At 44.0% G+C, this 576716-nt stretch overlaps 5 protein-coding genes and 4 long non-coding RNA genes across 24 annotated transcripts; 4 read left to right on the top strand and 5 right to left on the bottom strand.

Annotated features, from left to right (window-relative positions):
• Positions 1-111598: 111598 nt before the first annotated feature.
• Positions 111599-138683, bottom strand: CDCA2 (cell division cycle associated 2). 9 transcript variants are annotated; one of them, XM_083713490.1, is made up of 16 exons: positions 138238-138683; positions 137800-137932; positions 128139-128606; positions 126016-126143; positions 125003-125117; positions 123694-123878; positions 122281-122365; positions 120975-121162; positions 120721-120796; positions 120396-120514; positions 120168-120231; positions 119383-119453; positions 118826-118936; positions 117714-117891; positions 115485-116311; positions 111599-113078 (listed from the first exon to the last, which is right to left on the bottom strand). In XM_083713490.1, the coding sequence occupies exons 3-15, from the start codon at positions 128527-128529 to the stop codon at positions 115512-115514; spliced, it is 2511 nt and encodes an 836-aa protein (XP_083569616.1). In that variant the 5' UTR covers positions 128530-128606; positions 137800-137932; positions 138238-138683; the 3' UTR covers positions 111599-113078; positions 115485-115511. The 9 variants fall into 9 exon arrangements, with proteins under 9 accessions (XP_083569616.1, XP_083569612.1, XP_083569611.1 ...); XM_083713486.1 differs by having other exon boundaries at positions 138617-138634; XM_083713485.1 differs by having other exon boundaries at positions 137800-137973; positions 138320-138537.
• Positions 138684-138912: 229 nt separating this feature from the next.
• KCTD9 (potassium channel tetramerization domain containing 9) lies at positions 138913-156488 on the top strand. 2 transcript variants are annotated; one of them, XM_083713762.1, is made up of 12 exons: positions 138913-139057; positions 142520-142641; positions 144430-144473; positions 144574-144670; positions 145229-145287; positions 146807-146935; positions 149597-149664; positions 150115-150210; positions 151373-151522; positions 153331-153436; positions 154898-155031; positions 156012-156488. In XM_083713762.1, exons 1-12 carry the CDS (start codon positions 139010-139012, stop codon positions 156126-156128), a joined length of 1170 nt encoding a protein of 389 aa, XP_083569888.1. In that variant the 5' UTR covers positions 138913-139009; the 3' UTR covers positions 156129-156488. The 2 variants fall into 2 exon arrangements, with proteins under 2 accessions (XP_083569888.1, XP_083569889.1); XM_083713763.1 differs by lacking the exon at positions 146807-146935.
• LOC310832212 lies at positions 153043-441905 on the bottom strand. Of its 5 annotated transcripts, none has more exons than XR_014558151.1 (3): positions 441274-441891; positions 437874-441010; positions 153043-153119 (listed from the first exon to the last, which is right to left on the bottom strand). It is a non-coding gene; the product is annotated as an uncharacterized lncRNA (long non-coding RNA). The 5 variants fall into 5 exon arrangements; XR_014558147.1 differs by lacking the exon at positions 153043-153119 and having other exon boundaries at positions 437616-438650; positions 438845-441010; positions 441274-441905; XR_014558150.1 differs by lacking the exon at positions 153043-153119 and having other exon boundaries at positions 437619-438224; positions 438468-441010; positions 441274-441898.
• DOCK5 (dedicator of cytokinesis 5) lies at positions 173447-312476 on the bottom strand. 2 transcript variants are annotated; one of them, XM_083713368.1, is made up of 52 exons: positions 312146-312476; positions 276426-276509; positions 273910-273950; positions 265814-265869; positions 263548-263644; positions 257482-257630; positions 253727-253862; positions 252675-252832; positions 251439-251520; positions 247885-248014; positions 245095-245167; positions 242876-243018; positions 242516-242641; positions 241213-241337; positions 240379-240477; positions 238867-238939; positions 237619-237722; positions 236932-237118; positions 235884-235981; positions 234674-234763; positions 233470-233570; positions 231636-231770; positions 229852-229963; positions 228620-228690; positions 226314-226420; positions 219665-219801; positions 218244-218339; positions 213885-213983; positions 206101-206195; positions 204409-204487; positions 202581-202681; positions 200756-200814; positions 199772-199926; positions 197950-198035; positions 197132-197288; positions 197010-197050; positions 196765-196855; positions 195372-195491; positions 192222-192311; positions 191183-191287; positions 190465-190606; positions 190115-190196; positions 189372-189456; positions 188397-188483; positions 186586-186762; positions 182208-182291; positions 181221-181358; positions 179715-179881; positions 178516-178693; positions 176371-176509; positions 175393-175496; positions 173447-173584 (listed from the first exon to the last, which is right to left on the bottom strand). In XM_083713368.1, the coding sequence occupies exons 1-52, from the start codon at positions 312186-312188 to the stop codon at positions 173483-173485; spliced, it is 5616 nt and encodes a 1871-aa protein (XP_083569494.1). In that variant the 5' UTR covers positions 312189-312476; the 3' UTR covers positions 173447-173482. The 2 variants fall into 2 exon arrangements, with proteins under 2 accessions (XP_083569494.1, XP_083569493.1); XM_083713367.1 differs by lacking the exon at positions 312146-312476 and adding an exon at positions 280934-281008.
• On the top strand, positions 309605-325317 carry LOC310832242. The gene is made up of 3 exons (XR_014558191.1): positions 309605-309755; positions 315066-315748; positions 325014-325317. It is a non-coding gene; the product is annotated as an uncharacterized lncRNA (long non-coding RNA).
• Positions 368163-370029, bottom strand: LOC310832031. The gene is made up of 3 exons (XR_014558112.1): positions 369171-370029; positions 368406-368880; positions 368163-368358 (listed from the first exon to the last, which is right to left on the bottom strand). It is a non-coding gene; the product is annotated as an uncharacterized lncRNA (long non-coding RNA).
• On the top strand, positions 390369-400759 carry NEFL (neurofilament light chain). Its single transcript, XM_083715350.1, has 4 exons — positions 390369-391748; positions 397014-397138; positions 398322-398638; positions 400101-400759. The coding sequence occupies exons 1-4, from the start codon at positions 390693-390695 to the stop codon at positions 400295-400297; spliced, it is 1695 nt and encodes a 564-aa protein (XP_083571476.1). The 5' UTR covers positions 390369-390692; the 3' UTR covers positions 400298-400759.
• On the bottom strand, positions 413508-423946 carry NEFM (neurofilament medium chain). The gene is made up of 3 exons (XM_083713480.1): positions 422864-423946; positions 417779-417903; positions 413508-415679 (listed from the first exon to the last, which is right to left on the bottom strand). The coding sequence occupies exons 1-3, from the start codon at positions 423935-423937 to the stop codon at positions 414074-414076; spliced, it is 2805 nt and encodes a 934-aa protein (XP_083569606.1). The 5' UTR covers positions 423938-423946; the 3' UTR covers positions 413508-414073.
• On the top strand, positions 424179-443734 carry LOC310832250. Of its 2 annotated transcripts, XR_014558200.1 has the most exons (3): positions 424196-424284; positions 427420-427525; positions 443530-443734. It is a non-coding gene; the product is annotated as an uncharacterized lncRNA (long non-coding RNA). The 2 variants fall into 2 exon arrangements; XR_014558199.1 differs by lacking the exon at positions 427420-427525 and having other exon boundaries at positions 424179-424284.
• The last annotated feature ends 132982 nt before the right edge of the window (positions 443735-576716 follow it).

Below are 576716 nucleotides of genomic sequence, written 5' to 3'. Positions count from 1 at the left end.
AGAGTTGAGAGTGGATTTCATGATCTTTATTCAGCTCATAGTGGTGAGGAGGAATGAATGTCCCCTCAAAGTATCTGCTTTATATACATTATTTACACAATGGGATGCATGTGATTGGCTAATTCCAGAATTCTCCTGTAGGCCAATCAGGTTGTGCATTCACTTCCATCTGGAGCCGGATTGGGTGGCTCCTGCAGACCAATCATACTGCTGTCTTGTTCTAGGACCAATCAGACTGCTGCAATTTGGATCCTATTCAACTCAGTACATAACAGAAACCTTTTTAAAAATTATTTTTAACCTCTCTTGGAAGCCTGAGCTCATTCTGAGTTTTAGCCGGCCTGACCTTCAACCCTGCAACTGTTGGCTGCTTGTGTGCTCTCCTCCTTTGTGATTTCTCCTTTCTTCCATTTCTTATATATGCCCTTCTTAACTCTCACCTCATCTGTAAGCTCCTTATGCAGCCACAGTGGTTTCCTTAGATGCCTCCCACTTTTCTTCCTTGTTGGTATTGTCTGCATCTGGGCCTTCAATATTTCTCCTTTTAGAAACTCCCCTCCTGCTTGGACTCCCTTCTCTTTGAGTATTTCTGACCATGAGATCATACCCAGTAGAATCATAGAATCATAGAGTTGGAAGAGACCACAAGGGCCATCAAGTCCAACCCCCTGCCAAGCAGGAAACACCATCAGAGCACTCCTGACATATGGTTGTCAAGCCTCTGCTTAAAGACCTCCAAAGAAGGAGACTCCACCACACTCCTTGGCAGCAAATTCCACTGTCGAACAGCTCTTACTGTCAGGAAGTTCTTCCTAATGTTTAGGTGGAATCTTCTTTCTTGTAGTTTGCATCCATTGCTCCGTGTCCGCTTCTCTGGAGCAGCGGAAAACAACCTTTCTCCCTCCTCTATGTGACATCCTTTTATATATTTGAACATGGCTATCATATCACCCCTTAACCTCCTCTTCTCCAGGCTAAACATGCCCAGCTCCCTTAGCCGTCCCTCATAAGGCATCGTTTCCAGACCTTTGACCATTTTGGTTGCCCTCCTCTGGACACGTTCCAGTTTGTCAGTGTCCTTCTTGAACTGTGGTGCCCAGAACTGGACACAGTACTCCAGGTGAGGTCTGACCAGAGCAGCTCTGACCACAGTAGCTCCTTCAGCTTTTTGAAATTGGCCTTCTTAAAGTTGAGTGTGTGTGTCTGACTACACTCAGCTGTGCCTCGTATCCTGAAACTCAGGAGAACATGATCACTTCCTCCCAAGCTTCCGAGTACATCCACTTCACTGATCAGTTGTTCCTTATTGGTGAGGACCAGGTCCAAGATAGATGATCCTCTTCTACCTTCTGGGAAATGTATACACAGCCTTAAAACAGAGCCATCTTGCCTTGCTCTTATTTAAAATTCATGTTGTTCCAACTTCCATTTGTCATTGTTTTGATGATATGCATGAGCAGAATTTAAAGCTTTTGAAATGACCTTCCAGAAATCATAGCAACACTTTACACATTTACATATATGCTGCTCTTCTTTGGTTTTTTTAAATTTCATTAATTTAAATACAGGTAAGGAAAGAGGCATGTGGTTGGGGACCAGAAGAACAACCATCCCTGTTTCCATCATATGTCCTGTTATTTTCCACCAGATGAGGGCTTGTTCCCCGGATAATGAATAGACTGAAATGCAATACCTTGCCACATGTGATCTTGCCCTAAATGCTCTTGCTGCTTTTAAATAAAGGTGTTTGCATAGCCCTTTGAGATTGTGCTATAGAATTTTAAGAGGGAACAAACCATCAGGGATCTATTGAAGTTATTGTGTGTGCCTAACACATTTAATAAGGCATAAAAAGCCTTTCTGCAGGAGATTTTTATATTCATCCAAAATGCAGTGTTGAAAATTCACTGTATTCAGGGCTGGTCAAACTCAAAAGAACTTCCTCTCCAGACTTCTTCTCTGCCCCCCCTAATCCAAAGAGCTGAGGACTAAGGATAAGACCAAGTTCATTAAGAGAGAGCAGCAGAGCTTGCAAAGCTCACAAGATCACCCACAAACTGGTCTCCAACCTCACACACAGGAGTTCTTAAGCAGTCTGATACTGATCTCAAGATACACTTTCCATCTTGAAATTCTCATCACTGGTCTGATCTCTGTGCTTAAGCTTACAATTCGGCTCAACTAGCTTCATTAATTTTGTGGTTCCCAGTCAGAACTGATGTGATTACAATGTGTATTGGAAACAATCTGTGTGCTCTGCTTGTTTTAATCACTTTGTTTAAAAGGAGATACTCTTCACAACTGAAGTGGCTATCAGCTATCAGCAACACACACTTGCAAAAGCAAAAAAGAGAGGAAATAGTTGACAACACTTTGTTTTCAGTAGCAGATTTTTTTTCAAGGAAAACTTTCTTTTTTCAATGCAGTATGGTAAATAGATACATCACACCAAGTATAGTTATTTAAAATACCTTTTTAAAAACTAAAACACTTGTTTTGTTTTGCAAAATAAACACCTAGAGAAAACTTGCAAACCGGTGTTCTCCTTTGCAATACACGACTCAAGGTGATTTGGGGCTGCCGTGACAAAGCTCAGACTAAAGCCAAATCCCCCTAAATTGACCCACTTCGGTTTGACATTTGGCTGAAACTGGCTCAATTCAGCCTACCTCCAATCCAGTTGACTTTGATAATGTCCATCTCAAGCAGCAAAATATACTGGGTTGGCCCTGAGATAACCTTGGTGCCTTCTCAGTCTGCTATCCAGTTGTTAACCTTGCCAGGTAAGGTTCTTTATCTTTAAATCCTACCTTCAAATGTAGGACTGCCCTTTGTAAAGTAGGACCCTAGCAGCACATGAAGAATACTTCAATTTTATTATTGATTGATTATATTTATACCCCACCTTTCTTCTAAGGAGCTCAAGGTGGTGTACCTAGGACTCAGCCTCCCCACTTTATTCTCACAACAACTCTGTAAGGTAGGGTAGGCTGAGAGCGAACTTCACTCACTCAACTGCAGGACTGGTGGAGATTTGAACCCTGGTCTCCCAGAATCTAGTCGAATACTCTAACCACTATACCACACCAGCTCTCAGCAAAACTCTGAGATAATTTAAGACTGAGAGCTGGACCATACTAGCTGAGAAGACAGTTTGGAAACTGTAGCTGGAGGCTAACAGTCTGACAATAAAACACCAGTATTAGCACAACTGCCTATGCATTTCAAGATGCTGGTTTTTTAAAACCTATCTGGCTCAGGGCCTCAATTTCTGATTCACTGCCTCTTCCAAAAAGAATATACCTGGATATTATAATCATCATTTGAGGCCCTTCTCTGTGTGCCCCATCTGAGAGAGACTTGGAGGATGGCAAAAAGGGATATGGCCAATTCCACTGTGGTCCCTCGACATGGGGAATGTTCATCCAATGGAGTCCCATCTGATACTAGAGATGGGAGGGAAATTAGGTTCAGATCACATTTAAAGCAAAATTCATTAAATCTGTTCTTTCCAAATCAATATGAGAACCAAACCATAGCCATCCTTTAAAATCCTCACTTATCCAGATTTTGTGATGCAGGTCTCCAACCAATCAATGTTTCCAAGACAGATGCATATATTAGGGAGAAAGGTGCATAAAGTTGAATAGACTATTGAAAATAATACACAAACATGCATTACATTATGAGAAATCGATTGCAAAAATGTGTACGGAAGTTAAAACTGCATACTAAAAGTGTTTATGGGGAGAAATTTTCACTAAAATGATGAAAGATGCTTTTTGAGTTTTTCGGTTTTTAAATTCAAATTGCTGCAGAAATGTGAAGAACTAGATTTAAGATGGGAAACTGAGAAATAGAAAGCTAAAAGTGACAGAAAGCTCCCATCTCTACCCACACTGAGATGTTTTTAGCACCAGATTAAGATTGTTCTCTTTGGCCAGGCATTTGAAAAGGTTCAGAACTTGACTGCAAGGCACTGAGAGACTTATTAGGTGACAAACAAACAAAGCCATATTTATTCATGTGTCTGCCCTGTTCATACCTAACACAGGGGCTGGAGTTAGCTTCTTCTTTTTTTAATGACACAAGTAAGGGGAATTGAACTCTGATGAGACTGGGGCTACATCCACATCACCAATTTAAAACACATGAATTCCCTCAAAGAAGCATGAGAACCATAGTTGACCATGCACAGAGCTATAATTCCCAGCATCCGGAACAAAATACAGTCCCCATGAGTCCTTGAGGGAAGCCATGTGCTTTAAATGTGTGGTGTGGATGTGACCATCACCAACGATTATGGATGAGTCAGGAACGATACAGTCATTCCTCTAGGAGCTTGGAGGTCATTTAGTCCACCATGCCCCCACTTAAGACAGGCTCTAGAATTCAAGGTGTAATTTCAGCCCCCCCCCCCCATCACCTGCCCAGCCTCTGCTTCAATGCCACTGGTGAAGGAGAGCCCACCAGCTCCCAAAGCATTTGTCGTTTCACAGACAAATGCCAACAACCCTTAGGAATCTCTCCCCAATGTTCTGCTGAAATCTGCTTCCTTGCCATTTTGACACTGGTCTTCCTCACTGGGGCAACAGAGACAAGAAATGCTCAGTCATTTTTAAACGTGTTCCTGCACAGAAGGGCACAGTGCCCATCTTGGATGGGCAAGCTCACTTCATAGACAATTCCACTGCTAGGAAACTTGGGAAGGGGAGTTGCTGGCAGGGAGGGAGAGACCTGGTCTCCCAGCAGCCGCATCACTGCACTCAGCTAGAAGGAGATGAAGTCAGCACCCTGTGCCCACAGTGGTAATGTCAATTCTGTCCTGCCACTGCACCTGCAATATGTCACCCACCCCTGCTTCCCCTTCTTGGCAAGCACAGCAGTGCAGCTGACAGAAGGCCAGATGCATCATGCCACCACTCAACACCAGCTGCCCCCACCAGGATGATGTCTCAAGCTCATGGGCTGCCCCCATTTGAAAGCTGCACACTGAGCCAAAGACCCCAAGTTCTATTTTTTATAAAAAAATAATATTTATTAACAGTTTAAAGACTATAAAAGAAAAGAAAAAAAATTCAACAGAACAATACAACACTATACAAAAACACTACGTAACACTAACACAAAACATTGAATTAACAAAACAAAACAAAAACAATTTAGTACACATCCAATAATTTCAATATCTTAACTTTCATTCACTTATTTCCACGACCTCCTCACACCTCCCTTTTTGTATTTCACTTCAGTTAACTGTTTCAGCAATTCCTTTCCATCTTCCTCTGTTTTCTGTCCTGTAATTTATCTTAACTTATTCTATCCTTATTTTTTCCCTTTAATACATTAAAAATCTATTTGTACTTAATTCCTTATTACACTTCTGCTAAAGCCATATAACATCATTCCAGCATTTTTCTAACATTCATTAATTTTACAGTATTTCTGTAAATAATCTTTAAACTTTTTTCAGTCTTCTTCCACTGACTCTTCTCCCTGGTCTCGGATTCTGCCAGTCATTTCCGCCAGTTCCATATAGTCCATCAACTTCATCTGCCATTCTCCCGGGTGGAAAGACCCCAAGTTCTAGTTGCAGCAGCTCTTGAGAAGCCCTCCAGCTTGAGCTCTGTCCGGGGCACCAAACAGGTCATGGCTTGGCCTGTTTGCCCAAAGTCAGCACCTTGGAGAGAGAGCAAAGGTGGTTTCCATACCCTGAATTGCAACTGAGGACAAACATCTCAGCAAGGTTCTGGAGAACCTGGCTTAGTTTAGGCAGTCACTGGCCCTTCATGAAGTCTCTTGACCAGTTAAAGACCACTGCCTTCTGCAGCCATTGATTTCTTTGAGGTAATGGAGTTTTCAGCTATGGGGTTCTCACCTTGGGGCTATCTTGATTCTCCAAGGACAACCAGACTCCAAGGGTCTGGGGGTAGATGTGTGGCTTCAGGATTCAGAGGAGGGGAGTTGGGGTTTAGTGCTTGTGGTCCCACACAAGATGGACTAGGGCATGGGTAGGCAAACTAAGGCCCAGGAGCCGGAGCCGGCCCAATCACATTCTAAATCCGGCCCACAGATGGTCCGGGAATCAGTGTGTTTTTAGATGAGTAGAATGTGTCCTTTTATTTAAAATGCATCCCTGGGTTATTTGTGGGGCCTGCCTGGTGATTTTACATGAGTAGAATGTGTGCTTTTATTTAAAATGCACCTCTGGGTTGTTTGTGGGGCATAGGAGTTTGTTCATTTCCCCCCCAAAAAAATATAGTCCAGCCCCCCGCAAGGTCTGAGGGACAGTAGACCGGCCCCCTGCTGATAAAGTTTGTTGACCCCTGGACTAGGGTATGGATCCATCTCTTCCTCAGAACTACAGTTGCTTCAGAGAAGTCCTACATTGGAACCATGAGATACACACAAAAAACCTTTAGAACAGTGTTTCCCAACCTTGTGCCTCCAGATGTTTTTGGCCTACAACTCCCATCATCCCTGACCACTGGTCTTGCTAGCTAGGGATGATGGGAGTTGTAGGCCAAAAACATCTGGAGGCACAAGGTTGGGAAACACTGCTTTAGAAAGCAATTGGGTTTTGTAGCTGCTATTTTAATTTCCCTCAGTTCCCCCAATTGAGCATTCTTCTGGGGCATTGTGAGAAAATAAAGTCAACTCTTTATTCAAGGAAATGGCACACAACTCAGCAACACTTCCCAGTAGGTCTTGCCCCTAGAACAGTTTCCAAGACTGAAGATCCCTGCCTTCTACCCCTTCTAAGGCTCCTCCTCTCCCAGATGTTTCCCAAGCAGCCTCAAACTGTGTCTGGCCACTTCTGACCTCTGTTCCTCTCTCCTCATCACTCTGAGCAGTACTCCCCCCCCTAGAAAAATAGGTGCCAGTACTCACCATGAAGTTGTTACAGTAAGTGCCACACTTTTTAACAACAAAAGAGAGGTGCCAGAACTGCATACTCTTGAGTACCCCCTGAAAAAAAGCATTGTAGACCAGGGGGGAGGGGAGCTTGTCTCAGCGGGAAAGGGAGACTCCTGGGATTCCTCAGCAGTGTCTTGACCTTCCTCCTCTGCTTCAGCCTTGGAGTCTGAACTGCTTCCTGTCACAGGCTCTTCCTGCTCACTAAACCCTGTTGTCCCTTCAACATCAAGTACATCCTCCCAAACTCCCCCCTCTGACCTCTCCTCAGTGTCCCACCACCAATCCCCAGGCTCTGAGCCTTCCTCCTCTGGGATTTCCCTTGGGGGTACCCAGCTGGCACCTGCCACCACTCCTCATAGTCCAGCCTGTCCCTGGCAAGGGGGCAAGTTTGAGAAGAGGTCTCTCAGACCTGGAGCTCAGCCCTTCAACTTACCTGCAAAACACATAGAAGGAGACATGAAAAATGGAATTGCCTTTTGTTGTGATTTCTTTTTATAACAAATCATATTATAGAGCACTTATTAATGAACCAGAGATGTGGTGTTCTTGAAGAATGATCACATATCTCCTGAAAAGAGAAAAGGGGTGTGTTGCTGCTTATACAGTTTCCCACCGAAGCAATTTGGAGTGCTAGGATTGGAGTGCTAGGGTGCTAATCGCTATGTAGGTCTGTGAAGCATACATGCACACGCACACACACACACACACACACACACACACACAGAAAGGCATATTCCTGTCTGCTCTGGAGAGCTGTCTCCCATCACAGCTTGCTTCCCTGCCAAGTGATATTCATATATCACAAAACATATTTGCAGCGTGAATATGTTTACACTTGCATGAAAGTCACCCACATAAAAGATGTGATAATGTTATCACTTTCAGTGCGGAATTATAATGAGTGGAGAAAAAAAACCAAGAGGCTTCCACATGCTAATAAGAAGCAGATTCCACCCCACCCCTCCTCATCGTTGGCAGATGGAAAGGAAAACCAAAAAGAAAAAAGAAGAAGAAAGGAAGCAAAAAAAACATATATCATCTTAATAATTGCATTTGTCCACAATTTGCAGAATTTCAGGAAGAGAGAATTGTTGTTCCACTCATCTGATAAGATCCAATTCAGTACAGAAGATAGGTTTTTGTGAGGCATGGAACAGCCATGGAACAACAAGAAAAGTTCTTGACTCAGGGGAATTAATTGGTGCTCATACAATCAAAATATGGGCCAAGTGAAAGTGTGGGTGATCTCTAAGAGCTGGAAAATAACAACAAGGCTGCTCTGTGGCTTAGGGGTGCTGTGGAGTATACACTCCATTTCAGAAGAGTCCCCTGGATCATGATGCCACAGTCTAGTCCATCATCCTGTTCTCACAGTGGCCAACCAGATGCCTAAGGGAAGCCCACAAGGAGGATCTGAGGGCAAAAACCCTCTGCCCACTTCTGACCCCCTCTGGAGGTAGAACATAGCCACCATGACTGGTAGCCATTTTGTTGCTCCTGCTTATGCAACATAGCAGGAGTTGCGCACTTCCTTGAGTCAACAGTAAACACCTGCAAATGTAAAACTATGCACATTTATTCAGAGGCAAGGCCTATTGCACTCAGTGGGGTCTCCGTGCAAGTAAATGCACATGGGATTATCTGTCTGTTTGCTTAACAATTTATAGCCATTGCAGAACTCCAAAGCAGCTCAGGAACATCATTTAAGACAATATACAATATGGGGAGGCAGTGCTTAAGTGAGGCATATGATGCCTCTGCCACTTAGGAAACCGAAGGCCACTCAGAGGCAGCAGCCCCACCTCCCAGGAAGAGCATCATAGCAATGGGGAGATGAACCTGTTCTCAGCCAGAGAAGAAGTGGTCAGGCCAGTACTAACTTTCCTCTTCCACCTCCATTTCCTTTTCCTTTTCCTTTTGTAACACATCTATTGGGTTGTGAGTTCATCGGTTAGGACCATGTAATCTTTTAATAAGACAGCACTTTGAAAATTATAGGAGCTTCATAAGATCATAATAGTACAATTAGAAAAAAGAAGCAAACTAAAGCCAGCAGCGAAAGGTGAAACCAACAGCATGCTGAAATGCCAGGAAAAATGACCCATTCAGGTCACCTGGGTCAGGGAGCTCCACAAGATGGTCACCACAGCTAAAAGGGTGTTCAATATACCAGGTTAAGATGCATAAAATGTAATGCTTATTTAAGTTAAAAAGAAACTTATATAAAGGTTTGGATTTGCAAACAGAGGTTTGCATGCAGCAGGAAAATGTGAGTGTTTCCATTCAGGTTAATTGAGGACTGAGCTGCAATCTCTCTTCAGGAAGGTGAAACTTGAGAAGTCAGGTTCTCATCAGCAGTGGAGCCAGTAGCAGCACCTTCTCAAGTCCAGTTCCCTCCATGGGGTCTCTAGAAGTTACATTTGTGAGTAGAGGGTAGATGGCATATGCTCTTCAGAGCTCCGTTGGCCCCCTTATCGGGTGGGCAGTTTTGCGGGTGGGCTCCAGGCCTCCCTAGTAAACTGGCCTATCTCAGGCCAGATCATCTTCTTGCCACCAAATGGGCCAATGGCGGCAAGAATTAGCTGGCATTCTCCTGGGTGCGGGGCCAACCGACCAATTGCGACCCTTGGTGCCACACCCAGGGAAAGTTTAAATGTCTGGACTTTCGGCCTCTGTCTCACTGCACCAGTGGGTAAGCCTACTCTTGGTTGGAGGGGAGGCTGTAGCCTCTGACAGCCCCTCCATGGGTAAGAGTATCCTGTTAAAAGGATCTGGGAAGAGTGGCTCCTGTCCAATGACAGAGGCTAGGGCCATACCACTCCTCCAATGGGGACTGCTTGGGGGATGCCCCAATTTGACGTAGATCATAGGGCACCCCCCACTGCCAAATTCACCCTTCAAAACACTCCCAGACTATGGGTAGGAATGACATGCACAGTTGGCCAAACCTCACATCTGAAACCAATAAAGTTGTGGCCGTATTTGATCCCAAATCAATATGCTGTATGTTGTCTAGTTATTTGTACCTTGGGGAACAGGGTGGTCCCAGGGCCTTGAAACACAACATGTGCATGCATGAAATTAGTCTGAGGGCCACATAAAGTTTGAATAGGATTGGAGCATGCATACTGCCATTTCTCTGCACAGCAGCTGCTGAAAAATATATTGAACGGCTAACACTGCCACATCATCATCAGTTTATTTGTATACCACCTTCCAACCAAAAGGCTCCCAAAGTGATAAACATTCATTAAAAATACAAGCAATGAGATAAAGCAAAATAAAATGCAACAACATTTATAGGTATATAATTGCCAGGGTTGAAGAGTGCCCTAAAAGATATTCCAATCTAGTCTGTGTCTAATCCATTTTAATGCAATATGTTGTTTAAAAACACTTAATTGCTGCTGTGTTTTTTGTTGCTGTGTGTTTTAGCTTTTGGTAATTGTCTCATGAGATCAGTGTTCTTTGAAAGGCTGGTTAGAAGTTTATTGTTAATATTGTTATATCTCATTTTATTTTAATAACAAAATTGTAGGGCAGTGGTGTTTTCCAAGTATATCTCTAACCAAAAGAACTAAAAGTCAGTGGAGAGCCTGCTACTGCAGGGTAAGGTAAAGGTAAAGGTACCCCTGCCCATACAGGCCAGTCGTGTCCGACTCTAGGGTTGTGCGCCCATCTCACTTAAGAGGCCGGGGGCCAGCGCTGTCCGAGGACACTTCCGGGTCATGTGGCCAGCGTGACGAAGCTGCTCTGGCGAGCCGGCACCAGCGCAGCACACGGAAACGCTGTTTACCTTCCCTTTTTTTACATTTACTGCAGGGTAAATGAATGCAAATAGGCTATGCTAAAGATAATGGTGACAGTTGGCTGTGGCTCAGTGATAGAACACTTGCTTTGCTTCCAGGGGGTCCCATGTTCAGTCCCCAGCATCTCCAGGTGGAGCTTTTGAAGAAGCCTCTGCTTGAAAACCTGGAGTGCTGTAGCATGTCAGTGTAGGATCTACTGGTTGTCCTGTTAAGATTTCCCTTTTTTATTGTAGAACATGGTTTATCAGTGTTTGTTAGCTTCAGCTGTATTATAGGCAGGTTAAACATACCAGAAATAGGCAACGTGAAATCTCTGTTGCCAATATGCTACCAGGACAGGTTTGAAGTTTAATGTGTTAATTCACAAAGCCCCAAACACGTTGGGTCCAAAGTATCTTAAGGACCTCCTGATTCCTTATGCTCTGCCTTGGTTGCTGAACTCTTCTGATGGGCACTGACTTTTAATGCTCCCACATGCTCTGGCCTTTATTGGGAGCTGGGATTTTAGGGTAGCAGGCCCTGCCCTGTGGAACTCATTGCCAGCAGAGGTTCAGCAGGAGTCACCACTGCTCATTTTTAGATGTCTTCTGAATCTGGGATTCTTTGCAAACCAGCTTTTAGTCATATGCCTGACATTTTTATTTTTAATTTATTTACTTTTTGCGATGTTTTTAAGAAGATTTTCATATACTGCATTGTGATATTTTATATGAAATGGCAGTAGAGATGATAGATAGATGATAGATAGATAGATGATAGATAGATAGATGATAGATAGATAGATAGATAGATAGATAGATAGATAGATATAGATAGATGATAGATATAGTTGATAGATAGATGATAGATAGATAGATAGATAGATAGATATAGATAGATAGATAGATAGATAGATAGATAGATAGATAGATAGATGATAGATAGATAGATGATAGATAGATAGATAGATAGATAGATAGATAGATAGATAGATGATAGATAGATAGATAGATAGATAGATAGATAGATAGATAAAAAGTCTCTTAATAAAATAGGAAGTGATTATGGAGCGGTAAGGTTGAGGTGTCTGAGAATCAAGTCATGTTCCCTTTTCCAGTGAGAAATTTATTGTTCTCATAATGAGCCATGCTGATATTGACAGGTTCTGCATTGCAATAAACATCCAGCTATGGAGAGCCTTTTCCATGTGGTAGGAATACACCCAAGTGCCACTCAAATGGAGAGCGTTATTAGCATTTGGAGGAGTAGCTTCCCCAGGGAACATTTCAGCTGTTACACAAAAGGAATAAAAAAAAAAAACCCTGGACAGAAGCACTGGAGAATATTCTAGTGGGAATAATCCCGCAATGGAAGGGGACCGATTTGGCTGCGCTAATAGGTATTTTCCACCCCCAGTTCCAGTGTCTACTGGTGCAAACTAAAGAATAGAAAAATAGTTTAGAAATTAGTAGTGGAGACAGCATTTCAGTGAGGGCAGGGTGACAAAGTAGCACGGGGAAAGATTCTTGCAAGGCCCATGCTTGGATACATTCAAGATTAAATTGCAAAGAAATAGTGGTTTTCAAAAAGCATTTGTTAATATGCACTTTTAATATCTCACTATAGCTACTGCATCATCAGTAATACAAAACAAAAATACAAAGAATCATAGAATAGAATCTTCGAGTTGGAAGGGACCCAAGGGTCATCTAGCCCAACCCGATGCAATGCAGGAATCTCAGCCAAAGCATCCATCACAGGTGGCCATCCAGCCTCTGCTTGAGAACATCCAAGGAGGGAGAGTCCACCACCTCACAAGGGAGTCTGTTCCACTGCAGAACAGCTCTTACTGTCAGAAAGTTCTTCCTGATGTTTAGTCAGAATCTCCTTTCTTGCAACTTGAAGCCATCGGTTCAAGTCCTCCCCTCCAGAGCAAGAGAAAACAAGCTTGCTTCCTCTTCCATGTGACAGCCCTTCAGATATTTGAAGAGGGCTATCATATCTCCTCTCAGTCTCTTCTTTTCCAGGCTAAACATACCCAGCTCCTTCAAGCGTTCCTCGTAAGGTTAGTTTCCAGATCCTTGATCATCTTGGTTGCCCTCCTCTGCACACCTTCCAGCTTGTCAACATCCTTATTAAATTGTGGTGCCCAGAACTGGACACAGGATTGCAGGTGCGGTCTCAATAAGGCAGAATAGAATGGCACTATTACTTCCCTTGATCTGGACACTATACAGATGTACTTTGGAAGCTGAATGGAATCCGTTCAGATTCCAGATCCATTCAACTTCCAAAAAGTTTGGAAACCAAAGTGCGGCTTCCTATTGCTTCCCAACTGCACAGGCACATCGAAAACAATAGCGGAAGCTGCACCAGACGTTTTGCTTCCAAAAAAACTTTGAAAACTGAAACACTCATTTCTGGTTTTCAGTCATTCAGGAGCCAAAACGTTTGACTCCCAAGGCGTTTGGGAGCCAGGGTACGACTACTTCTGTTGATGTAGCCTAGAATAGCATTAGCTTTTTTTGCTGCTGCATCACACTGTTGACTCATGTTAAGCTTGTGGTCCACCAAGATCCCTAGATCCTTTTTGCATGGACTGCTAGTAAGCCAGGTATCCCTCATCCTATATTTGTGCATCTGGATTTTCCTGCCTAAGTGCAGAACCTTAGATTTGCGTGGACAGGCGGAGTCCCCAGATCCTGCGCGGTCCCCCCGTCATGTGGAATAACGACTAAAGACAACGTGCTATGGGATTAAATTGGCCACAACTTTATTAAATTTCAAATGTGGGTAGACCTTGGCTCAGGCATTGGGCGTTCTCCCTCCCCAGTCCCCAGCCAGGGACCTAGGGAGCATCAGGGTTATCCAGTGGGGGGGGGATGGGCCGGCTCTGGAGAACATATGTTCAAGCAGAGATAGCCGCCCCCGTAACGCCGCCGCAGGGGAGAGCAATGACGACCTTCCGGCGTACGGTCAAAGCCTCCCTTCAGAAACCTCTTTAACGGGGAACCCTGATATCACCGCCGCAAAGAGGAAGATGGACAAAAGGATTCCGCCCAAGGCCTGATAGCGCCAAAGTTGTGACTTTTTGCTACGGGAAAGGCGAAACCTGCCAATGCAGGGAAATTCCTTTCCGGCCCTTTAACAGCGACCGTAACGTAGCAGCGCCCGCATACCTGTGAAGAAAAGTTAACCTGCAAAACCTGTGAGGAAAATTAACCTGCAACATAAGACACTGACTGAGGGTGGGTAGGGTGGGAGAAGCTCTGGAGCCAAGTGAGAATTCCCAGGTAAGATCCTCCCTCCTTTGTGTGGGCAGGTAATCCCTCCCCTACCTGGCCTGGTCTCCTTGGCAACTCTTCCCCCAGGTGGGATTGGACAACTGACTGAGATAGGCGGAGACCTCCAGGTATCCCACCTGAGGGAAGGCAAAGCCAAGCCTATGCTGTTGGAGCCGCTCCAGATCTAGGGGCTGCATGCGTCCACGCAAAGGGCGCCCCCCGTTTTAAGCGGGGAGCGGTCATTGTCTCTATTGAAATTCAAGCCCCCCCAAACCATTAGAGCTATGCAAGAGTTAAAATTTATAGTAATTCATTTGCCCCCTTTCTTTCTGAAACAGATATTATTATTGTTATTGTTATTTTTATTAATTAATTAAATTTATATACCAGCCTTCATCCAAGGATCACAGGACTGTTTACATCAGACACTATGTCCTTCCTTTAATCCAATGACTTCCCAATGTATGCAATGATCTTTGTTTCCCTCTGATAAAACATTGCAATATGTTGGCAGCTAAGATGCGCACAAGAGAGAGAGAGAGAGTCCCTTTGTAATAATAATAATAATAATAATAATAATAATAATAATAATAATAATATGTCAGCCACTCCCCCTCCCCATCAGCTTGCGGCTGGCCAGGGTGTTTCCCCTCCTTCCTCTCCCTAGACTTTAATTGACAGCGAGAGTCTGATTGCTGAAACCAAGGTAAAGGGCTGAAGGTAGAGTGATCAGACCGCCGTCCTGGTAATAAATCACCATAGCCCAGGTCATGGTTTGGAGTGCAAACGCAGTGTTCAATAAAGCAACACACTCCACCTTTCAGCTTCCAGCCGACCCCAGCTAATTGACCTCATTGTGGTCCCCCCATTAATCATTTTGGCACAAGAGGGCAAGAGGCAGCTGCGCCGCATAGACTGATGTGGGAGAGAGGGAAGGCATGCAAGGTAAAAGGAAATCATAGACAATTCACCCTTAATTAACTCATTGGGTTTTCCTCTGCTTTGTTGCATGGGGCTGCTTTGGTGAAAAGGACTCGGTGAAAACAATAAGACACCATGTGGCCAGCATACATTTGGGAAGCCCCCGGAAGGCCCACTGCAGCACTCAAGAAAAACACAACCATGAAGAGCTGAGAGTGGGTGAGCAACACAACAGATAGGGAGGGAGGATGCAAAGAAGTCATTGAAGGTCACTGATCTTAATGGCCAGAGGACTGCGAATGTACTGCAAAGGGGCAGCGCACCTGCTTTACATGCAGAAGGACTCAGGTTTGAACTGGGATAGAACCTTACCTGAAACTAAGCTGTAGGAACAGACCTGCCAAGGGAGCTGAAAAATATCTTCATGTACGCGACAACGGTGGAATATCACAAGGATGGAAGAACAAGGAAACCCCGACTAAAGAACTATGGCAAGAGAAACTGATGGACTATGCAGAATTGGCAAAATTGACTCATAAACTACGGGACAAGGATAACTGTGACTTTAAAGATGAATGGGGACCTTTTACAAAATATATAAAGAAACAACAAAGTGAACTGGACTCCTTGGCAGGTTTTGAATAAACACTCACAATTTTTTAACTGACAATAACCAGTCAGATAAGTGCGGAGAATAGCATCTGTAGAGAAACCAGAGATTGGAGCTGAGGGAAGTCAGGGGGGAGGGGAGGGTGGCTTATTTTATGGGGGGAGGAATGGGGGGAGGGGCAGAGCACCCCCTGCATGACACGGGAATCGTCTCCTGCTCACAACTCCTCCCCTCCTGGGAGGAGAGGCTTTAAGACAATATGTTTTTTTTAAAATTCTTAATAAAAATATTTTTTAAAAAAAGAACCTTAGCTGAAACTCTGGAATGCCAATGCTTTTCAGTGTGGACAGTTCACACTTTAAAATCCCACTATCTAAGTCCCACTTCCCAAAACAACATGCAAACCAAAACACAACCATTCTTCAAAATCCACACTTGCGGGCCCAGGCACAGCGGAGCCTCGGGAAGAAGGGTCAAGGCAGGATATAGCTGCAAGAAACAAAGGCCAACCAACTGGGATTTAAGCAGAGCACAGCTTTATTGGCTACAGATGTCAGCAGGTTTCAGCATAGGAATTGGGTGTGTATCCTGAATCAACCAACCCTTCCTTGTTGATTAATTGGCAGGGTTAACTGCCCTTAATAGGTAAGGACTGTCCCTATGATGTATATCATATCAGAGAGATCCTCCAATATTACCATTTTTTGAGGTGCTGTGGCCCATCAACCTCTGTCTGGGAAGCACCCACATGGACCAGACACACCTTATTGCATGTACATGTGCAAAAATGTCTGCAAGAATTGAATTTTCATATGTACAACTGTGCACATGCATGAAGGCTTCCATTCTTCTGTGTGGTCAGGGTTCCAGATTGCCTGGAAGCCTTTGTGTGCGCAATGAATGCGTTCCTATAGATGTGCATGCTGGTTGTGCAACAGCAGGTAGTAGGGTTAGAAGAAGAAGAAGAAGAGTTTGGATTTGATATCCCGCCTTTCACTCCCTTTAAGGAGTCTCAAAGCGGCTAACATTCTCCTTTCCCTTCCTCCCCCACAACAAACACTCTGTGAGGTGAGTGGGGCTGAGAGACTTCAAAGAAGTGTGACTGGCCCAAGGTCACCCAGCAGCTGCAGGTGGAGGAGCGGAGACGCGAACTCGGTTCCCCAGATTACAAGACTACTGCTCTTAACCACTACACCACACTGGCTCTCACCACACTGGTTAGGACAGTCAGTGCACATTACACTGAGGGCATGACTGGTCAGTGCAGTACTGCTCCGGCACTGGATTAACTCATGAGTAAAATGTCTGGGTAGCAATGGTGTAGCGTGGGTTGCCACCACTCAGAGCTACACAGAGGGGTGTGTGGAAGGGAGGGAAACAGATGGAGCACGCATGCACATTCAACCGCCTAATGTCATCCACATCACCCAGGAGATCCCAGCTTCAGGGGTAGGAAAAGAAGAGTCATTCCGTTGTCTGGTGAGGCCACTTCCTGGTTCGCATGGAGAAGCTGTTTTCAGTGGAGCCCAGCGATAGAAGCGCACAGCTGTATTGAGGCAGTACTGGGTGCTGAAATTTTGCACCCCCTAACATTGTTGCAGCTGTGTCCCCACTACACCACAGCTGGGTAGGGCTACTGCCAGCAGCGGTTTTGGACCCAATTACTCCTATATCTCAAACCAATTCTTAAAGGTAAAGGTAAAGGTACCCCTGCCCGTACGGGCCAGTCTTGACAGACTCTGGGGTTGTGCGCCCATCTCACTTAAGAGGCCAGGGGCCAGCGCTGTCCAGAGACACTTCCGGGTCACGTGGCCAGCGTGACATCGCTGCTCTGGCGAGCCAGAGCTGCACACGGAAACGCCGTTTACCTTCCTGCTAGTAAGCGGTCCCTATTTATCTACTTGCACCCGGGGGTGCTTTCGAACTGCTAGGTTGGCAGGCGCTGGGACCGAGCAACGGGGGCGCACCCCGCCGCGGGGATTCGAACCGCCGACCTTTCGATCGGCAAGCCCTAAACCAATTCTTAATCCTGGTCAAAACAACCTATTTCCCTTAAAGAGGGCCAACATTTAATGAATTTAATGAACTGAATAAATATTTAGTCTGATAAGACATCTCTCTCCACCCCCAGCAAAGTGAACCCTGCTTGCCCTCAAGGAGAGGCTGAAACACAATGATGGAACATACACTTTGTGTGTAGGGGGTTCCAGGTTTAGTGCCTGTTGCCTCCTATTAAAGCATCTCAGGTAGCAGGACTGGGAAACTCTTCTGCCTTGGAGCTTGGAGAGCCACTGTGGGGCCATAGTATAAATGCAGTCATAGAAGAGTCACTGCCAGTCACAGTGTTTGACTGGAAATGGACCAGTGGGCAAATGCAACCAGGCAGGTTCACACATGCTCAAGAATTGTAAGCCTTGTAAATTGGCATGCATACCAAAGGCACAAATCTCTATGTAAAGGCAAGGGAAAGTATACATACAAGTGTGTGATTATTATGATTCCCAGCCAGTTGAATACCAGCTTGTGGTAGCTCAGAGGCAGGCTTTTTCACTGTTGGCACCTGCATTGTAGAATGCTCTCCCTGCTGAAATATGCCACCCACCCCCCACCCCCCGGTATTGGCACTCCAATGGGTCTTGATGGCATACAAGCATTTCCCTAAACTCCTGACTTGGCTCTCCTGCTTTGTGGTTTAAAATTTGATGCCGTTTTAATTAGCTTAGCTATGGATGTTTTAATGTAGTTATTTTACTTTGTATTTTAACTACAGGTTATTACAGCTGGTCTTATACTCACTGTTTTGCTGCTGGCTTTTATTTGTTTGTGAATCATCTTGACATTTCTTCTTGAAATGAAATAGTTTATGCATTCTTTTAATAAATACTAGTAATACTATTTTAGATGGTGATTGTTGTTACTCTAGATCAGGAATTGGGACCCTCAGGCCTGGGGGCCAAATGCACCCCTCCAGGTCTCTACACCCCCCTTGAGTTTGCTGTTGTTGTGTTGCCTGACTGAAATGTGGCCTTGAACTATGAGAATGCCTCTGGCTTGCCTGGATGGAGGCTAGAGAGGGATGTGTGAGTCTGTGTAGAAACTAATCTACTCCACAAAGTTTAAATTTATATTTGCTGCTCCGCCCACTTTTGCTTCTGGCCCCGCCCACCAATAACATGTGGCTCTCAGAATGTTGCATAGAAGGACATGTGGTGCTTTGTGCTGAAAAAGGTTCCCTGCCTCTTCTCTAGTTTTACAACAGTATAATAATATTTATGTGAACTTATGTAAATTAAGGTCCCTTATTTTTAAAAAATATAACACACTGCTCTTTTTTTACAGCATAACCTTGAATTATATCCTAGCATGGGCCTCTGGACCTACCAACCCTTATTCTTCTTCCCCAACCCACACTGAAATCTGAAACAGTTCCTTTGGGGTTTGACCCCCCTAGTCACGATCCCCTGGAGCTGCACATACAATTTCTGACAAGTTGAAGTTAGCCACTGAAAGCTGCTCAGTTACCTGAGCTAGAAGACTCAGCTGGCGGCGGGAGAGTTGTCACATTTCCCAGCATGATAATTGTCACACTTTCCCAATTACATTAACGGAGAGATGCAAATGAGGCAGCCGCCTCCGGCTTCCGCTAGGCCTGCTCTGGCCCTGGGTGGTGCGCAAGTCCCTCATCCCTGATCCTGCGCGGCGATATGCAAGCTTGTATCTTATCACATCAAGGCCCCGATGTTCCTTTCCTGCCCTTGTTCTGTCACTCCTCACAGGGCATGAATTTTCGCTTCCTGTTCAGACACTAAAGGCGTCTAGCGTTAAGTAATCTCCCATACTTTGAGGCCACACGTGTAGATGGGACCCTGAAGGGAAACAGTCCTCTGGTGACTGAGGAATTAAACAAGGAGGAACATACGCCAGCTCTTTCCATTTTCTTATTAATAGGTTTTGTGTATTGGGCTCCAAGGGGGATTGTCCTCACTTTGAATTGCTATAGGGAAAGCGTTCAAGCATTACTTGATGTAAATGGAAGAAAACTTGGAGAGGAATGGATAATTCTGTTGGAGACTCCCTCCCCCCCCCCTCTCTCTCTCTCTGTGTGTGTGTGTGCATTAGCCTGAATTTAAAGAGATGCTGTATAAAGACAAACCATGTTGTATCATTTGCCCATGATGTACCAAGGATATTTGTAAGTAGAAGTAAAAAAGAAAAATAGACAAGTGACAAGAACAGGAAGAGTTTCATGGCAAGCTTAGATTGCAAGGTCCCAGCTAGGGACGAGTGAATCTGTCAGTTTGGGTATCTGTCAGTTTCTCATTTTTGAAATCTTAAATTAAGTTTTCAAATTTATTTATTTATTTTAAATGCACATGGAAATTCATCAGCATTTTAGTGTAAATTTAACCTAATATACTATTTTTTTATACAGTTTTACCTAAAATACTCAGCAGAGCAATTGCCCCCGATATAATGCATTCTGTATGTTATTTTCACTAAAACATGCATTTTACTGCATACTTTACCCCAACATATGCCTCTTGTTCAAACTGTTTGGCTCGAGAACTGCACAACAAAATCTGGTGACGTGTGAATTCTAACGTGTATAACAATAGTCAGATCCTCTTCAGTAGTGAGGGGTGCAGCTAGTAATAAAATAAAATAAAATAAAATATACATCTTTCACCTGACCATCTTGGAGCAATTCTGGATGCGAAGCTGCTTACTGTGATACCTAAGGATGTGTTCAATGCAATCAAGCTTAGGCTATTAGTTATTCTACTACATCAGCTCCCAGGAAAGGGCATAATGAGGATGGGACAATATCTGAAGCATGTCCAGTGCTGAAAAAGGATCTGATAAATTCTGTTTTTCATAAGAACTTAGTTCTGTGCTCGCTAATCAACAAATCAGATAATTTGCAAATGCATAAAATATTACAGAGGAACACAGTGAAAGGTTCCAGTCTGTTTTAAAACATTGGTGACAGGGGAGAATAGTGAAGTATTTTCCACAGCTTTAATTTGGTGCTTCCTGTCCCAAAATTGGTGCAACATACTTCAGTGACTGGTTGCCATTAAGCTGTTGCTACTGTCATGGAGCATGTTTTAATATCCAATCAAACAATACTCATTTTAAAGACAAATCTTCCAAAAGTAGATTTGCACAAGAAGTTGGCATGGATGCCAGTGCCAATAATTTTCATGAGATTTATTTCCCTAACCTGGTTGCATAAGAGTGTGTGCAGCCTTAGGCATGCAAAAAGTGTGGAATTTGGTATTCTATGCAGAATTTGGTATCTCAGCTTTCATGTTTTCATAGAAAATATCATCCCCTTAAGGCTGTGCAGGTAGGGCTAATTGCATTGAATTTAAATCTGGGAAAATGAGAAAATAGAAGAACCAAAACTTACAGACCTTTCCATCCTTAGTGAGAAGTATTTTAATGTTGGAAAGGAACCAAAAGGTCATCTGCACCAACCCCTATACAGTCGTACCTTGGAAGTCGAAAGGAATCCGTTCTGAAAGTCCATTAGACTTCCAAAATGTTCGAAAACCAAATCATGGTTTCTGAAGCCGCAGAAGCCCCATCAGATGTTGGGCTTCAAAAAGAACGTTCACAAACCAGAACATTCACTTCCGAGTTTGCGGCTTTCGGGAGCCAAAACGTCCAAGTTCAAGGCGTTTGGGATCCAAGGTACAACTGTGTAAGAATGAATATACAGTTAGAATAAAATATAAAAATACACCTATATAATGGTAATAATGGTAACAGTAATGAACATGATGCAATAAACAGTGAGCTGTAACTAATAATTTTCAGACTTATTATAACCCTAAAATATATCTACAAAGTTCCTAACAAAATATATAGTTCAGCTTTATCTTGTTTTTGGTAACTGTAGTACCAATAAAGGGCCTTCATTTTTTCAATAAACCAATTAGTAGGTTGTCTTCTTTCTCCTATCATAACTAGGTTTCTAAGCATTATCATTTGTCATACCCAAAATATAGAAGTTTTATTGATTTCCAGTGTAGAATCACAATTACAGAGGTCCCCCCCCCATTCCAACATGCTCCTCTTCCTCCCCCAGGAAGTTCAGCCTATTAAATTTTTGCCAAAGCCTAGTTGGTAATTTTGATGGATGCCATTCTTCAGTATTATCATTTCAATATTTTCTAAGAGGATGCCAAATTTCAATCACGTCATCTGTGTCTCTCGCATTGTTTAGGTAGAAGAGACTTCTTGAGCGCATGACTGAATGTGCTTCCTTCAGCAGTACTTGAGAGTCACAATTAGATAACCCCATTACAAAATCAGATATGCCCATGTGAACATACAAGAAATAATCATTCTGTTATTACTGTTTCAGCCAGGGCTTGCTGACAATAAATATGTGACTTTTGTGAACAGCTTTCCCCTGAGAGAACAGATTAACTGGTCATCATATATGACTCGTGGCTAGAAGTAATTATTTCTCAAGTTGCATCTAGCCATAAAAATTAGCATATGCAAATACTATGCTGAACTGTGACTCTTTTTGGCAGTGTGTGAGTCACCTCCCTATTTAGAACAGGGGCCTTACATCCCATAAACGCCATCAATTTCAGTGGGATGTGCTTCCAGGTAAACATGCTTAGGATCTCAGTCTTAGATCCCATAAACTCCATTGATTGACTCCTTTGCAAGAATACTCAAGAGTGCAGGATTAGACTTTTCCATAGGAGGCATCAGAGACATTTTCAGGCCCAGCCTTCGTACCAAACGTTTCAGGATAAATTATATTCTGAAGTCATTTTCTCACAGTAGATATTGACACTTTCTCAAATGCAATCTCATCTCCTACTCCCTGGTGGCCGTTGGTCATTTTAATGTTGAGAACGACTCGTCACACCTTTCAGCTGCCTGCCACCAGGCTGCCGATGTTCTTCTTGTTGTTATTTCCAACTGTATAAAACTGAAGTGACCAGAGAGTAACAGTCATCTTGAATTCACATCCTACTTCGCATCCCAAGCAGCCTGAAAAATGTTGTGCTCCATTTGTCTTGCTGCTACAAAGGGAACACCTGACCCTTCAAGCACTTGGAGACAGACATTCAAACAGCAAGAGAAACTACAGCCAGACAGCCCTAAACTAAATCTGGCTGTTCTAAGGCAACACGTGTCATTTTTGCATTTTGAATCCCACAAAAGACTAACAGAGCAATCTAAAGCCAAGCTGGAGTTTGGATTGCATGGACATATCCCTCCACCCAGCCTTGCTGGCCTCCATTGGTGTCCTGCTGGCTGCTTGCCTGTGGAATAATGCCAACATCCCTCCTGGGGCACAGAGCTGCCCCTTCTGCCCACCACTGGTGAAAGCAGGAAGTGATGCTGGAAGGATACTCACCAGTGGCAGGCAGTGGAAAGCTCCAAGCTGTCTCTTCACCTCCATGTTTGACTCTGGCCACCAGATGCCTAGGGTTGCAGGTTGCAGTGGTGGCCCCACTGCTCCATAGAGTCCTAACAGGCTTGAGATATATCTAGAAAACACACAGAGGTAAAAAAGGATATCAAGAAAAGTGAGAGTACTCCAAAGTCTGCAAAAGATGGTGGTATTGTGCCTGATTACAGTGACCCTGCTAAATAGCCGAACTATTGCAGCGATAATTTGCAATATCTTATAACACAACATGGACCACAGCAGTTTGTATCATATGATTTTCTCAAAGATTCCAAAAACCAGAAGATCTTCTCCTGCACAGTACAAGAGGAGACAAGTAAATGATGGAGTGTGTCATCAATGGTTGATATATTCAGCCTCAAAAGATGCATTTTTTTATTTTTGCTGTAAATTGTTCAGCAAAAAGAATAGTGAATCAACCCAACAAGAAACAGATTCAAAAGATTGGGAGAACACTGGAGCAATTCTGACTTCACATGGGGGGGATGTTGACCACTTAGAAAATTATTAGACCTGGGGAGAACATGAAAATCATTTGATGATGTTAACCAGCAGAAAATTAGGCAAGAAAAACAATATTCATGACCAATCTTGGAATGCTTGATTGTTTGGGTCAGAGTTCTTGGCATGCAAAACTTGGCGATCTGAAAAGTTGTACAATGCTAGCAACTGACATTTTTTGAAGTTTGTAGAATATCTAGTCCTTTTTCATTGTATCATGAGTGAACATTTATGCAGAGTTAAAGATCAAGAAACAATGGTTCACTACCTAGGAAAGATAGCCAAAATGAACTTATGCAGCTTCTAGCAAGTGCTATAAAGCAGAAAATTTTAGCACATGCAAAATCAGCCAATGAAATGTTGATGTGCCTGAAACTGAAATTTTTAAGAGACTTAAATTTGAACATCACAATTCACACGATTATTCAAAATTATTTGTGTGTTCTTTTGTATTTGAGAAAGACAATCAAAGATTTTTCTATTACTTATAATTGCAATTTAAAATAAATTTAGCAGTTAAAATTTTGTGCTTTTCATTTTTTCTACAAGACACCTGTTTTTATAAGTTAGCAAAAAATAAAAATTGAAATTGGGGGTGCGTGTAGTTAGCCTAGCCTAGCACACAAAACAACCTGGCATTGGAGATGAGCTATAGAGATGGGCTCTGTGCTGGACTTCTGGTCATTTTGGAAGTGATGTTTCAGTTCATCTCTCCACGCTGAGTACCATACTACTGTTTCCATTGCAGCACAGAACTACCTCCTCTTTCCCTGTCAAAATATTCCAAATAGGATAATCAATAATGCCATCAAAACCAGTTATGCAAATTAACCAGATGTATGCAAATTTGCAGATGTTATTCCAACCAGATAGTTCGTTTGTGCGTGTGTGTTCCCCTGCTGGAAAAAAAAATCAGAGATTGATGCTTTCTGGTTTTCTTGATGCAAAGAATGACCAACCTTGCAAATGTTACCTCTGGCATGCAGACTGAAGGAAAATATGATTCAATTCCTATTTAAAGGTGAACCTAGGTAATTTGCACTTCCTGAAACGTGGAGGAATTCAGTGTCATGTTATTATGATCATTCTGTCAGTGCAAATATTTCTGCTTGCCAGACAGAACAATCTCCCCTCTTCTTCCCCTGCACACTGTTCTGGGATCTCTGCTAATGCTTCAAGGCCAATTTTGGGGCACAGGGGGAGGAGAGGGAAGGGGGACAGTCCTGTTGCCCTAGCAGGACACTTTGCAATATCTCCTGTTGGTGCAGCTGTTTACATAAATCTGTCCAACAGTGTATAAACAAAAACACAGTAATCTTGCAATGTTGTTCTCCATCCAAGTAATACATACAAAAATGCACATAAAAGGGCAAATTGTGCATAGAAATGTATACATATTGCTGAAAATAACATACAAAAATGCATCATATTATTAAATATTGCATAGGATAAAAGTGTATTCTCAGGAGAACTTTGCACAAAAATGTTGACAAATTTTCATGGGGACTTTCTTTTATTTAAAAAAAAAGGTAAAGAAAAAGCAAATTGTAAACTGATGTGAAAATGTGGGGAACTGAACTTAAAACTGGGAGAAACTGAAAGAAAACCAATATCGAGATATTTGCCCATCTCTGTTCTGATGTACTGTTATATCCAGAACATCACCTTGCTAATAACTCTGTTTGCAAAGAATGGTGGTTATATTGACTCTCGGGCAATATTAGATTTCTCTTTGGAGATCATTTTGTCTGTTTTTATCTGTTGTGTCTTTTTGTTACTCTACACCACTATACATTTTTTTTAAATGCCCTAATTAAATATTTGCCAGGGGTGGGAGCCAGGAGCAGGAAAGTAATAACTCACACTTCGTCAGTAGTGTTAATTCTTATTCAAAGAAATAAATAGCTCAGGACGACAGTCCTAGTGAGCACAACAAGTCTTACTGGTAGCTCTTGCCCCAATGAGGCACTTGCGAGGACAGGTGGTTCCCACCTTCCCACTGCCCTCTAAGTCCTCTCCTCCCCTAGTTCCCAAGCAATTTGAGGCTCCTTCATCTTGCCTGTCTTTGCTTTGCATTCTTCATAACTTTTTGGGTTCTGGGAGACCAGGGGCGAAGGAAGCTGGTTAGTGCAGGAGGTAGAAACAGCCTGGCTTCCTCACCAGCCTGACTCATCACTGCCTCTTGGCCCCCTTCCTCTCCAGCCTCCGCTTCTGACTCTAATTCTGGACTGCTCTCTGTCACAGATTCTTCCTGCTCACTAAACCTTGTTACCTCCTCAGCTTCTGACACCTCCACCCGGTCTTCTTCGTCTTCTTCCTCTGACCAGTCATCATTGCTCCACCACCAATTCCCTGGCTCTGAGTCTTCTTCCCTTGGGGGTTCCCTAGCTGGTGCCTCCCACCACTCCTCTGCGTCCAGCCAGTCCATGACAACATTAGCCCTGCCTCAACCTAATTCAGGACTGCATTTGGGACAGGTGGATGGTCTCCAGGCAGGCCAGATTAGGGGGTCCCAGATCAAGATCCTAGATCAAATCAGGAGAAAGCTTTTTGAATTTTTAATCTATTTTAAATGTTGTATCTTGTATGTTTCTATAATCGTAAGTTGCTTTGAGACATGTTTGTAGTACGCAGTGAATAGATTCAATAAATAATAATAATGTCATGTAGAACCAACACAGTAAACTTCAAAAGCCTAGCTCACCTCAGCATTCTGACTGCAGCAAAATCAAGTACTGCTAAACTCTCCACTTGCTATCCTCAGGACTCCATGATGCCCATATCTAAGTTTGTATTCAGAACAGCTTTGTTATATCTAGATATAACATTATGATACAAACAGCTCATCTATCTACCTCTTGCAATATTGTCTATCAATAAAAGTAGATCAGCCTTTCCTAGCCTGATACTCACCAGCTGCTGTGGATTAAAATTCCCATCAGCCCTACTCATCATGACCAACTACCAGGGTTGATGCCAGGGACTGACAGGGCTTTGGGGAGTGTGTGACCAGGTGGTGGGGGGCGGGCAGGCAGAGGTTAATCCAGGGGAAGGGATCAGCATTTATGGGGTTTTGTGAAACCCACTAGTCAGGAGCCAAGGCTGGAGGAAGGGGAAGAGTCTAAGCAGTTGGAGAAGGGAGGGAAGTCCAGAATGTGTCAGAAGAAGAGGAAGAGACTGTTTCTGAGAGGGGTGGGCCAACAGAATCCCCAACATACCCTTCCCCACTGTTTCCAAGGACCCGGAGGGGCTCAAAGAGGCAGGCACAGCTGCAATCCATTTAGAAGAAGTTGCGGGTCGCTTGCACATGCCCTATCAGGTAAGGGTACTTAATGGGGCGTGCTCACATATGGGGGGGCACCAGGTTGGGGAAGGCCAAAATAGGGAATACCATCCAATCGTGGATGGACCAAAATGTGCACCATCCTAAGATTCCACCCCATTCTTCTTTACTCCTGAATGTGAAACAGGGGAATCATTTTCACATTCCAGAGATATTTGTAACTTCAGTGTTTGGGGCTCATAATCAGGGGATTGTGTGAATTTTTTTTTTTTTTTAAGCATCATAGATTTCATTATTTCTGGTCAAGCAAATCGTGAAGAGTAATGGATGATGACTCTGCCCTTAAGAGGGCCCAAGTTATTAGCCTAATGCACAGAGAGGAGGGCTGCATTAAGGCATTAAGAATCAAAACAATCACATTAAAGCTTGACAGCATAAGCACGAAACAAAAGATGAGGACTCTAATATAAACCATATGGCTTAATAGCTAATACTCAATTTAAGCAACTCTATTAAAACAGGTCTTCCGTGTTCCTTCAACATCAATATTTGTGCCTCCCTCTATTTCTGCTCCTTCTTTTTATAGTCCCCCCCCACTCACTTGTGAAGTTCCCAAAGCTACTCCTCCCCCTCCAAAGTCCAAATCATACGTCAAACCAATTAAGCTGACACCTTTGTAATAAATGAGGGTTGTCAGTTAGTCTCACTTGAGACCCAAACTCTACCTAATATTACTCAATATGCAGATGTTTTCTGTCTGTTTCCTTTAGAGAGGGAGAGAGAGAACTGCATGTTTAAATGGATTAATGATAAATTGGTGAAACTGGGAAGGGGAGATACTTGTAGTGTGAAAAAGGTGTATTCAGCTAAGTCCTGCTCTGAGCAATCCCATAGAAATTAATGAACCTAACTTAGTTATGTCTAGTCACTTCAGTGGGTTTACTCTATGACTGTGTCAGGTGCCATTTGTTAATTTACAAAGCCCTGAGCACCTTCGGTCCAACATACCTGAGGGACCACCTTATATCGCACGGAGATCATCTGCAGGAACATGACTGGTGTCATTCCCCGAGTTGCTGATTCTCATCTGACAACAACAAGAAACTGAGCCTTCCATGTCCTCTGGAACACTCTGCCAAAAAAAGAGGATACAGCAGGCGCCTTCTGTTTCAACTTTTTCTTCCCAATCCTTTTTAATTATTATTTTCAATTCTTGGTACCGATATGACATCCAATATCATAAACTCTCACAGCTGAGACAGAATGTGCAATGTAAGGTAAAATAAAGCAGGTATGGATTGTGTTCTTATCAAACCCATGATCAGAAATGCTTAGGAATTGCAACTGACTGGAAAATCAGAGGAAGCAATTTACCATCTTGTTTGTTAATATAAACAATGAAAGGAGTATCAGGTAATGGAGAAAGATTTCTGCATTTTAGCTCCTCCAGGCTGTCTGTTGTGCCTGTCACCTTCTCTGCCACAGCTAATGGCCAGATTCTGTCCACCCCCCCTCCCCCCATGCAGAGTAAAATGCATGTGGTCTCTCTAATGCTAAGAAAGAACATGATTAGATCTTTATACAACAGGGGATACGGACATCAAAGCCAACCCAGGCTCCATAGGAATAAGCCATTGCACTGCAGTGGAGACATCCTGGAGTTTTCTTTCCCATAACACTTGGTCGACTCAGCTCTTTCTCACCCCATGTGGAAAGAGTTGCCCACTTTGCAGTCCCAACACTTGGCAGATAGAGTTGACTTTTAAACACCTGCTGAAAACTTTTCTGTTCCACCATGCTTAGGCAAGCATCCTTCTAGCAGATTTTAACTTTTCATTGTTATTATTATATATTTCATGCTGAAGGGTGTGGCTGCTGTTTCTTTCAAAGGACAGCAAAGGGACCCTGAGGATCATCTAGTCCAACCCTCTGCAATGCAGGAATACGCAGCTGTCCCATATGGAGATAAAATCTGCAACCTTGGCGTTATCAGCTATCACCAAGCTCTAACCATCCAGTCTGTGATGTTTTTGTACTCTTTATTTTAGATCTTGATGCAATTTGTGTGGAAATTGTTCAGCTTGGTGGTGTGTTTTTTAATGTTTTGTTTATGACTACTTTTGTTATGTTGTAGTTATGTGTTTTTCATGTTGTAAGCTGCCTTGAGCATGACTTGAACTGAGGAAAGGCAGCATACAAATAAAATTATGTAATTATGTATGTTATGTACAATTGCTGGAAACCACTCAGATATTATATCAATACATAGGGAACAAAGGAAGCTCCCTCATAGTGAGTCAAAACATTGGTCCATCTAGCAGGAGACACTGGTGGTTCCTTCTGGGACCTTCTGCATGGAGAGCTGGTGATCTGCCACCCTTTCCTACTCTGAGTAGGATTAGCATTGAATACCTCCTGTTGTGTGAAAAACAAGTTCCCAGGCATGTGAACAATACCGTCTTCTGTGCCTTCTTGACCATTTTGAAGTTGTTTTCTGGACCACACACTCTCCCCCACCCACACACAACACACACCAGATTGGAAAACTGGTGCAATCCAAAGTCTCTCCCGGGGATTCCACTGAAGTACAGAGTAGGAAAATGACACAAAGCAGAAAGCAATGTTGCAGGATGAGAAGAGAACAGAAAACATGAAATGTGACAGACCTTAAACCTCCAAACAAACAGTTTGGCAGGAGCCCCAGTTCAGAAGATGGAGTTGTGCCTCTGCTTCTAGGGTGGTTTTCAGACCACATGTGATTAATAAGGCAGGGATGTGTGAGCACATGGTTCGTAATAGTCAATAGTCACCTATATATGTACTGTATATTGTTTGTTATGCCACTTTGCAAACTATGCACATTTGGAATAATTTTATCTGTGTGCCCTGGGCATCTTGTTGGCCACTGTGAGAACAGGATGCTGGACTAGATAAATCTTTGGCCTCATTCAGCAGGGCATAGCACAGGCAAAAGATCCATCTAGTTTGGCTCCCCTCTGTGCGTTTGGGTGAGCAAGCAGTGCAGCATGGCCCTGCTTGGTTCTGGTGCGGGCGTTCACTCCAGCAGTGCGGATGGCGAGGGTTGGGGTTCCATGGTAGGCTCCTTCACCCTCTGCACCGCACCTCCCGGTGTGTGTGCCCACCCTCCCCTGGCATGCACACTCATGTCTGCCCGTCCTGGGCACCAGGAACTCATGCTCTGCCGCTGCCTGAGAGCATCAGTGCTGTCCCCACTTACGATTCCCAGTGACTGGTATTCATAAGCATGCTTCCTCCAACAGTGAAGAGAGAACCTAGTGGTTAACAGCTTTCCCTCCCTGGATTTATCTAATCCTCTTTTCAAAGCTACCCAAGTTGGTGGCCATAACTACATATTGTGGGTGAGAATTCCATAGAGAAAACATATTCTCTCATAATAGCACTAGAACACAGGGACATCCAATGAAGCTGAAGGTTGGAAGATTTGGGATAGTCAAAAGGAGGTGATTTTTCATACTGTTCATGGTTAAACTCACTCACACAAGAAGTAGTGATAGCCACCAACTTGGATAGCTTTTGAGCAGCCTTGTTGAACTACAACTCTCATCACCCCTAGCTAGCAAGGCCAGAGCTCAGGGATGATGGGAGTTGTAGTCCAACAACATCTGGGGATCCACAGGTTGAAAACTGCTGCTTTTGAGGAATAAACTAATTTATGGAGGGTAAAGCCATTACTGGCTTCTAGCCACTGTAGGATTCAGTAAGCCTCTGAATACCAGTTGATGGGAAGTGCAGTTGCAGAGAGTGCTGAAGCCAGCTTTAAGGCTTCCCGTAGGCATTTGGGCATTTGGTTGGCCTATGCTTAGTAAGAGTCACACACAACCCCCCCCCCCCCCAGAAGATGATGCAGTCATTGGGCAGTGTGGTACCAGTGACCTCACAACACTAGAGGTTGCTGCACACATACTGTGTGGTAAGGAATATGGTGCCATGAAAACAGAATACTGGCTTTTCTTATGTACTTAGAAGATATATGAATCGCATGCTTGCTTTCTGTTTAGAAAGAACAGTCATGGGAGTGTGGGAGGAAGAGAATCAGGACCAGCATACCCTCCAAGTGTGTTTCTGTTTTCCAGAAAATTATGAAAGCCATCCTGGCTCCCAATTTGATCCTGGAGTGTCGCGATTTCCCCCACTAGTGCACCACCGCCAAACTCAGGGAGGACGAGCCAGCACTCGTCCCAAGCAGTGAGGGCAGCATCCCATTGCCTCTCCATGGCCTCCTCCCTTCAGCAGCTCATTGCTCTCTGCCATTGCTCTCACCATTAAAAACGTACCCCTCCCTGAATATTCCATTGTAACTAAACTGCTTGGGAAAGGGGGGGGGGATCCATTACCACCCTTGGCAATAGGAAGCCTGTCACCTGAATGGTGACCATAATGATGTTTCTTCCTCAGGTTTGCAGGATCCATTAGAGGGGTCAGGGGGGGCGGGGAGCTGAGACTCAATTACTGGTAGTCAAAGGTAGCCAGCATGGGACCTTCCAGATAATGTGAGACTACAACTCCCATCATTCCTGATCATTGGTGATGATGGCTGTGGCTAACAGAGGATGTAGTCCAACAACATGTGGAAAGCATCCCATTGACTACCCCGATGTCAAAGCACCTGCATTGCACACAGCTGAAAGAAGACGCTCATTTTACCCACATTTTAAATAAGTTAGATGGGGGTGGGGAGAGAAAGAGGAAGAGCAAAGGGAAAGCGCAGTATAGCAGCTTGTGCGCTATAACTTATTCCAGACATTTATATTTTACAAAAAGTAGCTTAACCTTGGTAACTTCACTTGAATTCCGCCCCCGCCTATTTCTCCTTATTACGGCTTTCCTAATCTTGCAGTTGGTGAAAGTTGCCAAATATTGTCAGTTTCCAATATTAATTGGTGATCTCCACTTTGACGAACTACAAGTAAGTAAGAAATAGATTCTCGCTTACCTACTTTCTGGAGCAATTCAAAGCCCACCTGGGTTTCTATGTACCTTTGTGCCATAGAGAATGGTTAGGAGCTGAAGGTTTTGACACTGACCCAGACACACACATAATAAATAGCATTTCTCCCTGGGATGATTAAAACCAGCTGGCCAAAGCAAGATGGAAGAGAACTTAACGGGAGAGAAATGAATTAAAGATAAAGTTAAAAGATGGGTGTGTGTTTAAACATTTCCTAAGTAACCAAAGCTGTTTTTCATAACTAAAATCCAGAAATTCTTGCTGGAAGGCCTGGCCAATTTTTAACTACCCCTCAAAACATGGAAAATATCTGATCTTTTATTTGTTTCTAAGAGACCGGCTATGCCAAAACATTTGCTGGCTTCAAGACCAAACAAAAAGTGGGGGGGGGGGGTAATAATTTTTTTGCAGTAACTCCTTCACATACCATCAGCTGAGCCAACCTGTATGTTATATTAAATGTTTGGTCATATATATATATATATATACATATAGTATATAGTATATATATATAGAGTGTGTGTGTGTGTATATATATATATATATATATATATATAGTGTGTGTGTGTGTGTGTGTGTGTTGTTAAACAACAGTTGTAGGGGGGGTTAGGATTGGGTTCACAGCATTCTGCAGTCCCAGCTAACCCCACCACCAACTCCAAGTTGCTGTAAGCTGTTAGAACCGCTTCCCAACATACCATAGCTCCAGTTCTGAAGGCCTTCTCTAGTAGCTGATATATTTAAAAAGCACACAAACATGCCAAATGCCTTAAATGCAACCATGCCTTTAACTGAATGCATAATTTCACCCATCATCTTGCTTTGAAAGTATGAGTAATTCATAAAACTAGTGATGGAACACTTCATTAAACCAGGTACAGAACAATTAACATTGTAGCTTATATTCAGTATGGTGACTCCTTTTTAGAAGCCTCTTCTTTTCAGCAGAAGTTTCTGTAAACAGAAGTGGGAGGGATGCATTTTTTTGTAAATTCCTCCTTTACCCCTGCAGCCAACAAACACACCACGTTCCACCCTGTTCCAGAGTCTCTCAGCTTTTGGGTGGAGGGGGGTTTCTAAGGAAAATGGGGAAGTAGCCTTTCCCTGCTTCCATTAATGAAGTCCATAATAGGTCAAAGAGCCTTCCATAATGAAACATAAAACATTAAAAACTTCCCCATGCAGAGTTGCTTTTAAATGTCTTCTAAAAGTTGTGTAGTTCTTTATCTCCTTGACATCTAATGGAAGGAGGTTCCACAGGGTGGGGGCCACTACCAAGAAGGCCCTCTGCCTGGTTCCCTATAACTTCGCTTCTTGCAGTGAGGGAACTGCCAGAAGGCCCTCGGAGGAGGACCTCAGTGTCTGGGGTGAACGATAGGAGTAGAGATACTCTTTCAGGTATATTGGGTTGAGACCATTTAGAGCTTTAAAGGTCAGTACCAACACTTTGAATTGTGCTCAGAAATGTACTGGGAGCCAGTGAAGATCCTGTAGGACCAGTGTTATATGGTCCCAGCGGCTGCTCCCAGTCATCAGTCTAGCTGCTGCATTCTGGATTAGTTGTAGTTTCTGAGTCCCATGTAGCTCCACGTAGTCCCACATAGAGCTCATTGCAGTAGTCCAAGTGGGAGATAATTGGAGCAAGACAGTCTGTGGGCAGGTAGGGTCTCAGCCAGTGTGCCAGATGGAGCTGGTAGACAGCTGCCCTTGACACACAATTGACCTGCACCTCCATGGACATCTGGGAATCCAAAATGATTCCCAGGCTGCCCACCTGGTCCTTCGGGGGCACAGTTATCCCATTCAGGACCAGGGAGTCCCCCACACCCACTCGCCCCATCCCCCCAAAACAGTGTTTCTGTCTTGTCAGGATTCAGCCTCAATCTGTTAGTCACCATCCATTCTCCAACCGCCTCCAGACACTCACACAGGACTTTCACTGCCTTCACTGGTTCCGATTTAAGTGAGGTAGAGCTGGGTATCATCCACCCAACCCCCCTGATGATCTCTCCCAGCAGCTTCATATAGATGTTGAAAAACATGGGAGAGAGGACAGAGCCATGAGGGACCCCACAAGTGAGAGCCCAGGGGTCTGAACACTCATCCCCCAACAGTACTTTCTGGACACGGCCCAGGAGGAAAGAGTGGAACCACTTCATAACTATGCCCCAACACTACACTGTGCTGACCCTCAAAAGATCTCAGATAATTTCCCCAAATTTTCAAGGATTCAGAAACAAACACACGCTTACACACCTGTCTCTGTTGCCTGACTAACAGCATGCCAGGGCACTAAATTCCCAGGAGGCCCATGGTAAAACTACATTTCCCATGCCCCCCTGGTTTATGTTAATCAGTACATTAAGGTGATGCAGAAGGAACCTTCCTCCTGCCATATCCTGATAGGCTATTGTTGTTGGTCCAGCCAGCCCTGCTGCTTGAAAGGGAAGAAAATGCAGTGGTAGGGGTGAATTGAAGGCTGAGAGCTTTTGGGGAGGTGAAGGCTGACAAAGATGGAGGGGGGTAGGAATTCTTCTCTAGGTCAAATTTTAATCTGAGCCAATGAAGAGTTTGGGGAGTTTAAAAGATGACCTCATTTTTAGGTGGACCCCTGAACTTCACTTCTGACCCTGACTTGGGCAAACTCCACCACCATCCCAACTTAGATCTCCCCTTCCCTGCCATTTGGGTTGGATGGAGATTTATGCAAGCTGTACCTGGCTGTTGTGTGGCATATGAGGTTTGGGTGTGCTGAATGAGTGCAAAACTCCCAGCATAGAAGCATCTGGGAAAGTGTTGCTAATTCTCTAGATCAAATCCATCAGGAGTCACTGAAAAATGGTGGCTGAAGAAAAAGAAGAGAGAATAAAAATATCACGTTAACACAAGAGCGTTGATTCCACCAGGGAAAACAGATTGTTCTCACAGTCTCTGGGTGCCATGTTGTCACCGCATCCACCAATGAAACAGCATCACTTTCAAAGCATAATGAAGTACAAAAGCTATTTAAATCAGACAGCAATAACTCCTTGACTGCACCACCCACCAGATAGCATGAAAAACTAAGATTGCAAAATAGCAGAGCTGAAAAGAAACTCACAAAATGTCAGGACTATTTTAAATAGCGATTGGTGCAGTGGTACTATATAATGCTGCTCTTTAGGTGGGTGCTGTGCATGTGCATGTTATATATAATAATAGATCAATATTGCTGCCCACATTTTTGGATTTGCCTTGGGGGTACGGCCATCAAGCTGAGCTCCTGCACTTCAGGTTATGCCGCTATATCAGCCTTTCCCAGATCACGGCAGTTCAACTTTTCATACCAAGTGGGCCGCAAGAGTGGGCCGCAACATGGAACCTGCAGGCCCCACACTGTCTTGTCACACAGGGCAAGATGCACCAAGATGCACCCAATGCACCAAGGCCTCACACTGCCTTCCCAAAGATGGCCGAGTGAGGCACCGGGCTTTGGGAAGGAAACACAAGGCTCTGTGCTCCTTCCTCCTTGCCAAAACTGGGAATGCTCTAGCTAGGCTTTTGGAAGGAGGGAGGAGGACTCTAGGACCCTGTCAGAGCCCCCCCCCACCTCCTTCCCAAAGCTGAGCACCTGGCTTTGGGAAGGCAGCATGAGAGCTGGGGGGGGGCATGTCAAATGTTGCCAAGGGCCACCCCAAAAAAACCTGAGGGTTGCATGTGGCCCTTGGACCATGTGTTGGACCACCCTGCTCCAGATAGTTCAGGCTCCAATTCCCATCAGCCCCAGCCACTCATGGGCAGTGGTCAGGGATGATGGGAGTTGGAGTCCGTCAACCTTTGGGGGGCATCAGGCTAGGGAAGTTTCCACTACACAATGTTCTATAGTGTCATTGTAATTAGAGATACTTTCATAATTCTCCTTATTTGTATTTCCCAAACAGATTTTGGAATTCTGAATTATCTGGCCTTGCTTCCAAAGTGGAGTTGATGCATTCAGAATTTCCACAGTTCCATTCCCCTTACCCTTATATTCTGAGGAGAGTGAAACATGGAATTTGTTTAGTTCCTTCATTCAGTTTTCCCCACCCCATATTACCAATGTGTATTTATAAATCAGTGCAAAAAGCAGCAATCCTGATGCTTGCTCATGGTATTTACTGATGTACATATGTCCTTGATGTGCAATGATAAAACACATTTTTAAAAAGGTAATGTGCTTGTGTATATGGTTGCATCTCGATTCTTTTTGTATGGTGTTTTACCACCATGTAGGCTTGCAAATTCATATTAGTAAAACACTACACAAGAAAGGAAATTGATACAGCTGTAAGTGCAATCCCATCCGCAGTTTCATCAATGCAGTTTTAACAAGCAGTGATGTAGTGGGAAACTTTGATGTGCAAGAGCTCTTCAAAATACACCCCCCACAGCCATGCCCCCTAGTAGAGGCCCCAATATACAGTGTGGTGTGTTGATACATTATTATACACATACACAATGCATAGCATAATACCAAATTTATTATTATCAGCATAACGACCTCTCCATAGTTCCCTGGGAGTAAGTTCCATTGAACTTACCATGATTACTATTTCTCTCCTCTTTGAATGTTTGGTAATCTGCTCTAGTAAGGCATCTTCCAAGTCTTCAGTCTGGCTTGGCGGTCTATAGCAGACACCCACAATAAGGTCACTGTTGTTTCTCTCTCCTACAGTTTTTACCCATATACTCTCAATCTGCTTCCCATGCTCCAGGGCATGGATTTCTTCACAAGTGTACACATTTTATTATTTTTATTATTTTATTTATTGAATTGATACACACACACACATACCTCCTCCTTTCCTGTTTGGTCTATTCCTTTTGAACAGGTTATACCCCTCAATTCCTACATTCCAGTCATGAGTCTTATCCCACCAGTTTCAGTAATGCCTACCAGGTCGAAGATGCCTTGGAACTGTCTGGCAACATGATAACATTGATGGCCCATGAGATAATATGTGCTATTTATTACAAATAATATGTAGTCAAATGATTAGACAGTATAAATGAGTATAAAGGATACAGAGAGTGTTCTAAACTCTGATCAAGGGCTGGAAGGCATGCTCAGAAGCTGAACTTTTGCCCATACTTTTCCAGAGGTTCTTTACAAGACTTCAACCATCCAACATCCTATCTTCTTCTTCCTCCAAATTCTATGTCCACCTGAACCCTTTCCCAAAATGAGGAAATGCCTTGGAAAAAGAAAGGAGTCAGATTTGCATAAGACTTACATGTGATAATTAGGCATAATAGTCATCATTTAAATGAACCTGCAAAGCATCCCTCCATTGTAGAAAAGACTGACCAGCTGACCTGTCCCTGCTCAGTCTGTAATCCAGTTGCTATTGATGGGCTTTGTCCTTATTAAGGTTCTTTATCTTTACCTCAGACTCAGTTTGAAGGGTACCTTTGAATAGTTACTATTTCAAATGGTGGAAAAATTAGATTTGATTGATATATGGAGGACCAAGCACCCACTGGACATAGAATTTACCTTTATTCAAACACTAGTGACTGAGCAAGCTGAAGTGCATGTCAAAAGAACTGTCTGTAAAAGTTTAAAAAATAGAAATTCAGCCGAGAACTATCTAGGATCATAACTCAATATTGCTGGAAATTAGAGGAGGAAAAACGCTCTCTTTCAGATGGAGACAGAATGAATGTTTGCTAGACAGCCAAGAAATATTAAATAAAGGTGCAGAAGTATTAAAGGATTGTTTTGATATAAAATTAAATCAAGAAAAAACTTAAATGGTATATGGGATGCAAGTAAATCAGTAATGAGAGGTTTCTTTATTTAGCAAAATGCTTATCAGAAGAAGAGAAGAGAGCAAAGGAAATTAGAAATAATGACTGAACTGGTTAAAAATGAGTGAGGATTAGTGAAGAGTCCAAAGTAAGAATCAATAAAACAGAAACCAGGAAATAGAATGGAAGATTAAAATCTTGAAGCAAAAACAATTCAAATTTGCAAATAAAGCTAGAAAATTACTAGCTAGGCAACTAAAGAAACAGCAAGAGACAAGTATAATAAACAAATGAATATTGACAGAAAGATGACAGATAATTCAAAAGAAATAAGAGACCAATTTGTAAGCTTTTATACAGAACTGTATTGATCAAAACAAGGAAATATAGAAGAAATGGAAAAAATATTTAAAGGAAGTTACTTTATTTAAGATTCCAAGGGGGCGGGGGAATTCAGCCTAAACAGACATGTAACAATGATGGAATTACAACAAGTGATCAACCAGATGAAATAAGGTAAAACACAAAGTCAGGATGGATTATCAGCAAAGTCTCAGGACTGTTTAATGCAACCGTTAAAAGATACCATGAGTAGGATATTAAAAACTGGAAACATACCAGATACATAGAAGAATGCATATATTACACTGATCCCGAAACAGGACAGCAATTTGACTTTAGTGAAAAATTATAAGCCAATCTCCCTCTTAAGGTAAAGGTAAAGGACCCCTGACCATTAGTTCCAGTCACGGATGACTCTGGGGTTGCGGCGCTCATCTTGATTTACTGGCTGAGGGAGCCGACATTTGTCCACAGACAGTTTTTCCAGGTCGTGTGGCCAGCATGACTAAGCCGCTTCAGGTGAAACCAGAGAAGCGCACGGAAATGCCGTTTACCTTCCCGCCGGAGCAGTACCTATTTATCTACTTGCACTTTGATGTGCTTTCGAACTGCTAGGTTGGCAGGAGCTGGGACCGAGCAATGGGAGCTCACCCCGTCGCGGGGATTTGAACCGCCGACCTTCCGATCGCAAGCCCTAGGCTCAGTGGTTTAGACCACAGTGCCACCCACGTCCCTAATCTCCCTCTTAAATAATGACTATTAACTTTATGCATCAATATCAGCAAATTGGCTTTAAAATATTTTGAAGGATTTAATTCATGAGGACCAAGGTGGTTTTCTTCCTGATAGACAAATGAAAGACAATGTAAGAAATATAATTAATATAATTGCATACCTGAAGGTTAGAAATGAGAAACAATCCGTGCTAATATTTTTGGTGATGCCAAAAGGAAGGTCATAGACACATTCTTGCTGATGGAACCCCACTTTTGAAACCCAGTTTTCAGGGTTTTTTCTGTTTTGAAATGAAAATTTCTAGTTATCGTTACAGCTTTTAGAAAGCCCATTCTAATACCTTCCACCTTTGAAACATTTCTTGTGGAGAAGCTACTAAGACCTCAATAATTAAAGGAAACAGCTAGAACTTAGTAAGAAGCATACAACCTGTGAGTTAGAACTGGTTTTTTGGCTAACTGGGTTGTTTTCATTAAAAACAAAAAGAATAGCTCAGTTCTTTCCAAGTCCAATTCTTGGACTTTGTCATACTTTCAGTCAACACAATGGACAGGAATCCCTCCTACAACCCCCCCTAAGTCCCCATATGTTCTTCATGCACCGCCTCCTAAGAGCCTCCATCTCTTCCCCAAGCCAGCCAAACCTCAGATGGCTGCAGTGGTGGAGGCACTGGGAAGACTTGGAATGAGCAGGCATCAGGGATCCTGGGAAAGTGAGCTTTCCTAGGGGCCCCAATTGGCCATGTGCTCTACCACAGAGTTATAACCCGTTTCTATAAACACAGTCCAGAATGATGAGCTTTTATAACCATGGAAGTGGGGATGAACAAATCTGTCAGTTTCAGTTGTTCTTAGTTTCTAGTTTTCCCATCCTTAAATTCTCAACCTTAAATTCATATTTCTGCAGCAATTTGCATTAGGAAAAAAAATCTCCTGAAAATTCAGTAGTGTCTTAATGTTAATTTTTCCTAATAAGCACATTTTGTTAAGTTTTGACAAATATAAGTCACGTTATGTTATTTTCATGAATAGATACATTTCTATGCATACTTTTCGATAATGTTTGCACTTTTGTACATATTATTTGGTTGGAGAACTGCATCACAAAATTCAGAGCATGGCAAATTTTGAAGGATATCTCTGTTTCGGTTTGGGTATTGGTTCATTAAATAATGTTCATAAAAGTGCAGACAAAATTGATTTTCTCTCCTACATCTAAATGGAAGGAAAAGTTCCTGTATGCACACACTCCAGGTACTGAAAAACAGGTATATGGTATTGCAACTTGATATATGGTAGTGGCAAAAGTGCCAATCCAGGGGACAGGTTCAGATCCTCATTCAGCCATAGAGCTCTGGACCAATCACTTTCTTCAAGCTAACCTACCTCATGGGGTTGTTGTGGAGATGAATCAAATGCAGTCCCTCAGCTCCTTGGAGGAAGGGTGGGATATTTTTTAAAAAGTGAAAATAAATCAAGAACAGATGTTGCAGGGTATTTATAAAGTCTCCAAATTTTTGTCCAACTTGGAGCCCTAGAACTTTTATAAGACAATAATCAGTCAGCTTTCTGCAGGCTTCCTTCCCTCATCCTTCCCTTATTTTTTCCCCTCCTCTTTACAGATAGAAAGAGAGGAAAGATGGTGGGAAGTGATAGGAGGGAAGAACTGGAAGAGAGGCATTGTTCTATTGCATACATAAATGGATGAGCTATGGAAAGTTTTCAATTAAAAAATGAACAGATTTGTCACTGAAATGTGTGTTCTCGCAAGCAATTCTTGCCTCCCTTAACTAGAAGCAGATGTGCGTAGGAGGCATCTTACAGAAAAGACTCACACACTTTCTGTCCTCCCCTTTTGTAGGGATAATGTACGGAACAGGCGAGTTCAGGGGCTCAAGAGGAGCATCTCAGGTGCCCTGTCCCAATAGTGTGGCTTGTTCTGAACACAACAGACTATGCATCACATAGCATTTGCCAGCTGTAGTCACTGCAAAAGATGTGACACTTTGAAAGAAAAGCTTGAATCAGGTTGATCCCAAACAGAACTAAGAACTTCTCAGGTAGCCCAGTCCAATGTTGTGGTTTTCTTGAAACTCAACAGGCTATGCCCAATTTACATGGGAGCAGAGCATCTTCTAGCTGTCATTGTAAGGATAAAATTTATGCTTCGCTGGGTTCATGGGGCTGTCCAAAATGTTACCTGTAAAGCACTAAAGTGTTCTGGATTCTTCTTTGTGAAAACACAACATCAAAGGGCTGTGTGTGTAAAATTAAAAACTTCAAGCTCCGCAATAAGGGATTCTAGGAAAAAGTGAATACTTTTTCCTTGCCCTACAGAAAGCCCCTGGACCTATATGTTTACCATTTGGCAGGCTTAATTATCTGTTCTATCTGTAAATTTCATACACTTTGGCCTAAAGGGGGAAGAGTTAAACCCATTTTCATACTCCCCATATAGTAAATGGGGACACACAATACTTCATTTTATATAGTGCAGCTCAGAACCCAAACCACAAATTGGCATAGAGAAAGCACTGAATGATTTGGAAACAGATCAGAATTTGAAAAAATGCACTGATAGAGATATAAGGTGACTCTCCCGGCCTGTGTACAGCCCAAAAAGATATCACATCCATGGAGCCTCAAAATTGCCATTGAGATAAACACAGGTAGTTTAAACAAAACTGGATTAAAGTTAGCCTGTCACCTAATTAAGATCATCTTAGTCAGTTCACTGTTTATGTTTTCACTGAATAATTCAAGGATGGGAAAACTGTTGTCTCTAGATATTGTTCGACTCCACCTCTCATTAGACCCAGCCAGTATGGCTGATGGTCAGGGATGGTGGAAGCTGTAGACTAAGAATATCTAGAGGGCATAATTTTCCCAGTATTTGACTTATAAGTACTTATATTCATAATATATGTTTTTAATATTATTAAAACTTTGCAATTGATTAATCAGGGCATCTATTAGTCATAACAACAACAACAACAACAAAAAACAACCAACAGCAACAACCAACAACAATACCCCTTCACTCTGGGGCAGCCTCCAGCACATATAAAATGCACGTCATTGATTAATTAACATAGTGTAGCAGCCCTAAAGTATTTGGAAATACGCTTTCTAAAAAGCATATTGTATTGTGTTCATATTAGTAGTAGTAGAGTTAGCAGCAGCAGTAAAAAATAATTTTTAAACATTGCGACCACCACTTTCACCTGTTTTATTTTTAAAACCGAAGGTCACTAACAATAGCTCTCTCCTCCCAAAATATATTTTTACATTAAGGATCTCAAGGCAGTATTCATGAGACTTCACTAGAATGTCAGAGAATTTCATCAGAAATGGAAATGGAAGCAGAAATTCATACAATTCACATGTTCGTAGGAGCTCAGGAGTGCAAGCAGTATTCACTACCTTTTTTTTTTTTTCTACTAATGTTATGGAAATAATTACCCTATTTTCTATATCATTTTTGACATTTCCTTCCCACTGAAATGCATTGTAATAACAAATTACGTAAGTTTCAGCCATAGTGGGTGATGAGACAAGTAGCTTAGCTTTTAGCAGAGGCTGAAAGGTAATGGAATTGAACCAACACTGATTGTGATGAAGCCAGAATGGGATGGAAATTACGACCTCCTTAGAGCTGGATTTGTCACAAGCATACACACACACACACACACACACACACACACACACACTTTATTTTCACTTTATTCTTTAATGTATTTTTAATCTCTGTTGGAAGCCACCCAGAGTGTTGTTGTTGTTGTTGTTGTTGTTATGACGATGGGAGAGGTACAAATTATTATTATTATTATTATTATTATTATTATTATTATTATCCTCCACCTGTGAGGCAGGGGTTCAGGAGGGGGCGGGCCAGGAACTACCAAGTGAGCTTCACAGCTGAGTGGGGATTTAAATTTAGGTCTCCTGAATCTAACCCCAGGCCACAACATAGGCTGGGGATGCTGGAGGATTCCCTCTGTTTTCCTGCACTTTTAAGCTAACTGACCTGATTCACATTTCCTGGAATAATATATAAATTATCTTTCAGTTTCTGCACCTCTCTGAATTTTGTAAAACAAATCTTGGCTCCAAAAATGCATGCTGTAAGGTAAAATGCATTCCAAAGTGAGCATTTCAGGGTGAAAAGTATACAAAATGCATATTTTGTGGTCGGGGGGAGAAACAAGTTAAAATTGTGTGAATTCCCAGCCAGTGTTTCTTTTTTTAAGTCACAGCTTGATGTGAAAGTTGGGCAAAACAGTCTTATGAATGAACACATGCAAAACTGACACAGAACAGAAACAGGCTGATCGGTCTATCCCTCTTACATGCTTGGCAACATAGCTGGATGCTGGAAAGACTTACAGCAGGAAATCTGATCTTCTGCCAGCCAAAGAAATACATCTGAAGATTATTTTCTTGCATTTGAGATTTATATCTTTCTCCAGGGATGCCCATTTGCAGCCCATGGACTACAGCTGGATCCTGCCCTGGTTCTGATTGGCCCGACCCCTCCTTTTTGCCCACCACACCAAATCAGATTGAAAGCAGATGGCCTGGCAGTTCTTTTAGCTGTGGGTCATTCCTTGGGTGACCTTGGTCAGTGGGACAAGGATGCTGCCCTCAAAACCAGCACATGAACTGTCGCTTCTGACCTGGCACCATCTCACTGAGCTCTCTGAGGGACACTCCACCAGTGCTGCGTTTTCCAGAGAAGGGCGCTGCCCAAGCTCCCAATGCAAAAAGGTATTTGCATTGCTGCTAATCCCACCCCATCGTAGCCACACTGAAATCATCCCATCAACATGTAGCCAAGATGGAGAAGGGCCATTTCTCAGCGGTAGAGCGTCAGCTTTTCATGCAGAAGATTCCTGGCTCATTCCTAGGCAGCTCCAGGTAAGATCATTGACTGCGTACAGGGAGAGTCACGGCCAGTCAGCATAGACAATATTGAGATGGATAGACCAACAGCCTGACTCACAACAACCCATAACCAATGGAAAGTAGTCAGTTATTAGCCTCATTTTGCAAATACTTGTGAAAGAACTTACATTAAATCTACCCAGCGCTGTTCTCCAATTGATCTCTGTGCTCTGCAGGAAGGGCAGCCCATCCCATTTCACCACCTGAGTTGAAATGGGAAGCTGCTGCTCCCATGCCAACGCACTGCTTACCAGGGTTGTGATTTGGTTAATCTCCACACTGGCTATCCAAATGCCCATTGGCCTCAGAAAAAGAACTTGTAATTAGGACTGAGAGAGCTGGGGGGGGGGGTCCTCTTTACCAGCAAGCTCTCTCTTTCTTTTCTTAGATGTTACTAATATTATAAAATAGAGTCAGCTTAATTCCAATCAATGGAAAACGTACTAGGGTGAGGTGGGGATCCTGGCATTGAGGTACATAGAATATACGGGAGACCCTAAAGGGGGGAAGGGGAGACACAGAGAGAGACCTGCTAAGGGAGGTGCCAGCAGAGACCCCCTCAGGGAGTCTTTCCTGCTTACTGGGCACCAGCATGGCTCAGAGAGGTCTAGGCAGCAGTCGTTCAATCTGCCATTTGATGATGTGAGCGCACCATAGAGGTAGGAAAAGGTTAAGAGTGATCCTGGCATGAACACTTCCTGGCTCTGCTTGCAAAGCAAGTCTTTGCACAGAAAGCAGGCACACCCATAGAGATAGGGAAAAGTAAATAGTGATACTCACATGCACACTTCCTGGCTCTGTTTGCAAAAACTCGGACATTTTGGCAAATTCAAAAAATCTGCTTGGACTGAAATTTCATCCCCGAAAAAGAGGACTTGTCTGGGAGAAACCAGATGCATGGCACCCCTGGTTCTGTACTATGTAGGACAAAGGCACCTGCCCTTTGGAACTCCCTTCCATTACATATCAGGCAAGTGCCATCTCGCTTGTCTTTTCAGCACCTGTCAAAGACAAGGTGGGATTTTTTAAAAAAAATCCTAGTTGTGTATTCGATTTATTTTTACATATGACTTTCTTTAGTATTGTTTTCATATATAATGTTTTTCTAATTGTTTTTAATGTTGGTGTGTTTACTGTTGAATTACTTTGAGATATCTGATAGGAAGTGGTTCATAAATGGAATTGAATAAATAATTATGGGGAGAGAAATTGCATTCAAAAACAGACAAAGAGTGAAAATGTTGGTGAAATTCTCAAGGGTGTCTTGGGGAGCACTTTTTAGTGCCCTTATTTTATCCAACAAATCATTTCACTGGTGGTCTGTACTCTGCATTTTGCAGCCTTCCTGGCTTCCCTTTCTTCAGTTAAGAGCCATGGGGAATATGAAATAACTCCTCCCAATGGGGCTTTTTCCGACCAAGAAGTGCAGGCAGCTGGCGAGGCTGCAGGGTAGTAATAAACTGTCTACTGGAGGAAAACACTTATACTCTCACAGCCACCCTGCAAGAACAAAGTAAGCTCCACACCCACTAAAATTTCAAGGAAGAAAACAAAAGCTTCTTTTGTAGGAGAAGAAACATTTGAGAAACTGGAGAGCAGCATAGCGTGGGCAGGATCTATAGCTGTTCTCATACTTCCCCTTGTGCAAGAGGCTTCACAGATCCTTGGACTTGGTTTCACTTTTCATGCCCAATGTCCTAGAGTCAGGGTGGTGGGGAACTTGCTTAGTATGAGGAACACATTCCATTTTGCGCCATCTTCCATGGGCAGCATATCATTGGTGGGTGGGACAGAGGCATAAGTGGGTCAGGCAACAAATGTGAATGTTATTTTTGCACAGTAGCCTCACACTCACACATTCTCCTCTATCCTCCATCTAGACAAGCAAGAAGCACTCTCAGAGTTCAAGAACACTTTCCAGTCTAGTATGAAAGGTGAGTGAGAGGTGAGGCCTGGGAAAAATTCCAAGGGTCAATTAGAGAGTCCTGGAGGGCTGCCTTTCGCCTCTACACCTGAGGTTATCGACTTTCATTGTAGATGATACTGAGCTAGAAGGACCCATGGTCTGACCAGGTATAAGGTAGTTTCTTACATTTCATATGTAACCATACCTTTCTTCTTCTATGCTCCAACCACTAGCTGCTGGTCTGGCTCCACCTCCTGGCCTCTCCCAGAGACCTGCATGTTTGAAATTAAGTGTTTGTGACTGCAACTCTGGGCAAGCTCTGACTTTTCACAGGGAAGGGCTGGGAAGAACCATACGAAAGTGAGGGCAGGCTCCAGCTGCTGTCCATGAGCTGCCAGTTGGCTGCTGCCACATGAGAAGATACTGTAAGAGATGCAAAGAGAAGTCTCTAAGTTCCAGGATACAGAGAGCGCAAGTATGTATGAGCCATGCATCCTGGCAGAAAAAGGCCTTTCTGTGTGCTGCCAAGAAACTTTAGCTGATGCAGGTGCAAATAGTTTTCCAATTCTGGCTCATTAAAATATGAATTTTGCAAAAGGGGATTCAAGTCAAACATCTGGGAATCTGGGTTTGGGGGTGGGAACACAAAGGCTTCCATGTGCACACGGACACTTGTGCGCGCATGCACATCATGGGCTTTACGTCCAGGTCAAGCTGTCCAGTTTGGAGGGCCCCGGACTTCATCAGCAGTGGTAATTGTGGGAAAGTCTCCGAAGATGCCAAAGCAACAGGAAATGACCCACAGAGTCTGTCAGCACGATCAACTGCTATTTTCATTGTTCCTTGGCAAATTTATACACCGTCAGGAACACCTGGGCTGGCACGCAGCCCAGCTTTGACTAATTGCCAGGGGAGAGGAGCAGTCATTTGTCTTCGGTGGGGTTTCCTACGCTCGCTCTTCAAAACATGTGGTTTCACTTTTCCCCTCTCTCTGCAGGAAATGGCAGGACAGTGAAACACAGAATAAATGAGTTCGATTCCAAGAGGTTGGCTCCTTGGAGGCCACTCCAAAAATAACTGTCTTGTGAGAGGCTGTTAATAACCAAGACTCTATATACTGTCTTCGGCAAACAACATTTCAAAGGCACACTGTTCCTTTTGCTCCCCAGGCCCCCATGTAAAGCCAAAACAAAGGGGGGAGTAACTGAGAGAGATAGCCTAAATTATGAGGATCCTTTATATTTCTTTGGGTGGGGTGCATCACCATTTTTAAAAAAGGTGCATAGTAAAGCCACTTTTGATACAAGCAGAAACTGGACTATGGTTGCATTTTGCTCATTTCCTGTGCATTGCAGTGTGAATTTAATGACAATTCCCATTTCCAAGTTTCTAGTCCTCATGGTCGCAATGCTGAAACGGCACAAACCACAATAAGTACTGGCCAAAACATCAGCGATTGGAAAACAGGACTTCAAGTTAGTGCCAAATAGGTTTCTAGAACTTCCTATGTTTCTATTTTAGCTGTAAGCCCCTTTGAGTCCTGGTCAGGGAAAAAGGCAGGATATAAATAAGTATATGCAAGTATATGCATATGCCATAGCTGCACAAATCTTTTTCTCTATAAAATAAACAGTTATTGCTAAGCTTTCCCCCTAAGATACTAGTTCATGGCACACATGTGTTTGGTGTGTGTTTCTTAATGTGCAGCCTGAGGTGGGGGATAAGGGGTCTGTTGTGAAATCATCAAAACCCTGTTTCCCCCCTTTTGGAGAAACTGAGGATGGGTCCCCGTGGCTGAGCACCTCCTTTTTACATAGAAGACCCCAGATTCCATCTCTGGCACCTGCAGGCAAGACACGGAATCTCCCTTGCCTGAAACACTGGAGAGCCCTTGCCAGCCAGTGTAAGCAATGCTGAGCTGGGTCATAGATGGCCCAATGGTCTGACTCAGAATAAGGCGGTGTCCTGTGTACTTCTCCTACAGCCTATAAACAGTAGTTAAAGAGGCCATTGGCAAAGGTGGGGCTCGTTCTGCCCTCCTCCCGCTCCCCGTGTAATTTGAACAGTGGAGCAGACCCTGGACAGCTGTGTCACATGTTCTTCCTGCATGCATAGTTGAGCTCCAGCATATTACTTGGGAGTGTGGGCCATGTCCCCAGAGAGGCAGGAACATTGACCCTGGAACACTATCGCACTCACTGATGGAAGCCAGCTGTCCCGACCACACAGACCATGCCACTCCCACACTGGTCTTTTTCAGCCCCTGGGTCAGCATTGGACGACTCTGAGCAGAGCACTCCACATGTCTGGGCTTGGAGGAAAGGAATGCCAAAGCTACACTTTCGATCTTAGAAATCCAAACCATATGGGCAGGTCTCTCACCTTTGTTCCATAACATGAACCCCCCTCTCTCTCTCTCTCTCTCTCTCTCTCTCTCTCTCTCTCTCGCGTTTTCTGTTCTTTTCTTATTTGTCTGTTCTATTTTCTTTCATTTACATATATCATACTTTTATCTCAACCACGGTTCCCAGGCAGTCTCTCATCCAAGCACTGACCAGACCCGGACCTGCTTAGCTTCAACAAGGTGGTGGCCTCACAGTCCTTCACATCATACCCTGAGACCAAACGGCCTTTGCCAAAATGTTCCCAAAGTTCTACTGTGGTCAAAATAACTGAGTTCGCCCACATCTGCGACAAATGTAAGTCATAGAGGAGGCTTAGGGACCCCTGAAATTAGAAAACATCTGACACATGGCATCTATATCTTCCACCGCAACACAGCATGCATCTGTGTAAGGACAGCATGTCCAGAGTGAGTCCGTGTGCCCAGGATCTGCCCAAAACCCTTTGCCACCTAAGGTGAAGGGCAAGAAGACCACCCCCTCCCAGACCCACATGCCGAACCTGACCTGGCTGCCCGCAAATGTCTTATTTCAATATGAGATACATTCCCTAGCACACATGAGATAGCAAGCCAGATTAGGGGGCCCAGGAGAGGGAATGGCTGAGGGCTCAGGAGAAATAGCAAAAAAACTGATCCATTGTCCATGAGCATCTTCTGCCTGAGGGTATATGAGTGTCCAAAATGCTTGGTGTGGTTGTGACCTAAGTTAGTGGCCATCGCCACATCTTGTAACAGGGAACTGCATAGTTTATTTTGCATGGTGCGAAGGTCTAATTCCTTTTGTCTGTTTCAGTGCCCTTGGATCAGCCTTTACCAACCTAGTATCCTTGATATGTCATTGAACTACAACTCCCATCATCCATGCCCTTTGGCTATGGGGTTGATAGCAGTTGGAGTCCAAAGCATCTGAAGGGCACCACATTGTGGAAGGCAGAACGAAAGCATCTTAAGCATGTAAAAGGTTCTGTTACAAATTGCACACTTGTTCCCTTCAGAACAGCTCTTCCATTCAAATGCAGATCAAATCAAAATTCATAAAAAGAATTGATTGATTGAAGGTTTCTTTAATTGTGAAACGGAGCTAAAATGTGTTTTGAAAACAATAAGATTACAATTAGGAAGAAAAAGATGTAAGCCAGTAGAAAATATTTTTAAAAATCCATTTGTCAGTGATTTTTATTTGCAAGGGCATCATAAGACAGTAATCATACAAGAGGCTGTGGGGAGGTGGAGCCTGAAATCACCTTCCAAAGGCAAATTGTAAGACAAGACTTGACGCAAATCAATGGCAGATTAGGGCTAATTCACACCAAATGTTTCCATAGACTTATCTGTTTAGCAACACAGTCACAATGAAAGTAGGAAATGGCATATGTCCTGTGCAGCTCCCATCCACTAAGGCTGAGAAAACTTTGCAAATGCCTGAGAGCCAGAATCAAAAGTTTAGGAGAGTACAACAAATGTTCAATGTTTTTTTTTAAAAAAAAATACATTTTTAATTATTTTTTCCATTTATATATACCAAAATAAACCTTTTACTTAATGCCATGTAACAACTGACTTCCCTCCTTCCCCTTTCATGGTTCATTTTACTTATCTATCATTCCTGCATATTTTACTATAGCCAATCTAATTGTTTCTCCATTTTACATCCTTCAAATATTTACCATACTGTTGAATTTATCTAAATGCTACCAGCATTTTCAATTGTACACAATTATTTTCTAAATATTCAGCAAAAATCTTCCACTCCTCTTTGAATAAAGATTCTTCTTGCTCACTTATTCAGTAAAGTTAAACTTGCTGCTTATGCAAATTCTGTCATCTTAAGTTGACAATCTTCGATCTTGTTCAATTTCCATCTTTGGGCTAGCAAAATTCGAGCCGCCATGGTTGCATATATAAATATATTTTTCTGACAACTGGAAACTTCAGACTGAAGTATTCCTAACAAAAAGGCCTCAGGTTTTGGGGGGAATGTTGTTTTAAACATTTTTTTAAAACTCACTGTAGACCATTTCCCAATAGTTTTTGATCTTTTTACATGTCTATCATGTCTGAAAAAAATGTTCCTTCTGTTTCTCTGCATTTCCTACACAGATCTGATCCAACTTTGTACATCTTGACCAACCTACTCAGGGTTAAATACCACCTATGTTTCAACTATATTTATAGTTGTTTTAACAAAAAAATTCCTTCCAGTAGCACCTTAAAGACCAACTAAGTTAGTTCTTGGTATGAGCTTTCGTGTGCATGCACACTTCTTCAGATACACATATAGTTGTTTTGATTTTGTGTGGAGTGCCCTACCTGGGTGGATGGAGCAGCCAAGTAATTTCGTTGTCCCCGAGAGGGGGCAATGACAATAAATATATTATTATTATTATTATTATTATTATTATTATTATTATTATTATTATTATTTCATATAATTCTCTTTCAAAGTATGACATGTGGTAAATTTCAAATCATTCTCCCAGAGGTTTAGGTCTATGTTATGCTCTATATCCATTGCCCGGTGTATCACTGAATCTTTGACTAACTCATCTTTTGTTTTCCATTCTAATAATAAGTTATACATTTTTGACAATAATTTATCCCTATTCCATAATAATTCTCTTTCAAACTGTGAGCTTTGATCTGGAAACCCATTTTTTAAACCTAATTTAAATGTATCATATATATGATGATCCTGTAACCAATTCAGAGTTTGGCTCCTTACTTCTTCCATTGGTTTCAATCTAGGTTCACACCCTGTAAATTCCAACAGATCTCTGTATGTAGCCATTGACTATTCCATGAGAAAATGGGATCCTATCTAAAGGACTCTACTATATTTAAAGTACCTGAAGAAAAACAGAAGACCTTAAATATACCTATATCTTTGTTGGAGCTTCAGTTGGCAATAAACCAGGGGAAGATGGGTAAGGCACCAGGACCAGATGGAAATACTGCAATATATTACAAAAAGTTTCAAAATGCACTGATTGAACCTCTCAAGGACATTATGAACAGAATTCTGAAGGCCAGAGTGGTTCCAGATTCATGGAAAGACACATTTATTACCCTGATTCCTAAACAAGACTGTGATTTAAGAATTACAGGCCAATTTCATTACTTAATTGTGACTATAAACTATTTGCCAGAATTTTAGCTAACAGATTGAAAAAAGTTTTGTGTGAGTCTCCTCATAGGGACCAAGTGGGTTTTCCACCAGGTCAACAAATGAAAGATTATATAAGGAATGCAATTAATTTGATTGAATATCTAGAAGTAAGAAATGAGAAACAAGCAGTTCTAATTTTTCTGGCTGTTGAAAAAAGCTTTTGATAATATTTCTTGGTCATTTATGATCAAGGTATTAGAAAACATGGAGATAGGTACCGCTTTCTTAGCAGGAATTAAAGTGATATATACCGAGCAGTTTGCGAGAATATTAGTAAATAATAATCTCTCAGACCAATGACAAATAAGAAAGGGAACAAGACAAGGTTGCCCTCTATCCCTATTATTGTTTATTATGACGTTGGAAATACTATTGCAGAATATAAGGGAAAACAAGGATATGAAAGGTATAGAAGTAGGGCGTAGAACTTATAAATTAAAGGCTTTTGTGGATGATGTGGTTCTAACGGTGGAACAACCTAAAGTAAGTGTTCCCAAGGTTTTAAAGGAAATTAAAGAGTTTGGAGAAGCGGCAGGTTTTAAAATAAATGTAGAAAAGACTAAAATGTTGATTTAAACATGGATGCGCAGTCAAAAGAGATTTTGAAAAGGTTGTCTGGCCTAAAAATAGGTAAAAAAGTGAAACATTTGAGAATTTAGCTGACAATGAGAAATCTCAACTTATTTCAAGATAATTATATTAAACTGTGGAAAGAGATTTAAAAAGAGAGGGGGATATGGGGAAGAATGAAGCTTTCCCTATTAGGTAGAATTTCAGCGATTAAAATGAATGTATTATCTAAGATGTTGTTTTTATTCCAATCAATCTGATTTGTCAACAACTTAAGCTGCCTCAGAGAACTGAAAAAGGGTATTTCTAAATTTATCTGGCAGGGGGGAAAGCCAAGGATTAAATATAAAATTTTGATTGATAAAAAAATAAAGAGGAGGTTTTGCTCTGCCAGACTTATGAGGCAGCTTGTTTATGTTGGTTAAAATAATGGACTATATTGGAAAATGCATCTATTTTATATTTGGATGACCATGATTTAAAGTTTGGCTGGTATCCATGTCTTTGGTATGGGAAAGCAAAAACATATAAAAGTTTTACAAACCACACCATCAGGAGAAATTTGTATAGGATTTGGGAGTAGCACAAAAACCTGTTGGAAAGGAAAAACCCCTTATGACAATCCCCCATTCAAGGAATCACAATCAAGAGACAAATGTTCAAGGTTTTAGCTCTGGCTAGAATTGACACCATCGGAAACAGCTGCCAGCATCAGATTTGAAAGTGTTTACGAAACATATTTCCAGGGACTTTAGCTACCCTAACAACCTTATCATTCATTCATTCATTCATAAACTCATTCATTCATTTGTGGCATTTATATCCCACCCTTTAGCCAAAAAGGATCTCAGAGTGACTTGCTAAAATCATAACAAGACATTACACATGAGGAAAGGAGGGGGGAGGGGAAAACAAGCTCAAGGTGGAGTTCTTCCAGTTACAGATCTTAATATTGCAGTTGTGAGCAGCGACACATATTTGGTTGGTGAACTGTTTAATCAAATCTGGGGAACCTGGAAATTCAGAGGAAAGCTGCATTTCGATCTGCAGGTTATTTTGGGACACGTGAACTGAACTGAATTTCTTCTCCATTCCTAGGCAGCATTGAAACAGCAGATTATTCCCTTTCCCTGCCCCAACTGCCACTGCCAATATAATTGCCACATTATATTTTAGCTTTCCAGAAATCTAGTGAAAGACAGCGGAAGTTTAGCTCTCATTTACATTTACATTGCTTCCAGGAAAAAAATATATGTTTCCGCCCCGTTAACCCCAAAAATCGTGTGAGTAAAGTGACAAAATTTGAGGTAGTATACAAGCATATAGGGGACGCAGGTGGCGCTGTGGGTTAAAGCCTCAGCGCCTAGGACTTGCCGATCGAAAGGTCGGCGGTTCGAATCCCTGCGGCGGGGTGCGCTCCCGCTGCTCGGTCCCAGCGCCTGCCAACCTAGCAGTTCGAAAGCACCTCCAGGTGCAAGTAGATAAATAGGGACCGCTTACCAGCGGGAAGGTAAACGGCGTTTCCGTGTGCGGCTCTGGCTCGCCAGAGCAGCGATGTCACGCTGGCCACGTGACCCGGAAGTGTCTCCGGACAGCGCTGGCCCCTGGCCTCTTAAGTGAGATGGGCGCACAACCCCAGAGTCTGTCAAGACTGGCCCGTACGGGCAGGGGTACCTTTACCTTTACCTTTTTACAAGCATATAGTTATTTCCTGCCATTTTCATGGGTGAATCATGAAGGAACAGAAGAATGCATGTATGGAGTAGGGGGGCAGCAACATTGTTCAATTATGTTTGTTGTGACACGCCACGCCCACTGGTGTGAAGGAAATTTAGCACAAAGTGCCAGAATATCGGTCAAAAAGTCACAGTTCCATAGCTGTGACATTTAAACTTTGCTGCAGTGTGGAAATAATGTTAGCAAATGGGACAAAAGCACTAGCATTATAATAAGAAAAACTTACGCAACTTCCCCGCATCTGATTGCAGCCCTCCTAAACATATGAACAAGTGAAAGTGGAACTGTGCCAGACTGGCCCTGCATCTGTTGATTATTTAGCAGGAGATCTGCAAAGGTGCATTGAACCATGTACAGGTGTGTGCAAAAGTACTGTATTGGCCTGAATATAAGCCTGACTTTCCCCCCAAATTCTGACAGTGAAAAGTTAAAGTGTGGCTTATATTCGCAACCTTACGGTATGCAGCCAGGAGCGCAGGGCAAACAGCGCCAGGAGCGCGGGAAAGTGGCGCCAGCCCCATGCATAGTTCCCCAACCTCATCCCCAAGGATGGGAAGGGAGAGAGCGAGAAAGGGAGCAGTTTATATTCAGGTATTTTCTCTCCCCCACCTCCAATTTTAAAGGTGCGGCTTATATTCGGGCCAATACGGCACCTCTTTGCAGATGTCACAATGCATGCGTGTACATCCAAGGGCCAGGCCAGCAGTGCCTGTCACATGACAGGAGTGGAAGCAGCATCATGATCCTCCTCTTCTCCAGGCATTATGCGCACCCATGGAGGTCTCAGAAGAGCTACTGTCAACTCAGCTAGTGACAGAAACAATTTGATGCCTCTGTGTACCAGGCCTGCATGCCCAGGGAGAGATGGGGGAGAACCTTGATTCAGTTCACATTTAAAGCTGAACTTGGTAATTTACACTTTCCAAAACACAATGCAAACTCAAACACAGCCATCCTTTTAAATTCAGTCCTCCAGTCAGGTAAGGTGTAGAACATGGGTAGGCAAACTAAGGCCCGGGGGCTGGATCCGGCCCAATTGCCTTCTAAATCCGGCCCGCGGATTGTCCAGGAATCAGCGTGTTTTTACATGAGTAGAATGTGTGCTTTTATTTAAAACGCATCTCTGGGTTATTTGTGGGGCATAGGAATTCATTCATTTTTATTTTATTTTTCAAAATATAATCCGGCCCCCCTCAAGTTCTGAGGGACAGTGGACCGGCCCCCTGGTGAAAAAGTTTGCTGACCCCTGGTGTAGAAAATTGTATATACTGAGGTAAAATGTGCATATGTTAGCATACAATAACATACAAAAATGTATTATCTCATGGAAAATAGATCTGCAAAACTATGTATATAAGCAAAATTGCATGCAAACGTGTGTACAGTAGTGGGAGATACCTGCACACAAAATGGTGATGAATCTTCATGAGGGCCTTAAAAAAAGAAATTCAGAAACTTGGGAAAACTTGGAAATGTGTAGAAATGAATTTAAGGATCAAGAAAGAAGAACTTGAGAGAACCTGAAATCGATAGATTCACCCATCCTATGTGAAATTCCACAATCCCAACACATGAAAAGGGGGCGGATGCTGCAGCTAGCAGGAGATATGACAATGTAACCACAATCATAGAATCATAAAACTGGTTTTGAAGTTATTTTTACATTTATGGAGCCATTAACCTAGTTGTCTAGTCAATGAACAACAATTTAGCCACAAAGTGAAAACACAAATCAAATAATACAATAAGATATCAGATATCAGATAGAATAAAATAAATGCAGCCTCAAAAAGACAGAAATACATTAAAAGGGCTACAGTAAATCATATGGGAGTTCAAATGTTTGGTCAGAGTAGAATCCAATGTGCAGAGCAGAAACTAAAATTAAAATCAAATATCAGCTTAAAATGAAACTTACAGCACCATCCTAACCAAGTCTACTCAGAAGTAAATTCTATTGATTTCAATGAGACTTACTTCCAGCCAAGGATAGCAAGATCTGTCCATTTCATTTTCTTACCTTTTCAGTCTTAAGTTCAGACTGCCACTGTCAGGGGTTCAGAAGGAGAGACACAGGAGGGGGAGCAAATGGAGAGTGAGGAGGAGGAGTACGAGGGGGGCGCAGGCAGTGACAGTGGCCAGAGTTATTCCACAAGCCTCTCTAGCGAATCGGAGGACTCACAGAAGGGAGCGCCGGTGGCCAGAGCAAGGGAGATTCCAAGGGAGAAACCTCAAGAGGGAGGGGCCAGCGGGGAGTCCCTGAACAGCAGCTGGAGATCAGGGCCAGCGTCTCCACCAGAGCGCAGTGGGGAGGGGGAGTCCCAGGAGTCGGGACCAGTGTCCTCACCACCAGAGGGAGGAGAGGAGTCAGGTTTGGCAACACCCACATCAGGAAGCGGGGAAACGGTCAGAAGGAAAGTCACCGGCTGAGCGCGCGCGCCAAGTTCAAATGTACAGGAGCGCGGCACAGAGGGGAGCCCGGGAAGGGAGCCAGGTCCTAAAGCCCGCCGGAGGGAGGGGCAAGACTCAGGAGGCTCCGCGTCAGAGGAGTCCAGGAAGGAGGGAACCCCAGAGGGCAGAAGGACCCAACGCAGGAAAGAGCAGCGCAAGAGGTGGAGCCGGGCTAGAATCTTAAACTGGTGTGGGTGGAGCAGTGAGTCAGAGGGGACTTAGCCGGTCTAGCGTTAAGACGTGGGCCTGCGCGCCCAGAGCTTGGAAATGGAAACTAAACTTCAATAAAGACTTTTGTATATAATATCCACTGGGCGTTGGTCCTCTGTGAGCTGGGACCTAGCGGCAGTCCTGACAGTAAGTCCCCTCTCCATTTTCACCAATTTTGCAACCTCGTGGAGTGCGGGAAAGCAGCGAGGGGTGAAGATTGGTGCTTCGCGAGCTCACGAAAAACAGGGAAATGACTACCGAAGAGAGGATAGCGAGTTTGCAAAACGCAGTGACGCAGTTGACTGCAGAAATTGCGGCTTCCAGAAAGAAAGAACAGGAAGCAGCTGCTGCCTGCCAGGATCTGCGAACCAGGTTAGAAGTGCTAAGTACACAGAGGCTACCCGCTACCAGACCAGAAGGGATTGGGCTGGGAAACAGAGGAGGGAGCCTGGTATCTCACTTCAATGGGGACCTGCAGGAGTATCCTAACTTCAGAGCAGATGTGATTTATGCATTGCAGCTGCTTGACAAAGACTTTAAAAATGAGGAAGAGAGAGTGGGATTTATTATTTCGCATTTACGGGGGGAGGCAAAATCGTGGCTGCGCAATCTATGGAGAGACAAGGATCCAGCCCTCCAAAATGCGACTGCCTTCATTAAAGTGATGGATGCGTGTTTTTTATCTGAGATTGATGTGGATATCGCTAGGAGGGAGATTCACGGACTAAGACAAGGTAAAGCCACTGTGAGGCAATATCATTCACGTTTTTTCGGATTGGTGAATGTACTAGCCTGGGAGAAAGAATCGCCTGCCGTCAGAGACCTGTTCTGGGAGGGGTTGAGCGGAGCTGTGAAAGACGAGATCGCAAGGGGGGGAAGACCCCAAACCACCAAGGAAGTGGTGGAACGGGCACTCTCCATTGGGGTTCGGTTGGAAGGACGCCCTTGGGGCAGGGAGGAAGGGCATTTGGGACGCACGCCAGCGAGAGGACTGCCTCCCTTCCCCAAGGAGGCGGCGCGCGCTCGATCCATGCCTCCGCTGGGAGGGGGAGAGGAGCCGATGGAGATAGGTGGTGCTAAGGCTCACTCCACAGTCGGAGCCCTAACTCCGGGAGCAGTCAAGATGAAGCCTCCTAGAGGAACCAGGAAGTGCTACATCTGCGACAGTGCTCAGCATATGGCAAAAGAGTGTCCCCAGCGGTTTCACAAGCATACTGCAGCCGCAGCGACAGTAACAGACGCAATTCAGCAGAGGGAGTCGCAGCAGGAAAACTCCACTGTCTGGCTGGAGATGGCGTCTCTGGGGACCAGCCAGACAAGTCAGTGAAGCAATCCCCAGGGATCTTACAGCCCACCGACCCCCTCCCACCCAAACCAGTAGTGCAGCTCACCGCATCCCTTCAGCTCCCCAATGGGCTACTTGTGGAAATTCCCATCACCATCGACTCGGGGAGCAATGCAGATTTTATAGACATGCAGTTCCTCCAGCAACATGGCATAGCCCTTCTGCCAGCGGCGGTACCTCTGAAAGTCGTCACAGTGGACGGCAGGGAGCTACTGGGAGGGCAAGTGCTACAGCAGACGCCGCCAATGGTGATGCGCATTGGAAACCACCGTGAGGTCATCAGCTTCAACGTCACCCGCCTGTCAGACACGCCCATAGTGTTGGGAATGAGTTGGCTGGATAGGCACAGCCCGGCATTAGCTTGGTACCAGCGGCAACTGACCTTCGGCTCCTCTTACTGCACAGAACACTGCATCCTGGCGGACTTGGAAGATGAGGGGCACGAGGATGGACCACAGCTGAACTTGGGCATGTTGCAAGCGGTGCCTAACAAATACAAGGAGTTTTTGGAGGTCTTCTGCGAGAAAGAGGCGGATAAGCTGCCACCCCACAGACCCTACGACTGCAAGATCGACCTCCTGCCCGGGGCGACGCTCCCGACGGGGAAACTGTACTCCATGTCTGAGGATGAATTGCAAGAGCTCAGGGAGTTCATAGATCACAACCTGAAGCGGGGATTCATCCGGGAGTCCAAGGCGGCAGGAGGCAGTCCAGTGTTCTTTGTAAAGAAGCGGGACACGCCCCAAAAGAGGCTGGTCGTTGATTTCCGCTTCTTGAACCTCAAGACCAAGCCCTCAGCCTTCCCTATGCCCAAGATCGATGACCTGCTGGCGACGGTGAGGAAGGGTCGCATCTTTACCAAGTTGGATCTGCGCGGAGCGTACAATCTCATTCGCGTACGGGAAGGCGACGAGTGGAAAACAACCATGTTTACGCCGCTGGGCACTTATGAATACAGAGTTATGCCTTTTGGATTAAAAAATGGTTCCCACTGCTTTCAAGCCTTCATGCATCATGTCTTGGCGGGTCTCCTCTACAAGAAGTGCGTCTGCTTCCTGGATGGCATCCTAATCTTCTCGGAATCGCCGGAGGCTCACGAGAGAGATGTTAGGGAGGTTCTGCAGAGGCTGCGGGAGCACAGGCTGTACGCCAAGCTGGAGAAGTGCCAGTTCGACAAGACGGAGGTGGATTTCTTGGGCTACAAACTGTCCGACAAGGGACTGGCTATGGACGGTGCCAAGGTACGTGCAGTACTGGATTGGAAGAGCCCACGCAATAGGAAGGAAGTACAGAGGTTTGTCGGTTTTGCCAACTTTTATCGCAAGTTCATCAAGGGTTTCGCCATGCAGACAGCGGCCATCACCGACACCCTCAGTTCCAAGAAGAAGAGGTTCATCTGGACGGAGCAGGCAGAGCAGTCCTTTCAGAAGCTCAAGCAGCTCTTCGCTTCCGAAGAGAACCTACTGCACGTAAATCCCAGCAGGCCCATGAGAGTGGAGACGGACGCCTCAGACAGGGCCGTGGGAGCCGTTCTGTTGCAGCAAGACCACCAGGGGGACTGGAAGCCGTGCGCTTTCTACTCCAGAAAACTCAGCAAAGCGGAGCAGAACTACACCATTTGGGACAGGGAGTTGCTGGCCATACATGCAGCCTTCAAGGCGTGGCGGCACTTCCTCGTCGGAGCCAAGCACACGGTGCAGGTCCGCACAGACCATAAGAACTTGGAGTACTGGCGCACGGCGAGGTTCCTGAACCAGCGACACATCCGCTGGGCGGAGTTCTTTGCAGATTTCGACTTCAGAATTGAGTACATCCCAGGAAACAGCAACGTCTTGGCGGACGCGCTGTCCAGAAAACCGCAGTATCTGGAGGCAGAGGCACCGGCGGCGGCCAAGCACATTTTCACACCACAGGCGTGGGCATGCGCGTCAGCCACGGTGGACCTGGACGCGGTGCGCCGCGCGCTGCAAACGGACTCGTTCGCCCGAGCCAAGATGGAGGAGGTGTGCAGTGGCAAGGCGAGGGGCGACGAATTCCAAGTGCGCGATGGCCTGCTCCTACGCAAGGGAGTCCTCTACGTACCAGGAGACAGCCTCCGCGCGAAGGTCCTGCAACAGCTGCACGACGCGCCCAGCGCGGGGCACTTCGGCAAGGAGAAAACGGTGGACTTAGTAGCCAGAGACTTTTGGTGGCCTAAGATGCGGGGGGATGTCGCGGACTATGTCAATAGTGTGCGACACCTGCCAAAGGGCTAAGCCTGTGCACCAGCCGCCGGCGGGCCTGTTGGAACCGCTACAGACACCGTTCGTACCGTGGGAGAGGGTGGCCCTGGACTTTGTCACAGATCTACCCAGCTCAAGGGGCAAGACGGCAGTGCTCGTGGTAGTGGACCTGTTCACCAAGATGGCCCACTTCATTCCGTGCGCGAAGGTGGCCACGGCCGAGCAGACCGCTAAGATGTTCATAGACCACGTGTTCAAGGTGCACGGCCTACCACGGTCTATTTTGTCCGACCGGGGGCGCCAGTTCATCTCCAACTTCTGGCAAAAGCTGATGGGATTCCTGAACGTCAAGGTCAGCCTGGCGTCGGCGAGACACCCGCAAACTAACGGGCAGGCGGAAAGGGTCAACGCCATCATGCAGCAGTACCTGAGATGCTACGCGAACCAGCAGCCATCGACCTGGGTGGACTATCTACCGTTGGCCGAGTTTGCCTACAACAACACGAAGCACGGGTCCACGGGGGTGACCCCATTTTTCGCCAACTACGGGAGGCATCCCAGAACCTTCCCGGGTCTGGACACAGTGCGGGAGGGGGAGCCACAGGGAGCAGAGGAAGTGGCAGCGGAGTTGCAGGAGATCCACGAGCAGCTCAGGAGGCAGTTAGAGTTGGCAAAACAGGCTTACAAAGTGCAGGCAGATCGACACAGGAGGGTTGGGGAGGACATCCAGGTGGGAGACTGGGTCTGGTTGGCAGCACAAGCAGTTCCAGCCAGATCGTTAGCCAAGAAGAAACTAGGGCACAAGCAGCTAGGGCCTTACCAAGTAGAGGCGCAGATCAACCCAGTGGCCTTCCGGTTGACACTCCTGGAGGGTTCCAGAATGCACCCGGTCTTTCATAGATCAGTGCTCACGCCCTACAGAGAGCCCCACAGGTTTCAAGCACCGGGGAAGGCGCCAGACCCGCTCAGAGAAGCGCCCAAAAAAGGGGGGTCGCCGAAAGGGGAGCCACTTAATGAAGCCACTGAGATTTTAGACTCAAGGTGGGGGGAGGACGGGATTGAATATCTTCTCGCCACAGAGGACACCCCGGCCAGCGCCAACAGGTGGGTGCCGGATTACGCAGTGGAAGAGCAGTTGCTCAAGGAAGAATTCCACACACTTTTCCCGCACAAGCCGATGCCGGCGGGCTTTTTCGAGGATTGTTTGTTCACACCCACACTCTCGGCCAGCACTTTCCGGGGTTTCTCGTCAGCTGAGGACTCGGCTCCGGGAGGCAGCTCTCCGGAGGGATCACTTTCAGGTTTTGGCACGGGGGGATCTTATTGGTGGGAGGACCAACCCGAAGTGGGCTGGCGCAGAGACATGCCGAAGGGGCCCTGGGAGGTGGACCCCCATCAAGCAACAGGGGGAGGAGGGCTCTTGGGTGATTTGGGGTCGAGCGCAGATTTCGAGCACACCGCGCAGGAGATGGAAGCGGAGGAGGTCGTCGTCGACGAGCCCATGGGGGACTTCCCGGACTTATCTCGATGGTTGCAAGCCTCAGGGGACGAGCTGTATCCTGGACTCACCCCTACAACAATGGAGCACCCGGAACCCGCACCGGAAGAGGGGGAGGGGGGAAGGGGGGGCTTCGAGGGGGGGATGGATGTCAGGGGTTCAGAAGGAGAGACACAGGAGGGGGAGCAAATGGAGAGTGAGGAGGAGGAGTACGAGGGGGGCGCAGGCAGTGACAGTGGCCACAGTTATTCCACAAGCCTCTCTAGCGAATCGGAGGACTCACAGAAGGGAGCGCCGGTGGCCAGAGCAAGGGAGATTCCAAGGGAGAAACCTCAAGAGGGAGGGGCCAGCGGGGAGTCCCTGAACAGCAGCTGGAGATCAGGGCCAGCGTCTCCACCAGAGCGCAGTGGGGAGGGGGAGTCCCAGGAGTCGGGACCAGTGTCCTCACCACCAGAGGGAGGAGAGGAGTCAGGTTTGGCAACACCCACATCAGGAAGCGGGGAAACGGTCAGAAGGAAAGTCACCGGCTGGGCGCGCGCGCCAAGTTCAAATGTACAGGAGCGCGGCACAGAGGGGAGCCCGGGAAGGGAGCCAGGTCCTAAAGCCCGCCGGAGGGAGGGGCAAGACTCAGGAGGCTCCGCGTCAGAGGAGTCCAGGAAGGAGGGAACCCCAGAGGGCAGAAGGACCCAACGCAGGAAAGAGCAGCGCAAGAGGTGGAGCCGGGCTAGAATCTTAAACTGGTGTGGGTGGAGCAGTGAGTCAGAGGGGACTTAGCCGGTCTAGCGTTAAGACGTGGGCCTGCGCGCCCAGAGCTTGGAAATGGAAACTAAACTTCAATAAAGACTTTTGTATATAATATCCACTGGGCGTTGGTCCTCTGTGAGCTGGGACCTAGCGGCAGTCCTGACAGCCACATTTCCACATTAATGGGGGGGCGGATTGACGTTCCCATGCAAATTCATCAACAAATTCATCCCAATATACACATGTGGTTATGCAATTTTGCCTCATATACACATTTTTTGCAAACCAATTTCCCCTGAAACAATACATTTTTTTCATGAATAGATGCATTTTATTGCACTCTTTACCCCACTAAAAAGGATGGCTGTGTTTCAGTTGCTCATATTGTGTCAGAAAGTGTGCATTAGTCTAAATAATATACAAAAATGCATTATATTAGGAGAAATTGCTAGACAGATATAGATATGGATTATATAGATACACACACATATACAGAGAGGGAGAGAGAGAGAGAGAGAGAGAGAGAGAGAGAGAGAAGTGTGGTTTTAAAAAAATGGATGCAGAAATTGTGGGGGGATAAATCTGAACCCACATGTGGATTAATTAGCAAAAGAACCAGCGGGACACCCATATTCAAAACACAGGGCTTTAAACGCAGCAGGAGAGAGTCCCCAGCAAAGCTTAAAACAGTCACAGAGTTAAGCAGCAGTACAGCATAGGAACAGGGGCGCCGACTTATAAAAAATATTGGGGGGGCCCATACCGGGGTCCTGCCCCGGGAAGTTTTCTAAATTTTAGATGAAAATTAGTGAGTTTTAAAGTTTTTTAAAAGTATTTTAGAGTCATATGATCAACATTAGAACCCCGGAAACTCGACTCTCTATAACTCCACACTCCGGGAAACTCGACAAGCCTGAAAGACTTTTTGGCTTTGAAAAAAGAAACAAAACATAAACACGCACGGTATTTTCGTAAAAAGCTAATTTAATTTACAGTAACAATTATGCTTATAGACTATTACAGAGCAGTGAATATATATAGCTCTGAAAAGACTGAAATGATATTTAAATAAATCCTAAACTATCATTAAAAGAATAAAACATAAAATATTGCTGTCGCACAGTAATAGCACTTTGATTAATAAGTGAAATAGCTAATTTAAGCTTACTTTGAATAAGGCTGAGGGTTCATTAAATAAAAATAATATCTCAAAGTTAATGCTTTAATACAGTTAATAAAGTTAATACAGTATGCCTAATACTGTATGTAAATACTGTAATACTGTATGTAAATAACGGGCTTTAATTAGGTCTTACACCCTAAATATATTTAAGTATTTGAAAATAACTAATACAGTACTATAGTAATATAGAAATACAGTACTAAACTAGTACTAATATTTCGAAACTGAAAATTTAACATTCTGTATGTATTTAATTCTCTATTTTATAAAGATTTTTAATATCTGACAGTGAGTTTGGAGTAGCCCAATGCAAAAATCCTGAGGATCCATGTGGATCCGTGCTTTGTAACCACGTTTTTGCACCACTGTGACCCTAGGCAACAGTGGGTGCGTGATTTTTTTTGGTGCAAGATGTAGCCATGGACATGCTATGTGATCTGATGGTGAATTTGGGGTGACCCAATGCAAAAATCCTGAGGATCCATGTGGATCCGTGCTTTGTAACCACGTTTTTGCACCACTGTGACCCTAGGCAACAGTGGGTGCGTGATTTTTTTTGGTGCAAGATGTAGCCATGGACATGCTATGTGATCTGATGGTGAATTTGGGGTGACCCAATGCAAAAATCCTGAGGATCCATGTGGATCCGTGCTTTGTAACCACGTTTTTGCACCATTGCAGCCCCAGGCAACAGTGGGTGCGTGGTTTTTTTGGTACAGACTGTAGCCATGGACATGTAATGTGATCTGATGGTGAATTTGGAGTGACCCAATGCAAAAATCCTGAGGATCCATGTGGATCCGTGCTTTGTCACCACGTTTTAAATGGGGAGGGAAGGAAAAACACAAGAAGCACAAGAGGGGTGTGCGGAGAAGCAGCTGGCTAAGAATGCAGGGGAGGAGTTTAACGGGGTGGGGGGAGGAAAGGAAGGCAAAAGTCCCCCCCCCAAGCCAGCCCTCTCTCTCCCTCTCTCCCACCTGCGAGTCCCTAGAGCACGGAGAGGAGGAGGTGGTGGGCTGGAGCCTGCACGCAGTGTGACTAGGAAAGAATTAGAAGGAAGGACTCGATCCTTTCCTTAACCCTCTGCTTGCCAGGAGGGCAGGGGATTCCCTGCTCTTTGTTGAGTTTGAGCAAACGCAGCAACAGAAGCGGGTGGGCAGTAAGACCCTGAGGCAGAATGCAGGAAAGCAGCAGCTTCCGCCTTCCCTCCGCCCGACCGCCCAATCTTATTTTTGCCTGATTTTTGCCTATTTTTGCCCACACATTCGCTCAATAACACGCAGACATTTCCCCTTACTTTTTAGGAGGAAAAATCTGCGTGTTATAGAGCGAAATTTACGGTAATAATTTTCTTAAATTATTGGGGGGGCAGAGCCCCCCCAAAACGAATTTTTGAGGGGGCTCGGGCCCCCTCAGGCCCCATGGAGTCGGCGCCTATGCATAGGAATATAAATTGTTAGAAACCTTTTCACATTTTCATATCCATTTAATACTGTTAAGTAAGTTTAGAATGCTTTGCTTACAAAATCCAAAGGTCTGATTCATGTGTTATTCAATGCAGCAGCCAGGAAAACTCAGGTAGAATACTCTTAGATACAAAATGAAGAAAGATGGTTTCAAACATGCAGTCTGGTTTTAGATTGATTATATAACACGTAGAGATGGTGAGGAAAGGAAAGGAAAGGAAAGGAAAGAGGTTTCCCTTCCTACATCACTGGAGGTGAGGGGGCATGACATAACTGAGTCCAGGAACACAGCTATGTAGTCTTAACACCTCCATGCACTAACTAGCACTCATGCATAGTTATGTTTATTACAGTTTCCTCCAGAAATGTGTCAAACTGAACTTCAGATTGTAAAAATGAGAAGCTGGGAGAAACTAAAATTGGCAAATTTGTCCATCACTAACTGTAAACAATAAAGTTGTAGGCATATTAAACACACATCAGTCTCTGGATAATTAATCACTCTTGTGATTAACAAAAAAACTGTGACTAACAAAAAAACCTTGTTTTGCATATTGCAATTCAGGTTTCTGGATTTTCGCTTTGAATACTTGCCACAGTTTGTAAAAAATTAAAACTAAAATAGAATGATGAAGAAAAGATTGATTGTACAAGCACCACTCGAAAACTGCATTTCCCTCTTTTATTTTAATACCAAAAGTGCAAATTTACAAACCTGAATTACTTTGCAGATTCTGTTTTGGCTCTGCAAAAAAAACAAAAAACAAAAAAAAAACAACCACCCCTGTGTCTTGCAGAAATCAAGGGTGGAGAACCCCCCTTAATCCTTTGCTCCTCCTAAAGTCCCAGGCTTGGATTGGAGATTTTGAAAGTCTATGAGAAAGAACAGAAGAAATGGTGCAATCACCTGCATTATAGCTATATCTCCGCTGAGACATACAGCTTCGACATTGCAAGACTTTGCTGTAAAAGATCGCCTCTTTACGAGAACCACCTGTCTAAAACGACAGCTTGTTCCTTTAACTTCAGAACATATTTTTAAGGTTAACATACCTCTAAAAATAAAAAATAAAAAATAAAAAATGGGGGGAGCAGCCATCCCTTCCCCTTCCCCAATCCTTAACAACGACTAAGATGCCGTTTCCATGCACCAAGCCTGTTTCAAATATACTTTTATTCCTCCATTCCACCAATTCTGCTCTTTCACTTAATTGTGCAATATTTTAAGATTTCAGATTGGATTCATTTATGGCAGTGGCATGGCTTATATCAAGATATTTCCAAAGGAGGCTACCTGATCTTGTGGGGGGGAGGGAGCAGCAGGAGGAAGCAAGGACCGGATGTGTGAGGGGAGACCTAAAAAAACCCACCTAGTTGCAGTATTCCTGGCCTTCAACAAAAACCTGGAGACAGAATGCAAAGCATGAGACAATGCTGGCTGGCTGCAGAGCCCAGCAGAGGCCTTGAATTGGACTTGACCCTCAAGGAGCATGCAAAGTTATAGAAAACTTAGCAACCCTCTGCAGAGCAAAGCGAGGCAGTGGCTGAAGTGTCAGAGGGTTGAGCTATGCAAGCAGCATGTTCTGCCCTCCATGCCATATCCACACCATACATTCAAAACACTATCACACCACTTTCACAGACATGGCTTCCCCCAAAGAACTATAGTTTACTTAAGGGTGCTGAGAGTTTTTAGGAGACTCCCATTACAGAGCTACAATTCCAATAATGATTGAACAATCAATCCTCGCCAGGAATTCTGAGAATCATAGCTCTGTGAGGTCTGCTAACAACATTAGGCGCAGTTCCCAAGACTTTGCGGGGCAGGTAGCCAAGACTCTTAATGTGGCATAATACGGTTTGGATGTTTTAAAATACCTGTTTTTAACTATATTTTATTGATTATTTTAATAGGGGGTGTGTGTAAACCACTTAGAAGTTTTATTACAATCCAGCAGTAAATATAAATATATAAATGTATAATAAATAAATGAAATAAATAATAGTGCTTGAAGTACCTGGTACAGATGTGTCCACGCTCTCTTAAGCTGCCATCAGGTGCCCTGGAGGATGCAATCGTGTCTCCAGTGTTGCAGGAAGGGGTCATTGCTGGCCAGGTGGCTTCAACATGTGGAAGGTGGCGGGGGGGGGTCACCACCTTGTCCTTTACTTTAGACAGCAATGAACCCTGGGAACTGTAGTTTGTTCAGCTGCTGACCCCACAGAACTACAATTCTCAGCACAATTAACAAACTAGAGTTCCCAGGATTCTCTGTGACAGTTCTTGTGGTATAAGAGTGCTTTACATGCATCACGTGGCTGTGATCTGACTCAGCTGGTATGCAGAGATCACCAACAATTTCCTGAAGGGAAGTTCTGCAACTCTGAGCACTGCCTCATGGTGGAACTTTCACCCAGACTGTAAGCAGCTATGTGGTTGAAGCTCCCAAGACAATTTCCTTTATATAAAAACTGCTGGAGGGGGCATGTTTGGATCAGGGTTCTGATGTGAGGAGAATGGGTTCTTTTAAATTGGGTATAATTATAAACTGTTGTTGTTGGTTGGTTGGTTGGTTGGTTGGTTGGTTGGTTTATAGCAAGGGGCAGCAAACTTTTTCAGCAGGGGGCCGGTCCACTGTCCCTCAGACTTTGTAGGGGGCCAGACTATATTTTGGAGGGGGGGAATGAATGAATTCCTATGCCCCACAAATAACCCAGAGATGCATTTTAAACAAAAGCACACATTCTACTCATGTAAAAACACGCTGATTCCAGGACTGTCTGTGGGCCTGATTTAGAAGGCGATTGGGCCGGATCCGGCCCCAGGCTTTTGTTTGCCTACCCATGATTTATAGCCTGTATAAGATAACCTGTTCTTTAATGTTTGATATTTTATTATGTTTTTGTATGTGCTGTAAGCCACCCAGAGTGGCTGGGGAAACCCAGCCAGATGGGTGGGATATAAAAAAAGTTGTTATTATTACTACCACTGCTGCTGCTGCTGCTATCACCCCAACTGTGGCCCTGCTCCAGATTGCTCCCTACCAGAGCTGCTATTAGCAACCCAAGACTGGAGCAGTTTATGCACTGAGTATAAGGGGGAGATGAGCTGGACTGGCCACCTAATTCACTGTCTGCAGTGCAGGAATCACGGCTAAAGACTCTGACTGTTGGCATCCAAAAAACCTCCAATGAAGGAGGGTCCATCACGTTTCAAGGTTGTCTATTCCACTGTTGAACAACTTTTCCTGTCAGAAAGTTCTTCCTGATGTTTAATCAGGAGCCAGTGTGGTGTAGTGGTTAAGAGTGGTAGTCTCGTAATCTGGAGAACCGGGTTCGCTTCCCCACTCCTCCACCTGCAGCTGCTGGGTGCCCTTGGGCCAGTCACACTTCTCTGAAGTCTCTCAGCCTCACTCACCTCACAGAGTGTTTGTTGTGGGGGAGGAAGGGAAAGGAGATTGTGAGCTGCTTTGAGACTCCTTAAAGGGAGTGAAAGGCGGGATATCAAATCCAAACTCTTCTTCTTCTTCTTCTAATCAGAATCTGTTTTCATGTAATTTGAATCTCTTGGTTTGGGTCCTTCCCTCTGGAGCTGGAGAAAACAAGCTTGCTCCATCTCCCTATGACAGTCATTCAGACACTGTATTTGAAGAAGTCTATCTCCTCCCAGTCTCCTCTTCTCCAGGCTAAACATCCCCAACTCCCATCTTGGTTTCTAGACCCACGATCATCTCGATCGCCCTCAACTGCACACAATATGATTATGTTTAGCAGTAGCAGCAGCAGCAGCAGCAGCAGCAGCAGCAGCACTGTTGGGCTTGAATGTAGAATCTGTACCATACTGGTTATAGAAAATCCTTTTTGTTGGGATTTGTTGGGACTTTGAGATTTCTGTTGAAATGTGAAGTAGTATATGAATTAAATATATTAATAACTAACTAAGCGAGAGCTGCTTGATTTCCTCCCATCCAATGATTTAAAAATGTTATGGGAAGCATATTCCAACCAAAGGCCATATTCCACACAACTTCCAGGGGCCACGGGGGGGACCAGAGGCAAAAGGGGGCAGAACAATTAATATGATTGATTGATTGATTGATTGGCTGATTGATTTACTTATATGCTGCTTTACTGCTTTGTGCAGTAGGCGGGTTTCTGCACACACATTCACATAGACGCTTCTCGATCCTCCGCAGGCAAGCAAGGAGCATTATCAGAGTTTGAGGACCCATTCCAGCCAGGCAAAAACACTCAAGCCGGGTGAAAAGCAGGGCCAGCCATTGTGTGGCCTGAGAAGGGTCTTGAGGGCCAGATGGATAGGCCTGGAGGGCTGCACTTGGCCCCCAGGCCTGAGGTTTCCCAGGCTTGCTTTAAAACATGTGGAATGATTGGTTTTATGCAACAGAAGAGGGAGGGAAAGGGGGGGGGAGGGAAGCAACATTTGGGTTTGATTTGGGTTCATTTGCAGGCCCAAGCCCAACAGGACTGTAACTCTACCCCGACTCACCTTCCTTCGCCTTTTCTGCAGCAAAAGGTGAAGAATGCAACGGATCGTTTTACACTGCACAGCCCCCGCAGTCCTACCAACCACGCCGATAAGTGTTTGGTCTTGGCTCTTCTCTTTCCTATGTCTGAGCTGTTTTGACATGTTTATTTGTTTAATTTGTTTATTTTGACTAGCTCTGATGATAATTGGCAGCAAGGCGCAAAATTTACATCAGACACTGTCTTCGTCTTGTCGGTTACAATCATGCGAAAGGCATGCAAAGGCAACTCTTTGCGGCAAAGTGACACTACTTAGAGCAGCCTCTGCCTGGCTGGATGGCAGCATCCCGATTAGCCTGGGGGAGAGGGCCAGGGGGCAGGCTAACAGCCAGGCAAGGGGTGAGAATCAGATTTGGCTGGCAATTGATCGGGGGGGGGGGAGTTTGAAATAAAAGGAATGCATTAATTTGTACATTTGCTTGCTTGCTTGTTTTGCACTCGGCATACTGCTAACGTTTTCAAAAAAATGATCAAACAGAAATTCATCTTAAACTTTCGTTTATTGTTTGCATGATCCTCCTACAGCAGCAGTAATGTAGTACCCTGCTGTCAGGGAACTGCCATCAGTACGGGAGAGCGAAAGCCAGAGGGATTCCAGAGAGCGTCCAGGGATCGGAAGGAGCAGCCCATCTTCTGGGGAAGAGAATCAGCGTAGCACCAGGGGAGAAGGGGGGCAGCTGGGGGAAGTGGCGAGGCGGTCTCATGACTCCTTGCCTGGGACCAGCGGGGAGAGTAGGGGTCCTCCATTGCCCACACCATCCCTGCGCAGAAGACTTCCGCGCAGGGAGAGTAGGAGGAGACTAGGCGTCAAAGAACTTCTTTGCTGGAAGAAGTTTAAGAAACGCCCACTGACGGATTCTGCCAGCGATTGAGACAGCCACGGGTGAGTGGCTGTCCGGACAGAAAAGGTTCACTTTGGCAACCCAGCCAGGTGTTTGTACCCAGCCGGGGAGATAGGCACCTGCTTACGCACGAGCAGCCCCTAGAACCATTACACCTGCCTACATGTAATTGCCCTTCGCTGCAAGGTGGGATTGGGGCACAAGGAAGCTGCCCAACACTGAATCATACTGCTGGTTCACCCAGCTCAGTATTGCGCACGCTGCATGGCAGCCACTCTCCAGGGATTCAGGCGATTCCCCAGCCCTAACCGAAGATAGAATCATAGAATCTTAGAGTTGAGAGGGACCCCAGTGGTCATCTAATCCAACCCCCTGCAATGCAGGAATCTCAGCTAAAGTGTCCAAGACCTCTGTTTAAAAACCTCCAAGGAAGGAGAGTCCACCACCTCTCATGGGAGTCTCTTCCACTGCTGAACAGCTCTTACTGTCAGAAAGCTCTTCCTGATGTTTAGTCGGAATCTCCTTTCTTGTAACTTGAAGCCATTGGTTCGAGTCCTACCCTCCAGAGCAGGAGAAAACAAGCTTGCTTCCTCTTCCATGTGACAGCCCTTCGGATATAGTGGTACCTCGGGTTAAGAACTTAATTTGTTCTGGAGGTAACCGTTCTTAACCTGAAACTGTTCTTAACCTGAGGTGCCACTTTAGCTAATGGGGCCTCCCACTGCCGCTGCGCTGCCAGAGCACGATTTCTGTTCTCATCCTGAAGCAAAGTTCTTAACCCAAGGTACTATTTCGGGGTTGGCGGAGTCTGTAACCTGAAGCGTCTGTAAACTGAAGCCTCTGTAACCCAAGGTACCACTGTATTTGAAGATGGCTATCATATCTCCTCTCAGTCTCCTCTTTTCCAGGCTAAACACACCCAGCTCCTTCAAGCGTTCCTCGTAAGGTTAGTTTCCAGATCCTTGATCATCTTGGTTGCCCTCCTCTGCACACCTTCCAGCTTGTCAACATCCTTCTTACATTGTGGTAAAAAGACCTGGGACCCTTAGCATGCAAAGTAGATGCTTTGCCACTGAGCTATGGTTTTTCTTCTTATCTCAGTCAATTAATAGCTCAAACTCACATGACTCTTAGGTCAATTAAAACTGCATGTATTTCTTCTGGTGTAAAAGTTCTGCAGTAGGTGGGTGGTATTGGTTTGTTTTCCTTCTTGTTGCTTTCATTACATACTTTGTGTTCCCATTTTGTACTTTTTATGTTGTGAACCACCCTGTGAACTTCAGGTGAAGGGCAGTATACACATTTAATAAATAAGATCAAAAATGATTGTTCTGAAGTGAGAAGCATGCTCTTCTCATTTCATTCTGTTTTATCTTTTGTTTAAATCAGGGATGGGGAATCTGTGACCCTTCACCTGTTGCTGGTGGACTCCAACTCCCATCAGCCCCATTCAGCGTGACCAATGATCAAGGATAATGGGAATGGTGGTCCTACAACGTTTGGAGGGCAACAGGGTCACCATCTCTGGTTTAGATTATATACAATGTGGCATTTCATGTATCACCGTGTGTGTGTGTGTGTGTGTGTGTGTGTGTGTGTGTGTGTGTGAATGAATGGGAATTGCCTCTTCCAAACAGTATATAAAGATAGACAGGCAGACATAAGGAGGCAGAGAGAGATAGGCACTTATTTGGTCAATCAAATTTACCTGATTGAACAAAATTATTAATTTGTCAATTTGTTAATATAACCGATTACAGTGGAAATGCGTGCAAATTAATTGGCTAATCCTATACATTTGAATTAATCAAATAAAATTTCTTTTTAACTAAGTTCTTGAAAACACAGCTATTATGCCTAGTGCAAAATAAATAAACAAAAATGCCTTACTTCCTTAAGAGCATTTTCATTGCTTCTGTTTCCAGGGCGACTCCGAATCCTGCTCCAGGTCAAGGTGCGTAGTACCCAAGTTCTAACATCTGTCATCTATGCTCTGGTAACCTCCAGGTTAGATTACGGCAACACATTATACAAGGCCCTGCCTCTGAAGACAATCTGGAAACTTCAGCTGGTGCAGAATTTAGCGGTTAGGTTGCTCACCAGGGCAAGACAGTTTGAGCATAGAACACTAATTCTGGCCTGATTGCACTGGCTGCCTATTAGTTTGTGGGCCAGCACAGAGTGTTGGTTTTGACTTTTAAAGCCGTCAGCATCTCAGGACCACCAATACCTCAAGGACTGCCTCTCCCGATATGAACTGGCCCAGAGCCTGTGACCTTCATCTGAGGCCCTTTTTGCGTGTCCCCTCCACAAGAATTCCAGAGGGCAGCAACATTAGAACAGACCCTTTCTGTGGTGGCTCCCTGGTTATGGAATGCTCGCCCCAGGGATGCTCACCTGGCACCAATATTACAACTCTTTAAGCACCAGGCAAAAATGTTCCTCTTCTCCCAGGACTTTGGCTAATTAGACAATCAACATTTATATTGCAAAACTGAAAGAAGTGCAAATTTTGAAGGGGGGTGTATTTTGGTTTGGGATTTGGGTAGGTGCAAATGAGGTAAATACACCTTGGGAAGGACTTGAGTCATTCTACTTCGGAACTCCCTGCCTATTGACATTAGGCAAATGCCATCACCACACTCCTTTAGATACTTACTGAAAATTCTTCTGTTTCGATGAGCCTATCCAGCAACATGATTTGGTTATATCTCTTCACAAATTTGTTCCAAATGTTTTACTGTTCCAAATGTTTTAACAGTTTTTTAATGTTCAAAACACATTTTTATTGTTAATTATTACTGAAGCATTTGGTGCCCTGGGCTCTTTTGGAAGGAAGGATGCAATATTATTTTAATTAATTAATTAAAACTTTATCAAATTTCTCCCACATCACCGAATGAAATGCACTTTTGAAAAAGAGCCACTAAAGTGATCAAGTGGTTGGAACAACTCCTCCATAGCTCAGTTGAGAGGGGATGAGACTTACAATCTCAGGCTTGTGGGTCCAAGCCCCACATTGGGTGAAAGATTCCTGCATTGCAGAGGGTTGGACTAGATGACCCTCCTGGTCCCTCCCAGCTCTACAATTCTGTGATGCTACGAAAGGTTACAACTTGTTGGACTTTTCAGTCCAAAGAAAAGGTGTAGAAGTGGACGTGATAGAGGTGTATAGGATTATGTTTGGTGTGGGGAAGGTGGATAGTTTTTCTCCCTTTCTGTTAATACAGTACTAGAAACTAGTGTTATCTAATGATGGAAGATTCAGTGCAGACAAAAAGAAACACAGCACTTACCGTAGTTAAACTATGGAACTTGCACCGGTGGCCAACAACTTGAATGGCCTTAAAAGGGGATTAGACAAATTCATGGAGGAGAGGCTGTCAGTGTTACCAGCTATGATGGCTATGGTCTACCTCCATTGAATAGTATCTAACTTGCAAGTGCAATGGAGTCAAATTTCTCTTGTTCCATTCTCCCTACTGATTCATTCAGCGGAGGTTCAGACAGAGGTGCCTGAGCTCATATAACTGCGTGCACAATAGCCTTCAACACCAGCAGGAAGAATTCTGGTTGCTCAGGTTCTCACGGGTGGGAAGAACCTGCCCATCATGTCCAGGTGTAAAAGCAGCTGCACCTTTCCCAATGCTTCTCTTAGTGCACAAAGGCTGGAGATGATGCCACGGGGACACCTCACTTCTTTCATGCAGAGAACAGCATCTGAACTGCTCTTTCTAGTTGTTCACTTGATAACTCGGTTGAGTTTAAAAAGGGGGGGTTATAAATTATTTGTGTTGCTCAGTTACTCTGGAGGAGACCATACACTGAGTGCATCAGGTAAATAATAATGATTAATTATACAAGATGCCTTTTTAGGTAAGCCACATAAACGATGCTCCTCAAATTTCAGAGGTAGGTGGGGAAAAATCGTGTCATTGTGGCCCATATGTCAGCTAAATCAATTCTGAAAGTGAAAGAAACTTGCAAATCACTTAAAGGTGTGGGCTCCCCAATTTGTTGTGGGTTGGACAAATGTTTAAAAGTCTGTTGTTAACAGGGATTTCAGATGGAATGGGAGGAAGAGATTTATGGGTAGTTGTAAATTTGTATGGTTGCATGCATATTTGAGGGTTTGTGTCCCCTCACCCTCCACAAGGGACTGGATAGCAGAATGGATGGTGTCATATTGGCTACCCTTGTTCTGATGGAACTCATTACATCAGGGGTAGAAAACCTGTGATGCTCCAGGTGTTGTTTGACTCCCACCAGCCATAGCTGCATGGCCAGAGGTGAGAGGAGATGGGAGCTGTTTCCAGAACATCCAACAATATCTGGACAGCACTATGTTCTAATGGATCTCTTTACATCAGGGTAGATATCCATTGGTTGTCCAAATATTATCAGTCTCCTGCTGCCATCAGCCCCAGATGGCATAATCAATGGTCAATGGTGACGGGAGCTGTAATCCAACAACTTTTGGAGGACCACAGTTCTGCCACCCCAATTTGTGTGCATATGCATGCACTTTCGTTGTGTCCTTGACAAAATGTATTCCTGAGATGTTTAATTATTATTTAACTATCTATATCTTGGTCTGAACAGTCTTTGTGAGTTTCTCCTCTCCCCACCGCCAGTCCCCATTAAACGCAGCTTTTTAAATGTTTGGCTTACAGTCAGTTAACAGTGTTGCTATAAACTGACAAAAAAGCTACAAAATTTCCAAGCCATCCCACTTGCGAGGCGAGCTCTTCTGATGTGATATTGCAGTCCATATGGTCCACAGCATCACACTTTTCATCAGCACCTAGGTAAACGGCAACGCTCACAACCCCTCCTTCTGTGCATGTAGACCATACAGCATGTGCCTGGGAAATCTGGGTGATTTTCTTCCTCTTATCTGCCATATGATCTCTTCTGCTTAGCCACAGCTTCCCCACCAACCACCACCGTGGGCACAACTCTCTGCACTTCTTGGCATCCTCCGCCTCTGCGTCACCTCCACACTTCAGTTTCCTGAACTGCAAAGCCTTCTGGATGCAGGCAATGTTGTGAGGTATGGAACCAAGGAGACAATCTCAAGGGCTACAATTTCACCCTTGTTTGCGAGCTGCCAGTTCCCTCTATAACCAGAGTCTAGTGGCCGCTGAACGATTCAGAAGACAGAGCCTGGCTATGCCTGGTGACTCAGGGTGGAGCCTGACAGACACGAGACCCTAAGCTCTCATGAAACCAAGCAGAATATATCCTGGTCTTCGCTCCAGTCCATTCTTCATTCCAAGGGCCACAGTCCCCTCCAGGCAACTATCTGGGGGCCACGTGCCAGTGGTGGGTGTGGCCAGAGGCAAAAGTAGGCAGAGCAATACATGTAAAAATTGTATTTGTACCATGGGCTAATTTCTACACACACACACTCACACCTCTCTCTATCCTCCATCAAAGGAAGCAAAAGGCATTATCAGAGTTCAAAGAAACATTCTAGCCAGGCAAAAGCACTCGGAGTATGAAGTAGGGGGTCTGGGAGAGCAGGTGTCACCTGGGAGGGTGTGGCTGGGAAGGGGAGGTGGTCTTAGGAGGGTCCTGGGGGTCAGTCAGAGAAGTTATAATTCTGCCATTTTTTTCCAGAAGGTTACACTAAAGGTGAACAAATGCCTCAACCCTTAGACCGAATTGGGGGGGGAAACTAGGACCTGCCCTCTAGCTCCACCCTGGGGCTGCCTGCTCTGACTCAGGGAGCATCGCCACAGCCCCTTCCCCCGACACCAGAATGTTCCATTTCAAGAACTGAAAACTCCAGCTTCATTTCAGATGTTGCTAGGGCTATTGCCTAAAGCTAAGCTGGCCCAATAATCCGTTTCCACATCTTGTGCACCCATAAATGGATTTCAATACACACATTTTTGTATCCTTTTTGAGATGTAAAAGGGACCGTAAGAGGTGCTGTGGTTTTGTTTTGCTATTCATTTTTCATTGTAAAAGCTTTGAAAGTATACTTTGAAGTTTGGCATGAATTTTACCTGCACACTGAACACTCCAAATGACAATATCCGGAGGGGGGTTGTTGTTGTTGTTGCTGCTGCTGCTGCTGCTGCTGCTGAGGTGTTGAGGGAGGGGTAGTTGGCTGCAGTTTGCTGCTGGAATCTGTGTCTGCACCACGGCCCTGTGTGTTGAGCAATTGAACCTCAAGCCCTGGACTGTCTGGCCATTGGATCCTCTTAGACAAGAATGAGTATTAAAAGGGGCTTCCCATTCCAAAGGAGCCTTGCTTGAGTAGCACAGAGAGAGAATCAGACCCAGGGAAAACAGGATGTGCATGCATTGCATTGCTTCCCACTCCATGTGCACTTGCACCCACTGAAAACAATCCGGATCAGCTAACTGCAAGTAGGTATATGGGACTGCTGGTCCTCTCCATCAGCTGGACTGAAAACTTAGCTCCATCAGCAATAATAATAATAATAATAATAATAATAACAACAACAACAACAACAACACCCATCTAGGTTGCCCCAGCCACTCTGGGCACTTCCAACAACATGTTGTAACACAAAAAACCTCAGACATTAATAACCTCCCTGTATTGGGCTGCCTTCAGATGTCTTCTAAAAGTCAGATAGATGTTTATTTCCTTGACATCTGATGAGAGGGCGTTCCACAGGGCGGGCGCCACCACCGAGAAGGCCCTCTGCCTGGTTCCCTGTAACCTCACTTCTTGTAATGAGGGAACTGCTAGAAGACCCTCGGAGCTGGACCTCAGTGTTTGGGCTGGATGATGGGGTGGAGACGCTCCTTCAGGTATATAGGGCTGAAGCCCTTTAGGGCAGAGCTTTCCAAACTTTTCATGCTGGTGGCACACTTTTTAGACATATATCATTTTGTGATGCAGTAATTCAGTTTTACTAGCAAACCAGAGGTTAAACTAACCCCTTTCCAAATAGAAAGAAAACCTACCCAAGTGATGCTGACACCAAAACCCCACGCATACACAAAGTAAAACATGGGTAGGCAAACTAAGGCCTGGGGGCTGGATCCGGCCCAATCGCCTTCTCAATCCAGCCCACAGATGGTCTGGGAATCAGCATGTTTTTACATTTGTAGAATGTGCCCTTTTATTTAAAATGCATCTCTGGGTTATTTGTGGGGCATAGGAATTCGTTCTTTTCCCCCCTTCTAAATATAGTCCGGCCCCCCACAAGGTCTGAGGACAGTGGACTGGCCCCTTGCTGAAAAAAGTTTGCTGACCTCTGAAGTAAAAGAACATGAGCTTTACCACCCTACCCCCTCTCTCCCGGCTCCCTTTTTCTTCCCAACCCTATACTGCATGTAGCACCAATGTCTCACAACAAATATGACTGATCTGTAGCAAACACAGCCTGAAGAAAGAGAGAATGCATGTGCTTTTGTAAATGAGGAAAATCTTTAACAACAACAACAACCCTTTCCAGTCCCGGGAGGAGAGTGGGGAGCATTCACACGACACACCTACACACTGCAGCTGACACACTAATGTGTCGCAACACACAGCTTGGAAAGCTCTGCTTTAGGGCTTTTAGGTCAGCACCAAGACTTTGAACTGTGCTTGGAAACATATTTCAGTTGTCTCCTATCAGCAGCAATTTCATCAAGCTACAGCAGCAGGAGAAATGAAGCGACATCAACTCCTCCATCAGCCCATCTGAGTCCTTGAACTATTTCCTTCCCAGTTGGTCAATACAAGAACTCCAACATTCACCCAGGTTTTCTAAGATCAAGTGCCAGAGGCCCAGTTTCAGTAAAAAGGCTGGAACTTGAATCAACATACCCCTTTTACTCATTACCCACCAAAAGCTACACTGAAGTATCAGTTAGGATTTCCTCTCTCAATTTCATTGGTTTTGGATGTTGATGTGCTATGGTGATAGACACACACATAGCTTTTCTGACCTCCGTCTAGATAAGCAAGAAGCATTATCAGAGTCAAACGCCACTCAGGCAACACACTCAAAGAGTGCACAGAGAAGTGTTGGGGGGGGGGCTGGGGAGAGGCATGGTCTAGGGAGAATCCCAGGGGACAAAGACGCCTGGGGAGTGCATCTGCCACAGCCCTCTGCCCCCAGGCCTAAGGTTCCCCACCCCACCTTATGCACAATGCCTTGTCACACAAGCCACACCTGCTCAAATTCACTCTTCCACACAACTATTAAAGGTTGAGCGACATGTCCTCTTTTTCACCCGACCGCCAGAATCTCTCCTGGTTATCAGCTTTTAAAACATTTGTAATCTTGGCTTGTTTTTTAAAGCTTGAATGAGTATGTCACTTGGACACTGTCTATTTGAACAACAGATCTCTTTGTACCTAGCTAACATCACTACAAACTGTTTATGGTAGGAAAACTCATGGAGGACTGTGCCTTTAAATAAGGTCCTTTCCACCCAAGTTTGTCCTTAGTGGTGAGAATGGAAGGTGCCTTGTGTAGCTCTCTGTTGCCATCTTGTGGCTAAAAGCTGCACTAACCCCAGCATAGGAAACACCGACAGTCCGTTATTAGGCTATAGCAGTTTGTGTTTCAAAAAGGTGCTATGTCCTAAGCAGCTTTTCTGGTGCCATTATTAGGCCTTCTTCATCAGTTAGTGTTGCATTTACTCATTTCCATGTAGGAAATAACAGGTCAGCTGCAATTACATACTTGTGTCTGCATGGCAATATATATTCTTGTGTGTGAGGCACAGTTTTTGAAAAACGTAATGTGTGAAGCAGCCCCATGCAAAACAAGGAATGGATAATGGTTCTTAAAAAGTGGCGTTCCCCCACACCCAGAGAGCAGGGTGTGGAGAAAGTGTACAGAGTGAGTTGGCAATCCCCCCCCCCCCCAATAAGACTACAATTCTGGATCATCCAATGAAGTGAATTGTTGGAAGATTCGGGGCACACAAAAGGAAGTATTTTTTCCACACAGTGCGCAGTTGAACTATGGAATTTGCTCTCAGCAATTGTAGCACTGACCACCAATTTCAATGGCTTTAAAAGAAAAAATCATGGACGTTAAAGCAATATGCCTTTGAATACTAGTTGTCAGGAACTGCAGGTGAGGAGAGTGCTGCTGTGGCAAGTCCTGCCTGTGGGTTCTCCAGGGACACCTGCCTGGCCACTGTGAAAACAGGATGCCAGACTAGATGGGCCACTTGCCTGATTTAGCAGGGCTCATTGCATGTTCTTATCTGGAGCTCCTGTTGTATCCATGATCGTAAACCAGGTACTCAAGCCACAGTCTGAAGAGATGGAATGACACAAGAACATGCCAAAGCCCCATCAACACATCATGCTGTAGCTCATATCCAATCTTAATCTGATCCAAATTTTGAGTATTGCCATTAAATAAAGTTAGGAGGCCAGACTACTGCTTCAAGATTGAAACTGGGCAAATGGTGTGCATAACACATTTGATTTAATTTCAATGTGGTTTGAAATGACTTGGGAAGGACTTGAGTTGGAGAACACAAGGAGACTGAGGCCACGTGGAGAGTACATGCACAAACACTTGGCGTTGTGTGCAACAAGGTCATCCCCTTTGCACAAGGACTTCTGTTGGTGTAACAGACCTTCCCCTTCTTTCCCTTCCCTCCCCCAACATGCTCCCAAATTTTGTTCTGGGGTTTCCCCCTAACTCTCCATAGCAGGGCGAAGGAGGATGTGTTGGATAGAATCCTTGGCATCTTAGAGCCCATGCTTTGCATGAAGAAGGCACCCAGTCTGAATTGTGGCCTTTTCAGTTAAAAGATCTTAGGCACCAGGTGATAAGAAATACTTCACTTTGTTTGAGACCCCAGAGAGCTTCTGTCAAGCAGTACCAGTGTAAGTGTACAAATAGCCTGACTCCAGATTCTCCCAGGATCCCTTATTAAAAATTGGGGTTACATTGGCCACAAATGAGCCCCAGCACCTCCTTTTTCTACCTTCCAAAAAGAAAACACCGGGGACGTTACATGTTTTATTAGCAGACCAGTAATTTCACGTTTAGAATTCATTGGTTGATGACATCCAGACCTAGTGATTTGCTATTTTTTTGTTAAATTCTTCGGATTCCTTTCCTGAAAATGTCAGTTCCACAAATATCTGCCCCTTGTTGAACATGGAGAAGACCAATGAAAAGAATTCATTCAGCTTTTCTGCAATCCCCTTTTCCTCCTTTAGCATACCTTTATGTCTCTAGTGCTAGACTTCCTTGGCAGTTGTCTACTTACATGAGGAAAGACCATCGCTCCATGACAGAGCATCTGGAGAACCACTGCTGTGACCCTCCTGATGCTGTCAAACTACAATTCCCATCAGCCCCAGCTAGAACAGCCAAAGATCCAAGATGATAGAAACAGTGTCTAGGGGGCCACAGGTTTTTTACCTATGTTTTATGAGTGAGGTTGGGAGCCTGTTTCATATTCCTGTCCAGACATCCCTCCAAGGGCCACATGCCAGTAGCGGGTGGAGCCAGAGGCAAAGGTGGGTGGAGCAGCAGATCTAAATTCTAGCTCTGTACAGCAGGCGACGTCCTACACACACACTCTCCCTCCTCTCTATCTTCTGCCCAGGCAAGGAAGAAGCATCATCAAAGTTTGAGGACACATTCCAGCCAAGCAAAAAAACTTGGGGTGTAAAGCAGGGTCAGGGAGGAATGTGGCCATGGAGACTTACAAGGGCCAGATGCAGATGTCTGGAGGGCCACATTTGGGCCCCAAGGCTGACATTTCCCACCCCCATTTCAAAAGTATGGGGGGGGATCCTATGGAAAATGCAACAAAAAGCAGAAGGAAAGCCTTTTCTGTCCCATTGCTTACCTCCCCATGGCTACCTCTTTTCCCCCCTGCATTGCATCATTTTAAAAACTAACAATAAAGGATTGAGCAGAGCTCACCCAGTAACTCCCCCCCCTCCATTTTCTTTTAACGTACTGTAATTTCTCAGGGAAACACTTTGTGAAAAGTAAGCCATATATCGCAGCCCAGGAATATGTAACCCTCTTTCCCGCAGCCATGCAAAACATCTGTGACCTTGTGCAAAGGTCATCTGTGTAGTCATGTTTCTCTTTACTTTTAAAGAAATGTCAGGCCATTTTTTACACAAGACTTATGACAGGGTGCTGTTTATTGTATCACAAAGCCACTATAACTCCGCCATAAGGAAACGGCTATTATTTGGAGAATATATATCTTTCTGACTAGCAGTAAAGATGAAAATTAAGAAGAGTCTTTTTCACCGAGGTCAAGAGTGTCTCCTTTAATAATTCTGACATCTTCTGCGGAGCTACAAGCAGATTTGTTCCTCTGGGCCCTGGTCAAACCAATTAAAACTTCAGGACTCTTAACAATAAGGGATGGGTCCTAATCAAATCCCTTACATTAAACTCTGACCTGCACAAACTTTCCAAGGTTTGAAATAAGAAAGCAGATCTAAGCTGCCTAGCCAGGGTTGGGTGGTTGAAGTTTCCAGGACAAAAAACAGGTATCTGAATCCTCTAAATGTTAAGATGAAGATGACATCCCTCTTGCACTCATGTCTAAATGTCAGGTCTAAATGTTCGCATGACTGTTATCCAAATAAAACTGGGTTTGGATCAGATGCAGGTCATGTTGAACGCAGAATAAAAATCTGGATCCATAGGTGACTGTCACTGATCAGCTTTGATCTAGAAAGACAAATGTTTGACACTTGAAGTCTGCCACCAAATATTCAGCTGGCTCTTTCAAATCACTGTTGGATTATTTGCTCCTGTGCATTACCACCAATAATTCACTGATGAAAGTAGGGAACCTTGTTATAACACAATTTCACACTAAGGGAAATGAACACAGGATGCCCATAGATCCATCGAGTCCAATAATTTCCAGAGCAGAGATGGGGAACCTCAGGCCTCAGGGCCAAACTTGGCCCTCTGGACTTCTCTATCTGGCCCTTGGGACTCCCCCCCAGGCCACACACCCTCCTAAGCTATGGTCCTGCTATGCACCTTCCTGGAGTGGCTGGACTGTGTCCTTGAACTCTGTTAATGCTCCTTGCCTGCCTGGATGGAGCATAGAGAGGGATGCGCATGAGTGTGCGTAGAAACTAGCCTACTGTGCAAAGGTAAAATCTGCATTCATCAATCTGCCCGCTTTTGCCTCTGGCTCCTCCCACCACGGGCATGTGGGGGCCCCAGAAATTTGTCCGGAAGGGAATGTGTCTGTTAGACTAGAAAAGCTTCCCCGGCCCTAATCTGCATTGACTCTCCAGTATTTCAGGCAGGCATCTTTCCCACCCCCAGCAGGAGATGTGGGGCTTAACCTGGGAGCTTCTGCTTGACAAGTTGCTGCTCCAGCACTGAGCTAGACCTTCCTCCTGCTGAGCTGCTCCCCTTTGGTGACAGAGCTACCAGGAAAGAGAGGCTTGCTCCCAGTGCTTGATTGCTCTGCATTTGAATCATCTGAATTTTGGTTCAGCCAGAGTCCCCATCACGCATTATGCACATGAAATGAGCTCCACGGCTGGGCTGGCTGGTGCTGATGGGAGCTGTAGTCCAAAAGGCTGGGGTCCAGGTTGGGGGAAGATGCATTATTCATTTTCTTCAAAGGACCTCACAGGGAGTCCCTTTGGGTCATGACATGTGTTACTTCACACATTTCAACATATGTGGCACCTGGGGCCCCTCCTACTGATTCCCCAGGACCCCTGGTCCAAAGTCCTGCCCTGTTGCTGCCTCCTTACAGGGCCATTCTACATTTTTCACATTTTTCCACAATGTAACTCAATGTAGTGTACAAGGGTTTCTGGAACAGTCACTTTCCAGACCACATCTGGACCTGCTTAGTTTCAGCAAGGTGACTGCATCGTCTGCCTTTAAACCACCTGTGGCTAACCAATGGGCCTCCAGATGTTGAACTCCAGCTCCCATTATCCCTGGCTGTTTGCCACGTTGGCTAAGCCTAATGGGAGCTGGAGTCTAACAAGATCTGGAGGTCCACAGGCTCCCTACCACTCCTTTAAAGTATAGGCATGGCTTGTTCTGAGTTGGTTCTAGCCAGACAGCTGGGTAAGCACTTGCCATAGACGCTTCAGAGAAAGGATCTCCTGCTTTGGCAGTGCATGAACTAGATTATCCATTGGGCGAATTCCAGCCCTGTGATTCTATTATACCTAATAATGTTGGCACATTTCTATAATTTAGCTTTCATAACTGCGTGTGTGAAGATGGAAGACTAGAGTGCAGCTAGCATATGCTATGCTCTCCATTTAGGGCAATTATTAATTTCCCAATGGACATCCTTTTTTTTTTTTTTTTACAACGAATGACAGAGTGTGGGTTTCTTTATTTGGGGGTTGGGGGAGAGAGAGCCAGTTATTGCTCATTCCTTTTATTTAAGGCACAAGCTGATGTCTTTATCAAAACACACCTGCTGTTTCAGGAATTGCCCAATGCCTAGCAGAAGCTTGCCACAGGAGACTCAAAGTGGGCCGGGCAGGATGGTGGGGGATTCAGAATGAGGAAGGATGGTTTGACTTCATGGAAGAGAGTCCACTGTTTGAAGGGCTTCACATCCAAGTTCAGTTTAAAGATAAAGAATCCTAAGAAAGGAGATCAGAGGTCTTGGTGTTGGAGTGGCCATAAAACCCCCTTGGATCAGGCAAGTGGCCCATCTAGTCCATCATCCTGTTCTCACAGTGGCCAACCAGATGCCTGTGAGAAGATGCCTGTCCATCAGCCAGTTATTAGGCAAATAAGGTCATAATCTCAGGTGGTGGATCTTAGGAAGTATCCACCTGGCTGTTCATTCAACAACACCCTCCAGGGTGAAGAACAGAGCTGGATACGCCACATGACTTATCCTGAGTCCCACATGACTTGTGCTGCCTCAGGTGTAGTAGAGGATGCTCATCACCATCCTCCATCAGTCCCATTGCTTGGGATTCAGCTGCCAGTCCTGTCAGCTTCTGCAGATGGAATTGGAAAGGAGCACCATCATGCTCTTTGCCTTGGGCAGCAAAATGTGTTGGACCAGCCTTGCCATCAACAGTTAGCATCGGGACAGCAGCCTATGCAGAGACACAGTCTGATCACCATCTTCTCCACCCTGCATTGCCTTTTATTTAAATTATAATTTCTAAATTTGCATCTATACAGATCGATCAACACATGCAGAATGTTTGCAAATCTCTGCTATGTTTTGTTCTGTTTTTTTGACAATGCATATGTGGCACCCCAAACATGAGTGTCTATCTTTTAGACAGAATGGCTGGTCCTTTGGGAAAGTGATGGCGAAATATGCTGGAAAGTGTGGGGTGAATGAACGATTAACAGGAATATGTGTAAACACCCCGCAAGCAAATCAAGACTAATGTAGGATATAGAATCATAGAATCTTAAAGTTGGAAGGGACTCCAGTGGTCATCTAATCTAACCCCCTGCAATGCAGGAATCTCAGCTAAAGCGTCCATGATAGATGGCCATCCAAACTCTGTTTAAAAACCTCCAAGGAAGGAGAGTCCACCACCTCTTGTGGGAGCCTGTTCCACTACTGAACAGCTCTTACTGTCAGAAAGTTCTTCTGGAAGTTTAGTCGGAATCTCCTTTCTTGTAACTTGAGCCATTGGTTCTAGTCCTCCCCTCTAGAGCAGGAGAAAACAAGCTTGCTTCCTCTTCCATGTGACAGCCCTTCAGATATTTGAAGAGGGCTATCATATCTCCTCTCAGTCTCCTCTTTTCTAGGCTAAATATACCCAGCTCCTTCAAGCATTCCTCGTAAGGTTAGTTTCCAGACCCTTGATCATCTTGGTTGCCCTCCTCTGCACACCTTCCAGCTTGTCAACATCCTTCTTAAATTGTGGTGCCCAGAATTGGACCCAGGATTCCAGGTGTGCTCTGACCAAGGCAGAATAGTGATACTATTACTTCCTTTGATTTGGACACTATATTTCTGTTGATGCAGCCTAGAATAGTGTTCGCTTTTTTTGCTGCTGCATCACACTCCTGACTCATGTTTCAGCTTGTGGTCCACCAAGACCCCAAGATACTTTTCACATCCCTAATTCCTTTTCACTCCTAGATCCTTTTCCTTTTATATGCTCATTGTCATATAAATGCCTTGTGAACAAATCAGAACAAATTTTCAATAAGGGCCACCCATGACATAAACGTTCTGCAAATCAGGATGAATGCTGAATAAGCAGGTCCTCATCAGGAACCCTCATACAAGTCCAGAAGCTTCTTTCTCTTCCTGTATTTTTAAGCGGCATCTCCCTGCATAAAAGGTCAGAGCAGCCACTAGCGGAAGTTAATTTGAGGCACCATGTAGCAGTGGAAACAGAAAAGGAGGGGGAGACAATTTGGGGATCTTCATCCAATTTTCCATCCCAAATTAGATTAAGAACTTTCATAATTAGTTTTTACTCCAGAGACCTCTAAGAAGAAATTAAGGAACTGGAAGAGTCACAAACTGCTTTCCCTTTTTCATTAATATTTTCTCCCAAATGCAGGCCAGATAAATCTAGCACAAGACAGAAGAATCTTTTAAACCAATGGACTGGGTAGTGTTTGGTTTAATTCATACCATCCATTCTGCACTCATTGTTCCTCTTTCACCTTTAGTGGGGGGGTGCATATCTTTTGCAAAAAAAAAATCATTTTCTTTCTAAAGATCAGTGCTATTTTTCTAGAAAAAGAGGTGCCGGAACTCACCACGAACACCTCCCTTGCTCTCTTAGAATGGCAATGGCACCCACCTGAGAGGGGCTGGAACTGAGTTCCTGTGAGTTCACCCTGGGGGGGGAAGCCCCACTAAAGATGAAACATGGCTGGTTAGTTGGGTGCCTTCTGTTGCTGCTTGGGGGTGATCCACACCTCAAAATTCCTGGTCCAGCCTACTCCAACCTTTCCCAAGCTAGCACCTTCCAGACAGTGTTAGATTACAACTCCCATCAGCACCAGTCAGCATGGTGAATGGTCAAGGATGATGGGAGCTGTATTCCAAAATATCTGGAAGGTTCAAAATTGGAGAAGGTTGGCCTATACCACAGTTGGGGACCCTTGGCCCTCCAGATGTTGTTTTCTCTAACTCCCATCAGCCCCAGCCAGCCTGGCTAATAGTCAGGGGTGGCAGGAGTCTGGCAACATCTGGAGGGCAACAGGTTTTCCATCTCTAGCTTGCAGTGTTACAAGTGGCCTATTTATTTCACTTGGAAGGTCTTGCAGACCCTCCAGTATTTCCTGATAAAAACAGGGACACACTTCTAATACTCCTATGGCCAAAACCTCTATTACATATTGCTGAAGCCTCTGCTTCAGAGATGGGGAACTTGTGCCCCTCCAAATGTTGCTGGACTGGGCATGTAGAGCACAGGTGGAAAACCCTTGTTTAACCTTTCTAGTCTAGATGAACCAATGGTCTGACTCTGTTAGGCACCTTCCTGTGTATCTTCCTGTTCCCCTAACCCTCTGCGGCCTGGTTTTCCTGTGTGATGATGATGAAACTCCAAGAAAACAATTGGATTCATAGAGTCAAGATGGAGATACAGCATCTATTCAGCAAGTTCAGAGCAAGGAGGTTGCTTGCCAGGCCCTATTCTATATTCTGTTGAGACTCATTTGCTTCAGCTAAATAAGCCACTCAGATCTCTGTGTGAGGGGGAAGAGACTCAACATCTGCTTTTACAACTGAAAAACAGAGTTATAGTTTAAAAACCTACCGCCTCCTTACACACACACCCCCTGACCCTGGCATCAATGGGACTACTCATGATTAAATGATTTCAGGGCTGCGGTCAGCATATTGGAAGGACACACAGACACACACATTTCACTGGTGAGAATGACTAAGTTCCTGTCAGTTTCCAAAAGCAACAAACAAACAGAAGAATGCAAAAGAAAAGAAGAGGAAAGCTTGCTGCAACAGATTAAAGTCCACCTGCTGGAGGCAGGAAATGAATTAGATTCTTCTCTTGGAAAAGGTTCTTTTTCAGAAGGGTTGATGATGTCATACGTTTCCTCTGTCTGCTTTACAGTAGCAAATTTAGCTCACCCCTGCAGCTTAGAGTCTGGGCCTTTTTTCTGTTCTTTTTTTCCAAAATTTTCAGGCGTCAAATAAGAAAAAAGAAAACAAAGAAAAACTTCCCTCTCCCCCTTTTGTGGATCCGTGTGTTATAGTTATTCCTCCTGCATCTCCTTTATAATTCCATTTTTTAATAATCCTTGGTTATTTCTTATTTCAATTTTTAGTTACAAGTTTCACATCAATCCTGCTAATTAATTTAGTTGGTTACAATAATTTTTCAAATACATTATATACTTTCCCCATTCTTTATTAAAAGTTAACTCTTCCTGGTTTCTAATTCTTCCTGTGAGTTTTGCCATTTTGGCACAGTCCATTAATTTTATCTGCCTCTCTTCCTTAGTCGGGACTGTGTCTTCTTTCCATCTCTGGGCTAGTAGCATCCAGCCAGCAGTGGTCGCATGCATAAAGAGTTATTTCTGATCTGTCAGTATCTCCGCACCTAATATTCCTACATATTTTCTTCAAAAGATATATTTTTAGCATTTTTAAAACTAATTGTAAGTCACTTCCCAAAAGGCTTTTTCACGTGTGATAAAAGGGGCTCTCTTCTCCTTAGCTTTCCAGCATACATTTGATTTTGATTTATACATTTTAGCTAATTTACTAGGAGTTAAATACCATCAATGCATCATTTTCATATCCTTTTCTTTCCAAGTATAGAATGCTGTAAATTTTAAATCTACAGTCCATAACCTCTCCCACACTGCCATTTCTATGTTAAAGTCTTGCCCAGCGTATCATCGCTGATTTGACCTGCTCATCTTTTCTTTGCCATTCCAATAATAGTTTGTACATTTGGGAAATTAATTTATTTTTATTTTCTAGAAACTCTTTTTCAAATTGGGAGGTTTTATTAAAAAAAAACATTCTTTTTATCCAACTTAAATACTTCATTAAGTTTACTGGTCCTCTTATATCTTCAAACCTCCTTAATTTAACCTCTTGATGTACTTCCATTAATAAACTTTGATAAGTCGTTTCTCATATTTCTTGTTTATTGCCTCTGTTGGGGCAATATAAATATAAAAAATAAGTTTTTATATTTATCCCATACTTTTATATTTATCCCATACTTCATATAGCATTTTCCTTACAACATGATTCAAAAAGCCTTTATGGGCTTTAACCTTGTCATATTACAAATATGTGTGCCGATCAAATCTATTATCTTGTCCTTCTAGATCCAAAACATCAGTATTTTCTAACATTTTCCATTCTTTTAACTAGCAGACAGGGTGCCTCATAATATAATCTCAAGTCTGGCAGGGAAAATCCGCCTCTCTCTTTAGATCTATCATCTATCTATCTATCTATCTATCTATCTATCTATCTATCTATCTATATCTATCTATCTATCTATCTATCTATCTATCTATCTATCATCTATCTATCTATCTATCTATCATCTATCATCTATCTATCTATCAACAAGTCATATTTTATTTTTACTTTCTTTCATTAGCAAACCTATGCAAATTCCACAGTGACCCCCATCTTGCTCATAGAGAGGTGCATGAAACACGTCACAGAGGCAACAGGCAGATTTTATACCCATGAGAAATTTGAGGGCTACATCAGAGGCCGAGAAGCAAGGCGGTGGTTGATGCCCCAGAACAGATCAAATCAAAACTTGAAGGAACTTGTTAACTGATGCCATTACTTTCTAATGTTGTATGCTTAGTAGGATACGTTTTATGCAGAGAAACTAAGAATTTTATATCATTACCTGACATTTTCAGATGATAAAATTGAAATTTGTTTTTTCAAGAGCAGTTTATGTGCTCTTCATTCAAACATAGATTGGCAAATCTAAATATTGTCCTATCACAAAAAATTGAATTCTTCACACCCCAAAACACATTGTTAAGACAACTCTGAAGAAATTTGCAAAAATTTAGTTTCACCCCTTAAAATGGTTTCTTTTTTTGTTTGTTCTGCATTTTGCAGCCTTCCTGTGTGCCATTATTTCAGGTAAAGGTTTAGGGATGACATAATGAGGTAATTCTGGCTGTTGAGGCTTTTTCAGATCAGGAATCACAGGCAGCCAAGGAGGCTGCGGGAGAGAAGAACACAGACCCACCACCCTTGGCCACTTTGCAACAGTTAAGTTCAGCTCAAGATGCTGCAGTGAAGGAAATTCTGACGAAATTATCAAGACATGCTTGGGGAAAATCTCAAGTGCCCAGAGAATGAGGCGGGGCTGGGGAAATGGAAACCTTTTTCACACAGTCTGCATCTCTGTTGGAATTGTTGTTAGACGTTTAAATGGCTTTTTCCACTTGTGTGTGTGCTGCCTTGGGCTCCTTTGGGAGGAAGGGCAGGATATAAATTTAATAAATAAAACAATAAATAAATAAAGCTTGTGAGAAACTGTGAGACAGGTTTTGGCATGGAATGACTTCTAGTAATACACAAAGTAGGTCCCATAAGCCTGGCGCCTATAAATAGTGAAAACATTCTCCAAATTTAGCCAGACTAGAAACATCCACACACAAGCGGAGAGTATCGACTGGCTTGCGAAACCTCAAGGTTTGCAGAAATACAACAACAAACATCCCTTGAGAACTTTCACCCAGTCCATGAGGGGACATAAAAGCCCCGTGAGAACTGAGCATGCTCAGTGGCCATAACAGCGATGAGTGTCCGTTGGGGACTGAGGGTGGGGGAACAGAAGTGAATATCCTCAAGATGGGTGTGTGACTAGCTGGCTGGGACCCTAGGCAGGCCCTCACCACTCTGCAACAATTCATTGCAGTGTCTCACTTGTAATGTTGCTACTGGTTATTTTAATTCTATGGAACATCAGCAAGAGCTTACCCTGCATGGACCAAGAATGCTGCAAAGAAAGAGCTGCACACAGCACGATTCCTTGTTTGCTAGAACAGATTACAGCCCCACAAAGAAGCGCCTGCTTCCCTCCATTTAACAAGCCATTTTTCCTTAATAAACCATCCCTAGCATTAAATTTCAGGCCCAGTGTTTTTGTGGATCTACGGGCTATTTCCAAGCCCAGCCATTACCAGTGAATGCGGTGACATTAATATGAGTAAATGCAGGAAAAAGGATGAAATAAAACATATCCTATTGAAGGAAATGAGAGCTCCTTAAGAAAGGAAAACACACATAGGAAAGATGTGGGCATATCAGAATACAAATGGGACACAGGGGAGCTCCAAATTCCAGAAGCATGATGTTATTGAAGTGTTTGATACCAGAATAAGCACCTGCAGATATGAATTACATCCTTGTTCAGGACTGGAGTCCTGACATCTCAGGAACTGCTTATGTTATATTTCAGACCCCGCTGCCAAGTGCACTGGGATCAAATAAATCAATCAAAGTTACAATAGGCGCTATCTGACGGACTCACAAATCCTAGAATGAGCCACCTTTGTCCTAAACAATGGTGGGCAGATCTGTGGATATAGCGATGCTGTCAGAAACTGTAGCACAGAGTGGCCAACATGGTGCCCTCCAGATGCTGTTGAACTACAGCTCCCATCAGTCCCTGCTGGCATGGCCAATGGCCAGGGATTGTGGGAGCTGCAGTCTAGGGGCCGCCATGTGGGCTGTACAGGGATGTGCAAGGCACACACACCCCAATCTAGTGAGAAGCATTATCTGAACATGCTTGGAAGACTCCTGAAAATGGCTTCGTGGTTGGGGCGGGGGGGAATGCTCCTAAGCACATTTGGTCAAATTTATCTCTGGGGAACTTTGGGCTATGAAGAAAGCTGGGGAAAGACTTGCACAAGTGATGCAAGTCTTGTTTCAAGTGAACACATAATCATGCCTACTATGTGGTACTGTTGCTGCAAAGATGAAGTACAGTGGTACCTCAGGTTACATAAGCTTCAGGTTACAGACTCCCCTAACCCAGAAATAGTACCTCGGGTTAAGAACTTTGCTTCAAGATGAGAACAGAAATCATGCAGCGGCAGCAGCAGGCCCCATTAACTAAAGTGGTTCTTCAGGTTAAGAACAGTTTCAGGTTAAGTATGGACCTCTAGAACGAATTAAGTACTTAACCCGAGGTACCACTGTATTGCCAAACAGTCCTTTTGGTCCCTCTACCTACAACTGATGCCTGAAGCTTCCATTCCCGAGGCAACCACTGAGTTTGCAATGTTTGTTTAGATTAAGCATAGCATTAGTGAGACTAATACCCAGGCTAATGCATTGTTTCCATTTTGAGCTTCATTACTCCACACACACAACCTACACACACACATATATATCTGAACTTATTTGTTAAGTAAGATACTTGATGGTCAAGCAAAAATCACATACAGTGGTACCTCGGGTTACAGATGCTTCAGGTTATAAACACTTCAGGTTACAGACTCCGCTAACCTGGAAGTAGTACCTCGGGTTAATAACTTTGCTTCAGGATGAGAACAGAAATTGCCCGGCAGCGGCGTGGCAGCAGCAGGAGGCCTCATTAGCTAAAGTGGTGCTTCAGGTTAAGAACAGTTTCAGGTTAAGAACGGACCTCCAGAATGAATTAAGTACTTAACCCAAGGTACCACTGTATTCTGATTGTGGGAAATTTGTGACAGACAGAGTTGTGAGATTTGCAGTGGTTGCCCAAAAGCTGAGGAGAAATTTTTAATATGACAAATTGCAAAAATTTAATTAGATGATTTAATTTGAATATTTAATGGGATGATTTCAATGTATTAGTTTCTTTAACCATTTGTATTTTATCATTTTCAAACTTTTGTTAATTGTTGTTATTATCATTATTTGTATATTTTAATGCAAAGATATATTTTGGTTGATGCTGTTCTTTAATATTATATTAGCATATATATATATTCTGTGGTTGATGTGATCATGGTGGTTGAATCAACAACAAACTACTTTTGAATAACTGCTTGATTGAATTTCTGGGTTATACTGGTATCTGCACACGCTCAAGGGATGGTTAACCTCCCAGGTGGTCTAGACTATACTTCTGGTTGTCAAAGAGCTGGAATAGCAGAGGAGAAGCAGACTGAAGTCACCCTGGGGGAGTCTAGGATTTCAGATGGCTGTTTCTGTACTCTAGTGGACTAAGGCAGTGTGAATCCCAACCCCTTCCCCTAAGTGGCCCGTAAGAGGGTGGTGGCAGCAAAAAGAAAGGACTAGGAGGAGTTCTCTAGGGAGAGATTTACAAAGTGTGAGAGCCACTACCAATAAGTCCACTTACCCCCTTTTAGGGGTGTGACGGCTTTGTGGGACGACCAGTCTCTCCCCACCCCCACCCCGATGATGCAGGACTGTGTGTGTCGGTGACCTGTTACTGTCAAGGTGTGAGCTTTGGCTTGAAATCTTGCTCTGCAGCAGTCTGCTGAGTTAGCCAATGGCGGGGCTCTCTGGGGGCAGGCTTGAGGGAACACTCAGGCTTCCCTCAGGTCTGGCCCCGGGGGATTTAAATTCAGCCCCACACCAGTCCCTGGCACCCAGCTCTCCCTCGTCGGATCAACCCACCCACCCACTCCTATAATTTTGCATTTGCTCATTGAACTGATATTGCCAAGGCTGCAGCGGTCGCTGTATTTTCAGGGCTGGGTAGGAATTTGCCTATCAGGCAAATTCACTATAACCTGGAGGTTTTGCCTGCCTCGTAGCAATTGTCACAACTTCAGCGGTTTAGGCATTGGGTAACCTTAGTCTTGGTTAGAGGGGGTGTTGTACCCTCACTTTCCCCTCCAGAGATAGGGTATCCCATTAAAGGGTATCCCATTTACCCAGATGGGGGACTTGGGCCTCAGCGCTACCAGAGGCAGCAATCCCTGCAGGGATCCCCCTATTTGATGTAAGTCACAGGAATCCCCGCTGCCGGGCTGACCCTGATATCATTTCCGGCAGATGGGCCAGAAATAAATGCTTACTCAATGCCTATGCCAAGCCACTTCATCTGCAGTCAATGAAGTTGTGGCCTGATTTGATCTCACCCAACTGTGTGGTCTTATTTATCTGGTATCTCATCTGGGCGGGGGGGCGGGGGCGGGGGAGTGGCCTGGGCCTGCAAGGCAGTGAGATTTGGCACTGGAACTGGGGACGCTCCTCTCACTCACTATTATGTGGGTGGCAGGGAGTCATTTCCTAGTCTTTCCATTTCATCTTAATGATTCCATAAGACTTTGAATTTAAAATGGTTGTCATTTTCTGAACTCTTTAAACAAGATGACTCATCTTGTTATTAGTATTTCAAGATGATTTGAATTTTAAAAATGATTATTTAACATAGCTTGGATGCAAAATTAAAATCAGAAGTAGCAAACCAACTAAAGGTAAAGGTAAAGTCCAGTCATGAACGACTCTGGGGTTGCGGCGCTCATCTCGCTTTACTGGCTGAGGGAGCTGGTGTTTGTCCACAATTGCCCAAACTGGCACCATCAAGGTAATGCTATCTGCTCTTCAATCTGCAGTTCTATAAATCTTGGAATAGAGGTGGAAGGATTTCCAATTTCAAGTATCTTAGTTTCTCATTATCCCAATCTTAAATTCAGTTCTCTTAAATTCAAAATTACAGTTCATTAACCAATGCTTACAAGAATGCATTTATTAGGGGGAAAGGTGCATAAAAATGAAGATATTACTGAAAATAGTATCTTTGTCTTCATGCACACTTTCCCGTAATAAATGCATTTTATGTAACACTTTTCTCTTTTTAAAAAAGTACAGTTTTGTAAGAACTGGTTGGTTGGAGAGCTGCATCACAAAATTCCAATAAGTGCTAATTACAAAGGATAGTTATGTTTCTATTCCCATATTGTTGAAGAAAGTGTAGGTTTGAGATACAGAGGTACCTCTGGTTACATATGCTTCAGGTTACATACGCTTCAGGTTACATACTCCGCTAACCCAAAAATATTACCTCAGGTTACGAACTTTGCTTCAGGATGAGAACAGAAATCGTGCTCTGGCGGCGCAGCAGCAGCAGCAGGAGGCCCCATTAGCTAAAGTGGTGCTTCTGGTTAAGAACAGTTTCAGGTTAAGAACAGACCTCCAGAACGGATTGTTCTTAACCTGAGGTACCACTGTATTCAACTTTAAATGAGTACTGAATCAAATTTCTCCCCCATCATTACCTAGGTTTAAGTCTTAATGGGACTCCAAGAAAACATTGACAGGATTGCTATGCTGGCTTTCGCTGGTGGGGAAGTCCCAAACACTGGGAGGGCACCAGGGTGGGAGATGTGTACATTTAGCTACCTATTCCTTTCAATGGATACAACTGTTCTGCAGCCACAAAGAGACGCAAGCAAGGAATCACTCCTTCCAGGGGAGCAAATGAGGAAGCCTTGGTCAGTGAGAGAAAACTCAGTACATACACTGACAATCTGAAACCAGTAGCAAGTCACTGGATTCAGCCTCTGATGCTCAACGTGTATGCAAGGTATCCTCCAATACGTGCATGAGGTTGGCAGGCTTCACGCTTGCAGGTTCTACTTTGTTTTTAGCTAGACCCCAAAGCCCTTTCTCATCCTCACCCTCTGGACCCAGGTCCAAAATGGTGCACCCTGCTGAATAGGGTTGCCACATGTCTGGTTTCCCCCAGAAATGACGACTTCTTCAGGATTAAAATTTATGTCCTGGTGGATTTTTTAAATGCGCAGGTTCTTTTGTTTGGCGGTGCATGAGCACTCACCTGCCCATTGGCAGCAAGGGCTCTTGGCACACAAGCGCTTGTCTGTCCATCAGCATCCTCTAAGCCCCATCCTCCAAGCCCTGTCCTTGGCACATGAGCGCTTGCCTGCCCATCACCAAGGGGGCTTAGCACTGCGCTTCCCAGAACAGGAAAGTGCAAAGAGGCTGGCTTGCTGGGCCTTGGCACACAGCCCTCCTTCTCTGCTGGCTGGCCCTCCTCCTTCTCACCAAGGCAGGTCACACAACAAGCAGACTCTTCCAGGGGCTTTAGGCACAGCAGCAGCCCAGCCTCCCCCTTGGTGTGAGTTCAGTGTCCAGCAAGGCCCGTTTCAAGCCTTCACAGCTTGTTCTTCATTGTACATAAAGGTTGAGAGAGAGGGAGGGAGGGAAAAAGAGAGGGGCTTTTGGTGTGTGAAATGGGTTATGGGCAGCCACCACTGAGTTGATTTAAAATGAGAGTCAGCATAGCAATCTGTAGCTAAAAGTAGAGGTCAGCAAATGTGTCCTCTTTTTTGCTCTTCAGAATATGGTAACCCTACTACTGTCCCCTTGCACTCTTATAACATTGAGAATGACTGTGACACGCACAAAAAAGTAATGTTCAGTGCTAATCATATTCAGAGTTGACCCATTGATTTTATTGGGTCTACTGTGAATATGATGGGCACCGCCCAGTGTTTTAACCACACCCTATGCTCTTGGAAGCGATTCACCAGTTGGTGGGTTGATCTTCTGTATTGCTAATAGCTACTAGCAAGCATGCGGCTGTTAATAGCGATATTTTAATTTCTCTGTCATTTTGAAATCATTCTGGTAGGATAACCAGTGGGTCCATTAATCTCATAGCCTGTTTTACTTCTTTTTTTCACGGAGCCCCAATGTGATTTTCAGACAGGTCCAGAACATATGAAGCATACAAGCTCCATTAGAGTTACACCTGCAACATTTTTCTTCAGCCTGGTTTAACTTGGAGTCTTGTTGCTGTTGCTGGCCAGACATCTCTTTTGTTAAGCAGATGATGAGTTAATGGCTCAGAATGAGCAGCTGGTGTTTTCTCAGTGGGATCTCATGTTTAGGAGAGATCTAGCTGGAAAGTGAAGTCCATCAGCTTTGAGAAGCTGACTCGTCCTTCACACCCCCAGTTAAAAAGTGGGAGCTGATCTAAGGTCTGCATATGTTTGTTTGAACTAGTTTGGGGGCAGGGACAGTGAGCTAAGGCTGAAAGCATCTTGGCTGTCTCTTTAGGGCAAGCATAGCCAGGGTGTGTGTGTGCTCCACATGTGTTTTGACTACAATCCCCATCAACCTTAGTTGCACGGTCAATGGTGGGGGGAACTGTGGTCCACAACATCTGGAGGGCTTTAGGGAACAAAAGTGATGAAATGAACGTGCTAACTGATGGGAGCACTGGTGCTCTTTGCTTATTCTCTACTTCTACAGAGCAGGAAGGGATCTTGGAAGTCATCTAGGCCAACCCCCTGCTTCTTACAAGAGCGGCAATGCAACATCCAGGTGCAGCATCCATGCCAGATGGTCCTCCAGCTTCTGTGTGCAAATAGCCAGTGAAGGAGAGCCCTCCACTATCATCCCCATGCACATCCTGGTAGTCTGCTCCACAGCTGAACAGCCGTTACCACTAGGACTCTCCTTCCCTGCAATTTTCAAATTTGTAAATAGATCAGATATTGCACTGTCATGTTCTCTCCTCCAAAAGGAAATGAAACCCTGGTACTGTTGCTACCCTGGAACATGCAGTGAGGGCTCTAGCTGGGCTTTACCCAGGCAGCTGATTAGCTGTAGTGGGAAAGAGGCTTCTGGTCTATTCTTATGAAACCTTAGGCCCCATCTGCACTATATGTACATTTGGAGCAGTATCACACCGCTTTAAACAGTCTTGGCTCCCCCCAAATAATCCTGTAAAGTGTCATTTGTGAAGAGTGCGGAAAGTTGATGGGTTACTCCCTAATTCCCTCATAGAGTTATAATTCCAAGAGTTCCTTGGGAAGGCAGATTGGTTGTTAAACCACTCTGGGAATTGTAAGGTTTTCAGCCTTTGTGAGTCCATGACCAACCACATTCTTTCTGCAGCTCCCCTGTGGGATACAGGGGAATCCCCACTTACACAGGAGTTGCGTTGTGGGCCACCACGTGCATCAATGGGATGCTCCCCTTCCTTTCTTGGTTTTAAAGGTTGCTAAGGAGCTCTGTCTTGCTAAGCTCTAACCCCTGACTGGCTTCTCTGAATGAATGACACCATCAGTCACAACCATCAATTTCAATGGGCCTACACTGAGTTAGATTAACTCTGGATACAACCCAATATAAATGGGTTTTATCCTACTCAGGGAAGAGCCGCTGGAGGCCAATGACCCCGAGTCAGCCACATCCATCAGTTTCAGCAGGTCTCCTCTTAGATTTTACTATTACAGTTTATTGTCCGTCTATTACCCACCTATTTCAATGGGTTTCCCCATTGCTTACAATCCAAGAATAATGAGGATGAAGATGGGCTTTGCCTAGCAAAGTCCTACACAAGAGTAGAACCCACTGGGGTCAACAGGTTGAGGCTGCCCCACTTCCTTCCAATGGGTCTCCTGCCAAGTAGGGCTTACACTGGCTGTAGTCCTGGCAGGAAGACGTTGTCTTGCTGTGTTCAACCATTACCTCACTCTTACCACACAGGCCCCATGAACCTTCCACTTCCCTCCTCTCCTCTTCCTCCTCGCAGGCTCCCCTCATGTCCCCCCTCAGCAGCTGGGATCATAGAGATGGGCTGCAGAGGCGCAAACTTGGGCAGCATTCTTTTGAAAGTGAGCAGCGTCACATAGCACAGTCATACATCAAAAAGTAAAGAAGTGCATCTCATTCATCTGTTTGAGTAGGAAGCTTCCAGTTTTGTCTTGGAAGCCATGTTTTTTTCATCAGAGGTGGGAAGGGAGGGAGGGAGGGACATGGGCCAGCGCTGCTCACGGTGCCCCTGACCATCATTCAAGTCACTCCAGGGTGCCACGGCACACTGGTTGAAAACCCAGGAGTTAGGGGAATAGGGGTCTTCTAACAACTCTCAGCACTTTAAATCAAAATCTTAATGGAGGAAAAGGCTTAGGCAGAGATAGGGAAATGGTGGCTTCCAAGATATTACTGGAGTACAGCTACCATCATCCCTAACCATTGGTAATGCTGGCCGAGGCTGATGGGAGTTGCCTAATTAAACAATTGGAATCTAGAAACACGTCCTTAATATACCACTGTAAATCATCCAATGGTAGATCCCAATCTATGTTCTACCCAACTCCGCTCCAATACATGTAGTAAAAGTCTTTGTGTCATAGTTCCAGCTTTAAATTTTCATGTTAATACAGTATTTCATCAGGGGAAGATGTAGTGTGCAATTTTTCAAATTAGCAAAAAGAAACCCCATGTTTTCTTTCCTGTGGAACCGTTTCACAAATGAGGAGGTGACGTAAGCAAGTTCCAGAACATTTTTCATACATTAGCAGTTCCATAAATCCACTCCAGTCCATTGCTCCTTTGCAGATCTATTTCCACCTCCCTGCTCCAGTTTAAGGGTTTGCAGGGAGAGGAGAGAGGAACTGACACAAAATAATGAGTAAATTCCATGTTCCCAAGGAATGAACGCAGTGTAATTGTGATTTTATTAACCAACAGTCTGTCCAACATTACACACCTTCTGGTGTCAGCCTTACAATTCTATTTCATTTTCACAAAATGAGAGAAGAGGGGGAAACAGTGATGACAACCAAAGGAGTTCAAGTTTCCTTTTAAGAGAGAGGAGAGAGAGAGAGAGAGAGAGAGAGAGAGATACATCTTCAGCTGCAGTAATGTGAAAGGCTAAATGTGGACAGAATAGTAATATGTAAGCAGTTCCTAAGTTTTCTGAGGGGAATACTTAACAGCAGAAGTATGTTTCCTCAGGAGGACTTCTCCACCATTTGGTCCAATTTCTTACTCTGAGAACTGAACCAGTTCATGATGTAATGCTCAGGGGAAAACATTCCTCTCGAAAGTGTGTCTTCCTAGGGAGAAGGCTGCAGAAAACATCTTAATATTGCTTAAAGGGCTCTGGGTATTTGCTAGCTTGCTGCTTTGCATTTTAGAGCATGCAGTTTTCACTTAGATTTCAGTCAGTGGTCTCTCCTGAGTTTTCACAGAGCTGATTTGTCCCTTTTCATCTTCTTTCTCTGGACTTAGCGCAAGCCAAATCTATGGTTAAAACATAGAATAAAAGATATGGGTAAGGGTGAGAGAATATGCCAATTCTGGTTTCTCTCAGTTTCTCATTTCCCCCCAATCTTCAGCTCTCCACAATTCTCATAAGAAATTGTCAGCATGCTTACCCTGCCCAAGCCCAAAAAAGTATGAGAACCAAACCACAGCCAACCATCAAAATTTGCACTCCTCTGAATTTTCCAGTGCCTAGGAATGTGATCAAAAATACAAATGCTAGGGTAAAGTGTGCATATAAATATATTTATTAGTGAAAATAGCATATATATGCATCTCTTTAGTGAAGACAACATATAAAAATGTGCAATCCTTTCTACAGCATGTCACACCCATCTTAGGATATACAGATGCCTCTTCAAATTCTCTGTTTGCTTCCTTCATCCACATAAGCCCTGTTGTTAGTTTTAGATTGTTCACCCATCACATAGGTGGTCATCCCCTTGCTGTTGTTTTTAAAGTTGTAGGGTTTCCATGTCAACACTGCTTTATTCCCCTATATTAGAAGGAATTACTTGGCAAAAAATTGAAACAAGAAGTTCCATATTGGGGGGGTGCACTAAAATGCTGATTAAATTTCACATGACTACTTTTTTAATTGCAAAGTGATATGGAAATATGGAGAACTGAACTTAAGATTGGAAAAGTGAGAAACTGAGTGAAATTAATATATCTGCCCATCCCTATCTATAAAGCATACAGGCATCAGCTCTGCTGATGGACATTAATGAAATCAACAAGCACTACGCCCCAACTCCCCTCAATTTTGGCCAAATCAGGACCTCTGCCATGACCATTTCCAAAGCGACATACAAAAACAAAAAACCCCAGCAGCTCTGGTTGCTATCACAAAAAAAACAACAGCAACCTGTCCCACTATACTTGAAGCTTTGCCAACAAGACAGTCACTGTTACTTTCATCACACCAGTAAGTGAGATGGATTTGAAGCTTGCAAACCCTGTCAGTTGTCAACTCCTGTGCTAGACAGGCGTTTAAAAGTTTTAAGCAATACTCTGGGAGGCCAACCAGCTCTTAGCCAACATTTTTTGCCAGGATCCCAAGACGGTCAAAGGGAGAAGAGTTATAAATAAAAAGGAAAATAGACAACCTTAGGAGAATTTTAATTTTTCTAGTAGATCACTTCCTGGTGCAACTGGACTTCTCTGTGACCCATCCCCTCTGCAGGGAGATGGGACCGATTCGGATGGTCCGCCCCCGCCACTTAATGGATCCAAATGGTTTCCAGAGAGTGGTAGGGGATGCTTTATCCCATGTTGATGGCCTTTCAGCCGATTCCCTGGTGGCCCGCTGGAATGTGGAGTTAACCAGGGCTATTGACTGTTTGGCTCCGAAGCGCCCTCTCCGATTGCATGGAGCCCGGAGAGCCCCATGGTTTTCCACGGATCTGAGGGCAATGAAACAACCGTTGAGACGGCTAGAGCGCCGGTGGCGGATAACTCATTCCGAATCTGACCGGACACAGGTTAGAGCTCAACGTCGAGCCTACCAAGTGGCGATAGCGACGGCGAAGAAGACTTTCTTCACCGCCTCTATTGCATCTGCAGAAAACAGCAGCAGGAGACTTTTTCAGGTGGTTCACAATTTAGCGGAACCACCTGTAACATCGGGGCCCAGTACGGGCCACATGTTCTCCTGCAATGATTTTGCAAAGTTTTTTGCAGATAAAATCGCTCAGATTCGGGAAGAAGTAGACCCCACCGTGGGAGCAGGGCCGGGGCAGGAGAGTGCTAGAGTCCTGTCTAGTCAAGTTGTGTGGGATCAATTCCAATCTGTTACCTCCGAGGATGTGGACAGGCTGCTTGGACGAGTGAAGCCAACCACCTGTCTCCTGGATCCTTGCCCATCCTGGCTTATAAAAGCTAGCCGGGAAGGACTGGGCGATGGGCTTCGTGGGGTGGTGAATGCTTCCCTCCGTGAGGGAGCCTTCCCAGACCCGCTGAAAGAGGCGGTCATTAAACCGCTTCTTAAAAAAACATCTTTAGATGCGGCCACGATGGCCAATTATCGCCCAGTCTCAAACCTTCCATTCTTGGGCAAGGTGATTGAGCGAGTGGTTGCTGAACAACTCCAGGCACGCCTGGAAGAAGCGGACCATTTGGATCCCTTCCAGTCGGGATTCAGGCCTCATCATGGGACTGAAACTGCCTTGGTCGCACTGGTTGATGATCTCCGGCGGGCTAGGGACAAAGGTGAGAGCTGTTTCCTAGTTCTGCTGGATCTCTCAGCGGCGTTTGATACCATCGACCATAACATCCTTGTGGACCGTCTTGAGGGGCTGGGAGCTGGGGGCACTGTCATACAGTGGTTCCGCTCCTTCCTCCTGGGCCGTGTTCAGAAAGTGGTGGTGGGGGATGAGTGTTCAGACCCCTGGGCTCTCACTTGTGGGGTGCCTCAGGGTTATGTCCTCTCCCCCATGCTTTTCAACATTTACATGCAGCCACTGGGAGAGATCATCAGGAGGTTTGGGCTGGGTGTTCATCAGTATGCAGATGATACCCAGCTCTACCTCTCTTTTAAATCAGAACCAGTGAAGGCGGTGAAGGTCCTGTGTGAGTGTCTGGAAGCGGTTGGAGGATGGATGGCAGCTAACAGATTGAGGTTGAATCCTGACAAGACAGAAGTACTGTTTTTGGGGGACAGGAGGCGGGCAGGTGTGGAGGATTCCCTGGTCCTGAATGGGGTAACTGTGCCCCTGAAGGACCAGGTGCGCAGCCTGGGAGTCATTTTGGACTCACAGCTGTCCATGGAGGCACAGGTCAAATCTGTATCCAGGGCAGCTGTGTACCAGCTCCATCTGGTACGTAGGCTGAGACCCTATCTGCCTGCAGACTGTCTCGCCAGAGTGGTACATGCTCTGGTTATCTCCCGCTTGGACTACTGCAATGCGCTCTACGTGGGGCTACCTTTGAAGGTGACCCGGAAACTACAACTAATCCAGAATGCGGCAGCTAGACTGGTGACTGGGAGCGGCCGCCGAGACCATATAACACTGGTCTTAAAAGACCTACATTGGCTCCCAGTACGTTTCCGAGCACAATTCAAAGTGTTGGTGCTGACCTTTAAAGCCCTAAACGGCCTCAGTCCAGTATATCTGAAAGAGAGTCTCCTCCCCCATCGTTCTGCCCGGACACTGAGGTCCAGCTCCGAGGGCCTTCTGGCGGTTCCCTCACTGCGAGAGGCCAAGTTATAGGGAACCAGGCAGAGGGCCTTCTCGGTGGTGGCGCCCACCCTGTGGAACGCCCTCCCATCAGATGTCAAAGCGATAAACATCTACCTGACATTCAGAAGACATCTGAAGGCAGCCCTGTTCAGGGAAGTTTTTAATATGTGACATTTCAGTGTATCTTTTATCTTTGTTGGAAGCCGCAGAGAGTGGCTGGGGAAGCCCAACCACCAGATGGGCGGGGTACAAATAATAAATTATTATTATTATTATTATTATTATTATTATTATTATTATTATTATTCTTTTCATCTAATATTATCTCATTTTCTTCTACTATGTTGTTTTGGTTTTTAAAACCCTGTGGACTAAGAATGCCCTTTTCTGTCCTCTTAAACAGCCTTTTGTGAAGCAAAGGTCTTCCAAATGACAAGAGTGACCAGGTGAGAAGGATGTGTCTCCTGTACCTCAAATACAGGTATAGCTTATTGCACAGGGATGGATTGGGAATAGTTGTTTGTTAAAACTCCTCCTCCACACAACTGTTCATAATATCATATAGCATAGAACATGCTCACCATAGCCTTCAACCCAAAGATTTCAAAAGTAATGACTTTAAGAGGTAGAGCAGGAGTGTGCCCCACCACTCTCCACACGGTTAGGAGGTTTAGGCTCTCCCTACCACTACAACCACCCATATGGTTGACTGCTTGTATAAGCTAAGCAGCTCCTGATTCCCTGAATTGGCTGGGCCTGGTGGGTGGCACTGTGGGTTAAACCACAGAGCCTAGGGCTTGCTGATCAGAAGATCAGCAGTTCGAATCCCCGCAACAGGGTGAGCTACCATTGCTTGGTCCCAGCTCCTGCCAATCTAGCAGTTCGGAAGCATGTCAAGTGCAAGTAGATAAATAGGTACTGCTCCGGTGGGAAGGTAAACAATGTTTCCATGCACTGCTCTGGTTCGCTAGAAGTGGCTTAGTCATGCTGGCCACATGACCCGGAAGCTCCCTCGGCCAATAAAGCGAAATGAGCGCCGCAACCCCAGAGTCGTCCGCGACTGGACCTAATGGTCAGGGGTCCCTTTACCTTTACCTTTACCTTTACCTTTACCACTACAACCACCCATATAGTTGACTGCTTGTATAAGCTAAGCAGCTCCTGATTCCCTGAATTGGCTGGGGGAAACAAACCACAGCCCACCAGAAAAAAAGAACCACATAGTGCCAAATTCTAAAGTCTCTTTTTCTTAGTTATAGCCATTGGTTTCTGCAGCTATAAACAGAACCACAGCAGCACCTGCTGACATGAAATAAGCATTACAATGTCACTTGAAGTGAAGGGGGGGGGATTGCAAATTATCAAGGTATCCACAGCTATAAAAGGAGGTATTTTGACAGCAAAAAAGAGGAGCAGGTAACGGCACTCCCCCTCTCAGGTGCCCAGTGCCTTCCACCCTGAGATGACTGCCTCAATGCACCTCATGAGAGGGCCAATCCTGTGATGCTTAACATTAGTCAACAGAGAAGTCCACACTATTGATGCTGCCACACAGAATGCCCTGCTCCTAGTGGTCAGATACAAGACTTCCAGGAGGTCAAGATGGTGTACAACATGGATAGGCAAACTGAGGCCCAGGGGGCGGATCCGGCCCAATCACCTAAATTTGGCCCGTGGACGGTCTGGGAATCAGCGTGTTTTTATATGAGTAGAATGTGTGCTTTTATTTAAAACGCATCTCTGGGTTATTTGTAGGGCATAGGAATTCATTCATTCCCCCTGCCAAAAAAATATATATTCCGGCCCCCCACAAGTTCTGAGGGACGGTGGACCGGACCCCTGCTGAAAAAGTTTGCTGATCCTTGGTGTACAAGGTTTTCCTCTCCTCATAATCCCTACTACCCTGTGAGGTGGGTTAGGCTGTGAGGCAGTGACTAACCCAATGCCATTAAGTGGACTTCATGGCTAAATAGCGATTTGAACCCTAGGCTCCCAGGTCCTAGTCCAATACAGACTCCTCAAGTGTCCCTGTTTTCCAGGGACAGTCCTGATTTACAGAATCTGCCCTGGTTTCTGATTTGATCCCAGAATGTCCCACTTTTCCTTAGGATGTCTCCATTTTCATCAGAGAAATGTTGGAGGATATGCCAACATTGTAAATACTACACCACACTGGCTCTCTGTTGTAGAACATGCTGACAATTATTCCACGGATTATAGGATATCAGCTCCCTGCAGTCCCCAAAGTAACCTTGTTCTGTTACAATATTATTAAATGCATTGATTGCATCTAGAATCATGCATTGTCTTGTACTAGAAAGCTTTGGAGATTGTAGATTGGTGGTGATAGGAAGAAAAACTACACTGTTATTTTTTTTTTACAATTGAACAAGAAGCTATTATTCATCTCAAAAGTGGTCACTCTTTATTACTTTCTGAAATAAGAATTTTCATGATAGTCTTAACCATGTGTTTTCTTCAGCATTGTTAAGAATTCATTTTTGTTCTCTTTATCTGGAAGCTATATTTGAATAAGAACACTTATGTTGCCGTAGTGACCTTGTAAACTGAACTCATCTAGTGATAAGGGAAATGGAAAATAGGAGCAATTTGCACAAATACTCATCCGTTTTAACAAGATTTGACCAGACAAGGGGGCTGATGAATTCCATCTAGGCTTCTCATATGTCAGGAAAATTCCTGACATGTCCTCATTTTGAAGTGTAAAAATGGCATCAGGGGGGAATTTTGCCAAATGGAATGTATTTTACCTGGATGTGTGGCAACACCAAAAAAGCTCAACAATTTAACAGGTTTCAGCAATTTTACTGTTTGAAATATGGCAACCCTAATTCCATCTCTTGTGTCTTTTCACCCTGACTGATCCAACAGGCCAAGTTCATTTTTTTCTGTTGAATTTTATTGGTGAAATAATTTAGGATTTTTCATATTTTATTCATTCAAGCGGATCTTTCATAGAAGACAGATTGCTATTTTTTCCACCCTATTTTTTTGGCACAGTATCCATTCTGACAGTTAATGGATTCCCCTCTTTCTTACATTACCTAAAGGCCTTTGAGGCTTTGTGCCAATAAATTTAAACATTATTATCAATAAATACAGTTGTTATGCAATAAAACCTGATGTTGCATTACGTGATGCTTCTTTTTGGGACTGAAAAGTACAAGTGTTCACTAAATTGATTTATAGTGGCAGAAAACAGCAGTTACAACCATCACAAGGAGGGTATTTAAAACCAAACATTTGTGGGATTGGAAAACAGTCCAGGGAAAGCTTCTGTCAAAGGGCTTACTGCAAAGTTTGACTAAATTAAATGTGGTCTGCAGTTTTTAGCAGTATAGCAGAGTCCCTAAAATTTTAATCTTTGATTCTCCGCTTGATTTTATCACCCATCAGGGAGCAGCATTAAAAATGTATTTTGGCAAAGAGATGCCATTGGATGGGAGGCGCCCATTTTAGGAAGGGGGACAAAGATTATTACACAGTTTGAAAGCATTCTGAATGTAGGCAGTAGCATAACTAAAGTTGCTCTACCTTATCTTTTAAAAAAATTTCACCTGCATGTTCTAAATATATTAAGCCTCCCCACTCTTCCATATTTACTTTGGCTTTAACATCCCAACTGCACATGGGGCTAAAAAATTGTCAACCCAAAACCTAGCTTGAGTGCTGAGCTGTAACTACTGCCAGTTTTGAGTGGAGCACACATCCAGGTTTTGGGAATACGCTGTGTTTGTTTTGGCAACGATGCAGGGTAGAACAGTTTCCATTCCATCTGAACAGTCAAACGGTTTTGAAATATGGCACAATAAAAGCCATTCATTATATCTGTCTCCTCTGCCTTCCAAAAACAAAAAAATGACTGACCAGTTCCAAATCTGTGCAGGGGGCAGGAAGTTGAGAGTCAAGAGGTCATTGGAAATAACCCAAAACTAACACCAAGTTTTTGTAGGTTTCAGTTAGGGAATATGTTCCATGCCTTCATTTCCATCACACACTGGGTCCCTCTCCCCAACCCCTCTCTCCAAAGACTGGTTCAAGTAGTTAATTGCTCGGTTATGCACAATTTACAAGGCTTAATTACAAAACTAATACATTAGACTTCTTGTCTAAGTGTCAAATACAAAGTTATGCTCTCCCTTAATGCCCAAAGTGCAATCAAATCCTTCTTTGTGCTTTGTAGTAATTGCAAATTTCACTATCTGGAAGGATGGAGAGTTGCATACAGGGCTTGTCTTGGCACCTGGCATCCTCAGGTAGTTCCCTGAAGCCACAGTATCCCAGCAGGTGTTTGCCTTGGTCATCCTCTCAGGTACTCCAGTGACCAAGTAAATTTCCCAGGTCGTCACAGAGTGGTGCTATGTTGGAGATGCTCTGAGGTGTTGTGGGAAATATGAATAACATCTCCAAACTGCTGTCACAGTTCTCCTAAGAGCACTGCCACTCCATGTGAGCCATTGCTGCCTACTGCTAGATAAGCCTCCCAGGGTTCACAGAGTTCAGGGGAGATAAAGGGCACAATGCCAAGACCTTCCTTCCAAATCTACAGTCAGGTCTGGTTGTGTACCCCACCCCGCCCTGCCTAAATAACCAGGGGATGCTAACCTTCTTGGACCCATGGGCACATTTGCAAACCAGAGGTACTGTTGTGGATAGTATGCCTATAGAACCTGAAACCAAGCACGGCACCAACCTATTATATTGGGTAAAAGTTCTTTCAAGCTGGGACAGCGGATTCTGAAGGTGTTAGGGAAGACCTCTGCGGCCAAAGGAACATGTGTGCCTGATAATACCCCATAGCTAATGATTTACACACATTGCGTAATTTATCTCAGTAGGCATGGAGGGAGCAGAGTTTTGAAGGACAAATACCCTGTCCTCATGTTCATCTGTATTGAACATACACAAACCCAACATCCAGTTTGCAAATGGGAGCAGGTTCCACATCTACCCAGGTCAAATAGTCACACCTCTGCTGAATTTCAGAAGAAAATGGGGGAAATCATGCTCTTCAACCCATGCATATTTTTTAAGCTAGAAAGTAAACCACAGGGCTGTTGGTAGAGCAGCTGGTGCAAAATGCAGCCGCTAGTGAGCTGATAGGAGCAGATGGCTGACAGCATGTGACACCTCCGCTAAAACATCTGCATTGGTTGCCCATACGCTACCAGGGTAGGTTCCAGGTTCCTGCATTGCAAAGCCCTGAACAGGTCCAGGATATCTTAAGGATCACCTGAGTCTTCATATCCCAGATGAAGATCATCTGAAAGAGCCCTGTCAGTTGTCCCGTGTTTCAGAAGTCTGACTAGCTTCAACCAGAAGTCACATATTTAGGATCACAAGGATCATGATGTGGAATACTCTTCCAGCAGAGATTCAGAAAATATCCTTGCTGCTAACTTTCAGGCACCTCATGAAGATTTTTTTTATGCTGACAGGCAAATTCAGTTGTTTAAAAGAGCCACTCAATTTAATGAACATTTTGTATTGCTTTTATTGTATCTCCAACTTCATTGCACTTGTACACCATCTCAATATCTTACATGGGAGGGAGGTTTACAACTATTTTTTTATAAACTTGCCTGGCTTTAAATGAGTACATAAATAGGATAAGGCTATCAATGGCTAGTAGCCACAATGGCTCAGTTCTACCTTCACTGTCGGGGGCAGAATGCCTCTGAATACCAGTTGCAAGGAATCAGAAGTGGGGAAACTGATACTGCATTCAGTTCATTCTTGCAGGCTTCCCAACGGCATCTGGGTGGCCATTGTGAGATGGCACAGAGGAACATCTTCTGTAGGCATCCAACCTAAAGCAGCAACAGCTATTTGGAGTTATTTAGACATAGGCACCAGCTCCAGGGGGCCAATGCTATTTGGGCCCCCTCAATTATTTTTTGAGGGGGCCACACCCCATTGTTGAGGCTGAATGCAGATCCAGGCACAAAGCAACACGAGGACATTGTACATTGCATGTGCGACGCCTGGACGTTGCGTCGGGCCCCCTCAATGTTCTTTCGAAGATGGCGGCCCTGTATTTAGATGATTGCTTATTATGGTTGAACAACCTAGCCAACGCAATAGCTCTGAGATGCAAGCTGAACTTCTGTTTCAGCAGCAGTGGGAAACCTTTTGACTCCATGGGCAATATCCTTATCAAGTTCAGCCTTGTGGGTCAAATTTGACAGGTGAGCTGTCTTCACAATGATCTCATGGGCAGCGAGGCACTGCTAAAATAGAAGCAAAAACATCCTGATTAGGGGTTTACCCCGAATTCTGCCAAACCGAGCAGGAATTAACTCCCTCCTCCTTTACTGGTGTGGGGCGGGGGGGGTGTTAAATACAGCTGCATTGGATGCACACTCCAGTAACCTCCAGGGAACTGGCCTGTGCAATCAGCAGCCAATTAAACCTTACCCCTTTCCATCAGCTGACCTCATCTGCCTAATGGAGTGATGTCAGTCAGTGTGGCTTTATTGATTTGAAAAATGGCCTCACAGACCAATCGGGAACGCCTGGTGGTTCAAGATGCCTGTGGGTAAACTGTTCTCACCCGTGTTTCAGTCTTGGTAGTTAAGCGCCCACAGCCTGCACCTCAACCTTGCCCTTTCCTCTTCCCCTCTACACCAGCTACAGGTGATTTGTTAAAGAAGGAGTGCATTTTACAGTTGCGTCACACAAGGCATCACCCCCCATTCAGTGGTACCGCGGGTTAGACGCTTCAGGTTACAGACTCCGCTAACCCAGAAATAGTACCTCAGGTTAAGAACTTTGCTTCAGGTTGAGAACAGAAATTGCGTGGTGGCAGCGGGAGGCCCCATTAGCTAAAGTGGTACCTCAGGTTAAGAAGAGTTTCAGGTTAACGAATTAAGTTCTTAACCCGAGGTACCATTGTATGTCCAATGTAAGAAATCTGCATGGAATCAGCAGCAATTTATCACACGTGGATATGCAGGTTTTCAAACTTGAAGTCAACAGGCAGAGTGAAATGGGACAAGCACATTTCTTGCCCTGAAAACATACAAGGAATCTGCTGTATTAAAGTGAGCTGAATTGTCACCACTTTTTGCAACTGTTTGATGGTACTGAAAATGTCAAATATCCCATTAAAAAAGCCAAACCCTGATCTAATTTTAACGCATATAGAATTATTTTGGCAGACAAGAGGCAAGCTACAGGACAGCTATAAAAACAGCACAATGCTGGCTAATACTGAGGGGTTCGTCCCTACAAAGACAGTCAAACATTGCAACAAGATCAGTCTTTCCCTTCCTCTGAGCACATTGCCAAAATTCTGCAGCTGCCTGGGAATTTGCAAGAAAATCAGTGAGCTATATATATATATTTTTCATCAGGGAAAAAGAACTCTGTTGAGAGAAACCACAGCTCAGTGATAGAGCATATGATTTGTATGCAGAAGTTCTCAGGTTCAATTCTCAGTATCTCTATTTTAAAAAATAAAGGTAAAGGTAAAGGTACCCCTGCCCGTACGGGCCAGTCTTGACAGACTCTGGGGTTGTGCGCCCATCTCACTTAAGAGGCCAGGGGCCAGCGCTGTCCGGAGACACTTCCGGGTCACGTGGCCAGCGTGACATCGCTGCTCTGGCGAGCCAGAGCCGCACACGGAAACGCCGTTTACCTTCCCGCTGGTAAGCGGTCCCTATTTATCTACTTGCACCCGGAGGTGCTTTCGAACTGCTAGGTTGGCAGGCGCTGGGACCGAGCAGCGGGAGCGCACCCCGCTGCAGGGATTCGAACCGCCGACCTTTCGATCGGCAAGTCCTAGGCGCTGAGGCTTTAACCCACAGCGCCACCTGCGTCCCATTATTTAAAAAATAGCAGGTAGCAAATGATGGAAACAGCAGCAGCTTCCCAGCATCTCAGGTGACGTGGTCAATACTGTGTCAGATAGAAAAACAGACTGATTTGGTTTTAGGAAGCTTCCTATCCAAGCCCTTTAACTGGAAATGGCAGGCACCGAGTCTGGTAACTTCTGTACTGAACTATGACACCCCCTACTCTTTAGAAAAAATGCAAACTGCAATCAGTATGAGCTTGTCCTCCCATTGAGAAATGCTGCAGTTAAATTGTTTCAAGTTCTTCACAACGGTTATCAAAGCAGTTTAACACAACTAAAAGCTCAGCCTGTCCACTCTCTTAAAACAAAAGGCACTGCACACAAGTCTTTCATATTAAAGTCTTTTTTTAAAAAAAAACTACCTATGTAGCAACTGCAAAACACATGAATTTATGATTTAATTCAGGTGTGTGTGTGTCTGTGTGAAGTGGACCCAATATTCCTGCACCCACCCTCCAAGCCACTCTGACAGGTTGGTTGGGTGGGAGATGCTCACTGCCAATCATCTGACATCAGGTGATTCAACTTCAAAGGAGGAATTGAGCATACACTTTTAATGCACTTCTGACTTACATCCCAACTGAAATCCTGAATTTGGCATGTATTTCTGTTGCTGTAGTGTAAGGGTTTAGTTTTCCCACCCAGGTGTCATATGACATCATGTGACAGAGAAGCAAAGCTACATGGCAAGCCAAAGAGGGCTGATTAAGAAGTGTGCATGCACACGAAAGCTTATACCCAGAACAAACTTAGTTGGTCTCTAAGGTGCTACTGGACAATTTATTTATTTATTTCGACTGCATCAGACCAACACGGCTACCTACCTGAATCTACGGCTGATTATTCCCATGAGCCAGAGGTTCCCCAGCAATTTAATTGTAAGCGAGGAAGAACTTAACACCTCTCTGTCCATAAGGACTGTCTCACAGTTTATAATTTAACACACAACCCGGGGGGGGGGGCTGTTTACTGTAATGTGAATACATGGATTGTAAAGTACTTGTGGCATAGTGAAAACAGGCTGTGGTTCACACAATGCACACATTTTCTTCTACGAAGACATCACTTCCATGTAGAAAAATAGCTGTGCAGAAAAGGTGGCGAGCAAAGCAGCCCTTTCAAAGTGTTGGACTAGAGCTCATCCTGGCAACTGTTTCAGATTTTCCAAACAGGAGGCAGGTGAGCCCCAGCTCTGGACTCCAACTGGTTGCATGATAACCACTTTAGCCGAGAACTGTGCCAAAGCTACAAAGTATACATTTCTTCACTCCTCAAAAGAACAGTGTTTTGCATGCAGAGGCGTGTGGTCACTGGATGAAGTGTTTTACTTTACACACCGTTCAGAAGTGAGGAGCCCCTTGCCAATTCCTCTTTCCTCTCAAGTACAATGGTCCCAAATACCTCTTTCCCCTATAAGTGCTGAACGAGTCTCAGTTCACTCACTATTTACACTTCCAAGTCCTCAATTTAGATTCAGCCCTGGCTCAGGTTTCAGCTCCTAGCTTTGGATTACTGGAGTTGCAGCAACTACATGCTTGCTCTTAAAAAAATCCCATGAAAAACTTTAACCCTCTTCTGCATAAGCAACCAATTCCTATCAGCATCTGTAACCCAATCCATCACAGAGTAAAATCTGCCTGTTCCTCTCACCCCTCACGCCCCAAATGTTATTTCTACTTACAAATAGGAAACCGGGGAGAAAAGCAAGTGCTATAAAACTGAAGCACACAAAGACAGAATGACAAGGTACTGCAGAACTCCAGATAATAAAAAGACTGGAAAGCAAAACCATTTTAAAAGATGAAATTTATTTAATTCTTACCCCATAGTATCAATAAAATGCTCTAGATTGGTTTTTTTGTCCTAATGTTTTTGTAAGCTAACCTCCACTTCACACAACCAATTAAAGTAAACTGAAACTGCAACCACTTTAAAAAAAACAATCCTGAACAGGCAAAAATCAAAGGAGGGATATAAGAAAAAAATCAAAGGAGGGATATAAGAAATCTCTGAAGGCTTTAAGAAATAATTATGTCCGTACTGCTATGACATTTTTGAACCTCTAGAACCTTAGGTAAACAGTTTCTTGGGCCACAGCTTGAGACAGATCTGCTATGCCTCATACTCCTGATCTTATCACATGCAAATGGGCATTCAAAGTCACTCTTCTTCCATGGATCTAGAGAAACCACAAGTTCCCATGAGGCTGAAGTTGGTTCAGGAACAGACAACACATTTTACCTCATCCTTCTGCTGAAATGTATTTGGCACCTTGTGACCGAATTGCAATACCCTTACATTAATCAGTGGGAGAAAAATTGTGCACCTGGATGGTACAGAGGATTGGGGGTTGAGAATCGGGAAGGAGTGGAAAGGAATTGCCATGGATAATCAAATTACTCCCAGATTCTTGCATTTATATTCATAGACAAGAAGCATCTATCCTTACCTTTTACAGGATATCCACTACATTTTGCACAACAGCCATGGGGTAAGAACAAGATTGAGGTTCCAATGTATTTTAATGACACATTATGAAAATAAAAACTTTACTTCTACAAAAATTTGTTGCACACTTCAAACATAATAAAATCATTTCAGGTGGACATTTTTCTACTTCATGTTTGCGAACAAGAATCAATGCCTACTAAGCCTTTTAAAGTAAAAAATTTAAGCTTATATAGGTTTATATTCTTAATGCAATAATAATGTACAGTACAAGAAGAGACACTCCTAATGCATAGGTAAAAACACACACAACAGCACAATAAAGAATTCTTAATATTTTCAAGCATTTCATTCTATTTTACAACAAATTCCAATCTATAGCAAAATACAATCCTCCACACAGAAATAACTTTGTCAGGTTCATGTATGGAAAATGAGAAGCATCTGTACAAGACCACATGGGAAGAACAAGAACTGTGACACTGTTCCATGGAAACTACATGAAATAGTGACAGAGTGAATTAAACCATGTACTTATATTTCTCCCATGGAAACCAAAGGGGCTTGAAAAGACTTCAAACTGGTTGGATTAGACAATGTAGCAAATTAGTTACAACTAATTTCCATTAATTTTAAAATAACTAAGTTGAATACTAGTTTAAAATGGATCAGGCCCGTAGCATTTTATTTTTTAAAATGTTTCTGACGTGTCTTAAAGATCGAGCTATATAGTACACAAAACAAAAGGCAACCTTATAAAATATGCTCATTTGTAAGTTATGCCATACTGCCCTCTTCTGATACACACAGGATACGGTCTCTGAAAAGAGAAAATGTGATACATTACTTTGTTTCTAGAAAGAAACATGATGCCCATTTAAAAGTTTAAAAATGCTAGAGAAGAATAAAATATACGGAATGAAATTTTGAAAAAACCAAGGAGTCAAGCCATTAGAAAGGGCAATGGGATTCAACTATATAGCATGCTCTGAGTCTTTTCAGCTTTCTTGTTATCCTTGGCTAGCAGGGGTTACAAGGACCTATTCTCTCTTGAGCTGTCAGATGTTGCCACAAACACCAACAAGGCAAAAGGCACAAAACTGACTAACACACTCCTAGACAGTGATGAAACTGATAAGCAGAGGGTCCTTATGAAGGACTGGACATCAGCACTCCTGGTAAAAGTGAAGGTATTTGCAGAGCTATTCGCTGACAGCACAAATATTGCTTGGAGAGCACTGTAATTACATCTGGATAACCAAGAATATGTCTGGAGAGATCGGATTATGAATGGAGCAAGGTTTGGAAGAAACTTCCTGTGAAGTCAGTATCTGTTTGAATTCAAGAGACCACACTTAAGATTTTCTTTAGATGGCAATGGAAAGCTTTCCCACTTGGTGAGCATGGGACTCTTTTATATCTATTGTGCGAGTGTGCCTTAGGAAGGATCCATCCAAAATGGGATATAGTGTTCTCTGAGTATTTAACAAAACATAGGAATGTGGTTAGAGGACAGGTTAGAATCATAGAATCATAGAGTTGGAAGAGACCACAAGGGCCATCGAGTCCAACCCCCTGCCATGATTGATTTAAACAGGTTAAACATGATTGATTTGTTATCACCCAATTTCCGTTTATCAGACCAGTAATGGGTCCAGCAGTTAAAGTGGTTACACCACGTGCTGTAGAGGGGGAAATCTTTGGGAAAAGACAGGAGTTAAACTCTACACAAACCTGGAGCGGAGCCCCTAAGACAGTTGGATGGGATATTGTACACCTCCTTCCGGTAACTACTGCAGCCATTTGCCAAAAGGCCTAGGAGCCGCTCCTGAAGCATAGATGGCCACAAGATTGAGCAGGTCTCCTGCTTCAAATACCTGGGGGGGGGGGGTGGTCTTCCATTCTGGGGACTATGCTTGCTGCTGAAATTGCTCAGAGAAGCTCATCAGAAATTCTTAATTTTTTAAAAAACAAGGTGTCAGTGTCATTATATACCAGCAGCACTTAAATTATTTGAAGCCAAGCCAATAGCACAACTTCTCTATGGTGCCCAGTTGGGTCCCTTTTCCAATTCTGCACCACTAGAACTTGTGCAATCCAAATTTCTAAGGTCAGTCCTTCAAGTCCCAAAATGGGTCTCTAATGCTACTCTGAGACTAGAGACAGGCTTCACAAAAGTGGAGGCTAGACTGTGGGAGACCATACTCAATTATTGGCTTAAACTATCTTTATTTCCCCGTGGCCTTGCCCCACTAACTATGAAAGATGATTTTCAATCCACATGGAAATAGGCAGTGGCAACTAAAATCTTTTATATATCAGCCTTTTTATGCTCTTCCACACCCGTCCAATGCTCCTATCCCTTTTTAGTTTCTTTTAGCTGCTTCTAATTTCTTATAGACTTTTATATTCAACTTCTGTTTTAATACCTTTTACCTTTCCAAAACGCTTTTCAGTTTTTAAATGACTGTATCCCACCCTTTTATGCTGGTTGATGACCATAATAAAGATTTGGATTGTAAATACAATGAAGTTCACTAGCCCTCCCAATGCCTTCTTAGCCTACAACTCAGTCCACTAATGCTTGGCAGTAAGCTCAATTAAAACACAGCAGGAGTAAACATGCATAGGATTGCACTGTAAATGTCATAAATGAAACTATGTTGGTTTCAACGCTTCCATCATCGTCTACCATCACTAGCCAAGGAGGTCAGCTTTCTGGCTGTGCCCCAGTGGGCAGTCTGACATTTAGGGACTCCAAAAGCCAACAGTGGGTGGGGTTTACAAGCTTTATGCTGTCATAAACCATATCTTTATATTTCCAATTACTTCTGAAAAGAACCTCCATCATTTGAATTTCCCTATTTTTGATTTTACATCAACCCACCTCCCTCAAAGTTCTCTATCGTATTGTTTTTTAATTGTATTTGTATTAGGTTAATTTATAGTAATTTATCACATTATAATTTGAATTCTATGGAAAGCTAATTGTAATGCACTATAAAAAATAAAAGCAAGAAAATACAATTAAATATAATATAGCATCTAGCATAGTGCATTAGAATTGCTACAACTTGCAGAAAAATTGTAAGTGGTCCACAAAGACCATCAGCAGTTTTCAAGTGGTCCATGGGGGAAAAGTTTGGGAACCACTGATGTAAATCAACCAGCACATATAAACACTGTTTTGGCTTATATTCACTGAAGTGAAATCATAAATGTTCACCTTTCTAAAGGCACTTTAGTCTGACTCTCAAATAATTTTCTGATTTATGAGATCCTTTTGGTAGCAGCGATCACTTTTGTAGCCAAGGCTTCTTCTTCTGTTTCTCTGGTTGTGCAAGGTGGCATTTTGGTTTTCTTCAAGACTCGGCACACTGATGCTCTTCCTCCTGGATTCAGAAGGGCCCATTGCAACTGGGGTTTTCTTCTGCCCTTCCTTCATTGGCAAGAGCATTTGGTCCCCAGTCCCTTGCTTTGGATGAAGTGGCTCCACTTCTTCTGGACAACGGGAGGTGGACTTTCGTTTCCAGGCTTTGCCAGCAGAACCCAGGATAGCTTGGCCTAGGACATTATCATCAGGCATCTGAATCCAGGCAAGCCCATCATTTTCCGCATCTTTAAGCAGTCTCATGCTACGTCTCACCCTTTTTTTATTACTTCTGGTTACACTCCTGAAAGATTCCTCTATAGAACACTGTAAATTATCTAGGAGTTCAGAGTCATTTACTGTCCAAGGAGGCAGTTTGTTCACATTATCTCTAGGAACACTGGGGTTGTTTCCAGGTGCTTTAGACTCAAAATCCTCAACACTTGGGAAATAGCAGCTCTTCGGTTTCTCAGGAGAGCTCTTTTCAAGTGGGTTCCAAGGAAGAAGAATATCTTTCATATCATTTGTAGCCATGTCAAGAAGCTGCGAGGATGAGCCAGATACAGGTAAAGCATCTTCCGTCACAAGATTGAGGCTGGAATGCAGACAGCTGTTGTCCTTACTACTACTATCTTGTATGTTAGGTTGGTTTTCTGCATTCAGGACACTAGAGCTGGAATCATCTAAGATAATAAAGTTTCAATTAGAAAAGAAACTCGATTCTGTTTTAATCATCAGGTGTAAGGCAAAGACATAATACCAAACGGCTAAGAATACATAAAGTATGGTTAAGGGATGGTTTGGCATGAGAAATCACAGGCATGGTTTTGAACTGCCTCTGGAGGTGACTGCACAAAACCATGCAGTTTTAAACTATGGACAGCACAAACAGTAGCTCTGCATGATGTCTGAACAGTAAAGCGCTTTTCACAGGTCTTACTATTTTGAAGTCAGTGATATGCATTTTGTTCTAATGTTCATGAAATGAAGAACTAACAAGTATTTTTTCAATGTATTATTTCTATCATGCAACAGCAAGTTATCACTCTGCTTTATAAAACATTTTTAAAAGAAAAGCCTGACTAGCTTTTCAGGTACCTTTTAACTGAATAACTTTTCAAAGAAATGCCTGCAGCAAATGATATTATAGTTTGAAGTGTTGTTTATTCTGTTATTTTTTACTCCAAGAAAATCCTAAATAGGATTACCCTAAATAGAACCCAATAAGGCAGACATGTCTGTACAATATAAATAATGTGACCCCATTGAAATCCCAAGATGAAATTTTGCAGGTAGCTCTTAGAAATATTAAATAATCAACACAATTTTTGAACTTTTAAAACATATTTTTAAATCACTTTTTAAAATTTTCAATTTTGTAGCTTACATTTAAAATTTAAAGTAAGTCCATCATGTTACATATCATCCCAATCCAATCCATATCATATTAAAGCCCACAAAATTCTGAAGAGATTGGTGTTTTTAGTTTTGATGTATCTCAATTCTGGGCTGAGCTTTAAGGTTTTGTGTTAAGGTCAAAGTTGTCAATTTTTTGACATTTCAAACCCTCATTAACTCACAAACAGGATGAGATAAAAAATAAAATTTTAGATTTAAATTAGTTCTGATCATTCAACAAGTGTACAAAATATTAAGAAAATTGGATGACATGAGATAAAAAAGTTGGATCACTTGATATGGAATGACCCGAAAGTAAAACAGTGGCCAATATTTGTAGGATTTATTTTTGGTCTTCCAAAAGACTTTGTACTTCTTTCCTGAAATATTCTCTTGGACCAATTTCTCTGCTTACTCTACCTCTTACTTAGCTGCTTTGATGCCACAAAAAAGGGCCAGGCTATTAAATGCTAAATGAGACTTTAGATTCAAATGTCAAGGTCTGCTAGTAATTTTTGGCCTAGCCATTAAGAAGATTTTAAGTGACACCCTCAGAAGACTGTGCCGTTTCAGAACCTCCTGATAGAAACAAAAAACCCTGCTGTCAGCATGCAAAACTAATTAAAATGAACTCTAAATCAGCTACTAATTACAGAAAACAGAAAAGCAAACAACAGTTTTACATACCGAAGATAGAAACTTCTGACTTTGGTGTGCTTTGATAAGATGACATAAAAGAGAAATCTTCTGTCATCTCTGGAATTGGGCTCAAGAGAGGTTTCTTTGAAACAGTTTGTCGCTCCCCATACAATGCTTTTTCCTTCTTTTTCCTTCTCCTCTTTCCAAAAACCTTGCTTCTGACAGCCTGGTGATATTTAAAAGACACAATGGAACACTCCTTCTCCTGACAGATAATCATTCACCTTTAACTTTACCTTAAGGGACGTGGGTGGTGCTGTGGTCTAAACCCATGAGTCTTGGGCTTGCCAATCAGAAGGTCGGCAGTTTGAATCCCCGCGATGGGGTGAGCTCCCATTGCTCTGTCCCAGCTCCTGCCAACCTAGCAGTTTGAAAGCACGCCCAAAAGCGGCGGGAAGATAAACGGTGTTTCCGTGTGCTGCTCTGATTTCGGTATTCCGTTGCACCAGAAGCGGCTTAGTCATGCTGGCCACATGACCCGGAAAAACTGTCTGAGGACAAATGCCAACTCCCTCGGCCTGTAAAGTGAGATGAGCACTGCAAACCCAATCGTCTGCGACTGGACTTAACGGTCAGGAGTCCCTTCACTTTTACGTGTACTAGTGAGAACTACACTGAACGAGGGTCGACAACACAGCACCCATGAAAATAATTAATAACCATGACACTGAAAATAAAATAAATAACTACCCTTGAAAAGTGAACAATAACATCTGAAAATTCTGCTAGAAACTAAGCTTCTAATTTTTTTGCTGGGCCACATGTAGGCTGAGCAAACTCCCTTTCCAACATTAACCCTGATTGGATACCAGCTTCCCTCCCTTCCATTCAGAAAGGGCACAGGAGAGAAGAGGGGACAGTTTTGACTAAGTGCACAGTGGCTAAAACATTTTCTTGTTTTCTTTGTGTGTGTAGGAGAATACTGAGTAACACTGAGTTCACGCCTTCACAGCTGGGCTAGGATTCCACCAATGCAAAGAATGCTGCTTATAGGACACACTTACAGTAAGTGGCTTAAAAGTCTGTTTTTAAAAACAAACAATCTGTAGCCTATTTTTAAAGCGTATGGGAGCGGTTAGTTTTAAACCTGTGTAACTTACTGTTCTCTTTTCAGCCGATTTCGTTGCTGCTTCTGCCTTTTGGAATTTGGTGGATTTTGGGAGGGGTTTTTTTGTAGGGTTAAGAGCTATTTCTTCTGCTTTGTTGATAGACTGGAAGGAAAAACCAATTTTAAAAAGTCAAGAGGCTGCTATACTACAAAAATTACATAGGGCAATGTGTATTTAAAAAATGCAAAGTAGTATTAGGCAGCTACAAAACTTAAAAGAAAATTCTCATTTCACTGATAATTTTCTCTGCCAGTTTTTTTCAATTATGCAAGAGATATTAATTTATTACACATTCTAAAAGTAACTAGCATGTACAAAATAGCTGATGGAGGACTGAAAAACATTTCTCTGTAAATTCACAGGTGTGAGTTTATCAAATCTAAACAAAGTGTTTTACACTGTTCAACATTAAAATATACCTGAGTGATGTATGATATACAACAAATTATGAAATTATCAAGCACATAATAAAAAAGCAATATATTCACTTACTGCAATGTTAGTTCTTAAGAAAGAGTAACTCTGTGCTGATAAAGGAATAAACCCACCTTCCTTTTAGCAGATGACCTGGTGGTTCTAGTGGAAGTTGCCTGGAATGCCAGAGAACTATTTTTTGTTTCTAAAAATGAGAAAAAGACTCAAATTACATCTGCAGGCTTGACCCTATAGCTCAGCCACACTGATAGCTTGCTGCATATGCAGCAATGGGCTCCTTCAAAAAGTTTTAACAAGTAATTCAAACCTTTTCTGTTAGAATCCTTCCAGTGCTCATGCATTTATTATACACAAGGACTATGTTCTTAGGCATTTATTTTCTACTGAAAATATCCCAAGTCTATATCAACACGGTAATATACACTTAGGAAGTGTTGCATTTAATATTGGTGGGTCAGAACTAACTGGTGATCTCCAGTGTTTATCAGACTCAAGAGCAGATCAAATGAAATCAATTAATTTCAGTGGATCCATTCTGAGTATGACTTAGTTGGATATTCCCAATAATCTGGCAGCCTCACATTGTTTTTTTAGTTTACCATTTATTGTCAAGACTGTCATGGTGTGGAAAATGCTTCACCCTAGTTGTGTCCCACACCCCATCAGTAATATCTGTAAATGGAAACCTCACGAACCTATCAAATTACATAATTCCTTCACACAAAGTATTGCTCCTCTCCATGAGCCAGCAACATGGCATGAGGTTCATATTTAACATTCTGCTGTAACACAAAACCACAGAGTGGCAACTCTTAAATTTCAGTGGTAATGTGTAATACATGAATTAACTCATGATGGTGAATAATTCAACTGTAAGAATACAGGAACAGAACTTCACCTTCCAGATCAGAGTTTACAGCATATTCAGAAGTGGATACATCAGGTGATTGTTGAAGAAGCTCCTGTAATCCAAAAGTAAAATTACAAACATGCTTTACAATAAAATGCAAATGTGTACAGTGCTAAATATGGCAAGAGAAGGGTTAATCCAGACAGATATCTGAACATTCCTGCTTCAAATATATAAAAATGGCACAACACAAAAAAAAGTGTGAAGCCAACTTACATCAACATAATCAAAGTTTGGCTGGGACGAGGGCTGCTTGTCAGGACTTTTGATAGAACTTTTTTCTCTTGAACCTGATGCACTGAACATGGCTTCTCTTCGTCTACGTAACGGACGATCTACAGAAAGGTGTCAAATATGTCAGATTCTAGATCATTGCTGCATATCTTCATTTCTGTAATATTACTTGTACAAGATGAACGTTCAAGCTGTGTTGACAGATTCCTAAATAGTTTCATGCAACCAAGTTCAATTCATGTCTAAGGACTTAGGAATAAGTTTGAGTTCATGGTAGAGGGGTGGGAAGAGAGAAAGCATTTCAAACCTATTTGCAGTGTTTCAAAGTTTTTGCAATCTGGGAGCACTTCACTTCCTTCCTCCGTCCTTTTATCAAGATGTCCCTATAAAAGAGTAGTGTTATCTATCTTCAGCTGCTGAATGGGTTTTCGTAGGTGGTCTGTTCTGTTTATGAAATCTAAACAAATGTTGACTTTCAAATATGTTTAGGTTTTCCCAATTTTAATTATTTTGCTACACACACAAAGCTTATACTACACAAATGATGGTCATATAACCAACCTTCATGTCTTCTGTGAATGTAGTTACTGGCATTTTCTTCAAAGCAGAATGAAGAGAATTAGAAGGCAATTGTTCTTTTTGTATGGGGGTAATGGGTGGCTTGTTTCCATCAAATATTTCCAAGCTCCATTTTTCTGCAAATCTAACTTTCTTACAGCTTTGATTAGATGTAGCATTGCTGCTTAATTCTGCAGTTTTAAAAAAAAGTGGGGAGGAGACGAGTAAACTACAAACTATTTGTATTGCTAAAATATATTCAATAATTCTACTGTGTACATGTGTATGTGGCCATGTGAAAAATTCTCTCTAGGATATACTAGTAGAACATTGGGCGGGGGGAAAGAGAGCATGTTTCTTACAAATCTAGTAATATCACATCTGAGTCAACAGCAACACTGAAGCAGTATTTTCATGAAAGGCTACCCAACCCACACCAAAGGATCTTTCTTCACAGCAGTGAAACTGACAAGTTTGATTTTGGTTCAGGGGGATGATATAGATCCAATTCTATGCTTGCCAGAAAGACTTTCCAAGGGGTGTGTGGCAGCATTAAGCCAATGATTTTTCAAGACCTTACTGCACTATGTACAGTATTGCTAAGATATTGTGAGCATTTCTTATGTGCTAAAATTGCCTACAATTTTCTTGTGTACTTCCCTATTTTAAAAAGGATTAAGCCTGCAATTCTATACATGTAAGTGTCACTGAACTAAATGAGACTTTTTTCCATGCACAAGGGAGCAAGGAAAGATAACTGATTTTTACTTTATCAAGAACCATCATATTTTTATTTTTATGTGAAAACAATACTTAGTGACTTGTGATTTTAGCTGGATTTAATTTTAGTTTTCAACTACCAACACTGTATCAAACCATCACAAAACAGATGGGAATCATATGTAAAGACACCCCTCCAGTGGCTTTTTGTTCCATATTTCAAGAACTTCCCAAAATTTTTATAAAACCATCTATTTGATAAGCATAGTTGTTAAGCATCATTTCCTGGTAAGGTACGCTACTATCTTTCAGAACGTCGCTTAATATACTTACTTGCATATTTGATCAGAAATAACAGTTTTAGATTACAATTTAAGAATTACATCCCACCCTTTGTTTTTTATGATTATGATTATTAATCAGGGCAGCTTAAAGCTATTAAACCTTCCACTGCACTATTGCTATTGTCTTGTACAATATATATCAAAGTTACGATTTTAGTTCTATTTTCAAACATCACATTCAAAAAGAAAACACTTACACGTTTTTGTTTTAATAAAGCCTTAATAACATGGATGTTAGTACTCACCACACACAGCCTTTGACTTATCTGGCGTTGCTTCCAAAGGGATGCATCCAGATTCCCTAGTATCTGCCTGCAAGACTGGAATAACCTAGGAACAGCAGGGGATATTTGAAATGTCAATTTTTAAAGGACACATCACTTAGTTTACACAAGCCTCATAGTGTAAACTTGGTTTACCATGCCTAATACTTGACATTGTTTAGGAATTCTAAGAAACCAAAATCAGGCTTCCCGTTCTGGTCTGTGGCAATGGCAACGCCCCTCCCACTTGTGGGAGAGATTCTGTCAGATATGGAGGGGAGTAACCTGAGGCAGAGTTGCTTTCTGGACCCCCTCAAGGGTATCAAGAGGAAAGAAAAAAGGGGCCACAGTTGGAAAAAGGTTGAGAAACACTGTAGATGACCAAATACAGACAACATTCAAAAGCTTGGGATACAAGCTGCCCAGAGTGGCTGGGGAAACTCAGCCAGATGGGCGGGGTATAAAATAATAATAATAATAATAATAATAATAATAATAATAATAATAATAATACATGCATATCAAAAAATGTTTTAGAAGGAAAATGGGGGTGAAATGGAGGTGGGACACAGACCATGGAGACTGCTGAGGCATCAACCAAACCACTGGTTTTGTCCAAGCATGAGCTAGTTTTCAGCAAAACACATCAAAAGCTGGAAGAGGAGTCATGGAGAAGGCATCATTACCTCCACTCCTGTGAAGAATAATGCGCCTTTTATCTAGCTTCAGTAGGGGAGAAGAGCCAGATCTTGCTGCTTTTGTGGAGTCCACAAAAGGAAAAATGCAGAATTTTCAACCTCTCTGGCAAAATTCCACATGAGAGAAACAGATTACAGCTGCTACAGCGGCAAAACCCATGAGACAGAGAAGGTTCCCCAAAATACAGGGTCTCAGAAGCTTCTTCACAGCAAAGAAAGAAAACTCTCTTTGGCTTTGAGAAGGTAGGAGACAATGCAATTTTTACAAAGCAGCTATCATCTTCTCTGCTCTGAGAAAAATTGTGGTGGAATGGTTTGGAAGAAAACAATATCTTTTTCTGGCTGGTTTATATTGTGGCTTTCACCCCACCAGAAATTCCAAGTTCAGATAATTGGAATTGAAGCTATCAGTATACAAGTTGAAAAAGAACTTCAGAGATAAATGTTTCTATGTACTCCTCAGAGATAAATGTTTCTAAAAACATCTAGACACTACTTCAAAATATTTTCTTCTCTTGTCAGTAGAAGTTCAAAGAAAATACTTACCTCCTAGTATTTTATGGGAAATATTGTGAATAGCCTGAGGCTCTTGATAGTGCTTTCAATTTTATTTATTTAGAATGAGAGACATAGCTAGAGAGGGAATTTAATGTCACCAGTTTCAACACACACACAAACAGAGAAAGTGAAAGAATACCTTAGAAACAGCAGTAGTGCTGATAATGAGATGTTTCTGTAATGAAGATACAGTACTGTCGCCTTGAATATCAGCTGGGGTTCTTCCTCTACCGACAGATTTCCAGTGTCGATTTTCCTCAAAATCCTTACATTCTGATAGGCCCACTTTAGATTGCTCATGCAGACTTGTGTCAGTTTTCATAGCTGCATTTAATTCATTTATATTATTTATTTAAAAGCATTTGTATACTGTTTTCCAGGTATATACCGTATTTTTCCGTGTATAACACACTCCCGTGTATAAGATGCCCCCTATTCTTGGGGACTCAAAATTAAGAAAATACACTCAGCACTATCTGTGTATAAGACGACCCCAATTTTTAAACATTAACATAAAAAAACCTAGTCTTATAAACGAAAAAGTACAGTAACCTCCCAAAGTGGTTTACAAGATTTCTGGCAGTTATTTCAAGCAGATGAGATAAAATATTGATGAAGACACTCGATACATCTTACTGAAAACTAACTATCTAAAAAGTACCATATTAGCCTGAATATAAACCTCATTTTCCCCCCCAAATTCCGACCATGAAAAGCTAAAGTGCGACTTAAATTTGTGACCTTACAAAAATTGGCTTTTATGATATCGCTGCTGAATCACATACGGTAAAAAAGGGGGGAAGCAATCTTTTATTGCCGATTTGTGAGCTTGAGACTGTTCATTTGCCATTTATGGGTGTGAGCGCCTGTGAAATTGTAGCAATTGAAGAGCAATTTGCGATTTTAGTGACTGTACAGTAACATTTGTAGGCTTGCAAGATCAATGGCTTAAATTGGCTTGGAGTTACAATTACAGTGGTACCTCGGGTTAAGTACTTAATTCGTTCCGGAGGTCTGTTCTTAACCTGAAACTGTTCTTAACCTGAAGCACCACTTTAGCTAATGGGGTCTCCTGCTGCCGCAGCACCGGCGGAACATAATTTCTGTTCTCATCCTGAAGAAACGTTCTTAACCTGAAGCACTATTTCTGGGTTAGCGGAGTCTGTAACCTGAAGCGTATGTAACCCGAGGTACCACTGTATACCAACCACAGTGATTTTCAGCCTGTAACCCAATTTTAAGGGAGAAGCTTATAGTCAGGTATTGTCTTTTTTTCTTTTTCCCCTTTTAATTTTTAAGGTGTGGCTTATTTGCAGGTGTGGCTTATATTCAGGCCAATATGGTATTTGGTTTGAATTACGGAATTTAAGTTGCTTTCTTGGACTTGTTTGTTACGTTCAATAGCAAATATACATAATATAGGCTGAGCTTCGATTTTCCTTACTTACAGCTGCCAGTTATATGGACTGCACTTTCCTTGGATTCCTCAAGTGGTTTAAAGGAAAACTGGAAGGCAGCTATCTTGTCCTTTAGCCAAGTGTTTCGACATTGAAGAGGACTAGCCTGTTCAAAGATACCAGAAAAAAAATCCAAACAATTTCACCATAGAAACAAATGTCTGTCTCACAGAACAGCCTTGCTTTTCTTCCATATCAATCATAAAGGAAATGTCAAGTTTAATTGCACCTAAATTATATTTCCTACATTGATTACCAGTTCTGACAATCCAAAGGCTTTTATCATGTTGCACATGAAGTGTACTTTGCACATTGTTTTCATTGTACGTGTTTTATAATTTTTAAAGTGAATGTAAGTATTTTAAGAAATGGTTATTCAATTATGGCTTCCACCTGAAGAAGGGTGTGTGTGTCTTATTTGTAACAACCCATGCAATTTAACCCAATTTCCTCTGTCACCCACCTCAAAAAAAAAACTAATTTAGCATGGCAAATCATAATTTAATTTTGTTGTGCTTCATTATATTTGACCTGGATATGGTCACTTTTTATTCTCAGATTTTTAAAATCTCTTTGTTTAAACCCATAGGCCACAACAATTCAGTAACATACTTAAAAAATAATAAACATGATTTCCGTACAGGAACACTGACCCTCCCTATGCATTAGTGCCTCCAGGACTCAAGGTGACAGTGAGGAGTCCAAGCTCAACTTGGACCTGGGAAGGAGGCACTCCCATCTGTCATCAGACAAAACCCAGCCCCTGAGGCAGAGGCAGGATGGGTGCTGAGCAAAAGTTTGAGCTGATTATCAAAGCTATGCTTTTGGCCCCTGCTATGGGCATCCATCAAAACTCTATGAAACCCAGCACCCTCTTTGTTTGGTCCCAGAGGCAGCATCTACTTCACTGCTGTAAAGCAGACTTTAGAAATGGATGTACATTCTTTGCAAACATCTGCAATTAACTGCTTCCATGTCCACATTATAGATTACAACACACCTACCAGAGTATCTTGCTTCTTTGTTCTCTTTTGGTGAGCAATGTATTGGATAAGAGAATTATTTTCTGGAGATCCCCGCACTCCAATCGTAGACCGCCGTCTAAATTTTTTTAACAGGTTTTCTGAGTCCCCTAAAACAAAATGCAATCTATTATTGAACATTCAATGAATAGGGAAGGAAGCTCAAGTGTCAAGTCAGTGGTTCCCACATCTTTCTGTTCCATAGATCACATAAAAATTGCTGAGGGTCTTGGCAGACAAATTCATGCCCCCCCCCCCCCGCCTGTTGCAGTAATTTTAATTCCCTATCTTACTTGGTGTCTCTCAACAATATCATGTCAGGGCTGTTTAAGAGGAATGGCTTCTATTGCTTCAAGGGGTGGTCATTCAAGGGAGCACCATGCACCTGATTCTATGGAGAGGTAAGCTTCACCAAAATCAGTGGTAGACATGCATAGGGCTGCAGTCTCAGAAGCTAGATCCCACGCACCTTAGATCAAAAGGTAGTCTGTATTTTATATGGTACTTACTTGCAAGCACTGTGGTTCACAGCCTGGAAAACTTTATTGGTTTTATCCCTACTTACCTGGCGTCTCTCAACAAGACCACTCACATTGAGAATTTCCAGGCTGTTGAGGAGGAAAGGAGGCTTCTACTTCTAGGGTGGGGGACATTAAGGATGGAGGGAAGGAAAGGAAGGGAAGCGTGACGGGTATTAAGAGGGGAATGACAGCACTTGTGATAGAAACGAAGGTCTGTCAAGCCCTCACTTGTCTGACTGGCTCCACACCTGGACCGACCCTTGGCATGCATGCACAAACAGCCAGAAAAAGCACAGGAAAGGCCCTCAGAACTGACATCAATCCTGACAAGAACACTGGCTACCTGCCTTCTGTATCTGGGTAAAATACAGAGAAGGACAACAGAAATGCTGATTTCTTTGCTATATGAAAGAGAAACAACATATAGTGCATAGCCCAGGCTTAGATAACAATAGAGCAGCACAGCCACTGTCTCTTCAAAGACACGTCACCAGTATAAAGCTCACAAACCACTCCTTTGGGAACCTCTGCTCCAAGTCTTTCCAAGCAACAATGACAGTGTACTGTACCTTCATTTCCAGAGCCGCTTAAAAGTTGAAGACTGCCTTCTTTACAAGTAAGCAAACATTTTACTCCTTCACATCCTCTTTCAAAAAACAAAACAAAAAACCCCCCAATTTTCTTTATTTATATCTCTACCGAAAAAACAGTAGATAAAATAACACATTACAGAAAAAAATGCAAATTTTTACTGGCCTTGGCAGCCATAACAAAACCTGTCATTCTAGATTCAGGTAGGTAGCCATGTTGGTCTGACGCTGTTGAAATAAATAATAAAAAAATTGTCCAGTAGCACCTTATAGACCAACTAAATTTGTTCAGGTATAAGCTTTCATGTGCATGCACACTTCTTCAGATTACCCTGTGATTATCATGGATATTGCTCTTTTTCTGAAGCGGGGGGCTCTTTGCTATGGTATCACCTTGTGTTTGGAGTGCTTCCATAACTCTGTTGTGGGAGAAAATTTCAGTGCAATTACAGGAGTAGGTATCACCTGCAACTGGTAGTGGGAAAGGGGCTTGACCCTGCTCCAAGATTTAGTGCGGAAGAGCAGCAAGAGAATCTTTGAGCACATTGGCTCAAATTATTTGTTAGAACATAGGAACCCAGCTAAATCATGCTCATCATGGCAGAGAGGGACGCCCACCATGAGATAAGTTTGTTTATAGACTCCTGGCATGTGTGTGCATGCATGCATACATGCACAGTTCCAAAGAATTTTTGTGACAAATGCCTGTCACCTGAACCTTTTCAGACCCAGTACCCATCCTTCAACCTAGACATGCATTTATGGATCAATTTTTTAAAGTTCTTACCTTATAACTGAATGGTAGCAGCGCTGCTGTTGCAACCAACCTTAGAGCAGGCCATGGCAAAAACTGGGTCCTGACCCACCAGAAGACGGCCAATGTCCTAACAATTCATGCCTACCATTTACATATTTCTAGTAGTGTAAATGATTCAGAATGCTACATGTACAAGGAACATTGCATAAAAATATTTCTGACCTCCTCAATCCTTACCTTTATTTTGTTTCGTAAATGACTTTGGTGTGATTCCAAAATCAGCTGCTGTAAGAGCAGAAAAGTCTACAGAAGGTGAAGCATAGCTGCTTGATATTCCATAAGTTGAATCAAAACCATTCTTGTTTGGTGTCAAATAGTCTGTATCCCCCAAGGTGGTGGGGTGATCCTCTACCAGATGGCTTCCTGCATTGCTGTACATGGTAGACATGTCTACTGTTAGAGCATCTGATGAACAACTGTCTGCCTTCTTTGTACTGTCAATGCAGTTTTCAAGCCCCAAATGTAGGTTGGTTTGCACATTAGAACATTCAGAAAGCACCTTCCTATTACTCCGAGTTTCCATTGGAAAAGTCTTTACGGCCTTTGATTTATAGGTGATGCAAATCATTCCTTTGCTGGAAACACAGATTCTGTCTCCAAACCACAACTTCTGCACCAAGATACCATTGCAAAGCCGGAGCTCTCCTGTTTTTGAGACAAAAGCAAGATATTAGCCAATTCCATGCTGGAATGAGGACTCAAAATAGTGTCTGATGTGAGGGCTCAGAGACTGGGGTGGCGGATGAGATTCAGACCTTAATGAGGAATCCGATACAACAACAGATGTCTCTAACAGAAAAGCCTCATTCAGTGCCCCAACCCAGCCAAACAAGTGCCTGTTTGCTTGCCCAATCCCAGGACTCTTAACTGCTTGTCAAGCACCTGCCCCACTCTTCAAAAGGAAGGCCTAGCTGTGAGTGTGCCATGTGTTGGATGCTTAGCCATGTATCTTACCTAGTATTTTACCTGCTAAATCTTGTAATGTAGTTTGTCTTATGTAGCAATCTGATCTGAGCATTAAAGACTTTGGTAGAACAAGAACTGGAGTTCTTTGTCTGGTGGGTAGGGGTTCAGGATACAAATACATGCATGCCTCTTCAAAAGTCAGTCAGTCGAGAATTTAATAATAATAATAATATTTTTTTTATTTATACCCCGCCCTCCCCAGCCAAGGCCGGGCTCAGAGCGGCTTACAAGCAATAATAAAAACAAGATGAATGATTACAACTTAAAACCAAAAATAAAATACAACATTAAAATAATGGAACATTAAAATATTAAAATGTAGCCTCATCGCAGGAGGAGAAGGAAAAGAAAGAAAAAAAAGAGAGAGAGGGAGGGAATCAAATTGGCTCCAAGCCAAAGGCCGGGCGGAACAACTCTGTCTTACAGGCCCTTCGGAAAGAAATCAGATCCTGCAGGGCCCTGGTCTCATGAGGCAGAGCGTTCCACCAGGCCGGAGCCAGAGTTGAAAAGGCCCTGGCTCTGTTTGAAGCCAATCTAACTTCTTTAGGGCCTGGGACCACTAGGGTGTGTTATTTATGGACCTTGAGGCTCTCCGTGGGGCATACCAGGAGAGGCGGTCCCGTAGGTACGCGGGTCCTAGGCCGTGAAGGGCTTTAAAGGTCAAAAGCAGCACCTTAAATCTGACCCTGTACTCCACCAGGAGCCAGTGCAGCTTGAAAAGCACTGGGTGAATATGCTCCCATGGCAGAGACCCCGTGAGGAGCCTCGCTGCAGCATTCTGTACCCGCTGGAGTTTCTGGGACAGCTTCAAGGGCAGCCCCGCATAGAGCGAATTACAGTAGTCAAGCCTGGAGATGACCGTCGCATGGATCACTGTGGCCAGGTCGGGGCGGGAAAGGTAAGGGACCAACTGCTTGATGCGGTTTAAAGCTTACCCCCCAACCAAATGTGAAAAGAATAGTGGCCTTTATAAATTAAAGCTGTGAATATATGCACACTTCTCTGGGAGTAAGCCCCACTGAATGCATAGAGCTCAGAACTAAAACACACATTCAAAGCACACAATCACAATAACACATGCATCTTACACACACAGAAATAAATCCCACTGACAACCATAAGGTTTACTTCAGAGTGAGGATGCAGCCTGCAGGCTTACTTTTCTGGGTGCAAACCCCATTTGAATACTGTGGTACTTACTTCAGAGTAATTACATGCTAACCCTTCATCCCCAAGTGTGGAAAGAAAACCAGCTTCTAATGCATCTGTTAAAAGCTGCAGTCCTGGAAGTAAGCCCCACTGAGTTTTCTGAATGCTTTAGTTCATAATAAACCTAGGCAAGGCTTATAATACATAACTGCAACCCTTGAATTTTGTTTCTTTGTTATTAAATTCTACTTAAGCTAATGGAAAAATATAGTTATAGATGGGGGGGGGCACTAAACCCTAGAAATAAATGGTAGGATTTTGATGATTTGGGATGTGAAGGAAGAAATGGAAACTGAAGAGGAATTCCTGTGCTAGCCTAGACAAAACCTGGCCAAGCTAGGGCCATTAAGAAACAAAACACAGCCACTGAAAATGCAAGAGAACTTGCATTGATCACTTCCGGAGGCGGCGCGAACGGTAGTGGCTGCCCTTTCCTAACCGGGAGAGGGAAGCTACGCTGGAAAAGGGTCGTCCGCTACGGCGAAGCGGAGACCCATTCTGGAAAACCGCAGGCAGCGGAAGCCTGCGGTCTCGGGACCCGGCGGGCGCCAGGAGCTACCCCCGAAACGCTGAGGGAACCCCGTAAGGGGCTCCGGATCGCAGAGGGGGTAGCGGCGCTGTGGGTCTATGCGCATTCAGCGGAGCGAAGCCGCGCTGCCGTTGCCGGTGAGCGCCGACCTTTCTTCCTTCAACACAAGATTCTAAAACGTAACAACCCGTGAGTAATTGAGGACTTTACTAAATTTCGGGACTAAAAATATTGAAAATAAGCTGAAAGCGGAGAGACGAGGAAAAGGAAGTCCGTCTTCCGCAGCCATTGACTTTTAAAGCAAAGAGCAGGAGGAGTGGAGGCATAGAGAGAACTTTTGACAGCTCAGATTGAGCACCCGCAGAAATTACTTTTAATCCCTTTAAAGACTGTAAGCAATTGATTTTTGGACTTTTATTAGGACTTATATACTCTCTTCTTTGTGGATTACAATTCTATTTAAGAAGCCCAGGTGTCAGAACTGCCTGAGCAGTAGAACTGTCAGACTGCAAATTTGGATACATTCTATTTAAACTTTGAGACAGTCTGAGGGAGTTCAGAATGGTTACGTTCTTGCATTATGGAACTCCAGTAAGCACAACTTGAAATATTGTGGCAAACCTAAAACCAACTCTGCTAAAACTACTTTTGTGAAGATCCCTAAGTATTGGTTCAGATTTCGTATGTGGAATGGACTCTTCTTCCTAGGACATTTTATGCTCCCCCTAGAGGATTGAGGATTTATAACAAAAACATTGTTTTACTTTCTATTTCCCGGCCCTCTGTTTGATTGCTACCACCTGGGCCGTAGTTTTCCCATGGGAACAACTCAGCTTGACCTTGACTGCTAGATAACTTTGGAATGAGTGGCGCAAAAAGAAAGGGATTAAGAACCAGACAAACAACTCTGACAACCGTAACTGCAGCCTCACAAGCACGCAGATCATCTGTGCCCACTTTGCCCTCGGAGGAAAAAGCTACCTCCCTGTCACAGGCAGGGGAGGAAGAAACTGAGGATTTACAACTAGAAGAGATGGCTTCAGGAGGATCTGGTTCTGTATTAGAGAGAATTCTTGAGAAATTGGAGTCTTTGGACAGGAAAGTTGACCAACAAACTGCGAAAATTGACCTTAATACAGAAACTTTAAACAAATTATCTGGGCAAGTTGCACAGAATGCACAAGCAATCGGACAACTGAAGGAGGCTGCAGGTGAAAATCAGAAACTGGCCGAAGAGACCAGCCAAAGAGTGGGAGAGTTGGAAAAAGAAGTAAGGCCGCTCAGTAAGCAGGTTGGGGAACACCAGACCTACCTCTCCATGTTGGAACTTCGGAACAGGGAGATTAATTTAAGGATAAGATCGATACCAGAAGTGGAAGAAGGTAATCTAGCTGAGTTTCTGACCAAAGAATTCTCCAAGTTCTGGGGTCTAGAGGAGGAAGACTTTAAAATTGTGTCAGCCTTCAGACTTGGAAGACTCACAAAGAGAGAAAAGCCCAGAGACTGTTTGATTACGTTGAGATCAAAGGAGGAAAGGGACAAGATTTTGGGCCTGCACTACGGAAGCTCCCTGAACATTTCGGACAAAAGAATTGAGATTTTTAAGGACATTCCTAAACAGCTGTTGGATCTTAGATCTGAATATTTGGACTTAGTAAAACTGCTGAGAAGCAACTCAATCATCTTTAGGTGGGACTTTCCCCAAGGATTATCTTTTACCTTTAGAGGGAAGAAGATTAAAATTAGAACTTTGGAAGATAGGGATAAGTTTTTGACTGCCTACGGAGAGGACCTTCATAAAGGACTTGAACTACCCTCAGGGCCTGAACCACCACAGGTGCCTGTACCTCAGAACCCTGAAGACTCACAGAACAAAATACCATCCCAAGGAAACTAAACAGATCCATCCAGGATGTCTCTGCAACTTTTAAGTTGGAATATAAATGGCTGCAACAGCCCGGAAAAAAGGAAGAAAATCTTTCACATATTAAAAAAGGAGCAACTAGACATTACTTGTTTACAAGAAACACATGTGACTAGGCTCCACAGAAAAATATTGGTAAATAAAAGGTTAGGCCAAGAATTTATATCTTCGGACTCAGTTAAGAAGAGAGGAGTGGTGATATATGCAAAGGAGAGCCTCTCACCAAAATTTCTATTTAAAGATGAACATGGAAGAATTTTGGCAATTGAAATACAGCACCAAGGAGAGAAAATTTTGATATTAGGAATTTACGCTCCAAATGAAGGGAAATCAGAATTCTACAAGAAGTTGCATGAGATTATGCTGGATTATCTGGACTATGATAACATCATCATGATGGGAGATATGAATGGGATCGTTTCAACGAACATGGATAGGTCACAAAGCCAAAAGGTTACTAAAGATGGCAGACTACCAAAGACCTTTTTTGAAATGACAGACAACATGGACTGGATTGATATATGGAGGACAAAGAACCCCTTGGGGAAAGAAGGAACATTTTTCTCTGAAGCCCAACTGACTTGGACAAGAATTGACCAAATATGGATTTCTAGAGGTCTGGCTCCTAAGGTGAAGAAAGTGGAAATCTGCCCAAAGACCTGCTCCGATCATAACGCGTTGAAAATGGACATGACATTATTACCAACCGGCTCCTTTAGATGGAAGATGAATGACAATTTGTTTAGAGATCAGGAGATTATCAAGAAGGCCAAAAAAACAATAAAGGACTATTTTGAGATAAATTTGAACACTGCTGTGGAAAAAAGAACAATCTGGGACGCAAGCAAAGCTGTGATGAGAGGGTTCTTGATACAACAGAACGCCATAAAGAAAAGACTACAAAATGAGAAAAAGGATAAGATTTTGGGGAAAATTAAAGAGTTAGAGAAGAAACTAAGAGTAAACCCGAAGTCACAGCCGATCTTGAGAGAAATTAAACTTCATCAGGCACAATATTCCAAACTGATAAATCAGGAAATAGAATGGAAGATTAAATCAATGAAACAAAAAACATTTGAATCGGCTAATAAATGTGGGAAACTGCTGGCTTGGCAGTTGAAGAAAAGACAAAAGCTGAACATAGTAACAAATTTGGAAATAGAAGGAAGGAATATTCAGAACCCGGTGGAAATTAGAAAATGTTTCCAGAAATATTTTAAGAAATTATACACTCAAGGGCCACAAAAGGAGGAAGAGATTGCAAAATTTTTGGAGAAAAATGGACTTAAAAAACTATCACAAGAAAATAGATCACTCCTGAATAGTAAAATAACACGATTAGAGATAGAACAGGCCATTCAGAATATGAAGTTGGGCAAGTCTCCAGGGCCAGATGGCTTGACCTCCAAGTACTATAAGATATTAAGTGACTATTTGATTCAACCACTGATGGAGGTCAGCAATGAAATTATGGAGGGAAAGAAGGCGCCTGAATCGTGGAAGGAAGCTTTTATCACATTGATACCAAAATCAGAAACTGAAAAGACACAACTTAAGAACTACCGTCCCATTTCCCTTTTAAATGTGGATTACAAAATATTTGCCGACGTTTTGGCAGGAAGACTCAAAAGAGTTTTAAATGAGACAATTCATAAAGACCAGGCAGGCTTTCTCCCAGGAAGACATTTGTTTGCTAATACAAGGAATATTATTGACATTTTGGAACTTTTGCAAACAAATATCAACACTAAAGCAGTTCTAATTTTTATAGACGCGGAGAAGGCCTTCGATAACATTTCTTGGAAATTTATGAAGGGGAATTTAAAAGAAATGGGAGTGGGGCGGGGTTTTGAAAATGGGATTGACGCGATTTACTCAGAACAGAAGGCAAAATTGATAGTCAACAATGTGGTTACAGAAGAGTTTAAGATTGAAAAAGGGACACGACAAGGCTGCCCGATTTCCCCCTTGCTGTTTATTTCTGTCCTGGAGGTGCTCTTGAACTTGATTAGAGGGGACCGGTTGGTGCAAGGGATTCAGATCGGAGCGAAACAATATAAACTTAAAGCTTTTGCAGATGACCTTGTTTTGACATTGCAAGAGCCAGAATCTAGCACAAAAAGAGTGTTACAATTGATTCAGGACTTTGGTCGGGTAGCGGGCTTTAAACTAAACAAACAGAAAACTAAGGTGTTGGGAAAAAACTTGACAGATGCAGAGTCAGAACGGTTTCAGAGAGAAACAGAACTAACTGTGGTTAAAAAAGTAAAGTACCTAGGGGTAAACATAACAGCAAAAAATCTGAGTCTATTTAAGGACAATTATGAAAAATGTTGGTCTGAAATTAAGAGAGACTTGGACAGTTGGTCAAAATTGAAGCTTTCTTTGTTAGGCCGAATTGCTGCTATTAAGATGAATGTATTGCCTAAGATGTTGTTTTTGTTTCAAACATTGCAAATTGTGGATAAGACGGAGTGCTTCAGGAAGTGGCAGAGAGATATTTCTAAATTTGTCTGGCAGGGCAAAAAGCCCAGAATTAAGTTTAAGATATTAACTGATGCGAAAGAAAGAGGGGGCTTTGCCCTGCCAGACTTAAGGTTGTACTACGAAGCCGCAGCTTTCTGCTGGCTAAAAGACTGGCTACTTCTAGAGGACACTGATGTGTTAGATTTAGAAGGTTTTAACAATGCATTTGGTTGGCATGCATACCTATGGTATGACAAAGCTAAGATCAATAAGGCCTTTAAGAACCATATTGTCAGGAAAGCAGTGTTTAATGTCTGGACAAAATACAAAGACCTATTGGAAAATAAAACTCCAAGATGGCTATCACCTCTGGAGGCTAAGGCCCGAAAAAGACCCAATATGGAGGCCAAATGGCCGAAATATTGGGAAATAATAGAGAAAGAGGGCAATAATTGGAAATTGCAGAGTTTGGAAAAAATGAAAGACAAAGTGCGAGACTGGTTACATTACGCTCAGATTCAAGAAACTTTTAAAAAGGATAAAAAGTTAGGATTCCAGGTGGAGAAATCGAAGTTGGAAACAGAATTGTTAGAACCTAAGACTAAAGTACTCTCAAGAATGTATAACTTGCTGTTGAAATGGAATACACAAGATGAAATGGTTAAGTCGGCCATGATAAAGTGGGCACAGGATATTGGGCATAATATTATGTTTGAGGATTGGGAAAGGTTGTGGACCACGGGGATGAACTTCACGGCATGTAATGCTCTGAAGGAAAATGTAATGAAAATGATATATAGGTGGTACATGACCCCTGTTAAACTAGCCAAAATATGCCATGTGCCAGACAATAAATGTTGGAAATGCAAGGAAAATGAAGGAACATTCTTTCACCTCTGGTGGACTTGTCCCAGGGTGAAGGTCTTCTGGGAAATGATATATAATGAGCTGAAAAAGGTATTTAAGTATACCTTCCTTAAGAAACCAGAGGCCTTCCTCCTGGGCATTGTCGGCCAGATGGTGCCAAAGAAGGACCGAACATTCTTTTTGTACGCAACAGCAGCAGCAAGGATACTTATCGCCAAGAAGTGGAAAACTCAAGATCTACCCACTCTGGAAGAATGGCAGATGCAGCTGATGGACTATATGCAACTGGCTGAGATGACTGGCAGAATTCGAGACCTGGGAGAAGAGAGGGTTGAAGAAGATTGGAGGAAATTTAAGACTTATTTACAAAAATATTGTGATTTGGTGGAAAGTTAAGTAGGATGTTTGATCATAAATAATTGGCCACCACAAAATCGGATCGGAATGGGATGTAAAGTGAGATTAAGAGAAATTAATTTACAGAGGATTATATTTAAATAAGTGGTTATAAAATTTGCAAATTAGATGATAAATTGCATGGAAAAAATCTATGATGATGAAAATGGCAGCGGGAGATGTGAGGAAGTCCAAAGAAGTTATGAAACTCTGTTGAGATAAAAGAAAGGTTGTTTATCTTTGTACTTTATTTTGTAAAAACCCCTAATAAAAAATTTATTAAAAAAAAAAAAAATGAAAATGCAAGAGAACTGTCCCGTCCCCCACCCCCCCCAAAGTAAGTACAGAGACAGGGGTTTGGAAGGTTGCCAGGGTAACTGTGTGTTTGAGGTTACAGGAAAAGGGAGCTTGGTAGCAAGGGGTTCTGGGAAGGAGAAAGAAGGTCTGGGATCCATATGTATGCAGGCTGGCTGCAGATATGCTGTACTGCTGTGGGGTACCAGCCCCTCTTGAAATGACTGTGCTCTAAGATATGGACTCCCTTCATGCAGACCAAAGATGTAAATAGGTGAATAAACCGTATTTCTTAAAGCTACAACAGTCTCTGCCTCAAACTAGGACCAGAGGCTCTGGGTGAATGCCTAGAACCCCATGGGCTCTTGCCATCATGTGGCGGAGGCACATAACTTTTGTAACAGTATATTGTTGAATGCCACCCTAATCTCCAAGTAGTGCAAGATTCCAGGCACTTACGCAGGATTTGATTTCCTCAGAATGAGGGACAGCGAAGACTGTGGTGTCTTTTGGGTATATGGTTTATTTACGCACACAGGCGGCAACAATTTTGCATTTGAGTTCTGTTCCTAGCACCCACGTGCATTAACAGTGTGCATATAAGTGAAGCCCAGAACAGTGTCCCCTGCCCCGTTCTGCCGCCTTCTAGGTCCAAATGGACCCGCCCATCAGCAATCATGCCTCAGTTGGATGTGCCTAAAATGTTTGATGCCTGCACTGTATATACATCCTGAGCCTCCAATGGAGGGGCTGATAACATTAACACCCTGAGAGGGTCTTGCTTCTCTCATAGCCTCAGCCTTGGATTCCCGCAGAAATCAGGCATGGCGTTGTGTCCCAGCTGCCCAGATCAAAGCCTTGCTTCTAGCTTCTACCTCAATTCTGGCCTTTACTCTTTCTAGCCACCAGCGAGTTGAGGTAGGGAGGCCTGCCCATTTGCTATCTGGCAAAGAGTAACTTCCTTAATAAACCATACTTGAGAGAGCCATTACCTCCCCAGGAAACTAGAATTGAATCCGTCCTGGATCCAGGAATCAGAAGGGGACTCGGACACACTGCCTGTCTCCCCAGAGTCCTAACCAGTGCTTTTCTTCTAGAAAATAGGGCGCCGGTACTGCATACCACTGAGTACCCCAGAAAGAAAGGGAAAACTGATCATAACTAGAACTATATAGACATATACATACCATGTATCCGCCAAGAAGCAATACTTCAGGACTATTTTGTTTCTGACCAGATCCCAGAGATCCACCAACCACAGCTTCGAATTAACGAATCGGGAGCCAGGGAATTTTGTTTGTTGGGAGTCTGACAGTTCTCCTGCACAGAAATAAACTCCTGGTTACCCCCTTTGCTTGGAGCTATATAATAGGGGGCAGAAAGTGGGGAGTGGAGAGGATCGTTTAGCTGCTGCTGCCACTGAAACAATTTGGGAATGACACATCGACTGCAGTCACCCAGTAGATCCCGATCACCCCAGTAGATCTCGATCTTGCTCCCCACCCCGCCAAAATTCAAAACTACTCAAGGAGCTCCATTTGCAGCACCACAGCAGAGACGCGTTACTCCGGATTAATTAATTGAGAGAGCTAATAAGGGGCCCCTGCATTTCCCGGTCCCTTTACCTCCACTTCCCCTCAACTGCTGCCCAGTTCGAGGCAGGCCGAGCGGCCTCAGCGGCGCCTCAGCGGCTCCCCAACAACCGACCTGCTCTTGCCTCGCGCGCCCCATTCAAACCGACGAACAGGGCGAACCACGTATCCCTCCGCCGTCACCACACACTCTCCGCCTCCTTTTCTCTCCCGTCTCGGGTTGCAGCCGCGCTCCAGCCTCAGGCGAGAGGACGTAAGGAGCTGTCTGAGGGTCTCCTCAGCCCCCGCAGGCCAGAAACCGTCCGTATCTCGGGAACTATTTTCTTCCCCCTCCCCTCCCGCCGCGCGGCGGAAGCTTTAAACGCTTAGTAAAGTTAATGGTGGAAAAGTAGGTACGGTCGTGTTTGCACACCACGTGGTATTAGCTTTGCCAATCGGGAGCCACGTTCGCAACTCCTGTATATGAAAAGCTAAAAATCCTGAGGCCTCCTGCTCAGGGCGTGGTGCCCCGCCCCTCTCGTCCTCTCCCGCCTTTGATAGGTTCCTACTCGAGACTCCGCCCCGCTCGTTCTGAGGAGAGCAGCCGGGTGCCTTTGCCCAGGCGAGAAGATCCGCCCATCGCGTCGGCTTTGGTTCCCATTGGGTGAAAGAAGGGAAGACAGGGGGAAAAATTGAGAATGAGTGGCGTGGATTGGTGGGTGGGCGTGCCAGTTGGAGAAGTGCTGCTTCCGGGTTTGTCGCTCGGCTGGCAAGAAGTCCCGGGCGCGGCTTCAGGCGCCTCAGTCCCTCCGGGGTGGGGGAGGCGATGAAGAGAGTCACCCTCTTTGTCAATGGCAGCCCCAGGAATGGAAAGGTGAGTGAGGGGCGCTTTGGTGAGAAGGGGCTTGAATAACGAGGAGACTGACTTTAATTTCCACCATCCCAGTCATGATACAAAGCAGGGCAAGAGGCACATAAAGCGACAGAGCCAAGTCTCTGCTCCCAAGCAGCCTACCATCGAAAACAGGCAGTGAAGTTGCTAGATCTCAAGGTCTGATTAGAAGTCTACGGGTTTGGGGTCCCCTCCCCCCTTTCCCTGCTGTCCTATACCAGTTTACCAAGGAGCAAGCCCCATTGGGACTCACTTCTATGTCAATTTTAGTCATCTGATTTATATGGCATCCTTTAGAAACGTCTCCAGGGCGAATTTACCCCCCGCCCTGTCCCAAGATAATATACACAGATTAAAATTATACAGTAGCATTTATTTATTAAAAAATAATAATAGAGGTCACTGAGCAGGTAGATTCCAGCAGCGGGGTGCCACTTCTGAGAAGACATCTTGGTGATCCTCTTTCTTAGAATGTCACACGGAATAAGTACTGTAAATCCTTTTTATATAACTTTTTTATAAAAAAGTTAAGGAATTTATGCCCTGCCTATTTAACTATAAAAGCCTTAAAGCAAGAAGTCTCACCATATATATTTACTGATTAAAATGAAATTAATCATGTAATTATATTCAATAAAATCGATCACCCAAGATTGATCAGCTTGGAAAACTGGCAACAACTCTGTTTGACCCAAATATTTAAAATGAGTATTCGTTTAAGCAAGGCACATGTGTATTAGAATGTAATTTTATTTTATAGTGTATATTTTTAAAACTCTGAACCTTATTTTGAAAAGAATTATGCTAACTTGTTCTTGACATTTGATTTTATTGATAATATACACATAAATATATAATATACACATACACAAATTTATGCAAATTGTTTTGAGAATTTTATTATTTAAGGGATATCCAAATAAAATAAATGCAATAAGTATATGTGGGGGAGACAAAGGAAAGAGTGAGTGAGTGGGTGGGTAGGAAGTAGATAATAATTACTATAGAAAAACAAGCTGGCAGAACGGATTAGACTTTGCTGGGTTGTGGAAAGAGAGCAATAACGTTCCTAGTTGAAAGTGCCCAGGGAAGCTGTTGGATTTGTGACTAATAAAAGCCCTGCTGGATCAGACCAAAGGCCTGTCTAGTCCAGCATCCTGTTTTGCACAGTGGCCACACAGATGCGTAGCAACCCCCACCAGCACCTGGAATGGAGAGATGACCCAAAGTTGCTGAGGTTCTTTTGGGAGATAGCCCTGCAGCCCCCCTCCCATGTTGCCAGGTGTACCCTCTCATGTCTCTGCCTCCAAAGGCTTGCACAGCTGTTTGTTGCAGCAGCCCTGGCTACAAGCATCTCCCTTTGGGGGCAGGTCAGAGACCAGGGATGGCGGCAGCAGCTGACCCGAGGACTCTCAAGGAGAGGAGGCTGAGGAAACACTCCACAAAGGAGGGTGTTCAGAAATGGGTGAGAGGCTGCCAGCTCTGCAGGCAAGGGGTGCCACAGAAAGAACTTAGTTGGTTGAAAACTTCTGCCCTAAAGCAAAAAGGTTTCACCTGGTACCTAAGAGTGAGTCAGAAATTAACAACAGCTTAATATATAATAATTTATTATTTAGACCCCACCCATCTGGCTGGGTTTTCCCAGCCACTCTGGGCGTCTCCCAACAGAATATTAAAAACACGATAAAACATCAAACATTAAAAACTTCCCTAAACAGGGCTTCCTTCAGTAGTGATTCTGGGTGGAGGGCAGGGATTTTTCTACATTACCCCCAGGTATGGTGATGGGTTGCAAGTTGTGTCCAAAACAAAAGGTTGAGTAGCTTATTGCCCATCATAATTAAAAATAATAACACTAATAACGTGACATCCTTCCAGTAATTACTGCCATCCTTTCTGAACTGGATTTATGCAAACAGATGAATTTTCCATTTTTCTTTTTTCATGTTTGTAAATTTCACTCAGAGGTTTGTTTGTCTCTGAGACCTGTTCTTTTAAAATAATCCTTGATAACTGTACATGTAAATTGGTTCTGAAGGCATAGCCATTAGCTGTAGTCATAGCCGTTAAAAGCTCTGGGTGGCTTTGGAATTTAGTGAAACATAGGTAAACATGGCATTCCAAAAATGGTTTTATTTATTGCCTTTGGAAATACTGAACAAGTTTAGAGATGGAGCAGATGAGTCATAACAGGGTGGGAAATTGTTATTTGAAGTAGTTGTCTGTGCAACTAGTAAAAATGGACCTTGACTGTGTCTCATGGTTTGTAAGGGGAGAGCTAAACCACAAGTCACAGTTAAGAGGGCATGCTCAGCCAAACCTTCACTTAGCTAAGCATGGCTTGGCAGGAGAAAGGACCAGGGGGAGCAAAGCAGCTGTGAGCTTTTCTCTGAGCCCACTGGCTTGCATGGTCTGGCAAAGGCATAGTTCGACTGACCATTTTCATGTGAATCAGATCAGTCAGTTTTGAAGTTCTAACCTTTTTTGCAAGCAACTATACACAAGAAAATCACATGCATAAAACTCTTGTTCTCTTAGTAAGCTAAAATTAGTATGCAGTGCCTTCATTCTTTTTGTTTAATGTTTTTAATACTGTATAAGGAAGTGTACACTATTGAATTGTATCTGGAAAAATTTACAAATGTATTCCTAAAAAAAGCTCAAAAAAGTATTCCTAAAAAAAGCTCAAAAAAAGTAAAAAGGCTTTTACTTTTTGAAATATATCAGTACTATAATACAAAGCGGACTTTGTTTTTGTTGTTTTGTCTTAAGCAGTGCAGAAAGTTTGGCTACTGAGCAGAGGCTCAGGTGACTTTTGACATGTTAAAATCTACAATGGCACACACTGTTTTGTTGACTAAACTGAAGACAGCCATGGAAAACCTGGTCTATATTAGGGTTTTGGGTGGGAAAGTCTAAAAAGCTTTCTAATTCAAAATTTTCCAGAAAAGCCACTTTGCTGGCTTTCATTTACAGTACTGGCTGTCATACATCCATAGAGGGACAGAGTAGAAATAGCAGCATTAAGCATAAATTTAGCAGGTACTCTTCCTGTTGCTGTTTCTGCTCATAATCAACAACAGGCAGCCGAGCTCTGATTAGGAACAAGTACAGGAACCATAAATAACAAACTGTGTGTTTGGGGCAAAGCATCTTTCCCCCCTTTTCATTCACTGGAACCCCATGCACCTGTAGCTTGTGTTTTGTGAAGCTGCTGACTATTCAAAATCTTGTTTGAGTTATGAATCTGTGCTTTAGCTGAATGAAAACACATGACAGCTGCATTTGAATGTGCTATAATTCAAATGGTGGTGAGGTTTCTGGCATTTCCCTATCTATGTCTGCTGTTCAGGTTGGACAGGGAATTTAGGTTCATAAAACAAAAGTGGGGGCCCTAAAACATTAAGCACTGTTGGGCTAAATACTCACCTTCTCTTTTTATAGGTTGTGGCGGTTTATGGGACACTGTCTGATTTGCTGTCTGTAGCCAGTAATAAGCTTGGAATAAAAGCAACCAGCGTGTATAATGGGAGAGGTGGGCTCATTGATGACATTGCTTTGATAAGGTAAGTTGGGCATGGATTTAATGTTCACATGATTGGAACTTTCTTGCAGAAACTAAAAGGAACCAACAGCTGCTTGGAGGGAAGGGGGTGACTGTCAACTGTCTGTTAGGATACAGTGACCTCATTGCACTGGAATGTGCCATTGCTTTCTGACCTTCCAAAAGTGGGGTAGCTGCTCATGAGGACCCGTTCAAAACTGCTGGCCAAACTAAACCTTGGTTTTGGGGAGCATGTTGTGGACTCCCTCCTTTCCCCTCCTCCATTTCCTGGTTTGGAGGAATCAGAGTTTGTCGTAAAGAGCACAATCTGCCTGTATACCAGAAATAAACATCCATTTTGAAACAGTTTTCAGTTCTAGTAGGGTGGTGAGCCAGGGTTTGTAGTAATCATAGTTTGCCTGATTCAGAGATTATTGTGGACTCTCATTCAGCATTTGAAATTACCAGGCACTAAGTGCATTTTGCAACTGGATGGAGATGTGCAGGCACTTAGCACCTCCACTTGCCTGGCTGCTGTCAGCTGGTCTGCCGGGCACTGCGGCAGCAAAAGACACCAGGTGATTCACCCAGCAGCAAACTGTGTCTCTTTATATATAATTATTAATATTTACTGTCATACAAATCACCTGGTCTGCAGAGTAGTGTGGCAGCAAAAAAAAAAAAAAAGGCACACAGACTGCTCTGATATAATTATTACCTTAAATAGTTATTGTTATATATCAGTTTTGTCTGATGCCTTCAGAGGCTGGAATTAATTTGTTGGGAAATAGACCTCAAACAAATTCTCATTCAGATTTTCTTGCAAAAATCTGGATCTAACTTGAACTTTCTCCAGTGCCCCCAATTGTGAGTGTTGTTGCATTTTTTTGGTGACTGGATCAAAATGAGTTGTACAAGTATTGGATTGCAAAATTGAACATTTAACTGTTTACTGAAAGTCAACTTTTAGAAAATACATTCTGCTATCAGTTTTTGAAGACAATTGAAACAACTATTCCATATTTGGCATTAACAAAATATTACTCTGCTCATAGAGTAATTGTGGCTTGTATTGCACCAGTGACTATGACATGGCTGGGTGTGCCCAAATAACTTTTCCTGTGAGCCCAGAAAGCCTTCCTTGTTTGTGGGAAGTAGTTACTTCAGACACACATGCAAAGGAGAGGGAAGAGCATAACATACTTGAGGGTGGGATCAGAAGAGGATGCTAGGTTTCTAAGAGAGGGTCTACACATTCAGAAAAGCATCATGGTGCAACCCCCTTAGGACAGTGCCCAAATGCAGGTAGGAAATAGCATGCCGAAATGCTCCCTTGCATCCCTGGTAGGTTAGCTCATGTGCACAGTGAGTTTTTGATGGAACACATTCAGACATGCAGTCCTCTGCCTGCATTCTGTAGCAACACAGTCTTAGAAGGGCTTAACCAAATTATTCATTCATTCCTTTATTTCATAAAATTTATATACCATTTGATCGTAGAAAACCTCAAAGTAGTATACAAAAAAATATTATTACATAAAATTATCTCTAAAATATTTACAACCATACTTTAAAGCATGCATAATTTAAAACATGATGGTGGTTGTTTTCCACCCTCAATTATTTACTGCCTCCCTGGCACCCAGCCAATTATCCTGGAACAGTTCCTTAGCTTTTAATGCCCCTTAGTTTAAATTTAAAACCTTGGAGATTGAAGTTATGCTTCTGGTCACTATTGCCCTAAACCGAGTTATATACCGTCTCCTTGCACATGGAAACATTTTACTCTCTTTCTCTCTTCCCATTTCAGGGATGATGATGTCCTCTTTGTATGTGAAGGGGAGCCGTTCATTGGTAAGAATCCAGAATTATTTTGCTATGTTGCTTTTTGTCTTGTGAAATGGACACGTTCACGACGGCACTAAAAGTGTTCATGTACATGCCGTGCTTACAGATCCCCAGAATGATGTAAACCCTCCTGAAGCATTAACAGGCTCTCACTCAGACTGGATAACTCTCAACGTTGGAGGGCGGTACTTCACAACTACCCGGTAAGAGCCTGTCACTTTGTTGCCACAAGGTTATTTATATTTGCAAAACGCTGCAACGAACTCAGTGAGTCAGCAGACAAAATCATTACCAACATTGCAGAAAATTACTCCATCCCACTAAAACACAGGCTCCAAATTCTAGGCAGTACTTCTCAGCTCCAACCCTCTACAGTCGAATGCCCTTTCAAAGTAAATAAATTGTACTTGTTTTCTAAATGATGATTTTGCTATTGGAGCAAAGGGAAGGAACGGCATAGGAAAAATAGGAAGGTCATTGGTCCATCTGCCTCACGGTTGTCTGCACGGACTGGCAATGGCTCTCCAGGGCTTCAGCCCTCCCTAGGGATGTGGGGAATTGAATCTGGGGCACATGACGTGCAAAGTAGATGCTCATCCACTGAGCTCCGGCCCTCTTCCACAAGGTTTACAGGTAAAAGCACCAAACACAGAGGGAAATATCTCTGCAAAACAAAACAAAAACCCACGCAAAACCTGAACACCATTCTAAAAATCAAAGCCTTGAACTTATTTGTTAATGCTTCTGCTTTTTTCCCCTAGGACCACATTAGTTAGTAAAGAACCTGATAGCATGCTGGCTCGGATGTTTAAAGATAAAGGTCAGTATGGACTAAAATTATTCTAAGTCAATCCCCATTTTTTACGCTTTGTTATGGGAGCCTCTCTCAAAGCAGACAAATAGTTTATCGAAAGGTGCATTGCATAGCTTCATTGGCAGCTGCCCCATTGTATGACAAGTTGGTTGTTTCTGTAAGCAAATAAGCTTTGTGCCTTGTTGTTGGATTATCGTTCATGTTGTGTGATTCTCCATTTTTGCTTCTTCCCTGTATGAGTGAGAAGAAGAACCTAAGAAGCCAGATTCAAGCCTGGCTTCCTCTAACAAATGAACAGCAACAGAAAAAGATGCCTAATTAATCAGTCTTACAGTAGAAAGGAATAATCAGGATTGCAATCTTAATTACGCTTCAAATCACCGGCTTGAATTCAGGTTGACAAGACAAAGGTTAATTGCTCCCCTTCAGTCATTGTGACATCAGTTGATTGACAAGTGGGCAGTCCCACCCACCCTTCAAAAATGGCCCACAAGGGCTGTGGGAGCTCAGGATCTGGCCCACCAGGTGGATTCTGTTTCACATCCCTGTACTATAGGAAAGCTCAGAGCAGTATTTGAAGTTAGCCCAGGCGCCAGGTAGAGGGCCTTCTTGGTAGTGGCACCCTCCCTGTGGAACACCCTCCCTTCAGTTGTCAAGGAGATAAACAACTATCTGGCTTAGAAGACATCTGAAGGCAGTCTTGTCTTAGGAAAGTTTTTAAGGACTGATGTTTTTACTATGTTGCTAGATATGTTGTAAGCCACCCAGAATGGCTGGGGAAACCCAGCCAGATGGATGGGGTTTTATTTATTTGTTTATTTATTTATTTTGCAACTGGTGCAGGTCCCATTGTGACCTTGTGGAGAGCTCTGGATGCCAGGTTGGCAACTGGGGAAAGCAGAATGTCACTTAGAGAAGTGTCTGAAATATTTTCCTTGAAGCTTGAATTAGTTTTATTCTGGATTGTTTTATTTGATGCTTTAGTGTGTTGTAAACCATGTTGTGATTTTTTCTTTAAAATATAAAGTGGTATAGAAATGGAATAATAATTAATGATAACAACAACAACAACATCATCACATTGGGCAAGGGGAAATGGCGCCTAGACATTCCATTGTGGCAACTATAGTCCAGGTTTAAGGTGCCGTTTGCCAATTAGATTATATAGCTGAGTTTCTAACACGGGGTCAGAGACTTCTCTGGAACCCTTAGTCCAGAATTTGAACTTTAGTCTAGCTGAAAGGCCATGACTGTAATCTGTATCTCACCAATTCTTTTTTAAGTAGGATGGAACTGTTAGAACAGCCCCTATATTTGGTTTTTGGCTTGCTTTTTCCTTTATAACATTTTGAGTTGAAAGTCTTAAGAGGACTTTTGAAAATTGCTCCCTCTCCCAAGCTGCCTGTTTTTAAATAACTTCCTTGAGCTAGTGCACAACTGGGTTATTAGAATAATAAATCTGATTTTTGAAGGCTTTCTCTTTTTGTGCACTGAATTTTTGTGTGATACTTCCTGTTGGAAACAGATGCCTGGGGGAATAAGCGGGATCACCGAGGAGCTTTCCTAGTCGACCGTAGTCCTGAGTACTTTGAACCAATTTTGAACTTTTTGCGTCATGGACAGCTTATTGTAAATGAAGGCATTAATTTGTTAGGTATGTATTATTGGGGTACCAGTCATGTTATCATTTTCTTGTTGTTTGCTGCCAAACTCTTGTTCTTAGATGAGCCTAAAGGGGCTTTTGGATGGTGCTGTCAAAAAACTAATTGTTGCTTAGTTTGGTTTTCCTTAGCAGGGGTGGGGAGGAGTGCATCCTGCAGACTTAAGAGCCAAACCTATATGGGATTCTGAAGATTGATTATTGAAGTATTAAAACATAATGCAACAAAAATAAATTGCAGCTGAGAGAGGTGGACTCTAGCTTAGGTCAGTGGGACATATCCAGCTAAGATCTACTCAGGAGATCCATTGAAATTAGTAGACCAAAGTTAGCTGTGTCTACCTATTGTTAGTGGGTCTACTCTGTGTAGGACTAGCATATTAGAATGCAAACATCCTGCCACTGAGGGAAGGGTTGCTTATCCTCTTTTCCCCTCGCACTGTTTTCACACTCCAAATGTCACTCCTGAAGCTGTTAAATCATTTGGGTGGGAGTGTGGAGGTCTCTTTCCCAGTGGTCTCCTGGCAGCTTTGGAGGAGAAAAGGAAGAAAGCCAATCTTCTTTCTTTCTTTTTTGAAGGAAAATAATGATAGAAAAAAGGGGTCAAGTCTTCTTCCCTGACCTAATTCAGGGCCACTTTGGTTAATTCTTAGCTTTAAAAAAGAAGAAACATGTCAGAATATATTATCGTAGAGCTCACACTTTACATCCTAGCTCTTAATTGATTGGAACTAGAGAAACTATAACTAACACAGAATACATTCTCAGTATAGCATGTCAAAACTCCCCTTGGCTCAAGTGGAACAAATGCTTCACCCTAAATATATTTGTTGCTGTCAGCTTATTAAAGGCTGGAATAATCGCCGTTTTATTAATCAGAAGTGCGTGAGCGTAATTTGGGGACATTGCATCCTGTGCTCTTAAATTTTATTCACCTCTTTGCATCCCCCATGGAAAAAACAGTACTTGTTTTGGAAGCATACGCTTCCGAAATTGGATAACCATGGGGCCCTTTGGGCTGGAAATCTAATTCTCCTTTCCTCCGTCCCCAATTACATCCAATATAAGATGTGTACGACCGACAGTTTTATTGGTGTGTGCTGCTCATAGGAGAGAGTTTAAAACTTTTAAGCAACCTCATTCTCTTGCCAAGAGAAGAGGTAACCTCAACGGGTATGGAGTTGAAATACGCAGTCTGAGTTGCTGCAGTCACAGGACTGGACTTGGCGCTGTGCACATGTAATAGTCCAGTGCTTTGGCTGCAGAGAGACCTGAGTTCAAATCCTCACCCAGCCATGAAGCTATTCTGTGCCATTATGAGCTCAACAGAAGAAAGGGGATAGAATTGTGTATAATAATAATAATAATAATAATAATAATAATAGTTGATCTAATCAGGATTTCACCTAATCACAGTTAATGAACCTTTGCAGGATTTTGTGTGCTCGCTGTCTCTCACTCATTCACACCCCTCTGCTGCCCAGGTTTAACCCCCTTATAATTTCAGTTAGTACTGATTAGAAATACTGTAGGGTTTTGGTTGTTTCTTTACATTTTACTACTTATGACACTTCTTTTAAGAGTAATATTTAAAATAACAATTTACAAACACCTGCCCCACACCAATGGTGGTGGGTATGGGTGTTGTTTAAGTTAACGCTAACCATGGTGTGTTGTTGACCAGTTTTGAAACGGTCCTCAAACCCATATTTCAAGTCCTGCTTAACTGCAACTATGGTTAATTCTCATAATGGTTAAAATGGGTAGAAGCATCTTCCCACTGGTGCGAGGGCTCCGTTACTGGATGCTGTGCAGCGTGCATGTTAGCGGGAGCCCATGTGCTGATCAAGTGGGAAGTTGCTTGTACTGACATTAGCTAGTTAGAGCATTCACTTTGGGGAAGAAGAATTTGTGCACAATCTTGTGACTGGCTCCTGCAACCCCGTTTAAGGGAACAGGATGCTGAGCATATCTGAAACTACATGGTACAGTGGTACCTTGGGTTAAGTACTTAATTTGTCCCGGAGGTCCGTACTTAACCTGAAACTGTTCTTAACTTGAAGTACCACTTTAGCTAATGGGGCCTCCTGCTGCTGCTGCTGCGCCGCCAGAACACAATTTCTGTTCTCATTCTGAAGCAAAGTTCTTAACCTGAAACACTATTTATGGGTTAGCGGAGTCTGTAACCTGAAGCGTATGTAACCGGATGTACCACTGTATGTTATTTCTGTGCAGCTTTTCACCATTTTTTTAAAGCTGTTTTTATTATACAACCTTGGTTGTTGAACGCCTTGGTACTTGTACGTTTTGGCTCCCTAACGGCATGAACTTGGAAGTGAGTGTTCTGGTTTGCAACCGTTCTTTGGAAGCCGAATGTCCAACGAAGCTTTCGCAGCTTCCGATTGGCTGCAGGACCTTCCGATTGGCTTCAGGATGAGAACAGAAATCGTGCAGCAGTGGCGCAGCAGCAGCAGGAGGCCCCATTAGTGAAAGTGGTGCTTCAGGTTATGAACAGTTTCAGGTTAAGAACGGATCTCCAGAATGAATTAAGTTCTTAACCTGAGGTACCACTGTATGCGGAAGGTAATTAATTAAGAATAATGATAATTGTAATTTATAGCAAGGATACATTCATGTTCTTCTCTCTTGTGCTAGGGGTCTTAGAAGAAGCCAGGTTTTTTGGGGTTGACTCACTGATTGAACACCTAGAAGCAGCTATTAAGGTAATTACAGGTTTTGCAACCACCTCATTTTCTTGCCCAATAAAAATGTCAGTGATATTTGGTTGAAATTTCTATTCATATCTACTCAGAAGCAAGCGTTATTAAGGCTGGAAATTAACTGGAGCACATCTCACTGAAAACAACAGAAATTCTGGGTAGACACATAGGATTGCACTGTAAGGGGGGTTTCTACCCTTCTACACTCAGATAATTTGCTTATTAGAACAATGTTGAAATAACTATGTAGTATGTTAGATTGATATGGGCATTTTTTATTTTTTATTTTTGCTCTTGGATGACAAAACAGATGTAAAATAAATGTGCTAAATCACAATCCATATGCATCAGAAATTTCCTCCCAGTTCAGAATTTTTCCAAAATCCCAATATCACTGAAAACTCAACTAGTAGTTGAATGTCATCTCTTGCTGCTCTTCTTCTTTCCCTACAGAATTCACAACCAGCTGAAGATCATTCGCCAATCTCCCGAAAGGAATTTGTTAGGTTCCTACTTGCGACTTCAACCAAATCTGAGCTACGCTGTCAGGTATCAAGAACAAAGATTGTTCTTTGTTAGTTAGGGTTATTCTATAGGCAAAGTGGGGGATCTGTTTCAGCCTGAGGGTCAGGGCCAGAACTGGCCTATCTTTTGTGGGACATTTCAGGCCGATGGGCAGAGCCCACCCAGTGGTCAAGTTTCAAGCTGCTAGGTGGCGCAGGAAGCTTTTGATGTGGAGCAGAATTTAAAAATGTGTCCCCATGTTTCTGTCTGAGATGGCATAAGAGCCTGCTGGATGGTGCATCTAGTCCTTTCTCCTGTTCTGGCAGGGGCCAACCAGATGGCTCTGGAAAGCCCTGAGTGAAATAGCACTCACTCACTTTGGATTCCCAGCAACTGACATGTAGAGGCATATTGCTTTTGACAGTGGATCTAGAAGAAAGCCGTCATGAGCAATAGCCGTTGATGGCCTCCATGAATTTTACATTCTTTCATTTTACTTTTGGACATTTCATACCGGTAGAAAGACTGGCACAGGTAGGAGTGGACTGTGCAAGAATCCCTCTGTAAGAAATGCTAGTTTTTTAACTGAAGGAATTCTTTTGTATTTTTACATAGGAGCATGACAAATGGTGTTCCGTCATCCACAGTTTAATGTGGTATGGTCTACTCTCCAACCACATTCTACTGAATGTGTAAATGAAGGCTGTGACTACTACCTACTGTTCCAGTAACTTAATGAAACAAAAATAAATAAATCATGATCCAGCCATATCCCACAATGAATTGGAATAATTTGATCTTTTACCAATGAAAATCCCTCTATAGAAAACCCCCCATCTTTCTACAAAGCAGATAATTTGTCTGTTCTCTTGATCAGTATAATGCCAATACAGTCAACAATTATAGAGTTGATTAATTCATGTTCAGTGATGCTCTTTTTTGTTCATGGCCATGCAACAGCCAGTATTGTTAACCGGGTAGTTCCAATATTAAATCCCATCTCATCCCCCCACACAGTCTGTAGCTTAAGGCTCTAGACATGTTTCTTAGCGCCAGTGCTGCATCTACAGTGTGGGGGTACCACCATCCTCCCCAATGGGCTTCGTTGTAAGGGATTCTTGAGATCATGTAGGCAAAGTTTGTTGAGTGCTCTGAAGTGCTATACAGGCAGCAAGTCTTTCCCCCCTCCCTTCTCCCAATTTTTCAGGGTTTAAATTTCAGCGGGGCAGATCTCTCTCGTTTAGATCTCCGATATATCAACTTCAAGATGGCCAACTTGAGCCGATGCAACCTGGCCCATGCCAACCTGTGCTGTGCAAACCTTGAACGAGCAGATCTCTCTGGATCAGTTCTAGATGTGAGTGTTGTTTTGAGTGGGGCTAAAAACCAGCATACATTTGTCTTTAGAACAAAGTGGGTACATTTATGCAGCTGGCCTGATTAATTGAATAAGGTTTCTTTAATAGCATGATATCTTTGCCCTGAGTCCAGGAGTGGCTGACCTCAGGCCTGGAGGCCAAATACAGCCCTCCAGTCCTTCCTAGCAAGCCCTTGGGACTCCTGCAGGCTACACTCCCTTCTCAGCCACACCCCTTGCCCAGTACTTCGTCCTATTTGCATGGCAGGAATGTGTCCTTGAGCTCTGATAATGCCTCTTGCCTGCCTGCCTGGAGAACGGAGAAGGATGTGTGAGTATGTATAGAAACTAGCCTAAGGATAACAGCTGCATTAGTTTTCCTGAAACCCTGGAGTTGCCAGTCAGTATAGACCATAATGAGCTAGATGAACCGGTGGTCTGGCTTGATATAAGGGCAGCTTCCTAATTCCCTAGAATTCCCAGCCTATACATTCTTCAATACCTCCACCACCTGGATTCACCTGCAACAAAATACACGAGAGGCAGCGGAGCTGCAACAGAAGTGTCCTTGAACCATTGCTTGAAGAGAATTGCAGGGATTTTTACCCATCCACTGGGACAGGACCAAAACCAGTGCTTTTGGAATACTAGAGCAGTGTTTTTCAACCTTTTTTGGGCAAAGGCACACTTGTTTCATGAAAAAAATCATGAGGCACACCACCATTAGAAAATGTTAAAAAAATTAACTCTGTGCCTATATTGACTATATATAAAGTAATAATTACTTTACAGACCGCAGTAATCTCCTGGGTGTATAAGAGACTACCCTGGTCCTGAGCTGTATGAAGAGACATAATATCAAAATTTTCCAAAAAACTTTCATTTTCTACCTCTTCTGGTCTAGAGGTGGACAAGAAACCCTTAGCCTCTCGCTAAGGGCCGGGCGCTCCTGCCATCGGAGGGCGAACACTCACTGGCGGAGAACCGAAAGGAAACAATCAGGGTCAACAAAGGAAGCTCGCCTCTGAGGGGAATGTCAAGAGCAGGTCTTTTCCCGGCCACAGACTGCCCGGCTCTGGGCGGCCCCGGAGGCGCTGGGCCAGGCGCACTTACTGAGGAGCCGGCCCAGAAGGGGCAGGAGTTCTTCACTTGCGGGGAGCTGCTGAGGGACAGCGCCCCGAAGCTGAGCGCCACCAGGCAGCAGCCCAGCTGCAGCAGCCCCAGAGACGACAGAGGGCGCGTCGGCAGCAGCCCCGGCCGAGGCGGCGGCGGCGGCCTCCCCGCCCAGGGTGGCCTGGGCCGCGCTCGGCCATGCTCTCCCCCAGCGGGACCATGGCGGCCGGGCGGGCGGCAGCGGCGCCGGGCCAGAGGCAGCGGGTCTGGGTGCCTTGGGCGCCGCCGAGAGCCGGGCCAGCGGGCAGCACGAGCCCGGCAGCACCACCGCCACGCTGGAGGCAACAAGTGCGTGGTCCGGCGCCTGCCTAGTGGGCGAAAATTTGACATTTTTTTAAAAAAAAATATTTTGAATTTTTCCCACGGCACACCAGGCAACATCTCACGGCACTTTAGTGTGCCGCAGAACAGTGGTTGAAAAACACTGTACTAGAGGGTAGATGTAGGAAAGACTTTCGGAAAATAAGAACATTGTGACAATTAAATAGGCTACCAATGGGGGCTGTGGAATTTCCATAAGCAAAGGCTGGTCAGGCATGTCTCAAACATAGAATATTCACATCTGGACCAGTTAATATGTTGCCCATCCTCTGACTCTGATTCATTTTAGCTCTCCCTCTCTCTCTCTCCATCAGTGTGCCAACCTCCAAGGAGTAAAGATGCTTTGTTCTAATGCAGAAGGAGCATCCCTGAAAGGGTGCAATTTTGAGGACCCCTCTGGCCTTAAAGCTAACCTAGAAGGTAAAAACAAAAACTAGATGCCGTTCTGTTTTTATATGACACCTGCTGTAGTGACAGGGAAATTCTGAAATATCTTGGAGGATTACAGGCATCTCCCCACTTATGTGGGGGTTACAGTCAGATGCCCTGCATGCATAAGTGAAATTGCATAATATGAGGAGAATTCTTTAAGTGCCTTCTCTGATGCTCTCTCTTCAATTCATACAAAAAATACTGTATCCAAGAGTATCCACAACTAGAATTGAAGCTCTGGGGCCGGCAGGAGGCTGGAGGACGCATGGGAAAGTGGCTGGGGCTGCTGCTGCCCTACCCTGCAAATCAGCTGTTAGGTGGGGAGGCTGAGCAGTGTAAACAAATCACCACTGTGCCTCTGTCCTCTTTGGGGCTTCCTCCACCCTCACTGACATCCTCTTTGGGCTCCAGGGAATGTCTCCTCATGAGCCACAAGGACTCAGCTCTCCTGCCATTTCCAGGTTGAAAATAATAATAATAATAATAATAATAATAAAATAATTTATTTGTACCCCGCCCATCTGGCTGGGTTTCCCCAGCCACTCGGCGGGTTCCAACAGAGATGAAAAATACACTAAAATGTCACATATTAAAAACTTCCCTGAACAGGGCTGCCTTCAGATGTCTTCTGAATGTCAGGTAGATGTTTATCGCTTTGACATCTGATGGGAAGGCGTTCCACAGGGCGGGCGCCACTACCGAGAAGGCCCTCTGCCTGGTTCCCTGTAACTTGGCCTCTCGCAGTGAGGGAACCGCCAGAAGGCCCTCGGAGCTGGACCTCAGTGTCCAGGCAGAACGATGGGGGAGGAGACGCTCCTTCAGATATACTGGACCGAGGCCGTTTAGGGCTTTAAAGGTCAGCACCAACACTTTGAATTGTGCTCGGAAACGTACTGGGAGCCAATGTAGGTCTTTCAAGACCGGTGTTATGTGGTCTCGGCGGCCACTCCCAGTCACCAGTCTAGCTGCCGCATTCTGGATTAGTTGTAGTTTCTGGGTCACCTTCAAAGGTAGCCCCACGTAGAGCACATTGCAGTAGTCCAAGCGAATTGTATTATTTAAATATTTCCCAGCTCCATGAGTATAAGCAGTCACACACAAGTCATTCGTGTGTAAGTGTGGGGGGATGGGACACCTGTTCTAAAGCCAAAATCAGCTCATCTGCTGAGCTTACAGTCTCCATATTACTCTTGGATAATTCAGATGATGGATTGCTTCCTAAGTGTGTGGTTTGGAGTGGGGAGGCATAGACGATGGCACCTCCATATCAGGCAGCTGACAATGGGAAAGAGCCTCGTCTGAGACCTTTAACTGCATTTCATTAAGAAACCAGAGCATCAAGCTGCAGAACTAGTGTGATTGTTCTCACTAAGAAGGTCAAGAGCAGGCGATGAGAATGAACTCGTTCACATTTTTAAACTGGACTTAAAATGTTATTTCCTACTTCAGGTGCTAACTTGAAAGGAGTTGATATGGAAGGCAGTCAGATGACTGGAATAAATCTGAGAGTTGCAACTTTGAAAAATGCAAAGCTAAAGAACTGCAACCTGAGAGGAGCAACTCTTGCAGGAACTGACTTGGAGGTAAGTTACATTTTCAGCTTTTGATCAACAGCTGAGCATTTATAGGGTTTCTGTTAACACTTTTCACAAATCTCAGGTGGCTTTTCATTTAAAAGGGTTCTCAATGCTACTGAATACATTTTTGTATCTTTCCATGGCTAGCTACCTTTTGGTTCACTGTTGGCTCCAACAGCCTTGCATTTGTAATAAATTATCAAAAGTGTTTGCCCATGAAGGTGACTCAGAAACTACAACTAATCCAGAACGCTGCAGCTAGACTGGTGACTGGGAACGGTCGACGGGACCATATAACACCGGTCCTGAAAAGCCTTTAAACGGCCTCAGCCCTGCATGCCTGAAGGAGCATCTCCACCCCAATTGTTCAGCCCAGACACTGTGGTCCAGCTCTGAGGGCCTTCTGGTGGTTCCTTCACTGTGAGAAGTGAGGTTACAGGGAACCAAGCAGAGGACCTTCTTGGCAGTGGCGCCCGCCCTGTGGAATGCTCTCCCTTCAGATGTCAAGGAAATAAACAACTATCTGACTTTTAGAAGACATCTGAAGGCAACCCTGTATAGGGAAGTTTTTAAATGTTTAATTTTTTATTATGTTTTTATATATGTTGGAAGCCACCCAGAGTGGCTGGGGCACAGATAGGTGGGGTGCAATTATTATTATTATTATTATTATTATTATTATTATTATTATTATTATTTTATTTAAAAACACAATTAACAACTAAAAGGAGCATCCTCTTTAATATCAAAATAAACATTGCACATAAAAAGCAGCTACAAAACACAAAGAAAATTCACAAGCATAGTAAACGAATGTACAAAATATCCTCTGAGCACCAGGAAGTAAAATGTTGCAAATGGAAATCAACTAAGGTGAATAAATTCAACCTAACTTAACAAGATGGAAGCTGTTAGCTTTGCGTGTGCGTGTTTTAAACATATAAAAAGAGGAGACTTTAGTTACCAACGTCTCTCTGCCATTTCAGAATTGTGACCTGTCGGGCTGTGACCTGCAAGAAGCCAATCTGAGAGGGTCAAACGTGAAAGGAGCCATCTTCGAAGAGATGCTGACACCACTACACATGTCTCAGAGTGTCAGATAGGCTGTCCAGAAGAATGGGAGCTTCTTGCTGCAGATCACCTTCGTTCCACCCTTTATCCTTAATAACGTAGGAGCAACAATTCTTCCATGGCTTTGAGTTTCTCTGTGGTTGACTAAGGAACTGCCTCAGATCACACATATGTGGGAATTTCCCTTTCATAGGCGTAGAAGTAGCTGTTGAACCAAAGCAGGAAAGTTGGAGGGCTTTGGAAGCAGAGATGTTGCTGTTTGCTCTGAATACGTTGGCACTTGTGCACCACCTCAATCACTCCAGAATGCATTTTAAGAGATTTGTTAATTTATTAAAGCACAATATATGCAATTTATATTTATTAAATGTCTAGTAGCAGTATGGATCATACACAGTAGCCAAAAAATGAGGTTTTGATTTGTTCATGTTGCATATTAAATAGCCCACTTGCCCCCTTTCAGGTACCACTTTTGTTATGACCAAATAGGTCCTTTTAATCTGTTTAGGTGTTTAGCATAAATAAAACCCAGTACACTCCAGGGAAGATGAAAGTAAACCTCAGACAACCAATGTTGGATTTTCTCTGTAACATTGCTTTATTGATTAACAAACGTGACAAGACAGGGAACATGCACTCAGTCATACACACATCCATACTCCCCACTCTACGCTGGATTGATCAGACCCAGTAAGAGTCACGGGTGGCAAACGACAGTTGTCAATGCACACCACTGATGCCTGGCAACTCCTGATGCTTACACAACTCCTTGTTGTTGGCATGTTTTCGGCATCTCACATCCTTGTCCTTGGCAACATCTCATCCTTGTCCTTGGCATCGTCTCACAACTCTTATCTTATCTGACTGTTTTATAAAGCTGTGCATATACCAAGCCGCCTTGTGCTGTTCCGTTCCCGCACACACTGTTTTTGCCAAAACATCAAGATGTTTTCCACATTCCATTAGCACTTATACAACACGGTTCATGAGCAGTTCACTGACAGTTCAAAGACATTGCATCCATTTTGTGGTGGTGTTCCGTCTTTCAGGCCCACACAAACTATACCATTCGCTACACTTTCAGTCATCTTTGTAGAACGAGAATGGCTGCTAACTAGAGTATCTATGTGTAAGATAGGAGTGAATCCTGTGAGCTCAGATTAATTTATTCAGCCCCCCATCCCTTAACTGAGAGTGGTGGGTGTAGCAAGAACTTCCTTCCATGGTGCAGACTCATTCATCAGTCACATTTGGAACCAGCAGCAGGTGAGAGAAGTTGTGTGCTCTGGTCTGAACATCCCCTGCTGCTTATTATAGCACACTTAGAAATTGGATACACTCAGGCTGTCAGCCCCAGATCCTAGAGGTTTATCCATTAGGAACATAGGAACCTGTTGATAATATGGTAGACCCATTAGTCCATCTATCTCTGTAATGTCTGCATATGTCATGTATGATACCAGGTGTGGGGCAGATGGGTGTGGTTTGGAGAAAACTGCTTTGCGGTTCAAATTGGAACCAATGCTGGGCTGAATTTTGACCACAGGCCCAGCTGCTCCCCAGAGTTTCAGAGGGGATTGAACCTGGTACCTTTTCTAGGCAAACCATGTGCTCTGTCACTAGGCTATTACAAGTGTAGCTGCTTCAAATGTTATGGAACAAAGATAATTTACAATTCCCATCTGCCCCCAGCAGCAACTGAAGTGAGGCACGCAGGGTCGTCTTGTTCTCCACTATTGCTCCTAGAGGAGGGGTAGCCAGATGCTCTCCAGATCTTTTGGACTAAAACTCTCATCATCCCTGACCAATGCCCATGCTGGCTGGGCCTAATGGGAGTTGAAATCTGCAACAGTTGGAGGCCAGCAGGTTGGCTTTCCCTGTGCTGCAGTTACATGTTCCAGCTGTAACCTATGCAACTATCTAGCTCATTTATGAAAGTGGGGAGCTAAGGCATCTTCCTTTGCGGGTGACCAAAATAGCTCTGGTTAAACCAGCATGGCAAATGTTGCAGAGCCCTTTCTCCCTCCTCATTGAGCTACCTGGGCTGAGGGATGTTGTGGTCCAAAATACCTGGAGGACAGCAGGTTGGCAAAGTGTCCAGTACCAAGAAGGACATCATGGACTGTAAGCAGCATGAGTACTGAGCAATTCTTCCCACCAATGAGACTTTGTTCCACTGTAACGACAATGCAAACTCTTTTTCTCTGTATGTCTTTGTGTTTTCTGTACCTACAATTAGTACAGGCACATGTAGAAACTTTCAATACCAAATAAAAGCTGGGTGCCAGCAAAAATGGATACCTCAGATGCTGACTTCTATGCAACTCAAAAGACAGAAATCAAAGGGGTGGACGCTGCCCAAAGGAGTGTCGCGTATTCCACGCGGCGCTTTCAGCGAAACACTAAGAGTTCCAGGTTTTTCCAGCGCAGTCTTTTTTAATGTGAGCTATATACAGGCATTTACAAAAGAAACAGTCCATACAGAGTACTTACAAACAAATACTCTCCACCACAGCACCACCACACTACAGCACAACTACCACACCCACTGTTAAACAGGCTTTCCTTTTAAAACAGGTGATAGCCAATCACACTAATCACACTCCTGCTGAGTCACTCTGACCCAGCAGAGTATTGCATCATCCTGTTGAAGCCTGCAGACTTATCCAGGATCCTGCAAATCCCAACAAGGAGGTGGTGATGAACAACATGCATCTCTCCCCTCCTCAGTGAGACTAAACAACTGTGCAGACTAGTCTTTGTACAGTGGTGCCCCGCAAGACGAACGCCTCGCAAGACTGAAAACCCGCTAGACAAAAGGGTTTTCCGTTTTGGAGGCGCTCCGCAAAACGAATTTCCCTATGGGCTTGCTTCGCAAGACGAAAATGTCTTGCGAGTCCCCGCGGGTTTTTTCCCCTCCCCCCCTTTTCCTAAGCCGCTAAGCTGCTTATCAGCTGATCCACTGATAAGCCGCTTAACAGCTGATCGCTAAAAGCCGCTAAACCGCTAATAGCGCTAATCCGCTAAGCTGTCAATGGGCTTGCTTCGCAAGACGAAAAAACGGCTTGACGAAGAGAATCGCGGAACGGATTAATTTCGTCTTGCGAGGCACCACTGTATAATGAAGACGGCATGGTAGGAAGCCAATTTTACCCAGGCTCATTCATTCCATGTGGGAATGCTTCTGTCCAGCATGTGATACAAATACTTATATTCCTATATGCACACTTCTTCACAAGTGAAAATGTCACATGCTGTTTTCTGACATGGTGACTGTCCCAGTAGTAAATAGCATGTCTGAAACACCTGTAATGAATTTTAAGTTAATGTACCCACCCAAGCAAACAGACTCCAAGTGAACTCTGGTTTTAATGGTGAACTGGTTTTATAGATGAGGGTTTGAAGTTTCTCTTTAACGTGATAACTTGAACCACATGCTGTAAGTGTAATGAAACCTTTGGCCTTCATTTTTGAAATTCATTTCCTTCTGCTGTTCACAAATAAAGTGCATCCACTCTTTGCTGTTTCACACCGTTGCAGTTTCAACTTAAGTAGATTATTTGCTTCTCAATTCCACACGTAACCAGGGAAATTGGGACCTTCAGTCACCTGGATGAGGTATGACAGGTAGAGTGCAAGTACATTGATGTGGGGTTGGGGCACCATGAAATTCTACTGCAGGAACAGGAAGCAATATTCTTCTGTACCGATCCTGATTCTAAATCTAAGAACAGGAGTGGGGAACCTGGGCCCCTGCCCAGATGTTGCTATGCTTCAGATCCCATCATCCCTGGCCTTGTTGACTGGGGCTGATGGGAGTTAGTGCCCATCAACATCTGGAGACACAGTAATGATTGAGAATATTGAACACCATGGGTGATTTCAACCAAGTACTGGCACAGTGGTTGGAGCAGAGTTACTTCATAGAAAGTGATGCTTCTTTCAGGGTGCCAAGCCAAGGACTTCCACATGGTCTTTCAGGTCTGAAGAAATCAGTTTAGCTTCTCCCCTCCCACCTTGTGTCTTAACATGTTTGTATCAGACAGTAGCAGTAAGACGATGTGCTGAAGAATTCTATTTTCCTAACTGTATAAATGATACTCATTTCACTGAAGTCATATTTCTTGAGAAATCACAGCATGGTTCACTTGCATAGAAAAGACCTCCAGTGCTGCAGATGAGGCGCATCTGGCCTTGTCAGAGTGTGGATCACACACTGCTGTACAGCTGCACCAAGAAAGAACATTCAAAGCTTGCAAGAGTCCTGCCTCTGAATTGGAAAAACAAACCATGCAATGTCATTAACACTGGGAATCTTGATTTGTTATCTAAGCAAGGGACATCTAGTTTGGCAAGATAGAAAGCCATATGAATGTGCCTCTGGCTCGTGTGCCCACCCCCTGGCGCACATGCATGCACTCCTCCAGCACTGTTTGCTCATGCAATGCCACTGGCCCTATTGCCTCTTCAGCTTCTGACACCTCCTCTTCCCAGTCTTTGTTGTCCCACCACCACTCCCCAGGCTCTGATGTTTTTTCTCTTGGTGGTTTCCCACCTGGTTCCTCCCACCGTTTCTTCATATCCAAACAGTCCATGACAAGTACTATTGTGCCAAAGTGGTTTTGCTTGGGATAGAGAATACAGAACGGAGGGTGGGGGTGGATTTTAAGGATTCTCTGAAATGATATACAAGGACCTGTGCAGAACACAGGAAGTTGCTTTATGGCATGTCAGACCATCCAGTCCATCTAGCTCAGAATTGTCTACAATGACCGGCAGCATCTCTCTTAAGGTTTCAGGCAGGAATCTTTGATCCGGGGACCTGCATGCAAAGCAGGTGCTCTAGTACTGAAGGGCATAGGAAGCAGGCTTCCTCAACCTCGGCCCTCCAGATGTTTTTGGCCTACAACTCCCATGATCCCTAGCTAACAGGACCAGTGGTCAGGGATGATGGGAATTGTTGTCTCAAAACACCTGGAGGGCCAAGTATGAGGAAGCCTGCACAACAGGAAGGGGGAATTGGAGCCATACCATGTCCTGTCATGACTGCAAAAGTCCACTCAGCCAGTTTTTCAGTGTACACCATGGCAATGATGACTTAATTTTTGATCATTTCACCTGCCTTGGAACATCCAGCCACCTTCCCTATTAACAATTGCTAATAAAAGTGCAGACCCGCTTGATTCCTGGCCATCTCTGCAGGAGGTTCACATTGTTCCTTCCCTCCAAGGCTGTTGCAACCGAGGAGACAAAAGCATCTAACCTTTTTAATTATCCTTGATTATTTTTAGCTTTAGCAAATGCTTTAGTTCACTAATATGCAGGGAAAGTGGGGAAGAGAATGTGAGTAAGGTAACAGAAAGCTGTGTACACAGGAATATTCCATGTAAGCTCCAGTACACCATTTTTATACAGCTGTCTAATATTTGAGCAACCTTCTAATAGCTGAGGGTCAATAGAATCACCAGATACTGTTGTTGTTGTTGCTGCTGTTATATCCTGCCCAACTGGCTGGGTTGCTCCAGCTACTCCCCTTTCCTCCTCCCCTGCCCATTATAACTGCCACTCAGCAGCTTCTAGTCCTGAATAGATTCAGTTTGGATCGCATTTAATGTGAACTCACCCAATCCATACTTCCTGAAAAAATGTGCAAACCAAAATACAGCTATCCTTCAAAATTTGATTTCTCTGAATTTCTCAATTCAATTCTCCAACCAAAAATTGTGTTAAAATTGTATATATGGAGAAAGTGTGAATGAATATGTATATAGTGGTGAAAATCACACACTGCTTTGCATTGCTTTCTTTGCAAAACACTGTACATTAGGCAAAACTGCACACCAAAGCATACAATTGTGTACACTAAGATGCTGAAGACTTTTTATGAATACTTTTTAAAAAGTGCTAACATGTGGAAATGTGCAGAACTGAATTTAAGATTGGAACAATGAGAATTTGAGAAAAACTTGTCTATAAAATTATAGTAATACCCTCCTTGAAAACAGGGAGATTATTAGCCCTGAGTGCTCACTGGAAGGACAGATTGTGAAGCTGAGGCTCCAATACTTTGGCCACCTCATGAGAAGAGAAGACTTCCTGGAAAAGACCCTGATGTTGGGAAAGATGGAGGGCGCAAGGAGAAGGGGACGACAGGATGAGATGGTTGGACAGTGTTCTCGAAGCTACCAACATGAGTTTGACCAAACTGCGGGAGGCAGTGGAAGACGACTAATGACTAAACAACAACGCTTAATTCTGTAGTGATCTGCTGCTCAAAATACCCAGATTGAACTTTGTGTTGTTTTTAGCAGCAGAAGAGATTGATATCCAAGACCTGAATAGGCCACCCTATGCTTTTTAGAGTTCACCAGTCTTCACTGTCACAAGCACTTGCAGTTCGGAAATCAGAAGCCGAATTACCGGTAAATCTAAAGGCTTGTTCCAAATAAGAATATTTCAAAGCCATTAAAATTAGACATAAGATTTCAATTCCTCCCTGCCCTCCCTGAAAATAGCAGAGTCACCTGGATCTTAATCTGCTTGTTTTTAATTTCCTCTTTCTAAAAAAGACCTGCTGCTACCTCTGAGGCTTTCAAAGGGAGGAAGATCAGCTGTGTTTATCCATTAGAGGAAGGCGCTCCAATCCCTTCCTTCCTCTCCCTCATTATGACTTAAGACTGCAATTACAGTCAGCATGAGAGAGAGGGTTTGCGTGGTCACCTGGAGGAGATGCTTCAGTGGGGAAAATGGGCATCTATAAAAGGTGAGAAAGTACGACTCAAAGGAGGCGTCAGAGGCAAATGCTCTTCCTTTCCTTTCTTCTGCTGTCAATCAGGTAATGTACTTAATAATTGCAGTGCATTTTGCATGCACAGGACTATTCTAGGTAAATTACTCCATTTTCAATTTAATTTTTATTTTGGAGTTTTGCAGAACAGAGAATATTGGGATGCTGTTTGCCAGTTCCTTCCTGTTGGTCATCTCCTTGACATTCTGCTCTGCCCAGCACTGGTCCTACGGTCTTCAACCTGGAGGAAAAAGGGATGCTGAAAATCTGATAGAATCCTTCCAAGAGGTAAGCATGCTTCAGAAATGTGCATTACCGGTTGAAGATAAGGTCAGGTCCTCTGTAACTGGTTTTTGTGTGTGTGTGCATGTGTGCACATGTACAATGCGTGCAAAATAAACACGTAAATCAGAATTCTGCACCCAGGTCACAGAAATTCTGCAGCAACAAAAAGCCAAATTCTGCAAGCTGAATAAGGCTACAGTCATATACATACTTCTATGGGAGTAAATCCTATAGAACTCAGTGGGATTAAGTGTTTATAAAATGTCTACATATAATTTCTGGGTGGATTAGTATAGGATTGTGTTGTAAAATTATTCACCCCAAGAAAACTGCCATGATTGTTCTTACCTAACTGAAGCCAATAAAGCTTACTACTGAGTGGGCATGCATAGGATTGTGCTGTTGATATATATTAGATCCATACTTTGTCATTGCTAGAGTACACCTCCTGACATCAATGGGACTTGTCAGTCATGACTTATTAGTAGTGGTTAAAGTATTGGACTAGAACCTAGCAGACCAGGATTCAAATTCTCACTTAATCGTGAAGCTAAGTGGGTGACCTTGGGCCCAGGAGTGCCAACGTGGTCCTGTGGGTGCTTGGGGCTGTGGGTGCCATGCAGTGCCACCACTAGCTGCTTTTCCATCCCCTCAAGGTGGTGGCAAATAGAGAATGGTCCCCAGCAAAGAGCCCTAGAACGGTGTGGTGTGATGCTCTGAGACTCCCTGCCTGGGGCTCCTGCTAGCCTGGGATGATGGGAGTTGGAGTCCATCTGGATGGCCACAGGTTCCCCATCCTTGGAGCGGACGATACTGGCTCACATAGAGTCCAGGGCCCCCAACAAGAAAGCTCCCATGAGGTCCTGCTCCAGGAGATTGCCCCTCCCCATGTTCCATTCCATTCTTTTTCCTTTTCTGCGACACAGATCACAAATGAGCTGGGTAAACTTGGAAATCTGCAGCATTTCGATTGTAATGTGCCGCGTCAGCGCCCAATATTCAGAAGCCTAAAAGCTGCCCTTGTAAGTATATTTCCTCCTCCTTTTCTCTCTTTCCCAGGGTGCTGACTGCTAGTACTGACAAACGATTTCTCTTGCTAGCTAATCCTAACACCAACGCTAGTAATGGGTTGTCTCCAGGGCTAGACATACTTAGAATAGACTCAATGAAATTAATGGACACGGCTTAGTTCCATTGGGTTACATCCAATGCTAGTCCTACTCAGAGTAGACACTTTGAAGTAAATGACCATGGTGACTTCGGTTCTTTCATTTCAATGGGTCTGTTCTAAGTAGAACATATTTGATTTCAACCCATAAATTCCAATGGGTCTACTTTGAGTAGAGCATATTTGGCTGCAACCCAATGCCAAAAAGCAATAAAAATAAATAAATGATGCAGCCCGGAGCTTAAAAGCCTATCTCTATGTCGTCTAGCCTGGTTCTTTGGAGTGCAGGAAACCAGTATCAGAAACTTTATTGTCTGTGAACTCTTGTTTTGCTTTGTATCTATGTACATAAACTTTGAGATATATTTTTCTAATACTGAATTTGTATGTGTTGGTTTTTGTTTTTACTGAATTTTCATTGTGGAAAAGTGGGCTATAAATAAACTTAATCCACCAATTCTGTAAATTTATACATTGCAGATCTTCCTAGTCTGCACAATGAACTTAAAAAAAAATTAAAGCATTTTTACTGTAATACAAATAATGCAATGCAATAATTATATAACAGGATAGGTAAATTTCAAAACCATTAAATAAAGGAAAACAGAGAAGTAAAAACAGGAATTAAAAGAAAGAAAAAGCACAGACAAGTTGACAAATAACCTAAAGGTTGGACAGGGGAGAAGGGATGGAGGGATATCTGGAGGAGCAGAATGCAACACTGCATTTTGAGTTTGTTGCTGAATAGAGTCTTTCCAGAGGCTCATGCAAGAAGATGAAAGAAGCTGTTTCTCTATGGTGTCATTGATGAGAGAAAGAAGAAACAAGCTGCAGAAAAGCTTTGGCACAGTCTGTAGAAAGCTGGATGGCGTGAGTCAGTTTCTCAAGCAAAGCTGTGCACCAAAAGTGCTTATCAGCCCTCAAGGGTAAAGTCTGAGGCCAACAGCCCATTACTCCTACTGTAAATTCAAGGTGTTTGTGGTAAGGGAGCCTAAGGGCACACTGGGTGCTTGCAAGTCTTATAAAATCTAGAAAACAAATAAGGTATCAACAGAGTGCTGGGCTCTGATCTGGGAGACCAGGGTTCAAATCCCCAGTCAGCCATGAAGCTCCCGGGTGACTTTGGGCAAGACACTGCCTCTCGGCCAAACCTACCTCACAGGGTTAATTGTGGGGATTAAATGTGCGTGTGTACACCGCATGTATGCCACCTTGAACTCCTTGGAAGAAAAGGTGCTATAGAAATGATATGAATTCAGTATATCCATTATAATGTGAGGCGGGGACTGCCTTATCTTTTAATATCTGTAGAGTGTTTAAAAATGAAGTGTGTTGCCAGGCTACCTAGCCTAGTAATTAGAGCAAGGAGCAGACAATAGGTTCTTTGGGGCATCCAGTAAATGGAGGCCGACAGGCTCTTAAAGTAAGGTTTCCCGACGACAGTCCCCGGATTTACAAATCAGTCGCCCCCTGACAAATTCCTATCATTCCTACTGAAGTTGAAAAGTGTTCCCGGATTCATTGGGGGGGGGGGGAATCTGGTCACCTTATCTTAAAGGAACGGGCAGAAGCTTTTATTACTTTAAGCAGAAACAAGATAAGCACAATAAGCAATAAGCAAAATAAGCAGTCTAATGTCTATGTTCCATGCTCACTAATAAGTGGCACTTAAAATACAAGATCAAAAGGATATTAGGGACATAACAGCGAAGGTGAAGTTCATGGTTCATCTCATTTGCTGCGGAGTCCCTGGGAGAGGCAGATTCTTCGCTCAGTTGACAGGACTGACACTGACATTGACCGGTAGGACTTAGTGTGAAGACTCTGAAAACTGCTGTTGCCCAGCCCTTATATAGGGGCTTGTAAGCATGATCTAATAGCCAGTGTGCTCATTAAGTTCTGTCTTATCTCTGCAGTTGGCAGTGTGTCCATCCTCCCTCTATTCCCAGCGATGAATCAAAGTTAATTGTCAGTTCCATCTTGGCTGGGCCAAGAGGGACATGTCCACTAGTTGACTCCTCTTCTCAGTTTGGCGCTCTACACCTTCTGATGGGTGCCAAGTCTTAATTATTTTGACAGATGCAAGGTGTTAATCATACTGACAGATATAGAGCTTTGATTATATTGACATATTTATGGCTGCAGCTAGCTCATTATAACTGCTCATTGTAAGTTATATATAACAAAGCTGTGTTGAAACCAGGAAGAAACAGCCATATCTGGCCTAGCAATGCATGATGGTGATAGCTTTACTATTCATGATGATCTGAACATTTTTATAAGTTGCTTAAAAGAAAAGCAGTTGTAAACTTATTGTGTCACACAGGCACGTCCGACTGAAGGAGAGAATGGGCCAAAGACTTAGTTCTACAGAAGAGTCTTCACCAAGAAAAGATGAAACCACCAGATCTGTGGGCTTCACTCTGTTGCAGAACATGCAGAAGTATCAAACCGGGGTCCTGGGAGTGGGGGAAAGCACACCTACCAACATTCATGGAGCCACTGCTTTGCTGAAGCACCAATTAAAAATTAAAAAAAAAACTTAATTGCTTGACAATAGCCTCATATGTCACATTGTTTCATGCTGATAGGATGCAAAAAGAAAAGTGTGTTTTTGCTGGATTTGTTGGATTATTTTAACTATTGTAGCTTCCAAAAAAGCTTCTAGATTTTCGGGGGGGGGGGGGGAACAATCCTGAACAGACTTTTGCAAACATACATAAAACTATTCACTTTCCTTTTGTGTCTTATTGCTGTTTTGATCTAAGAGCCACACTCAGCAATGGGTGAGTGTTCAGGGTGAGCGTATCTTCTCAGATTAAACACAACAAGCCAACCATATCTGATAGAACTTGGTTGCCAAAACCTCTCACCATCCTACTCATCCTCCTCTGACTTGCAAGGGATTCTGGTAATAATAATCTGGCATAAAAAGGAAGAAACAGCAACCCATGCAGAAGTAAAAGGGGGTGCTGGTAGGCCATTTATATTGTGTGTTGGTGTGGGAACAGTAGATGGGGCAGGGAGGAGTTTGCTGAGAAGCAGAGGGTGCTTCCAGATAACCTGTTTATTGGGCACTCATACTTATTTTTTGTAGGGAAATTAGACAACTTTGGCTATTTATTGAGCATTCTGATTTGTTGACAGTGAGGTTAGATGAAGCCAAAGCAGGTGTTCTCTTTCTCCCTTTCTCCCGGTCTCTTTATAGGAAAATGTTCAATCTTTTGCAAAGGCAGGTTTGTTGCACATAACCTCCCAATCAGCAATAATTATGGAGCCTGAATTTGCCAGTACGGGATTGAATCCCACCCTTAAAAAGTAACAGTCTGGAAGCTGCCAGAGACCGTTGCAGCTTTCAGACATATAAGGATGCAATTTCTTCTGGAAAAATATATTATTTTCAAAATTGATGTGGAAAACTAATAACCTGCCCTGGGCTTGGGGATACTTGGGGGGCGGGGGCGTGGAATCTACCTGCTAATGAGACATAGAATGGGATAGAATTCAGTGGAGTTCCAGCTTTGTTCCATCTAAGAACAACATTGTTCCACCTTTCTTTTTACCTTCTGGAGGTCAGCAAGACCATTTTGCATGGATGTCAGGGCTGATTGGCCTGGCTGACGTTCCTCTCTTGCCTTTGGCATGCACTGCAAAGGGGGTGAAAGGACCAAGTGAAAGGCAGTGCACTGATTTCACCTGTGATTGCTTCCTCCTTCAAATGAATTCTGGAGCATGCCCCCTGACAGAGGACTGGCCCCACATGTCTATGCTTCCCACCATCCAAGAAAAAGTACAAAGGAAAGAGAGACAACACTTCAACATATAGATAATCATGGTTTTCTCTTTTAATATTTTCATTTACAGTTATAAAAATAAATAAGGCAGGTCAGTCTGGTGCAATAATTCCTGTACTGAAAATAAAGTTTTAACTTAACAATACTTCAACAGGTGTGATGATGTAGGGCATGGTGGGTGGGCAAACAAAAATGGGAATGGCATTTAGCAGTCATTAACAAATCTTTGGGTGTACCCTTTGCACTATAAAACATCTCTCAAAGGAAGTCCTCTCAACTCAAGTTGGCCTTCATACACACTGCTTAAATGGCATAACAGTTTGCTGGTGTACATGTAACCGTGCAGAGAGAGAGAAACCACCTTTAGCAATAACATGATCATTCTGCAGTGTGGAATGCAAGATGTGTCACCTGCTGCTTTCCCAAAGATTCCCTCCGCTGTGTTAACACAGCAAAACCTAACTCACAGAAGATAATAAAACAGAGCTAACTCTGGCGTGCCCAAAACTCCAAGTGCATCCCTGGAGAGCACTGCCTATTTATTGATACCCTGCACTTATTCCACGATGGGCCTGGAGTACATTAGGTTCCCAGGTGGTCTTCAATTCAGACCCAAACTTGATGCATCATCTTCAGAGCATAAGCCCTGCTTTATTCTCTTCATCGTGCTCTATATCGCACATGAGAGGCCAATCAGAAGGCAGGGCTGTGGTGAAACTGATGCAGGTGATGCATCAACACTGTTTTCTTTAGTTTGTGTTTCTTTTTAGAGGGACGGAGATAGAATGAATTGGTTCAATGGAGTAATGGTTTAATGGGTTCTTTGTTTTTAATGCTCTTAAAAACAAAGGAGCTATGTGGTTCCTAAAAGAGGAGAGAAGGAAAACAGGCACAACGGATAAAAGATTCCAAGTAAGTTCATGAGAATGCAGAGAAGAGGCCTGCATCTTTGAGTCTGGGCTACAGTTTGATAAGGACATGTTTTGTGTGTTGAAGACCCCAAATTCAATTCCCAGCATATCTAGTTAAGGTGGTCAGGGGGACACACACACCCTGCTTTGATCCCCGGAGAGCCACTGTTGTTGCAGGCAAATACTGAGCTACAAAGACCAATTGACTGATTCAGTATAATGCAGTTTTGTGTGTGAAATGTTACAGTTTGGGATTAAGTATAGAATCCTGGGACTGAAAAAGATGCAGACTAAAAGTTGCCACAGAGGACAAACCTTAAACCATGAAAGGCAATATTGCACATTTAATGAAATGGAACCTTGCAGACAAAAATTGCTTTTCAAAGCTAGCAGTAAATTTCAGTTGGTGAAGGTGGCTCAGGACTCTGAGCTTTTTCTGCCTTGTCCAGGGAAGACTGGAAGACAGCAGTCAATAGGATCCAGGTTTCCAATTCAAGAACTATATATATCTAGGCACATTAACACAGAGCTGGCGCCATCTGTCATGCACCCTAAAAGGGGAGTGGAACATGGCCAGGATGTCCCCAGGAAGATGCACCAAGCTTTCCCCATGGGGCTGGGGAGGGGGGCTCTTAAGACACTTCCATGTAACCAGCACAGCTGGAGCCTTATGCAGTGTGCCTTTGAAAACATCCAACACTTGCTTTGTGATGAGAATCTGCTATGAACCCTCCCATCCCCCAGCCAGCGTATGCAATCTGTTTCCTGGAGGCACCTGGGCAGTAAAAGGAAGGCAGCCTTTATCTAAAGTCAGACAGAAGTTGGAGAAATTCTCTGGGAAAAGATTAGATGTGGCAAGCTCAGTCAGTGAGAAGAAGAAGATGCAAAAAGATTGCCACCTTATGGCCTTGGAAGGGTAACAGCTTTGCAGAATACACCAGCTGCATTTGCACCTGATGTGAGAAGCAGCCTGCTTTTACTTTAGGCACAGTAAAAAGAAAAGATCCAGTTATGCAAATGGATGCAGGTGCCCAATTTGCATATCAGGTATAAATCTTAATCTGGTGACTGAAAAGAGAATCAGACTTAAATGAGGCATTATACCTGGTCAAACCTCAAGCTCAGTTGGACAATTGGTCCATCTGGCCTTTGGCATCATCTATCCTGATTAACAGCTGAGTCTCAAGCAGCAATTCTTCCAGTCACCTTCCAAATGTATTTTTTAAAAAGCTGAAGAGATACTGTGGAGAAAACCTGGGACCTCATGCTTGCAAGGTGTGTGCTGCGCCACTGAGCTATGCCTCCTTTGCCCGGTTGCTGTGGCTCTTAAAAGAGGGAAGCTCCTTGGAGCAAAGGTGGGAAAGCCAAGGGCAGAATGAAGACTACATCTTTAAAAATGGAAAAATCATTATGTATAACCCTAAAGTCCCCACCTCAGCTGTGCAGCCACTCTTCCCAGGGTGGATACACGTGACTTGAGCCACTGAGGCTGAAGCAAATGCAAAGTGGCTTTTTGTGTTTGTGGGGAGAGATGCTGAACACAGGACACCAAGTTAGTCTTTAGAAGCAGAGCATCTTAACTAACTGCTTCTGGTTTCTTGAACACACAAGACAAAACTTAGGAATGAAAACTGATGCTGTAAGCACAGAAGCACACGCCCCTCCTTCCCAATTTGGATCCAGAACCCAATCATCATGCTTTTAGTGTCTGGAGTGACATCTGACAGTTCCAATTTATTAATTACATGGATGTGCCCCCTGATCAATCAAGGGCACGCATCTGTGGTCTTCTATCACAGACATTTTGAATTCTTACTCTTCCCTTAATTATTTTATACAATCTCTGCTTTGAAGGCCAAAGGGCAATCTTAGGCTTGACTATCTGAGAAAGCCTTATGTCATATTCCTGGAAGTGGGAACTACACAGAGATCAATGCAACCAAACGATTAGGAGATGAGATTAAGGCTGCCCAAATGCACATAAAATAGAAAATGATCATTTTCACCCTTGTTTACCCTGTGACTACAGGGTAAAGCTAAAGTGGACAAACATTAAAACTTTATTTGGACTTTCAATTACTTCACACAATGAGAACTGCACAAGGGAGAAGAGAAGGGGGCTGATGACTGACCCTTCCCCCTCCAACCTGCCCTACGCTCACCCCAGTCAGTGCAAGGAGACCTGCGCCAGCAGCGGGAAGAGGACGAACCCTCACTGCCGTCTTCAGCACTTCCCTTTGGTTCTCTCCCCTGGAGAAGACAAGGAGCAGCAAGCGGCAAGCCATCTAGCCAGGTGAGAGGACCTCTTCCCTCCAAACTGTTTTTGCTGAGGCTCCTTGGAATGAAAGAAGACCTGCATAAGCAGGTAGGACTTTATTGTTAATTTTCTTTTTGCTCTGTACTTACTTGTTTACATCAACATTATTTCTTTTGTAATACTGAATATATTCTGTGTTTGCTAAATTTATGGTTTTTGCCCTATTTTAATTTATTGATGTTTTGTAAACAGACTTCTCTCCTTCACCCCAATGCTTTGTTCTTGAACGTTTATTGCAAGCCACTTTGGGCAAAGCTCACTGTGGAAATGGAGCATGCAAATAAACTCAATCAATGAATCAATCAATCAACCTCCACGTATTAGAAGAGCCTGCAGTGGAGAACCTGCTATATCCTGTGTGATTTAGGATCTTGCTTGTCATGAATGGTCACCCTCCAGCACAGGATGTGAAAGAGAGAAGTGGTGTTAGCCAGCACCTACTCAACTCACCCTCTTGTAATTCTAGTTGCCTGGGGGAACGGAAAGGCTGAATATGACTGAATATGACTAATCCACCAATTTGGATTAGTTCTGGAATATATCTGAGTCTCTCTCTCTCTCTCTCTCTCTGGTTAGGCGATGAGCCTCTGGTACAAAACAAGGAAACACAGAAGCATTATTTTACAAAGTCAAAACAATACAGGCCTAGACACGTGGCTATACATACATTTGCAGCTTAGCAAAGAGTTCAGTTGCTAACAGGTCTTCATTTACAAATCTTGCTTTGGGAGACCAGGAAGCACCACTGTCCACAATCTGTCCTCTGAATTCTCAAGGATAATTACATCTTCAAGCCAGTCTTAAAGGCAACAAGCTATTCGACAGAGGAACCAAAAAATGTACACCAACAATTTCGGTAAAAGTAAGAAAAGAAGTTGTAGTAGTGTACTTAACCCTGTTTGTGTGCAAAAACTGGATAAGTTAAGACAAAATGAGGAACTGACAGTATAAATGACAGCACTGGCAAAGTCCTGAGAGAAAGAAATACAGTGGTGCCTCGCAAGACGAAATTAATTCGTTCTGCGAGTTTCTTCGTCTTGCGGATTTTTCGTCTTGCGAAGCATGGATGCACCCTGGTATTAACGGTTTTAAGAAAAAGGAAACAAACTCGCAAGACATTTGGGAAAATCGTCTTGCGAAGCAACTAAAAAAACGAAAAAATCTTTCGTCTTGCGAGTTTTTCGTCTTCCGAGGCATTCGTCTTGCGAGGTACCACTGTACTGAGAATTTCTGCTCTATACCAGAACTGTACACAGTGGAACAAAATGGGTCTCATGGGGATGGTGCCCTCTCTTCATCGACAAGAATCTTCTGAATAATATCCATGTACTTGACCAAGTAAAGCATCTAGGAAAGGTCACTTGAACTTGTGGAGCTTGTGTGGAAGACTGCAGCTTGCTCTGTGGGTACACCTGTCTGTTCCAGCATTGTCCTTGCCTGGGTGCAGATGAACTCCTCATGAGAATCCATTGCAGCCTTGATGGACATCAAAGGACGCCTTCCATGCTACAGTGCTTCCCTCTTGCTTTAAAGAGGATTAGACAAAGTCACGAAAGAGAAGGCTATAAGCGGCTGTGTTCTATCCTCCACTGCTGGAGGCAGCAGGATTCTTAAAACAGGTTGCAGGAAATCTCAGTGGGTGGGGAGAAGATGCTGTTGCACTCAGGCCCTGGCTGTGGGTTTCCCACAGGCAACTGGTTGGCCACTGTGAGAACAGGATGCTTTGGCCTGATACTGCAGGGATCTTCTTATAATCTGTTTAAAGACCAACAATCACCAATAAAGTGCAGAACTCCACAAAGGAAAACAGCTTTAGCACGGCTGCTGCCTTACAGGCATCAGGAGAAGAGGGTTGGAACAGACAGATCATTGGCCAGCTGAACCTGTCAAAGCTCAGAAGCAGGCTGAAGGCCAGCATGTTAATGCTTGGAGCCTTGATGTGCCATTGGGAAAATCAGAAGCTTGGGAATCAAAGAGCAAATCACTGACACAGATTAAACGGCTTATTTTTGTATGGCTGAAGAGGGTGCAGCTGTTTGTCCGGAAAGAGAAGAAAAACATATACATGAAACAAGACAGCAGACATTTCATTCAATGGGGGAGGGGGGGTCTGGCCTGGAGTTTTCATTGCAGTCCTGGATCTGAAGAAATGACACTGGATTTCCTTGCTTTTGGAGGAGGAGGGGGAGGCCTGACTTCCCGCCTGTTGGGCAAAGGTGGAGCGACCTGTAACCACACAAACACACACACAGATTGGCAAGTAAACAACAAGCAAACCCATTCTCTGTATTGCTTCCCAAGGTTAATAGGACCCTGCTGGATGTCAGGAACATCTGGATTTGCATGCAGCTGCCCCACGTGGTGAAATCATTGAACTGCAGCCAGCAGCCTTCTGGGTAAAGAGCCTTTGGGACTGACTCCATCCACCCAGTCTGGCCACTGGATCCTTCTAGGAAGGAAGAAGGGGGGCCAACTTGAATAAAAAATGGGGGGGGCAGATAAGTCCTGCCCCCACATAATCAATCACATGTCAGAGTGCACCTATACCACTTGAATGGCAATGGCCATTAACTTTTTTGGGGGCCCACCCCCTCAAATATTTTATTGGGGGGGACCTAAGGGACCTCAGAGCCTCTAGGAGCTGGCTGCTATGGCAGGAAAGAATACCAAGGGCTTCCTGTTCCAACTTGAGCTATGCTAAGATATTTGCCCAAACACACAAAGCGTTAAACTGTGGACACATGTCCCACCCCCCAACTGCTCTTCAGTTCTTCACGCAAGCTGAGTTTCAAAAAGAGTTTTGAAGCATGTTAAATCCAACACACTTAGAAAGCTCCCCTCAAACAGGAACCCTGGCTCATCAAGGTTTCCAGTCACAGGGAGAGGTTCCAAGTGTGTTCAATTACATGTGCTTTAAAACTTTTTCCAGACTTTGATGTTTATTGTGCACAAGGGTTTCAGGAGCAGCTAGTGCACCAGGGAGCATTGGGAGCTGGAGCTTATGTTCATTACCCTCCCCCATTTGAGGGTTCAGGTAAATGACTATTGTCTGCACCGACCAGCAGCAGCTTTCCAGGGTCTCAGGTCGAGGTTTTTCCTCATTACCTACTATCTCAGGAACTTGTGCTGCTTCAGATATTGTTAGGTTGCATCTCTCACCACACTGTCTGTTGGCATGTATGGGGTATAAGGCTATCAATGATTACTAGTCATGATAGCGATATATTACCTCCAGGATCAGAGGCAGTTTGACTCTGGATACTAGTTGCTGTGGAATGTAAGAGCCCTGCTGGGTTAGACCACAGGCCCCTCTGTCCAGCATCCTCTTCTCCCAGGGGCCAGCCAGATGCCCATATGTGCTCCCTGCAAACAGCTCTCTCCTGACTTATGATTCCCAGCAACCAGTAACCTGAGACATACTGCCTCTGATGCCAGAGGGAGAACGTATCCTTCACTAATTCGCCCAATCCACTTTTACAGCTGCTCAAGGGGGTGGCTATCACTACTTCTTAAGGGAGCGAATTCTATAGCTGGACTGCACTGTGCAAAGAAGTACTTCCTTTGGCCTGTCCTGAATCTTCCAACATTCAGCTTCACTGGATGTCTAACACTGGATGAAGAAGAGAAGAAGAGGGGTACTGCACAGGTGCCCTTGCTTGTGGATTTCCCAGAGGAATCTGGCTGGCCATAGTGAGAACAGAATCTAGGACGTGATCAGCACTAAACTGGGGTGGGGGAGAGACTCAACACAGGGCTGCAATTTTCAGCAGCAACCCCACATCTTTGCAACATTCAGTGCCCAGTGAGAGCAGATATTCCCTAGGCAAAAAAGAAAAAGAGAGAACTGTATACTACCATCCCCTTTCTGAGTAGAATATTTCCAACCACTCTGGTGGTTCCAGGAAATGAGCCAATGGCCTAGCCAAAGACACCTTTTCATGCAGTACCACCCTAAGAAGCCCCTGGGGAAATTTGCACTGCTGCCACTATATCACATAACTCAATCCAAAGTATGTCACTTTCCATTTCCTTACCTCTGCGGAGTTCCTTGAGCTGCTGTTGCATTTGGGTGGAGGTGGGGGTGGAGTGCTCTGCAAGTTAAGAGTCGCTAATCCATCTGCCTGCAAAGAAGGAAAGCCTGGAGACAGAGAAAAGAAAAAGGCAGGCGGGTTAAAAAAAAAGGCAGTGGGCGAAAGACAGGAAAATGCCTTGTGCTTTTACACACACACACACACTTACACACACACACTTTAGCAGGTGATTCTGGACAGATGTGTCAATTTGGAATCCCACTTGCAATTCCCCAGCCCTAAATGTCTCAGAAGTTTTGTCTGTGCTCGTCAAATGAATTTAAGCGCATGTGAAAAATGCACACCTGGGACAATGGGAAAGGAAATCCAGAATGACACCAGAAATGTCCAGTGGGGGTTCCTTTCTCATTGGACTTCATCCCTCACAGTTTCCTGAACTTTAACGCCTAGTGATGGAATGAGAATGTCATCCAAACTTCAGAAAGAAATTATGAACATTGTCTCAGTATTTGCAGCAGAGGGTAAATTGAATCAAGTCTGGGCTGGCCTTTTGAGTTTATGGTTCATTTTAAGAACCATGGGATTAGGAAGGGCTGGGTGGTCCCTCTTCTATTTAGCTTTGGAAGACCTAGGTTTGCTGGTGGGGGAGGAAGCAGTTTCTAGCCCTCGTGGCTAGAGAAACATGTTTGAATTTGTGATGGTGAAACCATGCCAAGGTGGTTCCCAGTGTTGAGCAACTTGGTCTGCAGACAGGGATGGGCGACATGTGGCCCTCCATGTGTTGCTGGACTACAACTCCTATAATCTTGGACTACTGGCCATGCTGGATGGAGCTGATGGGAGATAGAGTCCAACATCTCGGGGGCCACAGGTTCCCCATCTCTGGTACAAAGAGAAGAAATGTGTAAACCCCTTGAGGGGGGAAACTCATTTTACCAACACTCTGCAAAATAAAACACAGATGTGATCTGCACAACGTACTTTGGGTTCTTGGCGTTTTGGGAGTAGTTGGCTGTGGGCTGAGAGGTGTGGCCTGCTGCAGTGATGAGCCCTGAAGTAGCGACAGTCTGCTCTCCCCCAGCTGGAGACTCTTTGGCCTTGGTGCTTTTCCTGATGCATTCTGCAGTGGCGGAAACAGACCAAACAAGCAAACAAAAAAAATTGTTGAAGGTGCCGGTGGCGACACTATGGGTATCATGATGTTAGCTACTCCCTATCAGGAAGGCTTTGCAATGGTCTAGGAAGGCTCAGTGCACCAAAACGGGCTACTGAGGGGCAATATATCTTCAATAGGCTAAGGATTTGCAGCCTGTTAATCAGGGATGGGGAAACCTTTTTAGCCCAAAGTCCACATTCCCTTCTGGGCAATGTGTCATTGGTGGGTGAGGTTCAGTGTCTAAAAGTTGGTGCGGCAACTTATTTAAATTTTTACATTTGTAGGGTAGACTACAGTCTACACCAGTGTTTCTCAAATGTGGGTCTCCAGTTTTTGTTGGACAACAACTCCCATCATTCCTAGCTAGGAGAACCAGTGGTCATGAATGACAAGTTTGAGAAACACTGGTCTAGACATATTGAAGTGAGAGGTTTCTATACCCACCACTTTCCATCCTCTACCCAAGTAAGCAAGAAGGACTATCATAGTTCAAGGACACATTCCCATCAGGCAAAAGCACTTGAGTGGGACACAGACAGGCCTGGTGAAGGAGTGGGGGTGTCCTAAGGGCCAGACAGAAATGCCCCCACACCTGAAGCTGCCCACCTGCCATCCTACAGTATATTCACAGTAGACAGTAACAGGTTTTCAGAACATTCAAAGCCAGGCAACTGAGGAACTAGGAACAATGGAGCTATGGTCCTACAGATGTTTTGGGACTCCAACTCCCAGAGGCCCCAGCCAGCTTGGCTAATAATCAGGAATGATGAGAGTTGTAGTCCGGCATCATCTGGAAGGGCCACAGGTCCTCCATCCTTGGACTGCACCAAAGGAGAGAAACACAGAGAAACCACAACTGAGAAATTCAGTCTATCTCTATTTGCTGTCCGGATGACTGAAGATCCAGTGCAAATACCAGTGGTGCAAATTAGGCTTCCATGATCATCCAGTTAGTAACAGCATCCACAGAAGTCTTGCCTGGGAGTTCAGTACATGCGATCAACCTCGTGAGAGGCAGGAAATGTTCACTGCTACGCCCCATGCCTCCCCAACACTATAAATGCATTTGGGAAGAGGTCTTCAGCATGGCAGTCTGCCAACCAACAGGTTCTTCCTGTGAGTTGACAGTCTGAGTGCTCAGGATTCCAAGCTTACACTGGACAAATTCTGGCTCAGAGTGACACTTTTCAGCATCCCATGCTGTTAAACATGGGGTAAAGGCAAAATTACAGAGTATGACTTTTAAAAAAGTTTACATGGTTTTTCTTTTAACTCAGTGATATGACAGAGAGCAGCTCTGCATGCTGCAGGAAGTAAGGAGTGGGTGTTTTTCATGGGTTACACATAAATGGGCAAAACTATATACCTCTAAGTGGGTACCACTTGTGCAGCTTCCCATATGGAAGATGTGAAATTTCATCTTAATCTCAGAAGCTGGAAAGGCAGAGGTGTGATTCATTTCCACCTGCCTTTGGGGCACTTCCTGTCACACCCAAAAGCTACAGCCGGAGAGCTGGATTCTGGTTGGGATTTGCACATCAGAGAGAAGGATGCTAACTTGTCCATCTTCCTGATGTACCAGAGTTCTGTGTGCAGAGATTTTTATTACTGTGCTTTTGTATGGAAGAACATTCAAGCATGCAAATTTCCCATCTGCAGGCTAACGTGGTATAGTGCAATGTTAGTGAGAACTGAGCCTGAGTTGAGACTGCTGAAATTGTAATGGCGCTGCCTGATACTTAAGAGTGGTATCTGAGCAGAGATCATGGTAATGTAATTTGCAGCCGTGTGCTCAGAGTGGCCAACACAATGTAACCAAATGGAAAGCCTTCCTTAATGTGATCATCAAATCTTCCACTATCTGAGCCTCTCCCGGTTTTTAACCATGACATAAGTAGCATGCACAGCTAACAGAAAATGACAGAAGCTCCCAGGGGGAATTTCATCATAATTATCACTCATTTATTTACCATGTTGGAAGTCAGCTCAGCCTCTGGCTCCTTCTCTGCAATGACCTGAGATTTGCTGAGGCTCCAGTCCTTCCGCCTGAATTTATTAGTCCGGTTCTCGCCATCATCCTTGGCCGGGAGCTCCTCCATCCTGGAGGATGTCAAATTCCTCCTTTCCACCAGTGGTTCAAGAATAGATCTGTAGCCCATATAGGAAAAACAAGCACAGATTATCCCATCTCCTCTTGTCAGCCTGAGAAAACATCACAACTGTCCCCTGGAGACATGAAGCACTGGCAGTTTTGCCCTCCTACAGCCTAGATGGCAGATTTGCCAAAGTTCCTTTCAAGGGCAGAGGCTGTCCTTGTGACCACTTACAGCAAAAGTTGCTAATGTGGTGCCCATGAGTTTAATGGGACCCTTGAGGTCTTCCCCTGGTGCCCATCAACTATCTGACTCCCTGCCAATTCAATGCACTCTTTGTCACGAGGTGGCGAGAGGAAGGCAGCCCTGTTTAGGGAAGTTTTTTAATATTTGTTGTTTTATTGTATTTTAAACTTTTTGTTGGAAGCTGCCCAAGGTGGCTAGAGAAACTCAGCCAGATGGGTAGGGTATAAATAATAAATAATAATTAATATTTATCTATTTCTCCCTCTTAAAATATAGAACTGACAGGCAAAGTTTGGAAGAGTGTAGCTCTTCCCTGCTTCCTTTTCCTTTGCTTTTCAATGCTCTAATTCTGTTGAATCCTACTTTAATGAAGATCCCTTGGGAAAGTGAATTGTGTGTGCGCACACTATATTCCTGTCTCTCGGGGGGCTGATCCTGGGGAAGGGGTGAAAGAAGTGACCAGAGAGGTGGTACCCATGGTAGTCCTAGAAAATCCAAATTTGCCCATGAGCCTAAACTTGTTGGTGAACCCTGATTTATTGTACTAAACAGCATCTCAAGTGTTCTTCTGTCAAAAGATAGGCGAACACTTATTTTATCCTCTTATGAGGTGGTTTCCTGGTCGTCTTAGAGACCTTTTTGAGTTTCTTCCTTGAGGATAATAATAAATATATTACTAAATAGGTGAGTAAATATCTCACAATTGTTTATTCCAAGCTGGTGATTAATAAAAAATTACAATCCTGAAGCTGTAAATTTTGTATTTTATCTATTGGTGGATTGACCCTAATAAATACTAGATTGGATTGATTTCCTACAAGTTCACTCACCCATCTGATCCTGGTCTGGAGGAAGTACTGTCTGATGAGGTAGAGGATGTTGATCCCACAGAGGAAGTCACAGAGGTAACTGAGAGCCTCCTCAAAGTGGAGGACATGATGTAGGGCAAAACCACTGACCCAGACCTGCTCTGCTTTCTCTCCGTCAGCGAAGAAGGCTGTGGTTGGAATATAAAGAGGAAAAGTGCTAACTGGGCTTTGGAAAGGAGAGAGGAAGGTGTCCCCCTGGCTCAGTGCCCTCTGAGGGGGAACTGGTCGCACTGCCCTAAATCCACCTCTGTTGGAAAAGCAAGTCCTAAGCACAGGAGAGAACTTAATTGCTCCTTTTGGTCCTGACTCCACTTGGGGCTAACTGGGATGAAAAGAGCTTTTAAACATTCTGCCTTGCTTGCCAGGCAAGACCTGCTCAGGCCGACTCTGGAATGCTCTTGTGGGAAAACCATCGACTTCCTGCAAGACTCTGTGCAAGCATCTTGAGCCTTAGCTGCCCTGTGCTCCTGTAGGAGGAAGGGTGGACTATAAACATGGTAAGCAGCTCTGCTTGAAAGCTCAGCTCCATGGGGCCTCCTAGTCCTTGACTGGCATTTGGTCACAGCTATTCCTTAGGCTGCCTCAGGGGGAGAGATGAGAAGCAGGGACTCTTCCACCAGCATGACTGAAAGACCAGCTCAACCAAGCACTTCCTGTCCCTGAACTATTTCCATTCCAGCTGGTTATTATAAGAACAACTATTTGACTTTTCAACATTGATGTCTGAGTTTGGTTTTTTGCTTTTCCCTCTCTGGCCCTTTCCCCTTGTGTTTCATGTCTTTTAGACAGAAAGCCTGCAGGCATCATGGGGTTGTCTTATTTTGACTGGTTGTGTGTTACCAGCCCTGCAAGCCTTTTTTGGCTAGAGCAGTGTTTCCCAACCTTGAATCTCTAGCTGTTTTCGGACTACAGTTTCCATCACCCCTAATCACTGGTCCTGCTAGCTAGGGATTATGGGAGTTGTAGTTCAAAAACAGCTGGAGCCCCAAGGTTGGGAAACACTGGGCTAGAGAATGGGGTGCAAATTTTCTAAAAATAAATAGTTAATAAAAATAATAAAGAAATAAAATAATCCTGTTTTGGAATTACAGTGGTACCTCAGGTTACAGACGCTTCAGGTTACAGACTCCGCTAACCCAGAAATAGTACCTCAGGTTAAGAACTTTGCTTCAGGATGAGAACAGAAATCGACGGCGCAGCGGCAGCAGGAGGCCCCATTGGCTAAAGCGGTGCTTCAGGTTAAGAACAGACCTCCGGAACGAATTAAGTTCTTAACCTGAGATACCACTGTACAGCTTATTTGCACACCCCTCCAGTGGTCACTGAGCTATCTGGCTGAAGGCCTTTCAGCTGCACTTTTCTATAACTAAATTAAAAATAAACTGGTAGCTAGGCACTGGGAATGTGAGTGCTTTACAGGCAGACAGGTTTAAAGGTTGCCTTAATAAAACAGGATGCAACAGTTACCAGAGTTATCACACCATAGAGCTTCTCCACTTTCTCCCTCAGCTCCTTGAAGCAGGAGGTCAGTCTATCATGAAGAGGCTTCAGCTGTTCTGTCAGCTTCTTCCCATGAATCCGAATCCCTTCAGCCAGCAAAGGCATCTGAAAGAGGGAACCAAACACATTGGATGCCCACATTTTGATGTCAGGAAGGCCACTCTCATTTCTCAGTCCATACCAAGTCAGCCCATTAGCATTTCTAGCCCAGTATTGTCTACTCTGACACTGTCTGAAACTTTGGAAGAACCCCTACCAGTCAGTCCTGACCTGGGGTGAAGAACCTTTTTCTTATAAAGGGCCTCTGATCTCCAGGGAGGACTGCAGAGCTTTCCCTCTCTTTGTGCCCCCACATCCCTTCTTTTTATCTTACACACACACTTGTGCAAAGCAGAAGAGGAAGAGATTCCATGAAAGCCCAGACAACAAGTATGTAGGAGAACCAAATTTTGCTTAAAAGGGTAAAGAGACCCCTGACCATTAGGTCCAGTCATGACCGACTCTGGGGTTGCGGCGCTCATATCGCTTTAGTGGCCAAGGGAGCCGGCGTTTGTCCACAGACAGCTTCCGGGCCATGTGGCCAGCATGACTAAGCCACTTCTGGAGAACCAGAGCAGCGCACGGAAACGCCGTTGACCTTCCCGCCGGAGTGGTACCTATTTATCTACTTGCACTTTGACGTGCTTTTGAACCGCTAAGTGGGCAGGAGCAGGGACTGAGCAACGGGAGCTCAGCCTGTCGTGTGGATTCGAACCGCCAACCTTCTGATCAGCAAGTCCTAGGCTATGTGGTTTAACCCACAGCGCTGTTTAGGACTGCATAAAATTAGGCCTAGGGGATTATGCAGCCCTTGGGCTAAGAGACTCCACCCAATACATAGACAATACTGAGCTAGAAGGACCAATGTCCATGACTTGCTATAAAGCAGCTCCCTAACTGCTTCCTAGCAGGTACCTGTAAAGCAATCAGTTGCTTGAGCAGTTCAATCTTATCTTGATCTTCAGGGTGTTCTTGAATATATTTCTCTGTGAAAAAGGCCTGAAGGGAGAAAAACAAAGAACAGTTGAGATGTGAATCTTAATCTTTGTTCCTTGGTTTAAGGCAACAGGCTTTCAACCTTTTTGAGTCCATGGCTCCATTGACCAGCTACATTCTTTCTGCAGCAACCCTGTGGGGAAATATGCTCCAGGCCTCAGAAGCCCGGTTATGTCACCCCTTGCTTGGAGAGTGGGCAGCCCCATACCTCTTAGAACACCCTCCCTGTGCAGCGTTCCCTCAGCCTCCTCTCCTCTCCCCTCTCATTGGGAGTCCTCTGGGCAGCACCCTTCCCCCTGCCCCAGAGAGAGCTGCCTCCTCACCCCACCCCACAGGGGCCTGGAAAGAGGATGCTGCTTAAAGAAATACCGTATTTTTCGCCCTATAGGACACACTTTTCCCCCTCCAAAAATGAAGGGAAAATGTGTGTGCGTCCTATGGGGCGAATTCAGGCCCACCGACCCCTCTTGCTCTCCAGGCTTCAGGAAGCTATCCGCAAGCTGTGGGAGAGCTGTGCAACTTCGCACAGCTCTCCCACGGCTTGTGGAGAGCTGCCTGCACCTCGAAGCCTGGGGGTGCGCTGAGCTCAGCGCCCCCAGGCTTCGGGCTTTGCGCAGCTCTCCCACAGCTGCCTGTTCTGGGGGCTGGGGTCGGGGGAAGCCCCGCCCCAGCCCCGTGCCTGGGGGGAAAATAATTTTTTTTTGTTTATTCCCCCCCCCCAAAGACTAGGTGCACCCTATGGGCCGGTGTGCCCTATGGGCCGAAAAATACGGTAAGTTGCATGCCTTCACAGGGATCTCATCCCCAGTTATCACTAACAGAAAAGCATTAGTTTTTGGAGCTCATCATTTCTTTTGAGCTCATCATAGACCATCTCCCAGTATCTTGGGGCATGTTTGCAGTGCGACCACGTATGTATGAAAGTTCTCTCAACCTCCAAACGTTTGCAATACAGTTTGGACCGACTTTTGTACATTTTAACAAGTATACTGGGCATCAAATACCACCTGTAAAGCATTTTTTGTATATTTTCCTTTATCAAATAGCAAGCCAAAAAGCTGATATTTTTGTTCCATATTTTTGTCTCCCAAACTGAAATTTCAATGTTGTGTCCAATGTCTATAGCCCAGTGTCTCATTACGGCCTTGACCATTTCGTTTTTGGTTTCCCATTCTAGTAAAATTGTATAAAGTTTGGATATTATTATTTTTTGCTTCCCAATTTCGTTTCCACCGATTCTGATCCTCATTCCATTTTTCATTTTTCTTTATCTTTTCTGAAAACCTCATTTAATTGAAAATATTGAAACCAATCTGAGATCCAGTTTTATACCTTTTCTTTAATTACCGTATTTTTCGCTTTATAAGACACACCAGACCACAAGACGCACCTAGTTTTTGGAGGAGGAAAACAAGAAAAAAAATATTCTGAATCTCAGAAGCCAGAACAGCAAGAGGGATCACTGCACTGCGCAGTGAAAGCAGAAATCCCTCTTGCTGTTCTGGCTTCTGGGATAGCTGCACAGCCTGCATTCGCTCCATAAGACGCACACACATTTCCCCTTACTTTTTAGGAGGGAAAAAGTGAGTCTTATACAACAAAAAATACGGTAGTTCTATAGTGCCTTCTCTAAGCTCAAGGAGGTCCTTGTATGTACCCGTTCTTATTCATGTTTAATTTTTTTTAACTGCCACTGCCCCAATGGGGGATATCCACCAGGGGGGTCTTCCTTTCTAGGTGGTCTTCATATCTTGCCCAAATGCTGTATAGGTTCTTTCTTATCACGTGGTTGTGGAATTACTTTAGTTTAGTTATAATATAGGTAAGCAAGCCATCCATACACCATATCAAATCCTTCTAAGTCCAGAGTATTTACGTTCTTCAGGTCCACCCAATCTTTCATCCAACACAAGCAAACTGCCTCATAGTACATTTTCAGGCCTGGGAGATCAACCCCCTCTTGTTTGCATCTATCAAGATTTTGCATTTGATCTGAGGCTTTCCCCCCTCCACTAGGGAAGGGCTTATTGCTTGAGCACAGAGCTTGAACATCGAGAGGCAGTCTGCAGACATGCTTAGAGAAATGTGTCCAGAGGAAGTGTGGTAACAACAGGGATCCACATGAATTTGCATTAGCAAAAGGATTGAAACTAGTTATACTAGTGCCTTCTATTGCTCCATCCATCAGTATTTCCCTGCTTTTTCCAACCCTCTTGATACAGGGTTATTGCAAGCCAATCTAGAACAAAGTCCAGGAAGATCTAAAGTGATTTCTCACAGAGATACCAGGGTCCCACAGCAAGAAGCAGCAGCTTAGCTCTTACTCCAAATGTACCCCTTGGAGTCCTCTCAGATACGGGGAAAATTTGCTATTTTCTCCTAGATAGAACAGTAAAATATAATGTTTTGGGGCAATGTTGTCAAGGGTAAAGCCTGCAAGATTCCACTGACTATAAACCCAAATTGGGGGCACGACAATGAACAATCCATCTTTAGACATGCATGTGATGAAAAAACTGGCTTTTTGCTATCGTTTAATGATGAGCAAGGAGGGTGATCTGCTCCAAAGGTTGATTCCTTGTCCCCAACATTAAACAAAGGGTTTAGATTATGATGATTATGGCAGCCCACAAAAACCGCACTCCCTCCACAGAGCGAGCTGAGAATAGGAAACTGTGAGCAAACACCCTGACGACTTCCAGATGTGGCCACAGCATTTCAAAGCCTTAACGGCTTTTCCACTTCTGCAAATCTCACTTCCATGCCTAAAATAGAGTAGAGCCAGCTCAAAATACTCCTTGGTTGAAAATGGATTTTAATCCCATTTTAAGCATCTGAAGACTGTGTCTTGCAGCATTCATATCCGAGGACATCTATATTGAGCCGTACTGACTCCACCACATTGTAACTAGAAATAGCTATAGCTCTCATTGGGGACTATGGACTTCCACAATCTATGGAGCATCATCACTGCTACTTTTGATCCCTACAGTGGTACCTTGGGTGACAAACACCTTGGGTGACAAACACTTTGGGTTACAGACTCCACTAACCCAGAAGTACTACCTTGGATTAAGAACTTTACCTCAGGATGAGAACAGAAAAAGTGCACACTTTACCCTAGTATTTGCATTTTTGTACTCATTGCCTGGAGATCTGCATTGCAAAAAGTGAAAAAGTGCAAGTCAAAGGCAGCTATAATATAAGAGAGAACAGGAAAGTGCAAATTAGGTAAGTTTGCATTTGAATTCTAACTGAATTAAATTTCTTCAGCATCCTATCCATGACTAATCTCTACACCTTTCTAGCTTCCATTATTTTTAGTTCTTGCCAAAATATTCAGAAAAACCTACAATACTTTATACTTATAGCCCACTAAGTTATTTTTATACTAAAGTACATGAGCTTTTTTGCTCTCCAAAGTGTAAATCTCATCCCTTGATTCTCACTCTAAGTTTTTTGGTAGTTTACACCATGGTCCCTTTCAAGTTAAACAGCTTTTTATCTTTTCTGTATTAATCTAATCATTCCCTCAATTTTCAGATGTTCAGGTTGTAAGTACCATTACTTATATAGCCAAAGGGCAAAAGGTGAAGTAATCCCAAAGTGTGCAGAAACACACACAAAAAGCTTTAGGAAAGGACTCTTAAAGGGGAGCAGAAGACAAACAACCCAAAGAGGACTAAAGATGCTTAGTAGCCATATAATGTTGTTTGTTAGGTGTGGGTTTTTTTTGGGGGGGGGCATTGCAAAATGTGGGGAGAATTGAATGCAGCAGCTAGAATTCTGAACATCAACATTCTATACTGCAACATTGTTGTTGTTACCCACAATAAGTGTGCATAGAACAAAAATACTATTTCTTCTCTCTGTTTTTTCTTCTTTCAATCAGACAGCAACATGGACAGATTCACCCATTCCTGCTGCAAGGAGTGGTCAAGTTTGGTTTCTCTCACCTTCTCATTTTTTAAAATCTTAAATTCAGTTCCCCACATTTTCACACCTCTTTACTAGTGAAATGAAAGTCTTTATGAAAATGCACCAGCATTTTAATGCGAATTTCTTCTTGCATATTTGTATGCAATCTTCCCTGCTGCACATTTCTGCAAAGCAAATCCCTCTGGATTAACGTGCTTTTGCAGACATTAACTGCACTGCAAATTTTGGGAAAGTGCATATTTTGAAGGATAGCTGTGCTTCAGTTTGTGCAATGTTTCAGAAACTGCAAGCTAGGTATGTTGGCTTTTAAATGCAAAATGCACTTCACACTAATCTTTACTCTGCAGCAACAGCTGACCTTCTCATAATTGGTGTATCCACCCATGACGGCCGGATCGACAATGCCATTCAAGAGCATAGAGAGAGGGTGAACAGGCAGGGTGCGGTCCCAGGCATGCTGTTGAACACAATTGCTGATTTTCTCATTTGTCAGCTCCATCGTTTCAATGGCATTCTCCAAGGGACTTATTTCCTCCTGAGAAATGCAAATACAGGAGAGTTAAGGCCACATCTAAAATGAACTCTTCAGTGCAGGTCAATGTGTGCCCAACTTTCCAGATCCATATAATACGCCATGACTTTTTCCCGAGTGGTGTTGTCCACACTATGGACCATAACTGAACCTCTTTGACATGATACAGTGATCCATATGGGAAATCATCCCAAAGTAAAAACTGCAAAAATTATCACAAGAGGGCAGTATTTTCAAGCCCAGTCTTTGGCATGGGGTTTTTGTTTTGCACTTGTCACAAAAGGTTTCAATATCAGGAGAGGAAACACCTAATAATGTGAAACTTAGGCAGCATAGTTTCAGCTTACGGACTGTATCATCTCAGGAGGACATGCATGCACTGGTTCTTAAATGCGGTGGAAGGGTGGGACACACACAGGGTTGACACCTTTCCCAGCCCTGCTCCCTCACTCAGAGTGGTAGTCAGAATGCCAGATTATGGAGATGTGAATTCAAGTCCCTTCTTAGACAGGAAGCCCACAGGGTGATCTAGGGGCAGGCATGCTCTCTTTCTGCAATTCTCTTCTCTTTATCAGAGCCTACCTCACAGACTTGTTGCATTACTAAAAATGAGGGGAAAACCACTTTGAAGAGCAGTGCACAGGAGGTTTTGCTCCTAGTGCAGAGCTTTTTGCTGCATTCTGCAAGATATGGCTTTGATTTTGAGGACCACTAATCCTATGAAATCCTAGCTACAAAAATTGAACAAGGGTCCTGCAGAATGTATTAGAAATCTGATGTAGCAATTCTCTGCAGGCCACCTTATTCCCCTCACTTATTGAGTAGGATGGAACAATTGATCCATCATGACCATGATAAACTTTATGCATACACAGAAGACAGGGCTGACCCAAGACATTTTGGTACCTGAGGTGGACCCTAAAATGGCACTCCTCCTCCCCATCAAAGAAGGGGTAAGGGTAAGAAGATCTACATCAGGAGCAGGGGAAGAAAGATACTGGGATCTGCTGCCCCTGGGGATCCTGCTCCTTAGGCGGTCACCTCACTTTGCCTCATGGGTGGCCTGGCCCCTAATAGGGGAGATTAATTAAACAAACAGCCAGGGAGAGGGGAGTTCCTTGTAATTTTCATGGCAGCTGCCTAAATTGCTGAGGACAATGACATAAACAGCAGGAACAAATGACAGGGGGCCTGATCTAGACCAAGACCACAGTGGGAGTGGGGCAAAAGATTTAAGTCATCTAAATCTCTATGCCAGGGTTCCCATTCAGATCCAACTCACTCACCCCTTTCTGTGCCTACAATTCACTTTCAAAAAATTTGACTGCAATTGCCAACTGTGTGAATAGTTTGGCCCTCGGATGAAGAGAGATGGAATCTTCCCTTGCCGGTTGTGTCAACTGTCTATTCAGATCTTGAGTGCCAGGATGGCACAATGGCTTAGTGCTGGACTTGGTGCCTGGGAAACTAAGAGCCTGGGCCAATCATTAAGCTTTCCATCCTTACGCACTTCACTTAATTGTCACAAAGAGGACGATGGTGGGGAGAAATCATGTGTGCTACCCTGAACCCCATGAAGAGGAAGGATAAAAATGCAGTGAGGGGAAAAATTAACATGCATCCTCTCCAAAGCTCACCACTGCAACCTGTTTGACTTCAAACCACTTGAGGATTCCTGGGAAGGAATAGGCAGTTGTGTAGGTGGTCCTCTCGATCCACATAGTCTGGAAAAAAGTGAAAGTCAAAGTGGAGGCAGTTACAACTTCTAGCTGGGTTTTTTTGGAAAGGAATGTAGCTCAGGGGTAGAACATGCAGTTTGCATTCAAAGCACTCTAGGCTCAATCCCTGGCATCTCCAGGTGGGTCTGGAAACGACTTCTGACTGTACCCTTGGAGAGTCATTTGTCAGCACTGTGGACCTGGGGTGGACAACCTTTATTCTGTTGGGGGCTGTATGCTGGCTGTGAGTACGGCAAGCGGTGGGTCCAGCTATCCCTTTCCTTCCCTCCTCTCTGTGCTATCCTTATTCTTCTCTTTCCGTCTCTCCCCATCCAGCAAACTGCTGGGGAAGGGACAGGTGGCTTTTGCCAGAGGTCTTTAGTTGACCACTTGCATAGGGCTTTGGAGGATGACATTAAGCTGGGAGCCACAGGCAAACCAGGGCTGCAGCTGGCCACCCCTGGCGAAGACAACACTGAGCTAGATGGACTCAGCATGGTCTGCCACAGAATCACAAAATTTAAGAGTTGGAAGGGACTGTGAGGATCATCTAGTTCCACCCCCTGCAATGCAATGCTGAATATGCAGCTGTCTCACATGGGGACTGAACCTGCAACCTTAGCATTATCAGCCCCATGCGCCACACTTTCACTTGTCCCATGCCTAGAAACCATGAGTCCAAACTTCTTTTCCATTTGCCCCACCACTTCCCCTGAGAAAACCCAGAGTTCCTCAGAAAAACTGACAGACGTTTGTTCTGATTCAGCAGTAACCAGTGGGTTTTCCCAGGCAAAGCAGTGGGGCAAGTGGAAGTGTGGATGAGAACTGCAAGGTAACAAAACCCGGAGAGAGAAGTAGAACCTCAAAGATTGCTCCAAAGGATGAAGGACTTACTGCAAATTCATTCTCAGGATCTTTTTCTCCTTTTCTGAATGGCCGGGAGTGTCTGAATTGTTGCACTTCATTGGATCTATAGAAGCTAAAGCAGTAAACAAGCAGATCAGCTCAAATCAAACCACAAGAAGCATTTCCAGTCACCATCCAAAATCAGGAGGTCTGACACTATTATTTATTTTCATAATTGTAACAATTTATTTCTACATTTTTATTCTGTTTATTTATATCCAGCCTTTTTCTGTGACAGGGACTCAAGACAGTTTACAGCATAAAATAAAAACAGTTAATGGCAACAACTTGGTACCAGGTTACCTCCAGGAACCTTATATACTCCTGCCGGGTCACTTCAATCCTCATGAAGGACACTCTTAGCTGTGCCATATGCTCCAAAGTTTCACCTTATGTCCACTAAGATCAGGGTGTTTGCTGTGATAGCACCAGAGCAGGTCAGGGTTAGCCCTAAAGCAGTGGTGCATTTGAACCAGGATTGGGGGAATGGAGGCATATAGCTCCACAGGTAAGAAGAGGAATGGAGAGAGGTTGGTCCAAACTGGAGCTTTACACAGCATCACAATATGGCACGGGTCTTCTAAAACAGACACAACAGTAAGTATTGAGCTGTTGCTGTACTTCAGAAAGAAATCCAAAGTACAGGCAAGCCAACCCATGACTGAAGCCCAGTAATAGTACTTGTTTCTAGATGTGCAGAAAGGGTTGATTAGTCAGGAAAAAGTGGTTACTTTAGAATCTGCTCTGGAACAGGCTTGTCCTTGTAGTTTGGTGGGAGGTTCATTACAGGTTTCACTATGAAGCACTGGACATCTGTGTGGTGTGCGTTAAGGAAAATAAATAAGAGGAAATGTTTGCAGAGAGCATAGAGGTCAGATATCCAATTCATGCCCTAGCTTAATATCCATGTCAGGGGTGGAGAACCTCTTGCAGCCCAAGACTGCAAAGGTGTGTAAAAATGATTGCTGCATTTTCAGCTGCTAATGTGTACCTAGCCTAAGACTCCTACCTAACTCCTACCCCTACCCACTGCTTTATATTGTCCAGCTTAGTCTCTAACCAGACTCCCCACAAAAGATACACTGCTTAAGAGACGTTTTGATCTCTTCTGTGGGTGGAGCAGTGCTGCTCAGCTTCTCAGCATTTGGAAACTGGGTCAGTAATTTCAGGTTGAAGTCTTCCCTTCTTTCATATTCCTTGCCACGGTAGATGAAGATCTTGTTCTGTGACAAGGATCAGACAGGAAATACAGCAGTGCTATTAAAGTTGCTAGTCGGAACAAATTCCCATGGCCCTAAATTGAGAACAGAACATACCTGGCAAGCCAACAAAATGGACACAAACATTAGCAAGTCCACGGCCTGTCAATACTGCGGAAGGTCCAGATTTAAAGGACTTATTGATTCTGATTTCATAGAGCATGGTCTATTTCAGTTGCTCCAATTTAAAAGAAGGGACCTTGGATCCAGCCCCCATCCCTACATCGCCACTGGAATGCTCCTTTTCAGGGTCCCTCCACCAGCTAATGGTATCAAAAAGCCACCAGTAGTAGATCTACATCTGCAGATATATCTGCAGGCATAGCAGAAGCCTTTGTTGTGGACATGCCATTCCACTGGTGAAGTTCTTCTCTGTCAGGGAGATGCACCCCCTCAATTCCAACTCCTTCCAGCCAGTGGGCCTGAGGGTTAAGTCTGCTCTGCTCACTGTAATCTAGTTTGCAGTCAGCAATTCAGATATCTGACATATTTTAAAGGGTTATTATGGGCCCATCATTGAGACCCCCATAGCATTCTTACCCGCAGAAAGGAGGGGAATCCATGGCCAAAATACCCAACAGCAAAATATTCTGGTTGGGGTCTCATTGCCTTCATGATGTTCTCATAGAATGTGGCCCGTTTTTTCTGTGTATTAAAAAGAAGAAGGGTGGGTGGGCGCTGTTATACAAAAAAAGTAACCTGATCAAGGAAAAGTCTTCAACCACATTTCAAGTTTAAAAAGCTACAGCCCACAAAGCTGGAAAGATCACCTGCTCCTCTATGAAGATCACAGGGGCTACTAGCATGAACATTTAGGAGGGTGGCAACAAAGGTAAAGTTAACGGTATCCCAACTTCGAAATACTCTCCACCGGATTGTCTGCCTGGCACCTAGTTTAATGACTTTGAGGTGCTAGGTTAAGGCATTTCATTCATTCACCCAACTTTTAGTGATTAAGAGATATATGCTGCATGTTCTTCTGCTCTTTCTTATAAATTTATGGGATTAAAAAACACAAAAACACAAACCCATCAAAACAGGTTGAGCAAATAGGACTAATTCTCAAAATGCCAGTTGCCAAAATGCACAATATTCACAGCAGGGGTGAGAAACCTCTGGTCCAGGGTACAAATTTGGCTCTCCAATACTCTTTGTCTGGTCCTTTGGACTTTCCCCAGGCCACACCCCTTTAGAGGTCTCATCCTCTTTCCAGATGTGTTTCACACCCTTCTTTAGTATCTTCCTTTTGGCTGGAATGTATCCAAATGCCTCTTGCTACTGTGCGGCCCTCAGAAGCTTGCCCAGAAGGGAACGTAGCCGAGTCTCAAAAAGGTTTGCCATCCCCATGCTAAAGAATGAAATGTGTGTGCGCACAAGCATTTTAGCGCGCGCTCTCTCTCTCTCTCTCTCTCTCTCTTAAAGCCTCAAGTACACTGAAGCTTCCTGTGCCCTTAATCTGCAGCTGTTGTACTCAGTCAGGAGTACAAGAACTCTCCCAGAGCTCCACCCCCCCCCCCAAAAAAAATAGCCCACAGCAATCCTCCCAACCCAGCAGAGGACAAAAACCCAGCCATCTTACCAAGAGATTGCCAAGGCCCTCATAATCGAAAACTTTGTTCTCATACATGTCAGCAAGTTCCTTGCTTAGCTGGATTGCTTTCTCCCACATCTTCAGGAAATATTTTTTTAAAAAAAATGAGAAGAAAGATTTATTAGCACAGATGATACCCAATGGACCAAACTTAATTCTGAGAAGTTAGGCTTCTAACAGATGCCAAGGATGCTAATAAGAACTAAAACCATAACACACACACACACACACACACACACACACACACACCTTCTCGCACTTAAGCAAGTTAACTTGCATTTCCCACTAGTCGTATCCAGCAGCTAAATTCTCTGCATGGAAGGAGAGGTTCATGATTAGCAAGCCAGAAGAAGGCAAATTATATGCTTTGGATTTCCCAGTGATAAGAGTATGCAAAAGGAGCAGGAGCAACCAGCTCCCAGCTAAATTCTGCTCAGAAATTAACAGATGCAAGTTTGCCATGTCAATTAATTGCAATGGATCTACTCTGAGTATGACTACCATTGGATATAAGCCTCAAAGTGGATCTTACACAATTTTTAAATAGACAGAACTGGTGAAACAGTCCACCACACAGATGAGCAACAATTCTCATTAAATTGCTCTTATAAATCCAGTAGCAGCTAAGAAATTAAAGCTACATGCTATGTTGGGAGTTGGAGTTAAAAGGTGAGTCCTGGATTAGAAAATACTTAAGGCTTGGTTCAGACAAGCACCTAAACCACTCCCTCCTGCTCCTTTCCATACAAAACGAGGAGAGATAAAACGTCTGCTTTCACTTTGGAGCAACCAGAGTTTTGGAAACTGTGGTTTGTTCCAATTTTAGTTAACAAACCAGGATCTGAAGACATAGCTTGGCTAGAATAGTGATGGGAAGCCTCAGGTCATATGTGGATCCCCAGGTCCCTGTGTCTGGGTCTCATGACTCTCCCAGGCCTGGGGTGTAGTGTGGGTTGCCAGTGCCCATGGCAAGGCAAGTATTGAGCCCAGTAAACCATGGCCAAGCACTACTGGGGCACATGCTGGGGGAGTGAGGAGAGCAGTTGGCTTGGAGCAGAGGCAGGCAGGTGGGTGGTGACCAAGTGGTGGCGGAGGGAGCTAGCAAGGAGTGGTGCCATAGCTCTGTATCTCTCCCTTGCCCCACAATCTGCTTTTCCTTCTCCCTCTCTTCTCTTTCACTTCCCCCTTCCCTCCATCCTGCTTCCCTTCTCTCGTTCTCCTCCTGGAAACGGCAGCCATAGTGGCTCAGAGGGTTGGCGCTGGGGCTTGGAGCCACAGCCCAATGGGTAAACAGTAGAATGTAGAATGAACTGACGGGAGTGATGCTCGTGGAAGCTGGGTGGCAGCAAGCTGCCGGGGGGGGGGGGCGTGCAGTGACACAGATCTGGCACCAAGGAAATAAGGAAGCGTGTGCGCAGGTGCCCCGGATGGACTGAGGGAACTAACGTCAGGGCAGCCTCCAGCCCTGCTCACCCTCAGGACCCGAGCTTGCTCTTTCTCCCTCTCTGTCTCCCTTCTCTTCCCCTTTTCCCTTCAGGCCCAGCCGCCCCCCCTTTCCTCCCCACCCCTCTCCGAGGTGCAAGCCAAAGTCAGCTGCCTCAGCCTGCCTGCCTGCCCAGTCCCTCAGTTTGAGAAGGGTACAGCACTCAATGGTGGGGGACAGGACAGGACGGAGAGAAGGAAAGCCTCGCTATGGATGTGGGGTTGCTGTCACCATTTGTACTGGAATGCTGCCATTTGAGCAAGAGGGAAAGAGAGCACAGCAGTGGTGGTTCCTGTTTCTCATCTTCCCTCCCCACGGGTCTGGCACATTGCGCAGTGCACAAGGGTGAGCTGGCCCAACCCTGCCTCTTGGCTGGCCAAGGGGTGGGAAGTGCATGGGCATCCCTGAGCTGGCCACAAGGAGAAGGGGGGCTGGGGTGCCTGGCTGTGCCTTCCCAGAGTTTTGTGCCTGGCACAACTGTCCCCCCAGCTCCCTCCCCATGCTATGCCACTGTCCGGGCCACACCCCTCACTGGTCTGCTTCACACTCTATTGAAGAGGACTTTTTGCTTCGCTTGAATGTGTTCTTGAAGTGTAAAAATTACTCTTGCTTGCCTAGGTGAAGAGGCCTTATTCCACCTGCCTTGCCCCACCCTCCAGCCCTAGGAGTCCTCATAAGGGAGCTGTGCCTGGAGGAAGAACTGTGAGGGGAGAGACTCCATCAGGCAAGGCCTTATTCCACCTGCCTTGCCCCACCCTCCAGTCTCTGCTTCTCAATTTGTATTGTATTATTTTATACACTGTGGCTTGACGTTGTTTTATTGATAGTAAAGGTAAAGGTACCCCTGCCCGTACGGGCCAGTCGTGTCCGACTCTAGGGTTGTGCGCCCATCTCACTTAAGAGGCCGGGGGCCAGCGCTGTCCGGAGACACTTTCCGGGTCACGTGGCCAGCGTGACGAAGCTGCTCTGGCGAGCCAGCACCAGCGCAGCACATGGAAACGCCGTTTACCTTCCCGCTATAAAGCGGTACCTATTTATCTACTTGCACTTAGGGGTGCTTTCGAACTGCTAGGTGGGCAGGAGCTGGGACCGAACGATGGGAGCTCACCCCGCCGCGGGGATTCGAACTGCCGACCATTTGATCGGCAAGCCCTAGGCGCTGAGGTTTTACCCACAGTGCCACCCGCGTCCCTTTTTTTATTGATAGTAGTTTAGAAATTATTTATTGAAATTGTTAAGAGTGAATTTCTGTTTAATTTTTATATGCTGATATTATTATTCTATAATATTCTAGTGATGGTTGAATGTTACATTTTTTATGTAGGATGCTTATTTTAAAGATGTTTTATTATCACGTTTTTGTATTGCATTGATTGTTATAAGATGTACATTCCTTGTTTCTGCAGCTTGTAAACCACCTTGAGTATTGTAAGATAGAAAGACGGTATACAAATTAAAAATGATGATGATGATATATGTGTGCACATCTATCTATCTGGCTTTTGTGTGGTTTGCACACAAGAGGCGAGTCACATAAAGGTGAGAGTCACATCCATCATTCTGCACTTCTTGAGCCACACCCACCAATACCAATTGAGGCCAGTTAGAAAACTGTCCTGGAAATTGTCTGCCTCATCCTGCTGTGACAGACTCACCTTGCCTTTGTCAAAGAAAGCAATGATTTCTTGATAGAGTTTCTCTTTCAATTCCTGCTGCGAATAGACATAGTAACTGTCCCTCTGAAGCAGATGTGGAGCACATGGCTTATCAGACCACTAGGATAAAGGATACAACAAATCAAAGAGTTAACATAGTCATTCTGAGAAGGGTACCTGAGGGATGATATGACAGCATTCTTTAAAATACCAAGAGGTATGTCATACAAGACTTGTTCAAAAGTTACACTGAACACAGGTACAAGCTGTTGCTACCAATGTACAACTGTTGTTGTTTTTTGTGTGAAAGGGTGTACAGTTTATAAATTCAGCTGTTATGTATGCAGACAGTACACTTGCTGAATGTAATGCTTGAAGGAGTTGGATATGTTTAGCCTGGAAAAGAGGAGATTGAGAGGAGATATGATAGCCATCTTCAAATATCTCAAGGAAGAGGGAACAAGCTTGTTTTCTCCTGTTCTTGAAGGTAGGATTCATACCAATGACCTCAAGTTACAGGAAAGGAGATTCCAAATAACATACAGGAAAAGCTGACAGTAGGAGTTGTTCAACAGTGGAAGAGTCTCCCTCGGGAGCTTGTGGACTCTCCTTTCCTTGGAGGTTTTAAAGCAGAGGTTGGATGGCCATCTGTCATGGATGCTTGAGCTGAGATTCTTGCATTGCAGGGGGTTGGACTAGATGACCCTTGGATCCCTTCCAACTCTACAATTCTATGATTCTATGAATGTTGCATGTAAATAACTGTGCAAGTGTACAGCTCTACAGTTGTGTATACAGGTTGTACACTTGTTAAATATGAGGGCAGAGTTCTTATTTGCTGCCCCAGAAAGCAGAACTAGATCTAAAGGGTTTAAATTACAGGGCAGTAGACTTGAACATTAGAAGAACATTTTGGTGGTCGGAACACTTTGAGAATGGAAAAAATTAATGGATGTCTTCAGCAGAGCTATTGGGGATGCTGAATCTCTGTATCTTCTGCACTGTGAAAGGGGCAAGGTTAGATGGTCTGTCATTCTTCTTGGGAAGCAATTCCACAACATGATTCTTCTAAGCAAAGAGAAGTTCTCTTCTGAAAGCTATAGATATAGCCGTATCTCCAAAACATTCCAGTCATTGACACACATCCCACATAGAAATCCCAGACAAGATGAGGGTATTTGGGGGAACTCACTGCTTCAACAAGGAGGTGGGGTTCAATCTGCTATGGATTGGGTTACACTTCCCTTAAGGATCAGGTTTCCAATTTTAAGATCTCACTATTACTTGAGGCACCCAGGTGTCTTTGGACAGAGGTAGCTGGATTATCCGTGCTAAAAACAATCCTGACTTGGCTACTGCTACGATGCCACCCTTTAGCACCTAAGACACTTACCTGGAGCAACTCTGCATGAAGGAGAAGTGTGTATGCTGCCTCGGTGTAGTTTTCAGAGCCTGTGTGTAGGTCCCGAAGTTTATACAAGTATCTAGAAAGGGAAGAGAAAACAGATTATCATGGAATTACATGCACAGAAGCTGTTCAAATATCATTTAATTCAGCCTGTTGATCTAAGACAGAATTCTCTACACAATGATGCCTCATACCAAAAAGCAGCGAAGCCTAAAGGTAACATGGCCTACCTGATGTAGATATCCTCTCTCTTCTTTTCTTTATAAAAATTCTACAAAAGTAAAAAAGTATGGTTGTGAATAACTGAACTGATTTTTACAAAGAAGAATAATGCAAACCAAAAGGTATATACCAGCACATTGACAGTGCAGCTCATGCGGTTTTCTTTACTCCCGTCATGCATGATGGCCCGGTAATCCAAGAGGTTTTCTAGCAGGCTGCTAACCAAGAGAGCAAAGACTTCGCCTGAGCTCGAGAGGTATTTGTGCTTCCGACAGTGCTCCAACAGGCTGCAGGGTCATGTGTGTGGTACAAGGGAAGTGGGAGACAAAGAGAGAGAAAATCAGAAGTTTAAAATTAAGTTTTACAACAAATAAATAAAACATTATGGGTTCTAGCCAATGCTGGTTATACCCTGAGTAGACCTCTTGAAATTAATAGAAATTGCTAACTTGGCTCCATTACTTTCAAAGGGCCCAGTCTACTCTGAGTAGAGGTTAGTTGGATTCAACCCTATGTTGTGTTAGGGCCAAAGTTGCACTAGTGGACGTCTGCAGTGGGGAGGCACTTTTGTGCTAGAAGCCTTCCAGTCATGTAACTTTTGGATCCAATCAATTGAAGCACAGAAAGAAAATGTCACTTCTTGGTGGAACATTAGTATTGTTGATAATACCAATGGCAGACACAGCAACTGCAGAACATTTTCAAAAAATAACAATGAAAAAGAAGCTTTTAAAACTCTTTAAAAGTTTTTTTTTAATAATAAAAAAAACTTTTTAAAACATTCACAATCAGTGATCTCAGGGTCTCCAGGAACAGTACCTTTCAGCCATGAAATGCTAGGGTAAATAGAGAAATATCTCCTGAAGGTTAATACTGAGGGAGACAGAGTCACCTCACCAGGGAGAAAAGGGATTCTAGAAAGGCAAGCAAAAACACTCACACACTTACAGTTTCTCCAGCAAAATCTTGTATTGTTCATCCCCACGACCACCTTCAACTTCCTGATCCAGTTTTGTTATCAGCTCATTTTCAAACTACAAGTTGACAGACAAAAAAGCAAAAACACGCACAGAGAGAATGATCTATTGTTGTTCTACTGCAGGAGTGGACAGAGGATAGATTGAGATCTGCCAGCAGATTGCTGTGTGATATGCAAGATATTGGCAAGAATTTCTGACTCTGAAATGTTTAACAATAGTAGCAGCAAAATGCCTTGTTTTCACTTCAATTAGGCAGCTGAAATAAAGAAACTAGGACTGGACTTGTTTGTGAAAAAAGGCCTACGAGTTCAGTTCTGTTCAGGTGACGGTGAAGGGACCCCTGACCATTAGGTCCAGTCGTGACCGACTCTGGGGTTGCAGTGCTCATCTTGCTTTATTGGCCGAGGGAGCCGGCGTACAGCTTCCGGGTCATGTGGCCAGCATGACTAAGCCGCTTCTGGTGAACCAGAGCAGTGCACGGAAACGCTGTTTACCTTCCCGCCAGAGCAGTACCTATTTATCTACTTGCACTTTGAGGTGCTTTCGAACTCCTAGCTTGGCAGGAGCAGGGACTGAGCAACAGGAGCTCACCCCGTCGCAGGGATTCGAACAGCCGACCTTCTGATTGGCAAGTCCTAGGCTCCGTGGCTTAACCCACAGCGCCACCCGCGTCCCTAATCTGTTCAGGTACTGAAACCAAATATCTAGGCTCGGAATGTGGCTCAAAAGGCATCCTGTTCTTTACTTCCAACAGGATGCCAGATGCAACCTGACTCAGGTAGATTCTGGGTTCTAGTAGAAAATGAAGCAAATCTGACAAGCCAGAAATCTGCCAATCCTGTTTCATTGCACACTTTTGCAACTAACAAACAATGGGAAATATGGCAGGCATTTCTGAACTTCCTACATTAAAATAGGTTTGCCCAAAAAGAATATTTCCAAATAATTCAATCAAAACACAAAATGATGCATATTAAGGTATGTGTGATGCGAAACATTAACATTACAAAGAATAACTAATTCTGTTTTGTCTGTCTGTTAGGATTATTCCCAATATAATTTCCAACGCATTTGCTTAAGCTCGTCTCTCTTTGCTCTGATGTAGAACCACACATTTCCTGCTGGTCCCCATGCGATTTTAGAGCAGGAAGATGGAGGTTAATGCTGGATCTGTGCCACAACTGAGGGTGAACTATGACGCCATCATACAGAATGAACCCATGATGTCATCCCAGTATGTTGCCAGGCATGCAAGGAGACCTAGAGCCTCTCAAAAGATAAATGACTGGAACATACCAAGATGAGAATGGAGGAGGTCCTGCAGAGACCACAAGATGATCCCAGCCACCTAGTCACTGCTGGGAGAGTTGGGCACCCCTAAATACAATATCATCTACTCTTGCTAACAAGCTCACTGTGTAGCTTCTTTACACATATCAAACAAGTAAGGGGCTAAAGAAGTCAAAGTAGAGTGCACTGGGCTAGATAGACAAAATATTATGACCTGCCTTAGAGAACTTCCTATTTATTGAAATCCCTGCTAGGAACCTACAAGGGGAAACTCTTTCTTTCCTCTCCTCAATAATCCCACTTAGATCAACCTTCTGCTAGAAGCCAGGCAGCCACCCAGTTGAGACAACCAGCTGAACCGTGGTTTGATGCTGGTTTGTTTATCAACTCTATCCTTTGCTCTAGAAACTCTGCTTCAAAGTGCCCAAACCCAAATTCTCAATTTTCCATTGCCTCCACCTTCCCTTATTTTGCTCCCCCCTTACAAGCTGGTCCCATACCATATGGAAGTTTCTGCTGCCGCTGAAGTTAAATTCACATTGCATCATGTCAAAAAATATAGGGATGGTTGCTTTTCGCAATTCGGGCTCAGGTGTCAAGGTCACCTCCAGGATTGAGCCTACCATAGAGGGGATGAACTTGATCTTGTGAGGCCCTGAAAACAGAAAAAAGGGATTAGGGGCAAAGCAGATGGCTGCTTTGCCTGCTACAGGCCTCCAGGGCAAACACAGGCAGCTGCTTCCCAACCACTAATCGTCTCCTAGTCTTTCATATGCAAAACACACAATGGAAGCATCTGCTGCTTGACCACTCCCTTTCCACCTCCCCTAGTTCCTGCAGGGGACTCTAGGATTAAATGCTTCTCTGACACAGATGCACAAGATGGGTGGGTGGGAGAAGGGGAAGGGGAAACACTAGGGGAAGCTGACCCCTGGAGACTGGATTACTTCTACAATTGCACTGATATCAGAATTAGTTAACTGAGCTTTATTTCAATTATTTGGAGAAGTGCTGCAATTCAGTGGTACAGCATCTGCTTTGTCTTCAGAAGGCCCCATGGTCAATCTTTGGCATCTCCAGGTAGAGCTGGGAAGGGATTCCTGGCATGAAATCCTGGAGAGAGGATGCCAGTCTTATAAGGATATGAGAAGAGCCTGCTAGATCAGGCCAACGGCCCATCTAGTCCAGTATCCTGTTCTTACAGTGGCCAACCAGATAAACCCTCAAAGCAGTATTTGAGCACAAGAGCCCTCTCCCCGCCTGTGATTTGCAACAACTAGTTTTCAGAAGCATTGCTGTCTCCCAATTGTAGAGGCACAGCACAACCATCCTGCTCTGCAGCCTTCAGCAGCCCTCTGCTCCATGAATTTGTCTAAATTGTCCATGTGGATAATACTGAAAAAACCTCTGCAAACTCTCTGCAGTTAATCTCTGAGATTCTCATAGCTGCTTCCCCAGGTCCTTAGGTGGTGCATGGAACTTACCTAGATTGTACCACATGTCCCTTATTTTGAAGCCAATGTCCTTCCTCATGTCCCCATATCTACAAGGAAAGTGTGTGTGAAAGAGTGAAGGAAACATCCAGGGAAAATCAGTCAATTAATATATATTCAGAGAGCACATTCAGAGGTAGCTTCATTCTCCTGCGCTGAGGAAAGCCATGCCATAGTATGCTGTCTGAACTCATGCTTGTGTTACAGCTCTCTCCAGACTACTACTATTATTAGACTTATAATTACTACCACTACTACTAGAATTATTACCCCTCCCCTCCACAATAAGGCAGGTTACACCAGTATAAAAGACAGTTTAAAAAAACAGTTTGAAACAAATTGCAATCACAGCTACAGTGGGGCCCAAAAATACATATCTGAAGTATCAAACGCCAGGGTGAAAAGGTATGTTGTTGGCAAATGATGAAAGCTGTACAAGGAAGGTGCCAGGTGCACCTGTGAGGGGAGGGAATGCCACAATTGCCACAAAGAATGGCTTCTTCTGGGTCACCACTCCCTAAACCTCTGAGGGCAGGGGAATTACCAAGAGGGGCCTCCTTCTGCTGATCTTAAGAGCCAAGAAGGTCTGCAGCGAAGTTTTTCAGACTATAGTCAAGACTCTTCCTGTGGTTTTGGCTGGGCTAAGCCCCAAGCCCAGGTTTGGATGGCACACTAAGCCAACCTGTAAGTAAGGGCAGCAGCAAAAGAACCATTGGAGGAGCAGAGCGGTCTTGAGCTCACCAGGAACCCAGGCATATATATCAAAACATGCTTAAACCAGTGTGGTATAGTGGTTAGAGTGTCAGACTAGGACCTGGAAGACCAGGGTTCTAAATCTGCACCCCTCCACAAATCTCACTGGGTGACCTTTGGCCAGTTCCTGCCTCTCAGCTTAAATGAAGACAGGGAGAACCATGTGACCACCTCAAGCTCCTTGGAGAAAAAGCGAGGTCCAAAGCAATGAATGCAATAACCAGGCCGCATTCACTTTCCAGAAGTTGCTGGACTCTGCTATCAGCCCCTGCCATCACAGCCAATGGTCAGCATTAATGGGAAGGCTAATCCAGCAACATCAGGAAGGCCACATGTTTCCCTCCCTGCCATGAAGCACAGATCTTCAGCTTGTGGGCAACGAGCCCATTACTAGGCTGTGCTCCTACTAAGTGTGATGCACCATGGTCTTGCTTTTACTTGTTAAAAAAAAGGGTATTTTTTCTTCAAAACTATTGCAGTCATATGCAAATATAAACAGATTTAATCAGTGATGGCTGGTTCATTAGAGGAAATGGGGCAGTGCCCCATCAACCTCAGCCTGTTCTCAGCCAGCCCCTTGCCCGAGTTCCTACTGCCAACCAGGACAGCGGGTGGCCCTGCCTGGCAGCTTGCGCCTCATTCTCAGTTTTGCCCATTATAAAACTCAGAAGGGAGGAGAATGGGGACAAAATGACACTGCCTGTCAGTGGCCCAGGCTCCACCTACTGTTGGTCTCCCTGTCCTAAAAGTCCTAGTGAGCACCGGTCACTACTGGATTTAATTTTTAAAACTGATTTGATCAAGCAAGATTTGTGTATCCTGGATCCAGAGAGAGAGGAGCGGTAGAAAGTGGAAGGCAATTGCCATAAAGCCTGAAGGCATGACTTGTGCTTATAAAAACCACAGAGGATGCACGTTGGAAAGTGACAATTAGACAAGCTCCCTGGGACATATTTGCCACACGTTTACAGATACATCTGTCTCCTTCAATACATGCAGCTGAAAGTGCAAAATGTGTCCCCAGTAAGTTCAACAGTGGGGAGAAACTCACATGAAAACTTACTTCTTGACTATCTTGCTCCGTTTAGCCTGGGAGAAGCTCTCCAACTGGAGAGATTCGTGGGTAAGAAAGGCCACTGCCAAGTGAAAGTAATTATTCCACAGCTGTGGAGGAGAGGAAGAACATGGTTGAAACACTGCGCAGGACAGATGTCACAAGTCTCAGACCTTGAGCAGGGATGAGGAAACTGTCAGGGCAGCCATATGCCGCTTAAGCACAGCTTCCCAACCAGCGGTCATGCTGTTTGAATATATTGGTATATAGCTGGTTGCGAGTGTGCTGATAATGTAAGGATATGCTTGAGTGGAACTGAGCAGCATTTTAGTTGTAATTAAATTGTGTTTATTGTTGTGTTGGGGCTTGGAAATATAAAGGGATTGGCTTGTTCAGCTGAGTGATTGATTGGTGGGCCGAAAAGAGCAAATTATTTTTTTTCCTTTTGCCTAGTTGTTAATGGCATTATTTTAAAAAGTTGATATTTCAGTTGTTATTCTCTCGTGTATTTGTTATTTACATTGTGCTAAAATGTGGGGCTTCCACTGTATTTCTTTAGAATCAATTCTCATGTTTTTTCAGAGGTGGATTTAGGGCAGTGCGACTGGTTTCCCCACACAGGGCGCAGGGGCCATGGGGCGCCTTCCCACCTCCTTCCTAAAGCCTAGTTAGCACTTACCCAGCTTTGGGAGGGAGTCAGGGGGGCTCTAGCACCCTGCCAGAGCCTCACACCCCCTTCCCAAAGCATGGTGCTTCCCTTAGTTTTGGAGAGGGGAGGGCTGGAGGGCATCAGATTTTGGCCTTGCACAGGGGGCCATATTACCAAGGTCTGACCTTGTGTATATTGATTTTTTCCTGATGTGTAAGAGGATACTCCATTTAGCTGTTATTTAGTTAAGAGTCTGTGTGGTGTAGTGGTTAGATTGCTGGATCTGTGAGATAAGAGTTCAAATCTCCACTTGGTCATAAAGCTCACTAGGTGTCCTTGGACCAGTCACTGTCTCTCAGCTTAACCTACCACATGGGACTGTTCTGCTAATAATATGAGGAGGGGTGGAACCATGCACAACATCCTGAGCCCCTTGGAGGAAAGAAGGGGTATAAATGTAATAATAATAAATAAAATAATCATGGTTTTCCATTATGCAGACTTTTCCTGGTTTTTTTTATATTAGATCTTTAAATTTATGAAGTTTTAAAATAAGTTATATCCTGCTTTAAACACACAGACACAGATGTATATGTATAGAAACTGTCTAAATAAATACAATATAAAAATACACATTTTGCTGTTTTTCAGCTGAAAACTGTATCACAAAAGTTAGAGGTATGAAATCAGAACTAGAATTGTAGAGTTGAAAGGGACCACAAGGGTCATCCAGTCCAGTGTTTCCCAACCTTGGGTATTCAGCTGCTTTCAGACTACAATTCCCATCATCCCTAACCACTGGCCTTGCTAGCCAGGGATGATGGGAGACCCAAGGTTAGTCTAACTCCCTGCAATGCAGGAATCGTTTGCCAAATGTGGGGTTGAACCCACAACCCTAAGATTAGGGTACCAGCTGTTCAAAGTCATGTATTGGTCTGGGAGGTGTGAATTAGGTCAGTCCCATTTAAAGATCTGGAGAAATCAAAGTTCTCCTCCATCCCTACCTTCAGGCAGGTGTTTCTTTCTGAGCCAAACAGCTAAATATCATCCAACCTTTCAACCTTGGCACCTTTTTTTTGATTGAGAATTCAATTTCAAATGGTCATTGCCAACATCTTTTACAAGAGGTGTTTGCAGCTTCAGACTTTTAGCATTCATGATCAAAGCAGGACTGCATTTGATCCTTACCTGTAGTTCAAAGCTTGCCTGATCGAGAAAGAAGCGGTTGAGCACAGAGGTGTATTGGTTTATGGCTCGAAGGAAAATCCTGGAAAAGTAAAGGCAGCACAGATGAGAAAATGTCAAAAAGAGAGGCTCAAATCTCTCTCCCATCCCTGTAAAAAAATAATACGTGGTGGCCCGCATGGCACTTGCAAGATATTTGATGTGATTTGCCTTACACATTTTCCCAAGTAATGGTGTCAATCAGTCATTTTTTATTTATTTATTAAAGGATTCATATACTCTTATAAAATGTAAGTGTAGCATGCACAACCTGCTCACATTGCTCACCAACCCCACCTACTCCCCACCCTCCAGCTGAATGTCTAACCCCCCTGCAGCAATTCTACCTCCACCACCAATTGCGGCAAACCCCCTCTGCATACTCTATAATCACCATGGGTCAACTTGTAGTTTTTGTGTGAGGTAAAACTTTGATACCTGGGACACTGAGGCAGATGAACATGTAACAAAGATTTATTATGTAGAACAAAGCTGGAAAAACAAATGCTGTTTCAGGAGATAAAATTATTTCAGGGAACAGTTAACTTACTAATAATTATACCAAATCTAGTGGATATTACAGGCTTCTAAATAAGGTAGTAAATGCACAACTTCTTTTAAACTTCAGTTGCTTATTTTAAGTTATTACTCCTCAGATGTTACGGGTTTCTAGACTAGATGGTAAATACTCTGCATATTTCCAGTTATTTCACTTCAGTTTTTAACTTAGTTGTTGTGTAGATGTTACAGCTTCATATTTTTGTTCTTAAAGAAGGTGGAACCTTCAGTCTGTGCCCCAAACTCTTCTCACTCCTGCTCCTATACTTCTACACCTCTAGAAGTATAACAGACCCAGGATCTCTCCCCCCCCCCCCCCCCGTGACTGGATTTGGATTCTTCTCTTCCTAGAAGATCTCTCCCCTCCTGACTGACGTGAGACCCAAGGAGATGGTATCCTCACAGCTTCTCCTTCCCCAGCTCAGCCCCCAGTTCACTCCTCTCTGAATACTCTCCCAAGACACCACACAATGTCTTCCTATCTAAGCTATGAGACTCCTTTCTCTAAGCTAGAGATATTTCCCTCAGAGTGGCTGTCACACAGAGACCAGAACTGACTACCGCTGACTCTCCTTCTCTCCCTCAAACCACCTCCCCATCTGAATCCTTTCTCAGAATCGGTTCCTTTTATTCTCCCTCCCAAAGCGCTGGCTCCACCCCCCCTTTTGGTAGCCAATCAGAGAGAGGCTCCAGCCCTCTGGTGGAATTCTGAGGCACTGCATCACGAGACTCTGGTCTGGCTCAGCTGTCCGTCACCCCCCTTGCCAAGCCCCACCCACTCCCTTTTCACCTCACCCCCCATCCCACTGGCTCACAGCTCCTTCAAGCCTCACATATCCTCACAGCTCTTCTATGCCCCTCCATCCCTGCCTTATTCAAACCTCTGTGAGCGGCAAAATCCCTACATGTGGCAGAGATATATGAGAGTATTCTTAAGTTCAGGTTAAATCTTTAAGCATTTCTAGCATGGCTTCTATGAATGTGAAAAAAGTCACAGCTTTATGCGCTGCGCTAAATGAATAAATTAAAGCCCCATGTTCCCATCTTGGGGGGGACGGGACACAACGTCTAAATCAAGTATGGGAACAGACTTTTTACCTGCTCTGTGTCATGGTCATGACCATCCAGTCATTTGCATAGACATTCTTGCCAATCAGATCCTTAAACATGATGAAGGTTTCCATCAAGAAATCCTATAAAGCAAAGAAAACAATTAAAAAGGGTGAAGGGAGTTATATAAGCCCAGAATCTATACCAGCGGACAAATTCCTGTACATCTCAAAAGAATGGGGGTGAGTCCAAATCCAGGAAATGACATCTTGATAGCAAATCTAGGGAAATGTGTCCTGTAAATCTCTAGGTTTTATTCCACAGACCTGTCTTTTGGTCGTAAATAACAAATTATTTTTTAATAGTAGTGACATGCTTGTTATGATGGGCTGGTCAATGTGCAGGAAAAAGAGCTTGTGTACTTCAAGGTCCCCCAGTATGGGGGCTTTGTGGATACATTTATGCGTACTTAGGTAGTGGGGCCTGCAGCAAAATGTTGCAGCATGGAGTGCTTCTGTTCAGTATTCTGGTCAGCTGCCCATGCTCTTGTACAGGATAGTCCATTTTATTTCTCAACCCCAAGAACCTCAGAACAGCCAGTCCCTCTCAGCCAAAACTACACGAGAGTGTTGTGAGGGTAAAGGGGATGGGACCCTATACACTACCCTCAGCAGTTTGCCACAAAAGAAGATTTTTTAAAAGTCAAAGATCTTGCATTGCAAACTAAACAGGATTTCATGTCATTAGGAAAGGTCTTCAAAATAAGTTCTGCTTAGAGTAGCCTCACTGAAATGAATGAACCTAAGTTAGTCACGTCCATTAATTGCAAGCGGCCTATTCTGAGTATGACTAACACTGGATACTACCCAGAGACTCCAACAGTAGTAGGGACACTCCCTGTAGTAAACTGTCAATTTTGAAATAAATCAAAAGACAGCTGGCTGCTTTCACCTACTCTGTGCCAACACAGGAAGATCACAAAAAGTCTCCATTGCGCTCCTTAAGATCCCCAGAGCAAGGGCACACCATACAGGATGCCTGTAAAAAAGGGAGGGTTGTCTCCCAACACTGCCAAGCACCACACATTTGCAAAGGTCACACAGCTGTGTTCCAGCATGCTCCCCTGGGCGCCATCAATGCCAAACATGGGACCAGGAAGATGCTCGCCTCTTGCCAAGCAATTTCCCAATATTCCTTGCTCCGAGAACCAAGGAGGAAAGAGGAAATTGCCGCCTTATCTGTGTCACTGCACATCTGGGGATCAAAACTCTTCAGTCAGGTCAGAGTCAAACATCTGCACTGCCACTGGGAAATTGTGGCGCATTGGGAAAATGTTTGCTTGGTTTTAAAAACGCAGCAGAGGTGGGGCTGTGCATTGGTCCATAACAGGAGAACCTCAGCCAATTTGCCAGCCCTGACTCCTCTCCCCTTGGGTATGTGGGCATAGGCACTTGGGCAGGTACCATGCCAGACCATTAGAGGAATGTCAGGCCTGTGTGCGCCTCCCTTAGATGTGTGCATCTAGCCAGCACCCTACCCTTGCTCAAGGTCAAGGAACACAATCTGAGAGCTTATATTCCTTGACTGGAGAGAAGGACTGCATGGGAAGGCAAGAGGCCCCCACAAGCCCCTCACCCCCTATTATCTCAAGCAGCCTGGCATGTGTATATGGAGTGAGCATGTGGGGGGCGGGAAGAGAAAGGTTCTACTAGGCCCTATAGCATAGGGGTGTGGGTGTGGGTGTGGGTGTGGTGTGCATGTGGGGGGGGGGGGCAATGCAGTTTCTACCTGACCTTCAGGAATCAAGATATGATTCCTGACATCTTTAGAAATCTGAAGGGCTGTCATGTGAAAGATGGAGCAAGCTTGCTTTCTCCTGCTCTGGAGGATAAGAACTGAAGCAATGGATTTAAGTACAGGAAAGTTGATTCCGACTAAACATCAGGAAGAACTCTCTGGCAGTAAGAGCTGTTTGACAGTGGAACGGACTCCCTTGCTGGATGTTTTTAAGCAGAGGTTGGATGGCCCTCTGTCAGGGATGCATTACCTGAGATTCCTGCATTGCAGCGGGTTGGGCTAGATGACCCTCAGGGTCCCTTCCAACTCTACAGCTCTATGATTCTATGGTCATCCCTCCTCCCCAAGCCACACCATTCACAGGTTCTGAACTGCATCCTCCTCCAGTGCTTTTGCCTGGCTGGCAAAAGTCCTTGAACTGTGACAAGGCTTTCTGCTTGCCTGGATGGAGGATGGGGAGTATTCAGTGCAGAAACCTTGCACTTTTGCAGCACTGCAATGTAGCCTACTCTTCAAAGTTAAGGGTCACACCAGCAGTTTTTTCCAGACCCCCTCCCCCCCCCCCCCCCCGGCTTCACTCACCACTGCATTCAGCCCTTGGAAAGCTGCCTATGAGAGAATGCAGCAACTCTGATGGAGAAAAGTTCATTTGTATACGTGGTACCTGTGTGTGGCTGGACTGAGCACACAGTGCCTGCTGTCAACATGCAGATCAACCAAAGGCCAGTCAACACAGTATGTTAAAAACATGACTACATCCAACGCATTGGTTGGCTCATTTTTAAAGAGCAGCCCAACAATAAGGCTGTTGTCAGTGTGAGAGAGAGAGACAGGGGGAGACAGTGGCTGGGAAGTGTTTCTAAGTCCATGAGTGGTTTATTCTATTTAATTCTGTTTGAATATCTTACATTTGTTTATTTTTTGTTACTGTAGATGACTATTTTACCTTATCAGTGGCGTAGGGTGGGTTGTCAGCACCCGGGCCAAGGCAAGTAATTTGAACCCCCTAACCCATGGATTTGCGCCCCCTAACCCTAACCCCCAGATGTTGCGCCCGGTGCGGCCAGGCCCCCCTGCACCCCCCACTGTACCTTATGATTAGATCGTGACATTGTTGTTCATTGGACCTGTTTACATGATTTTGTATACTGTTTTTCTCTGCTTATTACTTTGTTCCCCACTCTAGTATTGAAAATATTTAGCAAAGAGCAAGCTATAAATACTGTAAATAAACAATAAATAAGCAAGACCATAGAGCCCAAGACAAGACACAGGGACCCTCATAAGGTGGTCATTCATTAAAAAGGTATATGGCTGGGACCAAAGGACTGCTACAGAACTGGAAAATGAAACTCTTTCAGAAGGATTAATGGGGATGGCAGCTTGCTAAGGGAAGTATTGCTAAGCCTTATCAAATCAATGCTTGAGGTACAGAATTCCAGGAGATGCAGGGCACCACAGAGATAAGAATTAACAGACTAATAATGTTAACCCGAAGATGTAGGAGACCCATGTCTGGACTAGAAGGGCTACAAGTGAATGGTTGTTAATTTTATATAGGAATGAAATTTTCCCAGAGATTTTTTTTTTTAAACTGTGTGTATATTGACTTGGTTACTATTATTTTACTGTGTCCAAGCTTGATTTGGAGAGTCAGCAAAGTGCATCTTGTCTTCCTGAATTTCTTTCCCTGTCAGATTGCCAGCAAAACAGCTTTTTTCAGAAAGCTGCGCTCAAAGCAACTAACAAAATCAAACGTTAAAAGCAGGTGTAAAAAGAAGGTTAGAATCTACATAAAATGCTCAATAACATATAGAAAATAATAGATCCAGTTCAGCCCCACTAAAAGATAAGCAGAAAAGGAAACTCAAGAGGCCTGGGTGAATTCAAAGGAAGGTCAAAAGGCCTGGTGATGGTGACACTCATGCTTGGCTGGGGAGAGAATTCACAAAGAGGGAGCCACCACTGACAAGGTCTGTTCTTGTGTTGTTACCCTCTGGGCGTCCCATGGAGTGGCACACAGATTAGGGCTTCAGGTGATTAATGTAGGATCTGGGTTAATGTGAGGAGAGACAATCCTCGGGGTACTTAGTTCCTGAGTTGCATAATGTTTGATAGGTCAAAGCCAGCTTTGCATTTGGCTCAGAAACTAAATGGTTGCTAGTGCTGTCTTCAAATGCAGCCCCACATAAAACACACTGCAGTAATCTAATCTGGAGGCTACCAGAATGCAGACAACAGAAATTAGGCTATTCCTGTCCATATAGGGTCACAGCTGAGCCATTAGTCAAAGTGGATGGAAAGCATTCCATACCACCAAAGCAATCTGAGTCTTAACTAAAAGGAATCCCGAAGTGCCCCCAGCACACACACACCTATTCCTTCATAAGCTATTATTATTGTTTTCTTTATTGCCAAAAATGGATTGTGAACGAAGTAGACTGGACCTGGTGCCTGCCAGATGTTTTGAACTCTGGAGGGCACCAGGTTCCAGAAATCTGCTCTAGAATCATCACAGCTATTTAAGTCATGACTGGACACATGGCTGATTTAATGAACCATTACCAGGTTCAAGACATGCCATGTATTGGCGCTTCCAAAATGGTGACATCAATCCATGATCCTTTGGCCTTTCTTCAAAAGAAAATTGACCCAAGGAACTAAAGATTTATCACCTTGCTTAAGTGCAAAAGGATGAGCTAGACATTGGCCTCTCTGATCATGCTAATCCCTCACTGATGAAAGACAGCTGCTTGAAAAAGGTAGCTCTGCAAAACTTGCTTGGGGAGAATTTCTTAATCTGTAGTCACAATCCTATGCACACTGGTGAGGGAATAAGTCCCACTGGACTCAGTGAAGTTTTCCTGCCCAGGAAACATGGGGTTGTAGCCAACTGATTTCTACTCAGAGTAGACTCATTGAAATTAATGGCCTAACTGAACCAGATCTGTTAATTTCAATGAGTCTACTCTCAGTAGGACTGGAATCAGATACAACCCATGGGTAGGATCTGGATTTTCCGCTGTTGATTTTTGTCTGTTCACCTGATCAGCACATGTGCACAAACACACACAGCTCAAACTTTCAGGAATTCCTGCTTCCTGCAGATGGCAACATTTCTCAGCAGATCTAGGGTGCTGGAATCAAAGGAACAACTGCCAAATGTTAACAGCTCCTCTTGACCAATATGCAATTGTTATAAATACCCATTAAGGAACTACCCGTGCCCCAAAAGAACAAATGTAATCTGAGCTGTTGCTAAAAGAAAGAGGCATATAAACATTTTAAGCAACTAAGAACATTCCAAGAAGAAAAGTGACTAATGGAAACAGAGAGAGGTGTGGCAAGTGTGACAACCTAGGTGCAAATTTTGGTTGTCAATCAACACTGAAGCCTTGGAGGGGGTCTTCAGCTGATGATGCAAGAAATGGCAGAAGGGGATTTAGGCTTTGCACCAGTAACTCTGCTCTGGCTAAATAAGGAACTACAGGGAGAAAAGCAACATCAGCCAAGGAAACCTCCTTCTATCAATGGTCAGCACAGGTCAGATGACATACTTGACCAGTGAATGAAGGCTTCTGGGCAAGATTTGCTTGCTAGTCTGAGCAACAGGGAGACCTGCTTTGGTTGAAGACTTGGTTGCAAATTAGTCTGCACACTCTGGCCAGGTCTGGAAGCAGGGCTATAAAAACAGTAATTCCAAAAGTGACTCTGCACTTGTCCTTGGTTGATTCCCCACCCTTCCCTTATTACTCCATTTTTCTTAAAAAATAAAATCCTAACCTGTGTGGGAATAATGGGTGAGTGACCTGGAATTAGAATCATTGATTTGGAAGGGACCCTGAGGATCATCTAGTCCAACCCCCGCAATGCAGTTGTCCCTTATGGGGATCAAACCTGCAACCTTGGCTTTATCACCACTAGGCTCTATCCAACTGAGCTATGGACATGTCTGACTGATACCTTTTATAATATTGAGATTTGTAATTGGATTTTGTTGGTAAGATGACCCGTATCTTGATTGTGGCAACTGTATGTTACTACCACTGTGAGAAGTAATTTGCATCAAGTTACTTTTCTTTTTTGGGACGCGGGTGGTGCTGTGGGTTAAACCACAGAGCTTAGGACTTGCCAATCAGAAGGTCGGCGGTTCAAATCCCCACGACGGGGTGAGCTCCCGTTGCTCGGTCCCTGCTCCTGCCAATCTAGAAGTTCAAAAGCATGTCAAAGTGCAAGTAGATAAATAGGTACCACTCTGGCAGGAAGATAAACAGCGTTTCCGTGCACTGCTCTGGTTTGCCAGAAGCGGCTTAGTCATGTTGGCCACATGACCCGGAAGCTGTACGCCAGCTCCCTTGGCCAATAAAGCAAGATGAGCGCCACAAACCCAGAGTCGGCCACGACTGGACCTAATGGTCAGGGGTCCCTTTACCTTTTACTTTTCTTTTTACACCTTACAGCTTGACTTGATGGCAAGTCCTGGGGCTACTAAAAAGATTTCAATTGTTAAGGCTGTGTGAGATTTAGTATGAAACTGGCTTATAGTGTGGTATAGTAGTTGTTCAACGAGGACCAGGGTTCCAGTCCCTACTTAGCCATGATCTCACTGGCTCAGTCTCTCAGCCTAACCGACTGCATGGGGTTGTTGGGATGGTAAAACAGGGAGGTGGAGAACAGCATATACCACTTTGAGCTCCTTGGAAGAAAGGTGGGATATAAATACAATGCTAAACAAATAAAAAGGGCTCCAACAAATTTTTAAAACTGGTTTCTTGGCCAAAATACTTATATATGGTATATACAGTCATGCTGGCTGTGTCCGATGGGAGTGGTAGTGCAAAACAGCTGGAGGGCACCATGTTGGGGAAGAGCGATATAAGGCAACTTTTAATAGTGCCTGATGGGAAAGTGAACCCAAACATTGCAGTTGACTTGAAGGGCAAATGTTGGGAGCCAAACTCATCAGATATATTTGTAAATGGTTGCAATAAATCCCTCCTCGGCAGCCTTTGAGTTTTCCCAAGTGAGCTTCCCACACGGTTTTCTAAGACCTTCTACGCTAAAGGAGCTTTTGAGTAACTCGAGCTGAATGCGGAAATTCTGAAATGAAAACCTCAACAGACACAGCTTTTAAGATCTGAATGGCCTGGGGATTTGGTTGCAAACAGATCACATGGCCTTACAGTAATAAACACACAACTTCATTTTCTGGAAGCCAACCCTGATGGCTCAAAACTTGCCAGCTTCCCATCAGACCAAATAAAGTCAAAGCCTTTCGAGCTCTTGGCAGAGCTCCACGGTGGAAGAGACAGAACGCCACTCCCAGTTTCTCCCCCACCACCACCCAGTGAACATAAACATATGCCAGTCTCCAAACTGCTCTCCTTACTGGTTTTTCCATGCCACAGTGCTCAGGCCCTGAGCCAGCCAAAGACTGAATGAAAGATACCCCCAAAGGATCAGGAGGCAGGAAAGGAAAGGAAGACCAGTATTAAACCAGAGAATGAAATCAGTCATATTTGCCTAAGTTTGTTTTGTTTCTGCTAGTTGTGCGAGAGGGGCTAGGAACACAAGAAGCTGCTTTATACAGGCTATTTGTCCATCTACTCAGTACTGTCTGTTCTGACTGGCAGCATCTGTCTAAGGTCTTTCCAATCAGGGCTGAGTCTGGTACTTTCTGCTATTGCCCGCCCCTGTTCTAGGCCTTTGGAAATCTTATTCAGCTATGCCTCCTGGTTCCTGCAATTTCAACAGGTGTGACTCACATACTTTCAAAGCATATTTACATAACTTTAAAGGATTGGAAACCTGACTTTAATCTTTTTCTATTTGTTTAAAGAAACCTGAGATCCTTAAGCAGTTAAACTCAACCAACCACCACACTGTGTATCTCTTAGAAAATATGCACCTCTGATCACAACTCAGGGCGCTGCACAAAGGAAAATGACCCAGTTTTCAAAAGACAAAGATTAGAGACCCACTAGGCATGAGCTTCGTAACATCCTCCTCCCACATCAAAATGCAGTCAGACTTACAATAAGATCTTGTCTGGTTTTGAACGTGCTGATGTAGTGGGTATAATGGGAGTCATCCATTTGTCTCAGGATGGCCGTCATGCAGGCGACAAAGCTACCCTGCAAACAAAAACAAACCCTTTGTCAAATAAGCACATGTGAGCAGACGAAGTGACTGAAAAGGGTATGAGGTTCTGCCTGTGGGCTTCACAAAAGCATCAAGTTGCTGGTTAAGATGGAGCTTTCATTTGATCCAGGAGGGCTCTTTTTAGGATGTGGAACGATACAAGTCAGTTCTCAAAGCTGATTGGGGGGAAAGATGGGGTGGGGGAAGAAAATGCAAACCACTCACCACCCCAAACGCTTGGTCAACATCAGCCTTCACCAACTTGGGGCCCTATAGAAGTTTGGACGAGAATTCTCCATCAACTTTGGCCAGGACTGTGCTAGCAGGGGCTGATGAGAGTTGAAGCTCAAATGTCTGTATGGGGCCTGGCTGGTGAAGCTGCTCTGCAGACATACAGAACATCCCCAGCAGTTTCTGTTCTGCCAAGGCTTACTTTTATAGCCACTTTTAGGTTTGTTGGTTTTTTCAGCATGTGTTGTAACTTTGCCTCTTGAAAACTCAAAACTGTTGTCCAGGCCCCACAACTGTGTTATGAGAAGTTACCTGAGACATGTGGTCTCTTGGAAATCCAGCAACTTACTTAGTTTTGCAGGGGGTGGGGAGATAAGTATACATGGGAGGAATGCAGCTTACCTGGTACTGGGGCTGAATACCTGTGCTCTGATGTCTCAAAGAACCATGGTTTATCGTAATGGAAACAAGTGGGCTCCCCTGCTCCCCCAGCCTCCTTGGAGAAGGAGACAAACTGTTTAGTACTAACTATGGTTTGTTTGAAACAGCCAACTTCAACAATGGCTTGTGAGGGGTTTTTAAAAAACAAAACAAAACACAGTTAAGATTAACTACAGTTTAGGGTTAAGCTGCAATGCAAGGATAGGTTTCTCTCCATGATAAACCACAGCTTATTGTGACATCTGAATGCCGCCGCCAGTTCCAGGCTCAGTATCATGGTTTAGCCACGTTAGTCTAAAAGAACTGTAACTTGTCACAAAACCTGAAATTGGTAAACTAAGCTTACCATGAACCATAGGTTGCCTCCTACCCAGGACTGGGAACCCATGTCAAACTATAGATTCCAATTCCATTCTGGGACAACTGTGCTTTGTGCCGTCCAATTTGCAGTTGCAATCGAAATTATTCAACCCTCATTGCAAATTGGGTTTATTACCAAAATTTACAGACTGTCAGCTGTTTGCAATGAGCAAATCAAACAAAAGCAATTCAAAAAGCTCAACATAACGGATGCTTCAAGGGGTTCCCTCAAATTCAGCTGAAAATGCAACTCTAGTCTCACTATTATTTAACCCCTTCATGGCAAACATCTTTAGTACAGTGGTGCCTCGCAAGACGAAATTAATTCGTTCCGCAAGTCTTTTCGTCTTGCGAGTTTTTCGTCTTGCGAAGCACGGTTTCCCATAGGAATGCATTGAAAATCAATCAATGCGTTCCTATGGAAACCGCCTTCAGACCAGGTTTGGGGACAGTCTGTCCCCCGACCTCTTCTGAAGGCCGACGGGGGGGGCGAAAGTCTTTGCTTCCCCCCCCCTTCCCGGGACAGCGGAGACTTCTCCGCTGTCCTGGGGCGATTTTAAAATGCTGGCGGGCGGCAGCGAAACCTTCGCTGCCGCCCGCCAGCATTTTAAAAACCCCGGGACAGCGGAGGACTTCTCCGCTGTCCGGGGCGATCTTAAAATGCTGGCGGGCGGCAGCGCTGCCGCCCGCCAGCATTTTAAAATCCCCCGGGAAGGCAGGCAGGGGGGACAAAGACTTTTGCCCCCCACCCGCCTTCAGAAGAGGTCCAGAAGGCTCTTCAAGCTGCGGATAGCAGCCTGCTGACCCGCGCGAGGGGCAGACATTCGCAGCTTGGGGAGCCCTGCAAGACTTCCCCTGCAGGGCTCCCCAAGCGGCGAATGTCTGCCCCGCGCAAGGGGCGCTCTGCTTAAGAGCGCCCCTCGCGCGGGGCAGCAGGCTGCTATCCGCAGCCTAGGCGGGAACTCTTCTGAAGGCTGGGGGGAGGAGGGCTTTCCTCCCCACCGCCAACATTCAGAATGCTGTTCTGAATGTTGGCGGTGGGGAGGAAAAACCTTCCTCCCACCGCAAGCCCCGGGAACAGAGGAGAAGCGCTGCGCACCTTCCCCTCTGTTCCCGGACCTGTCCTGAAGGCTTGCGGTGGGAGGAGGGCTTTCCTCCCCACCGCCAACATTCAGAATGCTGTTCTGAATGTTGGCGGTGGGGAGGAAAAACCCTCCTCCCACCGCAAGCCCCGGGAACAGAGGAGAAGCGCTGCGCACCTTCCCCTCTGTTCCCGGACCTGTCCTGAAGGCTTGCAGTGGGAGGAGGGCTTTCCTCCCCACCGCCAACATTCAGAATGCTGTTCTGAATGTTGGCGGTGGGGAGGAAAAACCCTCCTCCCACCGCAAGCCCCGGGAACAGAGGAGAAGCCCTTCGCGCCTTCTCCTCTGTTCCCGGACCTCCCACCGCAAGCCTTAGGATAGGTCCGGGAACAGAGGAGAAGGCGCGCTGCGCTTCCCCGCTGTCCCCGGAGATTTCCCTATGGGCTTTCGTCTTGCGAAGCAAGCCCATAGGGAAATTCGTCTTGCGAAGCCGCTAAAAAATCGGAAAACCCTTTCGTCTTGCGGGTTTTTCGTTTAGCGAGGCATTCGTCTTGCAGGGCACCACTGTACTTAGCAGAGTAGCCTTTAGCTGCTATGACCTGCTGCAAACGAGACAGCAGCTTCTGGCAGCATTCCTGAGGAATGTGAGCCCATTCCTCATGAGCAATGGCCTCCAGTTCAGCAACATTCTTGGGTCTGCATGCTGGAACCACCTTCTTCAAATCCCACCAGAGATTTTCTATGGGGCTCAAATTAGGTGACTGTGATGGCTACCAGGACTTCTTCTGCAACCAAGCCTTGTAGGAATTTGAGGGATGCTTGGGATCATTGTCCTGCTGGAAGGTCCAATGACACCCAAGCTTCAGCTTCCTCACCGATGGCATTACATTTCCTCCTAGGATTTCCTGATACTTCAATGAATCCATCCTGCCTTCCACATGCTGCAAGTTTCCAGTGCCAGAGGATGCAAAGCAGTGCCAGAACATCATTGAGCCATCACCATGCTTCACCGAAGGCTGAGTGTTCTCTTCTGCATAGGCTTCATTCTTCTTCCTCCAGATATAGTGCTGATTCATGGGGCAGAAATGTTCCAATTTTGTTTCATTGCTCCACAGAACAGAAACTCTGTGGTTTCTGTGGCTTATTTATCTGATTTTGAGCATACTGGAGCAGACTTTTCTTGTGCTTTTGGGTCAGTAGTGGTGCACGTCTTGGAGTTCTGGGATGGAAACTATCTGCATTTAGTACGCACCTCCCTGTGCTCACTGAAACCTCAGTGCCTGCTGCCATCAAATCTTGCTGCAGTTCTTTTGCAGTCACACAGGGTTTTTCCCCAGCCTGCCTTCTCAGAAGTTTGGTTGCCGCCACAAATAACTTCCTTTTTCTGCCTCATCCTTTAACTTTGAACTTGCAAACTATGCTTCCAACGGTGTCTCTAGGAACATTCAGTGCCTTTGCTATCTTCTTGTATCCTGCTCCTTGTTTGTGAAGGGCGATGATCTCTTCTCTTACCTTCTTGGACCATTCTCATGACTTAGCCATATTTCTAACCCCTAGCCACCTCAGGTATCTCATGTGTTCCAGCTCAAGCACATCAGGTATGCTTGAGAAAACACCTGTTGTGAGAAATTCTATTTAGGGGGTTGAATAATAGTGAGACTGGAGAAGTAAGCAGAAGTTGAATTTTCAGCTGAATTTGGAGAAACCACTTAAAGCATGCATTGTGTTGAACTATTTCAATTGCTTTTGTTTGATTTGCTCATTGCAAACATCTGAAAGTCTGTAAATTTTGATAATAAACCTGATTTGCAATGGGGTTGAATGATTTCAATTGCAACAATATATGCCACAGGAAACTCTACCAGAAAGGGAAGGAAGGTAGGGAGAGTGTGAGCCCAAGGTATGTTTGGCCATCACGTCTGAACCAGTGATGGCCAACATGCATGATTGCCATGGGTTCATCAGAAAAGAGAGCACAGGTGTGGGCCAACCATCACTACATCACAACAGGACAGTCACACATTGAGTAAAAGGTCTGCCCAGAGGGTAGGCTCCAGACTGCTGAAGTTTCAAAACAAGGGACGTGCACATCAAAACAAAAGAAAACAAAAGCCACAGAGTCAAGAGAACTGCTCTCACAATGTGAGGAGACTGTCTGCTCATTCCAATCACTGTCCGGTTTATTCTCCTCAGCAGGCGCTCCATAATCAGCTGGATGTGAGCTGCCGTGGGTCCCTGAGGATATTAAACAAGCACAAACTGTTTAGACAGAATCTTGGCACAACACCTTCCACAGGGATTCTCCTTTCAGAGAAACAGACTGGCTGGACATTCATCACAAGAGGTTCTAGAGAAGTCTTCAGCCACCAACAGAGATGGATGAATCAGACAATTTCATTCAGTTTCTCTATTTGAGATTTATTCATTCTTTTCAAAAGTCCTCATGAAAATTCATCAACAGTTTAGTGACAGTTTCTCCAAATATACACATTTTTTGCATGTGATTTTGCCCAGTGCACACATATTTGCAAGCAAATCCCCCAAATGCCACACATTTCACATGTTATTCATTTCCACCAGTGTATGTACCAAGCATATGCACCTTCCCCTAACAGAAAAACTTTCACACAGGTTACTTGGTTGAAGAACTGTACTGCAAAATCCAGAGAAGTGCAAATTTCAAAGGACAGGTGTGCTTCGGTTCACATGGTGTTTTAGAAAGTGCAAATCAGGCAGATTCACATGAAAATCCTAACTGAATATCTCCCACATTCCTAAGGAACAAGACAAACAACCTTTGCTCCTGTCCTCTTCTCTCTTATCCTCTCTCCTGTGACTTACCTGAAATGGGACTGAGGGAGAGTCCAGATCACACTGATAAAGTTAACTTTTTTTTAAGCCACATCTACACTGTATATTTAAAACACTATTATATCACTTTAAACAGCCATGGCCCTCTCACCCCAAAGATTTCTGGGAAGACTAGTTTGTTAAGGGTGCCAAGAGTTGTTAGGAGACACCCTCCCCCATCACCCTCACAGAGCTACAGTTCCCAGAGTACTTTAACAATCATTTTTTCCGAGGGAACTCTCGGAATTGTTGCTCTGAGAGGGGAATAGGGGGTTTCCTAACATCTCTCAGCATCCTTAATGAACCATACTTCCAGCATTATTTGCGGGAAGCCATAACTGTTAAAGTGATACAATAGCACTTTAAATATATAGTGCTGACAGGTTAGTCCTTGATTGCTGTAGTTTAATCTCATTTTTCAAATTGTGTGTGTTGGCCTAATCCAGTGATGGGGAACCTCTTGCCCAGGGGCCTAAATTGGCCCACCAGATGACTTAAGCAAGATCCTGTTCCCTCTCCATAGTCTTGAGTTGACTTCTGTTCCCTGTGATCTTCTGCCCTTCCCTGCTGCACTGCTCAGCCATTCAGTGATTATAGCTAAGATGCATAGAAGAACCTGTTCTATTAAGTTGTGGGCTCCTTCAGTACTGTGTTGGGACAATAGTCCTTCTTCTGAAAAATAAAGAAATCACAGTCATTCAGATACTCACCACCTCCTTCCGATCCAAAACCTCCAGAATATTGCTAAGGAGCTGTGAACAAGCTTCATGATCAGGTTTGTTGGAATTATCATCCAGCTGACCACTTAACTGGTCCACGAGCAGAGGCAGGAGAACATCTCGGCATTCTGTGAAACACAATGGGGAGATATAATAGAGGATCCACACATCAGGTGGTGTGTGCTTGAACTTATGACTGTATTAACCTTCCAGAAAAACATACACTTGTTGAGAAACAGAAAAGGGACTTTATGGGTTATATCCCATCAACTTCTACTGAGAATAGATCCATTTAAATTTAGTTAGTCTTGCCCATTAATTGAGCATTAATTCCAGTGGCTCAACTCTTGAGTATAACCCATGCTGGATGCAACCCTACGATAACATTAACCCGCTCCGAGTCCGCTCCAGAAAGTCTAATAAATGCAAGACCATTTGATACAGTCCATTATGCATCACACCTCACCACACACACACCTTGACACTCATTATAAAAAGCCCCCCCAAAGCCCTCATGCTGGACAAATTACATTTCATTTTTTGATGGAGTTACGCGCTTGGTAGATCAGGGAAATGCTGTGGATATAGTGTATCTTGATTTCAGCAAGGCTTTTGACAAAGTCTCCCATGACATTCTTGTGAAGAAACTGGTAAAATGTGGGTTGAATGAGGTAACATTTAGGTGGATTTGTAGCTGGCTGGCTGACCAAACCCCAAAAGTACTCATTAATGGTTCCTCGTCATCCTGGGGCAAAGTTGGCAAGTGGGGTGCTTCAGGGTTCTGTCCTGGGCCCGTTGTTGTTCAATGTCTTCATAAAAGACTTAAATGAAAGAACTGAGGGGATGCTCATCGAATTTGCAGATGACTCCAAACTGGGAGGGGTAGATAATGCTACAGAAGACAGAATCGGGATTCAAAATGACCTTAACATATTGGAAACATGGGGCCAAACTAACAATTTCAATAGGGACAAATGTAAGATTCTGTGGTTAAGTGGGAAGAACCAGAGGCACAAATATAAGATGGGGAACACCTGGCTTACTAGCAGTACATGTGTAAAGGATCCTGGGGTCTTAGTGGACCACAATCTTAACCCAAGTTAACAGTGTGATGCAGCAGCAAAAAAGCTAGTGCTGCAACAACAGAAGTCTAGTGTCCAAATCAAGGGAAGTAATAGTGCCACTCTATTCTGCCTTGGTCAGACCACACTTGGAATACTGTGTCTAATTCTGGGCACCATAATTGATGAAGGATGTTGACAAGCTGGAATGTGTGCAGAGGAGGGCAACCAAGATGATCAAGGGTGTGGAAACTAAGCCTTATGAGGAGTGCTTGAAGGAGATGGGTATGTTTAGACTGGAAAAGAGGAGACTCAGAGAAGATATGATAGCCATCTATCTGTCAAATGGAAGATGGAGAAGCTTGTTTTCTCCTGCTCTGGAGGGTGTAGGACTTGAACCAATGGATTCATGTTACAATAAATAATAATAATAATAATAATAATAAATTTTATTTATATCCCGCCCTCCCCAGCCGAAGCTGGGCTCAGGGCGGCTAACAATAATCAAAAATAGTTCAACATTCTAAAAACATTCATTATAAAATTAATTAAAATCAAATTAAAATCAAATTAATGGCAACCATCAAGCAAAATTCTGTGCAGGTTGCCAGAGGAGGGGGTCAGGCTGCACCCTGGCCAAAGGCCTGGTGGAACAGCTCTGTCTTGCAGGCCCTGCGGAAAGATGTCAGGTCCCGCAGGGCCCTAGTCTCTTGTGACAGAGCGTTCCACCAGATTGGAGCCGCGGCCGAGAAAGCCCTGGCTCTAGTTGAGGCCAGCCTAACCTCTCTGTGGCCTGGGATCTTTAGGATGTTTTTATTTGCAGACCGTAAATTTCTCTGTGGGGCATACTAGGAGAGGCGGTCCCGTAGGTATGAGGGTCCAAGGCCGTATAGGGCTTTAAAGGTTAAAACCAGCACCTTAAACCTGATCCTGTACTCCACTGGGAGCCAGTGCAGCTTGTATAGTACTGGATGAATATGATCTTGCAGCGAAGACCCCATAAGGAGTCTCGCCGCGGCATTCTGCACCCGCTGGAGTTTCTGGGTCAGTCTCAAGGGCAGCCCCACGTAGAGCGAGTTACAATAATCCAGTCTGGAGTTGACCGTCGCGTGGATCACAGTGTCTACGTCAGGGCGAGAGAGATAAGGAGCCAACTGCTTAGCTTGGCGGAGATGAAAAAATGCCGCCTTTGTTATAGCTGTAATCTGCGCCTCCATAGAGAGGGAGGTATCGAAGATTACACCCAAACTCTTAACGGACGATGCTGGCACTAATTGCACCCCCGCAAGAGATGGGAGCTGCCCCCTCAATCCTATATCGCTCCGTCCCAGCCAGAGGACCTCTGTCTTCGAAGGATTTAACTTCAACCGGCTCCCACATAACCATCCAGCCACAGCTTCCAGACATCTGGTCAGTGTATCTGGGGCCGGGTCAGGATGGCTGTCCATCAACAGATAGAGTTGGGTGTCATCGGCATACTGATGGCAACCCAGCCCAAAACTGCGGACAAATTGGGCGAGGCGGCGCATAAAGATGTTAAAAAGCATCGGGGAGAGAATCGCACCCTGAGGGACTCCACACACCAAGGAGTGGCGCGATGACAATTCCCCCCAAGCGCCACCCTCTGTCCCCGACCAGAGAGAAACGAGCGCAGCCATTGAAGGACTGTGCCCTGGATCCCCACGTCGGCAAGGCGGCGGTCCAGGAGTTCGTGATCGACCATGTCGAAGGCTGCTGACAGGTCTAGAAGAATCAGCAGCCCTGACCCGCCTCGATCCAGCTGCCTGCGGAGATCATCTGTTAGGGCGACCAGAGCCGTCTCGGTCCCATGACCAGCGTGGAAGCTGGACTGGAATGGATCGAGAGCCGATGTTTCATTCAGAAACCTACCAAGCTGTTCAGCAACCACTCTCTCAATCACCTTACCCAGGAATGGAAGATTCGAAACTGGGCGGTAATTGGATAGATCTGAAGGATCTAATGATGTTTTCTTTAAGAGCGGACGCACCACTGCCTCCTTCAGTTCCCCTGGGAATATTCCGGTGCCAAGGGACAAATTGATGATATCACCCGGGGGGCCCCGCACCTCGTCTGGACACGCTCTAATCAGCCAAGACGGGCACGGGTCAAGAGGACAGGTGGTGGGCTTTCCAGCTTGGAGGAGTCTGTCCACATCGGCTGGGGATATCCAGTAAAAGTGGTCCAATACTGGACCCGAGGACAGTCGAGGGGCCTCCAGTTCCTTTATTGTATCCAAATTGGCAGGGAGGTCATGGCGGAGCAACAGGACCTTCTCCGCAAAAAAGCTCGCAAATGCCTCACAGCTGTGTGTCGAATTGTTATTTAAATTTGGCTGTCCTTCAAGGGACGTTAAAGACCTAATTATACTAAATAATTGTGCCGGGCAAGAGCTAGCGGAGGCAATGGAGGCCGAGAAGTAGGACTTCTTAGCGGCCTTCACTGCCATCTCGTAGGTTTTCATAAAAACCCTATAATATGTTCTTGAGACTCCGTCACTCGCTCTAGCCGTCTGAGGTCCCGCTTCATTTTCCGAAGCTCCTCGGTAAACCAGGGAGCCCAGTTTCTGCGGGGTCGCAGAGGGCGCCTGGGTGCGATCTCATCGATGGCTGCTAGGAGCTGGATATTCCAGCCCTCAACAAGCTCAGTCAATGAGTCGCCAGGGGGAGCAAGGTCCCGCAAGGCCTGACGGAATCTATCAGGGTCCATCAGCCTCTGCGGGCAAGCCCAACTTGGCTCGCCACCTAAGCAGGGTGGGGGTGGAAAATCAATCCTGGCTTTCAGTGCATAGTGATCAGACCATGGCACCTTCATCGAAGGAGACATGATCACATCTATACCGGCGCCAAAGATCAAATCCAGCGTGTGGCCTGCTTGATGTGTGGGGCCCGAAACAAACTGGGAGAGCCCTAGTGTCGCCATGGAAGACACCAGGTCCAGAGCCTGTGAGGAGGGAATGGCATCAGCATGGATGTTGAAGTCCCCCAATACCAATAGGTTAGGGAACTCCAAGGCCCAGCTGGCCACCGCCTCCAGCAGGCCTGACAGGGTGGCTGCTGGTGCGCTAGGTGGCCGGTACACCAGCCAGACAGCCAAGCTCACCTCGGAGCCCCACACTAGGCCAACACATTCAATGCCGGGGATCGATGGCGATGGTAGAGCCCTGAAAGAACCGTCTTCTCGGATTAATAATGCCACCCCTCCCCCCCCGGCCCACAGTCCGCGACTGGTGGAGGACGGAGAAACCCGGGGGCGCCATCTCTCGTAAGGTAACAGTTTCCCCTTCGCGCACCCAGGTCTCTGTCACACAAGCCAGGTCAACCCCGTGCGAGGTGAAGAAGTCTCGCAGGTTGGTGGTTTTGTTGCCTATAGACCTGGCATTGCACAACACCAGTGACGGAGGTGAGTAATCCTTGCTCACCCTACCTTCGTCCCTCGGGATGGGGCGCAGATTGGAAGGGGTACGAGCATATCCGTATCTCGATCCCCTTCGCCTATGACATCTGCCCCCACCGCCACACCTCCCTCGCCCCACTACGATAGCAAGAAAGGAGAGTCCGACTAAACATCAGGAAGAACTTTCTGACAGTAAGAGCTCTTCAACAGTGGAATGGTCTCCCTTGGCCCTCCTTCTTTGGAGGTTTATAAGCAGAGGTTGGATAGCCATCTGTCATGGATGCCTTAGCCAAGATTCCTGCATAGCAGGGGGTTGGACTAGATGAACCTTGGGTCTCCTCCAACTCAACAATTCTATGATTTGATGTTTTAGACCACAAACCCCAACATCCCCAGCCAGTAGGGCCAACGGCTAACAGGATCTGGAGGGCATCCGATTGGGGAAGGCTGCTTTATAACAATTACATAACCAGTGCAATGCATCAGCATCTGCATAACTCAGCCCAGTTTTCACAAATTTCTGCTCAGTGCCTTGAGCTGTTCTGCATAGGATCTGCTAGCTTTTGTGTAACTGCAATGTGTCAATATTTACCAAAGTGTGGTTTTGACTACTTGCCTACATTTCAGAACTTTATAGGTCTATTCTGTTTTTGATAGGCTAAGAGTTAATTCGTGATCTGAAATGGCTCTGAGTTTTGCAAAGCAATTGCTCAAACCAATAGGCTACTCACAAATCTGAGTTTACTCACAGAAGACTCAAAGGCAATACAGTTTCTATGAGCAAAAATTCCTGCAATTCCTGGCTAATGGAAACTTGCCCTCTGTCTCCATTATCACACGACTCATGCAAACAGACCACTGCCATGAGCCATTCATGTATCGCAGATGTGATTCATAACCTAATCATCAGTTAAAATAGAGCCTTCATTAACAAAATAAGAAACCAGACCAGCAAACTACACAGGATACATTAATTCTGTATGAACAAAAAATCCAAACGGCAGAATATAAATGCTACGAATGTACCATTAAATATGAACAACAGAGCATTTTGAAATAAAACCATGTGTGACAATTTACTATTGTTTGCATGAATACGAGTCAGGCTGCAACAGGAAATCTTTTCCTTTTTCATCAATTTACCAGCACTGAACCATCAAAATGCTTTGTTTTCAGGCAAGCAAATGAGATAAACTTTATTAGCTGGGAGGAAAAACCCAGCATTGTGGTCTGCTCTGCAAGGCAAAGCAAACAGATGCAAGGTCATCCCAGGTGCTGCAAGGGAAAGTTTAATCTTGTTCCAATTAGATGTTACCAAGGAGAGGGCATTGCAACACCAAGGGCAATCAGATCACCAAGAAAAAACTCACCCTGTCCCCCAGTGTGGTTGGTGCCCATTGGGACTGGTGGGGCGTCAGAAGGCACAGAGCCCAACAGAAGGTGGAGAACCAGTAGGTCAGAGCCAATGACAGGAGGAGCCAACCAAGGCCACATCTAAGGCTACATCTAAATGCATCCAACCTAACCCTTATTTGAGCATCTCAACACTGCATAACATGCCAACCAACTGAACATCAGAAATGAAAATGTATCAACAAAATGGCAAGAGGGCCGAAGGCAGGAGGGGAATCAAGTAGGGCAGGGAATACAAGGCTGTACGGTTTTACTGTCACAATGTGCAAACCCCAATAAACTATAGATAAAAAGTGCCACGATATCACATGGAGATCCTGGGGATTGAACCTTCTGCATGCAAAGCAGATGCTCTACTTTCCCTCCAAGGAGTTCTGCAATTCTCCCTACATGAACTGTTCCCCTGGGTCTCAATGCGTTAGGCAAAAACCCCTAAAAACGTCTTATGTGGCATCTATACTGTTGTCTCCAGAGCCAAGTTCTACATACCCAGGCTTTCCAGACAGATAGGGAGACACATAAATGCTTAGTGCTTTTCAGTATCTTTTGCACTGTTGTTATCTGCTACTATGAGCTTTAATCTGTTTTTATTTTTTTTCCTTGGCTTTATATTGTAAGTTTTATGTCCCTTTTTTACACCTCATGGTCTTTGTTTTTATTTGTGATATGCCCAGAAAACTGCATAGAAATGTTGCAGATAAAAATACAGAAGTACCTTAAAACTGGGTGGAAAGTGAGAAAGAGAGACTCACCAGATTGACGGAATAGGTCACTGTCCACAACCTTCGTCATGCAGTTGAGCTTCTGTCTGACGAGCTGGTTATCTGGGATGCTTTGGATGAACTTGCTAAAGAGGACACTGGGAAGCGGGGGAGGGGGGGAGAGAACAGTTTTGGTCCGATTAGCATTATAAGCACTCCCTTCAGCTGCAGATTTGCTTATTTATTACAAGGATTTCTATCACATCCGTCAAACCATCTCCTGGTGGTCTTGCATAAATAAAAATCAGAACACACAGTAAAGACAATTTTAAAACCACATACGTGTAATAAAAGCAGCAAGATAGTCTCAGATTAAGATTTTTGTATACAGTTTATTTTGTTTTTAGAAAAATATTTAGACATTCTGACAAGTAACAGAAAATATTGTGATGCACAGATTTACAAAGCAAAAAGAATGCACATGGTTTTACATTTCCCTCTCTTTTAAGGTACATGGTGTTTTTACAACGTCCTGGACAGTGTACATGATTCCGCATTTTTGCATGACTTTTTTGCCTCAGGGGGCTCCCTCTTTCAATAAAATCGTTATCAGCTTGTCTTCCCTCTCTTATCCTAATAATATTTGCCAATTTTACTATTTGGACACATTCACAGATTCTTATGTTCTAGCCATCTAGTGTACAGTTAACGCTAGTGCATTGTGTCTTCTATGTACCATTGAGCAGACCACCATCAGACCAGCAACAGTTAATCCTAGAATGTTTGAACTGTTGAGCTGTAGCTATGGGAGTTGGGGGCACTTCTCCCCCTTCTTGGAAGGATGTATCTTTCTATACTTGGGGTTTCAAGAAGCTACTATGCTCTTTTGCTAAACCAAAAATTGACGTTTACGTTGGTCAGATTGACTGGCAACCTTGAAGGGTTTCTGCCTTCTCATTTAACATCAGGCTTGGCTAAGCTGCTTGAAACATCTGCTTTTACTGAATTTTCTCTTCTTCTTCTTCTTCTTCTTCTTCTTTAATAAATAAATTACATTACATTACTGCCCTTCATCCAAAGATCACAAAGCAGTTTACAATAGAATATCTGCTTTTGGACATGTTTCACTTCTGTTTGCTGTTAATTTGTGCTGGACACGCATAACATGGGATGTGTATATCCCACAATTTCTGCAATCACAGAATTCAGTAGCCTCATATTCAGCTACCATTTCAAAAAATAAGATCACCCTTCTAGTCCTCAAGGTGGTGAAAACAGGCTTGCAAATATGTGATGCTTGGAGAAGCATCCGAAGGGAGAAGAGGGGAATGGCTCTCCTGCCTTGCATAGCTCCCGCCCCTTTCTGATGACCACAAATGCAAAATTAGGCAGCATAAAGCCACACATGTAAAACTGCATCTATGTCACAAAGTACATTCAACCCATGGCAATTATGGTTGCTGAAGAGCTATAGCTTAGTGGTAAGTGCTTTGAACACAGAAGGTCCCGGGTTCCAACTCCAGCATTTTCAGTGAGATAAGAAAACTGGGGAAAGCTAGATTAGATGGGGAAAGCTGCATTAGTCTGACTCACTACAAGAAAGCAAAGAGTGAAGGAACAAGCAGGTGCTGCAACATTATGTTGCAGTGTTTTGTCCTCCCCCTAAAAGGAGTGCTCTTGTTCAGGATTCCACACAGCCATCCCACCAATTAAGGCACCCCACTCCTACCTGTTCTGTCCCTTCAACATACACTCAATATTGCATGGCCAAGGGGCCATTTTGTTTCAGTGGGATGGTTTGTTTCCAGAGTGGCTGGAGCAACCCAGTCAGATGGGTGGGGTATGATAATGAGGAGGATTCCTTACTAATTTACTAACCCATGGGGGAACCGGACATGTCTTTTAAAACATTTCTTGTGCTTTTGCAAGCCTGCATCCTTCCACCGCAAATATGCGGATATCTCTTCCTTCTCAGGGGCACCATTTTAACTCTCCCATTGCCATTCACCACATGTGTTCACCATCGGCGGGAGTGAGTGTCTGAAGGCAAATCCCCATGAGAATTCTATCCTGCATGATTCCAGCTACAGAGTGCTATGAAGTCAATCCTATAAGGGCTCATTAACAACAGAACAGGGCCCAAAACTGTTTCATCAACACACACACTCTTTGGTTTTTAGAAAGTTTCTTGAAAACTTTGGTGGATTTTCCATCCAATAGATTTTTTTTAAAATATATATATATCCTATAATGCATGGCTATCACTTTGTCCATCTGCAACTACTAATCCATCTTGTCTGGCCTACAGCAGGAAGAGGAAAAGAGGAAAAGAGGAAAAGAAAATGTTTTATAGCTACCTGAGTTCAACAGGATCAAATACCAGTTTCACATCATTGATGATGTTCGGTAAATACTTCAAGGCAGCACCCTGCAAGATACAAGAAGGAAGTGGGGAAAGACAGTTAATCCCTTCACTCTAAAAACTAGACACAGGAACGCAGGAAGCTGCCCTACGCTAGTCCGACCATTGATCTATCTTGCTCAGCCTTGCCTACACTGACTGGCAGTGGCTCTCCAGGGTTTCAGACAGGCCCCTTTCCCCAAGTCCTACCTGCAGACGCCAGGGACAAAACCTGGAGCCTTCTTCACGCAAAGCAGATGCTCTAACCCTGAGCTACACCTCTTTCCCATTCTCCAGGTCTTAATGTGGACCACAAGGCAGTTTTCCCTATGCCACTACCCCTGGTGTCATGCATGATGTCAGTTGTGGGCAAGTAAAGACAGCTCTGCAAATGTGCTCCCAACAAGTGTCTGCCTGCATTCTGAGAAGTGAGCATGCTCAGTTCTCATTCAGCTGTTTGGGGCCTTGCTGATGCCTTCTCTCTTGTGTAGAGATGGTGTCATTTTGGCTAAAGCAACAGCGGCACTCTGGTGTCTCATCCCAGAAGCACCACAACTGTGGCTGCCTCCATTTGATTTCCATGGACAGCTCTCACTATTATCCCAGGAGGCATTTAAAAATCGTTCCTCAGCGTGAACCAAGAAATAGCCTACCTACACAATATAACTCATCCTCCTTTCCAGACATTCCACTCAGTTCCCCTTCTCTTACCTTGTTTCCAGGAACTCAATTCCATTACCCCTTCTACCCAGTTTCTAGTTTTTCCCCTTTTTCATTGATCAGTTAGTATTCCATGGGCACTCAGCATGTTCAGTACTGCCAAGGCTGGCCTTTTTTGGGGGGGGGGGAGTACCCCTTAAGTTTTTATTTCCTTAAACTTCTGAAAATGTCACATTTATTCAGAAGCTGCTGCTATCTTCCCTGTCCTGTGTGAATATTGCTCCATTTTGGCTCCACAAGCAATGCCACTTGATAAGCTGAATCAGAATACAGCAGGCGTGGCTAACCTGTGGCCATCCAGATTTTGTGGGATTACAACTCCCATCATAATTGTCCATGCGCCATGCTGGCTGGGGCTGATGGGAGTTGTAGTTCAGCAACACTGGGATGGCCACAGGTGAGCCACTCCTGGAATGCAGGAACTGAAGCCAGGCCCGTTTCAGATAATGGCAACAGACTCCGGCTCACCTTGATCTTGACAGCCTCCTCCAGAGGCCTGTCCATGAGGATGTTAAAAGAGAGGAACAACTTGCGGATGGCATTGTTAAACTCATCTCCATCTTCGCTTTTCCCGTAAAACCTAAAAGGGAGAGAAAGAAAATTGCCCTGATTATTCAAGTGCTGATTATAGTTGAAAAATAACATTACAACAAAAGTGTCTCTTTCTATACATTATGTGCTTTTAGGCTGCAGACCTATGCAACCTGACATGACAGCAAGCCCCACTGAACACCACAGGATTTACTTCTGAGTAAACACACAAACCACACACTGTGCTGTTAGCTGTTAATTGGGATTACAGCCTAAGAGAAGCACAAGAGGGAAGTAGAAAAGTATGATTCTATATTTAGTGTTGGTTTGAAGCAAAGAGCTTCTTATTTCCACTCACTTGACTTTGAACACAACTGGGCTTTCCTGAAATATGGCAATGATTCTCTGGAAATAAATTATGCATAAATAACACGGGGAATTCCTATAAGCCCAGCTGTGTTGTTCCAGAAAGAAATCACTGTGTTCTGTTCCTTGAACATTAAAACATAGAACCTCTTGGAATGATTACATTTCTTGATTAATAAAGGCAAATAGAGTATATACACCAAGCAACTCGGTTCTTCAGCAACTATGACTTTATATGCTCAGAATAAAATCTTGAGCCTGAAATAGATGTTTGATGGCTGAGAACCTTTTTGGGGTTTTTTTGTTAGCAGGCCTCATGGCTGTGTAACTTATTTATTTTTTATTAAGCTGGGTTGAGGATGCTAAGCTTGCAGAGGTAACAAGCAGTCATTTTGAATGGTATGCAGTCATCCTAACTGAAGGCAATAACAGAATCCAAATAGTAACAGGATCCTAATCCAAATAGTAACAGGATCCTAAAAGATCCTAATAATTACAGAGAGGCTAATAACGTGCCTAGGTGCACAGAGAGTGGACTCAGAATTGGAAGTGGCACCATGATAGTTTGTTTTTTAAAAAATGTTTTACTGATGAAATCAGTGCAGCATCCCCACTTGGGTTCACAGGTTACAAGCAAGTAAGGCACAGCATAGCTAGGCTTAGCTAAGATGCTGTTCCAACACTTGACACACACCCACACCCCGCACTCTCCTTTTGAAGAGAAGGGCAGGCACAGCTGATTTACGTAGTTAACACCTCCGGACTGAGCAAACACACAGGGCTGAGCATGCATGGCCTGCCCATCACAATCGCATAGCCCAACCCACTCACAGGGTTGTTGTGAGGATAAAATGGGGAGAGGAAGATGCATTATTCCACCTCAAGCTCCTTGGAGGAAAGGTGGAGCACACATTTATGAATAAGTAAACAGTAGTAGCTGAACTGGAGAAGCACAAATTACGCCCACGTTTTCCAGTCATTAAGGGACGCGGGTGGTGCTGTGGTCTAAACCACTGAGTCTCTTGGGCTTGCCAGTTGGAAGGTTGGCAGTTTGAATCCCCACGATGGGGTGAGTTCCCGTTGTTCGGTCCCTGCTCCTGCCAACCTAGCAGTTTGAAAGCACGTCAAAGTGCAAGTAGATAAATAGGTACTGCTCTGGCGGGAAGGTAAACGGTGTTTCCATGCGCTGCTCTGGTTTGCTGGAAGTGGTTTAGTCATGCTGGCCACATGACCCAGAAGCTGTCTGCGGACAAATGTCTGCTCCCTCAGCATGTAAAGCGAGATGAGTGCCACAACCCCAGAGTCATCTGCGACTAGACGTAACGGTCAGGGGTACATTTACAGCCATTGCTTACCCTAGGTACAGGACTCGCGATTGAACTATGAACCGGAACAGGTACTTCAAGGCTTTTAGAGCGGCAAAGAGCAATTCTGTCTTGCTGGAGTCATCCGCATTTCCAACGTAATAGTTTAGAACCTTGGTAAGTTTTCTGGGGCAAGAGAAAATAAGTAAGTGGGGGGCTACTGTCAGTTTAGGTTTCTCCCTCCCCCTCAAATCTTAAATTCAGTTCTCTACATTTCTGCACTAATTTGTGCAGACTTTTTTTTTTAAGTCCCCATGAAATGTCCAGTCATTGCAATGCGCTTTTTCCTCATAAATACAATTCTGCAAACATTCACCTGTAATAAAATGCAAATTGCATTGCATTTCCAGTGATAAAGGCATCTTCATGTGCACTTACTGCTAATATATACATTTTTGTACACATTGGTTGGGGAACTGCATTGCAAATCCTCATTCTTCTATCAGAGTCTAGGTGGCAAGTGAGTGTGAGAGTTACAAATGGCCTTCCATTCACACACAGACTAGCTTAGTGCCAGCAGTATTGTTGCATCAGGTGTCTTCAGGCCCTGGGTTGTGTCCAACCCCATTCCTACTCAGAACAGACCCACTGAGGTTAATGAAGCTAAGTCTTGACCATTAACATCAATTGGTCTATTCTGAATAGAACTAGTATTGCTAAGCTGCTGAGTAAGTAACCTTATTTAGTCATTATATTCCCAACATGATTAAAACTGCATGTAGAAAGCATGAGTGGGGCCACATATACTAGTCTCCTACCCCCCACTGTCATGAAGACGCATAGGCTGTTCCTGTGAGCGGGAACCAATAGGCCAGGGGTGGGAATGTGGCTCTCACTCCCCCCTACTTTACACTCCCCCCCCCGTCTGACGTAAATGTGACTTTGAACTCTAATAATGCCTTTTGCTTGTCTGGATGAAGGCTAGACAGGGATGTGTCTGAAGAGGTGTGGGAAACCTTTGGTCCTCCCAGTGTTGTTGAACTGCAACATCCATTCTCCTTGGAATTGGCCATGATTTCTGGAGCTGATGGGAGATGTGGTTCAGGAACATCCTTCCACCTGGTGCAGAGGACTATCCTATGTTTATTCCTCTGCCCAGTTTCACCTCTACCCCTGCTCATCACCGGCATGGGATTCTTCAAAGGTGGTCCAGAAGGGAAGGTGGCAAACAACTGAACAAATAAATATTGAGGTCCCCAAGCCATTTCCTTCATATCAAGGACCCAACTGCAATATACATTTAAAGTAGTATCATGCCATTTTAAACAGCCACAGCTTTCAGAAAAGAATGCTGCTAAGTGTAGTTTGCTAAGAGAGTTTTTAGGAGCTCATGCTGTTTTACAGAGCTACAATTCCTAAGATTCCCTGGGAAGAGAGACTGATTGTTAAACCACTCTGGCAGCTGTAGCTCTATAAGAGGAATAGGGGGTCCCCTAAGAACTCTCAGCACCCTAAAACTATACTTCCCAAGATTCTTTGGTGGGTTATGGCTGTTTCAAGTGGTATGATACTGATATACATGTACAGTGCAGATGGTGTCAAGGATTTCCACCTGCCTCCATTAGGCTAAATGCAACTATAACACCCCCCCCCCCCCCACTGAATGTACTAACACATGAGGTTGAAATTCATAGCCCTCTTCTTCCAAATAAAGGCTCACTATGCTGGATTATAGATTAGGAACTTGTTTTAATCAGAAATCATGCTACCTTAACGCGTCAAGAGCAGAGAAAAACCACACAACTGAACCAAGTGACAAGCATGTAATAAGTCATCTCATGACAAAAATGCACAAGTCAGCAATGTAACAAAAGTGTATACTTACACATAGGCCAAGGTGGCACTGAAGTGTTTGTAAATGTAAGTTTCGAGTACAGGGTTAAAATGCTGGAATTTGATGTCTCCAATCAGTGAAATAATAAATACCTATTTAAAGAGGAAATATGCAAGATGTAAACAGCATGACCTGGTTGGACTTGTGTTTTCAGTTTTCAACCATGTTGCGCTTTTGCAGCTAAAGCAGCAAGAACAGGAGGGACTGCCAACCTTCCTAAAAGGAAGGTTTTTAAACACCTGTCAAGGATTCTTTAGCAGTGATTCCTGCACTGCAGTGTGTTAGACTATATTACCCCTGAGGTCCCTTCCAACTCTATTATTCTGTGAGTTTGACTTTAACTCTGGCAACAGTTTGAACACTGCCCATATTCCCCATCGCATGTGGTGACTTTGTCATTTCTCTCTCAGGACTCACAGATTCTAAGAACAGTCCACACATTCAAGCTTCTCTGCAGAAAATGGGAGCATTTTAGAACAGGTGATCAATTCTTCTTTTTTTCCAGTCACGATCATGAGGACTAGGAATCTCCTTTTAAAAAGTATTTAAATCCTAATAATTCTGTTGGGCATACAGGCTTATGCAATAAACACCAGCTGAAAACAATTTGCGGCCCTGAGCTACTGGTTATCTTCCTCATTAATTCTTATAATAAATTCACCCGCTCAGCAACAACTTCCTGAAGCTTGAAACCATAAAAGCTGTCATAAAAGTCTCTCAAATATTTGTTTTAGAAGGAGAAGAGACTCAGGAACCTGAACCCAAAGCTAACTGGAAATAAAGGCTGTTCTTATATGTAAAACAGGGGTGGGGAATCCCTCCCAGCCTTTGAGCCATGCCAGGTGAGCCGAATTTGACAGATGGGAAGCCCTGCCCACTTGTCAATCACCGAATGTTACTATGATGTCAGGTGAAGCTGAGCTTTGAAATCCTGGTTATTGGGGACTGTCTAAAATGGCCTGGTGGGCTTAAATGGGAAAGGCTGCTGGGCCAAGCCTGGCCCACAGGCCAGAGACTGCCCACATTCTAAAAATCAGCAGCAGCAGCAACTCTCCATTTGGGGGCTGTTGTTTACACATCAGCCTGTCACCGGGAAGAAACTGTAACCAGCCTGATCTGGAATTGTAACCAGCTTTCTTTTTGGTGACAGAGTTAATGAAGTGCTAAGGAGGGATAAATGGTCAGAACAACTTACTAGTGCATCAAAAACAAGGAAGTCATAGGTTTCATTGTCAGACATCTCCATCATTATGCTGAAAAGTGCATCAAGTGTATCTTGTAAGAACTAGAGATGGAGGAGAAATAGAAATGGGTTGTGATTAATAAGGCTGTTGTGTTATAACTCCATTCCCTTTTATCTCCAGGTCTTTTAGCAACAGAGTTACTCAAAGTCATACGGATTAGCATGAGAGGAAATGGTTCATTGCCAGAGTCCCTCCTTCTGCAAACAGGGAGGGGCACTAGTCAGGCATGCTGGAAGAAATGGGCAAATCTAGGGCAAATCTTTTTATTACTGCTTGTAAGCCGCTCTGAGCCCGGCCTTGGCTGGGGAGGGCGGGGTATAAATAAAAAATTATTATCATTATTATTATTATTATTAAATCTACTGCTGCAGGTTTGAGGCTGGTTCTCAGCATGAAGTGTTAAGTCTACCCCACAATTCTGTATTTCAGCCCTGCAAACAGATATTTTAAAAAATTGAAAAATTCATAGATGGGCTGCTGAGTATTTGTTTCTCTCAACCCTGCACAAAACTGGATGATTTGATTATAAAATTGCAAAAAGACACATAGGTCTCATCTGCACTTTGCCTTTAAAGTTCAATTATACCACTTTAAACATCCATGCCTACTCCTGCCTGAGAATCCTGGGAACCTGTTATGGTTTCTGAAATTTGTTAGGAAACCCCTATTTTTCTAATGGAGCTACAATTCCCAGAGTTGACTAGGAGGAGGGATTGACTGTTAAATCCCTCTGAAAGTTGCTACTCTGTGAGTGGAATATGGGTTTTCTAACAATGCCAAACATCCTTAATGAACAACAATTCCCAGGATAGTTTAGTGGACACCAACAGCTGTTAAAGAGGTATTGTAGTGCTTTAAATGTATAGTGCAGATATGGTGATAGATGAAAACAGTATAAAACATAATATGGACACTAACCATGCTAACTGTGCTGCTGTAGCAACACTATGACAGATAATCTGGTGAGTTGCTCACCTCAACTTCTTTGAAATCTTGCCTGATGCTATCTAGGTCAGCTCTTTAAAATTATCAGCTCCCTGATCCAGCACATCAATGAGAACAAAATTTAAGCAGACATTCTGTTCCAATGAAACACTTCGGGTGATAAGATAGATGCATGCACAAATTGTTTGAAAACCTGTATGCTCAATTTTGTTATACCTTGACGATTTCTCCTCCTTCCACCTCCATCAGCTTCTTCAAGTTGTGTCCTATGTTTTGGGAGTTTGAACGCCAATTCAGCAACCCCAGTAGGTCAACTGGCAAGGGCAAAATGAGGGTGGGGGAGTAAGATCACTATAAGCAATGCAGCTCATTTCCTTTAGTGGTCACAGTACAAGACAAATATGGAAGCAATGTTTTATTTCTGGCATCAAACGATATGAAAAACAACTTCTCTGCAGTTCTGGAGAAGGCAGCACCTTGGCTGCATACTCTTTGGCATCCTGTTTCAACCTTAGTTTGCTCTGCCTGCCTCCCTGCTCATTTGCTGAACTGGCAGCAACCACATGATGGCACATTTGATGTGTTTGATCAGCTTTGTTAGAAAGTGGTGGTGGCGAAAATTTGAAATTTACAGCACAATTCTACACTTTTTTACACAGAAGTAAGCCCTACCGAGCCAGTTTTCAGCAACCTGTAAATCACAGCTTCAGTTATTTTGAAAAGCAAGTTTCTAATCCTTAAGGGCTGTGAAGATGGGCATGGAAGCAAATGGGCACTGCCAGGCAAAGTCTCAGAAGCCAGTAGGAAGGTCAAGCACATTTCCCAAAGTTGGGGAAAATCTTCAGTGCACTGCAAGTGTTTGTGTGTTTTTTTACTCCTCCCCACAACTGGAAAAAAAGCAAAGTAACAGGGCAGTCCTACTACAGAAAGCCAGCATAATTTACACCAGTGTAATTTATGCTTATTCCAAATTCTATTCAGGAGGAATTTGACTTGCACCACCCTCTTCATCTGCTTAATTTCCACTGGATTGCTAGATCACGTGACTGAGCTGAAAGGGATTTGGAATAGGCATAAGACTATTCTGGCATCCCATCCCCCAGAACGTGTGCTTGTGTGAATTACACCGACTTAAGGTGTAAGGTATGCCAACTGAGCATACCTTACACTAGCATATCTCAGGTTCAGCTAGGCTGAGGAACTTAGGCCAGTGTAACCTTGGCTAAGGCAGGAAAGCTTGGATTGTACCAGCAGTCAAACATACCGTTCTGTGTCAGCTTTGTGGAGCAGATGAGAGTTGCAATCTGAAAACTATCCTTGGTACTGTCTTTGGTTGGGGTAAAGTTGGCTACATGATGTTTGGCTGGAAGACTATCTCTGTCCTCCATCTCCACTTTGGTGCCAGGCAGAGTTAGGTAAAACTTAGCATCTTCCATTTTCTTGTTTTCACCCTACCAATAACATAGAGAATATAACTTCAGACATCCAGATTCTATACATTGGAGAGCTAGTTAGGGCAGGAGAAAACTGGCTGGATTTGAACATCATGCTAAACCATAGTTGAGTGTTACAAGAATGATCCTAGCCCCTCCCCACCATAGACTTCCTCTCTCCTCTCTCAGCTTAGATAAACCGTAGCTTGTCATGTCCAAACCTATTGTGTCATCTTGATTACTCTTTCCTTGAAACCAGCCATGTTAACAGGGGTCAAAGTTCAGGGTTTAGATGAAATGTTAATCTGTGATTAATCTAAATCAAGCCCTTCCAGTGCCCTCTTCAAATCCACATCTGAGAAGGAAGAAGCACACGAGCCCAGGGTTCATCACAGCTCATTCTTGTCACACTAAACTATGGGTTAGTGTGTTGTCTGGACAGAGCCACCGTGTCAGGAAGAAATTCTGACAGGTTCAACAATATCACCGAGGTTTAAAAAAGAAAAAGAAAGGAGTACCTTGTAGACTATTAAGTTATGTCTGCCATCCTGCAGAGTGGTACCGTCTGCATTCATCAGCTTCACAAAAGCCATTCCAAAAGCCTTTTCCGATTTATCTCGCGCTGCAGCAGAAGGAAGGAAGGAGAACGTATTGCTTGTGGGTCTCAGTTGAAGTACAACCAGAAGCCACTGCAAGTGCTGGACTGACCTGGGAGACCCAGGCTCAAATCCCTTCTCGATCATGAAGCTCACTGAATGACCTGCCTCTTAGCCTAACCTATTTCACAGGGTTAAATGGGAGCAGCATCTTGAACTCCTTGGAGAAAAATGTGGTATATCAATGCAGTAAAATAAATTAATTAAATAAGGACTTTTCTGTGCAACCCCCCCACCCCGAATCATGCCAATTCCAGTGATAATAACCATCTCAATGTTTATATTGAGTTGAAACAGTTAAAATTTCAGCAGTTTTTTCTGGGGCAGCGGAGGATGCAATTTTAATGATTTCAAGAAGAGGTGGTAAAATTCACTACCAATATGGGTGAGGGAAAGGATACCTTTAGCAGCAGCAATGATGGCAAAAGTTCCCACCTTGGTGGCCCAGTTACCATTTTCTTCTCCCAAGTGCCCCATCAATCAGGGCATATTGGGAGAATTACCCCCCCCCCCAGAAGTGGTGTTGTTTTTTTTAATCCATGAAGTCATCACTGCTTAGGGTGGGTCACCCTGCCATAAACCTGAAAAATTTCACACCCACCCACCCCAAATAAAAGTTATGTTAAATCCTTCCTGATTTGGAAAGGGGAGGCATCAGAAAAAGGCTGATCAGCCCTATTCCATGTGCTGGTTCCCCATTACAGCGTGCGCACTGCCAGCCACTTGTCTCTTCTACACCCATCCCAATGGGTTGAAGGGACATTTTTACCCTTCTGTATTTAAGAGACAGCAGGGGCGCCATGGGGCAGGCAAGGGACCACCAACATTTTCAAGGAGGGGCTGGGCCCCCCCCATTATTGTGTGGCAATATGTGCACATCACTTGCGCCTACCATGTGATGTGTCCGGGTCACTCGTGCATGCTGCGTGACACGCTCACGTCACACATGCAAGCTGTGTGGCGTGTTGCATGGCCAGCACACATAATGTGAGCACATCGCTGGGCGTGCACGCGTGACATGAGCATGTTGCATAGCGCTGGCCCCCTCAATCGCGGGGGCAAGCCGGCATGCCTGAGGGACAGGCAGCTGCTCATCTCCCAAGTACTCACATTCCTGTGATGATCGGTGACGAAATGTAAACCTTAAGTGGTAGCGGCTGACCTCTTTTATTTCTATGGAGACCTGCATGAATGACAGCTCGTTATAAAATATGCACATCAGAAGCCAAGTTTACAGAACAAACATGGGATTCCTCTGTCCATTAAAATGATTTACTGATTCCACCTGCAAACCTTCCCATTCATTGTGACCCCCACCTTAGGGTATTTGGGAATACCCAACAAGATTGACAGGAGGATTCCATAAAACTAGCAATTTATTGCTAATTGAAACCCTCTACCCATATGTTTTTAAGTAAGATATAATGTAGCCTAGTTTACTTGGCCAAAATCACATCATTAATCACAGTCTCTGTAACGCCATCTAGGATTAGCTTTTTCTTCCATTACAAAACATCAATGGAAATAAATATGATTTTAGGGGGGGGGATTGGTCTGTTATTTCCATCTTAAACATAAACACGTTATGATTTTAAAACACATTATGCAAATTCTAAGTCTTGAAATGTGTATAAAGATTGAGTTTAAGTTTCCTTGGCAAGATGTTTTATTCAACCACGTTCAGAATCTGCATTCTGCTTTTAGTCAAGAATGGCCAGCCCAGAGTATTATTTAAGTTCAGCTCCTAGCAAGTTCTAATCTGAATAATAATAATACTAATAATACTAATAATAATAATAATAAAAAAAATAATGTATTATTTATACCCTGCCCATCCGGTTGGGTCTCCCCATCCACAATTAATTCAACTGAGTTAAAAAGAATCAGAACTCACAGCTTCAAATTCAGTCCCATGTATGCCTTGGGTTATATAGCTGCCGCTCTGTGCTGGCCTCTTATCATGGGGCAGATCACAACAGGTTTTACTTATATGTTGAACACAACATGTCAGCTTTTTAGCTGGTGTGCAAGTGACACCCGCTCTTTAAGAATCTTAACCATTGGGATTTACACACCATATTATATTCCCCACTCTGAAGACAAAATATACAAATGTCACTTTTAGACTTCTTTCAGACTTGGGATTTCTAGGTGGTATGGGCAATACCTGCCACAAATCATTGCTGCATTGAGTGCTCTAGTTCTAGCTGGCCAGCCATTTTCTTTTCTGGGATACAAAGTCAACCTTCTGGTGCTAGCCTTGCTGCAGCTCAGCTAGGTGGGTCTGAGTCAGGAAAGGGTGGCAGTAAGGCTCTGTGGATTGCAGAGTGCCACACTGGCCATTGTAGCCAATGTGGCACTCCTGCTGGTATATCTGCCTACTCCTGGCCAGGTATGCTTCAGCAATACCAATGTCTTGAGGGTGACTCCTGGCTCCAACCCAGCATTTACTGCTGCAAAGCTTGTGGCTTCCCAAGCCTGCCCATGCCTTTCTCTTATGACTAGGTGGTGCCAATTTGGCTACCCAAAGGACCACACACAGGGAACTGAGTTCATTTTTAGCAGCGAATTACAAGTTTGCAGCTCAGGGGAAAGAACTCTAGCAATGGTGCACAATCTCACCTTGACAGTTTCATACCAGCAAGGCTGCTTGACTTGGTAGTAGACAACTGATTTGTATTCAGAGATACCTTCATAGCCAGCACCTGGATGGATAGCTTTCTTTGGATGACACGAGAAACAAATTAAAAAGCAGAACCAAATCAAAGAACGTGACAACCTTTGAAGGGAATGACCAGTTTTAACCCTGGATATAAGGAAACTCTTCACTACATGCAGATGATTTGCACAGACAGGTGAAATGCTTCAGGGACAGTGAAGGGCCCTAAACATACCATGAAGAAGTGATGGAAGCCTTGGCACCAGCTTTTTCTGTGCACCACATGTTTTGAATTACAACTCCCATAATACCTGACTATTGTCCATGCTGGTTGGGGCTGGTTGAAGTTGGAGTCCCAGCACCACAAATTTCCCATCCCTGATTCAGTTGACAAGACTGAATTTGTTTAATCCTCCATGAATTTGTTTAATCCTTTCTTGTAGTGACCATCACTACATTTCATAGCAGCAAATCCCATAAGTTAACTATGCACTGTTTGAAACTGTATTTTCAACTGGGGAAAGGCTGTAGCTCAGTGGCAGATCACCTGCTCTTTATGCAGAAGGTCTCAAGTTAGGACTAGAGAATCTTCTGCCTGGAACCCTGAAGAGTCACTATCAGTCACGGGAGACACTAGTGACATAGATGGACCAATGGCATAAGGCACCTTCCTAGTGGGCAAACTTTCCACAGGCAAAAGCCTCTCATTTAATCACTCTTCACAGCTGATTTGGGGGGGAGAAATAGTACAGGTTTTAATCATGATTCTGCCTCCCACCTACCAAGCCCCTTCCTACCTCTAAGAGATTGCCCTCTTCATCATGCACAGACATAGTGACCTCGACATTCTTGGGGGTCTTCTTCTTCCCTTTGTCAAATTCCCCATGCATCAGGGTCACATAGATATCATTCCGAACTTCACCTGCAACCACCAAGGCTATAGTAAAGTTTCTTTGTCCAGGTTGGAAGTTAGAACAAAGTCTGATATGTGAAATTCAACAGCATAGAATCATAGAATCATAGAGTTGGAAGAGACCACAAGGGCCATCGAGTCCAACCCCCTGCCAAGCAAATGATTCTTCTTGTCTGGAGGGCATCTGCCCATGGTTACACTTTTAGAAACCAGATGAAATCCCCTGCCCACACATGACCATGTCTATCATGGGCAGGGAACCTCAGGCTTGGAAGCAGAATGCGGCCCTCTAGACCACTCTGTTTGGCCCTCATGACTCTCTGCAAGACACACCCCTCCCAAGCCCTGCTCTGCACTCTCTGCAAGCATCTTTGCCTGATCGTAATGTGACCCTGAACTCTTATACTATGACCTGTTTGTCCGGATAGAGGCCAGGTGGCTAGGAACCTCTGGGTGGAATGTATTCTACTGTACAAAGGCAAGCGTCACATCCACTGCTGTGCCCACTTTCGGCTCTGACTCACCCATAACTGGCATGTGGCCCCCCAGTAGGTTGTCCATGAGGCAATGGGGCCGTTCGGCTGAAAAAGGTTCCCCACCCATGATGGATATAGTACTGTGGAATGTGGGGGGCAAGAAACTGTCAATTTCTTCCTACCCTCTGTAACCAGTTCTTTTATCCTATCTGAAGAATAGGCCCTCCAGATATTCATGCAACCATAGACTTGGAGGTCCAATCCCGCTACAATGCAGGAATCACAGCTGAGGAATCCCTGACAGATAGACATCCAACCTTTGTTTAAAAACCTCCTGTCTCCCCCACCTTCTGAGATAGTCCATTCCAGTGTCAAAAAGTTCTTCCTAACGTTTAGCCAGAAAACAGCTGCAATTTCCATCATTATCAAGCAATAGCCATGCTGATTGGAGCTGAAAGGAGTTGGGAGTCCAACAACATTTTGTAAAATTTTAAATTTTATAAATTTTGTATACAGTATTGTGTATTTTATTATTATGAGCCACTTTGAGGCTTTAATAATAATAATAATAATAATAATAATAATAATAATAATAATAATATCTGGAGGTGCACAGATTCCCTTCCACTCCCATAAGTCAATTGATCCTCTTATTTCATAACTGCTCTGTTTTCTTAGAAGCTACCACCATTAACATGGAACTACACACACCAGGCAATATAATCTCTGGGAATCCCATTTTGCGGGCCACAGCCGTAGATCTGTCAATAAGATGAGAAAAGTCCTTCTGAACCTGAGCTAAATCACCAGGCAGCAGTTTCAGAGAAACCCAGAGGCCTATGGAAGAAAAGAAACATTAACATACAAATACCATTGGGGAAGGTTGCAATCTGAGCAGACTGGATGATGATGATGATGATGATAATAATAATAATAATAATAATAATAATAATAATAAAAATAAAAAAATCATTACTTTCATTGCATGTGGTGGGAAATAGTAAAAATTATACACAGGTCCCATCCCATTCTTTGTGCTTAAAAAAACCCATTTTCACTTCTTTTGTGTACCTTGCCCTTTGTGATTCACTTCCTTGCCAGCAATGACTTTGTTGAAGACAGACGTGAGAGGCTCATTCTCTCCAATCACATGAGAGGTTATTAAAGGTGCCATGATTAACTGTCGCTGTCTGATGTACGTTTCCATGGCAATCCTGAGAATGGGATGGGAAACAGAAGTTAACTTCCAGCTGCTTCCAAACACCCTCCGTGTTATAAACAAGACAGCACTCTTCGGGGCAGGGGGTTGTTAACGTTTTATTCCTTTGCCACAATAACTTTTGGTAGAATGTTTGGTAGAACATGCCAGGTGTGGGTGTCGCCACCAATGCTCTCACGCGCATGCACCCAGCGCCCTCTCATCAGCTGAGGGAGTAGAATGCCACGCCCACCCCACTCATCAAACCATGGTGGCTCCCAGCACTCTGTCCACCTTTTTCTTTTGGCCTCCACCCTCGAAGTCAGTGGAGTCTATGACAGTTGTAGAGTTGGAAGGGACCCTGACGGCCAGCCAGTGCAGGGCAGGAATCTCAACACATGGTCTCTCATCTAATTTGAAACCGTATTGGACCCTGCTTAGCTTTGCAAATGTACTAGCTACTCATGGAGGAGAGGCAGAAAGGTGCTCTTGTGGGGGCTAACCATGCCCTGGGACCTTGGCGCTTTTCCAAATCTATACGCAATGCAAATTCAGTGAAGATCCTTGGCCAAAAGTTAAGAGTCATTAGCAGGGTTTCCTCTTCCTCTCTTCCTTTCAACTGGTCTATATGGCAACAGCTGGGACAGGTCCAAAGTCTTTTCAACAGAACTTCAGACTTACATACACAATAAGGTGGCACACACAAAACAGCAGAGGTTTCAGGTGTTGTTGGATTTCAACTCCCATCAGCCCTAGCAGTCAGCACAATCACGGTCAGAACTGGTGGGAGTTAAGAGTCCAACGGCACTTGGAGGGCCAGACGTTCTTCATCCCTGTTTTAAGAGATTGGGACCAGCTATAGAACCATCTCCCTCTTCCCACAAGAGGGTTTTCCCCCTCAGCTTAAAGGTAAAGGTAAAGGTACCCCTGCCCGTACGGGCCAGTCGTGACCGACTCTGGGGTTGCGCGCCCATCTCGCTTAAGAGGCCGGGGGCCAGCGCTGTCCGAGGACACTTCCGGGTCACTTGGCCAGCGTGACGAAGCTGCTCTGGCGAGCCAGCACCAGTGCAGCACATGGAAACGCCGTTTACCTTCCCACTAGAAAGCGGTACCTATTTATCTACTTGCACTTAAGGGTGCTTTTGAACTGCTAGGTGGGCAGGAGCTGGGACCGAACGACGGGAGCTCACCCCGCCGCGGGGATTCGAACCGCCGACCATGTGATCGGCAAGTCCTAGGCACTGAGGTTTTACCTACAGCGCCACCCGTCCCCCTCAGCTTAGCCCACACTTAAATGGTTTTTTGCCACTGGCTTCTGCCATGTCAACAATGAAACATGTTCTCCACTCAACTTTGATTTATAACTAATACCTTAAACCCAATTTCTTCAAGACTAAGAGAGGCTCAGAGTTTTGTCTGTGCTGGACCCCAAAGCTGATGTATTTATCCAGCGTGTTTGGCCTATTCTAGGAGAAAACTCTGTTATACACATAAACTAATTGCAACATTTGAGTTATTTTATTCATGATGCTTTACTGTGTTCAACTCTGGAGCAGATAGTAATGATGAAAGCAATAAATATAGTAAGACTGAATATGGTTGAGTGCCTACCTCTTGAAACCACAGCCAGGAAAGCCATTTGTTTGATTAATGATTTCTGAAATACCTTTTAGAGTACAAAGAGGGTTGCCAGCCATTTTATTCTATTGAAATGCTAACTTTTAATCAAGGCCATCTATATATAGCTTGTAAGTTAAAATGCAGAAGAAATACACATTTGTAAATGTTAGCAGAAATTCTGCATAAAATGATGCCAACTCTGCCTGTGGATCCTCCATGTTCAAAGAAAGTGTACCTGTGCATGCAAACTGCAGGTAAACAAGCATTAAGAGAGAGCTATTGTCTCTTTGCCCTGTTTGTGGGCTTCTCAGGCTGGTCACTGTAGGGAGAGGGATGCAAGACTAGGTGAGCCATTGGTCTGATCCAGCAAAGTATTTATGGTGCCTTTAAATGTACACAGATCTGCTGAATGCAAACACAAACAATGAATCTCCATAAAATGTTGCTTTCAGAACCTTTTCCCAATACTTACTGCTGAAAGGGAATAAAATGTTGCTTCTCTTCATCATCCACCTTTCCCTGGATGATGTCAGTAACGTCCATCACTAGGATAAGACAGAAGTTAACCAATTACATCACCATAATAAAAGGAGCTTCAATGAAGAACTCACTAACTATATAAGATTAGTTTATGTCAAGCCATTTAACCAGCTTTCCCAACCTACTGCCCTCCAGCTGTTTGGGACAATACTTGCCATCAGCATCAGCCAAAATATTGGAGGTGAATAAAAGCAACTTGAATTGGAAAGGCTACAGCAGGCCTGGACCACAAGTAGCCAAATATAATGGGTGACCAGAGTCTACAGAAGTCCACTTTTGTTGCCTGCCTGGGACAGCGAAAGTGATTGTGTGGTGGGTGTTGTCCCATTCCAGGCGAGCCAGAATATGTGGCTCTGGGAGTGACTTACTGGCTATGGCAAGTTGTTACAAGTTGAGAAGGCATGGAATGGAGCGTGCGGGTGTATCTGTAATGAAAGAAGGCGTGCGGGAACCTACCTGTTTATAACGTTTTGATCCTGGCCCTTAAATTATGGAATTCACTCCCACAAGAGGTAGTGATGGCCATCAACGTGGATGGTTTTAGAAGAGGATTAGCAAAATTCATGAAGTTTAAGGCTATTAGCGACTACTAGTGATGATGGCCATGTTCTAACTCAACTATCAGAGGCGGTACAGGTAGTGTTTGACTAAGTTTTACTTAGTCCATTGATTTCAATGATTTTTCTCTGAGCAAAACTTGCTTACCTACCACCTCTGAATATCAGACACTGGGAATCACAAATGGGGAGAGTGCAGTTACACTCAGGTCCTGCTCGTGGGCTTCCCAGAAGCACCTGGTTGGCGACTGTAAGAACAGGAGACTGGAACAGATGCACTTTTGCACCCAATTGTGCTGGGCTCTTAGGATGTTCAAAGAAGCTCATCCTTGACACTCACTGGGCGACTCTCGGTCTCTTTCAACCGACCCTACCTCTCTCACCAGGTTGTTGTGAAAGTAAACTGGGAAGGCATCACATACATCAGCTTGAGCTCCTTGGAGAAAGGGTACAGTATAAAATGTAACAGATTTAAACACTAGCTCTCAGTCCACAGAGAATCAAGCAGGTGCCAATCATCCCTCACTGCCACTCACCAGACTTTCTAAAATCAACTCATTTTTGTTTCTTTAGCTGGGTGAAATGGAGACACCTGAAAGGGATGTGAAATTGTGCTATGACACAGCTGGGAAACCACTGCTTCCTTGCAAGCTGACTGCTTCTGGATTGGGGCCCCAACAGCCAGGAACAGTAAGATACTTCTCTCATACATTTCTCAACCCATTCATTTAACAAAACGAGAAGCTGGTGTTACTAGAAGTGTTAAAATGCAGAGCAAATATGGCAATAACATTTTTAGTACATCACTTAAACCACAAGCTCACTGAACGTGAAATCTTCTTCAGGTTCTGAGCCAACCATCACAACTCTAAGGAGAGATCATAGCTAGGAACACAGAATGCTGCCTTACACCGAGTCAGACCACTGGTCCATCTAGTTCAGTATTGTCTACACTGACTGTCAGCAGCTCTCCAGAGTTTCCAACAGGGATGTTTCTTCACCCCACCTGAATGTTGAACCTGGAACATTTTGCATGCAGTGCACATCAGAGGACCAGATGGTGGTGACACAGAAAGGAGGAGGGGCTACATTAAATGGGCCTGATTTTTATATGGAAAGCCATTTCTTATGTTTGTAACATTTGTAACTTAAGTGTCATTTTAGCCTACTTTAATATTGCCTCACATCCCCAAGGAACGGAAGGAGATGGGTTCACAAAAAGACTTGAAAAATAGGTGGGCCAAGGGGCCATGGCGGAGAGGACCTGCAGGGAACTGAAAACCCATCCTTGAAATGGCTCAGGTCCTACAAGATTTCATCATAGGTTGCCCCTGGCTTACCATGTTTTTCTGTATATTCATAAGGACTAGAAATTTGCTTTTATAATGAACAAGCCACTACAAAAGTGGCTCTGAAAAATATTATACTTCATAATGAGACTTCATGCTCATCTACTAATCTCACATATCTGTCTGATAGACACAAGTTCTGCTTACAGCCTATAATAAGGGATGGACAAATCTGTCAAATATTGGTTTCACATTTTCCTAAACTTAAATTCAGTTTGCTTCATTTCCACACAAGCTTTTGATTTTTTTTGGTATGCTTTTGCACACATAATTTTTTTTGCAAACAATTTCCCCTAACAATTATGTGTGTGCATTCCTTTTGGTACACATTATTTACATTAGAGAACTGCACTACATTATTCAGAGAAGCGCAAATTTCAAAAGATAGCTACACTTCAGTTTGCATATTGATTCAAGAAGTGTTGATTTAATTTCTTGCACATCCCAACTTCTCATTAGGGACAAAATCAGAATTTGAGCTCAGGCCTTGGACTATTGCCCTACCTGTTTCATCCATTTTTTATAGGACTGCCTTGCAAATCCAGCGGTACTTCGGTTTATGAACTTAATCTGTTCCAGACGTCCGTTCTTAAACCAAAACCGTTCATAAACCGAGGTGCGCTTTCCCTAAGGAGGCCTCCCGCCGCTGGTGCCCTTCCACTGTTTGGATTCCGTTCTTAGACCGAGGTAAAGTTCACAAACTGGGACACAACTTCAGGCTTTGCGGAGTTCGTAAACCGAATTATTTGTAAACAGAACTGTTCTCAAACCAAGGTACCACTGTAAGATCTTTTGCGCTACTATGGACCACCATACCTGCCACTCCAAAGGGTCTCCGGAGTCCACAGGTGTGTTTCTTGCCCTCTTTGAGCTCCATGTGGCCTACTCTCACAATCTGGCACACCAAGCTGATTCGAGGCCGTATCAGGTCAGAACTGCTCAGGTCCTAAAAGGGTAACAGAAGTCATTACAGAAGGAAAAGACAGTCAAAATCACCTCAGACTAGTTTGTGAGTGAGAGGGCGGAAAGGAACATGGCTTTGTCAGTCAACCATCCAAAATCCCAGAAATAGGGATAGGACTATCCTCCGGCCACATACCCTCCTGAGCCACACCCCTCAAAAGCCCTGCTTTGCACCTTCCTGGTGTCTTTTTGCTTGCCTGGAATTTGTCTTTTTAAAAACAACAACCACATAATCATAACAATACATTTCTCACAAAATCAAGAAGTACACTACCACTTTGTCCACTGCCATAATACCACAGAATGATCATTCCAATCCTCAATCCCCCATCACTGTCGATTTGGTTCACCAAATACCCTCAGTTGACACCTAACTAATGATCTGGTTTACTAGACATCTCTGGTAACGCTTTCCGAATACACGGTGCCCAGATATTTGTTAGACCACCTTCTACCATACCAATCTGCTAATGTACTGAAATTGTTATTGTCTTTGTCTGAAGTGGTCTCTGGAGAGAGAGAGCCTTTTCTGTGGTAGCCCCTGCCCCTTGGAATGCACTCCTCAAGGGGCCTGTCTACATACTTCATTACTATCATTTAGGCACTGGGGGGGGGGGAATATTTTAAGATTTTAAGAACAGCTAAAGTAAACATCCCTTTGACTCTGGATTTTCACCATCTGTTTAAGTCAGCTGTTGCTGTTTTAGTTTGTCATTCTAATTTGTTGTGTTAGTTTGTAAGCTTTATGGTTGGTTGGTTGGTTGGTTGGTTGGTTACTTACAAATTGTACTTTTGTTTCTTACTAGCCATACTGGGGGTGTAGCTCTATGTTGATGGTATGGAATATAAAATACGTAAATAAATAAGTACAATTTGCACAAATGTACATATGAGAAAAATGCAATGGGAAAAACACATCTTCTTTGTTTTCATATGATGGGCACAGACATTGCAGCCTCCTTGACTTAGAAGAGGCATCCCTTCTTCTCTCAACCACAGAGGAAGGAACGCTGTCATTGCACATTAACTACTTACATTAAAACTAATTTCCAAAAAGTAAAATTCTGCCATCACTTGAAATTTGGGGGGCTTTCTAAAAAGCTGAAAGTGTTTTAATGGATCCATCTGCAAGAATAAATTGCCACAACACTGCAGCCCTAATGAAAATAAATTGATATAGTGTTATCAGTGTACATGGTACTCTATAGAGTAACAAAACCAAAAAGAAAAGTTAAAAAGCAAGGAAGGAAAGTAATGTTGGTGATACTCAGAATACACCCACCAAAATTAATGGAAATTGGGTGAATTCATTTCAATGGGCTTACTCTGAGTAGAACTTGGGATACAACTTGCAGGTTCCTTTCTCCAAAGTGTTTAAAAACTAAATTCTGACAGTAGGGAGGAAAGGACAGCAAATTCCTACTGGGCTGCACGCTTAGTAAGGTTTTAAGTATTTGATACTACAGCTAGGTCAGTCATGTTCCAAGACTTGCTACACCAGGTAAAAGGATCCTGCAGACACTAACTCCTCCAAGTGAGAGATCAAATCAAAGTGGTTGAGATGAACCCATAACACAACCCTCCACCACTTCCTTGTTCTGCAGAAAACCTCTCTACTACTCGCCAGGAAGCGAGAGCCAATAATTAACCATTCCACCAGTAAATGATGACATCATACTTCCATCTAATGCAAACCTGCCACTGACAGGGAAGTAGAGCAGAGTTATTTCTAGTTTCGAGATTGATGATCCAAGCCTGGAAACCAATGCATATAAAATCAGCCTGCATAAAAACCTCTCACTGTTTAGAGCTTCCGTATTATGTTATAGTCTGGGATTCTGGGCAAATTGATGGAGAAAAGAAGTTCTGTAAATATGTAAGGTAAAGGTAAAAGGACCCCTGACCGTTAGGTCCAGTCACGGAAGACTCTGGGGTTGCAGCACTCATCTCACTTTATTGGCCGAGGGAGCCGGTGTACAGCTTCTGGGTCATGTGGCCAGCATGACTAAGCTGCTTCTGGCAAACCAGAGCAGCGCATGGAAACACCGTTTACCTTCCCGCTGGAGTGGTACCTATTTATCTACTTGCACTCTGAAATGCTTTCAAACTGCTAGGTTGGCAGGAGCAGGGACCGAGCAACGGGGGCTCACCCCATCGCGGGGATTCGAACTGCCAACCTCCTGATCGGCAAGCCCTAGGCTCTGTGGTTTAGACCACAGTGCCACCCGTAAGAGCAGCCTCCAAATGCCGCTACAAATACATGCCTGCCTTGCTAGCATAAATCATGCAAGCTGTCTCTTCCCATTGTCATGCCTCTTGACTCCGGACACAGGAAAATAAGCTACAATCCTTATTTCTGATTCTTCAATAAAAACACCACCCCTTTTCAAACTCTTATTTCTGTAGCAGAGGCTAGAAACTTAAACAAAAAGATACAAATACATGGGACGTGAATTCTATATACTGGCCTGGCTCGTACATAATGCCAAGACAGGGTTTATTAAGCCATGGCTTATTTGGTTGTCCAAACCTGGCTCAGAAGCTTAATCATGGTTTATATTACCATGAACAAACTATGTTTGCAAGCCATGATTTGTTGCTGACTCCACCAAAAGATGGTCACCACAGTTTACCAAAATGCACTCTTTAGGCCTGTCGATGCTTCAGAGATCATAGCATCTTCTACGTTTCCATCACAAAGTTGAAATATGTCCCTTTGTCAATGGAACAGAGAGTGTTGATACGGGACAGGACTGAAATTATGGAATTTGATTCCCAGGAAGATACATCTCTTTTATTATTTTTTCAGGATCCAAGCAGGCATGATTGAATTTCCAATGGTATTTCAGTTGCAATAATTTTGTACTTATTGAAAACATTCCTGTTTTATTTTTGGTTTCATTTTCCTCATTGGGATTTTTCACTTTTAAGCCACATCTTAAATAAACTGAACAAACAGGCAAAGGGCTTACAATTACTATTTTAAAATCAAAGCAGGCAAGACTTGCCTAAGTCACCAGCGATTTTAAGGGTTCAGGCAACCTTACAAGGCACTTGTAATTCAGGTTTCACAGTTGTTCTTTGGTCAGAAGCTACAGAACCAAAGTAATGCCTGAAAATCCTGCAAAATCAGCAGAGCTTAAGTAATGAAGGCGAGCCAGCATGTCAAAATGACCTTTAAAAAATAAAAACTTGTTTGGCGTTGTATTGTGTTTGCCAGATGGCTTAACAACCTGCATTTAAACAGCAACCAGTCTGATGGCCTCCACTGCTTCCTGCAATGATATAAAGGCCTATCACAACAAAAGTAATAAAGCAAGAGTTATAAGAAGAGTGCCACAAATAACTTAGCTGCAGGCGGGGCAGGGAAGAAAAAACTTTCTCAAGCGTAGAGCAACAGGATTTACCGTAAAGACGGCTTGAAGGTTATTAAGTTTTTCAATTTCCTTTGGCATTCCATTACTTCCCCAACGAACCAGGTAGTTTTCACTACAAAAAATAAATAAAACACACATTGTTATAGCTAGGCTAGGTTAATTAGGTCACATCATCATACTTGATTATGCTAATTAAATCATGAATCACTTTGCCCCGTGGCAAAAAAGAAAAAAGAAAAGTACAGAACTTCAGAGAGAAGCAACTGCTGCGTCCAGATCAAACAAACTTCCAGGTGCTTTGGCATTTCACAGAAAGAAAAACCAGGTAATGATTTTGCTCAGAGTGTTAGGTCAGACACAGGGAACTTGTGGCCCTCCTGATGTTCTTGGACTGCAACTCCCATCATCACTGACCACTGGACATGCTGACGGGAGTTGGAGCCCATCAACTTGTGGGAGGGCCCCAGGTTCTCCATCTAAAGGATTTGCCATATCAGGAGGCAGAGGAAGGCAGAAGAGTGGAAACCTAACCCACCAGGAATTTTCCCTGCGCAACCCCACCAAAATTAATGAAGTTGCACAGCGGTTGGACATATGCATGGGATGGCATACCATGATGAGACAATGGACAGTACCATTTCAGACACCAAGTGAGGGCACATTTCCAGTGCTCAGGCTAAAAGGCACCAGCCATGCACCAAAGAGATTTGGGGGAAACCTCAAAGGTTCATTTCTCTTCTTGTCAGAAACAGCAGGAGGGTGGAAGCAAGCAGAGTTGAATTTTGCCAGTATGTTCACCTGCCCATTCAGTTGTGAAGGTAGCCTCAATGTGTGGGTAAATGATGTTTTATGAACCTTAATTTATATGCTAGCCAGAGCATAAGCAACAACAAACAAATGTTTTTCATTATAAGAACAAGCAGATACAAGTCTGGACTCACAAACTCCCCATCCCTCCCTCCCTTGCAAGCAGGGGGTGAAGAAGAAAGTTTCTGTGTGTGGTTTTGCCCAATTATGAGAAACACTGGTTAGGATATCCTGGCTTGTGAACAAACTATGGTTTGCAAAAGCCACAGTTTATTCTATTTGGGTGAATAGCAAAAAGAAGCTTCACATCTCCCCCGCTCACATGTGAAGAGGAAGGGAAGGAAGAAATGGAGACCAGCTTCTAAGAACTATTCTATTATGCCTAAGTCCGTATCACACTCTTTCTTTTAGTGGCATTCTTTTTCTTGTTTAGAAGAAAGCATCAGAGTAACCACATACCTAATGAACTTGGATTGGTCGGGATCATAGAGGCTCATAAGCAGCTCCGCATCCTCACCGATGTTGCAGACGAAGTTCTTGAAATTGACATAAAGACTGTACGTGTGGGTTGTGTTGAAAATAGACTGTCCCCGCAGGTCTACATTCTGCTGCAAAGACTTGATGGAAAGAAGACATGAACAAAAAGCGAAACTTTAGAAGGAAGAGGACGGAGCATATGCCACAGCCAATCTATCTTGAAAACTATCTATTTTCTCAACCCACATCCAAATAAGACTGTTAGAGATAGAGTGGAATCCTAACCCACCAGGAATTTTCCCTGCGCAACCCCACCAAAATTAATGAAGTTGCACAGTGGTTGGACATATGCATGGGATAGCATATGGGATAGACAGCAAAACTGAGAGTGGCATTTATGTAGAACAAGGACTGCAATTAACTGATTAATTGGTTAGATCCTAGGGGCTTTTCACAACCACAGGACAAGCTTTTTCCATGACAGAGAACAGCATTATCTGGTAAAATCTGTCTTGCAGATGTTAGCGATGTAAGAGTCCTGTTCTTCAAACATTCACTTAGGTTAGTCTTCCCCAATCTGGTGCCCTCCAGATGTTTTAGACTACAACTCACATCACCCTTGGCCACTGGCCACTCTGCCTGGGGCTGATGGGAGCTGTAGTTCAACAACACCTGGAAGGAACTAGGTTGGGGAAGGCAGCCTTATGGCAGTTTTTCCTTGTTGCTTTGCCAGGGGTCGGGTAGCTACTATGAATCTGAATCTGTCCCCATTCAGATTGGCTCAGAAAGTGATTTGATTTTTTCCTGATTTGCAGGCTGAACTAGGAACATGTCCAAATTAATCCAATATGAGCAGGAGAGAGATCACCACCCATGTCTAATCTTAATAGGAAGCTGAAATTATTCATTGACCTGATACTGTAATGCTGGAAAGGCAGCACACACCATATTTGCTCACTCAAACCAAAACTGGGCTCGTAGTGCTCTCTGCCAAGACACCCCTGCATCTCATTTGGTGTCACAGTTGTGTATACCTTTTCCTCTTGGATCCTTTCATCTATTCGTTTGGATGCCGTCTCGTGTGCCTTAAAGAGCGCAATTGTGCTGGTAGCATCTGGATCCAGGATGTTGCCATTATCGTCCCGTACCACCAAGTCCAGCCCCAAGATCCTTGCAGGAAAACAAGCAGTCCATGGTAAGTAAGGGAGATGGATTAACAAGGGAACTCATAGGAACCTGAACCTGAGGTGAGGAATGTGGCCTGCAGGCCTCTCTATCTGGCTCACGGGACTCTCCTGAGGCTAGGCCCCTCCAAAGGATGTCCCCCTCGTTCGCCCTGCTCTGTACTCCCTTCAGGTATTTTTGCCTTGCTGGAATGTATCCTGGATGCTGTCTCTCGCTTGCTGAGAAGGAGGATGGAGTGATGTTGGGGAGGGGGGCAGTGTAAGCAAATCAACTTAACACAGCGAAGAGAAACCCTAACACTCTCTGAGGAAACTGAACCAAAACAGTGTATAAATTTAAGGAGAAAGGAGCAGAGCGCTTGTCTTTCTAACTTCAGGCCTTGTACATAGCAGGTTCATTACTGGTGGACAGGTGGACAGGCAGCGCCACACATGAAAAGCAGTGGCAAGGAGGCAGTGATGGGCCATCAGCAGCTGCCTGGTCATGCCACTGGACCTTGCAGCACACATAAGAACCTAGATATATTGCCAGGGGTGGCCGGTGCCCCTTGGGACTGGTGGGGCAGAAGGCAGGGAGGCCAACAGTAGGTGAAGCCAGAGTCAATGACTGGTTACAAGTAAGAGGGCAGGCAAGTGGGGGCAGGCCAAGGTAGGTGAGGCCATGCCCATTCACTCCAATGGACTAGCTTCCAATGCATATTGCTTCCTCCACTTCCCCAAGGTCATCCAAAACTTCTAACACGCCAGCATGGCAGCAGAGGAGTGCAACATGAAAGTGGGGAGGGGGAAACGAAGTGGAGGTATCCCAAACTGATGGAAAGGAGGAAAGACCTTTTGGATCTTGCTACTGCATGAAGTTCTGCATCCAGCTATGCTGCAATGCAGCAGAACACAGTAAGCAATGTGGCGCACACAGGCACATGTGTGCTTGCAGAGGACCTCCCTGGTGCCAAGAAGGTCACCTCCACCCACTGAAAGTAGGCTCAAAAGAAGCATCCCACAGCAGTCAATAGAACAGGATGCAGTGTGTGCTCAGTTGTGTTGTACGTGGTGCCCACAGCAGCTTCTGCTGCTTGCCAGTGTGCCCCAGAAGGTTGGTGGCCAGACTAAGTAAAAGGGAACAAAAATGAACAACTATTGCAGGGCAGGTAGAATTAATGAGGTCCACGGCTGAACCGCAAGACACAATCCATTAAGGTTCTTTGGCACTGTCTGAGCACCTACTCAAATTTATGACATTTCCCCAATAAAGTTAATTTTTTAGCTTCTTGCTTTCAAGTGGCTTCTTAATTAGTGTATCTGAAAGAGAGCTGACATGATCAATGAGCCATGGAAGCAACCTACAGACAGGACAGAACGTCCAAACCTTCCTTCAGCTGCAAAGAGAAGATTACCAATTAAGATGCTGAGTGTGCAACGTCAGGCTCAAACAAGATGCAACAGTGGCAGATATATTTGTCTAAACCACAACTGAACCAATCGTGTACAGAAATCGTGTACAGAAACCAATCGCATACACAACATACTGTGCTAGACTCTTGGTTCATCAGGCTCAGTATTGTTCGCCATGATTAGCAGTGTCTCTCCAGGGTGTCAGCCAGGAATCCCTCCCAGCCCTATGTCTACAGAGCCTGGTGATCAAACCTCCATCTTTTGCATGCAACATAGGAGCTCTACAGTTCTTCCCCATATAAAGATATCAACAGATAAATAGACAGACAGATAGAAGTTTGTGTGTGTGAATCCTGTAGCCCCTCCCCATGCAAAGAGGCCTGCACAGGAGCAGAGGAAAGGTCCTTAAGGCCCAGTCACACTTCGTTTGTCCCCAGCAGGTTTTTTTGGGGAAAGCAATGAGGCAAAAGAAAAACCTCCTGGACCCATGCCTAGAAAGCAGGGGACAAGTGGAAGAAATATAGGACAAATGGAAGTGTGGATGAGCCCTTCTGCCGAGTCAGACCACTGGGACATCCAGTCCTGGACTGCCTGCCTTGACCGCCAGAGGCTCTCCAGCACTTCAGGCCCTTCCTGGAGATTCCAGGGATTCAACCTGGGACCTTCTGCCCACAAGGCAGATGCCTTGCCACCAAGCGGTGGCTCTTTCCAGGCAACGGAACCTGTTTCATCTGCCTCATTCCTCCACCAACCTCCCCATACTGCAGACATTTCCTCCCCCTGCCACTCTCACTTCTAGTACTAGAGTTTTTCAGAAAGAGAGAGAGAGAGAGAGAAATATCTGAAGTGGGGGGAACAGATTTGGGGGGGTGAGTGGTGACCATGGGGGAGATTCTGCCCCCCACCCACACTGCTTTGCTCTGAAAAGAACACACAACACAAAAATCAGTGCCAATACCCTGCCCTAGAAATGAAGGGGCAGTCTTTAAAACTTAGCAAAGTCTTTAAAACTTGACCAGGCTACACAGAGCTGTAGCTAGGTGATCTTGAGCCCCTGGCAGAACCGTCCAGATTGCACCCCCTAGCCATGAAAAATAGAGAAAAACGGGGCCCCCGCATATCATATAAAGACCCTCCATTTAAAACCTTTTCTGATGAGGCAATAATTGATATTTTTATTTATAGACATATTTATGGACACATTTTAAAGCCCATTTTGCATGCCCCCTCGCCTCCACCCCTGGTGGGGGCCTCCTTCACCACCCCCCTAGCTACAGCCCTGAGACTACGTCGTGTCTTAGGGAGAGCTCATGCTACTAAAATTCACTTCTGCATGGTACCCTCCCGGTTTTTGCTAATTGCTGCTAAACCTTTGGAAGTGGGTTGCACTATTTAAGAAATTTCTGATTTTGATTGTGCCTCCCTTGCAAGCTCCTGCTTTCAGGACTTTTAATCGGGGGTGGGGTAGGATTCAACAGCAGAGCTGGAAACGTGTGTGTGTGTGTATGAGAGAGAGGGGGGGGGATCCAGCCCTTTTTGGCTAGGTATAATAACATTTTGCACCACAGCAGTAAATCAATAAATAAACACACAGAAGTTGCATGGCACATGCTACACATATATGCTACACACACATAAAAGACAGGCCAAAACATCGCCATAGAACAGAGCTTAAGAGTTAAAATATCCAGCCCCTGTTCTTAAGGCTAGGGCTTAACATACAGGCAAAGCTGTGCTCATTTCCTGGATGTGCTGCTCATCACAGAATCGAGTGTGAAATCATGTTGCCTGGACATTTCAGCTACAAGAGAATTTTAGAAGAATGCAAATTCTTTAGAAGAATCAAACCTGAGATCCCCCCCCCCCCAGGTATGCTCCTTCCCCTACTACCTCCTCTGCTCTGTATCCCTGAACGACTTGCATTCAAAAAGTATGGAGGGGGGGAGAGAGAGAGCACAAAGAGAGCGAAATGGAGAAAATTAAAAATGGCACCTTTACTGCAGAAAGGACACAGTTTGGCATCTCCAAACAAAACATTATTATCAAGGGTTATCCTATTTCAAAAAGATGCTTCTTGTGCAAACACAACATCCTAAGCATGCTTCATCACAAGGAACACCAATGGACAGAGTGACTCCTGAGAGCCACACATAACCAATCCACTGTCCACATTCAGATCCCTTGCTAGGAGACAGGACTGAAGCATCACCTACCTGTTGCCATAATCTATTTTGGCTGTGACTTTCTTCTTGAGTTCAGCCAGCTCATCTTTGGGAAGGGTGCCGGAGAGGATCTGGGACCGCCATTCAATTAGGCTATAGGTCATCTGCTGCACTTGGCGAAAGAGAGACTTCTTGTTCTCCTAAAGCAGACAGAAGGAGAGAAAAGGGGATTGGAAGAGATGATCCTGGAGACAGGGCCTTTGCAATGGTGGCACCACATCTCAAGTGATGTAATAATAATAATAATTTTTTATTTATACCCCGCCCTCCTCAGCCAAGGCCGGGCTCAGAGCGGCTTACAAGCAATAATAAAAACAAGATGAATGATTACATTCATGTAAATGTACAAATGATGTACATTTGGCCACATCAGTGCTGGCTTTCAAATGGGCCTTGAAAACTCATTTACTTTGAGCTGTTTTCAGTCGAGATACTGAGCTTAATTTCCAAGCATTGACCATTTATATTTCTGCTGTTTGTTCTCTCTCAAGCTGCTTATGATAGCTTTATAGCAGTGTACTGCTGGATTGTGAAGTGTTTTAAACGCCTGAATTAAATGATGGAATTACATGGAATGGGATGTTAATAGTTCTGAATTTTATCTTTTGTATATAAGCTGCCTTGGGAGGGTTTTAAGACACCAAAGACACCAAACAAACAAGAACAATCCTAACTGCCTGTTGCTGCTTGCTGGAGAGGGTCAGAATATGACAAAAGTGTCCCTCCGCTGGTGAAGAGGGGGCTACATCACCATTGGCACTGAAAAGCACTGCTGAAAAGCTGGGTGAGTGGGAAGTGTAGCACTCTGCAACTGGGTGGACCAGGGATGGGACAGAAATGGCTATGGACATGCTGAATCCAGATGTGCTTCATTCTCATGATGGGTCTACTCTGGTCCTCTCAGCTACATCTGGCACAGATTATCCCCCTCCCACCCACCCCCACAATTGCTTTCAGTTAGGGAGATGAAAAATTAACCTGCCAGGTAGAAAAACTCATGGAAATCATCCATCCATGTTATTTCAATAAAGGAATGGAGAAGACAGTGAATTTACTGTTAATGGTTGCAATCAGGGGAAATTTAATACCCTGGCTTGGAGGCTAAAAAATGAGCACGCCATCAACTTAAGATACCAGCTACAGCCACCTGGACCCAGGAATCTTCTCAACCTTAGCTCAGATTAACACAGAATGAATTCATTAACAAAGCTGACTTTGCTGGCAAATTTGTCAGTTGGGGTTTGTTTTCCAACCTTAAATTCAGTTCTCCACATTTGCACATCACACTGTGAACTTTTTTTAAAAAAAAAAACTCCTCACAAAAATTCACCAGCATTTTACTGAAAATTTTCTCCTAATATGCACATTCTTTTTTAAAATAAATAAATAAATGTTGACTTATTTTTAATGTATGTTTTTCTGGAATTTTTAATGAATGTTTTAGATTGCCCTCTGTAAACCGCTTAGAGCATGAGTGTCAAACACAAGGCCCACGGGCCGAATCCAGCCCGCCAGACTTCGTCATGTGGCCCGTGTAGCCGCCGCCGGCCGCCAGCCTTCACCTGTTATTCTCGCTTTTTTTTTTTTGACACAAGAAAGCCGCCTCTTCAGCGCATGCGCGGCAGCCTACAAGCCAGAGAACGTCTGCCCTCTAGCGGCGCCGGCCGTTCTACACAGGAAACCTCTACTTTACATGCATTCAGGAAACCTCCACTTGTTTTTATATTGAGCGCATGCCATCCTGTGATGTGACAGATCCAACGGCTGCCTGAACCCTTCTCTCCTGTACTGTAAGTCCTACAGATACAACCGGCCCTTTGAGGGTGACCAAACTGCTGATGCGGCCCCGATGAATTTGAGTTAGACACCCCTGGCTTAGAGCATGGATAGGCAAACTAAGGCCCAGGTTGGGGGCAGATCCAGCCCAATTGCCTTCTAAATCCGGCCCACGCACTGTCCGGGAATCAGAAGAATGTGTCCTTTTATTTAAAATGCATCTCTGGGTTATTTGTGGGGCATAGGAATTCATTCTCCCGCCCTCCCCAATATAGTCTGGCCCCCCCAAGGTCTGAGGTACAGTGGAGTGGCCCCCTGCTGCAAAAGTTTGCTGACACCTGGATTAGAGGGGTTTTGTGTTTTTTTGTTTATTGAGTAGGCGGCATGCAAATTTTGTAAAAAGTTTAACAACAGTTAGACCCTCCTCCCCTACATGCAACCCCAGTTCAATATGAGTTCCTTGCTGTAGCTTTCAGAAGAAGAAAAATTGCATGGTGAGCTCAAGTTCCCAGATCTCCCATGTAACCTCACATTAGGTCTTTAGGAAAGAAATTCTTATTTATTTATTTATTTTATTTATAAACTAGACTTGATCATATTAGACATCAGGGCCCTGTACAATTTGGAATCAATTCAATAAACCACACAAAGAAAAATAAATGCACCAAAAGGAACCTTTTCCCACCGCACAAGAATGATGTCTCAGCTTGTCTCTCATTGGGGAAATCATGCCTGGTTCTGTAAGGCTTATGCATAATCAAGGTCAAGTGGAAGGACGAAAGAAAGAGACCAATTTAAGGACCATTTGTCTTTCTAATGAGTGTGTCCCAGAGGACACATTGTGCAACCTACAGTAATTAGTAACTGGGGAAAAACAGACCACTCAGTGTTTTAAATACCCACTTCACACCGAAAATTTGCTACATTTGCCTTGGCAATGCTTACGAAGGGGTGAACCTGTCAATTTCAGCTTCTCATTTTTCTAATCTCAAATTCTGATCTCCATGTTTCTGCATCCGTTTGGAAGTCCTCATAAAAATCCATCAGCATTGTTGCGTGAATTTATCCAAATATGCACATTTTAGTAAATGACATTGCCAAATATAATGCATTTCTGTATGTTATTTTCATAAGATATCTACTTTTTACATACTTTACCTAGTACATGCATTTCTTTACACATTAATTGGTTGAAGAATTCAAAGAATCATAGTTGGAAGGGACCCCGAGGGTCATCTAGTCCAACCTCCTGCAATGAAGGAATCTTTTTTGCCCCATCTCAAACCAACAACCTTGAGATTATAGTCTCATGTTCTTCTACAGCAGGTCTTCCCCCTACGAAGCAGTTGCTGAGACTGAAGGTCTTCCCATAGCTGCCTACATCCCCTCCTTTCCCAGGTCTTTCCCAAGCAATCTGAGACTGTCTTGGCGTGTCTACCTTTGCTCCTCCCATTTAATGACTCTCCTGGTTCTGGAAGTCCAGGAAGGAGGGGAGCTTTTTGCAGTAAGAGAGGGAGACACCCTTGACTCCTCAGCAGCCTGACTCGTCTCTGCTTCTTGACCTCCCTCTTCCTCCTCTGCCTGATTCTGGACTTATCTCTGGCACACACTCGTATTTCTCACTAAGCTCTGTTACGTCTTCAGCGTCTGACACCTCCTCCTCCTCCCAGTCTTCTCTCTCTGACCACTCATTGTCATCCCAACACCAATCACCAGGCCCTGAGCCTTCTTCCCTTGCGGGTTGCTCAGCTGGTTGCTCCCACCATTTTCTGCACCCAACCAGAACAAGAGTGTTGGCCTCCAACAACATCTGGGGACCCAAGGTTGCACAAAGCTGCTCTAAGGCACCACAAGACCCAGAGGGCCACTACCACCATACAAATATATATACTCTTTGGGTGCCCAAAGAGTCCACTGATGGAAACCTATTCCATAATACTTTGGTTGGTCTTTAAGATGCCACAAAACACTTTGCTGTTTCTGAAAGCCCAGCTTCGTGGCAGACTTTGTGACCCATCAGCTGCCAATTGCTGCAGTGGATTCTAAGAGCCACTGCCCCAAGCAAGCAATATGGGGCACTTTCACTTATCTGTGGTTTACTTCCTTCTTCTTCCTGTTGTGGGTAAAACACAAACCAGGCGAGGAAAAAACTAATCCACGATACAGATACTTTTTTCTTTCTTTTCAAATTTCTGGCTAGGATGATCATTCACGGTTTCAGCAGGGAAGTTTACATTAGACACATTTCAGGGAGCTCTGAATGGGTTCCTGCCAGACAGGATATAAAAATACAAGGTGGTTTCTAAGGTGCCTAATCCTTGCATTTAAAATAATCCCCCATTGAGAAAGCCATTCTGCTGAACAAAAACACTGCCAGGTTGGGCCTCAGAGGGGTAGGAATGTTTGCAGATCTCTAAAATGTCTAGAGTCTAGACCATGGGTAGGCAAACTAAGGCCCGGGGGCCGGATCCGGCCCAATCGCTTTCTAAATCCAGCCCGCGGATGGTCCAGGAATCAGAGTGTTTTTACAAGTGTAGAATGTGTCCTTTTATTTAAAATGCATCTCTGGGTTATTTATGGGACATAGGAATGTCCCACAATATATATTTTTTCCAAAATACAGTCTGCCCCCCCCCCCCACAAGGTCTGAGGGACAGTGGACCGGCCCCCTGCTGAAAAGGTTTGCTGACCCCTGGTCTAGACTCTAGAACAAAATATTATGGTTTTAGGGCAGTGGTTCCCAAATAGGGGTCTGGGAACCCTTGGAGTCCACAGAACAAACACAGGGGCTCTGCCGCCTCATCTCTTGACTCCCACCCCCCACTAAATTTTTGTCATTTTTGCATGGTGATTTCACAAATTTTATGGTCTGTTTTAGTGCTGTGCAATTTTTCAATATATTGGCCAAAATTGGTTTTGAAATCACACCATCATAACGATTTTGACCAGGCAATATGCAGCAATATATCGCTCCTCGCATGAGGGAAAGCAGGGCAGCCGATTTGAAGGCACCACCAATATTGCAGTATGGTTTCAGCTGATAACGCTGCTGAGCTGAGCTGCCTTCCCTCACATTGAGGGAAAACAGGGCAGCCAATTGCAAGGTGCCACCTTCCCCTCATGGCGATGGAGAACAGGGCAGCTGATCCCCCTCATGTCAGGACGCCATGCCACTGGCCCTGAGGCAGAGCTTTTCTCAGTCTGCATGAAAGCAGCAGCAGCCACAGAGGACGCGCATCTTCGCTGGCTGCCCCCCCTGGCTGCCCCACTGATGGTGGCTTGATGACCCCACATCCCTACCCCCTCCCACTCAAACCATGCGGGGGAGGTGACTTCGCTTCCTCCCCTCCCCTCCCCCCTATCTCTGTAACTGCTTCTTTCCTGATCCCCATGTCTGATCTGACATGCCCCACCCATGCGATTGTCATGACTGCTCCTTCCCTCATGCCTGATTAGGGGCTGTCATGGGCCAGGAGTCGCTTTCATCTGCTGAGCAGCAGCCTGAAGAAGCAGAAGGCGAAGTGACTCGGCTGGTTGGCTGGCTTCTTCCTCCACTGCCAGGGCTGGCAGCACAGGCAACAACAGAGGCTAGCCCACATTTTGTTCAAAAATTCCTTGGCAGAGGTAACTACCATAAAGTTATCAAAACTTTCAAAAGCAGAGGGTCCATGGTTTGGCTTTTGGAAAACGGGGGTTCTTCAGTAATTAGCTAGTTGGGAACCACTGCTTTAGGGAAATAAAGAAAGAGAACGGATTGGAGGCTAAAAGTAGCAAATGCAATTGAAAACAGTAAGTCACAAACAGAATATGCCTCTCTGGATTTTGGGGGGGGTTTTTAAGTCCCTAGAGTGGAGGTGAACAAAAGACAAATCATGATCCATTGGTGAACTACTGGATAATGGGAAGAGACCCCTCTTCAATGGAAGAGCACAAGTTTTGCATGCAAATTCAACCCCCAGCATCTCCAGTTAAAAGTCTGTTGCTTTGTCAAATTACCTGGTGTCATTATGACAACTTTAATTGGGCTGGCTTAACTGATCGGGGCGAAAGCAAGCCCACCTGGCTGCACTTGGGACTTCCCAATGGGAAACTCTCTTGTACAGCCAGTCCCAGCAGGGCTCACTTTCAGCTCTCACTTGTCCCACACCTGATGTCACACGTGGAATGGCCTGGCGGCCAAATTCAGACACCTGCCAGACCTAATTTGGCCCATGAGTCAGGAGTTCCCCACACCTGCCAAAAACCTCCATGCCCAAGAAGGAGAAGAGAATCGCAACTCACCACGTACAGCCTGTGCCAGATCACAGCCCATTCCCTCAAAGTGGAAGTGAGTTCCTGGACCAAAGGCAGCTCACTAGGAATTACTGTCTCATGTTGTCTGCGGAAGGCGGATGGGGAAGAAATATTTAAATGATTACCAAAAAGGTAATGGCCATTAGATCATTTAATATTCTGTCTATAGAGTCTCTACTGGGGTTAGGAAATCAGAGAAAACTTATTAACGTATGTGGCTCACATCCACATCGTACATTTAAAGCGCATTGCTTTCCCAGAGAATCCTGGGAACTGTAGTTTTTTAAGGGTGCTGGGTATTGCTGAACTATGGTTTACAGGATTCTTTGGTGGAAGCCATGTGCCTTGAAATGTGGTGTGGATGTGATAAAAGGTTAGGCAAGCTAGCAAGGCACAACATGGAGACAGCATAAGGAAGGGTTGTAGCAAACCAGAAGAGCAGGTACTTTGCATGCTAAGGGTCATGGGATCAATCCTTGGCATCCCCAAGTAGTGATAGGAAAGACTCCTGCCTGAAACCCTAGAGAGGCCCTGCCAGGAAGTGTAGGCAGTGGCTGCCTTTGCATGTGACAACAGGCCAGTTTCTGGCTTTTTCTGATTTACCACCAACGAGCAACATGGTCATGCATACTTTCCAATTCCTGCTTCACTCTTCTCCTGATATAAGCAGGACAACAAGCCAGAGACCCAAAATGGTCCACAAGCCAAAATCAAAGCCAAAATTTAAGGTTGACGTGGAATCATGTCTTTCTTGGGGAGAAACAAACCATGAGCCCTGCTTCCGATGTAACGAGAAGCCAAGGCTTCCTGGCATGCCAAGTCTGCTTGTGCCAGGAGAAGGAGCAAAGCAGGGGCAACTGGGCAGCATGTATACCAGCATGCTGCTCATTTATGATGAACCATGGTAAGCTCCAGCAGCAGCCTAGAGACAACTGTGGCTGTCGTGCACCAGGCAGCATTCATTGCAGCCTCACGCCATCCAGCCTTGCTGAGAGAAGTTGGTAATGAAATAATAGCCAGCACTTCCCTATTAGAAGTAATACTAAAGAAACTGGTCAGATCCTCTCAAAGGTTCCTCTCCAATAAAAACTGTGAGGGCTGCACAGTATGATATTATCTTATATGATGTTATACACACCCACACTTTGTTTTTCCTGTTTTCTATATTCCCCTCCCTATTATCCTAGGACAGGGGTCTGCAACCCGTGGCTCCGGAGCCGCATGTGGCTCTTTTACACCTTTGCCGCAGCTCCGGGGCGGATACTAGCAAGGGGAGGAGGCGCATTGTGCGCCCCGACACTCCCCACTGTGGCGGGCGCCGTACTGGCTGTGACGTCGCATGGGGGCGGTGTGTGCGTTAGTCACGCACCGTCCCGACGTCACCTTCCCGCCTGCTGTCAGATCGCGGCTCCGGAGATATATTTGTTTTAAATGTCGCAATGGTTTTGCGGCTCCCAGTTTTTTTTTCTTCGGAAACGGGTCCAAGTGGCTCTTTTTGTCTTAAAGGTTGCAGACCCCTGTCCTAGGAGAATACTTTTACTGCTGTTTTTAATTGGATTTTCAACATTGACAATGTTAAATAGTATTTAATAAAATAAACCAAACCAAACCAAACCACGATAATCCAGAAACCCTGGTTTATTGTTGCATGCAGACGTTGCCAACAAATATTGAGTTGGAATGACCACTGGCTCGACTTGGTATAATACAATTTTCTACATACTCAGTAATGTGGGGTTTTGAGGAAATTTTCCTAAGCCGAGTAGGACAATATGGATCGAAAACTTTTCTGATGCTCTAGAGAGTGATCTAATTTAGCATGTATAATTTAGCATGTTTAGTTTACTTGTCCGTAGTCAACTGAGGGCTCGTCCACCCTTCATCAGTCTCCCATGATTTTCAGACACGGGTCTGAGGGAAAGTGGCAGGACAAAAGAAAAACTTCTCAGAACTATGCCTGGAAATCATGGGACAAATGGAAGTATTGGATGAGCCCTGAGCTAAAATCTTTGAAACTGCTGCACTTGCTTAGTAATCAATCAATTGGCAATCAATTCACTGTTACTAATGAACTGATGAAATGGAAAATTTTCTGCCCCACATCACTGTCTTTTCATTATGCCTCAAGCCACACAATTTGGCCTCTTTACACAAAAGCCTGCCATCACCACAGGACAGTGTGCTTTCTCCCTGCCGCCATTTTAGGAATTGATCATGTTTTCAGATCTCACAGAAAAAAGTCTTGGTGACCTACCCGCCATCTTGCACAGTTGCCTCTTTCAGATGGATATACGTTGATGGAAAGATGCCCTGAGACAAAGGCAAAATAATAGTTTTATCAAAAGGGCAAAGAGTTATTCTATCACTGAGTGGCAGAAGACAAAGCAGTCACCATCACAAACAGGCATAGCAAAGGTTCGGGAACACAAATGTAACAATTCTCTACCATCAAAATAAGTACTCAATTGCACCAACATCTTGGAATTGGTGCATATTCTACAAGTAGTAATTAATAATGTGATAAAATGATAAATCAATCTATTATTATTATTAACATTTAAAGTGCCTAGATTTATTAACTGCTGCTCACATTTTAATAACCAAGACAAGGCTTGCAATCCAAAAGACGCAACACAAAAGGGGGGGGGGGAATGAAGGGAAGGGAAAACAGGCACCCACATATCCTAACCCTATCTACTCCAACCATAACTATTCCAAATTAAATCCCACTGAATTCAGTAGGGTTTACTCCAAAGTAGGTTTGGGATTGCAGCCTCTGGGTTGTATCCAATGTTAATTCTAATTAGAGAAGACCCAGAAGTTAATGGACATGACTAACCTAGGTTCTTTAACTTCAAGGGGTTGTATGCAACTAAACCCTACTGAAATGAAAGAAACTAAGTTAGACATAACTTCAATATGTCTACTGAGAAGGAGTAGCATTGAACACCATCCAATGGGTCTACTCTGAGTAAAACTTACTTGGCTAATACCTGAAGACACTAGTTCTTATTTCCAAGTGAGCGCAAGACTACAAACCTTCATCAATTAATTTTGAAAGCTGAGTTTACTCTTACACTCTAAAAGCACATCCTCTCATATGCATTACTGAACCATGCCTGCAGTGTTAACCTTGAAAGGTTTCCAATCGTCAGGCAGCAGCTTTAACAAGTGGGACCTACAACAGAAAGTAGTGCTCCTTTTCAGTGTTTTAGTTAGTCAGTCATGCCCACCTTCATGAGATTCCATTCCATCCCATTTCCCCCTCTCCCTATTTTTCATCTCCTTCCCAAATATTCAGCACTCTGTGGTCACTGAACATGCTCAGTCCCTGATTGGGCTACTTTTGAGGGTTCCCAAAAGTTTTTTTTAATTATTATTCTAAATATTTTTCCTACTTTTGGAAGCCTTGGAGCTCCACTGCTGATACCTCCACCTACTAATTTGTGCCCCTTGAACAAGGGTGGTGCAACTTAGGCTAAGGAATGGCACTCAGAGCCTGTCAGAGACTGGCTGGATGCTGAGCAGTGGGCACTGGGAGAAGGGGGTTGGAGACTGGCTTGGAAGCAGGGATCAGGGAACTTGGGAACCTGTGACAGCTGGGAGATGAGAATCAGAGGCAGGAGAAGCTGCAGAATGGGAGAGTGAAGAGCAGGAGGCAGAAGAGATAGAAGAGCAGAAAGTCAGATGTGCCTGCTTGCGCATGGCTTAGAATGGGGAGATACATAAGGCAAGGTTGGGGGCAGGGCCTCTGTTGCTGCAATTGCATTACTGAGTTTACACGTATGGAAAACATTAGTGTACTTTTGACAACGAAGAGTTGATTCCTCTTTCTGGACATTCCTTGCCTATCAGTACACCCTGAACATTGGAACTAGATGAATGATACACATAAATGTGCTGGTTTGGAGGGGGGTGGGGGAAAGAAGCACCTTTCCCTCAAAAGTGCTATGGAATTTATGCTCAAACTTCTTCCAGACCTCACTCCTGCGTAGATAATAATATGGGTGTCCCAGAGGGAATAAGTATTTTCCAAAGTGGTTAGAACAGTAATAAACATCTAAGCTGCCCCTCATTCCCCCCTTCTCTTAATTAACTTGGCCTTCAATTTATTTTCAATTTTTTTGCCAGTCTTCTGGTCAATGCAATCACAGATAAAGGAATCTCTCCAGTGACTACATAACATCTCCAGATCGATAGTCAATTGCTGAGTTGCGTTTTTTAAAACTTTGGAATGAAGCACTGCTAGATATTTTTTCCAAAAAAAAAATCACCTTCAAACTCAATGGCACCAGAAAATGAGTAACATGTCCATTCCACCACAGCAGCATTTTTTAAACAGCTTGTTGGGGTGAGGGTGAAGCACCAGACCTGGGCCATGCAAGAGAATGATTGGACCGAAACATTTCACTTTTTTAAAAGCAAAATGCTTCTCTGTGTTCAAAAACAGCAAAAAATATATACAAGAAGACCTAGAACAGCAAAGGGAGGGGTGAGATCTCAACCTCCTTCTCATCATCACTAGTTTACAAATTGCTAAAACTGTACAAAAAAGAACATGCATGTATCACAACAAATGCAACTGATCTGTAGAAAACACAACCTGCAAAAAGAGACAATACACATACTTTTGTAAACATTTTTTTTAAAAAAATAGAATTATTAAAATAAATAAAGGAGCATGCATCCCTTGGAACCTGAAGGGGCACTGCTCAATTTATTGCTGCAGGATTCCTCCCACCTAGTTCTGTTAACAGCTAGATCCCTTTGTTTATGTCCAAAATTCACAAAAATGTATCCGAGGCTACAGGAGAATTCCTAATTTGCAGGATTTATGAGAAGGGGTTCCAATTTGACTAACTACTGGGGGAAAACACATCTAGGAATCCCACAAGAATAGCCAACATGGTGTCCTTAAAATGTGCCTATCATCCCTGGCCACTGGCCATGCTGGCTGGCGCTGATGGAACTTGCTCTACTCTAGGGGCGCATAACTTATGACCCTCTGGTCCCAACTCCCATGAGCCCCAGACAACATGGCCAAAGGTCAGGGATGACAGGAGTTGTAATCCAAAAACATCTAGAAGGCATTTTGGCCAATGTTGTGCAGCAACAGCTGTAGGACAGCCCTGCTGCAACAGGAAATTTCCCCAAAGTGGTAACTCAGTGTGCCACAAAATGGGCTGGCACAATCCTGAGAATTATTAGGGAAAGGAATATGAGCACAGGAAGGAATATTATGCCTCCGTAGAAAGTCTGTTCCCTGGGAAAGGTGCTGCATCAGGTTAAGACCACCCACTCCTAAAAGGTCTCGGAATTTCATACACAGATGCTGAGGTCTGAGTCACCTCTTTTGGGGGAGGTTCAGTGGTAGCCCACCTCTCTGAAATGCTCCAAAAAGCTGGGCTGAGAATATGACTCCACTGACTGAGCTGCCACAGATTAAGCTTGCTCTTGATACGCATATTTAATACAATTCAGTGGAGTTTGTTCTGAGAATGAAGCTTCAGACTTGGTGAAAAAGGCAGGGAAGGCAGCCAACTTTGCTTCATGATGCCCTGGTTTGGATTCTTACAGCCAAATCCTACACATGTTTAAGTAAAGGTAAAGGGACCCCTGACCATTAGATCCAGTCATGGCCAACTCTGGGGTTGTGGCGCTCATCTTGCTTTACTGGCCGAGGGAGCCGGCGTACAGCTTCCGGGTCATGTGGCCAGCATGACTAAGCCGCTTCTGGCAAACCAGAGCAGCGCATGGAAACGCCGTTTACCTTCCCGCCAGAGAAATCCCACCAAGTTCAATAAGCCTTACTCCTGAGTAAGCACACGTAGGATTGTAGCCCTTGTCTCTAGATGCTTCTCTCTCTATGTATGTATGTTTGTGTGTTTTAATTATTCTTATTTAAATGTACAGTGCATAGTTTAACAATGAAGCTCACTCCCATAGCAGGCAGCAATGGTCACCAACTTAGATGGCATACTTAGACGGTTAGACAAGCTCATGAGGACAATGCTATCAATGGCTCTGCAGCAGGAGGCAGGAAGGCTTCCAAATGCCAAGCTGCTGGAGACTACAGGAGTGGAGAGGGCTTTTGTGCTCAGACCCTGCTTGAGTGTTTCCCATAAGTATCTGGCTGACCACTATGCAAACAGGCTGCCGGACCAGATGAGCCATTGGCCTGATCTTATGTCCTTATTTATTGTCATTGCAAGCTGCTCTGAGAGCCACTTACAGATGTAAGAACCACCTGCTGGACCAGGCCAAAAATACACCTAGTCCTGCAGCCTGTTCCCACAGTGGCCAATTTATTGGAATAATAATAATAAGAACAACAACAACAACAACAACAACAACAACAACAATAATAATAATAATAATAATAATATTTTATTTATACCCCACCCTTCCTGGTTCAAAAACTGGGCTCAGGGCAGCTAATGACAAATTTAAAACACTTCATTATAAAAGCAGCATAAAATAACAGTATAAAAACATGAATAACAATAAAATTCAAAAATCAATTAGATAATCCCCAGGGCTAGCTGGGGCCAGCGAGGAGGCCAGGGGAGAATTAGCTCTGAGGTCTCAGAGCGGGTAATCTTCATAAAAGGGGAGGGGGAGGGAAGAGAAGGGAAATAAAAGATCAGGCTGAATTCAAATTAAAGGCCAGGCGGAATAGCTCTGTCTTACAGGCCTGACGGAAGGAGGTTAAATCTTGAAGGGCCCTAGTCTCTTAGGACAGAGCATTCCACCAGTCGGAGCCACCACTGAAAAGGCCCTGGCCCTGGTGGAGGATAGTCTGACCTCTAAACTATGATTATTCATGGACCTTAAGGTCATCTGCGGGGCATACCAGGAGAGGCGGTCCTGTAAATATGAGGGCCTTAAGACACAAAGGGCTTTAAAGGTCAAGACCAACACCTTGAACCTGACCCTATACTCCACCAGGAGCCAGTATTGCTCTTTGTTTTTCCATAAATGTTATTGTAGACAGTATATTGGGGGGGGGGGTCACTTGGAGACCTTTGGGTGCAGTGCTCTCTCCAGCTGCAATTACCAGCAATTGGTTTTCAGAGATATGCCACCTTCAGCAGTGGATTGAGAACACAGACACTGTGGCTAGCACAAGCAATCCTCATTTTGCACAAGAGTTATATTCTGGACCCACACATGCATCAGTGGAGCACACGTAAGCCTGCTCCGTCCTGTTCTCCCCCTTTTCATGACATCTTTATGATATTTTGGGGCTACTTCCGGGTTCAGCGCTGTGTGCATGATCGCAAGTCATTCAGATGCACCTATATCAGTCGTTGCCTGTATATACTGATCAGCTTTATAAGTCAATGAATTTGTCTAATCCTCTTCTTAGACACTTGTTTGGTAGAAAAGCAGCATGCATGCAAAAAAATAGCTACTGTAAATACATTCACAAACTCTCAGTGCAATTCTCAACAATAGGTTACATTTTAAAGCAGGGAGGGGCAGCCTTTTTCTCTTTTGAGGGCTACATTACCTCTGTGATAAACTGTCAGGGGCCACATACCAATGGTGGTGATGGTGGGGAGTAAAGACTAAGGTGGGTGGTACTACTCTCTCTTCCCTTTATTTCACTCCTTTTCTCACTCTTTCCCCATTCCTAGCCACTGCATTAAATTAGCCCAAGGGCCGCATGAAACTGGCCGAGGGCCAGAGGCAGCCCTAAGGCCACAAGTTACAACTCCCCGCTTTAAAAGAAGATTTTTCATTTCTTCCACCATTCCTATTTTCTGATACTCTTTGCAATTTACAGCCAGGTGTCAGTTATAAGACCTTTTAAGCATTTGATTTTTGTGGAACTAATTGCTTACCATCCATTAACAGCTCAGACGCCAACAGCATTAGGCACAAATCCCACAGGAAGGAAGCCTTCCCAGACAATAAATGATTTGTGAATTGAAGATCTGAGGAGCACAGAAAGCTTAATCCTACAGCCACTCACTACTTTTAAGTTTGATGTTTGCCAATAATTTCCATAGAAGAGGCCTAGGGACACTGCATTTCGCAGGGAATGTCAATAAGCAAACAGTTCCAAAGTAGTTGAAGGCATTGAGTATCCCACTTTGACAAAAGTGGACACACTCCAAGATAGAGAAGCTATCTTGTCAAATGTTGGTCTGGTTTTCATGGAAATTCAAGGGAACCTTTCCAGCCCATACACAGTTTGGATGCAAATCTTAGAAAATGGAATTTTATAGCAGAAAGCTGTCCCACAATAAAAGACTGCTCCTTTTGCAATCTGACAACTGAAAAACAAAGACCCAGTACAGTAAACTGGGTTGTATCCAGTGCTAGTCCTACTCAAAGCAGACCTACTGGAATTAATAGACAGGTCTAACTTAGGTACATTAAATTTCTATTCTGACTCATTTGTTGAGTAGAACCATTGTCAAAAAGCCAGAAAGTTAAGCTGAGCAAGTTTACGAAAGCAATAAATATGTGTTCATTCGCCAGTTGCAGAAGAGAGGGGTCAATACTCTAGAAAAGACATGGGCAAGTTCCATCATCTCTGAACCATTGAACTTGCTGGCTGGGACTGATGGGAGGTAGAGTCAAACAGCATCCGGAGGGCCAAAGGTACCTGTCATAAATCATCACCAAGTACCAACCACTGACTGCTAGGGACAAACAGATCAATTTCTTTCCAATCTGTTCTGCCCTGTTTCTTCATTAATCTTCAGGTATCCTTTTTTTTAAAAAAAATCCATATAAACATTTCTATTTGTAAGTACATATGAAAATTTTGTCTTAAGGTAAGTACTTCTAAGGATATTGGGTTGTAGCCAATGTTAAATATACTCAGAACACACTAAATGAAATTAATACATATGGCTAATGTAGGTCCATTAATTTCAGTGAATCTACTCTGAGCATAAGCTAGTTGAATACAACCTATTTTATCTTAAAATCTGCAAGTCCTTCCCTCCATCATTTTGGTATGATGTCGAGATGAGAATTCTATTGCAAAATTCGGAGAAGTGTGAAATCTGACAGAAAACTATGTTCCATAGTTACGTTGGGAATTAAGTTGATTCCCTTCCAGTGTGAACAGAGCAACATTCTTCTTCATCCCTACTGGCTGCACAGGCTTGGTTTTAACATTTTTCAGCTGCAAAAATAAACAATGCTATCTTACAGGTTATACATTTATCCAACTAGGCCAGCAAGTCTGCGAAAGCCTGATGGTATTTTTTCTTTATCTCCTCATACAGACTGTACATAGACAATAATGAATTACGGTATATCTTCCGTTACATTTTGCTGGCATACACACAACCACCCATCTACTGAAATTATATCTACCACCAAAATACCCACTGGCACGAACTGAAAGTGCAATTATGCAAAAGCTTTCCTCAAGGAGCAGAATTCAAGATCTTGAAATGCTGTTGATGGTTGCGCTTCCTTTAAAAAATGTTGACATGGCTGCATAACATGGATGTTCTGCATGGCAACCACATCTAACTCTTTTTAGTCAAGAAAACTGGGTACCGTGAATAAGTGGAAAGCAGGAACGTGGAAGCAGGGCCCACTCCAGACCACATAACTTCAATCGGTATGCCCAGACAAACTGCCCAGAGGATTTTCTGTATGCTTGTCAAACTGTTTTTCTGCAGGATCACAGAAACATGCATGCAGAGCTTAAATGCATACGATCTGTTCAGGAGACCAACTGGACAACCGTAAGATGTGGGTGTGGCCCACTGTGTGATCCCACTACATTGCATCCACCCGAAAAGAGCCTTTGTTTCTAATCAAAGGTTTGGAAGTCGGGGTGGACTCCAAGCAACATATCTGCAGTTTGTTCAACATGAAGTAACAAGGTTTTGCTTTGCTTAATCCAACAATGTGAGATTGTTCCATCACAGACTTAATTTATTCTGCATAATCTGTTTTGCTTCTCTGAGTCTTGAAGGCAGCTGAAGAGCTACGTGCGGCTCTGGCATTCCACCCACTAACCACTGCAAATTGTGCTTCGCTGCTTCCTGCCTCCTTCCAGATTCCATCCAGTGCCTCCCTCAGAATCTGAAGACTACTTCTGAAACAAGTGGGGGCTTTTAAATTAACACTGAAATTGGGCACCCTAATTCTCACAATGCTCATTTCACCACCCAGTATCAAAATTCATGTTTTTGCTATACGGCTACAAAACAGAAGAGCCCCCACCACTCAGGAAATATTTATTGACCATTGTCATCAAAGTTTGGAAGATATTAGAGAGAAAGGTGACAAAACTTTTACTAATAGCATTTTCACAACAGATCTGATGCATTTTAATATAAACACATAACTGAATGGGGAAAGATGAAGTACCTTTTTGGATTTATTCCGAAGAGTGTATCCTCTGTACCAATCTGCCAAGAAGAAGGAGACAAAGAAGAAGAAAGATAGAAAATGTGCTTTTATCATCAGAAATCAAATGTTCAAATATAAATGATCCTTATATATAGTGGTCGTCAAACTCCCCTCCCCCCAGACCACTTGAAAATGGCTGAGGGTCTTGGCAGACTACGTCATGATTTTTCTGCCTGTTTAGGAATTGCAGTGTGCTGTGCATGGGCTCTCGTTAGCTTCTTTCACTCTTTCTTGATGCTTCCTTCATTCCCATGTATTGACTCTCAGTTCCTTTCAAATGCCTTGACTAGCTCTCTTCCCCACTTGTGACCATCTCTCGCCATGCCTTCCTCTGAGGAAGGGCCAGCCTTCTCCTCCACCACCACTGTCAGTTCCAGGGACCAGACGCATAAAGCTCATGGACTACTGGTGGTCTGCAGACCACTCTTTGGGATCCTCTAATGGTACAATTCAATGTATTGTTACTTGCAAGTAAGCCCTGCCATGTTCAATGGAGCTCATCCCAGGGAATCATGCGCAGGGCTACAGCCTTAAGCAGCACAAAGTAGGTTGCAGTCCTGCCTACTCAAAAGTAAGCATCATTGGGGTCAATGGGGCTTACTTCCAAGTAGTTGTGTACAGTGGACTTCTCCAACCTGGTGCCCTCCCAGTGATGCTGGACTACAAAGAACCAAGGATGATGGGAGTTGTAGTCCAACAACCTGGGCTCCAAGATGGGAAAAGCTTGTGTACAGGACTGAAACCCTAAATGGCACAAGACAGCTGCAATGCTAGACATATCTGCCTCAGAAGCAGGCCCAGCTGAGTTCAGTGAGACCTACTTGCAGGGAAGGATGTTCACAAGATTACAGGCTAAGGGTTCAATTCACCTGAATCATCAGAAGCTATCAGCGTAGATTTATTAGACATTATTGAAACTCGAATAGATTAGTCAGGGCCTCTTGAAATAAATGAAATCCTCACTGAATTGAACAATGTCATAGGATCACTAGCTTGTCCAAACCAGAACCAGCTCACATAAATTATTTTGTTGCTGCTGTTATTTCTAATTATTTTTGTGATTGCTATTATTTTAAATAATAGTTTTTAAGCATTTGTGGAAAACTCTTTTGCTACAGAAAACCTAATAAGGGGTACAATCAATACTGCACATCAATAGGGTCAGGCGAAGTTAGAAATTAATGGAAATAAAATTCAATGACAAAGTCTCTGGGGTACATGTGTGATGTGCATAAATTGAACTAAAATAATATCCACATAGCTAATATGGCATTACATGTGGTGACCCATAACCAAATGTCAAACTGTATCAGTAGCCTAGAATAGAAAGGAAAAATAAATCTGCTTAAGAATAATTTTTAAAATCTTTTTTGGAGGGAAAAGAAAAGACACATTCAATTTCCCTGAAAAACAGCGATTTATGTTCTCTCCCTCTCTCTTCCCCGCTTGCAAGGTCATCTAATGCTTTGGGCCCTTCTGCATTTCAAATCTTCTACAAAACACTCCTCTTAAATACACCCATCAGCAACATAATCTCTTTTGACACAAAGGCTCTGTCTCCCTATCTCCAGTGTCAAGGTCAATGCAAAGTGAAAAGAAACCAATTGTCTTGCTGAAGTGCTAAGCAAGCAGCTGGTTTTCCTTGCTAGCATTACCAAAGGAGCTTTGTGTCAGGATGTTTCAGTTTACTGCTGCTAATGGTGATGACGGATGTAGAACTAAACCCTTTCCACTGAGCAAGGCGTCACAGGTACAATCCCCAGCAGGGTTTGGAGAGACCTTCGTCTGAAACCCTGGAGAGCGGCTGCCAATCAGTTTGTAGACAATACTGATGCAGGCAATACAATACAATGTTGACCACACGAGCCATGGTGGCCATGCTCCAACTCCACTGCTAGAGGCGGTATCAGTTTCTGAATATCAGCTGCTGGAAACTGCATGTGGAGAGAGTACTGTTGCAATCAGGTCCTGCTGTCAGACGTCCAATGGGCATCTGGCTGACCAGTGTGAGAACATGATCTCAGACTAAATGGGCCATTGGCCTGATCAGCAGGCTCTTCTTATCTTCTTATGATGGATCAATGGCCTGTCTCAGCATAAGCCAGCTTCCTAAATTCCATCCCTGACATCTCAACTAGGGCTGCAAAAGACCGTTTTCTGAAATCCTACAGGACCACTACCAGTCATTCTAGACAACACTGAACTGAGGCACCAACAGACTCTGTATAAGGCCGTTTCCTATGTTCCCATATCTGAACAAACATGGCTGATCCAATATTTTTCAATCTACTTTGGAGCTTGCCAAACACATTTTTTTGGAACTAACATAGCAAATCATTTGTATATGCATCAGCCTTTGGGCTTCTTTTTTGCTAGTTTTTAGGGCATTTCCCCAAAGATTTAACTCTTAAATCTGGAGTAAACAGAGAAGGAATATAATCGGGAACCCTCCCAGCAATCCAGTGCCTGCTTACCTTCATACATCTCCAGGATGTGAACTGTATCACCAACCTGCAAGGACAGCTCGACATCTTGGACGGCATCATAATTGTAGATGGCTGAGAAAGAGGGGGGGAGGACAAAACCAAAGAGTAAATGATTGAGATCAGGGCTGGCGTCTGTATCCAACATCCTAAGGCTATTGCCAGGGGAAGTGCTACAAGCCACTATTTTAAAAAATTCTCACCCTGTGGCGCTTCAGGGTATTGTGGAAATTTTTAGAGGGCCATCCCTCAACGTACACTGAAAGATAGCTATGGCTGTTCCTGGACCATATTTATTTAAAAGGATTTCTTAACTGCTTACTGTAAAAACAGCAACAACACAATATGCAATATAGAAAAATGATATAAAAACAAATGGGTCCCTTCAGATTTGTGTCTTATTGCAGGAGTCTAACGCAACAATAATAGTGCAGTTATTCTGCTTTAGTCTGTCCTGTGATTTTTCCCTCAATGCTACCACAAGATTGCTGTTCAGAGAAGCGACAGCACAACAAGAGTGAAATAAACATAAACCAGAATATTTGTGGTATTAAATAAATACAGGACTTTGGAAGGATATTCACTGACTGGGAATGAAGCAGTGGCACGACTCCCAAAAACTTTTATTGGAAGAGGGATTGCATATGACTATCCTGATAGCCATCATGAGCACAAATCATCATGAATGTGCAATAAGAAGCGTAATGGGTTGTCTCCAAAGTTAGTTCTACTCAGATGTGGCTAAGTTACGTCCATTAACTTTATGGGTTTATTCTGAGTAACACTTAGTTTGATACAATCTTCTGAAAACTGAAAAGCAGCATTATAAAACCAGGGACAGGGAGAAACAGGAATTCAGAAATATCAGGATTCAGTCTTGTGGGTCAGGGAAGGCATAAACAGAGAGATGAATCACAAGGCATTGGAAGCAACTAATAGATGATGCTTCATATAATGTAGCTATTTTTGTTTGTTCTGATATGCTAGAAGCTTGTAAGTGTATACAGTGGTACCTCCGGTTATGAACTTAATTCATTCCAGAGGTCCGTTCTTAACCTCAGGCGCGCTTTCGCTAATGGGGCCTCCTGCTGCCGCCACGCCGCTGGCGCACGACTTCCGCTTGCATCCCGGGGCAAAGTTCGCAACCAGGAGCATCTACTTCTGGATTAGCAGAGCTCATTACCCAAAGCATTCGTAAGGAGGACGGTATGTAATCTGAGGTTCTACTGTATATGCTTGATCAGTGTTTTATTGTATTTTCTTCACACACTTGTTGGTACATTGCCCTGGACTCATCTCAAGGGAGGGAAAGAAATAAAGAAATAAAGAATAATCCCTAGGGAGAAAGCCCCCTGAAGTCTGGTGCCAGCCCTGATTTGAGCTAAGAACAAAGCAAGGAGATAGAGGGTTGCAGTCAACCAAGTTTTACTCAAGTTTTACTCAAGAGTAGACTCTTTGAAATTAATGGACATGACTAAGTTAGGCTCATTCATTTCAGTAGGTCTAACTCTGAGAGAAACTTAGTTGAACACCACCCAGAGCATTTAATCCAGGGCACACAGCTGTTTGCAATCCATCAGGAGTCTAATGAACTCCCCAGATGTTTCTGAGACCTGCTACCGAGAGAAAAAGGAAAACGTTCTGCTGTGAAATGAAACTGGCCTTTTTAAAAAAAGGCTCAAGTGAGCATTTTTGCTCTTAGAGTTGTTATTGTAGGAGGGATTTAAAAGAAAAAAGAAAAAAGAAAAATCAGCCTAAAGAGGTAACAAAGAGTAATTTTTAAAGCCTTGAAAGATCATGAAGCTAAGACTTTGGGCCAGAACCATCTCTCAATCTAGCCAGCCTAAAGATGTTGTTGGGGTGTGTACACACACGCACGCACGCACGCACACACTCCCTCAGCCAGCCATGAAAATCATAAGGCCAGTTACACTCTCTCTCTCTCTCTCTCTCTTAGTCTCACAGGCTTGTTGACAGGATCACAGTTATGAGTGAGCGATGCATGTGAGGTCCTTGGAGAAGACAGGCCAACGTTCTGACTCTACCAGAGGCAGCTTCCTATCTAGTTCCTTGTTGTCTGCACACTGACTGGCAGTCGCTCTCCCAGGAACAGTCCCAGCACTACAAGGAGATGCCAGAGACTGAGCCTGGGACCTTCTGCATGCAAAAGAGATGCTCTACCACTGAGCCTCTTGGAGACAAGGCAACACAGCCCATGTTCAAGCCCCTCCTTGGGCACCAACGCTGTGAGCAAACTCGGTCAGTTTTTTCCAGCATTCTTGGGGGAAGCCCAGCACTTTACACGCCCGGTGTGGGTGTCACCTCCACTCCGCATGCATAAAGCAGGAATCAGATTGTACAGAAATAACTCTGACTGGCCTCTCCTCATCAGACAGGCTTTGACAATGATATATCCCCATGGGAGAAGAATAAAAACACATGCTTCTGAGGACATTTATGCACCAATCTAAAGAACCAGGTGCATTTATATTGAGGTATATTACTTCCTGGCGTTGAGCCAATATAAACAAATGGACTGTGGTTTACCACACAGGAAACAATACACTCAAGTTTCCCTTCATATATGGCAACAAACAAGCTGCTTGGATTCTGCCCGCTGGACGGGGCCTGAGTCAAATGCAGTCATTTTAAGTTTCTACATATGCTAGCCTTTAAACACACTCCCATTTACTCTATGACCCAACATTGGTCTTAGAAGCGGTTTATACAGGGCATTAGCGACAACCTGTATCTATCTTGTTTCGTATTAAATACTGCATTTTGCATTTTGATGCACTTTCCCCCAAACCAGCTTCAATCCAAATTAAGAAAAATAATGGCCTATCTGTGTTTTTAGCTAGTAATACACACCCTGTTTCCTTCCAATCATTTGTATGCCTCATAGAGTCATGCATGTGTCTAAAATAACTCCAGTGTTAACAGAATTGTGCAGAATTGATATCATTTATTACTTTCCCTTCCTTGGTTCTGGATATGCTCAGGGCAGATTCACAAGGGAACACAAACAGTGGGGATCGATAAGAGTCATTTTAAAAAATCCGAAAATATATAATAAAAGATAGCTGCACAAGTACAGATGGTTCCCAACACATTTCAAGGAGACCCTTTTATCAAGAAAAATGTCTGTAAAAACAATAGAGAATTGCAGTCTAAACAGATGCTGGCCTGGTTCACATGTCACATGGTAAGAAGCCAACCTACAGCTGGCTGCAAAAGTGGGGAAGCTCAGCTCCGGGGCTGACTCCAGCCCTCGCCACTTGACCCATGGGACTTTGCGCAGGTTTGGGCCCCACCCCAGGCCAAATCCTGCCCTGGATGTGCCTCAAACCCTCCTTGAATGGCCTCTTGCTTACCTGAATGGAGGAGTGTGTGTTTGTGTGTGTGTGTGTGTGTGTGTGTTTGTGTGTGTGTGAAGACAGAGAAACCTTTTGTTTTTTGCATCACTGGAATATAGGCTACGGTATAAAAAGGCACGAGGTATATTCATTGTTCTGCCTATTTTTGTCCCTGGCCACAACCATGCCTTGCCTCTGCATTGGCATATGCCCCCCCCCCCCGCAACAAGCCCCCATCAGTACACTAGCTGGGGCTGAAGGGAGTTCTAGTTCAAAATTTCTGGTGAAGCCTGCCCAAAAGCAGTGGGTACTTGTCTGCACCAGGAACAGCTCATTAAAAAGTCCCCTGAACTGAAAAATGTCCTAATAGCCCGTTTTACAAGTATAAAATTATTGGGTTTTTTAATCTGCATATAACACCACATTCATTATTTCATTGCCCACCCTGCTCTCGTTTCAGCAGTGCATTCTTGTTAATGAAAAGCTGTGAATCTCAGAGGTTGTCATATCCACTTTGAATTGCCCCACCAGCTACATGTTGAAACACAAAAGAAGTTGGATATCTCTTCAAATGTAGCACTTCCTAGTAGGAAACCCTGACAGGGAAGACATGTGGTTTTAATCAAGGCCGAGTTTCTGCAAATCCAGCAAAAAGGAAAGGAAAGGAAAAGATGTTAACCTGAAAAGAGACTTAGTGGGGACTGGTGCTCCCTTGAAGGGGCTGGGCAGCAGGTAGGGAGGGTGACAACAGGGAGAACCAGAGTCCATTATGGGCTGAGTCAACAAATTCTGGCTTTGCCACAATCCTCCTCCTGCCTGCTAAGTTCTGCAAGGGTTAAGAAAAGGCTTGTAAAATGGGGCTGGTTGGAAGCAAGAAGGCAGGCAGCTGGGGAGTGGCTCAGGGCAGACTGAGATTGATTGATTGATTGATTGATTGATTGATATTGACTGAGTTTACTGAAATGCCACTTTTCCACAATGAGCTGTGCCCAAAGTAGCTCTCAGAAAACATTCAAAAGATCAAAATTCGGGGCTTTGGAGATTCAAATATAAAGTACAGAACATGTCAGTAAATTGAAAAGTGACAAAAAGATCACAACAACAATCTAGCCTTAAAGCAAAACAGGAGTTTAAAAAAATAACCTTTCTGGTGCTGGTCTTCCTGCTCTCCAAGGATCTGTAAATGGTCGGGCCCCATTTGCCCTAACAGACCAGCCTCCACTGAAAAAACAGACCCCCGTCATCTTTACGATCCATTTAAAAGCACTCTGATACCATTTTACACAGCCATGGGTTCCCACAAAGAATCCCGGGAAGTGTCGTTTGATAAAGGTGCTGAGAACCATTAGAAAACCCCTATTCCCCCGAGAAAGCTACAATTCCCAGAGCTATTTAACAATCAATCCCTCGTCCCAGAGTACTCTGGGAAGTGTAGTTCTGAGAAAGGGACAAAGGGGTCTCCCAACATCTCTCAGCATCCTTAGCAAACTACAATTCCCAGGATTCTTTGGCTGAAGCCATGGCTGTTTAAAGTGGCAGGATGCTGCTTTAAATGTATGGTGTGGATGTGGCTTTGTAGCACTGAACTGGCTATATGGAAGAAACCAGGCAGGTGGAGGCTGAATGAGGGCAGACTGAAATTGGTGGGGCACTGCCGCCCCATTTGCCCTAATGGATGAGCCTCCCCTGAGACGGGATTCAAAAGAGATACCCTCTGCAGGGAATCAGATATGATCCAAGATATTGGCTATTTCAGAGGAGAGAAAGCTTAAGGGAAAGGCTCAGGTACTACAGCAACTTCTTTTGCTCAGCATGTGTTCAGACACACCCTTTTCCAACTCTGGGATATGGAACCTTTGACATGCCAGGTATCGGGGGTCAATGGTCGTGGACGCTGGAAGATGCATTCCAGCAATATCTGGAGGGCCACATGTCGTCGTTGCCCCCCCCCGCCCCCGTTCTAACTGTAGAGATGTTCACACATTGCACTCAACAAGAGCACACAAACAGTTGCACTGTGCAATTATGGAATTGTAATGTTCAGCGAGTGCACAGTCTGTGTACCCAACAGCTGAGCTGTACAAATCAAAAAGTCCACAGTCACACAAATGCTTGGGCATCTGTAGAGGCAACTGTACCTGTTTCCAGTGTAATGTGTGAACAATCCATGTACATCCCTCACCCCAATCCATTATTTTGCACGCAGCAAACCTCAGGTTCCCAGTAAAACACAAATTAGGAGATCTAGCAGGCCAGTAGCTTGCCTACCCCTAAAAATCAGTTCACTTGTAAAACAGAGGAAGATTCCACATTCCAAAAGTCACTATCTGTGAGCAAACAAAACATAGTTTTGATGCAAGTCATTATTGGGACAGAACACAAAGCAGTGAAGTTTCATCCATTTGATTGTTCCATGAGAACAGAGAGTCACTGTATATAAAATCCTTAAGGCAGCTAGTAGCATGCAAGTTTATGAAAAACAAATTGCTGGGATTTTTCCCCCTGGGAGCTTTTACTACTGGTGTCTGGTACACACCAGTCTCTTGGCAAGTTCAGAGCTCTCTTCAGGTATTAACACTGCATGATGTTTTATGTGCATTACATCAGCTCTCTTGATTTTGTGTGTGAGAGAGAACAGAATTAAAAACGAAGTTTGGGTATTTAAGATCACATTTTTCTTGCACCAAAGAAGAAGAAGAAGAAGAAGAAGAAGAAGAAGAAGAAGAAGAAGAAGAAGAAGAAGAAGAAGAAGAAGAAGAAGTTGTTCTACCTATGGAATTCAGACAGTTTTCAATAAAAAAGTCAAAACACAACAACTAAATTCAATAGTCACCAACAAAAACTGAAAATTAAAAAAACACCTGCAGCAGCATATACAACAAAACTATTCATTAAAAACCAGGGAATGTTTTTAAAACATCCTTAAAATCCTGACCTGATGGCACCAGATGCATCTTTCTCTCTGAAGGAAATTCCATAAGATAGGAGCCACCACTGAGAAGGCCCTATCTCTAGCACCTGTCAGCCAAAACTGATCTTAGAAATGGTCACACAAGTAAGATCTCTGAAGCTGACTTTAAAACATGGGCCAGTGAATATGGGTGTTGACTGCCCTTCACATGGGAGTAGGCAACTTGCTCAGATTAGAAACATATTATTCAACTAAAAAGGTGTTACTGAACCTAAGGACACTCAGCAAGTGACAGAAGTGAGATATGAACCAGGAAGACCCCCCGTTTAAAAACCTCACACCTGCCACTCATTCAGTGAGCCACAGGGTTAGGCAAGAAGCTAGCCCAGGAGTAAGCAATGTGACAACTCATAGCCAGTATGACCTATGGTCAGGGAAGACAGAAGGTGTGGTGCAAGAATATCAAGCGGGCACCACCTTGGCTATCCCTGTGCAACCCTCTCAGCCTTAAGCCACATCCACACCATATATTTAAAGCACATTTATATCACTTTAAAAGCCATGGTTTCCATCTAAGAATCCTCACAGGGCTACAATTCTCAGCACCCTTAAAATACTGTTCTCAGGATTCTCTGGGGAAAGGCCTGTGCTTTAAATGTATGGTAAATGTATGGTAAGGATGTGACGTGGGTGGCGCTGTGGTCTAAACCACTGAGCCTTGGGCTTGCCGATCGGAAGGTAGGCGGTTCGAATCCCCGCGACGGGGTGAGCTCCCGTTGCTCGGTCCCTGCTCCTGCCAACCTAGCAGTTCGAAAGCACATCAAAGTGCAAGTAGATAAATAGGTACCGCTCCGGTGGGAAGGTAAACGGCATTTCCATGTGCTGCTCTGGTTCGCCAGAAGCAGCTTAGTCATGCTGGCCACATGACCTGGAAAAACTGTCTGCAGACAAACGTTGGCTCCCTCGGCCAGTAAAGCGAGATGAGAGCTGCAACCCCAGAGTTGTTTGCGACTGGACTTAACTGTCAGGGGTCCTTTACTTTTTTAAGGATGTGACCTAGGCTTTCAACTACAATATGGGGATAATTTTGAATGCTGAAAGGATAACAGACTGCCTAAACCTAGCACCACTGTGTGTTAGAAATGTCCACCTGGGAATTTCTGGTTCATATCTGAGCCACTGTGTTACGCCAGCTCTCCGTTCCACATTTTCCTTAAAGAAAATGCTGTGCACAACTTATTTGGGAGCCTAGATGATTTAATGGGGGGGGGGCTGAAAAACTGGACACTCCCCAAACCTACCAACCCACAATCTCCTTTTTATTCACTTGTTTAGCTTGCAATTTGGGAGCTGGGAGCTGCTTTAAGTACATATACAGATTGTAGAATATATAGGCTTTGTGGAATTCCCTGATAGGGAAGGTCAAAGGGACAAGCACTGCAGCTGGCCAGCAGTAAAAATTTATGACCTACAGCAACCACTGGGATTGCACAAGGTAAAGGCAGCCAAGGGGCACAGGTAGATTCCTCAGTGGGGTTGAATCAAGGAGGGTCAATTACCTCTGGCTACATGCAGAGTTTTTAATTTGCAAACAAGAGAGGCACAGGTATAGGGAATCTTTAGCCTTCCAGATGTTCTGGGAGTACAACTCCCATCACCCTAGCAAGCATGGCCAATGGCCAGGACAGGGTGGCAATTGGTCCCAGTATCTGGAGGACCAAAGGTTGCCCACACCTGTTGTAAGGTAACTCAAAATAAGACTGCTCAGTGCTCTGGTTTAAGGCTTTGGCTCAGAGGTAGGGCATCTGCCTCACATGCGTAAGATCCTAAATTCAATCCCTGGCTACTCCAGGTATGACTGGGGGAGACCTGTTGGAAATTCTGGAGATACACTGCCAGTCAAAGCCAAAAATACTGAGCTCAATAATGTGACTAAGGTCTCATTCACACCATACATTTAAAGCACTGTGATGGATACCATGGTCGGTGGTATTGAAAGATGCTGAGAGGTTGCACTCCTAGAAAGTCTTGCAAGATTGTGCTTGGTACGCATGAACACACACACACAAACATCTTTTGGAGCCAGTGAGGCTGTAGGGTATTGGTCTCTCTATTTATGGTGACAACCTTCCCAATGCCTTCCTTAGAGTGCTCCCTAGAGTTGTCCACCTTGCTCCATCTTTATGTTTTAGGTAAACAGAATAAAATAATTCATGAGAAACAAAAGAAATTCATAAAAAATTTCTTCTTTATGAAGTGGGACCTGCACAAGTGTGGAGTCTTGTTGCAGGATTATTGTCAGCCAGCCAGCCACACCCTCTTTCAGGAAACTGAATTCCACCCCACCAGCTGTCAGTCAGCATTCCATGGCCACTGAGCATGCTCAGTCCTCATAAGGCAGCTTAGTCTTCCCTCCTCCATGCAGAAACTGGAGAGTAAAACATCAGAACACCATTCATGGTGCAGAGGCCTCTGGAAATAAAAGCATTCTGGCCAGGCATCAGAAGTACAGCAGGCACAATGTGATGCCTCTGATGGAAGGGAGACCCAGAGCTGGGTTCACCGCACTGAAGGCGCCATTCTTTGTTGACATGAGTTGTGCTTCTGGTCTATAGAGGACCACCAAGAGTGCTGCCCCAGATAATTATGGTGGTCAGCCTGGGACATCCCAGGCAAGGTGATCCTTAAAGTATATTTGCGAATGGAGGCATGGTATCTTATTTAGAAAAGGGTTACTCCATTTAGAAGGGGTGGGGAATAAAAGCATGTCAGATTTGAAAATGCCTCTATTATACTTTTGGCACTTTTTGAAGGTTCCATGTGATTGTGTCTTTAAAAATGGACACTTCCACATTCTCCAGGTTGAAGTGATGCTCCACAGAAAAACAGCTTATCAGAAGCTTATCAGATTTTATTTTTTTGTGGGCATGGGGCCCACATTGGTGGAGTGTTATCCTGATGGGGCAGTGTGAAGTGTGTCTGTACAAGGAACTCCTTTCCATCCCCATTCCCACCTGGTTTTCTATTCAACCAGCCCTCAACAGTCAGACAGCATTCCGTGCCCCTGAGCATGCTCAGTTCTCATTCAGCTGTTCTAGATTCCTTTGTCCCCCATAAGTTCCTCCATCATACCTCAGCGTTCTGCCAAACTTTGGTTTCCCTCCAAGGTGATATTTCCATCTTGTGCATGGATGGGCTACTTAGAGAACTGGGATCACTGTTGGTTGATTATGATACATAGATAAAAAGAGGAAAACCTATAGACCAGGGGTCAGCAACCTTTTTCAGCTGTGGGCCGGTCCACCGTCCCTCAGACCATGTGGTGGGCCAGAATATATTTTGAAAAAAATATATGAATGAATTCCTATGCCCCACAAATAACCCAAAGATGCATTTTAAATAAAAGGACATTCTACTCATGTAAAAACATGCTGATTCCCAGACTGTCTGCAGGCCGGATTGAGAAGGTGATTGGGCTGCATCCGGCCCCCGGACCTTAGGGTTCCTACCCCTGCTATAGACTGTGGGGCTAAAAGGACACAAAATGCAAGAGGTGCTGAATGGCTATGATATTTCTGTGCAAAGTTTGGATGCACATGAGATGAGAACAGTGACTATTCACCAACAGCCATAACTAGGGATAGCACAATCTTCCTAGCTTTATTTCTGATTTATTGGGAAGCCAAGCAATCCGTCCAAATGTACACAAAGCAGTTAAATGTCAGCCTCATCCACTGCTTAATTTCAGCTCCCTTCATGTGCTGGGAACATCATTCAAAATTGCATGGCTTTGTATGTGTGTGTTGTCTTATTTTGTGTCTGACAAATAACCCCTTAGAAGGCTCCCTAGGTCTGGGGCACAGTATCCAAAAACTTTCCTCTGAAGATCAAAAGGCCTTTGTTACCAGCAAAGGACCATCTCCTTGGGCAATTCCTTTGGGGTTGTTTTTCTCTGCACTTCCCCCCTCCCGCAAAGAAAGTCACTCTTGTTTTGGCTGGAGCTTGGCAATGGCCTGCATAGCAACCCTTTCCCCCAAAGTGGTGTTCAAATGCCAGCTTTAACTACATGGCTGAAAAGTGCATAATTCCCCCTGCCATACAGCAGTTCGTGACTCCTTTGCTTGAAAGATGTAATGAGGTTTGAGCTGCTGAGTGAGAAGCCCATCAATGCAGCCCATTGTTCTGAGAAGAAAGCCCCGGACAGTTCTCTCTCTCTTTCTCTCTCAGGGGTTCAAGCCAAAATGCCAGTGGAGAGGCAGGGAGGCTTGCTCAGAAAGGAACTCTTATCACCCTTTGCTTGAAAACTTGGATAGGGTGGCGGCTGTGTGTGAACCAAGTGCAAATAGGCTGCACGGTTTGGATGCATTTTACATTGGCACACCAGCCCATTTTTGTTCTTTTTTCTTTGTTTTAGCCCATGTAGAACAAAACCAACCGCTTTATGTCTCGTTATGTTGTTCTACTTCCAGATGTTTGACCATGTGGCTCACTGTTTTCTTTTTCTTTTCTTTTTTGCTCGTGGCCCAAAGCACCTAAAATGGGGGGGGGGGGGACTGGGTGTTTTTATTTTGATTACGTATTTTGTGTTTTATATTATGATTTTATCCTGTGAACTGCCCTGAGACCTGTCATGTTCTTCCATTGGCCTGGATAGGTCTGTTGGTTAGAGCATCGTGCTGCTAACTCCAAGGTTGCAGGTTCAATCCCCGTATGCGACAGTTGCATATTCCTGCATTGCTGGGGGTTGAACTAGATCAGGCATCCCCAAACTCGGCCCTCCTGATGTTTTGGGACTACAACTCCCATCATCCCTAGCTAACAGGACCAGTGGTCAGGGATGATGGGAATTGTAGTCCCAAAACAGCTGGAGGGCTGAGTTTGGGGATGCCTGAACTAGATGGTCCTCAGGGTCCCTTCCAATGCTACAATTCTATGAATCTATTATTCCTCCATCGTAAGAACATAAGAAACGTCTCCTGGATCAGGACAATGGTCCATCTAGTCCATCATCTTGTTCTCACAGTGGCTAAACAAATGCCCGTGGGAAACCAGCAAACAGGACCTGAGTGCAAAAACACTCTCCCCTTCTGTTGTTTTTTTTTTTTTTTTTAGCAGCTGGTATTCAGATCGTGAAGCTGAGGCTCCAATGCTTTGGCCACCTCATGAGAAGAGAAGACTCCCTGGAAAAGACCCTGATGTTGGGAAAGATGGAGGGCACAAGGAGAAGGGGACGACAGAGGACGAGATGGTTGGATAGTGTTCTTGAAGCTACCAACATGAGTTTGACCAAACTGCGGGAGGCAGTGGAAGACAGGAGTGCCTGGCATGCTCTGGTCCATGGGGTCATGGAGAGTCAGACACGACTAAACGACTAAACAACAACAACAACAACAACAATTCAGAAGCATTCCAGCCTCCAACTGTAGAGGCAGAGCAGAGCCATCTTGGCTCCTCTTCCGTGTATTTCTCTAGTCCTCTTTTCAAGCTCCCTAGGTTGGTGGCCCTCACTGCCTCCTGTGGGAGCAAAATCCATCATTTAACTATGTGCTGTGTGAAGAAGTAATGCCTGCTTTGGAGTATGCCACAGCTGGCACTCCCCATGAAGAGGAAACTTTCAAGCATGATCAAGGCTTTCAATATCTATTTGAAGTGCCAAGTTAGTGGACGGTTGTGGCATCTATCCAGCCATCCACAAACGTGCTCAGTGGCAACCAGAATCTCTTTTTTAAGTGGTGAACACACTTGTAGGCCCATGCATTCCTGCACGCCACATGCAAACTCCATGATGCAGATACGATGCTTGCAGCCTGCTCCAAGGACCAATCAAAGGGAACTTCTGAAATCCTGCTTGTTCTGCCTCTTTTTTTCAATGCACATTTTAAGCAGCACTGTTCATCAAACAAAAAAGACCCTTATTTGCTATACCCTTCCCTCCTCCTCATAGCTATGCCAGTGGCAGGGGGGTGGGAGGGGAGAAGTCAAAAAGAGAACTCATTGTCCAGGAGAAAAACAGGCTCCGAGGAGAAGCAGACAATAGCTATTGTAACTTGTGGGTCAACGTGATAGAGTGGTCAAGTGTTGGACTTGAACGGGGGAAATCTCTCTTTTTTTGAGATGAAGTTCACATTTAGCCATGACTTCTAATGTGTGGCCTTGTCAAGTCATCGACCTCACAGAAGTATACGGCTGGGTAGGAAATTTGATTCAGTTTGGATTGAAAACCAGCTTAATTTGCAGTTTCCCAAACAATGGGAGAACTGAAATGCAGCCAACCTTTCTATTCCACGCTTCTTCAAATTTTGCAGTGCGGTTCCCTAACCAGATGACACAGGAGTCACCTCCAGGGGCCAAGGTCCCTTCGGCCCCCCAATAAAATATTTGCGCCAGCCCCCCCAAGTTAAGGGGAATTCCCATTCAAATAGGGTGCATGTGCCATGTCGTGTGATCAATTATATCATATTTTATTCAAGTTGGCACCTCTGCCAGATGATACGCGCAAAAATGCATACTATACTTGGGGAAGGTGTGCATATAAATACAAACAAAAATGCATTATAGTAGGCAAAAATGCGTACAAATTAGGAGAAATTCACACCAAAATGCTGATGAACGTTGATGAAGGTTATATTAAAAATGCAATCTGATGTGGAGAAGTGAATTAAAAGACTATAAAATAAGAAACTGAGAGAATTGGAAATTGAGAGATTCACCCACCCCAGCTGAAGTGGGATATAACATATATATTTAAACTAACAAATTTATGCTTAACGTCTACTGAATTTGTAGTTCACATATATTAATTACAACTTTCCACTTTTGTATAATTTAATATATGCTGAATTCAAATTTAATATCTACTGATTTTGACGCATTTCTATTTTCTTAAGGGTTTTTCAACGAATAAATAAGATATTTAAAATAAATTTTAAAAATAAAACATCATTGATTATTTTAAGTAGGTTGTACCAAACAAGAGTCATGCTCAGAATAGACTCACTAAAATTAATAAACCTGGCTAAGCTAGGATCATTAGTTTCAATAGGTCTACTATGGGAAGAACTTAGTTGGCTGGAATCAATAATTTTTACGCAAAACATCAAAATCAGCACATATCAAATTCAAATTAAGTAGAAATTAAATATGAGATCATTATTAAATATTGGTTAAATAGACATTAAATCATGGAATTATAGGGTTGGCAGGAACCCTGAGGGCCATCTAGTCGATCGCCCTACAATTCAGGAATCTCAGCTAAAGCATCCATGGCAGATGGCCATCCATCCTCTGCTTAGAAACCTCCAAAGAAGGAGAGTCCAGAACCTCACGATGAAAACCGCTTCATTGTCAAAAAGCTGCTACTGTCAGAAATTTCTTCCTGATGTTAAGTTAGAATCTCCTTTCTCAGAACTCGAATTCTTTGGTTTCGGGTCCCACCCTCCGGAGCAGGAGAGGACAAGCTTCCTCCATCTTCCATTCCTACCACCTTGAGGACTGTGCTAGTTCACATGCAGTAGCTGCATATTGAAGATATATCTCCCTCCCTTCCCCACCGTCCCACAAGAAGATTGGTGTTTCAACTCAGAATGCTGATCTCCCATCAGCTACAAATTGAGGAAATACCCAGTTGTAGCCTCAGTCAACATGGTGCCCTCCAGAAGTTTAGAACAGGCACAGGCAAACTCAGCCCTCCAGATGTTTTGGGACTACAGTTCCCATCATCCCTGACTACTGGTCCTGTTAGCTAGGGATCATGGGAGTTGTAGTCCCAAAACACCTGGAGGGCTGAGTTTGCCTATGCCTGGTTTAGAATGACAACTCCTGTAGTCTCAAACATCTGGAGGGAACTAAGTTGATGGAGTGTGCCCTATTGGATACGCTCCAATTAAATGCAAGTATATAGGAAAGCTATTGCACCTAGACATACACCCTTCACAAGGTTCGTGGCTGGTTTCACTCAGTTTGAGGCGGCATTTTTAACTATTATATCAACATTACTAACCTATATTGGGTTTTATGTCCATTAACCCATCATCCTCCCAAACCCTGGGAGATTATTCACTCAGCATATTTCCAAAATTTATCAGACACTTATAATGTTCCCACAGCAGAAAAATAGGCCTGAAACTTCTGTGAATCTATCCTCCCACAACAGTGTCTTCCAGGTTTTTCTTTTCAGCCTACAACTCCCATCACCGCTCACCACTGACCATGCTGGCTGGGGCCAATGGGAGTTGCAGTCCCAGGCACACAAAACCCCAGAGCATGCTGGGAAGCTTCAGTCTCCCTAGTGCAGCCTGCCTTCTTCTGAAATACACCAAGTGAGGGAAGGCTGCTTTATCCTAAATTCATATTATCCAAAATTCATTTTATGACACCTTCTTATGGCCTTAGTGCATTTTTAAGTATATTTCTAATACTTTTTTAAAATAAAAAAGGAGGAGGAAACCAGTTAACATCTATGACACCTGCATTTTACACCTTAAGAAGGGGCACAACTAACGCTGCCTAACAAAGTTGTTACTGGAAAACTATGCAGTGCACTCTCAAAATGCAAAGTCAACTGTGAAGGGGAAAATATCCTGCAGCAAAAAAGGAGAAATACCTCGTTTCACAAGCCTTGATTAAGGGACAGTTCTGCTTTTGTACCAGTTAGCACAAAAAGGAGGGGGAATCAAAAAGGCTGTCTCAGCTCAGTACTTTTTTTATATATTAAAAAAGTGCTACAGGTTAAGATCCGACTGCCAGCAATGCTACATTTTGAAGGTTTGCCCAGAAATGGGGTTTGAGGTCCTCATGCTGTTCCTTAATCATATATTGCTCTTATGTAGGACTGCCAACCAGTCAGAACTTTACAGAGCCAGGAGGGAGTTGAGCCCTTGCTCCACATGCCATAAAAGGAGAATGTAAAGCTTGAGAAAAATGTGCACAGTTTTAAAAACAAAAAGTGGCAATCATCATCTGTGCATGCCTGGGGTGCACAAATTTTGGCTTACCTTGCACCTTCAAAATGCAGCGCAAGGCCAGGAACTGCTCTCACCTCTAGCCAAGATCAGGCTGGGAATTGTTCCTACAAACATAGGAAACTGCTCTATACAGAGTCAGAACCCACTGGTTCACCTAGCTCAGCATTTTCTGCACTGTCTGCCAATGGCTCTGAGGCATTTCAGGCAGGATTCTTCCCCAGCCCTATCCAGAGATGTCGGGGATTGAACCTGGAACCTTTTGCATGCAGAGAAGTGTTGGGTTCTGCAGTGCTCAGAGGGCTCAGAAGGACAACACAACCGTCTAAGATCAAAAGGAAGTTTGCAGCTTGTCACACTTGCTAGGAGGAAAAATGGTACACTTGCCACAACTAATGGAATTGTAAACCTTTATGCATGGTCTTGATAAGGAATGTGAAATCCATGGTCAATGGTCAGGCATGGTGCGAACTCCAAATGCTCTTGGACACAAAACCCTCAGTACCTGGGGTGGGCATCTACAATTCCTACCTGTGCGCTTCCTAATTTAAATTAATGCACACAAAACCCCAGAGCATGCTGGGAAGTTTCAGCCCGCTTCAGATAGGACACACAGAGCAAGGCCCCTGAGCCTGGACTATCTCCACGTCTGAGGGAGCCAACAGCAAACTGCCATCTGAAGACCAGCTTCTATGACACTGCCCCCCAGAGCTGCTTGTTTATCCATAAAGAAGTGTCAAGGATCAGTCCTCCAGTGGATCTGCCATTTTTAATTCTCCACATTGCCCCAACTTCAATAAGGGGCATTGTGGGATATTAAAATGGTGGCTCCGAGTTCTTTCCTGGTGGCAGGCCACTGTTTAAATTTCCCACAATGTCCCTAGGTGATACTTCCTGAGCCAGCTGCTCACCACTTATTGTAACGGAGGTGTGGTTATAGGGCAGGTATTTGCCGTGGGCCCTGTTGAGATGCTGGGGCCCGAGCAACTGCTTCAGGATGCTGTGTGCTGGTGCTCTGCTGGGAGCAGCCCAGATTTCAGGTGTCTGGAGGAAGGCAGAGAAGCCTTCACCAGAACTTCCTTGAACACTTCTAATTAGTTAGCGCTGGGCCAAAACAGGGAAGGGGCCCATTTTGTGAATCCTCTTAAAGGGCCATGACAATATTGAAGCGTTGCTTCAAATAAAATAACCTGCAGCCCAGCATCCTTCTCCGTGACTTAGCAAGCACTTGACCAAGGAAGGAGAGGAGATTGTACTGTGCAATGTTCGGAGTTAAAAATTATTTTTTGAACATAATATTAATTGGCACCAAACTTCAACATGGCACTATTTTACACCACCAGCAGCCCATCCCTTCCGGCCTGTGTGCCTCGAGTCAAGTCCAGAGCATTAGGAAGAACCACTTGATCCCTTGTTTTAGTACAGATGGGGCGCACAACTCAACATGCAGCAGCAGCTGGCGCATGGCTCCTTTCATAGAGGAAGAGAAATTGGTCGCCACTTGATTAACACTGAGGAAGGATCCAGAGGCAAGAAACTGAACCAGTTTTTCACACACATAGCAGGCAATTTTGAATGTAGGAAGATGCTTCATATTGGGTCAGACCACTGGTCCATCTACTCAGTACTGTCTCAGTACTGATTGGTGGCAGCTGTCCAGGATTTCACACAGAAGTCTCTCCCAGCCTGACCTGGAGATACCAGGGACTGAGCCTTGGACTTTCTGCAGGCAAAGCAGATGCTGTACCACCAAACTACGGCTCCCCACCCCACATTGATCCAACAACTGAAGATCTTCCTTCTTTTTTGCAAGCACTGCAGGAAAAAAATTAGAATGAATTTAGCCTTTTCTGTTTGCAATTACACAAGCAAAAACAAAACAAAACAAAATCACACCTTTTTTGGGGAAAAACCCACTTCCATTTGGGAGATGTAACGGATTTTCCCAAATACCGTTGTACCTTGGAAGTCGAACAGAAGCCGTTCCGGAAGTCTTCCAAAGTGCGGTTTCTGATTGGCAGCAGAAAGCTCCTGCAGCCAATCAGAAACTGCAGAAGCCCTGTCGGACATTCGGCTTCCAAAAGAACATTTGAAAACCAGAACACTCACTTCTGGTTTTTGATCGTTTGGGAGCCAGAACATTTGACTCCGAAGGCATTCAGGAGCCGAGGTACGACTGTACGTATACAGCACATACCTAAGTGGTGAGTTACAACACAGACCTTTTCAGATAAAAGGCCCATTGAGTTGAACTTACTTTCATGCCTTAATTATATGGAAGGTTTCTCACACATATTTGCTTATTTTGACCTTTATTCTTCTCCTGGTCATCCACACAATTATGAGGAGCAAGAAGAGTGTGGAAAGAGGGAACTTTTCTTTCCCCCTCCCTAAGAATGCGTAACTGGCCTCTGCTGACTGGATTAACACAGGGAGAGCCAATGTCGTGCCCTCCAAATATTGCTGGACTACAGAAACTATCATCCCTGAACACTGGCCACACTGGCTGGGGCTGATGGGAGCTTGGAATCCAGCAATTTCTGGAGGGCACCATGCTGGCTATCCCTGAATTAATGAAAGAGCTTAGCACTTTGCATGCACAAGTTTTCAAACCCACCCCCCCATCCTCGGGAAAAAGCTGGGAAATTGCTGCCTGAAACCCTGGATGTCAGCTGCCAGAGTGTACAATACTGGGCTAAATGGACCAGCAGTCTGACTCAGCATGAGACAGCTCCCTCTGTTCCTAAATACAGCAGAGATGCCCAACATGGTGCCCTCCAGTTGCTTTTGGGACTAGAGCTCCCATTAGCCCCAGCATGGCCAATGTTCAAGACTGAAGAGAATTTGAGTCCAACAACTTATGGAGGGTGCCACATTGACTACGCCGATTTCACAGAAACGCGGGACAAGGAGGCACCACAAAAGGGACTTCAGAAAGGGTATTAGTGGAAGAGCCAATATCCAGCAGCCCAGGAGCTTATAGAGCAGTCTTTCCATGATGAGACACAAGGAAGAAACAAAATAAGATCATACAGGAATTGAAACAGGGAGGGGAGTACTGAAGCACATTGACAGGAGTTCCCAGGGTACTTTCAGTTCTCTGTGGGCTGCTCTGAGTGATCTATCAGAACCTCAGCTTGGGACATCTTCTAGGCAGTAAAGTGCTCTCAAGGTCTAGACTGACCTACCCACTCCAGTTGGCTATTGGGTTCTCCTGGGCAGGAAAGGCTCTAAAAGACTTCCTGTTTGGGCAACAAGGTCTTCCTGGCTCTGGTGTGTTTCTGTCTCTCCATCAGCTCTGACACCATTTCTGGCTCCTAGTTCTCTGCTGTTTACAGGCTCACCCCTAACATGCAGAAATGAGGTAGAGAACAGCAAGTCAATGAAGACACTAAAGTACAGATTCTGAATATCCCAAACTCCTAATTTCTATAGCCAACATGTAGAGGAGCCAATTCATTAAGGATGAGATCCAAGCACACCCTCAACATAGTCTCTCTCCAGATGGAGCTGGATTCTGCCCCCAGATGGCTCCTGTGTCATTTGCTTCTAAAAGGACAGGCAGAGGCTATTTGCTTAGGGACAGCACCCCACCTAAGGCACTGACTTACTTCACTTAAGATTTAAAAAACAAAAGAGGCTTTCATCTACGTTATCACTCTTTTGAAGCAAGTAAACATAAGTCAGCCTTGTATTCTCCTGTGAGATGGCACAGGAGGCCATCTCATTCCAAGTTCATGGAAACCCATGCAGGTGATTTAGGTGGACTAGTGGAAGAGGAGCGGAGTCTCTGGTCTGTGCACAGCATAGAAATGCAGTGAGCTACTGCAGGATGGGAATGTATGGGGTGTTAGGGGAGGGGTAGTACCTCTGGTGGGGGACACGTTGTGCTCCTTCGGGGGGTAGTTTATCCACCTTTGGCCCCCACCCTCCATTCAGCTCTCACCTGTGGCTCCTAGAAGCTGTCAGCATGCAATAGTGGCTACACCCTGGGGATGGCTTAGACTGGCTGGCTAAACCAGGAGAGTAGCTGATGGCTCTCAAACCCTCAATGAGTTAGGGACTTCCTCTGCATGCGAAGACAGGCTGCAGCAGATTGAGTGGACGAGACCAATAGTATGTCCAACAGTCAAGAAAGCAGTTTCTGCATGTAGTATAGAAGGAAGTGTGGGGAAGATGGAGCTCATCCACCTGGGAAGGTAGTCCATCTGGGAGAAGGAAAACTCTGACTCTATGCTGCCTTGTGGTATATCTTTGGGAAAAGAAAAGGCTAAACCCTACACAAATCCAGAGTGGAGTCCCTAAGGCAGTTGGGTAGCACGTTTTACACCTCCTTCCAGCAACTCCTTCAGCTAAGCGGGTGCCAAACGCATTGCTTTCCTTTCCTTTGGACCACATTAGCAAGGCGAAGAGAGGGGTCTTGTCATCTGGGCAGTCCAGGACTGTCATACACGCTGCCCAGGCTTGTGCACCAGAGAAGTCATTTTGGTGCTGCTAATGCAGTGGTTTGACTTCACCCCTGGAGGCTCAATCCATTGTCTCTCAAGGCAGATGGATGCCAACAGCTGCAGGAGGGAAGATTCTCTCTATCCCTCTTCTGACAGCTCCAGGGAAGAAATCAAATGCAGGCTGGGAACTTTGTGGACTTTCTTTTTAAGAATAGGAACACTGCCGGTAAAAATACAACGTCACAGCTAGCACCCCACCCCAAAAAAAACCACCACACGACTGGGTGCCATGAACCATTCATCTAACCTGCCTCACATTTCCCACCCAAAATTCTCCCGTGTGGAATTTCCAGTGATTGCCACCACTGCTTCATGCGGAGGTGATAATGGGTAGGAACCTTTAGCTGTTGTGAATCTGAGCATGGCAGGGTGCTTAAAGGTGGTGACATGACTGATTATTTAAGGAAGGTGCTGGCTATCATTAGGTCAAAGTTTCTGAACTTAACAATAAACTTCCTTATTCAAATTACACAGCTCTGATCCCAAGAATTCATAGGCAATAAAATCTACGTAGACACTGGGGCTCAGCAAGAGAATTATCTATAGAACAGCAGCGGTTAGTGCCCTTTGCGACTGGAAGGCAGAAAGCAGGAATGCCGACAGAAGGTGAAGCCAGGCAGAGCCACCCCGTGACCATAAGAAAGCAGGCAGGGAAGAAAACAGGCAAGTGGGGGAAGGCTAAGGCACAGAGCCCCATTCACCCTAATAAGAGCAGCCTCCAGTGCTACAGAAGTGGTGGCGGTGGATGATGATGTTAAAACTTTTATACCGCCCTTCATCCGAAGAGCTCAGAGCAGTTCACAGCATAAGAATTCAAGATTTAAACACAAAATACATAATAAAAACACAAACATGTTAAGCTGCCAAATGCCTGGCTGAAGAGGAACATTTTCGCCTGAAGGCACCAGGTGAACCTCCTTGGGAAGAGCGTTCCACAAATGAGGAGCCACCGCAGAAAAGGTCCATAATTGTGTTGCCACCTTCCAGACTTCTCATGGAGGAGGCACCTAAAGAAGCACCTCAGATGATGACTGCAGGGTCCAGGTAGGCTTATATGGGGAAAGGCTGGTGGATGCTGTCACCCAGAACATCTGGAGGGCATCAGGTTGGCAAAGGCTGCCTTAGACAATATTCTACTTCTCCTGCTAATGCACATTCCCTCCACTCTCCTGTCTTGCATCAATGAGGCAACTACGGCACTCTCTATACTGAACACAACACAGGAACTAAGTACAAAAAAGGGGACCTGTCACAAAACGTTGTAGTGTGGCACACTGCTCTTCAGTATACCTGCCCACTTGGTTCCCTGGCCCCCACCTCAGTTTCCATCCCCTCCTGCCTACAGTTAGGGCATTTCTGCACTTACCATAGATCCACAGAAATGTGGATTTGGAGGGGATCCCAAGGGTCATCTAGTCCGCCCCCTTCAATGCAGGAATCCCATCTAAAGCATCCCTGACAGGTGGCCTCCCAACCACTGTTTAGAAACCTCCAGCGAAGTAGACTCCAACGCCTTCTGAGAGCCCATTTATCCACCATTTATAGTGGCATCAAATGCCACTTGTATTGGACAGAGTGAGTGTGGGGTTTTCCTTTCGACACTAATGGCAGGTTGTTCTCCAATTTGACAAATGTTCCATAGATGTAGGCAGACCCTACGCACATTCATGTCTTGTAGTCAGTAATGTGCAGAGGGGTAGCCCTTTTGCAGCATTAAAGAAAAATGCAATGCCTATCAGCCGGAATTCTAATCTTGTGGGAGTATGGGAGATTAGAAGAAGTTCTGCATGTTTGCCTGAGCTATGGCAAACCTGGTTACTGTGGTGAAATTCTATCTGCATCTAATGACTGTTGTTATGGGCAGGACTTGGGTCAGTGCCATTGTGTCTCTCCATCTGCCATCTCTCTCCTCTGAACTGAGCTCACAAACTGACAGCTGGCACCAGTCAGGGGAAGTGGCACAAGACAGATGTCTCTCACACCACACCCACCAACCCCCAACCCCTCCACACAGAAACCGGAAGCATGTTTCTAAACATGTCACCCAAATGAAAAGACTGAGGATTCATTCCGAAGATTTCACAAAGTGTGGAGGTGTTTTTTTTTTGCAATAGAATTAAAAAGTGGAGGTTTCTTTTTTAAAGTATTCCAGAACACTAGCTGAATAACTATGGTGTCATGCAGCAGAAAGCCCCCCCCCCCCCCCAAATAATAATCCAGAAAAGAACAGTCACTTTACTACTATTAATGGTGGCATACTATAGCCAAGCCCGCTTGCTGGCTCATCACCTTGTCATGGTGAGTGGCCCTACATGTTCCTATGACCCTTGTGAGCGGGAATCTCGTACTCCCAGCAGGGTCACCCAAGGCGGTAAGGTCAAAGGGAAGTGGCTAGACAAAGAATGATCCAAGAAGTCCTCAACAGCAGAACAGGAGGATGATAACAAGCGGTATGTTACAACGGCTGTGAAGGCGGATGAAGGCTGCAGCAGATTGGAATCTACCGGTTTGTTGTGACTACTTCATGCCATCGGAACAGAGCCCTACTGTGAAGACTGTGCGTTGGTCAGCGAGCACTGATCTACACACATAAAACAAATTCACGCGCAGGCGTCTTCCAAAAACCCAACCCAAATTATGGACTCGTTGTTAAAACCGTGTTTATGGAAGACGATCTTACTCGGCTACGAGTGATTGCCAAAGGAGAAGAAGACTATAGCCATGGTCTGCCTTCACTGGGGTGTTGGGGGCATTTATTGACTGCTCTTGAGAGTTCTTTTTCCTAAAGATTGCTTGCAGTTCTACAAATCATCGGGTCACCCACCCCCAGAGTGGTTCTGTTTCTCTCTTGTGTGGGTGTGATGCTGCTTGGACTCCATAAGCAACTGTATTCACTGCTTGAACTCCAGAATTAGAAGGAATGAATGACACTTCCACTGGAGAGGTATCTGACCAAGCTGGACCTGCTAGAGCGCGATGCCCTGTGCAGCATTAGTACCACCTGTTCCAAATATATTGGCAGTTATATTACCCTAAGGGAGGGAGTAAAGGATACACTGGGGGTAAGAATGTCAGAAAGTTCTACTGAAATGGGAAAGCGTACTGTAAATTCAATTAGCTCATATGCCCATCTGCAAACAGGAACAGTAATCAGGCAGGTGAATAACTGTTATTGGCTGTCATTCTCCACCCCTATGGGCTCCCCCAGTCTGCATTACACTGTTGGTCTTTTTTTCAGGATACTTCTGATGAAGCATCTCTCACACACCTGCCCTTGAAGGGAATGATATGGAATCACATCACAGTGTGATTAATTACATTATCAGATTTGATGTGTGGAAATAGTATTCACGGGGGCTATCTAGAGATTCCAAAGAAATTGCCTTTCCATTGTTCCAGGAGGGATGCCTTCTCCCACCTGTGCTCTTAGGTGACCATTCCCTTCTTGTTACAGGTGAAGTGGGCAACAATCAAAGAGGAGGCTCTTCAGCCAGGGAGCCCCGTTCATGAAACACTCTCTCAAGGAGGCTTGCCTGGCACTAACATTCCCAACTGGCAAATACATTTTTATTCCGGCACACTTACGGAGGATTATATACAAACTGAGGATCTCATTCTTAGTTGCTTTTTTGAGACAACTGGGAAATTATAAGTCTGCATCCCAGAAGAAGCAGAGAAGGCAGTTAAGGCCGGCAGCCTGTAAGAAAACCAAGGCTGAAACGGCATGCTTGGGTTAGTAAAATTATAGGAAGAGTGTGCATGTTATTTTAAAGCAATGCAGACGAGTTTATTTTAGGGCATCCATCATTATGTAATCAGGAGACTGAATAAACCATCAACCCAAAAATAAAATGGCATAGGTGCCTCACAATATATCAGAAGGAAATGTGTCTTTGGCCCAATGGCAATATCTGCCCCCCCCCCCAATCATTCAAGAATGGATTAGGGATACAGTATTTTAATTCTGATCATGATAGACAAGGAAGAGTTATACTTCCTCTCTCTGCAAGCTTTGCTTCAGAAAAATATCCCCCTTGCCAACCCTGTGCCCCTGTGCAGTATCTACATGCTAACATGGAGTTTAGTCCAAATGGACAGCTTGAAAAACAGATCTTTGTTTGCAGCATGTATGCAGTCATGTCACACTGTCACATTAGAGAACTATATTATTTTCCCCTAAACAGCAAATTACCCAGATGTACTTGGTAGCAGCAGGCTGTTCTATCTTGAATACTGGGTAGATGTGCAATTATTGCTTGAACAAAACTGAGGCTACAATCCTATATGCTCATTAAGCTGGGAGTAAGCTCCACTCAGTGGGTGGCGCTGTGGGTTAAACCACAGAGCCTAGGGCTTGCCGATCAGAAGGTCGGCGGTTCAAATCCCCGCAACGGGGTAAGCTCCCATTGCTCGGTCCCTGCTCCTGCCAACCTAGCAGTTTGAAAGCATGTCAAGTGCAAGTAGATAAATAGGTACCGCTCCGGTGGGGAGGTAAACGGCGTTTCCGTGCTCTGCTCTGGTTCGTCAAAAGCGGCTTAGTCATACTGGCCACATGACCTGGAAGCTGTACGCCGGCTCCCTCAGCCAGTAAAGCGAGATGAGCGCCGCAACCCCAGAGTCGGTCACGACAGGACCTAATAGTCAAGGGTCCCTTTACCTTTACCTTTTAGTAAAAGGTAAAGGTACCCCTGCCCGTATGGGCCAGTCTTGACAGACTCTAGGGTTGTGCGCTCATCTCACTCTAGAGGCCGGGAGCCAGCGCTGTCCGCAGACACTTCTGGGTCACGTGGCCAGCGTGACAAGCTGCTCCGGCAAACCGGCACCAGAGCAGCACACGGAAACGCCGTTTACCTTCCCGCTATACAGCGGTACCTATTTATCTACTTGCACTTAAGGGTGCTTTCGAACTGCTAGGTGGGCAGGAGCTGGGACCGAATGACGGGAGCTCACCCCGCCACGGGGATTCGAACCGCCAACCATGCGATCGGCAAGTCCTAGGCGCTGAGGTTACAGACACATACCACATTGCACTGTAAGGCATTTATACTTCTAAATTTAATAACTATAACCAGTATCGTGATATAGGCTAAATCACTGGGTTTGAACAGTGGGTTAGGATCTGCTATCAGGCTGTGGCCGCACTACCAGCACAAGGGGGGTGGGGAAGATAAGAAATAGGTTCCCAGATTCATGTTTGGGTTAAAGTGGGTGCTAAGTTAAAACATTTTATGTTCAAAGTGAAAAGGAAAGTAAAAACATTACACATTTTCAAATTTGTTTCATCTACATGAAACCGCTGAGACCTCCGGGTATAGGGCGGTATATAAATTCTGTTGTTGTTGTTGTTGACAATCTAAATAAAGTCTAGAGAATAAATTAATGTACTAAAAACAGGGAACAGTCCCTCTGGTGTTCTGTGCCAAACAAATCATTTAGAATTAATTGTGTGATGAGTATATTTGATCACAAAAACTCTGTGAAGTTTTATGAGAGCTGATTGCATGAGACAGTACAATCCAATTTAACTGCATATTGCCCAATACAGTACTTGGGCTACACACCCTGGAGGCGACCAGCCCACAAATGCACAGAGACCTTTGCAAACTCAAACCAACAGGAATGAAACAAGAGTTTAGGGCAGGAGGCTCACTGGTCATAATTCTAATGGGGACAATATCAATTGCAGCATTGCATTTAAACAAAATTAACACCTTCACATACACTTAACCTGTTCTACAGTAACTTTATAAAAATGTCCAGGCAAGAGGTTTTCCCACTTGCATTGCTAAAATAAATGGCTCTGCTTGCATCCTTCTTCAGATACATTACTCTGCAGCTAGCCATATTCATTGTCCTTGGGAAACAAAGAAAATACTTAAGGGGGGGGGGCTTTATTGCCTGCTCCCACTGCTTAAAGTGCAATCTATTTTAAAAGTCATATATTAAGTTTACTCTCCAGTATTTTATCAGTGGTTTGATGTGTCAATTCTATTTCAAAGCCTGGAAAATCAGAAAGTGGCATGTAGTTCACCAGTCAAGTAAATCCTTAACCCCCCCCCCGCAACATACACCACTGCCCCCACCCCCAGTTACTAGCCCTCATGAGGGGAAGATCCAGGCTCATACCTAAAAAGCTTATACTTAGTTGAGCTTTAAGGTGCTACTGGAACATCTTTCAATACAGTCATACCTCAGGATGAATACGCTTCAGCTTAAATATTTTTTGGTTGCACTCTGTGGCAACCCAGAAGTAATGGAGCATGTTACTTCCAGGTTTCGCCGCTCACGCATGCGCAGACGCTCAAAATGACATCATGCGCATGCGCGGAAGTGGTGAGACGCGACCCGCGCATGCACAGACGTGCAGTCGCATCTTACGTTCGCTTCAGGATGCGAACGGGGCTCCGGAACGGATTCCATTCGCATCCAGAGGTACCACTGTATGTTTCTTTAATCTTTCATCATTCTTATTTATTATGACAGACCAAAACGGCTACATTACCTTTTCAGATGGTTATCTGCATTCCTGCACTGACTTCAAAATGTGCTTATTTGTTTATAAAAATATTTATATCCCTCCATATTGTAATAAATATATCACAGCAGTTTACAACAATATCAAAACATAAAACCAAACAATAAAATCATAAAAACAAGTTAAAAGCAAAATAAATTAAGAACAAACATCAACAGACTATTGTGGGGGATTGCCTGCACAGGCCTGGTGGAAGAGAAAAGTTTACAGCAAGTGTTTCAAAGTTGGTACAGAAAGTGCCTGCTGAATCTCTAGTGGCAGGGTGTTCCACAGGACTGGGCTGATGACACTGAAGGCTCTATTTCTCATTGTTGTCAAACAGGACTCACCACCTCTGGGAATAACTAAAGATGCTCCTGCGGATGAACTTAGTGATCAAGCTAGAATATAAGGGTTCTGGCAATCCCTGAGGCTTCCTGGACCCAAGTTGTTCAGGACTTTGTAAAGCAATACAAGAACCTTGAATCTGCCTGAGTAGCAGATGCTAAGCTACCCCTGCTGATGGGGGGGGGGCTGGTTATTCTGCTGAGGGGGACTCCAGACCTCTGCCCCAAAGTCCTGTCCTGCCAGCACCCACCGCTGGTCCTAAGACTCCTACAACAGTAGTTTTAGCAACTCGTATTTGCAACTCACATGCCCCCCAGTGAAGTTACATCCATACAACAAAGCCATCTCTTCCAAATGAGTCATCTCCAACTACAGAAAAAACAAAGTTCAGCATGTGCAGTCTTAACACACCCATTGGAAGGAGGTGGGGCGGTCGCATTTAGATAAGACAATGTTGCATGTCATATGTATGTTGTAAACAAGTTAGGAACTGATACCAAGTCAATAACACCCACATGCCAACCCTCTGGAATTGACAAGGGTTCAAAGAAAACGAAACTTCTTTGTTCATCAGCCTGGAAGCCTGGGTGCTGTTGGACGAACTGCTGGAAAAGCAAAATTAACTGCAGGGCTTAACCATTTGCTTTCCTATGCATTTGGAACCACAAGTGACCCCAAATGAGTATAAAGACAGATCAACATTTTCTCTCCAGCCACATAGCCTGATGCAATGTTCAACCATGTTTCAAACCTTCCTTCCACAGCATTTTTTTAAATGAATGTTTTACTAAAAGGGCACTGGGGTTAGTTAGACCCCAATTAAAGTAAATAACAGGGCAGGGAGACATGGCGTATCCCAGGAAGTGTGGTATAAATGCCCACAACATACTGAAAATGTTTTAACAGCACAATAGGCTGCTTTATGCTTCTGCTACAACTAACTGCTCAGTACTTTTGGATTTTATTATTTTTGCATCCAGCGAGTTTTGAGCTGAAAGAAAAAGGAAGGTCTCTCAAACCCCACAGGAATTTACACCACAAAGGATTACAGACCCCAGATAACATCACAGTGCCCCAGGAGGTGCTAATGAACTCCCCATGATGAACCCTAATCCTTGTCAATTTCAGTTATTGACATTCAACATACATATTATCAAATACTTCTTTTTGCAAAGGTACCCTGTAATCAAATTGCAAACATAGGAAGCTACCTTATACCAAGTCAGACAGTTGTTCCATCTAGCTCAGTACTGTCTACACAGACTAGCAGCAGCTCTCTAGGGTTTTGAGCGGGGGAAGGGAGCATCTGCAGCCCTAGCTGGAGATGCTGTGGACCTTCTGCATGCAGGACACGTGCTCTTCCTTTAGGCTACAGACATTCCAATTAATAAAATGCTTTTTACCAGCATAGCAGCTTTATGTAGAGGCTATCTGAGCATCTCTCTTGGAAAAGGCTCCATCCATAGAAGTATGAACTTATAAACAAGCTTGGGAAGGGCTATTTGTGTTGCTCCTGGTTTCTGGAGGCTCTTTGTATCTGCAAGGAACTTGGGCAAGTGTATGTATGATTTTCAATTCTCCATGGTCTTCATTTTACATTCTGTCCTGAAGAACAGATATACACACACACCACAAAACACCCCAGACTTCTCTAGCCCTGTCTGCGTCTGAAGGGTGCACATGTGCAGAATTTTATGTGTGCCTCTAAATTACACAGAAGTAGATCCTCAAGGACATTTCCTTCTGGGCAACCTTCCAATGCCAGTGGTGGATGGCAAAAGCGGGCAGGGAAACAAATGTGAATTTCACATTTTTAAAGTAGGCTAATTTTCACTCTCACTCAGACTGTAGTGTCCTCCATCAAGACAAGCATCCATTCCAGGCAGGCAGAAACACACAACAAGAGTTCTAAGTGGAACCAGCGAGATATAAGACCTGGGGAGGGTGCTTTGGACGAGAGCCTTGGCGGCCAGATAGAGGGGGCGAGGGCCACATCTGGCCCCTGGGCCTGAGGTTCTCCAATCCTGCCATGTGAACCTTTGGTTTCTCCCTCTGAGCTTTTTAAAAGGAAATGCACCAAATGCCAGGCACATATACCCTTCGGACTCGACCCAAGGCACTTTCAAATGTGCTTCTTCTGTACTCTTGATATCTGTGCCAAAGTTCAAAATAAAACGTGGGATGCTGCTTTACACCAGGCCAAGTTCTTTGTCTGTCCAGGCCAGCACTGCCATCTGACGGACAATGGATCTCCGGGGTCTGAGGCAGAGGTTGGATGGCCATCGGTCATGAATGATTGAGCTGAGATCCCTGCATTGCAGGGAGCTGGACTAACTGACCAACTCTACGATTCTATACATTATGCTCTTAGCAAGGATGCATGCATTCGAATTAATCACAAAGCCTGGAGTATCCATGAATGTGTGAAATCCCACAAGTATGCCACACTTTCCAGTGGAAACAGTTTATATATTCAACATTATATCATCTGGTGATAACTCATCAAGTGATATGGGATGCTCCTAGACTGTTAATATTTTGCAAGTGTGATTCAATTGCATATCAGCAAATTCTATTAAAGTGAATATGGTGCTATTGTGCAGCAAACCCACTTTAAAAAACAAAACAAAACCCGAAACTGGGTTTTTTGTGGGGAAAGAAAACTGATGTGGGAATAGACTGGAAACTATGGGAAACAGTGTTGTCAGGAGACATCATATAACCCACCAACAAAATGAAACAAAAGCCAAATGGAGCATGGGGGACCCCAAAATTGATTATATCTGGGCATGCTCAGTGGCCAAAGAATGGAAACTGATTGTGGGTCAGGAGTGTGGGGAAAGAGAGAATTGCATGAGGTGCCTGGACCACTGAAAAGCAGCACGGCATGCTGCAACATTTTGTTGCAGGTCCCACTTCTTCTTTGTCAATGAAGATGCTGGAGACTGAACTTGGGAGGTTCTGTAGTGGATGCAAAGGATGTCCGTAGCCTAACTCAGACTGATAGAGGAGACCACTGCGGTGGGGGGACACCAAGCTGCATTAAGGAAGAAGAGACCACACATGGGGAAGTGAGTTATGTGTACATGAAAACATCCATGTATGTATGACTAATGTGAGAAGAGGAACTCGTAGATCAAGATGAGGGAGAACCCTAAGATTCCACAAAAGAGGGTCAGAAGCGTGCCTGTGAAGGCAAAAGGAAGGGAAGTGCTTTTAAAAAAATGTCTGATAAAACACTAGTGTGGGGCCATGCAGACTGCCACTAGAATAAAGAATGCTAGTATGCTCAGTCAAGGCACGAAGGATTAGAAGCAGCCTGTTCAGTCCATTATATCCACTTTGAGGAAGTACAGTGGTACCTCGGGTTAAGACCTTAATTCGTTCTGGAGGTCTGTTCTTAACATGAAACTGTTCTTAACCTGAAGCACCACTTTAGCTAATGGGGCCTCCCACTGCCGCCATGCTGCCGGTGTGCAATTTCTGTTCTCATCCTGAAACAAAGTTCTTAACCCGAGGCAATATTTCTGGGTTAGCGGAGTCTGTAACCTGAAGCATATGTAACCTGAAGTGTATGTAACCCGAGGTACCACTATATTCCAAGCAGCTTCTGAATCAAAAAATTAAATACATCTAGAGAAATTAGAAAGAGTAACATCATGGAGGTCTGCACACTATAGCTGTGTTCAGGTGACTGCCTAAATACACAAATTGTGTATCGCAGGTTGGTGGGGCAGACCTGCACGCACAACCCCCAGCCCAATGTGCCCAGACACATTACCTCAGACCTTCAGCCCTCAACCTCTCCCCATGCTAAGTGGGAAGGTCTGCAAGAGATATTTTTCTTGCGTCCCTCCACTTGCTCAGGGACCAGAGTTTGCATAGTCCAGCAAACGTCTGGACACATCTTGTCCACATATGTGCTTGTACAAGTTGGTGTCCTGCAACAGAATTCAACATTCTGAGACTCTGTGGCCCTTTGTCTTCTTCTTAAAGTTTCTAGTTCTTATGGCTGAAGAGATAAGCTTGATAATGTGCAGGCTGGGCCTGGAGAAATATCAGGAACTATAAGGAGAGATGAGCATGAATCACACCGGTCAGGACATGAAATGTTTTGCATTCTGCACCGTTTGTTGCCCTATCCATAATGGCAGCCACAAGCACAGAGACTTATGCCAAACATCAGTTGTTCAGATTACATAGCCCATAGCTTCCTGGGCACTGAGTAGGCCTAGGCGATGTACTCATACATCACCCAGGACTGGTATGATGGCCAGAGTGCAACAGCAGCTTCACCCGGTGGCATACCGCGAGTGAAACTGCCAGCGCTCCCGAATCTCTCTGCGCCCAGTGGCAGGGACAAGTAACTCTGGCCCAGGCCTGAAATTGAGTGGATGGGTGAAAGAGCGTGGAGAATCAGGCGGGGTGTGTGTGAAGGAGTGGTGAGATCAGCTGGATGCACACCAGAGCTCAGAGGAGAAATTGGAGGGGAAGGGGCTGGGGGCTGGGGAGGCGAGTGAGCAATGCAAAGCAGGGAGACAGCACTCATCCTTGCCCGCTCCTAGCTTGCTCTGTGTGTGTGTGTGTGTGTGTGTGTGTGTGTGTGTGTATGTGTGTGTTGCATCCCCATCTCAGGGTGTTTGGCTGGTGATACATCCCGATCTGCTCTGGCATCCAAGGTGCAAAACCGTCCTAAGGACAGGGCTGACATGTGCAAAGCGGGCCCAACCGCTTTGCAAAGAGAGGCAACAGAAGCAAAGAGAGGCAACAGATCTTTGACCTGCAGGGAAGCCAAGTGCAATCCTGTATCGAGGAACTGGTCTTGCAGAGCAAGGATGCACAACAGCACATTTCTAACCGTAAGTCCTACTGAATTCAATGGGGCTTACTCCCAGGTCAGAGAGTACAATTGCAGGATGAGTACGGTTCCAGCTCATGTCACTTTCACTAGCCCTAAGTGATCAGCCCTAAGTATGTTCTGTCCTTTTTCTACATTATCTGCACAAAAGTTTGCATTTAAATACATATATTGAATATATTGTATTTCAAAACATTGGTTGTGTCAAACGCTAATCATTCTAAGAGCAAACCCACTGAATTCAACGGACTTGGCTAATTTACGGTTTACTCTAAGTAGAAGTTAGTTGGATACAACCAACTATGTCAAAATAATAAAACACCTCAATGTTTCGCATAGTATTTTATCTTACAGGCCACATTCTTAAAAACATTATACGGTTGATAGTTTTGAGACAAGAACTGCAACGCACCGCTCAGAACAGTGCAGAATCAGACAGACTGCTATGTTCTAATCTGGGCATTAGTACAATCTGTATCGCAAAGATCAAATTCCTCCAGTGTCCCCAGCAGAGAGAGAAGGCGAAGAAGTCCAGGGGTTTCCAAAGCACAACATCTCACCTCATCATAGGGGTAGGAAGACACTGGAATCTTGCTTGGAGTTCCAGTGGGCAGTTAAGGAATTTCACTCTTCTGTTCCACCAGAAAGAAAGAGAAAGCCAGCAATCAAGGACAACCAACAAGCACCCCTTGACTCCAGTTGATCCTGGCAGGGCAGACAATAGAATGCAGCAAGATTTCTGGCCTTTCTCTTCTCAGTGAGAACCTGAACATATTCAGAGTCCTTGCCTGGATCAAGATGGATGGCCCATCTAGGCCAGCATTCAATTTCCAGCAATGGCCACCCAAACACTTTTGCGAAGCCCATAAGCAGAACATGAAGGCAAAGCACCTTCTACTTGCTATAGTTCACCACATGATATTCAGAGGTACACTGCCTCTGTCCTTGGAGGTTCTGCTTAGCTTCCATGGACTGATAAACTTGCCCACTATGAATTTGTCTAACTCCCAATCAAAGGCATCAAACTGAATGCCCTACATTGTTCATAAAGATTTATTTCTTTATGCCTCAAAGTTCCAGCAACATCCCAAGTCCATCTATTGCCTACATTCAGGTTGTGAGCACTGCTGGTTATATAGCCAAAATGGTACTATTCACACACAAAAGAGGGAGGCTTCAGTAGACTTCAGGGAACCCAGAAGGTTTGCACAAATAATTAAAAAAAACTTATAAGAGGGAGAGGTAACTGTGCAGTTGAGACTAAAAGTTCAGTATTAAATTTACTTAATACGGTACAGTCATACCTTGGATCCCAAACGCCTCAGAACTCAGACATTTTGAATCCCGAATACCGCAAACCCGGAAGTGACTGTTCCGGTTTGCAAACGTTCTTTTTGAACCCGAATGTCCGCCAGGCCTTTCACAGCTTCTCATTGGTTGCAGGAACTTCCTGCAGCCAATCAGAAGCTGTGCTTTGTTTTTCTAACGTTTTGGAAGTTGAACGGACTTCCGGAACGGATTCCATTTGACTTCCAAGGTACGACTGTACTAAAGTACTTTAAAGGAGCAAGGACAGGAAGCCAGGGAGGCAATGGAAGGAAATACTGTAAGCTGGAATACTGAATAGGGAGACCTTCATGTTGCAACATTTTGTTGCAGCTCCTTCTTGTCTTTTTCTTTTCTTTTAAACTCACTTATGAATCTTCCCTCCTGTCAATGTTTCTGCCCACCCTCCTGCAACCTGGTGCCCGCCAGACATTTAGGACCACAACACCCAGCCTTGCTGGCTGGGGCTGGCGGGAGCTGTAGAACAGAACACCTGAAAGGCACCAGGATGGGGAAGACTCCTTCAGCCTTTCCTTCTAGGTAAGGTGCTCCAACTCACAGGTCTGTTTTGCTTGCCCTTTTCTTCAGCTTTCCCAGCTCAAAGACATCCTTTCTGAGATAAGGTGACCAGAACAGAACTGAAAAGAAAACCATTTATAAAACGGTTTGGGGAACCTCTACCCTAGGTGTTGATTGGTAACTAGGCCTCAAACCTAATGATTTTATGACTTTACACATATCAAAATGGGTTGGGCCATCCATACTGCATGGGGGCCAGGGAGCTCCTTCTTGCCAAGTGGCACCCTGGATTTCTGCCCTGATGGCACCCTGGTGGGGGCTTAAAAGGCAAAATAAGGCAAGTCAAATGAAAACACAGTGCTGCAAGCATGGAATAAAACTGAAAGTTGAAACAAAAGGATGCCATTTTGCAGTGACATTAGAGCAGCAATCTTTGGGGGAAGATTGGAAGAGGCATTGGGGAAGAGGTTGCATTTTTATTCCAGCTTTCCATAGAACATCAAGGAACCATACATAACTCTCGCCCTCACCCTTTTACAATTATTACAACAACCCTGTGAGGCAGACCAGGCCAGCTTCACCTAGCAATCTTTGTGGCCAGGCCAGCATTTGAACTCAAGCCTCTCCAGTCTAAATCCAGTGCTCTAACCCCCAAGACCCAGCGAACACGAACAGGACTTGATTTTGGTCAGGGCCCCGCTTAGTCCCACCACCTGTTATCAGTTAAGCACTCTGCACGAGAACGTGTGAAGTGTCTCTGAGCACATACAAAGCGCCTCACTGAGCAACCTCAACCAACTCTTACACCATTGAGAATAGAGGAAAACACTTCTGGGTCACAATGGATTTTTCTTAAGGCAAGAAACTGGGGCTCTCCAGATGCTGTTGGACTGCAACTCCCATCAGTCCCAGCCAGCACAGGGATGATGGGAATTGGAGTCCAACAACATGTGGAGTGCCACAGGCATTAAGTCTTCACCGGGCACAAAAGACCCACCACTAGGCATCACGGCCTGACCGAGGGTTAGTCACAAGAGCACATAAATATATTGTACAAATCAGTATTTCCCCAGTTGTTGCTGGACTACAACTCCCATCATCCAGTGGTCAGGGATGATGGGGGCGCAGGTTAGTCCAACATCAGCTGGAGACTCAAGTTTGAGAAGCACTGGTATAAATAGAGAAATAAAGAAATGGTCACACAGGTGGGGTATCTACTTTTAATGAGGGGGCTGGTGCAGTGCCAATTTTGTTGTGATTTTAAGTTTCTAAGAAATTTTGTGTGTGTGTATTTATACATGTGCTGTATACATTTTTAACTCTATTAATGTTTAATTGTTTTTAATGAGTTCTCCCTTATGTTTTTAGCTGCTCTTATTTTATCTGTAAGCTGCTTTGAGGGAAAAGGTAATAATAATAATAATAATAATAATAATAATAATAATGCAAATCCCAGATCTGAAAAAGGTTGCTGGGTGACTGTTCCAAGCAGTGCCATTTTTCTAGAAAAAGAGGTCCGGAACTCACCATGAACGCCTCCCTTCTTCTCTTATAATGGCATTGGTGCCCACCTGAGAGGAGCCAGAACTGAGTTGGAAAAAAGCCCTGGTTCCAAGACACTTTAACTTGGAAAGAATGACTTCTATGGAAAAGCCCCATAAGCAGACCATGAAAGCAGCGAAGGCCAGAGTGACCTTTGTCAGAACATGCAGCCTTACACCCCCCCCACACACCCCCCACGTCAATTCACACAGAGCAATGCTTCCCTATTCCCCATTTACAACCCTCCGCAGCCTGCAGCGTGAATCAGAGGTCCCTTTGGGTGTGGAGCAGAGGGAATCCACCCGCCCCCCTCTCCCCATCCAGGCGGGATGACAGATCAGAAAAAGGTGTTAATGGGTAACCAATCAGCTTAAAGGATCTTGAATGCTCTCCTCCAGAAACTTTCAAAGAAGAAGAGGGGGGTGTGGAGACTGGAGAGAGAAGGAAGAAGCAAGATTTATTCCTCCCCAGTTGACGTGGAGTTAACGTTGCCCCAAACGCGCTGCAATCCTACACACGCTTCCTCCGGGAGTAAGGCCCATTGAACTCAATGGGTGGTGTTTTTGAGCCGACCCGCGCAGGGAAATGTAACCATTCACACAAACGAGGGTGTTATCTGATCTAAGACGGGGGTGGGAGGCGGCTCTGCCGTAGGATGGACTTTATCCAGGGCGAGGAGAGCGGGAAATACTGGGAAGGAAGCTCAGCAAGCAAGCAGAGGGTTAATTCAGATGATGCTGGGCGCGTCCCCACGACCCGGGCCAAGGAAGAAGAGGCAGGCGGCACGCGTGTTGTTGCACGTGGGAACCGCAAGTACAGTAAGGGGCGGGGGTGGGGGGAGAGCGATCCCTCTGCCTGCGATCACTCACCGACGCCGTACTTCTCGCGCTTGGTGGGGATCCAGCGGGCCATGCCGGGGCTGGGAGGGATCCCCTCCCCGCTCGCTCGCTCGCTCGCTCTCTGCCTCTTCCCCGCTCGGCGCTTCCAGCCCGCAGGCGGCTCCAAGTCAGCCCCCTCCGGCCTGCGCGGCTCCCGGCTCCGCCGCCGCCGCCGCCGCCGCCATGCTCAGCTCAGGGGCGGGATCCGGCCCGCGGCGCTGCCCTCTCCGCCGCTGAAGTGCCCTCCCGCCGTCGACGGAGGAACCTCCCTGCGCTGCTCCGCCCGGGCGGCCCGAGGGTGCAGCGCCGCCGCCGCCGAGTCAGAGCGCAGGGGCGGGAACTCGCCTCCGCCGGGAGGGATCACCTGCTCCGCCCTGCTGCCCGCCACGGGGAAGGGCTGGCGGCCTCCCCCTCCCCGGGGGCTTCCTCGGGATCCCAGTCCTGGGGAAAAGCATCCCGGCACTCAGCTTCGCAAGTGGACTTACTCCCAGGAAAGCGCTGGGGAGGAGAGCAGCCTTACCTGCATCCCGGCAAAGGCTGCGGTTCCAGGACTTCCAAGGAAGGGAGTTTGCCTTGCCGTACAAATGGCAGGGGGGCAAAGGGTGAAAGCCCCCTCCCCATCTGGATCAGCCTGACTTCGATTTACTTTTAAAAGAAAAAGGGGGGAAACCTCATTCATGCAGCCGCCCATGACTTTGATGGGGTCAGGTCTAGTTTGGCCCTTAGGGTGGCAGCTATGTGTTATATTTACTTGGGAATATGCCCCACGGAACTCAGTAGGGCTTACTTCTGAGCAGACCTCTACAATGCCATGACTGCATGAATAGATAAGGGTGGGATTGCACTGTAACCCCCTGCCTGTGTGGGGTAGTTTTGCTTATTCATTCCTTTTATTTGTGCCATGCCCAAAGCTGTTTGCAGCAAAGAGGAATACATTTCAAACACTTCAAAAACAATAATGCATTTCAAACAAACAAACACTACAAAAACAATCTTATAATAACATGGCAATTCAATAGCAACACGACAACATACAAAAGACCATATTCCAATACATATATAACAAGATTACGTAAACAGCATTCAGCAACCAATAGTAAAAATAACAAGGGAGGGTCACAGTTTCACATTCGTCCTAGAAATACTCACAGTCCTTCTTAGACAAAGGATTTTAGCTGGAAAAGCTCTCACAGAGCAGCTTGCAAATCCACAGAAATAATGCAGCCCCTTCCCTCAGGCTTACAGTATAAAAAGACCCAACAAGTAAGGAAAAATGGGTGAGGGAAAAGGAAAACAAGCAAACTGTGAAGGGAAGAAGGGCCTAGCCTTGCTGGTGAGAGCAGGAGAGAGAGAAAATGGTAGTTCTGTGTGGTCTACTGCTTCTTTTCCTTTTCTAAAGAGAAGAAAATCCAGCCTTCATCATCATCATCATCATCATCATAGTACCCCTCCCATCTGACTGAGTTGCCCCAGCTTTCCTCATTTCAGCTGCTTAAGTTAGGCTAAAGAAGTCATTTTGCAGTTGCAATTTTTAAACAATTGGGAGTCGGAAATCCTTACTGATCTACAGTACTGCCAATCACCTCAAGATCTACCGGAGGATCCTGATCTCATTTCTGCACAGCGATTGATATGCACAATCCAACTTGTTAAGCTGAGAGGCACAAATTCAAGAGAATAGATTCTTAGACCCAGATACCTTCTAAATAAATGAATTAGAGGGTGGAGGAGCATTTGATTTTAGCAACATGATACTTGGCCTAGGAGAGCAACATATTTTACACTCTCTTCAGTATATTTTGCAATCAGTGGTGGGTTTCTGGCTCTGGCTCTGTGGCAGTGAAGGTGCTATCAGGCGATTGCCCTGAAAAAGCTTTTTGTACCTCTTGAAATATGGCAAAGCTATCAGTCTCCTGATAGCCCCCCCAGCTGCGACCAAATCAGGATCCACCCTATTTTTTGTGACTGTTTTTTTTTGGTTAGTTTTAAAACTATGTTAGACTGTATTTTAAAGTGTTATAACCTACCCTGGAACCTCAGGGTGAAGGGCAGGTAATAAAATGATGATGATGATGATGATGATGATGATGATGATGATGATGATATAACCCAACAAATATATGGTAAAATAAGGGGGAAGAAGAAATGGGATCCCAAATGCATGTTTGGGTTAAAGGCAGGTTTTGGGTCACAGGCGGGGTGAAGGAGAAATTCATTCAGTTTGCATTTAAAGGCGCACCCATCAAATTTTCAAAACAATATGCAAACTGAGACATGGCTGAAAATCTACACTTCTTCAAATTTTGTAATGCAGTTCTGCAGCCAAGTATAATGCTTAAAGGTAAAGGTAAAGGGACCCCTGACCATTAGGTCCAGTCGTGGCCAACTCTGGGGTTGCGGCGCTCATCTCGCTTTGTTGGCTGAGGGAGCCAGCATACAGCTTCCGAGTCATGTGGCCAACATGACTAAGCCGCTTGTGGCAAACCAGAGCAGCGCACGGAAATGCCGTTTACCTTCCCGCCGTAGTTGTACCCATTTATCTACTTGCACTTTGTGCTTTTGAACTGCTAGGTTGGCAGGAGCTGGGACCGAGCAACGGGAGCTCACCCCGTGGCAGGGATTCGAACCTCCGACCTTCTGATTGGCAAGCCCTAGGCTCTGTGGTTTAACCTGCAGCGCCACCCGCATCCCACGTATAATGCTTACAAAAATGCGTAAGCTAGGGGAAGTTGTGCAGAACAATACCTATAGTTCTGAAAATAGCATACAAAAATTCATTATATGGTGGGAAGTTGCTTGCTGAAATTGTTTATTAGTCCAAACTGCACACAAAATATCTGGTGAAGTGCACACTAAACTGCTGGTGTATTTTCATGATGATTTGCTTTTTTGTTTTTGAAAAAAAAACCAGAATGTTACCAACATGTGAAGAACAGAATTTAAGACTGAAATCTTAAGAAGCTTGGACAACTGAAATTCACATCCCAAGAGATGCATCCATTCCTTGCGATCCCTGCCTTGCTAGCGATGAATAAACTTGGGCCAGCGCTTTAAAGAGGAGGGAAATGCTTTACCCAGGAGGACCCATGATGGCAACATTCAAGTCATGCCCTAAAATGCTGTCGTCAGCCTTTCTTGCTGTGTTCCTGCTCTGTTTCCAGGCAGGGTTTTAAAGAAATGAAGGGAAAGCCATGGCTTCCTCACAACCAGCAGAAGCTTCCATATCCCTCTCACTAAGCCAAACATAGTTGTGAATTTTGGTGAATGCAAGTGGAATCTGTAACAAAATGTTGCAGTGTGGAATGTTCCTGTTCAGGGTTACAGCCGCCTATCCCAGTTTTCCTCCTGCATTCTTTCCTGTTTCCTTTTAATTCTGGCTGTCAGTGAGCATGATGTGCCCACTGAGCATGCTCAGTTGTCCTTGGGCTGGAAGAGTAAAACAAATGATTGTTCCTCTACAGCCTAATGGTACATTCCAGAATTCTGCTGCCTCCTCCTGCTTATCTTGTAGCTCGCTCTTAGACTTAATCAAGACATGTAGAATCAAATTCAAGACACAATCCTGCGATAAAGTTGTACCACTTCAGGCTGCAGGTGAGGGATGCCAGTTTTGAATGCTGCTCAAGAACAATAAAAACCTCCCTCCACATTATAAATAGACACACAAAGCAGGGGACAGGCTCCAGCTTAGCTCATTCCTTGCTTGCTACTTTTCTCCTTACAGAGAAGCTTTCAAAAATGAGCTTCCTAACCTCTGCAGCGTCCACATCACCAGGATTTGGCCCCAACTCTCTTTCACTGCATAAGTAGATCTGGCCTTCCTTCTGAAGAAATGCTCTTAGGATTGTTTCAACAAATATGCACTGCACCTTTAAAGGTAGGAGTGCTAACCAACACCTGGTCAGCAGTGTTGGGAAAATGCAGCTCAAGGGTTCCTTGCATGCACAAGGTGTTAGTCACCCTGTTCTGGCTGGGATCCTGCAATGATACGCCCAGTTTCTATTCAAACAGGCCAACTTTTGCTGCAATTCTGCCTTATCCTTCTTCTCCAAAGCTGCCCTGAGCATACTTTGTGTGCTGGCTGGCTGTACTTGAGTCAAATATACATAAAAGGCTTTCTTTGAAAGGCCAAAAACAAAATGCAGCATGTACAGACCAGTGTAGTTTAATGAAGAGTTCAAAATAGGTTGTAATTCCTATGTTCCGTCCCTTACTCCTTTGCCAGAACAAAGTAGGCCGACCAAGGAGAAGGACTCTGGCATTGTGTGGTGCTCTTCTCCAGCCAAACAAGGGATACAAAAATGCCTATGGGGAAGAGCGCATTGGTAAAGGTCAGCATAAATCACCAGTGCTCAGAGATCTGCACTGGTTGCCAAATTGCTACTGAGCCAAGTTCAAGGTGTTTCTTAAAAACTTGGGATCAGTTTACCTATGAAATCACCTTACCCCATACAGTGGTTGAAATATACTCAGAGTCGCAAGGCGATTTCATGCTCTTTATTCAGCTCATAGTGGTGAGGAATGAATGAAAGTCCCCTCAAAGTATCTGCTTTATATACATTATTTACACAATGGGCTGCACATGATTGGCTAATTCTGGAATTCTACTGTAAGCCAATCAGGTTGTGGATTCACTTCTATCTGGAGCATGATTGGGTGGTTCCTGCCAACCAATCATACTGTTGCATTGTTCTAGGACCAATCAGACTGCTGCATTCTGAATCCTATTGTTCTAGGGCCAATCAGACTGCTGCCCATTGGATCCTATTGTTCTAGGACCAATCAGACTGCTGCAGTTTGGATCCTATTCAATTCAGTACATAACACCCCTCCCCTCTAAGTTCCAGTCCTGCCCGGGAGGTCGCATTCATAGTCCTCAAGGTACGCCGGCGGCCTACGTGTGCGTTGCAGCTTGGGGTGTTCCCTGGTCCGGGGTTCAGGTTCTGGCTCGTGTTCCAAGGATGCTGGCTGTGATGGGGCTGTTTGGTCTGGCGCAACCGGCTTGCTCAGTCGTGGTTCTGGTTCCGGTGTCCTTTCGGCCTCACGGGTCCTCTCTGTATTGCCCCCCTCTGCTTGCCCCTGCTGCTCTATGGGCCTCACTGCCCCACTGTTCCCTTGGGACTCCTCTGACCTGTCCTCCTCCTCCTGGTTTTCTCCCGGGAATCGTCGCAGTATCTGGTCGCAGTGGCGGCGCCAGCATTGCCCCCCATCTGTTAGCACCTCGTACGACACGGGGCCAGTGAACCTGGTGACTGTGGCGGGTACCCATGCAGGGCCTGCCCCAAAATTCTTTGCGTACACTGGGTCCTGGGCCTCGAAGGTCCGGGGGTTCCTGCCTTCCCCCACCACTACCTCATCCTGAGCTCTATCAGGGTGAAGGCGGTCCAATATGATTGCAAGGCACCGACCCATTAGTAGTTCAGCGGGGCTCCGGCCAGTCGTTGAGCTTGGGGTGCTGTGCTGTGCTAGAAGGAATGTGGCAAGGCGGTATTCCCAATCCCCTTGCGTCATGCGGCGAAGGGTGTCCTTGGTGGTCCGCACCATGCGTTCTGCTTGGCCATTGGTGGCAGGGTGGAATGGTGCCGAACGGATGTGGCGGATGGCGTTGTGCGGTGAAGGTTTGGAATTCTCCTGACATAAATGCAGTCCCGTTGTCTGAGACGAGAGTGTCAGGGAGCCTGTGGGTTGCAAACAGCCTGCGTAGTACCCGGATGGCTGCGGACGTAGAAGTGGATGGTACCAGTGCGACTTCCAGCCATTTGGTGTAGGAGTCCACCACTATGAAGAATGTTTTCCCCTGAAAGGGGCCAGCGAAGTCCACATGCAGGCGTGACCCTGGTGCTCGGGTGGACTCCCAGGACTGGACTGGGGTCCTTGGGAGATCTGGGCGGGATTCTTGGCAGGCCTGGCAGTGTTTGACCCAGGCCTCTATCTCTCCATCGATCCCCGGCTACCACACATAACTCCTGGCAAGGGCCTTCATTCTTACTACCCCTGGGTGTGTCTCGTGTAGGACTGTGAGGACCCTTTTGCGGAGGGGCTGGGGAACAACAACCCTGCTTCCCCATAACAGGCACCCCTTGTGGGCCGACAGTTCATGTTTGCGGGTTGTGTAGCCGGCGAATTCTGGCCCAGGACTGCTGCTGGGCCATCCCCTCCACACCCAGTCCAGGACCTGGGAGATGACCCTATCTTTCTTGGAATGGTGTGCAACTTCTTGTGCCTGAATGGGGCGGTCGGGAAGCAGCTCCAGGCTCATAACCTCTTGTGCAGGTGCTGGGTTGGGGCCTGTTTCCGGTAGTGGTAGCCTGCTGAGGGCGTCCGCATGGCCCATCGCCTTTCCAGGGTGGTGAATCAGTGCATACTGGTAGCTGGCAAGGAAAATTGACCACCTGAGGACGTGAGGAGACAGCACTTGGGGGGTCTGCTTTTCGGGGGCAAACAAGCGAAGCAACGGCTTGTGGTCAGTCACCACGGTGAAGGGCCACCCATACAAGAAATCATGGAATTTTTTTACTCCCTTCACGATTGCCAGACCCTCCTTGTCGATTTGCGAGTAGTTCCACTCGGTTTCGTTGAGTGCCTGGGAAAAGTATGCCACTGGTACCTCTCTTCCATCTGGGAGTTGGTGTCCCAGGACAGCGCCGATGCCATAGGGCGAGGCGTCGCATGCTAGCACCACTGGCAGCCTCTCGTCGAAGTGTGCCAAGACCGAGTTTGAGACAAGCAAGTCCTTGACTGCCTGGAATGCGGCCTCCTGGCGCTGGCCCCACACCCAAGGGGCCCGCTTGTCCAGGAGTCTGTGTAGGGGCTCCGCTACTGCCGCCTTGTGGGGAAGGAATGGTAAAAGTTCAATAGTCCCAAGAAGGCCTGAAGTTCTGTCTTGATCTTGGGTGCTGGGGCATCACAAATGGCCCGTACCTTGTCCCCAGTCGGGTGGACCCCTTCTGCGTCCACCATAAATCCCAGAAAGTCCACCTGAGGCACTCCTAGTAGACATTTTTCCCGCTTCACCTGAGACCCGCTGTCTGGAAACGGTGCAGAACGGTGCGGAGGCGGTCCTCTAACTCCTCTGGTGTGGGCCCGGCAATCAACACATCATCGAAGAAGGGAGTGACGCCAGGAATCCCTTTAAGGAGAGAGTCCATTAGATTCTGGAATATGCCTGGTGCCACGCTGACACCGAATTGCAGCCGCTTTACCCTGAACGCTCCTCTGTGCATCACAATCGTCTGTGCCTCTGCTGTGGCCTCATCTACTGGCAGCTGTTGATATGCTTGGGCCAAGTCCAGCTTGCCAAAAAATTTCGACCCAGCCAGGGTGGCAAGGACATGGCTGACCACTGGCACTGGGTATGCATGGGCTGTGAGGGCCTTGTTTATGGTACATTTGTAGTCTGCGCAGATGTGGACCGAACCATTAGGCTTGACGGGTGTGACGATTGGGGTTTCCCAGGGGGCATTAGGCACCGGCTCCAGCACTCCTTGCTCCACGAGCCAGTCTAATTCCTCGTCTATACAGAGTTTCAGGGCGAATGGGACCCAGCGGGCCTTGAGCCTGACCGGTCGTACTGTGGGGTCAAGCTGTAGAGCAATGGGGGGCCTGTATACTGTCCCAATTTCCCATCGAAAACCCCCGGAAATTCCTTGCATATGGCGTCCACGTCCACTTGTAAGCTGGTGTGGTTCACCCCGGTGACGGCTAGCCCCAGTGGTCCAAACCATGCCAATCCCAGTAAGCTAATGTTGCCGCGTCCGCCCTCGGTATTGCACCCTGAAGGTCCCCACCCCCATTGTGGGGACCTTACGTTTCTGGAAGTCCCGGAGGGTGAATGGGGCCGGCCTGAGTTTGGGACCCCCAGTAGGACACAGTTTCCTTAAGGTCCTTGCCGAGATTATGGATAGAGTTGAACCCGTGTCAAGCTCCATGCGGCATGGGGCCCTCTCTATCTGTACCTCTACATAAATTTTCTCTACGTTGGGGTGGGGCAACTGGTATACCTGGAAGTCCGTGAGCTCTGTCGAGTTGCCTTGGTGCGTTGGGCCCCGGGACCTGGGGCTCTTGGATTGGTCATCTGATGCCTGGCGTCGGGTGGGCCGAGCCCGACACACCTGGGCGATGTGTCCCAATTTTCTGCACTGACTGCACTCTGCGTTGCGGAAACGGCAGGTCCTCCTCTCGTGACTTTCTCCACAGCTTGCACAGTTCCCTCCTTCTCGTCGAGGCAGCTGTGGTATGTGGGCTGCTTGAGTGCGCTGCTGTACTCGGTGCACCTCCTCCCTGTTGGATCCTGAGTCGTCGGTGAGGTCTTCGTGGTGGACCCTCGGTTGGGACGGCTGGCTCGGCCGTGCCTCTCACGTCGACCTCTTGGCAGCTTCCATTGCCAGGGCCTCCTCCAGAGCGACCTGGAACGTTAGGTTCTTCTTAGCGTAGAGGCGCCGTTGCAGCTTCTCATCCTTCAGGCCACCGACGAGGCGGTCACGCAGCATGTTCTCCAGCTCTGAGAAGTTGCAGAACTGGGCAGCTTGGCGGAGAGAGGTCACAAACCCAGTTATGGTTTCCCCAGGGGCTTGCCGCTTTGCGTAGAAGGCATTTCGACGAGCCACCACTGAGGGTTGTGGCGAAAAGTGCCCCTTCAGCTGTTCCAATATTGTTTTGTATGGAACATTAGTGATGTCTTCAGGCACAAGGAGAGCCCGGGCGATTTCAAATGTCTCCTCTCCGCAGACGCTGAAGAATATTGCCCTCTTCTTGGCGTCTTCTTCATTGGTGACCCCTTTGGCTTCTAGGAGGAAGGTGAAACGGGAGGCGTACGCTTCCCAGTCTCCAGATGCTGGGTTGAACGGCAAGAAGCTGCTATCGGTTGCCATTCTGAGTTCCTTGGGTCCCGGAGCTGAAGCCTGGATACACGGTGCGAGGCAGCGGTGCGGCAGGTGGCGGTGCTGCAGTGCTGTGTGTGGCAGTCAGCTCAGCGGGATCCCATCCTCGTCGCCAGTGAAATATACTCAGAGTCGCAAAGTGATTTCATGCTCTTTATTCAGCTCATAGTGGTGAGGAGGAATGAATGAAAGTCCCCTCAAAGTATCTGCTTTATATACATTATTTACACAATGGGTTGTACATGATTGGCTAATTCCAGAATTCTACTGTAAGCCAATCAGGTTGTGGATTCACTTCTATCTGGAGCATGATTGGGTGGTTCCTGCCAACCAATCAGACTGCTGCATTCTGAATCCTATTGTTCTAGGACCAGACTGCTGCCCTTTGGATCCTATTGTTCTAGGACCAGATTGCTACAGTTTGGATCCTATTCAATTCAGTACATAACAGTGGTACTTCAGGTTACATACGCTTCAGGTTACATACGCTTCAGGTTTCAGACTCCACTAACCCAGAAATAGTGCTTCAGGTTAAGAACTTTGCTTCAGGATGAGAACAGAAATCGTGCTCCTGTGGCGCAGCGGCAGCAGGAGGCCCCATTAGCTAAAGTGGTGCTTCAGGTTAAGAACAGTTTCAGGTTAAGACCTTTGGAATGAATTAAGTACTTAACCCGAAGTACCACTGTATTTGTCCACTCAACCACTGTGATCAGTGGAATTGGCACTACTACGGGTGTCACGTAATTCCTGCTCCGCATTTGTAAGTGCTCCATCATTTAATGTGGCAGCCCTTACACTTTGGAACTCCCCGCCTATTGATACCTAACAGACACTGTCACTGTATTCTTTTCGGTGCCTGCTGGAAACACTTTTGTTTAAACAAGCCTGCCTAGATATTTAGAAAGTTGATGCGAGTTTTAATTTGTTTCAATCTGTGGTTGTGTTAACACTTTGTGTAGACTTTAAATTACTGCTGTAAATTATTGCTGTAGTGATAATTTTATAGTTTTATCTTTTTTTGTAAATGGTATTGAGTTGCCATCCCCTCCCCCCATCGAGCAGTGTATACATTTTATGAGATAAATAAAAAAAGGGAAGGGAAACGCTTGCAAAATTTGCACAGACCTGAGAAAATTTGCAGGGAAGCCATGAATTTTAAAGTGGCATGGTAGTGCTTTTTTTTGAGGGGGGGGTCTGGATTGGACCCGCCAGCTGGAATAAATTCCCCACTCCAGTTTAAATGTGTTCAAGCAAATGGAAAGGCAACTCAGCAGAAAGTAATTTAAAACAAGCAAACAGCTATAGCACTTGTTCTTTTCTAGTGAGCGTTTTAGGACCATAGACTCAAAAGGTGGTAGGGAGTCTATCTTCCAAAACATCAAAAGCAAAGCCACACACTTTGCTAGGAAATAAATATAAAAGGAGAGTGTTATAATAAAAGTAATCAGTAGATTATGATTTTGTTAGGTCACATCCACAACTGTACCTTTGACACACATTCAGATCTTTCTCCAAACTGCAGTTGCCAAGATTATTTGGGGGAAGCTACAACTGTTCCAAGTGTCCCTATTTTCCAGGGACAGTTCTGAAATTACAAAAGCCACCCCAGCTTCTGATTTGATGCTGGAATGCCCCTGTTTCCCCTGCCAGTGCTGCCACCACCGCACTGGAGGAGGAGGGGGAGGAGCCAGTGCTTGTTCTCAGTGGTGGCTGTGCAGGAGCCCCATGTTGCCTCTCTACGGCCACTGCTGCCGTCCTCCTCCCTTGGGCAGCAGCTGCTGGAGAGCAGCTGAGGAGGAGGAGGGACCACTGCTGCCACCGAGACCCAGCCTCGGCTCTGGGGGGGCAGGCAGGGCACGGCTGCCCTGGGCAGGAAGGAAGGCGGAGCAGAGCACAAACCAAGGCTTTGTGCTTCCACATCTAAGCTTGCCCCTTTCTAAAATTTATTTGTTGGTGTGTGTTTTTGTAAATCTACCAAAGAATAAAATGAAATCAGAATCGATGGGTTTTCTCGGGATGGTGGAGGGTGTGTGTGCTGTGTCCTTCTGGTGCAGCTGTGTGAGAAATGCTCAAGGGGTGTGTGACAAAAATGTGGGGTCGAGGAGAGTCAGTTGCAGGGGTGGGGAGTGAGAAATTTCCCTATTTTCATTGGAGGAATGTTGTAGAGTATGCTATAATTACACTGTGATTTTACAAGGGGGTCACATCCTGCAGAGCAGAGCGTAAGGATGAGCAAGAAGCTGCAGAGCCAGACTCCTGTAAGCACAAAGTATTAGTGGAAGTCAGTGCTAAATAAAGTGACCATTCTGCGTCACAACATAATTTAATTTATTTCTATATTGCCCTTCCTCCCATGGGAACCCAGGGCAATGCTCTGCATAAAAATACAATCTATGCAATCAAAACATTCTTTAAAAATACATTTCTAAAGCTAAAATCACAAAGCAATACCAACTGCTGAAATTTCAGTTGACATCCATGCCCCAAACGCAAACAAGTATGTCTCCAATTTGTGTCTGAACACCGTCATTTTTTTAGACATGAAGATGCACTGCCTCACCTGGGAGGAGAACTCCCACCAGTTCCAGTCAGTATGGTCAATGGCCAAGAAGGATGAGAGTAAAGTCCAACAACGTCTAGAGGGCACCAGGTTGGGGAAGGATACTATATAATCTTGGTGTTCATCCCTAGATATGTGGAATGTCAGGATTCCACATCCTATCACATGTTCAGCTGTTAACCAAGCAAATACAGTATTTTCTCTCTCTTTTTAAATGCACAAAAATAAGCCAATTTATGACCAGTGGAGCTTGCAAGAATTTTTTAGGCAGCTTGAGGAGTGGCAGCAGAAATGAATCTCATGCCCCCCTGTGGCTGCAGCAGAGAGTGCAGAAAACTACTAACAACCCAAATATTCTGAAGGACAGTTAACTGACAAAGTGGTCTCTAGTCCATGGAAGCTTGCTCTGTAACCAATGTATCATCAACCTTCCGTGAACTCTGGTGGGTTTTTCCAACTCTATTCATCTTTATTCATTTCATTCTTATGAAACATGGAATCACAAAAGCCTTATTAGCAGAGGTGAATTAATTATCTCAAAAGCTGAGCGGCTGAGAACATTGGTGGTGGAGGGAACTGTGCCAAGGTTAAATCGCAGCTGGAGTTCTTTGCAAGCAGTCTGGTGTCAGCTTGCGGCACCCTTGAGCAGCTGCTGGGATCTTAGCGCCCTAGGAGAGTCAGAGGCTGCAGCTCAGTGGAAGAGCTCCTGCTTTGCCTGCGCAAGGTCCCAGGGTCAATCCCCAGCATCTCCATGTAGAGAGAATATTGTAGATATTCCATTAGTTCATTGAGCTCGGTATTAAGTACCCATAAAGCTCCGTTTAAGGCTGCTTCCCATGTTACCATTGCTTTAAAAAACATTTCCAGTGCTCCCAGTGAGTTCTGGGCAGGTGGAGCTGAGGGATTCACATTTAAATCCCCATCCCAAACCCCTGACTTATCACTCAAAGGCATTGTGGGAAATAAAAATAGTAGTTTGCTCAGATTCAGCTGGTGATGTTTGCTGGCACCCACCGATCTGAAGGTGAGCTTGCTTACATTCACACTTTGGAATGACACACGTGCAAATGAATGTGGGAAGCAGTAAACTTTATTTCTGTGAACTGGGGTTTGGCTTCCGACCCTGGGTCAAATTGTTTTCCAAAGTGTGAAATCACAGTTAAAACCAAATATTGCGGTTGATGCACAACCCTAACATAAATGGTTCCTTATGCAGGGGGCTTCCATGAAATGTTGATGAGAAAATACTGGTGGGTATGTTGCACCCATAGGCAGGAGATGATTAGGCAACTGAGGATGCAATTCCAAGCACACTTACTTGAGATTAAGTCCCATTGAATTCAATATGACTTACTTCCAAGCAGAAACAGTCAGGCTTGCACTGTAAATCATGACAAACAATGTCTCTGTTTTTCTGCAGAATTGCTCTGCACAGCTACAGAGGGTCTGAATCTGATTATAGTTCCTCTCTCTCCCTAGTGAAGACAAATGCCTGATCACACGACAAGCTATGCAAGTGTTGAATTATCTGTGGGCTCTAGTCATTCTTCATGTCTGAAGCAAGGCAGCAGCAGCATGTCATAAAGAGCCAAATTCTGCAGCAAAATGGCAGTTCCCTGCCCATATTTCCTCCTTTATTCCTTTCTGTATCTACATCCCACCCATGAAGAGTTATGATTTTGGCCAGGCTTGCAGGGAAATAAAGCTTTATTTCATAATAAGGATGAACGTGGCCTGAATATAGATGCATGGAAATACAGAAGCTCCATTAAGTGATGCCATCATGGGATATGATTTAAAATACCAACCAAACAGGTCCAGATGAAGAATGTTTTGTGACACAGACTTCAGGTTCTAAGTTTTTGAGGCCAAGTATTACCTTCTAAGGAGGTAGAGGTGTTAGGAACCTTGAGCGGTTCTAAACACATTAAAGAAACGCTATAAATAAGTCAGAAATTAGATCGTTTTAACAAAATTAAAAACTTGCTATGAGAAATGTCCTTTTAAACTATTCCTGCTCTCTGGCGCCATCTGGTGTTGCATGTTTAAAACGGATTTGATTCGTTGTCTCTTTACTAATGTAGCTGAATCCCAGGACGAAACAGGCACCTAAAAGGCTCACCCTCCTCGACCTAATTGCACTCACCAATACAACTTAGTCTTTGTTTCAGCTTTATTCATTACTACAAACTCATGTTGCTGCCCTGTGCAAAAGTAGGGCAGGCAGATATTCAACAGGTAGAATTCTCATCCCTGCAGTTTACATCTTAGGAAACACTTAAGATATGGGTGACAGGAGGGTCTTTTCCAAGGGTCAGATCCAGTTACAGCTGCAACTTTTCAACCAACGACTGCAACTATACCTCTTTTGCATTGGTGCATTTGGCAGCAGTGACAGTGGTCAACTGCAGGGAAAGGGAAGCTGGAGTTAGACTCCCATCTGGCCCATTCAGCATGGCCAGTGGTTGGGGATCATAGGTGTTGTAGTCCAACATCCGGAGTGTCACAGCTTTCCACCCCTAATTTGCTGTGATAGCAAATATCTCCATGGCATTAATTAATTAGCATTTATTTATTATTTGTTATATGTATTTAATGACCTAACCTTCATTAAACAATCTCAGAGTGGGGTACATACAAAATCAATATAACATCTGAAAACATAAACTATCAGTTGAAAGCACAAATTAAAACTGATAAATTTAAAAAGCAATTAACAACAGCAGCTAACTTGGGGGGGGGGGGAGGTTACTCATTTCATGTTTATCCTCTACCCCCAAAGTCACGGCTGCTTGAAGCTGACCCAAAAGTTGGCAGTGCTCTACAGGGTTCAGGTTTATCACCACTGCAGCTGTTAAAAGTTGTTGCCAAAAGTGTTTCTGCCTCATATTTGATTTAGAGGTCAGGCTTATCCCTCATGAAAGAGTTATTGTTATCCTCAAAATATGTTGGGATTGGCTATAAAAAGACATTGGAAGAAGGCTATGTAGCCGTTTTCTTTCTCTTCTATTCTCCATCATCTCCCTTTGAGTGTCGCTAACCATTTAAAAAAGTTTAAAAGATATATAAACTGACCTGGGAAAGGGAAAGAGCTGTATGACTTGACGTTAGAGATGTCACAGGTACTAGCCAATACCCCAGAGGGAACTCACAACACAACATAAGAAGAGCCTACTGGATCAGGCCAGTGGAACCATTTAGTGCCGCATCCTGTTCTCACAGTGCCAGACCAGATGCCATAGTGCTCCCCCCTCCTGCAGTTTCCAGCAACTGGTAGTCTGAAGAAAACTGCCTCCAACTGTGGAGGCAGAACACACCATCAGGTGAGCAATGGAAACACTGTCTTTGGGGCAGTTGGTGGTGATGGGCTGCATTTCTTCCCATCAGTAATATACTGAAGACTGCATCTATTCATTTTTGGATGTGGGCAAAAATCAATAATCCAAGAAAGATGCATTTCTTTCTCTCTTACCCTCATTGCATGAGCTAAAACCAATTTTCTAAATAGGCCCTCATTTTACAGGGGTGGAAGCAACATGGAGAACAAGACATCAGTATTGACTTAGCCAACCACATTTATCTAATAAATGCCCTCACTATAAAACGTATATTTATTTGCTTATTGTTTATGCTGCTTCCTTATTGCCTTCATCTCTCTTTGGGGGGATGAGCCTTCTATTGATTGCACATTGAACCTCTTGGCCATCTTTGCAGAGCTCTATAAAGTCAACAGCCCTTCTTGCCAAAGTCTAAGCAGAAACAGATGCATTGGAAACTTCCCAAGAGACATAGCTGTAGAACATGGGTAGGCAAATTAAGGCCTGGGGGCCGGATCCGGCCCAATCGCCTTCTAAATCCGGCCCACGGACGGTCCAGGAATCAGTGTGTTTTTACATGAGTAGAATGTGTCCTTTTATTTTAAATGCACCTCTGGGTTATTTGTGGGGCCTGCCTGGCGTTCTTACATGAGTAGAATGTGTGCTTTTATTTAAAATGCATCTCTGAGTTATTTGTGGAGCATAGGAATTCGTCCATATATTTCCCCCCCAAAATATAGTCCAGCCCCCACAAGGTCTGAGGGACACTGGCCCCCTGCTGAAAAAGTTTGCTGACCCCTGCTGTAGAATCAATGTCTTTTACCTACCAAGAACAAGTACCAAGTACAAGATAAGAAGCAGAAATGTCTCGGGCTTAACCAATGCTCCTCCGTCAAGTCTCCATTATAACAGTGCTGGCTTTGACCTTCATAACTTGGGACCAGAGTACACAGAGCTTCACACATCTCCACATCTGCCTGTCCATGTACAGTTGTTACCTCAGAAGTCGAACGGAATCCATTCTGCAAATCTGTTCGACTTCCAAAATGTTTGGAAACCAAAGTGCAGCTTCTGATTGGCAGTGGAAGCCGCGTCGGATGTTTGGGTTCCAAAGAACGTTTGCAAACCGAAACAGTCACTTCCGGGTTTGTGCCATTCGGGAGCCAAACCGTTCAACTCACAAGGCGTGTGGGATCCAAGGCATGACAGTACTCAGATCCTCATCAGATTTGGCTTCCTCCATCATCTGTGGTACAGAGGTCGGCTAGCAGGTTTTGCAAGTTTGTAAAGAAAAGCTTTTTGTAAACAGCACCAATTGGTTAGCGTCTGAAGAGTCACATAGAAACTCCCATCCTTCCACCCCCAAAGGACTCTTGCAAATTTTTCATATAAAGACAAGAATGAACATATTAGTGAATGTATACATTGATTGTTATTATTATTTGTTTAAAAGATAGAAGATCACCATGCACCATGGGTTGAGGGGAAGATTAATTGCTGATCCATACATATAATGTATGTATGTCAGGAAGAGTTGCCAACTTTTGAACTAGACCCTGCATCTGCCCCTTTAGCAGTCACTTGATCTGGAGTAATTAGCAGGTGATAACATTTAGCTCTAAGCCATGAAAAGCTTCTCTTAGACTTAAAGGGATAAGAAGGCCGGGCCAGCAACACCCCCCCCCCCAGCTCTCTGATAGCTTGCCAATCCTACTGTCAAGCAGATTTCAAAGCCAGGCCCTACTGCCAAAATGCAGGGGACAATAAACGCATTGTTAGAAGCCACACCAGGCTTCTTAAAATGAATAATATGACACATCAGTTGGAGCTGTTTTTCTAAAGCTTATAGCAGTGCAGGATGTGTGTGCAATTTTCATTAGAATTATGGCTGAGGAAGGAAGGTTTAACTTTCCCTCCCTGCATGCTGCAGTCCTGATTAAAAAAAGCAACCCTGTTCCTATTATTAAATTGTAAAACAAACCCGGCTCAATTTTCTAATGAATCAGCATCATGTGTAGTTTGATGGGAAATAGCTCAGTGGAAGAGCATCTGCTTTGCATGCAGAAGCCCCTAGCTTCAGTCTCCTGCACCTCCAGTTAGAGATGGAGAGCAGCTGCCAGTGAGTGTGGGAAGTACTGATCTAGATGGATCAGTGGTCCATAAGGCATTTTTCTATTGCTGTTGGTTGGGGGGGGAAGTGTTAGGCTGTATGCTGGAGTCCCTTCTAATTTCTGGATCCAGCAAGGGTTAAAATCTAACAACGGAGGACTCAATTGTTGAAATAGCCAGGTCAGCTTCTTGGTGAGATAATGGGCCCTGAGTATGGGTAGGGATGCGGGTGGCGCTGTGGGTAAAACCTCAGCACCTAGGACTTGCCGATCGCCAGGTCGGCGGTTTGAATTCCTGCGGCGGGGTGCACTCCCGTCGTTCGGTCCCAGCGCCTGCCAACCTAGCAGTTCGAAAGCACCCCCGGGTACAAGTAGATAAATAGGGACCGCTTACTAGCGGGAAGGTAAATGACGTTTCCATGTGCTGTGCTGGCTCGCCAGATGCAGCTCGTCACGCTGGCCACGTGACCTGGAAGTGTCTGCGGACAGCGCTGCCCCCCAGCCTCTTAAGTGAGATGGGCGCACAACCCTAGAGTCGGACACGACTGGCCCGTACGGGCAGGGGTACCTTTACCTTTAAGTATGGGTAACAAAGGAAGTGGCTTTGTGTCAGAGGGCAATGGGTGGGCCCCCTCCCTTATTGAGAAAGACAAAAGCCAGAGTTGAATGTGAGAGAGAGCTGTGTTAGAAGCAGGTAGTGGGCAAAAGCCTGAGAGTGAGAGACAAGCTTGGTTTCTGCTTCAATCCAAGGCTGTGGCCATGGGAGAAGCAAGACTTTCTGGGGTGTTAATGCTGTAAGTCTCTCCATCATAAGCTCAGGTTGTTTCCTGCTTGGCAGGGGGTTGGACTCGATGGCCCTTGTGGTCTCTTCCAACTCTATGATTCTATGATTCTATGATTCTACTGTATATATATGTAAATAAACCATATATCTTAAAGACACTGTAGTCTCCGCTGTCCCTCATTCTGTGGAAACCAAACCCTGGGTAAACGCCTAGGAACCCTGGAATCTCTCAACTGCTTGAAGATAGAGCTGCATGCCACCCCAATGTTCTTATGACCCTCAAGCCATGGGTGAACAATAGTTTTCAAAGTTTATGCCTTAAGGAATCTCTTTCTGTACTGACTCATCTTCCATAGAAACCCCAATGATTTGGGATAATTCTGGGTCATGCTTATTATTGATTGATTGATTGATTGATTGATTGATTGATTGAATTTATATACTACCCAATACCTGGAGGTCTCATGGGGTAGACTGGGCAACTTGCAACCTCCATATGTTTTTGGACTACAACTCTATCATGCCATGGTGGCTAGGGTGAAGTAGGTCAAAGTCCAGCAACATCTGGAGATCCACACCCCTATTTTATGGAGTGCACCCAATTCCTGTATAACATTGCATAGGCCTACTGAGTCACACAGATGCTTCATACGAATTAGGTTGTTTATTCATTTAGGTATGATGCTTTTGAATTCTGGTGCTGGAGGAGACTCTTGAGAGTCCCATGGACTGCAAGAAGATCAAACCTCTCCATTCTGAAGGAAATCAGCCCTGAGTGCTCACTGGAAGAACAGATCCTGAAGCTGAGGCTCCAGTACTTTGGCCACCTCATGAGAAGAGAAGGCTCCCTGGAAAAGACCCTGATGCTGGGAAAGATGGAGGGCACAAGGAGAAGGGGATGACAGAGGACGAGATGGTGGGACAGTCTTCTTGAAGCTACCAGCATGAGTTTGATCAAACTGCAGGAGACAGTGGAAGACAGGAGTGCCTGGCGTGCTCTGGTCCATGGGGTCACAAAGAGTTGGACACGACTAAACGACTAAACAACAACAAATGAATGCGAAATAGAACAAAAGGGGGCCTGTTTGGTTCAATTTCTATTTATCCCCCAAAATGTACAAGGGGGCAATTCTGAGTATCAAGAGAAATTAAATATCAATCAACAAAAGTGTAAAACAAATGAGCCATTCAGCAATTAATACTAAAATCAGAGAATCATGAAGTTGAAAGGGATCCTGAGATTCATCTAGTCCAACCCCCTGCAATGCAGAAACAGGCAGTTGTCCCATACGGGGATCAAACCTGCAACCGTGGCACTATCAGCACCATGTTCTAACCCACTGAGCTGTCCAGACAGAAGGAATCATAAAATGGAAGAAAAATTATTGTGTATAATAATAATATTTTTATTTGTACCCTGCCCTCCCCAGCCAAGGCCGGGCTCAGGGTGGCTAACAAGCAATAATAAAAATAAGCTGAATGAATACAACTTAAAAACAAAATTAAAATACAACATTAAAATATTGAAACCTCATCGCAGGAGGAGAAAGGAAAATAAAAAAGAAAGGGGGAGGGAATCCAATTGGCTCCAAGCCAAAGGCCAGGCGGAACAACTCTGTCTTACAGGCCCTGTGGAAAGAGATCAGATCCTGCAGGGCCCTGGTCTCATGAGGCAGAGCGTTCCACCAGGCCGGAGCCAGTGTTGAAAAGGCCCTGCCTTTGGTTGAGGCTAATCTAACTTCCTAAGGGCCCAGGACCTCTAGGGTGTTGCTATTTATGGACCTTAAGGTCCTCTGTGGGGCATACCGGGAGAGGCGTTGCCTTAGGTACGAGGGTCCTAGGCCGTGAAAGTCAAAACCAGCACCTTAAATCTGACCCTGTACTCCACCGGGAGCCAGTGCAGCTGGAAAAGCACTGGGTGAATATGAGCTGAATATGCAACCTAGAAGCCATTCAATGCTATCCTGTGGCTGCATTTTACAAGGCAAAATTGGCAGTGGCGTGCAAGCTCTTTTTAAATGGGTAACACCTGTCTGCATCCTCATTTTTTAAAACAACCTGGAAAAGTCTTTTCTCTCCTAGGCTGATCCTGAACTACTTTCACTGATAGTTCAGTTGGTTAGAGCAGGGGTCAGCAGACTTTTTCAGCAGGGGGCTGGTCTACTGTCCCTCAGACCTTGTGGGGGGCCAGAATATATTTTGGGGAAAAAATAAAATGATGCAAGAGCACCATGAGCCCCGGTGGCTGCTTACCTGTGTCTTGCGAGCGGCAGGGGCTGGTGGCGGTGGCGGCGGCAGCAGCAGCAGCGGAGGGACACTGAGCGGTGCGTTGAAGGGCTCCGGAGAGGGGCTGCTTAAAATGGCGGCTGCTCGAGTGCTGCTGCTTCTGGCACCAACAAAGCCCGGCCCCCTTCCTCCTCTAGGCAGGGCAGGGAGAAGCCAGGAGGAGGGAGGGAGGAGGCGCCACCGCCGCCATGTGAGGGAGAGGGAGGGAGAGGGAGGGAGAGGGAGGGAGAGGGAGGGAGAGGGAAAGAACGTGTGTGCTGGCAATCCACGCAGCGATTCCCGGACCGTCCGTTGGCCGGATCCAGAAGGCATTTGGGCCTGATCCGGCCCATGGACCTTAGTTTGCCGACCCATGGGTTAGAGCATAAAAAAGGTAAAGGGACCCCTGCCCGTACGGGCCAGTCTTGACAGACTCTGGGGTTGTGCGCCCATCTCACTTAAGAGGCCAGGGGCCAGCGCTGTCCGGAGACACTTCCGGGTCACGTGGCCAGCGTGACATCGCTGCTCTGGCGAGCCAGAGCCGCACACGGAAACGCCGTTTACCTTCCCGCTGGTAAGCAGTTCCTATTTATCTACTTGCACCCGGAGGTGCTTTCGAACTGCTAGGTTGGCAGGCGCTGGGACCGAGCAGCGGGAGCGCACCCCGCCGCAGGGATTCGAACTGCCGACCTTTCGATCGGCAAGTCCTAGGCGCTGAGGCTTTAACCCACAGCACCACCTGCGTCCCTGGGTTAGAGCATAGTGCGCCTGATAATGTCAAGTCAATCCCCTTATGGGCCACCTGCATATTCCTGCATTGCATGGAGCAGGATTAGATACCCCCTTTCAACTCTATGATTCTATGGTTAGAGCATGGTTTTTAGAAACGGACTCCCCCCTCATCATGCTACCACTGACGAGGGAAAGGCCTCAGCAAGCCAGCCAGCATAAAGGTCACATGAATTGAACAACAACAACAAAATGTTGCAGCATAGAGTGGTTCAGCTCAGGATTCCAGTTTTGCTCCATTCAATTCTTCCTTCCCTCACTGCAATTCCATTTCCCCTGGTGTTACCATGTGCCCTATTGTATAATTTGAAAGGCTGTGGTTGGAGGGCAAACCTCTATTTCAAAGGGTTCTTAGTTTATAGGGTTGACTGGTCTAGGACCACTTTAAAGATAAAGAACCATAAGAGAGAAGGAGGGCATTGAAGCTGCACCTCCACAGTTAACAACACTCACAAAGCAGACTGAGGTCTGTGTCCAGGGTTAGTTATTCTCAGAGTAGACTGACCGAATTGAATGAGCCAAAGATAGTCATGTCCATTAACTTCAGCAGGTCTACTCGGATTAAAACCAGCACCGGATGCAACTCATTGTTTCTAAGTCCGCCCCCCCACGCCTTTAGGGTCAATCTACACATTGAGAAATATCACATGGGACAAGCATCCTTTTAGTGGGACTGTACCACTTTAGACTGCAAGTGAAAGGAAAGTTACATTTTTTAAAGCTCATCTGTATATTTGTGCTGTGTACATGCATATACATGGAAGAACTCCTGACATACTAGCTTTTACATGCGGGGGGGGGGGAATGGAATAGTAGGAGAGCAGTGGACATGAAACCTCCACATCCAGCCTTCAGAGGCAGCTGTCAACTGATGACTAGTCAAGCCTCAAAGTCCCAGCCTGGTCACAAGTCCCAGAGAAATAAAACTTACTCATGCAGTATAAACGAAACAGTATAAACTCAAAGCCTTTGCAGATGACCTGGTTTTGACCTTACAGGAGCCAGAATCTAGTACGAAAAGGGTATTACAATTGATCCAGGAGTTTGGTCGGGTGGCGGGATTCAAACTTAACAAGCAGAAAACTAAGGTATTGGAAAAAAATTTGACACCTTTAGAATCAGAAAGGTTTCAGAAAGAGACAGAGTTAAACGTGGTTAAAAAAGTAAGATACCTAGGGGTAAACATAACAGCTAAGAACTTGAGCCTATTCAAGGACAACTATGAAAAGTGTTGGTTAGAAATTAAAAGGGATTTAGAAGCTTGGTCAAGACTTTACCAGGTCTCGGAAAACTTACAGCTGGAAGTTAGATGGAGTCCCATTAGAACAGGTTTTCAAATTTAAATACCTGGGAGTCTTTTTTCACTACAACCTAAGCTGGAAGCCACAGATACAGTATTTACTGAACAAAGGGAAAACAATACTTTACACTCTACTCCAATTTTTTGCGGTCGACGGAGCCTCCCACATCCCTTCTGCATTGAAGGTGTACCACGCAAAAGTGGTTTCCACCCTCTGTTATGCTGCCCCACTCTGGGCCCCAGGGTCCAATTTAACATCGCTGGGGACATTGCAGAATCAGTTTCTCCGTCGCCTCCTGAAACTCCCCATGTGTGTGAGCAATGCAGCCATACATCTGGAGCTAAGGACTGCATCATTGGAGACTGTCATCTGGAAGCGAGTCTTTGGCTACTGGCTGTCCAGCTGGCATAGGCTTCCCGACCATTACCTCTTTCAGTGCCTCTGGCGGGATGACTTTGTTAATCCGTGGGTAGGAAAAATCCATGCCAAACTTCTGAGCATCGGAATTTCCCCAGCAGACTCCTTAAAGATGAACCTACGCTCAGCCAAAAGCCTTATCGAGCAAAGATTAGCAGACATTGAAAATCAACACAACCTCTCCAGGGGTGGGGGTGTCTGCTCCCCCAGGTATCATGGAATAACCCCACCACTTGGCCTTCCATCATATATGTCATCTCTTTCATCTGTACCACACCGACTTGCATTTATTCGTGCAAGGTTCAATGTTTTTCCATCGAACCTGCTGAGCCACAGATTTTCCAAGGGTTTGGTGTCTCCGCTATGCGAGTGTGACGGGAAAACAGTTGAATCTCTTCCACATATAATGTTCAACTGTCCCTTACATAGCATAGCCAGGACTAAATTCCTGGGTCCTGCTTTACTGCGCTTGGTTGGCAGGCCTGTTGAGTCACATGCCGCACTGCTTTTGCAGGATACAGATCCTTCTGTAACTCTGCAGGTGGCGAGATTCCTGAATGCGGTTATCTCACACACAAAAACCACCAAAAAACAACATCAACAACAAAAACTAATCGAACAGTTATGATGAGAGTGCATGACGGATCTCGTCTCCAGTTCTCCTTTTTCGGGGAACCGTCCCTTGGATCTTTCCGGGCCCCAAGCTGTTATTTGTCACTGCTCAATGACCCACCCTTGCATCGTGGTGTTCCCCTTCTGTTGTTAGATGTATTGGTTTTTATGTTTCTGTGCTTTTAGGTTTGTACACATTTTATGGGCTAATAGCCGTAAATAAATAAATAAATTTGGTCAAGACTGAAACTTTTCTTGTTGGGCCGAATTGCTGCTATAAAGATGAATGTATTGCCAAAAATGTTGTTTTTGTTCCAGACTTTACAGATTGTGGATAAAATGGAGTGTTTTGGGAGGTGGCAAAGAGACATCTCTAAATTTGTCTGGCAGGGCAAAAAGCCCAGAATTAAGTTTAAGATATTAACTGATGCTAAAGAAAGAGGGGGCTTTGCCCTGCCAGACTTAAAGTTGTACTATGAATCAGCAGCTTTTTGCTGGTTGAAAGATTGGCTGCTTCTTGAAAACACTGATGTTTTGGATTTGGAAGGTTTTAACAATGCTTATGGATGGCATGCATATTTGTAGTATGACAAGGTTAAAAGTCATGGGACGCAGGTGGCGCTAAAGCCTCAGCGCCTAGGACTTGCCGATCGAAAGGTTGGCGGTTCGAATCCCTGCGGCGGGGTGCGCTCCCGCTGCTCGGTCCCAGCGTCTGCCAACCTAGCAGTTCGAAAGCACCTCCGGGTGCAAGTAGATAAATAGGGACCGCTCTGGTGGGAAGGTAAACAGTGTTTCCGTGTGCGGCTCTGGCTCGCCAGATGCAGCTTTGTCACGCTGGCCACGTGACCCGGAAGTGTCTCCGGACAGCGCTGGCCCCCGGCCTCTTAAGTGAGATGGGCGCACAACCCCAGAGTCTGTCAAGACTGGCCCGTACGGGCAGGGGTACCTTTACCTTTACCTTTAAGGTTAAAAGTCACAAGGCTTTCAAGAACCATATTGTCAGGAAAGCAGTGTTTAATGTCTGGATAAAATATAAAGACTTGCTAGAAAACAAGACCCCAAGGTGGTTATCACCAATGGAAGCTAAGGCCCGGAAAAGACTCAATATGGAGGCCAAATGGCCGAAATATTGGGAAATATTAGAAAAAGAGGGAGATAATTGGAGGCTGCAGAGTTTGGAGAAATTAAAAGACAAAGTGCGAGATTGGCTACATTATGCTCAGATCAAAGAGGTTTTTAAGTTGGATAAAAAGATAGGATTCCAGGTGGAAAAATCAAAGTTGGAAACTGAATTGTTAGAACCTAAGACTAAGGTACTTTCGAGAATGTATAATTTGCTGTTAAAATGGAATACACAAGATGAAACTGTTAAATCGGCTATGATAAAATGGGCACAGGATATCGGGTACAATATCATGTTTGCTGACTGGGAAAGGTTATGGACCACTGGTCTGAAATTCACGGCATGTAATGCCTTGAAAGAAAATATTATGAAAATGATATATAGGTGGTACATGACCCCAGTCAAGCTTGCAAAAATATACCATTTGTCTGATAATAAATGTTGGAAATGTAAAGAAACAGAAGGAACATTCTTTCACCTCTGGTGGACCTGCCCTAGAGTTAAGGCTTTCTGGGAAATGATATATAATGAGTTGAAAAAGGTATTTAAGTATACCTTCCCTAAGAAACCAGAGGCCTTTCTTTTAGGCATCGTCGGCCAGAGGGTGTTAAAGAAGGACCGAACATTTTTAATGTATGCAACAACAGCAGCAAGGATACTAGTCGCCAAGTACTGTAAAACCCAAGATTTACCCACACTGGAAGAATGGCAGATGCAACTGATAGACTATATGGAGTTAGCAGAAATGACCGGCAGAATCCGAGACCTGGGAGAAGAAGCCGTGGAGGAGGACTGGAAGAAATTCAAGGACTATTTACAAAAATATTGTAAACTGTATGAGTGTTGAGAAAGATGCAAGATTATAAATAATATGGCACCATTAAATTAGTTGAAAGGAATATGAAGATAAGTGAAAACATATGAAAAGCTAATCTTTGGTTAAATAATATGTTAAAATTAAGTTTTTTAAGATTGGGGTAAAATTATTTAACATTTGGGACATAATATCTGAAAGTTATAAAATAAGAATTGAAACAAGGTAATAAATTGCTGGACAAAGTTTGATAAACTTGGAACGCAGGAACGAGAGACGTGAGGAAGTCCAATGAAGTGAAGAAAGTATGATTATTGTAAAGTTATATGTCGTTTTGTTTGTTTTTTACATTGTATTAAGAAAAATTTGAATAAATATCTTATATATATATAAAAAAACTTACTCATGCAGAAAGTCCTACAGAATTTCTCCCAGTGTTATCAGTATGGTCCAAAGGATATCTGCTCAAAAATACATACATACCACATTACTTTTGCAGCTGGGTTTTGAAGGCAAATAGTTGCATACAGTTAACCCTAGATGGCGCTGTAAGATAACTCTGGACCAGTCATGATCATACAAAACTGAGAAGGGTCCGGTGGCTCCATAAATGAGGAATCGCAAATCCACTTTACTAGACTGCAGATTGCTAGCAGCTCCCTGGACTACTGACCTTTGCTCACTAACCACAGTCACAGATTTAATGGCATTTGTCAAATGAGCTTGATCTCTTTGCTCAATTTGCCTTATGTCCCAGATGTACCTGCAGAAACCACAAACCACGGCCCCTGAAAAAATTGCTGAGTCATTAAAAGCAGGCCTCATTGGGTGAATCAGTAAAAAAAGAAATACTGGGTTTTTATGGGAGAATTTAATCTCTTAGCAATATATCAGAGACCAGGATTTGTTCCAAATGTTAGGATTCTACACCGATCCTGTGGGGGGGGGGGAGATGAAGGAGAATGCCTCTAAGCATGTACAGAGTGTCTCTTCCTTACTTGCTGATTCTCCTGTCATCAAGGGCAGAGCTTCCCAGCTAATACTGTATTAGACTGTCAACTTTCCATCAGCTCCTGTTCTTTTATCAGCAAAAGTTGCTGGGTAGGGGAATCTGAGCTGGAAAAGAATGGCAAGGAAGAAAATTAAGGAGAAACATGCCTCATTTAGGGAAAAGTGATTTACAAAAATGTGTATATTAGACAAAATAGCATACTTAAAAATAATAATATCTTGATCTGATATAGAAATGTGGAGAACAGAGCCTGGAAAACTGACAAATTGAGAGGAACTGAAATTGACATATCTGGCTGACCTTACTTCCCAGCTGGGAAAAGTTAGGCTCTCCTTTTAAACTCTGGAAGTCAAGTTTTGGCTGAGGAATATGCCTCCCACTCTTGCCCCTCAAAAATCCAGGCATGCTGTGATCCCTAAAGCTAATCCCTTTTATCTTGCCTGGAATTTGAAAGAAAGAACTGATCACTAAATCTGAGACTGGAAAACTCTTCCTTTTCTTCCCAAATCTTACAGAGAGAAATCTGAGTGCAGGTTGTCTGTGTCACATGCTTGAACAGCTAAGCTGTTTCTTTTCTGCAGTGTCAAAGTGAATAATGCAGACACAAGTTAGGTGAGAACAACTGCATTCAGCTACTAGAAAATGAGAGTGACAAGCTTTCTTATGCTCAGACTAAACCTTTTGGGAAGATCCACAATCCTTTTATCTCTGTCATACAATAAGTAAAGGCCCGTAGGAAAACCCCAAAATCCAATTGCAAAGATAACACCTTTATTAGACCACAAAGACATCAAGACAGGTGAAAAGATTTGTGTGTACTACCAAAAGTTAGCATTCTGGTTCAGGTTTTGATCCTCATTCAGATGTTCAGAGGCGAGTGCAGACAATCGAGCACCATCTAGGACTGTGCCCCAACACCGCTGGAATCCCAGATCTAGGACCAAGCAGGGTCCATTGGGGTTGATCAGGGATTCAGCCACATTAGGTTAAGGCAGGGCTGCTATTCCTTCTCTTCTTGGTCACTTTGATGCTCAAGAAAAGGCACTGTTTCTGCTGTGTTTTCTGAGCCAAAAGAAGGCCTTCCTTTCCCCACAAACCTCTTAAGCGGAGATATTTATTCTTATCTGCACTGAATTTGAATAGTTCTTACACATTTAATTGTGTTTGTTGATAATGAGTTTGAGGCATTTTGTCTGAATGACAAAAAATATTTTTTTAAAAAAGTTTCAGATCCTGAATTTGTATTAAGCTTTTTAGATAGGAAGCCTGTGTCATTTTTAATATTTGTTTAGTGCCTAGAAAGTTGTGAACATAATACAGGCAATGATGCTGCTGATTAGAATTCTGCATCCTTTTACATTTCCATTGTCTCACTTCACAAACACCTCGGGTTACAAACGCTTCAGGTTGCAGACTCAGCTAACCTGGAAGTAGTACCTCGGGTTAAGAACTTCATCTCAGGATGAGAACAGAAATCGCGTGGTGGCGGCAGCAGGAGGCCCCATTAGCTAAAGTGGTACCTGGCTTGCGTGACGGAGACTTGGGTACGGGAAGGCGAAGTAGTCTCCCTACATGAGATAACACCCCCAGGTTTCTCTGTCCTCCATCAACTGCGGACTGTGGGTCGGGGGGGGGAGGAGTAGCGTTGTTATTCCGGGAGGATTGCTCTTTCAGAGCTCTGCCATCACCGGCGATCTCCGGCATTGAATGTGTTGGTCTCGTGTGGGGCACCAAGGAGAGCTTGGCTGTCTGGCTGGTGTACCGACCACCCAGCACACCTGCAGCCACCCTGTCAGACCTGCTGGAGGTGGTGGCGGGCTGGGCCTTGGAGTTCCCAAACCTACTGGTTTTGGGAGACTTCAACGTCCATGCCGATGCCGCTCCCTCCTCACAGGCTCTGGACCTAGTGACTTCCATGGCAACACTAGGGCTCTCCCAGGTTGTTTTGGGCCCCACTCATCAAGCAGGCCACACGCTGGATCTGATCTTTGGGGCTGGCATAGATGTGTTCATGCTCCCTGCTGTGGAAGTGCCATGGTCTGATCACTATGCTCTGAAAGCCAAGATAGACTTCCCGCTCCTCCCCAGCTCGGGTGGCGAACCCATTTGGGCTCGTCCGCGAAAACTGATGGATCCTGATAGATTCCGACAAGCCTTGCAGAACCCTGCTCCTCCTGGCGACTCATTAGATGACCTTGTTGAGGACTGGAATAACCGGCTCTTGGCAGCCATTGATGAGATCGCGCCTAAGCGCCCTCTGCGACCCCGTCGAAACCGGGCCCCTTGGTTTACTGAGGAGCTCCGGAAAATGAAGCGGGATCTCAGGCGGCTAGAGCGAGTATGGCGACGGACTCGTGACGGAGCCTCAAGAACATCTTATAGGACGCTTATGAAAGCCTATGAGATGGCTATGAAAGCTGCTAAGAAATCTTACTTTGCAGCTTCCATTGCATCCGCTAGCTCTCACCCGGCACAACTTTTTAAAATAATTAGGTCAATAACGTCCTTAGGAGGACAACCAAATTTAAGCACAAATTCGACCCATAGCTGTGAGGCATTCGCGAGTTTTTTTGCGGAGAAAGTCCTGTTGCTCCGCCGTGACCTCCCTGCCAATTTAGATACAGTGACTGAACTGGAGGCCCCTCGACTGACTTCAGGTCCAGTGTTGGACCATTTCGATCGGATACTCCCTACTGATGTGGATAGATTCCTCCAAGTTGGTAGGCCCACCACCTGCCTCCTTGATCCGTGCCCGTCTTGGCTGATTAGGGAGTGTCCAGATGTTGTGCGGACCCCCTGGTTGAAATTATCAATTTGTCCCTTGACACGGGGACATTCCCAGGGGAATTGAAGGAAGCAGTGGTGTGTCCACTCTTAAAAAAAACTTCATTAGATCCCTTAGACCTATCCAGTTACCGCCCAGTTTCAAATCTTCCATACCTGGGTAAGGTAATTGAGAGAGTGGTTGCTGAACAGCTTGGTAGGTTTCTGGAGGAAACATCGGCATTAGATCCATTTCAGTCCGGTTTCTGTCCTGGTTTTGGGACGGAGACGGCTCTGGCTGCCCTAACAGATGATCTCCGTAGACAACTGGATCGAGGCGGGTCAGGACTGCTGATCCTTTTAGATTTGTCAGCAGCCTTTGACATGGTCGATCATTATCTTCTGGACCACCGCATTGCAGACGTAGGGATACAGGGCATAGCCTGTAACTGGTTGTGCTCTTTTATCTCTGGTCGGTGACAGAGGGTGGCATTAGGGAGGGAAATGTCGTTGCGCCACTCCTTGGTGTGTGGAGTGCCGCAGGGCGCAATTCTCTCCCCGATGTTTTTTAACATCTTTATGCGCCCCCTTGCCCAGATTATCCGGAGCTATGGGCTGGGCTGTCACCAATATGCTGATGACACTCAGCTCTATCTGCTTATGGATGGCCACACTGACTCGGCCCCGAACACACTGACCAGATGCTTGGAAGCTGTGGCTGGATGGTTTCGTGGGAGCCGATTGAAACTAAATCCTTTGAAAACAGAGGTCCTATGGCTAGGTCGGGATGGCATGGGGATGAGGGACCAACTCCCTTCTCTTGCGGGGGCCCAATTAGTGCCATTGCCTTCCGTTAAGAGTTTGGGTGTAATCCTTGATGCCTCCCTTTCCATGGAGGCGCAAGTTACAGCAACAGCCAAGGCGACATTTTTCCACCTTCGCCACATCAAGCAGTTGGTCCCTTACCTTTCCCGCCCCGACCTGGCCACAGTGATCCATGCGACGGTCATCTCCAGGCTTGACTACTGTAATTCGCTCTACGCGGGGCTGCCCTTGAAGCTGTCCCAGAAACTCCAGCGGGTACAGAATGCTGCAGCGAGGCTCCTCACGGGGTCTCTGCCATGGGAGCATATTCACCCAGTGCTTTTCAAGCTGCACTGGCTCCCGGTGGAGTACAGGGTCAGATTTAAGGTGCTGCTTTTGACCTTTCAAGCCCTTCACGGCCTAGGACCCTCGTACCTACGGGACCGCCTCTCCTGGTATGCCCCATGGAGAGCCTCAAGGTCCATAAATAACAACACCCTAGTGGTCCCGGGCCCTAAGGAAGTTAGATTGGCTTCAACCAGAGCCAGGGCCTTTTCAACTCTGGCTCCGGCCTGGTGGAACGTTCTGCCTCATGAGACCAGGGCCCTGCAGGATCTGATTTCTCCATGCAGGGCCTGTAAGACAGAGTTGTTCCGCCTGGCCTTTGGCTTGGAGCCAATTTGATTCCCTCCCTCTCTCTCTCTCTCTCTCTCTCTCTTTTTTTCCCTCCTCTTTCTTTCTTTTCCTTCTCCTGCGATGAGGCTACATTTTAATATTTTAATGTTCCATTATTTTAATGTTGTATTTTATTTTTGTTTTTAAGTTGTAATCATTCATCTTGTTTTTATTATTGCTTGTAAGCCGCTCTGAGCCCGGCCTTGGCTGGGGAGGGCGGGGTATAAATAAAAATTTATTATTATTATTATTATTATTATTATTATTATTATTATTATTACCTCAGGTTAAGAACAGTTTCAGGTTAAGAATGGACCTCTGGAACGAATTAAGTTCGTAACCCGAGGTACCACTGTATATAGGGTACCTGGGAGTAAGCCGTGTTGAACTCAGTGGTTCTTACCTCAAAGCAGAGATCTATGGGTTTGCAGTTTGAAGAGTTTCTGCTTTTAAGGGTTCTGCAAGACACACACCAAAAGTTACCAAAATGTCACCCCAAAGGTATAGTTTTGCATTTGCTTCTTGTCAGTGGAGATATATATATATAGAGAGAGAGAGAGAGAGAGAGAGAAAGAAAAAAAGAGAATCCTAACAGCAAGGACTACTTAAGGTATTGATCAATCAGTTGGTATAATGCCGGCATAACAATTTCTTGTGTTTTTTGCAACTCCCAAGCAACCTCTGCGAATGGAGAGACATTTGCATGGGGAGATCTGCTCCAGACTCCTGATTTAGCAACAGCCCCACCAGGATGAGCTGCGAAGTGTTTCTGATGATTACTGTGCATTATATTTGAATCCCACCGTCTCTTCAAGGTGCAGATAAGGGCAATGATCAAGGGCACTGGAACACCTTCTATGCAGTGGTGGAGCTTCATGCTCTGGGGGGGGGGAGAGCAGGTGGGGGCGGGGCTGGCACGCGTTCTGGGGGCATGGCATGCCACCTGCAGGGGAGTGGTGCCCAGCATGGGCAGGGGGGCAGCCCCAATGGCACCCCATTGTGTGCTCCCCCCCCCCCACTCCTCTTCCTCCACTATTACTTCTATGAAGGATAGATAAAATGTATGGGACTTTTTGGGTTTCATCAAAAGATATCCAAGTGAGGGCATGACAGAGCGCTTTAGAATTATGCATGATGTAGAAAAACAAGAGGAGGTTTTTTCCCTTTTAAAAATAAATCACCTAATTCTAGCACCCTGAGATATAAAAAGGCAGTATATTCAAGGCAGACAGAAGTCAGAAGGACATAATGAGCATCTGCTGAATCAGACCAGCAGCCTTTTCTCACAGTGGACAATCAGATGCCCATGGGAAGCCCATGATGAGGACATGAGTGCAATAGTGCTCCCCAGCAATTTGTCTTCAGAAGCATACTGCCTCTGATAATGGAGGAAATATATAAAAATATCAACTCAGAGTCATTGATAAGCTTCTCCTGCATAAATTTTGCCCAGTCCCCTTTTAGAGATGTCCACCTTGATGGCCATCTTGTGTCAGGAACTTGCCTGTCTTCCTGAGTCTCCCCAAGCTCAGCGTCACAGGATGTCCCTAGGTTCTAATATTATTAAGCCAGAGACAGATTTAATTGTCTTTGATGAAGACCCCCTGATGGTCCCAGCAATCCAGATAACACTGTCGATGCATGTTAGCAGGTTTGGCCGGGGAGTGTCGGGTACAAATCCTCATCTGTTCATAAAGCTCACTTGGGTGACCTTGGGCCAGTCGCTGCCATTCAGCCTCATCTACCTTGTTGTGGGAATTAAATTGAGGAGGGGAAGAATCACCTATGTCACCTTGTGCTCCTTGGAGAAAAAAGGTGGGATGCAAAGGCAATGAATGAATGAATGAATGAATATTTCCTAATGGAGCCTCTAAGTTTAAAAGCAGGCTGCCATTGCCATTGTCAAAAATAGAATGCTGGGCTAGATAGGCCTTTGGTTTAAACCAGCATGGCTCATGAACCTGAGGTGAAGTACAATTTAATTTAATTTAATTTAATTTAATTTAATTTAATTTAATTTAATTTAATTTAATTTAATTTAATTTAATTCACGGGGTGCCATGACACTCTCTTCCGCTGTTGAAAAGTTTGGAGGCCAGGACAAGAGAGACCTGTTTTCAAATCCCTGTTCAACGAAGAAGTTTACTTGGGTGACCTTGGACCCAGTAGAGGCTGATCTATAAGGACAAGCAGAGAACTGTCCCGCCACCCTCAGTCTCCCTTTGGCCAGCCCCCCAATACATGCCTTCTTACTTGCAACCAATCCTCAGTGTCCCCCCTTGTAGAACTCAGAGGGTGGAAGCAAAAGTAGAATTAGTTGACTGCCTCTTCTTTGCTTTGGACTCCAGATGCCATTGGCTCTGGTGTCTCCTCCCTTCGGCCTCCTTGCTTTCTACCCTACTAGGGGCCAGACATCACTGTTTGAGTCAGTAGTTGTGAAGATGATGATGTGGGAGGATGGGGAATGTTTCACCAAGGGGGGGGGGCTGACTGCCCTCAGCAGAAACAGAAAGGTGAGCTATCACTTTACTAAAATGCAGTTGCTTGTCAGTTAAGTATCTCCCAGCAATGCAACACCTTCCTCCCCTTCTTCTGTTGCTCTAAAGATCTGTGCTTCTCTGAGCTCAGGTACCTGCTTGCAGTCTTCTTTAAAACAGTTAGCTGGTCTGAGAAAGTATTGTTCCAGTTGGTGCAGAGAGAGTTAACGGAAGATCAAGGTCTGAGGGGGGATGTAAAACCTCATTGCAGCACAGACTGCAGCAACCAGATTGGCCACACCCTGTTTAAGATGCAGCCCTCGGCTCCTGCCCTTCAGACAGACCTCACCCCCTTTGCTCTAGTGCTGTCTCCCCACTTCATTTCTGGAAACATAAATTCATCTCAGGCTTTCTCTGCGTCTCTCTCTCTCTCTCTCTCTCTCTCTCTCTCTCTCTCTGACTCAGAAAGTGGGGGAGGGAAAAGCTGACATCATTTTGGTGCAATGTCTGGGCTTACAGCATTGGCTTGGGTGGGGCTGGTTGGAATCAAGATAGGGGATTCTAGCTGCAAGGCAAAATCCTTTCTAAAGAGAACAAGTATCAGCTGACCTGTTATCTGCTGCAGTCATACAATAGTGTCAAGCATGGCTGTTTTTATTAATCGCTGCAAGCTCTGTGAACACTAGCTGAGCCACCAAGAGTCACCTGAAACAAGCTGCAGAAGACCACCCTGGTCAGGGCACTGCTCTATACTGGCCACCCACTAGCAAAGCAGCCTGTGGCTAGTTGAATTCACACATGTGTTTATGCAGAGGTGGTTTTAGGGTAGTGCAACTGGTTCAGCCGCACTGGGTGCCGTGCTACAGGGGACACTACAACAGTGCTGTAGAATGGAGAGCATGAGGCGAGGAGCACCAATTTTTAGTGTCACACAGGGTACCACTGATATTTGAGAGACCAAAGCCCACCAGTGGTTTAGGAGTATGGAAACATTGGCATTTGCCTGCTACCAAGTCAGATCATTGGTCCATGTAGCTCAGTATTGCCTTTTCTGACTGGCAGCAGCAGCTCTCCAGACTTTCATGCCAGGGTGTCTCCCAGCCCTACCTGGAGATGCCAGGATTGAACCTGGGACCTTCTGTGTGCCATACAGATGCTCATGGTACTTATTCATGTTGTCTCCCTTTGAGATTTCTTTTAGATCAGCCTTTCCCCAAGGTGATGCCCTCCAGACAGTGCTAGAAACTGAGATATGGAAGCTAGGAGCTAAATGGCACCTTAAAACTAGGTAGGCCATGGACACAGCAACAGAATGTAGGCACTTTTTTTAATATAACAAGAATACAAAGCTGAAAAGGAATGAACTGTAGCTAAAATCTTATATTCATTTTTCACATTAGCTCTCATCTGAAGATTGCAAAAAACAAAGCCAGGTTTCCCTGCCTGCCCCCCTAATATTCTTAAGAGGGTCTCTTCTCCACTCTTCAGAGAGTACCTGGAAGTGGAGGCGCAGAAAAGGTTCTCCTTTCCTTCTACTCTGCATTTTTAATCTGAAATCTTTGGTGTAGAACTGCACACAGAGCTCAGAAACTGCTCACGCTAATGAAATTCATGCACCTAGAACAATGGGAGTTTCAAATGCTGCCTCCAAATAAATTGGACTACAACTCCCATCAGCCATGGGAGTTGTGGTTCAAAACCATCGGAAGGCACCAGCTTAGATCAGCACTCGACAGCACTCCTGTAATTCTGAAAGTTGCAGGGAAGGGTGAAGCTTCTCACAGGAGCATAGTGAGACTGAGTCAGATTGTTGGTCCATCTAGTTCAGTATTGCCTGCATGGACTGGCAGCAGCTCTCCAAGGGGTCAGGTAGGAGTCTTTTCAGGCCTGAGCTGGAGATGCCAAGAACTGAACTTGGGACCTTCGGCATCCAAAGCAGATGCTCCACAGCTGAGCTACAGCCTTTGCCTCTCACAGCAGTGAGAGAAGTGGTGTCTGCAGAAGCTTAATTTTCTGTGTAATTATTAGGAAAGAAAATGCTTTAGGGTGGAGTACTCCAGGTCACTGTGCTACCCAGCCACCCATCCCCCTTTCCAGGGTATTTCACTCAATTCCTCCTCCCCCCCTCTCAGTTTCCTGGGTATTTCCCACTGCTCCAGGGCGCCATTGGGAATCTGAGTGGCTGCTCCCTGCTGCTGGATTGCAGTGTTGTTGTCTGTTGCAACCACCATCAGGTAAAACTTCCCAAGGCCCACCTGTGTAGGAAGGGCTCTACCAAAAAGGCTGGGTGCTCAACTAAAACTGGAGTTGGGCCTTCTCCTAAATCGTGACTGGAGCTTGAGTTTTCTAATGCACAATGTATTTTCTATTTGTTTATTCAGGTTGCCAAAATGTTTTTCTTTGTGTTTCGCTGAGAGTTCTGAATCTGCACTTGATCAGAGTATTTCTGGTAGTCCATGTAATATGTATAGAATAATGTAAAAAAAATACATTTCTCAGTCTTTAAGATATCTCAAAATGTATTTTCTGGTATCTTCTTTCATGCATTCATTTTTGAGGGAAAGGGGACATATTCTGGGAACTGCATCAGGGTCCCCAACCACTTCAGCCTGGCCTTGTCCTCAATGGAGTCTACACAGTGGCAGCTCAGACCATGTTAGTCCATACAATTGGAGTATGGATGTCCCTTTTGCTAGGGCCAAAATAATTTTAAGCCTTGCTGTGCCACTCAGACACCAGTTCTCCCCTTCATCTATCTTCCCATCAAAGTGCTAGCCCTGCTAAGATTATTTTACTGTAATTTCCCATTACAAAAGAAACAAAACCCTTCAAAATACATTTCTGGTTCCCTTGTGGGAGTGCTGCTAACTGATTCAAAGCCAGAGCCCTTTTGTGCCTTAAGGGATACCTTTTTAAATTTTCTCCAACTGATTTATATCCAGGATAAACATATACAGCCACACAGCTGCTACAGATGTTGCCTCTATGAATCTAATCTGTCATCTATTTGAAAAAGCAAAAAAGTGATTAGCTGCATGCTATCTGTACCCTCTAATTTTATTATTCTCCCCCACCCCTTTTGCTAGCAACAGTAATAATCAGCCTACAATTTCTGAAGCTCAAGGGGGGGCGGGGGCGGGGAGTCTAATGGAATAATGTATCCAGCACACCAGTGCTGCAAATCAAATTGGGCCCTTCCGCTAATCATTGTGGATTCCCTTATTATACAAAAACTAGGCTTACCAGAAAGATTGCAGATAACATCTTACTGGAAATTAATGAGATAAAGAGCTCAAAATGCAGCCCTTGCTGAAAGCGGAGTTTGGATGATAAATTACTGTGTCAAGTAAGTAACAGCAATAGAAATCATATATTTTCTCTCCTCTTTATGAATGTTTCTGCAACACATTGTAAATAAAATATTGCATCGGGTGCAGCTGTACTGAAGCAACAAGAAAAAGCTACTTATGCCTGTGAGCCTAGACTCAGGATTTGGAAGCATGGAATTAAGGTCTAACACAGGCTTCCTCAAACTCGGCCCTCCAGATGTTTTTGGCCTACAACTCCCATGATCCCTAGCTAGCAGGACCAGTGGACAGGGGTGATGGGAATTGTAGTCTCAAAACATCTGAGGAAGCATGGTCTAACAGTTAGCTCTCTCTGTGTGTGTGTGTGTGAGAGAGAGAGAGAAAGAGAGAGACAGACAGACAGGCAGACAGACACAGAGACAGAGACAGATTTAAGACTAGTCTTAAGGATTTAAGACTAGTAAAAGGAAAAACTGAGAGACTGCCCACCCCTCTTGTAAAGCCTTCACCAGCCTGCCTTTCCCCCGAAACTCCAGGTAGGACTGAGAAATATTCCTTACCTTAAACCCTGGAGAGCCACTCCCAGTCAGGGTAGTCGGTACTCACCTAGGTGGACAGTGGCCTGACTTAGTATAAAGCATCCTTCCTATGTTCCTAATGGGGACGCGGGTGGCGCTGTGGTCTAAACCACAGAGCCTAGGGCTTGCCGATCAGAAGGGTGGCGGTTCGAATCCCTGCGATGGGGTGAGCTCCCATTGCTCAATCCCTGCTCCTGCCACCCTAGCAGCTCGAAAGCACGTCAAAGTGCAAGTAGATAAATAGGTACCACTCCGGCAGGAAGGTAAATGGCATTTCTGTGTGCTGCTCTGGTTCGCCAGAGGTGGCTTAGTCATGCTGGCCACATGACCTGGAAGCTATACGCTGGCTCCCTCGGCCAATAAAGCGAGATGAGTGCCACAACCCCAGAGTTGTCTGCAACTGGACTTAACAGTCAGGGGTCTATTTACCCTTTATCTTTATGTTCATAATAGAGCAGATGGGTTTTGGTTGGGATGGACTGCCTGCTCAGCCCATGAAGGGCACATGGAGAAGTTCACAGCTCAGTCTTATCTATTTCACTGTATTCGTAACCATGTCTACTCAGAAATTCCATGAGTTACTCTCAAGTAAGTGGGCTTAGGATCAGGGATGTACCTAGGGGTTGGCCACGGTGTGCCCCCCCACACCAAGAGCTCAGGCCCCCAAATCACCTCTCCACTCTGGCTCAGAGCCTGCCTGTCCATCTGCACACTTGGAGGCCAGTTCTCTGTTGCTCTGGGTGGCTGCACAAGGGAGGGAGGAATGCAGGCAGGCAGACAGGCAAACAGGCAAACAGGCAAACAGATCAATGGAGGAGGAGGAAAGACAGAGTAGAGTAGATCTGGCCCTTATGGCCATAGAGGAAGTCACTAGCAGAGTGCAAAATTCATCGAAAAGCAACCTTTTGCGTTTCTGGTCTATGGTCACTCTCTGCTTTGGAGGTGCAGATACAGCTCCTTGCCAAGGGCTCAAGGGAGCCTCTGCTTAGGACTGCAGACTCTGGCAACTATTGCCTCTTTCTGCTGATGCATCTCACCTCACCCCACCCCACAATGTCGTATCAGGGCCTCTGAAGCCGAAAAGCGCAGACTCATGCCGCTGCTCCCATTCTCCAAGGCTGCAGGAATGAGAGGAAGTTGGTGGTATACATAATTCATGGCTGTTGCCAGGCAAAGCAGAGGATCTGCAAGATTAGAGTCATCTCTTTCACCCCTTCTATTTTGAAGCGTGTATTTTGCCTTGAAACAAAGCGGAGGCGTCTGACCCCAGGTTCCTGCAAAGGCCTCCTAATTACAGGCAGTGGGATCATGAGAAAAGAATGGGGAAAGAGGCAGGGAGGTTTCAAAAGCCTTCCTGCTGCTCCTACAGCTCTGAATTAATTCAAAGCAGGAGGACCATCATAGTGAAATGAAAACAAACATGCAGACTCCTGCAGGGACCTTCTTTTATCTTCCTGGATGACAGTCCCACATTCTGCTCAACTTATTCATTGCAGTTGAAAACTCTGTGCAGCAGTTAAAGCAATAGTGGCCAAGTTAGTTATAATTGTGCTTTACGTTGTGACTGTAGACACACTGTACATTTAAAGCACTCTGCAAAGTATTCTGGGATCTGTAGCTTCTTAGAAGTACCGGGAACTGTAGCTCTGTGTGAATAAACTACAGTTCCCAGGACTTTTTTTTGGTAGGGTGTGCTTTAAATGTATTGGGTGTATGCAGTCTTTTTCATTCTCAGGGTGTTCAGGGCTGGCCCTACCATGAGGTTGAACAATGGTGGGGGCATCTCTAGCTCACAGGCTCAATAGCTCTCCTCCTGTGGCTCATGAGGCTATTTTGGCCAAGCCATCTGCCCTACACCAAATATCATATATGAAATTTTTTTGGAGGTACACATAAATAAATAGTTGAACAGAAGGGAATTGCAGGTCATCAAGACTAGACTAGACTATGCCAACAATCTGCTGATCACCTGAGCTTGCGAAGTGTCCACACTTTGCACAACACTTTGCAAGCCCCAGTGATCACCAGGACTTCCTAAACACTGTGCAAATGCAGGCAAGCTTTATTCCTCTGCATAAGTGAGTGGCAGCTATTCTCTGATCTGGGAGAAAGGAAAAGGGTGCAGGGTTATTTTTTTGCAGATATTGTCACTGTGGGTGCTAAATTACGGTTGCCACATGTCCGGGAAAATCCATTAAAAAAAGCTCTGTCCAGATTTTGAAATACGGCAACCCTAGGTAAATCTACCTCCGGTGTTCCCACTGTCTGCGGCAAGGAAGGGAGCAGGCTTTGGCGGAGAACGAAAGGTTTTAAAACCTCACAAGTCTGCATGCCTTTTCATCCAGCGTACAGCAGATAGCTGAATTTCATGTTTGCAATTTATAGCACCCACATTGCGTAGTGTCTGAGTGCTGGGAAATTGCACCAGTGCATTAATAGAGCCCATGAATCTTTTGCCATTAGCTAATAGGCAGGCTTTTCTTTGGCTCTTGGTTCTGCAACAAAGGGAGCATTAAAATTTTGGCTTGTCTTACATGTTGCTATTTATCACTTCTGTTGTAAAATGCAGAAATAAACCTCAAGGACTCGATTTGGGAGCAACTGGTGGTGCTTATCTGACCTCCTGTCAGCAGTTTGCATCACACCAAGCTTAGCAGAGCCTCTCCCTATTTCACCCTGGTAAGCTGAAGCAACTCCAGTGATGGGAGGGGTAGTAAATAATGTAAGGTAAAAGTACCCCTGCCCGTACGGGCCAGTCGTGTCCGACTCTAGGGTTGTGCGCCCATCTCACTTAAGAGGCCGGGGGCCAGCACTGTCCGGAGACACTTCCGGGTCACGTGGCCAGCGTGACGAAGCTGCATCTGGCGAGCCAGCGCAGCACACAGAAACGCCGTTTAAATAATAGTAAATAATGTAGCCCCCCCCCCCCAATGATTCAGTTCTGACACTGACACCTCCTTTCCCTCTGTTTCTAATATTCAGGCTGGGAGTGCCATTGTTTCTGTAGCCAAAATGGCACCATCCTCACACAAGATGATGGTATGAACAGGCTTGGGGTAGTATGTGGTTTGCAGAAGTACAAAAAAACCACATGTGGGGCAGGGGTAAACTGAAAGGAAGAAACTGTGAAAAACAATCAAATATGGACTGAGCATGCTCAGTGGCTACAGAATCCTGTCTGACTGTTGGAAGTAGGAATGAAATGGGGCATCGTGGGAAAAGGCTTCGGCAGGTGGCTGGCTAGAATTCAGAACAGGAGCCATCCACACTGCAACATTTTGTTGAAGGTTCTACTTGTAAACCTGAAAAATAACATCATTCCACCAATAGCCCTACAGTTCTGTGACAGGTTTAGGGGTCCCCAACAGTGAATTTCCAGACCTTGAACTATGAGAAACAATTCAGTTGTTAAATTGCTTTTCAGCAAAGCCATAGCAGTTAAACTGATATAAAGCCACTGTATGCTTTTCGTTGTGCAGACACATCCTCCTTCACAAATACCGAGGGAGGAATCAGCACTGAGACTTGAATGGAGTCAGGCTGCTTGGTCTTTAAACTTTTTTTTTTAAATTAAAACACACACACATAGAAAAAAAAGGAAAGAATGCAGAAAAGTCAGTCAATATCTCTTCTAAACCCACCTCTCTATGTTCTACCCACATCATGTAGCTCTATCCCTGATGCTACCCACCCAGGCAAAAATATCTGCAAAATCAGAGATGGGGAACCTTTGGCCCCCTAGAACAGGGGTAGGCAACCTAAAGCCCGGGGGCCGGATCTAGCCCAATCGCCTTCTCAATCCGGCCTGTGGATGGTCCGGGAATCAGCGTGTTTTTACATGAGTAGAATGTGTCCTTTTATTTAATATGCATCTCTGGGTTATTTGTGGGTCATAGGAATTCGTTGTTTTTTTTGCCCCCAAAATATAGTCCAGCCTCCCACAAGGTCTGAGGGACAGTGGACTGCTGGCCCCTGCCCTCAAGCTTCCTGGACTTGAGTGACCACCATGTCCCCCCGCACATCCTTGGGAGGCCAGCCTCTCACACATTCTCTCTGGTGTGGATTCTCATGTGCGTCTGGAGGTTTGAACTCTGGCTGACGTTCTTCTTGCAGCCTGAGCACTTGCAGGGCTTCAGTATCAGGGCTCAGTCTGGAGGATGTGCAATGAAATGCAATTGAATTTGCCTGGATATATGCTACCAAAGAGCATGTCTTCTTGCCTGCATTCCTCTCCAGCATCCATCAAGGCTTAGCATTTTCATTGGTTGCCTTGTTGCCTTTCTTTACCATTCATTCTGTAATGCATGTGAGATGCCATCTTATTATCCTTCCTTTAAAGAGCTGATTTGTGCAGTCTGTCTTTGACAATGAAGCCCCATCATCAATCAAGCATGCATGAAATGATGAAGATTTCAGAGGCCAACAACAGCAGTCTGCTACTTGTATTTTTTGGGTTTTATAAAATCCTATTGGGAAATATCATTCTGGGACAACGAGATTGTGTAAGATCCATAGGGATTTTATGGATTTGTGTTTCTATCTGGTTATTAAGCAGCAAGTATGGTGCTGTGGGTTAAACCACAGAGCCTAGGACTTGCCGATCGGAAGGTCGGCGGTTCGAATCCCCGCGACGGGGTGAGCTCCCGTTGCTCAGTCCCTGCTCCTGCCCACCTAGCAGTTCGAAAGCACCTCAAAGTGCAAGTAGATAAATAGGTACCGCTCCGGCGGGAAGGTAAACGGCATTTCCGTGCGCTGCTCTGGTTTGCCAGAAGCAGCTTAGTCATGCTGGCCACATGACCCGGAAGCTGTACGCCGGCTCCCTCGGCCAATAAAGCGAGATGAGCGCCACAACCCCAGAGTCGGTCACGACTGGACCTAATGGTCAGGGGTCCCTTTACCTTTATATAATAGGCATATTGCAGATGGCACTAAAGTGGGTGAGGCAGCTGATACTTTAGAACAGGCATGGGGAACCTTTGGCCTTCTTGGTGTTGATAGACTACAGCTCCCATCATTGTTGACCACTGGCCATGCTGGCTAAGGCAGATGGGAATTGCTCACTCACTGGATCATCACTTTGTCATGGTGAGTGGGCTTGCACATTCCTACGATGCTTGTGATGTCTGATGTTCTACTATATTTTAATAATTTGTTGGAAGCCACCCCAAGTGGCTGGGGAAACCCAGTCAGATGGGTGGGGTATAAATAGTATATTATTATTATTATTATTATTATTATTATTATTATTATTATTACAGTGGTACCTTGATTTATGAACTTAATCCGTTCCGCAAGTCCGGTCTTAAACCAAAACCATTCTTAAACCGAGGCGCGCTTTCCCTAATGAGGCCTCCTGCTGCCGGTGCCTTTCCACCATTCAGATTCCGTTCTTAGACCGAGGTAAAGTTTGCAAACCAGGACACTACTTCCGGGTTTGCGGAGTTCGTAAACCGAATTGTTCGTAAACAGGACTGTTCTTAAACCGAGATACCACTGTATTATTGTTGTTGTTGCTGCTGCTGCTGTGTGTGAAGCCATCAGGGGTCTTGTACTCCCAGTAGGGTCACCCAAGGTGGTAAGGTCAAGGAGGAGGAGCTCAGCAAGAGCAGCTTTCTCCCAACTGAAGCGCAAAGTATTTGAGGACTGGGAAATTTGCAGGGAAACCAAATTGCTTGTTCACGAAGCTATTGTACTACCAGCTTTTCTGTACGCTGGTGAAACATGGACCACTTATAAACGCCATTTCCAACTCCCTGAAAGATTCCATCAATGGTGTCTCTGGAAAAAATTACATATCACTTGGGAAGACAAGCAAACTAATGTCAGTGTACTGGAAGCAGCAAAGATCACTAGTGTTGAAGCAATGATTCTTCAACATCAACTTTGTTGGACTCGTCATGTTGTTCAGATGCCTGATTATCGTCTTCTAAAGCAACTACTCTATTCCAAACTTAAGAATGGAAACCGTAATGCCGGCAGACAACAAAAGAGGTTTAAAGACGCTCGTAAGGCAAATCTTTAAAAAAGCATTATGAGCCTGGATAATTGGGAAACACTGGCCTACGAGCGCTCCAACTGGAGTAAAGCCTCTACCAAAGGCATCATGGACTTTGAAGAACCACGAACTCAGGACGGACGGGAGAAATGACTAAGAGGAAGGCACATTTGGAAAATCCTCATTGTGATTAATTCCCACTCGGAAACCTATGTCTCCACTGTGGAAGGACATGTGGATCCAGAATTAGCCTTCACAGTCACTTACGAATACACCAACAAGGCCATATTCATGGACAACAATCTTACTTGGCCACGAATGATCGCCAAAGAAAAAGAATATGGGAACTGGAGTCCAACAAGATCTGGAGGGCACCAATTTCCCCAGTACTGGTTTAGAACAAAAAAAAATAATTTTAAGAAAGAAATTGGGGAACCCCTAGCAAAGCTAGTGAGAACATCTAGATTTTGACTGAACCTTAGGGAGGGGAACCCCTTCCAGATGACTTGAGCTGGTCCACAGGTTGCCTTGAAAGGTGGTGGCCTTTCCTTTGTTAGAGGTTTCTAAGCAGGAGCTGGAATAGCCACCTCCCAAGGATGCTGGAGTAGTGAGCTACTTGCATTGGCTGGGCTAACTTGGTTGTGCTAGATGATCTTTGAGGTCCCTTCCAATTCTATCTTTTTATAGGGCCCACCAGATACTACTCAGGCTGCAACCAGGAATTCAAAAATTCCGCTTACTGGGCAGAGCCCAAGGATACAACATAGGAAGCTGCTGATTAGCAGGCCACACTATTCTTAAATCTAGTCCAAAGTTAAATCTACTCTGACTGGTAAGAGCTCTCTTCTGGGGACTCAGGTAGAGGTATTTTCTGTCACCTGCTACCTCATGTGCTCTACACTGTGATGTCCTTCTAGCAGACTACAAGTGCACACACTGTGTTTCTTGCCTGGCGTCTTCAGTGGTAGCCTTGTAACTGAGACAGACAATTGGTCCATCTGTCTCAGTACTGCCTACTCTGACTGGCAACAGCTCTTTCCCAGTTCTACTTGGAGAAGCTGGGAACTGAGCCTGGGACCTTCTGCATGCAAGGCAGCTGTACCACCACAGAGTGCTTCCCCTTCTTCAGATGGCCTAAGAAACAGAGTCAAGCCAAACTACCCTTTGTACTTGGAAGGTCGCAGGAACAAAGGAAACTGTTGTATTCTGAGTCAGACCACTGGTCCATCTAGCTTAGTGTTGTCTACACTGACCAGCAGCAGATCTCTTGGGTTTCAGCTCTACGTGGGGATGCTGAGGTCTGAACCTGGGTCCTTCTATGCACAGCAGCAGATGCTCTACCACTAAGCTACAGTGGCAGGCTCCTGGCTCCCTCCCTTTTCTCCTCCAGCTAGACGGATGGGCCTTGGCACTTTGATGAACCTCATCGAGATCTCTCTGCAGGCGCCTTCCCGGAGGAAGAAGAGGTTAATGTGAACGTCTCTGCTTGTGCCATGTGGAGGAGCAGGCTTGTTTTATTGCTGCCTATTCCTCCACAAGCAAGAAATCACTGCCTCCCCCCTCTTCCTCCCTACTCACCCTGCCCTCAGTCCAATCCCCTTTTCCAGGAACTTTCTGCTTCATGCTGCTTAGCTGTTGCTGATTCAATGCCCAGGAGGAGGAAATTACTGCGGCACACACAGCCCTATTCATCAAATGGGATTGCTGTCGCCCTAGAGGGAAAAGGAGATCCATGAAATGGAGGGAAAGGATGGGGGGGTCTACTTAGCCACAGCAATTATCCCGCCCCCTCCCCTAAAGGTGTTGGATAATGGTGACCTGCAAGCAGACAGGCAGAAAGAAGTGGGGAGGGAGAAATGACCCTGATGGTGGAGGAAGAGGAGAGGCAGGCTGGGAAGGCAGAAGTCTGAGCTTCAGTATCTGCCTTCAGCTGAGCTGGGATCAGAAGCCGGAGAGGGAGGTGAGAGGGAGGCGCTGATGCTGCAGGAATGACTCAGCATCTGCGGCAAGTTGGAAGGTGCAATGGAGAGACAGAAATCAGGCCAGTGCCCTTCTCTGTGGGTCTCACACCACCCAGCTTCCTTTGAGCCAGAGGAGGCTTAATTCCTGCCAAGGGTCAGCTCTAGAATCTGTGCCCAGTGCCAGGGCAACCTTTCTGGAACATACAGAGAATTGGGTGATGCCTCTGAGCACAAGCAGAGAGCACGTCATACATTTGAACATACATAATTTTATTTCCATGCTGCTTTTTCACAGTTTAAACTACAGTGCACTCAAGGCAGCTTACAACATGAAAAACATACACAGCTGCAACATGACAAAAGTAGTCATGAACAATAAATAAAACACTAAAAAATATGCAACCAAACTGAAAAAAATTCCTCATAAATCAAAACAATATCTAAAAGAAAGGTACAAAAAATACCCTACAGCAACAACCTCCTGCCCAAACCAAAAACCCCAAACAGCACCCCACTTTGTTCCTGCAGGTTTGGGGAATCTCAGATATGAGTGTGGCTGTGGCTCTTCAGATCTCTCTCTTCTCCCCAGGTGACACCCCTCATTGCCTCTGCTTTTGGTTGGCTGAAATGCACTTTTAAATTCTGATAATGACTCTTGGTTGCCTAGATGGTAGACAGTGAGGGGCAGGGCCAGCCCACACTTGAGGCAAAGGCAAAGTGAGGCAACTGCCTCAGGTGGCAGGATTTACAGGGGTGTCAGATTTGGCTTGCAAGGAATGCATTACCTGCCACAGTGGCAGTAGCCGTGGCAGGCACACTTCCTGGAGGCTAGATCTGCTGTCTTGTCTGCAGCATCCCCTCTCTGCAGTGCTGCCTCCACAGAGGCCTCTCGGGTCCCTTAGCCCCCCTGTTCCCAATGTTGATATTTATTCTTCCCTGTGTTCCTGATACAGATACTTACTCCCCTCTTCTTCCTTGGTGATGGAGAGCCCAATTTGCGGTCCGCCTCAGGTGCCAAAATGTCTTGGGCTGGCCCTGGAGAGGGGTGTGTGTGTGTAGAAACTAGACAACTTAACTAAGGTAATATGAACATCTACTGGAGTCTTCTGGGAATGGGCCAGTGAGGGCCTGAGGAGAGGAGGTGTGTATTGAAAAGAGTCTTGGGAGGCAGATAGAAGCACGGAGGACCATATTCAGAACTTCAGCCTGTGGTCTCACATCCCTGATATAGAGAAAACCATGAACATTTTTAATCCTCTATTTCTGAACTACTGGAAGAAGATGCTGGGGACAGGAGCAGTCAACGGGCACAGAATATCAGGGCAAGTCCCGCCCTGGTTGATCTGCTGACAATCTTTGGCAGAGTGAGCAAGCAACATATCTGACTGCAGAGCACATAAAGCAGAAAGAAATTCTTTGGAACTGAAGAAGGGTTTGGAGGTTGGTTGTGCCCCCTTGCAGTGGGGTGTGTGATTGCCAGCTTTAAAAACAGTCCTTGTCCCTTTAAACAGCAGCCAGCTCTGCAGCAATGAACAGCCAGGAAGTCAGATGCTGATTTCCACAGATCACACTTCTGCTAAAAGCACAGGAGCAAGATTTTTTTTCACTTGGCCAATTAGCAGCCCTAGTAGTGAACAGAGGTGTGACCTGTGAGTATATGGATATCTGTCTGGATTTCCCATTCCTTGTACACAACACCTGCGCTGCTGAGCCCTTTGGAGAACTGTCTAGCAGGGAGAAGGATTCTCTTCCCCTGCCCTTCCCAAGGAAAGAAAGGCGGATGGGGAGGGGGAGAATGAGAGAACTGGAGATCAGGACAGACTGGCTGCTTGTCTGTCCCTCCCCATTGCAGTAAGTGGGCTCCTGGCCAGAGCAGTCAGCGACACGGGCAGGCTCCTCCTCTATGCGGGATTCTGCCCCCCCCCCCCAGCCTTCCTGCTGGCTGCTGCTACTGCTGCAGTGTCCAAACTCTGCCAGTGGCTGTGCTTCTGGCAGCTGAAGCAGCAAACTGCTGCTGACTCCTGGGCTGGAACATCGAGCCAGGTGGAGGCCCTTCCTATATGATGATCACCACCACTATTACTGCTACTAATGCAATGCCATTTTATACACGTATGCACAAGCCTACTAGTGTATACTCAGAAGTAAGCCCCCAGGGAGCTCAATGTGACTTACTCCCAGGTAACTAAATATAGGTTCACAGCCCTATTTGAACTTCAGTTTACCCCAGCTTGGAAACACCAAGCCAGGGGGACATCATCATCATCATCATCATCACCACCACCACCACCATCATTACTACTACTACTACTACTACTACTACTACAGCAACTGTGTATTTTTGTTACATTTATAGGCAGCCCTGAAATAATATTTTTTAACTGAATGGTGGCATTGTACATCAGCAACCCAAGCAAAATAGGAGCATGGAACACTGCATTGTACTGAGTCAGGCAAACCACTGGTCCATCTAGCTCTCTGCCAGCATTTGCCAACCAGGTGCCCTCCAGATGTATTGGACTACAAGTCTTATCAGTCACAGCAGCATAGCTGTTACTTGAAACTTCTGGCAAAGGCTGCATTGCTGTGACTGGCAGAGCTCCCCAGCATTTCAGAGAAGGGTCTTCCTTAGCTCCTACTGATTATATTCTTCCCCAGCAAAGATACACAACACAAACCACACGTGTCCACCACAAAAAGGCCCACCAGGGTATTTACGGCAGCAGCCTCCACCTCCCTGCAGAAACACCCCTTCCCCTCCCTCTTTCTTTTCCTCTCCCTCCCACAACCAGAACTGACTACTGTCCATGGCCACCTCCCTTGCATCCACTCTATATAGGATGCTGTTAATTCTCTCACACACCAAGCAGGATCCCCCCTCCTTCCACCAGCTACTCCTGCTTCAACCGGCTGCAGCCTCTGCCTTTTGCCAGCTTGCCGGAACTGCAGAGGATGATGGCCAAGTCACTGGCAGGAGGCGCTGTTGAAGCAGAAAGCCAGAGAAAGGGAGGCTGTGCTTGGCTTTCCTTACAGACAACAGCTCAGGGATGAGGGGCAATTAAGCTTTGCTGAGACCACACAATTACTGCCTTTTACACTTATTTATTTGTTATTTTATTTGTTACATTTCTCTATGGCCCCTCAATTAAGTCTTCTGGGCTGTTTGCAAACACATTTTAGAAATGCAAAATGCAATTCAGCTATAGTGCAGCTACTACATAAATCAACCAGGTACATTACAGCATAACAAACAGCCCAAACCAACTACTGTACATGCAGTACAAATCAGCACACTCACACACTGGCACCCAAAAGCCTGAGTATATTTAGCAGCATAAAAACAATTAGATCCAACATAAAAAACACCTGATGCATTCTTTTTAAAATAAAAAAAAATCACCAAAATTATATGCCTGCTGTAAATTACAAGACCTGGGAGACAAAGTCTTTACCTGGAGTCTCCACTGAAGGCACCAGATAAACCACTTGGATTAATAGATATTTCCAGTACTTTTTTTTCAGGAGGAACTTGCTGGAACTCAGTTCTGGCCCTTCTCAGGTGGGCGCCATTGCCATTATAAGAGAATTCATGATGAATTTCAGCACCTCTTTTTCTAGAAAAATAGCACTGGATATTTCCCTTCTCTTCCCCGGCATTAAAATATAAAATTAACAAAAATGTTAAAGTAGCAGGTAAAAGCAACATAAAAAGTGAGTCAACATAAAACCTGAGCCTTTTATATGTTTAATATGTCCAGTTTTATGGATGGGATTTTATGGTTTATTTTCTAAATTATGCCAATAAAGGCTGAATGAATGAGCATAAAAAGTGATCCACAGAAGTAAAACAATAAAGAAAGATCACCTGGTGCAAAAAGAATAAGTACTGCGAGGTGTGCCATTCCATAAACAGGGCTGCACACCTAGAAGACTCACGTCACATATTTCACTGGACAAGAGCAAGCGGTGTAGTTTTCTTTTTTTATAAGGAACTGGAAAACTTTCCAGGGCAAATTAAGGTAATATGCATGGAATAATTGGCACCAGAAGATTTTCAAGCTGTATGGGATCATTTTCTGGTGGCATGGAGAGTGATCCAATATAGGGTGCTTATTTTACTTGCATTTAATAAAACAAGGTAAAAACTTTGAAATTTTCTAGCTGGCCTAATGGGACATTGGCAACTGGCATCTATTAGTACTATAGGAAGCTGCCTTCTATTGAGTTGAACCACTGCTACATCCAGCTCAGCATTGTCTACGTCATGGGTAGGCAAAGTAAGGCCCGGGGGCCAGATCCGGCCCAATCACCTTGTAAATCCGGCCCACGGACAGTCCAGGAATCAGCGTATTTTTACATGAGTAGAATGTGTCCTTTAAAATGCATCTTTGGGTTATTTGTGAGGCATAGGAATTCATTCATTTTTCCCCCTCTTCAAAATATACTCCGGGCCCCCACAAGGTCTGAGGGACAGTGGACTGGCCCCCTGCTGAAAAAGGTTGCTGACCCCTGGTCTACACTGACTGGCAGTGGCTCTCCAGGAAAAGGTGCCACATCTTCCGTACTTGAAAGCAAGAAAAAAGTGATGAGCACTGGGGCAACAAATTCTAATTTCACATGTATGGAAATGGGGTCTGAACTGGTGGTGACCGAGCAGGAGTGAGATCTTGGGGTTGTAGTGGAGAACTCTATTAAGGATCTCCTGAGCTCTTATATTGCAGCTCAGACACTAAAGTCATCTGGAGGAGCACTGATAGTTGTCCCCCATGTTACAGAGGCCTGCCTGACCTCAACCAGAAGTTGGGCATTTAGCATCACTGGTCCCATGTTGTAGAACGCTCATTCAGCAGACATCCTTGCTTTTGGCTTTCAGGAATCTCTTGAAACATTTTTTGTTTTCATGTCAACAGACTTTAAACTTTTCTTAAGTCACCAATGATTGTTTTAAAGGTGTTTTAAGTTGCTGTGCATTGTGCCGATGCTTGCACAAAGGAGGCATATAAATACTTTTATAAATAAATGCATAAATAATCAAATGCATAAACCTATTCAAAATAGCTTTTGGAGCGGAACTTAAGTTCAAAGGCAGCCCTAGTACTTCCTGATCCCATAAGTCTCATGGGGTTGGTTTATTAAATTTTCAAGCAGCAATCATAGATAGACAGCATAGTTAGTGTGATTACCAATTTAGCTGTAGAAATCCCAGGCTTTATAATGAGCACTTATCTCGCCACCCAGGCCCCATAAGTGCATCATAATGTACCCATTCATATACTGTAGGGCCTGGTGCTTCCATCTCAGTTCCGACAAGCTAGACATCTAGGAAGAAAGTGATGGTCCCCGAGATGCCTTAGGTAGGATAAATTGTTTTCCTGGAGTGGTTTTTCTTTTTCCTTCCTCCCCCACTGCCCCAGTCTATCGCTGTTCAGCAGAAAGCAGACTGTCACTTAGAAGATAATGATTATTGCCATCTGCTCACTGGTGACAAGATCCTGTTGAGATGCTGGAGTAATTAAAGCCAACAAGTGACTGACTTGGCAAGTTCCTAGGTGCAGTCCAAGACCTATCAACAATGAAAACAGGATGTTTATGGAGATCATGTGTGGGTTTCTCCCACCCCCTCAAATAGTTATATCAGGGAAAGACAATGGGAGGCCATCCAGATTTTTTTCTCCCCTGTCTCCATTTTAGTCTCACAACAAATTTATGAGAGAGGCTGGAGCGAGAGAAAATGAACAAGGCAAAGTCACCTAAGCACTTTACAAGAACTTCAACCCTACAAAGGCCCATCCAGTATCTTGCTTTTGCAGAGGCCAACCAGATTCTTGGGGCAAGCCTACAGACAGACCTTGAGTGCAACTCATTCCCCTCCTCCTCTGTTTTGGGTTCTACCGAGGACTTCTGGGTTGGCGCCATCGCCGAATGGCGGACTCCCTCCGAGCTCCGGAGGGAGCCTGCTCGGCAGGGGCTGGGTTCTACCGCGTCGGCGTTGCGGGGACCCTCAAAAACCATGGGCGCTGAAACCCATGGGCATGGTGACTCAGCAGGCACCGTTTGCGCCCCCTGACCCGCGAAGGAGCCTTTTTAAAGGCTACGGAGCGGGTGCCGGGGGTGGTGGTGGTGCTATGAGTCCTCCACTTCCCCTGCCGAGCGAAGCGGCATGCCATTTGGCGGAGAGCGCTGACTTCTTCCATTGAAAATTCGGATTAAAAGAACAACCCGTGAGTAATTGGAAACTGGACTTAAAAAGGGAAAAAAGTTTAAATTTTAAATTCGGAGCGAGCGGGGGAGGTGCAAAAAGGAAGTCAGCCTCCCCCCTGTCGTAGAGGATTTAAAGCAAAGGATTTAACAGCTAAGATCGAGTGCTACCTAAGTTTGACAAAGTTACTAATTTCATGATGGAAAATTATAAGACTGGGCTGGAGGAGAAAAGTAGAATGTGAGCTAAAATGCACCCCCCCTGGGAACCGGGAGTGATCCGCGAGAGCGCCGGGAGAGGAGAAACAGAGGCTTTGACAGCTGTCAAAGGAGCTGTCAAAGCTGAAGAATAAAAAGAGAACTGTGTTATGAGGACTTTGCCGGTTACATTTGTTACAAATTAGATATAAATTGTTTAAAACAAGGAATAACAAGTTACTTTGACTGTTGGGTGTGATCTGGAAGGAAACTGAGTTACTATAATCCCTCTAGAGGGGCTGTGGGACACTACAAGTATTGCTGGCATGGAATTCGAATTGGACTTTTTATCTCCTGGGAAACTGCAGAAATGGAACACTATTTTGTCTACAGAGGTCTCTACACTAAAGGAGACAATAGACTTATCTATTGAAGAATGGAAGGGACTTGACGTAAAGTTTTGTTCCTGAATAACAAAGCCTCTGTAGGGGATTCAGAAGCTTTTTTTAATTGGAACATTTTTGCAGGAGAGCAGGAAAAGAAACTAGAGGAAAGTGAGGAGAGAGAACAATAAAAACAACACGAACAAAAAGAATTGGACAAAGTTGGGAGTGGGAACATTTGGGACATCCAGATTTGAAAGGTCTAAAGAAACAAAATTGGAGTTTTTATTTTTAAATACAGAGATCTGGATGGAAGAAATGGACCTTTTTGAGATAGAGTTTTTCTAAGATTGGACGCTCGAAACTAAAGATGATCAAAAAGACGGCAAAGTGGACTTGTGAAGGATTTCGGCCTAGATGTGGGATCTCCAGGATAACAACAGGCATTGATGGACATTGGGGAACGTAACCGGGAAAGGGGGGAGGGAAATTTGGAATCCAAAGGGTGTTAAATTATACTTTATTCATTTTTCTATTTTCTTTCATTTTAATCTGTTATGCATATTAAAGAGGGGAATTCGTGGAAGGGAGCGGGGTCGATTTTAGGGGATGGAAAAACATTTTTAACATTGGGTTAATTATAATAAGTTTAAAATTTGGGGTAAGAACTTGCTGAATCTATTTGAAGGAATTGGAATACAAGAGGGGGTGGGGTGGGGAAGTCCTGGAAAGATGCTAATGAAAACAAGCTTATAAAATGGATGTTTTATTTCTTTTCTTTTTTCTGTTATATTTGAAAATGTTCAATAAATATTATTTAAAAAAATGTTTTGGGTTCTACAGAGACAGAGCTGAGACAATGGAGGAAGGCACTTACAGCTGGTGCCACTCTTGGATGGGTTGTAAGTAAGAAGCAGACTGGTAGTAAGTGTGGGATGTAAAACTGCAGTCAAGTACAACATCCCTACAGTGGACATGTTAGGGGATGTTTTGTACCACTCAGGAGAGGACTTCCTGTTTCCTCCTGAGCTGAGACAGACTTGAAGAGGGTGTGGTCTGTTGTACTAGCATGGAGGAGCACATGGCCTCCATATTCTGATCAGTGTGTCTTCTCCATTTTGGATGTTGCTTTGTGTTTGGAGAAGTGACTGCTTAGTCACAGTCACTTCTTTATGGACTAGTTCTAGTTGTTATGTAACCTAAGTCTGCCTTCAGGGATATGTCTGTGAACCTGAATGAATCTGTGAGTAAACTACTTTTATATTAACGTTAATCAGATTCTTGTGTTTATTCTTTTAAAGAGGGATTAGAAGGGATTTTACCAGTAAGACTCAGATGAGTCAACAACAAGCTAATAACTGCCTAATTTAAAAAAGGGGATGTTTGGAACTCTGCTCGAATATGGACCTTGCTAGCGCAACTTAGGAAATATATCATTAAATAATATATCCTCTCCTGCCTCTCTAATCATCCCCACAGTAAGAAGCAGACTGGTGAAGACTGACTGAGGGAAGGCTGAGGTTGGTGAGGCCGGGGCCAGAGCCCTCTGGCTGGCTACTGTGGAGAACAGGATGCTGAACTAGATCGAGGTAGCTAACTTTTTCCTGAGGGCCACATCCACTCTTGGCCAACCTCCAGGGGCCACATACAAGCAGTAGACATAGCTAAAAGTGGGTGGGAGGAGGAGGAGGAAGCTGACAGTCCATGCCACCCTCTGGACTACTTGTAAGTAAGAGGAGAGCAGGCAGGTGCAGCCTTAGGGCAGACTGCAGTTGGTGGGGCAGTGCCCCATGTGCCCTAATAGACCTGCATCTGCAATATAGCAATTTTGATATATCATATGATTGTTTATGGAGGCACACATTTGCTCCTGCATATTGCTGAAGAACCACACCAAAATCGTTTTGATGCAAGATTACTTTTCTGTAGCATTTCACTGATGCACACACAAACATTATCAATGGGGAAAGGGAAGATATGAAGGAACTGAAGGGAATGAATGCTGCAGCAAATTATTATTATTATTATTATTATTTCAATTTATATACCACCCTTTATCAAAATTCAGAGGAGTGCAATGCCCAGAGCTTAATGACATTACCTCAGGCAGCACAGATCAGGTCAGCTTGCTTTGGAATTGACAGAAAACTAATTCTTCAAGCATTCAGGTCCCAGCTATGATTTGTAGCTTGTTCTCCTAGAACTCCCTAGAAAATGAACTTGCACACCATCCTACTTTCGTCTTCCATGAATGTCAGCCCAATGCTGGGTCAGCAGTTCTACTAAGGCCACTTGGCAGACAGCGTGTGGTTCAAGCTGATGCTCAGATGTCTTTGCAAAGCTGGCAATGAAACCAGCATCCTGCCTGTCTGATGCAGCTCTTCAATTTTCTAAAGTGTTTGCTGATTTTGTTACGCAGGGGATCTGGTGGGAATTGATGGGCAGAAGCATCAATGTTGAGTGAATAATTGATGGGTTGCTCAGTTTAGGAGCTGTACTGCCCTTCACGCAGGGCAATGGCAGCCTTTCTCTACTGCAGGCTAATCATTTTGTTGGTTTATTTATTACTTGCTGCTGTACAGTCATACCTCTGGTTGCGAACATGATCCGTGTGGGAGGCATGTTCGCAACCCGCAGCGTTCGTAACCCGAGGTATGACTGTATTTGCTGCCAAGTTGCACTGAAGCAAGTCATGGTCAACAATATTCAATGAGTTCCACTAGGACAGAAATAGGCATTATTTCTCCAGTGTCCAACACAGCCCTGGAGTGTCTGCTTTCTAGTCATGCTCTATCAAGTCCATGCCACTGTGAAATAGTGCTGTGAAGGAGCAGAATTTGTATTAGGATTTCAGCATCAGCTCCTGTGGCTTGTGATCAAGCAAAGGAGGGAAATACTATTCAGAGTGGGAAATCCAGGATTCCCATTATTTTATTGTCCCATTATTATTTTATCTTGTGTGTGTATATACAGCCTTTCTTCCAAGAAACCCAGTGATTTTCCTCCCTCCCCTCCCTCTACATTTTGTCCTAGTAACAAGAGACAAAAGGAAGGCTGTGAGGTAGCCTAAGATACTGTGATAAGCACAAGAAAACCCACAAACATCTTCAGAGCTGAGTGGAGATTTGAAGGTGGATCTCCCTGGTCATAGCTTGACATTCTGGGCTAAAGTCAAAGAGTTCAAGAGAAGCAGAGAAGGGGGTGCTGGATACTGAGCCCTCCATGCCGCTTCTCTTGGAAAAGGGGCATGGTTTAAGAAGCCCGGTTGCCCTCCCCTTCCCATTGTGCCCTGCCCCTTTCCCTGCAAGGGTTCAGGTGAGTGCAAAATGCCTTGGGGCGCAGCAAGCTTTGGGGGGGGGGGCAGGATGCAATGCCAGTGGGATGATGGAGGGGGAGATAGCAGGCAGGGAAGCTGATGGGCAGGTGGGGGAGGGAGAGAGACCCCCCCCCCCAAAATGAAGGGAGGTGGGTGTGCAGCTGAGGTGTCCCCCCCCATTTCGAGTATTCCGAATAGCAATATGGATACTATAAACACATGCGGAAATACAAACGTTTCCTAAATTTCAGCTGAGTTTCCTGCATTCCAGGGGGTTGGACAACCTATTTCTGAATAGGTTTAATTGGGTTTGGTGCTTTCTCTCGGCATGTCATTCCTTGAACAGCTTCCTGTGCAAAGATAAGGCTTGCTTTCATTGCTCTGTTCATTTGTACATGTGACTAGTGTTGTGTGGAGGGAAATGCAGCCCCTGGGCTGAAAAATGTCTCCCTCCTGTGTTTGAAATTCTAGAATAAGTAACTGCCTCTTTCCCCTCAGGTGCTATGTCTGTTTGTGACATCACAGGAGACCATACATAGACAGGGCTGGGGAAACTAGGCCTCAAGGGGGGCATTTATTAATAAAGAAATGATGACTGAGGAGCCCCCCCATGAGATGTGACACCCTCAGAAACCCTCCTTGGCAACCACCAAGGCCCCCTGACCCTCCCATTTTAAAAAAGTTTTTCCAAAATGTTAGTTTTTACAGTGCTGCAAGACTGTTTGTTTGAGCAGTTGAGGGATTGGTATTATTTATTTATTTTGGCCTTTTTGAGAGATAAATAAACTTAAGGTCTCTGGATCCTTTTAAATAAAGTGATCTGGACAAAATGGGTGAATTAGGAAACATTTTATATTATACGCACTTGCAAGTGGGGTAACCCAAGATCAGGCACATCTTCATCAGGAAAAACACATCTTCTAAAGTCGCTTGTCCGGCTGCAAGTCCCTCCTTCTATGCCCACAAGAAGGGGCCTGCCAGTTGACAGAAGTATCGCGTCCGCCTCATTAACATTTTACCATCCCACTTCCCATGTTAATCATAATACAATACAATGCAATACAGTACAGTACAGTACAATACAATACAATACAATACAATACAATACAATACAATACAATACAATACAAAACAAATACCTTTATTGGCATTTCAAGTTAAGACATTTCAAAATGGCATGAGATACAAAGTCTTTTTTCTTCCTGTATCTTGTTCCCAAGAGATTTGAATGGGGAAATCCTTTCGATTCCTCAATAATAAGGGGCAGTGGGGTGAGGGAGGAGCTATAGTTTGAAAAGGGTGCTGAGAGTTGTTAGGAGACCCCCGTTCCCTAACCCTACCCCTGACACTAACCCTAACACTATCCCTACCCCTGACACTAACCCTAACTCTAACCGTTAACCCTTAACTAGAGCTACAATTCCCAGTGTTCCCTGCCAAGAAGGGAACCCTAAGCCTAACTCTACCCCTGACGCTAACCCTCTCTAGCCCTAACGCTAACCCTTAACTAGAGCTACAATTCCCAGAGTTCACTGGCCAGAAGGGAACCCTACTCCTACTCCTCCCCCTACCCCAACGCTAACCCTAACTCTAACCCTAATGCTAACCCTTAACCCTTAACCCGAGCTACAATTCCCAGAGTTCCCTGACAAGAAGGGAACCCTACCCCTACCCCATCCCCAACCCTAACCACAACTCTAACCCTAACTCTAACCCTATCCCTAATCCTTAATCACCCTAACAACTCTCCGTCCCCTTAACCACCTACAGTTCCCGAATCCCTGAGGGGAAGCCATTCCTGTTCAAAGCGTCTTCATAGCACTTCCAATGGACAGTGTGCCTAATGTGGCCTAATGTTCCCTCCCCCATTTTCTTCTCTCTCCCCACTGCCCCATCACTTGCAATGGCGCAGATGTCCGCCTGCAGTCTCCCTTCAAAGCTCCTTCTCTCAGGTCTGGCCACGGCCTTGTCTGTTGCTCACTGCCAGTATTTCGAGTTCATTTCTCCAATGTAAATAGGGACATCCTGCGGTTCTCTTCATGACTTTGAAGGCTGGACTTGGGGAAAACCTCACCGGCTCCGGACATCCCTGTAAGGCAAAGGAAAACAGGTGAGTGGGATGGCCCCCATCTGACAGCGTCCTCCCAAACTCCTCCTCTGTTTGGCTGCCTGTTAATAAACAATGCTTCCAAACCAGTTTGCATCCATCTCAGCTAGTGGATGCCTCATGGCATCCACTAGCCTGAATGCAAACTCTTCCGACAACCATCCACCAGCTGCAGCCTCGCCAGGTCCATTGCCAGACATCAACCAGCTTCAGAGTTGAATATCAATTGCCTTCAAGTAGAGATCCCACCAGCAAGTAAACTTTGTGCTTGCCTTCTCCTTGCTCCACAGCATCCCAGCACCGGGCGATTGCCTCCTTCCGCTAGCCAGCTTGCCACCACAGGGCAGGAGGCCACCAGGGCTGAGTGCCACCGAGCTGCCCATTTCTCTTTGGGGAGGGCAACTGCTGAGGCTTGCACCTTGGCCCACATTTATACCAGCTCAGCTGCCAAATGTTTTTGTGACATCACAGTCAACCCACAGACAATGGCAGCAGCTGGGGAGGCATCATCACCCCCCCAGCCCTCACAAAGGTGAGCGCAGCTTAGCAGCCAACAACCCCCCCCCCCCCAAGTTGTGCCAATATCTGTGAAGGCCACACCAGAAACCCAAGGGGGCAGGAGGGGGACATTTTTCAGCCCAGTGGTTGCATTTCCTTCCACGCAACACTAGTCAAATGCACAAATGAACAGAGCAATGAAAGCAACCCTTATCTTTGCACAGGAAGCTGTTCAAGGAATGGCCTGCAGAGATAAAGTTAGCATCTCAGGAAAAAAGCACTTTTTCATCAATCAATCAATCATTTATTGTATTTGACTGAAAGCCATTACAAATCCTGTTACAAAAGCACCAAACCCAATAACCCAAACTATAGCTCCCAGATTCTTTGGGGGAAGAAGCCAGGTGGATGCCATGTGAACTCAATGATGTGTCAAGTGATGGCGACATACTACCTCCAGGTTCAAAGGCGGCATATTTCTGTCTATCAGTTCCTGAGAATCACGAGGGCTGTTGTGGTCAGATTCTGCTTGCAGTTTTTGCACAGGCATCTGTGAGAATGAGATGCTGAACTTGGGCCACTGGCCTGATCCAGGCAGCTTTCTTATGTTACAAAGGAAGACTTCCAAGAGAATACTTTTAATCTCACACTCCAAGAAAGTCACATAATGCACTCCAAAATCAGAAATTTTGAAACCATTCCAGCACTGTGGCATTTTACTTTTTCAGAAAGTCACATAATGCACTCCAAAATCAGAAATTTTGAAACCATTCCAGCACTGTGGCATTTTACTTTTTCTCTGCATCTCTTATCTGAACTGTGTACTGCCAGTTTCTTTGAGTATCTTTTTTCCAATTTATTTTTATTTGGTAACCATTTCTCCCTTTCTGAGGAAGGAACAAAAACATTCCAAGTTCTCAGTGTCCCTGACTTAAGAGTCTGACTCCTCAGACCTGCCTACCAAGCGCTCACTGGCTGGTGTGTCTTTCCACAGTAGCGAGATCAGAAGAGGACTGTTTCATTGGCAGAAGCCTAAGCAGCCACGAGCTTGCTATTCAGACACAAAGATTTTGTTTTAGTCATTTATTCTTATTTTTAATTACTTGGCACCACAGGCAGCTCTCTCCAAAAATGGCAAAGGCTACAATCCCACCTACATGGGAGGAAGCCCCATTGAATTCAGTAGGACTTACTTCCAAGTAGACATGGGTGCAACAGTGCTGCAAGGTTCTCTCCTTCCTTCTCCTGCAACATAAAAGATGGGCATGTACCCCAATAAATTCTCTTTATGCTGAAGATCAGCAAAACTATGCAAATCCTGCTATTTTCCAAGCCAAGCTACACTTGAAATACGGCTTCCCTGCGCTCTGATAAATGCATTTCAGAAAGAAAAAAAAGAACACGAGCGTGCTTATTCTTAACTGAGGATTTCACATCAGGCAAAGCTGCATGGTCTGTACCCTAAGGCTTAGGGTGTTGTGCTTAGCCATCTGGCATAAGTCCTAATGACTACTGAAAGGCCGAGGCTGCAATCCTATACCTGCTTACTAATAAGGTGCAGTGCAGCTAGTATGAAGAACCAGTCATACAGCATAAAGCATAACTACTCTACCCAACTGCTGGCACAAGGTTCTCACCAAATGTGGGATGTAAAAAAAGTCCATCGTACCACAAGTAGAGTCATACCTCGGGTTAAATGTGCTTCAGGTTGAGCGCTTTCGGGTTGCACTACGTGGCGACCCGGAAGTAACGCAACACGTTACTTCTGGGTTTCGCCGCTTGTGCATGCGCAGACGGTCAAAATGACGTCACGCGCATGCGCAGAAGTGGCAAATCACAACACGCGCATGCGCAGACGCGGGTTGCGTTCGCTTCTGGATGCGACTGGGGCTCTGGAATGGATCCCGTTCGTATCCAGAGGTACCCCAAGTATTTGTAAAAGCCCTTTAAAGCCAGTTAGCGCATCATTACATAAATGCAAGGGCAGCTTCTCACTGCCTTGCACCAGAGACAGGGGCAAGTTTGTGAGGCAGTGCTGGACGGAACTCGATGCTGGCGACCCAATCCTACACTTTCTCCATGACAAGCTCCTGCTAGACTTTGTGCTTTCTGCACACACAGTTCATTGGCTTTACTTTCTTCCAAAATACCCTTTTAGCTATGCTGTACCGCTCATTGCAATGCCTCGGATACAACTCGGCTGAGGAATGGCAATGCTTATATGGTTGTTTTTCTTGCTCTAAAGCTAAGAAGCTGACACTAATGTTTTACTGTGGTTTTATAATTTGTTGAAAGCCACCCAGAGTGGCTGGGGCAATCTAGTCAGATGGGACGCATATTATTATTATTATTATTATTATTATTATTATTATTATTATTCTACCTCTGCAGCACAGCAGACCATATTTTATTCAGGTGGTGCTTTAAGATGACAACATATAAAGAAATGGTAAAAGGTCTACCGCTCTTAACCACTATGCCACACTGGAAGCAGCTCCCAGGCTCTGCAAGGCCCAGAAAGCTAAATAATCCATCTCTGACCTGGAGGAATCCAGTCTTTTCTCCCCCCCTTTGGAGGGGGGAGGGGACATGGCCCTTAAAAAAGCTGTATCCTAACCCCTTAGACCAAAGCCTGTTCGCTCATTTATCTGGGCCTATTATTTATTGACAAGTTTTATATTACTTATTGTATGTTAGGTTTATCTCTCCACCTGCTGCAGGGTGATTTAGGAGTGTTGCTGTTGCTTAAAAAATAAAATGAAATTCGTTGCAACCTGCTTTGCTCTTTCTAGCATAGCTAAAAATAAAACAGAATTTTGTTGCCACCTGCCCCCCCCCCCTTTGCATAACTAAAAAATAAAAGAGGATTTGAATTCTGACAACTGCAGTTTGTGAATTGTAGCTCTGTGGTGGGTAAACTACTCTTCTCAGGATACTTTGAAGGAAAGAATGAGGTGGCCTGTATGGTTCTCCAGCCCAGCTTTTTATCCTCTCAACAACCACCCTGTGAGGTAGGCTAGGCTGAGACACAGTGATTGGTCCAAGGTCTCCCTGTGACTGGATCTGAACCCAGGTCTCCCAGGTCCAACGCAGGAGCCCCAGCCCCACCTTGTCTTGTGATTCATACCTTTTGCTAGGCTTCAGAAGTCCAGAACCTGTAATTAGCTCTGGTTCCACTTGCTGCTAGACTCCCTGCCATCCGTCCCACCCGTCCCAATAGGCACTATCAGCCACTGCACTTTCCTGAAGTGATGGTGGACTCTCCTTCATTTGAGGCTGCTGCATTTTCTACATCAAACAGAAGGCTGGACTAGATGTCCGAAAGGCTCCTTCCAGCTCTATGGTTCTCTGGGGTTATAAATGCATGCAGGGGAGGGCAGGAAACTGGTAGCTTTCAAGGTGTTGGACTACAAGTTCCATCATTGGCTGTACTGGCTGGGCCTGATGAGAATTGGGAGTCCAACAGGCTGCAGGTTCCCCACGCCTGGTGTTGGGGAATGTCCTATATTGCAAAATAATTTTAGAATGAAGAGCCCAACTAAAATGTTTGAGAAATACTGGTATGATGGGCTCCTTTGGAATTCTGATCTGAAGGGTAAATAGGAATCACAAACCTACCCATTATCTGCCCACAGTGTTTCTAATAAAGGGCTGTTTCTGCCTGTCCTTATAATCAGAAGATTAGGGTGGTCTATGAATCAGGAAATTAATATTATGATGCTGAACAATGAGAATTGGTTTGAGCTGTAAAGAAATGGCAGATGTTCTGCTGCATTGCCTGGGCAAAAGCCAATAGAAGACTCAAAGGCAATGGACAAAGCAAATCTTTCATATATTCATGTGCACCATAATGCAGCCCATGCAAAGAGGTGTCATGCAAATTCATCAGAATTGATGCGTTATATCACAGACTTCAATGGGGCATGGACTGAATCCATGAGCTTTACAAGCATTTCCCCACCCAATATGTTCTAATCTGGGAGAACAGCTGTAGCTCAGTGGTAGAGAATCGGGTGGTCCCAAACTCAATCCCTGGCATCTCTAGGAAGGACTGGAAGAGCCCTTGGTCTGAAATCATGAAGACCTTTGCTGGTCAGTGAAGAGGAGGGAGGGGAACTTCAGGCCTGCAGGGTAAATGCAGTATCTTCAGGCATCTATGTTTGATGCCTGAATATGCTGCATACCCTCTCTCAAAAGGCTACTGTAATGGATTGGGTCTCTCCCACACAAGCGAGACGACTCCGCCAGTTAATTATTTCAGATTCATTGGTCAAATCAAAAGGTTCTGGTTGGAGCTCAGTAAATCTCAGTCATCCTCAGAAAGCAGTTGCCCCCTACCCCCCAACAAGAAAACCCCCACCTTCTCTTCCTGTCCTTTTCACGTTTCTGGCCAATCTTGTGATCCTACGAGATTTTGGAGAAGGCACTCCCTGTATTCCTGTGTCTGTATCACTGTCTGAGCTGACAAGCTGCATTCTTTCACTCTGGCTCTCTCTTTCGTTTTCCCTGTGTCCAGAGATCAAGTTCTGGCTGCTCCCTGCTGCTTCTCCCTCCCCTCTGCATTCCACTCTTACCTGCTCTCTCTCTATGCCTGCATTCTCATTCCCTGTCAGTGGAGGAACGAGCTGACAGCTGCATATCATCTCTCAAAAGTCTCACCCCAAACATTTTTGCCTGGCTGGGATGTGCCTTCAAACCCTGAAAATTCCTCTTGCTTGTCTGGATGAAGAGGGTGCTTGAGTGTTTGTAGCAACTAGCTTCCTGTATGAAGGTAAAATTATATGCTTGCTCTGTCCACTTTTGCATCTGGCTTCCATCACCACTGGCATATTTGTCCAGAAAGGAATGTGGTCCCTGGGCTGAAGAATGCCGGTCCCCCCCTTACAGACAGTAGTGTCATTTAAGACCAGCAAACAATCTCCTCCCAGGAATTCCATCAATGAATGTGGAGGAGGAGGAGGAGGTGACGGGGTCTTCATAACAATAGAAATATTGTTATGAAGAAGTTCTTTGTCTTTGCCTAGGCTTGTAGTGAGCATTGATAAACCTGTGACTTGGTACACACACTTCCTGGAATTTAATTTGTGTGCTGTGGGGATGCAAAGTAAGGGAGCTGATTTCTGGTGTCATGAACCCTCCTCAGATCTGCTCTAGGGGCTTGGAGGAACCCCAGTACAGATCTTGGGGGGGGGGGATGGATTGTGGAGGGGAGGGGAGGGGATGACCCGTTGTGGAAACTGAAATTATTGTGCTGATGTGATGCGTTACTGATAACTGCTTTGGATACAACTCTGTGCACCTTGAGGGGATCATCATTTACAGCTCTGCCTCAAGCAGCAGAACAGATGTTCAAGTTGTGCCTCCACATATGCTCAACCTGTGTATTTGTGAACATATGTAAATGTTACAAAGTACCAACACCTCTCCTGTGACCGCCTTCCAAAGGAAGCCAAACTTCAGTAGGTGCAGAGCCCCTGCAACTTCTCACTCTTCAGAGAAGTGGTGTGAGCATAGCTATATAAAGTGAAGCCCTTCCATAGCACTTGAGCCACTGGGTCATGTTCAGACTTCTGTATGGATGGATCCTCTTAACAAAGAAAATTATTTCTGTGGTAGAAGCTTGTTTTGCTGCTCAGCCACATCAATGGAACACCAGCCTCAGAACTACACCTGTGACATTTATAGTCCTAACTGCCCTCTGCCTGGCGCTCTCTCTGTGTGTGATTAAAGCTTTCATTTTTACCTGCTGGAGCTGGTCCAATGCAGCAATCCTGTTTTGTGCCAAAGCTCAATATCTGGAGGAATGCAGAGACCCATGTATTGATGAAATCTTAATGCTGATCTCAGCGCCATTTTACTGCACTGACCAAGGAATGAATTTGCCCAATCAGTCAAAGGAAACCTGACCAGAAATTAGCCTAAACTGAGGACTGTTGCACCACTGACATGTACTAGAAATGTCATTAAAAGATTGCCACCCATAATTATGTTACCCTACAAAGGGGGTCTGGAAATACGACGGTCCTCTTTAGCCAAAATAAAGACAGCAGAGTCGTGGAAAGATCAGCTTTATTGCTTTCTGCAGTAAGAAAGAAAGATGTCCCAGTGTATAATTCCAAAAGCTGGGGCAGGGATACAAGAATTAAAGGCAACTGTATAGCATTCTGAATGCATGTCGCCCTCGTGCCCATATCATTTCTGCAATATTATTAGTTACAGCAATGTGTGAAAAGCTCATGGACTTTCTACCTGACCTTCCAATTGGACACCCCATATTTGGAGATGTTTTCTACCTAAAACTCTCTAAATCCCTACCAAAATCTTATCAAGGTGTCTTCCTCAATAATCTTCCAGCTGGCTCTGGTCATCCTAATGGACTCATACCAACCTCTGCCGGTATGCAATACCTAAACTCTGTTACTGGGGCCCTATGAGAGATACGTGCTCTCTCCACTTGCCACTTACGGTGCTGCTTTGGTGAACTGAAAAAACAACAACAAACAAACCTATGGTCACATAAAGCATCCTCAATAAACACACGAGACGTGACCAGCTGTGTTCTTAGATAAATAAGGTATACTATTCATTGTATCAAATTGTAAATTTCAACAGAAGTAACTCATAAAGTTCAACAAACGAACAAAGCAGAAGACCCAGTGGATCAGATCATTCTATTGTCAGTTCATCCATAAGGTTCATCCATGTAATGGTGTCTATTCCACCTGTCTGTTCATAAAGTCCAAACAATCCACATGAAAGGTTGTTGCAGTTCCACAGAATCCTTTCAGAGTCTGGGCAAGGATTTCTGGAATATTGGCCTTGTTTTGCCGTTCTGGGCTTCATCAGTAGTTAAAGCACTAAGTAATGCAAATAAATACAATATCATGATCTCACACATTTTACAGCAAAAATAATATCAAACAATAAATAACTGTACATATGTGATATTACAAGACAGTGGATCTTATGGCATAGTAGTAGCTGTGGTAGGCATCAACTGTTACAAAGTAGGGTTATATGGACAAGCACAATATTGACTGGGTTACAGGTGTTGGCAATCCAAAGATACAGAATACTGTATCTTTCTTAAAGTGACCCATATGGCATAGAAAAAATAAAACTTAATCCATGTTCAGATGATATACATGTAAACATTAATACAAACTCATACATTAATGTAAACAATTTTTGGATCTAAAGTAATAGCAATCTTCAGATGCACAATTAAGTACTCAAAATAACCCACTTGGCCCACAGAGGTGAAATAAACTTAGTCCATGCTCAGGTGTTCTCCATGTAAACATTAGTACAAATTCACAAAAACCAATTATAATCAATTTCAGTATTCAGACCTGAGGGATGTAAGGAATTGAGTAAGAAAATAAACCTAGTTTCTTTCTGAATAAGGAATTTTTTAGCTCGTTCTACAGGACCTAAATATGTCCAAATTACAAAAAATGTCAAGTCCTCATCGGAATAAGATGCTTCAATAAAATGTTGTAATAAAGGAGCATCTATTACATTGTTCCTGATCCTAAATCGGTGTTCTGATATTCTTACTTTGATAGGTCTGAGAGTATGACCTACATACAACAATCCACAGGGACATCTAACTTAAAACCTTCTTTGTTGTTAAACTCTTTTACCTGCAGAGCATATTTGCAGGAGGTACGATGCCCACATTTAAAGAAACCATGTGGAGGGCCAGACAACTTTGAGTTACTTCTGTTGAAATTTACAATTTGATACAATGACTAGTATACCTTATTTATCTAAGAACACAGCTGGTTACGTCTCGTGTGATTATTGGCTAACTGAAAAGCAAAAGAATACAGAGAAGCATACAGTACAGAAAGGCACATTCTAAATTCGGGAAGAATTATTCAGCATTAATGGGTGGATGACGGGTGACATGGTCTGTACCCTAAGGCTATAGTGTTGTGCTTAGCTATCTAGGATAAGTCCTCATGACTACTGAAAGACGGAGGCCGCAATCCAATACCTGCTTACTAATAAGGTGCAGTGCAGCTAGTATGCAGAACCAGTATAGGATTGAAATTATTTGAGGGTTGGATTAGGACTTTGTAGATCTGGGTTCAAATCCCCACACAGTCCTAAAGCCTGCTGGGTGACCTTGGGCTATTTCTCAGCCTAACCCACCTCACAAGATTATTGCAAGGATAAAAGTCCTGGGGGAGAAAACATGCATGCTGCATTGAACTTCTTAGAGGAAAGGTGGGATATAAATGCAGTCTTTCTGTGATCTAACATCTGCCTTACTTTGGGTCTTAGGTGGGTTCTTCTCCGTCTGCTGAAATGAAGAAATCCATATTGTACACGAGACTAAAAAGACTGCAAATAATTAAGTTTCCTTTTTAAAAAATGACGAGAGGTAGTACTGCAGCTGAGGAAATGGAAAGCAGGGAACTGTAATAATAATTTAAAAATGGGCGTGGCATTTTCAAAGAAAGGAGCCCAGCTCATATTGAAAATCCACAATCCCTTTTACAAACACCAGTCACCTCCTTTAAGAGTGACAACCTGACTGCCTTTGCCCTGAGACATCCCTTGCATTGCTGGCATATGGCCATGCAGGTTTTAAAGGCCTTTCTGCATTTCTGCAGAGTCATAAGAAGCAGAACTAAACGCTGCTGCTGCAGATGTAAATGCAGCAAGTCTTTGTGCTGATTCAGAGTTTACTTTCTGCAGATGCATTTGCCATTCAGTTCCTGCCTACAGAGAATCTAGTCTGTGTGAACTGCCAACACCTGGATAAAAAATGAATGTGCAATTTACACAGCATTCTTAAATGGGTGGGGCAGCTGTAATGTGGAGGAACCACAGTGCTAGAGCTTGCACTTTTGCATGCTTGTTTTGCACACATGTAGCAAGTGGATTGGGCAGAACGGTGGTGGGGAATTTTTTTGAGACTGAGAGCCACATTCTCTAGTAGACAACCTTCCAGGAGCTGCATGCCAGTGGTGGGTGGGGCTAAAGGAAAAAGTGGGTGGAGTTACAGATGTGAGCAGTAGCAGGGCTGGACCCAGGATCTATAATGCCTCAGCAAGGAGGTACTTCATTCCCTACCCAGTCAGCTTTGCAGAGCCACCAGAGGCTTTACAGGGTGTGGTGCAGGTGTGATGCTGTTGTTTCTCCTTTGAAGGACCTGTGTGTGTATACAAAGCTGGGGGGGCCACATGCCATAATTACTGCATGCATGAATTACAAATTCTCACTTGCAGTTTCTCCTTGCCCTGCGATCAGACAGAAACTTTGGTGAAAGATTACCCAGAACAGCTATTTAATTTACATAAACATTTATTCCAATTTTCATTGTATGCTCTCTGCATAGATAAAACTTTATTCACATTAGCCAATGGCCATAACAACAGTAAAATATTACAGTATACACAGAAGGGGAAATTTGATATAAGAGCACAGTTTAAAGTCCTGAATCAGCCATCAGTTAGTGGCCCTTATTCTGATTTCCCCTGCTATGAACCTAGCAACCTTTTCTTATATCTGCTCATTTTGATCTGATGGAAGAAAGGACATTGTGGCAGTGGTTGAGTGCCCTGGGATGGTTAGTACGAGTTGGGTGATGATCTTGTTCCTCAGGTCTTTGTAGAGAGTGCAAGACAGGAGGACGTGTGCCACTGTTTCGGTGCTACCATCGCCACAGGGGCAAAGACGTTTCTCAGGTGGGATCTTTTGGAATCGACCCTCAAGTACCGCAGATGGCAAAACATCCAGTCTTGCAAGTGTAAAAGCACATCTGTATTTTGGGATAAGAAGTTTGTGCAGATACGGGGCCAGAGAATAAAAAATGAACATACCAAGGGCAGAATTTCCTTATAGCGGCCAGGTTGTTCTGATGCTCAATATCTTTTAGACGTTGACCAATTAGACTGTTTGCTTTAGTGGGGCCCATAGTGAGTAAGTGTTATGGGGATAGGCCACAAGAGTGAAGTTTTTGATAGATGGTTTTAAACCAGGCACTTTTATGGGAGTCTTGAAGTACTAGGGATCGTAAACTGGGGGGATTTGAGTTTAGGCGGAGCCAGAAGTTAAGAGTTCTTTGCCAAGTCCATACCTCTACTAAAGGGAGACATGCCTCCAGTCTCAATGATGCGTTTGGGACACATGGCGGTACAGGAAAAATCTGCCTTAGAAACTTTGATTGAACAGCTTCCAAAGTGCTAAGGTGGTTACCAGTCCAAATCTGAGCCCCCGTATAGTAGCTGTGCTAGGGGTTTAGCTTGGAAGACTTCTAGGGCTGATGGTATATGTTTGCCACCCTTTGTATGGAAAAAAATGAGTCAAAGTCTTGGCACTTTGGGATGCTTTTTCTTTTGCACATTTTTGGTGTGCTCCCCATGACCCTGTGGACTGGAAGATAAGGCCCGAATATATGAAAGCTTTGACCTGTTCGATTGGCTGATTGTCCATACGCCAACTGTGGGGCCTATATTTTCTTGAGAAAACCATAACTTTGGAAAGATGTGCTTCATTTTTTCTCATGTAGGAGTAGGGTTGTCATATTTCAAGTGGTAAAAATCTGGACACAAAAAACTGTTGAGCTTTTATAGGGCAATTGCCCGATAACCCCTCCACTGCTTCTGAGCCCAGGTCGCCCACACCAGAGCTGGAGCCAGAGTAAGAGCCTGAAACCAGAGCGTCCCCCCCAATCTTTCTTTAAAAAACTCAAAATCCAGGACATTTGCTTTAAAATGTAAAATCCCCCCCCCCCCGATGGGTATGTATGACCCCCAAAAGAGGACATGTCCAGGAATTCCCGGACGCATGGCAACCCTAAGGGAATATGGTATCTGGTTGCACTTCTTCAGATTCAACTCTCTTCTGGTGGAGCTTCCTTCTTCTTCTTCTTCTGCTGCTGCTGCTGCTGCTGCTGGCCTTTCTCCAATACTCAACTCAGGAAGAGGATCTCCCTTAAGGCCTGGCCTCACACCGCTTCAGTGCTTTCACCTGTGGCAAATGCCTCGAAAGTTACTCTCCGGTAGTGGCGGCCTCTTGCCAGGAAATCTTAGGTTTCAATATAAGGAATAATTCCTACTCGAGAGTTGGAAAGAAAAACGTGTATATTCTGCTAAGAATAACAGTTTTAAACTAATAGTAAATTTAAACACAACGTGTAAGTGCGGCAGTTTAAAGATAATAGTAAATTTAAATACAACGTTTAAGTGCAGAAATAATGTAGTTTCAAATATGCAGTGATATAGTATAAAGGTACATAAAATACCAGTACACAACAATTGTTTTATACAAGTCTCAATGGCAGTCAAAAAGAGTCCGTATTATATAAAATCAGAATAAAGAATAAAGAATCAAATAGGGCCAAAAAGAAGTATCCGGAGTGTGAATCAGATGTACGACTCAGTAGTGGTGACCAGGACAGGGCCCTGTTTCGGAGTAAACGCCTTCTTCAGCTGGTAATATCAAATAATATGTCAAAATAGATCAAGGTTCTTCAATACCATAGATCATAAATATAATAAAGTATATACATTCTAAAGTGTATTAACACATATCATGATATTTGGTTCCATACCTCGGTTTTTTGAGGACTATAAATCTGTTGGAAGTCTATATCATTCAATTCTTTTATGTTTCTTTTTCAACATGCGTCTAGAAATGAGAATTTACAAGAGTTATTATTTCCAGTCAAATTGTTTGTGAAAAACGGACATCAGATGAGTGTTTTCTCACCTTAGATAATTGAATCCAAATTTTCTTGCGTTTCTCTGTGCGTTTTCTATTAGAGAGTGAGATCATTGTCTTATATGTGTGTCTGTGGGGGAGGAGGACAGGCTCTCCCTTCTTAAAGGTGTAAACAGAGAAGGGATTAAAGTCCAAGGTCATCTGTAGTGATTTTTTAAAAAAAAGAATTGTAGTCTTGATGTTCATTCAAGCCCTTGGGGGACATCGTTTCAAACAAATGAATATATCGTGCTTCCTGTTGTAACAATAGTCTATCAATATTTCTCCTGGTATATAAATCTACTTTTGGTTTCCAGATAATGAAGAAGACAAAATCATCCTCCGTATGTTTTTGCTGTATATAATGTTCCACCATTGGGGCTTCTAGCACTCTGTTGCGGATCCGTGACCCATGTTCGTTTATGCATAGTTTAATTGGTCTGGTGCTTTTGCCTATATATATCTTGTGGCATGGGCACATCTATGCATACACGCTATTCTTCGTGTTACAGTTACTAAAATGTTCAATCTGAAACTTGAAGCCGGTCTGTATGTTGGCAAACTCCTTTACTTGTAGTGCGTATTTGCATACATTGCAACTACCACATTTGTATTTTTTTTTAATAAGATATTTATTAAAGATTTTCTTAATACAATAAAAAAAAACAACAATAAAACTTTACAATGACCATATTTTCTTCACTTCTTTGGACTTCCTCACATCTCTCGTTCCTGCGTTCTAAGTTTTTCAAACTTAACCCAGCAATTTATCACCCTGTTTCAATTCTTATATTATAATTTCCAGTATTGTGTCCCTAGTTTTAGATAATTTTACCCAAACTTTAAGGTTTGCAACTACCATATTTGTAGTGGCCTTTAGTTGATGCTTCCGGATATGTAAGTTGGTCTGATTTCACCAAATAATTCCTCAGTGATTTTGTTTTTTTTAGACCAATTATAGGTGGTTTTTGACATCCTGGGATGTTGGATAACAAATGCCAATGTTTATATATGAGTTTCTTAATGCTAGAAGTATGTGGTGTAAATTGCAGTGATGTGCAAATACGATCTTCTCTGGGTTTATCCGAGGTTTTTATAGCAAGAAGGTCTTTCCTGTTTTTCACTTCTGCTCTATCTTGAGCTGCAGCAAGAGTCCGTGATGTGTATCCTCGTTGTAATAAAGACTGTGTGAGTTGATAGGCCGCTATTTTATAGTCATGTTGTATTTTCAACAAGAACTCCAATTTCTTTAAGGAAATCTTAGGTGGCATTCATGCACCACTGGTGGCCACTGTAACCTGTCGGTTAAATGATTTCCGCAGCAAGAATACTAATTGCAAAAAAACTGGAAAAGTGAAACAGTACTAACTAAAAAAAGAGAGGCAAGAGAGATTATTTGATTGCCTTGAGTTGGCAAAAATGATGGATGCAATTAGGGAACAGTCTAAACAAAAATTTCAAAAAGAGTGGGGAAAGTACAGAGATTATTTAAAAACAACAACAGTGCCCTCAGATTAAAATCTGGACTTGCTTCAAATAATTTTTGCAAAACAAAATATGATTTACAAATACAACATATGGAGAAGGGTAGAAAAGATGAAATGAGAAAGAAAGTTTATCAAGTTTAAAATCAGACCCGCATTGAGGAGGGAGGAAGTCTATTAGAATAGAATAAGAACTAAAGACTGGATAACATAGTATGTGTGCAGATACTTGCAGATTTATGGACATATGTTTATCATTTATTTTGTGTTTTCTTTTGTTGTTTGTTTTCTAAGTGTTGTGTGTGTATGTGCTGTAATAATAAGTTAATAAAAAGCATTTACAAAAAATAAAATAAAATAAAATAAATCATTTCTTATTTCTTCATTTTTTTTTCAATTTCAACTGACCTTCTCCTCAAGTAATTCTTTATATGTTGCCCAATTTTTCCTCATATTCTTTTTCTTTAACAAAATTGCCTCTAATGGTGATAGCCATGAGGGTGTTTTTTGCTCCAGCAAATTTTTGTATTTATCCCACATCTCATACTTATTACTTATTATTATTACGAAATACTTATTACAAAATACTTATTATTAAAAAACCTCTATGCACTTTGACTTTTTGATAACATAAATATGCGGGCCAACTGAATCTGTTGTCAAAGCCCTCAAGAGCCAACAAATCTGTATTTTGTAACATCATCCATTCACGTATCCAACAGAGGCAGGACGCTTCATAATCTAACTTTGTCTGGCAGAGAGAAACCACCTCTGTCTTTGATGTCTATAAAAGGTTTATGTTTAATTCTGGTCCTCCCTCCCCCATATAAACTCTCAAAGGATGACTCTCATTCTTTATTATCTTCAGCATACACACAAAATGGCTCCTGCCTGAGCTCCAACATGCCCTCCTCAGCTAAAAGACATAGGCCCTCTGCTGCAGTGGTGTAATCAATCTTAAAGGGACACCATCACCATATACTACCGTCTCCTATATTGAAGCTTCTTCTTTAGTCTTCACCTCTTGCTGCTTTTTCTTTTTAACTTTGAAAATTAAAAACATAAGAGCTGCAGTAAACCATGTACCCAAGCCTAGCAGCTGCCTTGTTTGCCAACTAACTATGTAGCACAAGTGAGGCTGATACCACCATACCATCTACATGGTGGTGTGGTATGGTGTATACATCAGTGCCTTGACTGGGGTATTTGTGAAAATGTCTTCTAAAAAGCAGTCAGAATAGAAAGCACAGCAACAGTTGTAGAAAAAGAGATAGTATAAAAAAGTTCCTTCAGCCTCCTGAAGGAGTCAGTTCTTTAAGTAGTGATAGTGCAAGTGTGGAAATGCTCAGTGAGAACAGTGTAGGTGATTCAGTTTCTATTAATGCAGAAGACTGTGAGAGCTCTGTCTCCAATGAGAGCCCTGCTGAAATAGTAAAACTGAAGGAGTCCCAACCTACTACACCTTGCAATGGTCCTTCTAATTAAGCATTTTGGCCAAAAGTAACACATTGTACGTTTGTAGATTTAGTGCTTTCCAATGGACTGAGTGAAATCAAGGATATGGCTTTTTCTCTAGAGGACAACAGACATTTTTTCTTGAAAGCTTTTGCTGAAAGGGTTTGAGGCAATGGTGAGATGACATGCTGAAAAGGCACTGGCTTATCAGTTCTAAGAGTATCAGCATATCTTTTTTGCTTCTGCTGCAAAACATTTTTAGGTGTGTTTTTTAGGCCAGTGCCAGTTCTTCACTTGTGAGTATTGAGACCAATGGCTGGAAACTCCTGAATGTCATTCTAAAACAGCACATAAAGTCACCCAAGCATTTCATAGCATACTGCAAGCAGATAGAAACAGAATCTAGGTTGAGGCAGAGCAAGTGTTTTGATGCAGAACATTGGTCAGTTATAAACCAAGAAATTCAGCATTGGAGGGTCATGCTCAGATCCATAGTGAATATTAGGCCATTCATGGTGGCACACAACTTGGCATTCTAGGAATGTTTGGACAAGCTGCTCACAGAGAGAAAATTTTCTGGGGTGTATACAGCTGCTTGGCAACTATGATGAGGTAATGGGAGAGCATTTGTGACATGTATATTCAAAGGAGTGTAATGGTTACCACTGGAAAAACCATTTAGAATGAATTGATATCCCTTATGGCCAAGGAAGTATTAAGAGAACATACAAAACAGGTTGGACAAAGCTAAATATTCCTCTGTAATATGGGATTGAATGTGTGATGAAAGTCATTCTAAGACAATGCCATTCACAGTGAGATTTGTTGACAAAGATGGAGGAAAGAGTTGTGTAAAATAATGCTTCATAGGTCTCGGGGCAGTTCATGAATCAACTGGAACTCTTGCTGAAAACACTTAGGAACAACAACATTAACAGTAAGAACTGCTACAGCCAAGCTTATGATAATGGTGCCAACATGAAGGGTGGAAGAAAAGATGTCCAGGCAAGACTTTGTACACTGAAGTAATGAGTTTTAGATGCATCCTCCTCATCAAAGGATTCTATTAATTCTTTTGGCATGCTGCAGTGCATCTTGGTGCTATTATTTGTTCAGTGGTGGCAGATGTTAGAAGACAATGTGCCCAACCTCACAATAAAGCTCTGAGTAGCACTTTCCAGGAAAGTCGCTAGAAAACATGGAGCCTATTTGATATCAAACAAAAGAAGTTCATGATGTTCTGATGGAAGTAGCAGAGATGCCTCAAGCAAATGCAGGTCTCTGCCATGCAGCACAGTGCCTAGCAGATCAGCCAATGGACATCAAGTTCTTGAGATTGTACGGTATTCTGTTGTATGTGAATATTGCAAGTATGGATTTGTGATGCTCTACAATGTGTTGAGATTTGATTAGATGCTAGGAGAGGACATATTTATTAGATATTATCCTTTGTTCCTCATGTTAGTGAGTTCAGTCGAGTGCTATGCTTTTGCAGCTCAAAAGGAAGCTTGGATAGGCTAGTTTTAACCCTTTAGTAATAATAATCCAGGATGCTTTAAGGGAGACTGGATTTTCCTGGTATTTCCCCCTTTTCTGCCCCTCAAAATAATAACCACACACACAATATAGAGAAAAAGTGAAGAAGAAAAAAACATTTACTCACTCAGTCTATGTCTTCAGGAATAGCAGATATAGCAGCATGATGTAGGCAAGCTTAAACTGCTAATTGAGTGACTAACAGATACCAAAGTCTAGCTTAAAAATGGAGCCTGAGCTGGAGCTCAGGCTGATGCTTTCATTTTGCAGACATGATGGGAAATCAAGTGTGTGCCCAGGCAGGGAGGAGCATATAAAGTTACTTCTCTTTCTTTCCTGGGCATATAAAGGGAAGTGATCTCGCAGATCTCTCTACTAAATGCTACAGGGAAACTCAATGAGCTTCAGCCCCTGTTATGTGCCTATCTAGGAAAACATGAATTGTTGATTTGACTGCAATAAGTATCCCACACAATGGACATCATAACTGCTGCCTTCCTCATGAGAAAATGAGTGGCTTTCATTAAATTGTACAGGGAAAGTGATTATGCAGAGGTGGTTTTTAGCAGTGACAGAAATCCCAGAAACCCTTGATGCTGAGCCCTGTAAGCACTGCAAGAGGAGGCAGTATGACTATGAGGATCAGACTCACAGTAAGGAGTGCAGTCATCCAGAAGCAGTGGCGGAGAGCAGGTGGGGGTGGGGCTAGCGTGTGCCTCCTGGGGTGGAGCGCGCTGCCCAGAGGGTTGTGGGATGTGTCCTGGGGGCAATGGCACCTTGCCGGGATCGCGCTGCCGGGGGTGGCGCACTCCCCCCCCCACTCCTCTTCCTCCGCCAGTGTCCAGAAGAAATCTTTAAACAGGAGTCCTTCTATACTCTTATTGACACTGCTCATGTTTCAGTTGAAGAGCAATTTGAGCAGCTTGAATCTCACAGAATACATGGGGATTCTTGTACCACCTTGAAAAGCTACCAGAACAGATGCTTACCACTCACCGTATGGCTCTACACAGAGCCCCACCAATGGAAACCACTTCAACATTGAGGAGTGCAGATCTTTGTGTTGAGCTGGGCCATCTCTGTCGCACTCTACTACCTGGAATAGACTAACCACACGATGCCCTGCAGTGTGTGCATGACACCCAAATGACTGGTGTCTTACCAAATAGCTGGGTAGCACTACAAATTCTCTTGAGGCTTCCAGTTGTATTTGCTAGTGGTGAGCTTCTTAAAATGGAAGCTCATCAAACCACACCTGTATTTACCATGGCAGATGAGAGGTTCACAACACTTGCTGTCTGATCCATCAAGAATGACATTGCTAAAAAATCTTGATCCTTCAGCTAGTTTGCTATGGTTGCACAAGCCAAAGCTAAACAAAAACAAAGAAACACATGTGACACAGAAGAAAACTCTCACAAGTTTTACCTTTAGTAATTTTTTTGCTTTGTAGCAGTTCCTATATTTTGGTACAGTTTCTTTATTTCAGAATACAAATTTTTACTCTTTAAAAATAATAAATAAAAGTTGTAAATAAAACAGGTATCCAGCTGGTTTCTTACAGTATATAGCTTTATTTTATTATTGTTATATAGTGCTTATAATTTTTATAGTATTTGAAGTGCTAGCCACTTACCACCTTGCCTCAAAGAAAAACTGTGTCCACTGATTTGTTGGGTCTCTGGACCGTAATAAAGATTGATTGATTGATTGATTGATTGATTTTTACCCAGCACAAAGAACATCAAAATGGAAATGAAAGACAACAACAACAACAAAGATAATGGAAGGAATATCATTTTTGTAGTTAGTATTCAAAGAAACTTTAGAAACTTGGGAAAATACAGGTTACATTTTAAATGTTTTAAAATAGTTTTTAATCTGTGGCAATTTATTATTATTAGTAGTAGTATTAGTATTGCTGGGTTGGGGGTGGGATAAATGTTTAGTTGGGGTTGGGGATTATTTTAATTTTAGTATAACTGTAATTTTTATTTTATTTTTAGTTTCTACTGTTGCATTGGCTTATTGTATAGTCTGTATTACGTATTCTGTTCTGTTCCCATCACTCAGCCCAGACACTGAGGTCCAGCTCAGAAGGCCTTCTGGTGGTTCCCTCACTGCGAGAAGCGAGGTTACAAGGAAGCAGGCAGAGGGCCTTCTTGGTGGTGGTGCCCGCCCTGTGGAACACCCTCCCATCAGATGTCAAGGAAATAAGCAACTATCTTACTTTTAAAAGACATCTGAAGGCAGCCCTGTTTAGGGAAGTTGTTAATGTTTAATGTTTTACCATTTTTTATGTGCTGCAAGCCACCCAGCCAGATGGGAAGGGTAATAATAATAATAATAATAATAATAATAATAATAATAATAATAATGCCACCCTAGCTCACTGCAGATAGTACACTGAGCTCAGCTTGGTGACCATCCAGCTTGTGTATCCCTGTATGGTCAGGGGCATACCTAAGGGTTGGTCAGGTTGGCACCTGCCAAAGGCACAGGCCTGGGGTGTGTGTATTTGTGCATGCACCAAAAACCATGCCTCTCCACTCTGGCTTGGAGTGACTAGAAGCTCACCTGCCCACATGCTCCCCAGTCCACTCATCCACTGCTCCGGGTGGCTTGGCAAGGCACACAGACTCCTCTGCCAAAGGTGCAAGTGATTGGGGGGGGGTACCAACACAGCTCTTTGCCAAGGGCAAAAGGGTGCCCAGGAACACCTCTGTGTAGAGTAGGCAACATTCCACACAAAAGGAAGACATTTCTACACACACACACACACACACACACACACACACACACACACACACCCTATCCATTCTGGGAAGCAAGTTATCAAAATTCAAGGACACATTTCACCCAGGCAGAAGCACTCCATGAGGCTTAGTGAGGGGTGTGGCTTAGGGAGTGGGGGTGTGATCTGGAAGAGGCCTGAGGGCCAGACAGGGAGTTCTGGAAGGCCAAGCCAGAGTTCAGCCCACCAGGGGTAGCTGCTGACAGAAAAGACACCAGGCTGCTGTGGATCTTGGAGAGGCACTGCCCAATCAGAGGAGACAATGATGAACTAGTCTGATCTTGTATAAGGCAGATTCTTATATTGTGTTTTGTTTTTTAGAGATCTGAATCTCTGATGATGTTGTGTCTTTTAGGCTTGACTGGCATTGCTCAGCGGTGGGACTGAGAAGTTTGAATCCTCACTCAGTCACGAAACTCATAAGATGGTGCCACTATTAATTGGACCTGCCTCAAAGGGTGTTGAGAGAGGAGGGGGCAGAGATACTTAGCAGAAAGTTGGGAGAAAGGAAGCAAATAAATGCCTTAGAGGCATGTATGTTTAAAAATGACATCCTGCCACGCTGTGGCACAGAGAACCAACTCTGGGGCTTAGCTCTAGCTCAGATTAAGGCATGGGGAACATTGTTGTTGTTGCTGCTGCTGTTTTGTTAATTAATAAAATGTGTATACCACCCTTCATCTGAAGATCACAGGGTGGTTCACAAGATAAAAATGCAAAATGAGAACACAAAATGCAGCAGGGCGAGGACTGGTGTTATATGATCAAACCTCACTCCAGTCACATTCAAATGCAGCCCCATATATAATGCATTACAGTAATTTAACGTAGAGTTTACCAGAGTTTAGGCAGCAGAAGCCAGACTATCCCTACCCAGATAAAGTTGCTACTAGCAGAAGCTGGTGCAAGGCACTCTGAGCCACTGAAGACTCTTGTGCCTCCAGTGACAGCGGTAGACCCAGAAGTACCCCCAAACTGTGCACAGGCTGAACTCCACCTATCCAGTCAAAGGAGCCATACACTAACAGTCCTTCAGTCTTATCTGGAATGAGCTTCAATTTATTGGCTCTAATCCAGCTCACCACGGGAAATGAATGCTGGTCTAGCTAATTCACTGCCATACCTGCCACTGTAAAGGAGAATTAGGGTTAAATGCACCTGAGTGGGGGTGGGGAGGCAGGCAGGGAGTAGCAGTATCAGAAACATGCCCAACTGTAGATTTATATAAAGTAGCTGCATTCACACAGCACTTTATTCCATTTTCCTGATGTTAATTTCCACATTATATTTGAGCTTTCATATGAATTAAAGCCACTTCCAGAATACAGAAGAATATAGAACATAACATGGAAATGAGCACTAAACTTTATCTGTATTCCACTATATTTCTGGAAGTGGCTTTTGCATTGTGTGAAAGCTCAGATATATTGTGGAAATTAACAGTTACAGAAATGTCTGGGAAAGGAATAAGCCGCCCTACGAATGCAACTCTTGTCACACTGACCATTCAACTGTGTCCCTTTCCTAACATTTCTTACCAGGGGATTTAGCTTTTTCACTGCTGCATATTGACCTGGCCATTTTCATCAAGCTATCAACATAAAAATATAATAATGAGAACAGAAACCCAGAGTTTTAATCCTTACGTGTCCAAAATGGCACCACTCACGGACAAGGGGAAACCTCTACATTTTGTATAAGTGCAGAACATCATTCCGGGGAAGACGATTCCCACCCCCACCCCCCCCAAAAAAACCTTAGCCTGAAGAGTCGGTTCGTAAGGCTAACTGTTTGGGTCTAATAAGGGGCGCGCGGGGGGGGGGGGGGAGGAAAGTCCAGGGAAAGGGCGTGGCTGCCTAGAACCCTCGACAGTCGTGCTCTGCACTGCAACACTTCATTGCAGGTAATAGTAACAGTGAAATTGCATCTTTAAAGAAAGAGCACGACAAAAGACGCGACGGGTTGCGAACTAGGCGTGGCTAAAAGGGGAGGGGAGGGGCCCAGTCGTTCCACGGGAAATACTCGGGCCCCCTGCACTGGGAAGGCCGGAAAAGGCAAGGGGCGGCTGGCTGGCCGGCCGGGGAAAGGCTCCGCCTGCCCGCCTTCCCTTTGCGCAGAGAGCCTGCTCTGCTCCTTTGGCACCCAGTCCTTCGAGCGGTCGTAGCTGCGTCAGAGCCTCCCGGCGGTATAAATAGGAGCGAGCGTGAGCAGCAGTCCGCAGAGCAGCCTCTCCCCTTCTGTTAGACGGCGGCATCTTCTCCTCTTCCTCTTTCTCCCCTTCTCGCAGCGCCCGAGCGGCAGCCGACACCATGAGCACCTACGGCTACGAGACTTACTTCCCGTCGTACAAGCGGCGCTACGTGGACAGCTCCCGGGTGCACCTGTCCAGCGCTCGGAGCAGCAGCGGCGGCGGCGGCTATGGGGTGGCTCGCTCCACTTACTCGAGCCTCTCGGCGCCCGTCTCGTCGGTGTCGGTGCGCCGGAGCTACACGTCGTCCTCCTCCTCCCTGCTGCCCTCGGTAGACAGCCTGGACCTGACCCAGGTGGCGGCGATCAGCAACGACCTGAAGACCATCCGGAGCCAGGAGAAGGCTCAGCTGCAGGACCTGAACGACCGCTTCGCCTGCTTCATCGAGCGCGTCCACGAACTGGAGCAGCAGAACAAGGTGCTGGAAGCCGAGCTGCTGGTGCTGCGGCAGAAGCACTCCGAGCCGTCGAGGTTCCGCGCGCTTTACGAGCAAGAGATCCGCGAGCTGCGTCTGGCCACCGAGGAGGCCACCCACGAGAAGCAGGCGCTGCAGGGCGAGCGCGAGAGCCTGGAGGAGACCCTGCGGGCCATGCAGGCGCGCTACGAGGAGGAGATCCTCAGCCGCGAGGACGCCGAGGCCCGCCTCCTGGAGGTGCGCAAAGGCGCGGACGAGGCGGCGCTGGCCCGCGCCGAGCTGGAGAAGCGCATCGACAGCCTCCTCGACGAGCTGGCTTTCCTCAAGAAGGTGCACGAGGAAGAGCTGGCCGAGCTCCAGGCCCAGATCCAGTACGCTCACCTCTCCGTCGAGATGGACGTCTCGGCCAAGCCGGACCTCTCCTCCGCCCTGCGCGACATCCGCGCCCAGTACGAGAAGCTGGCGGCCCGCAACATGCAGAACGCCGAAGAGTGGTTCCGCAGCCGCTTCACCGTCCTCACCGAGAGCGCCGCCAAGAACACCGACGCCGTCCGCGCCGCCAAGGACGAGGTCTCCGAGAGCCGGCGCCTCCTCAAGGCCAAGACGCTGGAGATTGAAGCCACCCGTGGCATGAACGAAGCCCTCGAGAAGCAGCTGCAGGAGCTGGAGGAAAAGCAGAACGCCGACATCGCCTCCCTCCAGGTGGGTCTTTATCCTTTTATTACACTGACACCCCCACCATTCTTCCAAGGAAGCCCCCCCCCCATTTTAGGCTTAAGGCAAAGCGCTGCCGATTGGTCCGGGTCACCCACTGGGCTTTAATGGCTGAGTGCTGGGGATTTGTAGGTCCTGGTGGCACTCCCGACCCAGGGATGGGGAGCCTGTGCTCTTCCAGAGCCCACCAGCTTCGCTGTCTGGGGCTGATGAGAAGTCAACAACCTCTGGAGGGCCGCAGGTTTCCAATCCCTGGATCTTAGGATGCTGGTGGAGTTTTTGTTGAGCGCATTTCATTTGCAACCAGACAGAAGGGAGGAGAGAGCATGGATGAGAGGAGCTAACCCAAGACACTTTTTTTTTGCTGTCCAAGGCCCTGCAGCAAATGGTGTCCTTCTCTCCCCTCTCCCAGAAGGAAATGAAGTGCAACTGAAGTCCTATAATCACTGAGTAGATCTGCATTGGAGTGCATGATTAATAACTATCAGTTTGCTGCCCTTTCATGACACCTCAAAATCAGCTGCCTGGGGCAACTACCTCACTGCCTCATGGTAGCAGCCACCCACCCCACCCTGCCCATGGGAGGAGGTATCCTCTCCTCTGCAACTGAGTGGGGAGAAGCTACCACTGGCACCCCCCCCCCCCGCTCTGTTTCCTTTGTATGAAAGAGTGTCTCCATGTTTTATGCAGCCATGAAAGTGCATATGACTCCCCACCCCCAAGATGGGTGGCAGGATTTTTCTTAGAGAAAAAAGCACAGGGGGGAAAGGTTAACTTTCCCTTCTGCAGCATAGACACACTGCTTTCAGACTTTGAAAAGCACAGTTGTGTGTGTCTTTTAACACCTTTGTACTTTGGCTTGGGCAGCTGCTATCCAATGATAGGGTCCAAGGTGGGTGTGAGGATGTGTAGCTCTCATCCTGACATTTTCTGTTTGCCAGAGGACACAATGGGTGTGTCTGCAGCAGACATTTCTGCTGCACAAGGCAGACCCACTCTGACTTGGCAGACTTCTTAAGCACTGACTGGGAAACCACTTCCGATGCCATCAATGGTGCTTACTTCCAGGTGGCATCTTCTCATTTAAGGTAGAGTGTTTGGGACCCCTGAGACACAAGCTTGAAGGAAGTCGACCCCAGAACTTGTTCAGCTAGAAAATGCATAGAAATAGCCCAGTGCTTCTTAATAACAGTCCATGTGGCATGTGTGCTTGCTAATGAATAGGTATTAGCATGGTTTCTCTCCTTGCTCCCCATCCCCAATTTTTATTTCCCAAGCAATTTTGTATTGTGGCATTCCCCCCCTCTCTCATATCAATGTGATTCAGTCAGATTAAGACTGAACTGTATGATTGGGCAGGAAAAAATGATGTCTCTCCATGTGTGGCATGAGGTTGCCAACTATCTACTTTGCACCCCCATTTTTCTCTCCTGTGCAAGTATGTAATTTGACTGTGAATCTTAAGTAAATTCTGCTGAAACCAAAGGAGGGTGGTCTAGAACCCCACCCTAATCCACAGCTCAAGATGCTTGGGATTTAGCCTATTATACTGCAAAGTGGAAAGAAGTTTGCTTGGGTACATGGTTTTAATGGACTATGCTTCCAGGAAAAGGGTTTTAGAAAACATTGGCCAACCTCATGGATTTCCATGAGATTTATCTGTGCAGTCCCATAAGCACTCACTTGGTAGTTGGGCTATGTCATAGTAAACACAAATGTCATATATCTGTTTAAATTCTGCTTAGATTGTGAATTAGGCTGCTTGTTTGGGTCTTTAGGAGGTTCTGAGAAAATGATGGCGGCAAATAACAGTCAGTCTCTTCACAACACCCTTTGAATCAAATATGTGCCCTTTATCAGGTTACCATATGACACATCTAAGGAGAAGGAAACAGATCCTTTCCACCACATATCACTTTAGGCATTATTATGTATTATCTGTCACTTTTGCCCATAGATGCACCACCAGGCAAATCTTGCTGAGTTTGTAAAAGTCACCCATCAAATGGCAATGTCCCCTGTATCCATCACCCCTTGATAACTTGCTTCTTAATCAGTCCATGTTAGATGTTTGAGACATTTTGGGATACACACAAGTTCAATACTGCCATGATTAAAGTGTTTAAGTTGGCTAAAATTCATGCATTCCATTTAATACATTTGGAGAATGTAATTCTTGTCTCTTGTCCTAGACAAAGAGCTAGGTTTTCTGATCCCAACAAAACGTGGCAGCAGCCTCCAAGTAGGTAATGGTGCAATGCACCAACATCTGCTGGAGGATGCACCAACATCCGCCTCCACTTCTGCCCCACCCAGTTTAACCTGGGAGCTGTCCAGCACACCAGGGTCTGAAATCAATGCCTGCTTGCTGCAATACAAGATTCCTAGCCATGTAACAATGTTGTCTATCTTTTTTATTCTTAAATTCTAAGGCACCAGCTGTATCACCACACAAACCTATCTAGATTTAAGCCAACTTATTCCCTGGGGTCTTTAATATTTAAAGGGAACTAAATAATCTTTGTAGCATCGGGGTTGGACTCGATGGCCCTTGTGGTCTCTTCCAACTCTATGATTCTATGATATGACTGGAGGTTGAGTCTAATCTAGTCCCTTGATTCTAATCTAGTCCCTCGTGATATAGCATAATTCAGAATCAAAATCTTAAATCTAGATTCCAATTTATCTAGCTCAATTCATTTTTAAACTAGGCTGTATGGGTGGTTTTGGAGTTGGCAGAGATTTTAAAAATGCAGTTTCTTGTTACACTAAGACCTAAATTCAGGGTCACCCCATAATTTATTGAACAAAGTTTGGTAAGAACAAGAACAAATGAACTTAAACCCTTGTAATGCATCTGACTTAAATTTTCTTCTGTTTTAATTCTTGTTACTTTGTGGTGCCTTGCAAAAAAAAAAAAAAGATAAATGGACAGTGCTAAGAATACATTAAATAAGTAAGTTCCATTGTTGTTGTTTTTAAATGGAAAGTTCTCGAAATGGAAAAAGAAGGGGGAAACCACCTTTCAAAACTGATATGGAAATGATATGGAAAAACTGATATGAAACTCCTCACTTTGGCAACTACACAATATATTCCCAGTTCAATATATTCCTACATTGCAGGGGGTTGGACTAGATGACCATTGAGGTACCTTCCAATTTTATGATTCTATCTATGATTCAATGATATCTGCAGGGATAGAGAGAGAAAAAAATCTGTTATAAAATGCTCCCTGTTATAAAACAAAGAATTAGAAATAGTCCAGTTAATTCAGATAAATAACTGTTACAATTTAATAGGCAGCACAAACTATAAACTGAGTAAGCTTCAGCTTTTGAATCAAAACTATGCATACAATACAATCCTAAGCATACTTACTCAGAAGTAGGTCCCGTTGCATCCTTTGTCTCATTATAAGCAACAAAGTTAAAACTAGCATAAAACCAAATGTTCCAGTTTCACTGGACTTAGCATTATAGTCAACAGCTAAAATAAAATACATGCTATTAACAATGCATAGTTAAAGTACTATTCAGTTGCATGAATATAATTTTAGTTCTGGGTGTTTGCTTGTATGTGTGATTCTTCATAAGGAGTACATTAAAATAAATGATGTTTCTTTGTTTATGCCATGCCTATTTGTTATTATGCTGGAAGACTGAACTAAAAAGCTGATATCCAATGAACAGGAAACTGTGTTAATTCTTCATGACTTTCATTAGCAAGATCATGCTGAAAAATTCAAAAGATACAGAGAGAATTAATGATAAGCACAGGAAAAAAGAACTACCGGGAGCTCATTATTCATTAAACAACCCTCTAAATGTAGCCTTTGAGGACTGCAACTAGAATACATTCTTGTCAATTTGACCTACAATTTAGTAAAATAGCAGCAGCTGAATTTAAGATTGACTGTTTCTGGAGGTTGATCTGATGAAACAAGTTCCAGAATCATAGCCATATTACTCTGTTGCTACAAAACCAGTCTTTTTGCACAATATAAAGACCAACACATTTATTATGGCACAAGCTTTTGAGGACTCAAATCCACTTCAACAGATGCACTGCCTAGCCCTCGGGTTCCCATCATGGCATCCATGGGCACCACATCAATCTCAGATAATCCTTGGTACTCAACAAGGTTCCAGGCCCCTCTGAAGTTTTAAGCTTATTTTTTTTAGTGGATTTTTGTTTTGGTTGCTTGGGGAAAGTGTGCCTGTTTTGGGATGCATTGCCTGTTTCTTTCTATCTCTGATTTCTTTGGGTTTGAGGGAGGGGGGAGGTTTTGAGCACCACCAATTTTTCTTCTTTGAAACAGGCATCTTGCGAGCCTCTTAGATGTGCCCCCAGACCCAAAAAGGTTGGGAACACTTCATCTAGCCCATGAAACCTGATGTGACAATGTTTCTTAGTCTTTAAGGGGCTGCAAGAGTGCAAACTTACCTATACCAGCAGTGAGTCAAAGTGAATTCAATGGGACGTTCTCCTACGTTTGTAGCCTTAGTTGGTTTTTGAATGAGACCAGCATTATAAACAGATTTTCTCCAATCTACAGCAAGTAAAGTAAAGAAAGCAAAGGGAATAGGTGTGTCTTGGGCTTCTGTGGATTGTGCCCATTATGTAGAAGCAAGTTCTGTTAGGACAAGTTGGGTATAAACTCGCTTTCTTTAAATCTTAAGTCAATTTAACAAAATTTGTGGAACAGGTTTCTAGCCCCATTCTTAACCATGGATAATGCCAACCAATTCAGCAGTGAAAAAAAAATGATTTAGGCTGTGAACACACAGAGCACTTAAAGTAGCCCCCCCCCCCCCGAATTCCGAGAACTGTTGTTTACCAGAGCTACAGTTCCCACCATCCTTAGCAAACTACAGTTCCCAGGAATCTTGCAGGAGGTGTATTTTAAATATATGGCATGTACTCAGCATTACACATAGGGGACACAGAATAGACCGACTTAGAAGAAATACAACCCTATTTTTCAAACCCTCCTGAAAGTTGTTTGGTTTTTTTTTAATTCGTGGAAATGCAAACAAGCTTGTGATAGGTTACATGAAAAAAAGTTAGAAGTTTCAGATACCTTTTGAAATTTCAAGCATTACAAAGTGACTGGACCACTGAATGTGAGGAACACTCTCCTTTGTCAAGGAAGAAAGAATGTAGCCTCTGACCCATCCAATGGTGGCATTTCTCTGAATTTTACTAGAATGAATGAGTTCAAGCTCTTATCTCTGTCCTTGCTCCCAACAGGATACAGTCAGCAAATTAGAAAATGAACTGAGAACTACAAAGAGTGAAATGGCTAGGTATCTGAAGGAGTATCAGGATCTCCTCAATGTGAAAATGGCTCTGGACATTGAAATAGCAGCATACAGGTAATCTCAGAAAAATGTTCAGCAATCACAGATTTATTTATCCCTCCTTCTAAAAATAAATAAATGTATTTTTAAATTTATTTTTGTGTTGAAGACTGTGGTCCTAATTCACCTTTTTATTTAAGTGCTTTCAGCTGAAATTGGTGGTGGCCTTTACACATGCAATGTTTGACAACAGGAGCTAAATATTTCATTCAGTTTTTCTGCTTCAGCTAGTTCCAAAATAAATAATTGTAACTGATCTCTAACATAGGATTTCACTGAAAACTTAGAATTAACACTTCTGTTGGAATTTGGCAAGCAGTATAGCTGTGAGCTGCATTGGTCTTTCACAGACCAGTGAAGATTTAAAAATTGATAAAGCTTCTAAATAGATTTCATGACCAGACTTCATGGCCATTGAAAGTATGAAAGTATTGAAAGTATGACCACGAAGGCCATGAAGTTCATGAAGGCACTTTGAAGGCAGCCTCATCACCATCACAACCATCTAGTCAGGGTGATCCCATGTGAAAATGAACATCTGAGTGTCAGTCCTCAGCTGACATGAATCATGAATCCTGCCCCCAAATACAGCCTTCGTCATCTGCAGTTTCTTTGAGCAGATGAAGACTCTGCTCAGCTTTGATGGTGATGATCATGCATAGCTCCTCAACAGATGGCACCAGATGGAGAAGATGGGGGCCTCCTGACTCTCAGACAGGTTCTGGGAGTAGTTGGAAGGCACCCAAAGGGTGCATTTTGGAAACTGAAGCTCAGCAGATTATATGTATTTTTTAAAATAATAGTTTCAGACAAATAGAAGATCAAGCCATGTCCTCAGTGTCACAAACTAAAAAGACAAGGGAAGGTGAGTAGAAGGCAAAAAGTAGAGAACAGGGATCTGTTTGGTGATGTCAGAAGGGTGTGGCAAGCTTGAAATGGGTGCTTCTATGCCCCTGGGCCCAGACTGCTTTCTTTCTGAGAGCAGAAGCCTTCTCCTCAGGGCTGCTTCTTTGGTTTGTGCATGTAAATATGATTGATTTGTGTCTCTGTGTGTGTATGCATGCATTTTACTCACTCATGGTAAATCCATTGACATGATATTATTGTCTAATAGCAATCTTCTTTAATAAATTTCCATCTTGGTTTCGATTATGCCGATGGCCTGATGCTCATGTGCTTCTTCCTCCCCCTCCCCCAGGAAACTTCTGGAAGGTGAAGAGACCCGGCTTAGTTTCACCAGCGTTGGAAGCATTAGCAGTGGTTATACGCAGAGCGGCTCCACCTTTGGAAGGTCAGCCTACAGCGGTTTGCAGAGCAGTTCCTACTTGATGTCCGCCCGCTCCTTCCCTGCCTATTACTCCAGCCATGTGCAAGAAGAACAGATTGAAGTGGAGGAGACGATTGAAGCATCCAAAGTAGAAGAGGCCAAAGAGTCTCCCCCTTCAGAAGGAGAGGAAGAGGAGAAAGAAGAAGGGGAAGGAGAGGGAGAGGGAGAAGGGGAAGGAGAGGAAGAAGGTACAGTTGCTGTTTTCTCTCTTCCCTAACAAAAAGAACAAAATTTGAAATTTTAATGAGTTCACATATTTTGAAATGGCTGAACTTTTAAATTTAGGGATGTTTTAGCCCCAAATTATGACACTTATAGCTGAATTATGTCATTCATTTCCTATTATTAAGGTGCAGCTTTTTATAAAAATCACACACACAGCTTTATTGTGGTACATAGACCCAAAATACACAGGACAGCAATAGTATATATCAACAGTTATTAAGGTGTAAGATTGGCTTTGCTAGCCAGTAGAGGAGCTTTAGCCTGTAGGTATTGATTTCTGATTTTTATAAAAACAACAACAACACTTTTGCTGATATGAAAAACATAGAATGATATGTAAGGATTTATTTATTTTATTTTTAAAAACACTGGTGAGTTAATCTCAGAAGTCTGCACATTTGAAGTTTCTTATCTGGATTTGTTTTGGTTCCATTTACTGCAACAAGATGGTGTCCATTATGGAGCAGAGTGTTGTTGGTTCCAGTGTATTATTTATTCCATTTAAACAGAACTATTTGCAGAATCAAAGAATCCAAGATTAGCAAAAATCAGAAAAATAATTTTTAAAATCTATTTTGAAGACTTCAGAAACAGGGCTGGCCCAATATGTTCTGCTACTTGAGGTAAAGCATGAACCCCCTTCTTCTCCATCATGGTGCATAGCATTCCTCGGCATGCACAGAAACTGGTTTAAAGGAACCTTCTCATTCAAATTAATAAGTAGGGTGTATCCAATGCTAGTCCTTTTCAGAGTGGATGCACTGAAATTAATGAACCTCACTTCCATTGGATGTCTGACTAATCCAAAAAGCTCTTGATAAACTTTGACTTATTTTCAAGAAGCACTGTCTTGAATGCACCCGCCTTCTGGACAAAATAGAGTTTCCCCTTGTAGGAATTTAAACCCACCCTCTTTGTACTAATCCAAAAGTAAGAGCTGTTCCACAGTGGAACGAACTCCTTCTAAAGTTGGTGCACTCTCCTTCCGTAGAGGTTTTTAAGCAGAGGTTGGATGGCCACCTGTCATGGATGCTTTAGCTGAGATTCCTGCATTGTAGGAGTTTGGACTAGTTGACCCTTGGGGTCCTTTCCAACTGTACAATTCTATAATTCTGTGATTCTGCGTCTGTGGACTTTAGTGGGTCTGTCTGGAGCAGAATCAGCATTGGCTGCAACCCATAATCTACTATACTATCCATGGTTAGGAAGGCCCAGGAAGTGAGGGGAGCAGCTGCTGTCCTTGCCTTCTGCCCCCTTCCTTTGCCTTCTCATGTTGAGAAATGCATTACCATGAAATGCTCTCAAGCAGGGCTTACTCCTGGTCTTCTCCAAGTGACTATAGAACAGCATCCATTGCCAACTCTGCCTACTTCATGCTGCAGTGAACCATTCACTCTTTTGTTGTTGTTGTACCTTTTCTTCCAGGAGCCACGGAAGAAGAATCTAAAGAGGGTGAAGGAGAAGAGGAAGAAGGCGAAGAAGGAGAAGGAGAAGGAGAAGAAGAAGAGGGAGGAGAAGAAGAGGCTGCTGAGGAAGCAGATGAGGGAGAGAAAAAGGAAGGCGAAGATGAACAAGAGGATGCTGGTGAAGAAGAAGCCCCTAAAGAGAAGAAGAAGGATTGATATAGACTTGGATATAGGTTTCCCAGATAGTTTAAGTGACTGAGCTAAAATTGCTGTGTCATGTATTTAAATCCCCCTACTGTTCTTAGGTTTAAAGAAGTTAATTGTCTCTATGCCTCTGTTTTCCCCCTCCCCTTTTGATGCAAAGGAACCCTAACGCTTGCCATGTGTCCCACTGGCTGCTACCAAACTAAGCATGGTGTCTTCTAATGAGTCCCAGAGCAACGTGCAATTTGACTGATTCAAACCCAAGTAGATACCTACGTATATTAAAATTCAAATCAAATCAAATTTTTAAAAAGCAGGGAAGCCAGTAGGGAAGGGGGGGGAGAAATATATATATGTCAAAGCTACTTTCAAAGTTGTTCTGGAAACCTTGGATGGTGACTAACAATAACAACAACAATGAAGTCTGTGAAATCAAGCTAGTCAATAAAGTTAAAGCAAAGCTGCATACACAAATTTTTGTTGTGTGTCTTCAATATTTCCCATTCATGATTTACTGCAAAAAGTTTACAGCCAATTCTATAAACGATTGGAAGTAAGATTCATCATGTTTTGTAGGGCTTACTCCCACGTAAGCCCTTGTCTGATTGCTACATTTGAAACTAAACGCATTGATGGTGAAGAAACCAATGATGAATGGTGAAATCCATCCATTTCAGTGATGGCAACCCCACCCGGTATGCTCCTGAGCATCTTCAGGAAGCAAGGCTGCGAGAAGCTTTGCTTGAGCATCTCATTTATTGCCTGAAGAGCTTCCACATGCAACAGTGAGCAACTTTAAGCCTGCTTCTGGTGGGAAATAATTGTTGGAGCCAAGATAATGAAACAAAAAGAGTGTGAAGAGGATGTGTTGGGATAACACTGAAAGTGATTCCTCTCAAAAGCTTTGCAGAGTAGAATAGTGAAAAGGGAAATCACACCTCTGGTGTCCTCATTAAGAATAGGCAGGCAGGAAATCATCACACATTTCCCCTGGAATAATCCCAATCAGATGTGAAGGACATAACACCCTTCAACTCAAGAGTGGGGGACTTGTAGCTCTCCAAACATTGTTGGACTACCATTATTCCTAATCATTGACTTTGCTGATTGCTGGAGCTTATGGGAGTCCAACAACATCTGGAGGGTCATATCCCTCCTTAACATCTAAGGAACCATTCACTAGCACAGCCAGTGTAATTCCCAGTTAAATGGATCATGTAAATTAAATGGGTTAATCTTGGCCCAGCACAAACAGCATCTTGTGGTATCTTTCAAGCTAACAGTAATTGTGGCAGAAGAATGGCCCACATCACCGGATGCATTGTAAATTTCACTGTAAAGAGTGGCGCCACAGGATACAGAGAAGGAGTAAGTTGCACACTGAAATGAAACAAAGGGGCAGCGTCTGGACTGGGTTGCAAAACTGCTAGTGCTGTGCTGAAATTTCACAGCATTTGCATCCCAAGAGGGGCTTGTCTTCCCAGCAGCACAACATTGGATGCAGAGGCACCCTAAGCACCATCCCTGTGTCTGTATAATAGACTGCTCCAGCCAGCCAGCATGGCTGCGGCCCTTCAGTCCCCACATGGAATTCCGCCCACTTCCCCCCTCCTTCCCAGTAGCACTTGCAGAAAACCAGTCCTGTTTCAAAAGGACACCTTCATGTGGTAACAACACACCACTGTGTTACCCCTGGCCACCCCTTCTCAATTCTTCTACTTTTGTCCACTTCCACAAGCCAGGGGAAGGAGAGTATTTGCATGGCTCAGTACTTAGTGTTCCTTGTGTTGCTAATGGTATCACTATCAGTGATCTCCTGAACAGGAGAACTGGTCCAGCCTGTGTTTTGCACTGGCCTGGTATCTTCCTTTCATACTCCAAAAATCAGCTAAATTCTACCCCTTTACTAAATTTATGGTTAAGGGGAGACTACCCCACCCCACGTATGGGACGCGGGTGGCGCTGTGGGTAAAACCTCAGTGCCTAGGTCCCTAGGACTTGCCGATCGCATGGTCGGCAGTTCGAATCCCCGCAGCGGGGTGCGCTCCCGTCGTTCGGTCCCAGCGCCTGCCCACCTAGCAGTTTGAAAGCACCCTTAAGTGCAAGTAGATAAATAGGTACCGCTTTATAGAGGGAAGGTAAACGGTGTTTCCGTGTGCTGCTCTGGTGCCGGTTCACCGGAGCAGCTTCGTCACGCTGGCCACGTGACCCGGAAGTGTCTGCGGACAGCGCTGGCTCCTGGCCTCTTAAGTGAGATGAGCGCACAACCCTAGAGTCTGTCAAGACTGGCCTGTACGGGCAGGGGTACCTTTACCTTTACCCCACCCCACAAAAAAACTAATTACCTCCTTCGTAGCCTTGTAGTAGCCAAGACATGGAAAACATTTGACCCTCCAGATGTTGCTGAACTACAACTCCCATCAGCCCCAAGAAGTGTGGCCAATGGTCATGGATGATAGGAACTGTGATTCATCAGCATCTGGAGGGCCAAAAGTGCCCAACACTTGGGTTAATTTGATGTAGTCTGATAAAGTTATATGAAACCAGGTATCTCCAATCTTTTCAGATCCAGGACCCACTTTCCACCCAAACATCCATTTGGAGACCCATTTCTTAATCTTTTACCATCTGCTTGTATGGTGGTCATTCTCCTGTTGCAGCCCACCTTGGTTCAGGTTGTGATCCAGTAAGTGGATTGGATAGATTTTAATGAGAAGGAGAGGATATTTTATTTATTAATTATCCTTTCTCTTTTCACATGTGTGAGAATGCAAGGACCTACAGTAATTCAGCAGAGTTAAAAATCACCACTGTGTATAGCTTATATTTAGAAACTATTTGGGACAAGGTTGCATAACTTTCTACAACAATTATGATATCCAAGGATGCTTAGGCGGACTTGGATCATCTTCTCCCTCTTAACAAAGAAATTACTCAGACTGTTTAAGTAAACAGGAAAAATACAAGGTTTACTCACATCATAGTCTTGCTCAGTTTCAACAATTACAGTGATGAAAATCAGACAGGCAATAATTCTTAAAAGTTACAAAAGTCCATAGTCTAGTTCCAAATGGAGTGCACTCCCCGGAGAGCTTAGCAGACACCCCCCCTTTTTTTTTAAAGTAATATTTATTAAAGTTTTAAAGGTTACAACAAGAAAAAAGAGAAAACACCAAATTAAGCAAAAACAAGACAACACATCACAATAAGGAAAAAAGAAAAAGAAAAATAGAAACAATTAAAAAACACAACAACAAACCTTCCCATAACTTATCTTTCATTTGCTTGTTTCCTTGACCTCCTCACACCTCCCTTTTTTGTATTCTAGTTCGGTTAGCTATTTCAGCAAATCCTTTCCATCTTTCCCAGTTTTTGTCCTATAATTTATCTTAATATAATGTAACTTTACTTTCCCTCCTTTCACCAATTAACAGTCTATTTTTACTTAATCCTTTATAACATTTCTGCTAAAACCACATAACTTCATTCCAACATCCTTCTAACATTCCTTAATTTTACAATGTTTCTGTAAATAAACTTTAAATTTATTCCAATCTTCCACCGACTCTTCTCCCTGGTCTCGGATTCTGCCAGTCATTTCCGCCAGTTCCATGTAGTCCATCACCTTCATCTGCCATTCTTCCCGGGTGGGTAGATCTTGTGTCTTCCAGTACTTTGCAATAAGTATTCTTGCTGCTGTTGTAGCATACATAAAGAAAGTTCTATCCTTCTTTGGCACCAATTGGCCGACCATGCCCAGGAGAAAGGCCTCTGGTTTCTTCAGAAAGGTATATTTAAATACCTTTTTCATTTTGTTATAGATCATCTCCCAGAAAGTCTTAATCCTTGGGCATGCCCACCAAAGGTGAAAGAAGGTACCTTCAGTCTCTTTACATTTCCAACATTTATTATCGGGCAAATGATAAATTTTTGCGAGCTTGACTGGTGTCATGTACCACCTGTAGATCATTTTCATTATATTCTCTCTTTAGGCATTACATGTGGTCCATAACTGTTCCCAGTCAGCCATCATAATATTATGTCCAACATCTTGTGCCCATTTAATCATAGCTGATTTCACCGTTTCATCCTGAGTGTTCCATTTCAACAGCAAGTTATACATTCTTGACAAGTTCTTAATTTTGGGATCTAACAGTTCTGTTTCCAGTTTTGATTTTTCCACCTGGAAGCCAATTTTTTTGTCCAAATTATATGCCTCCATTATTTGGTAATAATGGAGCCAGTCTCGCGCTCTGTTTTTTAGTTTTTCAAAACTCTGTAGTTTTAATCTGTCTCCCTCTTGTTCCAAAATTTCCTAATATTTCGGCCATTTGGCCTCCATATTGAGCTTTGTCTGAGACTTCGCTTCCATTGGTGACAACCACCTCGGGGTTTTATTTTCAGGCAAGTCCTTATATCTTATCCAGACATTAAACAGTGCTTTTCTGACAATATGGTTTTTAAACGCTTTATATGCTTTGACCTTATCATACCACAAATATGCATGCCACCCAAATACATTGTTGAAACCTTCTAGGTCCAGCACGTCAGTGTTTTGAAGAAGCAGCCATTCTCTCAGTCAGCAAAAAGCGGCTGATTCATAATAAAGTTTAAAGTCTGGCAGGGCAAATCCACCTCTTTCTTTAGCATCAGTTAATATCTTAAATTTTATTCGAGGTTTCTTGCCCTGCCAGACAAATCTGGAAATATCTCTCTGCCACTTCTTGAAACAATCTATTTTATCCAAAATGTGCAATGTTTGAAACAAAAACAGCATCCTTGGCAGTACATTCATTTTTATCACAGCAATTCGGCCTAGCAAATGATAGCTTCAAATTTGACCATATTTCTAAATCCTTTTTCAAGTTTAGCAGACATCCTACCCCATTGCAGGTAAGAAGAGTGCGGTGACAGGATGAAGAAGTAAAGGTTAAGCTTCTATTGTTTCCATTTCCACCACACAAGTTTGGGCATATGGGATCTTAGAGTCCCCTGTACATGACTATCTAGCAATCATGCATTTGTGATTTGACTGCAGATCCTCCTAGAGGTCCCAATCCACTAGCTGAAGAGCAGTGTCTTCACCCACATGTAGGGAACTGTTGTTGCTGTTTATAGCTGGTGAGAGCCACAGTCCTTCAGAGGGCAACCTATGAGGGCTCACTTATTAATTATGGGTGGGGATCTCTCTCTCTTTCACTGGACTGCACTGTTTGTTTTGCCAGATGTTTAAATTGCTTTTGAAACTAGGCTGCATGAAACCCTACTCCAAGGGCCACAGATTAATCACACTTGTGTTAACTTTTGAAATAGGTGATTGGGTTTATGCCAAGGGTATATTAATGTATGTGCAAGCACTCAGAGCAGGAATTTGAAAGAAAGGCACTCTGCACATGCCTAGTCACTCATTTTGTTGGAATAGTAATACCATGAGCATAGCCAGGATTTATTTTAGGGGGGTAGGCATTGGGGGGGGGGGCAAAACCAAGTTATCTGCAACACAGTTGAGCAGTTGGTTATTTCTACTTATTTGATTTTGGGGGGCAGCTCCCCGCACCCACCCACCTGGCTATGCCCTTGATTAAGACACCAATTTAGGGGTTTCCTTGCTCATTTTTCAAAAATAAATAATAAAACCAATTTAGGTCGCTGTGGTGTAAACCACTGAGCCTTGGGCTTGCCAATTGGAAGGTCGGCGGTTCAAATCCCTGCGACGGGGTGAGCTCTTGTTCAGTCCCAGCTCCTGCCAAACTAGCAGTTTGAAAGCATGTCAAAGTGCAAGTAGATAAATAGGTACCACTCCGGCAGGAAGGTAAAAAGCATTTCCATGCGCTGCTCTGGTTTCACCAGAAAACTCTGCGGACAAACGTCGGTCCCCTCGGCCAGTAAAGCGAGATGAGAGCTTAACCCCAGAGTCGTTCACTTTACTGTGTGTGAGTCACGCACACATATGCATTCTGCTGTACATCTGAAAAACACTTTCCACCATGCAGTACATTAGCATAGGACCAAATTGTTATGGTAATTAATTTATCATGTTGGGTGGGAGAAGCATGATCCCCCACCTTCAGCACTGAGCAGAATTCTACCTCCTTAGTGTTACTGCCTCATTCTGAGTAAAGGGTGATTGATATAGACATAACTGGTGCACCTAAATCAACTTCTAATGATCCTGGTGTTACAGCCAGGAAGACCATGGACTGCTTGGAATGGAAGCCTGCAAAACTGTTCTCCTTTAAGTGAGTGGAAAAGTCAAGGTGAAATGTACAAATAAACAGCAGGGAAAGAAATGAGAGTGCTATAATAAAACCTCTGATTATCTAATGGGAACACATCTTGTTCAAAAACTTCAACTTTATGGCACTTTAAATAAATTTGAGGTGGCATAAGCTTTTGTGTATGTCAAGTCTACTTCATCAAAAGCATGAAAGCTTATGCATAAGTTTTAGATTTGTTAATCTTTAAGGTACTGCAGGACTCACTGTTATTTTTGCTGCAACAGACAGACTAACTTTCCCACTGGATCCTGCTCAGATATTTTTTGGATCCTTTTCTTTTCCATTACTAGTATTTAATTGGTTTAGAAGCAGTGGTGTCCAAACTTTTTTCAAAGAGGGCCAGATTGGATGAAGTGAAGGGCCACCCAAAGGGCCACCCAAAGTTGTTGACCTTTTTTTTTTAGGATTGAAGTTGGGGCTGGATTTAACTGACCAGTGGGCCAGATTAGGCCCCCGAAATGGACTTTGGACATGCCTGGCTTGAAGAAACAGTAAAAGTACAAGAGAAACATATATCAGCAAATGACTCTAGGGTTTTAGAAAGTAGGGTTATGACTACAGCCTAAGTCATTAAATATCCCAAGAATAAGGTAACGTTTAGGATGGTGGTTATAAACAAATTAATACAGAACACATAAACTTTTGAATTTAACATTAACTTTAAAAGATTGAAACAAAAAAAAATCCTTCCAGTAGCACCTTAAAGACCAACTAAGTCAGTTCTTGGTATGAGCTTTCGTGTGCATGCACACTTCTTCAGTTTTGACTGTGGCAGACCAACACGTCTACCTATCTGTAACTTTAAAAGATTGAGAAACAGAGGTTAGCCTTGGGCTATAAACAATTGATTCTACAGAAATCAATAAATGACATCCAATTTGCATTAAAATAATTCAAGTTTTGCTTTCTCTCCCCACCTCTTAGCCCTTGCAGAATTCATTAATTTGGCCATAAATGCTGAGCTCAACTCCACATCCCATCTATTCTAGTAGGGATGACATCTCCAATATTTTGCCTGCAGTATCTTGGGTGCTTTTACTGTATATGCTGCTAGATCTCTGTGACTTGTTCAATGAAGCCATCACTATTCCAAATGGAAGTAAAGATCAAGGGATCTAAAGGGATATGGGGGGGGCATTGTTCCACCATCACTTTTTCAAACATCTTGTAAAACACAGGACTGTATCCAATTAACAATTAGTTAGAGTAGATCCATACTCTAATAGACATAAGTTAGCCACTGTCAATAATTTCAATGAGTCTACTCTAAATGGACCTAGCATAGGATGCAACCCACATCTTTTGGTTAAGGCTTTCTCTGACCCATAAAATTGCATCCTGTTAAATACCTGCATTTTAATCCAGTTTTACTGAATTTTTATGGGATATATGGGATATTGCTGCATACCGCTTAATAGCTTTTAAGAAAAAAACAAAAACAAAATACAAACTGGTTTAGAAAGGCTGTTAAGTAAATCAATAAAAGTGTGTTAGAAAGAGCGAAAGTTCTTTTGTCCTTGCCGGTCGGGTTTTTGTTTCTTAAAGGAAAAATGACTGAAGTTCTGATGGGCTGCGGTAGAGTCCCTAAGCTGCTCATGAATACAGACTGCGCTCCAGCAGACAATTGGGGGGGGGGGGGAGGGCTTACTTTCCGAAGCTCAGGGAAATCCAGCAGCCACAGAGCACCGCCGCCGCTCCTTTGGCAAACCTGCGTCTCCGTGGGACGTCCCTGCTGGTTTTGCTAGGAACAGTCACCTCGTCGGTCTCGTGGCTCAATCTCGGAGCTTTGCTTTGACGCATTGCAGTAAAGGAGAGCCGCGTACCAGGCAAATTGGAGGGCGGAGGAGGTGGGGGAGAGGGGGGAAGGAAAGAAAAGAACCGAGACAACTTTTGCTGGCGCTTCCTGCCCAGCAAAGACAGAGATACAGAGACAGACAAAGTAACTCCAGCTGAATTAAAGGGGGCTTGTTTTTGTTGGAGCCTTGCAGCCAGAGCAGAAATAGGTATCATTTTACCCAGCGAGGACCCCTTTAGTAGGTTTTCCAAACTGTGGAGATATTTTCTGGGGGCAGACTAGTTTTTCCAGGGCAACAGAAAGCAATGCACTCTGCTCATGTGTAAAAAGGTAAAGGTACCCCTGCCCGTAGGGGCCAGTCTTGACAGACTCTGGGGTTGTGCGCCCATCTCACTTAAGAGGCCAGGGGCCAGCGCTGTCCGGAGACACTTCCGGGTCACGTGGCCAGCGTGACATCGCTGCTCTGGCGAGCCAGAGCCGCACACGGAAACGCCGTTTACCTTCCCGCTGGTAAGCGGTCCCTATTTATCTACTTGCACCCGGAGGTGCTTTCGAACTGCTAGGTTGGCAGGCGCTGGGACCGAGCAGCGGGAGCGCACCCCGCCGCAGGGATTCGAACCGCCGACCTTTCGATCGGCAAGTCCTAGGGGCTGAGGCTTTAACCCACAGCGCCATGTGTAGCGGTTCCCTTATTTGTAGAATTACTTCACGCCCGTTGAGGCTTAGCCTTTGCATTAAATCATATTTTTATTATATCCAGGCACTGCCTTCATCCCCAGACAGTTCAAATACTAAGGAATACTTTGTGGGGGGAGACAGGGCACAATTAAGGGTGTGTATAATCTTGGACTAAGTGGCCTTGCAGGAAAATTCCCGCAAAATGATAAATTGTGTTGAAACAAAGTGGCTCTTTAGTGTAACAATTGATATCTTTTTCTGGTTGTGAAATGTGAGGGCTCTTTGCGTAGTCACGGCATGATGTCTTCATCTCCATCTCAGTGATGACTGGTGTCCATTGGGACTGATGGGACGGAAAGCAGGGAGCCCAACAGCAGGGAGCGTCAGAGACAATGACAGGCAGAGCCTGACTCATTCTAGTTTTATCCCCATCCTCATCCCTGCTGAGTTCCACAAGGGCAACACTGAGACTAAGGAGGAGGAGGAAGCTGACAGCAAGAGCCACCCCATAACTGGTTGCAAGGAAAAAGGCAGGCAGGTAGGGGTTGGCTGAGGGCAAATTGAGGTTGGTGGGGCAGTGCCCCACTAGCCCTAAAGGACCACGCTCCATCGCTAGATCTGATCTATATCTATGCATCTGCTCTAAATTCTCCCCCACAATTAAGCAGAATCTGCACAGGCTTTGTGAAGGGTTAACAATCTTCTGAGGGTTTCTGAATCAATTATTCCCGTCAGAAGTTTACACTGTGTTTAACACACACACACACACACACACACACACAGAGAGAGAGAGAGAGAGAGAGAGAGAGAGAGAGGCGTTAGTGCAGATTGGACAAAAGAGAAAATGCTCGCGCTTCTCTGTATGATGTTATATGTCAGCAGATGAAACCTCATGGCAAAATGAAATATTTATCAGAATTAAACTCTCCTATTTATAAATATTTTGAAATGGCAACTCCACTGGGCATTTTAGATGCATAAATGTATTTGGGGGAAACACTCAAATTGGCTTGTTCTGCACATTCACACACACACTGCAGCTGTAGATAAAAAAGTACTAATGCTGAATCTACAAAAGGATGCTGGAGTTACAGCTTTGACCCATGGGTGGAAAGGGAGTGTCTTGCAGAAGAATATGCAATACCTTGTTCCCTGGAATTCAATGACAGATCTTGATAACCAAGATCCAGCATAGCATAACGGCTAGATCAGGGATGGGTAATTTGTCCACCAGAAGTCTCCAGCTCCCATCATCCCTGACCACTGGGCATGCTGTCTGTGGCTGATGAGACTTGGCATCCAGCTACATATTTGGAGACCACAGGCCTGGGTAGAGGACTTATACCATAGAGACCCTGGCAGTGGATGCAAATCCTGCCCAGCCACAAAGCCAACTGGGTAACTTGGGGCCCTTAGCAATTTAGTCCTTTGTGCTTGTATGCATGAGTGGGAGAGAAGGATAGACACACATGCACGCACACACATTCATGTTTACTTCCATGCATAGACCAAATACATGGCAGGGGAGGAGGACCATGTCTGAAGGAGCTTTGTTCACCAACCAGCCCCCCTGCCTTCCTTACCAGCTGTGTGTTAGGTGCTATGTGTACAGCTGTACGCACATAAACAGCTGTTACCAAAGTTGCACTGGACATGCAGATGTATGGGGCAAGCAGGCAATATCAGGGGCAGGTCCAGTATGTATGGTCTCCTCCACAGGTATAGCCTTCCTGAGAGCAAGATCAAGAGTGAGTGCAAAAGAGACCCTTCACTGTATTGAAGAAGTTGCGCAATGAAATGACAGGTCTTCTTAATGGAGGTAGAAATGTAACCCAGAGAGTGGCTGTTTTTGCATTCATCTCTATGAAAGCTAGAGTTTGGGACATTAAATTGCCTGCAGACAGATAGCAAATTGGGATGATGTGGTTTTACATTTATTTATTTCCTCTTTAAATTGAGATAACTGACTGCATAATAGTGTGGAGTTTGGTAGTTTCTTTTCCAGAACCATATACTTCATAAGGGGTATGTATCTTGTCTTCAGGTGCTCAGCAGCCTTTCGATTCCAATGCATGGAAGCAGCACATAAATGTATGAGGTTGGGGGGGCACAACTTAGATCAGAATCTACTGAAAAAGATATGCAGTAGATCAGCAAGGATTTCTAGTAGTCAATAGTGTACAATTAATCTTTTTTTTTTAAAAAAAATAATCAAAATATTATGCTTATCTCTCAACTTCAGTATTAAAGGTAAAGGGACCCCTGACCATTAGGTCCAGTTGCGGACGACTCTGGGGTTGCAGCGCTCATCTCGTTTTATTGGCCGAGGGAGCCGGCATACAGCTTCCGGGTCATGTGGCCAGCATGACTAAGCCGCTTCTGGCGAACCAGAGCAGCGCACTGAAATGCCGTTTACCTTCCCGGTGGAGCGGTACCTATTTATCTACTTGCACTTTGACATGCTTTCGAACTGCTAGGTTGGCAGGAGCAGGGACCGAGCAACAGGAGCTCACCCCGTCATGGGGATTCGAACTGCCGATCTTCTGATCAGCAAGCCCTAGGCTCTGTGGTTTAACCCACAGCGCCACCCGCGTCCCTCAGCTGTAAAATATCAATATTAATTGATTGACCAAGTTTGCTCAGCATGGGTGGTCTGTTTTCAAGTTTTGTATTAGATGTGATTTGTGTTTATGTTTGTGGATATCTGCAGGTTAATCAGTGAATGACTTATGGGCTGCTACCAGTAACTGGCTCCTACTCTGAGGCATCGTTTTGCTTCTGATTGTGACCGATGGACATCAAGCAGTCCTGAAATTTGCCTACCTCTGTTTTAGAACCTCTTCAGCCTTGGGCTGCAGCTTTACTCCCAGTCTGTATTAGGGATTTATGTTACAAACTCTGCTAACCCAGAAGAGTTACCTCTTGTTGAGAACTTTGCCCCAGGATGAGAACAGAAATCGTGTGCCGGTGGCACAGTGGCAGCGAGAGGCCCCACTGATGAAAGCACGCCTCTAGTTAAGAACAGCTTCAGGTTAAGAATGGACCTCCAGAACAAATTAAGTTTGTAACTAGAGGTACCACTGTATTCTGAGTAGAACTCAGTGGGCATGTTTGCTGAGAAGCAATTCCCACTGTCTTTGCTGTGGGTAAACATGCATAGGACTGTAACCTAATTGTACTGAGTGATGGAGAAAAACTCAGGCTGAAGCCCTAGAGCATGGGTAGGCAAACTCAAGCCTGGGGGCCGGATCCGGCCCAATCGCCTTCTAAATCTGGCCTGCGGATGGTCTGGGAATCAGTGTGTTTTTACATGAGTAGACTGTATCCTTTTATTTAAAACTCATCTCTGGATTATTTGTGGGGCTTGGGAATTTGTTCATATTTTTTTTTCAAAATATTGTTCGGCCCCCCACAAGGTCTGAGGGACAGTGGACTGCTGAAAAAGTTTGCTTACTCCACCCTAGAGAACTGCTGCAAATAGGATGGAGAATTTTGAGAGGCCAGTTGCACACAGCTTCACCTTAGAATGATTTCCCTTTATGTAGAAAGTTTAAAACCACTGAAGTAGAATGAGCAGTTAACTTTTATACCATTGATGTCAAAATCGAGATCAGGAGCTGTCCAGGGCTGTAATTCTAAGCACATTTCCCTGGAAAGGAAAATCCAGAGCATACTCCCAGAAACAAGTTCTTAAGCTTATCTGGATGCCAGCCAACATTAGCAGAGAAAGGACTGTTATGAAATCCCCCTTAGCCTTCATGGACTCTTCTCACAGAAGGTAAAACAAGGAAACTCATTACTGATTCATAGTCCTTAGGAATTGTGTTCAGACCTTGCATTATGTTGTCTATATTTCATTGTTGACTTTGTTCCATTCCTTCTGAATTACAGATTCTGAGCTGGCTCACTCAAGTGTGCCCAGTGGGAACTCATGTGATAATTGGACTGAGTGTGGCCTTGCAGGCCTAACACCAGAGGTCACCATGACATGGTTGTATGAAACTCAATACTTTCTGGAATCAAAGGGTCAGAAGTGGAAGTTGGAAAACAGCACAGGAACTGTTACCTTATCCTGTGTCACACTGTACTAGGTGACCAATGCAGAATAAAGTCATTTACTTGATCTCCTATCAACTTGCACTGTTTGCAGCTGCAACAAAGGCAATCCAAATGAGGATCTTGAACCAAATGCCTGTGGTTTGTAAAGCTGACTCATTAGTTTGAGCATGCAAGGTTTAATGTAATTTTGATTGCATTTTAAATAGAGTGCATATTTATCCTGGTTTATGACTGTGCTAGAAGGCATTTTACTATATTTGCAATAGCCTATGGCTACAAGCAATAATGTTTATTAGATTTTAATGCAGCCCAGCATATACCTTCTATCAGATGCATGTTCCTAGTTTGCTGCAAAGACTGAAAAATTTATAAAACTGTGGAGCTATATGAGAAATCCAGGCAAAGCCAGGCACATTTCCAATATGACCTTTATTGAGCACAAATTGCTGTGACTGCTTACATCAAACAACAAAAGGTTGCATACTGTGCATGTCAAGGTAGGTTCTCCCATGAACAAAAGTCCATCTTAATTGCACCAGTGAGGTAAACATAATGATTAAATAGCTTAAGGCTAGGAGAGTTCTGGGTATGATTAATATTATTATTACTCATTCATTCGTTTGTTATTGTTTGTTTGTATTTGGCTCAGTTGATTCTTTGCATAATACATCTTAAGACGTTCCTCAGAAGCGTCCCATCAGCAGCTTAGGAAATTCAGCAACTTCCTCTGTAAGAATAACAGCTCATGCATTTTTTTAAAATTCTCTAATTTTTGCAGAGGGAGCACATTGGGCTTGCATGCATTCCCCCTGACATCCCTGGGTATTGCACAAAAATAAAATCAGAAATGAAAGAGTGGATCTGGAGACTCCACGAGAGAACCCGTTCTGCTTCGAAGCCGTCACTTACATGCATTTTGCAGCTGTCATATGGCTTAACCTTTTGCACCGACCCAAGAAGAGGGAAAAAATGATTATTTTAGTCACTCTCCTTAACTTCTTTCAATACAGCATGTGAAGAAGTGACCTTCTCTACCTTCTTAGTGGACACCAACTTCTCTGCAACCGTACCCTCATGTTCTTCTGTCTTCTTGGTGACAGTCACAGACTTTGTGATGTATGTGGTCGTCCCGTCATCCCCTTCACTAGTGAATTTCTCAACTTTTTTGGTTACCATGACTTTCTCTTCACTCTTCCCTTTCTTCTCCTCTTCCTCAGAGGGGCTTATGTCTAGGCCATTGGTCACCACCCCTTTGTCTTCCTCCTCTACTTGTTTTGCCTTGGAGTCTTCTTTTTCTTCACTCTTCTCTTCAACCTCTCCATTCACTGCTATGTCTTCTTTGGTGGACTCTTTTGATGCTTTCTCACTTGTTTCTGTCTTCTCTTCTTTGGAATCCTTCTCTGTACCAACTTTTGCTGCCTTAGTGACTGAGATGGTCTCTTCCACCTCCTTCACAGGGGACCCTGCTTTTTCTGGAGATGAAGCTTTTTCTGGAGTCCCTGCTTTTTCTGGAGTCCCTGCTTTTTCTGGAGAGGCTGCTTTCTCCGGAGTCCCTGCTTTCTCTGGAGATGCTGCTTTCTCCGGAGTCCCTGCTTTTTCTGGAGAGGCTGCTTTCTCTGGAGTCCCTGCTTTCTCTGGAGAGGCTGCTTTCTCTGGAGTCCCTGCTTTTTCTGGAGATGCTGCTTTCTCCGGAGTCCCTGCTTTCTCTGGAGTTGCTGGTTTTTCAGGAGACCCTTTCTCTGGAGTCCCTGCTTTCTCTGGAGTTGCTGGTTTTTCAGGAGACCCTTTCTCGGGTGTCCCAGCTTTCTCTGGAGATGCTTTCTCTGGTGTCCCTGCTTTCTCAGGAGAACCTGCCTTTGCTGGGGAGGTGGACTTCTCCTCTTCTTCACCTTCCTGTTCCTCCTCCTTTTGCTCTTCACTTTCAGCTTCTTTATCATCCTCTGCTTCTTCTGCTGCAGGAGATTTAGGAGGAGATGCTTTGGTCTTTTCTACTTTCTCTGGTGCAATGGTTTCTTCCACCTCTTCACCTTCTTCCTCTGCTTCTTTTTCTTCCTTGCTTTCAGCTCCAGCTTCTTCCTCCCCTGCTTCCTCCTCCTCCTCTGCTTCTTCCTCACCCTCTTCCTTTTCACTCTTTTCTTCTTCTTTTTCAGAGCCTCCTTCTTCTGCCTCATCAGACTTTGCACCTTCATCTTCCTCACCGCCCTCCTCCTCACCCTCCTCTTCTCCTTCTCCTTCCTCAGCTTCTGGAGCTGCTGCTTCAACTCTGGCCTCTTCCTTGGCTATAATTTCTTCCTCTACAGCTTCCTCCTCCTCTTCCTGTTCTCCCGGTGCTGTTCCAGCAGCCAGTTCTTCAGCCATAGCTGCAAGGGCCTCATCCAGTTCAGACTTCTCATCCTCAACTTTTGTCTCTTCAATAATTTCTTCTACAAATTTGTGCTGGACCTTTAGCTTTGGAGGTTCAACTTTGGATTTTTGGATTTTGGAAGATGATATTGTTACTGAAGGTTGCCTATGTGTAAATGTTGGACCAGTGATGCTTCCAGAGAAGGCACTGAATCTTGTTTCTTCACCCTCAAGAAGTTTCCTAGGGAAAGAAGAGGGAGGAATTAACATCCATCTCTAACATTTCAAGAGGAATTTTTGAATGAACAAGCACCTCTGTAAGTAGCTATGATAGATTTAAAAAGCTATTTTGAGTAACTGGAAATTGCTTCTAGCTTGTTAAACTATCAAATAGCATCCCACACCCTGCAAACCTGTCAACCCATCTTCTCCTTCTGAACTAAATTGCTGATATAAATGGAAAAGGTACCAACACAAAACCCAGATAAATGATGGGGAACCTGTGGTCATCAAATGGTATTGAACTACAGCTTCCATCATCCTTGGCCATTGGCTATGCTTACTGGAGCTTATGGGAGTTGTAGTTCAGAAACATCTGGAGAGTCAAAGGTTCCCCAACCCTGACCTAGAGGAATGGGGAGAAAATACATTGTGTTTGGGGAAAGTTGCAGACTTTCATTTAGGAGAAAATGGCCCTTTCATATTGGACCTTCTTTAGGGGCCTATCAATGCATCTGTAACATCATCAACTGCCACACGAATACTCTCTCTCCTCTCAGACCAATCGCCTGCCTAGCAACTAAGGGACAAGACTAGCAAATTTGGAAGGAAAGCATCAATGTGAACAATGATCAGCTAAGCTTCTTCATACACATTCCATCATTAGATACACATTTTTCTAGCTATGCATAACTTGTAGAGCACTGTCCACAAATAGTGCTCTCTTTCTAAAATTCTACGATTGCCTACTGAGGGATAAATATTTGTGCTGCTTTTTAAAGGGCCATTGCATATAAGATTACAAATTCTCTATATTTACTTCAAAGGGTTGTTCACATACATGGGACATGATAATGCCAAATTTAAGCTCCATTAATTTCAATGAGAGAAATTTAACCATGGGCTTAACTTTCATATTTCATTGATTTCAGTGAGTGAGTGCTTAAAGTTTATCTTATATATCTATATTTCAGTATATAACCTAAGGACGAATTAATACTGCCTTTAGATAGCTGCTGTCTGTCCTGTGGACAACTAGTGCACACACACACACACACACACACACACACATGTTCACATGTTCCTGGACAGTGAAACAAAGGAAAAACAACAACAGAAAAAATTCAAGTGAGTGTTTAAATCTCAGGACTAATATTTACTTTGTTTGAACGTATTGTTTCCCCTCCCCTAGCATTATTTAAATCCAGGACTGCACATAGCAATAAAATATTTGTAAGAGATATGGACAAGTATAGAAGAACTATACTCCGTCAATCTAAATTGTGTTGTTTCAATATTTAGCATTTTTGCATATCAATATTAAATCTGAAGTGTCCTCTGGGGAAGGAACATAGCTCAGTGGTAGAACATCCACCTTGTATGCAGAAGGTCCCAGGTTCAATCTCCAGGTAGGGCTGGGAGAGGACCCTGCCTGGAACCCTGGAGACCCTCTGCCAGTCAGTGCAGACAGTACTGAGTTAGATGGTCTGATGGTTTGACAGCTTTCTATGTCCCTATGAACACAGCAGACAATGCTGCTTCCAAAACTATGCAGTGTTCTGGATGAGGAGTACTATTGTGGCCGTGATGCAGCTAGCCAGTCACATTCTTGCTTGTATTACTGACTGTAAATTTTAAGGGGGGAAATGCTGAAGAAGAAAAGGATAAAGGACCCCTCACCTCCATGGCAGCACCCCAGTTATGGAATATTCTCCCCGAAAAGATGTGTCCAGCACCCATGCCATAGTCTTATCGGCACCAAGTGAAGACCAGGGGTTTTTTGTTTGTTTTGGCATTAAGTGGTTTGTTTATTTATCACCACCATTACTAACCATAATAATCACCATCAATTCCCCTATCAATTTGTCCACTGATCTTTGGTATGTTACCCTGCTAACGTCTTTTCTGCTGAAACTCTACAGCACAAAGCAGAATGTTATTGCCCAGGTTTCAAATTGTGCTAAGAATCTGGCAAAATGCCTTGCTTATTTGTCAACAATGCCTTGTGGGATTCAAAGATTAGCCCTGTGGGATTTTGTTGTTGTTGCTGCTGCTACTGGAACTAAAAACATCTGCAGTGCAATTCCTAAATCAGCCACGTCGGCATTCTGTTCACTATACCTGTATGCGGCAATTTCAATATCAAGAGCCATCTTGACATTGAGGAGATCCTGGTATTCCCTCAAATGACGAGCCATCTCCCATTTTGTGCCTCTCAATTCATTTTCCAGTTGTTGAATCGTATCCTGCAACCAAGACACAGGCAGTTATTTAGGATAGTTACAAGCAAAATGTAAATAGGAGTGCAGTGGTGAATAAAGCATTTTATTTATTTATTAAACTATATATCTACTGCTATTCAGAAAGAAATATTAGAGCAGTTCACAATAAGAATACACAAAGCCATACAGTGTGTGTGTGTGTGTGTGTGTGAGAGAGAGAGAGAGAGAGAGAGAGAGAGAGAGAGAGAAACTGTTACAGAAGAGTATTTTCTTAATTACCAGCATATACCTTACAGCATACAAAAGTTTTCAATATTTATGAGGAGGACATGGATGGAAGAGTGATTGAACTGTGAGAGATGGGATAAGTGAAGCTTGAATTGGGCTCCTCAACTCCTGAAGAAGTGGCCTAGGTTGTGACGGTCTCTATCTCCTCAACTTGACCAGCCAATACTAGATGAGATCCAATGACCTAAAGATCTCTTTTCTTACAGCAATAAAAAGCTCATGGGTTGTGAGCCCCCAGAAAACTAAGTCCCACAGACCACTGGTCTGGGAAGGATGGTAGTAAATTGCTATTCTTGCATGAAATACTGAGAGGAACTTTATGGGATTATTGAAAAGTTGATGAAAATTCTCCCCCTCAATCTCCATATCAACCATTCCTATAGACTAAAGTAATCAAAACTAGAAATATCTATGCTGTGAGAAATTCTGTTTTGGATTAACGTCTAAGAGAGAAATCTGGAGTAAAGTCCTGAAGGACACCAGTAGCCTATTCTTGCTTACAATCTGAAAACCAGAAGCACATTCTACACAGCATCAATATTTCAGTTTGCTATTGTTATCATTTATTTAAGATTGCCTCTTAAAATTACTAGGTAAAAATTGGAACCTGGTTAAGACAATATACTTAAATGTAAGTCAGTTTTGGAAATTGGACTTCATCAATTTGTATTTCTCTATTTTGCTTCACTAAGCTGTGAATCACACTCACCTATGAGAAGAAAAAAATAATTTCCCAAATTGCTGTAGTTCCCACAAAAAACATGCAATCCTTGTGCTTCAAAATGCAACTTCTGTATTATGTAAATTAGCTCCAAAGTTAGTGGTAGGAACACTGCAGCCTAGCAGCCTACTCTAGTGTCCTTTACTATCCACACCTCTGTTAAACAGAACAATATCATTATTTAAAAGTTTAGGTAAAATTGTGTATTTGTTAAGGCTGTGTAGAAATGGCAACTTGAAATTCTTCACTTTATTTGTGGGATGAGAAATGGTGAGGGCAGGCAGTTCTCTCAATTTCTCTAGAGGAAGAAGATCACAACAATTTATTAGGGCTGGGGCTCACCATTAGGACAGTTTATTTATTAATTTTCAGGGCAATAAATAAGTAAATTAAAGGATGGTGTTCAAGTGGAGAAAACTATGTAAAGTGATCTTTTCCTAGTGGAGAAATGAGAAAAAGTAAACTCTCAAAAGTTTTCTCAATAAAAAAATCATTTGAGAAATTTGGGCTCAGCTCCAATATTTGAGGCCAGCAGCAAAATATGATAATTTACTTGAGTCTAACTATGCAATTGATTTAAAAGCCCAGAGTCTAAATCCATTGAGTTAACTAGATCTGCAGCAATCTGATGCCAAAACGCTTACATGGGTCGATTGCTCTAGATACTACTCTACTTAAAAAGCAATATCTATAGGAAAATTGGTGGGAAATGTTGCCAGTATTTGTCTCTTAAGACTAAAATTGCACATCACTAGCTCACTTCTAAGCCTATTGACTTTAGCAAGCAGTAAGATTGCTTATGTGAGAGACTGTTCTATTCCCCTTGTGGTGGAAGTTCCTGCAGCCCTCCTACAAAGTCACTTCTAGGGGTCTGAAGCAGTTTTTCAGGGTGTGCCCTCAGGGGCTGCAGCTGGAGAGGGGAGAACCGCATGCAACCCCCTCCCTTGTATGGGTGGAGAAGGGTTCCTTTGACTCAGGCATGGGTGGCAATGGCTGTTTCCATCCAAACAATTACATTAGAATGAAATCCCATGGAGTTCAGTGCAGTTTTGTCGCACCGGAAGCATTATTTTTTATGGATGAGGGATGTGCAGCCTAAGGTCGTATTTTCTACAACATTTTTTCATAGCAATAAGTATTTGGTGGATAAATGGTTAAATATCTGGAAACAAAACCCACTCTGTTGTCTTGGGATAATACCCTTGAGCGGTCTCATCAAATTCAATGTTGGTTTCAAGTTTGCACTGCAAGATACATTTTTGCTATGTTATTTACATATCTGAATCCTATACTGGACAAAAAGCACATTGCAATCAAATGGATAAGTCACCAGAGCTTTTGCTATATGTGGGGCATCAGAAATAGGCTGGGATAGAAGGCAGTACAAGCTCGCTTTCATGTCTGGACTTTGATCACATTATGCAATTCTGCATTGCCTCATTTTGCACCATAAAAATAAGGTCTACTTGGTCTGTTTATTGATTTGCTTTTTCCCTAATATTTATTTTAGAGGAATTCAAGTATTTTTCAGATGCTCTGTCCAACGTCATTCTGCAGTGTACAAGTTCCTTTATCAGTGGAAATCTTTGAGGGCTGCCTCTTGCCCTGGAATGGTGGTTTTATGACTTCCCTGGTGCCATCAAGTTCTGCATTGCAGAAGTTTGGGGTGCACTTGGCAGAGAGATCCATCTCAGATTGCTTTTTGTTGCTTGCTCATCTTATTTTCATCCATAGTCACCTCCATGGCAGTTAATTCAGTGCAAGCACTGGTACTCACTGCAATCATGTTAGCCAAAGCCACTTTAAGCTTTGTGATTTGCCCAGGTGGGGGTAATGGAATTGTGTTCACATATAATCTATAGAGTATAGAATTCAAGCTCAGAATCCATCTTCCTATCCCAAAGCAGGCACTCTGGGATTTGCCTTTTGCACTGATCAGCTCTATCAGAAAATCTGCTCAGCACTTTTAGCTTCTGCATTGCTGAAGTTCAGCAGACACTGATGCAGAATGGTGGCTGCAGTGGTGCTTGCATTTTGCAGCAAATATAACCTTTAATTATCAGCATACAAAACACAGCACCCCACTGCTGTGTGAGCCCTTCTCTAATTTTTATGATGAATCATTCTGCAAAAGTCCATCTGGATTCCCACAGATTCCCCATGCTATGAGAAAAGGTTCCTTGTCAAATAATTATTATTAATAAAAATAAATACCAATAAAATATTATTTCAAATACATTGAGTTTTTGTTGCAGAAATTATGTCAGCCTAGTTTGATTTTACACAATGCTGTTGATCAGAATTCCTATTCTTTATTGAATTTCTTCATACACACTTTATTGTGAGTTGCATTTTATTTAAATTTTCAGAAATGCTAATACTGTAATAATAACAGCCAGCAGTTCTTGATAGCAATTTTCCCCAGGACGTTGTTGCTGCTTTTAGTCAGTTACTATGCTCTGGAACATTAAATTATAGCCAGTACCACTGGATCAGAAAGAACTACTGTAAAGGTCATGCTTTGCAGCTCAGGTTGTCATCAAAGGATCAATTTTTAAACTGCATTGCCACAACACATTCATTTTTTATTGGTACTACTAACAACTTTGGGAAGCAGCATATGCATATTTTTTTCACTTCTTCCTGTGGTAGTTCTGCAGTGCATCAGTTATGGGATGTTCTGCATCAGGGATGCTTATGATTGGTGAATGGAGTTCCAGAGCTATCACAATAACTTCCAAAGTGACCCTTCTTTCAGGCTAAGTTTAGCATCCTTCATTCCAAAGTCAGTCTTGCCGCAGGGCACAATACTTTCCTACACTCCTAGAAAATGCTTTATTTTATTTTTTACCAGAGAGCTGTTTGGAAGCAAGTGGGACCCCTCCTTTCTCATTTGGGGAGCTGCATTTTGTATGGGACTAACCAGGCAGAATCTTTCCCATCTCTGCTCTGCCATTTAGAGGAGTGGAGCTTAGAGCAAGTTGTGGGATGGCTCCCCCCCACCCATCCCTTCCTCTTCTCGGAGTTGCACTTTGCTGGCAAGAAAAAAACACTTATTATCCACTTTAAAAAACCAAAACCAAAATAAATATTTCCATTATGTGTTTTGTAGCATCGTTTCCCCATTCCAACTAACACACATTCGCCAGTGCAATCAAGGTATCCCTTAGGACTGAAGTACACAGGAAGCTGCCTTATGCTGATTCATCTTGCTTAGCACTGTCTCACTGACTAGGGGTGACACGCCAGGGCTTGAAACAAGGGGGCATTCCCACCCTGGAGATTGAACATGAGACAAAGGTGAAGCTTTGTCCCTGAGCTATGGCCCTCCCCCTTTGGTAAAAGACAAGAAGCTGAAGAACATTTCCTGGCCCTTCCATTCATTTTGCATAGAGTCAGTTGGGATCCCCCCATGGGGGTATTTTGCCCCCCTAACATGAAGCTTGCCCCCTAACGTAAATCCTGGCTACGTCCATGGATCACCTACTCTCTGAAATGTGCTTCATTTTGAGGGTGTGCTGTGGCTCAAATGTTAAAAGACTCCCCTTTTCACTTTCAATGGCACGTATTGGGGCACAGAAGGGTCAAATCACATTTCACATTTCTGAAAGAGTAATGAGTATTTTTTTCACATTAAGGTGCCGATCATGAATGCCTTTCCCGAAGTTATCGATTCCAATGGAGTTAAGTTTTGAGCAAGTCTTATTTTGAAGCTCAGTTTTTGATTCAGTTGGAATTTCCTTGGAAAGTGCCCTTCCTTCAAGTAACTGCAGCGATCCTGCAGCTGGGAGGGGCGGGGTAGAACTACTTACGGGCGGGGGGCTTGCTCCGCCCCTTGAGGCGCACCGTCTCCTGACCGCCCCCATTGCATTTTGCATGGAAACAAATGTAGGCAGCCGCAGATGGCAGGTGGAGAGCATCACTGCCCCCTCCCCAAGCCACGCCCCCCACCAGACCCCCCCTCCCCGCGCCTACCTGGTAGGTGGAGAGATCGTGGTTATGGCGCTCCTCGATGTCGGTGAGTTGGCGCTCCAGGGACTCCTTGGTGCCGCGGACGGATTCGAGCTCGATGCTCTTAGCCTGGAGCTGCCGTCTGTACTCGGAGATCTCCTCCTTGGCCGAGCGGATGGCTTCCTTGTTCTGCTCGGCGGCCTCGGTGAGCTTGGCGTAGCGGCACTTGAACCACTCCTCGGCCTGGACCATGTTCTGGTCGGAGTGGCACTCGAGCTGGGAGCGGATCTCCTTCAGGGCGGACGACAGGTCTGTCTTCAGGTAGTCCTTGCGCTCGACGGTGACGTGCGAGGCCTGGATCTGGGCTAGGAGGTCGGCCACCTCCTCCTCGTGGTTGCCGCGGAGGAAAGCCACCTCGTCCTGCAAGGACTGCACCTTCTTGTCCAGCTCGACCTTGACCATGGACGACTCCTCGATGTCCTTGCGCAGCGCGCGGATGATGGCCTCGGTGTCGTCCCGGAGGCGCGCCTCGTCCTCGAAGCGCTCCTTGAGGCGCTGGATGTCCTCCTCCAGGTGCTCCGAGTCGAGCTGCAGCGCCGCCTTCTCGTGGTTGACTTGCTCGAGGGCGCAGCGCAGCTCCCGCAGCTCCTGCTCGAAGGCGTCGCCCAGCTGAGAGCGGCCCGCCTGCTTCTGCCGCAGCGCCGCGATCTCGTTCTCCAGCTCCTTGTTCTGCTGCTCCAGCGAGTGCACTTTCTCGATGTAGCCGGCGAAGCGGTCGTTGAGGCCCTGCAGCTGCTCCTTCTCGTTGGAGCGGCTCAGCTTCAGCTCGCCGCTGCCTCCGCCGCCGCCGCCGTTGAAGAGCGACGACTGGCTCAGCTCCAGGCTCTCGGAAGAGCTCAGCACCGTCGAGCCGTAGGAAGCCCGCGCCGCGCCCAGGTTGCGCTTGTAGGACGAAGAGACGGTGCTGGGGGAGCTCCGCGACCACGACTGGGACCTGAAGCCGCTGGAAGGCGACATGCTGGCCCGGCTGAAGGTGGTCCGGCTGTCGGCCACCCGCCGGTAAGACGGGTTGCTTAGAGGCTCCAGCGTGTAGCTCATCTTGGAAGACTTGGTGAGAGGCGCTCGGCGCTGAGTTCAGGGCAGCGGGGACTCGGCAGAAGGCAGCGCCTTATATACCGGAGACGCACGTTGCCTCGGAAGGGGACATGCCGGCCGGTATGAGGTGGCGAGGAGAGGCGGGGCCAAGGGACGGAAGCCCCGCCCTTTGAGAGAAAACCACACCCTTTCCTTCAGATTCTCCCCTGGAAAGAGGCACCCGAATGCCAGACTGTCCTTTCATAAACTCCTTCCTTCCTTGGCTACTTCCCCCCTCCACACCCCACTGCGCGCCTTCTGAACGGAATTTGAACGTTCACTTACGGTTCTGGTGCCCTTTTTTCTGCGAGGTGAGTCTCACAATGTTCAGTGGGGCTTAAGTGTGCATATAGGAGTGCAATGGTGCACATTCTTCCCCCCCCCCCCATGGTAACCCGCTCCTCACCCACATTTCAACCTCTTTATTCTTGTTTCATCCAATCCTCCCCTCCCCCCGTCTCCTCCCAAGCCCCCCCCTCATTTCCTGCCCCGGCTCCAGACGTCGCTGCAGCGGCCCCCTGTGGAGCAGTCACCCAACGAGCCGCCGCCTGGCCCACATCGGGCAGGGTGGTGACAGTGGCAGGGGGGCGGCGTGAGTGGCTACTGGATCCCTTTCTAGGAGATCCAGGCAAGCATCGTAGGCTGGGTTGGTGGGGGTGGGGCGATCTGCCGCGGTGGGTTTTCAGGTAAGGCGCGGGCGCGTGTGTCTTGTCTGTGTCAGTCATGGCGGCTTCAGCACCAAGGCCAGCGCCGCAGGGAGAAACGGGCCGTGGACGCCTAAGGAGGAAGAGTTTCGCTGCTGAATAAACCTCCCCAGTACCGGCGTGCGTGCGTGTGTGTGTTTGGTGCCTGAATTTTTGCTTCTAAACAAACATAGCAAAGCTCGCCCGTCCTGCCGCTTTTCTGCAAAGATCTAAATGTGGAGTTGATTCCCCATCTGCAATGCAGAGCGGCAGGAAGAGCCCCTTCCTAACCCTTTCGATTTCCCAACAAAGAATTTCTCTTTCCTGAAAAACAAACAAGACTTTTCTATTAAAATATGACAGATACTCATTAAAAGGAATCGCGGTAATCAAAGGATCAGTAGTTAAAGTACAGTACCTATCAAGGGCTTGACATTGAAAGGTCAGACAGCCCAGGGCGGTGGCTGATTGGGGCGGGAAGAGAGATTTAAAAGGAAGAGATGTCTAAAGTAGTTAAGAGCTGGGAAGGCTACCTTACAGTCCAGCCTTTAACCATTGTATGAGTGATATTGCATTTACCAAGTCTATCCTTTTTAAAATCGGCATTGTCACATTCTTAATAGCTGTCCCATCTGTCTATCTATCCTTCTATTCATTACACACCCGCAGTGAGCTATTATTTTATATATTAAAAATACACATATTGTTTGCTGCAATAGACTTACAAGGCAACTCCCCTGTTTCATTTCTGAAACCTATGAGGTTCTTCACATCTGAAGAAAGTGAGTTTCCGTGGAACTAAGTGGGATTTACTTTACTGAAGACATTCATAAAATTGGGCTGCACAGCTTGCAATTTCATTGCAGCAGCAGGTGCTCATTCCACACTCCACTTATTTCACAAGGGCCCCACTGAATCTAGTGAAACAACTCTAGAGTAAGTTGTTCATGAACTGGATCATTCCACACTCAATGGAATTGGTGTGGCATGGTGTTTTTAAAATAATAAAATTATAAAATAATAAAATAATAAAAAAATAAAATAAAACAAAATAAAATAAAACAAGCAGTTTAAAAATGGGTTTTTTTTAAAAAACCCGAATTGAATAAGTGAGTGAGAATTCATTTCTAAACCGAGGGAAGACTTCTCTGTGTGTATCCCATGGCAAATGATGAAACACAGGCATGCCTGAAGGACTTTTTCCTCAGAAGTAAGTCCCACTTCATGAAATGGAACTCCTTCCATGTAGCCTCATTCAGACTTGTTTTACAGCTCTTGCCTTTGCAGGGTTCAGAACATGCATGCAGATTTCTAAGGAGGCACCTGCGAAATGATTCTAAGCTTGGCTAGTTATAAGTCCTGTGTGTGTGTTTGTGAGAGATAGATAGACAGAGAGGCTATTTTTGCATTCTTGTTTGTGTAAGAGAGGTTATTCATGGTGCCACTATTACCCAAAGTTGGAAGATCAACTTTGAAAAAAGCCATCCGGAAGTCCACACTGCTGCTGGCTCATTAATATGGTGTTGTCATAGAACTGCAGCACTGCAGTCAGCGGAGAAAGGAGACTGAAGCAGGCTTCTCTGGGACATTTGCAGAGTTGCATTTGCACAGACAGCTTGTTAGACGGACTCTTTTTAATATTCTTCTGACCATATGTGACCCAAAGGTCCCATTTTTATCACAGCTTGCATCCTGTGTATATTAAGACTGCAAACATGCTTGGGAACAAGCCCCATTGAAATAATGGGACTGACTCCTGAGTAGAGGTGGGTAGGACTGTGCTGCTTGAATCATTGTAATACTGAGATATTTCCCAAGATTCTCAAAATGCTGAAGGGTGAAGCAATCTGCTTAGTTAGCACTGGGAAGAGAAGGGGTAGTAGATGAAGGCAGAAATCGATGTCTGAATGGTGCAGCAAAGCTTTTTAAAGTGCTAGTCCTAGTGGGGGATGGGGAAGGAAGACAGCATGTGGGCAGGAAATAATTCTTTGGGTTGTACAAGAAGAAATTCAATTTACAGCAAAACCAATATTTACTTTTTGCAAGGCGCACACTAGGCATTGTGAACATTTGCAATCCTATTTCCATTGAATGCAGGAGGGTGGGGGTAGGGGACAGCTGGACAGCTGCAACTGGACAGCTGCAACCATCTGCACACTTATTTAGGTGAAAGCATTCCTGAAGTCAGTAGCCTTCCTTCTAAATAAGCATGCATGGGAGCATGGTGGTGGGAGGGGCTATAAGAATGTCAAACCATTTAAGGGAATGAAGGGACATAATGTGGCTTCTGCGTGGAATTTACTTGGAAGTAAGTGACAAGGATTTCAGTGTAACTTCTGATGATGTGTTCTTCATCATGGTAGGCTAAACTGGCATGAATCCAAATAGTTCAGATTAGCTAGACTGTGAATGAGGCTCTTAAGTTTCTGCAAAGGCAAAATAAAAATAGAGCAAAGGGAGGAAATATGTGCCAAGCTGGCTTAAGGTTATGTTCTATCTATCTATCTATCTATCTATCTATCTATCTATCATCTATCTATCTATCATCTATCTATCTGTCTGTCTGTCTGTCTATCTGTCTATATCTATCTATCTGTCTGTCTGTCTGTCTGTCTGTCTGTCTGTCTGTCTGTCTGTCTGTCTATCTATCTATCTATCTATCTATCTATCTATCTATCTATCATCTATATCTATCTATCTATCTATCTATCTATCTATCTATCTATCTATCTATCTATCATCTATCATCTCTATCATCTTCAGTGCTATTTTTCTAGAAAAAGAGGTGTCGGAACTCACCATGAACGCTTCCCTTGTTCTCTAATAATGGCAATGGCACCCACCTGAGAGGTGCTGGAACTGAGTTACAGTGAGTTCCATCTTTTAAAAAGCCCTATATATATCCAATCGCAGGTGGCGCTGTGGGTTAAAGCCTCAGCGCCTAGGACTTGCCGATCGAAAGGTCGGCGGTTCGAATCCCTGTGGCGGGGTGCGCTCCCGCTGCTCGGTCCCAGCGCCTGCCAACCTAGCAGTTCGAAAGCACCTCCGGGTGCAAGTAGATAAATAGGGACCGCTTACCAGCGGGAAGGTAAACGGCGTTTCCGTGTGCGGCTCTGGCTCGCCAGAGCAGCGATGTCACGCTGGCCACGTGACCCGGAAGTGTCTCCGGACAGCGCTGGCCCCTGGCCTCTTAAGTGAGATGGGCGCACAACCCCAGAGTCTGTCAAGACTGGCCCGTACGGGCAGGGGTACCTTTACCTTTACCTTTATATATATCCAATATATCAAACAATTGACTGATAGGTTACAATTTGAAAAGAAAAGAATAATCTTATACTTTGTAAGGAGGTTGGTTGTATCCCAGACTTGTCTTACACTGAAGTTAATGGACATAAGTTACTTAGGTTCATGGTTTTCAATGGTTCTTCTCTGAGTAGGACTTAGTTGGCTACAATCCAATGCTATGATGCAAGATGACACTGCAAAAAAATACCTAAGCTGTAGCTTGATTTCACAACCAACTATTCCTTCCTTCCTTCTGATGTATGGATTACTTGTAAGTCCATCTACCACAATGAATGCTTACTCAGCTTAGCATATTTATTGAATTTTTAAAATTCTGAAAACTCTGCTTGTCTCATGATTTCAGTGCAGTTATTTTCATAGCCCATACAATTCTTCTGATAATGTCATTATTTGAAAGGATCTGTGGCTGCTCTTTCCAACCCACATTCTTCAGAGTGGTGTCATTAAAGGCAATAAGGTTGCTTCAGATTAAGTGAATTATAGCATACTGGAGAAATGAGTGTATATTTATGCAAAAAATTCTATATCTGTTTCAGATATTTTTAAATGCAAGATTTTCATTTCCAATGATTTATTGCTCTTATAACATGAACTCCAGACCATAAATGTGTGGCTGTACAATATTACTTTCCAAATATTTTTATGAAGGTGATATGAAGGTTAAATAAATTGGTGGGCTGTTTGCAAAAACTTGATTTTAAAGAAGGCAGTTCAGCTGCAACCTCAGTGACTGCAATTCTGCATTCAATTTGACTGCATATACCCAACTAACTGCATGTGGGATTGCAGCAAGTATATTTTGCAGTTCTGACACAACTTCTACTTAAGGCAAAATACACATATTTGGAAGATGACTGTTATTTTATTGGAACTGCTTACCATGTCTTATAGCCTTCATAGGTTTTTAACCCTAAAGCTTATTTTTAAGAAGATCCCCTTGCCATCAAAAAACACAATTCCAAGCAGAAGAATCCCTTACATTCCAAAGCTCCCATCATTCCTGACGAAGCTGGATGGGGCTGATGGGAGCTGGAGTCCAGCAGCAGAGTCCAGGAGTTCAGGTCTACAGATCCTCCACCCCATGCCCACCTCTCTAAAATAAAGGCTTACTTTGAAAAAGGTCAGCTATGCAGAGAAAATGGGTTGCATAATTTTCATTCTGCTTCACCAACAAAACTTCTTAATGAGGAGGCAGTAGAAAACCAATGCCACTTTCTTGTTTAAGCTGAGCAAGAGAAGGAAGAGAACATTATGCAGAGAAGCAACCTATGCTTTGCATTCAGAAGTTCCCAAGTAAATCCCAAGCATCTGCAGTCAAAAGAACGCAGCAGCAGGTGATGTAAAAGATCTCTTCTGGAGAACTTGGAGAGTCGCTACCAGTCAGAGCACACAGTACTGACCAAATGGACAAATAGTCTGACCCAAGGGCTGGGCTGGTATCAGTGGTGGACTTGGTTGGGTCTCTTCTGAGGGCCAGGGGTGGGAGACACTGAGAAGAGCCACTTGTGACCTGCTTGCTTCAACCACAAGCGCTTGTTCTGGCCACTTCCAGCAAGCAAGCAGCTGGTAGCAACCATGATGAAGAGGAGGAGCAGGGGGTGGAAATGGTGATGAGAATATCTACCCTCAGCCAATCCCCCCACCTTGTTGCCTTCTTCCTTACAACCACTGCCTGTCCGTCTTGTCCTTGTAGATCTCAGCAGGGAGGAAGGAGAGAAGACTAGAATTAGTTGGATCTGCCTGTCATTGGCTCTGGCTCTGCTTACTGATGGTCCCTCAGCCTGTCCCACCAGTCCCAATATGCACCACCCACCACTGCCTGACAGCTGTGCTCCCATTTGAATTCCCCACAATGCCCTGATGCAACACTAAATGAGGGGCATTGTGGAAATTTAAACCTAGTCACTCAGGGCAGGAGCTCCAGGGCAGGTGTGCTGGAGGCCTGGCAGCTGTCCAAGGATGCCACATGTCTGTTGAATGCGTGTGATGGAGCCACCTTCCTGAAGCTAAGCCATTCTGGATCTGGTTGCTGCCTAGATTGGCTCCAGGATTATTCTTATGGTTCCACAATAGCAGGGGTGGCCAACTCCCAAGAGACTGCAATCTACTCACAGAGTTAAAGACTGGCAGTGATCTACCTGTTGGATGTGCCTGCACAATAAGGTCTGCCTATCACTTGCAACTGCAATTTATTTTTGTGCTATTCTCTGGCTAGAATATGACAGTTTTGCTGCCTCAAGTTTAGTGGAGAGGTGTCATTTGAAATACACCTGAAAATGTGCTTCTGCTGGTTTAGTTGCCTGCATGAGACAGGTGGTAATAGAATATCAAAATTGGACAGTACCTTTGAGGTCATCTAGTCCGACCCCTCACCCAGTGTTAGTACAACTACAGCATCCCTGATAAATCCCTATCCATCCTCTGCTTAGGATACTTGCAGCAAAGGGGAGCCCACTGCTTTCTGAAGCAGTCTTTCCCAGTGTCAAACAGCTCTTACCAACAGGATGCTTTCCTGAAAGTAGAGCTGTAATCTGTTTCCTTGCATTTTTTTACCCATTGTGTCTAATCCTGCCTAGTCCCTGCCATCTTCGCTGTGTCAGGCCTTCAGCTATTTGAAGACATTTTGCAGGTGAATTGCCACTTCTTGACTGTTCTCACCCTTCCCAGTGCTATGCCATTGGACAATCCCAATTTAACACTCTGGAAATTATTGCTGGAGCACCATAAGATCCCATACTGACACAACTCACTTCTTTGATGGGGCAGTGTTCTGCCAAAGGGCAGCTGTTCTTTTTGTTTCAGCTTCCAGATAAGGTCCTGTTTCAAAGATCTTGTCCAGATGACAACACCTCACAAACATTTCAAGGCCCTGATTCTAGTTTTCCCAACAGGGAGGACTCTGGGAATGTTTATCCCTCCAGAGAAGTTACTCAATTCCAAGAGGATAATAACCACTGCAAGGGTCCAAAACCCTCTTAATTGTTTTTTTGCTATGTGGTTCTTTGTAAGACTTGATGAAATGTGCCCTTTGCACATTTTGTCTGTTTTGTTGTAGACTTCTTCGCATTATCAATACACTGTTGTGACAGTCACGTGTCTTTCAGCACTTTGTTGTGGTTGCTCTATAGACCTGTGCCCTTGTATGTGATTTTTTATTTTTATGACTTTTATGATTTGGAGGTATTGAGCACACTTTTGGATGAAGGTTGCAGGTGTTATTCACGTACAACACAGATTTTAGTTGAAGGAGTGTTACTTTTAATGTAAATAAGTTTATTCAGGTGGGAATGTTCTCCATCTGAAACCCCAGAGAGCTGCTGCCAGACATTGCATGGACAGGTGGAGTCCCCCCAACCCCAGGTGACCCCCGAGCGGAATAATGACTCAAGACAACGTGCTATGGGATTAAAATTGGCCACAACTTTATTAAGTTTCAGATGTAGGGAGACCTTGGCTCAGGCTCTGAGCGTTTATCCTTCCCAGTCCCCAGCCGTGGATCTGGGAGACTTCAGGGTTATCCAGAATGTGTGGGGATTGGGCTGGCTCTGGAGAACATATGTTCAAGCAAAGAGCCTGCCCCTGTTTCGCGCCGTTGGAGGGGAGAGCAATGACAACCTCTTGGCATATGGCCAATGCCTCCCCTCAAGACCCCTTTAATGGGGAACTCTGGTATCACCGCCACAAGGGGGCATGGGGCACTGCTTCATGCCCCGCCCCCCATTTAGGAAGATAGACTAAAGGATTCCGCCCAAGGCCAGAAACCTGCCAATGCAGGAAAATTCCTTTCCAGCCCTTCAACAGCGACCCTGACATAGCAGAGCCTGCGTACCTGTGGAGGGAGGGGAGGGTGGGAGAAGCTCTGGAGCCAACTGCCACTTCACAGGTAAGATTTATCTTCTGTTGTGTGGGCAGGATGGTCCCTCCCCTTACCTGGCCAATCCCCTGGCAACGCCTCCCCAGGCGGGATTGGGCGATTGGCAGAGGTAGGTCTCAGAACCACTGGCAGTCATCTTTGAGAATTCCTGGAGAACAGGCGAAGTCCCAGCAGACTGGAGGAGGGCAAATGTTGTCCCTATTTTCAAAAAGGGGAAAAGAGAGGACCCAAATAATTACCGCTCAGTCAGTCTGACATCAATACCAGGGAAGATTCTGGAGCAGATCATTAAGCAAACAGTCTGTGAGCACCTAGAAAGGAGTGCTGTGATCACCAATAGTCAGCATGGATTTCTGAAAAATAAGTCATGTCAGACTAACCTGATCTCGTTTTTTGACAGAATTACAACCCTGGTAGATGAAGGGAACGCAGTGGATGTAGTCTACCTTGATCTCAGCAAGGCATTTGACAGGGTGCCCCATGATATTCTTGTAAAGAAGCTGGTAAAATGCGGTCTTGACTATGCTACCCTAGTGGATTTGTAACTGGCTGACTGACCGAACCCAAAGGGTTCTCATCAATGGTTCCTCTTCATCCTGGAGAAGTGTGACTAGTGGGGTGCCACAGGGTTCTGTCTTGGGCCCGGTCTTATTCAACATCTTTATCGGGGCCATTAAGTGGCGCATCGGAAGATGGCTGACAATAACATCTCTCCGACCCACACGAGGTAATTTGGAGGCTATGATGGGGGTAATTAGCCTCCTTAACCCCCCCCAGGATTGTGGGGGGGGGACGGCCCTTGCCTGCTGTGCCCTATACCACCCCCGAATTTGTGGGGGTGAGGGCACTAGGCACAAAGCCCTCCTGTGGGATTTCGGCACTCCTTGACGCCATCCCTGATTCGCGCCGCTAGTTGCAACGATCTTTAAAAGAAACAATTTGGACGAGATTAATTGCACATGCTTCAAGGAAAAAGGGGAGTAAAGACTGCTGACAGAAGAGATCTCTGATAACAAGACAAGAATAAAATATGAGAAGATACGTCAAGATACGGTACGACAAATGACTGAGGGGGGAGGGGAAAAAAAACCTGCCTTCCCTTTTTTCTATGTGATTTAACAAGAATCCCCTCCCCTAATGAGCCAGAAATTAAGGACTTAAGCTGTGGATTTAAGGCTGTGTGGAGATAAACTTTCGATCCAAAGCAATGTTTCAAGATGAAGCTGGAAAGCTAAGAGTTTTGGAATGATGCAGGTAAAAATGCCGTCGCCATTTTGGGAGGCATTGTTGGAGCTCTTGGGTCTGGGAGGAGAAAGAGAGAAATAGAGTTGTTTACATATCGTGGATCAACTCCTCGGTGGGACTTAAGAGCGATAAATGCCAAAATTTACGATGGAAAGAGTGATGTTATCTACGAAGGAGATATATGGAAACCATCTGGACTTAGTGGAGGAACGGGAAATCCACACAGGATTATTATACTTGCTATCAGCTTAAGGAGACTAACAGAAGAGATCGTAAAGGAAAAAGAGAAATTATATGAACAAGATATGATGTGGAAACACCAAGATAAGACTGGATAGAATTATGAACTTTGTTTGGACTGATTTGGACATTAACACAGTAATAAGAAGATGATCTGAATCCCCCTTTGGATCTTGAAGTATGGGTTCCCCCAACAAAATTTAAAAATTTGGCTTTGTAATCTGGAATTTATGCGATGTGATTTAATTTGATGTGATTGGCCAGTTAATAGAAATTATTTTTTAAAAAATATTCAACATCTTTATCAACGACTTGGATGATGGACTCAAGGGCATCCTGATCAAATTTGCAGATGACACCAAACTGGGAGGGGTGGCTAACACCCCAGAGGACAGGATCACACTTCAAAACGACCTTGACAGATTAGAGAACTGGGCGAAAACAAACAAGATGAAATTTTAACAGGAAGAAATGTATTGCACTTGGGCAAAAAAAATGAGAGGCACATATACAAGATGGGTGACACCTGGCTTGAGAGCAGTACATGTGAAAAGGATCTAGGAGTCTTGGTTGACCACAAACTTGACATGAGCCAACAGTGTGACGCGGCAGTTAAAAAAAGCCAATGCAATTCTGGGCTGCAATTCAATAGGAGTATAGCATCTAGATCAAGGGAAGTAATAGTGTCACTGTATTCTGCTCTGGACAGACCTCACCTGGAGTACTGTGTCCAGTTCTGGGCACCACAGTTCAAGAAGGACACTGACAAACTGGAACGTGTCCAGAGGAGGGCAACCAAAATGGTCAAAGGCCTGGAAACGATGCCTTATGAGGAACGGCTTTGGAGGTCTTTAAGCAGAGGCTTGACAACCATATGTCAGGAGTGCTCTGATGGTGTTTCCTGCTTGGCAGGGGGTTGGACTTGATGGCCCTTGTGGTCTCTTCCAACTCTATGATTCTATCATTCTAGGTGGAGACCTCCAGGTATCCAGCCTGGGGAGGATGAAGCCAGCCCAAACTACCAGGGGCCACACTGGGATCTGGGGGGTTGCATGCGACCATGCAAAAGGCGCCCCCATTGTGGAGAATACTGACCTGGATAAATCAATGATTTTGCTCAGTATAAGGCAGCTTCCTGTGTTGCTAAGGGGGAGTGTCATGGGTCAAGGAAGCAGTCAGGGAGAGCCCTTTGGACTGGCTGATTCTGTGAAAAATTGTATGATTTCTCTATTCCCCCCCTCCTTGGGGAAATTGTGTAATTTCCAAGACAATCCAAGTGAAGCCTTGGAAAGCATGCCCATCTCTAACAAATATATAACATTGGGTGGGTAGGTGTGAAATTTTCTGAGCAAATCTGAATTTGCTTGGGAAAACCCCCTTCTTTCCCCAAATTGGTCTCAACTCTAATTTCAGCACAGCCTCCTTTTTTTGTACTCAGCTTGCCAGATTTGACGGGAGGTGGCGACAGATAATTTAAGCAGCATATGCTACTCAAGTGATCAATGAAACATTCAGTACCAAACTTTGTTGTTTGCTTTGCTCTGCTATATTCATTATTCAGTAGGTAATGTGACCCCCACCCACCACCCACAAATCTGTGTCTTCCTTGGAGCATTTGACTCTTCCTTTTATCGACTTGCCTTTGCCAGAGAGATAAAACTGGAGGACAGAACCCTGTAGAAATATAGTGTTTCTGCAAGGAAGACACAGGGAAGAGGAAACATTTGCTCCTTCGAGTCTCATTTGTATCTGGGTTAATTGCACTTCCCGGGGATGTGTCTAATTGATTTGTGGAGAGAGGACTAACTGTCTGCCACTTGGCAATGATGCTGCAGAACTGAATCTCTCTTTCTGCTGGGGCAGAAAAGACAGAGCCCATCTGCAGCCTGTAGATGAGAGGATTGCCAAGGGCTGTCGGGCTGGGGAAGGGCCATAGCTCACTGGCAGAACACCTGCCAGGCATGCAGAAGATCCCAGGTTCAACCCCCAGCAACTCCAAGCAGTGGCAGAGCAAGTGGGGGCGGTGGGGGCAGTCCCCCCGTGTCATCCTAAGGGGGGGGGGGTGACATTCACTGCAGGCTTGGGAAATGGGGAGCACACTCCTAGCTGGAGGAGGCAGGCAGGCAGGCAGGAGAAAGGACGGGAAGGAGGCAGGTGAGGAAACAACGGAGGGGGTGGGAAGGGGAGAGGAAGGAAGCAGTGGGTGTGCCTGGAAGATGAGCGCCTACAGCTGGACTATCAAGTGGATTTACAGGGTCACTTCAGGGGTGGCGCTGCAAACGTGGAAGGGATTTTGGCCAGTGCTTAAAAAGGGAAAGTGAGTTTCCCTCTGACAAACCCTTTCTGTCTCACCTCTGCAAAGCTCCACATGTTTCTGTCCAACCCTGTCCTCAGCCAACCCCCCACTTAGAAGCCACTCTTGGGTTATTGACTTCCATGTGCTTGTGTATCTGGGTCTCCCTTTTATCTATTAGGAACTATTCTCTCGCCTTTGATATCTATGCTGCTGATTACTTCTGCCATTTTAATATTAGAGAAAGTGTTTAAATTAAAGATGTTCTGTACTATAGAAGAACAGTGGTAACAATAGATTGAAGAAAAGTAAATATTTTGGGGAGGGTGGTCCCAGAGCCCTAGTGCCACCATCCCAAAGAGGATCAAATGGACGGCCTTTGGCACTCTTTTGTCCTCCCCTCCCCCAATGTCTTTCTCTCTATCTGACCGGGCTCCCTGCCTGTTACGTTACATGCGGGGAAACCCGTGTGGGGTTCCTCTCTGTGTAAAGTCTTCAAGCTTTTCCTGCGCACGCCTGACTAATCTGCCCCATTGTCAAAATTTACCTTTCCCCCCACCTCCAGTCTCTGTTATTGGGTGTCCTGGCTGAGGGGGAAAACAGAAGACAGATGGCCATCAGTCAGGGATGGTCTACTTGAGATTCCTGCATTGCCCCAGGGGGTCGGCTAGATGACCCCCAGGGGTCCCTTCCAACTCCAGAATTCTCTGGTGCAGGCCTGTGCAGAGTTTTAGGTACAAGTTGGATGTAAGGGGTGCAAACGATTGCAGCCCATCTCATGCACCGGCGGCTCGGGAATAAGTCCAACTGATCCTGATGAGACTAGATTGCTGCTGTGCAGTCCTGTTTTTTTAAAGAAATGTTTTCCTTTTCAGATAATACAGAGCATGGTGAAATCACAATAAATAAAACCTCCCCTTCAGTAGTTTCAAGCACTACTACAGGTGCCACATAATATCTGTACTGCATTGTTTACTGTGACAGCACTTCCACTTTGGAACTCCCCGCCTACTGCAACACAGCACGTGCCTTTGCTAGACTTTTTTCAGGCACTTGCTAAAAGCATTCTTCTTTAGCCAAGCATACCCGGATGCTTAGGAAGTTGAAGTAAATTTAATCTATTTTTATATTTTAGCTTTTATATGTTTTAAATTAGGGTTGTTAATTTTTCTTGATTTTACTGCTGTGGTGCTTTTTGTTTTTTTGTTTTGGTAAACCACTTTGAAGGTTTTAATAAACAATAAATATAAACAAAACAATACAAAACAAAACACAATCCAGCCTGTAGATTTAAGTATCTGTCCACAGTCATCTACTTGTTCTCAAAGGCCCAGAATCCACATTCCTTTGTAAGAAAATAAGAAATAAAGTCAAACCATTTTTGCAGGCAAAAATAAAATAAAATTCAGTGTGTGTGTGTGTGTGTGTGTGTGTGTGTGACAAGAATTTTCCGCAGTGGGTACCACCTGACCCTGCTACACCACTGGGTTGTTCCTCTAGTGGGGAACACATTGTGCTCCTTCTGGGGTATTTTGTCCACCTTTTGTCCTCTCACCTGTGGCTCCCAGAAGCTGCCAGCATGTGACAGGAAGAAAATATGGCAGTTAACGATTAGAGACCAAGGTTTACATTTTGCTTTTATTGTGCCCTTCCTCCAAGGAGCTCACATTCTACCTCACCCCAACAGCCTTGTGAGGTTAAGTCAGGCTGAGATATGTCTATGATCATCCACTGATGATCCACTGTGATCTTCACATAGGGGAAATAATAACCTTTTACTTAGACTAGAAAGAGTTTCCAGTCTTCCTTAAAATACTCTAAATTTGTATCTTTTAACAGTTCCATCCATTTTGCCATCTCTCCAATATGCCAGGATTTTGATCAGGTGATCATATCAAAGGGGATTGTGAGATGGGCCCACCCGTACCTGGAGATGCCAGAAATTGAACCCGGGTCCTTCTAAATACTAAGCATGTGCTCTGCCACTGAGCTACAGCCTTTAAGGGAGGGGGCAACTACCAGGACACCTTTGACCAACACTCTCTCCTTCCTAAGTAAAGTTAGGGTCAAACTGCACTTCCCACAATCAGGGGAAACACAAAGGGCCAGGCTGTCAGGGAGGCAGGTCAGCATGAAGAAGCAAAGGCAGTTTTCAGTGCTCAGTCAACTTTTTATTTAAGGAAATGAACATACAACTCAGCAACGCTTCCCAGTAGGTCTTGCCCCTGTGCAGCAGTTATCAGGACTGACGGTCCCTGCCTTCTTTCTAGGGCTCCTCCTCTCCCCAGCAGTCTCAAACAGCTTCTGAGCATCTTTGGCCTCTGTTCCACTCTCCTCCTTGTTCTGTGTGCTCTTGGAGACAAGGCTGGAGGGGAGATTGTCGCAGCAGGAGAGGGAGACTCCCTGGATTCCTCAGCAGTCCCTTGTCATTCCTCCTCTGCTTCAGCCTTGGAGTCTGAACTGCTCCCTTTCACAGGTTCTTTCTGCTCACGAAACTTTGTTGCCCCTTCAGCATCCAGATCCTCCTCTCAATCTTCTCCTTCTGACCTCCCCTCAGTATCCAAATTGCAGAAATTGGCCTCTTTGCTTATAGTGATCACTGACACATGGCTTTAAAAACAGAAAAGAGACTAATTTGCAAATGCTGTATATGTATGCACATTTAAAAATGATTGCTACCCTACTGAGTCATACAAAATAGAATGTTCTCTCAGGAAAAAAACAAACAAAGAAATCTGCTGCAAAAGGCTTCCACTTCTGACGACTCAGTCACAGCAACCTGAAAGAGCCATAGCACAGTTTCATACAGAGCACAATACAGATTTCCTCCCTAGCCAAGCAAGGGATACTCACCTAAATGTATGTCAATCATGGAATACCATTTCAACTAAAGCAGCACTGTCCTAATGCTGGTGACTCTCACTGCAGGGTTTTTCTTGAAATATCAAGAGCTCTTACTCACATTGTGTCTTTCTCGTCAACTGAACAGATTTGTTCAGGTACAGTGAGCTCTGGGAAGCCTGAAGAAAGGAGGAGCTGGAACAAGAGGAAAGAAGGGCTGGAACAAAAGAAGACGTGTTCTCCTACCTGCAGGTGAGTCTCACTGCGGTGACACGGAACAGGGCCTCTTCTGACGACTCAGTCACCGCAACCTGAAAGAGTCTTAGCACAAAGAATTGCAGACGGAACACAACAGAGATTTTCTCCCTAGCCAAGCAAGGGATACTCACCTAAATGTCCTTCAATCCTGGAATACCATTTTGACCGCCATTTTTGACTGAAGCTAGATAAATCATTAATCTAGAGGGGCAGAACAGAGAGATGTGATTCACACTTAAATCTCTGCCATTAAGCTGGTGTGGAAAGAGGAAAGATTGCTCAATGCTCACCCTTTCGTTTGTCCATTTGAGGTGTGACTTCATGTGACCTTCAGTTGGCTTACAATCTAGAGTCACTAGTTTGTCCCCAGCCACCTTCCTCTAATCCTGCAGAAAATAAGTTTTGTGGTTTTTTTTTTAAAAAAGCTTTTCTTACCACTGTGACTTCTGGGACTCAGCCGGAAGAGCTGGCTTCATTTGAGTGTTGCAGGATCTTTGGAGAGAACTGCGAAGAGACCAACAGAAAAGAAAATGGGGAAAAGGAGAGACCCATACAAAAAACATTGCTCCGGAAAAAAATACTGAATGGTGCAACGTGAATTTACCTCAATCAGCACTGTCCTAGTGCTGGTGACTCTCACTGCAGGGTTTTTCTTGATCTATCAAGAGCTCTTACGCACACTGCATCTTTCTCATCAACTGAACAGATCTGCTTCAGGTACAGTGAGCTCTGGGAAGCCTGAAGAAAAGAGGAGCTGGAACAAGAGGAAAGAAGGGCTGGAACAAAAGAAGACGTGTTCTCCTACCTGCAGGTGAGCTTCATTGTAGTGACATGGAATAGGGCCTCTTCTGACAACTCAGTCACCGCAACCTGAAAGAGTCTTAGCACAAAGAATTGCAGACGGAACACAATAGCAGGGAGCACAGCTATCTTACACCCTTGACCGAAGAACGGTACACTCCTCCAATCTGGGATGGTCGTCCTTTTCCACCAAGTGCGGCGCTTGAGGAGGGATGCACATGGAGCGGTGATGGATACAGCACAATCCACCCCCTTAACGCATTTATCAGTGAAATCATAGGCCATTTAGAGTTATTACTACCACAGCCACATTACCTATTGGTGATAGTTTTGCCTGCCCTGTTGTATAACTACCTTTTGACGTCCGTTTCCCATTGATTATGTAATCTTGTCACTGTTGCTGGAAAGGCCAGTCATTTCAGTACAGCTCTACTCACTTCAACGCTTCTCAAGCATTCGTTCTCCCTCCACTGGAATCCTCCACTTGCAAGACACACTGGAGACATATCCCAGAGTTCAAGGCTCCATTTTAAGATGGGAATATACAGAGAGACCAGTACAAAAGCATTGCACTGAAAAAGATCACGGAGTAGTCTTCATCCAAAGACTAATTAGTTTGTAAGGTAAATAAAACGTTAAGACTTTAAAGTGTCTTAGTACAAGAACTGCAGGTGGAAAAGAGATTTTCTCTCCAGCCAAGCACGAGATACTCACCTAGAAGCCCTTCAGTCAGAATACATGAAACTGCATTGTTACTTTAATTGTGATGTAGTGTTTCAAGTTTACCTGTTAGGTACCTATTTGCACCTGTCGCCACTTCTGACAAATCAAGAGTATTTTCCTTCAACTGCAGCTCTAATTTCCAGATGGGAAGTTACTGGCAAAGGAAGCTGACTGCTAGATCTGGTTTTTAAATTGGTATTTTAAATATATTACCTTCAGTGCTAGAGGATCCAAGTTTTTTGTATAGAGTCAACGCTTTGTGTTGTCTCACCTATGAGCTAAATAGCTGTTCCTAGAAGATGCTTAGCAAAAATAAAATAAAATGCAAAATCCTTGGTTATTACCACTAGATAATCACGTTACACATCAGGGGTAATTTTGTCTGGCCTGTTCCATAGTTACCATTTGAGCTCCATTTCCTGTATCTTTTTGTAATCTTGCAGGTTCTGCTGGAAAGGCTTAGTGGAGTTGATGTTCTCCTCTGCTTCCTCATTTGATCCTCACAAGAACCCTGTGAGGTAGGTTAGGCTGAGAGACAGAGAGCTTCATGGCAGAGGGAGGATTTGAACTCTGGTCTCCCAGGTCCTAATCCACCACTCTAGCCACTCTCAGGAACTTCCCTCAGAGGAAGCACTTTCCCACAGGATCCTGGACTTACCATGTCCCTGAGCAGTCACTCTCCAGTCGCCATCAGCAGGTTCATCCTCAAAATACTTTATTTGCCTATTCAGCAAGTTTTTAACTTACCTGTCTTTCTCTACTTCCAAGGCAACCTGAGCAAACATGAAATCAGAAGGAACGGTTTTGTCCTCTCCCTGTCTTCTTTGCTCTTTTCCCCCCAAAAACTCAAACTTTCCATTCATGAAACGACTTCTCTAGTTGGCTTTTAAAAGAAAAGCCTTCTATTTTCCCTACTCATTCCCCCACTGGTTTAAGCAGACTTCATATCCATGTACCCTTTCATGTGCTCCTTCTTTTCATCCAAATACTCTTTAGTTTGAAAGGTAAATAAAATTTGATTCCCCGCTTCACGTACCTTCATTTATCTTTATTTTCTATTGGCTTTTCCAGTCCAGTATTTTTAATTTTCCTGGTTCTCTTTAAAATCTCCATCTTGGAATTTTTTTTCAGTTTTCAGTTTAAATTTTGCTCGGCTAAACTCTTTTTGGGGGACTTTCTCAAAGTCCATCATCAGTCTACAATTTACTGTCCCTGTTATTAGGATTATGTCTTTTTTGATCTTCTATTTTTCTTCAGTTTCCTTTTAGTTCAAAATTCAATGCTTCTCCTAACACTTTTTAGGGACAAATACCTGACTAAGATATATGTGCGCAGTATTTGAAATCAACCACAGCAGAGATCACAGATGAAAATCACCTGTGTCCCTTTTTAAAGTTGTAAACGATGAATTTCAGCAGAGTGAAATCCCTTCATTTACTCTAAAAAAAAATTCCCAATGGTTTTGAAAAGTAATCTAACCTAAACTGGTTTCAGTTGCCTTTTCAAACCAGTTTCATCTTCCCCAGCCTCCCTCTCCTAATCCCTCTGCCCATGAGCTCCTCCAGCTCCGACCAGTGAGAGGGCTAAAACCAGCATCACAGCCAAGGACAGGCTCACTCACTGGAATGCGGCTCGCTCCTTCCGCCACCAGTAGGTCATAACCACACGTAAAAAAGTCCCTTGCAGCATTAATACAGTGGGCGCAAATGGCTTTATTCTTTAGATGGGGTCACTTCAGGGCTTTGATGGGAAATGAATATTTTCTTTCCAAATTAATACATTCTGGAAATACAAGGGAACTGAATTTGTAATCCACCCAAATCTCATGGATTACAAACTACAGGAACATGACCTGTACAGGAAAATAAGGGAAAGACTATGGGAAGAGGGGCTGGCTTGGATCTCAGTGGCCCTCATTGAATTATATGCAATCTGGGGCACAGCTGGAAAGGACAGCAGTTGCTTCTCACTCCTGATACTTATGCTGTGTATACACAACATTCTATGACAGAATGAATGAAGACTGGGTGCTTGTTGTTGTTGTTTTTTTAAAAAATGGCTTACAAAGAAAGTGGGGGAGTAATTTTAAATTATTGCTCTTGTTTTTAGCATACTGGCCATCTTTCCCTTGAAAATTGCTTTGTTGAAATATAATACCTGGTTGGTGGATGGGAAGGGTTTGGAGTGACTGAAATAGATGTGCAGCTCCACTAATTACAGAAGAAAATTCATTTCACTATGACGATTAAAAACCTCAGTGTTTGATGCTTAAGAATGCCTTGTGAGGTTTAAAGTTAAGTGCTCTTTTCTCTGTTCTATCTCTGTCTTAACTTTAACTGCCATGACATGATTGCATAATTATTGTAGCTTGCAAAACCGGGTGAATCTTAGCACAATGTGTAAAGGCACTTTCCAGATAATCATCACTGAAGTTAGACTTATTTTACAGGAAAGTAGTTAGAGGTGAGAGACCATGTGAAATTGCTTTGGATATGGTTTTATCCTGCTATTCACCTCAGTTATGTAATGCATGATGTCATTCATCCAGTTGCCAATAGATTCAAAACTCTCCTAATCAGCATTCATTTTTAAAGGAATCTGCCTTGCTTGGTGCAATTCTTTCTTGCACTGGGCAAGGAAAACACGGCCACTGAGAGAGAGTAGAAGGCTGATCTGTTAGAAGATGGTAAACTGGTATTTTCCTTTAACATTTTAGCAGCCACTGGCCCATTTGAAAATGGGAGCTGACTGGTAGTATTCCAAATAAGACCACGCTTGACTTGTCTAGCTTGATATTCTAACTACATATAAGGTTTTTGCTTGAGATGATAGCTTGTTTGCATGACTATTCAGTAACTATTTTCTCCTATGAGCTTCAACATCTGCAGTTGACAACATACATTAAAAGTGAAAGAACTGTGTTTGGAAATAGAAAAAAACCCTCAAATATTGTTATATTCATCCCAGTTCTCTGAATACCAAGAATTCCAGGGATGCAGCATGCTTTTTGTGGTTGTTGCATTTATTGCCTGTACTTCACCAGTAAGTCCCAGGGCTACAATTTAAAATTCAGTATTTAAAATGGTATTAAAAAGAGGTATGCTTCTTTGGAAGGAGATCACTCATATGACATTTTGAAATAGTTTCTGCCGCACCAAGATTGTCTTGAAAACAACAGAGCACAAAACACATGACATGGAATTCTCAAGCATGTTCATCAAATGTGAAAGGGTATTTATCTACCAGCATTCTCCCACTAATCGAGTTAAATTTGTCTGTCTGTCTTTTACAGGAAGATCAATCAAAGAGGAAATCTCATGACAATATCGACCTACAAAAAATGAAAGATTCCTACCAGTGATGTTGCTTAAAAGGTCCATACCTGGAGACTAGCTTGCGATGGAGAATAATCTAATATTGTTTGATTTTTTAAATGTAATAATGTTTTGCCACACTTGCATAAAAGTTTCTGGATTGTCCAGTCCTTTTATCAATCACATTTGATTCCTTATTTTCTCTGCATTTTCTCTGTGCTTTGTAATAGTTGCACTTATTTGCAAATGTGCAGGCAGAGCAGGGTCTGTGTCAACAGCTGGGGTAGGTGGGCAATTGCTGTGATCCCATGCGCCATCCAGGGGTCTACTGACAAGGGCCGCCTGGACCCGCTCTTCCTTTTCACCACTGCAATGTGCTTGTTCATCTGACTCTCACTCTGGCCAGGTGGTTTGAAGGAAGGGCTGTAGAAGCAGGAGCCACGGACTGTCGCTCATTGATTTTTTGCCTGAAAAGCACACAGCAAATGGAGAAGAGAAGCAGCTGGCAATAATAGCATGGAGGGTATAGAATCACGGAGGAAACAGGGGCCCATGGAGGGTTCGTGCCCTTTCTCCCTTCAGTCCTTGGAACTAGCATTGAGGCTGAACATAGGGGAAGGTTCACAGCTATAAACATGCCACTGCTTTCAAATCAGATCTCTAGGGAAACAACCTATTTCCAGAGCCCAAACAAAAATGTCACCCTGTCTCTCTATGCTGGGGTGGGCAGAAGGTAGACCACAATCTACTAGTAGACCTCTGAGTGATTTGCCAAAGATCTGCAAGAGTTCCTGACTCCCAATTATTTAACATTTACATACTTATTTGATCACTTTGATCCTGCATTGCAGGGGGTTGGACTAGACAACCCTTGTGATCCCTTCCAGCTCTACAATTCTATGATTCTATGATCTGCGTAACTTGCACCTTTAAAAGTTCCACCTAGTGACTATATTCAGACAGCACTTTATTCCATTTTCCTCACATTTTCTTCTCTGTTAATTTTCGCATTTTTTTGATGTTTCACATAATGTAAAATACACTTCTGGAAATCTAACACAATGTAGTAGAAGTCTAATGTTCATTTCCATGTTAATTACTTACCTTTTTAAAAGAGGTTTGCAACCCTGTTTACTTGGTTGTGTGCTATAATTTTCCTATGGTTTTCATGGTGTTGTGGGTGAACATATCAGACGACACAGCTATTCTTCAAACAGCTCTTGTTTATTCACAGGCCAGGACAGAACTGAACTGAAGGGTTCAGTCAGCCTGCTTATATAGAGCTCCAGTACAACGTAACTGTAACAATTTTCTAAAACTATCCAATCACTGAACGTCACTTTCGATCCCTTATTTGCATAACTATCTACAGTATCCCCCTGCTGGCCCAGGGTGAGAACTTCAGTACATAACACATGGATTACTGTTCATGTGATGATTTTTTTTTTTGGGGGGGGGGGAGTATTCCTGCATATGGCTTCAGTGGTGTGTGTGTAGGCAGCACTTTTCCATTTCACCTCAGGCAGTGAAATGGTACATGCCGCCCCTAGCTTAGAGGTACCCCATCTTTTCATTCTAATTTAATGTCTTTTCCACCTGGCCAGGGTCGGATATAGGTTTGATGAGGCCCTAAGCTACTGAAGATAATAGGGCCCTTTATATGTCCAGCTGTCCTTTGTCAACAACAAATTGTTGCGGTTTTTTGTGTTGAATATATGCTATATATGCCCACTACTTACATCATAGGAGCCTACACAACACAAAACACTGCTGCTGTATGTAGGTTTTATTTTATTTTTTATCTTATATTTAGGAAATGTACATCTAGTTTTTTCCCTTAAAATTTTTTTGGGGCCCCCAAGAGAGTAGGGCCCTAAGATATAGCTTTTTTAGCTTATACGTAAATCCGGGGCTGCACCTGGCTCTGCTTGGTTGATCCTGACGTTCTAGTAGACAATCAGAGTAAATCTGCCGGGCCTGAAGTCTGCCCACTTCCGTTCTGCAGCTTTCTCCCCAACTGCTGTTTCTTCACACACAGCCAGCTTGAATCACATCTTCCCTGCAAGGGGAAGTGGGGAAGTAAATCCCCTTCTACTACAGCTCCCCGTTATGCCAAAGCCAACTGCAGATGCCAGTGGTTGCTTTTAAGGGCTTCTGGGTTGCAGAAATGTGTTAATTTGATTTATTTATTTATTTAATGTAGTCATTGTTCAGAGATTTTGATGACAATGATTTATTGCATTGGTTAGTGGGCACACAAACAATAGCACAGTAGAACCCAGCCTCACCACCCAAGGCCGGGGTAAATGAAAAGGTCTTGAACACCTAAAAACTGAAAAGAGTGGTGCCAGGACACATTTCCCTGGAGAGAAGATTCTTTTTTTAAAAAATATATATATTGCAATTTTAAAAATTACAGATCTTACAGTGTCTTTTTCCTTTACAGTTACACACATAATCTATTTTTCTTTCTATACATATTTGTATTCATCTACGTGTACATCATCTGGTGTAGTGGTTAAGAGCGGTAGTCTCATAATCTGGGGAACCGGGTTTGCGTCTCCGCTCCTCCACATGCAGCTGCTGGGTGACCTTGGGCCACCCAGACTTCTCTGAAGTCTCTCAGCCCCACTCACCTCACAGAGTGTTTGTTGTGGGGGAGGAAGGGAAAGGAGAATGATGCCGCTTTGAGACTCCTTAAAAGGGAGTGAAAGGTGGGATATCAAATCCAAACTCCTCCTCCTCCTCCTCCTCCTCTGCTTCTTCTTAACTTCCCTCTACCTCTTAGTAGCTTCATCTTCTCTCTTTATTTCCTTTTCTTTGTACTGTGTTCCAATATACCTTCAACCTTGTCTCCTCCAATTAACTTTTATTTTGTGAAATTTATCCCTGGAGAGAATATTCTATAAAATGGGGGGGGGGGGGAGGCACCACTGAAAATACCAGTTCTCATGTGGTCACTGTCTCCACCTCTCAGGTGAGGCACATGAAAAAGGGGCTGGACTGGTTCTTGTGGTGAGAAATGGTCCTTGAGATATTGGGGTCCTGAGTTGCATAAGGCTTTATAGGTCAAAACCAGCACTTTGAATTGCATTTAGCTGATTTCTACTATTTCTGATCCCCCCCCCCCCACTGGTTCTATTTTGTGTTTTTAAAGTAAATTAGTAAACCACTCACTTTGCTTGATGGACAGTGTAAAAATGCAATAAATAAGTAGAATACAGTTCCACAATCAAAATGAAAGATATTTGGGCATTTTGCCAAGTCTTCATGATAATCTCCAGTAATCTACTGGTTCAACCATCAGATCTCACTCTTATATACAGTAGAATCATAGGCTTCAAAGGTACAATCCATATGTACACCAGAGATGGGCAAGGGTCATAGCTGCTTGCATACAGAAGGTCCCAGGTTCATCTCCAAGGAGGGCCAGGGATGTGCCCTGCCTGAAACCCTGCAGACCCCCCGCTGGATGGACCAGTGGACTGACCAGGGCGGTCTTTATTAGGGATGCAAGGGGTGTGGGGACCTGGGTGCCAAATTCTGGGGGGTGCCAAATGTATACTACTGTATACCGATCCCTCTCGATTGGTAGCAGTGAAAAGCAATGGAGTGAAAGTTCCCCCCCCCCACCCGTCGCTCTGTTACTTCTTAGCGTCAAATTTTCCAGACGAGTCAGGAAACAAAAGCAGTTTTTTCTGCTGCATCCTTGTTACAGGTGAGCGATTTCCCCTCCCCCAAAAGCTCAATAAAAGTTAATTTGGGGGCAGCTAAACTAAATTTGGGGCCACTGGGCGGATCATTGCACCCCGGTGGCGCATATGCTAAAGATGGCCCTGGGCCTGACTCAGTGTAAAGCAGCTTCCGAGGTTCCCTTGGTTCTCCAGATTTCCTTTAATGAATTGCTTATATCCTGTTTTAACTTCCCAAGGGAAACTAACAGAAAATGACCCAGTGAGCACATTTTGGAATCTTCAGCATAACAAACCATAGCATGTATCAAAATATAAAACAAGTCAGAACCACATTTATGTCAAAACAATAATACAATATACAGGTGAAACTCGGAAAATTAGAATATGGTGGAAAAGTTCATTTATTTCAATAATTCAACTTAAAAGGTAAAACTAATATGAGATAGACTCATGACATGCAAAGCAAGATATGTCAAGCCTTTATTTGCTCTATTTGCAGTCCTTGTTTTGCTGATTTCATTTAATATTCTAATTTTCTGAGATTGTTAATTTGGGGTTTTCATCAGCTGTACGCCATGATCATCACAATTATAACAAATAAAGGGTTGATATATCTTGCTTTGCATGTCATGATTCTATCTCATATATTAGTTTCACCCTTTAAGTTGAATTACTGAAATAAACGAACTTTTCCACGATATTCTAATTTTCCGAGTTTCACCTGTATTAAGTGCATAAGAACTAATTCAATAGCAAGAGTCCTCCTTTTGGCTTTGATATCCTCACCCCATGTCCCCATATGTCATCATCACTACAGTGGAGGAGTCCAGCTTCTATCATCCCTTCTAATTACATATAATCCTTCCTTACTCACACTAGCACAGAGCAGAGCACAGATCTTGCAGATAAATAGGAAACGTCTTGAGTAGCTGGTTTCAGTCTTTTAATTAAGCAATTCAGGATGCCCTTTGTGCACACTGGATTCTTCCTGATAATTTCTCCTTTACTTCCCTCTTAAAATAAAAATAACAATACAGTATTCTTGAAAAGTAAGAATAAAGTTTACTCACACTCAGTAGCAATCTGAAGGCAGGCTTTAGTTGCCGTTACAGGTACAGGTGTTGATTAAAGTGTAGAGAAGAGAAGTCTGAGCTAAGTCTCAGACTTACAACTGGGGCCTACATCCTTTGTTACAGATGAGCCATGTGCTGGCTAAGAGCCAGGAGCTAAATCTGGCCAAAAGAGAAGGTCCAAAGAGAAATCCCAAAAGAGGAAGATGGCTGTGTGTCCAGCCCTTTTATTTGGGTCAGCTAGGGCCATGCCTTCTACCTGGCCACAGGAAGTCTTCCTTGTTTGGAGCCACCTCCCCTTGAGTGCCTTCCTCTCTGTGTCCATTCTAGCAAACAGGAAATGTTGGACTTGACTGCTCCCACAGAAAGAAGGAGCATTTTTATTTATCCAATTAAAAGGTACTAATATCCATTTCCTGCCAGGCAGATCAACTGGTTCTTCAGGGGGATGGGGAAACCACAGTCCTTTGTTTAGTGTTCAGGGTCTCATAATGGATGTGGCATGTGTTCTTTGTTGATAAATTGAGTTGTTTCAACATTGTTTCTTTTTCATTCAATAGTGGGGACAAACCACTCTTTCTTAAATAGCTCTCTTATCTTTGTTCGACACTGAGCAAAATTGCTTAATGCAGGCGTCTTGCTCATTTAATGCTTGTGATCTAGGAGTCTATACTAAGCTCTCTTCCAAAAGCCTAATCCCCAATGTCCTAAATAGATTTTCATTAATGAAAGGAAGCTCTCCAAAACGTCATATCATAAACATCTTGGAGTATTTCCAGGTTTTGGAAGACCTGGTGACAGAATTCCTGAATCATCTGTGCAGGGTGATGAAGCTTCCATCCTCCCATGGATTCTCTAATCTCCCCTACTTTGTCCTCAGCAGCAATTGCTCGGCATGGTGTAGTGGGACTGGGCAGACCTGGGTTCAAATCAGCCATGAAGCTCATTGGTTAATCTTAGTAACCAATGAATATGGGTGAATATTTCAATTTCAGTTTCTCGCTTTTCCAGTCTTAAGTTCAATTCTTCACAATTCCATATCAGTTTGCATTAAAAAATAAATAGATGTGAAAATTCACCAGCATTTTAGTGCAAATGTGATGCAATCTCCCACAATATAATGCATTTTTTTATGTTAGTTTCACTAATACATTCATTTATATACACACTTCACTGAAGAATATGCATTTTTCCACACATTGCTTGGTGGAAGTAATGCATTTCAAAAATGGAGATGTGCCGATTTCAAAGGATGTTTGGTTCTCATATTATTTCAAAAAGTGCAAATTATATAAGCTGGCCTAAATGTGAACTGAATCAAATTTATCCCACATATCTCCCTCCCTCCCTTTGAGTCAAAGAGCTGTTGTGAGGATAAAATGAGCAGAGTATACATGTGCTTTGGGAAAAAGGCAGGATATGAATGTAATTTGTATGGGTAACCCAGCAAATGTCTTTTTTTTTACAATGTAGTATCTCTTTGTGCTGAGTTAATGAGTTATCACCACAGTAATGCATTTCTTGGCATAGCCTCATGTGCTATTTTAATATCAGTTCAGTTGCACTTGGCATTCCAATTCTTTATCAGTTTCAGACATGAAAAGGGGAAAGTGGATTTTGTAGAGCTATTAAGTTTTCCTTTGCGTGACTTGTAAAAACAGGCTTTAATCAAAAAATCTTCAAGTGGTAGAGTGAAAGGAAGGGGTCAAGAAGACAGGCTGCAGCTTGGCATGTCCTTGTGAAGCTCAGCTGAACTCTTACTCTCCAGAATTAGGTCACATCCACAGAATGGCTTCCCCAAAGAATCATGGGAGCTGTAGTTTGTTAAGAGTGTTGGGAAGTGCAGTTCTACAATGTTTCTAGGATTCTTTGGGGAAAAGCCATGAAGTTTAAATGTATAGTGTGGATGTAATCCTAAGCACTGGAAAACAACCATCTTGAAAGTTTGTAGCACAAGTCACCTGTGGATGGCACCAATCAGCTAGCGTCCATATAAACACCCCCCCCACCAATCCTCAGTGCACAGTTGTGCTTAAAAACTGAAGTGTTTCTGTAATGTAGGGGTAGGTAAACTGTAGACCCCCAGATGTTGTGAATCTTCTGTCCCATCAGCCCCAGCTAACATAACCAATAGTCATAGACAATGTGTAGGGATATCACAGAGTGGACAGTGGGGTCCAGAGGGAGCACACTTCCCCACCAGCAGGCAGCCACGTCTGCCTGCACGTGTGACCTTGGGGTGCAGGGGAAACCCCCCCAGACAAGCCACAGCTATCTGGTACATCGTTCCACCTATGTCTGACCTTTTGTGGTCTCAGAGGTCAGCGGTGTCCTGTCTGTAACATTTTTCCTGAGACCTTTTGTCTCATACATCATACACTGTGCAAGGGGAAAATGACGCTGTGGAACAGGTGGCAAAATAGCTTTGTACCACCCCACGATCTCGGGACGGAAGATGTGTAAAGGTCACAGCCCAAAATGTATCTGCCTAGCTTGTATATTTGTCTCAATAAAAGGAGGCTCCACAGGAATGGTGGCAGCTCGCTCGATTCAGACCACCTGTGCACAGCTCACGTGATGATCAACACCTGTCTTGGGCCTTCACTTCACAATGTGAACTGTAGTCCAACATTTGGAGGTGCACAAGTTTACAAGCCAGTCCAAGACATTCCGCTGCCTGTAGCAAAGGGCAAGATGGTGCCTCCTTCACCTTCCATATACAGAAACTGACCTGATTGGCAACTGAATCTTACTTCCACATTGGGGATAGGACACTGTTCTCCTTATCACCTTTGTGCATTCTCAGTCAAATGTTGGACACACACCATCTTCCTCATGTCTTCTTATTCACTTATTCTAACCACCATCGCCAGTTTTCTGTACATTTTCCACTTATGACATTCCCATTATAGATTAAATCAATTGATTTGCCACCCACTCCTGCTCACAGCTCAATATACTCCTGCATTTAACTGGGTGCTGAAAGGCTTGACTCACCAAGTGAGAGCATCATTATGCTTTGTAGGAACAGAGGTGGGCAAGAAAGGTATCTATGTGATATATATCCTGCAGTGGGAGTTCTTTAGTCACTCACAGTTCAGAAACTTTTAGAAACTGCATTTATTTACCAAACTGTGCAATGCATCTAGATAAGTAATGTAACATTTTTTTCCCTAGTGTGGAAAGAATTTTGAGACCAAAAACTCCTAGGAATCACACTGTCAAGGTTCCCATCATGGCAATAGCACCAATGCTAACATTGAACTAAATAATTGTGAAGAGTTAGGCAGTAATAACTTTCTCTTCTTCCATAGAAAGAAATGTAGGGGGAATACAATGCTACCCCCACTCAGAGTTGACCCAATAAAGTTAACAGACATGGCTAACTTGATTCATTTCAAGAGGTCTACTCTGAGTAGAAGTCAGTTGGCTAAAAACCAGGCATAGGCAAACTCAGCCCTCCAGATGCTTTGGGATTGCAATTCCCATCATCCCTGACCACTGGTCCTGTTAACTAGGTATGATGGGAGTTGTAGTCCCAAAACATCTGGAGGGCCAAGTTTGCCTATGCCTGCTATAACCTATAGAATGGGAAGGACCAGAAAGGTCAATTAAGCCAACCTGTGCAAGAAACCCACTACCACAGCATCTCTGTACAACCAGCATCTTCTTTAAAATCTCCATCACCCTCCAAGATAGTCACTTCTGTGCTATGTTAGCTAAGAGTTGGACTACACACAATGCCAGTTAGTGAAGCAGTTCAATAGTGGGAACTGCTTGCCACCACTGTTGCATGAGCAAAAGGGCCGTGGAATTTCTACCTTAAATGGTAACCACTGGGAGCTAAGGTAGAAGACATTGCAGTCAGCCCTGGGAGAGTGCAGTGGCTGGGCTACTGACATCAGTGAGAGCTACTACCCACTTAGCAACAGAGCACTTGCCCACTGCGGGCTGAACCTCTCCCCCCCCCTCCGCACCTGACTGCTACCAGTAGGAGTGAGAATTCTCCTTTCAGCCCTTGATTACCCTGGAGTGTTGACTGGTGTCTCCCACCAGCCACAGCTATCACACTTACCATTGGGAATAGCATCTGATACAGGTAGTAAGACTGGAAAGGGCCCTGGGCCTCAGATCTTGTAGGATCAATGCCAGTTAGCACAGACAGTTTTGCAGTAGCGGGGAAAATGGGAGCAGTTGTACTGCATTAAGAGGTGTATCCTTGGGAGGGAGCTATATTGGTGCGCCCCTCTCAGAAAAAAAAATCACTTTGCCACAATAATGACATGAGAAATTGTTACATTTTACACGGCCCAAGTACTTGAAACACTCTCAAGCCTCATAGACGGGAGCACAGGCCAGGTCGTTTGCAACTGAACTATTTTGAGGTGAAGTTTATTTATTTTTTAAAAAGCAAAGGCTCCAGTGAGTGCCAGTCCAAAATTCTTACAAAGTAATACCTTCCACACTCCCCATTTTATATATTGGGCATGTTGTCAATACTCATACAAGACAAAGCTTGTAAAGGGTTGCACCAGTTATGCCAAATAAATCAGCCAACAGTGCAATCCTCTGCAGGCCTACTTAAAAAAGAAGTCCCATGGAATTGAATAGAGTTTATTCTCAGGTTGAGTGTATAGGATTGTTGTGTAACTGTGCAACTCTACTCAGGCCTAAGTCCTGCTGACTCAAAGGGAGGGTGGGTCTTACTTCCTAATAAATGGGATTAAGATTTCCACAAGCTGCCTCAACCTCCAAAGGAGCAAAGCTTGTGGGATAGCTCCTTGCTGTCTCTGAGCCCTGATTTAGGAAGTCCTGGTTGCACTCTGTGGCCTTTACTCATGCCAAAGTGTGCACAGGGTTACAGCCTCAGATCTCCTTAGGAAATGTGCAGGATCTCCCAATTAGCTCTTTCACTATAGATAGATATACAGGGATATATTGCCTGGGAAATATAATTTAACAAAAAATGTTGCTGTAATGTAATTAGTGGTTTAAATGATCATCTAACAAACATGGCGGGAAGGAGATCCTCTTATCTGAGCAGGCAGAGGGAAGACCTCTGGGGGCTTCTGTTCTTGCTTGCTTCCTGTCTGCCGGGCTCTGTGCTTCTTGCATTGAGAGTGGCAGCCTCCAATGGCGTGGGCTGTAAGTGAGGGTGCCCCCCCACCTGTCCCTGCCCCCTCTTTCTCTGGGGAGGGAGGGATGGGGAGAGAGCAATGGCACTTCCAGCCTCCCAGCAATCTCTTCTCTCCCCTGTCCTGCCAGGTGCTGCAGGATCCAAAAGGGGTCTATTGTCACTATCTCTACCAGTCAATCTCCAATAGTGATTTTTGTGCCCCTCCTGGCCTATGCCTCTGGCACAGGCTGGTTTCACTGTATTGCTTAAGTATCTTTAGCATCTTTGCTGGGGATGGGGAGATAACCAGAATTAGTTGGCGCCAGCTGTCTTGATCCCTGGCTCCGTCTGCTGTCAGTTACTTTGCCCTCCAACACACCAGCTGCCACACCTCAAGCTTCTGCTTCCCCAACAGGGAGAAGAAGAAGAAGAGTTTGGATTCGATATCCTGCCTTTCACTCCCCTTCAGGAGTCTCAAAGTGGCTAACATTCTCCTTTCCCTTCCTCCCCCACAACAAACACTCTGTGAGGTGAGTGAGGCCGAGAGACTTCAGAGAAGTGTGACTAGCCCAAGGTCACCCAGCAGCTGCATGTGGAGGAGCGGGGAAGCGAACCCGGTTCACCAGATTACGAGTCCACTGCTCTTAACCATTACACCACACCTAATCTATTGATTTAGGTTTCTCTCAGTTTCTCATATTTTTGAATCTAAAGTTCATTTATCCACATTTCCACATCAGCTATGATTGTTTTTAAAAAGTCCTCATGAAAATCCATCAGCATTTTAAAATAATTACTACACACACACACACACACACACACACACACTACAATGTCTTTTTCTTGATGGGACTCAAGGTGGCTTACAGATACAAGTAAAGGTAAAGGTAAAGGGACCCCTGACCATCAGGTCCAGTCGTGGCTGACTCTGGAGTTGCAGCACTCATCTCGCTTTATTGGCCAAGGGAGCCGGCGTACAGCTTCTGGGTCATGTGGCCAGCATGACTAAGCTGCTACTGGCGAACCAGAGCAGCGCACGGAAACACCGTTTACCTTCCCGCTAGAGCGGTACCTATTTATCTACTTGCACTTTCAAACTGCTAGGTTGGCAGGAGCAGGGACTGAACAACGGGAGCTCACCCCATCGCAGGGATTTGAACCACCGACCTTCTGATTGGCAAGTCCTATGCTCTGTGGTTTAACTCACAGTGCCACCTGCGACAGATACAAGTAAGAACTGCTAAAAACATAGATTAGTGTGCATTTCTCCTAACATACACATTTTTGCATGCAGTTTTGCCTAATATACAAATATTTGCAAAACATATTTTCCGTAATATTTATTTTTCTCCCAATACAATGCATTTGGTGTGTGATTCCCCCCCCCCCTAACATTTGCATTTCTATGCACACTTTACATTAGCATATGTGTTTCTGAACATATTGCTTGGCTGGAGAACTGCCCTGCTAAATTTGGAGAAGTGTTAGATTGACCTTTAAATATGAACTGAATCGATTCCACGCACACACTACCCCATCACTGTTCCTCATCATTTCTTTTCCAACCAATACATTTGTATATCACCACTTTTAAAAATGACTTGCCAAAGGAAACTTGGCTGACAAAAGAATTGCATGAACTTTCTGTTGGGAAAAGGGAAAATAAATCTTTGTTTGCCTGTGCCAGGATCAGTTAACTACACTTCCAAAATTATTATTATTTTTTGCCTTTCCCCATTGTTTTGCTTTGCATTTTTATAACATCATTGTGCAATCCTCCCCTGAAGTTTCCATAGACCCAAGATGGAAGAACCATCTTATCATTCTTTTTAAAGAATAGGGTTTTCTTTTTCTTCTTGGTAGCTGCAAGCTAGCTTGGCAAATCTGCTGTTCTGTTATTCTGCTTCCCTGGTACTGCATCACTGCCTGAAAGTCTCCTGGGCTTATAACCCCTTCCTGAAAAATTCAGAGAAAATAATTCTTTTGCTTTTTACACAAGATATTATACTGTATTAGGTTATCTGTGCAACTCATAGTTTAAGAGCTAATTGATTAGTGAAGAAAGTCAATGGGGTCTGCAGCTGAAAGACCACCTTTCATTTTAGTGGGGTTTCACTGGGGCTATCAGAAGTTCCCTTCAGGCACACAAGCAGACAAAAGAGAGAATACAACACTCCCTCCCAAACTGATGAAGGCGAAATGTCATAAAAGTCAGTGAGGTTCAGCAGAGGGCAAATTTGTCATGGGTATGGGTAGTTTAAGTCCCTGAAAGACAGCATGGTCTTGGGAAAATCAGCCTCTTGCCTTCTGCTTTCCCTTTGTAACAATTGTGCACTTTGGCTGTGCCAAATCCTGGATCCCAAACCAAATCAGGATGTGGGGTTTGATTGAAGTAGCAGCATCTGGGAAGGCTGCAGAATGCAGCCCACTGAGGTGAGATGGATTTCAGAATGAAATTCTTGGCTACCTCAAACATAAAGCAAGAATGACAAAACCCCTGATCCTGCCCATGAGAATTTCACTAAAAGTGCTTTCTTCACTTTGATAACTCTCAAATTCAAGCTCTCAATTGCATTTCCCCCCTCATGAATAGATAGAGAATGGCTGCCAGGGTGGGGAGGGGAGAGAATGGAAGAAAATTTCAGCATAGCACTGCTGGTTTGTGTGTCTGCCAGCAAAACTAACCTCTCCTGTTTTGCCTGTGCAGTTGCTACCCTAAGGACTTCATCTAGGTCTGTGCAAGAGAATGAATCAGCAAGATGAGTGCTGTGCCTCTGCTGTCATAAAACACCAGCATCTTTTGATGAATAAAGAAAATAACGGAGCCTGAAGTATTCATTGGGATCCAACTACCATCTCAAAATAATTCATTTTTGTAGCCTTCTGAAACACATGCAAAGACAAAACTTTGATTTGTCTACACTGCTGCATTTGCTTTGATCAAAAGTCTGTATTTTTTCAGTGATGGATACACAGAAGCAGTAGAACCCTGCTGGTTAATGATTGCTGGAGAAAAACAGGAGCCTGAGTCTAAAGTCTGTAACTGTTCACATTATCTTTCTCAAAAACAATATTAAAGTTTCTAGAAAAAACAAAGGAAGGGGTAGGGGGAAAGTGGATAGAGAAGAGCCCCCCCCCGTAACACCCAGAGAGACAATATTAGAAGATTCAGGACAGACAAAAGTAAGAACTTCAGACAGAGCATAGTTAAACTGTGAAATTTGCTCTCACAAGAGGCAGTGATAGCCACCAACTTAGGTTGCTTTAAAAGGGGTTTAGACCAAAACATGACTGCTAGCTATTATGGCTATGTTCTCCCTCTACTGCTGGATGCATTATGCTTCTGAATTCCAGTTGCTATGAACCAGAGGAGGAGATAGTGCTCTTGTGTGCAGTTCCTACCTTCATGTTGCCCATAGGCATTTGGTTGGTCACGGTCAGAACGGGATGCTGGACATGATCCAGCTGACTCTTCTTAAGTTCTTTTCAATACTGGATATAGAACAATGCACATGAGGGGAGCAGACTAATTTAGAGAACACTTCATGACACACACAGAGCATCCAGGTCAGAAAACATGGTGTTATAGGACCCCTCCAGCTCTGGGCTCCCGTCCCACTCATGCTCACAGGCCCCATGCCAAGGAATAGCCTCTACAAGAGCAGACAGCTCTTCAGAAGGAGGTGGGGCTAAGAGGAGGTTCTGGCCAGTCAGCCTTCAGAAAGTTGTAGCTTGCCCTAAGTCAGGGGTGGGGAACCTCAAGCTCCAAGCCTCTCTACCTGCCCCTCAGGCCGTACCACTCTCTGACCCTGTCCCCCCCCCCCCCCGGATATCTTTGCCTGGCTGGAATGTATTCTTGAATTCTGTCACTGCCTCTTGTTTGTCTGGTGGGAGGATAGTGTGTATAAACTAACCCACTATACTAAGGTAAAATCTATACTCATTGCTCCACCCACTTTTGCTTCTGTCCCCACCCACCATTGGCATGTGGCTCTTGGGCTGAAAAACCGGTTGCTCTAAGTAACCAGCTAGTGAGTCTTAGTAGCAACTACTGGCTGCCGTGAACTCTCCAGGGTCATGAAAAGCTGCCTTTTTGCTCTCTTTGGGGTATGGCTGTGCCTACTGGATTTGACCAGATTTGCTTTGCTGTGACCTTTCTCTTTGGGATGTGGCCTCTGTCTTATGAGTGACTGAACTAGTATCAGCCTGGCCTTCCCTGGGATATTTAGCCAGCTTTTCATCCATTCTGGTATCTGACCTTGCAACAGTTTTGTTTAAACATTTCAGCAAAGAAACAAAACCAAAATATTGATGTAGTTCTGAGCTGATGAAGTTGTAATAGGTGGGGAAACTGCTGTGCAGTTAAAATGGTATAAATTTCTTTATTGCAGACCTGGGTTCAATCGTAGTTCTGTTTCCTGCATTGTCCTGAAGCGCAACTGACTTGCCTGATCTGCATTGCCTCTGCATTGGATGGGAAACTGTGGAAATAACTGCACCTCTGCGAGCAGGGCAGGGCTGTTAATTAATTAATTAATTAAAAGAAAGGGAAACCTTTAAATACCCTATATTTGGAATTTCTGCACAGATTTTTCATTATTGTTAGTTTTTGGCAAATGATACACAGAGCATGCAAAATGCAACCATTCCACCATTTGTCCTTTAGTGAACCCATTGATCTTGTCTCTATCCTTGAGAAGCTGTGATGTTAAAACATAATAATAGCTAGCTACTGATATTCTGCTTTTGGAAAGGCCTGCTTATATTTTGGAGCACCACAAAGCATGAGATCACGTTTCATCTTTATATATATAAACTGATGTGGCTTATTTAATGTGATCTGCTGACTCATCAAAAATCTCCAAATAGGAAGGTCAAACTAATTCTGGGAGCTGCTGTTAATATGCATGGTGACTTGTTCACAAAGCAGATAATATATGGGCAGAGGAACCCAGCAGAAGCATGCACTGTGAATAATCATGATCATAAAATTTAAAGCCGGGGACTTTGTGACTGATATTTATTAATGGTTCCGGGACTAGGTCTTCTATCACTGCCTTCTTGTGATTAGATCTCAAAATGACCTCAGAATGGCAGTTAATATTTAGAATGTTCACTGAGCTGTGCATGCCAGATAGCTATAGCTATAGATGATATAGATATAGATGATATAGATATAGATATATAGATATAGATGATATAGATATAGATATAGATATAGATATAGATGATATAGATATAGATGATATAGATATATAGATAAAGATAGATATCTGATGTGGCATTGACATCTGTGTGAAGTAGATATAGGTAGGGCTGCCATACGTTTGGATTTCCCTGGACATTACCAGGATTTCAAAGGTGGAACTGATGTCTGGGAGGAATTTCCAAAAGGCGGCACTTTGTACAGGATTATTTTGAAACATGGCAACCCTGATATAGGATTTGCAACCCAGTCAGTTGGGCAGCATATAAACACAAGAACAAAAACAAGAACAAGAACAACAATTACCACCACCCTCTACTACTATTTCAGAAGAAATTTAAAATAAGACTGCCAGTACAGTCCTACCTCAGGTTACAGACGCTTCAGGTTGCGTTTTTTCAGGTTACGGACCTGCCGAAACCAGGAAGTACCGGAGCGGGTTACTTCCGGGTTTCGGCGGTTGAGCAGGTGCAGAAGTGCTAAATTGCGCAGGTGCAGAAGTGCTAAAAAGAGGAAGAGACCAATTCATGGAAGAGAGGGCTATCCAGGGTTATGAGCCATGAGGGCTGGGCTCTGCTGCCACAGCTGGAGGCAGCAATGATTCTGAATCCCAGTCTCTGCAGGAGGGGAGAAGAGGGCTCTTGTGCTTGAATCCTTCTTGCTAGTTTCCCACAGGCATCTGCTTGGCCACTGTGAGAACAGGAGCTGGACTAGATGCTGAACTAGATAGTCCCTTGGCCTGAACCAGCAGGCTCCTCTTATGTTCTTATATATCTAATTATTTGTTAATGCATATTTTCCATTCTTCACCATGTTGACGTATGGTAGATTACATTCAACAGAAAATACATTTTTAAAACAGATAAAAATATTTAAAATTTAGAAACACCTAAAACCCTTCCAAAATGGAAGAACACAATGTGGTGTTCTATCTGTTTTAAGCTGCCTCAGGAGGACCTTTCCCCAGCAGACAGCCTAAACCTATTTAAAAGTAAATTAATTGTTTTTAGATGCTTTAAATATGTTTTTATTTTATTTTTTAATGGCATTGTTTCATCACTTCCACATTTGTTGTCCTCGGTAACTTTGGAGGAAGGGTGGGATACAAATGCCATTATTACTGATATCATATGAAATTGTTTATCTTGAGGACTAGAGGAGACAGGACATAGTTATGTACACTTAAGCCAGACTCTCAGAATACTGCAGAGGATGTGGTTTATGATGCCCAGTTTGAATCTTTTTTTATTCCTTTGAGTATTAACACTTTTGTTCAGTAAGCTGCTTCTTTATTCCACCCTTGAAACACTTCAAAAGCACTTTGTGACTATATTGCTAAAATGGCTTCTTCTGTTCCAGCTTCCAGCCTAATTAATAAGACAACAAACATTCTTGTCACTCTCAGAACACTAAATCACTTCATGAAAATAAAACGTTTAGGAGAAGAACACAGGGAAACTGAATGCATGACAAACTAGTTGTGACCATTTAGGGAGCAATTACCTAGTTTTGAGATGGGAAACACTGCAGGGATTGTTGGACTCAAACTCCATTTAGCCTCAGCAAGCATGGTCAGGGAAGATGGGAGTTGTAGTCCAACAATATCTGGAGGACCAAAAATCCCACAGCCCTGACCTAAGCATTACACCAGCAAGCAGTAGGAAAGATGATTGCTTTTGTAATTGGGCTGACAGTGAAGTTCCCTGAGTTTAGGTCTGGGAATGAAGTTCAGGTGCTCATGGAAACATGCTTCAAAGGACTGATGAGCTTCAGTTCCTCTCAGGCTTCGATTAAAATGTGATCCAAAGAAGAATTCTGGCTCCACTGATGGCCTCTTACTTGAATAGATGTAGGATAGGGTGGTTGTGTGTGTGGAAACTAGCCTATTGTACAAAAGTAAAATGATATTCATTGCTTCACTTACAGTAATTTGCCCCTGGCCACACAAACCACCAGCAGGTGGTCCTTGGAAGGTGGCCCAGGAAAGAATGTGGTCCTCAGGCAGAGAAAAGTTCACCACCCCTGGATTAGACAAATTTATGGAGATGTAAATATCTATTGATGCCTATTAGCAGTAGGCCTCCCAAGTACCAGTTGGGCCCTGCTTTTGGGGCTTCCTAGAAGCACCTGGTTGGTTACTGTTGAAAATGGGATGGTGGACTAGATTAGCCTTCTGCAGCTTGGTGTAATGCCATTAAGAACACAAAAGAGCCAAGTACCAGTCCATTAAGAATAATTGACCATGCAGATGCTGTCCAAGCCCCGGCTGAGAAGTGGACAGAAACAGAAGAATTGAGAGGGGGAGGTTGCCAGGGGTAACAGAGGGTGTGATATCACTACAGGAAAAATGTCTCCTTTTAAAACATAGGTTTTGGAACAAGGGGTTTGGGGAAGAAGAAGAAGAGAGGGGCTTAGGACAAGCGGTGCTGTGTGAAGGAGGCTGCACACAATAAACCAGGGGGCCTGGTAGGCTGTTGCTTTGGATCCAAGCTTGCTGAGGTTATGAGATAAGCAACAGCAGCAGCAGTAGCAACAACAACAACACCAATAATTAATGTAATACAGTAATAATAATTTATAATGTAATAATTATTTATGAGAGATGCTCTTGGGGTGTAATGTTCTGCACTCTCTCTAACAAACCTTAGGTTATAAATACGTGTAAAATGAACCATATTTCATAAAGACATAACAGTTTCCATTACAGGTAGGTAGCCGTGTTGGTCTGCCATAGTCGAAACAAAATAAAAACTTCCTTCCAGTAGCACTTTAGAGGCCAACTAAGTTTGTTATTGGCATGAGCTTCCGTGTGCATCCACACTTCTTCAGATACACTGAAAAAAACTTAAAACCACAGAGAGACCTGCTCTGAATTGGATATTGGATTCTTATCTCATTATACATGATAGCTTTTTCCTGTAAGTCCAATTGCAGTCATTAACAGTTTCCACTGTGCCTCATTCCCGAGGAATCTTGCTACCACTTGGCAGACACTGGGGTGGCCTGTAACAGTATGTTTATGTGTATGCTTGTGTATTGGGTCTATTGTGTGCATTGTGCACCATAAGAATGTGTTGAGGGCCTTCCTACTACCAGCTCAAGGCCACACCCACCACTGGATTGGGGTCTTTGGGAAATGCTGGAAAAGGTTTCTTTCTTCTGGGCCATTTGTGCAAGCCAGCAGAGCTCTCCTTCTGATGACCATCCAATCTCAATACAGGGTACCAAATCTTTATTGACTCTCCACCCAGTACTTGCCCAGCCAGACAATATTTGCAGAGAATAGCCACCATCGCCTGAATAGAAAGTATTAGTTCAATATTAAAGCAGAGTGAGACAATGTTATTTGACTTTGTAACAGAAAAGGATCAAAGTCTTGTGTTCCTTAGAATTCCAGCCTAATGTGGCCTTTGTAGTTAATCTTTATCCTTTTTCAGATATTAAATACTAATGCTGAGCCTGCTCTCCTCTCCTCACTACAATCTGTAAGACTGTTGGCAAGGCTTCATTTGTGTGTGGCCACTTCCTCCTTCCTGCTCCTTCCCAAAGAGCAGGGTGATTCATATGTTATAGTAACCTACATCTTGACTTGGCACCATCTCTCTTCTAAAAATAGACCCCAGAAAAAGGTCACCCTGCTTGGTCTCCTCCAAAGAAAAATGTGCTTTCCTTTCAGAGATCAGTATTGGGAGAAGGAAGGGCAGAGCTTTTAGGTTTCTGGTTTAGGATCTAGGCTATCTTTGTAAGTTAACCCTTTGTGCTTGAGGGTAGGCAAGAGATTGCTAATTGGATTGATTGATTCCAGACCTTTAGCAGTGATGCAAAAATATTCGCATTAGGTAGCCTCCTTTGTGCTACCCAAGGAAAATAATAGATCAGTGAGAAAGCATTGCATACAGATGGTTTGAAGTTCAGCCCCCAGAATTTCCAAGGAAGGTTTCAAAAGGCTCCTTCCTGAAATCCTGGAGAGAGCAGTTCCAGTGGATAATACTAACCTGGAAGAAAGGCCTGTGGTTTTCCTTGGTATAAAGCAGATTTCTGCCTTCCTAATAGCAATGCTTGGTGTTTTACTTGATTCCAGTGCTGCAGGAATTGGATTTGTGCATTAAAGAAACTTTGAGGAAAAGGAAACTTAGGGGGAATGGCCAGAACTCAGGGGTTGTGCCCCATGCTTTGCATGCAGAAGGTCCCAGGTTCAGTCCCCAATGGCTTCTCCATCTAAGGTTGGGATGGATCCCTGTCTGAAATCCTGGTGAGGTGACGCCAGGCAAACATCTGAATAATGTTTGCTCTGAATGAAGCATAGCTTAGTCTGAAAGTTAGTGAGGAGAACTTTCAACTTGAATTTGGGAGGTGAAAGCAGCCCAATGTTTTCATCAGTTTCTCTGTTTTCAACACTGCCAAACATTTTGTGTTACAGATAGGTAGCCGTGTTGGTCTGCCATAGTCAAAACAAAAAAAATTCCTTCCAGTAGCACCTTAAAGACCAACTAAGTCAGTTCTTGGTATGAGCTTTCGTGTGCATGCACACTTCTTCAGAACATTTTGTGGTTCCTCTTAGAATACCACATAAGACATGAGAAACACTATGTGTCACTACAGCATTTGTTCCCAGGAGCCAATGGCTTGTGTTTGAGAGTGCACAGTGGTAGATGCTATTGGTAGCCATGATCTAGCGGTTTCTGAGAAACTGTTGCCAGCACCGAGGTTCCAAAAATATTTGCCCCATTCTGTGCACCCCCCAAATATCTGAAATGGCCCTCTCATTTTTGATATCTCTGCCTCACCACCTCCAAAGTAGGCACGTGCCCAACTGGCAGTGGGCAAGGTCATGCTCATGGTCTTTTGGGACCAGCATGGAGTAGTGATGATGGATTTCCTGGCAAAGGACACCACTATTACCGGGACATACTATGCTTCACTGCTGCAGAAATTGCAGAAGGCCATCAGAATCAAGAGGCGTGGTATGCTGACCAAAGGTGCCTGCCTCCTGCAGGATAATGCCCCAGTTCACAACTCGCAGGTTGCTCAGACAGAAGCACGGTCCTGTGGCCATGAAATCCTTCCTCAGCCCCCTTATTGTCCTGACCTTGCACCATCGGACTTCCACCTTTTTCCAATGATGAAGTTATTTTTGAAGGGCAAGCTTTTTCCAGATGATGAAATGCTGGTTTCTGAGGTCAAGTTGTGGCTTCTGACGCAAACTGCTGACTTCTACAGACAAGGTTTCCACAGCTACATAAAGCAATGGGAGAAGTGTTTGATTCTTACTGGTAGCTATGTAGAGAAGGACTAATATCTCTGCCCAGTTTCATTTGTCTCAGTGCACGGGAAGTACATCAGGGGAAATCTTTAATGAATGCCCCTCTCGTAGTTTGGTTAAAGAACTGCATATCAAAATTCAGAGAAGTGCAAGTTTGGAAGGTTGCCTGTGTTTTGGTTCACCTATTGGTTTGTGAATTATGTAGTTTCTCATTAAAATGAAAAGAAAATCATATTTGTCCCTCATCACTAGTCCTGACACACATACATATTTGTGACCTTCTTGAAATCCAGAGACTGAAGGTGTTAGCAGCTGAATCATCCCAATGATTCTAATTATATCCCAGATAGCATAACAAAGCAGCTAGCAGTTCTGTTGTCCTTTCTGAATGTACATCAGTGCCAGAAGTGTCTAAAATTTGTTCAGCACTGCAAGCTGCAGTCTGGCTGTGCTGATAATGCAATATTATTGATGGCATGGTGTGTCAGCAAAGGCCATTGTATCTTATCAGCATCCTAATAAAATGAGGGTGGCCTTACATACGGGAAGATCAGTGCAGCTGGTCATCTGCCCTCTGCCTGCAGCATAATCAATAGAGGGCAGCAATAATGATCAGAGTATCCAGAATGAAAAGGGAGCGGGGGAGGGGGACCATAAAGAAATATTTCTGTGCTAATGAAAGAGGCTTTCCAGGACCTTCAAGGATGATTTGACCTCAAGCCTTTTAGCTATAAAGCAACACACACACACACACACACACACACCAGTAAGACTGGAGGTTACTCTTTGAATATAGCTGAGTGCCTTCAGCAACATTTACAAAGCCCATCTCTTGCATTTTGCAGTGGAAGGCTGCAATCTTTGCCAGACTTACTTAGGAGAAAGTTTTATTGAACTCCCTGGGACTTATTTCTAAGGAAACAAGCTGGCTGCCTCCCTGAACTCAGTGGAAACTACTTTGAAATAAACATGTTTAGTGCATGTTACACAAAAATGCATCTTTAGCAGTTTGGCAGAGGCAGGAATGTAGGAAACTGCCTTCTATTGAGTCAGACCAGCTGTCCTTTACCCTCTCTGAAAAAAGAAAAACCATTGACTACAATGTTTCACACTATCCAGTTTACAAAAGATATATATTAAACTACAGAGACCAGAATAATAAGGATTGCAGTTTATATTGCCTACCTAAAGTTTATATTTAGTTAGGGGATAGTCCTAGAATGATCAACAGTATTCTTGTTCTCCTGTCTTTTACAGAGAAACCAAGTGGGAGATGTTTAAATGGTACCTTTCAGGAAGGATAAGGTTATCAGTGATGGCTCTGTCTGCTTCCACCATTGGAGGTATTCTGAACAGGAAACTTCCAGAGGGGAGAGGGCTCTTGCGATTGTGTTCTGCTTGCTGGTTTCCCACAGGCATCTGGCGGGACTAGAGGGCCCACTGACCTGATCAAGCAGAGCTCCTATGTTCTTATATACCCGTAGGAAGTTTGCATCTGGAAAATGTCCACTTTATGCCTCTTATTACTATGTTTTTAATGCCAGCCTTTTTCCTGAAAGTGGGAGGGAGTGTCCAGACCTCTCTGTTTCTTGAGGGTTTCCTACTGGCTTTTACCATACTATTGTTTCCTCAGTTCTGAAAGAACTTTTCTGTTTCTTTCTTTATTTTCACCTCCAAATTTGTGTATGGTTTGTGTATTCTCTGTGCCTCAGTTTCCTTTCTTCTAATTCTTTTTAAAAACTCTGACTTGTGATTTCCACAGTATCTTGAGAATTCTCTGTGTCAAATCCTACTAACTCACAAAAATTCTTCCTTATACTTTGTCTTCAGGTAGGAAATCAAGTTAGGTCTTCATGAATATAAATGTATCCCTGTACTGGAAAGTATCCCCCAACAATTGAGAGATTGGGAAGGGCTGCAGGCAGTGGTGGCTGATGCCCATTTGAAGGTCAGCTAGAAGGCAGAGGTTTGTGTGTCAAGACTCCGTAGCCACCCCTCGTTGGGAAATAACTCACACAAGGACACGGATATGAGGTTAATGTTACTGGGCAAATTTGGCCACAACTTTATTGATTACAGAATGTGAGCGGTATTGGCTTAGGCATTGATTGGACCCGACTATATCTGACTCCTGCCTGATGTGCAGGAAGTCCGGTAAGGGTAAACCACCAGAAGGGGGAGCCCTGTCGATGCATACCAACTTGAGCTCCCCCTGGTGTTCCCGTCAGGGTCGTGTCATGGCCCTAGCCCCCGACCCGGGCTTCAGACAAGATCAACACCCCCAGATTCCTTTAACGGAATACCCTTAAGCTTGGAGGGGCAGGTGATGGCCACACCTCACCTCCCCCATCACAAGGTCAAACAATGCCTAACTGCAACCCTAACAAAATTGTGATGATTGCTACGAGGTAGGCAAAAACCAAATGGCCAGTGCCAATTTGCCAAGTGGAAAAATTCCTACCAGGCCCCTCAATGGTGACCAACCGAGGTCCATAGCAAGGCGAGTGCTAAAAACCTGCAAAATAGGGAGGGAGGGCGGGTGATTGAAGAAGCGAGCCAAAGAGGAAGCCCTCCGACTCGCACCTCTGCTTAAACGGACCCGGCCACACACCCCAGCCAGCAGATTGGCTGGCCAGGCTCTGACGTGGCTGGGATACCCCAGGCAATGGGGGACTCAGTCCCCTGCCCCCGGAGGGGAGTGGGTGACCACGTGGTCCACCGTAAGTCCTCCCCACTGGGAAGTGGAGAGAATTTGCAGCAATATCTATACTACGCCCAACATCCTTTGTCCACTTAACCATAGTTGTTTTAACCATTTCATCCTTTGTTTCCCATACTAACAGCAATCTATACATTTTAGAAATTTATTTCTCATAATTTTCAAATAAGGATAAGTCACTTCCTGGTTCACACTGAGAAACTGTTTATATAATTAATTAAGTTGGTAAATTCTTCAAGTTACAAGAAAGGAGATTCTGACTAAACTTCAGAAAGAACTTTCTGACAATAAGAGCTGTTTGACAGTGGGATGGTCTCCCTCGGGAGGTGGTGGGTTCTCCTTCATTTTAGGTTTTAAAGCAGAAGTTGGATAGCCACCCGCCATGGATGCTTTGGTTAAGATTCCTGCGTAGAAGGGATGTGGACTAGATGAGCCTTGGGTGTCTCTTCCAACTCCAAGTGCTCACATATTGTTTAATTATCTGTTCTAGCACCTTTCCTCACACTGCAGTATTTAGTTGCAGGGCCCCAATTTGTCATGCCGAATAGCAAATGCTGATGAATGCACAATCAAGGACTGTGTGCAAATTTGCAAAATACATTTCACGGAATTCTTTTCCTTGATGCAGAGTTTTGAACTTTTGGGCTTGCCCAAATTGTGACTCTCTTAACCAGCTTTCACTTCAGACCCCTTTTTCCTGATCCTGGTGCTGATTTGATGCATCTCTCTCCCTCTCTCCTGCATTAATATGTCAGTGGCTGGGTGTTTTCTTGCTGGTGCCTCACTCAGCAGGGGGAAAGAGCTGTGTGCAGTTCAACTGCTATTAATCAATGCCATTCAATATCCTTTCCTCCTGTAGACAGGATGGTGGGGTCAGTGGGTGGGGGAACTAATCATCCTTTGCTTTGTTTGCCTTCTCCCACATCTTCCTCCCCAAGGCAATTGTATTATCATCCTCCCAGTCTTTAGAGACCTGCTTGGTCGAGGGCTGCTTGGCATGCTTTGAATAGGATATAAGGCAGAACAGCGGCAGGCTGGGGCTGCCGGCAGGCTGAGTCAGCAACAGCAAACCTAATGGCACTCCACCAAGGACACTGCAGGAAGGACAAAGGCATATGCTTAGAGCCATAAAGCAGGAGCCTTGGAATCAGGAGTGTCTCTTCCTTAATTTAGTGCTGTTCACTCCTGGAGGCAATTTCTTCCCTGTTAAGGGAAGGGGAAATCATTCCCCACCCTCTTCTCAAAGATGGAGCATTTCTCATCTAATCATGCATTAACCTTTGCCCTCCCATTAGGTCTGAATGCATCTCAGTCCTCAGATGCTTTTAGGGCAGAAGTCCAATTAGCCAAAGTGGCTCTTCTTGACAAGCGTTGGCTGTTCCTCCCAACAGAATCAAAGCAGAGGAGGGGGAGATGCTTTAATGTAAGGGGAGTCAGATTATTGATTTTGTATAGATCATCCCTGGGACTGGTGGGTGGAAGCAGAGACTCCTCTCTGTCAGGGCTGAAAGGGAGGCGGGAGTGCAGCTCTCTGGGAAAGAAATGAAAATCAGCTTATGCAAGGAGAAATCTCCTTTGCCCACCATCACCTAGGATTCTTGTTCCCCATGCTGCACCGATGGCAGGGCAAACCTGTCAACTTTGATAGTTTTTTTCTCAGCTTCTCATGCTTCCACTCTTATGTTTCATCAACCCTATTTCCATATCCATTTGCATTTTTGTTTTAAAAATTGAAGTTTGTCTGCATTTTTACAAGCATGCATGAATATTAGGAAAATGCATATGAATTTTAATTAACTACAGTGTTCATTTATTTTTTCCACATATTTGCCCGAAGGTTTGCCTAGTATACACATTTTTGCAAGCAAATTTTCCCTACTATTCATTTTTGTATGCTATTTTCTTGAATATAAACATTTTTGTAAGAATTATTATTGGTTGAAGGACTGCATCACAACACTTGGAGAAATACAAATTTTGAAGGATTGGCTGGATTTCAGTCTGCACATTAGTTTGGGAAATGAAAATTTGGCAGGTTCGTATTAAAAAGCAAACCAAACCAAATTTCTCTCGCATCCCTATTTCTCCCCATTGCACAAGAAAATTATTTTAAAATGTACACCCACAAATACTCAAACTGATCCTAGAACTTTCATTTATTCAGTGTTTCTCTGGTGACCCAATTATGTTGTAAAGGTGAAAGTCATTGATCTTGCATGGCAGGCTCCAGCAATTCCTCCCTAAATGAAATAAAAGGGCGCAAATAAACTCCTTAGTAATACGTGCACTGAAAACTGAGTGTGGCATTATGTGGTCTGGCTGCACAATTAAAAGTGGAAGGAGGCTATCAATGCATAGCTGCAGCTGCCAAATTTGGGTAGCATTTCCCCCAGTGAAAGAAAGGCTTACGTGTCTTCACTGGAGACTGGTCCATTAGAGGGACTGGGGCACTGCCCCACCAACTTCATCCAGCTCTTAGCCAGTCCCTACCTGCTTGCTTTGACTTACATCCAGTCAGAGGGTGGCTCTGCCTGTCATTGACTCTGACTCCACCTACTGTTGGTCTCCTTGCCTTCTACCCTGCCAATATATTCTAGAGGTGGAGGATATCTGAAATTACGTATATTGGCTGAAATAAGGGATCTATGGTGCCTCCACATCAGAAGAGCCCTGCTGGATCAGACCAAAGGTCTATTGCAGGAATGAAGGACTTCAGGCCTGGCCTCAAGGCCTCTCTATCCTTCAGGACTCTTCCTCCCCAGGCCAGAAGTTGTGCTCTGTTGCTTCCTCAAGTGCTTTTGTCATCATGTTTTTGATGAAGTCTTTGCTTTCCTGGATGGAGAGATATGGGTGTGGGCAGAAACCTGGTTCTTTCATGGGTGGAATGTGGCCTTCCATTCAAAGGTAAGAGTCACATTCAATGTCTATATTTACCACCAGATCCAGATCTACCTTCTCTCTACTTCTGCCATAAGCTTCGGCTATTGGCAAGGGAGCAGTTTAGAAAACACACATTCACAGGCTGCACCACACGCTGCACCAGCTGTGCCTAACTCCAGCATGGTCAATAACGTGGGTGTTAAGATCCACATCAAATTTAGACTAATGCATGGTAAGCTGCCAATGCACATAAACCTTGCCAGTCTAGACAAGCCCTTAACATAGTCTAAAGAAATATTTCTGGCACCAGTTTCTTCTTTCAGCTGTATCAGCCCTTAATCAAATGTACTGACAATATTCCCAGCTTGGTTGCAAGAGAATTGTTGATGGCGTTATTAGCCGAAGTGTCAATACCAATTTCAGGTGTAATATTCCATGTGGGTCCTCAGTTTTCTTAATTTTCTCCCCCACCCCCAGCATGATACAGAAGCCGTGAGGCATCCTGAGAGGTGTGAGGCAAGTCTGCTGATTGAGTTGCCTCTTTCACACGCCAGTGAGAATCGCTTAGCAGCCTGTCTCTTTTCAGCCGTTTCTCTCTCCTTCTTTTCAAATATAGTCTCAGGGATAGAGGGATGCTCTGACCACAAATTGAGAATCAATCTCATTTATTTGTCTGCTCTGAAGTGAAAAGGAATGCCTTTAAAAGGACATGCCAAGAAATTAAAAGTGATATTTGAAATCTCATTTTGTACAGATGCCTTTTGTGGCTGGATTTTTAGAATATATATGTGCATATGTTTTTAAAATAGCTTATTCACTGGGGAATTTTTATAAGCATGTTCCCTAGGTTTTCTCCTTCTTTTGAAATATGAGGATTCTGATTTAGGTGATGGGCTTACAACTTGATGATTCACAGTTTGTTTTTTGTTAAGATCTTGGTAGCAGAAAGCAAGGTGTTCACAGCACAGGGGCATCAGGGACATAGACAAAGGCTGCAGATGGAGGGACCTGTCAGCTTGGTTTCTGCCTGTTCCTCATTTTCCCCATTTTAAAATCAGCCATCTTTCCACATCAGTTTGTGATTATTATTATTAAGTGCTAAAAAATCAATCAACATTTTAGTGTGTATTTTTCCCCATTATACTTTTTTGCAAGCTAGTTTTCTAAATATAATGCACATTTGTGTGTTATTTGTTAATTTATTTAACAAATATATTTATTTAGCAAAACGTAAGAAAATCTCTAAGTGGTTTACACTAAGACTAAATTAAGACTTTTTCTGCGTACTTTCCCTGGCCCTCTCTTTCACGTGCAATTACTTGGTTGAAGAACTGCACCACAAAATTCAGAGGAGTCAGAATTTCAAAGGACAGTTGCATTTCAGTGTGTATTAGGTACCTTTGTGTTAACATGCGTAACATGCAAATTCATAATAGAACTGAATTTCAGACTACTGGGCTCTTTCCTTGTACTGTTGGGGAATAGTTTGACTTAGTTCAAGTGAATCTGAATATGTTTCAAACCCTTGAGGATGTAAAAAGATCTAAGCCATAGCTTAGCAGCCACCTATTATGAGCCCACACCTTCCCTCCTCTCATCCATCAATGATTCTCAAAACTGCTACCCTTTTCCTTCCCACTCACGGTATCGGGCTGCTGCTGCTAATTCCAAAAGTAACAAGGAGAGGGGAGAGAAGGAGTGAGGCCATTCCCCTCCCCTCCCTCCAATTGCATGATGAGCAGCTGTGCAGCATGCCAGCTTCAAGTAGACCTGAGAAATGTAGCTTTGTGAAGGGTAACCTTGGATATTTGCTTACTGTTCTTTGAAAAAGCTTGCAGACAACAAGCCCATTGCAAATCAGGATGTGTGGTGCAGCCAAATAATATTTGTCACTACAGTCCACAAGGTGACTATAAAGTAGGGTGAAGTGGGAGGGAAATGTGAATCACTTTCCTTCTGGAGCATGTACTATGACCACCAAGGAGAGAGCTTTTCCAGTGTTGGTGAAACAGCTCCAGCACAACCTCCCTAAAAGGAAGCCTCCTGGACCTTACTTTTATGAATGGAAGAGGGATTTGTTCAGTCTGTTTATCAGAGTGGACTCATCCATAAGAAATGCAGGTGGCACTGTGGTCTAAACCACCAAGCCTCTTGGGTTTGCTGACTGGAACGTCGGCAGTTTAAATCAGTGTGATGGGGTGAGCTCCCATTGCTCTGTCCCAGCTCCTGCCAACCTAGCAGTTCAAAAGCACACCAGTGCAAGTAGATAAATACTGTAGCGGGAAGGTAAACGGCGTTTCCATGTGCTCTGGCTTCCACCAATGTCTTCCGTGTGCCAGTAGCCATTTAGTCATGCTGGCCACATGACCCAGAAAGCTGTCTTTGGACAAATGCCGGTTCCCTTGGCCAGAAGCAAGATGAGCGTCACACACTATAGTCACCTTTAACTGGACTTAACCGTACAGGGGTCCTTTAACTTTATCTTTACTTACCCACTCCAATGCTCCTGAATTTGTTTGTGGTTCAGCATGCAACTTTGAGTTGGATTAAGCACTTCTCTGTATTTGCAGTACTGTCAGCACACACACTGTAATTTGCAAACAAAATGCTTATTTCATGGCATGGGAAATGCATTGAAAAAATATTGGAAAATCTGTATTTTATGTAAACAGTATGCACAAAATGTGTACAATTTCAGTGTAGACTTTTTACACACAGCCTTTGAATGCTAGCAAAACCAGAAAAGGATGGAATTTAACTGCTCAGTCCATCCCAACTTACTTTAGAAGCTTTCAGGTTAACAATCAACAAACCGAAGCACAGCCATCCTTCAGAATTTACATTCCATGAATTTTGCAGTGCAGTTCTTTAGTCAAGTAGCGTGTACCGATATGCATATACTGTGCACAAAATGCATTTATTGGTGGAAATAAAATACATTATATGAGGAAAAATTGCTTTGCAAATATATATATTTGGGAAAATTGAATTCAGAAAAGTGTGAAATAGAAGAAATTTCCACTAAACTGTTAATGAATTTTTATGAGAACCCCCCCCCCCCAAAAAAAAAATCTGATGCAGAAATGTGGAGAACTGAACTCAAGAGTAGAAAATGAGAAAGTGAGAAAAAACAAAACTGACAGTTTTGCCCATCCCTAAATAAGACATTGTTATTTAATGAGGCATCACACAGTCCTTTCCTGGGCAACTTCTGAGCTTCTGTTGCTCACTTTATTGCAGGGCTCTAATGTTTTAATTACTAATTACATGTTGTGAAATTTCTAAATATTGCAATTTTCCCCTTAGATAATTTGTGGTTGATTTCCAATCCCCCCCCCTTAACAATTTTATGTATTTTGCATTTTCTTCCTTTTTATGTGTGGTTGGAGGATCATAAATAATATATATTTGCATTTGTGTTTTATTGCATTCTGATCTTCATATAAGTTGTACACTGCCCTGGAATTTGGTTTGATTAATTTGGGCTGCAAACTAGAAATGTTTTAAATAAAAATGAATAGAGAGAAGGTTTTGAATTCTATAAGACTTGCAGAATGTAATTCACTGATCATCAGGGTTGAGCACTGCCTTAATGCTACTTGCTATTATTATTTCAGACAAAAAGAATACTTCAGATAGATCAGAGGTCAAAAAATATTTTGTATTCTTAGTCTCTCGCGTCAGAACAAATGGCTTCCATTCATCCTATAGCTTTCTTATTCTTCTTTGACCTGAACGAAATAGTGCTGTGAAAACTTATGGCTAAACCAATTGCTCAGGCTTCTTGTGTAATCTTGGTGAGATATTAGGAGCAGTACAAGAGTACAAGAGACCCATATATTATCAAAGTTGGAGGGGCTAAGATGGAATCTGCGCAAGATTAGCTCAATTAGTTTAAAAGCAAATGATGCCTGGGATGATAGGTAGTGCCAAGAAGCAGTAAATCTACAGCATCCCTTCACTTGGGCAGAATATTAGATACTGAGATACTGTGCATATTCCTCCCAACCAGACAAGAAATGAAGATCTCAAGCAAATACTCTAAGTCTAGAATAATTTGCCTTCTGTGGAAAGGACTTGCACTTTCTAGATTTAAATCTGGTCGCTTGTATTCTTAGTTGGTGCAACAAAAAATGATCCATTGCTAGTGCCATTGAAGACCATGCTGTATCTGTTTCAGGGCACTCTTTTAAAGCAAGGGTGCATTTCCAGATATGGTTGAACTCTAACGCCCATCAGCCTGAGCCAAGGATGGTGGAAGTTGTAGTCCAGCAACATCTGGAGGACCACATGTTCCTTTCCCCCTGATTTTACAGAGTTAGCTGTTCCCCTGTGAGGAGAGACACTTGCTCTTGTAGTTACTTACAAGTTGAGCAGGGAAAGTGGTAGACAGGTTGTGGTTCGAGGACCCGATCCCTGCTTTGTGGAAAGAAGACACACGGACACGGAATATAAGGTTAATGGGCAAGAAAAGGCCACAACTTTATTGATTACAGCAAGTGAAAGGTATTGGCTTAGGCATTGGACCACGACAGATAGACTCCACCTACTCGGAGAGGGGGTGAGCCCGAAGGGGGTTTATTCACCAGAAGGTGGAGCCTGTTGATGCTAATACAACTATAAGCTCTCCCCTGATGTCACCGGGGGTCGTGCCATGGCCCCCCGCCACACAGGCATCGGACAGGATCCACGACCGCCGGATTCCTTTAATGGAATACCCAAATTTGAAGGGGTAGGCTATGGCCACACCTAGCCCTTCCACACACCACGAACACATTCCAATGCCTAACCTGCCCACCAATACCAAGAAAGTTGTGATGATTGCTATGAGGTAGGTGGAAAAACCACAAGGCCTAATGCCAGATGGAAAAATTCCTACCAGGCCCCCTGGGCAACCTGGGTGACCAACCATAGGTCCATAGCACGGCCAAGAGAAAGAACTAAACCCTAATCTCTAAGGGAGTGGAGGGTGGGTGACTCGCGACGGGAAGGCGGAAAATGAGGCAGAATGGCTGGTGCAGCAGTAAGTTAAACTGCAAACCACACCCCCTTCAAGCCGCCGGGTTGGGCGCTTAGCTGTGGGTGTGGTGCACCAGCCAGGTGAGTGGGGGCAGGGGGCATAACGCCCCCTGCATGAGGCAGAAATAACGTCCCGCCCACAACACCTCCCCTCTTGTAAGAGGAGAGGCTCTCTCAGAGTGATAGTGCGAATCTTTAAAACAAATGAGTTTTTCCCAAAGCAACAGCATTACCTTACACACAAACACACACACACAGAGCCTCTACTTATTAATGATTTATTTATTAGACTTGCATACTGCCCTTCAAGGTAAAAGCACAAATAAATAGTTAAAACAAAAACAACAACAACCCCTCCCATGAACATATTTAAAAGGCTGTGGGATATTAATCACCCAAAGGCCTGGCTGAAGAGGGACATTTTTGCATGGCGCCTGAAGATATATAATGAAGGTGCCGAAAAGGCACTGGAAGGAGTGCCAGATGGGCTGTGCTGCTGCATTTGCCCTGCACCAACCTCCTTGCTGTCTTGCCCTTCCTGGGGAGTTGATCCAGCAGCTCCACCCCACCCAGCAAGCAGTTTCTGCTGCTAGCCACTCACGCCGAGTTCCTCAAACAGAAAATTATACAAAACCAAAACCCCAACAACAACCATGACCATGAGAGAATATCCATTTACATAGCCCAAGGGAATATCCAAAACACATCATTTAGCAACAGCAGCAGAGGGACAGTATTTATTTATTCATTTATTACATTTACGTTCCATCTTTCCTCCAAGGAGTTCATGGTGGCATATATCATTCTTTCCTGACTCAGTTTATTCTCACAACAACCCTTTGAGGAGAATTAGGCTGAGAAGCTGCCCCAAGGCCACCCAAGATGCTTCATAGCAGATTGAGAATCCAGCCAGATCATAGACCAGCACCTAACCACTATGCCACACTGACTTTCACAGAGATGGAGGAGTGAGGAATTAATCCACTTCCCCTGCATTGTTGAACCCCCAGTCCTTTGTTTCTCCACAACAGAGATGTGCAAACTTTTCCCCAAGGCCTGCATTCCCTTCTGGACAAACCTCTGGTGGCCACATCTCAGAGCCAAAGTGAGCAGGGCAACAAATGTTCAATTTACTTTTATGTAGGCTAGTTTCTACTCAGAACCACACATCTCTGTCTATCCCCCATCCAGGCAAAGAAGAGGTGCTATCAGAGTGCAAGAATGCATTACAGGCAGGCAAAAATGCTCAGCATGTGAAGCTGGGTCAGTTTTGGGTGTGGCCTGTGGAGAGTTCCAAAGGCCAGATGGGGAGGTCTGGAGGGCCACATCTAACTCCTAGGTCTGAGGTTCCTCACCTCTGCTCCCCAAGGCAAAGTACACAGCTTCAAGATATTTTCTAAACTACTTCAAGAATTATAATAAGTCAAGTGTGCGCTAGCTCCACTCCCTATCACCATGTCCACCGTACTGCAACTGATGGGGGATTTTCCTGCGTTCCCAAATGCATGGAGAGCCTCCATGAACACAGAAGGTTCCTCATAGATGGGGAAAGGCCATAGCTCACTGGAAGAGCAACTGCTTTGACTGCAGATTCAACCCCCAGCATCTCCTGGTAGAGATGAGAGGAACCTGGTCTGAACTCCTGGAGAACCACTGCCAGTCAGTGTGGACAGTACTGAGCTAGATGGACCAATGGTTTGATTCAATATAAGGCAGCTTCTTGTGCCCACTCCTTGAGCTGAAAGGGGGTAGGAAAGGCATGGATGGTGAGGCAGAGCTAGCATCTCATCATCAGTGCCCTTTGCTGAAAAGAATTAATAGGACTGAAAATGCATACATTTCCTTTAATTAATATTATGCAAATGCAAAAATAACAATTGGGACTTTCTTGAGTCAGCAGGCTCCATCTCCTGCTTTGGCCACATCTTCTTAGCATTCAGGGCAGGCTGCAGCTGCTTCCCAGCCCATGTCTTTATTTGACACTGTGGGTAGTAAGGATTTTTCTAATATACGTACAGATCTTGAAGTGGGAAATTGATCTTTCCATACTGTTTTTATTACTTCATGGTAGCTAAAAATAGACCCTCTTTCCTGCAAAGGCACTCCATTTTATAGAGTTGAGTGTAAGGCAATGATATTTGAGGGCATGGAAACATTTCAAGTGAACAGATGCAATTACAAAAGGCAAAGATCTCGTGATTGCTTTGTGACATTTTATTACATAAAGAAAACTCTGTCTTCTACGTTACATTTTGCAAGACAAGAAATGCTTTGTGATAGCATTTATAATTACGACATACATCCTTTTTCACAATCTGATTAGGTCACCAACATGTTTATGACTCATTTTGTTGTAGTTATTTTTACCTCTTTTTACTTATTACATTTTTACCCTGCCCTTCATTGAAGGAGCTTACAACAGCAAGCTTGTCACGGCAACAACTTTGTGAGGTGATTAAGCTAAGGTGCCATTCAGATGCTCATCAGCCCTGGTCAGAATGGCCAATGTTCAGGGTTAATGGGAGACTTAGGCCAGTGTGCTTCAACCTTGGTTCTTTAAATATTGATGGCCTCCAACTCCCATCATCCACAGCCAGTCAGGGATTGTGGGAGCTGAAGTCCAACAACATCTGGGAACCCAAGGTTGAAGAATGGTCCATTTGGGTAAACATGGGCTTGTCATATGTCAGGAAAATTCCTGACACGTCCTGGTTTTCTACAGTGACCGCTCCCAACATCAAATGGGGGGCTCCCGCATTTTTCATGGTCATGTGCAGCCCCCCGGATCCCAGTGCGGCTCCTGGTAGTATGGGCTGGCTTCACCCTCCCCAGGCTGGATACCTGGAGGTCTCTGCCTACCTCAGCCAATCGTCCAATCCCGCCTGGGGAGGTGTTGCCAGGGGATCGGCCAGGTAGGGGGAGGGATGCCCTGCCCACACAACGGAAGGTGAATCTTACCTGTGAAGCGTCAGTTGGCTGCAGAGCTTCTCCTACCCTGCCCTCCCTCAATTAAGCCCCCCCCATATTTTTTTTGCAAGTTAACCTATTCTCCACAGGTATGTGGGCGCTGCTACATCATGGTCACTACTGAAGGGCCGGAAAGGAATTTTCCTGCATTGGCAGGTTTTGCCTTCCCCGTAGCAAAATGCCACAACTTTGGCAGTTTCAGGCCTTAGGTGGAATCTTTAGTCTATCTTCCTAAATGGGGGGGGGGGCGTGAAGCGGTGACCCATGCCCCCCTTGCGGCAGTGATCCCAGGGTTCCCCGTTAAAAGGGTATTGAAGGGAGACATTGGCCATACGCCAAGAGGTTGTCATTGCTCTCTGCTGCGGCAGTAGCAAAACAGGGGGCGGGCTCTCTGCTTGAACATATGTTCTCCAGAACCAGCCCAATCCCCACACATTCTGGATAACCCTGAAGTCTCCCAGATCCACGGCTGGGGACTGGGAAGGATAAATGCCCAATGCCTGAGCCAATGTCTCCCTACATCTGAAACTTAATAAAGTTATGGCCAATTTTAATCCCATAGCACGTTGTCTTGAGTCATTATTCCGCTTGGGGGTCACCTGGGGTTGGGGGGACTCCACCTGTCCATGCAAAATTTTAGGGAAAACTGGGATGTATGACAACACAATGGAAAAAGCAGCAGAAAGAGCCCCAAAAGTTTAAAATCACTGGGTGTGTGTGTGTTTTTTTTTAAAAAAGCTCAACAATTTGGGTGGTTACTTTGAAAAATGGCAACCCTAGGTAATTGGGGCACTGTCCCATCAACCCCAGTCTGCCTTCAGACAGCCTCCAGCTGCCTGTCTTCTGATTTATAACCAGTCCATGGGGGTTGCACTGACTTGTCAGCTTCCTACTCCTTGGGAAACTGGCAAGGAGGAGGATGGAGACAAGCCAGCATTAGCTGGCTCTGGCGCCATCAATGGTTGGTTTCCCTGTCCTAACAGTCACAACAAACACCAGTCACCACTGCTATTCAGACATTGGGCTACTTCTGCATAGCCCTCAACTGCCCTGATTTATGGAAGGCATCCCCTTTTAGGGGACTGTGCTCTCTTGCAAGTCACCTGGCTCCTGTGAGATCATGGCCCTGGAAGATGTGCATTCCAGTTTTCTGCTGGGTCGTGTTGGAGTGTATCCCTTGGGGTTAGAGTTGCTACTGAATGCCATCTGAAGTGAAATTTTGAGGTAATCATTAGAATTCTTGTAAAACACCAGAATAATTTTAAGGGAAGCAAAACTCCATAAAGCACAAGAAAGTCTGGGGTAATGTTGGTGGGTCCACACACTTGTAATTTCAAAGTCAAGAAAAAGAAATTGCATATAAACTGGCTCTTGGAATTACTTTGCTGCAGGCAAAGTAAGGTTGGGGCAGCTTTGCAGAGAGAGAATATGTGTGTGATGGCCTCAGAGGAAATTCTGGATTCAGAACAAAAGTGGGCATATTTGGGAGTTCTTTGAAGCTGGGGTGTGCAGAAGTGGCTCAATGAAGTTGTGCCATTTAGGGTGTAATCCAAATCCCATGCTAATCCAAATCTCAGGGCTATAATGAATGTCCTGAGGACATGCTAAGACAGTCACAAAAATTATGATAGATACAGTATAATGATGTTTCATAAAAATTAAGCATCTTTATTTTCTTGATGTTTTTTGTGAGCTTTGATGAAGACTTCTATTAACTTAAGAGACAGAGTCACAACATAATTTATTAGCTGGTCTACTAGTGAATGTTACCCGCTAAAACCTGATTATAGAGACCATAGCTGGGAATTTAAAATAGTTGTTACTGGGTGGCGTTGAGCTGCTATTCAAACGTCCCAACAGGTGGGCTGCTGTTGGTTCCTTGGAGAGAGATGGGTGAGGAGGTGAGCATAAGCATGAGCAGAGCAGAGTATGGATGGGTGCAGTAGTGCCTGAATATTGGAAGAATTAGGACAGGCAAAAAGTACTTTGCATTGTGTATAGCTGAGTTCTGGAATTTGCTCCTGCACAATACAATCGCGACCACTGCATACCAGTGGCTGAGAAGCACAGGCTACATAAGTAGCTTATTGTTTCCCATGCTATCATTTCAGGAGTTAGAACGTGAACCCAACAAAATATCTCACACATCCTTATGTGATTTCTTAAGTCCTCATCCCAAGTCATCAGCAGATTCATGATCAGAATCAGTCGTTTTAAGACAAAAGGATATTAATAAATTATTACTTATTCAGCTTATATCCTGCCCTTCTTCCCAAAGGAGCCCAGAACTTGCAAGCGTATTTGTGAGATTATGGTTGGTCCTCATAAAGGCATTTGAAATTTACCTTTTATTGTCCTCCCATTTGCACAGCAGATCATACAAAGCCGCTCTCCTTCACAGGAGAGAGGGGATGCAGGCTGGCCTCGCACTCTCCTGTGCTTAGCGGGGGGGTGGGGTGTTGACGAGTCCCCCGTGTCATTGGGGAGTCACAGCCTGTGTCACGGCCACAGCCAGCAAATCTGGCTGGTTGGGGGGGGCATGGTTTGCCACATTTAGGCGGCTGCAAGCTCTTCCTTCTGCTTCCTGCTTCCGTGAATCTCCCACCCTTTCTTCTTGTGTTCAACACCTTGACCTTGCTATGGACCTCAGTTGGTCGCCTGTTGAAGGGACGTGGTAGGAATTTTTCCACTTGGCAGATTGGCACCAGCCACTTGGTTTTCGCCTACCTCGTAGCAAATCGTCACAACTTTGTAAGGTTTGGCGGTTAGGCATTGGAAAAGCTTGGTTGATGGGAGGGGAGGCTGTGGCCATCACCTGCCCTTCCCCTTTAAGGGTATTCCATTAAAGGAATCTGGGGGTTGTGGTTCCTGTCCAAAGCCTGGGTAGAGGCTAGGGCCATGGCACGACCTTTCCAGTGACCCTGAGGGGAGCTCTGAGTTGATGTACATCAATAGAGCTCCCCCTACTGGTGGTTAATCCTTGTGAGACTACCTGCATGGCGGGCAGGAATCAGATATAGTCGGTTTGGGTCCAATGCCTAAGCCAGGCTTCCTCAAACTCAGCCCTCCAGATGTTTTTGGCCTACAACTCCCATGATCCCTAGCTAGCAGGACCAGTGGTCAGGGATGATGGGAACTGTAGTCTCAAAACATCTGGAGGGCCAGGTTTGAGGAAGCCTGGCCTAAGCCAATGGCACTCACATTCTGTAACCAATAAAGTTGAGGCCTTTATTAGCCCATTAACCTAAAATACTGGTGTCCACGTGTTTTATTCATCAAATGGGGTGGGGTGGGGCCTTGACGCACAAATATGTCTGCAGGTGGCAATAGCATGCAGCCTGATCCTAGGTATTGTCTGGAAAAGGAAATCCCCTGAGAATAATGGGAATTACTCTATACACCTCTTAGAGCAGAAGTATGAGACATATCTAAATATAACTTGTCGTTCATTTTACATAACTGCTGTAGAATTTTTCTTCCTTTTTTATAATATTTTTTATTGAGTTTATGAAATACAGAAAAAAGAATAGAAAACAGATTATAGAAATAAAATAGAAAAGTTACAAATTTCCATGTTCTTTTTTCCATCAAGTCTAATGGACTTCCCCGCATCCTCCAAACCCTGCATTCTCTGTGGTACAAAACATCAGCAATTTGTTAACTTGTTTCAATACTTATTGTATCCTTCATTTTATCATGTTACCTAATTTCAAAGATGTTATAACCCAAATCATGTACATTTTCATTTAAACACAATAAAGTTATTTCATTATTCTACCTCTGACTTCTTGTGCCTTAATTTCCATTTCATTAATTTACCATTGCTGAAGCTAAAATTTCCTAAAGGGTGCATTTTTTAACATTCGTACAGCTTATAATGTTTTTTCAAATAGTCCTTAAATTTTTTCCAGTCCTCCTCAATTGTTTCTTCTCCCAAGTCTCGGATTCTGCCAGTCATTTCGGCCAGTTCCATATAGTCCATCAACTGCGTGTGCCATTCCTCCAGCGTGGGTAGATCTTGTGTCTTCCAATGCTTTGCAATCAGGATCCTTGCTGCTGTAGTGGCGTACATAAAAAAAGTTCTATCTTTCTTAAACACTCTCTGGTCCACCATGTCCAGGAGAAAGGCCTCCGGTTTCTTAGGTAAGGTAAATCTAAGTACCTTTTTTAGTTCATTATGAATCATCTCCCAAAAGGCCTTCACTTTCGGGCAGGTCCACCAGAGGTGAAAGAATGTCCCTTCCGCCTCTTTACATTTCCAACATTTATTGTCAGACAGGTGATATATCTTAGCAAGCTTGACTGGGGTCATGTACCACCGGTATATCATTTTCATAATGTTTTCCTTCAAGGCACTACATGCCGTAAATTTCATTCCGGTGTTCCATAACCTTTCCCAGTCTTCAAACATAATGTTATGCCCCAAATCCTGCGCCCATTTTATCATGGCGGATTTGACTGTCTCATCCTGAGTATTCCATTTAAGCAGCAAGTTATACATTCTCGAAAGTAGTTTATTTTTTGGCTCTAACAGTTCTGTCTCTAGTTTCGATTTTTCCACCTGGAATCCAACTTTCTTATCCACTTTAAAAACCTCCTGAATTTGTGCATAGTGCAACCAATCTCGCACCTTGTTTTTTAGTTTTTCCAAGCTCTGCAACCTCCAATTGTCTCCAATTTTTTCAATTATTTCCCCATATTTAGGCCAATTGGCCTCCATGTTAAGTCTCTTACGTGCCTTGGCCTCCACCGGTGAGAGCCACCTCGGAGTCTTACTCTCCAATAAGTCTTTATATTTTGTCCAGACCATCAAAATTGCTCTTCTGACAATGTGGTTTTTAAACAATTTGTGCACTTTAACCTTGCCATACCACAAATATGCATGCCACCCAAAAGCATTGTCAAACCCTTCCAGATCTAGGACATCAGTGTTTTCCAGTAAGATCCAATCTTTCAACCAGCAGAAGGCTGCAGATTCATAATATAACCTCAAGTCTGGCAGGGCAAATCCCCCTCTTTCTTTCGCATCAGTTAATATTTTAAACTTTATTCGGGGCTTTTTGCCCTGCCAAACAAACTTGGAAATGTCCTTCTGCCACTTTCCAAAACATTCCACCTTGTCCACGATCTGTAGGGCCTGAAACAAAAATAACATTTTCGGCAATACATTCATCTTTATAGCTGCTATTCGGCCCAACAAGGAAAGTTTCAATCTTGACCATGTTTCCAAATCTCTTTTGATTTCTGACCAACATTTCTCGTAGTTATCTTTAAACAAATTCAAATTTTTGGAGGTCAGATACACCCCTAGGTATTTTACTTTTTTAACCACATTTAGTTCTGTTTCTTTCATGAACTCATCTGTTTCTGTAGTTGTCAAATTTTTTGCTAGAACCTTAGTTTTTTGCTTGTTCAACTTAAATCCCGCCACCCGACCAAAGTCAGAAATTAATTCTAACACTCTTTTAGTACTAGAGACTGGCTCCTGTAATGTTAATACCAGGTCATCTGCAAATGCTTTCAATTTATATTGTTTCACTCCGACCTCAATTCCCTGTACCAACCGGTCCTTTCTAATCATGTTCAATAGCACCTCCAGAACTGAAATAAACAGTAGGGGGGATAGAGGGCACCCCTGCCGTGTCCCTTTTTCAATTTTAAACTCCTCTGTCACCACATTGTTTACTATCAATTTGGCTTTTTGTTCTGAATATATTGCTTCTATTCCATTTTCAAACCCCCGCCCCACTCCCATCCCTTCCAAGTTTTTCTTCATAAACATCCAAGAGATATTGTCAAAGGCTTTCTCCGCATCAATAAAAATTAAAACCGCTCTAGTGTTAAGATTTGTTTGTAGAAGTTCCAAAATGTCGATAATGTTTCTTGTATTATCAAACAAATGCCTACCAGGGAGAAAGCCGGCCTGGTCCTTATGGATCACTTCATTAAGCACTTTTTTAAACCTACTTGCCAAACTGTCCGCAAAAATTTTGTAATCCACATTTAGGAGTGAGATGGGGCGGTAGTTCTTAAGCTGGGTCTTTTCAGTTTCTAGTTTGGGTATCAATGTGATGAAAGCTTCTTTCCACGTTTGTAGAATTTTTCTTCCAACTGTGGTGCCATAAAAGAAGAAGTGATCTCATGCACCCTGGAAAAAAGAGATTAGAATAGATTTCAAGCAAATGAATTCTGGTGGATTGAGAGGATGATAAAGAAACAGGCATTCTTATTCTTTTTACCGCCTCCAGAAACTGAGTGGAAGGAAGGAACAAAATGGCTTTTAAATTATACATCCAATCCAACTAATTTTTTTCTGCATTATGAATGAGATAGTTAGGAGACAGAGCTATAGAGGTCAGGATGACAGACAAATCTTCAATAAGTAGATGAAGAAAGCCAAGAAAACCTAGCCAGACCTGAAAACTGCATTCATCATTCACTTAGATCTGTGCCAAAACCTGTATCAGCTGCACATCAAGGTAGATCAAGAGTTTGATAGTTCCAGTTTTCCGTACCTGTGAGGAGCAGCTGAGGGCTTAAAGGGAGAAAATATCTCTTTCTCCATCTTTGGTTGCAATATATTCTGAGGTATAACAGCAACAGCTGTGTTCCCAGCAGCCACCAGCTGGGAGCCTCCATTTCCACCTTCAAAGTGCACGTGAACACTGCCCTGTCATCTTCTGGCATTGTTGGCAGGGGGATGGAGGCCACCAAGGGGGGGGGGGGCTTCCATTTTCCTTTATATCCCTGCCTGAGTGACACCACATGCAGGAAACTCATCTCTCTATAGAAAAAAGCTCTCTGGTAGGTGCCTCTTGTCTCCCTCACTATAAACATGCAGAAATAAGTTGAAATTAAACTCTCCCTGTTCACTCAGGCATTTAAAAATCTGTTGTTATATGTTCTTAACATTTTTAAATGTTTGTTAAGATGCTTTTATTTTAATTCAATTGTGCATTGTTTGTCTTCTTATATGTTTGCTGCCCTGGGCTCTTTTGGAAGGAAGGGTGGAATAGAATCTTTAGGAATAATAATAAACAAGAAAAATAAAATTGATAGAGTTGTCCTTTCCTTTTAAAAACTATTTTTTTACAAAAATTGGATCAGTATAACCCAGATAAAATTGTCATAAAAGTTATGGCATGACATTGGCTAAGTGGCTATTATCCTGTGTGCTGCTGCTGCTGCCCTGGTCAATGTGATAAGTCTATTGGGATGATAAATCACAGGACAAAAGATTACACTTGCTGGAAGGCTGGAAAAGCTATCTGAACTAACAACAGATGAAAAATACGCCCCATTGTAGCTGCTGCTAAATCTAAACATTTTCCCCAGAGGTAAAAAAAAAAAAAGGGGGGGGGGAGAGAGAAAGCAAGTAACCCTGATGCTGTCACTCACGTATCTTGAACTGCAAGATGGCACATCAAATACACTTCCTTTTATTTGATAAATAGTTTGGGGATTGTGAAAAGATGCAAGAGTCCAGGGTTGATGCAGACATAGTATTTGAAGGTGGCTTGATATAACTGCCTCCCAAACAAATGTACAATGCGGGGGGGGGGGGGGAGGATGGCTGCCATTAGACAGTCACCCTCACTCGGCCTAACCAACCTCACAGGGTGGTTGGGAGAATAAAAAAAGGGGGGGGGGCTAAGAGAATATCAGTCAGAGTTATTAAACACTACCCAGAGTTATTTATGATTTAATGGGAACATAGGAACTGTCTTGCGCCAGCCAGACCATGGACTGATTGAACTGGCAGCAGCTCTCTTTCCGGCAGGGGTTTCTTACAGGGGACCTTCTGCATGCAAAGCAAATCTTCTACCACTAAGCTACAGCCTTGTCCCAAACAATCATGTACTTGTAAATAAAAGGAAATAATCAAACACACAACTTCCCCACCTCCACCTGCTTCCTAAATGGGTCTCCTGTCCTGAAACATTTCTTCTCACCTCTTCCACCCACCTGCATTTCTTGGCAATGGAGATTAGCCATATTTACATTCTTTTTACAACTTGGCATTTTTTTAACCCTTCACAGCTCTACCCTACGGGACCGCCTCTCCTGGTATGTCCCACAGAGAAACTTACGGTCTTCAGATAAAAACATCTTGAAGGTCCCAGGCCACAGAGAGGTTAGGCTGGCCTCAACTAGAGCCAGGGCTTTTTCAGCTGTGGCTCCGATCTGGTGGAACACTCTGTCACAAGAGACTAGGGCCTTGCGGGACTTGACATCTTTCCGCAGGGCCTGCAAGACAGAGCTGTTCCACCAGGCCTTTGGCTAGGGCACAGCCTGACTCCCTCCCTCGGCAATCTTCGCGGAGCTCTGGCCCAATGGTTGCCAGTGGCTTGATTTGAATTAATTTTATAATGAATGATTTTAGAGTGTTGTGTTGTGTTGTATTTTTGTACTGTTTTATTGTTGTTAGCCGCCCTGAGCCCGGCTTCGGCTGGGGAGGGTGGGATATAAATAAAATTTATTATTATTATTATTATTACCTGTCTGCACAATTATCAGAAGTTTGGCTCTCCATTACTTTCTGGGCAAGCCAGGTGTGTGTTTAAATGGGAACATTATGAATATGTGAGGCATCGAGAAACTGAGCACTGGCATCTTGGCTCCTGCCAGCTGTTAATATATCTGTGGTGATGTCATAATATGTTTCTTATTATACCCACTATGAGAGATATTGCAAATTGCTGAAGGTAATTATGCCTCTGCCCTTTGTTTCTGACCATTCTCCGGTGAAATTGCTCAGAAACATTTCTGTTTTTGGGTGTTTTCATGGAAACAGAATTTCAGATTGGGGAAACATGAACCTGGCATCAGTGTTAGTTTGATGCTTTGGGCTTACCTTGTGGCAAGTGGCCATTTTGAATTCCCCACAGTTATAGGGAGCAGCCCTACACCAGGGCATTGTGAATAATTAAAATGGTGGATGGCTGACATCAGTGCTGCTGCCGGACACCACTGATTAGCTAATGGGGGAAGAGGCAAGGATGTGGGGAGGAGGCAAAGAGGGCCACCCAATGGCACTTGTCTGAGGACTCCCTCCCTGCTGGAGCTGGCTGAGAGAAAAGGTGATATAAAGAGCATTGAAATTGTTTTCTAGCAGCTACAAACTATGACTATGATGTTAAAGGTCAGGTTGTATTAAATCTTAAAGCTGAAAGAAAGAACCCAAGACTATCAAGCTTAATTCCTTGGCATGAGACATGAGGTCCCAGTTTCCTCCTCCCAATCAATGTACACAAGTCCAAACCACAGTGTACTATCATGGAGCAGGTAGAAACAAGAATTACGGAGCCAGTATCTGCTCAAGCATTTCAGTTGCTTATGGAAAATGCATGGAGGAACCTTGACAGTTGCAGAAGTACAACAAATCTTTATTGGGGGGGCATGAAAGGAGCACCCCCCAAAAAGGCCTAGTGAGGACTGAGCATGCTCAGGTGGCTACAGAATGCTGACTGGCTTTTTTTTGGTGGGGGAGCAGCAGGAATCAAATGGAGTATCTTGGAAGAAGAATGGCTGATTGGCTGAAACAGGAGCAGTCCATGCACACTGTGGGTTCCATTTCCATTGCCTGAGAATATCAAATTTCCAATCCATTCACTTTGTAATCAAAATCATTAACCTCCTTTGTCACGTTAATCACAGAACCCCCCTCCCCAAATTCCTACACTGGTTACCTTTCTGCTCCTGCATCCTGGATGACCTCCTAGCCCTCAGTTTCAAGGCACTCTGTGGTATTTTATCACAAATCACTCTGCTTTTATTTCCTGATATATCCTAACCCTTTGCTCCTTTGCTCCTCTGCTGTCCCTAGCCATCCAAAAATTCCCCTGGTTCTCAAGTAACTCTAACCTTTCTCAGTTGCAGCTCTGTATGCCACCTAGGACAACTTACACTTTACTCCTTCAAACGTCTCCTCAAACCTAGGGCTGCCATTTGTCCAGATTTTCCCAGACATTGCATCCCTAACTCATCATATGCAAGTCTGATGGTTCCCATTGACTTTTAATTAGGTTTTAAAATGTAGTTGTTGCTGACTGCAATTATTTAGTTCATTTGTTCAGCTAGTAATATCATTCTTTGAAATATGTGCAGGAGTGGCACTATAATGTACCTAGTGCACATTGATCATCAAGTGCCTGCAGGGTTTGCTTAATGAACACAAACAGGATAAATGTATGCCCATTCCTCCAACTAATAAAGCCTATTTGATTCATTTGTATCTGGGCTAAGTTAATCAGACCCAATTCAAACAATGCATCAAGAGTGGTGGTCCAGGATAGATAGTTGCCCTGCCAAAGGACAAATGTACTTTTAAAGCATTATGAAATGTGTATCTTCATCAGGCCAGCCCACTTGGCCACGATGGGCTAAATCTAATAACCACAGGTATACTTTTTCCAATGACCTCAAGCTATGATGAATGAAAAGAGTGAGACCAAGCCATAGAGATAAAATGTATGATGATAATACTGTGCTCTTGCATGGTTTCTAGTCAGGAAGAATGTTCATTGGGTTGTGCCCTTGCAATTAATTTTTTGTTATTATTCAACATCCATTTTGCACAAATGATACAGCTAGGAATAACATCATGGCACTGTAGAGACCAAGCTATTAGTCAGCAAACCAGCTGCTGCTCCAGTGCTTCCTTCTTTCTGCCCTCAACATTCCTTTTTCCTTTTATATCATGTCTATTAAATTGTCAGCCTGTGGGCAGGGCCTGTCATCATTTATATATGCAATGCTTAGATAATTTTAAGCACTTTATAAGTGTTAAACTCATGATAGTGAGTCTGGACACTGGTCAATCTACTTCCTTATTGTTTCCTCTGATTGACAGTGGCCCTCCAGAGTCCCCAAAGAGTGAATATGTTGGAGTGAAAAGGGGGATTTGATGGTGTCTGTGAAGATTTCCCTGAGCATCCACACTCCAAAGTGCACCTTTTCATAGCTATTTTTTGTGTGTGCTTATAGTCAAAGAAGGATGGAACTACTGTTCTGCATTCTCAGCTTGACTCTTGCAACGTACTGTACATGGGACTTTGGGAGAAACTTTGGGAGGACCTCAATTAAGGAGATTGCTTGATTGGTGCAATTACGTATTTCTGCTTGCATAGAATGATGTTCCTGCTCTTCTCAGTGGGAGCCAATTTGGGGAGGGTGTGTACATGTAGGGCATGCAGGAGGGAGGAAAGGGGGAGATGTCATGTTGCATTAGTGGAAGTCTTTGCATGAGACCCATTAGTTGAATCCAGGCCATAACGTTCAGTTTGTGGCACATTCTGCTTTATCTGAAGCTAACTACACATCTCATTGAACAGTGGTTCTCTTTGAACCAAACTTGACATAAAAAGCCCTAACCAGCCTGCATCTGGGATACCATATTTAGTGCCCACTCCAATATACCACCCTCCTTGTGACTTAAGCTAAACCTGATAATCACTGTTTAAGGTGTTAGCTAAGAGCAGAGCTTTTTTGGTGGTAGCACCAGCATTATGGAACTTCTTCCAAAGAAAGATCCATTAGCTGCACTCTGTTGGAATGTTTGCAGAATTTGTGAAAAAACATTTTTTTCTACCAAGACTTCTGTGAGCTCCTTGGAGTTATATGTGCATTTTAAAAGTTCTATGTTGTGCTTGATGGTTTCTCAAAGTTACTTTGCAATGCAAATTTTGTTGCTGTTGCTCTAATCTGCTCTCATAGGCATTTTTGTTGGGAAGTTGCCATAAACCAGTCACCCAGACAAACCATCCCTATAGGCTCAATATTTGATCTCTTCTGCAGTACATACTCATACTGGTTATGAAATGCTTTCACAGTGTTTTCCAAAAGATCATGGGAATTGTAGTTTGTGAGGGTACTGAGGGTCAGTGCCTCCCCTCTCCCAAGAAATCCATAGCTTTTCCATTTGCAGAGATCCAATTCCCTTAATTTTAGGATACAGAGTGCTTCCCCCAAGCAAACACAGGCTTGCTAGGGATTTGGCTGGGAGCCCAGCAGCCAATCAAAGCATGAGATCATTTCATTTATGATTATGTTCCTCTGTTATGCTATTGGTATTCTTATTCTGTTTTGGTCCAGCATTTTTGTTTGCTGTGATAAAATACTGTTGTGATTAAATATGATGAAACATTGTTACTGGGAAACTTTTCCTAGCATATGAGAGAGAGAGAGAGAGACAGAGACAGAGACGACAGAGAACAGACAAATCATGAATCACACACCAAATTTTAACTGCTGAGAATGGTGTCAAATAAAGGCAGCAACTCTTTGGTATAGTAAATTATTCTCATCAATTCTGCATTGCAAAAATAAACAAATTAAACAAACATTCCATTTATGAATCAGCTTGTGAAACAAGCACTTAATGAAAGAGCTTCCCTCTTAATTTATCCAACCTCAGATGCATGCTGTAGATCCATGGTAAAGAATAGAAATGAGTAACTTAGGTCCATTAATTTGCCATCCCAGGGAAAATCCCTCTCTTCCCACTTAATGCATTTAAGAAAAAATATGGTGGCTATCTGAAGAACATAGGGAGATCATATTGAACCAAAGCCCTATCTAGTCCAGCAATCCGTTCCCACCCTAGCCCATCAGATGCCCACGGGAAGCCCAGAAGCTGAATAGGAGTACAATAGTACTCTCCCTACATATTCAGAGGCCCACTGCCAGTTCCATCAGGCCTCATTTCCCTCAGCTGTCATCTGGGAGCAGCCATTCCACCAGACTGCCTCAGCGGGAGAGGGAAGTAGCTGGGCTCCTTTCATCAGATTTGCTGGAGGCACACCTCCATCAGACACCTCCTGCCCCTGAACTGTGCCAACTAGTCATTACAAGTACCACTGATTTAAGAATTGGTGCCTGAATTCCCCGACTCTTCCCTCTTTGTTCCCTCCCCCCCCATTTCCCCCCCTCTCTGTGTAGTGTGTGTGTGTGTGTGTGTGTGTGTGCATTTTAGACCTGTGAACAGACACTGTCTTGTTTTAATGGGAGACTTTTGGGCTGAATAGCAGAGTACCAGTTCTCTAAATAAATAAATAAGATGGCCAAGCAAAGAAAAAGCTGTGTAGGTCTGCAAAATTCTTCCTTCCTAGATTCATAAACACCAGCTATCATTGTCTGAATTCTGCCATGATGTTGGATGAGGGCGAAATTTGGTTTGGATTGGATTTTAACCTATCTAATTTGCATAATACACAACATGAAACACAGCTAAGCATTGAAATTCAAACTTTCTCCATATTTTTGGTGCAGTTCTCTAGCCAAATAATATGTACAAAATATTTATATTACAGGAAATTGTGCATGAAAATGCCTTTGTTGTTGCTGTTGTTGTTATACTTGTTAGTCACTTGTAACACAAAAAGTTCTTCAAGCAACTTATAAGTTTTTTTAAAAAACAATGTAAGCATAAGTAAAAATACATTGTAATGTAAACATATTTACAGAAAAAGTGCATTCACACAGAAAATAATTTTCTCCTTCCTAGATTTACAAACACCAGGTACCTCATTGTTGTTATTTTAGTGAAAAGAGCACATAAACATGCCTTATACTAGGGGAGATTGCTTGCAAAAATGTATGTGTTAGGAATACTGCAGTTTGCACTAAGATGCTGAAGAATCTTCACAAGGACTTGAACAAAAAAAGAAGCACAAAGTGATGGAAATGCAAAGAGCTGAATTTAAGTATGGAAAAAGGAATCTAAGTGTGACTGAAATTGACAGATTGGTCTATCCACCGGCATGGCTAAAATCCAGCATCTTCCATCTCCTGGAGAGCAGGAGCAAGTCGGATGCCTACCGGGTGGTTGTGGGTGGAGGGAGCTTGGGGCAGGCAGACTGGCAGATTGGGAAGCAATTAGGCACAGCAGTGAAGCCCATTAATTGTTCACTCCAGAACAGAGCTGTGCCAACAATAGCAGTGCCAACACACCATCAGCCCCCAACTCTGACTCACTACCTATCCCCAAGGTCCATCAACTGTTTCCTTCCTAATGTCTGTAGATGAGCATGGCAACAACAGGGTTTCTTTTTTTCATCCAAGAGTAAATCTGATTCATGCAGGTTTTTTTGTTTTATTTTTATTTCCCACTGAGTGCTGCCCAGACACTAAGCTATTGATGCAACACCGGGTGAAATGGATCAAGTGGCACAACGGCATGGCAAGATCACCAGGTGATCCTTGGCATCAACCCAGTATCACCCAGTGCTCTGGATCTTTCTTTCATGGCACACAGCCATGCAAATCCACATTAGTAGAAAACCTGCCCAATCCTGTGTTTACATTGTGAAGATCAAAGAAGCACCGTCTCCCGTGGGAGAAGATCACCTGTTGGAAGGCAGCACAATGTAATGTTGTGCAATTAGCCAACAGAAATGCAGGACTTGATTGCTCCAGTGAATGTATGCCAATCAATGAAAATGCACAACACAATTCTACCCTAATGTTAGCCAATTAGTAAAAGCATAATTTTTCATCTTCTCTTGCCAAAGTAACAGCAAAGCATCATTCCAATTCAGCATACACTACTCATCCAATCTGTTGCAATGCTTTGTTTGTCTCATGTTATCTCCTCCACCCACCCAGCCAAGCATGCTGCTTAATGTGGTATGGAACTTCAGTGATAGATCACAGTGTCTGCAGATGGTAGCACCTAAATCTTTAATGTGTTATCCTGAGCTTCTCCAGGTCCTTAAAATTCAAAGCATAAATATTTGTTATTTGTTTTGAAACATTTCTATCTCACCTTTTACCTAAATATTTCGAAGTCAACAATTCAAGGTTGATCATAGAATCATTGAATTCTATAGCTGGAAGGGACCCCAAGGGTCATCTAAGTCCAACTCCCTGCAACTAAAGCATACATTACAGATGGTCATTCAACTTCTACTTAAAACCTTCAATGAAGAAGAGTTCACTAACTCATGAAGGAGTCTGTTCCACTGTTGAAGAGCTCTTACTGTCAGAAAGTTCTTCCTGATGGAATCTCCTTTCTAATAACTTGAAGCCTTTGGTTCAGGTCCTAGTCTCCAGAGCAGGAGAAAACAAGCTTGCTCCATCCTCCATGTGACAACCTGTTAGATACAGGTATTTGAAGATGGCTATCATATCAACTCTCACTCTCCTCTTTTCCAGGTTAAACATGGAATTTCTTCAACCATTCCTCAGAAGGCTTGGTTTCCAAACCCTTTATCATCTTGATCACCCTCTTCTGATAAAAGAAACAAAAAAAGGGTCATCTGCAAAATAAAACAATAGAACTACAAAAGAGAAGAGAATACAATAGTCATAAAAACAAACACTACCAACAGGAACAAACAAAGTGAACCAGCATCACATCTAACACAGAAATGAGGACTGCATGGCCTTCCAGATATTATTGGATTGCATCATCTCTTGTGATTGGTCATGTAGCCTGGTGATCATGGGAGTTGAATAAATGTTCCCTATCCCTGAATGAATGGGCAATGAAGAACATTGTCAGAAGTGATCTAAAACTCATGATAAATGGGAAGATTAGCATGGGAACAAGTGACCCTAGAGATAGAGGGAGTCATCCTGGGAATGAAAGTATATTTATTTTTTAAAGATGATACAGTAATATGAGACATGGCACTTATTGTCCCATTCCTGTAGACACAAGTCACCCTGTGGGACGGGGTTGAGCAAACCTCAATGGTTTCTGTGATCTACTTTGTTTTCCCTTAGAACCCCAAGCTTGAGCAAGTGAAGCCAGGTGGGAAATGGTGAGTTAGAAGGAAGGAAATAGACTTAGAATCAAGCATCAGAGTACTTTTGAGCACATGTTCAGTCTTGAAGTATGGTCCAGTTTTTCATTTGTGATGAAACATCGGCACACCTCAAGTTAGGAAGCACATCTGTAGTCCTGAGTCCCCCCAAGAGCAGCTGATAAGAAACGGCAGCACAGCTCTTTGCATTCCCATTCATGGGATCCTGCAGCACCCTTCCTCCTCTGCCTTGTCCTATGCTTTATTCCATTTTATTCATTTCTCTATGAATCATTAAGAAAGGAGACTGAGCGAAGCAGCTGCACTACATGAAGCTCCTTGGCTGTGCAGTTGCAGGTGGAACTGTCCCGAGTGCTGAAACATCATCTCCTATCACATAACACCACTTTGTGCATGCACCACTTACCATCCTCCTGCTGAGGAGAATTCTGCACAGTCTAGCAATCAACAAAGAGGCATGGGGGATCCATTTACTGGCCAAGTGTACCAGGTAAAAGCTCCCATTGCCTCCCGTTGTCCTGGTTTTGTCCCTCAGATCCTGGAATGATTTCAAGGGCATATGTTTCAATCTGGCAGATCTACAAAATGATCACAAAGGTGGAGATAACAAGTTTTCTGAGGGGCACTAAAAGGAAGACAGGGAGGATCTTATGAAAACTTTCTTGGAAACGTTCACAGAGATTCTTTAGCTGTTAATCCTGCTTTGCAGGGGTTGGACTAGATGACCCTTTGGGACCCTTCTAAGTCTACAGTTCTATGATTCCATGGAATACTGAGTGGTTGGGATTCCAGATTCCATGGAAGTCTTTGCCTATTTGTACAGGTTCTCTCTGTGTGTCACTGTTTGTTGATTTATGACATCTATACACCACTCTTTAGCCAAAGAGACTCTTAGAGCTGTTTACAGAAATCAGTATTAAGGCAGGTTCCTGCCTTCAGGCTTACAGATTTAAAAGACACAAGCCACAAGGAAAGGGAAATGGGAGGGAGGAGGAAAAAGCAAGCTCAAGCATAAGTTCTTAAAGTTGCATTTCTTATAATGCAATTAAGAGTAGCACCTCCTTGTTGGTGCATCTGCGTGTTGTGCCCTTGACAAATAGTAGTCTTCCCCTCCCCCAGAATTTCTGGAAGTGCCCTTCCTCCACCATTAGATTCAGGAGCAAAGTGGATGACAATGCCTAGGCCAGGAGGAGAGGGCAACTTCTGCAACACAATCTGAGTGTTTATGGCTTGATTGTGTTACCCTCCTCCCTTGCCAATGTCAGTAGTACTATCTGTCTTCATCTTCCTGGATGCACTCTTCCCTCACCCTCCCTCCCACCAAGGTCAGATCCAGAAACAGAGCAGGTGACAATATCCAGGCAAGGGGGATAGTGCAGTTCTTTCCTCTCTCTTTACCATGTGTTGGGAAGCTTTGGTCTTCAAAATGTTACTGAACTACAACTCTCAGCATCCATGGCCAATGACCATGCTGTCTGGGGCAGATGGGAGATGGGAGTTGGGAGTGCAACATCAGGAGGACTTCAGGTTCCCCACACCTGCTCTTGGGTAGCACAGGAGCTAATGACACTGCACCACATTGGCTCATAGCATTATACCAGGAATCAGAGAGAGGATTTTCTTTGTGGTTATTCGTGGGTAGGGCTGGTGCAATGCATAATCCAATAAACTGGTTTTCAGTGCAGTCTAATTTTGTGAAGGTGGCCTTTTGCTTCAGACTTCATTGCTCAGCCACAAGAAACCTTGATTTCTACTGTCTTCATGTCAAGGAATCCATAAAAATAACTTTTGTTTTCCAAGTGGCAGGAGACAGAGAACAATTGCATAAAGCATTTGGCAGGGAGCAAAGTTGACTTTGCAATTTTTGAATTTCGAAAGGGACCTTATGATGGAGTAATACACAGATGGAGTCCAAAGTGGCTGAGGAGGCAACTGTGATAGCAGCAGAAGGTCAAATGCAGAAGTCCTTCTCAAGTCAAAGGGCTTATTCTCTTCCCAGGGAATATTGATGACAGTAGCTCTATATAGGAGGCTGGGCTAGTGATGTCTAGGAGGAAACACTCAGCACCTTCTCCAGACTACAGTATAATTCCAAGGATTCTTTGCAGGAATATCATGTGCTGAAAAGGTATAGAATGATACAGTGGGTTTTCATCCCACGGACCACTTTCCCTTCTGGGAAACCTTGCAGGCAGGGTGATCCAAGTGGGCCGCAATAGTACTTTGACAAAATACCCATGAGCCATACAATGCCTTGTAGCGCAGGAAGGAGAGTGAGGCCAAAATGTGATGTGCCCCCTCCCAGCCCTTGTGCTGCCTTCTCAAAGTGAGGCATTGGGCTTTGGGAAGGAAGAGTGAGGCTCTGGCAGGGTCCTAGAGCCCCCCTTCTTCCTTGCCAAAGCTGGGAAAGTACTAACTAGGCTTTGGGAAGGAGACAGGAGGACTCTAGGAACCTGTCAGAGCCTCATGCCTCTTTCCCAAAGCCCAGCACCTTATTTACTCTCAAGCAGGTGTGGCATGAGAGGGTTTGTGACCTCAGTGTGGAGTTAATTATGGGATTTAATTATGGGAGTTAATTCTGGGGGTTTAATCCCAAGTAAATGCATACAGAGTTGCAACCAGAGAATTCAATGTTGAAAGGCAATAACTGGATCAGGCTTAGTAAAAATATAAAGTCACTGAATGCTATTATACACTTTTTAAACCATACACACACACACACACACATTTTCACATTTCTTGAAAATAAAAAAAATAGAATTTCTTGAAAATGTATAAACATTCAAAACTTAAAGCAGATCCAAATGTTTAAAAGGTGTGAAATGCCAAATGCTGACTTGGTGCATGCTTGTGTGTTGTACGATCAGAGATTAACAGTGGAGTCCTACACATATGTAATCAGAAATAAGTCTCTGAGTTCAGTGGGATTTACTCCTAAGGAAACATGCTGATGAATTGGCAAAATGATTTGGCAAAACTAAGTTTGAGACAAACAGCAGTTTCACATAACCCTTTCTCTTTGAATTACTGGCTCAATTTTATGATTTTTTTGGTCAAATCCGTTTCCCTTTGCAGCCCTAGGTTCAGCGTCTGCTCAGTATTTTGGGGAACTACATTCAGACAGGCAATATTTTGCAACTAAGGATGGAGGTGACATTTCATTCACTTTTTATTTAAAAGCAGACATACATAATTGACACTTTATGAAATAAGATGTGAACCCAAACATAAGCTGGCACTTTCCAACCAAGAAAGATGTACAAAAACACATACATATGCATGTAAAGGATGCATAAATATACACACATGGAAATTAGCACATATATACACATATGAAAATAGCATACAAAATTACATTGACATTTTCATTAAAATGCTGGTGACTTTTCATGACTTTTTGAAAAATTGCAGACTGATATTAAAACGTGGAGAACTGAATTTAAGATTGGAAAAATGAAAAACTGAGAGAAACTAAAATTGAGAGATTCATTTAACCCTATTCGCAACAGCTGGGTTTGGCTATAATTGATATAGCCCTTATTGTGGCACCAGCTAATTTACCCATTTATAGAGTCTGAAATCCAATATGGCTTCAAATGAAATAGATGAAGTACAACTTTAGTTCTCTTTAATGTGGAAGGAAGAATAAATGGATGTGGGGAACCAGATTTCACAAGTGCAGAGTATGCTTGTGTCCAGATTATAGAGCTTTATAGAGCTGTAAGACAAGAAATGGCTTTAAAGTACTCCCAGCTGGAAGAAAATGTTTAGCTAGCCCTTCATCCTGGTGGGCTGTTGGCCAAGCAGCAGCACTGATCAATGTTTTATCTGCAATGCATCAGTGGTTTAAGTGCAGCCTCTTACAGCATCCGTTGGAGAGAGCCTGTGCCAGAAGAAATGCTGCATTCATTTGTTACCCTTGTTTGGCACTGAAATTGTTGTATTCCAGACGGACTGAAAGAGGAATCCTCCCCCACTTACTATGAGAGCTTTTTAAGCAAAGTTAACCATATAAACATATTTTGCTTTTCAATTGACTGAATAATCTGAAGACCAAAGCTTAGAAAAGCCCTTTGTTAGTTTTACCTTCCAGCTGCAAGTCTTTGCTTCCTGGTTTTGTTTAGCTGGGCTCATTGCCAAAGAGAAACTGACAAGGGGCATTCCTGGGCTTTAATTTAAGAGGAAATTTAGAGTTTGACCCAGCAAACAACCAAATAGCAACCAGAGTGTTAGACTAGGGGTGAGGAGAGCTACCTCACAAGCTTGTTTTGAAGATACAATTGGGGAGGGGGGTGTCTGACACTTTGAGCTTCTTAGAGAAAAGAACTGGTCCACCACTGGCAGGTCAACCCAGAAGGGGGTGTAAGTATTGGGCTGAAAAACGTCTCTCATCTCTGCCCCACATGCACCCACCACTGCACATGCCCCATAACCTCAGGTATGGATCTGCTAAATTCCACACTTTCCACCTTCAAAACTGGGAAGAGGGATTTCGGGAGCCAAGTGGTGCATGTATAGCGAGCATATGCATTTATGCTTGCTATAAAAGGAAACTCTTCTGCATGTTGGCACATAATCTGCTGCACACATCAGTTTTCTGTCTGGATGAGTGTGTGAGGTGGGCCCTGGTTTCATTAATTAATGATGCCAGCTCTGAATAGCCAGAGATGCAGGAAGGAAAAATGTGTTATGCATGGCAGAGTTTGCAGGTTCTTTGCATTATTTCAGTTCAACACACTAAAAGCTCAAAAATGTCTCCTGAAACAGTATTGCAAGTTGCAGGGAGGGGGGTGGTCAAGTCAGAAATGCCTCCTAACCTGGTTACCGTGATTGTTAAATATTCTGGATTAGTGCATGTGGGGGGAAGAGGATATTGAGTAAAGAGGTCAAAGTCAGTTGGACAAATTTAGCCTGACATTTAGTCACTCAACTCCTTTAGACACTATTGTGACAGTGCCAGCTGAGATGTCCAATGCACCATTGAGCCCAGACTCGTAGGACCAGATCCACTTAATGTGGACAGCATACTCGCATTGGTGCCTGCTCATTAGATCCTCATCAATCCTGGATTATTAAAGTTAGCAGAGTGAAGTGATTGAATGGGTCACAGGTGTGGTAAATGCATCTTTGCATGATGGTGCACTGCCTGCACCCATTTCTTTAAAAGCTCACTCTAGACCAGATGGCGTGTAAGAACTGCACACTGGTCACCAATACCCTTTTTTTAGCAAAAGTGATGGGAGTGTGTGTGGAGCAACTGCAGGTATTCCTGGATGAGACTACGGTAATTACCTAGATCCGCTTCAATCTGGCTTCAAAACTGAATAATAAATAAATTTAGATCCTCATGGTTTATGAATTAGTTTGATTGGCTTGATGGACCTTAATCTCTGGCCTTTTAGATGAGAAAGAGGCAGACAGGGACTGTTCTGGAAGGAGGCCTACCTTGGGATGTGCTAATTCAGAGGTCTGTATAAAATTCAAGGTCACAACCACACCATACCTTTAAAGCAGCAATATACCACTTTAATTGTTGTGACTTTCTCCCGAAGAATCCTGGGAATTGTAGATTGCAAAGAGTGCTGAGACCTCTACTCCTCTCACCCAGTGCTTTTTTTTCTAGGAAAAAAAGTTGGAGAACTCACCAACCCAGATGATGATGCCGACCACCATCTTGAAATGAAAATCACATGACAACCTGCTGGGCTCACCGCTGGCCCTCCCGCTAAAGCCGCTTTGGCTGCCATCATGCCCATACGCACCTCATTGCACCCCCTCCTTCATGCTGCTACAGCTGCCATCATGTCCATGCTCACCTGGCCACTTGCCCCCACTCCACCCACTAAGGCCACTTCAACCACCATCCTGCGCACCTTGCCTGCTCCAGTCTTCCTTTGCTACCTGAGGTTTGCAGAATTGTGCTCTGGCATGTTCTTGCAAAAACAACAGCAACAACAACTGCCCCTCACAAAGCTGTAATTCCCAGTGTTCCTTAGGGAGAGGGATTTATTTGTTGATTCACTCTGGGAGTTGTAACTCTGAGAGAAGAAAGGGGGTTTCCTTAACCATTTTCAGCATGCTTAACAAATTAGAGTTCATGCTGACGGTCAGATAACTAATTGGATCTATGAGAGGTTTTGTTTACTCCACTCTTGCTGGTGTGCCCAGGCAACCCCAACCTCACTGCCACCTTGTCCTTCTTGGTGTGTGGCAAATGCTGCCATGTCTAGAAGGCCATGGCTCTGGCCATGCCCCACTGGGCAAGATGCTTCTGGCATGGCCAGTGCTCAGAGTACAAGGGTGTTGCAGTCCAGCAATATCTGGAGGGCTGCAGGTTACCTCCCTTTGCCACAATCTATTGATGTTCTGGGCTTCATGACCACTATAGGTGGGATCATAATAGTAATTCTTTGACTACATCATCACTCCCCAGCTCTCAGCATAGCTGTAATATGTAATCCAAAAAGTAAAAATGCCATGCACAATTAACTCATAAGCCCTTCATGCATCATTTTAAAATGGAAATAAAAGAAGCAAACAGCATATTTTTCTTGTTTCGGCACTGCAGTTGAAAAAGACCTCAAAGGATTTCAAATGGTGTGGGAGGAGAAATAAGCCTAATTATCTTGGAGCATAGCTTCCTTTGTTTTAATTTCCTTTGGGGACAGGGGGGTCATTTGGCAAAAAATGAAATGAAAGTTGCAGGTTGAGAAGAGAGCCTTGGCCAGAAGATAGCAGAGCAGGGAACCCTCATTTATCTTTAGGACCTGCTCCATATAGTATGAAAGAAGAAGTTGACAGCACAATCCTCTGTTTCTCAGAAGGAAATTCCACAGAGTTCAATGGTGCTTATTCTCAAGTAAACATGTTTAGGATTTCAGCCTTAATTTATTATTTTCCAGCACTGAAGTCAATTCGGAATCACAAGAGCACAGGCTAATTCAACACTGAGAATGGTGGATAAGAGAAGTAAGAAGTGGCTCATTGTTGCGTTCTGAGGCCAAAGGAAGGACCGGACCCTGATTAAAATGAGACACGAGGCTTTGACCAGCAAGGCTCTCGGAGGGAGTGCGTACCCCACACCCCTCACCAGGCCATTTTATTAGCAAAAGAATCCTTTACACAGTGCTGGTAAGAACCAATCAGATTTCCTCGGGGCATTCAAACAAACCTCAAGTGGGGACAAAGTTAAACTATAAACACTAGTTAGGCATACATACTTTGAGGTAAATGAATGAATACTACAAAGGAGCGAATACAGCAACCCCGGAGGTCATAAACAATCAGTACACATGATATGAAGGATGGCCAGGAGGACAGTGACCATTATCACCTTAATGTGAAACCTGTTTTGTGGCCCTAAGATTAACATCCTAAGATTAATATATAAGAAAGCTACTTCAAAGAAACTTGCCCACTATCTTTGATGACCCAGGAGCCTGCCTGTCTAAGCAACTGGGCTGTGTACGTGACAAGAGAAATGGGCAGTAGAGGAAATGGCCAGAGATGCAGAGGTGTAGATTGATCAAGAATCATATCAAAATAGTTTAAACCCAGTCAACGCAATGCTTTCATTGCTGACACAGATGGCTTACTCTATATTTGTTATAATTCCTCATAGCAATTCCACCTGATCACTACACTCATGACCAGCCTGAAGAACCACACATGCACACCAGATTGATATTGTTTGGACAGTCCTGTCCAATTTCAGTCTGGTGTTAATCTGAAGTCATTAGGTTAATTTCTCACTGGATGTTCAGCAATAATGGGTTGTAGCAAACTAAGTTATAATCAGAGCAGACCCACTGAAATTAATGGATCTGAGCTAGCTGTGGCCAATGGGTCGGCTCTGAGCTGGACTACCATTGCATACAGCCCACTGATCCTCTCCTGTGTTGTTGAAGTCATTGCCATGCATCTGGGCTTCAGTCTGTGCTCCCAAATGGCTTGGATTGCCCTCCCCATTAAGTTGGGGAGGAGAAATTGTGATGGCCGCAGGGCCTGCTACAAGGAATGAGTTCAATACTTCAAGCAGACGGTGGACGAACATCCATTGGGGTGTTCTTGCTCAAGATTTCCTGTAACATTCAGAATATTGGCCCAGATTGTCTTGAACCTTTTTAGATCTGGGACCCATATTTAACCCAAACATGTATTTAGGGTACCTAGGGCATCACACTTCTTGATGTATCATATTTACAGGGTAGTAATCCTGCTGCTGTGACACACCTTGGATCAGACTGCAACCCAGTGATGGCTCCTAACCCACCAAGATGAAGACCAAGGGACTAATAACAAGGTTTCTTCCTCCGACCTTATACAGTATCTCCCTGGAAGCATAGAATGACAGAGAGGGCCCCCCCCACTCTGTGTCCCCAACCTTTGTTCAAAACCAAAACGATAAAGGAGATTTTGCAGCAGTCTCCAAAATGTTAATTTGGTATGTGAAATGAGAAGGGCATTTTTTAGGATGATTTGCAGATGATCAGCAAAACAGATATCCCCGTGTGACATTAAAAGGAAAGTAATGATCTCTGCCATATGCTTAAGGACTGATTTGTTTTACTCAGCCCCCATGAGTGGCAGGGGACAAGGAGGGTAGAAAGATAATGTTAGCATTGGAGACAAAGCAGTTTCTGAACCATCTGGTATGAGACACTGTGCTCCATTCCTAGGAAGAGGATGCACACTTCCATATAAGAATCAGTGACTTGCCATCAAGGATGGGGCTTCTGATCAAACCCATTTCCATTACTGTTTCTCAGAGGTCCCCCCGCCCTTCATTACGATGACAGGCCCTGCTGAAAAAATGTTATGAAAGCGCATAGCTCAGTGGCAGAGCATCTGTCTGGTTTGCAGAAGGTCCCAGGTTGAATCCTCAGCATTTCCAGGTAGGGCTCAGAGAGACCCATTGTCTTGCCAAATGCAAGGTGATTCTTGTGTGAAGGATTCAGAAGCAATATGAAACACAAGTGGGTGAGAAGAAGATTTTATTCCTAAAAGGCACACAATATACAGTGGTACCTCGGGTTACATACGTTTCAGGTTACATACGCTTCAGGTTACAGACCCCGCTAACCCAGAAATATTACCTTGGGTTAAGAACTTTGCTTCAGAATGAGAACAGAAATCGTGCTCCAGTGGTGCGGTGGCAGCAGGAGGCCCCATTAGCTAAAGTGGTGCTTCAGGTTAAGAACAGTTTCAGGTTAAGAATGGACCTCTGGAACAAATTAAGTACTTAACCCGAGGTACCACTGTACATACATACCAGGACATATACTTCTATCTGCCACTTTGTTGTTGTTGTTTAGTCATTTAGTCGTGTCTGACTCTCCATGACCCCATGAACCAGAGCACGCCAGGCACTCCTGTCTTCCACTGCCTCCTGCAGTTTGGTCAAACTCATGTTGGTAGCTTTGAGAACACTGTCCAACCATCTCGTCCTCTGTCGTCCCCTTCTCCTTGTGCCCTCCATCTTTCCCAACATCAGGGTCTTTTACAGGGAGGGGGAAGGAACAGAGGCAGGAAGGGTAACCATGTTAGAATCACTACCTCCTTGATATACAATAGGTCTTCTGGTTGGGTTTTCCAATACACCCATGTCTGAAATTCCAGGTAGCAGCTGCAAGTCAGGGTAGACAATATTGAGGTAGATTGACCAATTGGGTCTACAATGACTGGCAGAAGTTCTCTGGGGTTTCAGGCAGGAGTCCTTTCTGCCTTACCTGAAGATGCTGGGGATTGAGCTTGGCTCTTCTGCATTCAAAGTATATTTCCTTACCACTGAACTATGACTCTTCCCAGCTTTCTTTCCAAGAACTTCCTAAATTTAACTGACCTTATCATCCAGGTGGCAACTCTTGCCCCAAGTTGCTGTGGTCTCTCAAAATACAGGGCTCCGTTATACTATGCTGATTGGGACTGACAGGAGTTGTAGCCCATCAGTTTGGTTAATGCTTCTTTATCCCCTGACACATTCCTGATGTAGTGCACACCTTCCACCCACAAGATATATGCCTACTGAATGTTTTCCTCAACAAGGTAAATAAGTCCCTGATACAATTTGCCTCCTCATGCCCCCTTAAAGACAGAACCAATTACAGAAGAGACAGATCCAGTCATACTTCTGCAACATCTTCTCTAATTTGATTCCAATCCATTGCAATCCTAAATGCGCTTGAAAATACTTTCAATATTAATTGAATCCATAAGTCCAATTAATGTCACTGGGACTAGTTTCTAAATAAAGATGCACAGAATCAGACTCACTTGTCCTCAAATTCTTTTTTATGGCCCAGAATCCTTAAATATTTGACCCAACCCTCCTCATTCCCCTCCCCCCAAAGTGTTGCTTTCAATGAAATTCAGTAGCAATTCTTATTTAATATTTCGCTGGATTATTGTGAAGATACAATGAAACCAAGAGAGGGAAGGAATCAAAACAAATCACATATATTGGTTCCATTGGTTCCATTTGCTAAGATAAAAATATGGTTCATAGTGAAACAGATGTTTTGAGCCTCTTATTCCAATTACATTATTTATTGACAGGTAGCAGATGGCAGTGTTTTCTCCATGAAATTGGCAGTTTAATTGGATATGCATCTATTAAATAAAGAGGTTGATGAGACACAATATGCAACCTGTCAGCATTCTGCTGCAAAGAGCCATCTTCAAAGAGTCATATTAATTTATTTTATCCATTTTCCACAATTTCTATATATATACATCAAACATTGTCATTTCTCTTAGGAGTTCCCAGTCCATCTCTCCATAGCTTTCTATTCATATCTTATTTTGCTGCATATCCTGTTATTCCACCCCATTTCATCACCGATATTTCCTTCACTGATGTTAACTGCTGCTCATATACTTACTCCTACTTGCAGGTTACTTTGAATGTTATATCTCATGAGATACTCTCCAAAGTACATTCAGTCATCTTATCTGTGTCTTGTCCTGGTTTTTTATTTTTACAGTCACATTTGCTAACTCTGCATATTCTATCAATTTGTTTTACCATCCTTTTTTGTTGGTATTTCTTTTTCTTTCCATTTTTTTGCATATACTATTCTGGCTGCAACGGTTGCGTATAAGAAAAGGCTAGGTGCCTTCTTTGGGATATCTCCGTTTGTTATGCCTAGTAAAAAGGCCTTGGGTTTTTGGGGAAATGTGAATTTAAATATCTTTTTTAATTCTATATAAATCATTTCCCAGTATTCTCTGGCTTGTTTACATGACCACCACATGTGCATAAAAGTTATTCTACCTCTTGACCCTTGGATCCTGTTTTATACATTTCTACAAGTTTGCTGGGTGGCAAATTCCACCTCTTTTGTAAGTTTTCCCTGTTAATGAACATATGTGTTAAAACTCATTGCCAAAACATGTACCATAAATTCACACTAAAATGCTGGTGAATTTTCATGAGGGTTTTTAAAAAACAAAACATGAATTGATGCAGATATGCGGAGAACTGAATGGAAAAATGGAAAATGGAAAGAATCACAACTGACAGAACCATTTATCCCAAGTGTGGGGGGATATGTGTGAATGCAACTTCTGAGTCATATAGACCCAATTTGTTAGAACAATGCTGCCATCTAAGCCATTCTCTACATAGAAGAAGTCAGACTTTCGTATTTCCATTGCCATTAAAAACACACACACTTTCAATCCCATGGCTGCTTGTGCATCCTTGCTCCCTGACCCTTAACACGCAGCACCTCTCCTGGGGAAGACTGTGGTTTAATTGTGTCATCCAGCACCAAGCAGCAGAATAGAAATGAGCAGATCAAGAGCAAATAATCAATTATCAGTATGCAGATACTACAGAAGTCTTGCTGCATTAGCAGCATATTTCTCCGTGTCCAAACTCTTCCTTTGTTCTGGCTTCTTTTTTTAGTCCTGTAATTGATGGATATTTTTATCCTTACCCTTGACAAATACTGCCATTATTCATTATTTAAAAAGCAGCCACAAAGGAACTTGACTTTGCTGGAGGAAGTAAATAGCAAATCCTTTCAGTGGTGAAGGTTAAAAAGTTCCCTGCACAATTGGGGTGAGGGGAGAGACGTTTGGTAGGAATGTTCAGAGGTGGTTTTTGTTTGTTTGTTTTGATTTATGGCAGGAAGAATGAGGGGGCTTGAAATTTCAAGTGGGTCTAAAAAGTTAGAGATGTGTACGTCATCCCCAATGGCCTTTTGTGCAGGACTGAATTTTATTTGTTCAGCATATTTCTATATCTTACACAAGCCATGTGCTTTGCAATAAAAACAAGCAAATAACAATAAAATTTAGAAAAACAAGCCATTAAAACTGCACAACATTCGAGAAAAATATGACCTTAATGGAAATAGAAAGGCTTCAGAAAGAGACAGATCTAAATGTGGTGAAGAAAGTGAAATACCTAGGGATAAATATGACAGCCAAAAATCTGAATCTATTTAAAGATAATTATGAAAAATGTTGGTCAGAGGTTAAAAAAGATTTAGAAATCTGGTCAAAACTGAAGCTCTCCTTGTTGGGTCGAATTGCTGCTATAAAGATGAATGTATTGCCAAAAATGTTGTTTTTGTTTCAAACTTTGCAAATTGTGGACAGAATGGACTGTTTCAAGAGGTGGCAGAGAGATATTTCTAAGTTTGTCTGGCAGGGCAAAAAGCCCAGAATAAAATTTAAAATATTGACTGCTAAAGAAAGAGGGGGGTTTGCCCTGCCGGACATGAAGCTATATTATGAATCAGTAGCATTCTGCTGGATGAAGGACTGGCTACTTCTTGAAAACACTGACATTCTGGATTTGAAAGGCTTTAACAATGTGTTTGGGTGGCATGCATATTTGTGGTATGACAAGGTTAGAGCTCATAAAGCATTCAAGAACCATATTGTCAGGAAAGCAGTTTTTAATGTCTGGACAAGATACAAAGATTTATTAGAAAACAAGACCCCAAGGTGGTAGTCACCTATGGAAGCTAAGGCTCTGAAAAGACTCAATATGGAGGCCAAATGGCCGAAATATTGGGAGATACTAGAACAAAATGGAGACACATGGAGATTGCAGAGTTTTGAGAAACTAAAAGATAAAAGTGCGAGATTGGCTACACTATTACCAAATTAGAGAGGTTTTTAATATGGATAAAAAAATAGGTTTCCAGGTGGAAAAATCGAAATTAGAAACGGAATTGTTAGAACCTAAAACCAAGGTACTGTCAAGAATGTATAACTTGCTGTTAAAGTGGAATACTCAGGATGAAACGGTCAAATCAGCTATGATTAAGTGGGCACAAGACATTGGTTATAACATTATGTTTGCTGACTGGGAACGGTTATGGACCACTGGTGTGAAATTCACGGCATGTAATGCCTTGAAAGAAAATATTATGAAAATGATTTATAGGTGGTACATGACACCAGTCAAGCTTGCAAAGATATACCATTTGCCTGACAATAAGTGTTGGAAATGTAAGGAAACTGAGGGAACATTCTTTCACCTCTGGTGGACGTGCCCAAAGGGTTAAGGCTTTCTGGGAAATGATCTATAATGAACTGAAAAAGGTATTTAAGTATACCTTTCTTAAGAAACCAGAGGCCTTTCTCTTGGGCATTGTCGGCCAGATGGTGTTAAAGAAGGATAGAACCTTCTTTATGTATGCAACAACAGCAGCAAGAATACTCATCGCAAAGTACTGAAAGACACAAGATTTGCCCACCCTGGAAGAATGGCAGATGCAATTGATAGACTACATGGAACTGGCAGAAATGACTGGCAGAATCCGAGACACGGGAGAAGAACAAACGGAAGAGGATTGGAAGAAATTTAAAGACTATCTGCAAAAACATTGCAAACTATTTGAATGTTAAAGTGATGCAGGATATAAAGTTAGTGTGGCATTAGTGACATAGTTGAAAGGAATATGTAAAGATGTTTTTTGAGTAAGAACTAAAGAAATATAGCAAAATTAATCAATGTTAAAATGATGGGGATTGGCAGATAAGTGGTTAGTAGCGGTAATGGTTAATTTAAAAGAAAATAAGCAATATTAAAATTAGTTAAAACAGAGGAAGGATTTGCTGAAAATAAATTAGAAATGGGAATACAGAAAGGGGAGGTGTGAGGAAGTCGGGAAAGTAAGCAACAAGAAATTAAGATTTGAATTTATATATTTTTCTTTGTTTTTTATGTTTTATATTGTTTTTTGTCTGTAATTGTGTTGTTTTGTTTTGTCATGATAAAATTTGTTGAAACCTTAATAAAAATTCTTTTTTAAAAAAAACTGCACAACATTCATTCTGTTACAAAAAGCCTTGGGTTATATTCAGTGCTAGTCCTACTCAGAGTAGACCCATTGAAGTTCATGAACATGACTAAGTTAGGTTCATTAATTCAGTGGGTCTTCTCTGAGTAGGATTTACCTGGATACAACCCCATAGCTTGCTTAAATTGTTTTTAAAATATACATTAAACACTTTTCTGTGACAGTGCTCAAATTATTATGTGGCTGGCTGGGTTCTAAACAGAATCCACATGTCCCCTACCCTGACTCTCCTCAATGTTAGACAAGTCAGGTTCCCCACAGTTTTCTAAAAATCACCACCAGTAGCAATGGAAACTAGTAATAGAATCTACATAAAGATATTACCTGGCCAGCCACCTTGGCAAACTTTCATAATTGTGATGCCCCAAAGCAGCTCACTATGTGGGACAGAGCAGCTACACTTGCTTCCTGGCAGGGGATGTAGCAGGGAGGGTGGGGTAGTGAAAATGCACTGTTGATGTGTTTGTGCCACAGTGAGCTCTATGCCACCTCACCCCTCCCAGTAATCAACAGTGTCCCGCCTTGCTAAAAACTATAGTAGTAGTGGCTCCACCCTAACCAGCAAGTCACTTCTGGTGGTGCCACCACTGAGAAGACCCTCCTTGAAAACTGATTGATTTTACTTTTCCAAAGGCATATAAATACTTGGATTATCTAAATCTCCTGATGCAATGTTCTCTCTAATACCAAGCTTGGGTTGTATGTCTGTACATTTGCACAGAAAATGTGGAGTCTGAAGAATAAAACAGTGTTCTCCACAGGCCTGAGGAACTCCCTAGGTGTGCAGAATACTTTATAAATGAAAGAAATAATGGTTTGTTTGGCAATTAAAAAAACAAAAACCTGACAAGAACTTGTGAGCTTCCATTACTTATGGAGTAACAGAGTTATCAGTTTGATTTGCCTGTGGCACAATGACCATTACAAAACATGGGGACAGAACAAATATCTACAATCACAAATTGGTAGCAAAACTGAATTCCTGCTAGGACAAACACCAAGGAAACATGGACAAAACATATCACCAATAATAAAACTAATAATATATAACACTAATAAGTCATATATGCAAAGTAAGATAAACAACAACATCAAACTAGTGTTGCAGATGGTTCTCTGTACATTCCATGGCAGCAAACCGTAGCCATTTTTTTAGATGCTAGTGCAAAGGTGGCAACCTTGTTTGCAATGGTTTTATTGTGGTCTGCCAACAGACTACAAATAATATCAGTCCGGGTGCAGCCAGCTCTTTCTCTCAGAAGGTCTTCCAAAAATGAGCTCTGAGAACTCTCTACAAGGGACGTTGCAAATAGTAATTCACTACTAGGTCTTCCACCTTCCCAGTACCATAAATACCTGTCCACTCTGTCCTTTATACTTTCCCTCCAAAATAGGCTGAAGGCATTGTTCAGCAACAAAGGCAAAAAAGAGAAGTTTTTATAGGAGTAACAAAAGTGACCTGAAAGTATGGCTGAAAATATTAATCTCTCTTTAATAAACTAATCCAAGTGCGGAATGCTGACTGGCAATGACACTTTCCTGAGAACCTACCTAACAAATTCTGTTTCTAATGAAGAATTTGTCCCTAAGGGCTAGGTGAGTCTGAGCCTCTTCATTGAGACAGTGTTAACTAACCAATACTGTATTGGGTAGTGATGTGGGAGAGAGGGAAGTGGCTTATTTATACCCCTAACTGTTTTATAATAAAACATCCTGGAAGTAAAGATTAGGGCTGGGAAGATGTACATTTAAAAAAAGGTAAAGTACAAGGTTTCTTTCTCCAAATTCTGATATTACCAGGAAGAAGTAGAATGGGTGTTTCAATAAATTTCAGTTTCTCTGATTTTCATTTTTCAGCCTCCAGCCCTCCTCATTTCCAAACCATTTTGCATTTTATTCATTATTTTTTTAAAAGTTCTCATGGAAATTCATCGGCATTTTAGAATGAATTTCTCCTGATATACACATTTTTATGCAACCCTGCCTTCCATACTTTGCATTTTATTTTCAGCAAGATATGCATTTTTATCACATTACTTGGCTGGAGAACTGCACTGCATAATTCAGAGATGTGCAAATTTTGAATGTTCACATATTACTTCGGGAAACGTGAATTGAGTGGATTCACATTTAAATTCCAACTGAAATGAATTTCTCATTTCCCAGCACAAAAAGTTCCAAAGTGATTAACAGCAACAATAAAAATCAATATTAAACATACATTAATATATTCAGAACATCCAAACAAAACATTCAATTGTTGCTGTTGCGTTGAAACCCCCCCCCCCCAAATGTCTTTGCCTGGCACTGGAATGATGTAAAGTAGCCACCAGGCAGCCTTCCCTGGGAAGACCATGAGCTAATAGTATTTCCCAACAGGAAAATATGCACAAAGCAAATTATTCAAATCTGAAATTGACATGGTATAGCTTTTCCGTGGGTTTGTGGATCTGGACAATTGTCAGAATTCAGTAAATGGAAGTGAATGTCTGAGAATGTCACAAAGTTTCAAAAATACAGTCTCTCTCCCCCCCACCCCACTATTTTGGGAGGTTTTAGGAAGAAGGAAATTATCCCACTCCCGTAAACAGCAGCCCTGGAAATTAGGGTTAGGGGTGGGATGTGTGGAATGACATTAACAACTATTTCACAAGCTGTATGAAAGGAGGAGAAAAAACTTATTTCCTCATTCTTATTTCTCAAGTCTCTTGCTTCCCACAATGGCCACATATTGTCTGTAAGATCAGAGCTTCCAGCACGCCTCTGAATACCAGCTGAGGAGCAAGAGTGGAATAGAACTACTGCAGTTCTGTCCCGGTTGTGGGCTTTCCATAAGCATCTGATTGGACACTGTGGGAAACAGGAGAGTGGACTAGATTGCTTTGATTCAGCAGGACTTTTCTTTCTCCCCCATGCTGATATGCATCAATAAAGCACTTAGATTTACCCAAGTCATTTAGCACATTAAAGCACAGCAATGTGGGGAACACACCCAATTTGCCTTTCCCCTCCCTCTTCCATGAAAACAGAGAGGATGAGTCAATAGCCAGCACCAATGAAGCCTGCTGTTCCTCCTCTTTATTTGATTCTTCCTCTCTTCCTCTCATAGTAAGGAGAAAAGTATGAGGCCGAGAAGCATCTTCTTGTCTGAGCTAAAGGGGGGACAGATGGTGCCTTTCCTAAGAGCCCTAGATTATTGTAGCCAACACTGCAAACTGTACTAAAGCCACTTCTGACATTAAGAAGATCCCTCTGGATCAGGCCAATGGCCCATCTAGGCCAGCACTCTGTTCTTACAGAGGCCAACTAGATGCCTGTGGGAAATCTGCAAACAGAAACTGCGCAGAACAGGACTCTCACCAGCTGCATTTCCCAGAAACTGGTATTCAAAGGCAAACAGCCTCTGACTGTGGAGACAGAGCATAGTGATCATGGCCAGCAGCCTTTGGATGACATTTCTGCTTGTGTGTCCTGCATTCTGGGCTGGTAGTGATGCACCAAAAATCCATCTTGTGTTGCATTTTATTGTAAACCTACCTAATTCTCACTTCTTGCTACAATAGGTTTACATAGCTATCCATTGAAATTTGCATTTCTCCAAATTCTGCAATGCAGTTGCATCCAAAAAACCAGACTGTGTATTATTGTGGGAAAGTGTATATGCTTTTGGAAATAACAAAAAGTGCATTATACTAAGAGAAATTGTTGCACAAATATTTATATTAGGCAATACTAACTGCAGAAATGTATATACTGTATTGAGAGAAATGTCAGCTGAAATACCATTGAATTATCACAATGACTTCCAAAAAAAAAAAAAAACAAACAACTGATGCAGAAATGTGACAAATTGAACTTAAGAATGGAAAAATGAGAAACCAGGAGAGAAACTGAAATCAACAAATTTGTCCACCCTTTGTTCTTACAACATAGCCCCTATGTACAAGCTGCAGTTTATGGAAAGGATTTCATGAGGACTTCTGCAACCTTAAATGTATCAAACTGATCTAAATATTGGGGAAATAAGAAACTGAAATTGCCAGTTTTCATATGTAACAAAATTAAAGTGTACTTGTGAGGATGCTGGGATGCAGATTTTTAAATCCTGAGCTTTAAAATTGCTAGATAAATCTCTAGGGTGTACCCCTGGAAAACTTGAATACTGGGGAATAAATATGGAAGAGATGAAGATATTGAACATCTAAGTTGCCAATTGCTTGAGCTGGCTTGAGGCATTTTGGCCTTCTCCGACAAGTAAGTAATTTAACAGGGTGATGGGGAGAGTTGGTGATTTGCACTTTAACAAGGTAGTTTATAGTCACTCCTGGCTTGCCTTTGCTTTTCTGAAATGTTCGCTTTCTTGAATGGGCACATGGAGGCTTGCATACTAAGTAAGAGCCACAGCTCCTAAAAGGGGAGAAGCCAATTAAGTTTTGGAGCAGGGGGGAGAGAGGAGGAATTTAAGACTCCAAATGGAAAAAAGGAAAGCCATATCCTTCACTGATGAAATTAGAGGCATGTGAATATAACACTGCATATGGCAGATGAGCAATGCAGGGGCTTAGAGACCCTGGGATATAATGATCCATTGAAACTGAGTGTTGGAAGATTCAAGACAAATCAAAGCAATTTTTGTGCAGCGAATAGTTATGGAATTTGCTCCCACCAAAGGTAGTGATAAGCATAATTTTGGAGGCCTTTAAAAGGAGACTAGTCAGATTAGGGGCAGGAAGAGCCATGGTGAAATCCCCACTAAGTCATGAATCTTACTGGGTGACCTTGAGCCCAGTGGTGTAGCGTGGGGGGTGCAGGGGGGGCCGGCCACACCGGGCGCAACATCTGGGGGTTAGGGTTAGGGGGCGCAAATCCATGGGTTAGGGGGTGCAAATCCACAGGTTAGGAGGCGTAAATTACTTGCCTTGCCCTGGGTGCTGACAACCCACGCTACGCCACTGCTTGAGCCCTTCTCTCTCAGCCTAACCTACCTCAGAAGGTTGTTGTGAGTATAAAATGGTGCTTAAGTTAATTGGCCAAGCACAGGCAAGAGCTACTTTGTGTGCCTTTGCACAACATATTCAGGAGCCGAACTGCTCTATTGTCATGGAGTGGAAGAGATGAAAATGCAGGAATTAGATCAGTTCCTCACAAATGAGTGAGATAAATAGTTTTGCTCCTGGGCATCAATACACGGCTTTAAGCCAAGCCATTTAAGCCTTTTCTCCCACATGCACTCCGACACTTACAAAGCAGCCCCTGTTAATGATGACAGATTCTTTTATGTTGCTGGAAAGGAAACAGGCACACAAATATAGAGGGAAGTGCCATTCTTTGTATTGGAATTAATTAGCATCATACAGCTTGTTCAGTTGCCAACCAAATCAAGTTCGTGTTCAGTCTTTTCTTCTTCCTTCCGGGAGGTCTGACTAAGCAAGGTTGAAGCCCACGGTTCCAGGATGATTTCTTAGGGAAAGTACCATAGCCTACTGAAACAACATATACTTTTTGCATGCAGAATGTCCCACATTCAATCCCTGCTATCTCCAGGTAGGCCTGGGAGATACACATGCATTAAACCCCGGAGAGCCACCACCAGTCAGTAAAGACCAGCCTTTCTCAACCTTGGGTTCCCAGATGTTCTTGAACTACAACTCCCATCATCCATGACCAATGGCCATGCTGGCTAGGAATGACGGGAGTTGTAGTCTAACAACATTTAGGGACCCAAGGTTGAGAAAGGCTGAGTGGATCAACGGTATGACCCTCCACCAGCAAGGGAGGCTTGGCTCTTTTACTTGGGTTTCTGTAGAACAGTTTGGTGGTAGAGCACCACTGGGGTTTTTGCATGCAGAAATCCCAGGTGGGGCTAGGAAAGACTCCTGTCTGAAACCCTGTAGAGCAGTTGTCAATCAGTGTAGACCAGTGATGGCCAAACTTGGCACTCCAACTGTTTTGGGACTACAATTCCCATCATCCCTGACCACTGGTCTGCTAGCTAGGGATGATGGGAGTTGCAGTCCCAAAACAGCTGGAGGGCCACGTTTGGCCATCACTGGTGTAGACAATACTGAGATAAACCAGTGGTCTGATTCTGTATACTTCCCATGCTCCTATGGTTGTGGGGAGGGAAGAGAAAATGTGCCTTTCCCAATCATGCATAATCTTCATACCCCCTTACATGCCCTTTTCAAAAAAATAAGAAGTCCCAAATGCTCTAAGAGACAGGGGACATGGCTTATTATAGGTACATGTGTGCCTGTGCAGTAATAAGGGCCCCACAGATGGCCAGCCTCCCTTGAATGAGATGCCCACTGCCCTTGGTCTGAATGCAATGAAGGTCAGGCAAGACATTCCAGCACAGCCTAAATGGAAAACCATTAACAGCAGTGCAGCAATTCTGCAGCTTTATGAGCATGAGTAAATATTGCACAGTGATAACGTGCTGAAGTGATAATAATGAAACAGATTTAATTTATGCACTCATTAATTGCACCCAGAAATACATTTCTCAGGCTGCCTGGGCAAGATGGCTGTGTGCAATGAAATAATGATAGAGATATTAAATAAAATAGTGCATCTTCCTGTGCATTGAGTAGCAACCTTTTCCAAGCTGGGAACGGCAGCAGAAAATGCATACATTTGCATATTTTAGCTCATGTACATTCTGTAGTGTATTAAAGAAGCACTATTCTGAGGCAGGGCAGGGAGGATGGATTCCTTAGGGCAGGGGTGGCCAACTCCCAAGAGACTGAGATCTACTTTCAGAACTAAAATCTGGCAGTGATCTACCCCCGGGTTTTTTTAGTGGTTATGCTCAAAGTGTTGAGCTTTTTTGGGAGGAGGAAAGCCCTGTTTTCGGGGGGGGGGTAGGTGCAGGCCTTTTTGGGGAGGGGAGTTCCATTTTTGGAGGGGGGATGAAGGCAAGGGAATTTTGGGTTAAGTCACTCACAAAAACATTGCTATGGATGAAAGCAGCCACACAGAGGGAGCTCCACCTTCCCTTCAAACAACAAAGGAGGGCGGGATGAGGGGACAGGGCAGGAATCAGATTTACCTACGCTGAGGAAAGCGAGCCAGAGATCGACTGCAATCTACCAAAACATCATGGGGATCTACCAGTATATCGCGATCGACCTGTTGGACATCCCTGCATTAGGGCAAAGAAGGCACTGCACCACCAATCTCAGGCTGCCCTTAGCCAGCCTCCCATTCCTGATACTGGCTGTCACTTTCCTCCTCAATCTCCACATTGCCATTATAGAACTCAATAGGGCAGAGGATGGCGGCAAAACTAGAATTATTTGGCTCTGCTCCACTTGTTGACTTCTTTGCCTTCCAGCCCACCGGTCTCAATCGATGCTAGCCACCACATATCATTGGAAGCAACAATCAAAGACTTACAGTAATTATGCTGCGGGACTCAAAAACTTAATGAAATCTCTATCATCATCTTCTTGTTGTTTTACTTTCTGAGTCTTCGGGGTGTTCATTCTGCACATTCATTCCTATCATCATCATCATCCCTCAACACCACTTTCTGGACATGGCCAGGAGGAAGGAACAGAACCACTGTATAACACTGCCCCCAGCTCCCAATTCCACTAGATGGTCAATGGTATCAAAAGCCGCTGAGAGATCCAGCAAAACTAAGAAACAGCTTTCACCTTTGTCCCTAGCCCATCAGAGATCATTGACAAATGCAACCACAGCAGTTTCAGTCCCATGATGAGGCTTGAATCCCGACTGGGAGGGATCCAAAAGCTCTGCATCCTCCAGGCGTGCCTGGAGTTGTTTAGTAACCACCTGCTCAAGCACCTTGCCCAAGAATGGAAGAGTTGAGACTGGGTGATAGTTGGCCATAGTGGCTGGGTCCAAAGATGTTTTTTTAAGAAACAGTTTAAATGGTTTGGGGTTTATCTCAGTAAACTAGGTGCTCTCAAAGCTTTCCCTTTTATTGTGTATTCATGGTGAAGATGATCTATAAAAGTTATTATTTATTGCCTTCCTCTCTGTATAGTTGGTCTTGATGACTGGCTTCAATTTCCCAACACTGCTATATCTGAAGGGTGTGGATGGCAATGAGTTTTTCCAACCACCACCCTCTCTCAGCCAGACTTGTGAAAATAGATCAGCACCCCTACGAAAGGACCTCAGGAACACATGGAGCCTCCATGGACTGCTGCTGAGCAACACTCCCACACTGATGCTGTTTATACCCATCAGCTTGTCATCTTGACCACTATGAACTGCTGTGATTATGCATATTGTGAGAATTTGGGGGCATTATGTGACTAAGCTTACAAATATGGAAAGAAATGAAGGAGACAGCTCAGTCTTAGATTACTTGAAATATGAAGCCATTTTGCAATGTGCTGAAGTATTAGGGTTCAAGACAAGGCTGGCTCTAACATTAGGCAATGTGAGGCGACTGCCTCAGGCCACAGATGCCCCAGCCATCCTGCTCTGTTGAAGCTGTGTGTGCTACTCCATAATAAATTTCCAAAGGGTAGGTGTCGCCACACTAAAGGCCTAATTCTGACATCTTGTAAAGATGCTATCTGCAGGGTGCCCTCTCCTGCAAAAGATAGTGTTCAGTTGGGTGTATAAGGGATGAGATGAGCTCACCGCAGCCAATGTTTTGATTCCATGTTTTGATACCACACAGAAAGCATCTTGATAATAACTGTATAGGAGAGATGGGCAAATCTCACAATTTTATTTTCTCTCTGTTTCTCTCTCTCTCCACATCACCCCACAATTTCGAGGCCAGTACATCCCATTTCTGCATCAGTCGGCAATTTCTTAAAATTAAAAAGGTCTTCATTAAAAAATTTGATGCATTCAAAAGTCTTCCAAAAAAATAAATAACAGGTGCTCATTTCTCCTTATATAATCATTTTTGCACACAATTTTACATAACGTTCATATATTTTGCAAACAATTTCCTCCAATACAATACATCTTGTATATTATTCTCAATAACGTATATTATTCTCAATAATACACAGATTTTTGTGTGCCGTTTCCCCTTCGTACACACAATGTTGTTTGGATCCGGCAACATAAAAATGGGAGAAGTGGAGAAGTCCGAATTTCAAAGGATTGCTATGCAATAGTTCAGGAGGTTCAGATTAGGTAGGGTGGCACTAAAATACAAACTGAATGAATTTCTCTCCATAGTTTTCTATTGAGTTTCCACTATTTGCATCAACAGAATCATGAAACAATCACAATGGGGGTTTGGGGGGGGGAGGCAGTGTTTTATCAATTCACATACACATAATCTACAATTAAAGGGAGAAAACTGCTAATAGTTAAGGCTAAAATCCAGGGAGAAACTTGGGAGGGGGGATTTGGGAAACATGCCAGGGACCAACTGGCAGTCCTATATGCTTCTCAGACACTTGGAGTTTTGGCAGGGGGCATAGCTGGTGTCACGTAGCCCATGGAAATTGAAAAACAAATCCCTGTAGACTGCAGGATTGACTTAGCTGGTGAGTGAAGGATACAGTCCTCCTGGCCCGGTGTGTTCTCTGTGGGAAGCATGCTGGGGCTGCCTGGCTCTCCTTACTGCCCAGTGATCCACCCCCGAGAGCTCCAGATCACTAAGGTCAGCCCAACCTCAGGCTATCTCATTATGGATCCTGTTTGATTCAGCACAATTCAGTTTGAGATTGGGCAGAATCTGATTCACAGTCTAATGGATATGCCTCTTCTCAATATATTCTTACAGAAGCAATTGGGGTTTTAGTGGTTGCTTGGGACCACCGAGTCTCTGGCAATTTTATGCTGATAAAGCTTATCACAAATGGGTTGTATTTTTCTTTTCTTTAAAGGACAATGGGTTCCATTTGAACTCTATGAGCGCAGTACAGTGCATAATTGTCAACATTCCCCCCTTATTCTGAATAGGATTCCTCATGAGAAAAGGGAAAAGTTGACAGCTATGGTACAGTGGTACCTTGGTTCTCAAACTTAATCCATTCTGGAAGTCCGTTCCAAAACCAGAGTGTTCCAAAACCAAGACGCGCTTTCCCATAGAAAGTAATGCAAAACAGATTACCGGTAATCCGTTCCAGACTTTTGAAAACAACCCCTAAAACAGCAATTTAACATGAATTTTACTATCTAACGAGACCATTGATCCATAAAATGAAAGCAATAATCAATGTACTGTACTATAAAATAAATAAGATGATAAAAATTGTAGATGATAAAAATTAAAATTATTATTTTTTTCTTACCTGCACTGATGATAGTCATTGTTTGGATGGGTTTTTTTTTTATCCATTTCCGCAGTCACACAGTCAATCAATCAGTAGCTGAAATGGGTTCCACACAGTAACAAAAACAAATTAAGTGAAAAAGGCTCAAAAACAAAAACGCAAAATAAAGAGCAAAAACTAAAATGCCAAATTTAACCCATTCTGGAAGTCTGTTTGACTCCCAAAATGTTCAAAAACCAAAGCACAGCTTCTGATTGGTGCAGGTGCCACAGAAACAATAGCCAACAACTGCATCGGACGTTCGGCTTCCGAAAAACTTTCAAAAACCAGAACACTTACTTTCGGGTTTTCAGTGTTTGAGTACCAAGCGTTTGAGAACCAAGGTACCACTATACAGACATTATGAGTATAAGACCTTATCAACGTGGCTCAGTTAATAGAAAAACTAGATGCTTCTATAAGAATTCCAAATTGGCTTTAAACAGATGCCTTCAGCTAAAATGGGGCAATATTTCAGATTGATGCATTTCTGTAATAAAAAATGTAGATATTCCGGGGGGGGGGGGGGAATCAGCAAAATGCTGATGCTTGCTCCTCTGTGTCACATTGTCTTGGCAGTTTAACAAAATATATTATAGATCATCTTTTACACCTCCCCTGAGTCCCGTTCCCATGGAGAGGGCATATTCATCTGTCTTAATGATCAGGCTTAAAGTGGTTCAGTGTACAAAAAGAAAATGCAATCAATTTGCTTTAAAGGCAGAGACACCTGCGGCCGCTAAGACAAGGCCATAAGAGATGATGCAAAGGTCTCATCGGCAGGAGGTGGGGTGGAATGGGGGAGGGGAGGTTTGCAAAAGGGACAATAAACACCCAGTAGCCAGATGGAGAGCCATTATTTGGCTGCATGATCCAGGGCTCATTATGGTGCAATGGTGTATAAAGCCCCATTCAAGAATACTGTATAAGGAATTCAGGTCCAACCCATGTTGAAGCTGCCGCCGAGGACGGGGGAGGAATTGAATATTTAGCAGGCAGAGTTAGTAGGATTGTATGTATCCTTGGTTCAGCAGTATGTGGTAGCACTTAAAAACACACACAAAAAAAACAACAACACCTAGCTACTTGGGTTAGTTCAAACACAGTTGAATTCACTGGGATTCAAAAAGCTGCACTTCTATAGACCTGCAAGATAATGTAGATCATCTGGGGAAAATTCTACTCATGCCACCACACCCAACAGAATATTTTAAGGCAGTGACTCAAAAATAGACATTTTCTGCTGTTGCCCCTCTACTGTGGCATTTCTTTCCCTCTGCCACAGATGAAGCATCAACCATTGGTTGCCTCAGATATCTTGCAAAGAGTTAGGCTTTCTCTGACCCATAAGATTGGACTCTGCTTTGGGTGTTTGGATTTCAGGTTGATCTGCTTTTATGTAGGCTAGTATTTGCTCTCTAAATCTTCTGTCCCCAAATCAGCAACCTTGTTTAATGTTGGTGTGATTTCCCTTGCTAATCTAAGAGTCTAATTTAGCTTGATTACAGCTCAATTTTATAAATGTTTTTAGATAATTTTCCTCTGCATTCAAATTTATTACTGTGTTTTGATTTTACTTACATTTGAATTATAAAACTTACTTTATTTTATTATTTATGTATTGAATTTGTATAGCATCCTTCATCCAAAGATCTCAGGGTGGTTCACAGAATAAAACCACAAAAGTACAGAATAAAAACAAGAACAAAAGCAAGACAATAACCCCCTCCCACTTATATCCTCATCCCTTTAATGTAAAATGGGAAAGACATGTGATTGAACAAATGTGGCTGCTTATAGGACAAGCCCTAGCATTAGGCAGAGAAAGTCAGCCACCACAGCCAAGCTATCCTGCTGTCCTCAGGTGCAGTAGAAGATGGTGTCCCATTGCCTGTGTCAGTCTGATCAGCTTCTGAATTGGGGTGGGGAGCAAGATCTCAGGCTGAACCTCTAGCAGAAACATCTATTGGGCCAGCCTGGCTCTCCAGTGTGGTGTAGTGTGTAGTGGTGTAGTGGTTAAGAGTGGTAGACTCGTAATCTGGGGAACCGGGTTTGGGTCCCCACTCCTCCACCTGCAGCTGCTGGGTGACCTTGGGCCAGTCACACTTCTCTGAAGTCTCTCAGCCCCACTCAGCTCACAGAGTGTTTGTTGTGGAGGAGGAAGGGAAAGGAGAATGTTAGCCGCTTTGAGACTCCTGAAGGGGAGTGAAAGGCAGGATATCAAATCCAAACTCTTCTTCCAAAGCTAAAATGTCCCTGCACAACTTTTGACCTACGAAACAGCATACCAAGAACATGTTGCAGGCAGCTAGATGCTTGCCATGCCTGCCTGGTCCCCACCCCCCTGGTTATAGACAAGCAATGAAAGGCAGGCAGGCAGGTGTATCAAATAGCAGGGGGGGGTATTTGTCTTGATGAGTAACAGGTTGTATAAGTCTGTTCAAAAACCAAGATGCATGCAAGATAAAGGGCCAGGCCCTCTCCCCAGGCCACACCTCCTCTCTCCAAGTCACACCCTTAACTGGTCCTACTTTGCACCCCAAGAGTTTTTGCTTTGGCTGGAAGGTGCCCTTGAACTCTGGTTACACCCAGACCACTATGCAAATGGACCATTTAATTGGTTGCTTTGCCCACTTTTGCTCCTGGCCCAACCCACCACTAGCACGCAGCCTTCAGAAGGTTGCAGCCCTTGAGTTGGAAGAGGTTCCCCATCTTGTGTTGGGGTAGCAGGAAGAAATATCAAGAGCAAACAGGCCTCTCAAACACAATTGTCTTTTATTTCTACATAACAAAACTAAGAAAAGAAACTGCACTCTGGAGGTCTGCAGTATGCAAACCACTGTACCCCAAGAAGTCCAAAAAGCAGTGTTTTTTTCTGGGGGTGACTCAGGGATACGCATAACCCTAGATTTTGTGAATCTTTCTACTTTTGTCCATTTACTGTATTTATTTCCCCCGATTTGAACTATAAAATGGTGATTTTCTTGAGTCAAAATGAGAGTATCCCTAAACATTTTTTAAGAAGAAAAGCACTGCCAAAAAGCATTACCTGAAACACAGTTCCCCTGCCCTGTAGACTCCTATCTCATCCCTCTGTAAATTTATAATCCTCTTTCTTTTATCAGGCTTATCTAAAGACAATAGATAAGGACAGTCCGTCAAGAGGGAGAAGAGAAGCTTCAGTGCAGTAGATTATGTGCCATGTGTGTTTTGTAGAACCGTTTCATGTTTATATGTGTGCACCGATACTGTTATTCCCAGTCCCCCGAGTATTGCTGTGCAGCCAGCTGAATAAATTAAAATGTGGGGAAGGATCCCATCAGCATTAATCTACTGCAAATCTTCCTTAATGATTGCACAGAAGCACAATTTTGCTGGAGCTGCAATACTCTTTTGAATTGCAAATCTGTGGTGTCATTCTAATTGTTGCTGTAAATTTGTTTATTCTTGAAATGATGGAGTAGCTCTCCTGAGATGTTGCATTCTTGAAGGCTGGGCGTTGTGAAATGCCCTTAGCAGGCGCTGAATTTCCTACCTCATTCCACAAAGCACCAATGGCACAATTAAACACTGCACAAAACACAGGATGGCTACTGAAAATTGTAACACCACCCCAGCTATTTAACATTTTATACAAGTATTATTCATTCATTCATTCACATTTTTGTTTAAGTTATTTCTCACCCTTCCTTCTGAAGAAACTCAGGGCAGCAAGCATATCAATAAAACATTTAAAAAATGCATTCAGTAAACCATTTGAAAAATTATAAAAAGATTCAACCAGTGATTTCAGTCATCAAATGCCTGTGTTAACAGGAATGCTTTTAGCATCCTTCTAAAAGTCAGTAACAAGGGAGTCACCAGGAGGGCATTCCACAGATGGGGAACCACCAGTGAAGAGGCCCTGTCATGGGTCAACTGGGCAACCCTTGTAGTGGCATCTCTCCTGCTGATTTTAGGGTCAGAGATGGTTGAAGTCACTCTTGGGTCCCAAACCATTTAGGGTTTTATATGCTAGCACTAGCATCTTAAATTTGGCCCAGTAGCTCACCAGCAGCCAGGGTAATACTTTCAGGAGTGGTGTGGGTTGTAAAATGGTTTGGTTTCCCTCCCCCCACCAAAAAAAAGCACTATAAAAATATAGAAATAAAAATGAATGAATGAATGAATGAATGAATGTCAAATGCTCCCCTTGGGCTGACACACTTGCCAGCCAAGCGGCTACATTCCAGGCTGGCAGCCTAGGAATAGGAATTACTAGTTAAACAGTGGTAATGAATTATATAATCATAATCTTTACTGGTTAAATTTATATACCACTGGTTCACCATAATGGATGGAGCAATGGAGCAGCAAGATCAGTGCAGTTCAAATGCAACAGTGGGAGTACTCGATTGGCTCCTTCTGGTGCATGGTCTCACCACTATCTCACCCCTTCCCCTCTACTTGCTAGCAGACAGCAGCAATGTGACTAATTGGAGGTCAGGTGAACAGTGGCGTTCCACCATCCCATCTGCTAGTGCCTGCACAGCAGGGTTTCCCAAATTTGAGTCTCCAGCTGTTTTTGGACTACAGTTCCCATAATCCCACAGTTCCAGGGGGATTTCTTAGGGAAAGTACCATAGCCTACTGGTACAACATATACTTTTCACATGCAGAATGTCCTATGTTCAATCCCTGACATCTCCAGGTAGGCCTGGGAGATGCCTTAAGCCCTGGAGAGCCACCAACAGTCAGTACAGACCAGCCTTTCTCAACCTTGGGTCCCCAGATGTTCTTGAACTATAACTCCCATCATCCATGACCACTGGTCCTGCTAGCTAGGGATGATGGGAATTGCAGTCCCAAAAACAGCTGAAGACCCAAGTTTAGGAAATCCAGCTGTACAGCATAGCTCTCTGGACAGTTTACAAAACCATTAAATCAGGGGTGTTGGACCTGTGGCCCTCCAGATGTTGCTGGACTTCAACTGTCATAATCCTTCACCATTGACCATGTTGGCGGGGTCTGATGGGAGTTGGAGTACAACTGGTTATGACCCCCCTGGATAGTCACAGGTTCCCCATTTCTCATGTAAGTAATAGTTTTCAGTGCTACTTGCGATGCATAAAGATCTCCAAGCCATCGAGACCAATAAATAAATAAAAAATACACAATTTTTTTTTCTTGATTGCTTTTCTCAGTGTCTTGCAGAGAGAAAATTGCTGTTTGCTAAACTTCAGCCATTCACTTCCAGGGTGCAAAAAATATGTATGGGGAGATTGTAATTTTATTAATAGCTTGAAAAATCCATAAGACAAAGAAAAGCCATTAACTAAAACTACAGTTTCATAAAATTTACTGGCACAGCAAGACCACTGAGTTAGGCTGCTGTAAAGCAATTAGTGGTCTGAAAGATGCTGTCAAAGGTTCTTCTTCAGCCAAAAGACACAGACAATGTTTCAGCCTGATTGTCAACTGCCCAAGCTTGCATTCCTTCAGATGATACTTATTGCCATCAGTCTCAAGGAGGATTTTACCTTAGACCTTCACCTAAGACTGCATGTTTGCACATTCCACACTGTCATCAATCTGCATTTTAGATCACCAGGAAGCTTATAATTTCTCATACAGCGGTGTAGCCCTTAATTATATTTCCTTCTGCCGACGTGGCAAGATAACACTTTTGCTCTAAATAAGCTATGAGTGTGGACGTGCTTCTCCTGTTAATTTCAAATGTTTCCCATTGGTGAGTCCTCAACTAAAATTGTAGAAATAGCCCATGTGGGGCATGTAGCAAAATGTTGCAGCGTATTCTCTCCTACTCAGAGTAGACCCACTGAAATTAATGGACTCAAATTAGCCAACCCTTTCAGTCAAAGGGTCCACTCTGAGTAGGATTAGCACTGGAGCAACTCTATAAAATGTAAGCTCCCAGTGGTCATTCATCTCTCCTTTTGCACTCTTTTTTTGAAATGACACTCAGCAGGCTGTGGCTACCAGACATGCTTAATGCTCATTGGGCTGTTGTTCTTTAATTTCCCTTCCCTTTTAATGTTGCTACCCTTCTGCAAACTTCTGAGCATACCGATATCTCCTCCTCATTTTAATCACATACGGATAGGGGAGAATTTTGACTCAGTTCACTTTGAAATGCAAATCTACATAATTCATATATCCTAAAACAAAGCTGTCCTTTAAAATGTACACCTCTTCGGATTTTGAAATGTAGTTATCCTGCCAAGCAAGGTGCACATATACTAGGGTGAAGCGTGCATTAAAATGCATATATTGACAAAAACAACATACAAAAATGCATCAAATATGGGCAAATTGCTTTGCAAAATTGTGTACATTAGGCAGAATTGCAGACAAAAATGTATATATTAGAATAAATTTGAACTTGACTTTTCTTAGGGGCTTTAAAAAATGGAAACCAATGTAAAAATGTGAATAACTAAAGATTAGATAAATGAGAAATGATGCAAAACTGAAAATAACAATTTCATCACTCCTGTCCCATTTTTGCTCCATTTCTGTCTACTGTACATACAACACCCAAGTTTGCTATGAGAGGGAATGCTATGGCTTTAAAATAGCAATACTGCTAAACAAAGGATTGTTAGGCAGAAATAATGTCCATTAGATATAGGCCAGTTGGAAGTCATAAGCCCTATACAAACAGAGGGGTTTTTGTTAACAAAATCGCTTAGATAACACAAAGAGAGTCCAAAGGCAGAGAGAAAAATCCTGATTTTTTCCTTTGCCCAGGAAACTGAACAAAAATAGTGAGAAATAAGCATAGAAGTTTGATTTTTCTTACTTCAGGCCTTGTACGCAGCAGATAAACATTCAACCAAATATACAGAGGGTGAGGGAACCACACAGCCAATGAAAGCATATGCTACCTCACTAGAACGCATGTCACTCTGCCTAGTTGCTAAGCAACACCTCCACCCCACTCCAGCCCAGTTAGCTGGCTTATAAGATAACTAACCCTGAGGTTACAAACTGAATGAACCCTGGTGTTACACTTCCAATATTTTTCTCTTAATGCTGTACCAGTCTGTCATTCCATTCTGAGGTGATGAAATGAGGGGCAGGAAATTTAATGGTTGCAATTCAGGGGAAATAGTTTTGCTGTGGGCGTTTTCTTCCCATAAGTTCAGAACTGCCCTTCATCTGAAGTCTTTGTACCCATTTCTACACACCGTGTGCCTCTCCCTTTAAGTTTAAGTTATAAACTGCCATCTACCGCCATGATAAAAAACCAGCCAGCTTTGCAGCAATGTCACCTTGCATAATAAGATTAGATCTGACTGAACTGGAGGTCCAAATCATCCCCCAGCCCTCGCCTTCCTTCCTTACTAAGAGCTATTTTATTAATAACACAAATGGAAAATAAGCTAGGAAGGTCCAACTCTTTCAAGCTTTCTCCTTCCATTAGGACTTGTTTGGTTTTGTTCTTGGCACTGCCACAGGTTTGCTGGGTGACCCTGAGTTGCTCCTCTGTCTGAAGAAAGGAATGGAACAATTTTTTATTCTGCAAGTAGTGTTCTAAATGGATAGATCACTTGCAGGAGGATTAATGCTTTGGGCTTCTTTGGAGAGGGCAGATGGAAAGCAAGACGGTCACCATCAAGCCAAGCAATCCGGAGGAGGCGTTGGGAGAAGGATGGGGAGAATGGTGTATCCGTCACGGTATCCTAGAATCTGCTGGCTTGCACCAGCCAAGGTAGAAGATGGGGGTGCTTTTATTTTCTTTTTCACTCCAGAGCCCCAGACTGGTGTAGTTGAGAGAGACTTGTGGGGCTACAGATCCAGCACACCCAAAGCCAACAGCAGCCCACCCACCCAGAAACACTGACGGATTTTCACCAGAATTCTTTTTAAAAGGTCACATACCAGTGTGGAATTGTGACAAACAGAGCTTAATATAGCAACAAAAATAAACTGAAATGGGCAGTCACCTATCCCATGTATTTTCTTTATTATTTCATTAAATTTATATACCGCTTGATTGTAGAAAAACTTCAAAGTGGTTTACAAAAAAGATAAAAAACATTGACAGCCATAATTTAAAACATACTGGAAGTTAAAACCACAATAGAATAGACTAAAACAGATAAAAACTCATACAAACTTTCTAAACATCTGGGTAAGCTTGTCTAAATAAGAATGTCCTCAGCAGGCACCAAAAAGAATAGAGTGAAGGCATTTGCCTGATATCAATAGGCAGGGAGTTTCAAAGTGTTGGTTCTGTCACACTAAATGACCAAGTTCTTACAGATATGGTGCAGGTGTTATGAGGCACCTGTAAAAGTGCCAGTTCCACTGACTAAAGCAGGTTGAGTGGGCAAGTAGTTAAAGGCCAATTCATGTGACGTGTACCTGCAAGTAGCTGCAGGCAGGCTCAGAGGGTGTGGTCTAGCTTCCACTAACACTAATCCTACTCAGAGTAGACCCATTGAAGTGAATGGACATGAGTAACTTAAAGGGTAAAGGTAAAGGGGACCCCTGACCATTAGGTCCAGTCGTGACCAACTCTGGGGTTGCGGTGCTCATCTCGCTTTATTGGCTGAGGGAGCTGGCGTACAGCTTCCGGGTCATGTGGCCAGCAGGACTAAGCCGCTTCTGGCGAACCAGAGCAGCGCACGGAAACGTCGTTTACCTTCCCGCCAGAGCAGTACCTTTTTATCTACTTGCACTTTGACGTGCTTTCGAACTGCTAGGTTGGCAGGAGCAGAGACCGAGCAACAGGAGCTCACCCCGTTGCGGGGATTCGAACCACCGACCTTCTGATCGGCGAGTCCTAGGCTCAGTGGTTTAACCCACAGCGCCACCCACGTCCCGAATGACTAACTTAGTTTCTTTAATTTCAGTGCATCTACTCCAAGTAGAAAATCGTTTAGATGCAGCTCTACGAGCTTTGGAGGAATACACAAAGCATTAGGAAAGAAAAGAAAGTGGTGAAATTCACTCTGCTCCTTTCAAAGCAACCAAATTGAGCAAGAAAATGCAAATAAATAAATAAAATAAATAAGAAGAAAGGCGGCAGAGTTGCAGGCAAGGTTTGCTGAGGTAACGTGGACTTGCTTGAACTAAAAGCTTCTTAGCCACATTGCGTGACAGCAGATTCTTAGAGCTCTGCCGATGGCTCGCTTATGCAACTAAAATATTGATGTTGTGCACCTGCCGAGCATGTTTGTCTCAGTGACGTCAAAGTTGCTTTGAGAGAACAGGCTCCCGTTGCCTGACAGATTCCACATGAACAAGGCCAACGGCACATTTGGCAGGATAGAATGAGAAAGGGAGGCCCGGCTCCTCTTTGTCCAAGTCAGCATTTATAGAAGAGTAAGAATTCATAATTGATAGCCTCTTGCTTCTCTGCTAGCATTGCTGGTTGGGAGATCACAAGGTGAGCCGCTGAACTTAAAAGCCTTGCGTATCTCTGGAGAGCAAGAAAACATCCCTGGTTTGCACACAGGATAACTAAGGTAAAGATAAGTCAAGCAAGGCCAGGGTGTTTATACTCAGTTCTTTGGGGAGCCGGGGCAGAATAATAATAATAATAATAATAATAATAATAATAATAATAATAATAATAGAACATTTGTCAGTGAGCAGAACATAAGGAGGCCTGTCCTGATCCAGCATTCTGTTCTTACACTGGCCTAGCAGATGCCAATAGGAAACCCACAAGAAGGACCTGGGTGCAAGAGCACACTGTCACTCATGACTACTAGGAATTTGTCACTCATGACTACTAGGAATTTGGTATATAGCATTACATTGACTTTGAGACTGGAAGCAGTAATAGACACCATGACTGCTAGTCATAAGAGGTGTGCACCACCCCCAGACAAATCCTGGATCCCAAACAAAACTGGGCTTATTTGGGTCAATCCGGGATACAGCAAGAGCAGGGTGACACAGCCCCAGGTCAGAATGGCTTCTCCCCGAGCAGTCTGGGGCTGCCAAAGAAAGAGGGCAAGGAGATGTGCCTGCCCCCTGTCCACATGTTGAAGCTGGGATTAAAAATTTAAGACTTTGTAAGGCCCCCAGTTCAATTCAGAGCCTGGATCTCATCAGATCACTCCCAAATAATCCTGTGTGAATTCAGGGCTGCTCCGAACTGCCAGACCATGCCCCAGTTCAGATGTGGGGCATGCACATTGCCATGCTCCTGGCCATGGATTTATTCAGAAGTGTACATATCCTTTGCATATGGTACTCCTCCCTTACTGTCCCCCTCCCCACAAAAATCTGACCAAATCATCTCATTTAGTGGCCACTGCACATCTCATCCCTTGCCTAGGACAAACACAAATTAAAGCTAACCCACCTTTCTCACCAATATGGTTAGTAGGTGGTATCCAACCAGCTGTGCTAGCCTTCACTCCACCCTCAAATGGTGGCCTCCAAAAGTTACCTACCATGGTGAACACTAGCCTGGACTGAGCCTAGCTCCAAGGCTGGAGCTAGTTGGATATACTCTTGGCTGAAAATTGGATACACAGACCCCAAATTTCCACTGGTCTATACAGAGGGGTAGGGAACCAGGTCTCTCCCCCCCCAGCAACACCCTCTCCCCCCGTCCCTCCACATCCTTTGATGTTGTTGCATGACACCATCCTTGAGTGTTTTTGCCTGGTTGGAGTATGTGTGTAGAAACTAGCCTAATGTACAGTAGGTACACTGATTTGCTCTGCCCACTTTTGCTCCTGAACCCACTCACCACTGTGGGCGTGTGCTCCTCTGGGAGATTGTCTGTATGGGAATGTGGCTCTTGAGCAGAAAAAGGTTCCCATTTCTGTTCTACTTATCCTCTAAAGCTGCACGTTAGCTTTACCATCGCAGGACCTGTCTACCAGATTTGCTGCCATATTGGTTTACATCTCACATGGCCTACTCAGGCCATTTAACAAGTGATTCTGGCATCACAACATCGTTCAATTAAAACTCAAGCATTGATTCAATTAGGAGCTCAAGAGGAACAGTGCATATGCCACCATTCATCAACTGGCCTTTGTGTCCGCTTTTGCTCTTGCTGCCTAAGATTTATTTCTTTCCAATGAAAAAAGAATTATATAAAGAAGGAGGTTGACAGAGGAATATATTTCCTTCTTCGTGTGTGCATATGAAAGCAATCCCTCAGGGTGATATTTTCAGGAGGATTTTATGCATTTGCAATGTAAGGAAATGATTGTCAGATCAAAGATTGATCAGTTATTAAGGACTGAATATTAAGGTGGAAGATAATTTTTTGGGGCTGAGCAAAAATGACATGCCCAAAATGTGCATGCTATTTGTGAGCAGTGAAATTTTAGAATGGGGGGTGCTGCTGCTGAACTTTCTTGGCTGACCGGCTAAAAGCCCCAACAGTCCCCACCCCCTGAAAATTCTTCTCAGAGAAATTTCGGCTCTCTTGGTGTTGAATGAAGGTCAGCTCTTAGCGATGCTGGTCACTGTCTGCAGCTGGAAGCTGGCAGAGGCCAAAAGTGGTGGGTAGAAAAATGCCTCTGCCCATCTAACTTCCTCTGAAGCCTGGCACAAAGTGGCTTTGAATTGCACCCTGAAGCCCTGCTCCTGCCATTTCCCAGGCGATAGGGTTGGTAGGTTGAAATCCAGAAATTTGTGCTGCAACTTTAAATTGATCCCTGCAGCTCTGGTTTCTCCACCTCATTTCTTCCTGCTTTTTTGCCCACTCCCTCCCTTACCTGTGGATCAGCACACCTTGAGTAGAGTTGCTTAAGGAATTTAGTCTTTGTCAATTCTTACTTTTAAAATGACCTCATCCAACATAGGTTTATGGACCAAAGTTCCCAGTTTGAGAGGGAATTGGTAGAAAATAGGGAAAAAATGATTTCTAGGATGCATAAGACGCTGTTAGCATGGGAAACAAAAGACAAAATTTGCCATAATTCAGTGGGCTAGAGACATGGGTTTACAGCATGTTATGCTTTGAGAGAAAACTATATGAAAATGAATTATAGATGGTAATTGGCTAAAATGTATGTCAGAATATGATATATACTGGAAATGTAAAGAAACAGAAGGTACATTTTATCATATGTGGTGGACCTGTAAAGTAGTCAAGGGGTACTGGGAGATGATATATAACGAGATGAAATTTTTTTTTAAGAGATCTCTCCCCAAAAGACCAGAATCCTTTCTTTTAGGCATATCTGGGTCAGATGTACCAAAGAGCCAAAGGAATTTGTTTATGTATGTGACTGCAGCAAGAGTATTATATGGCCCAAAATGGTGTGAGGAGGCAGTACTCACGAAAGAGGAGTGGCAGTTGAAATTGATGCAATAAACAACAACAGCAACAACAACATTTAATATTTATACCCTGCCCATCTGTCTGGGTTTCCCCAGCCACTCTGAGCGGCTCCCAACAGAATATTAAAAACATGATAAAACATCAAACATTAAAAATTTTCCTAAACAGGGTTGCTTTCAGATATCTTCTAAAAGTCAGATAGTTGTTTATTTCTTTGACATCTGATGGGAGGGCGTTCCACAGGGCAGGTGCCACTACCAAGAAGGCAATACGCAGAATAAGCAAGTTTAAGTAGCAAAATCAGAGAACAAAATGAAAGTTTTCAAGGAGGAATGGAAAATGTTTGTATATTATTTTTTAAAATATTGTAAATATGTTAGTATGCTAGCAAGTTCAGCAGTAAAAGTTATTTTGAGAATAAAGATGAGAAAAGAAGGTATAGATTAGTTATAATATGCAACAGCAAAAGATAATTATGAGAAAACCATGGACTGGTGGGAGAGAAGTCAACTTTTTAAGTGAATGTATACTGGAAAATGTTTGATCAATTGCATTTTATTTGTAAAAATAAAATAAAAAGGAATCTTGCTAGAGCCGGTGTACATGCAGCCACAGCCAAGAAGTCCAGGGTTCTGCACATGGTGTATGCACACTTTTAGTTCCTACAGCCACAGCAATCTTTCATGGTTCCATACTCTGAGAGAGAATGGCTGGCCCAGGATCACCCCGTGTCTCCCAGTCCTGGTCCAACAGTCATAAGAACATGAAAAGAGCCCTCCTGGATTAGGGCCAAGGCCCATCTAGTCCAGTATCCTGATCTCATAGCGGCCAGCAAGGTGCCCATGAGGAGCCCACAAGCAAAGAGTTTTAAACCCGTATGCAACATGGGTGTGTGAACTAAATCTCAAAGCGCAGTGATGCACCCCCGACAGAGGAGGAGACTTGGCTAATATACTTTTCCTCCTCATCAGTCTTTTATCTGCTGCAGGGTGTGGGTGTGTTACAGTTTGTTTATGGGGGGCTTAATAATTGGATTTTTCACCTATATTACAGGATATAGCAGAGATTTATATGCATGGCCTTGCAAAGAAAGGGCACAACTCTTTGCTTCCTTCTCCTTAGGATGAACTCAGCAGAGCTCATCTGCGATTTCTCTTTATTGGCAATACTTTTGGAGAGTAGCTACAAGGCTGGCAGCATTTCAGAAAGATGTGCATTGCTAAATACTTAGCATGCCAGAATTAAATGTGAAACAGGCTCAGCTGCTGCTGATAGGTATTATAGTATAATATTTCCTTCTGAGTTTAGGCTTTGCTAGTTTGTTTTCCATTTTTCTAGTATATGGTGATTTTGATCATTTTTGTTTCATTTGCTGTATTTTAGAAATATTTTATTGTTAATAAAATGATAATTTTATTTTATTGTTAATAAAATGATAATGTGCAAGCATATGAATGCGCAAAAGGGAAAACAAACAAGCAGAGGGTAGCATCTAGATTGAGTTTTTGAATGTGACTTCTACATGCATGGTTCTTTTTGGGTGGTAGAGGATGTGACTGCATTAAAGTTCTTTCTTTGGTGTTCGACATACATACAGAAAAACTCATATAGACATCAGTAAAACAGCACGTGAAACAAATCTTGATGCAATCCTACAATAACAGAGAGTAACCTTTATATTTTATACAATAATAATAATTCTAATACTTTAACCTCCTAAAAATTGCAAAACCCCTAACAAACTATCATTGAGAAAGATCTTGTACCTCATTGTTCTAATAGTTAATAAACATGGACCATTTTTAAATAAAACATTAGGGTTGTTTCTAACATTACTTGGAGATGAGCAATTAATATTTATATTAGAGGTAATACTTCTGCTTAGTTTCCAGAGATAGTAAAAATCCTTCTTGCAGATGATCAGCTAATAATTGTCTCAGACATCCAAGTACTTGCATATATTATTATCCCCAATGGCACTCAATCAACATTAGTTTTTTTAGATCTATGACTACATCTTCTAATAATACATTACTGAAATTCCTTTACTTTTCTCTGGCTTTGGGGAAGTTTCTCTCCATTGTCCCATCGTCTTGGCTGCAGTTCAGCAAGGAGAATGAGATGAATGCAGCACTGGGTGTGTCTAGCTTGCTCCAAACCAGCAGATTGCTCTGCAGCAAGGGCTGCAAATGTGAGACGTCTGCAGGCTGACGCCTGGTGCCACAGGTTAAAGCATGTACTTCAGCCCTCTGCTGGGTCCACATAAATTAAGAAGCAAAGGGTGGTTTTCTCCAGGTGGGGCAACTGAATAACCATTCCTTTTCTTGTCAAGGTTAGTGTCATTTTGTTATTTTTAAAAATCTCTGCAGCAGCAATGCTGGAAGGGTGGGAAAGATGTCTTAATTACTGCAGATGAGATAAATCAGGGCTGTCTCATTGTAAATGCAGGAAGAAGAGACGGCAGGAGCTGCAGTTCCCTGAGTCATCCTGCCAATAAGGGCTATTAATTTTAGACTTGGAGGGACCAGTCTGCATAATCAGAGGTTGCAAACAGCTTCAAGGTGTTAAGGGCTTTCAAGCAGACAAAAAAAATGGGGAGATGGTTGAAGAAACACAAAATGATGCTGTGATTACTAGGGGATGGATAGCAAAAGCATGAAGAAATAAGATCTAGAGAACAGAACAGAAGCAAATGAAATTCAGAAAAGCTAGTGCTCAGCTCTATCCTAACATGAGAACTTAAAGGATCATCGTAAACAAGGATGAAAACCCCAATTTTGGAGAAGGGGTAAAAGAGAAACTCCACTCCATATACCAGACTCACCAAGTGTCCCTATTTTCAAGGGACAGTCCCTTTTACAGAAGCTGTCCCAGTTTCTTACTTGATCCTGGAATGTCCCACTTTTCCTTTGAATGTCCCTGTTTTTATCAGAGAAATGTAGAAGGGAATAGTAGGATATCCCTATTTTCATCGGAGAAATGTTGGAGGGTATGGAGTTATCTGACTCCCGAGTCATCTGAAAGCAGCTCTGCATAGGGAAGTTTTTCAATGTTTTGTATATGTTGGAAGCAGCCCAGAGTGGCTGGGCAACCCAGTCAGATGGGTGGGGTATAAATAGTGAAATTATTATGGAAAAGAGTGGCCCTATTTTCATCAGAGAAATGTTGGAGAGTATGCATAGGTAGGGTAAAATCTAAAGGACCCCTGAATGGTAAAGTCCAGTCAAAGGTGACTATGGGGTTGCAGAGCTAATCTCACTTTCAGGCTGAGGGAGCCAGTGTTTGTCCACAGACAGCTTTCTGGGTCATGTGGCTAGCAGGACTAAACCGCTTCTGGTGCAACGGGACACCGTGATGGAAGCCAGAGTGCACGGAAACACCATTTACCTTCCTGTCACAGTGGTACCTACTGTATTTATCTCCTTGCACTGCTGTGCTTTCGAACTTCTAGGTTGGCAGGAGCAGGGACCAAGCAACGGGAGCTCACCCCGTCACGGGGACTCAAACCGCCGACCTTCTGATCAGCAAGCCCAAGAGGCTCAGTGGTTTAGACCACAGCACCACCCACGCTTTATCTTTATGTATATACATTGTTCCACACAGCACAGATCTAGCTACTAGGGATCTAGTTTGGTTTTAGAATGAGCAGACTTAGCCTTTTTTAAACACCTCCCACCCTGCAAGCTCTGTTTTATTAAGTTATAAAGGTTAGCACTTTAATAAGTGGAAAAAACCTTAACTGAAAGTCCCAGATGTCAATGCAGATTAAAACCAGCTAAAATCTAGCCTAGTGTATCAAAAACTACAGAGTAATTGGGACTTTTCAAAGTGTGTTGTTGCCAGTAAATAAAACAAAAATAAAGTAAAAGCTAGAGTGTGTAAAACAGACTTCCAGGAAGGAAGGAAGGAAGGAAGGAAGGAAGGAAGGAAGGAAGGAAGGCAGGCCCACCCCCCAAGGAGTCAAGTGCTAGTTTACTCATCAGTCCTTGCCCCCCATTTATCAACCTTGACAGCTAGAAAAGGGAGCCCATTCCATGAATTATAAGAAGCCCCAGATGACAAAGTATCATGGCAAGTTCAGCAGATGTGTGAGTTCAGCAGCAGGGTGAGAGTCAGGGCATACCAGTCTGCCCCCTCTTTCTTTGACCTAAGGAAAACCAAAACTTTTGATAATTAATGTAAACTACAAAAACAATCATGCAGTTAGAAGACCAGCATGGGGGTGGGGAGAGCTATCCAGGCTTTCCATATGTGTGACAGAAACCATGGGTGCGTCTGGTGTGCAGTGAACATCCAGCTCCTCAGGAACGCATAGCATCCCTTGAAGCCAAGGCGGCAGACCTAGAAGAACTAAGAGAGGCATAGATATTGCTGGATGAGGGATGTTATAACTGTGTCCTGTTCCCATAGCTCCCCCCCACCCCTTATTATATATAATGAATTAAAAAAGATGTTTAAGTTAATGTTTGTAAAAAACAACAACCCCAGAAGCTTTTCTCTTGTGAATTATGGGGTCAGAGTTACCTAGACAATATAGAAATTTATTTATGTATGCAACCACTGCTGAAAGAATGATATTCCCCCCAAAATGGAAAGAAGAAGTAGTCCCAACAAAAAAAAATAGCTACAGAAATTAATGGACTATGCAGAAATGGCAAAACTTACCGGAAAAATAAGAAATCAAGACAACATATATTTACAAACCAATTGCAAACAAATTAAGACATTTGCAGGATTATTGTAAAATCTTGCATTTTTTAAAACATATGAAATAGATGATGCAGGAAAAATAGGGTAAATTCGTGGAACCGCTGAAAGAGGGGGAGGGAAGTCAAAGTTCAATATGTGAGAATTAGTTTAATTTATTTGTTGAAATATTTGTTATAAATGAAAAATATGAAAAAAATAAAGAGAAATGATGCAAATCTTGCTTGATGTTCACAATGCTGCAGAATATGGTGTTTCCTCATGTGGAATTTCAAATTATTTATTAATTTTGGCATAGAATACATTTGGCATGACTTTTGCCCTGCAAGACTATACGCCATCCTCTGCTTTAATTTCTTGCAAAATTAAGTTTTTATTGACAATACCAGAGCCATTCAGTCTAGAAGGCATTTCTCTGTTGTTTCTGAACTCATTGCCTTGGCTTATGTGCAGCCAATGGGTATGTCCTAAGATCCTCACACCGACTTATACTGAAACGTGTGCATGGTGCATCAAAACTGCCCTACTGGCCTCAGCGATAAAGGATCTTGTTGGCACTGAGATGCAAAGAAATAGGAACTTTTACGACTGCTGCATTACTGAGACTTGGAGAATAAATATTCATGTGATCAGGAATCTGAGTATCTCATAAATCTGTGCGTTCCTTCAAGATCTTCAACCCTTTGCTATCCTCCCTCTAGTCTCTGAAATGCATGCATCGTCTCTTTCCTCCCTCTCACTTGCCCCAGGTAGTGTGAAATAGTTTGAACTCTTTGATACCTTATTGCAATCAAGGTAAATGGTTGTTTCAGTTTCACACACTTATTTAATGTCCTTGCCCATTCCCGTCAGTAAAAGCCCTTGCTGCCAGCCTCCACTCTGCCTTCTCTTTCCTCTTTCTGTCCAGCCACAGAATCAGCACAAGTGTCACAGGTGGAGCACAGAGGAGGACCAATTTCCGCTTCCCTCCTGCTCATGAAACACAATAGGCTTGTTCATGAATTACACTGAAAACAAGCTGACTCTGCAGTTATTCAAGTGTTTGTGTGAACACTTGTCAATTTATGCAGTTCAGATATTGTGTACATAAATTGTGCACTCATCGAAAGCAAGACCCCTGGCTAGGTAGCAGAGTGCAGAACACAGGTGGACCAGGAGAGAGGGATAGCAAGGATTTGTGAGGAAGAGTGCATTGAAGTGGAGGGCTCTTCTCTGGCTCAGTCACTGATCTGAATGAGAGGATTTGGGGGCTTCTAAAGCTTTTGTCTCATTCGCAACAGGCTTTTGAAAGTCCTCAGAGCTCTTACTAGGGGGAAATCTCCCGCCGTCTTTATGGTTTCTTGCTTGTTGACTGCAGTGCATGTGCCAGGTGACATTTACATGGCATATCTGTATGATCTGTTGGAAGCCTTGTCTTGTAAACGGGGCCATTTAAATTTCAGCTTCATCAAGCAAACTGGAAAGAGAGTGAAAATGTTTTAACTCTAATTAAAATGGTGTGTCTTTTTCCCTTGGTTGATCTACATAAATGTATTTAAAGCAGTCATGTATTATTTTCAAACCAGCAGCTCTCTAACTAATTGGGAGGGGGGGCAGATGGCTCCATCCTTAAATACGGTACCTTTATCCTTTGGCCCGAGAAGATAAAAAGATAAAATAAAATAAAAAGCTGAGCCCCACCCACATCTCTGCAGTGGCTGCAGCAAGAATTTAAAAGCCTATTGGGATGTCTAGGTCAGGAATGAGCAGATCTGACATCAGCCTGCAGCATTTGCCCACACAACAGTGGGCTGCAAATTCATTGCCCCCCTTCCTTGCTGAGGTAGCTCCTGTGGAGAAACAATTCTGTTTTCCACTCTCTCAGCAGAAGCAGGGGAAAATGCAGCATTTCTAGAGAATGCTACATTGTTCAGGTCCTTACTAAGGTGCCTGAGCTGTACCACTTCAGACTGCAGGTGGTTTTGCTTTCACTGGATCAAATGCTCTTACTCTATATATAGAAAACAGCATGTCAGAGAGAAGACATGTCAGTTTGTTTTAATGTGGAGGGATCAGTCATAGGGAGCAGCATTCCGTCATGCGGGCGCCATGTGCAGTCTGAAAGAGCAATCACCAGAGGTGGCTCCATGGCTAAGCCATCTTGGATGGACCCCTTTCTACATCAGTGGGCCTCCTAGCATTCTTACCTGACATCAGTGGTAACATCGCTGAGGCACTGTGGGGGGTTCCTCCACTGGGGGCTGCTGCCCCACAATGCATTGGAATTATGCTACCTCAAAGCATCAAGGGACATTTAAATAGCATCTCTCTGCCTGGTTCTCAAAGCATTCACAGCAGACATCAGCAGTGGCCCTTTGGGGCTCTGGAGCCCTGTTCACCAAGTCACAGGTTTACCAAATCAGTCATAAGAAGATCAGAAGAACTGCTTCTGGATCAGGCAGGTGCCTCATCTGGTCCAGCATCCTGTTCTGGCCAACCAGATGCCTAAGAGAAGCAGAATCTAAATACAACAGTACTCAAAGCCATTTTCTATGGGTATAATATTAGAGTGATTTATTTTTCTCCTGAGCCACAAATATACAGACTATGCATTCTCACTTTACAGAGGGCATCCATGCAACTTGCCCAATACAGTGGTACCTTGGTTCTCTAATGCCTTGGTTCTTGATTGATTGTGTGACCTGCCAAAAAAGTTGAAAAACATCTTCATGTATGCGACAATGGCCGCGAGAGTTCTGGTAGCACAAGGATGGAAGACTGAAGAAGCCCCAACTAAAGAATCATGGCAAGAAAAATTGATGGACTATGCAGAACTGGCAAAACTGACATAAGCTACGGGACAAGGATAACTGTGACTTTAAAGATGAATGGGAACCCTTTCCAAAGTATCTGAAGACGCAACAAAGCAAACTGGACTCCTTGGCAGGTTTTGAATAAACATTCACAAACTTTTTATTGATAATAATAGTTTGAGGATCTATACAACTTTGTAACATGCAGAAAACAGCATTCTTAGAGAAACCAAAGACTGGAACTGAGGGAAGTCGGGGGGAGGGGGTGAGTGGGTTCTGTGGGGGGAGGGAGGAAAAATGGGGGGAAAACAAGGGTGATATGTTTTTGGATAATATGTCTTGTTATAATTATGAATAAAAGAAATATGTGCCGTCGTAAAAAAAAAAAAAGATTGATTGTGTGACTGTGGAAATGGATAAAAGCCCCCCATCCAAACAATGACTATCATCAGTGTAGGTAAGAAAAAAAAGTAATTTTATTTTTTAATCATCTACAATACTGTCTTATTTATTTTATAGTAAAGTACATTGATTATTGCTTTCATTTTATGGATCAATGGTCTCGTTAGAAAGTAAAATTCATGTTCAATTGCTGTTTCAGGGGTTGTTTTTGAAAATCTGAAACAGATTAATCTGTTTTGCATTACTTTCTATGGGAAAGTGTGTCTTGGTTTTGGAACGCCTTGGTTTTGGAATGGGTTAAGTTTGAGAACCAAGGTACCACTGTAGTCCCCCAGGGTTGCATTGCAGGCTAAATCTGGCAATGCTGCATTATCTGTCTTTCATTAGTGACAAGTTGAATTCTTAGGAAGAATGCACTCTGAACACTGCTGCTCTTGCCTGTTGAAGTATGTAGTGCAACAGGAAAGCAGCTATGTGAGCAGGAGGCTCTGAAGTGAAGGCCTCAAGTGAAGGCCTTTAGCAGGTGACATACGGACACAGGGTAAAGGTCAGCGTTGTGATGGGAGGGCTGTAGCTCAGTGGCAGAGCACCTGCTTTGCATGTAGAAGGTCGCAGGTTCAGTCCCCAGCATCTACAGGCAAGACTGGGAAATATTCACTGCCAGAAACCCTGGAGAGCCACTGCTAGTCTGTTCAGAGAATACTGGGCTGGATGCACCAATGGTCTGACTCTGTATAAAGCAGCTTCCTATTCTCTCTCATGCACCCCCCCTCTCTCTCTCTCTCACACACACACACAAGCACTACACATACAATTTCCAGAACAATGCCATCAGCTATGTATACACCCCCCCACCCCTGGATCCACACATCTCTCATGTTGTTATTTTCAAGTATGTGAGAGCTGTTTCCTAGTTCTGCTGGATCTCTCAGCGGCGTTTGATACCATCGACCATAACATCCTTCTGGACTGTCTTGAGGAGCTGGGAGCTGGGGGCAGTGGCGTAGCGTGGGGGGTGCAGGGGGGGCCGGCCGCACCGGGCGCAACATCTGGGGTTAGGGCAAATCCACGGGTTAGGGGGCGCAAATCCACGGGTTAGGGGGCGCAAATTACTTGCCTTGCCCCGGGTGCTGACAACCCACGCTACGCCACTGGCTGGGGGCACTGTCATACAGTGGTTCCGCTCCTTCCTCCTGGGCCGTGTTCAGAAAGTGGTGGTGGGGGATGAGTGTTCAGACCCCTGGGCTCTCACTTGTGGGGTGCCTCAGGGTTCTGTCCTCTCCCCCATCCTTTTAAACATTTACATGCAGCTGCTGGGAGAGATCATCAGGAGGTTTGGGCTGGGTGTTCATCAGTATGCAGATGATACCCAGCTCTACCTCTCTTTCAAATCAGAACCAGTGAGGGCAGTGAAGGTCCTGTGTGAGTGTCTGGAGGCGGTTGGAGGATGGATGGCGGCTAACAGATTGAGGTTGAATCCTGACAAGACAGAAGTACTGTTTCTGGGGGACAGGAGGCGGGCAGGTGTGGAGGATTCCCTGGTCCTGAATGGGGTAACTGTGCCCCTGAAGGACCAGGTGCGCAGCCTGGGAGTCATTTTGGACTCACAGCTGTCCATGGAGGCACAGGTCAAATCTGTGTCCAGGGCAGCTGTTTACCAGCTCCATCTGGTACGTAGGCTGAGACCCTATCTGCCTGCGGACTGTCTTGCCAGAGTGGTGCATGCTCTGGTTATCTTCCACTTGGACTACTGCAATGCGCTCTACGTGGGGCTACCTTTGAAGGTGACTCGGAAACTACAACTAATCCAGAATGCGGCAGCTAGACTGGTGACTGGGAGCGGCCGCCGAGACTATATAACACTGGTCTTGAAAGACCTACATTGGCTCCCAGTATGTTTCTGAGCACAATTCAAAGTGTTGGTGCTGACCTTTAAAGCCCTAAACGGCCTCGGTCCAGTATACCTGAAGGAGCGTCTCCACCCCCATCTTTCTGCCCGGACGCTGAGGTCCAGTGCCGAGGGCCTTCTGGCGGTTCCCTCATTGCGAGAAGCAAAGCTACAGGGCACCAGGCAGAGGGCCTTCTCGGTAGTGGCGCCCGCCCTGTGGAACGCCCTCCCATCAGATGTCAAAGCGATAAACAACTACCTGACATTCAGAAGACATCTTAAGGCAGCCCTGTTCAGGGAAGTTTTTAACGTGTGATATTTTACTGTATTTTTTGCTTTTATGGAAGCCGCCCAGAGTGGCTGGGGAGGCCCAGCCAGATGGGCGGGGTAAAAATAATAAATTATTATTATTATTATTATTATCAGAGAAATTTACTGCCTCTGAAAAAGCAACTCCGGCTACCGGGATTCACACCCACTTGACGGACACATCTTCCACAGTAATCTGCTCTTTTAAAAAAAATTATACTTTTAGAATCTGTGCCTCAGTTGGTTTAGAGTGGTTGATTATGTGTTTGAAGGAAAGGATTATTATTTTTCTCAGTTGAAGCATCTGTCTTCTAATCTCGGAGACTGAAGTGGTGTTTTGTGTTTTGAGAGGGAGTGAATCATTTTCTCAAAGTTCCAGCTACATCTTGAGCCGCCTGGAAAAAGGTTTGCTGGAATACTAAAAACCCTCTGATTACAAAAAGCAGGGGGGGGGGGGGAGATGAAATGTGCTCTCATTACACTCTGAAGGGTACTTCTTCAGAAAGCTTCAGTCAGTGAGTCTTGGCACCCACACCTGGCTGGTATTCAGAAGAGCAACTCATAATGGAAAGTGGTGATGCAACTGGAATGATTCTTATCTCTCCCTTACTGAGAGCCAATGAAAATGTTACAAACAGAACAAAACCAGATATGACAGCCCCACCCCAAAAGGTGGGCTCCTTCAGGCTTCTGTGAATCCCCGAGCAACAGTTCTGTCCACATCAAAAGGACCACTTCTGTGATCCTTAATGCTGGAAGTGCAACAGCAGGTATCATTCACTGTGCAATTGAAGCATTAGTTCCCTTAGTTATTAAAGTTAACTAGCAACCAGGTTGAGGAGAATGATCACTGATTGAGAGACATTTTCCTTTCGTACTTTTAGTTAGATGTCTCTCTGATCTGTACAGAGCCTGTACTAAGAGATATATCTCTGTTTATTTCCCCTCAAATTATACAGTTTTTGGTCAGTTTGATCATTAAAGTGTAACCAGTACTTTTCTCTCTGGGGTCTGCTTGCATTATTTAAATGACTTAATTCACCCTCCAAAACATTTTTTCATGTGCCAAAAGAGCAGAACAGAGGATGGATCAAGCTTAGGGTGACATTGTTTCTCAATTTAAAGAGGACTGTCTTCTCTTGATGGCCTTAAAAATATATTTTAGTTATATTTTGATCTGTACTTTATTATGTTGTTTTGTGAATAAAATCTGTTGAAAGGGGGAATGTAAATCTGTTAACTAAATAAAATAGATTTTAAAGGATTCCTCTTTCTCTGAATGCTTATTTGTCCAGATCTGAAAGACAAAAATAAACATCAGAAGGGAGAGCATGTGGGGTTGGGGTCTTGAATTTGGCTGTCAACATTTCACATGTGGACAGCAGACTGAGTTGGCACACAGATCACCTGCTCATATACTAGGGTGAGATGTATATCAATTTAAATTCATTCAAATTATCATATGGAAATGTTATGCAATTTTTAAACCTTTTTTTGGGGAGATCTATTTTGGCCGTGCGTAAGTGGGCCCTTTTAGCTTTCCATGTGTCAGTGAATGGTTGAATACTGTGAAACTAACCTCCCAAATAGAAAAGTTGTAGCCTGCAATGCAAACCTTAAAATAGCAACTCAGAAGTAAGACCTATTGGATTCAATGGGGCTTACTCTCAAGCAAGTGAGTTAGGATTGCAGCCAATTAACCATTTCCCAGATGCCTCCACATGCAGCAAGATTATGACATGGGGGAAATGCATCTAGAAAGCAATCCATTTAGTGTCATTTAGGTGCATGAATACTGCATGGGTCAATATGGCCAGGCTGCCCAGCAGGGGGTTGGAGGTTGAAAAGAGCTCCCTGGATTGTTCATCCTTGGATTGTTCATTCCTTGTTCATCCACCTCTCACTCAGGCTCTCTGCCTGGCAAGCCAGTGGCAGGTAGGAGGAGCATCACCTGGTAATAGTGGCAGTGAGGACAACTACTGATGGAGGATGTCCTGTTCTGTCCTGTTGCTGAACCCAACAGCAAAGCCAGCTCTGAAGTTGCAGGACCACAGGCAGCTCCAACTTGAGCAACGTGTTCCAACAAAGGTTGAGAGCAGACTTGAGGCCTTTGAGGTTGCACCCAGACAAACTATTCTGGGCTCTGCCCCTCATGGATGACTTTCGCCTCCTTAAAGGACCAACTCCTTGGCCTGAAGATGATCCGCCTTCCTCCATGCCATAGCCTTCTGCCTGGTGTGCTTTCTGCATCCATTGCTCTGTGCCATGAAAATGGATTGAAAGATGAGATTCATCCTTGAGTTACACATGTCTTTGATTAGAATTGCAGCTGTTAGAAACATAGGAAGTTGCCTTCTGCTGAGTCAGACTATTGAGCCATCTAGTTCAGTATTGTACACTGACTGGCATCAACTCTCCAGGATTTCAGATTGGGGTCTCTCCCAGATGCTGGGAGATGCTGAGGCTTGGACCACATGGAACCTTTTGCATGCAAAGCAGTTGCTCTAGCACTGAGCTATGGCTCAGCTATAGTGTTATTCTCTGTGTTGCCAGGTCTGATCAGTATTGATCAGGAGGTTTTTTTTTTTAAGATGCATCAACTCTGCTGAGTGCATTGATATGATGCATCACAGATAAGCTTGTTCAATAAAGGGGGGAATGTTTCAGATGTCTTTGAATGGGCAATGAAATATTGAATTCTTACACATTGCAAAAAATAAAATGAAATGGGGAAAATGAAATCAAAATAAATATCCAGATTAAACCCATTTGGGAGAAGAAACTGGACGAAGTTTGAAGTTAATGTATGATCACTGCTTACTTAATGAGGCAGTTCTTGTCTACAAGGAACGCAAAGTGCTCTGGCTGCATACTTTGTCTTTGTATGACTTTCATTAATCAAAAGCTCTTTTAAGAGGGAATGCCAAGATGTCCAAATGGTCTCTCAAAATTATCTCTTTTCACTGATTTTCTCTAAGAGGAGAACAAAGTCTTCTTGTAAAATGGGGGTGGGGATTAGGAAAAGTACCCTTTTGACACCTCTGCCCTTCAATGCAGATCATGGGAAATATTTGAGGGATGGTGTCAGCATTACTCCATAATCCAAACCAGGGGTAGGCAACTTGGTGCCCTTCTTGCTGTACTATTGGGCATGCTGATTGGGGTGGATGGGAATTGTAGTTCAGAACATTGCCTACTCCTGGTCCAAGAAATCAAGGGAAGAGTCTGTTCCTTGCAAGGGAATGCTAATAAATGCAAGCATGTCCTGTACTTTCTTTTCCCCAGCTTATTCCCTGGACTACTTCCTTTCCCTTTCATCGCCCCTCCCCCCATGAGGCTTAGCAATATATTAATGAGTTACCAGCTCTCACAAAATTTGTCTGGGCCCTGGGGGGAGCTAATGCCACTGTCTCTTCTAAAACTTGACAGCCTAAGTGGTGATATGGAATGCAAAGCTGTAATGGAATAAAACATTTAATATTTTGAATACCAAGCAGATTTCACTCTTATGGTTAGCTGTGCAAGCAGGGAAATGAGTTTGTGAGGTGGTGTGGAAATAGCTCTGCATGGGAAATGAAGTGTGCAATGAATTAAGGGAGAATCATACATGAACAGGTGATCAGGCATTGAAAGGCACATGTTTTCACTCAGAAGATCCCAGGTCTCTGGTTTCATCCTTCCATCCTTCCTGTGTTCTCCCTCAGATGTCATAGGCAGAATGCCTCTGAATACCAGTTGCTGGGAATCACGGCTGGACAGGGTGCTGTTGTGCTCATGTCCTGCATGTGGGCTTCTCACATGCATCTAGTTGTCGATTGTGAGAACAGGGTGCTGGACTGGAAGGGCCATTGGCCTGATCCAGCAGGGTCCATCTTACGTTCTTAATTTCAGTTAGCAAAGCTAGGAAACAGCAGAGGTGGACTGATAGGGCAGAGGACAGGGAGACCAGCAGCAGGCAAAGACACCCACTGACTTTTTGTAAATAAAGTTTCAGGCAAGTGAGCACTGGCTAAGTGCAGGTGGAGGTTGGCGAAACAGTGTCTCATTTGCTATAATGAACCAGCCTCTGCTGAGAAACAATAGGGCAGACTGGTAACTTAAAAATTCTGAATGTATGGGCTTTATTTTCACCCCACCAAGTCATTAGATAGCACTGAGTAAGGAATGGAGGAGGACTCTGTTGTAAATGGAAGTATACACAGAACTTGGTGGTTCTGATCTGATTGAGCTTTTCTTGCAATAAACCCCTTCTTATATCGAGCATGTGCTTATGTCCAAGCCACTCATGATTTTTGGGTGGTTCATGAGTTCATTAGGGGGGAAATCCAACCAGCTATATGTGAAAATGCAATTTACAAGCATCTTGAATGTGGTGCATTGGATTTTGTGTTGGTCTGGGACGGGGGAGATGCAAGTTCAAATCTCCGCTTGACCATGAAGTTCACTGGGTGACAGGGTGCCAACATGAATAAAGATGGTGGGGACCCAGATAAGCCCTGCCCCACATAATCAATCACATAACGCAGTGCACACACACCATTTGAATGAGAATGCTTATCAACTTTGTGGGGGCCTGGCCTCCTCAAAATTTTATTGTGGGGGCTGAAACCCCCATGGCTTCTAGGAATTGGCTCCTATGCTGGGTGATTATTGCAGAACCTTGCCTCCCACATAGGGTTGCTGTGTGAGGATAAATGAATTGTGTATATTGCATGAACTTCTTGGAAGAAGGGTGGAGTTGATTAATAAATACAATACATAACATAACAGCCTTCAAAAATTAAGAGCAAAATCAAGCAGGGAGTCTCTCTGCAAATGTATATGCTATCAAAGCCATGCTATCTCATTGATTTTTGTGATAATTGTGAATCACATGCTTTAAATACTGTATTAGACATTCTTTATAGAAAATGTTATCAGCAACTTCAGTGCTAATTCTGCTTGTACTTGCTTTATGAAACATTAATGCTGCTTAATATCCATGCTAAAGAATGCTTAATCATTTTGGAACTGTGAGTACAGTAGCTGAAGAATCCCTTAGGCCAGAAGAAATGAATAATATTAAGAATGAAATTTATTTGGTTGGGGGAGAATGGGTCAGATGCAATGGTTTACCGTAAAATGTTGGGTGGGAAATAACACAATTAATATAGTTCAAACTATGGCATAGTAAGAATGCACATGTGTGCAGCTTCTGAATGGATGATTATGACTTTTCTTCTCCTCTGTTTCTGTTGCTGCTGCTTAGCTGTGAGCTAAATCATTTTTAGGCTCATGAGCCCATGAACCTAATGGTTTGTTTCACTCTAGACAAACCACAAGTTGCAACCCAGGTTTGCTCTGGGGCTTAGAACTTGTGTTTTTTCTGGCTGACAAAACCATGACCTGCAGTCAGGATGACACACTAAGACAAACCATAGGTTGCTCACAGCATTGTAGCAGCAGGAGGACCAGGGAAGGAGCAAAGCCGCTGCCATCTCCACCCCATGAACCCTCTTGCTCATACAGTACATTTGTGCTAAGACATGGTTTGGTTTGCCATTACAGCTTATTATGTTCCTGGTTGACAGATGAAGCCACTGGGAAAAGAAGTTCTTGCAGACAAGTTATTATTGGATTGGACTGACAGGTTTGTAATATTGTTCTTGGTCCTATTCCAGGTTATAAACCAAATCTGAACATTAATATTCCTTAACAAACTGGCAACCACACCTCTTGAAAATGTCACTTCTAGTTTGGGTTGCCATGTTTCCCTGAATAATCTGTCGTTGGCTATTTTTTAAAAAATGTTAATTATTCCAGAACATTTGAGTCACTTAGGACACAACAGGTTCCATATTCCAGATGTCACAGTTGTGAGACCTCCTCCTATTTTATTTTATTTTATTTTGGAGGGGGTAGTTTTAATGACAAAGCCATTACATTTCATGTTTTTTGTCAATGTTGTCAACTTCAGTCTTCACTTTGGACTTGCTCCTTGACCTTGCCTTGCATCCAATTCTATTCCTACTCCGAGTAAACCCATTGAAATTGATGAGCATTGGGTTAATTTCAATTAGTCTGCCCTGAGTAGGGCTTTAAAAGGTAAAGGTAAAGGACCCCTGACTGTTAAGTCCAGTCGCGAATGACTCTGGGTTGCAGCCCTCATCTTGTTTTACAGGCTAAGGGAGCCGGCGCAGACAATTTTTCCGGGTTATGTGGCCAGCATGACTGGCGCAATGGAACACTGAAACCAGAGCAGTACACGGAAACACCATTTACCTTCCTGCCAGAGCGGTACCTATTTATCCACTTGCACTTTGGGGCGTGCTTTCGAACTGCTAGGTTGGCAGGAGCTCACCCCATCACGGGGATTCGAACCGCCAACCTTCTGATTGGCAAGCCCTAGGCTCAGTGGCTTAGACCACAGCACCACTCGCATCCCTTGAGTAGGGCTTAGTGGTCTACAATCATTTACCTCCTAGTTTCCCCCATAACATCTGGTGCCTTGCTCATCGCAGATTATGGGCTATATCTATAAAATGTTCACCCAGCTCATGCACACCCTGCTTTTACAATGGCTAGGAGAATATCTGAAGTGCACCTTGGTGACACCTATGATTGCCTGCTGAGAAGGTTACTCCTGACCCCTAAAGTGAGCCCAGCACCCCCATCCCTTCACCTCTGCCCCAAAGAATATCTGAGGAAGAAACTCTTAAGCTGTTTGGGTATTAAATCAGAAAGTTATTTACTGCTTTATATTCAGCAGTGCCTCAAAGAGATGAAGAAAACAGAAATGCAATACAATATATTAAGAATCAGATAGGAATCTATTAAAATGACACAACACTCTTCCAAAATTAACAGTGATCAGGCAGGGTTATCTTTTGGGGGAAGCCTGTAGGAATAAAAATGTCTTCAGTATGCTCCCAAATCCCAAAGCGGTCAATGCCTATATGGTACCCACAAAAAGGGAGTTTCATGGCACTGGGGTTCCTCAATAGTAGAGCACTGGCTTTGCAAGCAAAAGATTGCAGGTTCGATCCCACCATCACCAGGTCAGACTGAGAGTGTCTCTTCTCTGAAACCCTGGAGAACTAGTCAGTGTAGACAAAACTGACCAAAATGGACCAATGATCTGACGCCATATAAGGCTGTTTCCCAGGCCTCTGGTACCCTTTAATAATATAATTCCAGGCTAACACCCATAATCTTCAGGCCAGTTACCATTCTTCTAAACCTCTTGCCTTTACAATCACAGGAATACTTTAGCTCCTGAAAGACGTTATATTTAGTTGCCGTTGGCAAGCATTAAACATATGACAAATGGCTTGGTTTCCCCCCCCCCCCCCATGTCCCCTTACCTCTAAGTGCTCATTGACGATTTAAGATGAGGAAGAAGTTCCTCCAAGCACAGAGTCAGTGTAGAAGGAAGGGATCAAGAACTGCTGAAAACAGCACAGCTTTGATTACTGTTGCAATTTTATGGGCCGGTGGCAAGAACCCTGCCAATCTTTCATGCATCATTTGTCAGTATTGCAAATCAATAAAGAAGTAAATGGTATCATATTGATTTGGGCTTCTGTGGTGTCGAGCATACATTTTAAAAGGAGGACCTAAAAATGATCTGCCAGTATAGAGAATGCTGCGATGTGCAAAAAACAAGCAAACAAGCCCCTAGATAATAGCTGGGTTCATTGGTAATAGAACTCATAGAACAGCATATCGGAGAGAAAAGCAATAATTTATATAGTCGCTCTTCCAAATCTTTGTATGCTCCAATACTCCTTATTTACCAAGGCTTCATCTGCACTTATTTTTATTTATTTATTTATTTATTTATTATTATTATTATTATTATTATTACTACACATTTAAAGCACTTTAAGGAGTCACAGTTAGAATAATAAAATCATGCACTGTAGAGTTTGAAAGGATCACAAGGGTCATCTAGTCCAATGCCCAGCAATGCAGGAATCTTTTGGCCAACTCTCAGCTGTGTCATGGTCTAGGCATAAGCAACTATGCTCCCACAACTATGCTATTGGCACAGTCGTACCCCACTCCACACAGAGAGAATGCTTCAGAGTGAGGTCAAGAAATGTTGTCTTCACTCTGCTTTGACTTCACTGTGATGATGCACCATTTGAATGGCACTGTCATGGACTAATGTTCTCTGCCCTCACTCCAGACCCTTATGTGAAAGGATAAATGGCGCACATGATCAACTACTAGTAAATTCACCCTACACTTTGCATTTGTTCACACACCTGTCCCCCATATCATTAAAATGCCCTCCCAATTACTTATATATGAACTGAGTCGTTGTTGGGATTGGGCATTTCAGCTGAGTACTAGCTTAAGAGCACAAGAGATCAGGCTCATCTAGTCCAGCATCTGTTCTCACAGAGGCCAATCATGGCCAACCAGAGGTCATGGGGAACCCACAAGCAGGACCCACATGCAGCACCATTCTCCCCACTGGCAATTCCCAGCATCTGGCATTGAGAAGCAGGCTGCTTTCTCTGCTCTGCTCTTCCTCTTATAGGCTGCTCCCTGGCTTTCTTTGCAGGTGAGCATCAGGTGTCCCTGTTTCCATCAGAGAAATGTTGGAGGGTATCAGTATGATACCCAGCTGGAGAGAGCCAAGGGTCAACTGGAAAATGACACCTGTTTGTTTCTTGAAAATAATATAAACACAAGTCTCCAATTTGCCACAACACTATTTGTTTTAACTTAATATCAGTGGCTACCCCTCAAGAATGATTAAAAAGAGGTTTTAAGAAAGAATATATTGTCTCAGATAAAGATACACAAATAGAAAAAAACAGGAGTTAAAGCAAAATACAACGAATGTATACTTCACAATGTACCCGCTATTAGAAAGCATACAGTACATGCAAGCGGTACTCCAGAATCATCAAAATAAGTACAATATTACAATTAATGATATATTTTCATTATTTCTGACGCAAGTAAATTCTTGTGAGTGGTAGGGCAGCTGTAGCAAACAGGACTTGAGCCTGGTGATTGCATTTCGAAGAGAAACTCCTTCTTCAGGCTGTGAAGTTAACTGCAGACAACTGCTGCTTGCTGGCTGCATCAACTAGAGATACAGCAGTGAAAAACCCCAGAGATGATGGGAAGCTTGACTGCTCTTTACCCAGTGATGTGGGTGGGGAACCTTTTCAGCCTAAAAGCCACATTCCTTTCTAGACAACCTTCTGGGGGCCACATGCCAGTGGCAGTCAAGGTCAGAGGCAAAAGCAACAGAGGTATACAGTATATATTTTCCTTTGTACAATAGAGCAGTTTGGATTTGGATTTGATATCCTGCTTTATCACTACCTGAAGGAGTCTCAAAGCGGCTAACAATCTCCTTTCCCTTCCTCCCCCACAACAAACACTCTGTGAGGTGAGTGGGGCTGAGAGACTTCAGAGAAGTGTGACTGGCCCAAGGTCACTCAGCAGCTGCATGTGGAGGAGCAGAGACGCAAACCCGGTTCACCAGATTACGAGACTACCGCTCTTAACCACTACACCACACTGACTCTCACACTAGTTTCTCACACTACCCTCTGTCCCCTACATCTTGGCAAGCAAACAGCATTGTCAGAATTCAGGGACATGTTTCACACACTCAATGAGAATGTGAGTCAGTGCTAGTGAGGGCCTTGTCTAGGGAGGATGTGTAGCATGGGAAGAGTTCTACAGCCTGGAGAGAGAGGCTTGAAGAGGCCCCTTGGTGCCTGGGGCTCATGTTCATCACCTCTGCCCTATGCAGAAGCAATTCCACTATCACAGAGCCCCTCCCATCGTCTGGCTATGTTACTATGTCTGCGAATAGACTGAGATGGAAGGTAAACTCAGGCACAGGCCAAAGCTTTTTACCTTCCCCAACAGTAACCGGGAATGATATGCAAGTCAGAGGAGAGACTGCAATTCCTGCTGCTGACTGCATGAGACATCATTGTACTGACATTTCCATCTGTCAGATGCCAAATTGCTTGTCGCTTGCCAAAGCAGTTGGTCCCAGATGACCAAGAAGATGAGAGATGTCATACTGCACACAGGAAACAGGCTGCCAAGGGAGGTCTGCAATGCTTTTGCAAATCAAGTGCTTAAATGCCTTGATTTTCAATACTGTCTTCTGCAACTTACTTTCTCCTAATCCAGGGATAGGGGACTCGAGGCTCTCCAGATGTTGTAGGACTCCAACTCCCTTCAAATCCAGCCAGTAAGGCCAATGGCCAGTGCCAATAGAAATGGTAGTCCTGCAACATCTGGAGGGCCACAGGTCTTCAAGAGATTCTAGTGGCATGATCATGCTTGATAATGCTTTCATTGATTGAGGGCTATCATTGTGCTTCATATTTAATAATGCCTGCTGCAGCTTTCTTCCCACTTATCCAGGGATGAGAAACCTGTGGTCCTCCTTAAGTTGTTGGACTCCCATCTGCCCCAGCTAGCATGGAATAATGGAATAGGGAGTCCAACAGCATCTTCAGCGCACAAAGTAGGGAAGGCTGTATTGTTAATTCCACCAATAGTGTCTTGTGTACTTTGGAGCACAGAGAAGATGGATATTTGAATGGAGTAAGTTCAAGTGACAGATGTTTTACACTTTGTTCTTAGTTCAGCAGAGGTGGACTTAGGGCACCACAACTGGTTCTCCACACAGGGTGCTGAGCAGAGAGGGTACCTTCCCACCTCCTTCCCAAACCCTGGTAAGCACTTGCTTGGGAAAGGGGTGGGGGTGGGGGCTCTGACAGGGTCCTAGTGTCCTCCCTCCTCCTTCCCAAAGCAAAGTTAGCACTTGCCCAGCTTGTAGAATGAGATGGTAAGGCTCTAGGACCCTTCATGCCACCTTCCCAAAGTCTGGCGCCTTGCTTAGCTGGCTTTGGAAGGTGGCATGAGTGCTGGTGTTTGTGTGTCATCCCCCCTCCCCATATGCACACTTTGTAAAGCAAAATTCCCTAATGCAATGTCACGTTATTACATTTTGTATGTCATTTTCACAAAAATGTGCATTCATACAAACACTTTGCTCCAGTATATGCATCTTTGTACCCATTACTCGACTGGAGAACTGCATTGAAAAATTTGGAGACGTGCAAATTTTGAAGGTTGGCTGTGTTTTGGTTCATTTATTGTTTTGAACAGAATCATATTCCCTCCCCCTGATCCCTAATTAACTAAGACAGCTTACCAGGTTGGTCTCTGGGAGAAAGGAGAAATTTTGTAATGATTCTCTCCTTGACCTCTGCCAACATAGATAAAAATCTATCCTCAAGAGGAGAACTGAGAAAAATTTAGACCCGTATTGACCCCAAAAACGCTGACTCAACAAAATCCTTTGTAAAGCAGTTCCCACGGGAGATCTGGATTGCACAGAGACATCTCAGCACCAACACAAGCTATATGAGGAATACAAAAAAAGACGATGCAACGATCTGTTTTTTTCATTGTTTTCCACCCCTTCCTTCAAGTAACTCAGGACAAAAAGCACGGTTCCCCTGCCTCCAGCCTATCAAACCTGTCCTGAAAGCACCAGTGACAAGGTTGAACTAGTGTTGTGCTGAGATCTGTCTTCCAGTTTCTTGGAAGGTTTCTTCCCCTGTCAAAGAAACTACTATTTTTGCTGCCTTGTTCGCAAAGTGTTTGAACATTTCTTTCAAATTTCAGTCAGGGAGACTTGGGGCTTACCTCACTGTTGCAAGGCTGGTGTTGTATGCTTTTCTTTTGCAAAATCATTTCTCCACCACTCTGCAGCCTCCCCAGCTGCCCACACATTCTGATCTGAAAAGTCCCATGCCGTTAACTAAAGTCTTGGGACCCTGGAAGGCCGCAGAATGCAGACTATTCTTTTTTAAAAAGAAAAGAAAGCAAGGACACCCACAAACACGCCCTGGCTACCCCCAAAAGCACACCAAAAAAACACTGCACCCTGCTCACAATTTTTTTCCCAAAATTTCTCCTCTCATTCAAATGCAATGTCTTTTAATGGCTAGGGATGAAACAGGAGAAACAGAATATAGGCCTTACATTTCACACACTATATATATAACATATGAACACAAACAGGAACATAAATCGTCACACCTTTTAACAGCTCTGCTTGATGGAAATCTTTCCGCTGCCAAGAATTAAGCATTGCTCCTTACAGCTGGTGACACTCCTTAATGCATTAATCTTTCTCAAACTGCCTGATAGCTACTCTGTAGCATTTACAGTTGGTGGTCTGTAAAGGTCCAGATACTTTCAAGAGATTAGATGTTAATCTAATTCCTCTGCTTCCTGACCTACTCAGTGGAGATGGCAGAACTTGAACCAGGAACTTTCTACTAGAGATGGGGGAGGATGAGGGAGAAAATTAGCACAGTTCATATTTTAATGGGCTGAATCCAAAGTCATGCTATGTGAATGCCCCATCAACACAGTGATTTCTGCTTGTACAATGGAACATTCTAGGGGTTCCATAACCCTCTAGAGGAGATTTGGGGAGTGTGTGGGGTACAAACATGAGGCGATGGATGGGGAAAGCTCTGTTCTGAAAGCATAGGATCCTGCTCAATCTGAGCGCACCTAGTTATTTTTACTTCCCAAATCAATCTGCAAATTGAAGCACAGCTATCCGTCTTTGAATTTTGCAGCACAGTTCTTCAAGCAAGGCATGTGTACAGGAAAGCCCAGATTACAGAAACTGCTTAGATTAGAGGAAACAATGTACACTAGAGAGAACTGCTCACAAAACTGTTGTTATTATAATAAACATGTATTTATTAGATGGAATGCACACAAACAGGAGTATGAATTTTTGGAAACTGATACAGAAATGGAGAGGCCTGAATGTAAGGTTGGAAAATGGAAAATTGACCTAATTATCCATCTCTACCTTCCATGTGAAAAACACACATGTGTGTTTTACCACTGAGCTATGGCTGCTATTTTGTGGGTTGGACTCAATTTTGATTCATTCGTTTGAGAAATAGAGGGAGGGGAATCCAATACACCCCTGGATTTATGAGGACCTTGGGTGTTAATTTTGCTCCCTTAGAAACATTCCTCACTTGCTGCTTTCATTTGTACAGCAATGTCCCAAGCTCACCATAACCACAAACATTATGTGTCCTCCTGAATATGTCTTACTCACAAGAAGCTGCTATGTGTGGGGAGAAGGCGGGGGATTTTCCTACCTCTCACCTCCCTCTTGCCTCTTCAGCCACAATAAATTAACTCTCCTTCCTTGCCAATTCCATTATGAGGCTTGGCATGATGGGCTTTTTTAATAAAGTGAATATCAGAGGATAGAGGTTGATAAAAGACCCGCCACATCTAATCATGGTTAATGAAGATGAAAGCTTTTGGGCTTTGGTGTCCTGCCCACCGCTTAAGTGCAGGCTTGGTTGCTCTCCATAATTCAGTGTCTCTGTGGGGTGTGTGTGTAGGTGTGTGTATCACGCAAGCACACACCACAATGACACAGTGCAACATACAAAACCCACAGGGTTGCCCACATTTCCTCTGTTTTTTGTTGTTTTAATAAAGTCAGCCAAGGGAATCTTGGGCAGATGAAAATGATAGTGCTCTGATTAGGGCATGTCACATTTCAGGCAATTCTTATATTGGATTTTAAAAAAATGACAGCTAAGCATTTGTGAAAAGTATCCTTTGCTCAACAACATTCTCTGCCCCATAGAGCTTCCAGTTTGAATACTGACAGCAGAGGAGGTTGGAAAGGGAGTAATGAGAAGGGTAATGAGATTGATGTGAACAACTGCCATGATGGATACAGACTTGGGATGCAGCCTTGTTATGGATAGGGATTTGAAAGATTCTGGCCCATTACTGAAAAATACGCCCCATTGAATCCAGTGGGTTTCACTCCAAGGAAAGTGTGAATAGGAATACAGCCTTACATCAGAATCCTATACGTGTCTACTAAGAAGGAAATCTGAGTTCTACCAGACTTACTTCCAGGTAAGTGAGTGTCAGATTGCAGCCTTGCAGCCTTACAGTGTAATCCTACCCATGCATATTTAGAGGTCCTATTAAATTCACTCCCAGGATAGTGCAGTTAGGATTGCAGCCTTTGGTGATTTTTGCACTTCATAAATGTATGTAGCTGATTTGCAATTCAACACAAGGTAAGAAATCCTGGACATATTTATTTTGCTGGCTGCCAATCTTACTCTTCTTTTTTCCTCCAGGAGAAAATTAGATATGGCCTAATTGAAAAGAAGCAAATCATCTTAAAAGGGATTTTATTAAACAAACCAAACATAAATCATGCATTGGATTTCATGTGACTATAGATGGGAAAATATAAGTGCCAGTAAAATGAGGGGCTCCAGTAAATGAGTCTGTGTAATGAAAAGGGAGGGCAATAATGACCAATGATGTGATTAAAAAGGGAAGGAAGGGAAATATTTCAGCTCCGGTTATATTCTGCACATGCTGTATGTAGTTCGTTTACACGCATTTTGCACATGAATTGCTCCTCCAGGATGTTACAAAGCGGGTGAGCATGAAATTCACCTTCAGTTGGCCCTCCAGGGTGTAGAATGACCTCAACAGAGGCATATACACCTGGCGCCAACTTAACGTCCTTCCAGTGCCATCCAAATACCCTCCCCCTGCCCATGGACTTTATTTATGTGGCTGTTCAGTACTGTTTTACTTCTGTGAATTGGTTTTTTTAAAGAGTTTTTACTGAGTTTTTCAATATGACTGCATGCCATCAATAGTAAGGTGAATTAAACATAATAAGTATGAATTTTTATTTCTCTGTTTTGGCTTTTTGTTTATTCCGTGCTGCTGAGTTCTCCTCTGGTTTCTGATGGTCTTTTTCACTCCCCTAGGTTTGTGTCATTTGCAGTTTTTATTGTACTTTTAATTGCAAACTGAATCAGGGTGATTTGGGTCAATTTGGGAATGGACCAGAATGGGATGAAATAGCCCGAAACACCCCAGGTCAGATTGGGCCCACCTGACGTGATCTGGGGCTGTCAAAAGGGGGAGGGGATTGGTAAGGGGCTGAGGAGAGGAAGGGGATTAAAATACACATCCAGGTTGCCCCTTTCCCCCTCCACAACCACATTTCATTGTATTTTTAAATCTATGTATAGCCTTTGATTCAGTTTAGGGCCCATGTCAGATTGGGGCCACCTCAAAGTACAGAAATTAGGGGCCATTCACAGTCCTAATTAATGTTTGTGTGTGTTGAGCTGGATAACACTTGGGGGCTCCTTTGAAATCCACAAGTATATGATTCTATGAAATGAATACATTACAATAATTCCTAGCATTGAATTTGCCCTTTTCATAGTATCCTTGTAGGCCAGGTTGAAAATTTCCAGTGAGTTATCCACTGCATATATAAGATAAAGGTAAAGGGACCCCTGACCGTTAGGTCCAGTCATGGCCGACTCTGGGGTTGCGGCACTCATCTCGCTTTACTGGCCAAGGGAGCCGGCGTACAGCTTCCGGGTCATGTGGCCAGCATGACTAAGCCACTTCTGGCGAACCAGAGCAGCGCATGGAAACGCTGTTTACCTTCCCGCCGGAGCAGCATTTATTGATCTACTTGCACATTGACGTGCTTTCAAACTGCTTGGTTGGCAGGAGCTGGGACCGAGCAACGGGAGCTCACCCCGTCACGGGGATTCGAACCGCCGACCTTCTGATCGGCAAGTCCTAGGCTCTGTGGTTTAACCCACAGCGCCACCCACATCCCTTTTTATATAAGATACCGAGCAATTATTTTTTAACAGCTTGTTCATTCCCCTTAGTCCCTCTTCCACCTTCTCTAGCCCCTTTTCCTTTTCCCCCCTCTCTTGCTCCGAGTGTCTGTGACATTAGGGTTTGTCACTCATTGCATATGAGTTGGGACTCAGCTAGGCTGGTAAAGAAAAAGCGATTTGTATGCGTTATATATGCAATTTAACACTGTGTCACCAGATAGCGATGTGGAGTCCCATTTTTCTCTACCTGTTTTCACTGTTTAAATTTGCAATGCTTTAAACGGAAACGCTTCTTTGATGTGTCTGGATCCAGCCATGGAGTTCCAGTGTATATCACTTTGCATCTGAACACATGTGCTCTTTGATGCATGTGGAAGGAGCACACAAGAAAAAAGAGTTCAGGAACAGGACGCTCTTCCAGAATTTGTCTGCCTTTCTGTTGCCAGCTCTGCTCGGCTTCTTTTTGCACAGCATGCACAGTCAGTATGCAATCTTTGTTCCAGCAGCTGCATATGGGATTTTCTCTGCAGCATTATTCTTGGCAGCCGTGCTCGGATGCAGCACTAGTTCCACTCTGTATGCATAAATGGCATTTTGCAAGCTGTATGCTGGGTGTGTCCTCTGGTAATGAAACTGTTAGGTTGTATCTGAATACCCAGTGATGGGGGAAATTTAATTGCGATGGCTCTTCTGATCTAAAACCCAGCAGCTAAATGTACCATACCTGAGATGCTTTGCTTGCCTTCTTTTAAGGTTCATCATCAAAAGTAAACTCTGAAAAATGTGGAAGTAGAATCACAGTGTTTAATACGGGGATGGGGGGAGCAATGACTCTTAAAGTGATATCATAGTGTGTTAAATCCCCTATATGTCCATTGTGTCTACTGAACCCCATAAAGCAGCATAGCTCTCAACTTTTCCCTTTTCTTGTGAGAAATCCTATTTCGAATAAGGGAATTTCCCTTTTAAAAAAGGGAAACGTTGAAAGCTATGTAAAGCAGGCAGACTTGGCTCTCCAGATGTTTTGGGACTACAATTCCCATCATCCCTGACGACTGGTCCTATTAGCTAGGGATCATGGGAGTTGTAGGCCAAAAACATCTGGAGGGCCAAGGTTGAGGAAGCCTGCCATAAAATGTGATAACTTCATTGAAAATTGAATGCCTCCTTCTAGAGGGAAAGTGGTGGAAACACCTGACATGTCTTCAACTGACTGACATGAGAGCTTTTGCTGTATGTGATTCTGTGAATGAGGACTACAGATTTTTAATGGAAGATTAGAAGAATTCCGTAGGCATGAACTCGTGCACACATTACATTTCTACAGCATCTACTGCAAGGTTGTTTTATCTCATATCATCTGAAGCAGTGGTGGGGAACGTGTAGTATTCCAGATATCATTGGACTTGAACTCCCACCATCTCCTGTCGACATGAACAACATGCAAGGATGTTGGGAATTGTAGGCCAGCAACATCTGGAGGGCCACAGGTTCCCCATTCCTGATCTAAAGGTACATGTTATAATTTGCTATAGCTAAGCTATAAGTCTAGGTCTGGTTAGAGCCTGGACCACCTAGTATATATATAGACATATAGCTTTGATATCAATCACAGAAGTTAAGACAGAATTATAACGAAATGAATTGTCCTCTCTATTGCCAGTGTGCAGGTTCTGAGTTTCAAAACAGCAGCACCACTTTTGCACAAGAGGTGCAACAGGCTTGGAAGAACTACAAGATTCACAAAACTATAGAAAAACCTTTAGAAGGAATCTTTTTTTTTTTTTAATAAATATTTATTAAAGATTTTTATAAGAAAAAAGCATAAATAACAAACAACATGCTTATGTCATACACAAAATTCTATAACTCATTTGGACTTCCTCACGTCTCCCGCTCCCACTTACATTGTTAAAAAGTTTTTCCAAGCAAATTATCATCTTGTTTTCAATCTTATATCCACTCATTTAAATATGATCAAATAGTTCTCCCAAAGGATTTGTCTTTTCCTTAATCTCACTTATCATCTAATTTCAATCTAGTTTAGTGGTGGCCAATTATTTATGATCAAGCATCCTTCTTAACATTCAATCAAATTACAAAATTTTTGTAAATAAATTTTAAATTTCTTCCAATCTTCTTCCATCCTTTCTTCTCCCAGGTCTCGGATTCTGCCGGTCATCTCTGCCAGTTGCATATAGTCTATCAGCTGCATCTGCCATTCTTCCAGTGTGGGTAGATCTTGAGTCTTCCAGTTCTTGGCAATAAGTATCCTTGCTGCTGTTGTTGCATACATAAAAAATGTTCGGTCCTTCTTTAACACCCCCTGGCCGACAATACCCAAGAGGAAGGCCTCTGGTTTCTTGGTGAAGGTATACTTAAATACCTTTTTCAGCTCATTATATATCATTTCCCAGAAGGCCTTCACTTTAGGGCAGATCCACCAGAGGTGAAAGAATGTTCCTTCATTTTCCTTACATTTCCAACATTTATTATCAGACGAATGGTATATTTTGGCAAGTTTAACTGGGGTCATGTACCATCTATATATCATTTTCATTACATTTTCCTTCAAAGCATTACATGCAGTGAAGTTCAGCCCAGTGGTCCACAACCTTTCCCAGTCCTCAAACATAATGTTATGCCCAATATCCTGTGCCCACTTTATCATAGCAGATTTAACCAGTTCGTCTTGTGTATTCCATTTTAGCAGCAGGTTATACATTCTTGATAGTATCTTAGTCTTTGGTTCTAACAGTTCTGTCTCCAACTTCGATTTCTCCACCTGGAACCCTAGTTTTTTGTCATTTTTAAAAACTTCTTTAATCTGGGCGTAATGTAACCAGTCTCGCACTTTACCCTCCATTTTCTCCAAACTCTGCAATTTCCAATTGTCACCGTCTTTTTCTAATATTTCCCAATATTTTGGCCATTTGGCCTCCATATTGGGTCTTTTTCGGGCCTTGGCTTCCAGAGGGGACAGCCACCTCGGAGTTTTGTTTTCCAATAAGTCTTTGTATTTTGTCCAGACATTAAATACTGCTTTCCTGACAATATGGTTCTTAAAGGCCTTATTGATCTTAACTTTGTCATACCATAAGTATGCATGCCAGCCAAAAGCATTGTTAAAACCTTCCAAATCCAACACATCAGTGTCTTCAAGAAGTAGCCAGTCTTTTAGCCAGCAGAAAGCTGCGGCTTCATAGTACAGTTTTAAGTCTGGCAGGGCGAAGCCCCCTCTTTCTTTCGCATCAGTTAATATCTTATACTTAATTCTGGGCTTTTTGCCCTGCCAGACAAATTTAGAAATATCTCTCTGCCACTTCCGGAAACACTCCGTCTTGTCCACAATTTGCAATGTTTGAAACAAGAACAGCATCTTTGGCAATACATTCATCTTAATAGCAGCAATTCGGCCTAACAAAGAAAGCTTCAATTTTGACCAACTGTCCAAGTCTCTCTTAATTTCAGACCAACATTTTTCATAATTATCCTTAAATAGACTCAAATTTTTTGCTGTTATGTTTACCCCTAGGTACTTTACTTTTTTAACCACAGTTAGTTCTGTTTCTCTCTGAAACCGTTCTGACTCTGTATCTGTCAAGTTTTTCCCCAACACCTTGGTTTTCTGTTTATTTAGTTTAAATCCCGCCACCCGACCAAAGTCTTGAATCAGTTGTAATACTCTTTTTGTACTAGATTCTGGCTCCTGCAAGGTCAAGACTAGGTCATCTGCAAAAGCTTTAAGTTTATATTGTTTCGCTCCGACCTGAATCCCTTGCACCAACCGGTCCCCTCTAATCAATTCAAGAGCACCTCCAGGACCGAAATGAATAACAGAGGGGAAATCGGGCAGCCTTGTCGTGTACCTTTTTCAATTTTAAACTCTTCTGTAACCACATTGTTAACTATCAATTTAGCCTTTTGTTCTGAATATATTGCATCAATCCCATTTTCAAAACCCCGTCCCACTCCCATTTCTTTTAAATTCCCCTTCATAAATTTCCAAGAGATATTGTCAAAGGCCTTCTCCGCGTCTATAAAAATTAAGACTGCTTTTGTATTTATGTTTGTTTGCAAAAGTTCCAAAATGTCAATGATGTTCCTTGTGTTGGCAAACATATGTCTACCTGGGAGAAAGCCTGCCTGATCTTTGTGAATTACTTCGTTTAAAACTCTTTTAAGTCTGCTTGCCAAAATATCTGCAAATATTTTATAATCCACATTTAAAAGGGAGATGGGACGGTAGTTCTTAAGTTGTGTCTTCTCAGTTTCCGATTTTGGTATCAATGTGATGAAAGCTTCCTTCCACGATTCCAGCGCCTTCTTTCCCTCCATAATTTCGTTGCTGACCTCCATCAATGGTTGTATCAGATAATCTTTTAATGTCTTATAATACTTGGAGGTCAAGCCGTCTGGCCCTGGAGATTTGCCCAATTTCATGTTCTGAATGGCTTGTTCAATCTCTTGTCGTGTTATTTTGCTGTTCAGGAGTGATCTATTTTCTTGTGAAAGCTTTTTAAGTCCGTTTTTTCCCAAAAATTGTTTAATCTCAGCCTCATTCTGCGCCCTTGAGTATAAAGTTTTTTGAAATATTTCTGAAAACACTTTCTAATCTCCACGGGGTTCTGAATGTTTCTTCCTTCAATTTCCAAGTTTGTGACTACATTTAACTTTTGTCTCTTCTTCAACTGCCAAGCCAGCAGTTTCCCACATTTATTTGCTGATTCGAAAGTTTTTTGTCTCATTAGTTTGATCTTCCATTCTATTTCCTGATTCATCAGTTTGGAATATTGTGCCTGATGGAGTTTAATTTCTCTCAGAATCGGCTGTGACTTCGGATTTGATCTTAACTTCTTCTCTAACTCTTTGATTTTCTCCAAAATCTTGTCTTTCCTCTCATTTTGTGTTCTTTTTTTAACAGCATTCTGTTGTATCAAGAACCCCCTCATCACAGCCTTGCTTGCGTCCCAAATGATTCTTTTTTCCACCGTAGTGCTCATGTTTATCTCAAAATAGTCCTTCAAAACTTTTTGGGCCTTCTTGATGATCTCCTGATCTCTAAACAAATTGTCATTCATCTTCCATCTAAACGAACCGGTTGGTAGAAGTGTCAAATCCATTTTCAATGCATTATGGTCGGAGCAGGTCTTTGGGCAGATTTCCACTTTCCTGACCTTGGGTGCCAGACCTCTAGTTATCCATATTTGGTCGATTCTTGTCCAAGTCAGCTGGGCTTCAGAGAAGAATGTTCCTTCTTTTCCCAAGGGGTTCTTCGTTCTCCAGATGTCAATCCAGTCCATATTGTCTGTCATTTCGAAAAAGGTCTTTGGTAGTCTGCCATCTTTCGTAACATTTTGGCTTTGTGACTTATCCATGTAAGTTGATACGACTCCGTTCATGTCTCCCATCATAATGATGTTGTCATAGTCCAGATACTCCAGCATAGTCTCATGCAACTTCTTATAAAATTCTGATTTTCCTTCGTTTGGTGCATAAATTCCTAATAGCAAAATCTTCTCTCCTTGGTGTTGTATTTCGATTGCCAAAATTATTCCGTGTTCATCTTTAAATAGAAATTTAGGTGACAGGCTCTCTTTTGCATAGATCACCACGCCTCTCTTCTTTACTGTGTCTGAAGATATAAATTCCTGACCAAGTCTTTTATTTATTAACACTTTTCTATGGAGCCTAGTCACATGTGTTTCTTGTAGGCAAATAATGTCCAATTGTTCCTTTTTTAATATATGAAAAATTTTCCTCCTTTTTTCCGGAATATTGCAGCCATTTATATTCCAACTCAACAGTTGCAGAGACATCCTGGATAAATCTGGTTATTTTTCTGGGAGTGGTACCTTATTGTAGAAGGAATCTTAAGGTGGAAATACACCCCAAAGCACCCCACTGAGGAGTGAGTGTGGTCAATAGTCATAGAATGCTGACTATCAGGGGTGGAGTGGGAGGAAGTGCTCTGATGGTGTTTCCTGCTTGGCAGGGGGTTGGACTCGATGGCCCTTGTGGTCTCTTCCAACGCTAGGATTCTATGAATCACTGGAATGGAGCGGAGTGGTTAGAAGCAGCACTGCACATTGCAACATTTTGTTGCATGTGCCATTTGCAAATAGTAATACTTTTGCGTTTTAGATGTGCACTATCATCACTCTAACATATGTTTATTCATAATTATTGCAGTGTAGAAATACTTCCACTTAATGTATAAAAATAATTAACATGGAGCAGTATGAACGTGCCGCTCACATGGAGAAATAGATGCTCTAGGTTGGGATCAGGGAGAATTTCTAATCCCTTCACACTTTCCAAAAAAAAAAAAGGGGGGAAAAAAGAACTGAAACAGGGAAATCCTTCCAAATTAACCCTTCTCAGAATTTAGCAATGCAGTTCTCTAGCCAAGCAATGTGTACAAGGTGATGTACCCAAAGAAACACATATTTTGGTGAGAATAGCATAAAACAATGCATTATTTTAGGGAAAATAGCTTGCAACATTGTATTAAAATACCAGTGAATTTTCATGAAGACTTTAGAAAAAAGTACTGAACTTAAGATTGGAAAAATGGGAAACAGAGAAAATTGACAGATTCACTCATCCCTACCCTTTGTACATAGCCACCAAAGAGTAGAAAGTGAAGTCTTTCACAGTGTGAAAACAGGGACTGAAACCAGTCATCTGTAGTACTGTACCTAATTTTATACCATTCTTTCCAGCTGGTTTGAACAAGTATGGAACAAATTAAGCTTGATCAGTATTAGACATACAGTACTGGCATTGTGATTTGATTGCACAACGTAGGCAGCAGCTTAGATCTTTTCAGACATTAACAGGCTTTTGTCCTAGAGCTTTCTATGTAAATTGAAGTGGGGAGGGAAACTTATAAAGTGAATTAAATCCATTGATTTCTGTAGGTCTGCTCTGAGTATGACTATTGTTGGATCTCACCCATGATAAATACAATGGGGCTGCTGAAATGAATAAAGATGATGAAGTTGACAACTGGCTAGTTGAAGGATTGTCTCCCTAACTCACATTATTTTGGCATGTTAGGCAATCCAAATTTTTCAATACTGATACATTTCCATTGCTGAAGAAACCAATTGGGTAACTGACTCCACAGGAGCATCGTGTGTGTTCTGCTGAGTTGCAATCGGTTGGCCCGCGCAGAGGACTTTACAGAGGAAACCCTCCCTCATGGAAAGGGCCACGAGCTGGCCCCAGTGCCATCTGATGTGGGCATCAGGGCTGGTTGGTCCTGATCACTGTGCCAGTCTGCCTGCATCCCCTTCCACCCCAGCTGCTATATGTCATTTAGCAAAGACAAGGGAAAGATGATGGACTAATTAATTCAGGGCACAGGGCAACCTTTACAGCAGATTCTTATGTCTGGCTACTCAGAAAAAAGTTCCATTACGTTCAAGAGATTCAAGAATAGTTTCCTGTTTGAAAGATACTTGACTTTGACTGGATAACACTCTAAACATAATACATGAAATGCATATAACTAACATTACTACCCGGACTTGATAGTTGTGTTCTTCACATTTTTCCTTTTGCTTCTAACCTCCCATACGTCAAATTATTTATATTCCATTACAGAGCGTAATGGAATATAGATTGCATCTTTATTGATCTATAACTTAACTGTTTCTTAGCTATATAAAATATGGCTTTGTAATGTGTTTAGCAGGAGAGGTACCATTTTTATGTTTTAAACTTGGATAAGATGTATGACAAGCTGGAGGGGATCAATTATATATATCTGTATATATATCTACTGTATATCTATCTATCTATCTATCTATCATCTATCTATCTATCTATATCTATCTATATCTATCTATATATATCTATCTATATCTAATCTAATCTATATCTATATCATCTATATCTATATCTATATCATCTATATCTATATCATCTATATCTATCTATATCTATCTATCTATCTATCTATCTATCTATCTATCTATCTATCTATCTATCATCTATCTATCTATCTAATCTATCATCTATCTATATCTATCTATCTATCTATCATCTATCATCTATCTATCTATCATCTATCTATCTATCTATCTATCTATCTATCTATCTATCTATCTATCTATCTATATCTATTTATCTATCTATCTATCATCATCATCTATATCTATATCTGATCTTGTCCTTCTGGAAGAAACATTCTGCTAATGAGATTATAATGCTGCCCTCCATGACCTTACTTCACATCACTTTTACCAACAAGAAAGATGCCCTCTGCTTTGAAAAAGAGGCCTTAGTCTTATGCTAGATTGCTGTTGTTTGTTGTTGTTTAAATGTAATAGTGCAATTTCAGTTCCATTAATCTGATACCACAACAGCAGATGGAGGAGATAGGATTTGTTCAGGAGTGGGGAGATGTTTTCAGCCAGAGGGCAACCTTCCTGAAGTTCAGCAGGCTTGATGTAAGTTAAATGTAATAAGGACTGCCTGTGTTCTTTTTAGAAAAAACGTATTTTAAAAGTAGCAGATTTTAAAATTAACGAATCTAAGATGCTCTTCTGCTTAAGACAGGTGTGGGAAACCTTTAGCCCTCCAGACAGGTCAGACTTTGGTAATGTGGCACCCTGAGCGAGGACAAAATCCCCCCCCCCCTTTGCCCCCTTCTTTTCACAATAATTCCTTTTGGTACAGTTGCTTTTTTATGGATCTTCTTGGTAGGTGTCCATAAAATATAGGTATTATAGGTAGTATTACTGCTACTACTATTATTTCGCACCCCCTGTGCGGCAGAACTGCCCTCACCACCCTAAAACTGCCGCTGCACCAGGTGTTACTGAACAACAACTCCCACCTTCCCCAGCCCTTGGCCCTGATTGCTAGGGCTGAAAGACAGTTGCCATTCAACAACATCTGGAGGGCTTATGGTCACCTCTCTGGTTGAAAAACGTAAGAAGGGCCCTACTGGATCACAGCAAAGGCCTGTACACAGCGGGCAACATCACAGCAGCCTTCTTTCCCCCTGGAAAAAGATGGACGGATCTGTCAATTTCTGTGTCTCTGAGTTTCTCACTCCTCCAATCTTAAAATCACTTTGCCACATTTCTGTATCAGTTCACAAGTGTTCAAAAATGTATTCATGAATTTTTGTGTGTCAGCATTTTAGTGTGCTTTTTTCTTAACATATTATTCTTGCAAGAAGCTTCCCATTTTTGCATGGGATTTCTATTTTTCTTTTATTTTCTTTTTGCATTTTTGCATTATTTTCATGAACACATCCACTTTTATGCACACATTACACAAATATACAGGCAGAAGAGGGTGGAACAAGGGCGGAACATGGCAGGGCAGCCTTAGGTGTGCTCTGCCAACGTGTGCAATCACCCAGAACCAGAGGACCAACTTGTGCCAAAGTTTGAGGAGACCCAGTGTCATCGGGAGAAGGCTGAGCTGAGCCCAGTGTAGTTCTTCCTCTCTCACACTTGGTCTCCTTCCACAGCAGCAGGAGGAGTGCACTCTGCTCTCAGCCTCCTCCTCCTCCCAGTGGCGTAGCGTGGGGGTGCAGGGGGGCGGCCGCACCGGGCGCAACATCTGGGGGTTAGGGGGCGCAAATCCACGGGTTAGGGGGTGCAAATTACTTGCCTTGCCCCGGGTGCTGACAACCCACGCTACGCCACTGCCTCCTCCTCAATATTGCCCCCCCGGCCCCCTCCCAAAAGATATTGGGGTGCATAACAGCTTGGCCCCCATGAGTTGTCGCTCCTGCCCAGAACACAACCCCCACGCAAATCATTTTTCCACACATTTTTTTGGCAACCACATCACAAAATTTGGAGAAGTGTGAATTTTGAAAGACAGCGGGTTCACACATTTTTGCATAATGTACAATTTGGGTAGGCTCACATTAAAATACAAACAGAAATTATCCCTTCCCCTAACCCCTCCCTTCAAGATCACATTTAAAACATTGTTTCCAGAGTCATGGATTGCTATATAATACAGTGTGATTTCTTGGTTACTGTTTAAGTTTAGCAGCATTCTTGGCCCTGCGCATTTTCATTAAAATAGCCTTTAGCAGTCATGAGAATAGATAACAGATTCCCACAAATCATAAGGGGAGGGGTCATTTTCGGGAGGTGTGGGAAAGAGTCTTTCTTTCTCTGTCCTCCCTAGCTGATTCTCTGACCAAAGGGCTGAAATATATCTCAGGGAAAAAATCCATTCTGGTTTCCATCTTTTAAATAAGCAATGAGGGGCTCCCGTTCCATTGCTTTCAGGCTGCTGCTGCTGCTGGAGGGGGGGGGCAGGGCAGGCGGAGATTACATGCTTAAAAGCTTAAAATGTGGCTTTTAAATTGGGTGTGCAAGGGAAGAACAGGAGAAAGGGAGGAAATGGATATGTTGAGATGATGAGAATCCTCTGTGTATGGACAACACACTTGCAGCAGATTTGGATCTTGCCCCTTATATTGTGTGGATGGTCACCTTTCCCTTCAGTACTTTGCAAAGCCACCATTTCTTCCGCCTGCTGCTGGATCTGTGCATTTCTCCCACTATCCAGCTGTTTCTTCATTTCCCTTCTGGGCTTATTAAATGTTGGCTCATTTAAGGCAGAGGTCACCAATGTGGTGCTTGTGGGCATCACTGTGCGCACCAGTGCCTTCTACAGTGCCTGCTAAAGGTCTCAGTAAACATCCCCTCAGATCTCCTCTTTACATGGGGAGTTGTTTGCATTTCCTGCTCAGTTCCTGTTCACCCAGCCTCTCCTGCACACCCCTTCCATAGCAGCCATTTTGTGTTAAGCTACACTCCCATGGCAGCCCTTTTGGAACTTGTGCTCACGGCACCTTCTCCACATTCCAAATGTGCCCAAGAAGTTTGGTGGTCATAATTCAAGGCATTATGCACCACTTGCCTATGGATATGTTCTGTGTTGTTTGTCACACGTGATGCTACTCAGTCAAGGAGGATCCATGCAGTGAATGGGATGATGCCATGATGCTATAAGCAGAGTTAGTTATGTGATGGCATCACTGAGGGCAAGTGGGGGACACGGAGAGTGTGGGCAAGTACTGGTAATGTAAATGAATAAGCACATGTTCTGCAGAGGGGAAACACTAAAAGGAGAGGATTGCCCAATGGTGGCTGTTGGGCAACAGAAGGAGAGGGTTGGGGAGTATTTTGCTGAAAATATTTGTGACATCTTGTGGGTAGTCCTGACTCAACTCTACTTTCCAAAATTAGTAATGATGGGAGTTGATGTGGCAAATAGCATTTGCAAGGGGTTGGTAGGTTTAGTATCAGCAAGGGCTTGCAGCCATTTTCATCACGGTACAGAGATCAGCACCATGGAAAGAAGATGTACCTCTGCTGCACTGATTCAGAGTTTATCATATGGCAGTAAGAAACAGACTTCACACTTGCAATCTTATGGATGCTTAAGGATGAGAGTCCTTCATTGCAGTGGATTGGACTAGATGACCCTCAGGCTCCCTTCCAACTCTACAACTTTATGACTGTATTTGCATGAAAATGGGTGATTCACCTCCCTTCATCTTTCCTGTGCTTCTTTTAGATACAAACTGTATATGTATTCTGCCTGAACTGCACTTTAGTATTATTAATATTTTAGCTCTGTTTTCCACATCACTCTGTACTGCAGAACACGGCTGAAGCTGGCATGATAATTTCTGGCAAATTACAGGCGTCCCAAAGATCGGGTGATCGCTGGATGATTCAGACATGAGGGCTCGTCAGCAGTTCTCTTAAGGACAGGGTTTTCCTGCTGCTGCAGAGGACACACTTTCTGAAAAGACTGTGGGGTTCCAGTTCCCTCATGACTTTGCTGTTAGCTTAGCATTGGTTTTTTTTTTGGGGGGGGGGTAGAACTTGTGGCAACTACAGTAGCATTCTGAATAGCCACATGCTCAGGGGAAGTCTTCCCTTTTATTTCCCTATGACAAAATTTGCTTGGCCCTGTCAGATGTTGATTGATCCTGTTCGTGCTGCCATACTATTTGTGTTTATGATTGCTAAAACTCCAGATTTTCTGAGTGTCACACTAAGGAAACAATCATAACCCCTGGCAGGCAGCACATTGGAGCTTAATGAAACAGTGGAGCCACAACCACATCCAGACAGGAGCTCAGCCCCTCAATTGGGACAGGACACAAGCATGAGGGGGACAGAGGAAAGGTCTCTGTGTTTGCTCTGCCAGTACCAGACTGGCACAGGAAACCAGCCTAGATCAGGGTTCTCATCACAACTTGCAAGTAGAAGGACTGGCTTTGGATCTAGAAAAACTTTGCCTTCTCACCTCCCCAAAGTGCTCTGTTTTCAGGGCTTACAAAGAAACTCCAAGTTTCTTTGGAACTTCATGGACTTTGGTATCTGTGCCCTCCAGGGGTGACAGAGGCTGTAGGTTCAAGTCTTAAAGGCACAGCTTGTCTGTTGGTTCCATTTCATAGTCATTGATTTCTCCTCTAAATCAGCAGTGGGCTCACCAGGCCTCTCCACTTGACCCTTGAAGCCATTTCAACCATTTCAACCAAACCATGCCTACTTACCCTGGCTTATCTGAAAAGGAGCTTTCAGACACTGCTGATCAGATGATCGGGCACCTGTAAAGCCCCAAGGTCCACAAGGTCCAGCAATCAGCTGGTTGTCAAGTCTTGCAGATCCCTGTACACAACACACTGCAGGACCCAACCATCAGCGCATCATTGGCTCTTTGTGGACTGTTTCCCCCAGCACAGTTTGATTTCAAACCATGTGGGCAAAGACAAGTGGTACCAGGTGACAGGCTTGACCCTTAGTAGGTGGGAGAGATAATGATCTGGCCAGTCAGATCCAGTTCGCCACCCCCACTCTAAATCAACTGGCAGATGTGATCTCAGAACCACTGGCAGTCATCTTTGGGAATTCCTGGAGAACAGGCGAAGTCCCGGCAGACTGGAAGAGGGCAAATGTTGTCCCTATTTTCAAAAAGGGGAAAAGAGAGGACCCAAATAATTACCGCCCAGTCAGTCTGACATCAATACCAGGGAAGATCCTGGAGCAGATCATTAAGCAAACAGTCTGTGAGCACCTAGAAAGGAATGCTGTGATCACCAATAGTCAGCATGGATTTCTGAAAAATAAGTCATGTCAGACTAACCTGATCTCGTTTTTTGACAGAATTACAAGCCTGGTAGATGAAGGGAACGCAGTGGATGTAGCCTACCTTGATTTCAGCAAGGCATTTGACAAGGTGCCCCATCATATTCTTGTAAAGAAGCTGGTAAAATGCGGACTTGACTATGCTACCACTCAGTGGATTTGTAACTGGCTGACTGACCGAACCCAAAGCGTGCTCATCAATGGTTCCTCTTCATCCTGGAGAAGAGTGACTAGTGGGGTGCCACAGGGTTCTGTCTTGGGCCCGGTCTTATTCAACATCTTTATCAACGACTTGGATGATGGACTCAAGGGCATCCTGATCAAATTTGCAGATGACACCAAACTGGGAGGGGTGGCTAACACCCCAGAGGACAGGATCACACTTCAAAACGACCTTGACAGATTAGAGAACTGGGCCAAAACAAACAAGATGAATTTTAACAGGGAGAAATGTAAAGTATTGCACTTGGGCAAAAAAAATGAGAGGCACAAATACAAGATGGGTGACACCTGGCTTGAGAACAGTACATGTGAAAAGGATCTAGGAGTCTTGGTTGACCACAAACTTGACATGAGCCAACAGTGTGACGCAGCAGCTAAAAAAGCCAATGCAATTCTGGGCTGCATCAATAGGAGTATAGCATCTAGATCAAGGGAAGTAATGGTGCCACTGTATTCTGCTCTGGTCAAACCTCACCTGGAGTACTGTGTCCAGTTCTGGGCACCACAGTTCAAGAAGGACACTGACAAACTGGAACGTGTCCAGAGGAGGGCAACCAAAATGGTCAAAGGCCTGGAAACGATGCCTTATGAGGAACGGCTAAGGGAGCTGGGCATGTTTAGCCTGGAGAAGAGGAGGTTAAGGGGTGATATGATAGCCATGTTCAAATATATAAAAGGATGTCACATAGAGGAGGGAGAAAGGTTGTTTTCTGCTGCTCCAGAGAAGCGGACACGGAGCAATGGATCCAAACTACAAGAAAGAAGATTCCACCTAAACATTAGGAAGAACGTCCTGACAGTAAGAGCTGTTCGACAGTGGAATTTGCTGCCAAGGAGTGTGGTGGAGTCTCCTTCTTTGGAGGTCTTTAAGCAGAGGCTTGACAGCCATATGTCAGGAGTGCTCTGATGGTGTTTCCTGCTTGGCAGGGGGTTGGACTTGATGGCCCTTGTGGTCTCTTCCAACTCTATGATTCTATGATTCTATGATTCATACTTTTCTGTCTTTCTCTGCTGAATCCAAGGTCTATCACACCAAGACAATGCTGCAGTGGTTTGCTGTTGTGGTTCTTATATTTTCTGTTAGAGGATAAAAGAATTCTGCTATTCAAAGGAGAGGGGGAGAGAGAGAGAAATCCCACAGAAACTTATTTTCTTTCCCCCAATAGTGGTTATCGATGTATCAGTCAATATCCTAACCTTTGCCTTTCTCCACTCTAGAGATTCCTGGAAGGCAGAGGTCATATATTACACAGAATTATTTATGGATCTCGTGTCAGTTACCATGTGTCAATATCCTGGTTGTTTTTCTGAATAATACTCTAAAAGCAATCCGGTGGTCCCAGTCCTTGCTGGCTGGCCCATTTTCTTGTCTTTGAGTGCACAGGCACTCATATGGAGATGGGAGGCCCCATTTAGGCAGCCCTGGGGAGGCTGTCAATAAGCTTGTAATTAACCATGAATGCCCTTTATCTATCAGTAATACATAGCTGAAGGCTGAGATTGACAATTGCAGAAGGTTCCAAACCAGGATATTGCATAACTATCTTGGAGATTTTTTTTTTAAAAAAGAAATAGAGGAGTCAACACCGCCCCCCATTTCACTGAATCGCTTTGGTGACCCATCCACTGATTTACACAAGTGTGGTGTAGTGGCTTCAAGTCTTGGGTTTAAACCCCATCTGAGTCATAAAGGTTTCTAGGTTAGGCTCTCCAGATACTGTTGGGGGCAGAACTCCCATCATCCCTGGCCATTGGCCATGGTGCCTGAGGCTGGTGGCAGTTGTCATCCAAAACATCTGGAGGGCACCAGGTTGGGAAGGCTGCCCTAGAACAGTTGTTGTTAGGGTTGTGCACACCCTCTTGACCTGATCTGGGTTCCAGTCCAGGACTTCAGGTTGACCCCAACCTGGGCCAATTCAGAGCTGACATGACTCATGATTTGGGTAGTTGTGAGGATAAAAAAGAAGCAGGTACCCTGTGAGGCTTTGAGAAAGGAAGGTAATAATCTGTGGTAGAGATTCCTGTCCAAACTACTAGAGGGATTGCTATGAAATTTGTTAGGAATCCGCCCCCTTCTATTACTCCCCCAGATCCCCACCTAGCTTAGGTGCAATTCACTTGACCCCAGAGCTTGCTTAACTCGCACTTGAATAAAAGCAAACGCTGATTGGGCATTTAGGAGTTTCTAATGATTCTCTACGTCTGGTAATAGCTTGGCATGCTGTGGGATGTGGGTAGAGGCAGAGGAAAGAAAATATGGCTCTATTAACCACACAACACTCAGAAGAGAGGGGTTATTTTCCCTGTGCCAGAAAGGGGCACCAGAGGGAGGGCCTTTCCAGTGGTGGTGACTGGTGTGCAAACTCCAGAGGAGTTGCCCCCTGCCTTGGTTGTCTCCTGTATTGCAGAGGGCATTTAGTGTTGTTGTTGGTCCCATACTGTGGAAGGCTCTTCCAGCAGAGATTAAGGATGTAGGAAGAGCCCATTGGATCAGGTTGCGGCCCATCTGGTCCAGCACCCTGTTCACTCAGTGGCCAACCAGAAGCCCATGGGAAGGACCTGAGAGCAGCAGCACTTTTCCCTCTTGTGATCTCCCACAGCTGGTGTTCAGAATCTTATGATGCTGGAGGTAGCAAATAGGCAGCAGGGTTAGCAGTCACTAAAAGCAGGCATCTTCACTTTCCACTTTCAAGTATTGCTTGTGGATCTCTTTATGCTTTGGAAGCTTTCTCTATATTAGCCTATTGCTTTAATGATTTTCTGTAAATATTAACACTGTTCTATGTTTTAATGCTGTATGCTGCACTGATATATTTTGACAATGGGAATATAGAATTACTTTTATAAGATAAATAAATATGAAGATCCCAGGTTCAATCCCCATAATCTCTGTGCATTTTAAAAGCACATTACTTGGCTGGAGAGGGATATTAAAAAATTTAAATAACTGCAAATTTTGAAAGATGGCTGTCTTTCAGTTCTTGTATTGCCCTTCCAGGCCACTATATCTGACTCTTAGAACTCACATGCATTATTAGCCCTGCTTCACACCCCAAATGCTTTTGCCAGGCTGGATTGAATTGAACCCTGATAATGCTTCTTGGTTACCCAGACAGAGGGCAGAGGGACATCTGAGTGTATGTCAAAACCCCAACCTATTGTACGGAGGTAACTTTTTGTCAGAGGAGAGTGCCAGGGTCAGGTAAGTAATAACTCACATGATGCCAGTGAGGTTAACTCTTTATTCAAAGAAACAAAACAGTCCAGGCCTAATGAGCCCAGTAGCTCTCTACAGTAGATCTTGCTCCAATGAAGCAGTTGCGAGGACTGAAGGTCCCTGCCTTCTCACAGTTCCCTAAGTCTCCTCCTCTCTGAGGTCCTTCCCAAGCAACCTGGGACTCCTTTGTCTTCTCTCTTTGCTCTACCCTCTTCATTCCTCTTCATGTTCTGTGAGACCAGTACCAAGGGGACCTGGTCACAGCAGAAGGGGAAGGCTCCCTGTCTTCTTTAGCAGTCTGCCTGATCTCTGCCTCTTGGCCCCCTCTTCTCCAGCCTCCACTTCTGCCTCTGCCTCTGGACTGCTTTCTGCCACAGCCTCTCCCTGCCCACTAAGCCCTGATACCTCTTCAGCTTCCGACACCTCCTCTTCTCACTCTGACCACTCATTGTCATCCCACCACCAATCTCCTGGCTCCAAGCCGCCTTTCCTTGGGGTCTCCCCAGATGGTGCCTCCCACCACTCTTCTGCATCTAGCCAATCCATGACACATTTACATTCATTGCTCCATCTATTTATGCATCTGTCCCTGTCCACCATTGGCAGGTGGTCCTCAGCCCTTGGCCTGAAAAATATCCCCTGCAACACCGCATTCAATCAGAAAGTTTCGATTAAGTTGGTTCAGCTTTAAATGCAAACTGAATCAAATCCCCACCCCCACCATATCGGCTTCAGCCCCCAGCCGCCTGCCAAAGGTCTTGCCATCTTTACTCAGCCTTCTTCCCTTCTGAACTCTGCAGTCAGTCAGATAGTCTGGAGCCCAGGTTAAGTTTATGAAAAGATGCATGATCACAGCTCCTTCTTTGCCCCGGTCTTCCTGCACGTATAATTCCTGTGGTGATGCATTATTGGAAGAAATGGGCTTTACCTATTGATTGCTTTTGGTGCCAGACTGTCTGAGACTTCTGTGCTTTTAGGTTAAAGCTGTCATGGGTAATGCACATGTCTCCAACAGGAAATGTAACAAGATTCATAATTAGTTAAGAGTAAGTGAAGCTTGTCAGACAAGAGAAGAGGTGGGCTGTTACTGTAATGCAAAATTGGTGTGGGTGGGTGTGATTCCTTGCAGGCTGTGTTGGTGTCATCCTCTTGCTCCACCTTGTGGTCATGATGCAGAAAAAGGTGAAATGTAGACACTAGAACAGGGGTAGGCAACCTAAGGCCCAAAGGCCAGATGCGGCCCAATCGCCTTCTAAATCCGGCCGGCGGACAGTCCGGGAATCTGTGTTTTTACATGAACAGAATGTGTCCTTTTATCTAAAATACATCTCTGGGTTATTTGTGGGGCATAGAAATTTGTTCTCCCCCCCCCCCATCAAAATCTAGTCCATCCCACCACATGGTCTGAGGGATGGTGGACCAGGCCCCTGCTGAAAAAGATTGCTGACCCCTGCACTAGAAGATGAGTAGGGAGCCTGTAGCCCTCCAGACGTTGTTGGACTACAAAACCTCTCAGCCCCAGACAGCATGGCCTATGATTCAGGATGATGGGAGTTGTGGTCCAGCAGCATCCACATAACTGACTGAGAGCAGAGAGCTTCAGTTCTATGTTGTTGCTTGTCAAGAGCCTTCCAGGTGCCCAGGGTTCAGTTAAAGCCCATGGGATGCCATCAAGAGGTAATTCCTCCCATGGACTTTATCAGATCAGGAAGCTTGGGCAGCTGGGAAGGCTGCAGAGTAGTGGCAAAACATATGACAATGCCTAAGGCAGGCCCACACAACATGTGACTTGCCAGGCTGAACAATCCCCACCAATCATGTACCATGGCCTGCCAGGGTCTTGGCACTTGCGCCCCTCCCTTTCCCTTGCAGTCATAAAATCATAGAATCACGGAATTGTAGTGTTGGAAGGAATGCCAAGGGCCATCTAGTCCAACCCTCCACAATGCAGGAAACACAGCTAAAGCATCCATGACAGATGGCCATTCAGCTTTTGCTTAAAAACCTCCAAGTCTCTGGATGCCAACTGAAAAAAGTTTATTGAGCCTCTCTTGGCAGGATTCACATGGCTAGTGGGGAGCTCTGTTTAGCTACATCCATAAGAATATAAGAAGATGGTCCAGCGGCCAACCATGTACCTATGGGATGCCCCCAAGCAGGAAGTAAGTGCAGCAGGGCTCTCCCCACCTGCAGTTCCCAGCAACCAGTATTCTGCTTAGCAGGTCTTTGATCATATAATAACTGATTGTTTGAAGTGACATTCAGAGGCATGTTGCCTCCACAGTGGAAGTAGAAGATAGCCATTGTGACTAGTAGTCATTGGTAGCCTTATCCCCCATGAATCTGTCTGGATCACATTTATAGACAATCCAAACTGGTGACTACATCTTGGTGGAGCACATTCCATATAGTTTAGATTTTTTGTCTGCCCTGTGTCTTCTGCACTTCATGCTTCATTCCAGCATTTGAGTTGCTCACAACTCTTTTCACCCAGAAGAAAAAGTAATATGAAAATGCTACATCTCTTTTTGGAATGTAGTTGTAGATTTTAAACAGTAGATGTCAGGGCTGCTTTGCAGATACACAGGTGTACAGTTCTGAAGTACTGTTTTGACCTAAAGCCTAGGTGGGGCACGACAAGGAACAGGAAAGCCCCGCCCCCATCACTTTAATCTGGCCTTGCAGGAAAGGGTTGTGTGATTTTTGTTGGGACTGCAGTGCAGTGAGGAGAGTCCTGCCATCCCAATCCTGATCTCTTTCTCTCCCCCCCCCCCATGTTGTTATTATTAAAAAGGGAGAAAGAGTTGTTCAGTACTGTGAGACATGTGTCATCTATTCTATTTTAACAAGGAGAACACTGAATAATGGTTTCACCCTCTGCACTCTGTATTAGTAGTTGCTGTCCACTATACCACCTGAAGCAGGAATAGGGCCCTTTAGCTGTTGTTGGACTAAATATCCCATCATTCTTGAACATTGGCCAAGTTGGCTGCAGCTGATGGGAGCTCGAGTACCATCAAAATTTGAAAAATACTTGAAAGATTATCCCAACTGCTATACACTGTGTCCTGCAAGAGAAGACCTTCTGCAGATGCCATCTCATCAGGGGAGACCATTCTGTGTGATATATAAAGTGGGTCTTTAGTGTGGTGGCACCCACCCTTTAGAACCCCTGCCCACTACGCATTCAATGGGCACCATTATCAGCACCATTTTGGAAACCTAATGAAGATCTTCCTTTTCCATCAAGTCTTTTAAGTGGACATTTTGTCCGTCTGAATCTGTGTTGAACTTGAACTTGTTTGAATTGTTTTTTTAAATGGAATTGTTAAACATGTTTTATATATGTTGAAATGGTTTTAATCGTTCCATACACAGCTGTGCGTGGTGTGGTGAACGTGGGCAGAGTTCAGCATTTTCTCCCTCTCTCTTAACACTAGAACTTGGGGGACACCTAGCGAAGCTGGTCAAGATCCAGGACACACAAAAGGAAGTACAGTGGATCCTCCGGATATGAATTAAATTCGTTCTGGGGGTCTGTCCACAGGGGCGTCTTGCCCATAGAGGCTAGTGGCGTGGGGCGCCAGGGAAGAGGCAGAGGCTGGACGCGGTGGCTCCCGGCATCAGCTTGCCACCCTTGCCTGCCGCTGCCATGCCACACCGAAGCAGCGCCGTACCTGGAGCCTCCGCCTGCCATGGCCACCGCAGCACAAAGCGGCCAGCTGACCCAGGAGGTGCCACGTCCAGCCTCCGCCTCTTCCCCGCCAGAGGAGCCACCCTCCAGCCACTGCCTGCCTCCTCCAGCCTCGCCGGAGGTGAACAACTCTGGGAAATGGGGGGGGGGGACACACCGGAGGGACCTTTGCACCATGGCGCTGGATATGTTTAAGATGGCGCTGTCCATCTGCAACCCCAAAAGTCCATAGGCAGGGGCGCTCCTTCTGCACATGTGCGCAGTGCAATGGAGCATTTCTGCACATGCCGGCATGGTGAAACATGGAAGTATACACTTCCGGATTTGCCGCATTCGTAATCCGAAAGTTATGTATCCAGAGCGGTATGTAACTAGAGGGTCCACTGTACTTCTTCTACACAGTGTGTGGTTAAACTATGGGATTCACTCCCACAAGCAGTGATGGGCACCAACTTGGATGGTTTTAAAAGAGAATTAGACAAAATAATGGAGGGGAAGGCCATGTTCT

Source organism: Podarcis gaigeae (assembly GCF_964106915.1).
Source record: "Podarcis gaigeae genome assembly, chromosome: 15".
Taxonomy (NCBI): Eukaryota; Metazoa; Chordata; class Lepidosauria; order Squamata; family Lacertidae; genus Podarcis; species Podarcis gaigeae.
Note: the sequence above shows the minus strand (reverse complement) of the source record. Positions and strands in the feature narration are given on the sequence as shown.

Bases quoted from the DNA above. Each gene is read 5' to 3' on its own strand.
- CDCA2 (XM_083713482.1), bottom strand. From the start codon at position 138,343: ATGGGGCGCGCGAGGCAAGAGCAGGTCGGTTGTTGGGGAGCCGCTGAG. The intron at 125,118-126,015 runs GTAGGTGTGTTG...ATCTTTGAACAG, and splicing joins CAAAGAAGCAAGATACTCTG to GCTAGTCCTCTTCAATGTCG. The intron at 116,312-117,713 runs GTATGTAAAACT...TTATTATCTTAG, and splicing joins GTCAGAAGTTTCTATCTTCG to ATGATTCCAGCTCTAGTGTC.
- KCTD9 (XM_083713762.1), top strand. From the start codon at position 139,010: ATGAAGAGAGTCACCCTCTTTGTCAATGGCAGCCCCAGGAATGGAAAG. The intron at 144,474-144,573 runs GTAAGAATCCAG...CCGTGCTTACAG, and splicing joins TGAAGGGGAGCCGTTCATTG to ATCCCCAGAATGATGTAAAC. The intron at 151,523-153,330 runs GTGAGTGTTGTT...TCTCTCCATCAG, and splicing joins TCTCTGGATCAGTTCTAGAT to TGTGCCAACCTCCAAGGAGT.
- DOCK5 (XM_083713367.1), bottom strand. From the start codon at position 280,988: ATGGGGCCCGACCATTTACAGATCCTTGGAGAGCAGGAAGACCAGCAC. The intron at 251,521-252,674 runs GTATGTGGTTAC...TATTTTTTGTAG, and splicing joins GACCAATCCAAGTTCATTAG to TGAAAACTACCTGGTTCGTT. The intron at 219,802-226,313 runs GTGAGTCTCTCT...TGTGTTTCACAG, and splicing joins TGACCTATTCCGTCAATCTG to AATGCCGAGATGTTCTCCTG.
- NEFL (XM_083715350.1), top strand. From the start codon at position 390,693: ATGAGCACCTACGGCTACGAGACTTACTTCCCGTCGTACAAGCGGCGC. The intron at 391,749-397,013 runs GTGGGTCTTTAT...TGCTCCCAACAG, and splicing joins CCGACATCGCCTCCCTCCAG to GATACAGTCAGCAAATTAGA. The intron at 398,639-400,100 runs GTACAGTTGCTG...CTTTTCTTCCAG, and splicing joins AGGGGAAGGAGAGGAAGAAG to GAGCCACGGAAGAAGAATCT.
- NEFM (XM_083713480.1), bottom strand. From the start codon at position 423,937: ATGAGCTACACGCTGGAGCCTCTAAGCAACCCGTCTTACCGGCGGGTG. The intron at 417,904-422,863 runs GTAGGCGCGGGG...TCTTGGTTGCAG, and splicing joins ACGATCTCTCCACCTACCAG to GATACGATTCAACAACTGGA. The intron at 415,680-417,778 runs GTATAGTGAACA...TTCTTTCCCTAG, and splicing joins ATTGAAATTGCCGCATACAG to GAAACTTCTTGAGGGTGAAG.